Genomic DNA, 576,716 nt, shown 5'->3' with positions numbered 1-576,716 from the left:
TTTCTGTTTGGTTACCATAGCTAAAACAACGGAGTTTGGACTGCTTGAATGACATCCGTGTTAACTGTTCTGCAAAAGGGTGGGGGAAATGTGTCGATCCGATGAGAAAGGGTTAACACATTTGCAAGAGGTGTCTTCTGCTCTGCTGAGACAGTGATGATGAAAACCAAGTGGATCCCAGTTTCTTTAAGCAGGTCAAAGCACTCAAGAAAAACTGTAACACTGCATGCAGATTTCGTTCATTAGATTAAATTGTACATGGGAAGACACTTTTGGAAACATTAGCCAAACAGCACGCATGCCCAGGTGTACATAGTATGCAATGTTGGGGACAAATAGAAAAATCACATGATTTATTACTTGAGTCAGAGCCGGTCTGCGGAGAGCCTGTTAAATCCCTATTCAACCCCATTGTACCGAATTTGGTTGCAGTTCCACCAGAGTTCCACTGGGGATAATCGCAGGCAGGTGCAAAAAGCTATACGGCTAAATTTGTCTCTTTCGCCTGATTGTTGTTGAGAAATCTCAGATTTAATTGTAGTTTTTGTAAATTCAACGTGGATTATAGGTCGAAAGTTGAATGAACGAGTACTTATGTCCTTTGGATTTCTTACAGGGTGAGTTGTTGTTGCCCATAACACTTACTGGGAATTACTGGAATTGCTGGGTCTTTGTAAATTATAGAATGTGGTCTAGACCTACTCTATCTGTAAAGTGTCTTGAGATAACTCTTGTTATGATTTGATACTATAAATAAAATTGAATTGAATTGAACACTGTAGCATTCTGCTACTGAATGCTGATTGGTCAGTGAAGGACTGATTACGACCGGAGATCCCGCTTGATGGCATCCGAAGCGGAACCAGAATGTCAGAGTGAATATTTAGGCGCACGTGTATTGACAGGGAGAGCCTAACCTGTCAGCTGTGTTGTTGATGCCTCAAGAGAAAAAAGGAAGTGACTCAGAGCTAGCCGTAAAGCAGTATCTGTGGCCGTACGATGTGTATGACGTCATTGACATTTTAAAAGGCTTTTTAGAACAAAAAAGCGACTTGAAAAAAACCTTAACACCCAGCAGTGTGTATTTTCTTTGCCTCCCCTTTCGAATGCAACATTCAAATTAATAGACAAAAAATGATATCCTGAGAAAAGTGGATTTTGAGGGGCATAGCTCCATAGACCTCCATTCATTCTGCACTCGCCTGTGAGCGCCCCCTATATGGAACCAGAGTGGAACTGCAACCAGTTCAGAAGGACGAAAGTATCAAGAGAGTGGAACTTCTTCTCTTAATTTTACTGTCTATGCTTCTTCCCTTATTAGAAATTCTTTGCTTGAGTTTTTAAGTCTGTATTGACCCATTATGTCCACTAGATGGCGCTGTAGTTTCATGTACACAGAGCCAATCAGTTGAAATTCGGGATCCGTTATCAGACCTACTCTGATTTTAATTTCAGCATTGGATTGCATGCCAAGAGACAATCAGATGTCTGCATATAGTATGTATGATTTCCATCTTTTCAGTAAATTGTTATATGTTCCATTATAAGATAAGATAATTATCCAGCACCCAAACCAGGGCTTTTTAAAAACGCAATGGATTATCCGAAAATATGAGTAATGATAGTGATAAGATAACACACCTCCTACAGGGATAACACACATAGTATACAGATCAGGTAAATCCAAGAAGATCATCCCCAACCCCTTTAAGATTTATTTCCTAATCTGTAGTGGCAAAAATAATTCTCTAAAGGGCCAGAAGATGGCGGTATAGGTCCATGTTTTTCTCCAGTAGGTCAGTATGTTGGCGTTTGAGTTGAAATCACATATGCTGTCTAACACTGTCTCACAGTTCACACAGTCTTGACACTTTAATCTCGTCTCACTAAAATGACCTTCTAATGAACACAAACGTGTAAAGAGAACCAAATTTATTTTAATTCATTTGGCATGAAAGAGTTTTTTTTAACAAGTATAGTGTTTTCAATGATTTCCAATGTATTGCATGAATGTGATTTGTTTGTTTGTTGTTGTTGTCGTCATCTTGATTTTGTGATGAATTAGCATTTTCAAAAAAAAATTTTATGTGCATGTTTTCCTTTTAAAATGAATGAAAATGCACCAAACTTTGCAGAATGGTCAAGTCTCACCTGACTTTATAAAAGTTTTGTTAAAAAAAAAAGAATGGGGAAATGGTTGTCCGAATGGTTTAACTCTAATCAATTCTGAACAAATTCTAAAATCCCTTTTCCCCATCATGGCTGCTGTGTTGTGGCTATAATCCACTTATATTGCTTCTCTGGAAAGAACTCATTAAAGTCTGTGAAGATTCGGATAGATTATTTTTTTTTTTTTTAGATTATTTTTTGGGGCTTTTCCCTTTATTTTTTGAAAGTTGATAGACATGAAAGGGGGAGAGAGACGGGGATGACACGCAGCAAAGGGCAGCAGGTCGGATTCGAACCCCCGCCGCTGCAGGACTCAGCCAACAACAGCTCTTACTGGGTGAGCTAGAGGTCGCCCCTTCAGTTAGATTTAATGCCATTCTTACAACTGCAACTGTTGTTGCTACTACTACAACAACAAGAAGTTGGCTACAAGCATAAATGTTGCTGCTACAACTACTACTACAACTACTACTACTACTACTACTAGTGTATTCTACATAAATATACATTATCACGTTATTATTTGCCTGCAGCTTTGTCTGCTTTCTTACAGTAAACAAGTCTTAAGTGAAAAAGAGATTTCAAGTGTAGGCCCTATTGTAGAAAATGCATTATAGCTGAGGTAGCTGGCAGTGATTGGTTTGAAATTCAAGTCTGTTAGTCCATTAAGACTATGAGTAATGATGCCAAAAATCCAAGACCTGGTTAATGACTGATAGGGGAGTAGGGCATAGTAAGATAAGACTGTGTCCGGTGTGCGAGGAACAGATGCTACCTTGTTGAGCCAACATAGGCCTACAGCAGTAGGTTACACATTTGATTCCTCCCTGCAACACGCACACTGACACCGACACACACACACACACACACATATTTTAAAATAGGATACTCATGTAGGCTATCACAGCAGATGACCCATAAAGTTTTAACCTTTGACCCCGTGGTTTCTTCTCACCTCTACTGGCTGAGCGATGAACTTTGCCTTGCCCGTGGGTCTGTGTAAATACACCACAGGACTGCAACTGACAACAGGCACGTGTCCGCGTCCGCCTTGTTAAAAGGGCAGCAACAATTACAATTTGGGAGTTAGATAAGAAGATGAGCAGTCAATTAGCTTAGCTTAGCATAGAACTGGAAACAGTGGCAAACAGCTAGCTAGGCTCTTTCTAACAGTAGCAAACTCTGCAGACTAGCACTCTAAAACTCACAAATGAACATGGTATATGTTGTTTGTTCGGGTCCATACAAAAAAACTAAATGTAAAATCAACAATTTGCAGTTTTATGGGAGATAATGACATGTGATAGGCTACAAGCAACCTACAAGAAGAGAAGTTCCAGTCATTTCCACTCTTCATGCTAGGCTAAACTGACTGGTTACTGCCTCCATGACTGTCTGTCTAATCAGGCGTGTGGGAACCAGGGGTGCTGAATAACAAAATAATGGATGTCTGATGATTTCTTCCCCCAGGAAATGTTTTGGATTCTGACAGCTAAATACGTCATTTTAGCACAGTGTATGGTGAGAGTGATAAGAGTGAGGTATAAATGGACTTCGGCTGTGCGTCGGCTGGTTCACGCCTCACCGTCGTCCATTAATACCTGACAATGGACACCTCATCGGGCATTAACCCTTACGTAGTCTATATTCCAACCTATCCATAATCCGTTTTTGCTATTTGCCTCGTTATTTGATGTACAAAAATATAAATAATGTCAGACAGCCAATTAGTAATTATTAAAAATAAAATAATAATTAAAAACAAATTCAGCTCCTTCCAGCTCCTTCGCGCGTGCAATATTACGAATCCCACTATAGCCACGGCAAGACCCGCCCTTCAATAGCATTTATTGGCCAGGCGTCCATGCTTACGCCAGGTAACATAACCCCATTTGTACAGGTCGTATCCCCTGACCAATCGGCTATCCTAACCTCAAATGCCTAACCCCAACCTATCAAGCTGCTTCGTAGGGCGGGTCTTGGCGTGGCCATAGTGGAATTCGTAATTTTGCTTCCCGCGCCCTTGTCTGTCTTTGAATTTCTGGAGAAACCAGACCCGCGTGACATGTTCGTCCAATCAGCTGCCGGTTTTCATTTTTAGGCAACAATACAGATTCACACCGGCTGCTGCTATGGAGACCATAGGTGCCGATACCGTGGGTGCTCTGGAGCTCGAACACCCACGGAAAATACTGAGCACCCACTGAGCACCCACGTGTGCCAGACTGCCAGTAGGCTACATTCATTTAAAATTAAACATTGCAATTGGTGCTAAGTGGAGCGTCTGTCATAATGTGATTGGTTATGTCGCTGTCAGTCCCCTGCTCCATATCCTATCCACCAATCACAGCGTCTCTTGGATGAAAACGCCTCCCCCCACCCCCCCCCCCCACCCCACCCCCCCACCCCCACAGTGCGTGCGTGCGTGTGCGTTAGGTAATCGGAGTGAGAATTAAATGGACAGATTTGTTATTAAAAAAGCAAACCTAATGATGCAAGTGCATCAACGACATCCACCACCAGTGCAGAGAGTTCTAACGCTAGATACAGTGTACCGCGAGCTGCCGGTCGTGGTGCTCCGTCAGGTCAGCGGTAGTTAGTGGTCTAGTTACCCCAGAATAGGTGACTGTGTGCTGGATACAGAGCACCGCGAGTGGCCGGTCGTGGTGCTCCGTTAGGTGAGCGGTAGCCTAGTTGGTGGTCTAGTTAACCCAGAATAGGTGACTGTGTGCTGGATACAGAGCGCCGCAAGCTGCTGGTCGTGGTGCTCCGTCAGGTCAGCGGTAGTTGGTGGTCAGTAAAACTTCTCATCTCCAATCCTATCTGTATTTGTGAGAAGTGGCGCTGTCCTGAGTTGAAAGATAGCCTACTTTACAGCTTCATTATCGAGTTAATAGTGTGTTTGTATCGGCCGCTGTCCGTTTCCCAAGGTTCTGAAATGCTAAAAAATCTTTGACTACTTTTTTTTAAAGGGCATGCGCCCGTCAGCACCCACGGAGGAAAACATAAATCGGCACCTATGATGGAGACGTATTACGTCTCGTTGCTTTGGTGTGTTCCGAGGCACTTTTTTGACCAACTCAGGGAGACTGATCAGTCCAACTGGCTTTTCTGCCGAGGGTCGGCCGTCTGGTCGGTGTGTCAGCAGCTTAACACACCAAGCCGATAATCGGCCGTTGGACAGTCTGGCGAGGTCGGTGACTCGAGTCTGTTCGGTGTGTTCCATGCCGTCGTCCGTCTGAGGAGCTGTCGGCCTTCATTTTGGCCGACCTGACATGTTCAGTCGGAGACAGGGCAGTCGGGACTCACCCAGAAGTGGGGAGCGGAATGAGCGTGACTAGAGTCTTTCAAAATCTGACGAAAATCTTTCAAACTGACCTTTGTTGAGCTGAAACGAAGACAGATTCAGCAACTGCATGGTCTATTTCTCGCTTAAAATGTTTTCAGAAACGTGTTTCAGTGAACTATTTTAACACAATATGAGATCGTATTCTGAAAAAGCCGAAGAGCCGGTTATTTAACCCATACCCGACTCAAATATCCTTTCGATCCTGGTGATTATATATTTGTGAAATTATGCAAATGACAGCCTTTTCAAGGCATTTGAGAAGGAAGGAGTGGTAGCATGCAAGCTCCCAAATTGACGCTCGTCTGAGGAATGGAGTTTTGGATAATATTCGGCTTCGGCAGCTTTACCTATGCTAAAATATACAATGACTGAGGAAGCCTAGTGACGAGTCCATAGCAACCAGTGTTGAATTTCTTATTACCCAGCGTGCTTTGCTGAATGGTCTCAATGTTTTATTGTTTTATATCATGTTTACTAGAGGAGTAACTTAGCATTTGAAGTAATGCAGTAATGCAGGAAGTGTCTACTCATGTTAGGATATTTCATGGCTGTAAAAAATCAGTGGCCATCTGTACATCTTAGCCAAGAACAAACCAGTACAGAAGGCATCAATAAAATGTTGGGGAGGGTCATCCCTTCTCTCCATATTATTATGGAGGTTCATCCAATATGTAGCCTATTGCTGGTGAGGGGAGGGTCAGGTCTGTTTTGACCAAAGATCCTGAAACTCCTCCGGTGGCCCCTGATATAAATAATGAACAGACCCAAACTAGAGTAGGCTACAGTACATATATTCTCATCCTTTAGATTCACATTTTGTTAGTGTTCTTTTACTTTCTGGTGCTTATGTGTTACCAATTAATGTGTGGCTACTAATATATCATGCTATATAAAAAAAAGTATTAAAAATGATGAATGAACACTCGGAATGCCAGCATTAGCTACCTTAGCTCAGCTCGGAACGACAAAAAATAAAATAGCAAACAATCATCAAGTGTCTTACGCCTTAGGACCTTAACGAAGGTATAGTCACAAAATATGATCAAAATCATAAAAAATATCAGCTTAATAGCTGGGGAGCTTAACTAGCCTTAGTGGCATATCAACTATTGAGGGTATTCTCCTAACGTTAAAACAAATCTGAAGGTGCTTGAGTGAAATTTGCCCATTTCAGAATAAATAAGTCAGTGATTTGGCTGGTCTTAGCTTTAGGGTTATTGCCAACTAGCTAAAGAACAGAGAGCCAGCCCACTCAGTGAGACCGTGGTGCCCTTGACTCAAATCTGAATTAAATTGGGGGTATCTGCAAAGATACTTAATAAGTAAAGGACTTCTTTTTCGTATTTTTGGCCAAGCAAGTGTAAACAAGGGAATTCGAGCCTGGCTTTGTGTTGCTTTCAACACAGAAACAGACATAACCTTACGGCTAAAAACAAAGATGAACAAGGTAACGTTAAACATGAACGTTTGACTACTATGTAGGCTACAGATATAAGTGGTATATAATAAAGTGTATGCATAATGCATATACACATATACGTACATAGTTACATGTAAACAGATATGAAACTTATAAACTGTAAGGCAGTTAGTGCAAATGGTCCAGTAGATGGCGCCAATGTTCAATCGATGTTATGTTAGAGTTACAATGCATTCTTCCAACAGTGCAGGTCACATAAGCTGATGATGTAGGCTATTACAGTTTAATTTATCGTATTATTTTTATACTGTCAGTACTTTTAGAGCAACTTTTATAATGGATAAAGGGCCTAGAACATGTATATGTTGAATTATTTGAAATATATTTTAACCTATAGGCTATAACATAGGCCTACTGTATATTGATTGACTTGAATTCACTCAATACAGATTGGGGAGGGGGGGAGTGGCGGCCTACTTGAATCAACTACGATGTACAGTGGCGATGGTGTAGCCTGTCCACATGTTGTCGATGGCACTATCCACTCGCCATAGAGGAACAGAGGAATGAAAATGGATAGCTGTCTCTTCACACTCGTCTTTGGTCTTTCAATGCTCGGTAAGACACCTTTCTTCGCGTGACTGTTGATAGCTAATTAACTCCGACTACATGCCGTGTTAAAGACCAATTAAAGCATTTTCCGCATCTTTCACATCCACTAGTCAGTCCGGCATATATCCAAACCATCAAGCGGCACTTAATTGCAATTCATTTTAAACCTTTTCAACTGGTTCACACTGCAGGCTGCTGTGATCTACTCTGTGTGTTTGACAGAAGAACTTCAGCAGTCTGACATTAACGAACTTACATGGAGCAACGTCAGTAGATCCTTATGCAGTCTAGAATTGATCTATATGGCTTGTATCTCCCTCTTGTCTGCAATTTGTGTCAGAATCATCACATATGCCCCACTTTCTGATCATAAATTAATTTCAATCCATTTAGGAAAAAAACAAAAAAATGGTAGGCTATTGTACGTGGTTATTGGAAAGTAAATAATAATTTATTAAAAGGTGATGAGTTTTGTGATTTAGTCAAAAAAACAGCCAAAAGCATATTTGGTAATAACGAAGGGAATCGCATACAAAAATGGGAATATTTCAAGTTTAAAATCAGAGAAATAGCAATTTAACGAAGTAAAGTAATAATAATAATAAAAACAATAGCCAAAGAAATAAATATTATGGATAAATTAAATGTTTTAATGACTAAGGATAATCTTTCAGAGGAAGAAGAAATAACATTAAACAAATTAAAACAACAAACAAACAGACAAATTAAAAGAGGAAATAGATAATACGTATATTGAAATGGCTAAAGGGGCATTTGTAAGGTCTCGAGCAAAATGGTTGAAACAAGGGGAAACAAATTCGAGTTATTTCTTTGTTTTAGAGAAGCGAAATCGCAAATAATTTCACTACTCTTAAAATTAATGATAACATCACCTCTAATTCTTTAGATATTTCAAGATATGCTGGTATATCTTGAAATATTCAATTTGGCGATTGTGATAGATTTATCAAGTCAGTTAAAAGATTTACATCAACTATATCTGAACAATTTAAAATGGATTGCAAACGTCCCATTACTAAAGTGGAAATCTCAGAGGCTGTTAGCTCAATGAAAAAGGGGAAATCTCCAGGTAATGATGGGCTTTCAGTCGAATTTTATTAGCATTTTTGGGAAATGATTGAAAATCCTCTATTTGATCTATTCAAAGAATGCCCTTTAAAAAAGGTCCACGAGTATTAAAGTGATGGTTCGGAGTAATTCACCCTACACACAGAAAAAAAAAGGTGCTAACTGGAACCAAAAATGGTTCTTAAGAGTGATGCCATAGAAGAACCATTTTCACTTCCACAAAGAACCTTTTAACAAGAGGTTCTTCAAAGAACCATCACAAAATGGTTCTTTGATGCACTATTAATGGTTCTTCAAAGAACCATATTAAAAATTGGTTCTTTAAGGATCCATTTTCAAGAAGGTTCTTTGTGGAGCCAACTGGTTCAATAAAGAACCTCTTTCAAAAGGTTCTTTAAAGAAACTGGTTCAATAAAGAACCTCTTTCAAATGGTTCTTCAAAGAAACTGGTTCAATAAAGAACCTCTTTCAAAAGGTTCTTCAGAATAAATGGTTCTTTGTTCATTTTAAATGTTATTATGGGTATTATTATTTAAAAACAAGAACAATACATGCATATATTTGGCTATTTGACAACTTTATTGTTTATTGTTGACCATATTTAATTAAATTACATTACAAAAAAATGAGAAAAATGTAACAAATGTTACACAATGACAATACAAGTAGATCCAACCAGGCAATCTGATTGACCAAACATTCAGAACATGCTCACATCAGCAAGACAGCAACATTACAGAGTTGAATCAAAAACTTTTGAAACATTTAGTGAAAGTCACATATTTATATAGTGATTCACAACACTGAGTTCTGGATTCCCCAGTGTCCTGACTGCCGTGTCACAAAGTTCCCCGTGTGTGCCCACGCCATTTGGTAAAGTAACTGCCATGGCAGCAAGGACACTGGGGAACCCTGAGTTCCCTCTTGATATTACCAAGTCATGAGTGTGACAAATGTCAGTTTTTAAAATTAGGTTATTGACATGTAAGGAGGATTTCTGGTCACAATAAAAACACTTTTCATGAGTTATGACTATGAAATTTGGATGTGTTGTACAGTGGAGAGAGGTCTACTTAACCAAGCTTGTTTCAGATAGTAGTAGTCTGTCCCTAAAAGAAATGACAGTGAGGAAACTGGGGTTAGTTCCCATTCACTCTATGACAGTTGTTAAAGTGATGGTCCGAGTAATTCACCTAGGGTCCTTTGCACCATGACCTTGAGCCAAACACCCCCAGAAGCTTTTTCAGCTGGGTCTAGCATTGGGAGAGTTAGCGTAGAGTAGCGTAAGCCGCTGAATAGCTTAGCGCAGGGGCTAATGGACCCACGTTTGTATCTTGTAAGTTACCCCACTAATAATGCCCGAAATGATACCAAACGTCTACAAGTAGTACAAATAGGTTATGCACTCATAAAACGATGGATTGGAAAGTTTGTAAGTACACCAGAAGTTTATGAACACTCTTCAGCTCTCTGTTGCTGCTGTTGCTGTTGCTGCTGCTGCTGCTACCTGCAGTTAGACGAGTGCTTAGGGCCGTCTACAAATTACTACACCGAAAAGAGATACAACAGAAATATTTATTAATTTAATGATTAAATAAGGTAATATCTCCAAACTTACCTCAATTATTACTTGTCTCCTGCTAGTTATACTAAAGCACTTACTTTAAAAAAAAAGTTAAATTAAAAAATATTTTTGTTTCATCTCTTTTCGGTGTTGTAATTTGTAGACGGCCCTAAGCACTTGTCTTACAACAGCAGAGAGCAGAAGCCAGCAGGCAAGTGTTATTTACATAAACTTCTGGTGTACTTACAAATTTTCCAATCCATCGTTTTATGAGTGCACAACCTATTTGTACTAGTGTAGAAGTTTGGTATCATTTTGGGCATTATTAGTGGGGTCATTTACGAGATACAAACATGGATCCATTAGCGCCTGCACTAAGCTATTCAGCTGATAACGCTAACTCTCCCAATGTTCGACCCAGGTGAAAAAAGCTTCTGGGGGTTGTTTGGCTCGAGGTCATGGTGCAAAGGACCCTAGGGTGAATTACTCCGAACCATCACTTTAAGCAAGGTCTTCTCCCTAAACCTGATAAAGATCACTTATTGATAGAAAATTGGAGACCTATTATGATCTTAAATGTTGACTACAAAATTGTAGTCAATTGCTCTCTGGTTCTAAGGATGAAGGTGGATTTGAACTTCTGGACTTTTTGGACTTGAATTACACCTTTAAGATGAAATGGTTGAAGGAATGTTTGAGAGCACCAGAGTTTTTATGGTACTTTATCCCCAATAACAGTTTTAATAGTGTAGGAGGTCTTACATTTTTATTGAAATGTAACTACAATATTACAAGAAATCCATAAGCTTTGTTGTCAGAGATGTCTGCATGCGACGACAAGCAAAAATACCAAAATTACATTTAGTTAAATGGGGTTTGGCACGATAGCCTCTCCCTGTGAGTGATCTGGATATATCCCACTGTGTCACTGTGTGGAAACTGCTGTACAGTTGTGTTTAGCTAATGTAATGAATTATTTTCGATGGGTGACTAATTATTCACCAAGTTTCAGGTTAATTAAAACACCAGCACATGAGGATGACAAGACATGGGGAAAAACCTTTTCCTTTTCCCATTTAACTGCTGGAAAACAGTCGGTGTGTGACAGTTCTGTTGTGGGTAGAGAAAATATAGTGACTCATTAATACTTAAATTAAAATTAAATTAATTATTTTTTTAACGGAATGAGTCCCAATTTCTTAATCCTGTTCAGCCTCTCATTTCCCAAGAACTTCCATTATAAGACCAATTGAGGTGAGATTGAACATGAGGTGACCAGCTTTGACAATGTCAATGTTACACTGGTGTCAAACCCAGAGCAACAACTCCGTCATCTGTGGCAACTACAAGGCTAAGGTCCAACTCACTTGTGTGTGTGTGTGTGTGTGTGTGTGTGTGTGTTTTCTCATTTTGGTCAGATTTGTTGTTGAAACTTGGCCAGTGAAGCATTTAGGATACTGCTATGTTACTGCTTTAGTACAGACAGTCCTTCTAGTCTGTCTGTCTGTTATTAGTCATCAGGCTTCTATGGCTTCTAATACATAAGGTGTTTTCCTTAACAGATATATTTAAATGCAGCCAACTCATTCTATGAATTATATATATTTCTGTTAGACTGATCAGTTCCACATATGGGTGTGGATGTAATCTGTGCTGAGCATTAATTTGTCTAGAATAAAGATAAGTATGTTTGGTCTGTTAAATGACAGAAAGTTGTGAAAAATGTTGATCAGTTTTCCAAAACCCAAGATGATGTCCTCAAATGTCTCGTTTTGTCCACAACCCAAAGATATTCAGTTTACTGTCACGGAGGAGTGAAGAAACTAGAACAATATTCACATTTAAGAAGTTGGAATCGGATGATTTTTACTTTCATAAAAAATTACTCAAACCGATTAATCGATTATCAAAATAGTCGGCGATTAATTTAATATCTGGCAACTAATTGATTAATCATTGCAGCTCTACTAAACTGTTAGCTACATTTAATAGAAAGTTATTTTCTTGTATATCGTTACTAATATTCTCTCCCATCCCTGAAGGTGGGTGCTTGGCCCGGGTGGTGACGGTGTCTCCTGGTCCATTAATCCGGGTGGAGGGTCAAACGGTGTCCATCAGATGTGATGTTACCGAATATAGCGGACCTAGTGAGCAGGTGAGTGTCTTTCACACCCGGGTGCATCATGTGATCTTTCTGATAGACAGATCACAGGTTTAAAGGAAAAGGCTGGTGATTTTTCTATAGTTTATATTTTGTCCCTTGTCCAAAACTTAATTCATCCTCTGGAGAGTGTGAATGTGCTCTTGGTAAAATTAATGGCGATCTGCCCATGAAATGTTTATATTTGTTAAGAATGAATGGGAATTTTAAACCAGATGAGATCACCAAAAACATGATATCCATTTACTGAGATGAGTTACAATCCTGTTCCTCCTTTAAGGTCATAGATGACATGGCAATCATTATTACCCCGCTCTGTCTCTGCAGGATTTCGAGTGGGCGATGTCCAAGGAGGCGAACGGGAAGAAGATGAACATAATTTCCTCCTTTGATACCAGGTACTCCAACCCGTTGCTCAGAAAGCGCGTTGCGTCTGGCGACATCTCGGTGGTGCGTCTCAAGGACAACGAGGTGGAGCTGAAGATAGCCGAGGTGAAGTCAACGGACGCCGGTTTCTACTGGTGTCAAACGCCGAGCACTGACTCCGTCATCAGTGGCAACTACGAGGCTAAGGTCCAACTCACTGGTATGGGTGACATGTATAAAGTACTACAGACCCATACTTGAGTAAAAGTAGACCTACAAGTGCTCTATCAAAAAAGTGACTTGAGTAGAAGTTGAAGTGCTCTTTAAGCACCACACTTTAATAATTTAGTACTTCTACTTAACATATTTTGTACTTTAGTATTGCAAGTAGTTTATTTTAAAATGTACTACTCAAGTACTGAAAGTAAAAGTACAAGTATTGTGTTATGTAGTTATTAAAGAAAGCAGTCAAAAGTTTGAATATCATATTGTTTATATTATTTCAAATGTTTAGCCTAAAGGACACTCAGATTCCTTTAGGCTACCAAGCTCAAAAAATAACAAATATTAACAAATACTGAAATAAAATGTACAATTATCACACTGTGCAAGTAAAATGAACATCCTCTCCAGCACAGTAACGATTAAAGCCCTAAAAAACATATCACACACTAGCTAGTAACATGTGATGTACAGGAAAGTTAGCAAGCTAACAAAATACAGATAATAGCAGGTTCACATCAAAGGGTCAAACGGTTAACATTCAGTACTCACTGCAGACTCAAACAACTCAGGAATAGATTACTCTGCTATAACAATAACTAAATAGAAAGAGTACAAACTTATATCGTCTCTGACTTCTGAACGGGCGACTGTAATGAAAAGAAACACGACGCGATCTCAGGGATTTCTTACGTAACTAACGTAGCCGTAACTACACACACTGTAACCTACACAGTCTCTGGAGCGTGATGAATTCATAGTAACTATGCAGCACATAAAAAAATGGATCGGAGTAAAAGTAATAAACTCATCAAAAATATGTACTCAAGTAAAAGTGGAAGTAGGAGAAAAAAATAATACTCCAATAGAGTACAGATACAGCCTTTTAGTACTTAAGTACAGCAGTGAAGTAGTTCTACTTCGTTACTATACATCTCTGCTGGTATGGGAGAGTGTGTGTGTGTGTTTGTGTTTGTGTGTGTGTGTGTGTGTGTGTGTGTGTGTGTGTTTTCATTTTGGTCAGATTTGTTGTTGAAACTTGGCCAGTGAAGCATTTAGGATACTGCTATGTTACTGCTTTAGTACAGACAGTCCTTCTAGTCGGTCTGTCTGTTATTAGTCATCAGGCTTATGGCTTTCTTCTAATACATAAAGTGTTTGCCTTTTATTATTATTATCATTATTTTGTCTCTTTCCCCGTCAGTCATCCTCAACACCCTCAAGGTCTCCCCCCTGACCCCGCCCCCCGTCGTCCCAGAAGGAAGTGACCTCACGCTCTCCTGCAACGTCACCCGGGAGCTCAGCCACCCCACCTACCTCTCCGTCACCTGGTCGGTGAAGAGGGGAGCGACATCGGAGGAAATTTTGACATTTGGCCCTCAGGGAGACGTGGTCACAGGGGCCAAGTACACCCGGCGCTACGCCGACGGAGGCATCCGATTGGTTCCCGGGAAGAACGGATTTTTCGAACTGGTGATTTCCAAAGTGACGACGTCTGACGAAGGGACTTATGAATGCAACGGAACTGAATGGACGTATGAAAATGGAGGGAAGTGGATAAAAATCGTGGAGAGCACTAAAGAGATGGGAACTGTGTCTGTAACTCCTACAGGTAAGAACAGGAGCTACAGTACAAGTAGTATCGCAGAATCACTATCTATTAGAGTAGCTGCAGTAAATGAGGTAACATTTGCAGTACAACATGAGTTCAGTCGGTCTCTGCTCTGTGACCTTTTATGATTTTACTAAGCAGAGTTGAACTGTGGACTTGTGGTTCAATAAAGCCGATCGCTGCAGTGTTTACACTGGGGATTGAACATGGAGGACGGTGCCACAAAGTGGTGTACCTGTATTGGGTTTCTTCTCCTCATTTGGTATTCTTAAAAAGTCACTGCTGCTGTCGGCAACTAACAGTAGTCATAAGAAAACTCCTGCAGCGGATCCTCTGTGTGTTAGTTGGTGTGTGGTATGTTTGGTTGTTTACATGTTTGAAGTATGTCAGTATGTTATAGACCACTAGAGAGGGATTAAACTAATGTCAGGCTGGATTCTGTGACTTTCAGATTGGTCATTGGCATGATTAGAAAACCGCTTTGGAATTGAGGCTACATTAGCCTGATTCTTTTTGCAGTCCATCCTGAGTCCAGCCATGTCATAGGAGTGCAGCGCTAAAGCAGACGTGAAGCATGAAACATGCCCCAAATAGACTTTGTCTTTGACGGGTGTTTCTGCCAGTCTCGTTCAGCCATGTTGTTCGGTACTTTGTTGCCCAGCCTTAGCTCCGTGCGTGGGTCCTCGTACCTGTGATAAAACTTTGAATTCGGTAACTTAAAAAGAGAGCAGGTGGTAAATCCAGGCTTCAAAAGCTCCCTTTAAAACCCTAGGCCTGTCTACATCACAGGTTTTCCAATTTTGGGGGCGTGGAGGGAGAGACGTGAGGCGTAATTAGTTTAAAAACTCATTTTCGGAGTTATAACTCAGTCAAATGTGAACACACAGACATGAGCTAATTCAGCATACTTTTATTGGTGCCAATTTTCAGACCCTATGGGTCACAGACGCTATGTCTCAGTTTGATTAAATATGGTATATGCATGGACTAGTATTGATTGCCACAGAACAGCATTGATAACGATCGCTCAGTATTAAGCAGGTTGTTTATTGGAACACCTTCATCCTAAATGGAATGAATTCAAAGGAGAAATAAATAGACTTCTGGGGGAAGCACAATCATTTTATCTTTCAATAAATTCTGACATATGATTTAGCTCGTAGAGAAGTGAATTCTCTACAAGTGAATCCTCTCAGTGAACCTTCCCTTAATAAATAAATGTAAAAAAGAAAAGAAAAAGAATTGTCAGCCCACCTATTAACCAACACCGCTAAAATAGCCATTTTAAGAAATGAAAAAGAAAATACATGCAATCAATACTTATTCAATGTGTTTCTTCTCTTCCTCTTTCCTTCCATTATCCCAGAAAAACTATTAGGAAGTAATACCTGGATTTGCGTGGGCGCCAAAGGAGGTACAGTATGTTTGCTCTCCTGTGTAGCTCTGGCAGTATCTTTTATCCGATAGTGTATACTAATACATCTTTTGACTTTTTATATCTCTCCTCATGGCGTGCTGTACAGTATGTGGTGCCGCTGAAATACTATAATATAACTCACCCAAATCATTATTATTATTATCCATCCTCATCAGGTGTAGTTCTGGTGCTGATTATCGTCGTTATTGTTTGCTGCGTCCGCTCAAAACAGAAAAAACGCATGCAACTGAAGGGTAAGGGTTTCTTTTATTTAATAATAATAATGATAATAATAATAATTCATGTTCATAAATGGCCTCAACCTTTGCACTTATCATTACCTTAACCTCAGCTATTTATTAATTGATGATTAATGATAGAATGTGTATTATTTATAATATGTATACCCAGGGGGTGTCAGACTGGGGGTGAAAATGGGACCCAGGGCCAGTACCCAGGGCCAGTACCCAGGGCCCTCATGTGAGGAGGGCCCAAAAAGATGCTAGAATAAATAGCTGTGGATGTGGGGGAGGGACCCATAGAAAATGTCTTCCTACAGGGCCCAGAATTTTGTGCTACGCCCCTGTGTATATATTCAAATATGCACATACAACAAATGGCTCTTAGGTGAAGAACTTAAAGTTAAACAAGACTTTTATTTTCTTGCAAAAATAGTAAAGATACACGTTAAACATCAGGAACCGTCATCTGTGCTTATTTCCTCAATCATCAGACGAGGAGGAGCTTCGTTTGGCGTGGACCAACGACCAACAACATCATCAACATAATCATCCTTCCGATCCACGTCATCACCGTTGCCAGCAGCAGCCGGCCGGCCACACCGGTCCTCGCCAACATCGCTCCAAACAGCAGCGGGAGCAGCAGCAGCAGCATCCCCGAGCTCTGGACCCGCCCGGCGCTTACCCTGAGCCCAGCCCCCGACGACTTCCACAGGTAGGAGCTCATAGTGGATCTGAGAACTCAACACCGTATGGAAAGATCAGTGTGGCCTTTGCTACAACTATTATTTCTAGTCATATTTCCACTATCTTGATTGTTACTATAGTCCTGCTAGACTGTTAATATTATAGAGTCTATGGCTTTGATAGACCCTCCTCCACAGCACGCTGAAGGAGGGTCTGGCTAGTCCACACACAGCATTCGGGGATGTGAGGAAAACGTGCTCTGGTTTAATAGCATTTCTTTAAACCAATCAGAATCGTCATGGGCGGTGCTAAGTTCCGCACAGAGCCGCTGTAAAACAGTGGTGCGAGAGAAAACTCTGATTGGACAGATAGTCTAGCTAGCTGTCTGGATTTACCCTGCAGAGATCTGAGGAGCAGTTAACCATAGTCCTAAAAAATCCACCGGATTAAAATTCCAACACAAGCCAAAAGAAAGTGGAAGGAATTGGAAAATACATGCATCCGGTGAAATTTCCTGCAGCATCGGAGCAATCCCGGAAGTGGAGCGCGAAGGCTATAGACTATTGTTACTATAATTGCCACTGTTCATCATTCCAACTGCTATAACTATTTTGAATCCTATTTCTATTATATCTGTATATCTGTATATCAGTGTCTGTAAAGAGTCAGGGTCTGTCCGAGGTTTTTGCCTAAAAGTGTTTTCCTTGCTCGTGGGAAATTATTGGGTCTTTTGTAAATTCTAGAGTGTGGTCTAGACCTACTCTACCTGTAAAGTGTCTTGAGATAACTCTGTTATAATTAGATACTATAAATACAATTGAATTGAATTGAATTGCTCTGACTCCGATTTTTCACCTCCCCTCAGGCCCCACGACCAGTTGATAAAACTGATGACGAGCAGCCTCCTCCTCTTCCTCAGCCCAATAAGAAAGCTGTCAAAATACAAAGAGTGTGACACCATGTGAGTGTTGGAGTTTAGGAAACCTAATCACTCCCTTTTCATTTCTGGGTTCACCTTCTCTTCTTATTCTCTTCTCAGTTTCGTTCCCAGTTGGCTTACCCTCCCCCAGACTTCTCTATTGATGTTTTCAACTCAGCCAGAAAAAAAAGCAGATCAAAGACCCTTTACTCCTCCATAGATCGGCGTTAAACGAGTGATAGAATGATTATATAAGGTATTTCACACTGTTCCTTAAGGTCTCCTAATAGGATATTTATCATTGGTTGGGCTAAACATTTTTGTGAATAGGAGGGGTTTCGTTAGCGGCTAGTGTCCATTCAATCCTATGGGTAGCCAAAGATCGAGGCTAGCTAGCTAGCTACACTTTCGGTATAACTATAATATTTGCAGTTTGAATTTTGTCACGCCACTTATAGAACTAATACCCTAAGGTCTTACAAAGCTAACGCTTGTGTCCTATTTCAATTTAATGCATTTTTGTGAATAGGAAGGGTTTCCTTAGCTGCTAGTGTCCATTCAATCCTATGGGTAGCTAAAGATCGAGGCTAGCTAGCTAGCTACACTTTCAGTATAACTATAATATATTTACAGTTTGAATTTCCTCACGCCACTTATATAACAGCTACCATAAGGTCTTACAAAGCTAACGCTTGTGTCCTATTTCAATTTAATGCATTTTTGTGAATTTGAGGGGTTTTGTTAGCTGCTTGTGTCCCGAGCCGGGGTCTATGAAGGAGGACACGCCGGGTGGCGAGGCAGCACCGGCCGCTGTCACGTTAGCCTGCTGAGCTCCTGCTGAACTGCGACACACAGTCGGACAAAATTTGCAATTAGCCATCAATTTTCATAAAACAGCCCATATTTGACTTCTACATAGTTGATTTCTCGCATAAAAAAGTCTCAGAAGTGAATTTAGTAATTAAATAGCGGACCTCTGGAGATCTGCATGACCTAGCTAGATTCAGAAGATTAAGCTGACCTCAGGTCAGTGGTGTAGTCTATGCAAATGTTGGAGGCGTGACAAAGACTAGGAGTTGAGGAGTTGACGTCAACTTTTAGCTTTTTTGAGATTCGCCCGTTTTCGGCAGCAGTTTCAAATTGTGAGATTTAGATTTAGAGGTTCTATGTATGTCCTAGTTACCCTCCAAACTGTCGTTTTTTCAACTATGACAAGGTAAAATCAGTTTTGCATTCTATCACCCCTTTAAACATTATGATTTCATCAGGATGTGGTGAAAATCAATTTGATCAAATTTACAGTTTTTGTGAAGTGGTTTATTATTACTAAACCAAAGTTGTGAAAGCTGAATTAAATTACTTTATTATATGTGATACCAAATGGTAACTGTAATCTTGTTAGAGAAACTATTAGGTATAAAAGGCCATTATTGCAAAAATAATGAGACATTACGGTTATAATCTCAAAATATTATTTAGAGTCCTCTTTAAAAGGATTATTCTTGTACTTTTCTAGTTTTTTAACACATAAGTCATCTTCTTAATACTTGAGAAAATTACATGTTTATTGTTATTGTTTATTGTTACAGTTACTGTTTTATGTACATTTGTATGCAGTTCTTTGTAATTTCTGTTTTTGTATTTGTGTTGTAAACTGATGAATAAACAAAATGTTGGCTGCAATAAATCACACAAAGACAGGTCACAATGTTGGCTTTTAAAAGGACAGACAAGTTAACCGGATCTTAGTAATCGTGTGTGTGTGTGTGTGTGTGTGTGTGTGTGTGTGTGTGTGGGTGTGTGGGTGGGTGTCTGTGTGGGTGTCTGTCTGTCTCTGTGTGTGTGTATTTTAGTCACATATCCTGTGTCTTTTTGCTGAAAATGTGTTTGTGGTTTTGAGTGTGTTAACTGACTGTAAGATGATCGTGTGTGTGTGTGTGTGTGTGTGTCTGTGTGCGTCTGTGTGTCTGTGTGTTCCTGTACTTGCAGCTTTATGGCAACAGAGAAATTAACAACATTTGACATCAAAACACATGTTTGCAGCTATTTTGAATGCTCTCTTTTTATTTCATAAATGTAAATATTGAAACATTTCTACTCACAACTTTTCGGCTTTATTATGTTCTACTGCTGTTACTTTACACCCATGCTGTGCTGCTGTGTACTCATGTTGGCACCTTTCTTTCCCTCTTTATACTGAATATTGTGTTCTTCAGTCTCCAAAAAATTTATGAACATTTGTTTTAAAGCTAATAAAGCTGCCCAGCTGTTAACAAGACAGCAGAAATTATTAAAGAAAACTGAAAACAAAATGAACACAATTTTATGTTGAGAAATATTCATCATCTTGGAATTCAACACTAACACATCAGCCAAGAGAGCAAACCAGCCTGAAATGTATTCTATGTTAAAATATGCAAAGCACAATCCAGCTCCTTGTCATACAGTGCATCAGCTGATCACCTTAACTTGCTATAATACTGATGCACGATATGTTGCCGTTCCTCGGCCTATACATGTTGATTTTTTTTTTTTGGAGTAATAAATTACTTTTTAATCCAAATCCTTTATACCTTGTTTGGCAAAGTGATTTATTTGTTGCATTTAACACTGCATGCATATTTCTTTAATTCGATTAAATTATACATGGGGAGAAACTTTGGAATCATTAGCCAAACAGCACGCATGCCCAGACGCCTGTACTACGAGTCAAGCTCGACATGCCCTGGATTTCTTTCAGTTACCCGGCTTCACCTAACCCTAACAACAGCGGTCCCGCATAAACTGTGTCCTTAATATTTACAGTCAATGGCTGCGTCACGACGGTGGTTAACAACTAGTTAAATCAACCCAGGGTTTCCCAATCCAGCGACGCGGTTTTACTGGCAAAACGCAGTACAGTCGCTGCTTCCTAAAACAGGAAGGAAAGCTGGCAAAAAAAAAAAAAAACGAGCTGTAAATGCGTAAATCACAACGCTTAGCCTATCAATTTCACTTCCCCATCAGTCAGGCACAAGATCTAGATGTGCTTTCCATAAACTGTCGTTGCTTTAGCCTTTTATTTCAGGCAGTGGGAAGCGATCGTGAGAGCAAATATATAAAAAAATATAAAGAGAGAGAGAGAGAGAGAGAGAGAGAGAGAGAGAGAGAGAGAGAGAGAGAGAGAGAGAGAGAGAGAGAGAGAGAGAGAGAAAGAGATAGAGAGAGCAAAGACAGTTGGAAAACACAGGTGTAAAATGGTCAGATCTGGTTCCTGACTGATGGGGGAAGTGAAATTGATAAATCTTGTCATTTTTTTTTTTTTTTTGCCAGCTGTCCTCCTTTTTTTAGGAAGCAGCGACTGTATTGCGTGTTGTCTGTTTTTTTCTTCATATTTCTAGTTAATTCTAGTTCTTCTTATGTAAAATATGCGGCTCTGGTATAGATGATTGCAAACATCGCCTCTTTTATGTGAACGCGCGCGCCTTTGGATTGGGGAACCCTGGGTTGTCTTTCTCTGTCATTCCAGATTGAACTAGTTGATGACCACCGCCGTGACACACTAGCTGCCAGCAGCAGCAGCCATTATAAAGCTCCAAGTGATGCAGGATCATGGTGAGAGTGCATGCCACACACACACACACAAGCTTGCAGGCACTTTTTTTTTTTTTTTTATTAATAAGGGACAAAATTCCACTAATTAACCCTGACAAAGCACACCTGTGAAGTGAAAACCATTTCAGGTGACTACCTCATGAAGCTCATTGAGAGAACACCAAGGGTTTGCAGAGTTATCAAAAAAAGCAAAGGGTGGCTACTTTGAAGAATCTAAAATATAAGACATGTTTTCAGTTATTTCACACTTTTTTGTTAAGTACATAATTCCATATGTGTTCATTCATAGTTTTGATACCTTCAGTGAGAATCTACAATGTAAATAGTCATGAAAATAAAGAAACACATTGAATGAGAAGGTGTGTCCAAACTTTTGGCCTGTACTGTACTTTGATTTTGTTTTTGAATAAAATGTTATTAGCAACAAATGATCTCATTCAATTCAATTTTATTTATAGTATAAAATAACAAGAGTTATTGAGTTATTAAGAGGGATTGAAATCCTGTTATTTCCTTCCTCTTGTCACCAATATCTTCTTCTTCCTCCACTTCTGACCCCATGGCCCACATCTTTAAAACAAAGTCAAATGCATACATTTCCAAGCATCTATGCAGTGGTGAGAGGGATTGAAATTATATTATATTGATTTCTTTTAAATACGTATTTGAAGTTTTGTTGTTGTTTGCAGTTCAATGTGTTATATATTAGCAAATTAAAAAAACTGTACAATATGAACTGATTTTTATTTTTTTGAATGACATTCTATAGTTCCACCCAACTATAGAAAACGGGCTTTTATTTTGAAGGCGAAGAAAACAAGGAACGTGGCGTGCGGGGCGGGGCATGCGCGGGGGACAAATCACGAGTTTTTAAGTCTGTATTGACCCATTATGTCCACTAGATGGCGCTGTAGTTTCATGTACACAGAGCCAATCAGTTGAAATTCAGGATCCGTTATCAGACCTAGTCTGATTTTAATTTCAGCATTGGATTGTATGCCAAGAGACAATCAGATGTCTGCATATAGTATGTATGATTTCCATCTTTTCAGTAAAGTGTTATATGTTCCATTATAAGATAAGATAATTATCCAGCACCCAAACCAGGGCTTTTTAAAAATGCAATAAATTATCTGAAAATATGAGTAATGATAGTGATAACACACATCCTACAGGGATAACACACATAGTATACAGTTCAGATAAATCCAAGAAGATCATCCCCAACCCCTTTAAGATTTCAGACAGATTAATACATTAAATATATTGCACTATTTCCTAATCTGTAGTGGCAAAAATAATTCTCTAAAGGGCCAGAAGATGGCGGTATAGGTCCATGTTTTTCTCCAGTAGGTCAGTATGTTTGAGTTGAAATCACATATGCTGTCTAACACAGTCTCACAGTTCACACAGTCTTGACACTTATTACTTCATCCTTTCTCTCGTCTCACTAAAATGACCTTCTAATGAACACAAACGGGTAAAGAGAACCAAATTCATTTAAATTCAGTTAGCATGAAAGAGGTTTTTTTTAACAAGTGTAAGTGTTTTCAATGCTTTTCTGTAATGTATTGCATGAATGTGATTTGTTTCTCGTTGTTGTTGTCGTCATCTTGATTTTGTGATTAATTAGCATTTTCAAAAGAATAGTTTTTATGTGCATGTTTTCATGTTTGAATGAAAATGCACCAAACTTTGCAGAATGGTCAAGTCCCACCTGACTTTATAGAAGTTCTGTTAAAAAAAAAAGAAGGGGGAAATGGTTGTCCGAATGGTTTAACTCTAATCAATTCTGAACAAATTCTAAAATCCCTTTTCCCCATCATGGCTGCTGTGTTGTGGCTATAATCCACTTATATTGCTTCTCTGGAAAGAACTCATTAAAGTCTGTGAAGATTCAGTTAGTTTTTATTTTTTTTAAAGATTATTTTTTGGGGCTTTTCCCTTTATTTTTGAAAGTTGATAGACATGAAAGGGGGAGAGAGAGACGGGGGATGACACGCAGCAAAGGGCAGCAGGTCGGATTCGAACCCCCGCCGCTGCAGGACTCAGCCAACAACAGCTCTTACTGGGTGAGCTAGAGGTCGCCCCTTCAGTTAGATTTAATGCCATTCTTACAACTGCAACTGTTGTTGCTACTACTACAACAACAAGAAGTTGGCTACAAGCATAACTGCTGCTGCTACAACTACTACTACAACTACTACTACTACTACTACTACTACTACTAGTGTATTCTACATATATATACATTATCACGTTATTATTTGCCTGCAGCTTTGTCTGCTTTCTTACAGTAAACAAGTCTTAAGTGAAAAAGAGATTTCAAGTGTAGGCCCTATTGTAGAAAATGCATTATAGCTGAGGTAGCTGGCAGTGATTGGTTTGAAATTCAAGTCTTTTAGTCCATTAAGACTATGAGTAATGATGCCAAAAATCCAAGACCTGGTTAATGACTGATAGGGGAGTAGGGCGTAGTAAGATAAGACTGTGTCCGGTGTGCGAGGAACAGATGCTACCTTGTTGAGCCAACATAGGCCTACAGCAGTAGGTTACACATTTGATTCCCCCCTGCAACACGCACACGCACACGCACACACACACACACACACACACACACACACACCTACACCTACACCTACACACACACACACACACACACACACACACACACACACACACACACACACACACACACACATATTTTAAAATAGGATACTCATGTAGGCTATCACAGCAGATGACCCATAAAGTTTTAACCTTTGACCCCGTGGTTTCTTCTCACCTCTACTGGCTGAGCGATGAACTTTGCCTTGCCCGTGGGTCTGTGTAAATACACCACAGGACTGCAACTGACAACAGGCATGTGTCCGCGTCCGCCTTGTTAAAAGGGCAGCAACAATTACAATTTGGGAGTTAGATAAGAAGATGAGCAGTCAATTAGCTTAGCTTAGCACTGGAAACAGTGGCAAACAGCTAGCCAGGCTCTTTCTAACGTTAGCAAACTCTGCAGACTAGCACTCTAAAACTCACAAATGAACATGGTATATGTTGTTTAGGTCCATGCAAAAAAACTAAATGTAAAATCAACTATTTGCAGTTTTATGGGAGATAATGACATGTGATAGGCTACAAGCAACCTACAAGAAGAGAAGTTCCAGTCGTTTCCACTCTTCATGCTAGGCTAAACTGACTGGTTACTGCCTCCATGACTGGGTAGGCTACATATTTATTTATTTATTAAACTGGAGATGTGGAGATGGATTGAGAGGCCAAGAAAATAGTAAAAGACATTCAAATGTATTTTTGATCCTAAACCACTAGATTAACAGACAATCAGTAGCCAAGTGATTTCAACTCTATATAGGGAGGGATCCATCATATCAGATGTGGTCCACACTGACTGGACAATATCTGACATGTAACTAAGACTTAAATATCTGCACAATAACCTTGTGACATAAGACTGATATGGGACTATCTCTCTCTCTCCACCTGGGACCTCCCTGCTTCCCTCCACTCCTCCTCCAGCCCGTCACCTAACTTCCGGCCACTCTCCCCTATCAGCCTCTCTTTCCCTCTCTATCAATCTCGCCTTCATTCCCGTGCACACGTTAAACCGGTTTAGTGTCCTTGTGTGAACCATGAAAACACTCCCGTCAGGACTCCGTTTTTTACCCGACTAGGAATCAAACGTGTGCGTCCGCTTAGCTTTGCGGCTTCGCCTGGTGTGCGGTGCGCTGCGGACTGACTGCTCACATCTCAAGAGTTGGATTGGATTGACCGACAGCGGCGGGAGAGGACTGGTGTTACCCCACACACACAGGACAAAGAAGACTGGGGGGGGGGAATTAAAGGAAAAAGATAAGAGTGGAAGAACAGAGGAATGAAAATGGATAGCTGTCTCTTCACACTCGTCTTTGGTCTTTCAATGCTCGGTAAGACACCTTTCTTCGCTTGACTGTTGATAGCTAATTAACTCCGATTCGTGTCGGCGTTCTCCAGCGAGCAGAGCCCAATGTTAAACCCTGTTTAAAAATCTGTCGATTTCACGTTTACTTGCTTGTCGGCAACCGTACATGCCATGTTAAAGACCGATTAAAGCATTTTCCGCATCTTTCACATCCACTAGCCAGTCCGGAATATATTCAAATCATCAAGCGGCACTTAATTGCAATTCATTTTAAACCTTTTCAACTGGTTCACACTGCAAGCTGCTGTGATCTACTCTGTGTTTGATAGAAGAACTTCAGCAGTGCGCCAAGCAAACCGATTCAACAAAGTTGAAACTTAAGTGAAAAATAATAGTAGTTTGGTGTATTTGATCATGCCGAATGGAAGGGTGAATCTAAGACATTTACAAAAATCCATAAGCTATGTTGTCAGAGATGTCTGCATGCGACGACAAGCAAAAATACCAAAATTACATTTAGTTAAACGGGGTTTGGCACGATAGCCTCTCCCTGTGAGTGATCTGGATATATCCCACTGTCTCACTGTGTGGAAACTGCTGTACAGTTGTGTTTAGCTAATGTAATGAATTATTTTCGATGGGTGACTAATTATTAACCAAGTTTCAGGTTAATTAAAACACCAGCACATGAGGACGAAGACATGGCGAAAAACCTTTTCCTTTTCCCATTTAACTGTTGGAAAACAGTCGGTGTGTGACAGTTATGTTGTGGGTAGAGAAAATATAGTGACTAATTAATACTTACATTAAAATCAACACCTTTTTTTTTTTTAACGGAATGAGTCCCAATTTCTCAATCCTGTTCAGCCTCTAATTTCCCAAGAACTTCCATTATAAGACCAATTGAGGTGAGATTGAACATGAGGTGACCAGCTTTGACAATGTCCCATTAGCCTGCGTGGAAGTCCAACTGTGCATGCCATCATGATTAGTCTATTATTTGCCTTGTGTCCATACCAGAGTCACTCAAACCAGGCTGACTAATTATCGGACTGGGTTGAACCAAAGGGCCAGCCCAGTGCTTAGTCATTAGGCTGGTTTACACAACAGGGACAAACCAGGGCTTGTTTATTGGCCCACCTCAGGGCCAAACAAGGCTATACAGGCCTTCACCAATAATGAAGTTTCCATATGTTTGTGGGCATAATGGTCAATACCATATGCTCTCTCGTGTGTGTGTGTGTGTGTGTGTGTGTGTGTGTGTGTGTGTATGTGTATGTGTGTGTGTGTGTGTGTGTAAGGAAGGACTTGGCTTAATTTAGTACTGTAAGATGATCGTGTGTGTGTTGCAGATGGGAAAGTGAAGATGTTGCTAACCTGCTCTCTGATCGGAGTTATGTGCTGTCACCATTTTGGATTTTTCAACCATTTAAAATCCGATATTTGAGGTAGAAACAGTAATGGCCTAATAAATACGGATCATTTCGTCTGTGTAGATTATGTATATCAAGGTTAAATAATTCTTCTATTTAATCTTTTAAATGACACAAACTATATATTAGAGCTGATTATATGAGCCAGAGTCTGGAAACCATTGTTTTCACCGGCTCCAATATCTCCCTCTTTACTTATTGACATGTTTCAACACATCATAATAGATTGGGACAAGCAAGTGGTGACCAGCACGGCTGACCCATGATAGGTCAAGATATCTCAGTTGAGCAAACGCAGCCCGATCACACCTCCTTTTTAAAAGGAATAGTTTCCACTACTTGCCGGGAAGTAGGATTTTGTACAGATTAAACAAACAGCATATGACATGTTAATTAGTGAGCTTTAGAGATGCTGGTAGGCAGAATTTGTTACCATTAGACAGAGCCAGGCTAGCAGTGTCCCCTTGTTTCCAGTCTGTATGCTATGCTATGCTAAGCTAAGCTTCTTCTGGCTTTAGCTCCAGTTATCGCACAGACACGAGAGTGGTATCAATCTTCTCATCAGGAAAAAGTGTTTGCAGGAGGGAACCATGTCCTCTCTATGCCTCCAGCTGGCGCTCCACACAAGCCCACCCATGCCACAGTGACACAAACCTGTCACACTGTCCACTTCTCTCTCGCCCCTTTAGATTCTTGACTTGATTATTAAACTTTCTAGGTCTCTTCAGGCTCTACTGGCTGTGCAGTATTTCTTCCAGGAGAGACAGGCAGGCTGGAAATTGAGTTTAAAAACCATAAATTTCAGCACCTGGCCAAGACACACACACACACACACACACACACACACATACTGTGTATGATGGTCATTTTGTGATATGACACAGCAGAAATCTTATTGTACCATTGATCCACAGGAAACCACTGTGGGGTTGAATGAATGACTTATCACACATATTTGCTGGAGGTAACAACCCCTATGGTAGAGTTGGCGGTGTCATACTTGTTTAAGTTCATTTAGCTCACAAGTGTTAAAAGTACAAACAATAACGTTGTGGCTACACACCCCTCCGAGACTGGAATCCACTAGTCAGTGGTCTGTCTGATATGAAGTTAAAGACGATCTCAACCATAGACCATTCCTGACAGTAGAGATTGTAAACAGGAACTAAAATGTACAGTAGGTTTTATGTGGTCTGTATTTCATTGTGACTTGTTACTTACTAAAGCAGAAAAAGCAGCAGCAGAAGAAGAAGCAGTAAAAGCGCACGCTCAGCATGTTCACACACACACACACACACACACAACACCAGGCCAACTGCCAAAAACTCAAGTATTGATGGGCCATACAAGCACAGGGCCTGTTTTATAAAAGCACTTTCTTTTTAAACCGAAGCTGATCCTGGTACAGATTTGAGTGAAAAAGACTACGGAAGAAGACATTTGATTTTCTACAAAACCCCTTCTTTTTCTGCAGACAGTTTTTATGTAAACACTAATACAAGACCCAAATGAAATGCCGTATAACCTGACTAAACATTTGCTGCCAATTTTCAGAACTTTGTTGGCGTTTGTTGTTATGTAAATATAATAGAGGTTCATAATCGGTGTACTCTTTGAAAATATATTAATTTGTCTTACATATTCTAAAATATTTTTTAAAATCGTAATACTTTTGTGATTATGAAACCAAAATAATGCTTTCTTTGATATTTGAACAATATAATTTCTTTTTCTTTTATTAAAAGGAAAAGTACCTTTTTTTTATTTTTTATTACAACCTGTCTGATCGTCTGACTGCTCGTGTTCCTTGACTTGTTGGATCTATTTTTAGAGATGTTGCCGTGCTGCCAGTGTGCTCAGCAATTACTTTAGTACCTTATGAAGCTGACCTGGCCAAGACATGACAGAAACATGGAAGTTTCTTGGTCAATGTCTTTATTAAAAGTCAGTGTTTCCTCTATCAGTTAAATGATGCCAATTGTCCAATTGAATGGTTGATTTGTAGACTCTTGATACCCCTAATCAGGAGAGAAAAAGTTGGTGCAGCTATAGTATAGTGTTCTTTTAAAGGAATACGCCACCGTTTGTTGAAATAGGGCTCATCACGGTCTACCCTGGCTGTAGATAGGTGGGCCAACGCATTTTTTTGTCTCAGTTCAAGTAATTAGGTTGGTTTTTTTTGTCTTTTGTTGGCTCACTTTTACTCACAACATGCTAACCGGCAACATAGGATTCCATTCGCTACGCTAAGCTAACTAGCGGCGGCGCTGCCACCGGACTAAAACAATGCATGCACAAAAAATGCGTTGGCCCACCTATCTACAGCTAGGGGAGACCGTGATAAGCCCTATTTCAACAAACGGTGGCGTATCCCTTTAACCGATAGATCTGATGGCCACAGCTAGAGCCCAAAGTTTCTTTACCAAAAGAATACAGATGTTAAATACAACAACAAGCACAAGAAGTTTGCCTTAATGAAATGGTCTAATACTGGCAAAACGATTGAAATCCGAAAGAATCTGAGCAAACATTTGATGCCAGCTTTTTGTCCGGTAGTATAGAGTTTTCTATACGTACGGGGCGGTAAACATTTCTGTTCATCGTTGTCTCTACAGTGAACAGTGTGTTGGGCAACCTGCAAAGAAAACAGATGTCATGTTCAGCTGTAGTTTCTTAGCAAACCTAGCAGCATGTAGCATCTCCGCTTCACCTTTTAACTGATCTGAGTGCAGATGGCAGGGTCCGATCTGGAGTGTGGGGGCCTGCAGTCAGATTCCACCAACCAGGAAGCAAAGTGTCAGTAATTTGAGCAAGTCCACTGAGCCCAGTCAGACTCTACTGTGTTGCTACATGCTTCACTCAGCTGGAATGTCGGAGTTTTACACTCCAGTTTGACCGAGGAGGAATGTAAACCAGGTGGTTTGATCCAAGCAAACCTTGGAATGTAAATTAGCACAAAAAATATGAACAATGGAATATATATATATATATATATATATATATATATATATAATATTAAAACAAACCTCAATCATTCGCTGTTGATTTCTGCTTTTGGGAAATCTGCTGGAGTGCTGACTAAAATAACCTGTGGTTTGTGTTCTTGCCAAACACAGTGATGATGTGGGCAAGCGTGTGTTTGTTTGTGTGCAGAAATGCATGTACATGGAGAATACAATTCATGTTTTAGCATCGTCATTAATACCCATCGTCTCTAAACAAGGTGTGTGTGTGTGTGTGTGTGTGTGTGTGTGTGTGTGTGTTTGTGTGTGTGTGTGTCCTCAGCCTCCAGTATATGACACTTGGCCGGTGAAGCATGTATGTTATTGCTTTAGTACAGACAGTCCTAGTCTGTCTGCAGACAGTCTGTCTGTCTGTTATTAGTCATCAGGCTTATAGCTTGCTTCTAATACATAAAGTGTTTTCCTTAACAGATATATTTAAATGCAGCCAGCTCATTCTATGAATTATATATATTCTGTCAGACTAATCAGTTCCACATATGGGTGTAGATGTAATCACTGTGCTGAGCATTAATTTGTCTAGAATAAAGATATGTTTGTCTGTTAAATGACAGAAAGTTGTGAAAAATGTTGATTAGTTTTCCAAAGCCCAAGATGATGTCCTCAAATGTCTATTGTTGTCCCAACCCAAAGATATTCAGTTTACTGTCACAGAGGAGTGAAGAAACTAGAACAATATTCACATTTAAGAAGTTGGAATCGGATGATTTTTATTTTCATAAAAAAATGACTCAAACCGATTTATCAAAATAGTTGGCGATTAATTTAATATCTGGCAACTAATCGATTCATCGTTGCAGCTCTACTAAACTGTTAGCTACATTTAATAGAAAGTTATTTTTCTTGTATATGGTTACTAATATTCTCTCCCATCCCTGAAGGTGGGTGCTTGGCCCGGGTGGTGACGGTGTCTCCTGGTCCATTAATCCGGGTGGAGGGTCAAACGGTGTCCATCAGATGTGATGTTACCGAATATAGCGGACCTAGTGAGCAGGTGAGTGTCTTTCACACCCGGGTGCATCATGTGATCTTTCTGATAGACAGATCACAGGTTTAAAGGATAAGGCTGGTGATTTTTCTATAGTTTATATTTTTTCCTCGGAAACACCAAAAGCAACAATATCTAAGTCTGTCATGTCTGTGGTTCTTACCTCCAAAAAGATATTTATCTTATATTGTATATAAGATATATATATTGTGTGTGTGTGTGTGTGTGTGTGTGATATGTATTTGTGTATGTTGAATTCTTTTAAAAATCATTTCCTAAAACAATTAAAAACAATTAGGCTCTATAGTTTTTAGCAAACAGGATTTGATCATATTGTATGTCTAATTGTCCGTATAGTATTAAGTGTGTGTATACCTGTTATCCTGTGTTTAGGCCCCAGAATTCCCTGCAATTAAAGAGCAGTTTAATTGTCGTCTGCCCATGAGATATAGATAGATAGATAGATAGATAGATAGATAGATAGATAGATAGATAGATAGATCCATTTACCGAGATGAGTTACATGGCAATCATTATTACCCCGCTCTGTCTCTGCAGGATTTCGAGTGGATGATGTCCAAGGAGGCGAACGGGAAGAAGATGAACATAATTTCCTCCTTTGATACCAGGTACTCGGACCCGTCGCTCAGCAAGCGCGTTGCGTCTGGCGACATCTCGGTGGCGCGTCTCAAGGACAACGAGGTGGAGCTGAAGATAGCCGAGGTGAAGTCAACGGACGCCGGTTACTACTGGTGTCAAACGCCGAGCACCGACTCAGTCATCAGTGGCAACTACGAGGCTAAGGTCCAACTCACTGGTATGGGTGATGCAAAAGTGTGTGTGTGTGTGTGTGTGTGTGTGTGTGTGTGTGATTAAGATGCAACTGAGACTCTGTGTCTCATGATCTAAATTCTGTTTCAGAAGCAAACATTTGTGTGTCAGCTATCCCCATGACTTACTAATGCTCTACTGACCATGTAGATATCCTCCCTCACACACACCCTCCCACTGGTTTTAGACAATTACTGGCTTATAATTTGGCTTTCACACAGACGCCATGCACACCCAAACACACTAGTGGTGGGGAGCAGATGTCAGGTGGGAGTACTTGGCTTGTGTCAAATAAGGGCCAGGGAGAGAGAGGTGTGGACAGTGATACACAAGAGGCTGAGAGAAGAATGCAAATATCATAGGACATATAATATAAGCTCCCCACAGTGATGCATGTTAAATTATGTGGTTTCTAGTGTTAAACAGTCTGTTATGAGTGGAAACCTTATTAATAGTTGTTAATAGTTGGTGTAATTTTCCTGATGTGCGCGCCTTTTTAAGAACCTTACAAACTATGGTTATTTAACCATAGAAATTCGAGCCAAGTGCCAAACACGGAGCAAAAATCAGATACAGTAGGATGAATTGTCCACTCTTTTATTAGTTATGCGATTTGAGGAAATATTCCCATGTGAGCCAGACCTTGACATCCACCAAATGTGACATTTACATACTAGCATGTTGCCCTAAGCATACGATTTCATCACCATCCATCAAGTCAGCTGTGAAATGATAACCAAGATATTACATCTTACTGCCTCTACCTGAGTAGAAAATGCTTGCTGACATTAAATCTGATATTATAGCAGCTGCTAAAGACCAGCACAGCAGGGAGGGAGATATAACGATATCATCTGCATACAAAGCATGAATGATAATAAGATTCATCAAAAACACAACCTGTTTTACAAGAATTTAACTGTCAGGACAAGTCATCCATTTACAAGTCAAACGAGTAGGGAGATAATATAGCACCCTGCTACCCCACTACTGATCTGAGAAAAATCAGATACAGCACTTCCTCATCCAACCATGTATCATAAAATACAGGATTTCTTTAATATATACACACTTTTTTCAGGAGACAGCCTTATCTAATCTGCATGGTCTGATAAGCATACCACTACACCAGAGAGCTATCACTTTTCAACTTCCTGGTTTGCAAGTTAACCCATTAAAGTACTCTCATGTTGTATAACAAAGTGGCATAAAAATGTAAAACTAACATTGGTGCAGTTTGTAATTCAAACAACCTATACAAATTTCAATTTCAAACCACAACATATAGGCCTTTTTAGACAGGTTTATTTTACTAAGGCCAGATAATGTAAGCTACCACTGTTGTTTCAGAAGATAATGGAGGGAAAGGTATTTACATTCATACAGGTATATGGTGTATATTGGTGTGTCTGAGGCTTATATACACTTCACCAGTGGATGTAAAACTGTTAAATGGAACAACAGTCTACTGGTTAGGGTCATTGTCACTACAGAATCATTTGAAATGTCTTAAAACAAAGAATTATTACTGCTATAAAGGCCCCCTTTGTCTTATGGCGTTTTTCAATGACATGGTACCTGCTTGCCTCGCCTCGAATCTACTCACCTGTTTTGGCCTGCTACTAGCTAACAGGTACTTTTGTTTTTAGTATCTGCTCCGTCGAGGTTCCAAGTGAGCTGAGGCGATACTAAAAGGTGACCTAAAAACCTGAAGACTATCGATTGGTCTAGGGCTGCAACTAACGATTATTTTCATAGTCGGTTATTCTGTTATTCATTATTTCCTCGATTAATCGATTAGGTAAAATGAAAGAAAATTTCTTGTTGAAAGAAAATGGTGAAAAATGTGGATCCGTGTTTCCCCAAAAGCCCAAGATGACGTCCTCAAATGTCTTGTTTTGTCCACAGCTCAAAGATATTCAGTTTACTGTCCCAGAGGAGAGAAGAAAACTAGAACATATTCACATTTAAGACACTGGAATCAAAGAATTTTTTACTTTCTTCTAAAAAAATGACTCAAACCGACTAATCGATTATCAAAATAGTTGGCGATTAATTTAAAAGTTGACAACTAATCGATTAATCTTTGCAGCTTTAGATAGGTCAGAGAGAATCGTCACTAATCACTGCGTCATCATTGCTAGCGACAACAAACACGCGGAATTTTTAAATAGCTTAGCCAGCGGTGTTTTATTTTTGCTGCCTCCAGCTTCTTTTGAAACAAAATTTGTCCTCTGCACATGCTGAGAATCAAAAACCTTCGATCGTTCTGTGTGTGTGTGTCGCGTTAGGTCACGGCAGTTTCCGCGCTCGACCTCACGCATGAGGCGGTACAAAATCTGCAACAGAAAATGGAGGACGGGGCACCGCGGTTGAGCCGAGCTGGTACTAGCAGTGGGTAAGCGCCATTAGTGAATGGGGTCATAAAATCAAAAAGAGTATTTGTATTCAAATCACATAATATCAAACTCAATTTCCTATATTTCTGAGTTAATCTTAGAGCTCCACTGCAATAGTTGGATCTTGAAACTTAATATTTTAAAATGACGCTACTCCTGCAGGTATTTGACCTTTTGACTAATTATTCACTGACTGCAGACGGAAAGTCCCTCGCTCTGTTAAAGGGTCAGTTTGAAATCCATGTATGTATGTGCTACCGTCCAGAAGCAATCCTTTAGTTACTTCAGAATGGTCGACAGACCTCGCTGTGTACACTTTTGAATTTGGACTATTTTCTGACACAGAAACGGAGAGAAAGAGAAACCCGTGTTCAGCATTTTCCTTTGAATTTAATTGAGTTTTTTTGTTATCAAGTCAGTAATTACACACATATTTTGGCGACTCTATTGGTTCAAAGCCACTGTTAACCCAAATACTCTGCTTTAAAAAAAAAAAATTTTTTTAATGAATCATGAGGGGTTTAAGGATCATTTTTAAGCTGTGAATTTTGCAAATAGTGAGAGATGGAGTAACAAAGAGGGATTGTCTGACAGCAGGTTAGTTGGCTCCATAATGCACCATCATGTTCAGCTGCTCTCTGCTTCCCAGCACGGCTCCCCAGACACCTTGTTAAATTTAGACCTGAATTAACTAGGCAGCGCTGTTTATGCGCGACAGAGATCGTGTCGTGTATATGTAGAGCATATGTATTAGCGAATTAGTGTGTTTCATAGTGTGCGAAGGGGAGAGTGTTTGTGTGTGTGCGAAGGAGACAGTCGTTAACTGAGATGATGAGTTAGATTTGTTACTGGAGGGTCTGTACCAGTCGAGACTTGCGCACACACACACACACACGTTGCTTCCATTGGCCCGCTGAGGCTGTTTGGTTATGTAAGAAACGAGTGAAGTACAGGACGAAGATTTGAAAACTCTTCTCGGGCTAATTTTAATTGATAGAGCAAAACGCAGATTATTCATACTGCCTTGGTTATCTGCCATAGACGCTCGCATCACTCCAGCACAGCAGCAGTGCTGTATACTCTTTAACTTCCACTACAAGTCTTGGTGTCCAGTACTGTCCTGTTATGTCCACACTTCATTAGCTTTGTAGAAAGATGATGCCGCTGTTCTTTGAACCTGCCCGCACATCTCCGATTGGCCAACTGTTTCTGTAACTGGCAGAACCCGCAGTCAATAGAAATCCTTTACAGGGACAGTTGTGTGTCGGTGCCCAGCCCTCACAGCTGGCCCCAATGATGCTTTCGTTTGTCTTCGGAATCTGAGCCACAGTCAGAACCTTCCTTTTTTCCACCTCCTCGGTCAGATCTTTCAAGGCTTTCTTCAGCTTTGGAAGCCAAAAGTGAGGTGGAGCTGCTGTTTTAGGTCAACCCTCAGTTGATGGATAAAGGGGAGTGAAAACAGAGGGATATGGGGGTTCAAAAGGTTACATGACAAAATGCTTCGGAGCATGGATAAAGTGCTGGTCAAGGTTGATGATTTCCTGAAGAATTTCAGCTGATTTCCTGCCAAATCTGACCTGGTGGCTCACACACTCCTGTCCTGCTGTAAAACCACATCAGTCAAAGTTAATTACACAAAGCACAAGTTATCAGTGTGGCGTGGCTCTGTTTAGGAATCTCCCATCCTGTCCATGCAAACAATTAATGACAATCAAACCTGCTGCACCAGTTGCTTATTCTCTTGTTGACTTACATTAGGAGTACCAATGTCTCCAAAATCAATATGCTAATGGTTTATTCATGGGGGAATGGCATCTTCAATAAATAAAGATTATCATGCAATATGAGCATTCTAGGTAAAGGCACTGTTCGATGTATCCAGTGTAAAGTTTTATTTACCATCTAAAGTGGAGATGAACAGTTTTTTTCTTTACTTCTGTACTAAAGATTGGTCTTTCCCACAGGGCGTCAGTGTGCCATGAATGTAATTCCCATAATGCACAGCTTCGTACTCTTCATTCCCAGCCATCTGCCACTTCTTGGATTAATTTGTAACACGACTACAGTTTAGCTTCCAAAAATGATTATTCACCATTAACATCCCATAAGCGTTTTGCGATGAAACTTGAAAGAGTTTAGAGCTAAGGCTACTTTTGAAGTGTTGATTTTGTGTTTATAAGTAGATTATTAAAGTCCAGTATGTAGCATATTTGGACACAACCCTTAACCCTTGCACATAAGTTCCTTTTAATTTGGTAGCATTTTGTGTTTTCATATGCAAAAGATCAAAATAAGTCAGTGGTGATGATAAAACAGAGCCTGTAATTGTGTTAAGCAGTCATCCAGCCCCCATGTCTTCACTGCAGATATGCCATTCATTAAAGTATCTGTCTGTTCCTTCACTCTCCCTGTTGTGAAAAGCATTTGTATTGTTGTTGTTGTTAGTTAGTTAGTCATGCTCCCATCAGTATATCCAGCAGTGACAAGTTCCCCGATCTTTTTTTTTTTTAAATTTTTTTTTTTATTTCCTCTGACATAGTGACTCATCAGCCTTTATTATATGTCGTAACAAAGCAGATGGTAAAAGTCGCCTCTGTTAAAACTTGCTCAAACTCTTGAATGCCACATTTAGCAGCTGGACGTTTTCATTGTCAGAGCAAAGCAAGGCCAGACTGTGTGAGTTTACCTAGGCAGGCAAGTCACTAACCTTTATGAAAACTCCTCTGGCTGTGTTTCATATACACACAATCAGAAATTCACAGCCTTATCTACAGTTTTTTTTTTTTTTTTTTAAACTCTCCTACAGCTAGAGACCTTGTCAAGAGTCGTAGAGCGAGTCTGACTTCAACTTAAATGTGGCATAATGAGTCATCATTATTTATGATTCTGTCACACCCCCTGATAAATACCTGCATTTAATGGTTTCATATTGAATCTTTGACCTATATTTGGGGTAAAATTATGTATTTTTAATTTTTTTTTAACATTGTAACTCCCTTTTTGAAGTTATTTTAGTTTTTACATATGCACTTCCACTTTACCATGTCTGTTTTCAATCAGACATCCCTCTCAGGCTGATTTCCTACACGTAAACAAAGTTTTCCCCTGCTCGACATCACAGTGCCGGGGATGGGCTGTGAAGAAGGCAGAACAAAGCATTTGGTACCTTGATTATGTCGTCACGTCATTGCTTTTTGTTTTTCGCTGACTTTTCCCCGGAAAAAAATAAGCAGTTTTGTTGCAGTCGAAAATTGGTTTAAACATATCATTGCAGTAAACAAGAGCTTCTTACACACAGCTCAGAATATGCCTCCAGTAATAGACAATGAAGAAAAATGGGGAGGAAATGCAAATATGCTGCTAATTTTATCACCACGCTCTGTAAGAGTAAAGGCAAAGAAGAATAAAAAAGTGATAACCAAGAAAATATATAAAAAAAAAAACTATTTTTAATGGTGTGTGTGTGTGTGTGTGGTTACAGTGTTGTTATTGCATTCCTAAAAAGATCATTTTGTCTCTTTCCCCGTCAGTCATCCTCAACACCCTCAAGGTCTCCCCCCTGACCCCGCCCCCCGTCGTCCCAGAAGGAAGTGACCTCACGCTCTCCTGCAACGTCACCCGGGAGCTCAGCCACCCCACCTACCTCTCCGTCACCTGGTCGGTGAAGAGGGGAGCGACATCGGAGGAAATTTTGACATTTGGCCCTCAGGGAGACGTGGTCACAGGGGCCAAGTACACCCGGCGCTACGCCGACGGAGGCATCCGATTGGTTCCCGGGAAGAACGGATTTTTCGAACTGGTGATTTCCAAAGTGACGACGTCTGACGAAGGGACTTATGAATGCAACGGAACTGAATGGACGTATGAAAATGGAGGGAAGTGGATAAAAATCGTGGAGAGCACTAAAGAGATGGGAACTGTGTCTGTAACTCCTACAGGTAAGAACAGGAGCTACAGTACAAGTAGTATCGCAGAATCACTATCTATTAGAGTAGCTGCAGTAAATGAGGTAACATTTGCAGTACAACATGAGTTCAGTCGGTCTCTGCTCTGTGACCTTTTATGATTTTACTAAGCAGAGTTGAACTGTGGACTTGTGGTTCAATAAAGCCGATCGCTGCAGTGTTTACACTGGGGATTTAACATGGAGGACGGTGCCACAAAGTGGTGTACCTGTATTGGGTTTCTTCTCCTCATTTGGCATTCTTAAAAAGTCACTGCTGCTGTGGCCGGGTTGGTTCAGTGGGTAGAACAGGTGCACGTGTACTGAGAGGTTTATGCCTCGACGCAGAGGTCCAGGGTTTGAATCTGACCTGTGACGATTTCCTGGATGTCTTCCCCCTCTCTCCCCTGTCTCACCTAGCTGTCCTTTCAAAATTAAAGGCGGAAAAGCCCAAAAAAATGTCTTTAAAAATAAAAAGTCACTGCTGCTGTCGGCAACTAACAGTAGTTGTAAGAAAACTCCTGCAGCGGATCCTCTGTGTGTTAGTTGGTGTGTGATATGTTAGGTTGTTTACATGTTTGAAGTATGTCAGTATGTTATAGACCACTAGAGAGGGATTAAACTAATGTCAGGCTGGATTCTGTGACTTTCAGATTGGTCATTGGCATGATTAGAAAACCGCTTTGGAATTGAGGCTACATTAGCCTGATTCTTTTTGCAGTCCATCCTGAGTCCAGCCATGTCATAGGAGTGCAGCGCTAAAGCAGACGTGAAGCATGAAACATGCCCCAAATAGACTTTGTCTTTGACGGGTGTTTCTGCCAGTCTCGTTCAGCCATGTTGGTCGGTACTTTGTTGCCCAGCCTTAGCTCCGTGTGTGGGTCCTCTAGCCTCGTGAGACCGTCCTGATCTCGTGTGCTCCAGTTTTCTACTCTCAAATCAGTCCGGCATCTTGAGATGGAGAACATTTGGAGCCGTTCGCCAAACGACCGACCAATCAGCGTTTGGTTTAGGGCCAGGTTTAGGTGTGACGCAACGAGAAGCGACTGTTGAGTCTAAACAACATGGCGGCTTCCACTGATGTGATGAGCGTAGCTATCGTGCAACTTTTATCCAAATTAGAAAGTATTCCTTCATTGAAAGAAGAGCAAAAAAACGGCACTGGAGGCTTTTCTCGGAGGAAAAGATGTTTTTGCTCTTCTCCCGACTGGTTTCTGACTGGTTGAGTTGGCCCGTCTATCACCAACATAGGTGGTGATAGACAGATGGTTTATCCAATCAGCTAACCAGTATTTTCGCCCCTTACCAAAAGTTCTCTAACGGAAAGTTCCCAGATGGATATGCCGAGCAAATGCGAAGCAATCCATCTGGCGGAGCCAGGTTATGTGTCCTCATCCCTGTGACAAAACGTGGACTTTGGTAACTTAAAAAGAGAGCAGGTGGTAAATCCAGGCTTCAAAAATTACTTTTTAAAACCCTAGGCATGTCTACATCACAGGTTTTCCAATTTTTGGGGGCGTGGCGAGAAAGACGTGAGGCCTAATTAGTTTAAAACAAATTTTCGGAGTCAGAACTCAGTCAAATGTGAACACACAGACATGAGCTAATTCAGTATACTTTTATTGGTGCCAATTTTCAGACCCCATGGGTCACAGAGGCTACATCTAAGTGATCCTGTGCAACATAAACTTGGCATTAAGGGGTTCCCTTCACATCCTTAACAGTGTGCCTGAAGTAGTTGTGCTGTAGTAATAAGATGTTGTAGATAAGTACTCTAAAGGGAGCAATAGATAATCCTCAAATCTCCATCTTGGTTCTTGATTAAAAAAAAAAGGTTCCTGCACTCTGTCTTTCACAGTTTCTTGTGCTACTGTGTTGGATGTGATACTGGGAGAAAATAAAGGATGAGGAGAGAGAGGGGGAGGGAGGGACGTGGGAGAGTGTCCTCTCTCTGTTGTGTGGCTGTCTATATTTTAATGGCATCCTCTCTCTCTCTCTTCTCATCCTGTGAGACTTTTTCTTCTCTCTGCCTCGCTCTGTCCCAGGAGCCTCGTGACCCTCACGGTCTGTCTTATTCTGTACGCACAGAGAGGCCCCTACACTCACACACTCATTCATTGTGGTTACTGTGGTCACCATATCTTATATCTTTCTAGGCTACCATATCCTCTTTTATGTGCTGGAAAACACCCAGTGGTTTGTAATGAAACCAGAGATGAGCGACACACACACACACACACACACACACACACACACACACACACCCACACCCCCAGGTCTCGGTGTCAGGTCTTGGTCTTAGGTCCATTGTGTGCCAGTCAGTTCATATTGACTTACTGACTTGAGTAAAGAGGATGAGAAAAGTCAAACAGAGTGGGCTTTGTGTCTTTTGTCCTTTTCCAGACACCATACAGAGTCTCTTACCTACATACTGCTGCCTAGGTTGTTACTGGAGACCGATCCAACTGTTGAAGATGCCCCGAAAAGACAGAATTTTAATTTACTGGTCTTTTTTTAATAAAAAGTTCTTCTTCAGCGTCACTGCTGTGAAGTACACCTGTGCGTTCCTCTAAATCTCTGGCATTTATATATTACACTTTGTCTTTTTTTAAGATCCTTTCCTCTCATCTTGTCCTGTTTTGCCTCTGATATCCATCAGAATGGATGGCGTCGATGTTAAAATGTGTACCTTAGGGCTGCATTTTAGAATTATTTTCTAAATTCATTATCAGAATTTAAATAGTATTTTTGATTAACTCTTTGACCCTGATTTGATGTGCACCCTTTGACTTACAAAGTACCGCTACGTGATTGGTCTTCTGTGAAGTCCAGTGTCTGCAGAATAATTAATGAATGAATGAATAATAAGTCAGGATTATTTTAAATTGTAGGACTTATTAAAACCCAAAGCACTATTTGTTAATCCTTAATCTTGTTTGCAGTGTGTTGACATAAGGATGAAGTGCCTGATGCTGTCTCTGTCTCCGTCCTCTCAAGGCCAGTCCCTCAGTGTGAAGGCTTGGTCCTCCTCTCCCTCCTCCACGCCTCTGCTGCTCTCCCCCGGCGAGAAGCTGACCCTCGTCTGCTCCGTCTCCGCCGACAACCTGCCCGCCCTCGCCCTGGAAGTCACCTGGCTGGCCGACGGCCGCGAAATCGTCACCATGGAGCTGAGCGGGGTGGTGATCTCAAACACGTCCTCGGGCGGCGCGCAAGGAAAGCGCGGGGAGGCGACCCTGGAGCGGACGGGAGTCGGAGAATACAGGCTGGGGGTGAGGGGGGTGAGCGGGGACGACGGAGGGGTGTACACCTGCCGCATCCGAGCCTTCATCGAGAAAGGAGGGAGGAGCTCGGGAGGAGGAGGGAGGTGGCACATGGCCGCCGAGAAAACCTCCAGCCCTGTAACCGTAAAGGTGGCGCAGATCAGTGAGTGGAAAACCCTTTTTCTTGTGGTTTGTGTTTCACTTTAAAATGATAATAGAAAATGAAAACACATCATTGTGTTGTGACCTTATAATGAAATACAGTAATGTCATGAATTCTCACTTAAAATCTTGTCCCTATTAATTAAATAATGTCTTTTAATTTTGACTTTTATAATCTACCTTATTAGTATGAAGTCAAGTTATGAATGAACAGATTGAATCCGGTGTGAGTGGAGTGTTTTGGAAATGGTCTCCTTAGATTGTAATATTGTTGACATCATGTTCTTGTTACTAATAATGAAGGCCATATAAACGTTTCTTGTGTGGTCCATAATATTTAAATTTTTTTCTTCAATATGTATTTGCGCTAGTACTGGAGAGACTTGTCGTGTTCTTTAACTTTAAGTTTTGTAATTTCCTGGCATTAGAGTTGCTGTCCATTTGTTAGCAGCCTTTATCGAAAGACGTGTGTGTATGTTTGTATTCGGGGACAGCTCAGCGGAGAACTGAAAGAAAATGAGGGAAAAGTAGATGTAAAGGACCACGTGCATGTTGCTGCTGTATGATTTCATGAGTTGTGGATGTGTAAGAGTGCTGCGGTGCCACAGAGGAATCTGGAGTGTCAAGGGGAAGCTCTTTAATCCCCTAGTCAGCCTGTCGACTCCTGCTGCGAGGACGATTGATTAGTAATGCCTGTCCTACACTCTGCTGTGTGTGTGTGTGTGTGTGTGTGTGTGTGTGTGTGTGTGTGTGTGTGTGTGTGTGTGTGTGTGTGTGTGTGTGTGTGTGTGTGTGTGTGTGTGTGTGTGTGTGTGTGTGTGTGTGTGTGTGTGTGTGTGTGTGTGTGTGTGTGTCTGATCCTGCCTCTAAAGAGCAGTGGTGTCAAATGCAGTCGACACAGCAATCAATTACTGACATGGCGGGTGGTCTGTCTCCCTCTTTCACTGCGTTTTTGAATTTTACATCATGTTGGGAGATGTAGTTGGATGTGTTGGATATGCAGTTAGATATGGAATTGGTTTCTTTCTTTCCTCCTAAATAAACATAATGATAAATATTATTTTTATTGTTCATTCACACCTTTGTTTGTCTCTATGATTAAGAAGGATGTTCCAGTCAGGCCTGTAGGAACAATCCCAGTAACTGATTAAATGGGATTTTAACCGGCTGAACCGTTAACAGGGTGTAGGGTTTGGGACACAACTTTCTTCCATGCGGTACGCACTATGCACTGAATAATTCCTGTTGAATTCTAATTAAGTCTACGTCTTAGCACATAAAGGTGCGAGCGTTCCATCTAGAAAGCTATGGCAGCGGGAAAGGTTGTTGTCTGTTAGCTCGGACGTGCTAGTTGGGTTAGCCGCTGGATGTATAGATCATATGATGAATCGGCAGCTTGAGGCTACATCTCTACACTACGACGTTTTGGTTTAAAAAAAACGAATATCTTTTTGCTACATTTACGACTCGCGTCCGAACTACTCTGGCGTTTCCGAGCCCCTACAACTGAGACATCGGAAACACCGCTGCCCCCGTTTGGGTTTGAAAACTCTGGGGTTGCTTTGTAGTCTGGACGGGCACAAACGGAGACCTTTGGAAACGATGCACCTCAGTCAGTCTTACCTGTTAGCTAGGCTGCTACTACTACTATTTGTACATACCTTTTCAGTAACCGGTCAACCTTGTCGTCGGCTGAAGCAAGTAAATCCCAAAAATTACTTTTTGCCATTGTTTTTTTTTCCTCCAAAGTATTTTCTGTATTTTCAAATTATACATCCGTGATTTTCAACCGCAGAGTCAGGCAATCTGCTTCTGTTTTACACCGGCACGCGCATGCTCAGTGTATGTGAATGGTCATGTGATATGTGTTGTCAGACATGTTAATATGGACGGAGGTTAGTTCTGCTACTGGAGCTCAAACTCTTGGGTGGACTGACGACGGAGATCTTATTTTTTTTTTTTTTTTATTTATCAAAACACGCTTAAAATGAAATTGTAGCAGTGTAGATTCCGAGGTCATCAAGATCTATCGTTTGGAAGCGAGATGGTTTCTCATTAAGTTACAGTCCCAGTGGACCTTTTTAAAGAGCGGTTAAGTGGACAGAAACCGTGTCTGCGGAAACAAAGAATCGAAATAACATTTTCAAATAAAGGTTTCCATTTTTTTTTTTTTTGCCGCTGTTCACACCTCACCCATTTGAGCTTTGACAGAAAGTAGCACTGTTGTGATGTCGACGGAGAGACGGGCAGATTGAAAGGAGTGCTCTGACTGATCGGAAAGCCAAGCTGCTGTTATGTCATAGCATTTGGATTTCTGACAAATTCCCAGTGAAATAAAAATGGACTTTAATGAATAAATAAACACTTGTTACATAATCGCTCTCAGTGCAGCTACAGTACTATGTTTAATGCTTTTGGGAATTCCCAGGAAGTTTTTTTGGCATATTGACTTTCTAAAAGTTTAGCATGAGCTTATTTTAGGGAAGTGTTTTTTTGTGGTACTGTATGTAGAGAATAAAAGACTTTGTATTGACATTTATGGAGTCCAGTTTGCTTTGATACTTCTTGGCATTAATATAGTCCGTTCACTTCCAAAACACCTCATTACTTTATTCCCTCTAAAGAGTTTAGAATGGATGGGTGCCACATGATACGGACGTCAAATAGAAATTAGACAAAATATATAAAATATATAAACTTGTCACTTACCCATAAATCCCTGAACATTCTGATTTTAGATCATTCAAATCCTGCCATATTCTCCCCTCTTTCATTCAATAATTTGTGTAATAATCGTTCAGGAAATTGGATCTGAGGCAAATTAGGAAATGCTTCTTTTGATGGGGACCAATTTCATTTTCATTTCCCTCTAGACTTTTTATTTTTGTCAAGATGGAAATTCCAATAAATATTCCTTTTTTATTTAAATTTGTTTTTATTATAGATAATAAAACATGTTGCAGTGTTGAATTATTTCCATTTTTTTGGGAGGGTCAATAACAGTATTTTTGAAATAGATTTAAATGTCATTGGTCCTTTTGTCCTAGGTAATGGTGTCTTGTAAGCCCGTGCGGGCTGGGCATCTTTTATTGTATGCATGACACAATAATAAAAAAAACTAATTCATTAATTCAGAGCAGGAACACTTGACAGCTATTTGATGACTGGCAGACTGTTATCACTTCCTTATATCTCTTTACTGTGTTTTTGTGGCTTTGCTGTCACTTCCTCTCCGACCTGTTTTGTACGTTGTTTTTTTTTTAGCTGACTTCCCTACTCTGTAGTCAACAACTTCCTCAGTTTATTTAAAAGTTTTTTTTAAACACAGAAATGGCATGAATCTGACTTTAGGTTCAAGGTTACTTTTATTTGTCATTTTACAACACAGAGTTACACAATTAAATGCAAGTTGTAGCCCCTTCATGCTCCACACACACAGGACAAATACACATTAAATAAAACAACATATACATTTACTTATATAAACTGTACATATATACTTATACACAGAAAGTATGTACAGTATGTGCAATGGCATTGCAATACGAGTATTCTAAATGTAAGTGCAAGAAGGTTTATAGTGGGAATTAAGGTATTGCAAAAGGTAGTGGTATGGTAATGTGTAACAAAAAGTTAGTTAAGGTTAATCGGTGGAGTGCAGCAAGAGCATGTGCTTTTTACTTTTTTTTTTTTTTCTCAGCAATGATCGAGCTGAAGTTGTGGGCTGACTGTGTTCACCAATGTATTTTAATTTTAATAATAGAGTTCCTTGTTTTCTCAACTCTCTTAACCTAACGTGATGCTGCAACTTTAAAGTTGCCAGTAAAATTGGAAAACGTTTTCTTCTTTTATTAACATTCAGCAACTATACCATACATAGGACTCTTGGGAAGTGTAGTTCTTGTATTACACACCCACAGTAAAGATGTTCTGCAGAACTGATACCAGTTTTATTCCATTTAATTAACCAGGGTAGTTTCAGAATGACAAAACATGAGAGGCGTCCTATCGACAGGTTTTTCAATAATGGACTGTACAGGACATCTACGTTGGCAAATAATTAGCAAAACAATAACCCTAACCCATCCATTGGCTGACTTATTTTTAACCTAAATGACTAATTCTCGGTGGACAGTACAGAGTGTTTTCTGGTTGTAGTGCTGTTAAGAATCCTCCTTCCTGTACTGTATGTCAACTGGAGCCTTTAGTTAAAATAACAAACATCTTGTACCATCTTGATACAAAGACGTGTCCAAAAGCCTTAAGGATCCATGTTACATTTAGATAAATCAACTAGGCTTTATAAAGACACACACACACACACCACACACACACACACACACACACACACACAGTTAGTTAGCGTGAGGGCACAGCTGAAATATCAATGAGCTTGATCTAGAACATTTTGTCAATCTCTGCCGTGTGTGTGTGTGTGTGTGTGTGTGTGTGTGTGTGTGTGTGTGTTCATGGATGACAGTGTGCAGATGTTAACTGCTTACTTACTTATGTGTGTGTCTGGCATTTTGCAAGCGTGTGAGATTGAAACTACGTAACTAAAACTAGGCTTTCTCCAGAGACTAAATGCTTCACACACATACATGCTTCAAACACTGTCTTTGTGTGTGTGTGTGTGTGTGTGTGTGTGTGTGTGTGTGTGTGTGTGTGTGTGTGTGTGTGTGTGTGTGTGTGTGTGTGTGTGTGTGTGTGTGTGTGTGTGTGTGTGTGTGTGTGTGTGTGTGTGTGTGTGTGTGTGTGTGTGTGCGCGCGCGCTGGGGGTATGAGGCTGATCTCACTGGTGGAACTCCTACATTTTAGCCTGGGGGTTTACATTCCTTCAAACTGCGTATGCCTATACACACACACACACACACACACCATGAGAACAAAATTTCTAATTGACTACAGCTCATATATTTCATCCTCATCCCTCTTGAGTGTGAGCTTTAACTTTGCGTGTCTAAGTGTGTGTGTTGTCAACCAGTCAGTTCCTATTCTGTTGATGTGTGGCCTTGAGGTTGCCCACTCTTCCCACAATGCAAGCAAAGCCTACCAGGAAGCACAAAAACAGTTTGAGAACTTGTTTAGTAGCTCCCCACGGCAGGAAAACACACACACACACACACACACACACACACACACACACACACACACACACACACACACACACACACACACACACACACAGTTAAGGAGGGTGTACGTGCAGTTGTATCAGCTGGAACTGTTGTCAATAAAGGCACTTCACTCAAAGGCCTGCTTGTATTTCATGTCAACTCATATTTCTTATTTTTCATTGCTTATCAGAATATTTATGGAAAAAAAAAAAAAAAAAATATATATATATATATATATATATATATATATATATATATATATATATATATATATATATATATATATATATATATATATAAATATATATATATAAATAAATAAATAAATTCTGTATAGATATAGTCTGGCCAGACCTTCCTCCACAGCGCTGCGAAGGAGGGTCTGGCTAGTCTACACAGTATCGCGGGATGGGAGAAAAACGTGCTCTGGTTTATTGGTATTTCTTTAAACCAATCACAATCGTCTGCCGCTGCATAAATAGCCTCGGGAAGGAACTTGTTTTGGTGGAAGATGTGTACGTTCAAAAGTAGTTTTAGTCGTGCAACAGAAAACTCCGATTGGACAGATAGTCAGGCTAGCTGTCTGGATTTACCCTGCAGAGATCTGAGGAGCAGTTAACCATAGTCCTCAGAAATCCACTGGAGTTTAACATTACAACACAAAGAAAGCGGAAGGTAACGGACATCCGGCCGATAGGAGGAATTTCTGGCGGCACCGGAGCAATCCGGGAAGTAGAACGTTGTGATATAGACTGGTATAGATATGGCTTTTTACTCATATTTACTTGGTATCGAGGGCAGATGTTTTACTGTTCTAGTCGCTTTTTCACACCAAGCAACTATGAACGTGGGATACTTAGTGGAGATAAATGTAATTTTTGTACTCAAGCTGTTCCTTGTGAAGTTTTAACCCATAATTATTATTTTTCTTTTTTATAAACTACTAGTGTTTTCCTTACCAGTGGTGTTCACATTTAGTCAATTTAAAGTGATCTAAACTGCAACCAAATGACAAGCTGTAGAGTCTCTTTATTGTGATTCATATATCATTATTTAATACATTATATTATCTTTATATACCATGGATTGAACAAGGAAATGGGATACCAAATGTTGACTCATTAAGACACTGGCAAACGGCTATTTGTTTTTTCCCCAGCTTCCTGTGTTAGAAGAAAGGGAATGAAAGAGACAGCCTGCCTGTTTCTAGCATAGTCTTGCTTTCAATTAGCCACCAGCCATCAGCCACTAGGTATATGAGGTAAATGTGATTGATGCCAGGCCCAACTGGAGGACTGGCTCCATGTGTCCCAACACTCCCCTGAGCCGGAATTTAACTTCTGCTTCTTCTTGATCCAGATGAGGATCAGCGTTTACGTTTCTGTGGTGGGAAAAACAGAAAGCCACTTCAAGCAGTAAATCTTTTTCGCAATCACTTGCTCGGAGCAGCGCATGGGAAGATAACCGTCAAAACCAGGTTTCTCTGCAGCCTGACTGGCCTCATGTTAGGACAGGATGAGGAATTCGGCAATATTAGTGGAGCTCTGTGTTCAGCCGAGTAAGGTCACACCCCCCCCCCCCTTGTTTTGGAAGTGTTCCAGCATGGCTGATGGGACACCCCGAGACCTCGGTGCAGACACCTCGCCGGGAGCGTGTCTCCCAGCTGACCTGCGAGGGCCAGGTGGAGCACGAGGAAATGGAGCGAGGAAAGGATATGAAGGAACGCGTCTTCGTACAGCGTGGCGTATAACCAGCACTGCTTCATCTCAAAGCTGCTCTCGTTAATGTCGACTGCTGGTGTGGGCGTGTCCCTTCAAGTGAGAAAGGCAGTTCAGGAATTCCAGTTTTGAGTAATGGATCCACGAGTTACAAAGGCTCATCATGTCTAAACACTGCACAGCGGTTTAGAACCGTGGAGCGTTATCATGGCAGCGGTTCTTAAATTTTTTTACTGTCCTAGATGATTGCGAGGTGAACCGTAGAATTAGGTTACAAAGTAATCTACAAGGACCTCTGGCTTGCACATATTAGAAGTGAATGAGGGGCCTGTGTTTGTTCACACTGTGCTAATGTCAGTCAGCCTTAGCTTCTTGTAAAAATGTTTAGTCATGTTTCTCTGATCAGTTTGGGCGTTTCAGCTCGCCGTAGGCAGAACAGGTTGGCCGTTAATGTTGTCGGTTCGATTCTCACCTGCAGTCCACACTACATGTTGTAGTCCTTGAGCAAGGCACTGAATCCCAAATTGCTCCTAACGTGTGTTTTGTGTAAGTTGTTTTCGACATGGGCGTCTGTCGAATGTAATGTAAAGGTCTTCGGTCCTTCTCACTCGTATTCGTACAGGATTGACTGATGAAAAGCACTTAGCACTTTTCTTTCCTAAAGGACACAGTTTAAGATGCTTCCTGCAGCTCTCCAGCAGTTTCCTAAACTCAGTGAAAATCTACCCTTCAGTGAAATGTATAAAGCAGCTAAATTAAGGAGGCTGTGCATCGCCACAGGCTGTATGAAACTCCAGTGTGTGGTTTTATGATGTTTTAGCATCTAGGCTGTTCAGTGCTTTCCTCTTCTAACCAGTGCAGTTTGTCCGTGTGGAGCAAATGTTGGCATGCTTTTCACACTTCCTCATCTATTATTTGAGGAGTATTTTTTATTATTTAGCCTTTATACATGTATATTACATACATGACACGCTTGGCAAATGTTTTCATTTTTGCACATCTGCATACTGTAGCAGGATGATAAATGTTAGATAAAAGGTAGTGAATATTAATAGATTTCATTTAGAGATGCACCGATAGACCGGCCCGGTGACCGGAATTGGCCGGTTTTCACGTGCTCGGCCATGACCGGCGACCGGCAGGTCAGTCTGACATAATTATGACTATTTCATGCCGGTCAACGCTACAATTAACGGACAGCATAAGTTATACGAGTTACAGTTCTCAAGGACACACACACCGACGCGACAGCACAGTCTCTTTTTTCCTTTCTCGCAACTTCTCCGCTGTGTACCCGCTCGCGGTGTGAAGCCGCTATTCTCACACGTGTAGGGAACCTCGTGAATTAACCTGCAACATGTCAGCTGTTTGGAAATTCTTCAGCGTGTGTGCAGAAGATAACAAGTGTGCAATATGCAACACCTGCAAGGAAAAAGTAGGGCGTGGAGGGAGGACGCCAAAAACCACTTTTTTTTTTGTGTGTGATATTGAATGTGAAAAGAAGGAAATGGTTCTAACATTGCACTTTTAGATGTGTGTGAATTTCCCACACCAGGAGTAATTTATATAGTTCTATTTTATAGTGATCCATTATCTGTTCAAAATATGTTCTGTGCAAAATGTTCTATTAAAGAAAAGATGGAATGAAATCGGATTCGGTATCGGCTAAAATCGGTATCGGCTGGCCTAACTCAAAGAAAATCTGAATCGGCCTAGAAAGTTGTAATCGGTGCATCTCTAGTTTCATTTATCTGACATTGGATGTGTAGAAATGGCTGTCTCTTTGTAGAAATAAGTTATTTGGAAGCCTGGCACGGTTGGTAACAGATGACTGTAATCTGCATGCACACACAGTAATATGACTACATGCTTTTTTAGCTGTAATCTGTGACGTTTAAAAAAAATAAATAAATAAAAACCTACATCTGTTCAGTGTGTGTCAGCCAGTGTTCGTCCTCGGTCCTGGGAGACGCGGAGAGCGTTGACAGAAAGGTGGCGGGGGAGGGGGGGACGGCTCCAGTGGCTTGTTCGTATCTGGTTTTCCTATCGCATACTACACACAACGCCTGCACACTCCAGTCAGTCTTGCATGCCTTTGGTTGTTTTGGCAGAATACAGCATGTCTTCTGTTCCTGGAAACAGCCCAGCTCTGCCGTGGTTGGGAGTTGAACTCTCTGGCTAGTTGAGTTGCAACTGTTTCTGCCAACGTTAGCAGTTCACTTTCCTCTCCCCTGCTTGTTAGCAAACATATTGTTATGGCGTACAGCCCTCCTGTAAATGAGCTGAAGCAGAAAACGTGTGTGTGTGTGTGTGTGTGTGTGTGTGTGTGTGTGTGTGTGTGTGTTTGTGTGTCTCTATGTGTGTGTGTGTGTGTGTGTGTGTGTGTGTGTGTGTGTGTGTGTGTGTGTGTGTGTGTGTGTGTGTGTGTGTGTGTGTGTGTGCTTTGTGGCCCCTATTGTCCTTTTTTCATGATAATAAACTGAATATCTTTAGGGTTTTTGGACTATTGAGTAAACAAACTGGAAACGGCTACTTGGGCTCCGGATACCTTCTGAGGACACGTTTCTCAATTTGCTGACATTTAAATTGTTTATTAATAGATTTATAGAACATAATTGGTAGATTAATCAACGATGGGAATGAAACCGTAGTAGTTGTTTCCCCGTCTGAACTGAACAGCCAGCGTGTTTGTTAATGATTGGCTCTGTGAGCTGCAGAAAGAATAATGAATGAGATGTAACGTTTGTCACCATTACACTCACTGCAAACTAAGAGCCTCTAACCAAGTGCAGCTTCTTAAAGTGAACACATGCAGCGCGATGCAGATGAAAGCACTTTGTTGTGGTATTGACATTGACCCATTTTTCCTTCTTTTGCCTCCTCGAGCCACACACTAATAGAGCCTTTTCTTCTTTTTTAAAGCTTGTTTTTACACAATTTCTGCTCTGCTAAACAACTCGACAGAGTGCAGAATGGCCTGGGAGAGAGCGGCTGAAGCTACGAGTCCGACTCCGTTGTGGGGACGTGACATGAGGTCGGCGGCATCGCTGCCTCTTTTTAACGTGCCGTTTGGGGGAGGTTTTGTTATTTACAGAAACTGCAGGGTGTTGGATGGTTGTTTGCTTCTACAGGGCCTGTAGTGCACTTCCACATTTTCTGGATGGTTATTGTCTGTTTTGTATTGTACTGGTGGTCAGTTTATGTCATGATATGGATGTGTCTTTATCTGATTCTGCAGCGACTACAACCCAGTGGGATGTCTTGATTTTTATTTTTATTTTTTAAAACCCTAAAATAACCTGCTAGATCTTAATAAAACGCTGAATTGGATAACTTCTGGTTCACTGTAGAGTACTGTAGCGGAGTGTCAAGTATTAAATCCTGCATCATTTTTAGTGTTTATAACACCAAATAATATTCATGTTAAGGGGTTTTGCATTTGCATTGACCATGACTTATTTTAAAATGTCTGAAATTAAATTTAAAATGTTAAGCTCTTAAATTGGATTGATTACAGCAAAATTCAGTGATGATAAAAGTCTCAGATTTTATTATAGATTTTTTTTGTATTAGATATATTTGGGCACACAATATTGTTGTAAATATATATGTGTCATTAATGTGTCACATAAGATTGGCTTTATAACACAATATATCGGTCAGATCCAGTGTACTGTGCTTTACTGGTACTACTACTGAACTGGTGACGAGCTGCTCTACTAAATAAGGCAACATTTCAGCGAGAGAGGCGCGTGGCTAGTTGGCTGTGTGTGTGTGTGTGTGTGAGTGTCAGTCGCAGCAGATGGTGTCAGTGTTGTGTGTGTGTGTGTGTGTGTGTGTGTGTGTGTGTGTGTGTGTGTGTGTATGACGTCCAAATGACATCACGCAAACCCACTCCTTTGCCAAACACACACTCGGGCACACTCTTACGTGTATGCTTGTATAATAGTGTTTCGTGTGTGTGTGTGTGTGCGGTTTGTGTGTGTGTTTGTGTGCGGTTTGTGTGTGTGCGGTTTGTGTCAGTGACTACTTGTATATACAAATGCAGTAAGCCGGTGTGTGTATTTCACAGTTACGCAGGTGGAAATCTTTGTGTGTGTGTTCATTGAGGCGTGAAGGTGCAATCTGGTTGTCTTGACTGAGAGGATCTGCCTCACCACCTAAAAGTAACCGTGTTATGTCAGTTCTATATCTGTTGTCTGGCTCTTTCACTTAGCTCTATTTAAGGACCAAAACACAAAAGAAACGGGATTCACTTTGCATCTCCCTGGTGATTCTGGGCTGTTGTAAAATCACTGGCGATGACTGATGAAAGAAACGCCCCGCTGGGGTGGGAATGATTTCTCCTGAGGCAGCACAGTACTGTAACTCGATTTATGGTATTATTATTATTATTATTATTATTATTATTATTATTAGGTTTGAGTTGTTGTTCAATCACCATGGTGCTGATTCTTCCCTTGAAAGCAGTACTAATTTCAGCCCCGGTGATACGGACTATGGGATAATTTAAATATATACTATATGCATACTCCAAGGATGTGTTACAGACATGTTTGCTGTCAAAAAATTACCTTTTGGCCGCTGACCCAAACACAAGAACCACGTGTAAAATGCACATGTCTGACCGGGTCTTATTTGTAAGGGGAACCAATGATTGTGATGACTGGCCGTACCTTAAATGAAATGACTGCATGGCATTGTGGAGAAAGCTGAGCCATATACAGGTTTTACTTTGCAGGACATGAATGCCCTGTGTTTTTTTAGCAGCAGCACTTGTGTATCACAAAGGGTTTGGGTTGGGCTGTTGTTCCATTCATTAGGCCTTTTTTAGGTGTGTTTCCTATTACTGACAAGTATCTCTGGTATGGTGGTTGCAGCTGGCTTGTCCCACCTCATCTCCAACCCCTTTGTAGAAATTAGGATTGGGCTGCTTCAATAACTGAACAAGATTTGTGGCAAGTGATTAACCCCATATCAGCTTTCAAAATGCAGCTACCCCGTACCTGTAGCTGTGATTATACAGTAGTGGTCTGAAGGGATCTCGTTCCCTTAAATAGAATTACACTGTTAATGCTTATGTCATTAAAAGCGTCTAAATGTTTAATTACATTGAGTTTAATTTGATGCTTTTTCTACCCAGAACCGAGCTTCACGGTGACCCTTGAAGCCGTCCTGAACCCCAAGATGACGGCTGAACCCACAGAGCTGGCATGTCGTGTCACCAACATTACCCATTTACCCCCAGGAGGCCGACTGGGTGTCACCTGGGAGCACACCACACTTCCTGGTACTCTTACAGCAGCCTTTGTCGAAAGTCTTTCATGTGTTTTTTTTTTCCCCACAGAATTATTTAAGGAACTTAACTTAAAAAACAGGCTCGTTGTTTTCTGTCCCAATCACCTGCAGGTACAGGGGGTGGTCCTCAGACCTCACATCCCATTGGCTCCCTGGACGGCTATGGCAACCTGTTGCCGGGATCGACGTATTCTGACAGGCTGAAGAGCGGCGTGATCTCTCTGACTAGAGTCCAGCCCGACACATTTAAACTGCGATTCCTCCGCACTCAGGTGAACAACATGACTGATTATTACTGTACCTGATGACCAGATTAGAAACAAAAGAAAGGATGTCAATTTTGTCAGGCTGTTTAGAACACTGCCAATATACTGTATGTGGTATCATTTTTACCAAAACATGGGGCCAATGTTTCCTTTTATTAAAAACTGGATTTTTACTATCAATGTTACTACTTCAGTGTAAAACGGTGACTATCAGCAAGTTCCTCCATCCCGAGGTTAAAGGTCCCATGACATGGTGCTCTTTGGATGCTTTTATATAGACCTTAGTGGTCCCCTAATACTGTATCTGAAGTCTCTTTTATATAGACCTTAGTGGTCCCCTAATACTGTATCTGAAGTCTCTTTTATATAGACTTTAGTGGTCCCCTAATACTGTATCTGAAGTCTCTTTTATATAGGCCTTAGTGGTCCCCTAATACTGTATCTGAAGTCTCTTTTATATAGACCTTAGTGGTCCCCTAATACTGTATCTGAAGTCTCTTTTATATAGACCTTAGTGGTCCCCTAATACTGTATCTGAAGTCTCTTTTATATAGGCCTTAGTGGTCCCCTAATACTGTATCTGAAGTGTCTTTCCCGAAATTCAGCTTTGGTGCAGAACTACAGCCACTAGACCCAGTCCTACAATGAGCTTTCCTTAGGATGTGCCATTTCTGTGTCTGAAGCTATTGAGGAGGAGAGTGGGAGTGGCAAGGTGGAGGGTGGGGGTGTGGCCTTGACCAACTGCCACTTTTCTCGTTTGAAAGCCATGATGTCTCTCTCTCATGGGTTGGCCAAATTCTCTGGGCGGGCAAAGCAGAGAAAGGGGAGGTAACCTTGCTTGTTATGACCTCATAACAAGCAGATTCCAAAACGGCTCATCTGAGCTTTCATTTTCTCAAAGGCAGAGCAGGATACCCAGGGCTCGGTTTACACCTCTCACCATTTCTAGCCACTGGGGGACCATAGGCAGGCTGGGGGAACTCATATTAATGTTAAAAAGGAAAATTTTCATGCCATGGGACCTTTTAAGAAACATTAGTTGAGCTCTAATTCTAACTGAAAATGAACTTAATAATGTTGATCACTGACTTATTTACGTCTGTAGGAGATCGACATGGGCCAGTATGTCTGCACGGTGTCTGCTTGGAGTGTTAACAGCCAGGGTGACATCATGAATACCAGCGAGTACCAGAGCTCGCAGCTGGCTGTACGATGGGATACCAAACGTAAGGAAACTATTATTTATCTGCCCTCATCGGTTGGGGTTTCCTCTGTTTGGCGGATTACATTATTGAATGATTGAGTCATTCTTTCAACCTAAATTTTGAATCCCCTAAATGAATCTGGTCCCGGGCCTCAGGTTATGTCCAGGCCTACAAAGGATACAAATCTAGTGATATACAGCAGCAACAAAAAGTGATTTTCTTTTTTTTGGTGCTATGGGAAAATGAACATTTACTCCAGGTCGTATTTCTGTGATTTAATTAGGTACTTTTGGGAGAAATTCAAATAAACTGAACCATTAACTCACATTCATGATTAAGAAAACTCTAAAACACTGCCAGCCGGTCACAGTAACCCTGCTGTTTAGTTTTATCAATAAGCTCTAATGTCTACATATCATTTCCAGACATCAGAAAATCCTTCAACATAACAGCAGACCTCTTGTCTCAGCCTCTCTCTCTTACACACACACACACACACACACACACACACACACACACACACACACACACACACACACACACACACACACACACACACACACACACACACACACACTTCCTCTCTATTTCAGTCCCACTCGATGAGCTTGGTGCCCTCAATTGAGCTAATTGAGCCATGATGTAACTGTGTGTGTGTGTGTGTGTGTGTTTGTGTGTGTGTTGTGTGTGTGTGTGTGTGTGTGTGTGTGTGTGTGTGTGTGTGTGTGTGTGTGTGTTGTGTGTGTGTGTGTGTGTGTGGTACTGGCTTATCACATCCTGTTGCCCACTGTTGGGGACTTCCCCCTCTGGGGGGTTTGAATGGTGTCCCTCTTTTAAGTAGATTGAACGACTGATTAGGGCTGGGCAATATATGGATATTATATCAATATATGAGACTAGATGTCGTCCCAAATTTTGGATATCGTGATATGACACAAGCGTCGTCTTTTCCTGGTTTTACAGGCTGCATTACAGTAAAGTGATGTACTTTTCTGAATTCACCAGACTGTTGTAGCTGTTCTGTTATTTGCCTTTACCCACTTAGCCATGATATCCACATTATTGGTGATTATTTATCTAAAATCTCATTGTGTACATTTTTTTGTGAAAGCACCAATAGTCAACCCTACAATATCGTAGCAATATCGACACTGATGTATTTGGTCAAAAGTGTCGTGATATTTGATTTTCTCCATATCGCCCAGCTCTATGATTGATTGATTGACTTGGTATTATTTTCAGGTCCCACTCTGAACGTCGTGGCCAAACGCATCCGTGAAGCCTCAGTGGGCGGTGCTACCTTTGAGATGAGCTGCGCCGTGGCCTCTGAGAACCTCGGTGAGGCGGGTTACTCAGTGCTCATCAAATGGCAGGACAGCCTGCAGGGCACCGTGAGAACCATCATGACTCTCAGCCCTGACAACGTCCTGCAGCACGGAGAAGCCACAGACCCCAGCAGGAGGTACGTCCTGTATATGTTCATTAACACAATGGACTTTTCAGTGATGCACTGGAAACTCTGCGTTTTATTTTGAAATGTATCCATCGCTCTTTCTGTCCACTCAGAGACAGTCTGGTTCTGACAAAGTCCGGTCCGGCAGAGTTTCAGTTTCGGCTAGCGGGCGTCCAGTTGTCCGACAGAGGTTTCTACTGGTGCGACATCACCGCGTGGACCAAACAGCAGCCGGGACAGGCTTGGACAAAAGCCACCAGTGCAGAGTCTAACAAAGTCAGGATCGACTTTCAAGAAAATGGTGGGTCAATGTGTGTGTTTTGTGTTCACTTGTCCACACGACTTTCAGTGGGTTTCACAAATATTATAGCCCCTCGCCAAAGCTGAAAAGGTGCATGACTGTGTAAAAAAAAAAAAGAACCTTGTTGGAAAAAAACAACATCCAATCAGCGTGCTTCAAATAATTTTTTTGCGCTTCTAGTTAGGATTGGCGAAACAAGGACGGATTCTGAACATGCTCCAACTCTGAATGGCATGCCTCTGGCTGTTGTCTCTTGTTGTTTCTACATAACAATGGAAGAAGTGGCTCTTGGAATAATGTAATATTTAGTGGCATGCCAACTGAATGGACAAAATGTTAATTTTAGAAGAGAAGTTGAAACCTAACAGTATCATTACAATGGTCCAGGAGGCTCCAGTGTTAGTTTGAAGAGGAACACTGAGTCACCCGTAACCGTAAATTTTCACATGTGAATTTGGCGTGGAAAAAAACACCACTTTGCTTCCCTGTTGAGCACACATTGACAGGGTTATATACTTCCACTGTGCTTTTGTTGTCCTACTCCTTCATCTTCTTAATTGTGTCCCATACGTAACCTATTAGATTTCTCTTTCTTCTTCCTAAATCAGCTTTTTCTTATGACGACATTGCGCTCATTTAATGTACAAAGAGCATAATAGTAGACTAAGGGCCCTATCTCGCACCCGGCGCAGCGCAAATCCCGACCCAAGTGTCTTTGCTAGTTTAAGACCGACGCAGTTGTCAATTTCCCGCCCAGTGCCTATGTCGTTTAAATAGCAAATGCACCTGCGCCCATCTGTGCGCCCGTGGCCGTGCTGGTCTTACGGGGAGGTGTGTTCTGGTGCATTCTTGCCGTATTGCTATCTTAAGGCAGCAGAAAGTGATCGCGCCGTTGACCAACAAAAACCTGGTCTAAATAGTCGATAACGCAGCATTTCATTGTTGTTTTTACGCACTTGGTAAAATGCGCCTAGGCTCGTGCACAGCGCGCGCACACTCTGCTTGTTATATATACACACACACACACACACAGGGACGTTTCTGTTAAGCAGCACACAAACATGCAAAACCTAAAAAATCAAAATATTACAATGTTATATGATCTGCTCGCGCGCTTTTACTTCACGCACAAGCAGATCAATTTCTTCTCCTGAAAGTCTCTCCTTCCTGCTCAGCAAATCCGCCATCATAAAAGCAATGCGCCAAGGTCCAAACGCGCCTGGCTGTTAAAGGGAATGGGAGATGACCCTCAGATTGGTTTACTGCATGTTATGCCCAAAACACACCTATGATTAATGCAGACACTAACTACAACCCCTTTGAACCATGCGCCTGGCGCACGGACCCTTTTTTCCGCTGTTAAACTACCAAAACTGGATTTGGACACGCCCCTAAACGCACCTGCGCCAGGCGCTTCACGCCATGTGCTTGGATCGTTAAAATAGGGCCCTAAATGTTGGGAAATACTTTCTAACACTGTAGTAAGATTCAGTAATAATTTTAAATCCATTTCCCAGTCATTCAATCACCTATTCACTTTCATAACCATCTGATCAAATACTACAGACTAAATGTGAACTATCCAGGAAATCCTGGAGTAACTGTCTACAAATAGAGTTATGTGAGCAGCTGTGTACATTTCTAGACTACATTATACACACAGCCTCCACCCACACAGTGTTAATGATAACCAACATAAATTCTCTAATAATGTGCAAGAAACAAAGATGCACTCACACACACACACACACCTTAAGCCCTTTTGACGCCCACCACAGCCACTGGCCTACTTAACTTTCTTTGATCCGACTGCGAAGTGGGAGGCAGGAGGAGGAACAAGAGCGTCAGAAAGCATAGAAGGAAGAGGAGGGACGACAACAAAGCGAGGGAGGTGGTGAAGTAGGGTGAGGAGGGAGAAAGGAAAAGGTAAGGCAGAACGGGAGAAGTGGTAAGAATTTGGAGAGAGAGAGAGAGAGAGAGAGAAAAGGAAAGGGACAAAAGAGGAGGGAGGAGCAAAGGCAAGGAGGGATTGATGAATAGAAAAGAAAAGGTGGAAAAATATGGCAAAAGAGGAGGATAATGAGAAGAGACGATGCACAGAGGAGCGAGAGAGGGGGACCTTAGGAGAAAGGATGTGGGTGAGCGAGAGGGAATATGTGGAGGCAGAGGAGGAATGGGTGGTAGAAGGGAGGAAGGATGATGAGGCAAAAACTGTGAAAGGCGATGAATTGCACTTTTCAAAACAAAAGTTAGTGCTTCACAATAAAAGTCTTTTAAAATATGAAGCCCATATTAACACAAACAAGAACAGCAAATAATTAACAGAAAACAGAAGAACAAATAATGAGTATTGTATATAAGATTTTTAAAACTAATTGGTTGTTGATGTTATATTTAGATTGCCATAGGCCTCAAAAGTCCAGTATATATTGAGCTCTTTTCCCTGTGTAATCCCTCCTCCCTCCACATGACTATGTTGCACATGTTTGATAGAAGACCGTCTTTTTCTCTTTAACCATCTGAATGAGGTCTGTAGGAGGAAAAAAGCTTAAGACAGGGGGAGCAAAGAGATGGTGCCGAAAGAAAGAAAGATGACGGCAAAGTTGAGACAGATGGACTGAACACTATCTTCTATCTTTCTCTGGGGAGGGAAGCAGCCCTTGAGCATTACTTCCTCTTTCTCTCTTCATCACTTGCCGTTTTTCCTTCCCCCGTTCTCTCCACCATCCTTTTACTCTCTCACCCACACTGTCTTCCTCTACCTCTCTCGCCCCTCCACCCCTCTCTCTCTGGGACATCTTCAAAGTGAAGCCCTTTGGCCAACCAGCCAGCTGCAGAGATCTGCACCGCTGCTTTCCTTTTCTTTCCCTGCCTGCTTGTGTGTGTATACATGTGCATCTATATATGTGTGTGTGTGTGTGTGTGTGTGTGTGTGTGTGTGTGTGTGTGTGTGTGTGTGTGTGTGTGTGTGTGTGTGTGTGTGTGTGTGTGTGTGTGTGTGTGTGTGTGTGTGTGTGTGTGTGTGTGTGTGTGTGTGTGTGCTCTAGCTGTATCTTGAATCTTGAATGTTTGTGACATGTTGTGGTGTTTCTGCCTGTATAGGGATCTTATTACGACGCCGTTTATGGAAATCCAAAGACTCAACAGCACATTTCCTATTAAATAATTCAGTGTGATGGTCAATTTTTGTCAATGGATGGTAACATAAATATGGAGTGGCCAGAGGTCATCTTTTTGACAGTCAGATCAGTCAACTTCCTAAGTTGTATGTTGTGGCATTAAATCTGACCTTTCAAACATTTTCTATAATTCTACATTTTTGAGGGAAATTCTGTATTTGTTTTTTTCCAACCTGGATCAGATTTGTATAGTTCATTTCTGGGGGTTATTCTTTAATCTCCAACTTTACGACTGAGATTTGGAGACTCTACAAAGTTGTAAACCATATAATGATATAGATTTTGTAGAGCTGCCATCTGGTTAGACCCGCTGTTCTTACTGGGATTGTTTGGGGCATGTTGTCTTTTTGTTTTCGCTTCCAAATAAGTGGTTTACATAATTTGGTTAAACGTGTTTTTAAAAAAAACATTTTCAGATCTCAGCACTGAAATGGCTGGGTAAAATATTATAGCCAATAACCAAACATGACACCCACGTTGTACGAAGAAATTAATTTCTATATCTTCAGAGCGGAATAGCTTTTGAACCTGTGTGGTTTGGGGACACGATGCAGTTTAAATGTTTATTGTGAAAGTAATGAATTTTGCATTTCTTGTCTTGGAAGCTAACCAGACATTATTATTGTTGTTGTTGTTGTTGTTGAGTGGTTTGAAAGCCGTTTCGAAGGCTTTTGTTCCATCATGGCAACAGTGAAATTGAAGACAATACATATTTTGCAGAGAAGACGTGTAGAAAAGGAGCCGCTTGGTTTAACTGATTTTCCGTGTTCACAGCCATTTTTACAGTAAACCCAATACACTCATGGCAAGGCCAGCTCAGAAAACAGTTCGAGTAATAGACAGTGAAGATAAACATTCCAGACATAAATGATATGCTAAATATGCTGCTGATGAAAGAAGGAATAATGAATATATAGAATATCTCATCGCCATGCTTTCTAATATTCCGTTATGGACATTTTGGGACTGGGTCTTCTAGAGTGTGTCTTGAATGCTCCTGTTCGTCTTAACCAAAGACTGATTTACTCACTTACAGCTCACCAGTGCCGAGACCCAGGGAAGATGTTTAATGTCTGTCCACATTGTGTTTATGCAGCTAGAGTACATGTATTATACAGTAGATTGTTTACACATGACAGAGTAATGAAGCATTCTCGGGGAAGTCTGTCAGAACATCTTAAATGTTGTCCGAGACGACTTGAAAGTATTCACACACACTGAAAACCACAACATGGCTGTAGCTTTAGCACTTGAACGTGAATCCATTTGTACGTCAGAGCTAAGGTTTTACGGACAAGCCCCACCCCCACCCCCCTTCACCTTTTCCTCCAAAGCCACAGTTAAGTCAAAGTTTCTCCTTGTCAAAAGTTTGGCGACAATGTGTGAGTTTTTCTCTAGGGGCACCATCAAGACAAGAAATTTCCAAATGTAATGCACAGAGTAGAGTTTTTTTTTTTTTTATGAAAACATCGCCACAGCAGGAAACGCACAGGTGTAAATGGTGAAATGAATGGGTCCTGGTAGTGTGCATGCTGACTCACTGTCACACTGTCATGACTCACTGGGACTCTTTTGTTAATGTTATTAGTAAGTAACACCTGTGCTTTTGCTGCTATAACAAGCCAAAATGTCTGCTGTTAAAAAAAAAATAAAATAAAATAAAAAAAATCCTGTGTCTGCTTTGCCAGTAGATATGTCATAATCTAATTGGCAATCACCATTGAATTTGCTATTTTGTTGTTGCATTTCTGACCATTAGCTTACCAGGCTAACGCAACAGATTGGCTGCACTGCCCCTTTCACTCTTCTCACTGGGTGATCGGAGTATCCACTCGACAGGCAAAGAGAGTAATTAATGTCTTACATTTGAAAATATGAATAGAGCCACAGCCTAAAGCTTTACGCAACAAAAGCCTGAACCCAACCTGAAAACAGATACTTGTTGGGTAGCAGATCGCTAACGGACAGTCAAATCCCCTTCGGCCAGTTGGGGGTCTATACATTTTATTAAACCTCTTAATCCTGGGTATGACATCGTTAAATGGGGCGCGGTTAACTTTGCAGCAGCTAATTCCACTTTTAAACCCCAAAATTGTTTTAACCTGCATTGTTGACTGCATTTATGCTATTAATAGCATGACCCATATACAATATATTTAAATGTGCTTACAGCTCGAAAGTCATGTTTAGTAATTCTTGAATCTATTTTTATCAATCTACATTTATCTCCACTACAGCGGTTTCGTCCCTTGTTAATTTCAGCATATTAGAGAAATGGCACACTGCGACTTTAAAGCAGTGTTTACCACCTGAACACTATTTTCTCCCAGTAAGCTCACATCTTCTGCCGTTCCTCAGGGACCTGAATTTAGAATTCTAGAATAATTATATAGGTTTAAAAACCGTCTGTGTTTAAATGAATCCTTCTGATCTCCTTTGGGTTTCTCTGATGTTTGCTAGCTGTGTAAAATGTTTTATTTTTATTTTTTTTTAATAAAGCTTATTTTAGGTTGATGCGTTTGTTGTTGCAGGGCCGTCCTACTCCGTCGCCATCCATTCAGACACCAACATTGTTAATCCATGGGAAACGGCCAAGATGGAGTGTTCGCTCACAGTCCAAGGATCTTCCCCAAAGACTGGCACTCAGACAGGTAAACCACACATACTTGGTTTCTCGCATTCACTCATAAATCGCAGTCAATTACTGTTTCTGTTTCCGAGTATTTTGCTGTTTTTTTTACACACATGCATCAATACACACACACACACACACACACACACACGCTTTGTACCTCTGCTGCATTCTTCACCTGCCAACCTGTCAACAGCACCGCTAATAAGAATGATGTGACTCCTGCATTTTAAATGGTTGTATAGATGAAATAGACTCTCTGTCTCTCGCTCTTGTTAACACGCACACACACACACACACACACACAAAACGCAGCCCTCTATATTCTCTCACTTTCTTCTGTGGGTGTGTGTTTGCTGCTTGAAATACTGGTTACTTATTGTGCTGTAGGTCATAGCATTTCTATCTTAGCTATTATCTTTCACATTTAAAATTAGCGTAGGATTATGAGAACAGGAAAAAACACCATTGTGTCGTATCATATTAGAATGCAATTAAAGATTCATTAGGGATAAAAACAAACCTAAGATAGTGCAGTTGCCCAACACTGTGATCCAGAGCAACATATCTTGATTATTATTGTGCAGATTGGACATTTCAATGGGGAAATACAATTGTTTTCTGAAATGTTGTGAAGTAAAGCTATGTCCCTTTTACCACGTGCAGCGTAACCCACAACACTGGGGGGGGGGATAATTTAGCAAACACAAGCAGAGCGGAATGCCATTTCCTGTAGTGTTTGGACATAAGGGAACACATTTCTTTGCACCTGTGTCCTCACAGGAATGTATGTGTGCATGTAATGCATCGCCATACATAAACATAAATGTTTACTCGCAGCAGTGGAGCGCTGCAGGGAGCGGTGGGTTGGTGGTTGTGGAGCGTGCTCTCACAGACAGCTGCACCATGGGAAGAAACTCCCCCTCGGCATCACAGCTGATGGAAGTTACGCAGGGACGTGTTGGCTATGGGAAGGAAGGAGGAAAGGACTGATGTAGCGTGCATTCATATACTGTATTATTATTACTGGCAGTGGACACAATGTTTTTAGAAATTGTATTAGCATAGTATTTGCAATATTTTCTGTGGCAATACTCAGTGAAAAGTATCAATCTTTTATTATATATGTGTTGGTCAGTTTGTCTGCTTTACAATCCCATTTTGCAGCAAAAAAATTAAAGTGAGATGATTGGACTGAGAAATGTATCTTTTTAGATAAAACTGATAAAGTTTCCCTTTGAGGACATAGGGAAATGACATCGTGAAAGAAAAGGTAATAAATTGCAATATATCGCAGGATATCACAATATGTTTAAAATCGCAATAATATCATACTGTGACATAAGTATAGTGATAGCATCGTATTGTGGGGCCTCTGGTCATTCTTACCCCTAGCAATTTACTTAGTTCTATTCGTATTTCTTTCTGCTTTAGTGCACAGCTGTCTGGAGGCCAACGACCTCAAACTTCATGTTCATACATTAGCCATTACCTATCCTCCTAATATTAATACTGTAGTCAGTCACCAATTATTGCTACAAAATTGAGTCTCTGTCTCTCCCGGTCGAAACGAGTAAACAACTAATTTAAAAACGAACGGTGTCCTGGTTACTCTGTTTTCGTTGGGACTACTTTTGAAGAAGTCTCTGTAAAGTGTCCCCTGTGAGGCCTGTGGGTTATCCAGAGTAACAGGGACATTGTGTTCTGAAAGACATTTTTCAAATTTAACTTGTTATTGTGTGGCAACTTAGTGAGACAGATATATTAAAACCTATGCAGAATATTGACCCTAAATGCATCCTTTGACACTGCTAGAGGTGATTTTTGGGTGTTTAGGGTGAAATGACCCTTTGTATAGTGGTTCTATTATTTTAGCCTCTTCATTAGACTGTTTCCTCTGCAGTCACTGTGACTTATGATGTGTCATGGTGTGTGTGAGAGACGTGTGTGATCAGGTTTCAAGGTAAACTGAAACTAACTGACTAACTGCTGTTCAGGAACATACTGTAGCCTGACAAAGAAGTGTGTTTGTTGAGGACTTTTGTTTTCAGATGCAGATTAATAGTCATTATTTTCAATAATGGAGCTCTGTGGCACAGAGGAATGAGATATATCGAGCTTTGGCTACTTTTTAGTGGAATCAATTCATAGTTGGTTTTGATCTTTTAAAGATAACTGAGAAAGTAACCGGCAGTGTCACGAGTGTGAATGACACACAGGTAAAAGGTTAGGTAATGGACCCATTACCAAACTGGTATCGAGTGACATGTATCAACAAAGGAGTGGCGCTTACGTTGGCTCTGTTTGGACAACGGCCAAACCTCCACTACCTCAGGTGTTCTTACTCACATGTACTAAACACACACATACTTGTTGTTGCTCAACCTTTTCTAGTCATATCCTGAAGTACCCTTCTTGTCCTATTGTGTCAGAACAATGGGCTACACAGGTGAGCGGATAACTGATCAACCAATTATTTGTAAAGCAATACACACACACATATATCAATACATGTTTGAACACTGTATATGTCACAGCTAAAATTACTCAACTGGAATAACTGTATTGACCTACAATCTGAACGTCATTATGCTGTCACACCCGCGCGTGTGTGTGTGTGTGTGTGTGTGTGTGTGTGTGTGTGTGTGTGTGTGTGTGTGTGTGTGTGTGTGTGTGTGTGTTTTTTGTGTGTGTGTGTGTGTGTGTGTGTGTTTTTGTTTGTGTGTTTGTGTTGTGTGACATTCCTTAGTGATGGCTGGAAACAGCTCTCCTGTTGGAGCTTGTTATTATGATAGTCATGGTGAAACACACTCACACAAAATATTCCTCATTATTTCTTACTGCTCACTCATTTAGTGATCATATTTACTCTGCTGCCTTTTATTTTTGAAGTTGTTGACTTAGGTAAATACGTGTGTGTGTGTGTGTGTGTGTGTGTGTGTGTGTGTGTGTGTGTGTGTGTGTGTGTGTGTGTGTGTGTGTGTGTGTGTGTGTGTGTGTGTGTGTGTGTCCCAACTGTCCACATTTGCATCCATTGTGTTTTTTTTTTTTTTTACATGAACCCGTTTTGTAGAGATTACAGATTAGAGAGACTAAATGGAACCTTTGCAATGCTGCGGGGAAGTCTATAAGAATGCCTTAAATGATCATTTATCTCTTTTTAGAGCCACACTAAGTTTCTCATTGTGTTACTAAGTACAGTATTGCCAGGATTTGCCCCACTAGCAGCGAGGCCTCGGGATAGAGTGGGTTGGTCTTTCTGTCTGTCTCTGTACAACCTCACAGAGCTGCTACAACAGCATGGCCGTAGACTAAGAGCAGTTAAATCATCAGTTTATCCATCCAACACCTGCGTATTGTTGGTTATAATGGACATTCTAGCTTCTAGAGAGTTCATGTTGGGCTTTAGACTTTTAATCTAGTTTATGTTTAAGTTGCACTTAGCAGTTTCACACATTGGTACCCCCATGCAGCAGCTGGTAGGTAATCCGATGTGGGGTGTGTGCCCGAGAGAGCTTCAGACATGATCAGTGGCTTTCAATTCACTTTCAGGCTTCAATCGTAGCCTTTCATCACTTCCTGTCCTGGAGATTTCCCACCAGTGACGATATTGACATCAGAATTGAATAAAAATGAAAAATGTAATCTCATTTAGTGAGGACTGGATGTTCTTTTCTTCCCCAGTGTGTGATCACTGCGGTCTCTCTTGTTGCAGTCATCACAGTTAAAGTTTGTGTTCATTTCCTGATCCGTTTTTACCATCTTATACTGTTTCAGCTGTGCTTTCAGCGTGGTGCGTTCGAGCCGCTGTCTGTTGGACCCGGTGTTGTTTTTGCTATGATGTGTTATCTCAGCGTGCTGCTGCATGCGGACACACAGCAACCATTACCACTGGAATGACTGGCATGGTGTTGCAGTCATGGTAGTAACTTGAAATCAGTGGTAGTGAAAAGACGTCACCATCAGATCCCAGATATAGTTATATTATATAGATGTATTCCCTTCTTCTTGAAGCACTGAAACTGTGACAGTTTGGGTCTTTTTAACATATTGCCGTTTGTTTCTGCTTTGAAATTCTTTTGTTTAAATAACAGCATACCACTCCTGATCCTCCTGGGAGAAAATCAAGCTTTGTACTTCACTTGTTCGCTCACAGAGACACATTTAGCGTAGGGAGACAAGGCCTGCTTATTGTCTATCAAGATGATTTTAATTTAGATTCTGTGTTAAAAGTGGTGTTTTTAAGGAACTTATCAAATATCCATGCAAACAAAACTTTCAAGCAGAGATCACAATAATATGAAATGGAGCAAAAAGTCGCCTAGAACATGATTTATGGACACCCAGAAGACGTCCTCTGTGGAACCAGAATGAAGGTTTTCTCCGTCTTTTCTGGAATTTGTAAAGACGTCAATTAAAGATGTGTTAAAGACTTCATTGTTGGACATTTAATGACAGCCAGTATGTGTTTGTTTTTTTTCTGGACATTTTATACACGTCACCCAAAAGACTTCTTAAAGGCAGCCAGAATGAAAGTTGTTTTGAATGTCTTTTCTGGATGTAGTATAATGTCAATGCAAGATGTGTTAAAGACCCACACTGACACAGAAATCCCAGCTGTCCACATTTGCATCCATCTTTAAAAAAAAATCTTAACTTCAAAAAAAGTGGCAGTGAGTTGCTAAAAACAAAAATAACCGTCCCCATAACCGTCACTATCAGCTTTATTGAATACCATGTGTCATGATCTGGCTCAGGTGGTCCCAACGAAGAGGGAGACAAGAAACCGACTGTACGCTAGCATTAAACAGCAGATTGATAAAGTTAGTGACTAGCTGGACACATGTGGAGCATTAGGCAGTTAAAGAACCGGCTATTTTGTTTAGGAGTTTGGTGTTGACCAAAACAGAACTACAAGGAGAGTGAATATTGGACCTCATTTCATCAGGTGGACAGAAACAACTGAAACTCCCAACTGAAAAATGATGTTGCTGGGTGGGAAGCTGTTTGCAAACACATTTGCCATAGTTGCTTTAACCTTGTAAGGTATAATACAGTATTTCAATCTTGTTTACAGCTTGTTTTCGCTTCCCCCAACTAGCCTAAATATGAAAGTCTACTGTGGGCTGGCATTGTTATATGGACCTTGTTCAGTTTTTCCTGCATCCTCAGCATCCTTTTTATCAGGCAAGCATTGCCACCTCGAGTATGGCATTCACTAATGGCTGCCATGTAAATGAAGCAAACAGCATGCATTGTAATCAGGAGTATAATGCCAGTTATGTCGAAAATGCACACAGGATATTTGTAAATTTGCCAAACACCTGGCAACCTGAACCATATTTAAGAATAACTCTGTGTGGTAAGTTTAATGATACATCCTTCTCTCCTCTTGTGGCTCCTCTACTCCTCATTTCCTCCACAGTCTCTCCTTCCTCCCTTCTCTCCACTCTCCACCAAATTACCCAGCTGTCTTTGCAGGGCCGACAGGCAGCCGTTAATTAGCCAATCTCACGCTCCGTTAGCCGGCCGGGGAGACAGAACGAGGTAGAGAAAGAATAGACTGCGAGATGGAGAGAGAGGGAGAGAAGGTGGGAGTGAATGGGGGGGAAAAATAGAGAGGGAGCTAAACAGATTGTTAAAGCGAGCAAGAGTGGAAGAGTGTGAATAGAGGAGGCAGTAAGTGGATGAAGAGTGGCTCGAGAACAGCATGCAAAGTTTCCTGAAGAGAGGGACGAGGAGAAGATAGAATGGAAAGGGCTGTTGGACAGAGAGGATGGACAGTTAAGAATATAAAGTGCTGAGGGGATGGGAGAGGATGACAGAAAGACTCCATTAACTGGTTTTGGTGAACTAATAACACCTGATCATATTGATGTTCTTATTTTTAAATGGTTCCAATTGGAGCCACCGGTGTCCCCACTTTATAAAGCAGCGAAATGCAGATTTGGTCTGTTTTGTCAGAACAATTGGTACAAACTTCCCGGGTCACTGTCCAAATAGCTATTTGGACAGTGACCCATTTATGTTTGAGCAACATTCTCTCACTAACTAAGGGAAGTTATAAAAATGATCAAATCAAATTTTGTTTTTCAGTTATACAGTAGGGGGGATACATAGTTTGAAAAATACCATTTCGCAGTTCTGAAAGTACAGCGACGTGATTAAAAAAAAAAAAAAAAACTCTAGATAAAAGTTTCATGCTATTCAGAGTCATTTATTCATTTGTCAAAAAAATCCTATCTAGTATTCAGTGGCCTCTCGATGACTGCAAAAAATCAGGTGTTCAGCAGAAGTGAAAGAAGAGTCTTGACTGAAAACATCAAACACTGTCTCACTGTACTGTAGTGAAAAACGAGAGCAAACGATGGCTAACCAAACATAAAGTGGGAGATGGAAGAGGGGCATAAAAGCAGAACTGGAAGAGAGGAGAAGAAAGGACAGTAAAAGACAAATTGAAAATGTTGTAGATAGTCCTAAACAGCAGAGCAGCGCCATCATTTTCACTCCATTAGCTCTTCCAGTTAAACAGAAATGCAGCTTTAAAGGAATCCTCAGAAATGGCAGATTTCAGTGCGATCAGACTGGGAAGACTGCATATTTTTAACGGAGGTTTTTCAACAACAATAGTACTGCACTCAGGGGTTTCTTCTGTTTCGGTTTATAGTGGAAGTCAATGATATTCAACAGGAGAAACCCCAGGCTTTGATTGCTATAGGTGTGAAAATGTCAAATGTTTAAAAAAAAAATTGATATAGCAGTGTTTATTTTACTTAACCTGTCTGATACCTGATATCTTTTTTTCACTATCTACAAATTTACGATTTCAATGCCATTTTTTTTTTTCCTTCAAATATTTGTCCTCTAGTCACTATTTTATTCTGGGAATGATGACCTGTCATTGCATATGGAAATCCACAGGGCGCTCTCATTTATCTTATGCAACCAATCCTATTCTTTCAGTAGTCCAAAACAAATCTGTATTATGTTTGCTCTAAATCAGGGGTCTTCAACGTTTTTTTTAAACCAAGGACCCCTGAACTTAAAGAGAGACAGAGCAGGGACTAGTGGCCTAAAGCCTTTATACATAACTTTTTATGGTGCATACAATACGTTTTTAAAATAAAAATTGTTGGCATATTTATACATCATGTTTTAATGTGCTTAAAGCTTAACTGTATCCGTGGATGGCTATCTTATGGCTACCTTAGCTGTAGGCAAATCGTGTTTTGTGTTTTGTGCTTGTGTATTTTCGCTCAGCCAAAAAAAAAAAGAATTCGGGTTTAATCAATACGTTCAGAAGTGTCAATGAATTGCTACTGAGACTTTAAACCAAAATAGGAAAGGAAATGTTACAGTTTAAAAAATGTATTTGATTTGTAGAAACATTAATTTCATGTACAGTACAGACCAAAAGTTTGGACACACTTTCTCATTCAAATGCGTTTCCTTTTTATTTTCATGACTATTTACATTGTAGATTCTCACTGAAGGCATCAAAACTATGATTGAACACATATGGAATTATGTACTTAACAAAAAAGTGTGAAATAACTGAAAACATGTCTTATATTTTAGATTCTTCAAAGTAGCCACAATTTGCTTTTTTATTAATAAGGGACAAAATTCCACTAATTAACCCTGACAAAGCACACCTGTGAAGTGAAAACCATTTCAGGTGACTACCTCATGAAGCTCATTGAGAGAACACCAAGGGTTTGCAGAGTTATCAAAAAAAGCAAAGGGTGGCTACTTTGAAGACTCTGAAATATAAGACATGTTTTCAGTTATTTCACACTTTTTTGTTAAGTACATAATTCCATATGTGTTCATTCATAGTTGTGATGCCTTCAGTGAGAATCTACAATGTAAATAGTCATGAAAATAAAAAAACACATTGAATGAGAAGGTGTGTCCAAACTTTTGGCCTGTACTGTATGCTAAAAAAAGTCACTTCTTCATCCCCAACTTGTAATGATTCTTGGCACACTGGGAAAGACTGGAACAACATTTGAACTGTCTACTGCAATCTTTGCTACATTCTGATAATGAGAAAATTCATTTTGAAAGACATCAACTCTAGGATTCCAGCTGCTAAAATCTAGAAATATAGATGTTGGCCTAATGAGACCCGCATCAGTTTAACTCATGTATTCATGTCATATATTCAGAGGGCATCTGCAAGTTGAACATGCCAGATATCACATAAAATTTGCATTCATTTACCGGAGGTCTTATTAAGCATGCAGCGAGTATGAGGGGACTTTGCTTGCCAGTGGCTTTTTGTTTCTGTGAGGCTAAATAGTGTTTTTATAGTGTTTAGTATTCCTCTCTACCAGTGCTGTCCTGCTTTATGGAGCGGAGAACCCACAGATTGTGTGTGTGTGTGTGTGTGTGTGTGTGTGTGTGTGTGTGTGTGTGTGTGTGTGTGTGTGTGTGTGTGTGTGTGTGTGTGTGTGTGTGTGTGTGTGTGTGTGTGTGTGTGTGTGTGTGTGTGTGTGTCTCTTTGGACTATCCTCAAGGGATTAATCCAGAGAAATCCAATCAGGCTGTCTTCATTTCCACAGACAGCCATTTTAGTTTAATTAGCCCAGACAGAAGCCAGATATTCTATTAGCGCTCCACTGTAGTTCCTCCTCAGTCACCAGGATCTCCCTTCCTACTGCTTATTGAAGCTGCTTCACCGCCTAAAACGGCGCTACTAGCATTGAAGCTACCACGCTCCGCTCTATTCCTATGGGTGACGTCAAACGACTTCAACGCGCCTGCAAAGCATTCCGGGAAGGCGGCGCTGCATTGGGAAAAAAACGCTGCGCGTCCAAAAAGCTGGCCGATGCCCAGCTTTATGCAAACGGATCCGTTGAACGCGACACGACTATCCAGTAGAAGTAGACGAAAATCTTTCAAACTGACCTTTGTCGATCTGAAATGAAGATCGATTCAGCAACTGCACGGCCTATAGCTCGCTTAAAGTGTTTCCAGAAACCCGTTTCGGTGAACTATTTTTGTAAAATACGAGATTGTATTCTCAACGAGCCGCCATGACACTCTGTTGAAATTCTCGAGTAGCCAGACCCACGTCGCGCGTTCGTCCAATCGGCTGCTGGTCAGGGGCGTGGAGCATCAACCATGGCTGTATGACGTCGCGACGCGTCACCACGCTACGGTTAAATGGATCTGTACCGTAACATCGTTGTGAAGTTCTGACGGACCAACCAGTCTTATCAGCTGGCTGCTCGGCTCATTACACCTGCCAAAACTTTGATTTTTCCTGCTGTTATTGAACATGGCCATTTCAAACTTGGTCTAAGTCTCGCGATATTATTATATTTTTCCTCTTGTCAACAAATCCCACGAAAAACACCACCTGTTAGCCTGATGTAGCTTATTCCTCTGTGCCATAGATCTCCATCATGGTTTGTTAAATCCAATTTCTCACAGAATTAGATTTTTGTATAAGTGCAAAGGCCCAGACGAGATATGTTTTTGAGAATCTTTTTAGTTTTTTTTGTCTCCTGTTTTTATAGAACAACGTTCATTGATTTTTGATTGATTTGATTGAGTTTGTTCAGTGACGCACCCTTCGGTCATTAGTCAGGATTCATCACAGCAGACAACAATGTTGCTTTCAACTAATTGGCTGGTTGTGACCCCACTGCAAATACCTGGGATTTACCATGGACGGGAGAGCTTCACTGCCTGTAATGCCTATTTCCCTCACACGACTGTAGCCCCGGCAGTTTTTGGAGCTCCCCTACAAAAAAGATCAGAGGCAAATCGGCCTGCTAAGCAATCTCTCTCCAAGGTCTTTTGTGTGTCTTCGCCGTCTCAACGCAAGTAGTTTTGAAGTTTACTGAGGCCTGTTAGGTTGTGATGTCCGGTGTCATATTGTGGACCAATGATCACTTGTTATGGCCAGGTGATCCCACATTCATGCAACAAGGGCCCTTCTTGACCCCACCCTTTAGTGCATGTGCAGTATTCTGTTCACATGCAAATACATTGTGGAAATGGTTGCATCTGCTTATGTAATACACTTTTCTGTTCACTCTGTGTATACAGGGTAGCCGTGCAGTATAGCAGTGTAAACTTGAGCTTATCAAGTGACTGTTTGGATGGGAGTCAGTGAGTTCACGAGTTCATGTGGGGGGATGGAAAGGTCCAAATTGGGGGGAGGGGAGGGGGGGCAGTCAGAGTCTGCATTCAGCAGAGGAACAGCTGTGGGCAAGAGGCTGTGCGTCAGCCTGCTGGTGGGGGATCAAATACTCCTTTCGCACGTCCCATGAGGGGGCAAGGGGGTGGAGGGGTGTCTCTGGTGATACTACGTGCTCTCCAAAGCTTGAGATGTGTCCACATTGCTGAGGGCCTCTTGCTGTTGATTTATGCCTATGTGATAAACAAAATAAGCTCCTCAGTCACTAAGTATTTTCAAATCCCATTTCCCTCCCTCCCTCCCTCATTCCCTCTCCTCGTTCTCCGTCCTCTCTGCCGTCAAGAACAAAGAAAGAAAAGGATGGAGGCTAGCTGTGAGAAAGCAGAGGCTTTCTAATTATAGCTCCGTTCCTCGAAGATGGGTGTCGTCTCTGAAACAAGCAACCAAGAGTTCATGCGTCAGTCCTGCAGAATTATGCAAAATGCGTCTTTGATCATTAACGGGGCGATGTCAGACACTAACCTGGTGTTATCAGAGAAACGCACATATCTTTTGACTGTCAGCAAGGCAGTTTTTTTAAATGATGCCATTATATAAGAATATAGTCATATTCATTATATAAGGGATTAAAATAGTTTTCATACATCCTGTCAACACAAAACATCATATTCAAATGAAAATACAACTTCAACGATGCAGAAAATAAAATGAGTTGATTTTAAGTATAACTTTGGTTTATTGCAGTTATTCATTTATGTTATCAGTTATGATAATTATAATTGCTGAGATCTTGGAACATGACACTGCTAGGATGTGAACAAGTCAACAGTTGAATTAAAATAATTTGAATTGTGCTTGATAAGTCAGTCAATTGAGTTAATCGACAAGAACATTATTGGCAACTATTGTCATAAAGTTTTAATCTTAATATTGTCTCTGGGAAATTGGATGGATATTTATTTTACTTTTCTTCTTTTTTTTTTTTTACATTTCATAGATCGAAAAAATAAAAAGATTGCCGCCCTAATATTTCATGGCCTTAATGTTATCAGTGCCACATATGCACAACGTGTGATAAGCAAAACCTGTAGATTTTAGTGATTTAGCGATATGTTAACAGTATGTCTTTCCCTATGTTCCTTCCTTTGAACTTTTTCTGTCGTAATCCATCTCGTCCATCACTCACATCTGAGTTCAGGACATGATCCTCAAATCCGGTCACATTGAGTTCATCAGAGAGAGAGAGAGACAGAGAGCAAGAGAGAGAGAGATCATCAGTCTTATCATACCCATCCTTCATCTTGCACATGAACTCGGCCTGTTTTTCTTTTACTGAAGCATGTACCGATGGGAGTCCTGACTGACAGATGGGTCCGGTTTGTTGGTTGGGTCCTTACTGTCAGAAAAGCCTTCAACCCGACCAGGCAGAGGCTCTCAATGGAGTATAGGCTTACGTTGAGGCAAGCCTCATATGTGGACAATATGTCTGCCAAGAAAACAGCTTGAAATGCTTCTTTTTAACCCTAGATGATGTCAATGTTTGAAGCTAAAAAGGGTTCGTGAAAATCAAGAGTTGAAGACCTCTTTCTTCAGCAGCGAGGATGGCGCCATTATCATCATTTATCATAATCCACAATCGCCATGACCTTCAGTTTGCCATAAAGACACAATGAAATGACATCTATACTTGCTTAATATGATTTATTATTACCTAGAGAAAAAGTGTGGGACAATAATTTCCATTATCTAAGCGTCTTGTCTTTAGATTGCTTTTTTTGTTTTTGGTCCAGCCAACAGTCCAAAAGCTAATTTACTGTAATGTAAGAGAAAGGAAAAAGTAGCTGATTCTCAAAAGCTAGAACCATCAAATTTTTGGCATTTTTGCTTCAAAATTGACTTTCAGTCAGACAACTGAAGTTTGAAATGTTTATTATAACAGTAGAACATGTGTTGTTTTTGCGGCCAGACTCCAACCTCATCACTCCACGCAGATTGGGTTTACATGAGATATTGGGGAGTGATGATGAAGTAGCTCCCCCCCCCCCGGGGCCGGAGCCTGCAGGTGGATGCTGGGGTGGTGGTGGGGCTGAAAGAGCAGGCCGCGATACAGGTGCAGGGCAGCAGAAGGGTTGACGAGCAGAGATGGGGGAAATTGTGCATCTGAAATACAGTAGACCACCAAATTGATGGGGTGTGTTCGGTAAATGATACGGAGAGTGAAGAGTGTATTCGGCAGTGCAGCTCGAGTTGACTATCAAAGTAGTTTCCTATTAATTATCTGTCAGTTGATTAATCGATTGCAGTTCTAGACATTAGTACGTGACAAACTGGGTACCCTGTAGTGCTTCACAGTGTTCATGTAGCAGTGAGGGACCATGTGGGCTTTTTCCAGGATGTTAATGGACAAATTAACCCTCTCTCTGTGTCAGAACTTCACTCATCAGTTGATTGTGTGTGTGTGTGTGTGTGTGTGTGTGTGTGTGTGTGTGTGTGTGTGTGTGTGTGTGTGTGTGTGTGTGTGTGTGTGTGTGTGTGTGTGTGTGTGTGTGTGTGTGTGTGTGTGTGTGTGTAAACATTGGAGTTATTTCTGTCTACATTTTTAAGTCTGTTTTAAACACTGACACTAATGCACGATTATGTCTTAATATGCATCTACTTAAGTACAAAATAATATTCGATAATACACGGGTACAATTTAACTACAATTCTAACAATGTCGCATTTACCAGTCCTTGCAGAAAAATGCGGAGTTTTTTTGTGATTGTTGCAGGCAAACATCCTTGATTATGCGTCACGTTTTCTTTAAAAAAAATGCGATGGAATATGCGGGATATTTATTTACTTTTATGTGATGAAATTGCGGGAACTTGCAAAAACTGCGCTTTGATGAAAGAGGAAAAAAAAGACACCCGGCTTTTCGATGACGTTCACGTCGCGTAAACACTACGTCACTTCATAACGTTCCCATGGAAACAGTGGAAAATGGCTGCTCATGTGTGAAGTAAACGCAACATTTTTCAGCTTTCTGCGAAGATATATGGGACTTTTTAGCAACGAAAATGCGGGGATTATGAAATCATGCAAGCCCCGCATATTTTGCGCGGAAATCGGCCATTTATGCGGCGAAAGTGCGGCGTATTTGAAAAAATGCGATCGCATAATCACGTTTTTCTGGAGGGACTGATTTACAATAAATCACGCAGAAGTTACAATGACTTATAAATAGAAATATATTTTATTTACTAAGTGGACGTACTTATCTGTGCACTGTAGGTCTACTGATGAAATTATGCACTAGAAATAAAAAATTTCACATCAAATCTGACAAGTGCCAACTAGTCAAGGGGGGGGTTAAAACGTTAAAGCGCCCATATTATGCTCATTTTCAGGTTCATAACTGTATTTTAAGGTTTTACCAGAATAGGTTTAATTTTCAAAAAACACCATATTGTTGTACTGCACAGCTCTCTCTCTCACTGCTGCAGATCCTCTTTTCACCTGGTTTCTGTTTTAGCTACAGAGTGAGACCTCTTTTCATCTTCTTCTGTACTATCTTTGATTGCACTCGCACATGCGCAGTAGCTCAGATGTAGAGCATGTCAGCTAGCTAACTCTAGAGACAGTAAAAGAAAGCCTGTTTCTCCAACTTTGGTCAGTTACAAGGCAGGATTAGCTGGGAGACTTCTAAATGAGGGCGCACATGTAAGTAGTTCTTTTGTAGATTATGGTGAACTTGTGTGTGTTGTAGCAGTGCTTTGCTATTGAGAACGACGGAGCATGCAGCGTGCTTAGCGTCGGCTAACGCTTAGCATTAGCCGGCTAACGCTACGAAGCTAACGGTTGTGGTTAACCAGCTCATTTCGGACTGTGACGTCACAGTCCGAGGCCGATTTTGAGCAGCTCACTAGGAGACTGAAGGCAGGACACATTCAGAAACCGTATCTCACTCAAAACAGCATGGATGGATTTTTTTCAAAGTTTGTATGTGTGTGGAAGCACCAGAGACACAAAAGAACACCCCAAATCCCAGAAAAAGTGTTTTTTTCATAATATGGGCACTTTAAAAGATATGTGGGGAAGTTTTGTTCAAGGAAGAGTCTGAGGTCACCAAAGTAATCCTCTGGAGGCCGCGAATATCTACAGCAAAACCTAATGAAAACTGGGCCGATGGGCACCGAGAGAGTCTGGGCTTTAGTGACCAAGTTTTCAGATAATGATCAATATAAAGACCACCGGACACTAAACTAAAACCAAGGCTAGTGTTATTACTGCTGCTGCTGGTACTACTACTGGTTTTTAATAATGTAGCACTAGAATATTAAAACCATTAGGGGAGAGAGAGAGAGCGAGAGAGAAATCGAGATGTGATTCATTACTCTGCTGTGGGTGAGTTCACTCCTCTCCTCACTCTTTCTCTTCATTACATTCTCTTCTTTCTTCCTCCTCTTTTCTCCAGCTCTCATTCTTGACAATTTTCTTTTTTTTTTTGTCATAATTGTTTTTCATTATCATTTGTCATTTTGTTTTTCCCACGTTGTTCGCAAATGTTCTTTTTTATTTTTTCATCTGTATCCTCTATTTGTCTCCTAAACGACAGAGGATGACTCAGGCTGAATGGGGCTTTTATTGTGCGTGCGTGTCTGTGCATGTGTGTGTGGGAGGTACAGTACTGATAGTCCCTCTCTCCCTGACAGACTAATGACTAGTTTGTGCTTTTCTGTCAGTCTCTCTCTCCCCCTCCCTCTCCCTCTATCTATCTCTACGTCTTGCTCTTGGAAATAATTAGCTCGCTCACCCCCTTTCCATAGATAACATCTAGTTTCACAAATTCTCTCTTGTCTCTGTTTTCTTTCTTTTTTCATCACTGTCCTTTTTTTTGTCGCATGTCCACCGCTCTACCTTTTTTTTTTTTTATTATCTTTTTCGCACTAGAAGGAACAGCAGCCAGTGTGTGTTTTTAAATGTGGTGATAATGGAGTCGTTCTGCTGTTTTTTGGTTATCGTCTTATCCTCTGTAGTCATCATAGTAAAATTGGGGCTGCATTGTACATCTAAAAATAACACTCCCTCAATTTCCGTATTGTAATAAGTACAGTAACTCTGAAAACGTCATAATGCAACATCAATCATTCTGTGTAAGGTGGTTTAAGTCCTCTAAATGATACATTAAGTAGTTTGCCATTACCAACTGCAGGCAGGCTCTTATTAAAGTAAATGTTAGCTTAAGAAATGGGCACTTCCAGGAAAAACTGTGCCTCCTCAATGTTGACGTAATCCTGCACAAGTGGGAGAAACTGAAAAGTTCAACCGATGAAGTTATCACAGCTCTTTCAACAGTCGTGCCTTTCTACCCGTTGTGTCAGATAAAACTGCCCTGTTCTCCAGAACAAACAGCCCAGTGGTTTACACTGAAGGTTGACCCCCCTTACTGACTTGAAATATATTACATTAAGGAAATGATTATACCTTGTCATGGGACTTTAAGGGTCCCATGCCATGAAAATGTCACTTTATGAGTTTTTTTGTTAACATTAATATGCATTCCCCCAGCCTGTCTATGGTCCCCCAGTGGGTAGAAATGGTGATAGGTGTAAACCGAGCCCTGGGTATCCTGCTCTGCCTTTGAGAAAATGAAAGCTCAGATGGGCCGATCTGGAATCTTCTCCTTATGAGGTCATAAGGAGCAAGGTTACCTCCCCTTTCTCTGCTTTGCCCATGGAAAGCTTGTCAAGGCCACACCCCCACCCTCCACCTTGCCCCCCCCTCTCTCCTCCTCAATAGCTACAGACACAGAAATGGCACATCCTAAGGAAAGCTCATTGTGGGACTGGCTCTAGTGGATATAATTCTGCACCAAGGTTGAATTTCTGGAAAGAGACTTCAGATACAGTATTAGGGGACCACTAAGGCCTATATAAAAGAGACTTCAGATACAGTATTAGGGGACCACTAAGGCCTATATAAAAGAGACTTCAGATACAGTATTAGGGGACCACTAAGGTCTATATAAAAGAGACTTCAGATACAGTATTAGGGGACCACTAAGGCCTATATAAAAGAGACTTCAGATACAGTATTAGGGGACCACTAAGGTCTATATAAAAGAGACTTCAGATACAGTATTAGGGGACCACTAAGGTCTATATGAAAGAGACTTCAGATACAGTATTAGGGGACCACTAAGGTCTATATAAAAGAGACTTCAGATACAGTATTAGGGGACCACTAAGGTCTATATGAAAGAGACTTCAGATACAGTATTAGGGGACCACTAAGGTCTATATAAAAAGATCCAAAGAGCACCATGTCATGGGAGGTTTCGTTTTTTAATTGACGCAGGTGTCCTTGGTGATGATACTGATGTCGAGCTGATTGTCTTAATGCACTCCGAACTTTGAACTACATGATATACTGTATGCATAACACACATGTGCAGTTTACAGTGATAACGGTGGCAGATTTACTGCTTTAATTTTTTATATATTGCGTCCTTGATTTAACACACAGTTAGACAAAAGCTGTTTTTTCATTTCTAGCAGACTACCCAGCTGACTTGTTTTGAGCTGACTCGTTTTTTGAACATATTTGTTTGGATGGATTGAAAACAACACTGTTGCCCATTCCACGGGCACATCTTTTTGGCCATCTTTAAGCTGCCTTTTCTAGTTTGTAACCTATAATGTAACTAAAGGCACGGGGCAGCTGAAAATGTGGAAAGATGTCAAAGGCCATCCATCACCCAGCTGTGATTGGTGCATTGACGCAAAGAGGCGGGGCTTAGGATTGATTGACAACTCTGCACATCTTGAAACTGAAAGTGATCGTAACCTCTAAAGAGTCATTTATTATTTCTACATTTATAGAAATATAAAAAGACTTTTGGTTTGGAAAAGATGGCTGGAGCTTTTTATTGGCAAATAATCAGAGAGCAAAACCTCTAACAGCTTTACTTAAAGTTCTCCCTGTCTGTCTCTCTCAGATGACCTGGCGTACGAGGTGCGTTGGTTTTTCACCAGGCTGCGCGGTGGAGAGACGACGACCCTGGTGGCCAGCGTGGACCGCTTCGGCGTTGTGACGAAAGACACTCGCAACTCCTCCAGTGACATTTCAATAGAGCGCAAGGACACGCACACCTACATGTTGAACATTCATGGCACTCAGGACAGGTGAGTGGGGTTTGTGGGTCATTGGCTAACGTGCTTTGTTCTTCAGAAACCGTTTCGTATCATCATTATGACAACCTCCGCTGCAGGCTTACCGTGTGTTTGCATGTGCTCTGTGGTTCCCAGTGACAGTGGCGAGTATCACTGCGTCGCCACTCCCTGGTACCTGTCGGCCTCAACCGGAGCCTGGACTCAAGCCAAAGAGCTGCCGTCATCTCGAGTCTTCCTTACAGTCCGATTTGCTGGTGGGATAACCGCTTCATTTTACAACTAATTTCTGCTTTAATCCTCAACCAAATATGCTGTCAGTTTTGACTAGGGTGCCCACGGGGTCTTAAAAAGTCCAAAAAAAAAATCCAAATTTCCATAAATTCGCTGAAGTATTGTGTTCTAGGTCTTAAATTATTAAATAATTTGTCTTAATATTCCCACGTCCATGTAACGCTACCGCTAATGCTCACTGAAAGGGTTTTTTTTTTATTCTGTGGTGTTGTAGTTCTTCTTTCGCTCATCCAAATCTAATTTTCATGTATATTTACAGATTATTATTTCTCTGTGTGGTTTTAATTCAATTTTAATAAGTTTTTATTAACTTTGCAAGTACTTTTGTGGCTCTGCATTTCGTTGTACTTTTATGTCGTGATAAAGGTCTTAAATTTCATTCATAAATGTCTTAAAAAGGTCTTTAATTGAACTCGTTGAAACCTGCAGAACCCCTGTTTGACATTATTTGCTCCTCTTAAACACCAGCGCTCTCTTTGTCTCTCCTTCTGCAGTGTGGGACTCCCTCAAGTTACCTCTCTTATACGGAGTAGCGGCCTCGATAGGTAACGTAACCACCATGCACGTAATGTGTATGTTGTATGTTCAGGTGTTGGCTTAAGCCTCTGTTTAATTATTAATAATAATTTAGATATTGCTATTCAATATTTCTATTTCACAGAGAAAAAAAACGTAAAGGTGCTCTAAGCGATGTCACGCGTTTTTTTTTTAGGCTACAACATTTTTCGTCACATACAGCAAACATCTCCTCACTGTCGAACTGTGCCAACCTGCACCACCAAACATAACAGTGTTCCAGCCAATAACCGACAAGAAGGAGCTGGTTGAGCCATCACCGCAGCAGCGTTAGCACGTAGGCTACTTCCACAATGCGCGTCCATGACTGTTTCAGGAAGGAGGGGCGAGCTAGCCTCCGCTTTGTTTGACAATACGTCGAACGTCAACAAGAAGTAATGTCACCCAACATCGCTTAGAGCACTTTTAAATAAGGGCTGTTCAATATGCTGTTCCATGTCGAATATACTCTGATATTGTTTAGACATTTTGTAAACAATAGCACAACTGAACATTGTAAGTCCATCTCCATCAGTTTGTTGCTGATGCCGTAGACTACTGTTATGACAAACTAGTATGGCCTATTTTTGTAAGCTTGTTTAACTGAAACGTTGAGGTAGTTGTCTAGATGATCAAAATAGTGAAGTTTTAAACCAAGTTTCTAGCCAAGAGCAGCAGCAGAATTGTAAAAGTGAGCTTGACTCAGTGACGCTCGCTGTCGGCGCGGACATCTTCTCTGTGGCCGCTGGCTGACAGACAAGGGGTAACTCTTTTGGTGCTTGACTAGCTGCCAGTGCTGAGCTCATGCTTATTTTAGGACCCATATCTGATGGCTGGCATTGTCCGTGCACAGTGGATTTAAATAAGACAAGAATCTGAATTTTTTTTAGGCTTAATATAGCCAATACCAACCAATAAAATATGCTTCAATTGGCACGGATACTGATCTTGTAAAAAGGCTGGGGACATCCTTAGTTGCTAATTTAGAGGCATCTCTAGTTGATGTAGTAGCCTGTAATATTGATTCTAATGCCACTTTTATTTTAGTGAGTGAAGTTGCCCAAAGGTTTTATTTTGCTGCATTCACAAACGTTCTGCCCATGCAAACTTCACCCCAATAGTTACTGAGCCATCAGAAAGTTACTGCCCTCTGATCAGGGACTTTTTGGGGCCAGGAAAAAAAATAGGGTCCTGGCTAGGTAAGGTTCCTGAGTACCTAAAAAAAAAAAAAAAAAAATTAAAATAAATAAAAGTTCTTGGGAAAAGTTCCTGCGGTGGACAGGCTTATAGTAATACCAGTAGACATTGTAGTAGTATTGGGAGAAATGGTATGTACGAGTAAGATTAGTAGTAGGTGTAGTACTAGTGTTGGTAATATGGTGCGTCCTCCATTTTGTTTTTTAACCTTTTTCTGTGTCTCCCAGGTGTGGGCCTCTTCTCTCTGGTCCTAGGTCTGGTTTGCGCCCAGTGCTGCTGCCGCAACACCACACACACTCCGCGCTCGCGCAACAAACTCATGGACCTGGAGATGGACTGACAAACACTTTCCCCCGCACCCACACACTGCAGCGCTCACAGGAAACCCCACACACACAACAGACACACGCCCATAGACGATTTCTGGGACACCCAGTTGTTTCCATGCGAAGGACGTTGGGAGTAAAATGACACCTCGCTTTTGGAAACGCAAGCCTGACTCGTCGATCGCAATGCTTTTAGGGGAGGGGTGCTCGGGGGGTTTCTTCAGCTCTGCAGTGGAGGAGCAGGGGAAAGCGCCAATGAGACTTCATTTTCTACGGAGATCCATTAATATCTGCGGAGCTTCCAGTGATTTTTTTTTTTTTTTTTTTACACCGATATCTTCGCTCCCCGTTAAGACCATAGCACTACAAGAAACTCGAGAGTAAAATTTTTGCCGAACAGGATGCTTCTGAGACATCACTGCCACTTGGGAATAAAGGACCACTAAACAGATCTGCTGCCTCTGGAACCACTAAGGATGACAAATGAGGCTCTCCGGCTGGACTACTTTTTTATTATTTTTTTTTTTTCTTCTGATGCCAAGGCTCCCTGCAAAGGCCAACCAGTCCGTTTTCCTGATAGTAACCGAGTCTCTCAGAGCAACGGCACACCAGCGTACCCTGTTGGATTTTCCTTTTTTGAGGAAGCGCGGGAAATTCAAGGGGTGGTTGGCGCTTTGCGAGACGGAAGCAGCATTTCAGTTGCGCGTCTGCGGCCTCGACCTATCCCTGTTAAGTCCCTAAAGTTGTTTTGTATGTGCAGAGACTGTCGGTTTGGGCGGCCTGAGACAAAGTCCCGTTCATACGGGCAGCAGAGGTCCTAAAAAAACAAACAAAAAAAGTGGTGCTCCGCGTGCTTTCCACACCAGAGGTATTGCACTACAACTACCATCCCAGAGTATTCCTACCTTAACAAAAGGACTATTTACTTTTATTCTCAACTCTAGTTTTTTGAAAAATTTAAGAAATTTTAAAATGAGAGACATTTTTAAGCTTTACAATGAGATATGCAGTTAGGGTGTTTGTGTGTGAGATATACTGTACGTGGTGCCAATATGTGAACTAACAGAGGCGTGCTCGGTTCATATCGCCAGATCAACACTTGAACTGCCACTAAAAGTGGCGACAGCAAGCACTCTTTCTTTTCTAGATATTCAGAAATGTATCCTGCTGTTGTTTTGCCAGAGTCTCGTGTGTGTGTGTGTGTGTGTGTGTGTGTGTGTGTGTGTGTGTGTGTTGATGCGAGTGCTTTGCTACAGTATGTGAGACCGAGTTGCATGTGCTGTTTTCTAAGGACAGACTGGTGTCATTCAGGAGCAACACAAGCCTTTTCCTGGGTTACATTTTTCGTGACATCAGAGTCTCATACATCCAGATATTTAAACCTAGCGGTCACTAATCTAGACTCGCATGTGTTCCCACGGTGAGCAACATGACTCTGTGTGGGCTCTGGTGCGAGAAACTCTGCCACTTCCATATTTTTGAACCAATCGTGCATGATTCTCTGTTTTAGTTTTGCTTTTTAAAGGAGTAGTGCAACATTTTGGAAAATGGCGTGTATTCGCTTTCTTTCCGAGATGGAAAAGGTCTTTATCAATCTCATGTCAGTGCATTTCAGTACGGAGCTAGAGTCAGGGTGTGGTTAGCCTAGCTTAGCATAAAGACTGGAAGCAAGGGAGACCGCTAGACTGGCTCTGTCCAAAGTGAATAAAAAAAAAACACCAGCACCGCTAAAGCTCACTAATTAACACATTGTAGTTTGTTTTTTTTTTGTTTTTTTCTTCTTCATTCCATAGAATTTTGGTTTGGTGGGAGATTAAATGCTGTAACTATTTCTTGCCTGGGCAGACGGATAAACTGCTAGTTAAGAAAAAGTTCTAGCGTATACAACAACACTGCAGTTTGCATACAGATTAAACCAATAAGATAAAATGTGTTAGAGGTGCTGGTAGTCATTTTTTTATTTTTTTTATTCTGTCGGTCTGTTATGCAGTCTTTATGCTAAGCTAAGCTAACCATGTTCTAAGTCTCCTTATCTAACTATCTCTCAAAAAGGAAGCAAATAAAGCGTATTTCCTAAAATGTTGAACTATTTTAAACACCACATGATTTCAATGAGTTTAAGGGGCAGTTGACATTTTTGGTAGATCCAATTATCACTTTTGGTTTAGCCTGGTGAGCAGTTCCCCTGTTTCCCGTTTAAAGCAACAACAAAAAAAAACGCCCCAGAGCTATCGCTGGCAAACAAGCTCTACTCAAAAAGTGTCAGACTGTTCCTTAACTCTCGCTAACTAGCCAGAAAACTTTCAGTAAATTGGTTTCAGAGACGTGAACTGCAGCACTAGATATGGCCCTTTTCCAAATGAGATGTTTTCATCTCAACTCTTTCAGTGAAAAGTTTTACCATGCACTTAACAGCCAAAACTGAAAACTAAAAAAAAAAAATATATATATACACATATATCTGTAGAACAAAAGCATTACCAGCTGATTATGAAAGAAAGCTGTTCCCAACTGACATGTGTTGAGTCTCTTTGGTGTTTTTTTTTACAGCAAACCAATGAATTGTTGTATCATGTTGACTTGCTGTGTGAACGCACACTCACAGTTCCAGCAACACAAAGTGAGGATGTTTGGGTCCAAACCCAGCAGGATCCCAACAGACCGGTTAGGTTTGTAATAAAATGTGCCAGGCTGTGTTTCCTCCTCCACTGACTTGGCTTGGATAGGGCTTTGTTTGATGTTTTTAAATAGTTTTTAAAAAGGTATCAGGCTGTATTAGGGACATATTTTTCACCCTCAGAGCTAAAACGCTCAAAGTTAAGATTTAAAATAGGGGTGTTTCCTGTGGGATGTTGCATATTCACACAATGCATCGGTCGCCCACTCAGCTCTGACTTTGTGCACAAAACTGCTTCAAATTCGGCCTGGCCAGGCAGCCAGTGCAGAACTTGAACTGTTGTCCAATCAGAACACAATGCCCGAATCCATAAAGATTTCAGATTGATGATACTCAGACATACTCTGACAACAGTTTATTTCATAATTGCACAAATTCACAACACCATCAGCCACAGGAAACACCAAGATAAACCTGTACTGTACCTGTAATTAAAGCAACAGTGATATGTTCCTTCAGTTAGGGACACTAAGGGGGTTAAGCTGAAAACCCACTTTGAGAAATATTGACGAAATGTGTCTGTTTTGCCTTGATTGATGGTGACGGTTACTTCAGAAACTTCCGGTACGTCTCCATAAACCCACTCCACAGGTCTGTGTGTGTGCGCCTCTCTGTGTCAGAGCTGTTGCAGTATTCAAAATGGGTTTACCACTATCATTAACACCCATACGTTCACACAGGTGAATAATAGGGCTCCGTGCCAAATGCCACAATACACACACACACACGCACACACACAGCACGTAGCATTGATACACACCACTGATCATGTCACTGCAAGAATTCCCCAGTGTCCTTTTACTTTGTCATTTTACCGCAATGAGTATGATGAAATGTGTTGTTTTTTAAATAAATAGATTTGTAAGATGTATTCATTTTGTACGTTATTTGTGTTCTGATTTGATTGTTTTTATGGCGATGATGAATTTCTGTTTATATTATACCGAACAAGCAGAAGCCACTGATCTCAGGGTGTGCTGCTTAATCTTGAAAATGCAGCAAAGTGGCAGCAGTGATTAGAGAGTGTAGAAAAAAAACCAGTCCAGGTGCTGTCAGTCGTCACATTTTATTTGACAAAGAAACCTCAAAAACCACAACTTGTGTTCAGAAATTGTCAAAGTGAAAATGGAATTCTCTTTTTGTATGAGGAAATATAAACTATAATCATAAATAGGTCCAAAACATGGTGTTTAATGTGGACCTATCTCTGGAAGCCTCTGAGTGGGCGTTTTCCACAACAGCAGTGGGTTGACATTTGATTCCCTGCGTTGCCAGGCGACGCACCGTCACTTCCGTAGTGCACTGGAGCGCTTCGTTGTCCTGTAAATCCTACGAACTTTGACACACAACGTGCATTTTATCATTTTCACTAAACCAAGCTCAGACGTTAGCTATCAAACATGAGCTCGATGGTGTTTTAAGCCCCCGACGTCTCCTTCCAGGCAGCGCTGCGACCGATGACTTCAAGGCACCTAACCCTAACCTTAACCATTGCCTAATCCTAGTCCCTTCCAGGCACGTTAGCACAGATTTTCATTAGGTGGTACTTTTCTCCATGTTATGGAGCTCCTGTTGTGTTCATCTGCCATTTGAAAGGAGGTGAATTCTAATTTCAGTTCTACTTTAAACTATTCCTTTAACCTTGAGCTTGTATTTTGGGATTCATTAGATTTTTTTTAAAGACGTATTAAATGAAGTCCAACCCACAGAGCAGCAACAGGACCTCTGATTGGCCAGTGTACTTATATTTGTTGGTGTGTGCGTGGTCAGGTCAGAGCTCCTGCTGCTGCTCAGTGGGTTAATAATTCATCAATTAGAGAGGAAATGATTAGCCTATAGTAGGGATTCAGACTGGGGTTCCTTATGATATGTCACTGCTTTACCCAAAGCAACATTTGTGTATTTAGTTTTGCATGTTTCTGCTGCTAAAAGTAAATTTATTGTCTGAATAACGCCAATAGTTATTTAATTGTAGAGGTAGCCCTGGCTGGCCCATGTTCCCCCTCTTTCTGTTGAAATGTGGCTGCTGGATTTCTTTCCCCAGGATCTGATGTGGTCGTGATCAGAGTTCCTGCTCTGAGGCTTGTGACAAATGTGGGCCAATTTGGTTTTTCTCCGTCTCTGGGCAAGCCATCAGTCAGGTTTTTCTATGCTTGCAGTGCAAACATCTGAAAAGGAAAAAAAACAACAACTTCAAAAACTTCTAGCAGAATAAATGTTTTATAATTCAACATTGGACCGCGGCTATATCTCTTCCTCTTCTCTCATGTCTTTAATACTGTGTCACCCATCCCCTTGTTAGTCTTATGGGATTTATTTTCTGTCTGTTTATGTCTCTCTCTCTCTCTCTCTCTGTTTGTCACCAATCTCTCTTTCACTCCATCTCTCTGCTCCATATTTTCTCTATATTTCTCTTTCACTGCATCTCTCTTCACTTCCCCTCACCACACCAATCTCTCTTTCACTCTTCATTATAAATGCAGATGAGCTGAAACCTCTGTCGCTCTCCTGGGTTTGGATTTTTTTTTTTTTTTTTTTTCACCTCTTTAATAACCGTTTCTCTATCCAACTCTGGCTCTCTTTCTGCATCACCCTTTCTCTTTCTCTCATCTCCACATGAGATGGAGATGAGAGAAAAGAAAGATCCAGTGTTGATTGGCTGGGTCTGTAGCTTTTCTAACTTGCACTCGTTCTCTCTCTCAGGGTCCATTTGACCCAGTTTTCTCGTCTTCTCGGTGTGTGTGTTCATGCCTGTCATGGATCATTTGGTAATGTGGCCTTATCATACCATTGTCTTCCTTAATTGACGCAGTGGTGTGTGTGTGTATATGTGTGATTTAAAAAAAAAATATATATATATAACCACCATGATCATGGGAGCCACTCCTGCCGTTTTGGAGATGGCACATTTCGTGGTGTTACCCAGCGGCTCCGACTTGAACGTGTCACAGCTTGAGGGTTGCTCCACATAACAAAAATTTCAGAAAGAAAAATGTAGCAGCACATGGAGTGAAGTAAGCAGCCTGTTTTCCCCAGAGTCTGCCAGAGGCGACACGTTTTCTCCTATGCATTGTAATCAACGCTGATGTTTACAGCAGCTCCAAAACAGCCTCGCCTCCATCACACCAGTCTGCTGTCGGTTTCTTGCCCGTTTAAACGCAGTCGTTTGGCGTATTTTCTCTCCCACTGTTAAATAATACTAGGATTGGATTGAAGCGGAGTAGTTTATTAAACTGATTTGCCTTTGGGTTTTATACCCAAAAGTTCCTCATGTGCCAATTGTGAGAAGGTTGCCTATCTCCCTTTTCCCTAGCCTCCGTTCCCACAATCAACAATGTTTATTGTCTGCTTAATCCTTATTTTCAGTGTAATGTAGTAGTTTAATGTTTTAGTTTACTTGATACTTTATCATTTGACATAGGCCTGTTTAGTGGCTTTATGGGTTCATTGTGTTTTTGCTATATTTCTGCCTGTGATGTGGGTGGTGTATCAGCTGCTCACCCACTTAATCAAGGAGAGCCATTAAGTCCTCAGTAGGGAGGGGCTGGGCACTCCTAAGGTGTAGAACAACAGGTAAGGTCGTTCTGCAGTGAATGACATTTTTATAATATTTGGGGTGCCTATTGTTGTGAGTGCACATATATGTATAAATAGCAATGTCAGCAGTAACAGTTCTATCTAAAGCTAATGGTATTTTCTAGGGATCGACCGATATGGATTTGTTTTAGTGCCAATACCGTTTTTTTTTTGTTTTTTTTTTGTTTTTTTTTCTTTTCATCAGCCGATGACCGATATGGGCTGCCGATTTTCCTGAGCCGATATTTGGAGCCGACACTGCTTTTGCTCCCTCATAAAAATGTAAACCCTGCCACACTGGATTTGTTTTCGGAATCTGCTCTGCCATTTCTTTAAAAATAATAAACAAAAACACAGATCGGTGTCACTTCTGCAATCATCTTACATTCATATCACCCAAATGATGTGTGCAATGTGCATCATATGGATGGGTGCACTGCATATGGTTAACTGTGCAAGGGTAAAAAGGCTTTCATCAACATCTACAACACAGCATTGATGATGCATTGCTTGCTGACATATTATAAGACCGATATAATCAGATCATCACAAAATGTCCTTTGTCAACACATTTAAGTAATTTAAGAAAACAATAAACCTGAAAAGTAGCCATTGTAATAAAGTGCTTGATTTGTAATTTAAGACATTCCAGCACTCTGCTAGATATACGTAAAAACGCAAATATCGGCCCGATACATCGGCCGTCCGATAAAATCGGTTTATCACTAGTATTTTCTGATATACAGAGTGTTACGGTTGCTCTTTGAGTTTAGCTCACCGAATAATCAGCTGTACAGGTGGTAGGGTCCAATTAGGCGAGGCTGAGAGGTTAAAAGGGCCTCCAGAAGAAGGACAAAATAGAAAGGACTTGGCAGCTTGCTGTGAGGTTGCCGTTTTATCTATTTGTTATTTTGCAGTTTAATTTAGTTTATTTTTTGTATTTTCTGGGTTTCATTCTGTGCCCTTTGTCTGAGTAGGTTTGTTTTTTTTTGTTAATAAACACACCAGTTTTTGCACTTCTCAAATTTGCTCTCCAGCTTCCTCAAAAACGCCAATGCTCCAAAAAAATTCTTCTTCTCATAATAGAAATTGAAGAGGACATGCAAATGAGTAGCTACACAGATTTTCACACAAATACATTTACTAGCGATGTTTTTCATCCAATTTTCACCAATTCTTTTTATATAAATGGAACTCGAGAGATATACAGTCGTTTTTGCACTTCCATAAAGCTGGGGGACTTAGGAACAATAAGTACATGATTCCTCACTGGCTTTATGAGCATTCTGAAAAGAGTTTCGTGTGGGATTGAACACAGAAACCTTTCTTTCTTTTCTTATAAGGAATATTCTTTTAAGCTAGTTTGTATAATACATATTCATCATGGAATACAGTATTTCCTGGGATTCTCACCAAAATCTGCGTCTGTAACTAATGTTAAAGAGGATCTAAACATTCTGTATAATTTATTGTGTTTGTCAAAGATAGTAAACTTTTTAGGAGTAAAAGAAAAGTTTAAAGGTGCCCTGTATTTTTGACCTCTAGTACCACTATGGAGCAGGTCGGTTCAACACCCTGTTCCAGTTATAAATTCGCAGCGTGACCCTACTCCCCATCATTTCCCAGCAGCACACAGGTCAGCTCTGACAAGAAGCCTAACAACGGTTTTCGCTACACCTTACTCGCTTGGATGTGCGATGATGGACGTCTTCAAACCAAACCAAACCAAACGGCCCAAGCGTGTCTTTTCGACACCCTGTGACGAGGCCGTGCGAGCTGGCTGACGGAGAAGAGCGGCCCCGGGGGCCCAGGGCGAGATCTCACCCCACGTCGTCCACTTGGCTCAGTCGCTCATCGCCAGCAGCAGGAGGTTCACTTCAATTAACTTCCAACTATGCAGCGTGGAGAGGTGAAACATGCGCTGTGCTTCCTCACACCAACGCTCATTTCTTCCATCCCCCACAGGTGCTACTGCACCTTCCATTATGGCTCTGATTGGTGCCCACAGTTTACCCACAATGCTCTACAGTGGCTCCGAGCCACGTGGAGCTACTGTGAAGTGTTAGGGATGATATACTGAAGTATTTATTCAAGTTAGGTCCCCTCAGCTGTGTGTGTGTGTGTGTGTGTGTCCGTCCAGTCTGGCTTTTATCAAGCAATGTCCAGAGAAACACAAACAATGAAAGTGCAGCACAACAGACATATATCATGTTTCAGTTTTGCAGGCCTGAGTTTGTTTCATCAACACTTCATCCATTATGGCCCCAAAACGTATACAGAAATCCTATACAGGGACCGTATATCTTCAGTGCCAGGAAAGCAAATACTGCTCAGTACACTCACTTTACTCAAGTACTATATTTAAGTACAATTTTGAGGTACTTGAGCATTTCCATGTTATGCTTCTTTCTACTTCTCCACAATTCAGCATTTATTTGATAACTAGTTTGCAGGTTCAGATTAATTATACAAAATAAAATCAGCTACATTCCGCTGTATTATTATATATTATATTATATAGGTTAAGAGAAGACTCGATTCCCCTGGTGGGGAATACACGAGCTACCCAGCGGACAGCGCTACATAAAGTAATCAACTATTACCAAAATGATGCATGCATAAATACTTATAATACAATAATATACATCATTCAGATATGGGCCATTTTGCATAATTAGGGAGTATACTTTCATGCTTAAACTTTGTATTTTTACTTCACTCACTACTTTATAGTTAACTCCAGGACACTGCAAACCTCTGGGCTGGTTTTCTTTTATCGAGGCGGCAGCAGTCAAATATTGGACTGGGAGAGAGACCCCCCCCCCCCTTTAGAGTAAATGTTAATGTATGTGTGTGTGTGTGTGTGTGTGTGTGTGTGTGCTCCCAGGAATGCAGCAATGACTCTTCAACACTTCCCCTCACCATGGAAACTATGTCAACACATAAGTGGGAGATTGTGTGTGTGTGTGTGTGTGTGTGTGTGTGTGTGCCTGTGCGCGTGTGTGATTTATTATTAGGTAGAAGATATTTGACCTCACTTCTCAATAAATCTCTCTTGTGCTTTCACTCTCTCTCTCTCTCTCTCTCTCACACTCACACACACACACACACACACACACAGATATTGACTTCAGAGCAGTTAGATCATTTTCAGAGGCTCTTTCATCTTCTGTAGACTTTTGCTCAGATGATTTATAAAACATTCAAACTGACACATTAACAGAGTAACATACACTCAGTCAGATAGCGGGTGGTGTAAGACTGATCTGCAGGTCATTGTTGTCCGCCTCTGAAATGATGCATATGATGCAGCTTAATTGATTATTTACTGTGGAATAGATCACTACCACTCTGGCTGTATACAGAAAGCCCTGGACTGTATTTGCTTCTAGAGAGAAACTCTTAGATTTCACACGGGAAGAAACATTTTGTTGTCATCTGTGTTTCAGCGTCACTTCTATTCAGACTAGACTATGGTTGTATTTTGGTAAGAAATGTTCAAATCAAATAAAATCGTCAGATGTTTTCAGAAGCATCTTGTTAAGAGTCTTTTTGAAAAAGGGCAGTGTAAGTTACCATCATTGACTGCTGTCTCTGAGAAGGCAGAGGGTGCACAACCAGCGTTTAAAACGGCACGCACATTTGCAGCGGTAACCACCAGTAAACTGTCTTGACCTTCGTTGTTTCGGCCTTCTATACTCCACCTGGGCTGAACCGTCACAGAGCAGTAGTGCCACCACTGCCTGATCCTCCTGCATGACTTGTCCTTGTATGGTGTTGTGTCTTCAGCATGGCGCCGCTCCAGCTCTTCGGCAGGCACACGTCCACATAATACAAACACATCCAAGTACTGTATACACAAATAACTGGTAGGTTTGACTCCACATTGTCTCCTCCCATCTCTCTCTCTCTCTCTCTCTCTCTCTCTCTCTCTCTCTCTAGTCTCTCTGTCTCTCTGTGGCATGATGCCAGCTCATATCTCTTTGAAAGACCCGGCTGCTGCAGCAACTGCTGTTCTCCGGTGCTGTGAATTACCTCAGCTTCCAGATGGTAGGTAAAAGTCAAGTTGGAAAGGTACAAGAACAGTCTTAGGCCTCCGAGGACCACTAAAAAATGTCTTGTAACAAATATCCGTGAGATGTACTGCATTCATTTGCCCTCCAAAATTAGACCATTCGTGGAGATTTTTGGAGCGGTGTGTTGATTAAAATTACATTAGTATGATCATGGATGCAAGCATTTATCCCTGAAAAATAAGTCTCATCGGTAGACTAAACACTAATAATACAGGGCCATCACGGAGGCGAAGTAGGGCGCCATGTTTGCCTTAGGCCCCCAAAAACACCAAGTCAGCCCCTGTGGACTCAAGTGTCAAAAATTGTAATATCACAGCCCTTTAAAACATGTACACAATAGTGACGATGAGTACTCCAGACACACACGCGCACTAATCACTTACAATGTGTATTGACACCATAGCTGTAATTCCGAGGCTGCAGGGATCTGAGCTAATGCTCCACGAGGGAGCATTAAAGCAAAAAGGGATAAGGGAAGTCAGAATGGCTTTGGCATGTCGATGTTTGAAGTTGTTTGAAGCTGTGAAGACGTTGCGACTGTTGCTTGCTGCAGACTTTGGTCGCTCCTGATCAGCCTTTTCACACTTTATACACTTAGACGACACGGTTGAGTTCATGTGTCAGAGCAAACTGCAGCACTTTAATGTCCACAACAAATAAGTTAATTTACAGGAGTTTGACAGGCAAACTGCGTCCACGTCAGTTTACTGAGCTGTAAAATTCCCCCATAAAACTAGACTCGACCTTGTAATCCTAGATCACTTTAAAAGACTCACAGCTCATTGAAGAGCCGGCCTTGGCCTGGATTTACACACAGCATCAGTTTTGATTTTGATTTTAGGAAATCCTCTTTATCGCTTTATTGGATCCAAGGTTGAACTGCTGCACTCAGGTCAGCCTACAGAGGTGAACTCATCACATCCCTGCATGCTTTGTGCCTTTGTCCACTGAGCCACAGAACGGACAGTTAATGGACATTGACTGAAATATAACTATACCTTGCTGACAAGAAAAGGCAGACCATGTTGCTTTACTATACTATAAAAACTTGTGCTGGGCGCCTGGGTAGCTCACCTGGTAGAGCGTGCGCCCATATACAGAGGTTTGCTCCTCGATGCAGCGGCCGCGGGTTCGACTCCGACCTGCGGCCCTTTGCTGCATGTCATTCCCCCTCTATCTCTCCCCTTTCATATCTTCAGCTTTCCTATAAATAAAGGCCTAAAATGCCCAAAAAATTGTCTTAAAAAAAAAAAAATGGTGCTGTTTTTTACACAAATGAAATACAAGCACAACCTGCAAATGCGCCTCAAAGTGTGAGGTAAGATATTAATGCACATGTCATTCTATTATACCCACTGCTATAATTATTATGAGTCATATCTCTCTCTCTCTCTCTCTCTCTCTCTCTCTCTCTCTCTCTCTCTCCCCTCTCTCCCTTTCCCCCAACCGGTCCCGTCAAATGGCCGCCCACCAAGATCCAGGTTCTGTCCAAAGTTTCTGCCTGTTAAAAGTAAGTTTTTCTTAGCCGCACCAAATGCATGCTTTTGGGGGACTTGTTCAGTTTCTGTAAACTGTGTGGACTGGACCTACTCTATCTGTAAAGCGTACTGAGATAACTTGTGTTTTGATTTGACATTATAAATAAAAATTTTATGAATTGAATTGAGTCACACAGATGTGATAAAAGCAACATACCCTCCTGGCCTAATGGATAAGAGTGTGAGCAGAAATCTTTTGCCAATGAAGTCTGTGCAACACAGAACCAGCACATGTGTGGTTATGTGTTTGATATTGCCCTGTTACCATGGCTACAGCTGTAGTAATGTTAAGTTGAGGGTGTGGTGTCTACTATCTGTCGTATACAGTATTGTTTGCTGGCAGTCTCTTTACTGTGAATTAATGAACATGAACAACTGCTGCTTCTGCCATGTTTGGACAGCGGGGCGGAGATGTGGGTCAAGTCAAGGCATTTTCAAAGTGTGATGGGGGCGTTTGTGTGTGTAAATGTAGTCGATGTACTGTCAATCACTGCACTTCACGGTCACATAAACCCTGAGTGAGGGAGTGAGGGAGTGGGGGGGCGAGCAGAGAACATGTCACACTTCAAACCCAATCACCAGCCATTAAACCCTGCATGTCATTACACACAGTACACACACTACACACACTACACACACTACACACACTCCCTGCTCATGCACGACAGCACGGGAGAACAACTGCAGAAGTAGAAATGTAATATACATGCAAACGCATTTAGACCCAAGTATGAATAAAAAAAAAAATACAATTCAAGTTAGAGCTGGGCGATATCAACAAAATCAAATATCACGATATTTTTTTACCAAATACATCGATGGCGATATTGTAGGGTTGGCTATTGGTGCTTTCACAAAATATTCACACAATGAGAGTTTCGATAAATAATCACCAATAATGTGGATATTATGACAAGTGCAAAGGCAAATAATAGAACAGCTAGAACAGTCTGGTAAGAAAATTACCTCACTTTACTGTAATGCAGCCTTTTAAACCAGGAAAAAACCACACTTGTCTCATATGACGATATTATGATATCTAAAACGTAACTGTATTCAAGTGTAGTTTAATTGTTAAAATAACTGCTTTAGGGCGCCCGGATAGCTCAGTTGGTAGAGTGGGTGCCCATATATAGAGGTTTACTCCTCGATGTAGTGGGCCCGGGTTCTATTCTGACCTGCGGCCCTTTGCTGGATGTCATACCCCCTCTCTCTCCTTTTTCATGTCTTCAGCTGTCCTCTTAAAAATAAAGGCTATAAATGCCCCCCCCAAAAAAATCTAATAAAATAAATAAATAACTGCTTTAACTGTTTTTTTTTGAGGATTCTGGCCTTTTGATTTTGTTTCTGAGTTGTTTTTTTAAAGATCACCAGGGATGCCGGTTTTAGATTTTTAAAGTGGGCTTTTATCCACCCCCAAACATAAAAAGTAGACAAAGCAAACGTTATTTTACTTTACTATTACTAAAGAACCACGAGCACTGCTTGTTGCACCAGTCACACGTGTGGAGGACAGGACCAGCGGCACGGCAACTCAAACAGAAAATTATGTTGATGCAGCTTAGGGATGAATTTAACCGAAACTAGCGTTGAAATTACAAAATCGAGAAAAGAAAAGTGTGTCAAAAACACTAACTTCAATGTTGCTCAGCCATTCCTTCATCCGCACCAGTTTACACCTCAAAGAGCAGTGTATATGTATTATACACATAGAGTGTCAGATCCCATCCTTATCATGCTGACCCTTTATTATTCTGGCTGTTATGATGCTCTGTGGATGCTCATATCCAGCCTGAGGCCAACTTACATGAACCTCTTTTCCACGAGGGTTTGACCCAGCAGTCCTGCTTCTTTACTTTGTGGCGAGAGCAGGGTCTGGTCAGTTGTGGGAAACTCCCTCTTCAAATGGAACAAGGAAAGATGTGATTTAATATGTTTTTATGTCATTTTTTATTAAGCTTATAGAAGCTTACAGGCAGCAGGAACACCTGTTTTCAGTGTAGCCGTGTGTTTAACAAGACTTTTTCTTTTAAAAAGCTTTGATATATTTAATTTGATACGTAATAGCCTACACAGAACTGCCTGAAAAAGCAAACCCTTGTGCGATCAGTCATCTAACCGTCTTCAGTCTTCCAATGACGTGAATGTTCTCAAGCTGTTCATCTTTTCATCTCTAACATCCATCCCACATGATACGAGCATGCATCGTGCATTTTAGCCCATGTGTGGAAAAGCAGCTGAGAGCAGAAAAAGAGAGCTCTCCACCACTGAGCTATTGAGAAAAAAATCAGTGAACACATTTTGGATCTCCAGGCACACACCCTTTTCTTCCTGCTAAATTGAAGGGTATAGCAGTTCGATAATAGCTGCTCAGCAGAAAGCTCAAGGACTGAATATAACAGTTGAATGTTCGCTCCTTCTCCTCTGACAAATCAAAAAGTGGTGAGCAATTCAGAAGCATCGTCCGTGTTTTAGCTGCTTCTGTCAGACCTTCAAATACAGACCCAGTAGCCTCAGAGGCAGCGTTCAATCAGTGACGATAGACCGGTTTGTTTCTTTTGTGTTACCATTACCACACTACCTGACCCAGTTAGATGAAAGTTCAGGGGATAACACAAGTCGTATGATTAAACCCTATGTAGATCATTCAAATTTAAAGGCAAGCCATCTAATATTTGGCAAGATATTTCACTCGAAAGCAAAGTGACAAACCCACCGACGTAGGAGCCCTGCTGCTAGCCTGGCTAACAATCCACCAAATTCCATTAAATGAACTTCTGAGACACTAGATGGCGGCTCAGTGATATTACTTTTTAAAGAATAAATCAGTTTGCACTTTACAGTCTTCTTCTGCTAAACGTTCAAAACAGATGTCATGAGAAAATACATGTCACTTCAACAGAGGAACTCTCCTGTCAACAACATGTACCGAGAAGGATCCTCGATAGATAAATACACGTGGTGTGGTGATCTTATTGGCTGCGAGTGATCAAGTGCAGCACCTTGGAGAATTGCCATGAAGATATTTCTTTCTTTTGGGTCCCTCCCCTCCCCCACTTCAGAATAAAAATCAAACTGTGCCTCGGGTTTATAAGTTACGCCGACCTCCTTCTCTCACTAACACATGCTCTCTCAAGTTCTCCTGGGTCGTCTCCTCCAACTCTGCAGCAGTAATGCCTACAGCTACATTTCGAAATGAAAGAGCAGCTTCATGCATCTAAATGTTGCTCCGTTATGTTCTACACTTCAGCCACGTTTAGAGGAGTGTTTGCTGTTTTTTTATTTGGTGGGGTTTTACTCATATTTCTTTCAATCCAGGCAACCTTAACCTTAACCAAACTGAGTGTAAATCCCAAACGCAAGAAAAAGGCAAGAAAATGACTATTATTCTGGTTGTCCTGATGTGTCTGATGATGTTGCTGCCTGTTGTGAGCCGTTGCAGCATTGACACCTCATGATTACCGACGGCGCAATGTGAGACTTTCTTTTCGTGACTTGTCTTTTCAGTAAATGGAACACCGTGTTCACTCAGCTTTGAGGGCAGAGCAAGTCATGTCACGATGTCGATGGTGTTATTCACACTGTGATCACTTCCTGCAAGGTCTGTGGACGAGATGGACGGATGTGACTGGAGGCAAAGATCACAAAGGTGAGCGTGAAGGGAAAATGTCTGCTATAGAATAAGACACTGTGATAATAAATACATCCAGTGCTTTTTGTGGTTTCTAATGCTAACCGCTGTTCATTTAAAAAAAAAAAAAAAAAAAAACTTCATTCTTTCTAACTAACCAGCTGTGTATTTACAGCGAAAGCTGAGAGCAATAACTGCAGACTCAGCTGGGAGCTGCCCAGTATAACCAGTCTTAGATTGCTGGCAGATGGAGGTTTAGTGCAATTTTCCGAAATCACTAGAGGCCATGTTCTAAACATGACTGTACCCCAGTGATGCTCTGAGACCTGGACGTTTATCCTCAAATTCCCAACAACCGCAGCATTTTCCCTGGAAATGAATCATTCAGCTGCTGAATGCTAGTTTTATGTCTTTCAGTAGTGTGAATCACTAAAAGGTATTTCCCCTGGGTGGTGCACTTCAAGGTTTCTCAGGAACAAACGTCCACGTTCAAACACGTTATGATATATCTGTACCACATTATAATCTGTAGGCAGTGGTGGGAGAAGTACTCACATACTTTAAATGAGTAAAAGTAGTAAGAGATACAGCAATGTGCATTAAAGGTCCCATGGCATGAACATTTCACTTCATGAGGTTTTTTAACATTAATATGAGTTCCTCCAGCCTGCCTATGGTCCCCCAGTGACTAGAAATGGCGATAGGTGTAAACCGAGCCCTGGGTATCCTGCTCTGCCTTTGAGAAAATGAAAGCTCAGATGGTCCGATCTGGAATCTTCTCCTTATGAGGTCATAATGAAAAGGTCAATAAAAAAATGAAAGGCATTCAAAATAGAGTTGACACACAGCCTCGAGGTGCCACCTTAGGACCCTTACTATTTCAGATTATATTGTGCAATTATTTTGGGCTCCTGTGGGCAGTTGCCAGCTTTGCCTGGTTGGTAATTCAGCCTTAGTAGGCGAACTTATTTTAAGTTAGTAACACTTATTAATAATAAATATTATTCCTGACATCTGGCAGAGGTAGTCAAACTTTTCAATGATGGTTTCATTTGTTTAAAGTTGACATTGCAGTTCACAGAGTGCCTCAATCTATGTTTGCCACTAATGTCTTTCATACTGATGAATGATGCATTAACGTTAAATGTTCCACATTAGGGCCTTTCTGTTTATAGTAAAGTCAATACGTGTATTACCGAGAAGAAGCTTCGGTTGAAGATGCGGAAGAATCCATTCTGTTCATGAATAATAACTTGAGTTTGCAGCAGGAACGAGAGCTCATCATGTTTGATGTTTACATTTAACTTTGTGTTTGGTGTCAGAGACTATTAGGCTAACCCATGAATGTAACTGCTCACACCGAAGCCATGAGGTTAATAAAGTCCAAACACATGACTGAGGTTGGGCGCTCTGCATACAGCAGCTGACTGCCCTTCATCACTCAGATGGTCTAAATCAGGGGTGTCAAACTCATTTTCACTAAGGGCCACACTGGAAAAAAAAGAATTACATCAAGTGCCAGACATGTACATTTATTGACATGCTTTTATTTAATCTAACAAGATCAAACATCTGTATTATTGCATGTCTCATATAGTCTTCTCACTAACAGCTTGGTCGACATAAAGCCCCAAAAAATTTAACTTAGCCATCAAAGAAAAAAGCAACACAAAAATATCGGGAAAAAAAAACGGCAAAAAATGCAACAAAAACATCTGAAAAGTGGCAAAAATGCTGAAAAATGCTGAAAATGCTGAAAAATGCTGAAAAATGCTAAAAAAGTGTTGGCAAAAGTGACAAAAACTTCAGATAAGGCAACAAAAAAAACTAGTTGGGCCAAAATGTATTATGAAACTAAATTAATATGCGGGCCGGATCAAAATGTAAGAGGGGCTGGATTTGGCCCGCGGGCCTTGAGTTTGACACATGTGGTCTAAATGAAGCAGGACTTACTGGATTAACCCTTACACACACACACACACACACACACACACACACACACACACACACACACACACACACACACACACACACACACAGAAGGTGGGATGGGGTGGGGTGGGAGGCTGTTGCCAAACCACCATGCATGGTTCTGTGGCTTTCTGCCTTCACTGTTAGTGGACCACATAATGCACATTGATCTTTAGCAGTCTGACTCCTCCTTTACATTTAGCTCAAAAAAGCCACAGAGCAAATGCAAAAGGGAGGCGACAAGAGTAGCCTACAGCTTTATTTCGTGAGTAAGCCATTGGAGTATTTCGCAGGTCCATTTTCTTGAGGCATTTTTCATTTCCTGGCCACTTGAGGGCAGCAGAGTTAGTTAAAAAACACACACTATTATCACCGTGTTAGTAAGTTGCTATGGCTGATGTGTCTGTCTAAAACAGTTACCTGTCCTGTTTGTGTCCACGTGATTGATATTATAATACCTTCGCATTACACATTGTTGTTATTAAAGTGTTCATTTGTGCAGATTTAACCTTATTTGTTTCATTTTAATGATTTTAATTCCCCTTTCTATTTCGATTAAATTGCCATCCTATGATATAAATGTGTAACTTCAGAATCAGAATTCCTTTTCTTATTGATTTGAAACATTCAATTATGCTCATAATATCTTTGCAGAATTGAAAAATTCATTAACTATTTTATTTTAATGTTCTTCATTCTCTCTAATAATTTTCCTCCTGGGTGAAATTATCATCCGTATATTTGAGCTATTGGCCCATTAAAAAACCTCCTACTACAACAGAATTTGTTTCCCGCGGTGGCACAGGAGGATGGAGCCCTGCAGTCAAACATTTTATTAATTTTAGAATAGGAATAAGCGTTTTATTTTATTTGCTCTCTAAGGTTTTCATTTATCATTAAATTGCCACAGTGTGTGTTGAACTTCACATAAATACATAACTACCTATTTGTAGTATGAAAATATAAAAAAAATTATCATGGTCAGAGAAATCAATGTTGACTGTTGGTTAAAGACTGGATGTGAACCACAGCGCAATTGTATTTACCATAACAATAATCTTTCCCAAATAGTTTACCACTATGTGAACTATATGTAGTTGTCATGCTCAGATATTATAGAAAGTCAGGACTTAGACACCCATCGTTGGAAATCTTGCATTTGTATGATTTAATGTGTAATTTGTAGCCTATTGCATACATTTGCAGCTCGGAGAGCAAATTTGTACATCTCATCTTCAAATAGGCGTATGGCCAACATTTGAGTTTCTCATTCAAATGGTTTTATAGTAATCTGCTTTTAATGAACCACAATGCCCTTCAAGAAACAAGTTACCAAGTCAAATACAAGCAAGCACACACACACACACACACACACACACACACACACACACACACACACGAGTTACATAAGAGCTCTGAGTGCTGGTCCACTGCATCAGTTGATCCTTCAAAGAAAGAGAAAAACAAAGAAAAAGAGGACTGGGTTTATTTCTCTTCATTCATCTGTCAAGTTCTCTCTCTCTTTAAAAAAAGCTGAGCTAGCGTTTGGTGTCAGCATGTTTAGGGGTGTGGGGTGTGTGTGTGTGTGTATGTGTGTATCAGATGTACCCCAGACAATAAGACGCCCTTATTTATAACAGCTGAGAGACAGAGAGACAGAGAGAGAGAGAGGGACAGAGAAAGTGAGAGGGAGAAAGAGAGAGAGAAAGAGAGAGAGAGAGAGAGAGAGAGAGAGAGAGAGAGAGAGAGAGAGAGAGAGAGAGAGACAGAAGGGCAAGGGAAGTTGTCACAAATCCTTTTTTTTTCTCTCTGTGACTTTACATTGGACAGAATTCTGGACAAACCTAATCCTACAGAAATGATAAATAATTTCAGTTGGAGACCTTAGTTTAACATTACCAAAGTAAAAGCAATGCCAAAATACCCGCCTTCTATTTTATTTTACTCTACGTCCCATCAGTCTTGAGGCCCAGCCACATCATTTTATTCAATTGAGAGTTTAACGAAAGAGGAGAAACACCTTTCCGAGCTAACGGAAATAAAGTGCTTTAGAAAATCTCAGTAGTGTTCTGTGCTCACAGATATCTGCACAATCCTACAACTGATGCAAATAATGGGCAAAACTCCAAAAAGTAATAAACTGAAGATATCCCTGAACCTCCCTATCATCTTTATTCACAGCGCTTAGATGAGCTTCAGCTCAGCTAAATATTTATTCTGAGTCAGGGTTGCTACGACCGTAACACGTGATGACTTCTGAGTGTTTCCGTTTGAGCCCAGACAGCTGAAGATTAGCAGTTTCCTTGAACTTTGAGTTGAATACTGTTCTTTCCGCTTTGTTGTGTAGACCTAAACACTAACAGCTGGGTCCAGAGTAGTCCTTATTTGGAGCATTCCAGGTACGAAAAGGATTACCTAAAGACACTGTACATCACAACACCAACAAGAAACAGGGCGGTAGTACAGTGACAATACATTTCAAGAAATTGCTATTAATGTATTTTGTTTGTCTATTATTATTGTTTGTCTTATTTTAATTTGAGGGCTAATCATGCTCTAAGTTTTGGAGACTTTTTAAAATGTGGGGCTTTAGGCGATGTAAATGGGAAGTATAATGTTGCTATGGAGTCAGTGAGTTACCTATGGGTTACAACTTGAGCCCCATTTTTTTTTTTTTTTTTTTTTTTTTTTAAGCTTATAGGCTATTTGTTTACATTTTTACAAAATAGCACCATTAAAAGTATGCCGAATTAGCTATTAGCAGTTCCTGTTTGCAATTTGCCCATGAATGTACAGACAACTATCACTGGATTACTTTTAGACTGAAGAAAACTCTGTTCTGAACTCTGCCAAGTTCTGAAGTTACTGTATAAGGAGGGTCTTTTTTTATTATTTCTAAGCGGATTTATGGAGATTTATCCGTGACTATGATATCCTTAGGAAGTGTAAGTCACACTGGTGCTTCAATATGTGTATCATGTTTGTGGGGAAAAAAAATACTTACTGTAGCAATCGGTCTTTAATTCCCTCTGTCACTCTTGCAACACACACACACACACACACACACACAGAAGTCATCAGACTGTGCTTCTTGCAAGAAGTGTGTTTGCAGAGGTCACAAAGTCATGTGTGCTTCTCAAGTTTCTCAGCCGCCTCGCTGCTCTCCCATACATATATCACCGCTGGGGAACATGCTGCCCTGGCAACATCTGACTGTACATATGCATTCAAAATTCAGCAGTTCAGAATTCACATCTTGTGTCCTGCTTCAAGTCAGTGTTGGCCACAATTTTTCTCTTAAAGTTGCCTAAACATAACTATCCATCCTAAACAAAACATAAGTCACTTCATCGTATTTTAGTTACCATAACTTGATTTTATGGAGAAATATATTGACTTTTTTTTTTTTCCAAGATTTATTTTTGTCAAACTACTATTTCTAAGAATGAACATGTCACACTCGACATTTAATGAGCATTTTGCAGATATTGAGAATATTGTATCGTTATTTTGCAGATATGCCTAAAATGAACATTTTTGATTGAGTCAATATGTTGATAAAAAAAAAAAAATAATAATCTGGACAGCATTACATCTCCCCTAAAATGTTTATGTACAAAAAAATGCATAAAAACAAAAAAACAGGATGTGGGAAGCAGAAAACATCTCATCATATGCAGTAAAACAACTTTCCTGATCTCATAAGTTTTGCAGGTCTCTGCAAAGATCCACTTAAACTTTATTCATACAGAGACAAAAACATCCCAGCGAGAGTGCTAGTGTTTCTTAAAATTCAATCATATTTTTCATTAACCCCGGGGGAATCATCCCCCCACACACACACACACACACACACACACACACACACGCACGATACACGCTTCTTGATGATGATAAACATGTTGGAAGTGATTTTTCCATCTGCCTTTCCTTCCTTCCACCATCTGCCATCGCCAGCAACTCTGAGAGCTTCAGCTCTGCTTGTGTTCGAAGAATAGCGCCCTCCTCTTTCTCCTCTTCCTCTCTATGTTGCAGAGAAATCCCCTTTTTCCAAATCTGGCATAGTGGCACCAGGGCTTGTGATTGACCCCTTCCTATCTCTATGCATTGTACATATGCCCTTGTTGTATTAAACATACACGTGTTTAGGGAAGTTTATTATGTCGCTGTAACAACAAAGTTATTCAAACGAGAGACTGAAATATTAAAGTGGTACCTTCATCATCTGAGCATCGGATGGAACTCATTCCCAAAAAGTTATGAACGAACCTTTTTCAAACCAATTGGTGCTTTGTATTCCAGCCGTGGGTAGCAAAGAGGAATATTAGTAATCATATTTAGTGGTTTTGTTTACTATTATTTCATTACATTTCTTTGGAGTCAACATAAACTCTTCATCCTCAAAATACTGTTTTGAAGCCAAAAAGTCATGTTTAGCTGTTTGTCTCTGTCTGTCAATCAGCTGAATGCAAAGTGTTACAGACTCGGGGGTGGGGGTGGGGGTGGGGGGGTGGGGGGGGGGTGATGCTGCGGGATGAGATTAAACATAGTCTATAAAAACTGCCTTTTATCTGATGTTTTGGTTTCCCTAGGGATACCCGTTTGTGTATATTTGATTGACTTGCAATTTCAAGTCAGTATTTCACCAAAAAATGGTCTTTTAATATTTGATGCGTGAAGAAAAGCGCCCCGCTTCTCTTTCTTAGTCTTTGTGAAGAGGGATTTGAAGTTTGAAGGGAAGTGGGAGAGCAGAAAAACATTTCAGAGCTATGATGCTGGGACCAGAGAGGAAGAAGTGACATTAAATACGGTCATAGTTTTCATCCCACGTTCAAAAACCTAATAATCTATAGGACTGTTCTGTTGTAACAGTAGGTAATGTGATGCAGTCAGTTTAGTACATGGAAGTTATTTGATGGAACAGCCATTTCAGAGGGCATGGGCACTAGATGAATATAACAGGAGAATTCAGAGCAGAGAGCTGCTCTTGCTTCTGCTGTTTGTTCGGTGGAAGAGTGGCGCCATCCACAGTCTCAGACTTTGAACAGCACATTGTTCCACAGAACAATAATCGGAGTTTACTGTACGCGTACAGCTGGATGACAAGGACAGTTAGAAGCAATTTAAAGTGATCAAAACAGCTTCAACGGTTCACTGTGTGTCCATTGTTTTATGGTACAATGATTACTTGTTCAAAGTACAATATTAACTAAGATGGGGCCCTTTCCATCCATCAAACTTTATTTATACAGCATCTTTCATATGAGTTATTGCAATTCAAAGTGATTTAGGGGTGACAAGTTAAGAATATTCAAATATAAACAATTAAGCAACTGGATACTGGTGTACATGAAAAACCAGGAATGATAAAAGTGAAATAGTCAAAAAAACAAAGAAATGAAATCCAGACAAAACCAGGGAGACCACGCAGGATTTAAATAAAACAAATTGATTTAACCCATATTAAACGACATCCAAATATACCGTGTAAGCATGTAAATCAGTGGTGTGAATACATGATACATTGAATATAAAGTCAATTACTGATCATCTGATCAGAAATGCCTTTATATGAGCTTCTTCACTATCTGTTTTATGGGTATGAATGTGTGTGAATATTAGCTCCTTTTTCTTCTAACGTCAGTGAACAGTTCACCTCTGGAGTGTGTGTGTGTGTGTGTGTGTGTGTGTGTGTGTGTGTGTGTGTGTGTGTGTGTGTGTGTGTGTGTGTGTGTGTGTGTGTGTGTGTGTGTGTGTGTGTGTGTGTGTATTTTACATACTGTATGTATTTGTGGAGACCAGACGCATGTGAGTTCCAACATACTGCACAGTACGCTTGTCCTATAGTTGGGAAAATGTCAGTGATATTTGGTTTACTCAATAATTTCTGTATTCAAACTAATAGAGTGAAACACAACAAAAACGCGTTGAAGAAATAACGGAAAAGAAAACTGGTGATGGTAAATTCCTTTTAGATATCTTTGTTTAATATAGGTGTCTTGTAAGTATTGCTATTCCTGAAGTGAAAACAGTACCATGTACTTTAAAGCTCTAACATCTAACCTTTCAAAGAAGTGTTGAATCAACTTAATCGTCCATGAGGCCAATATTTTATGTTTTAGGTGTTACTGTTATTTTGTATGGGTTAAAATCCGAATAGGATACAAGGTGTCCTGCCCTTCAATGAGGAAGGACATTTTTCAATAAACAATCCGATATTTTAAGCAACTGCCCGTCAGAAATAGAGAAACCTGTTTCACGACGCAGGATTACTAAGTAATCTGGTTAACTTTACAGGAAGAATGCACAATAACACAAAAGTCCAAGTTGGGGGCACACTTAGAAAAAGCAGTCAGCTGCTCCCTGATTGGCTAACAAAGCTCCAAGCCCTGCACAAAGTTGAGCTTTTCTGCTAGAGCGGCTGGTTTAGAGGCTCCAACAGAAGCAATGCAGTTTCAATGCATGTGTAGCCTCAGGTAGCTTCTGCTGGCTTGGTGTTGGCATTGTGTCTGTGATGTCTTTATGATAACTTTATGAAGGGATGTGTTGATATGGAAGTGGGTGGAGCCAGTTTTGTTTTGACAGAGCCAGGCTAGCCGTTTCCACCTGTTGTTTCCAGACTCCATGCTAAGATAAGGTAAGAAAAGCAGCTACAGGCTGTAGCTTCATATCGTCACCTTCCTAAAATAATGGCCTAAGTCATTTTTTCAGGTTTTTCAGAAAACACAAAACTAAGTCACACGCTTGACATAGGCCATTGTACTAAAGGTGTAGAATCACATGACCTGTTCAGCTGAGGATGTAGGCGATTTTACCAGAGGTGGCCAGCACCATGAGGAGATGATTTAGGAAAAAAAAAAACATATGTGACATATGTAACACAGACATAAGAGTGGTATCAATCATCTAACTATATGCAAGAAAGTGAATATTTCCCAAAATGTCCATCTATTTTTGACATGCAATTCACCATTTGTTATGTAGGTTACGATTAGTTTAAAATAGTATAGTTTAAAAGTCACAAAATACATGATATCATATCAATTTCAGTTTCCAGTGTGATTATCTTCATTCAGCCTGCACAATATCCATAAAGTGAGATTATGCTGAAATATGTAACATGCTATTTATTGTATTTTTGGCACAAATCGATCTTAAATAGACCCAAGTAAATGAATCCAGTTTTAATTAGTTGTATCAGTGTATGAAGTGAGGTTAGATGGCTGTATATCCACGTTAACTTGCACACCATCATCATCATCATCATCACCATCACTATCACCATCATCATCATCATAATTAGTATCATCTTCATCAGAGCGCGAAGACCAGCCTGTTGTTCCCGCCTCCACACAGGTGGTGATGATGCTGCGGTGGGCGGAGGCTCGCGGTCCTGTTAACATGCCGAAGACCAGTCTGACGGGAAACTTTCCACAGCAAAGGACACGACACAGAGATAAGCTATCCACCAGGTGAGTATATGTTGTTTTTTTTTTACTGTTTGAAATGTTTAGAGCTCAAATATCGCGATAGACATTTAAACGGTCGAGTTTTGTCACGTAGGCTATTGTATTTAATTAACTGCAGTCGAGTCTCGAATTTTTGTGTAACTCTTTTCTACTGCTAATGACCACAGACACGTTTAACTTATATTTTAATATTGTTTTAGTAGGCCTACAGTAAAAAATAATAGTAATAATAATAATAATAATAATAATAATAAGGTCACTGCAAGAATTTGAAGAAAAATTCTGAGAATATCATTAGAGGTTGAAACAAAAACAATGGCAAACTCGTCACTTTAATGTGCTAGGTCTCTTAAGGGAAAATTACAGCCAGCAGCCACATACTTTAACTGTTCAATAATAGCCTATACGTTAATATTGTAGGAAACGGTTCATTATAATACTCGCAGTTCCACAGAAAGTCCCTTTGTATTACAATAATATTAGATACATCATAAAAATCAAACAGTATAAAACACAGCCATCTTTTTTGTTGTTGCATAAACCATATTTTTTTCGTAAAACTACGGGAATTTGAAATATCGAACTTATCATTTTACTTTCAGTAACAAAAAGTCCAATTGAAGTATAGGAGTACTAAATAAGTCAGAATTGATTAAAAATATTACAATTAATTAAACCAGCAACCGAACTATAATAATGTTTTAGGAATATGATGGCAAAAAGCATCCTATAAAAAGCATCCTATAAATTGCTGCTACAATCTCTCCTGCAATCTCTCCTGCAATATCATAGGAATATTGAGAATATTATTTTATAAAGTATTAAGGAAGTGAGTTCAAACACACTGCTACACACCCATAGTCCAACCACATATGCGTTCTCATTTATTTGCCTAATTAAACCTATATAACTATATTTATCCTCATCAGAAGTTAATCTTTGTCTTCTTTTTTTTTTGGTGATCTGGTGCAATTCTAACATAACCGAACTTGAACCTGAGCAGAGGTTTAATTAGCTAGAATAAGTGGAAACACCTTTCCAAACACACGCAGGACATTAAGTGCATTTTAGCTTTTAGCTGCCTCCAGAAAATGTGTACATCAATGAGGTTAAAATCAATTCAAATTTCATATTTTGAATTGAAACCATATTGTAGAGAGCATAGCAGTATGACTCCCTTCGTTCAATGACGAAGAATAAAAGACACCCCTACAACACAATTGTGAGTACCACAACTGTAGGTGCATAAAAGATATAACAAGATACACAATAAATATCTAAAAACAAGAATAATTTAAGACATAAAAAACGACTGGAATAGTCTCCTAACAAATGACTATGGATGCCTTCAAGCTGTACATGACTAAACCGGTTTACCCAAAATCCACCTCATGAAGTCGGTTATGATTTTAACTCAATATTGACTTACTGTAAATAGCATTAGGAGTACACCCTGCACGTGGAAATACAGTAAGTCCGACTCTGTTGAGGAAATGTCACTGATGCTGTTGTTTCCAGCCGTTTACACAAGTGAAATATTCTCTTGCTGCCTGAACAGAGCTAAAGTAAAGTGAATGAAGCTGTGTAAAGGGATTTTGATTTTCCAAAGACTTCCACACATTCATTCAGTCAACCCGCAGCTGTCCTCCAACGACCTGCACACTCTGCTAAGCAACAAACAACCAGCCCTGAGGCAAGCCCCTCGTACTACAGTCCTGTAACAAGGCTAGTGATAGCATTGCTTACAGAAAATACAGCTAGTTATTACTAGAGAGCAGCTGAGTTGTGACTTCCACAAAATATTAATACACCAGCTTATGTTTAGCAAATTCCCCCCAGAGCCTTGTAGCCTTTCATTTTCTCATAGTTTCCATGTTAAAAAGTATACAAAGGCATTTGGTGCCAGAAAATTAAGTAGCAACTATTGTATTGTTACTCTTCTTCAATAAGAAACAGGTATTTTTTTTGGTCAGAAAAAACACACATTTGAAGATGTTACCTTGGGTTATGAGAAACTGTGATGTTTTAGACCAAACAATTGCACCAATTGAGCTGATAACTGGCAGCATAATCGCTAAAAATACCTGCAGCCCTAACCCTCCCAACTTTCTCCTTGAAAAATGCAGCACCAACTTGCAAAGGTTCTCAGTAATAATCATGCTTTAATCATATTTTTTAAAGGAGTGAATTGAAGCAGCAGAGGTCGAGATAACCTGACTTTTAAGATCTAGTATATGCCACTTCCCTGTAATGCAACTTGATACTCTCCCTGCCTAAACGCCCACATCTTTCAAACACCCAACTATAGAAATAGAATATACCATGTTTGGCATTCAGAGACTTGAAAGATTTGCAAGACTTCCCTTGCATTTTGCTTAAGAAGACTTGTGACTTGATTCGAGACTAATCACAAGTCCAGTCTGCAAACTGGAGGAGTCAGTCTTTTGTTCTCAGCTATGGTGCTGCTATCTTATATCATTTATTTACCGGAACTGTTCATTCTGAGTCACTCTTAAATGACAGCCTGGCAGAATGGGTTAAGTGCTGACTAGTCCACTTCTGGCACAGACAGCTGTTTGTCAGTCCCAAGATCCTCCACCCTTTGGAAAAGGCCAGATGAGGAAATAGGCTTTATGAAAGGCTCTGCTGTGCAGGTGCATCGGAAAGACAGGACAGAAAAGAAAAGAAACATGTTCCGTGTTTACACAGCTTGCACTGGTATTGATATAACCAGGGGGTTGCATTAATCAAGACTTTTCCTTTATGTACCAAATTCTACAAGCCTTCTTGGATATTTGTTGACATTTGAAAAATAATAACTTATATACAAGTGACATAATAGTTCAAACAGAAAGTTAAAGAAATGAGCAGACTTAGGTCAGGTCACCCAGCTGATGATCAGTTTACTCATCCACTCATCCTGTGAAAATGGTTGTATGATGTCCTTTTTTTTGTCAGCTCCGGTGATGTCATGAGGGTTAGCTTGGTTTGTGATTGGAGGTGTAGATGTGAGCTTAACAATTCTTTCTTGATCTAGAAACAGACAAATTGACAAATCAAGGAGATGTGGAGACGTGTAATGGATAGGTGTAATGTAATGTAACGTGAAATGTATTATCCAGTGTTTTTGGCGTTTAACTCATACTGGGGATAAAAAATCAGGATATCCTGTAACGCCCTGCAGTGCCCTGCTACGCCATGAACTACTACAACTACTATTTCTAGTCACTGTTCCATTATCTTTATTATGACTATAATTGCCACTGTTCATCACACCCCCAACCGGCACCGTCAGACAGCGCCTACCAAGAGCCTGGGTCTGTCCCAGGTTTCTCCCTAAAAGGAAGTTTTCCTCGCCACTGTCGCACTGCTTGCTCTTGGGGGAATCACTGGAATTGTTGGGTCTTTGTAAATTATAGAGTGTGGTCTAGACCTACTCTATCTGTACAGTGTCTCGAGAAAACTTGTGTTATGATTTGATACTATAAATAAAATGAATGAATTGAAATCGAATTGAATGATTAGGCAGCGTATTGACTTCCTCTCATGGAAAATGCTTCAGCAGACAGCGACCGTAAAGCATTAGAGATCGTAGGTGAATGTGTCAAACTTACAGCATTGATTTGGAAATAAGAATACTTTTTTGTTTGTACATTTGTGTTTGTTGCAGGATCCAGATGACCATTTTCTTTTGAGGCTCCCTCAATCAAAACCCAGCGACAAGCCGCAACCTGCATTGATTCCTGCATTGATTCCAAAAACTGAGTTTAACTACAAAGGAACAAGGAATATTTATCTCCGACTTCTGCTTGATAACTGATTTATATTAGACAATGTGCAGATTACTGTATATAATTATTTTGTTGCCCAGCTGAATACAACATTTTGACACCCTAAAATCAGATTCAAACAGAAATCTGTGGACTTAAATTAGTGGATATTTCAGTGCACGTCAATTGTACATACAGGGTCATAACTAGACATAAAAGGCAAATATATTGCACCTGGATAAAACAGTCCTACGCAGTGCTAGCACAGCAGTTAATTTTGTCCTGTTAAAGAACTACAAAAGTGCTCAAACATGGCTGCCACCATGGCAGCGGCAGACATCATTGTTGTAGTTATCTACTTCATCCTGGTGCTAGCGATAGGTTTCTTTGCCATGTGGAAAGCCAATAAGAGCACCGTGAGTGGCTACTTCCTCGCTGGGCGCTCTATGAATTGGGCGGCTGTAGGAGCATCTCTATTCGTCAGCAACATAGGAAGCGAGCATTTCATTGGACTAGCTGGATCAGGCGCTGCTAGCGGGTTGAGCGTGGCTGCATGGGAATTAAATGCTCTATTATTGCTCCAGTTATTAGGCTGGATATTTATCCCTGTGTATATTCAGTCCGGAGTCTACACCATGCCGGAGTACCTGTCCAAACGGTTTGGCGGGAACCGACTGAAAGTGTATTTTGCAGCGTTATCTCTCATCCTCTACATCTTCACCAAATTGTCCGTGGATCTCTATGCCGGTGCCTTGTTCATTCAGGAATCCTTAGGGTGGAACCTCTATTTGTCAATCATCCTCCTCATCACCATGACAGCTTTGCTGACAGTAACTGGGGGTCTGGCTGCTGTCATCTACACTGATACGGTCCAGGCATTCCTCATGATCGCTGGAGCCCTCTGCCTCACAGGCATCAGCCTCTTCAAAGTGGGAGGACTTGAAGGTCTTTTTCGATCTCCTTTATGCATCGTTAAAACCATTAATACCATATAATCAGGTAAACTGCAATTCTATCTGCATACTATACCATATGCTAAACCATGTCCTGCCCTGTCATTTTAAGGGGTGAGGACCAAGTACATGCAGGCTGCTCCGAACATCACTGCCATCTTGCTGTCTTCATCCAACCTGACATATTCTGAATCCTGCCACCTCCGTCTAAACCCAAAGCCAGATTCTCTGAAGATACTTCGAGGCCCAAGGGATCCAGACCTGCCTTGGCCTGGTTTCTTACTGGGCCAGACTCCTGCCTCTATTTGGTACTTGTTCAACTCTTTCCACATAGACAGACTTGGACAAACTGGTTCAGTTTCATGTAGTGCTTATATGTGTGTGTACCCAGGTCTTTCCACTTGAGCCAGTGTCAAGCTTGTACAAATCAACAGTGAAAATATATTGAGCAGATTGCCATGAAATTTGCTCCCCAGAAGAGCTCCAAAAACTGAAATGATTTACATTTCAGTTTTTTTTATCCAGGCAATGTATTTTTTACTTTAGTTTTTCTTGAAGGTTTAAGTTTTTATTTAGTTTGTGTTATAAAAATATTTTTCACTGCTTATTTTTGTTTTCATTTTAGTTCACTATAATAACCCTGCTGGAGCCCTGGGTTTAAAAGTGTCCCTGGCCTAGCAATTTGCCCACAAAGTTAGCCTTTGGAGTCAGTACAAACAGCTCAGGTAATGGGGAGTGAACCAGTGTCCTTGCTATAATGCTGCTTGATTCTTTGTAGAGGACTATTTGTTAACTCTAAGCATCCTCCCTCTGTGTTCAAGGTACTGGTGTGCAGATCAAGTGATTGTACAGCGGGTTCTGGCAGCGAAGAACATTGCCCATGCCAAAGGCTCTACTATCATGGCTGGCTTTCTGAAAATCCTCCCCATGTTCATCATTGTCATCCCAGGTAGAGCCATTAATTGCTTTTTGAGTAAGGTACCCCTTAATCCTGACTGTGGGCTCACTAAATAACTGCTTTATTTATTATCACAATTCCAGGGATGATTTCCAGGATCTTTTTTGCTGATCAGTTGGCGTGTATCAGCCCAGAGCACTGCATGGAAGTGTGCGGTTCTGCGAGTGGCTGTAGCAACGTGGCTTACCCACGGCTCGTCATGCTTGTGATGCCCGTTGGTCTCCGCGGCCTTATGATGGCTGTCATGATTGCAGCTTTAATGAGTGACTTGGACTCCATCTTCAACTCCGCAAGCACCATATTCACATTGGATATTTACAAGATGCTACGAAAGCAGGTGTCATCCACGGAGCTCGTCATAGTCGGCAGGTTTTTTGTGGTTTTCATGGTGGTCATCAGCATTGCCTGGGTGCCAGTCATCATCGAGATGCAGGGAGGCCAGATGTTCTATTACATCCAAGAAGTAACTGATTACCTGACTCCACCAATAGCGGCCCTCTTCTTGCTTGCCATACTGTGGCGTCGCTGCAATGAGACAGGTGCCTTCTGGGGTGGGCTGGTAGGGTTTGCTCTTGGAGCATTGCGTCTGATTTTGGCATTGGTTTACCGCGAGCCTCACTGCGATCAGCCTGATGAGCGGCCATATTTCATCAAAGATGTTCATTTCATGTATGTGGCAGCCATCTTGTTTTGGGTGTCAGCCTCTGTGGTCGTAGTTGTGAGTCTCTGCACTCCTCCGCCCAGAAAGGAACAAATCATAACCACTACCCTGTGGGGGTTAAACAAGAGAAGGAGACTAAAACGGCAAGAAAAAGAGAAAGCTGGAGAAGACATCACTGCTTTGAAGCCTCTAAACCATACAGTCCTAAATGGAAACAGTTTGCTCAGTAAAGAAAACTGTCAAGACCAGCCAGACGAGCTCAATGGCATTGAGGCCAGTCATGAAAATGCTCAACCAGGCAATGGTCATGATTTCACAGCCAGTGAAAAAGAAACACACCTTCCAATCCAGAATGGTTGCCACTTACAGATTTCTGCCCCTAAAATGGTAGAAGAGGGAGGAGGGAGAGGAGTGAGGGTTGGAGAGGAGGAAGAGGAAGGCTGCCGAGGAGGAGGAGGAGGAGTGGTAGAGGGTGGGAAGTGTATGAAGGCTTTAGAGTGTTTGTGTGGCTTCCAGGAGAAGCCGTCCGAAGCTCCGGTCATTACAGTCCAGGAACAGGAGAAGATCGTGGATGAGCTTCTCCATGAACCTCCACTAACCAGAATCATTCTGAACACAGGACTGGTGGTGATTTGCTCTGTCGGGATCTTTCTATTTATCTATTTCTCCGTATAGGCTCATTTAATTCCATGCAGTGGGACACGTTTGTCCATAAAATACAAGCAGGAATGGTCTACAGGTAAGCTATCCTTCAGCTTTCTCTTAACATTTAATTAAAAAAGGGCATGGTAAATAGGGAAAACTGCCACCTTTTCTCATGAAAACATTTTTTTCAAATTGTGTGTGTGTGTATGTATATATATATAATTTTTTACACCTGTTATAGAACTCGGAGGGGGTCGTCCACTCAAATGGCTTAAATTTGTTATTAACGGTAATTGTGATATTATGGTGTTATTGTATTAATTTGCAAGAACTTGACGTCTGATTTCAGATGTGAAGAAGGGGGTTTGCTCTTTCCTCATCTTCTGGATTGATCCAGTGAATATAATTGTGTTAATGTAATTATTTACTTCACTGCATGAAGTTTAGAACATAATCTGCAAGATAAACTGAGTCCAAATAATATGTTGGTATTTGTCAATGTGGATATTGTGAGGATTTTCATTAAAGTTTCCTTGGCTGTAAAGGGCTTGTACAGGTGCACTGTGGGATTACTTTGCTACAATTGTTTATGAAGATGTCATGACATTAAAAAAATGCTCTTCCTAACTGATTCTTGTATGATGTAATATTTATTCCCCTAACTTCATAGCACCAAATAAATAACTGTACTCCACAACATTATTTACTCTCAGGTGATCTAACCTGTTTTAAACAGTATATGGATCTAACCCATAGATCTAACCAAACTGGTAATTCTGCTCCATTAAAAGGCCTCCACCAGAATATGTACTTGAGTGCTACTGGATGTTAACAGTGTTCAGAAACTACATGATATGCCTTATAGGCTTTCTCTGAACGGATCTGCTTGACAGAGATTTAAAAAAATAAACACTGAGTTTTTGCTCATTAGAGTTGACACTAAAAACACACCCAACACAATCTCTGTTTGGTCGATTGGTTCAGACTGAAATATCTCAACATCTACAAAATAGATTGGAACAAGTTTTGGTGCAGATATTCCATGGTTCCCAGAGATTTTAAACCGTATTGATTTTGGGGACCCTCTGACTATTTCTATAGCGCCAGCAAGAGGGTGGCATTTTTGTTTATTCAGTAAAGTGACTCAACTATTGGTTGTATTTGGTACACCCATTCATGTTCTCCACATAATACATTTTAATATCTTTAGTCATCAATTGACATTTCATATTGCCATACAACTGATAACATTCCCATCAGCCTCAGGGGTACTTTTTGTTAAGTGCTAATTAGCAAATTGTAGCATGCTAACATGCTAAACTAAGATGGGGAAAAAGATCCATTTTATTCTAAAGATCAGCATGTTAACATTAGCATTATACCCATTGATGACATCCTAACCCTATGGCATTTAGTACTTTTATCAGGTTCGGGAACTCACAACAGACAGATTTAAAAGAAAATGCAGAGGCAAAGAAAGTGGCGGGAAACTCTTTAAACACTGGAACCCACATTTCCTATAATGCAACTCAGTAACATCTTTTCATAAGTCTCTACCTGCCTCGGAAACCGTCTGTCAAACTCCATGCCCCCTGTTTGTAATGCTGGCTTTCTTTTATCAAACTTAAAAAATGCAAATGTTGGCTGCTTCCCGATGCTGCAGGGAGGAACGACTGAGCGCTGGCATTTTTCAGTTTAATAGGGCACGCATCTGAACACATAAAAAAGTCAGTCAGGTATTCTTCAGAATCAAGTATTCTTTATTACCACAGATAATGGTGTATCCCTATATACTAGTGGCCATGTTATAAACACAATCTAATCTGAGAGATTACTATAAATATGCACTCCCTCGTATGTTCAGTGCATTTTCTTGCGATTTGTAAGACACAGGCCTATTTTGGAAATTGCACTCATTACCAGCTGCAAGTACTGCAATTTAATTATTGAATGCAAATCTATATGTAAGCTATAATAAGATTTGGCACAAGAACTTTTCTAGGAAAACAACTAAATGTGAGATAAATGTCTGCCTCACAGCAGAAGAGCTAAGGACATAATGACCCAGCAGGTCATGGTATGTAAAGCAGACTTCACATCCAGCACGACAACAAGCAAACATGCCAACACTCGGTCCGTTCAGACGACATTAACAACAGCCTTATCCTGCAGTGGAAAGTTACTGACTGGAAGTGGAAAGTTACTGGGTAGACACATACCACACTGTTTTTTTCTTTCGTTCTTTGGTGTCTTCAAGTTCATAATCATACAAAACATGCTGCTGCCAAGTTGAGCCGGTTTCGGGGAAATCTTTTTCTTGATACATTTATAATTATGAAACAAGGCAGGAAACAAAAGTAAATGCAAAAGAAAGGGACAGCTTTACTTGTGCTGAAATAAGTAATGAGAAAGTAAGTTCAAATACTTGGAAAACATGACGTGCAAAAGTATGTTGCTGGAAATGTTGCAGGTATGCACAAAGTACAGACTCAAACGGTGTGCCTTTTCACACCCGGCATTTTGTTACAAATAGCATTAACGATGGCTCTGTTCTATTAAAGTTTCCCAGTAACTCATGATAGTGTGCGAGTGAGCCAGCATGCAAAATATCCCAACCCTGAAACTGACATGGTGCTTTTAGATATCAATGAAAAGACAATCCCAAGGGAGTTAATTACTCAGAGAAGTTTGAATTTTTTTTACAGAACTGTGTGAAATGATTTCCATAGACCTCCAAAACGGCACTGTATTGCTAAAGGGCACTGTATTGTGCCAAAAATATCGAACCAGCAGAGTCAGGCGAACAAAAGTGTGCCTCAGTGAGTCACATCGCTTCACAGAGCTGCATGGACATGTTTATTAAAAGTTCAACTTTGGTGATCTGACAAGCACATTTGCAATATTGATAAAACTGAGAACCAGAGAGTGCAAAATGGAGGATGCTATAGCGGTGTTGCACCATTCAATGTTTATAACCCTCCTGAATCAGAATCAATGCCTATGGAGTTCTTTTTGTATCCATTTTGTGGTGTGACCAATTTGATTATACAATAATCAATATTATGTTGGTTGTCTATGTGAAGCGCTTAACCTTTAACAGCTATTAAATAGAGACATTTTTGTCTCTCAAACTAAACATATACAGAATGTGAGCACAATGGGCACCTGGTTAGCTCACCTGGTAGAGCAGGCGCCCGTATATAGAGGTCTACTCCTCAACACAGCGGCTGTGGGTTCGACTCTGGTCTGCAACCCTTTGTTGCGTGTCATTCCCCCTCTCTCTCCCCTTTCAGGTCTAAGCTGTCCTCTACAAATAATGGCCTAAAATGCCTAAAAAAAGAATGTGGGCACAATTGGTTTATGGAAGGATTGTAACAGCTTTTCTTGTTTGGTTGGTTGTTGCAATCAGACTTCAGATGTTTCCAAAACCAGTCGATATGTTCATATCAATAGAGAACAGTAAGCAGGGTAACTGTATAAAGAGTAACCTGCTGTTGAGCTTGTGTTCAATTTGACTTACTGAATACATTTCCTGTGTGTGTGTGTGTGTGTGTGTGTGTGTGTGTGTGTGTGTGTGTGTGTGTGTGTGTGTGTGTGTGTGTGTTGTGTGGCGTATGTGTTTGTGGGTCACAGTTTAAAACCCACAACATGCTTGGAAATTCATATAGTGTTTAACTTTGGTAGCCCACCACCCCCCAACTAATATGGTAAGCCAGTTGTTGAAATCAAAAAAACATCTAGGAAAACTGTGAGTCAGAGTGTGAGTTGTAGTGTGTCAGAAAAACCACCGCATACGCACAGAATGGAAAAAAACACCAGCACAACTTCAACTTGAGTGCAGTTAACCTTCTTTAACCTAAAGAAGAATGGCCTAAATTGAAGCAGCAGAGGCTGAGATACCCAGACTTTTAGTCCCTGTATAATATGGGTAAAGCTCCAAAAATGCTTGATACTACAATTCCCATAATGCAACCAGTAGCATTATTATCACCACCTGATAAACGTCAAGGTTACTTCACACCCCGAGTTTGTAACACAGGCTTTCTAGTATAAATTTGTAGTGTCCATGCCTTAACCGAGATGACTCTGATGACGTCATTATGACATCACCAGGGTTTTCTCAGAGGACATTAAAAGTTCTCCTTCTGACAAGTAAACTGACATTTAAGAGTTCCCCTAATATGCATTTGTTATGAATTCATGAAAAATAAATGATGACATCAAGGAAATAAAAGGTTAAGAGCTGGGCGTCCTGGTGGTTAGGGGGTTAAGAAGCAGTTTGATTCCAGCTTGAAGCCTTTGTTGCATGTCATTACCCCCTCTCTGTCTATGTGTTTACAGGCGGTCTATAACTTTCTATCAAATTAAGGCAACAATGCCATAAAAATATATTTTAAAGAGCTACACCTCAGCAGTCCTCTGTCTTTTCTTACTGGTGTCACCAAGGTCATGTAGTCTACACAGAAATCATATCAGAGCCACATTTACCACTTCCAGGTGTTAACATGCAATCTGTTTTTGCATATGACAATATCTGATCACGGCTCTTTGCATTTACACCTGGTATTAAATCTTAATATAGAAATCGTAGACAGTGACCAACTCCAGATGTGGTCTCGCTGATCTGGTCGTAATCAGTTTGCAGTGTTTTTTGCATGCATATCGTGTATTGACATGCAGATTGAGGTTGCATGGTAATGCCTTCTGTATTCACCTGCAGTAATACAGAAGATGCTACGGTATTACTTGCTGTTGATTTTCTTTACACTGAGGTGTGTTTTTCTTTATTTTTCTTTTCTTCAGTGCGTGCAAAAAAGGTAATGCTTTATTTTACTGGTCCATCATATCACAGTTGCAAGCGAAGGTGCTTTAGAACTAAACTTGAACATAAGAGAGACTCATTTTATAATAAAAGATATCACTGAAAGACAATCGCAGCTTCCATCTGCTGTGCATATCCTTCATATTCTTCTGACTGTTCAGCAGTGAAGAGGTTGGAAAGCAAATAAAGAAATGGAAGAACTGTTACATAAAGCAATATCAATTTGATTCTGTGTATTATTTCCACGTGAAGACATGTACAAACAAGGCTGATTTGATTTTGAGTCTGACTTAAAGTTTGGAAGACAATTGTGGTCCAGTATGCAACTTAGAGAAGTGCCACTCTATTTGCCCATGCCCCTCAGAGGGTCTGTTCACACCACTGGCCCTTCGAGCAGTCTTTAAAAACAAGTATGATTGCAAAAACAACTTGTGACACATATTCTTAAAACTGCTTTAGAGAATTGTTTTTGTTTCGAATAAGATTGCATGCAGTTATTAGAAATGAAAGCTGCCAGCATGCCCACCAACCAAAACCACAATAGAAGAGAAGGCAACGAATAAAAGCAACTTACGGTACAAATCAAAGGCTAAGCAAACAAAACAATGATGCTGGCAAAGTCCTCAAATATTTATATTAAAACCAGTAAGGGGAAAATAGAATTAGGCTACTTGTATGCTCACAAATGTACAGTGGATGTTTTGAATGTGCATCATTGTCATATTGAAAGCTTTAACGGTTTTATAGCAGTGGCTCAAGTAGGCTACTTTCAAATTGTCTGCCCTGTCAATTTACACAAGATCTCTTATACGGCTTACTATATTTTATATAGGGTATATTTTTATAGGTTGAATATAAAGTATTTTAATGGGGGTTTGTGACGTGCAGAGTGCTGACTGATAGGCTATAGTAATTTTCATAAACAATCTTTGTATATCAGTATATAAAAAGTAGTAAAAGCTATTTAGAAAACTTTTTACAGGCAAGTAAAGAGTAAAGATTGAAAAAAGAAGACAACTGACAATCTACACTGCGCTCCACTGGGGACACATAATATTGTTTTTTTCACTGTCGTGGCAATATCGCGACAGACTATGATTAAAGTCTCGCGGTGCCTGGATTAGATGCATCGGTCAAGCTAGGGAGTGTTAGCCAGCGACGGTCCGGAAGTGAAGAAATTAAGTTGCACTCTAAATAAAATATTGAAATATTTTATCTAAAGGACCTGTTACCTGGTTATAGCTAACCATAACCCTATGTGGAATCTGCAATATGGTTAAGACTACATGCACTACTTTAGTAGTTTTCCCTTAATTTGCAGTTGACTATTTTCGACATCAACATTCTTCAAACCCAAACTTTTGTAGGCTATTTTAAACGAAATATATCTATAGATATTTTTTAATTTACCTTATAGTTTCAGATATTACTTTTGTCAATATTTCACATTTCCATAATTACCCAACTAAGAATCTTCATCTCCCTTAAAACCCGTGGTCAGTTTTCTACCACATTTCGTGGAGTTATCTTGTGAAATGGCTACATTTAATGGATTCCTCTATGTCATTGTCTATGTACAAAAATAGACTTGCCATGCTTTCAAAAACACTTGATTTGTGAAAAAAATTATCACTCTTAAAAACTGTTGTGATATTGCAATTACTTCTGTTTCGCTACATTTTTTCCTTTTTTCTTCATAACTCTAACAATACACTGATTTTTTATGAAACTTTTGAACACTAATAGCCTACTTATTATATATACGATGAACCCTGCACAAAATTGTACAGCCCTGAAAACAGTTTTATAGTAGGCTACATATTTTTTATAGTGTCTTTTCATTTGTTATTGTACTGTTGCAGTAGGTAACTTTGCTCTATTGTTTTAATCATTTTCATATATTTATGAGAATAAAATAAACGTAATTATAAACTTACCTTGGCAATACAGCTCATTCTGATTCTGATTCCTACAGTAGGCCTGTAGGCTATGTGCCAACGACAACTTGTTTGTTTCACACATAAATACAAATCACGTTGAAGAAATATAAAATACATGGAAAGGTCAAGGTGCGGTAGAAACCTGTAATGGCGTATAAATAAAACACACCCAAAGGACATACCAAAGGTAAAATGTTGCACATGTAGACATACAAAATCACAATATAGCAAAAAATGTTAGACTCGCGTGTGTTGACATTTATTTTGACACAACCGGATGTTTTTTTCTGTTTTATTCAGGCTCGCTTAACTAGTGCATGACGGCTTCATCTCAGCTTCAGCTAAAGAGCAAACCGACATCAGCTGAGTTTGCCTTGTAGCAAAGGAATTTATCATCACGTAAAATTCAAGAATAGCATTTTACAAAGTTACATATTAGCTGTTAAACTAATGAAATAGCTAGCTGCCATCTACCGTAACCACAGAAACAAGGCAGAGGCAAAGGAGAAATAACAAACCCGGCAAACAAAGAGGTCCTTTTTTCAACGACAACATTTTTCCTCCATATTCAATAGTTATGAGTCATGTGGCCGTCGAAAATGTCCACGGTCTAGAGCAGCAGGTAAGCCGTGTCAGTTAAATGTGTCTTGCAGCGTCAGTTGATGAAAAGTGTTACAACAGCAGGAATAAATGTTAGCTCACCGGCTAGCCTAAAACGCTGCTAACGAGATGCTATCGTGCTAGCTAGCGTTGGGTGCACTTCAATTCCACACTCGCATGGCCAAGAGTGGCTGCGGGGCGGGGAACGAACCATAAATTGTGGAAAATGTTATTGGTTCTTCCGCCTTTTCAACTGTTGGATTATAGCTAGCTATGTGTGCTACATCAGAGTTGTCCACAGGGATTTAAGAAGGCCGTGGTCTACTGGTAAATGCTTCAGAATGTGGACAGAGACCCAAATTACCAATTACGCCCGAGTGGTTTCGTCGGCTTCCCCGTGTGAACATATGAAACGCACTCATTAACTATTATCTTCGCTGCGTTTCTCTTGCAGCTTGATACAATAATAAAATGGAGCTATGCAGAGATGGAGCTAGCGGGTCGGACACAAACAATGCGGGGTTTGACAGTTTATACATTTATAGTTTATATTGACTGCGTCCCTCTTAAAAAAAAAAAAGTTCATTTCTTCTGCGTCACTAGCAACGTAATGTTAGTCTAGCTGTGTCTGACTGGTTAGACAGTTGGATGGCAACAGAAAAGTACTGTATGTTCTCAATTGATGTTTTGGAAAGGTCTACTTAGCAAAAATGTCTACAAGAGCACTGGATGCACAACATTATTGTATGTCATTTGTTTCCGTGATGATGCAAAAAAAAGGCTGCAGTGCACTGGAAAGGTTTTTATTTATGGATAATTCAATCCCTGTTATTAGCTAAATTAACTTAATGTTGCTGCAGTTTAGTAGAAGTAGAGCATCCCACCCCAAGACCGAAATTCAGTTTATGGAAATAAAATCCCAAAATTTCCTGAACAGCAGTTTGTTTCTCTGCTCATACAAAGCTAGAGGCACCAGCTGAAGCACGTGTGTAAGCCAAGCTTTTACATTGCTTATTCTGATGGATAAACAAAAAAAAAATACATTGTTTGCTTTAGTTTTAAAGTAGGCAGCAGGTTTTGGTGTCACCTGCTGCAAGAAGAAGCATTCTCCAAACTCAAACACTTCGAAAAAGGCATGCTAGTTTGTTCTGCTGAAAATGTGTTGTTGTTGTTGTTTTTCTGACTATATGCATCTGTTTCTTCAGCTCGCTGTCCTAGACTTAAGTGCGGCAGACGGACAAGGTGGATTACCTAACCGTAAGCAGCATTTAGAACTTCTCATCTTCTTTTGACACAATGTGCATAGACACCCACAAACCTGAACATTTTACCTCAGTCCACACGTAATAAACTATGATAATAAGGCCACTAACAAGTAAGTACTCCTAATGGAATAAATTTGGAAGGACAGGAAAGCAACCAAGGGAATATTTTCAATTTTTTCTTTATTGACAGAAGTACTACAATGGAAAAACTAATAAAACTAATATGTCCACTGTAGCAATTTAGTACAGTTTAACCCTCTAAGACCTACATAGACTCACTTTTGTCTTTGTGGGAGGGATAGGGGATCTTTAGGTGGAGATAGAGGGTCAACAGTATATGCCACATAGAAGAGGTGTACATAATCTGAAAGCTGGGAACCTGATTAATCTGTGATGTAGTTGATGTTTCTAGTAGTACATGTGTAATAAACATTGTCTTCTGGTTAGACGCCTATTAAATTTTGAAAGTTTAAAGTGTATAAGGGACTTAGAACATTATAATGGAAGTATACGATGGAATTTGAACATTGACAACTTCTCAGTCCCTCCCCCGTTTCTGCTAAAGCCCAAACGGTCTCATAAGCACACACACACACACACACACACACGGGGAGAATGAATGCGTGTGCATGAGCAGTGATTGACACGCAGTTAGACCCCCCTCCCCCCTCCCGGGCCATGATTGGTGCATCTGAACAGGGAGTGGTGGACTTTAGCAAATTGCACTACAGGCTGTAGATGGTTCCAGAGGAGCTGGATTTTCTACTACTTTCTACTCAAACATAGGGTCAGTTTCAGCAAATATGACAGAAATTTAGTTTTATAAGGCTTACCTAATGCACCTTTTAATTATGTCCAATGAACTGTTTCAGAATTTTTTTGGGTTGATACAATTTGTTAGAGATTTGGTGCAAAATATAACCATTTTGACCACTTGAGAATTAATGAAAATGGGGGGGGGAAATCCCTCTAAAATACAACATTAAGACACCAAGACCTTAAGGAAATGCCATAGAAAAATCCATGCTGTGATTTGGTATCAAAAACTTGTGACATTAGGAGATTTCTGTGAGAAGCCATAGATTTCTGAATGCTATATGTCTCTAGTTAGTGGTTGTAACGTTTCATGAGGCTGTGATTATCCTAGAGGTCACAACAGGTCATTTTATACAGTGAGGTCAAGTTTCAGAAAGTGGTCTCACTACAATGGAATGGCTACTATGGGGACTGACATCATCACACATGAATACAATTGGGCTCATTTAATCCAGAGGAGTCTCAGCTTTCCAGTCATACCCAATTTATGCAATTGCAATACTGTTTAGGGACCCCAGTGTGCAGACGTAATTAAATACACTATTTTTAGAATCTAGACGAAAATAACATTTATTCTTTATGACAAAAACTGCATGGGATTAGCATAAAGTCTGCAAAGAGGAAACTAGTGGGTCCCCACAGAACCCTTTTTTCATTCAGATATCTTGAGGTGAGAGGTCAAGGGACCCCTTTTGAAATGGTCATGGCAGTTTTCCCTTACCAAAATCTAGCCTAACTTCGGAGTAGTGGTGTAACGGGCCATATTTGATCCTTGGCCCTGAACGGATCAACACTCACGATTCGGAAAGCACGTGAAGCCCTACTTCGGAGCGTTATGGTTGGTAGCAATGGATGCCTTAGACCTTCTACTTTCATATGATACCAGTATCTCCACTCTCTAGCTGAAGAACCCAGCCTGCTGACAGTAATATGGGCCGGGTGCTTCTATGCTCCCACAGGTCTCAGAGGGTTAAATGTTTCATTGACACCAGAAAAACTAGGTGATGAGTTTGGAAATATATATTGGATTTCCATGGTTTCTAGCTTCAGATGTGCACCATAGATCAATGCATTTTGGGGGTGCTTCAAAAGATTTTAATAAGTTTAAAATCAAGTCCTTAAAGTCTAATAATACATTAAATGATGTTGGACACTGTCTCTCTCTGTCTGCAGGGCGATATATTCCTCCACATTTACGGAACGACGCTTCCAAAAATGGTGTGTAGCATCATCGAGTTAAAGCTGTCCTGTGGAGTTTTCTTGTAAACAAACAAAAACTTTTAAGTTATGTTTACATTTAATGTTACTCACCAAAATACATTGTGTGAATCCTAGAGTGTATTTCCTTCCTCATAAAACAATTGCAAAGCAGATTTATTTTCTGAATAGCATTGTTTCCGTCCATGTTAGCTAGCTAGCAGTCGCCTTCTTCCGTGCCTTTGCTGGTGCATCACTACGTTTCTTTGCACAAATACATTACTGCAGTCAGCTGTTGGTCAGTGGAATAGTGTGAAAACGGTGGCAGGATGTGAATCGCGTCACCCGCATGCTTGTGTCGAAGTATGCATGCACAATACAAACAAAATGGGGACCCGCTTGAAAAAAAAAAAAAGTCATTGCTGGATACTAGGGGTCAAAAACTCCAGAGTCCCTTTTTTATTAAGTGCATTTGTTAATGATAAAAACCACAACTCAAACACTGTCCTCCTGTCCAGCAGGAAATGCCTTTGCTGCTGGTCGACCTGGTGGCTACACCATAGCGCCCCCGGCCAACTGTAAGTTCCTCCATTTTGTTACCATGCACTAATGTTCATTTTGTTCTTACTACATATTATTCCAGAACTATCCTTAATTTAGCATCACCCATCAGTATGTTCTCTGGTTTCCTCCTCCTCAGTGAAGTGAAGAAAGGGATATTAAGTAGTCTGTGATCTTGATCACTTATGTGTTATGAATAAGAATTAAAACAATAATGTCCATATTCACAGCAGTGATGATATAAGCATATTATTGAAATGTACTATTTAAAATGTATACTAAATTGATCTCACATTGCAAACCTATTAATTAAAGTGCTCATATTGTGCTGTATTGGCTTTTTCCCTTTCCTTTATTGTGTTATGTCTTTTTGTGCACGTTATAGAACAGAAAACACTGTTCACAAACTGCTCCAAACAGCTTTGTTACTTCCGTGAAGAACGTGCGTCACTTTGTAACCTACATTATAATGCTCGCCTAGCTGCTAGCGTGGCACTCCCTCATGCTCTGCAACTGACTAGCTGTAAGTACTTACTGCGCATGTGCGACTCCCAACAAAGATGGAACAGAAGTGTGATGTCTCACTCTGTAGCTAAAACAGAGAACTCAACACACAGGGTGAAAAGAGGAGCTGCAGCAATGTGCAGTACAACAAAAATATGGTGTTTTCTGAAAATGAAACCACATAAACCTATGCTGGTACAACCTCTAAATACAATTTATGAATCTGAAAATGAGCATAATATGAGCACTTTAAAATTTGAATAAGAAAATAATTGCAGGTTTTAAATAGCTTCCATGTCATGGGACACTTACTCCAAATACCCGAATAGTAATTGTATCACTACACTACAAATGAGACAATGGGATTTTAGTGCTTCTTCTATTTTATATGAATATATATTACAATTCAGCATTTATATTTCAAATTTCTAAATAAATTTGAAAAATGTATTCTTTTTATGAAATATATATTAGGCCAAATTGACCGTTGTCTTGTGTAATTATTTTCCTTTTCTCCCTCTGCAGATGGTTGGGACGGGGGACGCAACAATTTTGTCAATGGCTACCATGACAACCGCATGGCTGGCAACACGTTTAACCGTGGCCCGCCTCGTATGGAGCGGGGCCGAGGTGGTGTCGGAGGAGGTTACCGTGGCAACCGGGGCGGAGCCTTCAACCCCATCAACCCAGCACAGCCGATGGCCTTCGGTGGCTATGAAAATAAAGGTGGGATTTTATTTTGCTAAACCAAACTAACAAAACTTTTTTCTTCCATAGTTTATGATCTGTTCTGCAGATAACATGACCTGTGTTTCCTGTGTTAACATGACTCTGATGATTGTTTTGCACCCTGTTCGTGCTTCTGTCATTCATCATGCATGCAATTTATCTATGCAGACATACTTTGCGTCTCAGTCCAAAGACTGTACTAATTAAATACATGTGTGAAGGTCTCTTCTAATAGTTTTGTGTTCATTCCCCTGTCAGACGCAGGCGGCTGGAACACTGCTAAAGACAGTTATGGCAGTTTTGGCAACAGCCGGGGAAATCTGCATTCTTCAATGACAGAGGCAATGCTAACAGAGGGAGGTAAGGAGATGAGACCCAGAGACCGACTAAATAACTGCTGTCACAGGACTTCTTTGTTTTTCTGTTTTAATTCTTTGTCACTGTACTACTGAAACAACTTCAGGTTAAGGTGCCATGTTCACTATGAAAGCAAAAACGTTGACCTCTTGTGTTGCTTTGTGTTTTACGCTGTCCTGGTAAAAATCTTTGCTGTTAGATAAAAAGAAGCGTGTGGTGTGACTTTATATCATAGTTGATCAATGGCTGTTGCCTGCCCCTGGCCTGTTGGCGAGCTAGAAGCAACAAGGACTGCAGTGTGAGGCGAAGTGGCCATTCTGCAAATGCAAAATTCATAGTATGAAACAAAAAATTGTAGTGTAATTTGGATAGTTGGGAAAACATCAAAGCAGAATCACACATCTTGTATCATTGTCTTTTTCTTTTTTTTTTTTTTTTTGTGCTCAGGTTTGACCATGGTGGATTTGGTGGTGGTGGAGGAGGAGGAGGAAACAACCGATGGGTGGAGGAGTCCAGGGAAGAGGGAGACTGGTCCAAACAAACACCACGTAACGAACGCCTTGAACAGTAAGTCTGTGCCTTTACTTTTACTGCAGGAAATATCGGGGAAACTGTTCGCGTCTGGTTTATTCTGGAAGCATGCATCGTGATTCAACGAATAGATTGTAAAATCAGCATTAGACAGTTTATGACTTATTGTTGGGGTTTCATTGGGTCTCGTGTCCTAGAATAACCCATATACATCTGCCAAATAATTAAACAGCAGTGAGTGACATTCATTTAAGATTACAGTAATTTATATCAAAGAAAGATGTATTCAATAGGGCTCCTCGGTTATGGGAAAAAAAATCTAATTACCATTATTTTGGTCAATATTGAAATCCCGATTATTTAACATTCATTGACTTTTGGAAAGATGTTGCATTTATTGAACGTAAAAAGCAGTTTCAAATCAACAAATCAACAGTAAAAACACCTTGAACTGTGAAATTTCCCTTGATACTTTTCCTTTTTGAATGCCCCTTCAGAACACAAGACAAAATAAGAGTTCCCTTGCAAAATGTTACGCGCAAAATAATAGTTTTTCTCGATTACATTGTTTTTGTGATCGTTTAGGAGCTAAAATTGAAATCCCGATCAAAATTTGATTAATTGCACAGCCCCTAGTATTCAAAGACATATATTGTTTTTTAACATAAGTGTATTTATTGTAAGTCATTGTTAAATTGCATGTCTTTTCTCCTGCTATGTAGTGAGTTGTTCGCCGCCAGTAACACCGGGATTAACTTTGAGAAATACGATGACATTCCTGTTGAGGCCACAGGACAGAACTGCCCTCACCACATCGAAAGTGTAAGTTAACTGTTAACTCGGGATCCAACAATATTACATTATATATCAACGGCATGATTACTTTTAACTGCTGTTTTTGTAAATGTTTTTTGACTGTGTGTGTGTGTACTGTGTAGTTCCAAGATGTGGACATGGGTGAGATTGTCATGGGTAACATTGGTCTGAGTCGCTACACCAGACCGACCCCTGTCCAGAAATATGCCATTCCTATTGTCAAGTCAAAGCGAGACCTCATGGCCTGCGCACAGACAGGTAGAACACAGACAGAGACATACACTTACACTACATCATATCTCTAAGAGACAAAACAAAGTGATATATTGGAGTTAGTCCTAATACTATGAAAGGATCTCTCTGTTGAATGCACATGGAGATGGATGAGTTTGGCTTTGTGTCTGTAGGTTCTGGGAAGACTGCAGCGTTCCTGCTGCCGATTCTCAGCCAGATCTACACCGATGGACCAGGAGAAGCTCTTAACGCAGCTAAAGCATCTGGACAGGCAAGAAAAAAATTAGGACACTTTATTTGCTCAAAGTTCTAAAATGGACTAAAAAGGCATGGATCAATTGCTAGGGGCATTTAAAACAAAACAAACAGTAAAGCCTTTTTTTCATTGAACTATAATGTTTTATAAAGAAAATATTTGTCTTTTAGATTAGCTAAATTGTATTTAGTGTATCCACCAGATAAACAACAAAAACACTACATTTGGTTTGGATGAACGCACTTGACAAGTAATTGGCTAATAGTAGACAAGACCACAGTTACACAAGATGGTACGTAGCTTCCCCTGTTAATGAATCAGGCAAAGACACTTTATCAGGACATCCCTATGTCTAATTAGTAATAGGCCAAAAGTATTTCACAGGAACAAACCACAATTAAAAGAAAAGTCATAAAAAGTTTGCTTTTTGATTTTATATTGTGACCTCCCCCAGGTAGGGATCCACTGGCCTAGTAAGTCCTGATAAGTGGTGACTTGTACTGTGAATGTTAGTGCTCACGTTTTAATTAAACAATGGTTCTTGTGAATCAAAAAACACATGTTTTTGAAATGTTGTGTTGTCATTGTATTACAGGAGAATGGAAAGTATGGACGTCGTAAGCACTTCCCCATCTCACTGGTATTGGCTCCAACCAGAGAACTGGCACTGCAGATATATGATGAAGCCAGGAAGGTACACACACACACACACACACACACACACACACACACGGACACGGACAAAGATTTACCCATGTATTTCTTCCACCTTTTTGTTTTTGTCTGTAGTTTTCCTACCGCTCCAGAGTGCGTCCCTGTGTTGTGTATGGAGGAGCAGACATTGGCCAGCAGATAAGAGATCTGGAAAGAGGCTGCCACCTGCTGGTGGCCACACCTGGAAGACTGGTGGACATGATGGAGAGGGGCAAGATTGGACTAGACTACTGCAAGTAAGACATGGACGGGAGGAGGGAGCGATGGATAAAATTAGGGTTTTCTTTCATGGACTGGTTCAATTTAGTGATATTACTGGTCTTTTAGAATGAGATGGGTATGATTTAATTGCATTTCACTCTACATCTTTCTTCTTCACTTCAGCTACCTGGTCCTGGATGAGGCAGATCGTATGTTGGACATGGGATTTGAACCACAGATAAGACGCATCGTAGAACAGGACACCATGCCGCACAAAGGCATCCGACAAACCATGATGTTCAGCGCAACCTTTCCTAAAGAGATCCAGGTACAATTGCAATACTCCAAAAAAAAAAGAAGGAAAAATCTGGCGTGTGCTTTCCCCTTAAATATGCTTTTGATAAGGTGTAGTATTACAAATTAAAAAAAAAAATTCTTTTGCTGTAGCCAGACTATAAGGCTCACTTACGAGAGTGAAGTCTTCGCTGCATTCACGTAGCTTCAGGTGCTCTGGCGAAAACGTCAGTCCTCTCATTTATTTGTATGGGGGTGGTGGGTTTAGGCTGCAGCAGGGGGGCCACAGGGGGGTGCCGTAAAAAAACACAACGGCAAAAAGTTGAAACCGATTTTAATTTTTGGAGTAACACAACTTGACGTCACGCTGTGGCGGCCAATCATGTAACCTCATCATAAAAACAATCTGACGGAAAACTGTTGTAATTATAAAGTCTTGTTGTGCTACATTGGGGGGGTTAAAGTGCACAACAGGACGTCAGACAAATGGGCCCTTTTAAGTACACTCCCACTTCCCTGCACAACCCTTTGCCATGTCGCCAGAGCCCTGAGGCTATGTGCCTTTACTGAAAGAAGAACAAAGCAGGGGTTATAAGCAGTAATGTCACTAAATGGCACCTGAATTTATAACCGTAAAATTACAATTTTGTTTGCCTAGCCAGTGCTAAAAATGTATTCGTACACATTTTCTGCTCCATTTCCAGATCCTGGCCAGGGATTTCCTGGAGGACTACATCTTCCTGGCAGTGGGCAGAGTGGGTTCCACCTCAGAGAACATCACTCAGAAGGTTGTGTGGGTGGAGGAGAGCGATAAGCGGTCTTTCCTGCTGGACCTGCTCAGTGCTACAGGTGAGACAGTCACATAACAATAACAGCTTTTTAAGATTACCTTCAGATGTGTCCCAACACTGCAGGCTATGAGACATTAACTTCAACCTGAATAGATTTTTCTACATCGGTTTAGAGCTACTGCGGCTAACACTTATATACACACACAATGTGGTGTTTTATTTCCCCGATCCTTTTGCCATTATCATATTTGTTGTCTTCCCATCTCAGCCAATACATTCTTGTGTCTCATGTTAAGCACAATGTTATTTCACACACCGTAAACACCCTTTGTTTAATCATGTTCAGAACTTTCACAAAATTAACTTTGGTACTTGAAAAAAAGTCTAAAATTGATATTCCAGGTGAAGGGGTTTAGAGAATCTGCTTTTTGCTTTCTGAAACATGCTCAGAACCTAGATAAAGTCTGTCTGCATGTTCTGCCTTGTCCTTGAGCAGAAAACCTCAAGCAGGTTTCATCAAACTACACATTATTTTCTCAGTAAGGCAATAGTGAGGATGTTCCATAAAAATAAATGTCATTTCCACTCCGTAACTTTCAACAAATATTTAATATTCCTTCCATTTACAGTAGAAATCCATTTAAATTGACGCTTTTGTTTTTGGGAAAATAAGCAATTTTCTGCTGTTAGTAAAACAAATTTTGTGAACTGGGGCAAACTTTGGGTACATCAGGAACACCAAGCATACATAGTTGGTTTAATACTGCTGATTGAGTGCAGTTGACATGTTGGTGGTTTGATGTGGTTTTATCCAAAGTCATCCCCAGCGAGGTACAGGACAATACTGGAGACAACATAGAGAAACCTGGTAAGATCCTCAATGGGGAAATTTGTATCTGTCATTTCATATATATTTTTAAATAATTTTGCTTGCTCTTTTGATGTTCTTCTGTGGACTGAGACTCCTTTTTGTTTATTTAGTAATTTTTGGTTCTGTGTACCATTTCATCGGTCCGGTTTGCTAAGCTTAAATCAAACATGCCTGTTGTATTTTCTTTTCTTAGTTTTTCAAAGTTTATTTGTGGCATCTTTTATGTACAGTATGTTGCTGTGGTGTCTTCATCTCACACCCAAAGCCTTGATGGAGAGAGTCTGGTTATGTTGTCGTCTCAACAGCTAACGAGTGGATACAAATGTCCTCCACTTCATAATCGGCTAGTAATGTTCATGGAGCATTGAGGAAGAACTATGACCGAACTCTTTCCATCAGTGGCTCTAGTCACAGTGCCTGCACAACAACACAGTGCTGCTGATACTGTTAGCTATTGTTTTTTTGTAATTATTATTATTATTTTCCCACACTGCACTCCTTGTTGCCTGTTGCACTATTCTGTTAATAGAAAAAATGTACTGTGATGTGAAAAATGTAAACAAATTAAGGTGAATATTATCAAGATTCATGTATCACACCAGGGACATGAACAGCTGTACCAGTAGACGTATAACCTGCCAGTAGGGCTGAAAGAGTAACTGATGATTCAATTATACACTGAAGGATTTGCATCTCCTAGATTGTCAGTGTGATGCAGTATATTTTGTATCTACAGCTCTTTTTATTTTTATCTTTTTTTTTTTGACAAATTAAGGAATAAGATAACAGGAAGATGGTGAATTTCCACTCAAGTGTTACATTTTGACTAAAATTATTTTAATTTTTAAATTTTTTTGCCAGCTGTATGAATCCAGATGTGGGTTTCCCTGACTATTACACAAGCTTAAGCTTCCTGAAAAAGATTGACTTTGACAAAAAAACGTCAGATTGTGTCACATCAAATTGTATCAAAATGTCACAAAGCTACTTGCAAGCTGACATCGATGTTTTGTTGAGTATACAATTTGATTGGTTGTTCTTTCATTAGGTGAAATAGGAAGTCTGAAACTTATTTTTTTTTGCCAAGTCATCCGCAATCCCTAAGAATTGGAAGGTCATCGGATGAGCTTATCTCTTCAGAGCAAGAAACCTCATCAACAAAAGACCAGTGAAGTTTCATACGCGTTCACTTTTGCATAGATTCTAATCTTGACTCAAAGATTATTCCTCATGATTTTTGGTGACCCCCTGACCTTTCTTCTGCAGCATTACAAATCTGAGGTTTGGATATAGAAAAACCCTGCTGCAAGTTAAAATCTGCTTTCTGATATATGACCACCCTGATTATACACTCGCCTTAATGAATAACCTCAGGTGTCTTTTCTCTCGGTTTATCAGGTAAGGACTCGTTGACTCTGGTTTTTGTGGAGACCAAGAAAGGTGCGGACGCCTTGGAGGACTTCCTGTATCGGGAGGGCTACGCCTGCACCAGTATCCATGGCGACCGCTCCCAGAGAGACCGAGAGGAAGCCCTGAGCCAGTTCAGATCAGGAAAATGCCCCATTCTGGTGGCCACAGCGGTAAGTAAAAAAAAAAAAAAAAACTTGTATCAGTTACAGTCAAAGTGAATAGTATCACTGCATGTAAACGTGTGTCACATTGTGAGTGACTTTTTTTTTTTTCTCTCTCTCTCTCTTTTGTACATACTCAGGTAGCAGCTCGGGGTCTGGACATCTCCAACGTGAAACATGTTATTAACTTTGACCTGCCCAGCGATATAGAGGAGTATGTCCACCGTATTGGACGTACAGGTCGTGTCGGAAACCTGGGTAAGACTACAACTAGCGTCAGTCAATGGTATTAAGCCATGTTGCGTCATCTAAAATGGGGATAGAGTCGAAGCTATTTTTACTTGCGATTTACTGCTAATATTAATTTCTACTTTGTTCCCTGCAGGGCTTGCCACATCATTCTTTAATGATAAAAATGGGAACATAACTAAGGACTTGCTGGACATTCTGGTAGAGGCCAAACAAGAAGTTCCCTCATGGCTTGAGAGCCTGGCCTATGAACACCAGCATAAGAGCAGCAACAGAGGACGCTCTAAGAGGTATACATACACACTATCTCCTCTTCATTGGTAAATGTGTGTGTTTTACTCTGCATGTTAATGCCATTTAAGGGTCTATGCCCATCAATGGTGTTGTCCAAATGCAGTGAAGTTCACTCTGTATTTGATTTAAACAATGGATTTGATTATGCCACCAGGTTCGCTGGTGGTTTTGGAGCGCGTGATTATCGCCAGACGGCTGCCGGAGGCACCGCTGGAGGGTTTGGAGGACGTGGAGGTCGCAACCAGGCAGGACATGGAGGAACCCGCGGGTTTGGAGGAGGTGAGGATCTTGTGGATAGAACTACTAGTGTGTTATAATGAACTGTAGTCTCGCATTGCCAGACCCTCCTCCACAGCGCCGCGGAGGAGGGTCTGGCTAGTCCACACAGCATTCCGGGATGGGAGAAAAACGTGCTCTGGTTTATTGGTATTTCTTTAAACTAGTGCTGTCAAATGATTAAAATATTTAATCGCGATTAATGTCATAGTTAACACGCAATTAATTGCATATTTTTAGCTATTTTAAATGTCCCTTGATTTATTTTTGTTTATTTATTTTTCTCATTTTAATACTCTTATCGACATGGAAAAGTGGATCGGCTTGCTTTGTGCTTTTGTCGCCTGGCTTTGACGAGGGGGCGGAGAATTCGCATCAGCTGTGTGCTTGGCCACCACCAAGTGGTATTTCAGACTGGACGTGCTGTGATGATAGCTCAGTTCACAACGACAAAACACACAGATCACTTTGGTCTTCAATGGAACCATTTGGCAACTTTTTAAAAGTAATCTTTCCATTCAGAAACTTATTGGCATCCATTTCGGCGTCTCGCGCTCACCATCCACTCAAAACGTAACGTTAGCCTACTACTCTCTGGCCGGCTCGCAAGCCCAAACAAGTGTGTGCGGCGTGCCTGTTTTGTTTCCGGTCTAGCTAGTTCTGGTGTGGTGTTGTAGTTTTTCTAACGTTACTAGTTGTTGCAACAGCAACGTTAATCTCGCGATAAAAAAATTGACACTGTTAAAATGGGTTTGCATTAATGCTGTTAATAACGCGTTTAACTGACATCACTACTTTAAACCAATCACAATCCTCTTGGGCGGTGCTAAGCGCCGGACGGAGCCACGGTGCCGCTGCAAAATAAAAGAAAATAAAAACGGCATGTTTCTGACGGTTGCGTGACCAGAGACGTAACAAACCCCGGGTAAATACTGGAGATGTATTTGAAAGATGGAGACAGCTTAGAGCCCAAAAGGACGCCGAGTTGGCTAATTTCCTCCTAAACAGGTAATCATTAGCTTCAGGCTAATTTATCACAGCCACTAGGGATGGGCATTTTATGTAATTTCAACATTTGTGTACTCTCATTGAATTATATAGCTAGAGTACCTGAGTTAGTTACTCGCAATAACAATTGAGAGACAGCCAGTAAAGTGATCCCGACTGGTCCTGGCTAACGCCGCCATGCTAACTGCTAACGTTACCAGAGGACCAGGCAAGCAGCCCATGGCTGTTTACAACGTGTAGCCTGTTCAGCGGCCGGAGCCGACAACGGTGAGTTATTTTACGCCACGAGAGAGGGGCTGTAAATCGGGAAGAGAGGACTGTGAGTTTGCAGCGTGTTCAGCGATTTTTGCCGTAATTCTAAGCCAACGGAGTGTGTTCAGTCGGGTGGAAAACGATGGCAAGGTAGTGTTATTTTTGGCGGTTCCTATTGTAGGTCTAAGCCGAGGAAGTGTGCCTGTCTGGCGTGTGGGGAGGACGGCGAGGTTGTGGGGTTTTTGGTGGTTCCTACTGTAATTCTAAGCCCAAAAAGTGTGTGTGTCAGTTGGGTACAGAGCTCCGCGTGAGCACGGGTTTTTATGACTGTCAATATAGCCAGCATCTAACGTTAGCTACTCCGCTGTGGAGTAATGTCTGGCTATGTGAGACAATCGTCTAGCAACATTGTTGTGGATGCTGCGGTCTCAGCCTGGCAGCCTCCGTGAACTTAGTCTGCGGAGGAGGGGGCAGGGGAGACGACTCTCTCTGGTATTTTGAATTTGTACTGCAGTAACTTTTTTAAACACTAGCTGTCCGTATTACATATTGCACCTTTAATCATAGTCCTCATAAATCCACCGGAGTTTAACATTACGACACAAAGAAAGCGGAAGGTAACTGACATCCGGCCGAAAAGGGGGACATCCGGTGGAATTTCCGGCGACACTGGAGCAATCCCGGAAGTGGAACGTCGTGGATATAGACTCAATGAACTGCAACCCAACTTGGAAGTTTCTTGTTACTTATGGCTCATTGGGAACACTTTTTACATTATTAACTTTGCTTTTTCTGCTTTGTTTCCTCCCTTTCAGGTGGTTTTGGTAACTTCTACACCAGCGACGGCTACGGAGGGAACTACTCACACTCTCAAGTAGACTGGTGGGGCAACTAGGTTCCTCCTTTCCCCCTTTACTCATCCCTCCTTTCTTCTTCTCACAGATTCCTCCTTCCCTTCTCCACACTTGTCTGGACCTTATCCATTTCCTCCCGTTCATTAACCCAAAGAACCCACGTGCATGTTATTAAACTATTTATACTCATTTATATAGCCCTCCTTCCATCCCTACGCACTCAGATATTTTAATTCTTTTCCTTTACCTGTCCTTTCCATCTCCACCTTCGTCTTTAATGTTCCCCATCTTTTCTTCTTTCTTCATTTTTGTTAAATCTCACCTCTTAAATAGGCCACAGTATAAAGGGATTTCTTCAATTTCAGTTGGTGTAAAATAGTAGCTTACACTAGCTAGCTACCAGCTAGCACCATCCTTGAGTTTCAGTAAGGACATTTTGAACTATTTTCCCTCTGTGGCAAGTGCTTGAAGAAAAAATAACCATTTGAATTAAAGTTCTAGGTGTTTTTTTTTTTGTTTTTTTTTAACCTCCTAAGATTAGATGGACATTTAAGATTTACAGTGAGTTAGTTCTACAAAACCTCTGTAGAAGACCTGGGGGGAAATCCAGTTTTTTTTCACTTGAGTTTTGGCTTTATTTTGTTTTTGTCTGCATTCACCCAAAGCCAGCCAGGCGTCCTGTGTACCTTCACATGTCATCTTTGTATGTAACGCATGGCCATGTTGTAAATCACCGGCCAAAACCTTTTCTAAAATATAGCGCAGAGATTGGCAAGATGTCGAATCTGAGCAAAATATGTCTGCATATAACTTCAAAAATAGGAACTGGCTGACTTCTCCTTTATTTACACGATAGATACTTAAAAGCAGCCACAGAAACAGAACATTTTAGTTTTGTTTTTCTTTTCACTTTTTTAAAACATATTGAAGTCTTGATTTAAAGAGATCTGAGAAAGATGTCTAACAGAGGCTGAAGGGACAAGGCTGGACAAACTGAAACACCCAGCCAATGGGACGCCAGCAGATGTTGTCGCCCATTAGCAATGATGCTAGCAAACAGTCTTAGGACTGCAAACAGCATTTTTCTTAGTTTGAAACAAAACATAATAGAGGATCATTTGTTTCTGTACTGTGCCTTTAAGAATTTGAACTTTGTCTCTTATTTCCGTTGTTTTAATTGCCATAATACGTACATACGTGGCTACAAGTATTGGCCAACTGTGACAAAAAGTGTATTTAATGTCATGTATGGGTTTAAACGTGTTTTTCTTTATTTATATTTGGAAGGAAACAAACTAGGCTTGAACTAAATCAAACCTTGGCAAAAAAAAAATAAAAACTAATCAAAAACTGCGATGAGAAAACTCAAAGCAAGTCCTTATCTGTTTATTGGAGTTCAAATTCGTCGGAAGGTCTCTGATGAGCTGATTCCCAAAAGCATAATACCACTGCAACCATATTTATAGATTATTTTGATATACCCTCACCCTGAATGACTTAAATAGGTTAAAAAAAAAAAAAGACATTACGTTTGTCTTATTCAAAAGAGAAGCTTTACTAGCCAGTGAGCAGAGATGACAACAGTGGTTTTATGCTTTTGGCAAACCAAGTCCTACTAATTGACCTAAATGTCACTTATATCTACAGCTCTGGTTTAAGCTTGAGTTTGAGTTTCTCAAAGGCATCTTGTCACTAATTGTTGGGTCACATTACGTCAGTTACAGAGCCACTGAGAGAGAGTTTGGCCTTGGCGGGCAGCAGCAGTCATTTTATGTTAATTCTCTTACCATTCAGACATGTAGTTTGCATGTGGCAGAAGTCTTTGGTATCTTCCAGTGAGCATCGCATAAATGTTTCCAAGCATAGCAATAATTTCAAGGTCAGTGCTCCCGGATAATATTAGCCAAAATAAGATCTTTTCACAGTACGACAATTATCTATTCTGTGAACTAGGAAAGGATATTGTGACCATATCCAGCAGTGATGTGAGCAATGCTACAACATTTTTACAGTGTAGACCTTAAAACCCCTACATGGCTGCTGCTGATAAACAACAGTTAACCAAATGTTATCGGTGGCTGTTCAGCTGACTCTTAGTGCCACCATGCTTTGGGAAACAGGCTCCGCTTCCACCACAAACATTGAAACCCTTGTTTGCCAAAAGCTTCTTTCAGGGGGATACACAACTTAAAGGCTTAAGAGTTCAAAAATTTCTCGCTCACTCTATCCTGGAGAGTTGCATGAAGAGTCTTCTCTAAAATAAATCATTCCAGTTTATTCGTTAGGTTAAGATCTGTTAGGGTCGGAGAAAAAAAAAGAAAATAAAAAAAAAAAAAAAAAAAAAAAAAAAAAAAAAAAAAAAAAAAAAAAAAAAGGGGACCAAAAAAAAAAAATTGGAAAAAATAAACCAACCCCTTTTTAGGGGGGGGAAAAACAAAAATCGGGTGTGTTTGGGGCGGGCATTGCTTACGTGGATCATGTGTTGGAGGTTTGAGATTTTCCCCAAACTGTGCCTGCACCTTGTGATTAGTTCACGTGTGACACCATCTTCTTTATTCAGATTTTAGCACTTCTCTCTTACACACCAAATATAACTATGTAGCTTGTGCTTAAGATTTGCATACACTCCCATTCTTACTATTCATTCAACACATTCAAGCCTATTATGTTCTATTCCTCTATGCTACTTCTGTATGTCAGGCTGGAGTGTGCTGCACTTTGGCTAGCACTTTAGCTCTGCTACAAATGTTAAAAAGACACCTAGCACATAGCACGGTAAGATACAGGGCTGATAAAGTGTGCTTGTGGAAAAGTGGCACAACAGAACTGAAAATATTTGGCTACAACATGTAAGAAGAACACATGATTTAAATTTTTTGGTGATGTAATCAATGCCTGATCCCTGGTTAGCCCTGCTGTGAAACCAGACATCCATGTTTCATCCCTGATTGAACTTCTAAAAGGAAGTCCACTGTACATTTGGACGGTTCAGTGGTAAAAGTCCAATCCCCCCACTGTGTTAATTAGCAGCAGAATAAGATGAAAAATCCTCTGTTGCTACCTGGTGGGAAAATTAATTTACATCAGGGTCTTAATTGTTTTTGTTTACATGAACATCTTTAGTGAAGTTAAATGTAAATAGTGCAACTCTTCTTCACACAAAAGAGAAGAATCTCCACTGAAAAAGAATGTGAATTACAAGTGAAAAACCACTTGTGTAGAAAATCACGTTTGATCACTCGACGTCGGACCAGGCAGTGTCTGGTAAGCTGAGCTTAGTGGGCAATTTGAACATGGTCGGCAGATTTATTCTTTAGAGATATCATTTACAGAAAATACGTGTTTACACATGCCAAAACCTATAACGGGAATTGATTTACAAATGAATGCTCACGAGGCAGATTCCCTCAAATTGCCCACTGGCTTTGACAAATGACAAGGCGGGACCAAGACAATAAAACATATGCAAGTGTTGTTGTTTTTTGGTCAAGGAGTTAAAAATGCCCAGCAAATAGATACAATTCTACAGCAGGCTTTAGTTATGTTAGAACTCAGATTTTTCCCGTCATCTATGATTTTTAGACCACTTTTTTTAATCGGAGGTCGTGTTTGTGTCGATCAATTTCCCTCGAGTACAGTTAGTAGGGGAGTTTCGGGAAACTAGTTGGTTTTGACATTTTTTTAAGAGTTTCAGGCTGAGTAATGCTGGAGGACTCGGGATTCAAGCAGACAGTGCTATACTATATCTCACTAAACCCGTTTCACTTTCTAGTGGTTAAAATGAGGGGCTACGTACAAGGACAGTTGATGTAGGATGCAATGTTGGAAACAAAAATGTAACTCCACCATTTCCAACTGCTCCCCATGACCACTTTTTAGTAAATAGTAAGTAAGTTGGCATTATCTTTCAGCTGTGTCAGATTAACTGTCTTTTTAGCACAGAGCATTGTCTTGTCCCCATTGTTCAACTTGCAGTCAAATTCAGGCTAAACTACTATAAACACCAGTTACAACAGCGATTTTAATTGTTGACCAGAACTGTGTTTGAGGTGTCCCAATAGATGATTTTAGCACCATTTTCTGAGGCCATGATATTAAAATGCCACATTTTTTTATTTCTCCGGCAGCAATGGTGGATAGCCTCCATCTTAGAGAGAGCTGTTGCTTCTCAGTATGAAGGAATAACCAGCAGGAACATAAAATTCAGTAACGGGACAATAAGTTAAGTTGAAGATAGCCTTGCAAATGACAATCAGTTATGAAGGATTTGCTTAGGTCAAAACACACTGTACTCAGCAACACAACTCTTGTTAATAGTCTTTGGGGACATCTTTACAGATACAAGTTTTCTAAAACTGCTGTCTTGTTGGCAGTTGTTTCATAACTGTACTATATAACTGTAATTTTAAACAATGAGGAGACAGATCTGCACAGGCAGAGGACTGAAGCTCGTTACCTTCCAGTTGAATATACACTCTCGGATTTTGTTACAGTGTACCTTTTTAAATATTGACTGAATAGCACAGTTGTAATGTCTGACTGAATTGTCAACTGACAGTCCTATTCCCTGTGTGAGAGGAGATGGCTGTTGCCAACCAGAAACTTGTGCAGTCTCTTGTGTTTTAGTAATAATGCAAAGTATGCTTAAATGCTGTTCTTGCTGCCTAAATTCAAAGGCATACCTTTTTTTTTCAGAAGGACATCCAGTGAGAGGCAAAGCCACTAGAATGAATCTGGTTCAGTGTGTAGACATTGCTGTGCCTTCTAACAGCCACTAGGGGGCAGATAGAATAACCGTGAATAGAGGAAGGAACACCTGCGCATTTCACATGCTGTGATTAAAAAATGCTTGGAATTGCTGATATAATACAAGATATGAGCTAATTGTTGACTGCTGATAGTGCAGATAGGAATGTGTGAGTTTTACAGCCGGGAGTCATGGAAGGTAAAATTTCAGACTACCTTTTCATCTTGTTTGTAGAGCAATCTTGTCTAGTAGTGTTGTTCAGAATACGCACATATATATGCAATTTACTTAGGTGTTTTTCTAGGGCAGACAGATCCTGTCAGCTGTAATTACCATTGAACTGTGTTGGAGCAACACGTTACTACCACTGTGCCCCAAACACCCCATCCCACCCTGTCAAAACGCCCCCTGGGCACTGAACTTCTGCAGTAAGTGCAATAGAGCTCAACTACTTGTGGCTTGCTTTCCCTTTTGCTGTCACTGAAATGCTCTGCATGAGTTTTTTTAGGGCCGTTTTCTGTCTGTGCACGGTTTAGGGCGAGAGCAGAAACTGGCACAAGTGAAATCAGCCCAAAGTCTGACATGTGCACGGTGCCTTGAGGTGACTGAATCACTTAAGACTGAAATGTGTTGGTTAGGGCTGGGTATTTTTTCAATACAGATGAAAAATCCAAACCTTTTCATAAACGATTCCTTTAATAGTAGATATATGTTGGCAAGTGTTGAGCGTAGCAGGGTGCGTTAAAGCATTGCTGCAAATGTGTCAACGTTTAAGAGCTGTTGTGCAATTGACGGCGTAAACAGATTCAGAAACCATTCATTCAGGAGTTAGCATGCTTTGTTAGCATTTAGCTGTGTGTGTCTCTCTTGCTGTTAGTCTTGTTCAAGTTAGTTGTTTGCCATAGCGGGTCGGTTTTCACACCTCAGTAGTGTGGGAATCATGTAAATAAATCCAAACCCTCTTTAGTAAGTGAGCTTAAATGTAACGTTTGTTTGGATCCCCAGCTTTACTAATCAAAAGTAGACTATGCTCAATTTAAATCCTCGGAAAGGAAAGTTCTCATTTGAAAAATCCAGCACTTTAGTTTTTGTTTTTTGAATATTTTAAAGACCTTTTTGATGCCTTACATTTAAGGGTGATACCCAGCCCTGATGGAGAAGATATTGAAGTTCGTTACACTGTACATAGCATTACCATGGCAACAGACGCCCTGACACTGACGGTGTCACCATGGCAAATGATGTTGCATCACTAAGGTAACTAACTTCCCAGCAGGAGTGCTTTGATTGTCCGTGAACAATTTATGGTGCTATGCTCCCATTGCTGCGGCCTGCAGGCCCCTCTGTTGTAGAAATCCCATCGAGTTTTACAGGAAATACTTCAGTTACTTAGTTTAGTGTTCAACTAAAGTCTTCTGTAGTACAAGTCCTTCAAAACCTCCGAGAGGTACGAAGGAGTGAGTGAGTGTTTAAAGTGTAGCACAGCCAGGTGTCAAAAAGAAGAGGTTTCTCCATGGTTTAGTGTGTGCGTGTACGCGTGTGTGCGTGTGTGTTGTATAGAAAGGTTCTTCCAGATATGACAGTTTTTTTTGTTTGTTTTTTTGGGACCAGGTGGAGTTGTAGTGAACAGCAACCGTAGGAATCGGCTGTTTGCACACAAGAGTTCTCGAGTCTACTTTCGCTGCTAGTTTGTGTAATTTATCAAGCATTTTTGAGAAATATTTATTTTTATAAGCCTAATACAAAAGTTGATATTTTACAAAGTGACTTGACCAAAAGACAGTAAACAAAAACACTGGCACTTGAATGTTGAATGTCATTGGTATGAGTGAAAATTTCTATTTTTCTGGGGTAGTGTGAGCTTTTTAATGTTAAGGATGCAACTGTGTAGGGATTTCTCTTTTAAATATGTCACCGTAACAACTTGTGATTATGTGCAAAATGTCACTGGTGCCAAAACTGATTCAAATCATCTCGCAAAAATCCCAATACACCAGTTCTCTGTCTAAGGCCAATACAAAGCAACCCATGCTGCTTGCACATCTTTTCGTGTTTAACCGGACTGTTTTTGCTGAACAAGTCCCCCCTCAGAACAGTGCAGTTGTGCGTCTTCACATGCACTTTACATTTTCTGGAAGTTTGAACTGGCTTTTGTCTAAGCAAAATTGGACCTTGAATATCTCTCTGAAAGACCGGAGTTATCTTACGAGGTGGCAGTCCCTTGTTCTTATTAGAAGTATTTTGTTGAAAACACTAACTTGTACTCCCCACTTGCCATAACAGGGCTCTTCCATTTTTGGTCAAATAGAATAATGCTTAAAGATGTGCACGTGGAGTCACACGAGGCCACAGGGTGACACACTGACAGTTTGATTACAGTTAATGCGACTGTGACATATTACAAGAAACAATCCTACATAAAGTCACATTGGACTCAGTATCAGATCCATAAACCCGTTTGTGCGACAGGTTCCATTGCCAATACTGATAATCAACCATAAACAGCCATTTTAATTGGCAAACAAAATTTGAGACAATACCACCATATATGCCAAGGTTTGGATTAAAAAAAAAAGTATTAACAAACGTTAACAATCAAAGACCATTTTGTAAAAAAAAAGAAAAGAAACACGCAGTACAAAAAACAAGTGTCCAGATTCTCTCCAAGTCAGATGTTGTTTTTTTTTTTTTTTTTTTTTTCATTTGAGTCTTTACACTTTTCCTTCCCGTTAATACCCTTGTTGTGAATGTCTGGCAAGTGGTGATCTTTAAAGTCTTCATAACACAGAATTAACTGTGGTTCTATTGCTATGTTGTTGTGATTTGCATCTTTGCAGGCGCCTGTGTGTTGAGTGATAATGCTCATACATATAGGGGAGCATCTGGCCAATCAGAAATGGGGGAGATGCCCTGATGACATACATCCAGGTGTCTTTTACATGACTTTTTTTTTTTTTGCTTAACTTGCAGCTGATCCATAGGAGTCTACCATCTTTTAGCTGCAGACATTCTGCAGTTATACAGAAACAAATTTGGCCATCAACAGTAGCCTTAATGGACCAGAATGCAATGCGGCCCCAGCAAAGCCACTATCAATGACATTTCAAAGATATGGTACTATTAGTACACGTAGGTGAATGATCACACTTCACTTCTTGGGTGCCATGAAGTTCATTCATGGAAACAAAATGGGGACACCAAATAAAATGCAACACCGCAGCTTTATTTTACTTTCAATTTTATAAACTTAGAGGGTTATTACAAAAAAAGTGTTGTCATATTTAGGAATGATTGCTGTTTAGTGACTGAATTGAAATATGATAAAGCCCAGTGTTGTCGCCATTGCTTACTGGCCAGACCCCTCAATGTGAACACACTGCACCTCCAGCCTGGTAGTTAGTATTTGCTTTATGTATTAGTTTAGCAGTTGTGCACGAAGAGGAGCACTGCACGAAGAAGAAAAAAAAAAAAACAGTGCATCTATTCTGATTTTACCACGAATAAAGGTTTTGATTTGCAAATGTAAAGTGTTTTGATCCATTTCTTCTTCTGTGTGTTTTAGATTTTAAATATTTGAGAAAAGCATGTCAAACACGTTGAAGTTATTAAATAATCAAGTTTATTTGCAGTTAAATACTGGACAAAGTGAAAAACAACAATGTGTATAAAACAAATGACAGATGAATTGAATTTGAGTTCCCTTCTCATCGTTTCATTATAAGGCTACTGCTATAACAAAATCAAAGTATCTTTAATTGATAAAATAATGCTTGTGCTGTAAAAGACTAAACATACATTTGGAATGTAAAGTTGCACCTACAGTTGCTAAAACTTGCTACCCAACCTTGCTGAATGTTAGCAGGAGCTGGTGTGTTTACATGCACTTCAGCAACTGATTTACAGTAACTGTTACTTGAGTGCATGTAAATGCAATACTTATAGTCTTATCTGTTCTGAGCCGATCAACACTAGAATATTTGGTCGTTGGATTTACGAGCTACCTGCTTAATTTGAATCCTACCCTGTGGATGTACATGAATGTACACAGTCATTCAAATGTCACTGAACATTCAGGATCTGTGTTATGCTTGTCATAAGCTATGCTGAATCCGTAATTAATATCAAAATAAAGTGCACTCATTTCCAGGTGTAACTTTGCTTTGGTTGAAGGGAGGCTCTGCCTTCCTATTGTCTAGCACTTCAGGTAAACTATTCTAACTATACTATAAAGCGAGACTGAGTTATATCGTCTTCAGTATTTGTACGTTTTGAGGTAAATCGGCCGTGTCTTGAAATCTTTTGTAGATAATAAGTCGCTGCTTTGTGTCTCTTTTCACTCTGCGTTTTCAAGCTGCCTTCGGATTTGTTCTTGGTCCTCGCTTGCATCGGACCAGAAGTCTGGGTGGACTTGGTACCATTTGACTACAACGCAAAACACAGGAATTAATAGCACACATTATAAAGAGGGAACCAATTTTGGCTAAAACTCGCACCTTTTGTGGATTAGGGCTTTAATGTATGGAGGGATTTAAGGGCCATAACTAAATAAATAAATGTACAATTTTATAATTAAATGTCTAAATGTGTATATATTTATACTTTCATTCATGAAGTTGACCAATATATTTTGTTCCCTGCGGTTACGCTATGGGTAAATAAAAGTATAAATAAATATATCCTCATCTAGACATTTAATTCTATAATTATACATTTATTTATTTAGATATGGCCCTTAAATCCCTCCACGTTAATGTGCTGGCCTTATCGGCTCGCTTTCTATCTCCGGAGGCGTGTTTGTGTGTTACTGTACCCGTCTGTCTGATGCCTTCAGCCCAGGACACCTCTGCTCTCCAGCCTAGCTGCTGCAGCTTCTCACATGTGATGGGGTAGCGCAGGTCGACATGCGGCCTATAGAGCAGAGGTCAAAGGTCACTTGGCTCACTGTCCTGATAGATCCATAAAAACAAACTTATGACTTGTCGAACTGGCCTAGCACAGGCGTGATATTTTAGGTGAGGACTAATGCGAAGTTGATTTTCTAAAAGATTTGATATATTTTCTTTGGAAATATTTGTTTGCTGATGTTACACTCATACAGTAGAGTTAGTATTACCAGTAATGATTCACCAAAATCAGAACCTCCTAAATACGTCATTCATTTTTGAAACTGCACTAGTTTACTCACCTGTCGGGCACAAACTCGAGCCAATCTTTTACCTCAGAGTCTGGCACTTTCTTGACCTAAAAGACACAAACACACTGAGTTTTCTGGACATCTGCTACTTCCCCCTATATGTTTAAATTGGGAGCACAGTTCCCTAAACGCACCATCTTAACAAGTTCCCTGGCCAGTTGCATGATAGGAATCTCACAGCTTGTGCCCATGTTGTAGATTTCTCCCACAATCCCTTTCTCCAGAACCAACAGAAAGGCGTTGATGGCGTCATCGACAAACAGGAAATGGCGGGATTTAGGCAGGGTTCCCTGGATGGTGCTGCGGCAGAGCGGAGAAAGAGGAACCGAAATTTGAAGCTAGATTTAGTCGGTCTTGGTTTTTCTGTTAATGTCAAACAAATACTGAAGCTGGTCTCTCAGTAAAACCTTTTCAAAGTAAAGTTCAAAGAAACCTACCATTTCTTGTTCCTCTGCAAGAGGGTGAGAAACCTCGGAATGACCTGAAAGATCAAGAAGAGAGTCGGTTTTAAAAGTCAGTTGGAAGCAGAGAATATCTTTATCGCTGTAGGAAGAGCTTAAATAGTGACGGATCACTGCGCTAGTTCTCCTGTTTAACTAGTGTGTTTAAAACCAGCAAAATCTGCATTTTCAACTAAAGATTAATTGGTTCACACTTAGTAAAAAATACCTTTTATTACACTGCAAAGATCTTGTACACGGCCAATTGTGGATCCAAAATGTTAAATTGTAAAAATGGACCAATCAGTGATCAAGATCTTAAAGGAAGTTTGGGTGCTGTACCTTCTCAGTGTACTGCCTGGGCCCGTAGATGTTGTTGCTCCTGGTAATGATGATAGGAAACTGGTAACAGATACACAGAGCACTATTTAACATACAAAGAACTGTGAGGAACAAAACCTGGATTACTGTATCTGTTTAAAGATCCAAATTAGCATAACTGGCAAACACAGTGTAGTTGTATAAAAATGCCCATCGCAATTTCCACAAGTCCAAGGTGATGTTAGGAAATTGCTTGTCTGACCAAACAGTCAAAAACCAAAAGACAATTAAATTAAAGCTTAAGTTTAACTTTTTAATATTACTGAACGTCCGTTACATTGAAGCCATTAGCAAATGAGTTTCTACAAAGCTGATTAAGACCATCAGCTCCACACAGCTCTCTCTGTATTTGCACATAGCTTTAATATCACGCAAGGCAAAGACAGGCAGCAAATTTTCACAATTTAGAAGCTAAAATTAGGAAAGTTTTGGCATTTTTTGCTTTCGATTATCATGTGGCAACATGCTATAACATAGGGGGGGGGAAATCCAGTGCTAAAACTTTACGATAAATGTCTTAAAAACCTCATGTCATTTAGAAGCTACTGCCTGTGTGTGTGTGTGTGTGTGTGTGTGTGTGTGTGTGTGTGTGTGTGTGTGTGTGTGTGTGTGTGTGTGTGTGTGTGTGTGTGTGTGTACCTTATATTTGTCCCAGTAGGATTGGACCAGGTACTCAGCAGCTGCTTTAGTGGCAGAATATGGGTTAGAGGGCCTCACTGGACTGCTCTCATCAAACACCTGCAGAAAACAAACAACCCGATATCCAAATCACTAACCATAAACTCCACATACCACCTCTCCCCCCCCAAACAATCTATCAACTAAATCACTATTCACTGACCTGGTCCAGACTGGCTCCGTACACTTCATCAGTGCTGACGTAGATAAAGCGCTGTGGCTGGTGTCGAGCCTTATGGGCGGCTCCCAGTAAAACTCTGGTCCCATCGATGTTAACACGCTGGAAACTAGACGGAGTTTCAAACGACCTCTCTGTGCGGGGGATAAAAAGGACTATGGTATCAGAGGCTGATTATTAATAGAGCCGCAGGTTACGAGTGTAACCTCAGTTTGAACGAACTGCTGCTCACCGACGTGTGTTTGGGCTGCCAGGTGAAAGATCACGTCGATGTTTTCTGTGTTGAAAATGTGATTAACCAGCCGTGAGTTACACACGTCTCCCTGTTAAAGAAAGGACAGTTACACTACTAGTTATCGTAAGAGTACAAATGTCACTGTTCCCCTTAATAGGCCTAAACTAAACCTTTTGTTACTGCCTGCAGCTCCATGTTCTTCTATAGACTGATAGATTCTCACCCTGATAAAGGTGTAGTTGGCTCTGTCTTCAACACTCTCCAGACTCCTGGGGCTGCAGCAGTAATCCAACTAGAAGAGATCAGACAATGAGAAATGCAAACAGTAGGCCTACATACAGCATACTGAGATATGTACACCGATTTATTCGTTCATCAATTTGTGGACAAGGACAGTGTCAGCGCTACCACACACCAGAGAAGACTTACATTATCGAGGTTGATAATTCTCCAGTCAGGGTGCCTGTTCACCAGCGAACATACAAGATGGGAGCCACTGGAGAGAGATTGGGAGGTGGAAATACATTTAAGACTTCCCTTGAGTAAAAGTACTAATACCGCACGGTTACAAGTAAAAGTCCTGCATTGAAAATGTTATGTAAAAGTATGTGTGTGTGCAAAAATCTCAATTTTTTTTAAGTAACTTGTAACAAAAGCGGTCAGATTAATGTAGTGGAGTAAAAAGTACAATATTTCTCTCTGAAATGTAGTGGAGTAGAAGTTAGGGTGACCAAACGTCCTCTTTTGCCCGGACATGTCCACTTTTTACGTACTGTCCGGGGGGTCCGGGCGGGTTTTATAAATTCATGAAAATGTCCGGTTTTCACTGTTTTTCATGGGTCTATTACGCGTGTACTTAAATTGAGTGGCGCTTTGCACAGTGTACTACGGTACTTTGTTGTGTGACGTAATTCCCGAGCGGCTGCTTTGTGGGCGGCTCTGCGACGCGCACATACAGGGACTAGAGCAGACAGCGGAGCAGCATTGTACACAAAATGCTGCAGCGTTTCCTGTTAAAGTTTTCCCACCGTGGTCAGAAAACACAGGGGAGACACTTTGTTTCTCTCACTATGACTCTAGAGTCGTACTCGCTCGCCGTCACTCTCCCTTAATTCTCCCTCGCTCTATCACCCACTCCCCACACACACAGACATGCCGGCTCGACACACACACCAGCGCACAAGTATTAACATCAGGCTACGGCGAAAGCTCTGCGTGGAGCCTGCGTACAACCATAAAACAAGGCAGCTTCACAGTTGAACTGCAAAAAAAAAATGTCCGTCCCGGTCGGGACCGGACTAGTGGGAGGCGGAGTGCACCGTGTGCAAAGCTGGCACATATGTTTTAGTGTCTTTATTATTTATCTTATTACATTGAAAAGGTATTAAGACATATTTTGTTGTAGCTGGATTTTCTAACACAGAAGATCGAGGTCATATTTAGAACATTATTTCATATTATTTATTTATTTTAAAAGAGATATTATATTGTTACAGGTTGTTACCGATTTTATTTTATTACAGAAGTTATTTTTGCACCATCGAGGCATAATAAAGCATGTTCATTAACCATTAATTAAGCCTGTCTGAATTTTTGTCTCGAGGCCGGGCCAAGTGTCCTCTTTTTTGTGAAATCAAAATATGGTCATCCTAGTAGAAGTAGAATGTAGCATTAAAGGAAAGGAAAGGAAAGTACAAGTACCTAAAATTTGTACTTGAGTAAATGGGCTTAGTTGCATTCCACCACTGCAAAACACTTACTCAAGTACTGTACTTAAGTTCAATTTGGAGGTACTTGAGTATTTTAATTTCCTGCTTCTGTATATTTCTACATTAGAAGGAAATGTACTATTTGACAGCTATAGAAGATAAAAAAAACATAGTTCCTACAAAGTTATTGCACACCAGAAAGCCTTACTGACACTGCTGATCACAAAAAAACAAGTATAATAAGCATATTAAATACAGTGTACAGTAAATACAATCACCCAGCAGTGTATGAAACTGGCAGAATCATGTCCAACACAGTAAACTACTGCTTATTGACCACTAATCACTAATAAATCCAATATTATAATACATGCCGTATTTAGAAACTGAACTGAACTCACTGTAATGTACTGAAATCCTCAACTAAAACAGAAATGATTGAGGAAAAAACTGGGATAGTTAGGCTTTAGGGCTCGTGGTGTAACGTTAACTAACTGAAGAGCGAGAGAGTTCCCTATAACGATTACTCGTTATGGATAACTTTAAGTCATATTATCATCATCAGTTTGAATCCATTACATGAACTCACATGAATCCAGAGCCTCCAGTCACCAGAACAGTCCTGTTGAAGTCCATCTTCTGGTCATCACAACACTGAACACCGGCAGCTTTCTATTCACCTTAAGGACTCCTTCAGATATAATAATGACATATTAATCGCTTTTATTCCATTATCGAGCCTGCTAGCTATCAGGTAGCACGTCTCTATTTGCCTAACACTTCCATGTAGATACGGTGTGTGATTTGCGACAGTCACCGGCCGTTTTACGGCAGTGTTGACACGTTGAAAAGGGGCGGGATATTTATCTATTGTAGAGTGGTCTCTGCTCTCTGATTGGTTTTGCTACATGACGAAAAGAAATACGCGCCTTTTGATTGTGTGAAACCCAAATCAATCAAACGGTCAACAGTGCCGATTTGACAAGGCAACAGTGTCAAGTGAGTTATAATGAATATGTAACGTCCGAAAAAATATTTTCAAAGTAAAAGTGTTTTGATACACATACGGTTCAAATCTTATTACCAGGCTTCCTAAAAAAAAAGCAGGTGTTCTTTGAAGGTTTATAGTTTTTATTTGGTCAAGTCGTGTATTACTGCTTAAATCATCATACTGAACCATAAAGCATAGTTTCAGAAAATACACTGATGTTATGCAAGTCGATGTACTATTACAGTCCATCATATAGTTTAATCCCAAATTGAATATAAAAGTGTGTTTCAGTCGATGTTTTACGTTACTACACCGTACATCTTGGTGATTCCCCAAAGTGAGACGAATAACGTTAGAGCTTTTATTTGAGTGCAGAAGCAGCTAACTTCCGGTCTCATCCTGGCTAACTTTGAGTAACTTGACGCAGCTAAGCCTGTTCACTTCTGGCTTCGTGGCTCATTGAATTCGTTAGCTAACGTTTATTTGTCGATAACGTTGAACTGCATAAGGGAAAATGTCGTATTTATTAGTCACGTTTGTGGCTATAGTGCTGCTAAGTTCGGAGGCCTCTGGGAAAAGCGTTACGGGACTTTTTAACAGCGAAGCAGCGAGACAGCAGAATGGCCAGTTCATCACTAAATTTATGTACCAAGGTAACGTTCACGCTACTGATGTAAAGATGCCACCGTGTCATTTCAGTTTCCGCTGTGACAGGGTTCAGTAATCATTTATAACATGGCGTGATGACGATGTGTTGATTCATATTACTTGTGTTTTTCTTTATTTGCCACTTGCTCACCGATGGGTGTACCTAGAGTGTCATCATCACTTAATAACATCAGCTGTGCCAATCCCGTTTCTTTCTTTGTGCCAGTTCATATCAGAGATCCTTTTTTTTTTGCAGTATATCAGAGTTTCTGATTCTTAAAAAAGCATTTTCTAATTTAGTGTGACTTTATTAGTGAGTGTTTTAGTAACTTGGTGCAGGACACTTTTTTGAGATTGAACCTATAGACCTACAAGCTACAAACCAGCCTTCTTACCCATTACAAAATGCTTCAAATGTTCTTTCTCCTGCCCCCTACACCCACCCACTAAGACTGAGGTCAGGGGTCAGCTACAGACCTCATTGAACTGGTCTGGCTCCCTTTCAGCAGGGCGGATACTTACTGCAGGATTGGCTGGTAAAAACTTGTGGAGCCTCTGGCTGTTTTTGAGTCTCTCGTCTCAACTTGTCCTGAACTAACTGCACTAATATGCTTGAAGCCAGACCTGTGCCATAATCCCACTAGCATCAGAAGATGATTCTGAAACACAAGTGTGGCCAGGGCCTCCTGAAAGCTACATGCTCTCCTATTCCTCTGGTTTGTGCTCATTTAATTGAAAATATGGTTGGCAATAAATAGTTTTGAATAGAAACTTGAAAAGAAAAACAAAATGAAAAAATGCATCATTTCAAGAGCCTGAGGTGACGTCTTCAAATGACTTGTTTTTCAGACTAAAACCTCAAAGTATTGTATTTCCGATGATATAAAATCTAAAACACTATGTCATGGTTTGGAAAATGGCCAGAAGAGTCAGAGTGCTGTGGTATGTCATCTGTAGTGAATAACTGCTGTAAAATGCATATGTTTTTATGAAATCTAATGAATGAATGAATACATTTTTCTGAACCTTGTCCTGTTTCTGTAGGTGATAATGGTATGTTGGTGATCAGGCTGGACAATTCTGCTCTGGCTACAGAGAAGGAGTCCAGATTGCTGCTGTATAAGGATATGGACTCAAGCCTTGACAACCTAAACTGCTCTGAGAGGCTCGCTAAAGCTCACATCCCCGGTTAGATCCAGTGTTTACTAATACAGAGAGCTGATCTCTGATCTGATGGATGTGATGCAGCTGTAGCTGTATTGTTATTCTCCTGTTTATTCTTCCACGCTGTCACTTCACCTCATTGTCTTATTTGTCCTCCTGCTTCAGTTTCTCTCAGTGACCAAGAACACAACCAGACGATCCCTCGTCAGTCCTCTCCTACAACCTGGCAGGCCCTATATGCTGACAGATACACATGTCAGGTAACATAGATTGCTATGAAACCAACCCCTCCTTAAACATACATGGACATTAAATCTGACCAATAGCAACGCTTAGTACGAAGGGAGGAGGTGTTTCAGGTTATAACGGCTGCTGTATACACACCTGTATGAATGTGAGTGGATGTTTTTAGTCAGCTGGTAGCCAAGCAGCCGATGAAAGCCCCTGATGTTGAAGCATGAATGGATATTAGCATTTAGAGCAAACAATCATTTGTATCCTATTTCAGTGGTTATATTAGTACCGAGAACAGTAATTTGTCGCTCTAAGTTTTTTCTTCCCTCCGTTTCCTGTCTCTCTTTCTCTCCAGGAAAATGCAGTGATTCCTTCCCACGCTGATCTCAGTTTTACCATCTTGTTGTTTAACGCCGACTCGGCTGGAAATCCTCTGGAGCACTTCAGCGCAGAGGAGGCAGGTCAGACATCCTGAGTGGTCCTGTTACGACCCTATAAACGGAGAGTAACCATTGACGTAAAAATAACTGAAGGAAAGATGGGAGATGCTTGTTACAAAAGTATCAGTACAATTTATTAAATAATAAACAGAAAATGTGCAGCAATGCTCTACAAGCCACTGAAAACAGAAACAAAAGCGAGCTCGTCACGGTCAGGAGTCGAACTCGGATATGGGAATATCTACAACCTCAGTTGTAGGATACACTTTTCCCCCGGCAATATCGTTACCCATTATGAAGTCCACTCCCTCCCTTGACAGGAAAACAGGACAAGACTGCTATAGAGAAGAAACCGGTCTTTAGCTTAGAGCTAACGTGCAGCTGATGGAGAGGGGCAGGCACAAGACTCATGCCAATACCCCTGACTATGGTACTGCTGTCGCAGTCAGACTTCTGAGGGAGCTGTTTTACTGATTGGCAATTAAAACCAGACACCCACACTAATATTCAGCATAGCAAATGCCTAAACAAGTGCTTGGTTTAACAAAACCACAAACAATCTAATAAACTCCAGATCCCGGACGAGCCCCCAAATATGTTAAGACCCTATAAACAGAGACCTTTTTCACAGCAGACTTTTTGACTTGTCATAGTAGGAGAAGCACAGCTGAAATCTTAACGATGGCTCAATTCCATCAAGTGTCCCAGTAAGCTATTTTAGTGAGTCAGCATGCACAATACCAGGACCTCTCCTAAGTGGAATGCAGCCATCAGTAATGGTTTTGAACACACTTGTGCTTTTCCTACTATGACATGTCAACATGTCTGCCGTGAAAAAGGTCTATTGATGTAAAAAAATAACCGAAGGAAGGATGGGGAGGTCCTTGTTACGAAATCATCAGTACAAATGTATTGTTAATACAAACAGAAAATGTGCAGCAATGCTCTACAGCCGTTGAAAACCGAAACAAAAAGCGAGCTCGTCACGGTCAGGCAGAGGCCGATCTACAATGACACAAGAACAACGGTGTTAGTTAATGACGAAGCAAAGACTAAATTACAAACCAAGCACAAGATAAACGCCCTCCTTTTTTAGGAAAAAGGATTTAAACCTACCAGCACATGTTCTGGTAAGCGCAACCTGCTGCCTGTGAACACAGGTGTGCTCACTCAGCAATCACCAGCAATCAGCCTGGAGAAGAGAGGGGAGAGACACACACACACACACACACACACAACACACACGATAAAATACTAATCCCTATGTCACAGTGCCCATCACTACAGCTGATATATACCCTGATATATACCCTGTTATTTTTGAAAAACTGAGACATTTCCCTTTGTTTGCCTCTGAAAACAATTCTTTCAAAAAAAAACTTTGGCAAGATTGGAGATTTTGGAAAACTTTGTTTGCACGTTTGCATGTAAACTGATACAAACGGAGGTTTAGGCAGCCGAGGAAGAGAAGAGAGAGGAAGTGATTTGTTGCTATTTTCGGGATTCTGATTGGCTAACGTGGGCTTGAGCTTCTTGTTACACTGCCACCTACAGGTTTGGCGTGCTCTTGATGGCACACGGGTACGTGTAAACGAACACTTTTCGGAAAAACTGACAGCTGTGCACGATGTTATTTTTGAAAACGGAGAGGTTGAAATGTCCGTTTATAAAAATAGCCGGCCACGTGTAAACCTAGCATTAGGCTGTCGGATATCAGGACATTTTGTGTTTTGTATTCAAATAATAGATCAGAGTAGGGAATCCCAGGTCCTTACCTATTCTTTCACAAATATGCTTGAATTGAGGGTTTTATCAACCTATTTTCTGTCTAAATAGTTGTATCCATATCCACTGCTTTATGCTCGAGTGGTGCTGTTAAAAGTTTGTGTTCAATATTTAAAGGGTAGAAAGTGCATAATGGTCTGCCACATGCTATGTCAAATCGCTGATACTCAAGAGTCTTTAAAAGATGTAGGAATTGGTTCTGAGAAATCTGCATAATTCATTTGGGACAACATGTTTCCTCTTGACTCGTTTTGTTCTCTCCCTCGCTCTCCCAGGTCTCCATAGTTTTTACTTCCTCCTCCTGCTGGCCTACTTCATAGCCTGCTGTATCTACATCCAGCCTCTGCACCAGGCTCTGAGGAAAGGAGGTCCCATGCACACTGTCCTCAAAGTGCTGACCACCGTGCTGGCATTACAGGGCTTCTCCGCTCTCTGCAACTACATCCACTTCGCCAGGTAGAATCTGATAACCCAGATGACCTAGCCTTTGAGCAGTTGAACCAAAGAGTAGTGTTTCCTTCTGCGATTTTTTTCCTTTTTTTCAATGTAATAGTTTTTAGTTCAAAACAGGAAAAACTATCTTGTGATTTATCCTGTAAGTTGATCTGGTGTTTCTGTTTCTGTGTTCTGAAGGTATTCCAGAGATGGTACTGGTATTCCTCTGATGGGCAACCTGGCAGAGTGTATGTTCCTTTCTTTCTTAAATATGTCCTACATTAATAAATGCTTAGGAAGCTTGATTTAGTTATACGAATAAGACTCTCTGATTATTTCAGATTCATTTGTAAACGGACAAGAAATGAATGATGTGGTTTTGCCCTCTTCTTTTCCATTTCCTGTTCCCTGTGCAGTCTGGGATATGGTGTCCCAGGTGTCCATGCTGTACATGTTACTGAGTCTGTGTGCGGGCTGGACTCTGAGCCGAGGCAGGAAGCCTCAGTCCAGACCTCTGCAGTGGGAACGGTCTCCGGCGTCCACGGCTGTTGCTGTTGGCGGAGTCGTTCTACAGGTACGCAGGGTTACACTGAAACGTTATTCTAGTAGTAGTTCAGGTAGACGGTGAGTTTTAGTTTAAAGCAGGGATGCACCGAATCCAGGATTTGGCTTCGGCCGAATATTGGACTATTTTTAGAATTATTTTCCACCGAACCGAACCCTACGCTTGCACTACGAGCACTACGCTGGTCGACGTAACGACGCCGCCGTTGATTAAGGGAAGGTGTTTACGTAGGTGGAGCGTTCAATGCAGTAGGCTGTGAGAAAGTGAAAATGGAACTCGTGAACAGAAAAAGTGTTGTTTGGCTGTACTTTCAGTCAAAAGAAGGCGATTCAAGTCGAGCTACATGTTCAGTCCGCAATGCCGATTTGTCTCGTGGTGGCGAGGACCCTAAACAATACACAACCCGCTGTTAAAACATGTGCGCATGAAACATCCAAAAGAGTACGAGTTGTGCAACGTTGTTTACTTCATTAATGTGTTAATGGACTGAGGTTGGGAGTAGAATTCGTCATTCGGTTTCGGCAGAAGCTTGAATCTGGATTCGGTGCATCCCTAGTTTAAAGTGAAATTGTGTCATTTCCAGGGGGCGTTGCTGCTGTGGGAGCAGTACTCAGAATCGGAGAGTCAACATCGCAGCTACCACACCCCGCTGAGTCTGGCAGGTCTCCTCCTCATGGCTCTGAGAGTGGGCCTGGCCCTCCTGCTGGCCTCTGTCCTCTACCAGATCATCTCCACCGAGCGGAGCACCCTGAAGAGGGACTTCTACCTCTGCTTCGCCAAGGTATATTGCACACTAATGTATCCTCCAGACACACAAATAACAGCCGACAGTCCTTCAGATGCTCTTCCTCGTGTTCTCTGCAGGGATGCTTCCTGTGGTTCCTCTGTCATCCCGTCCTCTTCGTCACGTCGGCTGTCTTCAACAAGCACCAGAGGGAGAAGGTTTGAACATGCAAACAAACCACATTTTAGCAAGGCACCACCATGAAGTGGTGTGTGAGACTGATCACTTAGCCTGAGCTGGAGTTTTCAGGTACCATATTGGAAGTCTAAATCTTTTGGTGAGGACAGTGACCTCATACCCCAAACTGAAATATGTTCCATAATCTTTTAGTGCGGGGGAAAAAAAACTGAAGTTAACATCCATCAGATTTTTCAAACAGGTTGATGCAGTATTAGCCAGTTGTTTTCTAGTTACATGGCTGCAGTTTTGGTCTTTTTCTCTGACTTTACCTAAATAATTCTTGCATTATAGCACCAGTTGGAGACATTTTAGGCTAATTTAATGTATTACTGGGGTTGTAAAATAAGTAGATTAGGATATTATATTTTAAACTTGTTTCTCTGCCCCCAATGGGCCAAAAAAATCCCCATGCTGTCGCTAACTCTCTACCTTGTCCTCCCTCTCTGTAGGTAGTGACTATCGGTGTTATCCTCTGCCAGGCCATCGCCATGGTGATCCTCTACCAGCTCTTCCTGTCTCGTTCTCTCTACTGGGAGGTCTCCTCTCTCTCCTCGGTGTCTCTGCCACTCACCATGTCCAGAACGAACCACAGGGGGCGCTACTGAGCACATCCACTCTTGCGCTTTATGAGCGAGGGGAGAAACATGCTACAACACAGAGGCGTCCCACCTCCCTTAACGTCCCAGGGTGTCAGAGGAGGGACACCTCCTGAGCATGAAGACAGAGAGCGGTGTAACACTGCAGGGACCGCTCTCCTTCACTGTTAACTGTTACCTATTGGTTACTGGTAAGCAATTTAGCAGGGAACTGTAGCACGGGGTCACAAAATGACCAGAGGAAGATATTTACAGCAACACCCTACCTCTAGTTACTGGAGCCAACATCTACATTACTGAGCAGGAGGAAAGCTGTTTAATGCAAGACGACCTAGAGAAGGGACACGAGGCTTTCCGTGACACGCTGGATGTCATAATAACTAACAGCCAAAAGTACAGCTTGAAAACCGACTCACGCGAGCATGTTAACCCTCCTGTTGTCCTCGGGTCAAATTTGACCCGTTTTCAAAGTTTCTATATATTAGAAATTGGGGTTTTTTTTCAACCTAATTTCCCAAAAATAACATGGATGGTTCCATACAATGCTCTGCTCAAGTTAAATGAAGGATCAGTTCACTACTTTCATTGAATTGTGGGTGTTTTATTCAATGTTATAGCATTTGAAAAAAACAGTTGGTTTTAAAAACAGCACCCTGACTAAACGTCTACATACCTTCCTCTGATCTTGACTATTAGTCAAAATAATTCACAATTTCAGCTTTTTAACTCAAACATTAGATATAACTTCATATAAATGACGTTTATTGACCATTAGTTCCAGAAAAAAAAAGTGTAAAAAAAAAACTAATAAATTGGTGTTAGTCGTGAAAAAAAAAAAAAAAAGCACAGAAAAAAGAGACAGAAAAGTGTCAATTTTGGACCCTGGAGGACAACAAGTCGACGGGAAGACAACACAAGGGTTAAAGATGGATCGCCAAGATTCAAGATTTTAGGATGCGTCTGCAAATGAAAAAAAAAAAAGATTGGCTCGTGATGGAACAAATACAATCTTTGTGCTCTTGGCTTTGATAATCCCACTTTTATGTCTTAAAGGATAAGGCCGGTATATTTTTCTTATTGTCAACAAATCCCATGAAAAGCCAAAATCAACAATTAGTATGTCTGTATTTTTTTTTTACTTTTCAGCCCAGTCTGTGGCCATTGGTTCCTATGAAGATGTTCATTTTTCAAAACTTGTCAAAAATATATAGTTTCATTTTCAAAAACGTCTCCGTGATTTCCTAGAACAGCTGGGCGCCGCAGTTGTGACGCAGATGCTACTCAAACAGGAGGAGATTGTGCATTTCTGGGTACTATTTTTTTCACCTGCGGATGAATCCACATTTGGTGCTCTGGTGAGTATTTCTGGCAGCAGGTCCATGAACGTTGGATTAAGTCAAAACAAACTACGGTGTGTGTGTGTTCATGGTAATGAAGGAATATGTCACCCATGCAACAGTGTGGCTAGTTAATGTGTTTTTAATAGTTGTTGGACAACAATGGAGTTCTATGGTAAAGAGAAATGCAATATATCAGGCTTTGGCTCCACAGACAATACATTGTAGGTCTTTTCATGGGTTTTATTTACAATAAGAGAATACTGTAGATTAGTATGTGTATATTAATGAATCAGTATGTGGTAAGATTGATATGTGACTCTGGTTAAACAGATTGAGGTGGAGAGACAGTTGGGCGGACTCAAAGATGGATATACTGAAGAACAGACAGGTGGAAGGATGAATCAAGTTTGGAAAGATGGTTACAGTATGTGGACTGGTAAAGAAATAGATTTTCAGTTACCTATATTAAAAGGATTAGTGAGCCAACAGGTCAGTGTGTGCTCCCTGTACATGATGGATCAAGCTGTACTTTAAGTTATTTCTTCACTCTCAACATGAATTTTTGAACTGACAGCATGTGAACCTTTGGAATTGTATAAACTGTATGTAGCTGGAGACACACTGCACGATCTTTTATTTTTCATTCACTGAACCTTGAGCTGGAGCACACTACCTGGGCCAATGATTTCCCCAATTCCAAACTAACGCTTACCTTTTCTGCCACAAATTATTAAGCCCTGGTCTAAGCCCACTATGACTCCATGTGAGTGAGGCTCATTAAAGCATTAGCGTCGCATGAAAGCCCAGTGGGAACAGGCCTGCTGTTTCATTTTGGACTTGACACATTTCGTATTGTGAAAAATGAAATTCCACTTAACGTAGTGACGGCTGACATTGAGCGTTGACATATTTATTCATTCTGTATTTATTTTTGTAAGTCAATATTTGTAACGTGAATGAAGAGAATACATCTTCTATGTATTTTATTTTGTCCCACGGGCCACAATGACAATCTTATTTTTATTAGAAAACAACAAAATATAAGGCCTCGGTTTGTAATGTGTGTACTAAACTTTTACCCCTCAAATTTTTAGATATGGTTCAAATTTAATTTAATTCTGTCATTCCCTTTTTTGCATTATGCCCTCTCCAGTTTTTATTACGTGTATTTATTTTCCGATACAACCCAAACTGTGGAAATATGGGATCTGTGGTCATTACAACTGTAATAAAGTAACTGTAATAAAATACATTTTAAGGTAACCTAGCTAATCCTAAATGCTTATGTTGTTATGACTAATGTCCTTCATGATGTTCATAATCCATAGTTATCGGTCATTTACTAAAACTGCCGTTTTCCTTTTGAGATTTGGTGGGCTCTTGATGCAAAGCAGTTCACTGTAGCCTTGGCTCTTATTAACACTGCCTGCTCAAAGTAACCCAGTTCATATTATTTGCTCACAGCTGGCACACATCAGAGTGTTATGATGGAATGTCATATGTTCAGGTCAGTTTCATTATGTGAAAAATACATATAGAGGGAATTATTTATATATCAGTTTTGGATTGGTTGCAGTATGTCCTATCTCTTTGGTTGTACATTTATTTGTCAGGCAGCTGTCAGATGAACAGTATAGCCTATCCTATCAAATGACAAATATGTTGATTGGTAACAGTAATTTATTTCACAGTTTATTTTAGTTAGAATGTGAATCCATAGGTCACGCAATGAAAAAAGGCTAGCTCTTCAACTAAGGTCACGCACCACTCAGACTACCGTGCATCGAGGCAGCAATTGTTGATTGGATGCGTCGCAACATCGTTTCTTAGGAACTGATTGGCTGTTTTACCCATAGTTTTACCCCATGTTTTAGCAATGTTCGGATCTGTATTAGGACCTCGCATAGATATATACATGTGTGTATATATATCTATGAGGACCTCGTTCGAATATGTTAGGACTTGTTAGGACTTGTTAGGAATCGTTAGGAATCGTTAGGAATCGTTAGGATGTGGTCCATTTGCTGTTCTTATAGCAATTCTAAATCCGTGTCTGTAAAACAACATTCGGGTTTTGAAACCTACATTACAAAACACATATTGTTGCTATGCTGTCAGCCAAAGCAATAGTATTTACTTTTTGTAAAATGAAAAAGAAATTACGTCACGAACAGGATTCGAACCTGTGCGGGGAAACCCCATTGGATTTCGAGTCCAACGCCTTAACCTCTCGGCCACCGTGACTACAAATGTTTATATGTGTTGAAATTAGTATATAATAATAAATATGCGGGATAGATATTTCATTGTGACTATTGTGCGTCTGATGCAGTCAAATGCCATTGTATAAAAAACAATTAAAAACAGCAAGTTGGCAACGTCAAGAGTTAGCATGTTTTGTATTGTTTTTAAAAAACGATTTAGCGAGTAACGTTAACAATGTATTTATTTATTTGATGAAAACAGCCGCACAAAACGACTTCATAATGCGGGGTGCATACATAAAACGTTGATCAAGTCTATTCGGCCATGTGTGATTTGTGATTGGTTTGTGCAGAGGTCTTGTTTCTAAGAGTTGTTATCCTTAGCTATGTATAATGAGTATAATAATAATACTTAATAACTGGATCTCAATATGCCAATACAACACATTTTGGCCAGGGACCCATGGATACAAGCTCTCAAAAAGGCCGCCTTCTTGTTTAATGATGAAAGTCTCTTTTATTAGCGTGCTAGTCTAACGGGTTAATAGGTCCCTCAATGAATGGGGACAGCGCCGACTGCTGGCGTCACTGTCACATTGCGCCGCAGCGCTAAAAGTAATAGAATTATACGTAATGGTAAATCGCTGCAGAGATATTGTTAGCCAAAATTAATTAAAGCCAACCACACAATGTTTTATTTTACCGAATTTTTGTTCTGACTTATAAAGAGCAGATATCTCTGATATTACTTTTTAACTTTTTTGTGATATGCATATCCACATACACAACGTAGTGAGACTGTCTCATAGAGGACCCTAGCTCACACTAGAACCTTCTGTCTCTAACGTAACCAGACTGTAAATATTAATATTACCAGTCTATGAACGTAACGCACGGCCTGATGCATTCAAGTTCAATGGGAATAGTCGAAAAGCATATTACAATTCATTTAAAAAAAAAAAAAAGGTTCACCTCATCATTCATATTTTTTAACTCCAAGTGCTTTTATATTAACGCCACAATTGTTGATCAACACTACAGTAAATATTTGAGTCCACGCGTTTCTCGAATGCAGCGCAGCCTACGTCTAACGTAGACTGCATTTCGATTGGCCTGTACACGTCACTCACTACAAGACCCGCCTTCTTCAGAAGAGTATACTTCTCTGTCTGTCGCAGTGAACAAGAAACTTCAACACCTCAGACACCAAAATGATCAATTGGAAGGTAAATAGACTCCAATTTATTCGTTTATATATATATCTTATCCATGTTTTGTTATTATTGTAGTAGCTGTTTCGTAGGTTATTTTATGATGGGCTAGCTAAATGTTAGGTTGTCTCTGTCACGCTAGTCCTCAGGCGGTCCGGCGAAAACGCAAGTCTTTCCATTCATTTTGAATTGGGTGCTGTACCATAGACAACAGCGGTTACTGCCCTGGAGTTTGTCTAACAGCTGACTTTTTCTGTTAACAAGCTCCAGCACATAGCAACGCCGCTCCATCGCTTTTCTGTAAAATGAAAGTGCCTTCAAATGCGGTCGGAAATGCTCGATATATTTATCGAGCTGACGGAAAACAATCATTGTGAAATATCAAGTCTAGCTACTTGTGCTACATTGAGGGTTACAGACACAAATGGGCCATTTAAGTGACACTCCCACCACCGCGCAACGCTGTGGCCAATCGCCGGACCGAGTGATCTTTAGCTAGTGCGTTTAGGCTGCGGCGGTTGGGGGCCGAGAAAAACCTCAGAGGCCTGGGCAGCGAAAAGTTGAGACATATTCAACTTTTGAAGAAGGGCAACCCCGATGTCAACCTGCGGTGGCTAATCGTGTAACTGGCGATCATGTCAGTCCGTTTTGAGGAGGTGTGAATTTCCCGTATAGTAAACAGCACTGTCTCTACCCTTTTTTTTTTACTGAAGGTATGAGGTAACGTTGCTACAGCTGAGTGACTTTACTTGTCTCGTCTTGCGTTATCTGTCACAAACTTCACATCTAGCTACATACTAAATACAAGTTGAGTCTGTTCCTACATTTGTCTCTGTGTGAGTAGCCGTTATTTTTGTGGCTAAACGCATGCGACACAACACATAGGGACCTATGAAAGTTGAGAATAACCGGTAAAGCAGTTGTAACGGTTAAAAAAATAACTGAAATAGGCCTAAATTGCCACTTGATGGACTGTAGGCTAAGTATGGTGGAGTGAGTGTTCTAGGGATTGGGGAAATGTCTTGAAACTTAGCATGCAGTGTTTTAAAAGTCTGGGCAACGAAAAGTGTGTAGGCTCCACGTCTTGTTGAAACTACAATTAAGCCCAGAATGCACATGGTTTGCAGCTGCTTCTGTTTCACACACCGCCTCCCCTCTATGTGACTAAATTTACTCCCACCTCCCACTTGAACAGCTGAGGCCTATGTTGGCTAAGAGGGGAAGGGGGTTGAAAAGAAACATCTCCAGGATCCCTGAATGTTCCAGAGCTTTTGTTTTCCCTTCTTTCATTTCCTATTGAGTAGTCACAAAAAAGTCAACTTTGTCTATTCTAGCTTGGAGAAAAGGTTGTGCCCTGTAGTCAGTGGTAACGTTATGTCTGGAAGAAAAATAATTAAAAGGAAAACTGGTTATGAAATCAGAGCAGCTGTTCAGTCTGAAGAAATTGGTCTGTAGTTGGCTGGAGGCAGAAAACATGCAAAGCCCTCTTCAAACATAAACTCTGTCTATCCTCAGGCTTTGGACAATGTCCCCATGCTTCTGTACATCCTGGCCCTGAAGACGCTGCTGCTGTGTATGGCGTTTGCCGGGGCGAAGATCTACCAGAGTAAGAAAGCAGAGCAGGCCCTGAAGAAGCAGCAGGATGAGAGGAGGAGGCTGGCCCAGCAGACGCAGGAGCTCCTAGACAACAAGAAGGAGGACTGAGCAGAGAGGAGAAGCTGCTCTACACGGGTAGGCTACTGCACTGTACCTAGCCATACGATATCTGTTAAACAGTCATGCCCACAGGGGATGCTTGCAACTGGTAATCAGCTGTTTTACAGGCAGTATTGATTAATTTAATATACTCATTTACAATCAGCTAACATGTCTTCAAATCTGTGAACAGGTCTCTGGTCACAGAGCTGCTAAAACCATCACACAGCAACTTGGTGACTGTATATCTGTCTTTTTGGTCACATACTCAGGCCCACCAGTTTTTGCATCACATCCCATCAATTGATGAAGCTAGTCGGAGTCAAAACACGTCAACAGTAACACTCCTCCAAAAATGTATCTTCTATAGAGTTATCTGAACGTGATATTTACTGTATATAGGGGTCAGTATTAACTACACCAATTAACCATTTACCACCCACCGTTGCACCCAGGGGAAACTAACACTTTGTAGAATATTCATGAACTGCACTGCTACTTGCATGGATATGAACACGTGATGTAAAGAATACTCATTTTTCGGTCATAAATCAGTCGTATTGACAGGTTATTGATTGGGATCTATCCCACTAACTTCCCTTTCCCTCCTCTCCAGGGAGACGCGTTACCGACCTGAGGAACAAGCCACCTACTCCACATAGGAGCCAGATGTCTGACTGTCAGCAGCAGGAGGACATTCCTGTGCTTTAGGAAATTGTTTGTGGTTCCAGTACCAGTTTTTTATATATATATATATCTATATATATATATATATATATATTGTGTAAATGTTTGACTGAACTTGGTTTTTATGAAATGAAGTTCTAGCAGCAACCATGTGGTCTCACTGAAGTGAGACTAAGACGAGGGACTGTTAAACAGAGATGGACTCGGTATAAGAACCACAGCAGAATCATTTACACAACACCCACTCCTTTTTGGAGCCTCATCTTTTGTCTCGTTTTATACTTGTAGATCTCAACACTACAATTATCTTCACTTTGTACACCGGGATAGTGGTAGAATCAAAGCTTGTCAAATCTACATATTTTTAAGAATACAGCATGGTATTTATTCTGTAATATTCTTTGCAATTTGTGAGCCAGCTTTGTGCCAAACTTGTGTTATTACATTAAATAGTTTGTTCCACATGGTACAATATTGTTGTGCCTCAATTTCCCAGACTTTGTAGGGGGGGGGGAAACCCCTAAGGGTACTTATCTCTCCTTAGTGGCTACATTGTTTCCACTGAAGTGCTTCTCTGTTTTTAAGCAGAATGTCACCTTGTGTCTGCTTTTATCAGTCTTAAACTCTAATAATAATGGAGTGTTCCAGCATTCTGATTACTGTCCAAATAGTTCTTACTAATTTTCCTAAGGTGTTTTTTTATTTTTTATTTTATTTTTTAACTACATGATTTATCATAGTCCCCCACACGGGTGTCGATGGCAGTTTCTATTCCTGGCAAGACAACTGGTCTATTTTATGTATTAAGTAAATTTCTGTCCTCCATACTACATTTTGACAGTTTTTGCTTTGTTTTTCAGAGCTCTGTCTCCAGTGAAGAAGCAGCAACGTCCTCTGCAGTTTGTAAAGAGAAGTGAAAAAGCTTGTAGCTTAGCCTTATAAATATTAGTAGTCTTATTATTTTACATGTAGATCGTTTTGAAACAAGACACATCATTTTACTATTTAAAAAAAAAAAAAAAAAAAAAAAATCCAAAATAACGCACAGTTCTGTCCCAGTTACAATATGCTATATTATATAACGTATTAGGCCTACTTAGTGAGCAGCATGTTCATGTGGTAGCGGAATGTTTCTATAAATGCACACAGATTAATGATCAATATCTTTAAAAATAGTATTTCTGGTTACGGCCATAACACCCTGAACACGCTCGATCTCGGACCAGGGTCCGGTCTGGTCAGCAGGTCTACTTGGATGAGAGACCGCCTGGGAATACCGGGTGCTGTAAGCTCCTTTTACTCCTGTACAAACAGCAGAGGGTGCTGCTGCTTCTTCAATGGAAAGACAATTTAATCACCAACAGACTAAATAAAGAAGAAATAAAATAATATAGTTAACAACTCGTCCATGATGTAAAATGTAAATATGCCATTAGGATTCGACACTCCTTGTTTTTACTTTTCAACAGGGTCAACATACATAGCCTAGCCTACATGTTTCAACCTTATTTTTTACACTCGACGGCCTTTTTTGTAGCTACTTTTAATTAGGCTACAGTAGGCTACTAGAGCTATGCACTTTACTTAACCCTCATGTTGTCCTCGGCTCAAATTTGACCCGTTTTCAAAGTTTCTACATCAGAAATATGGCTTTCTTTTCAACCAAATTTCCCAAAAATAACATGATTGGTTCCATCCGCTAAGTTGATTATCACTACTGTTGGTCTACCCGGGTGAAATTCTGTGATCATCCATAAACATATGTTTCTCTCACCTTAACTATTAGTCAAGATAATTCCTAATTTCTGGTAATTTTACTCAAATTACCGATAACTTCATGTAAATGTTTATTCACCATCAGTTCCATAAGGAAGTGTAAAACTAGTGGTAACAACTTGTGAAGTTTGCTAAAAAAGATAGCCTATAACATAGGCTACAATTGGATAATCATTAAGATGCTACTTTTATGCTTTATAAACAGACAAACCGAACCGGAGGACAAGTGCATGGTTGACGGGAAGACAAAACGAGGGTTAAGTATTTATGCTACTTTTTATGGATAGCCTGCTTACCCGCTATACATTTCAGAGGGACGTCATTTTGTAGGCCTACATAGTGAGTACTTTACAGATTTAGCTTTTACACACATATGATCAGTAGCCTATATAAAATATGATGCCTTGTTTAGGCTGATTACACACTAAGAAGCCCAGAGACCCCCTTCCTGTCCTGATCATCTCGAAGGCGCATCCGCCTGTCGGTCAACATCTTGATCGGATATTCTCGCTGATCGCGGCTCTTCAGGATCCTGCTCCATGAAGACGTCCGGATGGATGGATGGATGGCGTGAGGGCAAAGGAAAGAGACCGGAGGAAAACAACAGAACGAAAGTGCAGTTTCTTGTGAGTTATAAGGTCAGTCAGAGGCTGAACTGCCACACACACAAACAAACACACACGTGTCGTCGCGTCATGTTATTTTATGACGTTGTACAGCCTGCTGCTGTGGCTGTTTGGGGCTAATACACCAACAAACGACCCAGCGGTCACATGTACCCGAATGATGCGAAAATTACAGATAATTGCGAGAAGGATCATGGCGTTTTGTTTTGATTTGGTTAGACTTTTGCTACTGATTAGCCGGAGGTAATCAAAGCCACCTGTGAGATGGCCACGCCCCTTGATTTGAAGAAATAGAGAGGGGAATAGGCTAAATACATGTGACATTACGACCGTGGTAAAGTTGGTTTTATATTGGACGTTGGATATTCGACACATTCGAAAAATCTATTATGCAGCATGACCTTTTGACCTATCAATGTCAAAACATTTCTGGTGAGCTCAGCTAACTGCCCTACACATAACACAAAGCTTCTTTTCTCAAAAAAATCCAACCTTTCTCAAACAATTTCGCCGCTTTTTAAAATGTTTTTGTACACTCAAATCCACTGTCACAAAGTGCATTCACACAAAACAAAACAGCCTGTGACTGGGTAGTTGCTGTCCCCTTTACAAGTGGGTAAATTCTGAAAAACAATCACAACTAGTGTAGAGTGATGATAAAGTGAAGCAATATGCAATTACAGTAGTCGAGCTGCATGACCACTTTTGCGTCTTTCAAAAATAAAAACTGGTCTAATGCTGCACATATTGGTAGATGGTTAAAGTGGTCAACAAGAGTCAACAAACCAAGTATTACACACTGCATTTAAGTGAAGTTAATAAACATTGAGAAGCAAAAGTATTGGAAATTGAATAAAATCCTAAATTCTGTTGAGGTTGTGTTTGTGTGTCTTGACCCCATCTTAGGTGGCGGACCACGTACTGTACGGGACCAAGCAGAGTTCGATGGCACCATCGATCGCGTTCTGGAAGAATTTGGGGTGGAGGTGGTCTGTCTGGCTGGATACATGAGGGTCCTCACGCGCACATTCATCAAGAAATGGAACGTTGTGGAAAAAAATGCTGTTTGAAATAATTTTCTTGAAGGTCCCATGAAATGGTGCTCTTTGGATGCTTTTATATAGGCCTCAGTGGTCCCTTAATACTGTATCTGAAGTCTGTTTCCCAAAATTCAGCCTTGGTGCAGAATTACAGCCACTAGAGCCAGTCCCACAATGAGCTTTCCTTAGGATTTGCCATTTCTGTGTCTATTAACATGAGGAGGAGGGGGGGGGGGCAAGGTGGAGGGTGGGGGTGTGGCCTTGACGAACTGCCACTTTTCTCGTTTGAAAGCCATGATGTCTCTCTCTCATGGGTGGGCCAAATTCTCTGGGAGGGCAAAGCAGAGAAAGGGGAGGTAACCTTGCTCCTTATGACCTCATAAGGAGAAGATTCCAGATCGGCCCATCTGAGCTTTCATTTTCTCAAAGGCAGAGCAGGATACCCAGGGCTCGGTTTACACCTATCACCATTTCTAGCCACTGGGGGACCATAGACAGGCTGGGGGAACACATATTAAAGTGACATTTTCATGCCATGGGACCTTAAAGGGATACTTCACCGATTTAGCATTCAGCTTTGTATCAGTAGAAACCCGATAGTATTTCTGAATGACCGTGCCTCCCTCCCTCATGTCCCCCTGAGAAGAGAGATTTCTGCATTTGGGGCCTGGAAAAAATCATCCGATGACGTAAAATGACGATTTTTGCGTCATTGAAAGATTTTTGGGCCAGAGGCAAAGGACTACAGCCTACGGAAGTAGATCCTACTACTGTAGGATCTACTTTCGTATGTTTTCAACACGCCCACAGGGGGTTGGACTGCTGAGTCTGGCCGAGGTATTCCGAATGAAAACGACTGTCAGCCATCTTGAATCTTCGCTAAACAGGCTTTCGGTTTTTAGCAGAAAACATTTACAACAATTATATGCATTCAAACTACCGGACGTGTGTACCACCGGGATACATCGGTACAGATCGGAGAATATGGAGGAAACGTTATTACAGACGGCAATACCGGCACACACGTGACGCTCGTGCGCACGGAGACCAGCGGTGTCGCTCAATGCCGCTAGCCGGCTAGGGGACATCCTCATCGGCTAGGTGGAAAGCTAACGCTAGCTGTCCACCTGTCCCAGCCATCCTGCTTGCAAGTGTCTGCTCATTAAACAACAAGCTGGACTACATCCTCCTTCAACGAAAATCCCAACGTGAGTTCAGTGACTGCTGTGTTTTTGTTGTTGTGGAAACATGCCTGAACAACAGTGTACCGGAACCGGGACTATCCAGCTACCAGGCTGCTCGCCCGGCCGGTGGAGGTGGGCTGTGTTAAACGGACTGGTGTAGAAATAAAATCCAACTAGCTACTGCTAACTGCTGGTGGAGCTTGTGACTGTTAAATGCCGACCATTCGACATTCCACGCTAATTCACGGCTGTGTTTATACTCTGTGTTTAGCTACACCAATGCTAGTATGCGTTAGCTGAACTTTACGGATCCTGCTTGCAAGTGTCCGCTCATTTAGACCACAAACTGGACTACATCCAACTTCAACGACACTCCCAACGTGAGTTCAGAGACTGCCGTGTTTTTGTTGTTTTGGAAACATGCCTGAATAGTGTACCGGACTGTCCAGCTACCAGGCCTGCTAGCCCTCCGAGCTAGAGATGCTCTGTCGCCGGGTAAAAGAGGTGGGCTGTGTTAACACCAAGTGGCGCAGAAATGTGGTGATTTGTATCCATTTAACTGCTAACTGCTGGTGGAGTTTGTGACTGTTAAATGCCGACCATTCTACATTACACACTAATTCACGGCTGTGTTTATGCTCGGTGTTTACAGCCCACCAAGCGCTAATGCTAGTATGCGTTAGCTGAACTTTACAGAGCCTATAAAGTGTGTGTACTAAATGTAGCCCGTTTTTATATAATGTCGTTTTTATATATGTTAAATGTGTAACACCACTTGAGTCACGATGAAACATTGTTTTGTGTATATGGTTGAAATGACAATAAAACACGCTTGAGTAGAGTTGAATGCCTCTGTCGGTCTGTCAAGCGGTAGGCGTGGCTTGGGAGTGGACTCAAAGCAACGAAGCAGGTGCATTCTGGGATTTGGTGTTTTTCATCCATATAAGACCAAAACACATTTTCTGGCTTTTCTCGGCCTAGAAGGCACCAATTTCAATTTTTTTTTTCACATTTCTACTACATAAGTGACCCAATTTAAAGATATATTCAGCTTTCCAGCGGTGAAATATTCCTTTAAGTTTAACCCTTGTGTGGTCCTTCGGGTCCCAGTGACCCGAAGGACCACACAAGGATTATGTACTTCCCTTTACTTTGTTGAGAATTGCTCTCTAAACCCTGTTTCTTGTAAAGTAAGTAAGTAAAGTTTATTTCTAGAACACATTTAAACACAGTTTAAGCTGATCAAAATGCTGTACAAACAAGAACTAAGGTGCTGTATTAACCCTTGTTTAGAGAGCAATTCTCAACAAAGTAAAGGGAAGTACATAATCCTTGTGTTGTCCTTCGGGTCACTGGGACCCGAAGGACAACACAAGGGTTAAGAAGCTGATGTGGTGGGTCACAGGAAGGTGTTTGACATTGGGTGTTTGTTACTGGGACAGGTAAGCTGCTGAACATCCATCCATCCATCCCTGCTGCCCTTGTTCAAGGGGGTGAATTACTGGAATTGTTGGGAATTACTGAAATGGCATAGCAACCTGTGCTTTAAAAAGAAAAAAAGAAGTGAGAATCGAGTCGAACCGTGAAAATGTAATCGAATCGAGGATTTGGAGAATCGTGACAGCCCTAGTATGTACTTATAAAAAAGTAAGCAATAGTTGTATGTTTTATGTCCAAAAATCTATGTAAAAGTCATACAAAATGTCTAAAAGTGTTGTTACACAGTTAAACTGTATTACATAAAAGTGGATGTACATTTTTTGGGTGTAAAACCTTTAAATAAATTATCTGTCGGGATGATGACCCATGACCTGAGTTTCCTCAAACCAGAGTTCTATCACACTGAGCTCTCTCCTCCAAAACTAAAAGCCTTTTCCGTAATTTCGTGCTGGGAGGTTGGTCGGGTGGCGCGGAGAGTGTGCGATAATAGTACCCTTCCAAGCACGTTGTCAGGTTCAAGACCTGCTCGCTGCCAGTGTATGTGCAAAACTTAGATAGGACACACACAGGAATAGACAAAGACAAAGTGTGAACAACAAATAACAGTACCAACAGCTGATATGTCAGCTTCAGGAATAGCTCACTGAGATAAGCTACTAACTCAACAATCTGGGGTTGAAGGATCAAATCCCACATTTGTCTTGACAGTTTTCAACTCTGAAATATGAACGTTAAATACAATTTCCAATCAGAACAGGTAGCTCAGTGCGATAGGACGCTGGTTGAAAGAACACAGTGGTCGTGGGTTCAATACTCGTGAGGAGTGCACCTTATGATGAGGTTCATCACCCAGGAATATGAGGTCCTTCACCCAGGGTTTGTGTCCCGTGTGTCATGGAAAAGTACTTTCCAAAGCCTGTCTGAGGCTCCATAAGGATGACAAGGACAGTTGGGAAAAAGGCCGGAGATGTCCTTACGACACATAGAAAAAATTCATTGTTGCAGTCGGCAAAAGGTAGCCGACTTGGGAAACCCCCTTTGGGGAGGGCATTGTTTCAACCTTCCCCAGGGCCAGCAGTCCAGAGCAGTGACCCCTCATAGCCTACCAGCCCCCAGCCATGACCTTTACCCTCACTGTGAGTCTCCAGACTTGAGCTACTACTCAGTAACGCGTGCTTACTTTGGCCTGAGTCTCTCCTCCAGACGGAGCCCAGACTGTCGCTTCCCCAATGACACAGACATGCGGGTGGGCTCGATGGGTTCGGCCGGCTCCGAATGCGGCAGCGAAAGCAGCGTGAGTTGCGGGAGCAGCTGCGACTCGTACAGTGAGAGGCCGTGTCCCGTGTGCCCCCCAGAGACCTTACTGGAAGACAGCATCCATTTTGCTAATCCCCAAAGCCGGCTGTATCCCCACCATGCCGCATCGAACCATGAACTGTGTGGCCTTCATCCGGCCGATTACACAAATCTCCAACACAGCCACACGTCTAATACAGGAGTGCATAGCTACCACCTGAGTATGGCACGTGGGCAGAGCTGTGCTCACGATCAGCCTCCACCAGAGGCTCCCCCAAAGCGCCCTCTGTACCCCTTGCCCCCTCATCTCCAGCACCAGCCGCTGGCTGCACGCTCCAGCTGCCCAGGCGACTACCACTCACTGCCCCAGTCCAACCCTCACCCCCCTGGCTCTCCTCTCGGCCGCTGCCTGGCCCCCACGCGAGGAGAGAGCGTGTCAGACTCGCATCTGTATGAACACCTCTCTACATCGCACCATCACCACCGGACAAAAGCTTTGCCCAGCTGGGACTCGTATTACAGACAGCCTACTTTGCCGCCGTCCAGGTATGAGCCATCTGCCTATCAGAGCCTGCCAGACACCCAGCAGTCATCCTGGCACGCCCCTCCCTGGGCACAGGACGGCTACACCCAGCACCACACCTCCCACCCAGCTCTCCACCCATCCCCGACACATTACTTAAACCACCCGCCGCCTCCAGCCCACTCTCGGCACCCGCCTCACCCATCCGGCACCCTTCTCCCGCCGTACCCGCCTCAGAGCGCTCACCTGGCAGTGCCCTCCCACGCTCCTCCCTCCTACATGCCACAGCACCCAGAATCCCCCGCACACAGCCGCTACGGGGACATGAGGGAGAAAGTGTACGTTAACCTGTGCAACATCTTCCCTACATCTGCCTACTATGTTTAGGTACTTCTTTATCTGTGCTTTTGGGTTTTAAAGCTGGCTTATTTTCTAAAGGAGCTCCAATTCAATCGTGAGAAATATTGGTTTACTTGTTAAATGACCATTTGAAAACAAAAGTGTTTTATCACAGTTAGGGTTGGGGTCAGTTCATTTCAAGCTTTTTTTAGCCTCTTTATTAAGTCCTTTTAAAGTAACATTATACAACGTTATGCTTTGAATAATAGATAATTTATGTTTTATCATTAACTTCTCTATTGTTTCTATTAAATCATGAATTAAGTGAACAAACCCCAACCATGTTTAATAAATAAAGTTTTATATTTGGGCCAGTCCCATATCCCATGGTGTCCATTTTTAATGTCTGTAGCACTCTACCAAAGCTCTACCTGGACTGTTGGCAAATGTATAAGACCATGTTTGCCTTTACAAAAAGATGAGGTCTTCATAGAACCCGAAATGATCCAGTCAGTAAAGAGAATAACAACTGCTCAAATGTGGACAGACATTTAGCTAGCTAACTGGAATGGGAAGTGTTTTTGTGTATTTTTAAGGACAAAAATCTTTAAATATCTTTGTGCACAGTGCATTACAGGGCGGTAGTTTGAAGAAGGGTTTTAATTTCTCCACACACAGGAGGCTCCCTGAGCACTTACGAAGCTTATGCCAACATGTCCTTGTGTAATTGCACACCTGACCAGTTCAGATGTAACATATGCTGGGATGGCCCAAAAATTGAAATTCATGCAAACGTTGCACTTATATTAGTAGGGCGTTATATATTCTGAATGCAGCATTAGCCTATCTTTGACTAGCTTAGGTGTACTTGATCAGGTAGAGCCCAACCAGAGTGTAACGCAAGTTCAAAATGGCCACAAAGGAATTAAAGTCTACAGAGTGAGCAGTTCATTACAAGCCAGCTACATAAAGCCCACAGGTTTCTTTCCTGTCCAACGTGTCACATTGTACAAATAATGAATAATTGTACAATGACGTGCTGTTGACGAGAGAGAACCTTTGTGTGTATTGAAGAAGCGCCTTCTCTCTGGCCTCCTGGCACTGTGTGTCAGTGTGGCACCTGAGTGTGGGCCAAAAGTAATGCCTCTTCATGGCATTGTGATTATGACACATCCAATACTCTGAACTATGTTCAGCTAACTGTTATGCATTGATTTGTTTTGGTTTCTGCATGATTCCTCGTGTTTAATTAAGCTGTGTTTCTGTCCTGGAAGCGTTGTCCTGATGTTACTGTGAGATGATTGTAGCTGTTGAGATGCCTCTAGGCTTACTTCCATAGAAAACGGTCTTGTTTTTCTGTTTTGTTTTCTTTACAATATAAAGTCAAGAGGAAATGCTATTTGTTTTCTGTAAGGCTTGAAATTTCAGGATCAGGAAGAATATTTTGGAATGCATCCCAAATTTGCTTTATGACACATTTTATGACAAACATTGTTTTCTTTGGAAGTGCACTTGGCCATAGGTAGCGATAATGGAAATGATTAGGATAAGTTGACTTCTGTGCTGCAGATATTGAAATGCTATACAGGCCACAACACTGATAGAATGAAAATCCTGTTTCAAATTAGTCAGTAGTAGAATAGACCTGTAACTAATTGATTATTATAACATTCTTACTGTAACTGTGATTGTTCATTAAAGTACTGCCTTGAAATGTGTAATCCATTGGCATTGTTGTAGTTCCACCCCCACACTTATTACAATTTTAAAAGAACATTTAGAATATTTCATTTAGAAAGCCCTGTACGGTATTATCTTCCTGTAAAAGTAACATTTAGACTGGTATTATTTACGTAATAATAACAGTACGTACAGTACCCAAGTCTTGGCAATCAGGGGAAACAAAAATAAACACTGTAACTAACTAGTTAGATTGTTTCCCCATAAAGGTCTGTACACTTTTTTCCTGCAATAGTTGTCATCTCCAATGCATTTTCTATCTATTAGACATCAGTAGGCCAAATCCCACTCTATCCATCCTCTCTGTGTCTGCTTCCAACACACACACACACACACACACACACACACACACACACACACACACACACACACACACACACACACACACACACACACACACACACACAACACACACACACACACACACACACACACACACACACACACACACACACACACACACACACACACACACTTGCTTGTATCAGGTTAGGGCTATCTATTGGCTGAGCTCCCTGTCTCCTGACCTAAACTTCATGTGATTGGTCGACGAAGCCATCAGTCAAGACAGTCAGCAGCCAAGATGGCGGAGGCTACGGGTAAAAGAAAAGATAGCTTTTCATACAAAAAGATGACTCAATAACCGTTCAGTCGTGGATTTATCTTTATGAAATGATTGTGAGAAGTCACAGAAGTACCACGCCGGATTACTAAACTTCTGGAAGGGCTACGGTTGCACTGAAGTCCTCTGCCCTTTGAAACGGCCAAGCTGTTAGCTGTCAGGCTAAAAACACAGACCAAGGCTAGGTTGAGTCATAATTATTTATTTATTTTACAAAGAGAATATAATGCTATTCCATGATAGATTAAAACGCTTCTGGATGGCCTACAATGGCATTGAGGACTTCGTTGAAATAGCGCCTTCTTCCGCTTCTAAACAAAAAAGTAAGTCTCTGCACTGTATCTGGAGATAAGAAATATGGCATTCATTAATTAATGATTAAGATCGATGATGATGAGAAATGAGAGGTATCTGATGATGACCCTCATGTGGCACTGACGCTCCAGTTACTCCTGTTAGGTCAGTGGTGAAGTGTTTGCATGGGTTTAATTCCTGCTTGAGGTCTTTTCATTGGCAGAACTGTCCCCTTCTGTATGTTAGAGCCAGGTGGTGGTGTAGTGTTGTTTATAATGCTGATTCAGTATAATAAGACTATGGAGTGAATGTGATAGAGCAGAATGTAAACTGCTGTTGTTAGTTCTCATAACTCTCTGAGAACGTTTAGTTCTGGTTCCATCTTCTCCACTCAGATGGGTTTTGAATTTGACATTTTGTAGCAATGAAAAGAATGCAGCCAAGGTTGAAGGCAGATTGAAGTTCTTTCCGGTACTACTACCCTTCATCGCTTAATATTGTTCTTTTCCCGCCCTCAGCTTCATGACTTCCTGAACACACACATTGCATGTATTTAAATTGTGTAAGTGCCACAGAATCGTTTGTTAGGGCTGGAATTGACTGGTGCAGATGACATCATTTGTGTGGTTTGGTCATCAAAAAAATAAATCTGAGAAGACATGAAATCCAACGCACACTTTCAAGCACTGTGTGTGTGTTTTAGAAGTGCTGTCGCCCACCATTATTATGCCAGAGTTACAGTTAAGTTGGATAGCTTGTTTGACCTGCTGCCCGGAATAATCCAATAAACTCTCTTCCTCTTGTTTTCTCCCCAGATGAGTTTCTGGACCACAACTGAGAAGTTCCTTCACATCATTCATGTCTTCTTCATACTGTACTCACAGTATACTCATAGTATTGTATGTCATGATTTTTGTGCGTAAAAACGTAACTGTATAGTATGTCGAAAAAAAGTGATAAAAAGCCATATTATAGTACGTTGAAAATAGTGATAAAAAGCCATAGTATAGTATGTCTAAAAAAGTAATACAAAAAACATACATACATAAAAATGCAGTAATAGTAGTAGTATTATGTGTTATGTAAAAAAACAAATCAATGTAAAAGTCATACAAAATGTCTGAAAGTTAAACTGCATTCCATAAAAGTGGATGTACATTTTTTGGGTGTAAAACCTTTAAATAAATGATCTGTCAGGATGATGACCCATGACCTGCGTTTCCTCAAACCAGAGTTCTATCACACTGAGCTCTCTCCTCCAAAACTAAAAGCCTTTTCCGTATTTTCGTGCTGGGAGGTTGGTCGGGTGGCGCGGAGAGTGTGCAATACATGGAAGTACCCTTCCAAGCACGTTGTCAGGTTCAAGACCTGCTCGCTGCCAGTGTATGTGCAAACACTTAAGATAGGACACACACAGGAATAGACAAATACAAAGTGTGAACAACAAATAACAGTACCAACAGCTGATAGGTCAGCTTCAGGAATAGCTCACTGAGATAAGCTACTGACTTCAACTCTGAAATATGAACAATAAATACAACTTCCAACCAGACTGGACTATCAGATCAGATAGCTCAGTGTGATAGAACGCTGGTTGGAAGAACACAGTGGTTGTGGGTTCAAGACTCGTGAGGAGTGCACCTTATGATGAGGTTCATCACCCAGGAATAGGAGGTCCTTCACTCAGGAGACTGGGGTTTCTGTCCCATGTGTCATGGACAGTACTTTCCAAATCCCAACTGTCCTTGGCTCCATAAGGATGCCAAGGACAGTTGGGATTAGGAAAGTACTTAACCATGACACGTAGGACACGAACCCTGGTCTCCTGGGTGAAAGGCTGGAGATGTACTTATGACACTTAGAGAAAAAAAATTCATTGTTGCAGTTGGCAAAAGGTAAGGTGCGTTGCAACCCCGAAGGGGTTGCAACGCACCGTTTATGACACTTGGGAAACGCCCCTTCGGGGCGGCATGGGGGTTTCCCCCCTCTGGGGTGGCTTGGGGTTGCTGGTGGGCACTGCTCCCTTGGGCACCACACCCTTTGGTAGGCACCACCCCTTCGGGGTGGTGCCTACCTTACCTTGCGCAGATCCTACCGGGGCACACTGGATGTGAACCCGGGTCTCCTGGGTGAAGGGCTGATGCCTATTCCGCTCTGCCGCCACCTCAGCCGCCACCTCCAGCGAATACAGTACGCAGTTAAGACGAATTTTTGGGTTTAGGAAAGAAAGAAATTTTCTGTGAAATGCAGGATACAAACACCAGTCCATCAGGGTGATTGAACCCAAGACCTGCGTGTCCTCTAACCAGCGTTCTATCACACTGAGCTATCTGATCTGAGACTCTGTGCTGGTTGGAAGTTGTATTTATTGTTCACATTTCAGAGGAGAGAAGTTAAAAAACTGTTGAGACAAATGGTGTGGGATTTGATCCTTCAACCTCAGATGGTTGAGTCAGTAGCTTATCTCAGTGAGCTATTCTTGAAACTGACATTTCAAGTTTCCATTCTATTATTTGTTGTTCAAACTCTGTCCTTGTAGACTAATTGATTTCATGTGACAAATAAAATGTATTGAGTAATTGGTTGATTGATCTGCTAATTGAGCTGTTAATTGGTTGATTAATGTATTATTTGTTGATTACTTAATTGATTAATTAGGAATAGCTCACTGAGATAAGTTACTGACTCAACAATCTGAGATTGAAGGATTCAATCCCACTTTTGTCTCGACAGTTTTTAATTTCTCTCCCCTGTAGTTTGAACAATAAATACATCTTCCAACTAGAGCCTTTCCAAGCGCTGCATAGAGCTCAGCAAGCTAAGGTGAAGGTTCAACTCTCATGAAGACTGGAGGATGAGTGTTCCATCCCTCGGTGGTGCTGTCATTTTCAAAATCTAAAACTGGAAGGAGAAAAAGCTAACTTGCATTCCCTTGACCACTACAGTGAAAACTCATAGTGAATTAAACATGTGTGAGAGTTGGGTTGGGAAAATACCGCCAATCACCTTTCAGCTGCTCATACATGATCACTGCGACTAGTGAGTTACTTTATTTATCTAGGATCTAGGAATAGTAACTGTAGTTAGGGGTCCATACAAAACAAACGTTTGACACAAGTAACCAATGGACATACTATACCATGACTTTTTCATCGCTTTTTTCTACATACTATACTATGACTTTTTCATCACTTTTTTCGACATACTACACAATATCTTTGGATCGCTGTTTTCAACATACTATACTATGGCTTTTTTCACTTTTTTTCAACATACTATGGCTTTTTTCGACATACTATGCTATGACTTTTTATCACGTTTTCGACATACTATACTATGGCTTTTTTAAACTTTTTTCGACATACTAGGACTTTTTTTTCAGGTTGTAGACATACTATACTATGACTTTTCATCACTTTTACTCTGGCACTGGCACACACCCAGACCTCTCCAACATAGGGTACCTTCACTTATTATTTAGATCTACCAACATGCCATGTCCTGAATTATTCCACTAATCACAATGCCAGAACACCTAATATGTGAAATTAGTTACAGACCAAACATGGGTTAATTAACCACTGCAGAAACTATCAATATATCCACAAATCTTTAAATCACTGGGTAAATGATTTGCCATTGCTAAGATTATTAAACTGCTGCTGAACGTATTACACAGCAGAGATTAATTACTGTAACAAACCATATTGAAGGTTTTGTAAGGTTGTGTAGTCTGTACAGTAGGCCTATGTTTTCATACAGCAAGGGAAACAAGCGACAATCATTGGCAATTTAACTACAAGCTACTTTATGATATAAATATATTTATGAAACTCTACAATGTTACACTACTTATGAGTATTGTCTTTAGCTATTGTCGTAGCCTATTATGATGCCAAACTACACGTTTTATGTGATATTTCATATCTCCAGATACAGTGCAGAAACTTACTTCTTTGTTTAGAAGCGGAAGAGTGCACCGTTTTAACGAAGTCCTCAATGCCATTGTAGGCCATCCAGAAAATGTTGCAAATATCTATCATGGAATAGCATTACACTGTCTTTGTAAAATAAATAAATAATTATGAATCAACCTAGCCTTGGTCTGTGTTTTTAGCCTGACAGCTAACAGCTTGGCCGTTTCAAAGGGCAGAGGACTTCAGTGCAACCGTAGCCTTTCCAGAAGTTTAGTAATCCGGCGTGGTACTTCTGTGACTTTTCGGAGACTTTGCACAATAATTTCATAAAGATAAATCCACGACTGAACGGTTATTGAGTCACCTTTTTTATGAAAAGCTATCTTTTCTTTTACCCGTAGCCTCCGCCATCTTGGCTGCTGACTGTCTTGACTGATGGCTTCGTCGACCAATCACATGAAGTTTAGGTCAGGAGACAGGGAGCTCAGCCAATAGATAGCCCTAACCTGATACAAGCAGGACAGAAAATGCATTGGAGATGACACAACTAACTCTTTCAGGATAAAACTGTATAGACCTTTCTGGGGGAAAAAATCTAAATAGTTTTATATTTGTATTAGTAACAGTGTTTATTTTTGTTTCCTCTGATGCTAAAAGTTGTTCTCTGTGTGATTACAATACATTTTTTGTGAGATTCTATTTTTTGCTATTAGTATTTTTTTCAGTTTGTATGTAATAATCATCCCTGCGGCATACATATCCTTATAGCCTCGGTTGTCCTGGAAAAAAGTATGTCTAGAACCTAATTGTGCATAACAGGGTTGAGGTTATACAAGCATTAATAATGCAACAATAATGGCAAGTATGGTTTTGAATAGAAAACCCTTTTATTACAGATACACCATTCAAATAAAACTCTGAACAATCCATACACACACTGTCTAAAATCAGACACTCCATTTTTGATAAAACATTGATAAACAGTGGCACAAAATATAAAGACAGAAAAAGTAAGGCAAGTTCTTCACAAAAAAATAGTGTGATCCATAGATAAATATGACAGACAAATTAAAAAAGCACAAGGTATATATATATATATATATATATATATATATATATATATATATATATATATATATATATATATATATATAAAAAGACCATGCAGGCACATCAGGATGGAATGGGGTTGGTCTCAATATAATGGAGTGGTTTCCTGTTCTCCTGGACTGGCTTTGTCAGTTACTAACATCATGAGGGTCTTGTGTGGCACTCTGGCCCCCAGGAACCCCAGTGTTACAGAAGACTAAACATTGGCAAATGCTGATGTAAACCACATTTATGCTTGAGTAGACTAAAAGCAATGCTTTCTCTATGGCTTTAAGAAGAATTCCCCTCTTTTAAAGAACATTTAATTATACGGTCAGTCTTTGGTATAAAAAAAAAATAGGTAGTTAAAAACATTGGCCATTCGCTGAGGGAAGAATCAAAGTGTGTACGTAGAAAGCTCAAGTAATCCCTGGATCATTCAGAAAGGATCAATTGGAATTTCAACATATGACCACTAGGGGGGAGCAGAACGTCACACAACTGTTCCTTATCCCATAAGAGCAGAAAATGGCACTGACTGAGGCGACCCACATAGTGCAAAGCAAGAAGAAGCCTTGCCATCCAAAAGGAGCGGTACAGGAAGAAGATTGAAATTAGCATGAATTGGAAGATGGAGAGCTCATTCAGAGTCCAGAGAGAAAGTTAATCAGATAATCCAGTGTTTGGCACCTTATCGCAAGGGTGATGTGTTCTCAAAGGAAGGCAATGTTCTTAGATCATGAATGACTGAGTGTGTCTGAAATCCTGGGGCTGAGGGACAGTTTGACACAGTCCTAAAGAAGAGAAGAAACTGGAGGCAGAGAGCTGGATCCTGAGTCAGATCTTGCCCTGTAGAAATAATGCACATCATACAGTACATGGCAACCCTCCCACTGGGCAAAAAGGAAAGTCAGACTCGGAACTCTCAGCGGCTAAACGGGATTATATTAAACTGAGGTGAGGACTGTGAAAGGAAAGCGTAGTTCAGTGTTTGTGACAGGGCATTCGATTAACAGTCGACATGCACTCAGTCGCCAGTTTATTAGGTACACCTAGCAAAAACTCATGCAGTCTAAAACAACAGTCCTGTAATAAACCTGACTTTTCATGAAGGTCTAAATGTTTTACAGAGGTGTTGATTTAACTCATTTTGGAGGATGCCGTTGAAATGGTTGGCATTATACAGAGAAATCTTTCTGTTATTTAGCCTACCTTTACTGGTATAAATGGGGTGGCCAAAATAATAGAAACACCTGTCAGTATACAGTTCAACATCATCACAAACTGCAGCCTCTAAATGTCGAATCAACTACTTTCCAAAACACATTCAACAAAAACTGAACATTCTAACCTTTGTGAAGGTAGGGTTTACTGCAGGACTGTTCCAAAAGACCACATTCACGTTAACTAGATGGACCTAATAAAGTGATGCGACTGGATGTACATGCAAATGTACACAGAATGTATGTATCTACAGTCACTGGTTCTTTGCTGGTCTGTTTATGGAAGCAAGAAGCGGCCAAAATAATTTAAATCTTATGCACAATTGAAAACCTAACTGTAAAAATGTTACTACTGAATATTTAAAGAAATAGTTTGACTTTTTGATAAAACTGCTTGGGATACTGTCCTGTCAGGCAACCAGCAGAGACTCCAAGAAGTCACTGCACTTTAAATTTATATCAAGATAACTGACTGGAAAAAAATGGAACCTGATCAGACATGCTCGCTTATAATTAGTACCTTGATGTTTGATAATGATATTTGCCAATATATCAAATTATTCTTTTAAGTAGGCTATTCATTCATGGTTCAATGTCCCAATTAGTTCTTTAGTTGTGTGTAAGATTCACATTCTAATAGCTCTTCATTTCTTCCATATCTGTCTGTCGGCCTAAGAGTCACACACAACAGACTGCACCTCCATTAGAAAGACTTTAATGATGAGGTGTCCTGTGCGGTTTTGGTCAGTCCTGGTTTGAGTGCATGATGAGTAAAAAATAAATAACAACAGAGAGGGAAGGGCAGTCAGCAATTCATCATGCACATACCTGAAGAGCAGCTCCAGGGCCACAGTGTCTCCATAGTCATGGGACACCAGAGTCACTCGCTGGTTGCTCAGACCCAAGTGAGCCACCAGGGCCCCCACCACACTGGCCTGCTCGAAGATGGAGTACCTGTGGGGTCGCTGGGATGGTCAGGCACAGGAGAAAATCAGTTATGGAGAAGTGAAATAACAGAGCACCAAGCAGGAAACCTCAGAAACATTTTACTAAATGAATCTATAAAATAAAAGACACTTAAACTGACACAAGATTTTACTCACTGGCTTGTCGCTAAAGCCCAGGAAGTCCAGTGCAATGACTCGATTGAAGCGCTGAGTGAGTGGCTCCCAGATCTGTATGGAAAAATAAACACAACATTTGGTCTCTGGCTTGTTCACATAAAGGCCCTACATTTTTCCAGTGGTGTTTAGGGCTGTTGATTAGCTACTGAGTGTGTGGGTACCTTGTTCCAGTCGAAGCAGGAGGTGGGGAAGCCATGGAGCAAAATGACGACATCGGAGCTTCCCAAAGCCCCATAGGAATCTGGTTTAAGGAGAAAAGAGAAATGCATGTATGTATCTAGGCACAGCAACAAATATGTTTACAACACAAAGAAGGCACAGTGACATGTTTTGCATGTTTCATTCCAAGTATAAATGTGACTGCTGGAATTAATGATGATGTGTTACGATGTGCGGTGACAGAAAAAACAAAACAAAGATTATGTGTGATTTATGTCTCTAAAAAGTCACATTTGTAGCTAAAAGGTTACATTTGAAGCTAAGATGACTCGCCAATTAATCAACTACTCAAGTGACAATTAAGTTAAACGATTAATCATAAATTGAAAGGATAATGAAAACAATAACTATCGTCAGCCATAGTCACAGTTGGATACCATTACAACACTCTTGCCAACCCATGGGGGTATTTAACAATACTGCTGTGCATTGAGTCTCTCTCTTACCTCTGTAGAAGATCTCCCTGCCTCTGAAATGGAACACCTCCCCGGCACTATGCCACTTTTGCAGGGCAGCTAGGTGACAGCTGAGGGGGCGGGATGTGCAGGGAGACGGCCACCAGCGGGATGCAGATCAAACCCACCACTCTCTCATCTTGAGCTCAGCGGTAGGGGAGCCTCATTCCTGCCTCTAAAAAAGACAACAATGAAGTGAAAGACAGGTTTAAGTGAATGGAACTTCCTACAGGTGAGAGGCAGGATCAGCAGCTGTTAATCCTGAGAGAAAGCATGTCCCACCTCAGAGCTTCAGCTCAGAGAAGATGTCCCTTCAGCTGGTCTGTATCTAGAAGGTTCCTCCTCTTCTTCCCAGATGGCATCCACTGAGGCTGCACATCTGCAGGTATGAGACAAATCAAAGCACTGCAGTCGCGACACAGCGGACGGTCAAAGTAAAAAGCATACAACAATAATCAACTGTTATGTAATGTATGGTTACATTTAATAGTTATAGTTTGTATTAGCACTGGAATGTGGAAATGTTCATGAATACAATGGCAAAGACAAACCTGCAGACTTCCAGCTCCCACGGACCATGTAAACACCAGTCCACCTGCAAACGTCTATTTGCAGAAACACAAACAAAACCAATATAAAACGCCATATTCCTTCTCACGGCGATGCAGACTTTTCGCCTAGCGTCATTTCGGTGAATGTGACAGCTGGGGTCGTTTGTTTATTCGCCCCAAACAGCCGAAGTACCAACTGTACAGACGTTAGCATTAAGCTAGCTGCAAGTTAGCAACGGGACACATGTATCCGCTACGGCGAGTGTATAGTGCTGCGGATGATTATTGCCTAAGGACGGGGACTGCTGTGTGACATGCAGTCCAGCCACTGACTTATGGAATGCCGTTTGATTCAGAATTAAATGAATAAATACATAAATAAATGAATAAATGCATGAATAAATAAATATGCCTCTGAAATACATCATGAAATAAATAAATGAGGCAATAAATAATTAAATAAATAAAATTATTTCATAAGTCTATATTTATTTATTTCAAGAGACTTTTATTTCATAAGTCCACATTTATTTATTTCAAGAGACTTATTTCATAAGTCCCCATTTATTTATTTCAAGAGACTTTTATTTCATAAGTCCCCATTTATTCATTTCAAGAGACTTTTATTTCATAACTCCACATTTATTTATTTCAAGAAACTTTTATTTCATAAGTCCGCATTTATTAATTTCAAGAGACTTTTATTTTCCTAATGCCACATTTATTTATTTCACACACATACTTCTTATATGCTATATGTGGCTATCTCGCACATTCAGAACAGAGCCGTGGGTAAAAAAAGGCTGGTGAAGAGTGCAACACGCCCGGCAGTTCGCGGTACTCTTTACCCAGCGCACAGTCACCTATTCTGGGGTAACTAGACCACCAACTAGCGCTGACCTGACGGAGCACCACGACCGGCAGTTTGCGTTGCTGTGTGCCCAGCCCACAGTCACCTATTCTGGGGTAACTAGACGACCAACTAGCGTTGACCTGACAGAGCACCACAACAGGCAGCTCGTGGTACTCTGTCCACTGTGGGTTGACACGACAGCTGAGGCGTTGTTAAGTGAGCTAGCGGGCAAACGACTGCTCTAATTCACATTAAACTGAACATTTCCGTTGAAGGTGATGTTGTTGGTCGGCCAAAGAAGTCCCATTCACCTTGTTCTGAATGTGAGAGATAGCCACGCCCCCTGATTTGCATATAAGAACTTGAAATAGAGAGCCGAAGTCACGCCCCTTCCGGTGAACCTCATGGGACCTAAACTCGGAAAAAATATGAATGGTAGTGAACGGGGAGAGGCAAATAATTTTTTGATCCTGTTTGAATTGAGCCATGGATTACAAATATGATGTTCGTCAATTTAAAAGATAAGTTTTCAACCGAAGAAAGTCTCAGTTAGCCGTAGGTTTGTCATAGTACCACTTTGTTTTGTGTGAAACCGTTCAACTACATCTCCCGTCTCACACAATCTACCTCACCTAGCTTGATGATCGGCTTGCTCGCTAGCTAGCTAGCTTAGCTCTGTTAAACAACACATGTAGGCCTATCGTTATCGTAACTGCTAAATGGGGACTTATGAAATAAAAGTCTCTTGATATAAATGTATGTGGACTTATGAAATAAAAGTATCTTGAAATAAATAAATATGGACTTATGAAATAAAATTACCATAAAACAATTACATTTATTTAATTATTTATGTATTTATTGCCTCATTTATTTTTTTCATGATGTATTTCAAAGGCATATTTATTTATTTAATAATGTATTTATTCATTTATTTATGTATTTATTCATTTATTTAATTCTGAATAAAACGGCATTCCATAGCTTCGGGTGCTGGACCTCAAAATTCACTAACCTATGGTTCGAAGTTATATTTATCGTTCACATTTCAGAGGGGAGACGTTGAAAAACTGTGAAGACAAATGTGGTATTTGATACTTCAACCTCAAATAGACCTTCTTCATGGCAGACATGTTGACATGTCATAGTAGGAAAAGCACAGGTGTATTCAAAACCATTACTGATGGCTGCATTACACTTAGGAGAGGTCCTGGTATTGTGCATGCTGACTCACTGAAATAGCTTACTGGGACACTTGATGGAATTGAGCCATCATTAAGGTTATCAATTTCAGCTGTGCTTTTCCTACTAGGACAAGTCAAAATGTCTACTGTGAAAAAAGTCAGTAGCTTATCTCAGTCAACTATTCTTGAAGCTGATATTTCAAACTGTTGTTCTATTATTTGTTGTTCACGCTTTGTATTATAACCCTCTAAATAAAATGTCTGTCAGGATGATTGAACCCATGACCTGCATGTCCTCAAACCAGCATTCGATCACGCTGAGCTATATGATCTACTGCACTGCACTACTGTTTAGAGTATTTGACTTTTCCCTTCAAGTTTTAGACTTTGACAGAACCTCAGAGGATTTGATTCTGCAACCTCAGATTGTGGAGTCAGTAGCTTAGCTCAGTGAGCTATTCTTGAAGCTGACATTTCAAACTTTCGTTCTTTGTTGTTCACACTTTGTATTATAAACCTCTAAATAAATTGTCTGTCAAGATGATTGAACCCAAGACCTGTGTGTCGTCAAACCAGCGTTCCATCACACTGAGCTATCTGATCTACTGCACGGTGCTACTTTTTCGAGTATTTGACTTTTCCCTTCCAGTTTTAGACTTTGAAAATTGACAGCACCTCGGAGGGCTTGAACTCTCAACCTCCAATTTTCACCTTCACCTTATTTTGCTGCGCTATTTGCAAAGCTCGTAAAGGGTCTGGTTGGAAGTTGTATTTATCGTTCACATTTCAGAGTAGAGAAGTTGAAAAACTGTCAAGATAAACTCAGGATTTGATCCTACAACCTCAGATTGTGGAGTCAGCAGCTTTTCTCAGTGAGCTATTCTTGAAGCTGACATTTCAAACTTTCATTCTTTGTTGTTCACACTTTGTATTATGAACCACTAAATAAATTGTCTGTTAGGATGATTGAACCCAAGACCTGTGTGTTGTCAAACCAGCATTCCATCACGCTGAGCTAGCTGAGCTAACATACTGTTTCAAGTATTTGACTTTTCCCTTACAGATTTAGAATTTGAAAATTGACAGCACCTCGGAGAGCTTGAACGCTCAACCGCCAACTTTCTTGAGACTTTAACCTTCACCTTATTTTGCTGTGCTATCTGCAAAGCACGTAAAGGCTGTCGTTGGAAGTTGTATTTATCGTTCACATTTCAGAGTAGAGAAGTTGAAAAACTGTCAAGATAAATTCAGGATTTGATTCTGCAACCTCAGATTGTGGAGTCAGTAGCTTATTTCAGTGAGCTATTCTTGAAGATGACGTTTCAAACTTTCGCTTGTTGTTGTTCACACTTTGTATGATAAACCTCTAAATAAATTGTCTGTTATGATGATTGAACCCATGACCTGTGTGTCGTCAAACCAGCGTTCCATCACACTGAGCTATCTGATCTACTGCACTGTTCTACTGTTTAGAGTATTTGACTTTTCCCTTCCAGTTTTAGACTTTGAAAATTAACAGCACCTCGGAGGGCTTGAACTTTCAACCTCCAATTTTCTTGAGATTTTCACCTTCACCTTATTTTGCTGCCCTATTTGCAAAGTTCGTAAAGGGTCTGGTTGGAAATTGTATTTATAGTTCAAATTTCAGAGTAGAGAAGTTGAAAAACATTTAAGATAAACCCAGGATTTGATCCTGCAACCTCAGACATTGGAGTCAGTAGCTTATTTCAGTGAGCTATTCTTGAAGAGGATGTTTGAAACTTTCGTTTCTAGTTTTTCACACTTTGTATTATAAACCTCTAAATAAATTGTCTGTTAGGATGATTGAACCCATGACCTATGTATCATCAAACCAGCGTTCCATCACACTGAGCTATCTGATCTACTGCACGGTGCTACTTTTTCGAGTATTTGACTTTTCCCTTCAAGTTTTAGACTTTGAAAATTGACAGCACCTCAGAGAGCTTGAACACTCAACCGCCAACTTTCTTGAGACTTTAACCTTCACCTTATTTTGCTGCGCTATCTGCAAAGCTCGTAAAGGCTGTCGTTGGAAGTTGTATTTATCGTTCACGTTTCAGAGTAGAGAAGTTGAAAAACTGTCAAGATAAACTCAGGATTTGATCCTACAACCTCAGATTGTGGAGTCAGCAGCTTATCTCAGTGAGCTATTCTTGAAACTGACATTTCAAACTTTCATTCTTTGTTGTTCACACTTTGTATGATCAACCTCTAAATAAATTGTCTGTTATGACGATTGAACCCATGACCTGTGTGTCGTCAAACCAGCATTCCATCACACTGAGCTATCTGATCTACTGCACAGCGCTACTGTTTCGAGTGTTTGACTTTTCCCTTCCAGTTTTAGACTTTGAAAATTGACAGCACCTCAGACCTCAATTTCACACCGAGCTATCTGATCTACTGCACTGTGCTACTTTTTCGAGTATTTGACTTTTCCCTTCCAGTTTCAGACTTTGAAAATTGACAGCACCTCAGAGGGCTTGAACACTCAACCTCCAATTTTCTTGAGACTTTAACCTTAACCTTATTTTGCTGCGCTATCTGCAAAGCTCGTGAAGGCTTTGGTTGGAAGTTGTATTTATCGTTCACTTTTCAGAGTAGAGAAGTTGAAAAACAGTCAAGATAAACTCAGGATTTGATCATGCAACCTCAGACTTTGGAGTCAGCAGCTTATTTCAGTGAGCTCTTCTTGAAGCTGACATTTCAAACTTAAGTTCTATTATTTGTTGTTCACACTTTGTATTATAAACCTCTAAATAAATTGTCTGTCTGGACAATTGAACCCATGACCTGCATGTCCTCAAAATCAGCATTCCATCACACTGAGCTATCTGATCTACTGTACTGCTCTACTGTTTCGAGTATTTGACTTTTCCCTTCAAGTTTTAGACTTTGAAAATTGACAGCACCTCAGAGGGCTTGGACGCTCAACCTCCAATTTTCTTGACACTTTCACCTTCACCTTATTTTGCTGCGCTATTTGCAAAGCTCGTAAAGGGGCTGGTTGGAAATTGTATTCATTGTTCACATTTCAGAAACAAATGTGGGATTTGACCCTTCACATTTCAAGTTTCCATTCTATTATTTGTTGTTCACACTTTGTCCTTGTAGACTAATTGATTTCATGTGACAAATAAAATTGATTGATTAATTGGTTGATCAATTGATCTGCTAATTTATCTGTTAATTGGTTGATTAATGTATTACTTGATTGGTTAATTTGTTAATTACTTAATTAATTAATTAGGAATAGCTAACAGATAAATTACTGACTCAATAATCTGAGCTTGAAGGATTGAAGCAAGCTAAGGTGAAGGTTAAGCTCTCATGAAGACTGGAGGTTGAGCGTTCCATCCCTCTGTGGTGCTGCCATTTTCAAAGTCTAAAAACTGGAAGGAGAAAAAGCTAACTTGCATTAGCTTGACCACTACAGTGGAAATTCCCAATTAATTAAACGTGTGTAAAAGTTGGGTTGGGAAAATACTACCAATCACCTTTCGGCTGCAACTAGTGAGTTACTTTATTTATCTAGGATCCCCATTAGTTGTTACTGTAGTTACTATTCTTCCTGGGGTCCACACAAAACAAACAACGTTTGACACAAGTAACCAATGGACATACTATACTATGACTTTCTCATCACTTAGATAGGACACTTAGAATAGGAAAGAGGTTAGGAAAGGTAGTACAGGGTAGAAGAGATTAATAGAGTAATATGACAGATTTAAAGAGTAGAAACTAGAGTAGAGAAACTCAGAAGAGTTGAGACTAGAGTAGTGGAACTTAGAGAAAAGTAGAAACTAGACTACACGAAAAAAATGTTTTACGTCCACTTTTCTGGCATGCACGGTTTAGAGAGTACATAATACATACTACCACTATTACTTACTTTTTTGTTTAAAAAAATCACGACATACAGTACTCTGCACTCATCTGGGGAGAAAAATAGTTTATTGGATTATTCTCAGTAAATTTATTTTTCTTAAAGAGGAATAAAAGTGCACTGCAATCCAGCTGACACAAAGACAAATGACGTGTGATACATTTTAATATTAGGGTGAAAGAAGGCTGGTGTGTACTGTGGATTGGTTACTCTGCTTAGAAAAGTACTTTACACATAAAGCTCTTTTATTATTATGCATAGACTATTATAGTTACTATTAGTTATTGTAATCTAATAATATATAATAAAATAACTGATGTGGGCCATTCTTCTGCATAATCAGTACTTTTACTTTTGATACTTTAAGTACACTTTTCTGAAAATACTTGCGTTCTTTCAACTAACTAACATATTTCAATGCATGGCTCTTGTGTTTGAGTTTCTTCACACTGGGGTTTCGCTTCTTTTACTCCACAATCTGAATAATTATCCACAAGTCATCGAGTAAATCGTGTGAGTGAATCTTTTATCAGTTTGACTGATTAAATGAATTTACATTTTTCTGCATTTAGTACTTTGAATACGTCAAATACCTTTTCCTGATTGTACATACTTTTATTCAGGTAACATTTCCAATGCCGGAACTTTATCTGTACCTGAGTATTTTTACAGTATGGTATTATAGTTTTGCTAAATAAAGGATCTGAATACTTCTTCCACTGCTGGTTTTAGTCTTTATTTCACTATGTAGCCAAATATGTGTAACTTATATTAAGCCATCTATTTTTCAACATGTTTTTGATTTGTTTTACACCAACAAGGCAGGTTGAACAGTATTAAAATCCTTCTGTGTCCCATAGTTAAACATTAAATATCTCAAATGAAACGATAACAAAATTAATTGTAAATAATACAGAATAACAATATAATAAATTAATATAAATTGTCTTCAATTAAAATTAAAAGTTTGTATATTCAAACTATTACATTGTACAATCCGCCTTTATAAAAGTATTTTGTTTTGTTTGAGGAGACTGATGTGAAGGTATGTCAGCGTGACGTAGGTTGTATACAAGGAAGTGGATTGTGAGCGTGCTGGCTAACACATTCTGGCTAGCTACATAGCTTTAATCTACAGCTTTTATGCAGCATGTTAGCGGTAAATCTGACTCAAGCGTTTAAACAGCAACACCGTGTAACAGTCTACCAACAACACAGAACTCGTTACGTCACTTACTAAACGGTGAGCCAGGAGCACGTGCGGGCGGTTAGCGAGTCTGGTAACTGAAGAGAACATGTCTGCAAGTTACCCCACACTAGTTTACTGCATGGATGTATTAAGAGAACGGTTTACTGCCACCATATAGAGCTCAACAGTCCCGCCCAGAGCAGGTTCCGGAAGTAAAAATACAATGCAATTTCTCCATTGACAATTTGGAGTATAAGCCATAAAATGATAACCGTCGATGGTAGACTTAAAGCGCCCATATTATACTCGTTTTCAGGTTCATAATTGTATTTTAAGGTTGTACCAGAATAGGTTTACATGGTTTAATTTTCAAAAAACACCATATTTTTGTTGTACTGCACAGCTCTCTCTCACTGCTGTAGATCCTCTTTTCACCTGGTTTCTGTTTTAGCTACAGAGTGAGACATCTTTTCATCTTCTTCTTCTGTACTATCTTTGATTGCACTCGCACATGCTCAGTAGCTCAGATGTAGAGCATGTCAGCTAGCTAGCTCCATAGAAGTAAAAGACAGGCTGTTTCTCCAACTTCAGTCACTTACAAGTCAGGATTAGCTGGGAGACTTCTAAATGAGGGAGCACATGTAAGTAGTTCTTTTGTATATTATGGTGAACTTGTGTGTGTTGTAGCAGTGCTTTGCTATTGAGAAAGAGGTACCATGCTAGTGTTAGCATTAGCGTTAGCATGCTAACGCTAATGCTACGAGCTAACGGTTGCGGTTAGCCAGCTCGTTTCGGATTGTGACGTCACAGTCCGAGCCGATTTTGAACAGCTCACTAGGAGACTGAAGGCAGGACACATTCAGAAACCGTATCTCACTCAGAACAGCATGGATGGATTTTTTTCAAAGTTTGTATGTGTGTGGAAGCACCAGAGACACAAAAGAACACCCCAAATACCAGAAAAAGTGTTTTTTTCATAATATGGGCACTTTAAAACCAGCATGCCGACGTGACTAAGCGATTCTATATAATCATATAGACGCCAAAAATCATGGGGCACCAACCTTGTTTTGAGATAAACGTCTTTTATTCGCAATGTCTTGGATAAGTACTTCATTACCCACAATCCTGAACAATCCCACAATCCCACAGTGACACCTCTGATTGGTGGAACTCATGCTGGGGAGGAGGGGGAGCTGGGAGCTGAGCTGCCTGCACGAACCGTCACAAGGATTTACGACACTGCACGAATCACGATCTGTTCCACGCTTCTGCCGTTAGCCTCCGCCGGGAAGCTAACGTTAGTTTAGCTAACAGCTATTTCGGCTAACCGCTAGCTGACAGCTTGATTCAGTCTAAAATAACGTTAACTCAAACTAAACACTGGGGAAAGCAGGCTACAGCTGATGTAACAGCTGTTATATATTTTAACGGTTATTTTAATGTTTTATTTTGAGGGTCTGTTAAAGTTATTACATGCTGTCTCAACTAGCGGTTAGTCGAATTAGCCGTTAGCTAAACTAACGTAGCTTCCTTTATTCAGTGGTGCGTGGTGGTTTATGGGATGAGTAGTTCCTTTGCTTTGAAATGACGATATGTACACACTCTTGTACCTTTTGACTTTTTTTGTATTTTGTGTTCGTTTTTTCACTCGAAATGGTATATTGTATGCATATGAGTCACGTACCATCTGGTTAGCCTAATGCATGGTCTAAAACTCTTTATGTACGGATTTTTCCAGACATCAATGGGAGAAATGAATGGGAAATTTACTTCCGGAACCCAAGGTCTCTCAGAGGAGGGGCGTGACTGTTGAGCTCTATACTGTCTATGGCTGCCACGCTTCCACTAGTTTAGGAGTCGTTGGAGGTCTCTATGTATAAAAAAACAATACATTATCCATGTCTTTTCCCATTGTTATGCCAATATAACAGAAGAAGAAGAACACGCATCCCGACCATATGCATGTCGACCATGTGAACGCTACCAGTCGGAAAAACAACGTAACCACGGGGGCGGTCCCTGTTATTCCGAGGTGGCATGAACGCGCCATCTTTCCTAATGGTTGACGCCCTGGAGAAAGACGTCTACAGGCTGCGGCTGATGACGACAGGCACAGCTGACAGCGTCATATATTTCCGTTAGTTCACCTGAACGTGACTTCTGGATGTTTAAATGTGCTCTGCTGTTTGTAGCCCATGTGTGTGTCTGGAGAAGGCCAGTGGCTCAGGAGTGCTTTCAGCTTTTCTGGCATCAGTGGTTGGACCTTCAGCTCTATAACGGAGTTTAAAGAAAAGACTATATTCTCTCACGCCCAGCCAATACAACTTACAGCTGACTCGTTGTGAATGCATGGGTGGAAAAAAGATCTTAAATAGAAGCATTTGTTTCTCTCTCAGTTGCACTGATGTGAATCCTGCAGCAGCACAGTGCACACAGCAAAGACAGCTCCCTGTAACAATGTTTGACTGCAGCCTGTCAACACATCTCTGGGGAGACTTTTACATTCACATGTCAGGTATTCATGCATGAGTGCAGAGCCGGCCCTAGACCTTTGGGGGCCCTATGCAAAATTTGGTTGGAGGCCCCTTTTAAGTAAGGCCTAAAGAAAAGCAATGACTACCTAATAACTATACGGTACATATTATTATTATTATTATTATTATTATTATCTCTATATAATATATTCTATCTATCTATCTATCTATCTATCTATCTATCTATCTATATATATATATATATATATATATATATATATATATATATATTATAACCAGGGTTCTAAATTAGCACCGTTTACCAGCCAAATGTTGGTGAAATATGCAAGTGGCTGGTAGATTTGCTTCACTCACCAGCCAAAAAACCCAATGGTAATCTATTGAATGGCTGGTAATATTTGAACATTCATTAGCCATTTGGCTGGTAGACGAAAATGTTAATTTTGAAGCCTGATTATAACTATGTTTGATGTCTAACAGAAAAAATTATGATACCACTGAGCTGAGTGGCAGTGCAAGACTAAACACACACTGATGAACTTGCTCAATAAAAATACTGATAAAGTGATTTTCACTGACCAAATATAAATTTTTAACTGACAACAGTTTAAGAGGCACAAGCATATATATAATTTAAATTAAATAGAGCAAATAGAATAACATTTAAATAAAATATTATATAAAATAATAAATAGAACATTCAAATGTTAGAATTTTTCAAATAAACAAAACAATAACATCTAAAACATCACAAACAAGATCAATAGTAACAATAATAATATATAACTGGCAGTTGTGACAGCCTCAGCTTTCGAGATCCTGTGTATTACAGTTTCTCTCATTGAATTGACCGTCACAATTGTGCTCTGAAGCCACAACTCCATAACAGAAAGCATGGCAGAGGCACCTTCATTGAAGGTGGAGATGGCCATACTTGCTGCTGCCTCAAGCTTACTTTCCCCACAAAACAGTCCCCTCAGTCAGCCGATGGTGAAGCTAACTAACCAGGCTCCCATCAGCACCGGTTCATAACAACACAACAGAACTAAACTAATTATGAATCATTCAAAAGACCAATATTTAGAACATTGGAAAAAGCAAACAAAGTAGACTAAATTGTTATTTGACCACCAACTAGGTCAGACAGAGATGCATTTCCTCCTCCACTGGGAAAAACTTTCTTCACTAAGAGAATTACACCTTGGAAAAATAGCCAAAAAAATAAAACTTCCCAAAGTTAACACCAGAAAAGAAGCCGGAAGTTATCCCAGGAGACAGCAGCTCCACTGACAGCTAAATATGGATCTGCCTGCCACAGCCTGAGGGACTCACAACCACTTTAGGATCCCAACATTACAGATTTGTTTAGTAGCCTATTCTATAGTAATTATATTATACAACAATTTTAACTGTTGTGTAATGTAATTGTTTTGTAATATAGTGTGTTGTATCTCGTTCAGTACAGTGTAGTATATATGTGACACATATGACATGTAGGCTATATGACTTTCAGTAAACTGCTTTGAGAGAGAGAGGGTCTGATTACCTCCGCTGTCTGAAAACTCCGGTTTTCTGAACGACAGTTTAAACATCGACGTACTATGTGAAGGCATTTCATCATCTGCTGTCTTAGTGTGTAATCCCCTGTGTCTTCTTGCTGATAACAACTGTTTTCGTCTTCTCTGAGGTGATTTTCGACCGTTTTCGACGCACTTTCTTTCGACATTCTGAATCTGAACTACCGTGGAAATGTCAGAGCACGTCACGTGACGATTCTGAACGAATCACGTTGTCAGAAATTGGCATCAGCCAATGAGATTGCGCATTTTGAGTTAAATCCCCCCCTTTACTTTCACGATTGGTTGCTGATGAAAAGGAAATGACCATATTTGGATACGACAGCATTGTAGAGGAGAGACAGAGCTTCCCAACATGTCATGACAGGGTGCAGACAGCGATCGCGGAGCAGCGGGATGATTTAGAACGCCAACTAGCTAGCAGTGACTCTAGGGGGCCCTCTGCTGGCCACGAGGCCCTTTGCAATTGCAAAGGTCGCTTAGTGGCTGGGCCGGCTCTGCATGAGTGCAAATTTCTGAGTGTCTCCTGCCCCGCTTAAGTGGAAAAGTGGACGTCCTTCTCTTCAACCCTCCCTATGTGATCACACCTTCAGAAGAGGTGGTACAGGCTCACACTTTGGATTTCTCAGCCTGACACATATATCGGTCTGCCTCATTAACAGACGTCACTGCCGATAATGATTTTTCTGTGCCGAGACAACAGCCCATTTATCGGCCTGACCGATGCACCAGTCAAGCCTTTGTTTTTATAGACGGATGCAGGGCCGTCCTGGAGTCGTAGTCCCTCTGCTCCATGTCCGTGGAGGACAACGCAAACCTGGACTCCTTTCATAATGTTATACCATCAGAAAATGTGTGTGAAATGTTGTCACAATTATCATAGGATTTCTTGAGTTATGGCCAAAAATGCATTTTTGTGAGATCACAGTGATCACACCGGTGCATCCTTGAGTCCAAGTGTGTTTTCAGTTGTAGAGTTATTACGTGTTTCAGAATCTCTGAAGAAGGAGAGGCTTCGGTCCAAATGAAGATTTATTAACAAAAATGATAAGTCAAAATACAGAGAATTACGCTGCAGCGGGCCTTGAAAATAGTTGTTTAACCCTCAAGTTTCCACATCTATTTCGCCCAGAATCCCCGTTGCCCCCCTGCTTTATTCCTCCAATCCCAGGGGCGGTTACTTTTTTCTCCTTCGTGAGTAAGAGCCCTCCTCATAGGCTCTTCGTTGGCATGGTGACAGGTTGGACGCATCTCGTTGGTTTCTTCGCTGTCCAATTAGGAAGGACATGCCCTAAACTCTGCCCCCTAGGGGTCATTTTCACCCACAGACCAATAGGCTCTATCGTGCAGATGTCAAGTCTTTACAAGTTTACAGGAATTAACATATTGTCCTAACCCAGACTAAGGCACCAGGAGGAGACTGAAAGAAGGTTATTTCCTGCTGTGTAGGAGAAGGTTTCTCTTTATATGTTAATAGTTGGTTTTAACCTAATCTATCTGCAAGAGACAGGAAGAGAGGGGCAGAGAAAGGGTCTGTCGTTACCTATTCTTCACAGAGACAAAAAGAGATTATGATAACAAGATCTGTCTTGACCTTAGCAGTCATTTTAGATTCAATTCCTATTTTCATAACCTGGCTGCAGCAAAATTCACAATTACATCAACATACTTTCTCCAGATAGCATTACAAATTGGACTGCCAAGACCTTTAGTTTTATTTATTTAGACGTGCAACTCCATTTTTTAAAAGGTACAATAATACAATTGTAATGTCATTTTGTTCCAAGTATGATGCTATACACAAGAAGTCCAATTATGGACATGACAATCTGAGAAAAACAAAATGAAAGTTTGGGGTATTAGAACAGTAAACAGTTACCTTGTTAGTGTCTCTTTAGTATTATAAAACCAGTTTAAAAGTATCCTCAAGAAGCGATCCTCTTGAGGACACACCAGCTTTAGGCCTACACCAAATTCTTCCAGCATGTGAACGACGGTGGCATCCAACTCTGCTCGGCTCCTGTACCGTTTGTGGTCCACAACCTGAGTTGGGTTAGGGTCAGACACACAAACACAACGGCATCAACAGAGTGGAGGCTTCTGTTGAGTTTCAGTAAATGTATTGAAGAATTTCAATTCCTCAGCCCAATGGTTTTGGATCTTAATGTTTATTTACTTCAATGAAATGCTTGTGTTGTGTATTTTTGGTTCCATTCAAATCATATAAGCTGGCTCATCTACTCCGGTTTTACCAATCTATAATAAATATATGCAAAATTAGACTGCTTTTTAATCTTTAAAAGATGCAGAAATTGTCATGCAGCTCGACAACTGCAAGTTCTTCCAACAGGTGTAAACCAAAAAGCACTCAACTGGTTCCAACGACAACCTGTAGTTAACCAGTTGGGACTGATTTTCAGATCCGTTACAAATAAACTCATTTTTATTATTAATATTTACCAGTGTCTGGATGCCGGCGAGCGATGCTGTCTTTTGGACCTGAGCTCCAGGTCTCCAGAGCTGGACGGACCCCGGGCCTCCTCTATCAGCGCCTGCAGACAAACATACCAGAGGATTTTTAAGACAGGTCGTAAGGACAATAGTTGTAGACGCACACACAACTTGTTTCCAACTATGTTCCTGTCAGATACAGTGGTGGGATAATTCAATCAATTAGCCATTAATCTATAAATAATCACTCACGAAATATGCTGTCTCACCGGTGGTAGAATTTCTTATTGGAGAGCAGTGGATGGGACTTTGTTCCGTTTTTCACTCTTTGGCAGAATTTGCCAAAATGTAAACAAAGCAGGCTCAAATTGTAGCCCCCCTAGATAGCAACAATATACGCGTTGACGTTGAAGTTGCTTTGACTTTAAAAAAAAAAACATCAAAAAAAACCCTGTTGACCATCAGTGGAGCAGCCGACAGCAGGTAGAAGTAGGCTACCTGCTTTTCAACACTAGATGTCAGGCTTCACACAGGTCCTTTTAACTGGCTAAAAATACTCCCCAAGTCCCCAAATGGATTTATATTTCCTGGTTAATGATTAGAAACTCAAGAAAATAAAAAAGCAACAAAATACACCACACTACAACATTGATTATGGTAAATATATATATCTATATAAATATATATATAGATATATATACTGTAGACAACTTTAGAACGACTTTTATTTTGAAAAAAGAAAATGTTTTAAGTCACTTGTAGCTTTGCCTTAAACACAATCACCTCCAATTTCATGTAGTTTTCTTAAATGCCTTTTTATAAATTAGAATGGTATATTATGCATGCAATACCGCATAAGCCGCTTAAGTTTTCATCTTCCACAGAAAAAAAAAAGATAAAACACAAAAATCCATTAAAAGTCCAGATGAAGCTGCTTGGAAAAGGGTGGTTGGAGAAGCCACAGCATGAAGCGATGTACACAGTTTGCGGTTGCATAGTACAGTACATGAAGTTCCTCATTTTAAAACAGCATGCCGTTTTGTATTGCACATTACTGAAACTTTGTATACTGGACCTTGCTGTTATTAAGTGTCCCACATGGGTCGTCATCGTCTCATTTCAGCACGTTATACAGCAAATAGCATCTCTCAAAGACATTATGTACATTTGTTATAAAAATAATCGCCAGCAAATATTCATCTATTTTCTACTGGAATAAATATTTGTTCTTTTGCTTATTGTGTTTTCTTTTCCTCTTTTTTTTTTACACTTTACCAAATAAAATTATCCCTATAAGCTGTATTTTGTGGTCACCTTTAGATTTAATCTGTGAAAAATAAAATCATTAAGGAGTTTCAATTTGAGACAAAAGTTTGGCCATAGGTAAAGGTGAAACAAAAGTAAAAGAAAGACTGGACAGACAGTGTGGCATTATGTTCGTTCGGATCCAATTCCACAACTCAAAGGGGACAACATCTCTCATGATTTTCAGGCATTAACTAAGAGAGGGATGGTGGGACTCTGGTCTAGAAATCCCTTCTGATTGTCTCAAGCAGCCCAGCTCAACATTGGTTGGTTTGATTTTGAATGGAAAATGGCTCCCTGTTCAATCAACCAATGGGATTTATGCTACGGGGCAGAATGAGACAGATAAGCGTGCTTGTAAACAGTCGCATTACACACTTTAACTTTCTTTGTCATTTGCAGTCTTGGTGTTTCGGTCCATTAACAAACGAGGAGATTAACAGGGAAAGTGGGCAAAGAAATCAACGGATTCTTATGTAGGCTTATATATATATATATATATATATATATATATATATATATATATATATATATATATATATATATATATATATATATATATATATATATATATATATATAATAATCTGTGCCCAAACACTTGTTTCACATTGTGGGAACAGTTGCTCAAAAAACATCCAAGTTTTTTTGCTTATTCTTTTGTGCTATACAAGTTTTCCCCATTTCATCCAGATGTATACAAAGTGATCCATTACGAGATAAACCTTACACCTTATTTTATATTTAAATCAATAAATTAAGAGCTGCTTTGCTCCACGGGAAAACATTTGCTCTGTATTTAATCTTATGGTCGAGGTGTTCTAATTAGGCCTCGCAAATGAGGTCCCTTGAAACTGTGTCAGGCTGTAAAATGTTTGGGGACAGTCGACTATCTCTTATATATGACGGTATTTACGTCTCTTAAGATTCATACACAGAATTTGTAACACAGTAAAAGATGGTGCACTTTCAAGAAGTTCCTCCTGACCAGTTTCCTTAAAGAAGAAAATATTATTATTAAGACTAGAAGTCTAAATCTGCTACCAGTCCTAGGTATTCAAATCTTAGCCATTTAGAGTGCAAAAAGTATAGATCTCAAGACAAAAAAAAAATCATTATAGCTCATTAGATTTAGGGAAATGGATCCTCCATTGAGCCAGTATTTATTTTCTGAGTATTTTTGTTTTTCATTCACTGTTTTGCAATGCCGAGCTAACCTGGTACTGCAGCGGTCACTATACTGTACATCATGTTTGTTAGAAGGGAATGTCTAAACATGGCAAAGAATAAAACTCTTCTGACAGATATGGTCTGTTATACTGTACAATTCTGATATCAGAGAGCAAATCAGGAAATGAATCGCTTGTTTAACGGTTAGATTTTTTTTTTTCCTTTAAAAAAATATTCCCTGGCAGTGCGTTTTTTTTTGTTGTTGCGTCTTTCTTGGTTGAGGCACAATATGAAGGAAGAAACCTGGGAAAAACTTTACCATTAGAAAATACATTGATCGATTTGATCAATTGATTGATTGAAGGAAATAATAATTTGTCAAATAAATTCAAAATGCATTTGATTTGAAGTCTTCTATCATTTATTTGTCAGGTTTCGTCCTCCATATGAGTAAAGAAAATAGCAATTGGATTTTTTTGTGGCATTAGAAAAAGGATCATCTGGTGAAGGCAAACTAACACGCTGTCAGAACTGAAAATAAGCTTGGTCGTCATTATACAGTACATAAGTAAGACACACTGCCAGGACAACACTTAAAATCAGAGGACACACTTTACTTAGTTTTTCGTCTCACTTTTAAAAATCCATGGAAACCACCAGCATCCAAAAAGTCCCATTATTGTATTATCTCCACATGACAAACTGTTCAAACAACAACTTATGTTCTTGTGGCTCTCGTAATTTCTATATTCTTGTCCCGCTAAGATAACTTAACTAGCTCATTATTTCAAGATAACACATGTTGCTGACTCTCTCCTGGTGCCTCTTTCTCTCAGAAAGGTGAGGAGGAATGACTTTGTGGAAGACCTTTGCCCTGTGATAATCAGCGACAACAAACTATTTAATGTTCTATTTAGCCAAATGTATTATTCATTTAAAGCCTGTTTTCAGGCTTAAAATTGGCTATCTAGAACGGTTTGTTATCTGGAGATGAGATAATTAAGTCCTAATCACAAGATAATTTAATATCTTAAAAGGAAAAAGATATGTACAGTATATTATGATAACGATAACAAGCCTTAAAAACATTATTAGCAACCACAGCAGCTCTCTGCTTTCATACAAAGTACCACGTGGGTTCGGTAAACTCTTGTCCATTTTAGCTTTAATTAACCTTTTTGTGAGGGCTGTTAGACAGTTCACTTTCTACCTTCTAACATAATTGTGAATTAATTGAAACGGTTATCATTATGGCGACTCCACTTTTGAGTCATGCAATCCACTTTAACTATTTAATACTTTCAGAATGACATAATACTTAAAAGTTTTCTGTTTAGCCGTTTCAGTGTATTGAGTTACAAACCGCAGGGATCCAGAGATATTATTTATCTGTAATCTGGGCCATCTTTTTTGTTTTCTTTTTTTTTTGGGAGCGATGTGCCCTATACTTCTACAAACATCAACTTGATTACAGTAGGGTTCTATTTTACGTTTGGAGGGAACATGCTCTGCAGTCAGGACAACATGCCAGCTACACAGAGAATGAACATGATGCAACCGATCCTGCCATGTCACACACTGAATGCTTTAATCCCCTAAAACCACAGGAAGGAACTTCAATGGCCATGTACCAATTGCATGACTTAACCACCATCTGTACCTATGTTTTAACGCTATACGACTTTGATTTCAATGCCAATAAATGCAAAACTTGTAGTTTCAGCAGCAGATGCGCTTCAATGGTGGTCTATCAAACTAAAAAACGGTTCCCAGTCCTATTCTTCACGCTGGCAGGGCCCAAAATATCAGAGAGAACATTCCAAATGGCTCAAAAGGTTCTCACTGCATTGGTTTTTATGCTGGTCCACATCTCAACAACATCAAACGGCATCTCAAGTAATATTTTGCTATTGTATTTCACTATACTATCTGACAGACTGTCACAGCTATTGCCTGCTCTAACTCTCTAAGTGCTAGCTGTTAACAACAGAAGCAGTACTGCCTTCTCCTACAGTGTAACTGAGATCTGATCCCAGCACCATCAGAATCTGCTCCGCTTATGACGGTGAGGGTCGTCACCCAAATTAAATCCTAAATCTATGCTACAGAAAAGCTGGCCCTGCTCAAAGTGACTTTCAAATAGCAAAATAGTTTGGGAATGTGAAGCACCAGTTTTCAAAACTAGCAGCCAGATATCATCTGCATACCCCCCCACACAAACCTACCACCTTATGCCTTTCCACACAATCAGGTGATTTAGAAAATTGGACCTCCGTATCTACACCTCATTATAAGAGAATCCAGAATGCTAAGTACAAAATATCAATGAAGTGGATGCGGAGGTTGATCAGCTATCAGCATGCAATAAGCTAAATGGTGAGAGGATTTATACATGGCCCAGGGTATGGGTCAGCAGCCTTCAGCAGTCTGTGTGCAGTGGACTCCCCTCCGACCTGGTGCGATGTCCCAGGCACTTAGAAGCCTACACACCATCACCATCTGACCACTATCCATAATTAGCTTGCTGACACAGGCAACAAGCACAATCTGCGCTGCGCGTCTGCTGAGCGTTGTGTTAGTACAATCCCAAAAGGTCCCAGAAAACATAAAACGTTAAAAAGGAATTCATTTTACAGCATTAGTTAACGTTGGCATCATGAACTTCTTGACATCTCGCCCTGTTGATTAAAAACAAACACCTGAATGTGATTTTGTTGGACTTTTAAAGAGAAAAATAGCCAGGTAGACAAAATAAATTAACACAAACCAAAAAAATAAAATAAAAAAGGTACAATTTGGGACCGTCTTGGCTCTGTTGCAGCGTTTATTTTGGAATCTGGGCCATTTGGGCCCTGGTGATGATAGAAGTGGGCTCAGAGCCGGTGCCGGGAGTCATGGCTGTAGCTGCCCGGCGAACTGCGATTGCGATGTGGCTTGTATGCATCCTGATAGGGGTCCTGGTAGTCCTGGTAGGGGTCCTGCTGCTCTCGGCTATGCTGTGAGCCAGAAGACATGCGGTTTCGTCCCTTGTGCGCCCGCTCGTTGTGGTAATTTTCGTCTGATGTCATCAAGTTGCGTCGTTCGTTCGGGGTAGAGTGGTCTCCCGTGTGGTTGCTCTGTCGTATTCTTTGGGTCTGCTAATCACATGAACATACCAAGGACACAGGTGAGGCTGGAGACAAAGGACTGGACATCAATGCATTGTAATCAATGCATTTTTTTAATGCCTCCTAATATCAGGCAAAGTAAATTAATTTTATTTGCCCAGATGAAATTATATGTAATGTAGTGTTGCTCATCTTGAGGCTGACAGGCAACACAGTTACTTTTTCTATCAAGATAAAATTACAGTGGTAACCAGAGACAGAAATTATAGCAAAAGCAACGTCCTTAAAAAGTAAAAATTCCCATGAAATTGAAAATACCCAACACAGTCAATCTAACCACTGTGTTCCTTACATTTGATGACATTCCTAGAGACAAGGCAGAAGCATTTTATGGATTGCATTGGAAAATGATTCCAGTTATCCTGGGTTTCTCTCTTACCTTTATCATCTCAGACAGCGTAGACAGCGATGACAAAAAACATGACCTAAGACATTCCCATAAGGTACCCTGGGACTAGTGGATGTGTACCTGCAGTCCAGAGATGCTGGTGGGGTAGGGTGTGAGGGTGGTGGGGCCCAGGTTGCGTCCCAGCAGAGGGTTCAGAGGTGTCGCCATCGAGGTATGGGTTGCTTTCCAGTAGGCCTCGAGGTATTCAGCGAGATGCTCACAGGCGTCCTCCAGCTGGTTCTCGTCCAGGATGATGTCAAACATTTCCTGTTAGCAGCAGATGGTCAGAGGGAGGAAGGCAGGTATGAAGCTACTGATGGAAATGAAATGTAACGTCAGTGATCTCCACGCTGACATTGAATGTGAGTTCCTGTTGTGTTACTGTGTGAAGACTAGTACAATACCAGTATTGTACATGAATGAGTTCGTGTGAACATATAATGTGAATACAGAGAAAATAAAATACAACATAATATATACTGTCCTGTAAGATTAAGGATTAAGGGCTGATTGGTTGGACTGAATGACCAGACACTGCTGTGATTTTTTGAAACATTGTGAACTTAAGTCAAATGATGTTTTACAGTATGATTGGCTGGAGTAGATTTTGTGAGCGAAAAACTGTGAATTGATTCGGCTAGCTTGCTGAAAGGAACAACCATTTGTAAAATATGTCTGAATCTCATTTGAGCTCAGGAGGCCCTTGTCTATGAGAGCAGAAACTTAGTAACTTGATTTTCTTTTTTTTTCTTTTTTTTTTCCTTAAAAAAAAAACAGTAAAAGTAGGAGGTCAAAAAGCCATTACAAGCCAGTATATAAGGATGGCCACTTACTGGAGGACACTGCGCCAATTTGTCAGCTGCCACAAGCTGGACATTCAGGTGTTTGCTCTGGGACTTCCCTCTGGACTTGACCAGCCTCTGCAGAACCTGGATGACGGGGTAGGAAAGTACAAGACGCTGCAGTTACACTGAACCAAAAGCTTCGCAGCTTTGGGTCCACTTGTTTCAGGTCACCGAGTACTCTCCTCATCATTTCTAGCTCATAATGAGCAATGAGAGACATTTTTTCAAAGTGCCACATAAAACAACTGAGGATGTTATTGTGTGTGCAGAGATTTAATGGTGCTAGTCAAATGTTTGTCAGCAGAAATAAGTAACCTTTTTTTCATGTCTATTATCTTTTATCCAGTCTCTTTAATTTGTATGGGTATAGGTCCGAAATAAAGTGAACTGACGAATTATGCATTTAATCATTTACTCTCTACTATATATTTTTGTTTGAATAGGCTGACATAATTTATGCCCGTTCAGACATTATGCATGCTAATGTTTCAGCACCATTATTGGTAAATGTCCACATGGCTTTTGAGAGAAAAAAAACAAGTTTCAGTTGTATTTTTTTTTTTTTTTATAGATTTGCATATTAAAGTAAAAGAATTGTGCATGCTAGGAGAGGTGTGGTGAAACAAGTGTGTAAGTCACCTGACCAGGATGTGACTGCATTTTAACCAGTGCACCATTTCAATCCAACTTTGAAGACACATCTTTACTGATCTGTGGTACTATTTGGGAGGTTCTCTTGTGTAGTCTGGTCATTGCTGTAATCCCAGTGTAGAGGGAAGAAGTGCAGCAGACATACTCTTTCATGCAAAGGTGCAGATTACCACTGACTCCACACACTAAGTTAGAAATAGCCTTGCATCTTAGTCTGTGGCTTTAAAGGGGCACTATTCAGTTTTGGCCATTTCGCTTTTTGCTTGCAGGTTTCTCTATAGAGCTCCCTGTACAGCTTCGGAATAGATATTTGGCAGCTCCTACGTTTACTTGTGTCTGAGTCTGCCGTTTCCTCTTTCTCTGTTCCTCAGACAATGCTTTCCTAGCTTTCTGCTTCTTTTTTGCTCAGCCATGACTATAGTGTGAAAAACTCCATCGCTACCTTGTTAGCCGGTTCCTGAATGGGCGTATGTGTGCAGTGCCGTAGAACAATTTGTTACATCGCGAGACCTGATATCACGCGATACTTCCTGACGCTGAGGCCGGCGGCTCACCGGCCGAAAGTTGCAAGGGCGGTTTTTCCACTCACAGGCGCTAGGGGGATGCGAGACGACCACCATTGAACTCGAAAAAAGTCATAACCATTCCAATGACTCCGAAGCTGTTCAGTTAAGGTAAATTAAGCTAAAAAAAAAAACTACACAGTTCCCCTTTAAAGTACAGTATTTCATGCTGGTTATAAGGAACATTGTGCTTGAGCTAAGCTGCTACACCAGTGGAGGGTAATAATTAACCTAACATGAGTTACCTTTAACATGTCTAGGTGTTCTTGTTGTTTGTCTCCACCAACTGAATGACTCTGTGGGACAGTAGCTGTGGAGATTATATCACATGCTTTATTTTCTTGTGCCGAGTTTGGTTTTGTCCAGTCTTGGCATAATGATTAGGCTGGTTGGTCCATGTAACCCACTAAATAAAAAGGGTTTGTAATCAGATAAAAACTAAATAAAACCAGCTGTTCCTTCAGAATTTGCTATCAAAAATACATTTCAGGTAAACCTGCTCCTGAGTTTGTCATTGACAGTTGAACTGATCTGAGATGTGTTTTCTATGTGTTTGGCTATGTCCTCCCAACACTCAGTACCTTTGGCGAGGAGACTTTAACATGAACAATTATGGGGGCCAGGGAGGTCTTGAGGAGCTGGGCTGGGTGGTTGATGGTGTCAGCGTCCAGCACCACCAGCTGAAGGGAGCCAGGACCCAATTCTTAACGAAAGCTTTCTAAAAGTTCTTTCGACTTCACTGTTCAAGACTATACTTGACTTTTTTCTTTAGTTTCTTTGTTTCTATTATCATTGTTTTTTTAAATGAGGTAAGTTGGTTGAATTTGCTCCATTGTTAAGTCTCTACACATGTGCCATTTCTATGAAAAAGTAGTAGTTTTCCATTTAAAAACAGACTAAATTGAACGTAGAGATTTCTTACCTAAGCTGGAGCGAGTGTTGGATCTTTCAATGATGGCCCTCTTACTGGGATTGTTGAGAACAGACCTCTTGGCTAATGATATATCTGCTGTGACTCGTGTGATAGATATCCTGTAAAATGGTTAGAAAGAGTAAACACTTTTAAACCTAAAAACAGATTAGATACTAAGATGAATTAGTCGATTCTGTGTGTGCAGAGAAAATGTATTTTCTCCACGATATGAACTAAATAATTAGTGATTAATTCAGTGATGCATGCTTTCAAGTAGCCTAGCCTTAAAGAGTTCCTTGTAGTTGTCCAATATTTTGTCTAACATTTCTTGAATTATTGCCGTATAATCAAATGTTTTTTCCCCCCCATAACATTCATCTTCATGTTAAATTAATACATTATAGTCGCTTGCTCTTTTCTAAATATCTGCTATTCAACATTTGTCTGGACAATCCTCTAAGGCCGCTAGTGGTGAAATGCATCATTCTGCCAACTTTGGTGTTCAAAAATGACCAATATATTTGCCAAATTATCTCACTCACACACACACACACACACACACACACACACACACACACACACACACACACACACACACACACACACACACACACACACACACACACACACACACACACACACACACACACACACACACGCGTCTTACCTGCCATCAAATCTGTGCTTGAGGAAGTCAAACAGTGCTTTCTGCATCATGTCTGTAACCTGCATAGAAAAGAGTTTGGCAAATGACGTAAAAAAAAAAAGGCAGGTATTGGATTGGTTGATTGGTTAGAGCAGTCGCACATATACTGAGAGGCTTATGCCTCGACGCAGAGGTCCAGGGTTTGAATCCAATCAGTGATGATTTACTGCATATCTCCCCCCTTTCTCACCTAGCTGTCCTATCAAAACAAAAGGTGGAAAAGACCAAAAAATACAGCAGGTATTGTTTTAAATGTTTTTGTTTTATTTCTGGGGTTATGGGTTGTTTTAAATAAGTATTTTACATCCAGGGTGTCTGTATGGTGGAATTTTTTTTTCCTGCTGTCTCCCCGACTTGTGAAAAATGCAAATCAGCTGATGGTACTCTTGGGCATCTTTTCTGGTCCTGCTCTAAGCTCACAAGTTTCTGGGTTGACATTTTCAGTTTGTACAGTGCTGTTTATAATAGACAACTGGTTCCTGACTGTCTCTTAGTGATACTGGGCTGTTCCATTGGCTTTTTGGCTCTTCCATCCGCTTTGCAACAAGCCCTCATGTTTGGTATGACCATTGCAAAACAGGTTATCCTAAAGGAGTGGAAGTCAGCTTCCCCTCCTTGCTTCAAGAGGTGGCTAAGTGATATGGTTTCCTGTTTATACCTTGAAGAGGTTCGGTTTTCCATGTTTAACTCTCAAGATAAGTTCAAGAAGATCTGGGGCCCTTTCGTAGAATGCATCAGGAAGGATAGACCACAAACTGGGACCTAAATGCACTGCTTATTTTTTTTACTTTTGTTAGTTATCCATACCGAGACTTTGCCACTCCCCTCCTGCTCAGGCCTCCTTGACTCAATCTGTGTGAGTGGACTTTCTGGGACATCTGTTCAGTGACTTGACATGTATACTTATACTTTTTCTTTTCTATATAATGAGTAAATGCTCGCTGTTTTATTTTTTTATTATTTGTTTTGTTGTGTTTAATTGTCTGGTTTACTGTCTTGTTTGTATCATGTGTGCCTGTATATATAAAAATCTGCATAAATAAAATTTACAAAAAAAAAAGTTTGTGTCTGTATGCGGAAGTACAACCTGTAGTTCAAACAACAGGCCCTACAGCCAGCAGCAAACCACGCCTTTTTTCTGCTGGCCTGCGAGTAGGGAGATCTGGGCACTGGTAAGATGGACGAAGTTTACCATAGTTCATTTACACATACTACCAACATTATAACAATACGAAGTTGATTGAATATCGTATATCCCTTTAAGGATGAAATCTTTAACATGACTATTAGAAATGCTATTCAAGATTCTATAATGCATTTCTGTTGAATTCTGATTTTGTGGCATCTTTTATCTTGTCATTATATCATTGATATTTCTGCCTATCTCGGCAAGAAGACTATATAAAAAAGAAGAAGAGATTTTTAATCTCATGGAGGCTTTACTTGTAAAAAACTAGAATTACCGCCTGTATGCCTCCAACAGTTGCAGTTTGCATCCATGTCTGTCCAGACTCATAATATATGTAGTGAAGACTTTGAAGCAATTTAATAAAAAGGTATTAAGTGTTTTGGCAAAACGTGGATGATTCACACATCTTCAACCCAACACCACAGAAAATCTAAACTATCACCACCGTTTCAAGAGTAGGGTCACCAATTCAGTCTCCGACTAAATGTCTCCCTTTCTGTTCCTGAGTTATAGCGTTGAATAATGGGCAGAAAAGTGTTTTTGCAAAACATTATGTCACATTGAAGTTAACCTTTGGGATATAAAATCACTTCATTATTTTATCCTATTAGAAATGTGTGTGAAATGTTGTCATAATCAGTGTAGGAATTCTTGAGTTATGACCAAAAACACATGTTTTGTGAGTTCAGTTCATCCTTGAGTCCAAGGGGATGTTTTTGCCAAATTATGAGAAATTCCCTCCAGGGGCTCCTGAGATAATGCATTCATAAGAATGGGATGGACAGACAACCTGAAAACACAATGCCTCTGGCCACAGCTGTCGCCAGTGCGGAAGCATGAAAAACTGTTGCCATTTGTAGCAGCCAAATTGAATTGTTGGATTGAACACTTCTACGGTCATGCAATAGGTGGGTGTGGAAATATAAATGTGTTTGTCTACGTCAGGAACGTGATAGACTGATAATCGGTCCACAGATCCCAGTCTCCTGCCTAATGGATGCTGGGAGAAGCTCCAGCCCTAAATATAATAAGCACCCATCAATCAGGCAAATCCAGGAGAACAAGACCGATAGCATTTCTTCTGCTGCTGAAAACAACATTATGACATACAGGATGATGCCTTATGAGTAAACAGGATGGATGTGAGGTCATCAACTTAATAGTTGACAGCATGTGACCAGTAAATTTACGGTTGTATTATAAATGTACCAACTTTATTTATAGCAATATGTACAAGTAGAGGACACATTTAATTAAATAGGCACTACTACAAATGTAAAAGCTCTGCTTTGGGCATCTTTAGGCCTTTATTGACAGGACAGCTGAAGAAATGAAAGGGGAGAGAGAGGGGGGGAATGACATGCAGCAAAGGGCCGCCGGTTGGAGTCGAACCCGGGCCTGCTGCGTCAAGGAGTAAACCTCTATACACGGGCGCCCCGCTAATCATATTTTTATTTTAACAATGCATAATGTGTGTGATGGTAAAGGTGTCGCTTATAGTGACAAACCAACCGTGAATATCAATCAAATCTGCAGTTCCTTTCTAGCCTGACAAGCCAGACCCACATCAAGATGTTGGGTCTGGGAACTCAACACTGGCAGGGCTCAATCCGAGGGGTGGGATAAACAGTTGCCTTTCAAATTCCCTCTGCACGCAATAGGATAGCGCTACAACCAACCAGAGCAACACTAGTTGATAGATTAAATGTATCCGGTCGATAAACTCCGAACACATCTTTCTTTTTTTTTAAGAATGACTTCAGTGCTGTTCTTTGTTCTTGTCTCAAAGAAAAGCTTAACTCCAAGTCCCCAGAGTCGCGGCCAAAGCAGATTCAAAAGGCTGCTGTTCGCCATCAGCAGCCATCGTCTTTGTTTTCAAGTAGCAGGGAATTCACGTGGAACCATCGTAACTCTGCCGTCATTATGTTAAGTCCGCCCACCGACTCTATACACGATGTGATTGGCCCGGCTAGAGTTTGGCTTTTTCAGCTCGCAAGCCAACGGAGAGTTGCTAGACCCCCTGGCTGCAAAAAATTACATTTGCTGCAGATAGGGTGCATCTAGATTTCTAGACTAGTTCCCTTCAGCTCTCTGGATCATTGTAGCGTTAAGATCATTGTTTTGGTTTTACAGGCCACAACTTGAGTTGAAGCCCCTCTTCCACATTCCACATCTAAATGGTCTCCCAAGTTTAGAAATCCTAAATCTAACCTGTCTGCATCAGTTTTATGCCCTTATCATCTGTGTACACCATGACAATTATACTACTGGATATTGGTCCTCATACTTATGCATTCCTTGTACACAACACATATATAAACAGTAGTGGAAGCAATGAGACCAAATCTGCCAATTACACAACATATTTTCATCTGACCTCTTAGAGTCCTTGTTAGGCTGGCTGCAATCTGGATGTTACGTCGGCGCTGACACACTCACATTTAACCGCGCCAACAGCAAGCTATTTTGGGGGACTCAGGGAAAGATTCAGGACCAAGTCCAGGACTCATCTCCTTTCAGTAAGTCCTTTTTGCACTACTAAACATCATATGTAATCATCTCTGTTGGGTGTCATTCAGTGGTGCTGAATCAGTGCTATTTATAGGGCTTGAACAAAAGGCCCATAAATCAGTGACAAAAGTAAAAGGATATTTTAGATTTTCTGTCCAACCACAAGGATCGGCAGCTTACCTCATAACCCTTGAGTGAGGGTCCCACCAGCACTACAGGTCTCATGGAGGGAACCACATCATATGGGGGGATGTGTTCCGTCTATTAACACAAACATATGTTAACCAGCAGCAGTACATTCATTGCAAACAACCAAGATAAGATTAAACCAAAAATATTCAGAGCAGACCGCTGTAATGGACTGCTGAATCGGCTGACCTTGAACTACATTCAGATGGTGTATTGCCACATTAAGGCATGTAGCAAATTAAAATGTAAATTGTCAAAACGTAATAAAATGGCAAAAAATGTATATATACCGATTCATTCCTGCAAAATGTCAGACTATTTTGACTGATATTATTACGCTTTTCCTGATAATGTAGGACATCGTTATATAAGTCCATTAGAATTGACTTCATTAACATACAGTATATTGTTATATTTATGGAACATGTTATTACATTTTGACAGACAAATACATTTTTTTTTCATTTACTACATGGATGGAGGATATGATGGCTACTCTGTTGTAAAAAAGTCACAAAACTACACTCTAACCAGTTAACACAATACCAGACCAAGTATCACGATAAGAAGTAGCACAACGACACTGTACCATGCCAAAGTAGTAATAGTAGATATTACCGGTATGTAGTTACACTCTGGAGACTATGTATACTTATAAGTAACTGAATACCTAATTGTGAAATGCAATCTCTACTGGATATTTAATGTAGAAATACTGACATAATAATGTTGAATACCACTAAACAGTGGAATATTTTACTTTATCAGAATTTTCCTCTTTGAGTGGGTTAGTTATGCAATTTAAAACATTAGATTTTACGCATCTTTTCTAGCGTTCACAATATTCAGATAGAAAATATTAAAACAATTTAATTCTTGACCTTGGAATCCAACCAAAAAAAACCCCCAAACATCTTAACTCAAGGTCCACTTACTAGCTTTAGGTCAGTGCTCTGTTGTCATGGAAATAGCTCAGTGCAGTGTACAATATATACTGAGCTATCTTCATGAAAAATATAGTTTTGCCTAAGTTGCTTGATTCAAAGTAATTTTGTATCTATCAATTAAGGTATAGGGTAATAACTAATTCGGTAGAAAATGTACAGGTTTGAATTTTACCAGTTAAGTTTGTCTTGACTTAAATTTTTAGATTCAAAAAGGACAAACTGAATGAGCAATTTAAATATTTATTATTATTATTATTATTAATTTGAATTTTCAATCTGAATCTGAATTATAACCACATAAATTCAGACCGATGTTTTTCAAAGTAAAACATTTCTATGCTGTAAATTGACTGGTATTTCAAGTTCAAGTTTAAGTATTTAGTAGTGGCTGCATTTCACAATTAGCTATTAAGGAGATAATCCATTTAGATTATAATTACGCAATGGCCTTTCTTCTAGCACCATCCTCGGGACATATTTGTTTTCTCACTGCTGGCAAGGCTCAAAGAATAGCAAACATCACAGTATAGAGAGTGGTATTTATCTTTTCCTCTCACTCTTGGCAAGAAAGTGAATTTGTGAATTTTCCAAAGTGTCAAACTATTCCTTTAATATTGCATTTTAGTCTGGTATCCTCTACATTTGGGCTGAAAATCCCCCAAAACACCATTTACTATGATGAATGTGTGAAACAAATTGCAAACCATCTACTGCTTTCCCCAGAACTTGGAAAGGAAGTGGCAGTTATAACCCTTGGCACTACAGTTCTTTGGCATCAAAGGAATGGTGAGGACACTGTACACTTCAGTAGGGCTGAGGTATTATGTGTCCTCGGACGTGACATGAAGTTGTAACTTCCTGCCAGTGCTACTGGTTCCTGTCATTTTATGATGGCAGCAACAAGAGTCTAGTGGATGGTAAATGAGTGGGTTTTACCGTCACCAACTTACCACTTTCTGTTTCTGCTTTCCTGTAGGAGGGGAGAGAAGACTGTCGTCAGTAGCTGCTGCTAGAGGAGGCGTCACCATAACATCTTGTTCAAACATGCTTCACATAATTCATCATAATTCTTAGCAAATGAAACCTAACAAGGACAACCGGCATGATAAAATATAAAAAGTATTTCTATTGTCCTAAGGTCATATTCACAAAGTCACATGAGTGCAGTTCAGGGGGGGTTCATAGGCTTGTCGTTGGGTTCACACTGTGGTAAGCCCCAGTCTGAGAACGCCTGCAGTCCTCAACTGGAGGAAGAGGAGGATCATGGGAAAATGTACCAACAACTCTACGCAGTAAACTTATGCTCTATGCAGCGACATGGGAAGGGTTTAGAGTCTTATTCTCTCTATGTAGTTGCGGTTCAGGAAGCTTGGATCTAAGCTGGCAGCTGGCTATTAACAGCCCTCTCCCCCTGACCGATGTCCTCACCTGCCGAGGATATGAGAGGTCGGATAGAGGCAGAAACCTCATCCTCTACACTGGAAGAAGAGTTCCCTCCAGACTTACTGGAAAAGACAAGAGGGGATAAAGAAAGACAGAAACACACCATGGCATTAATGTAGAAAATGTAAAAATAAAAATAAATAAAAGGCTTAATCATTTACTGCAGAGGTAAGATGCAAAACATGGGGAATGTTCCCATCTAATTCATTGTAATTACTATTTTTTCGGAGTTACATCTTCCACTTGGCATCATACATTGTTAAGGTTGTCAACACAGGCAGCAAATCAACTGTCAGCTGTCCATGGCCATAAAAGTAAAGTTATATTTATAGTAATACTGACAACATATGAAGGCCTTCAGCTTGTGATTAAGGAGTACCCTGCATGGTCTATGTGTATGTATGACGGCCTGGCTTTAAACAGGATGAGAAAATGTTAGCAGCATGCAGTGAAAAGGCCAAATGTGTGTAAGGCTGTACACACAAGTAATGCATACTAATACACAACCTAAAGCATTAGTAAGCTAAAACATCAGTCTAGTAGACCAGAGGTGGGGGCTGCATCTTTGAAAACAGTTGTATTTGCAGTTCGTAACAAGTAGGTACATAAGATGGGTGAATCGGTTTAGGGCTCAACTATGAGCTGAAAATGTGGTTTCCTCAAACCTTACTGAGTCTGACTATATTTGGAGGAGTTCTTTTATGACAGGTAAAACGAAAATTTCACAAAAAGAAAACATGCATTTTCATAGTTCATTTGCCATTCACGGCAACTCCAAATTTGATCTTAAGGGGCTTTTACATTTATTGATTTTTTTTATTTCAGATTTTCCATCATCTTTGGAAGCAGCATACATCACGTAGGGCTTCGGTTTTTCAGTTAAAGCAAAAATGTTTTTTTTTGACAAAAAGTCACATAAGTCAAAGCTTAACTTAAGAGCAAACGCTAAAGATGGATCAAATAATTCATTGTTAGTCAAATCATAATTTTTGACAGACATCAACAGCCTCCATAGTGTTTGTTCTGCTTCAAAATGTCATGAATCCAAAGTCCCTTAGTACAAATCCTGTTCAAACCACAGCTTCAACACTCAATGATTTTCCTTTTCGATTATTTACTCGGTTTATCGATCAATCGTTCTAATAAATATAGTTATTTTAATTTTCTGTTGATCGACTAATTGTTTGATATCTAGTTTAAAGTTATTTTTTGTCAAATTAATCCCTCCCATAATAGTCTAAAAAAAACGTTTTCAAAATTGTCAAAGTTAGTGTGTTTTGCTTAAAATGGTCAAAATCAAAAGAAAGAAATTGAGTATGACAAATATCAGATTATCAAATAATCAGCTTTTCAGCTATTTCTGTGCAACTTTAGAAAGTAAAACCAGAAAACAATACTGGGGGCATGACTTCTGTGCACCCAGTGGTAGCTAAGGCCCTGAACAAAATCAACCAATAAGTTGCGTGTTTAACTATTTTCAACATCAGACAGTCAAAACACCTCCAACACCCATGGAGTCGTATGATGATTGAATAACAGAATCATAAATTTAGATAATGAGATCAAGTGGTGGTATTACCAATAGCTGCAGTAACGCTGCAAAGCTGGCATTCAGAAGTTGTTTGAACATACATTAAGCTTCAGCATGGAGATGAAAATATAGGCAGCGAAAGGAACGGTTGGAGGATATTTTTGACCAACTTCGGCAGGTCATAGTTCAGCCAGCAAGCTGTTATTTAAGGGCTGCTTATAAGCAAGCAAACTAAAAATGTGTCTTTTTCATAGAAAAAGTAAACAAATTTTGTTATGGTAATCTATTTCCTTCCTTTCTGCGATTTGAACTACGATTGACGTTTTTCACATATGAAATAAACTGTTAAATTCCTTTTCATGGAAAATATCAAAGTTCGTAAATAGCTTAAGTGCCTTTTATAGTTTGTTGTACAGTCGTCAGTATATCACGTCCCCAATTACTTTAAATAATAAAGTGCAGCAATTAACTCTAATATTCATATTTTTGCATCAACATTAACGGTTGTGTGACCATATGTGGGACAAACAAGGAGACGTGTTTTTCTGCTACTTACCCTTGGACTCGTCCTCTCTTTTGCTCCTGCTGGAGCCGGATATTCTCGAGCTTCAGAGGGCTGGGGATGAAGCCGATCTCACAGCCCTCTTTCACTAACCGACCGATCCACCAGTCATTGTTGAACTTCTGAACACCATCAAATAAATAAAAGGAGGAACAAACACACAAGGGAAATCCTTTAAATCCGTAAGTTCACGGTTCACAGATTTTTGCATAAAGAAACATTCACATAGTGGTACATACAGCAGGCGTCATGATTAATTAAGAAGTACACATGTACCTCTTTTATGTGGAGGAAATCCTTAGCGTCAAAGGAGATGGCTGTGGCTGGTACTGGAACATCCTCATCCAGTGCGCCACAATAACTGACGTTGGTCCTTACAGCAAAGGCCACAGGTTTAGTCTGGAGGATGGAAACACACACTCAGTGAGTGATAAAGAATACACATGCACCTACTTAGAATATCCATCAGCCAGCTCTCTTAATATTTCCAGACTTTAAGGACTGCAAAAAAACTCCAGTATGGTCAACAGAAAAACTAGTCTGTGTATGTGTATATAGAGATAGCGGCAGATTCATTTGGCTAAGTATTGTCACAGGTGGGCCACCTTGGCTCTCTCCAGTTGAGTGGTGGCCTGCTGCTCCCTCTCCTGGCGGCTCTGTCCCGGTCCTTGGCTCTGGCTTGGGCTCTGGCTCTGGACCTGGGCCTGCACCTCCCGCTCCTCCTCCAGAGAGACATCCGAGTCTGATGGTCTGCTAGTATATGAATCAGCTGAGCCCTGCAAACAAATACCACACAGTAGGTTACTGGAACTGTATACACTAACTGGGATACATGCTGCAAGCTGCTTTATCTTTGGCAACTGTTCATCCATAGACTTGATTATGTTAAGATCTTGTGGGTGGTATTCGGAGCATTTGGTCACCAACGAAGTCTGTCTCAGGATGTTTAACCATTGTTTCAGAGACCAGACTCAAGTACAACATCCCTGCTAAAGGCAGTGCTCTGCTCCTAATAGAGTCAATTCAGTGAGACACTGTTCCAATATCAAAGACTCCAAGTCAGAAAAGGTGTGGACAGGTCTGACAAAAGCGCATAAGCTCATAACATTATACTGTAGCTTCATCCCAATGACAGCTGAAGAGCCAGAGAACTGCAAAGCACAAGGAGCTTGTCTTTATGGGACCGTTGACGGTCCTATGTTTTGGGGTTCACATCAACGTGCCAAGTCCAGACTGGTGGCTTGGCTTGGCACTCCGAATGCAGAAAAGGTGAAATGGATGATGTAGAAAAGAGCTGACTGCCAGGAGCATCTCAGACAAAGTGGAATTTCTATTCCTGTGCTGTCAGCAGTTTGTATGACCAAACACAGGCAATCTCACACTTCCAGACAACTCTGGATAGTGATGACTCGGGTCACTGCTCCCAGAAAGAGCCAGACCGATTTCTGCATCTTGCGACCCAGGATATTTAATTTTGAACTTTTCATAGCAATCATTCCATATGCACATGAAACGTGACACCGACACACAGTGCACTATATTCACGCCTTGTGCATAATTTCCATACATTCCCTTGTACCTAACCACTGACACTAAAGTTTATGTCAACATCAACGTCCTGGTAAGTCCATTTATATATGGACGACCATTTCCATCAGGAAAAGGAAGAAAAAAAAAAATGGATGATAAAAAATAAAATTATGGGTGGCAAGTCAAAATTATGAGATAGTAAGTCAAAGGTATCATAAAGAACCACTTCAAAATTTAGATATACTACTTTAGTTTAAAATTGTGAAATAGTAAAGCAAAATTATGCCATAATAAGTCAAACATTTTACCCGGTATCTCACTGTCTGACCTGAGTCTACATTGAGTAATTTCTAAATTTTAAAGCATGCCTAAGCAAAAATTTGAGTTTTAGATGCCCTTTGCTAACCAAAGCAGACTGTAATTCCTGGGCTGCTGACGAGTAGGTGCAGGTGAGTAGGCAGCATGTTAAGATAGTGTTCATATCAAACATACTGTATATATGGGAGCGAGATGGTTTGCCATTTTCAGGTACACTGAGATGTAAAACCACAGAAACAGCTTCAGATGGCAGAAAGTTGGATTGTCCTCTGCCATTTGAGTTTGATGACATCAAATAACAACATGGAGACAACTGAAAATGTCCATCCTCTTTCAAGAGCATTATTATTATTTATCATTAGCAGTAAGATTCAACACCAAAAAAAGCTAATAGGCTTTATCGGCATAAGGCATAAGTTTAACTACCTTCAAGTGACTATGAAAGTGTTTTAAAACTAAATTAGTGGAAAATAATGGCAATCTGTAGTCTTACTTAAAAAAATCCATTCATATAAAAGGGCACAGAAAAGTCAATGATGTCTAGCATGAGCAACATAATAGAAGCCTTTTAGCAGTACAAAAACTAAAAATATTTGATAGTTTTATCATTCACTTACAGATCTCTGGATTAACCCTATACCCTTTTGGCCAACAATAGAGGTGAGAGCCACCTTAAAGTATGAAAAAAGGTATTTTGTGTCTGAATTTTTGTTTCGTTTCCTTGCTGTCCGTTTTCTTGCACACTTTCAGGGTTTTTTCATTATAACTTTAGTGCCTTGAGACATGCTAGACTTGCAGTAGTTCATCCTGCCACACTGAGAATTCCAGTAATGCAACTTTTTATTTTTTTTGCTGGGACATGACTGAGCAGAGTGCTTCCCTCCGCTGTGTCAGTCTAAACAATCAACCACTAATGATTCAATTAAGGAAGACCATTCGTCTCAAGAAGATCAATCAAGCTAGTCATCACAGCTAAGCACTTTTCGTTTTTTACAAGCTGGCAGCAGCAAGGTCTGACTTCAGCACACTCCTCGTCTGGATTGTACGCATCCAATCACAAAGAGGCACGTTTGGGGGAACTTAAAATGGTTTCTTAATTTTAGGAAATATTAAGCTTACTGGGTTGATTTCCAAAAATGACCAGATTACAGAGCGACATATTCATCACTCCAATAATAGGTAAACAGTCAAATGTTTCTGCTGGGGTATTTATATTTTTATTATTAAAATTAAAAAGGGGGCATTCCACCAGTTTTACACATCAAGATCAGTCATGAGAAGTACTACTAGAGGCTATGGAAACAGTTGTATTAGGTATTCTGTGGCTCTGAAGTCCAAGAACATAACCCCTGATAATGTCATAGTGATGTCATCAAGGTTATCTAAGCTTGAGATTATTTATTTTTTTAACAAAAAGCCTTCGTAACAAATTGGGGATATGGAGTTCCAAAGATGTGGGTATTTACCAGGCAGGAAGGGTATAATGTAATAGGATACTGAGTTGCATGACGTGAATTGTAGGATCCAATGTAATTGTTTTAACCCATATTAGAGACTAAAGTGAAACCTCTCTTTCAATATGCCCCGTCTTTTTTAAATCCGTCTCTCACAGGTCCATCAACTTTATAGAAATGCAACACTAAATTTCTGGATTACTACCTTTACAGTCACACATATAATACAACAGATTCCTGTTTGTGATATTATATACACACACATGCAAGTATAAAAAGTGTTGTCCTCCAATTACCCTACAATAGTTAAATGTATTCCCCAGAACATTTTGACTGAAATCTTTTAAATCCTTCAATCCAACGCTAACAAATCAGAAACATAATTTCATGCATGTGTGTGGAATCTTTTAGGTTACACTGTAGCATCTGAGCTCTTATCCAATGGAGAAGCATCAGCATGTGACTCATCAACATCAGAATCCACTTAATGACATCACGATGCATGTTTCGCCGAGCCTTGGCAGAGTCTATACATCACGCAGTTGCAGGGTCAGATAAAAAATACTCTGCTGCATTTTTTATAAGTGATAAATGCAGAAATGTGACAAGAGATTTTATCATGTAATGTGGAAATGTAATGGGCCTTAGGGGAGAAATGGGTAATTAACATCTTTCCATCTTGCTCTTTGAGTCACGGCTTGGTCCATCTCTGAGAGGTACAGAGTGTGATGAACACTAAATGGCTCCTCCTGGCTCTGGTGGTCTCCTGACGTCCATTCTTACAAGCTTATAGGCATATATCAGCCACATATACAGCACATACAGAACCACACATCACACGCACATACAGAGGCATATATACAGAATTGTGTGAATGTCACACGTCAGAAGCCATCTGCCTAATGTTCACCCCCCTTCACACACACACACACACACACACACACACACACACACACACACACACACAAACAAACACACACCCACCCAACCCCCTTCCAACCAAGCATAGCCCACAATCACGCTATGCTGTACCGTTGGCTAACCCATCAAAGGCCTCTTATACGTGTGTGTGCGCGTGTGTGTGTGTGTGTGTGTGTGTGTGTGTGTGCGCACACACAGCTGAGCTACTTTCATCAATAAACACACAGCAAGAGAGCGCAAAAGCAGATTCACACACATATCCAAACACTCACCGCCTCCGAGTCTTCAAATCCATGCAGGTACAAATTGTCATACATGGAGGTTTGATATTCCAACGAGCTCCTCTAGAAGAATGAGGGGGAAAAATGAGAGTGGAGGCGAAGGAGAAAGGAGGGGGCACCACAGAGAAAGAGGAGAAAAAAAAAAAAAAAAAAAAAAAAAAAAAAAAAAAAAAAAAAAGGATGGATGGGGGGATGACGACAATCCCTTTTCTCCACAGCAAAGAATAATAATAAATAAATAAAAAAAATCTCCCCTCCAGTTGGATCTCGCCTGGTCCTCCGGAGGCCCGTCGCTTGATGGATGCAGCTTCTCCCTGATCTTACAGTTCTGCTAGCCGGCTCACATTATAGGATGGAGAGGCTCTTCCTGAAGGTAGCCCAATCCTGGCATTTCATTTCATCAGGCTTCCACGCACACGCACACACACAGACACACACATATACATATACACAACGAGCAGCAGAGGTGGCAGCAGCAGAGCAGTGGATCCTTCCTCAATATCTAAGCCTGATGACAGAGCCAATGTGCAAGGAGCTGATTGGCTGGCTGGCTGTCCACTCAGCTTGGATGAGCGCTCTCCTTGATTTTTTTTTTCTTTTTTTTTGTGCGGGGAGGTAGCGGGGATCGGGGGAGGGGGATAGAGGAGTAAAAGAGGGGAGCAGCATCCTCCATTTCCCTGTTAAAGCTCATCTTCACCCTGCTTAATAATTCTCTAGAACAAGCACAAAAAAAAAAAAAAAAAAACATTCAATCTGGTTCTGATCATAAAAGGAGGTCTAAAGAATTGCTACACTGGATCCATATACAATTTATTTATTATTTATTTTTTTAAATTGCAGTTAATTTCCATTTGAGAATCACATCATGAGTGGCTTTCTACACTACTAAAGTACAACATTTAAAAAGAACTGGCATCACATGCTTTGGACCCAATGTATGTACACATGCATTTATGTTTTAGGGACAGTTTGTGTAAGTAAATGGGACACTTTGGTCCAGGGCCGTAGCCAGGACTTTAGAAACACTAAGACCTAATTCCCCCCAGTGCACCCCACCTAAAGGTTTCATTATTTGGATGTATCATATTTCATTTATACAGTTAACTATTCTGGTAGATAAATACTAAATCCTTTATAGTGCTGGGTATCAAACCTTGATACATTATCTGAATCACAAAACCTTTCTAATTTTAGGATAGATTTTGTTTAGGCAAACCTTTTTGCTGAAGGTTGAAGACATTTCTTTTTAACACTGCCTTTTCTTAATTCATTGCACTCCATTGTGAATTTACTTTTGTATTCAATCTACTTTTTATTTTTTTATTATTTATTTTCATATTAACTGCTTTCTATCTGTTACCAATTTGTATGAATTTTTGACTGTGTCTTTATGTAATGTGTAAAGCACTTTGAATTGCATTGCTGCTGAACTGTGCTATACAAATAAAATTGCCTTGCCTTTTAACACTGACTTTATTTTGTTTAATGAAGAAAATGTTAAAAAAAAAAGTTTAAATATAAGACATTCAATTTACAATAATAATAAATATGGAAAAGCATCAAATTCTCACATTTGAAAAGGAATCAGCGAATATTTGGTATTTTTGCTTGGTAAGGGACTTAATATTTAATCGACCCTCAAAATTGTTGATTATTTTGTGACGATTGACTAATACATTTAATCTTTACGCTTCTTATATCCAAATGAATGAGAAGTTAAATCTTATAATTTGTCACAGCATAACATCTCAAATAGCCTGTTTTTGTTGTTACATAGGATATCGGAGGACTAAAACAGAATACAGTCATTGTGGGGGGAAGATTTCTTCATTGGGGATTAATAAATCATTTGTGTCAATTTAAGGGATGATTGCTTAAATAATGGTACGACTCAAGATATTATTAGCAGCCAGGGGAAAAACACGTTTGCTTGGCCCAGCAGCACAAGCCATAATGTCACAGCAGAAAACAATACACAAGATGTCGCATAATCAACAGTGAGACCCAGTTTGGAGTCTGACTAAATGATAAACCTCTGTGCATATAACCACAATTGCAAATATCACACAAATATACAGCACTATCGAACAGGCAACCACAGCAGCAACTTAGATCTGCTCAAGACCATCTTAAAACTCACTAATGTCCATTAGTACCCAGTAGAACTTGTTAAAAGAACTAAAAACAGAATGGAACCCTCTAAAACTGCCAAGAGTATGAACATCAACACCACTAAAAAAATAAATAAATAAAAACACAGCACTCACCTTGTTAACAAATTCTTATCAAAACCGGTCAGAAATGGCCATTTAAACCTGTAAATACAGTATATATCACTTGGTAATATGAAGCACTGTACACCACATCAGTGGCCACTTGCAGAGCGAGGGGTGCAAACAGAGTCTGCATATGAGCTGGGCATTTGAAATAAAACACACTTAAAATACTAAGAAAACTGAAGATTAAAATAATACAATTTATGATATAAATAAGTTCAAAATCTTATTTATTTTTTTACTGACACCTATCTATGCTGACACTTAGGGTATCTTTCATAATTTATGATGAAAAGATATAATGTAAAGCCCTATCTGTGATGTTTCTAGTGAGACGTTGAAATTCGAACATTGTTTTAGGGGTTATCTAAATTTGTTGTGTTTTTCAAATTAAAACAGAGAAATATATCCAGGCAAAAAATGTACATATGACTTAACTCTGATCTGAACTAATTTTGTATGTTTTTGACCTGTTTCATATTAGGTTTTTTTCTCTACTGAGGCCCATTTATAGGGCTGGGTACCGAAGTCAATACTTTTTAGGCACCGACCGAATTGCCTCTAAAGTATCGAGTATCATTCAATACCCAATTTCAATACCTAAGGAGTCAATCTCATCAGTGTCAGTGAGCCAATCAAAATGCAACATGCTTCTACCAAGATCTAATAATGCTTGTGATTGGCTGTCTAACGTTACATGTCGTAGAGACAGACAGGAAAAACTGTCAAAACATTTTTAAAGATACCCAGCCCTACCTATTTATCAAGAAAAATCATGCTTAGTCTAAGCTAAATCTTTTGGCTTGCGGTCTTCTTTGTTTCCTTTTACTTGCACATTGCTACCTTCTACTGACAGCAAATTACCGCCCTCTGCAGTCGACAATGATGCACATCATGTCACCCCTGTGATCGTGTCATGCATGTGCACTCTGATGCAGGTCCTGGTGGAAAATGCATACAGCTCTGAAACATGCTGATCTAAACATGGCTGCACAGCGATACAAGTTGCCACAAATTCCGCAGACTGCCTTTTGACCATGAGGTTAACTATACTGTAAGTGACTGAGTTGATAAACTCACTATGGTAACATGGCCTTATCGTTATACTCTCATGATTATGATATGATTAAGTGTTTTTAAGCAGGTCATACACTCTCCTCAATTAAGTTACCAGCCAAACTCTAGAAACACTTTCAGGTCTCACAGCATTACTGTGCTGATCAATACAAGTCATACATTTGTTTTTACGCATTTAAAAACCTTATTACCATTTCAAGTAAAAACCATGTGATGCAATATACAATATGTATTAATTTTGAAATTGAAGCTATGAATGTATCAGAATCTGTCTTACCTTAACTGGAATATACACACCTTTCAATGAGAATTCTTAAATCAGTGAGAGTCCCTGTTTTCTATTTTACATTTTTTTTGTATATTTTTCAGTACCTGTCTGAGGATGAAACTGGTAGAGGTGGTGCTGCCATCAGACCTCTTGAGTCGGCTCCTCCTGGAATAAGTCCCTCGATTTACCTGTATGGGAAAGAAAAACAAGATCTCAACTAACCCTAACGCTTTCTTTTTTTTATATCTACATGTGTCTCTGAAGTTTTCTTCATGAGCATCTGTTACAGCTGTATGTTTGCTATTATTGTTAGTGAAACGTTTAATGAAGCCTCATCAAGCTAATACATGACGCAACGTGACATTCAGGCACATCCACTTTGGTTGATGCAGTACAATAAGGTCAACTTTACAAGAAAATATGCAAGTTTGAATGGCCCAGTAACATGACCAAATGTGGCTTTACTGGATGTTTTTGCATTATATATCTGCCTTGCCTACTTGCTTTTCTCCTTACCTCCTGGCTTCCTCTCTTTCTTTTTCACTTGCAAAAAGTCCAAATATAACCAGCAGAGTTAATCTCCAGGGAGCTAAATTAATTATCTGCCGGTGATTTGCCCCATTTCGGTTTAAATCTCCAGAGTCAATGACAATGTCACTGTTAAAAAGAAAACCTACTTCCCTGAATTTATAAAACAGGGCCATTAATCTGGGTCACCATCTCTTTTCTGTCCCTCTCAATTCAAGCCAACAACCAAATGCCAAGAAGAGAAATTAAGGATAAAGTTGGCTAGATCTATAAAATACTCTGACTGTAGCCTCCAATGATCAACTAAGCTGAAGAAAACTGAGTTATCGGTTATAAAAACGTAAAAAGACACACATTCTTACAGTTTAACACATAAAACAACATTTCAATCTTTAAAGAAAATTTTCATTTAATCTGCTATAATTGGTATGAACTGTAGTCCATCTAGCAGCATTTCATTTCAATAAAATGTAAAACTAATGGCCACTGAAGCCCACCATGGTGCTTTATCAGAGGCAGGAGACTGTGACTGTAACAGTTTATCGCCTATTAAAATAAATGCTGAATGGAAGGGGAGCCCAGGGCTGGCTACAGGGGTTGAAGAGCTTTCGTATAGACCTACACAATGAAAGTAAACATATTTCAGCTAGATCAATGTATGATTAAAGATAATGAAAACATCTTACAAGGCTAGTACAGTACAGTATGCCTTTAAAAATAAAACACCAAGTGGAATCACATGTTGTATTTCAAGAAATATTTTCTAACTGAATGACTAATGTAGACTAAAATCAAACTTCAGTGTACATTTTAGTCCTAAAGAATAAGACTGACTTTCTTCTGAGTCATTTATTCAATTAATAACATGACACCACTTGAAAGCAATCGTAATAACCTCCATCATTCAAAAATAGAAAGACAAAACAATAACAAGATGCAGAACATTTGATGCCTCCTTTTTATCATCTTGCTCCTCTAGAATACAATAAACTAGAGACAATAAAACTGTTTAGAAAGAATTTGTATCACTATCCCTGTGATATGTAATACTGTACCCTACACATATCAACATGAAAACATTAAATACATATGTATCTGTAAGGCAAAAACATGCAATTTAACAGAACTGAGGAGACTTCCTCAACCTCTCAGTTAGTTAAAGTGACTCTTTGCCTCTCTGCTCAACAATGCACGGTTTACACAAATTCAAGAACAGAAGTTATGATTTTATTTCTGTTTTTAATGTGAAAAGGTTTAGAACCAACTCCAGCCCGAGCTAACAGTCAGGAAAAGTTGTGACAGTGAGACATGGAGTCTTTTCTGGCTAGTAACTTTTTACTAAAAGGTGTTCAAAATTAAAAAGGTTCTACCCAATACTTCTCTTTGTATTAAATATGTCAAATAGTGATCATTTCGTGGGCTTTAAGTATTTTCTTGTATGTATTTCCTGCCGACAAGCAGGGAAACTGATATATTTTTGAAGTAGGCTAATTAGCCTAGAGGGTTAGGTTATGTAGCTAGAAATAACCTACCTGAAAGATGGGCGCTTGGATCCCCTCGCCAATCTTGTTCCTTATGTAAATGTGTCGGGACATTTCGGCCAGGACATCGGTCCAGAGGGCTGGCTGCTCCGGTCCGGTCCAGCGGAGGGGTGGCGGGTTCCGGGCTGCGTGCTCCAGCTTCAAGCTACACAGCAGAACATGAGCGCTCGAGAGCCGCTGTTAGCTCACCTGTCCACCTCGAGACAGGTGTAACGCTTGTTCTTGCTGGCGCGAGCTGGGAGGTTGGTCATGCACACTACTGCTACCGAACGAACCACTCAAAACCAGATGCGCCTGAGTGATGGACGGAACTATTTTAGTAAACTTGGGGGGTGGGGAGGGGGGCTCAAATTAGCCTTGGGATTGGGTTAACTGCCTTAAAGAGGTACAATGTAACCAATTTAGACACAGTGAGGGTTTTTTTTAGACTGAAACCAGCAACCTGGAGTGATTAATGATACACAATTTAGCTACAATTTAGTGTAACAATAAAAACGTTACCATTTAATGTGGTACAATGGTACAAGTCAGGCTCATGTTTTGCAGTTGGTGTGTCTTGATTCTGGTTATGACCATGACTCCTTAAAATGGAAGGGAAAAAAAAGGTTACATATTTTTGAGTAGAAGTCAACCAAAAAGTGTGGACAATGGGCTGTGCAAAACCCTCCTTTATATCTTAGAAGCACTTAAAGGTGTCTAATTTAGTAGCTAATGTTAATATTAGAGTACAGTAATACAGCATGTTTTTCCTCTCAGAAAACTCCATGTTTCTTTCCCTTTGCCCAGCAGATGGCAGCATTATCAAAATAAAAGCAACACTAAATGCAACTAAGGATGTTTTGAGAGCCTGCTGTCATGTGCATGGTGAGGTGTGTGTGTGTGTGTGTGTGTGTGTGTGTGTGTGTGTGTGTGTGTGTGTGTGTGTGTGTGTGTGTGTGTGTGTGTGTGTGTGTGTGTGTGTGTGTGTGTGTGTGTGTGTGTGTTCACTGCTGCAAGTCTAGAAGGGGATGTTGTTCCTTCATGGGCTGCATTGAAGGCCAGTCTCTGAATTGGGGGCTCACTGCTTTCAACACTTGGAAGTCCATAATCCATTGTGTGTCTGTCAGTTACTTTCAGTTGTTATATTTCAAAAGATGTTGTATACAAGTGTAAGACATCAACCTTGCTCACATTTTCAGGAAATAACACCATTATTGTTTTGTTTGTGTTACAGAACATGTCTTCCATGTCAAGAAGCTGGGTGGTGATGGCGCAGTGGATATAACACATCCCTTTGGTGTGGGAGATCTAGGTTCAATTCCCACTGTGATACATCAACCAATGTGTCCCTGAGCAAAACACTTAACCCCTAGTTGCTCCAGAGGTGTGTGACCTCTGATATATAGCAATTGTAAGTCGCTTTGGATAAAAGCGTCCGCTAAATGACATGTAATGTAATAAAAGCCCTGCATGAATTCAGCTAGACACATTTTACACCTGCCAAATGTAGCCCTGGCTTGTTCTTTTTTTTTACCTTTCCGGTGGACAAGAATAACCAAGAACACTTTACTGAGGTGAGTTCCTCCATCCATCTCCACTACTTATTCAGACATGTGGGACGTTGAGTGCTCCACATCCGCAGGTTGCTTTTTCTGCACGTTACCTGAGTGTCTCTGCACTAACCTGGCCAACAAAGCAGTTAGATGGACAGCCTCAAAATATCTTAGTCACTATGCTTTAAATAGCCATCTCCTCCTGTTGAACCTATAAACCACTTTGTTGCCTGACTGTGGATGAATCCCTTTAACCTCATGGTCCAGAGGCACAGATAACAAAAATAAGCAGAAACTTTATTTGTGGCTTGTACAAAAGGGGCATGTGATATACGGAGTCCCAGAAGCTCCAAATGGTCATGGTAACAGCTCTACATTTGCGTCTGAGCACTTTTGTATATTGTTCATCAAACAAATTAAACCACTTTGTTTCATAGACTTATGTCTTCACATATTCAGAGACGCTTTGATCAGACAAATCTTCTAAGAGTGGATGTGGTGGATTAACAAAGTTTAAAGCAGGACTGTGGAAGGATTACATCTTTTTAACTATGTATATTGGTACTGCATGGTAACCCCCCTCCCCCATAAACTCCAGAAGTCAAGTGTGAAGGGGAACACACTTTTTTGAGGGATTTTCTTGAGTGCATCTTCTATGTTATGTTTAATATTTATGGGCTTTTTCTCTTTTTTTTATAGTTGCTAAATGGGAGGGAAATAAGCCATTCAGATGAATAAATAAGTAGTGCATGAATGACCCAGTGGTTTTACCAGCAGATTAAACTCTCGGATACCAGAACAGTGCTGCTCACTGGACTATGAACAATAAACACTGGAGTGCAGTCTGTTCAGAGCAATGATGTGAGGACTAACTGGTTTGAAATATTTGGCAGTAGATAGGTAGACACTGTTTCTTTTAAATTAAAATGTGACTGTTTTTGTCGTGATTAGGCTGCACTGCTGAACCACCTGCCCAGTGTCAAACAGAAACACAAACAGGATTACAGCCTCGAGTCGACCATGGAAAGCAGGATTTCCAAGAACTGAGCCTTGCGGTGCCTTTTATCTCACAGAAGAGTTAATCTCACTGGCAGCAAAATACTGCAGTCAATTAACAGTGAACAAGCAACAATTTAAAGCTCTGAAATTCCACCTAGTTTGGGACCATTAATACAACATCTGTATCACCTCCCGCAGAAATCATCTATATGCAGACATCTATAACACATCATTTGTATGTCTATGTGGGCACCATGAGTGCCAAGGCGGGTTATAAGCCAATAAGAGCTAAGTTGAGTCCATGTGGGCACTCATCCTATGGTACCAAACGGGCCCCTTGTGTCATATCGACGTGCTGAAGGTAGGGGCCCACCGTGGGATATCTGTGTGAAATTTTAATGATAAATGAGCTTCATTGTTATTGCTTTTTACAGTATTCTCTCCAATCCCAGCCCAACAACTAAATGAATAAATAAATAACTGCACAAGTTACTTAGTTTTTCTGGTTACATTAAAGACTGTTCAAACTGCCGTTTCCTCCACCTTCTATTGCTTCTATTATTCATCAGGTAACATCTCTTGACCTGCCTACATGAAAAATAGAAACATAATCACCATGGTATAGAGGACAAAATGGTGAACCTGATGACTTACCTGCATGTGTCCTCTCAAGCAACTTCAATTATTAAAGACATGATGGAGGCGGAGCGAGTAAAGTCACTAAAAAGAGCACCTTGTAGCACTTGTCTTCCTTCTCGTGCATCAGTCAAACCACTTAAAAGACAAAAAAAAAAAAAAAGTCCACGTTAAAACGTCTGACTGGACAAAAAAAAAGAGCTATTGGTGACGTACTCTACATCTTTGTGCCCACTTTGTTGGTTCTCAATTGGGAATATTTTCAGTTTTTTCCCCACATCTTTGATAGCTGTTGGAAAGTGCTATCATATAATGCTTTTATACACTATAAGTAGTCTAGATCCAAAAATGTATTCAAAGATTATTGAGATAAAGCTACTGTGCAGCTGTTCAATAATTTTCAGAATTCCAATAGTTGTGATTAGGAATACTAAAATATAGGCTACATATATTATATTGATAAGGTAGTGACTGGTTGGGATGTAAAAAAAAAAAAGCACTCTGTAATATTTTTTAAAGATTAAGCTTTTAGCATAGATAACCACAATATTGGCACCAAAATTGATTTATTCATCTTTTTTTTCTTTGTTTTACAGTGTACATTATACAAAAATATAGAGTACCAAAAGATCACAGTGTCCAAAAGGCAGTGTTGAATCAAATACACATCAATCATATTATAACAGGAGAAGTGTATTTTGGGAGCAAGTCAAATCCATTTAGGTATCCGTTGACAATGGTTATTAAATCCAGAATCTTTTCTGTCACAGCACAGATGAGGATGCACCATTAAAAATGAATAGTTCCATTGTCTAGGCCAAATACATATATTTGTACAATTTACACAAACATGTACATTATATGTATATTCATGTAAGAGTGTCAGTGCATGCAGCCACTTGTACGCAAGCACCCAAACGTGAACACATATTATCAGGGCTGTTTCTTTCATGCTACATCACACTGCTATTGGTGAGAAACACCTGAATCCATTTCTTGGTATTTACAATTTAGAAACACAAGATATGCAATACACATTTTACAGCATGAAGTAACTTAAATATACTGTCTTGTTTTATTTAGCCTACTACTTTGGGCTATTTCAGCAGTAGAGCTTGTGTTTCATTTTACGTCAGTAATTTAAGTTTCCTGTAAAGAAGGCATCGCATGCTTTAAATGAAGATGATGTCAATCAAATACATTTCCCTATAATTTGTTCCAAATAATGTTTTTTTCCAGGATACTAATTGGAAATTCTTGTGAAATTACTGACCCCCACATCAGGGGAGCATGTAAAACACTTGCAAGCATAATGCCTTCATAATCCACAGAAATGTGAACAAAAAACATATTTATACAAGCACCAGTAATGTTACCTTATACACAACACATACATATAGACAGGCAGTCATCCACACTCCCATCTATGGGCCATTTAGAGTAACTAGTTCACCTAACCTTCATGTTTTTGGACTGTGAGAGCCAAATCATTTGCACATTATTTGTATTTAGAAATGTAAGAATACAAATAATTATAGTCCGCCATGCTTTCCTTAATTGACAAAAGTGCTTTTTTTTAAAAGAAAATCTCAAAGTTTTAACTTATTACATTGCTGCCGAACGTTTTTTTTTTTTTACATACAAAAGTCTTTTAGATGTTTTTCCTGCCTTTGAGCAGCCATTGTTTCCTATTCATTTCAGTACACTATAAAAACAAAATGTGGAGACTTGAAACCTGCTTGAGCAAGTTAATCCATCCCAGTTATACACATTGTTGAGTTACCTTTTTGTTGCATGGCACTGCAGCTGAAGTTTGTGACTGATTTATGGTGTGTTCATGCTCTGGTGAGAGGCTCTGAAAAAAACAGGTTTATATCTGGTGATTTTTGAACAATAACCTTAATGCAATAACATCCGGAAAATATGAGTGTGACTGACAAAAAAACAAAAGCCCTATGTTTACAAAATCAAATCATTTTGTTTCAGGAGATAAAAATACAAACAGTAACATCTGTGAATACACTTAAAATAATTCATACAATCTGCTGACAGAAAAGTCAACCAACAATTTTAACAATGTACAGTACATAGTGAGGTGTGTCAGAAATGTCCTCTTCAGTGTTGTTTTCAGTTGTGGATTCGGCTAAACATTAACATTAAAGCAAATAAGCTCGAAATCTTTAAGTCTCTTAATTTCTTCGCTTCATTCACACAAAGTGAAGGATGAAGTGTGGGGATGTTTCTTACAACCCATCATTTGTCTTTACTGATGGCAACCCACACTTATATGTCCAAGCAAAAATATTGTACAGTATTACTGAGTCCTTTCAACCCACCTGCTGAAAATGAGGAAAGGGAAAATCCCCCAAAATAAAAACCAGTAGATGGGTCTCTTCTCAGTCTGGTAGAAATCCAGGTACATGCATTGTCCAGGAAGTCTACCTGAATGCCTGGAGCTCTGGGTCCTACCCTGCTCTCACACTGCCCTGAGCACAAACACAGCACCTCAGGGTGGGTGAAGTAAGAGGAAGGGAGCAGCTGTACTGTAGGTGCTGGTTTCATTTAGAGAACAAAGCGTGTGCCTCTGCAGTTGTGTCATTGTGGCTTGCACACAGATGCATCCCAAAGGTGTTGGGAAAACAACAAGCCTACCAGCTGTGAAAATACAGGAAAACTAAAAAGGACACTCAAGTTGCGGCCATATCAGCACTAATGTTGAACATGCACTATGAATATTTAAGCCTGTGTAACTGATCAAATGCAATGACAAATCCTGCAAGGGCAAGAACACCGTATGATCGTTATATATGGTGCACATGGCGTCTGCTATTAACCTTAAACTTCTATGCATGCAGTAGCAACTCATACATGAAAATCTGCACATAATGTAATAACTGTGTAAAGGAAACACTATTTCTGGAAAGAGCTGCTGAACTGAAGTGTAATTTCGAGTCTCTGTTGGCACCATAAACTAAATTCAGATATCTCAACACCTGGGGCAAATAAAACCAAAACTATCTACATCTGCCAAGCTATCACAAAAGATAAGTGTAATTTGGGTGAACCGAGCCTGTAAGAGCTCATTGACAGATCTACACATTAGACTGGAACATGAGAATGTTGATCAAATCTTGGTGTATTTTTTGAACTAGGAAACACTTCATGGTGGTGTATGGGTGAGTAAAGAGGGTCGGTTTTGTTTTAAGAGCCTGGCCTCGTCTCAGCTGTGCATGTAGGTCCTGCAGGGGGAGTCCGGATGGAAGTCGTACTTGCTCAGGCTGGGAGGGTAGTAGGTGGTGGTGAACATATTGCTGGATGGCAGCGGGGAGGGGAAGTGGTTGCACGTCTCGTCGTTCACGTGGAGATTGTTCTTGTTTAGCGTCTGTAGTGTGGAGACATAAAGAAAGAGTTTGTCCTAAAGGCACAGTATTTGTAAAGGCACAAAAAACAAATCACTTTTCCAAAACGGACTCTCTGAAACTCTCTTCTTTAGCTGTCTAATAAAGGCGGCCGGACTTAGGTATAGGTATATAATGACACAAGTGAACCAGCCCACCTTAAACTCCATGGGGATGTACTTCTCATTCTTTGGCGTGGCGTTGCCCTGCTTGTTGTAGGTGAGGTGGTTGGGTGTGCTGGGGTGGATAACTGCTGACTCTGCTGATGGTCGGTTAAGTTGATGGCAGTAGGTGTAGGCCAGTGCTGACAGTAACGCTGCTGCAAAGAAACTGGCTGAGCCCACGGCTACTAACTGGAACAAAGTAAAGGCTGAGGACAGAGGGGTTGGAGGGGGAAAAGGCAAAGAGAGAGGATGAGACAAATGCTAATCCTCCCTTAAGATTTGTATACTTCTTGTGTACAGTGGAAGTGGAAGTTGTGCACCGATGGTACTTTCAGGAAGTGGGTAAACATTGCAATTCATCCTCTGGGGACCATGAATATATCCAGAGCAAATTTCTTTGTAGTCTGGCTTGTAGTTTTCAGAGGTGTCAAATCGAGGGAAAATGTTACCTGACTTTTATTAGGAACCTAGGACATTAATTGATTTCTTGATTGATGATTAAATTATTTCTTGCCTTGGACTATAGTCTATGAAGGACAGACTGTCATTGGCCCTAAATGCCAGTGGGGCAGGAACGGAGGAACATCCATCATACTGGGACTTGATGTCACTATCCGGCTTCTATCTAACTTTATTAAAAGACAAATACCAACCCCACACTTTTGCCAAATCCCATGTCACATTGGGAAAAAGCCACAAAAAGTAATTGTGTTACCAACGGTGTGATACACATCAGTAAAAGAAGAGAGCCAATAACCTTGTAACTTTGCAGCAATAACTGCTACGTTTTCAGAGACTGCAATTTAACCAAAGTGATATTGATTTACTGTGGATGCGACAGGAGAGTGAAGGCATAAAACCCGGCAGAACCTATGTGGGAAATTGAGGAGGTTTGTGTGAGCTGGGAACAAAGTATAGTCATTTTGGGAGACCGAATAGAGAGACATCTCTTGTTTCACTCACTTCCACAGCTCTGGTCCTCCTGTCCGGGTAAAATAACTGCAGGGAGTCAGACAGACAGAAATGAAAACGGAGAGACAGAAGAAGAAGAAAAAAACATCAATGTAGTGAAGTGAAATCACGAAAGCTCCAGAAGATCAAACAACAAAAATGACAAGGAGTAGTTAATTTCTCTCAAAAGGCTTCACTATTCTCGAGGTAAGCAGAATGCTGACATCTACATTAATTCATCTTTTTAATTTCTACACAGAGTGAACAAGTCAGCATTTACTGTGTCGGATTCAACTTTTGAATAACACAAACTGGACTTTTCCAGCTTATATCAGCAACAATCAACAGTAAATTTACTGTATGCATCAAATTTGTTCCAGCGATTTATTAACAAAAGCTAGTGCTTACCTGGAACCTCGTGAGGCTGGCAAGGCCTGGACTGGGTGACGTTACCCTGGCAGAGACCGGCTTCAGCCTCCTGGTCTTCAACACAGCGACGAGCGCGATGCTGCAGACCCTCGTCATCACAGTCCCCCCAATCTGTCCATTCACCCCAATCTGATGAAGAGTGGACAGAAATAATTAAAGTTTGAGATTGAAACAATACAAGGGCACAAGAACAATTAGTTTACAATTGCAAGAAAAAAACCCTATTGATTATATTGTGTTATCTGCCATTGCTTTTGGCCGAGTCAGAAAAGTTTGCATGTTGTTAAATGTAACATGCAGTAAATCCTGATTTTGGGATCTGCTTCTGCGTCCTTATGTTCTCGTTTAATTTCCTGTGATATAGATGAAGCATCAGCAAATACCAAACAATATTAAATATCTCCACAAAAAAAAAGGCATTTAACTAGAATGTAATTTTTAATGTAACCATGTCCACTGTCTATGAAAGCACTCAGGAACTGCAGTAGGTGGTTTTTCAAAGTTCCATAAAAGTGGTTCATGAAATATCTTGAAATGAACACTGAGATTTAGTCATTGTCATTGGAAGTCCATATACTATGTGGAACCGAGTGACCACAGAAACTGTGTGGAAATGCACCAAGTGTGCAGGTTGAGAAATGTTGCAGTCAATGGTTCAATGGTCATCATCATCATCAAGAGCCAGTCACAGTTCAGTGCCCGTGTGCGCCTACTGGGGTTCCTTTGTTTATTGAACAAAAGCTTAAAATAGATGAGAAGTTGATAACACCAATTTGCTTTCCATGTCTCTACTTTCTTTTTTTTTGAAAGACAAAAGGAATAAAAGGTACATGCCAATGGTAGAACTTGAGGCTATTTTATTAACAGGTTTTTTTTCCTGACTTTCATCCAATGCATGCCGGGATAGGCTCCAACAACCTCAACCCAAATATTGATTCGCCCCTTGCTGTGTGGGAGAGATTTCATATCAGCGTCCAGACAAACAGCATTATTTAATCGAGGGAGACGGGGTGAATCTAGGGAGTGTATTTACGGTGTAACAATTATGATGACAATTAACTTGCATAGCACTTTTGGAAACAAAGTACAAATCAAAAGAGCAGAAAATGAAAAAAAGAAATGGCAATTAAAATAACCAGTATACAAAATCATGATTCATGTTGTCCACATGAATAGTAATAGAAGAAGAAGAAGAAGAAGAAGAAGAAGAAGAAGAAGAAGAAGAAGAAGAAGAAGAAGCTCTATGTTAACAGCCCTTGTTTCAGACACATTTTGTGATTAGGTAGAGCCTTACATAGAAACCTTCCATAATGTGGCCATACGCAGATTTACCTTCACAGGCATGAGTATTACAGAGCACCTCTTCAGTGTGCAGGCCTATACAGATGTCTCCTCCACTGGCAGGGGGTGGGTTGCTGCACGTCCGAGTCCGCTGGTAGTGTCCTCCCCCACAGCTGGCCGAGCACTGGGACCAGGAGGACCAGCAAGACCAGGCTCCACTCACTGAAAGACGCACACGTAATAAACTTTATTTATGCAATGTATTCTGCTATTGCGACTACGCTGACAGCCAGAAGCTCCCTGTTACCTGGGCACGGTTGAGTGTTGCAATCCTGATACTCCACCGGGGATCCTACGCAGGCGTTGGGGTTCGTCCTACCCTCTGCTGTTGAGCAGCTACGTTTCCGGGTTCGGAAGCCTCTGGAACACTGCTGAGAACAGCTGGACCATGTTTCCCACGAACCCCAGTGCACACCTTGGGGCTGGGACAGAGTTCGCCCACTAGTCTTCACCAAGTCTTCAACCAGAGCTGGAAATACACAGAAAACACTTTTTTATCTATATATATATATATATATATATTAATATATAATTATTTTGGGCTTTTTATTTTGTTAGATAGTGATGACACGCAGCAAATAATAGAATAGTGATTTTTTTTTAAATCCTTTTGATGTGACTAGAGCAGTAAGAAGGAGAAGAGAAAGCCTAAAACAACATTCATTCAAAAAAAAAACTTTCACCCAAACAATTGAGTGGAAGTTGATCCCAACATCTTCTGAGCCACCCTGCTGAATGAGTGAATTGTTCAGAAAATCTAAACTTCTAAATTTTCAATGAGTTCAAACATGAACCGAAGATTGTATCTTTTTATTGCCAAACTCAGCAGACAGACAGCCTGTTATGAAACATTAATTAGTGTGGTGTAATCTGGGCCATGATGAAACGTGAACTACTTTTCTGTTACACCCGCCACACACACATAGGCATCCACAATCAGAAATGATTTACATATGAATGGGAAGTACTTCCTGAGGCTTTCAAAGGGGACAGAGATGAAACAATAAAACATTTTCACCTTGTCAGCTTTAGCTATTTTGGAGTAAATAACTAAACTGACACAATTGTATATATTTTGTAGGATTCCATGAAAGGAAAGAAAGGAAAAGCCATGGACATTGCTTCCCATGATGTTCCAGTGATGTTGTCAATCTGCTGATTGGTGTCTGCATACAGTTTGGCCACATGCTGCTTTTGAGGAGACCATCTGTGTTTATTGTGGCAAACTGGGAGCTCCGCCACCAGCAGCACTCTTTAAAGCCCAATCAGATGTAGTTCTATTCAGCAGGTTTTACAGATACAGTATACTGTTTTAGAATGATCTGTAGAGTTAGACCAGGCTTAATTTTTTTAGATTGGTATATTCCAAATATAAAGACTAATTTAAACCCCAAATTTGCCATTTTATCCCCAGGTTAAGGTGGCATCTGGCTATGCAGTCTAGCAGGTAATGACCACACCAAATGTGTTTCCATGAATGTTCCAAGAACACCTGCTGGCAACAGGGAATTTGTGATTTGTGAATAAAACTGCAGAGCAAGAAGTGAGAGGGTGAATATTGTTGAGCTGATGTTTCCATTACATGTCCCCTGTTCATTCCCAGTACTCACAGTCAGTCTGGCAGGCTCCAGACCCGTCATTGGGACAGAACCGGGTCTCCATCTTCTTCTTGCCCAGCTGGAGCTGCTGGGGGTCGGGGAGAAGCGCCCGGCAGGTGTACCTGAATCTCTGCTCTTGCCTTGACCCATCTTGACTGACGTTGACTGGCATCCAGGGGGTCCAGGGGGTGTTGCGCCGCACTTCAGGGCAGGCCTCCAGATTACAGGCCTTATACTCCTGGAAAAAAAGGATGGAGGAAGCTTATCACCATTAATGTAATAATAATATTTAATTTTATTTATATAGCGCTTTTTGCTATGTAGGGCTTTGTGAGTGAGCAGAAGGACTTTAAACTGTATCCGTTGTGGGATAGGAAGCCAGTTTAGGTTCAGGAGGAGAGGAGTGATGTTGTCACAGGAGTGTGAATGGGAGAGCAGAAGAGCAGCAGAGTTCTGGATGTATTTACCTGTATTTAAACACTGGACCAACGTTGTTATGCACTATTTAACTCTTGAACAAATTTGTTATTATTTGCAGGGTAATAATCAAAATCAGTAATATCTGGCAACCTGTTCTTACATTGGTTGAACAGATGGACTATAATGACATTGTATGATGTTTTTTTTGGTGTGCTTTTCTTTATAGCAGTGGTGCGATGTGGGTGGGTGTGATGTGGGTTGTTATATGTCTGTTGTCTGTTGTATGTGAAAATACAATAAAAAGACTTTACTTTGCAGCTAATTAATGTGTTTGATGGGACTACTTAAACTCTTCTGGTGGCTGTGAAGAGGCATGAAAGGCTTCACCTCACTGCAGACACACAATGACTTCTTCTGGATTGGGTTCCAAGAAACACATTTGGCATTGTTCATGGGCGGAAAGCCAGTGAGGCATCCTTTTCTTTTTGCAGCACTAGAAACTACTACTTGTTGATCAGACCCCCTGTGAGGAAGGCGGTGGATTATTGAAAGGGACAATGTAAACCTCTATGTGTGTTACCCCCTCTCTGTGAAGCTTCTTACCAGCAGGTAAAAACAAGCAGCTGCGCCACAGGCCAACAAATAGCACAAAAGACAAAATTAGGAAGAGAAAACAGTCAGAAAGAAGAAAAAAAACATAAGCTTCTAACATCTAGCTGGTTACAATTTCCTGAGCACAATCATGCTCTGCAGGGGATTAATCTTTGATTTTAATAACCCAATAATCCGTGCTCTACCAAGTAAAGCCTTTATTCCAAATATAACTAAAATAATTTTTTATCTGCAGAGAAACATGAATAAGAGGTGTGACTGCTCTAAATAAAAGTGACTAAACTAATTTATCCTGTTATGACTTTTTGGAGTCTGTAAGGTTTTGTGGTCAATCAGAAACAACAGGGAATATTTAACCATAATCGTTTTACAGAATATTCTGAAATATTTACTCTATATACTGTAAACCGTAAACCATATCAGTGCAGGTTTAGTAGAATGAGATTAAGCCAAAAAGAAGAGATGCATGTAGCACAGTTTGATGTTCTTGGCCAGACAAGCATATACCAAACATTTAGGGGTGAAATATTTAATTAATATAGAATCCGACAGCAGAACGTCTACTTTTATAAATTAACTTATATACTTTTTCGTCTGGTTCTAAACACCTTAACCTAATTTCTTGAATAATCAAGCACTGCATACCATGGAACATCCAGGACAGCTGTTGCCATTCTCACAGGTTCTGGTCCTGGAGTGGACCCCCCCTCCACATTCAGCACTGCAGTGTGCCCAGGGGCCCCACGCTGTCCACAACACAGGCAGGGGACAGGGCTTTTTCTCATTGCACAGCCTGGAAACACAGACACACTAAAGTCATTCCTATCCAAAGTGATAATACGTATGTTCCTATCATAGATGACAACATTTCTACCTCCTGGTGCAGAAACTGAAGCACACGTATTCTTTCTCACCTCTCCTCTCGACCCTGGCCAACACAGATTCGACCACCGTGGCGAGGCGAGGGGTTGTTGCAGGATCGCTGCCTCACTTCAAATCCAATACCACAACTGCTGCTGCACTGGCCCCATGAAGACCAGGGAGTCCAGCCGCCATTCCTGAGGAACAGAATCAGGAATTCATTTGTGTTTCATGCCACACAAAAGCTCCACTCTCATCAACCTTGTTCCCAGTTCCAACAACAGTTGTTAGCAACGATTAAGAGCCACATATTTAACAATTAACTCAACTCACATCACAGGCTACGCAACTAGCTTCACTGTCTTTCCAGCTTGTCCACTTTTAAACACTTAATAAGTCCATTATAAACTGATGAGGAGGAAGGCTGTATTGATTTAACTATAATAATATAGATGTATTAGGCTAGCTTTGCCCTGTTAAGACAGCAGTTGAGTGGAACTGATCTGTAAAGTAATGAAGATTACTCGTTGTTAGAATATCTGCATAAAGAGACTGTACCTGGAACAGTTTGCCACCTGGATAGTTGCGCCTTTACATTCAACCCCACCGCATTGGGCTAAAGGTCCGTCACAAGAGCGGGACCTACACACACAGCTGCTGATGGAGCCCTCGCCGTCATCGTGGTTACAAGGTTGCCATGGCGCCCAAGGACCAAAACCGCCATCCTGTGTCAGGTTCCTCACCTTCCGAGAGGATTTAAGGGGATTAAAGTCCACGCCATATGCACGTGAATAAGTCATATTTGCAAAATGCACCAAATTGGTCTAAACCTACAGCTTAATGTGCTGTAATTGTTAAATATTACCATAATATATTTACCTAATATACAGCTGTGTACAAATGATAATGAATTTAATGTGAAATCCATTTGGGATTCTAAGACTGCTGAAGTGTTTTACCATTGTCAATAACCTCATGGAAATCAAATGGAATGCTTTTTAGACATTTCTCATTAACTCTTAATAAAAATGCAAAGCATTTTTAAATATATAAAGTAAAGACCAATACCCCAGACGTGTGTGTGTGTGTGTGTGTGTGTGTGTGTGTGTGTGTGTGTGTGTGTGTGTGTGTGTGTGTGTGTGTGTGTGTGTGTGTGTGTGTGTGTGTGTGTGTGTGTGTGTGTGTCTCTTACTGGGCACTCAGTAATGTTTTGAGTCCACTGGTTCATGTTGGAGCTCTCCTCGATGGTGGTGCAGCGCTTCTGTTTGTGATCCCAGCCGCAGTAAGGGTCCCGAGCTTCCATGCAATGACTAATATGAGTGCAGACAACTAGTCAGTAATTGTTTCAGTTGCAGAATAATCAAGTTTCTCTGCAATACAGTCTTTGTTTGCTAAATGAAAAAAAAACTCTAGTAGTTGCAGAATTATCAAGTTTCTCTGCAATACAGTCTTTGTTTGCTAAATGAAAAAAAAACTCTAGTAGTCTGCACATTTCCAGCAGGATGTTTTAAGATAATCATTGTTTTCTCTGTACTGCTGGAGGGACTGATACTGAGACATCATACAATATTTTGTAAGGTTGTCAACATATTCTGGTTGCGTCAACAAAGTCATTAAATACTGTACCTGCTTACATAATGTCTGCTCTAAATCCTGCCAATACTTTGGACTGACAGTTCAAAAGCAGTTTTTTTTTTACAAGGAAAATAAACTGGGCTCTTAACATAATCATCTTTGTCAGCGTTTATCGCAGGCCTTTCAGACTTGGCCACCCACACGCGTTTGTCTCTTTAATGGCACGACGTTCATCAATCTTTTTAAGTATTTTCAACTTGAGTTAGTGCATTTACACACTCACCACCACCAGTAGCAGCAGCGATCCCACAAAGTGAGCCGGCAGATTTAAACAACTGCAACTTTTACTAAATGAGCCACTGCAGAAATTGGATTTGCATTTGCTTTATACTTGAAATATTTTAATTAAATCATATCTATGTTGTTATATCTGCCATTTTTATTAATCCAATGTCACTAGTTTCCTTCTATTCTGATCAATTATCAAATGAGACTAAAAGTCTATAAATCGGCTTCTCATTATCTGAAAGCAACTTACTTTTCAGAAAAACGCTCTGGAAGCTGACATCATATTTGATGCTGCAGTTTTGATGGTCTATTGGCTCATACCGTTCAGTTGGATGGCTGGAGCAGCGCTCCAGTGGGATCTTCACCAGCCTGTCATCAAGCCCAACGATCAAAGATCTGTCACTGTGGAGGATTTGGAGGCTCTTGATTGGTCCGATATGCCCTTGAGGGAGGAGCCTGAGCTCCTCCAGGTAGCAGCCTTGAAGGCTTTTATTGGTTGTGGAGAGAGCCTTTAGGATGGTGCCGTATTCTGATTGGACAAAATGAACAAGGAGAGAGGTTCTGGGATGAAAATGATCTACAGCACTACAATTTTGTTGTTGTTGCCCCAGCTCTCTGCCCTCTCGCTCACCGGTGCCGATGTACATGACATGGTAGAGGGTGTCTTGGCCCTGCACGATGTCCACCACCAGCTTGGAGAAGCGCAGGTTGTCCTGGGTGAGCAGAGGGTTGATGGTGATCGGCTGGACCACATCATTCATGAGGAAGAGTCGCTGGGCATCCTGGAGGCTGCGCTCTGTCAGGTTCCCACCGGGGCCTCCCTCCTCCAGTGTGCCACACTGAGGGATTAGTGTCACGTGTTAAGAACGTAGGTTGGTGGCTGATGTTTCTGAGTCTGCAGCAGATGTCTTTTATTATCAACAAAACACTCAGATGCTAATTTTAGTATGTCTTCAACCTGAGGACACAAGCTAGAAACAGACCTGTGTAATGGTGGTTATTTGACTTGTCAAACGCTGGTGTAACTGAGAAAATTAATGGTTACATTCGACATACATAAGGTGTGTCAGTATGAGGTCCGTGGTTTTGCAACAGAGCCTTCATGAATGTTTATAGTTTCAGGTTGTTCTCTGTTTTTTGTTGGAAGATAAAGTTTTTTTCCATGAGAAATATCAATATGAGCTGCAGAAGGCCATTACTGACAGCACAAATATATGTTAAATAAATGCAAATTTTGAAATTAAAAATAACAAAACTATTACATATGAAATGCAGAGATTACATAAACTGAAATGTCACTACAAGGTCCCTGCAGCTCGATTTGGGTTGCATTTTGTATGTGTTGGGAAACTTGCCAAGCACTTATTGTTGGAATTATATTTGAGGGAGCTGAGCAAGAATTTTCTTTGTGCTATACTGCAATAAGCTATCTTTATCCTCAGCACACCAAGATGAAATGAGTACCAGTCTTTTAAAAAATGCCTTGAAGGGAAGGCTGCAAAATTATGAAAGGACAAAACTTTCTGTTTTTCACATTTTTTAATGTTTTATGTTGTCACATAAAAAGAACATCTATGTCCATCCAGTTTGTTTAAATATGTGAATTACCTGAAAATTGGGTATGGGGTTTGGGGTGGAGAGCCAGGCAGTGCGGGGGTTCTCCTGGTAGCGAAAGGGTCCATTGAAGGCCTGGGTGATGGAGCTCAGATTGAAGGCACAGACAGCAGAAGCTGATATACTGTTCCTAAAAAAAGGGGAGGATGTGATCACTATCAGATCTCAGGAAGTCAGTGAGAAAGAAAGCAAGATTGAAAGAAAGAGAATGGCTTATAATCTCAGTTATCAATAACGTATAACAAAGATGGAGATAAAATACACGTTGACATACAAAACATAAAAAAAAACCTGAGTGTGATTTCGACTTACTTGTACTTTACTTGAGTATTTATCTTTTGCTCCATACTTCCACTCCACAACATCTCAGAGGGAAACACTGTACTAATTACTGTACTTTCTACATAAAAAACACATGATCAACTTATAAATATCTGATGATATTATTAAAGAATTAGATTAAAGAATAAACTACACAACAGTAGGCTGTATAAAGCCGTTATAATTAGCTCAATCTCAATCAGCTAAAACATTAAAATGCTGCTTACACATTAATGCATTATACATTCTAGTCCAGTTATATAACATATAATAACTAAACATTTTGAAATGGGCCACTCTGTATACAAAGTAGTTTGTTCAAATTACTACTAATTATGTTGAAGTAATATTGTGAAAGTGGGTCTTTTTCTAAGGATTTTTAAAAAGAAAAAAACAAGAACCAAGGGAAATTATGAAATGATAACAAAATTAAAGAATTCATTTACATCTAATTTACATTACATGCAGACATTCAGGAATTTCCAATAACGGTCTTTTAATTTATTGTAGCTAATGAAAATTTAGACAGACACTTTACTTAGAGTGACCAGAGGTCTTTTATGGTTTGATGTAGTTTGTAATTCTTTCCAAGTGCCTCATGTCATGACCAAATCACAGTCTTGTATGTGATTGGTACTTGGAGTCTGAACTGTTCCTAGAAGCAAGTTTTAGTACTAAAATGATCAGATATGTATGTATTAGTGTAGTATTATTACAATGGGCCTGGAGAGTTTCCATTATTTTTTGGCCATTTTGGATGCCACCCCTTGCATGAATAAAGTACTTTTTTGAAACAGTGATAAAACTGGTTGTCGGTATCTTTAGTAAAGCGTATCAGCAGCATAAGCTTTAAACACCTGTAACACCCACACAGGTGATTTCAGTTATTCTGGCTGATTACACCTCTGTTCAGGTTGAATGTGTGTCTGAATGTGGGTTGAATGAGCCAATGTGGAGCTTATGCTGCATTCCAGACACAATTTTTAGCCCGTAAGTTACGACTTCAAGTCACGACTCCCGACTTAGAGTTGTACTTAGAGGTTTATGCCTCGACGCAGAGGTCCATGGTTGGAGTCCGACCTGTGACGATTTCCTGCATGTCTTCCCCCTCTCTCTCTCTCCCCTTTCTCACCTAGCTGACCTGTCAATTAAAGGCGGAAAAGCCCCAAAAAATTATCTTAAAACAAAATTTTAAAAAATAAACATAACCTGTAGTAGTACACAATCGTATGCGTATTGTTTTGATTACAATGTGCGGAATTACTTTTCGTTGCCTATTTATGTCTATTTATTTCTATTTCTCACCGTTAATCGGCGTCTGTACAGCATCAGCAGGGGTCGCCATTGTTGTTTATGTGTGTGTGACGTCAAAAACTGGAACTGTGTCTAGACACACCCTCATAGTCCTGGGAAGAGGTCCAATCAGCCAGATTAACTGAAAACACCTGTGTGGGTGTTCAGGGCCTTTAAACGCCAGTCTACATAGAGAGTGTAATTAATGAACATTACTCACACATTAGTGGTAAAGATACCATAGATCAGGTCCTGCTCTGGTAAGTAAAAGGTGCTCTGCAGCTCGTTGTAGTAAAAGGGGATTTCTCCTGAGCGTGAGCAGTTGAGTCGGGCCTTCATGAAGGTGGTCCAGGTGTCCTCCAAAAGGAAACGTCCACCCATATCGTTCTTACAGACCCGGGCCACGCGAGAGAACACTATCTTCCCACAGTCGTTTTCAACTGCGGTTTCTCTCAGGAAGAAGTAGGCGAACCGACCAATCTCATAAACAGACACGAAATTAGGCTCTAAAAGACACATGAGGAGGAGAGAAAAGATATGGAAGTATATGAGACCCACAAACAGAGACATGGGGCAGGACAAGTCAGTGTGGTGCTTTGCTCACCGTTGAGCCATTTGGAGTTGTACTGGGCGGTGCGCAGTGGCAGCATGTTGCCCAGGCTCCTGTAGATGACGGGGTCACGTCCTGAGAAGTCAATCACCGTAGCAGCGTACAACTCGCCCCTCTCTGTTACCATGGCGGTGGAGTTATGGCGCGGGTCGTAGGGACATCTGGCAACACCGTTCACTGTGTCCAACACCTGACTGATGTTACCAATCTGGCAGGAAGTGTAAACACAAGTGAATTCACAACAAATAATGAATAGAGAATCTGCTGCTTCTGTTTAAATATTCACTTTGCACTGCGGGTTGCAACTACATTTTTAACAAATAATTACATTAATTTACTTAACTTTTGCGATGGTGAAGGGTGGATTATTTATATTACTACTTTTCGGGATCATGAAGATTATTTATGAGCATACATTGCAAAAAAAGGGCCTCCTTTCTAGGGCTGAAACGATGGGACGACTAATCGATTATTTCAGGAAGTTATTAATACATAAAGATATTTATTGAGCACAAATGCTACACAAATTAACTTGCAGAGGCTTCAAATGTTCTTGAGATTCTGTGGTGATTGGGTTATAAGTAGTAATCCTTTTGATTCATTTTGATGGTGGATAATCCCCATGGCTCAAACCTGATCTAGCTGGTAACTTGCTTCATCACATCTCATGATATACCAACCTGCCTGGTTATGCAGACTGGGGTGAAAGCATTGGTCCCACACGTGAAGAGCGTCGTCCCACTTATCAACAAAACCCGGATGTAGTTTTGACACTCCTCCTGCAGACAAACACTCCGCATCTCAGTTTGGTTGGTCGGTAATAAAACGTCATTTTAGTTGACCACATTATGAATAAAGTGAACAAAGACTTCTGTATTTATGACACGACACACTACCTCAGACTTCCCCTTGCTCTGACATGAGCGCTTTGTGTCTTCATCGGGTGCCCATTCTGTCGCCTGGGGAACACAAAAAACAATTTTTGCAATTAAATTAACTTTAAATTAACATTGACAGCATCTCAGCACCGACAGGAGTTTAGGTAGCTGCATGTCACGCAACACGTAAATCAGAAAACACACATAGCACATTTGTGCAAAATTTAAAGGAATAGTTAAACATTTTGAGAAAAACGCTTATTTGCTTTGTTGCTGAGAGTAAGATGAGAATACACTAATTAACATATAGCAATAGTGTGTTTAATCTGTAAAAACCCCAAACAAAGTGTTAACTGCATGAAGTCACTGCTTCCAGCGGAAAAAATAGTCTAGCACAAAACCCACAAACAAAACCACAGCGTGTGTTTTTTACACGTTGGATGTAGCATCTATTATGAGGCAGCTTTGGCTCCCTGCTTCCAGTCTTTATGCAAAGCTAAGCTAACCAGCTGCTGGCTCCACCTACATATTTAATGTACAGACATTGATCTTCTCATCTGACTCTCAGCAAGTCGGCAAATATGCAAACTTCCCAAAATGCCGACCTATTCCTTTAGGCAAAAAAATATGTTAATGTATTTCTATGGGAGACAAAAACAAGTAAAAGCAGATTTCTTTTCAATCGTACATTCATTTAAAAAATGGCATTACCTGTATGAGCGAGGCGTTGCTTAAATTCAGTCTGAAGAGGAAGTTTCTATAAAAGAGATTTTTCATGTTAAGAGGAAGAGTAGCAGAAGCACACACACTGCAGAGGGTTTAATACGCTAGTAATGATTTCATTCCTACAACATTGTATATTGGCAACATATATGTGGACTTGATGCTGTTTGAATGCTGTCTGCTTTGAGTGTTAGTTATTTGTCACCTTGCTCCCACAATGAGCTGGTTTCTGCTCAGGTCCAGTGCCAGCTGGGAGAAATCCTTCACTCCTGGATGAGAGAACTCTGACATCCCTGGCCTCAACGCTGGAGAGAGAAAGAACAACAGGATGAGGCGACATGTAAGAGGGGGAAAAGTAGCACAGAGCCATAATATGAAGTGCGTGGGAACCGTTCTCCACCAAATGGTACCTAGCTGCCAGCCTCAGATAAGCCCTCAGTGTTCTTACTGATGTGTCACATTTCGCTCCAGTAAATCAACTGATCCCGCGGTCTGACAGCTCCACAACCTCCCCATGAGCCTTTCAACCTGACGCCAGAACGGAGGCTCAGGCCAAGGCTTCAAAACTTTACAAACCAAGGATGCAGATTTGAATAAAAAAATTAGGGGGGGGAGAAGGGGCAGAACATAATTAAAATCAAAAACATCTGACGAGCAAACCCAATTTACAACAATTTCTGGGTAAATAGACATATTGATATTTATTCAGTCGCAGTTCCGCTTGCCTAATGAGCCCTTTGTTGATTTTTTGTATTAGATTTTAATCAAATTCAAAATTTCAATTGTAATATTAATAAAAGCAATGTCCTTAGTTTGACTCTCTTATCTTATTGTGCTACATTTTATTTGATTTCATTCTCTGTACTTTAATTTGCCTGGCTTTGTTTAATTGCACTGTTGAAATGAAATCTTTTTACCTTGTGAAGCACGTAGTGACTTCTTTTTTAATGAAAGGTGCTTAAAAAAAGTTTCTTATTATAATAGACTGAATGAAATGGGTCTTGATTTAAAACCTCTAGCCAGGCAGGATGACAGCTAACCAAACCTGAACAATAAACAAGCCACTGGCTGTTTTACAATATTTTTGGGTAGTGTGAACAAACCACATAGAGTGCAACAAATGAATCCTTCCCACAGTGTTTCAGAGCACTGGTGCTGGTGTCTAAATTAATGCTGGTTCCTTTTATTGAACGGCCCAGCTTGCGGGACAAATGTATCGAAAACAATAACATCCCGGTTTGCCAGTCGGATACTTTGAGCTGAATGGAAGCTGACATCCTGTCAAAATAATATCATCAAAGGCCCCTTCACAGTTGTTAAGACAGCTGAAGAAGAACATTTAATGAGGCCATACTGTAGACATTTGAAACACTTATTCATTTCATATAAACCTTTATGTATGTTAAAATGTCCAAGAATAGTTTCAAAACATTAACACCTATAACTTTCAATATCGAGCCTTAAAGCACAAGATAAACACAACTAACTCTGTAATGGAGATTAAAACACCACCTGAGAGCTTTTAACACTGCCACACACTTATTATATCTAAAATAAACTCAAGCCTCATGCTTTGCAATACTTCTTTATTTATTTCATGTAAAACATGAAGCAACATCTTGAAAGCACCTACTTTATCAAGATGGTTAAACAAAAGTGAACCACTTTGAACGGCGTTCAGAGAGTAACAATACAACATGAACACAAGCCATCACTTCCTTTGACATCTACCTGTAACCACATTGGTTCTGCATTTTGGCAAATATTGAACAGTTTTACAACATAACGTAGAGCATTAAAGACTGCGAGAGCTGGAAGATAATGAGAGACTTGCATCTACAGGAGTCTTCCATACATCAAACGCTATCAGCACTTGTAGCAGCGCTAATTAAATTGGTTGTTTTCCCAGTTATGCTGACTGGTGTTTTTAATGTGTATATACTAAATGTAACAATACAATATATACGAAGTTGTCATCAAGTTTTTATGATCTAATACAACCTTTTATGAGCTCATGTTGATCTTCAAATCACAAATGTCTGTATGAGGTTCAATAAATCAGATAGAAACAAGATCTCTCCTGTTTTCCATGACATTGTTTTAACGAGCTGATTATTTCAAATGATGCTGCAACTAAAATATATACGTATTGTACAGCTGGGTTAGGATAAATCAGCTTCCAGACCAACAAAGCAAGAATCAGCTAGTTTCAGCATCTGTTGCTCCAACATAAAGCTAGTTGAAGATTACGCTATAACCAAAGATTGTCTTTTAATCCGATAACTGCAGTGGATGTCAGGCCACATTACCTCCTTATGAATGTAGACATGAGTTCCCACCTTTCATGAATCCATAGTAGGCTGTGTGAACCAATCAGGAATGAGACTTTTGACCTAGCGACCAGAAGTTGAGAGACAAAACGTCTGTAATAACTGAAAGAAAAGCTTGTACTGATGCGCTCACCTTGGTAAGAGACGACAGGATGTTCCTTTCTAAGACACTCTGCTGGTTTGATGTGAGGCTGCTGGGACAGACACACAGACGAACAGATGACCAGCACGAGGCCACAGGCGGAGAGGGCCCACGCCCCCAACCCTGACGTAACCATGGTTACAACCACATCCAGTCTTCTATCAGGTCCTCAGGAAACACCTGTTGGAATGGAGGAAAATGTAAGCACATGACCTGCAAGAATCAAACACCAAGGACGAAAACAAATCTGTCTAGTGAACGATATTCACAATCTAAACATTCTCTCTGTATTAGAATTTGAAAATCCACAATCATTAAACAGTACTTGACACTTCTGCACACTCTGACTTGCTCTCTGTCCATCCATCTGAATTAGTTTTGCCAGTCTCCCCAGCCCTTCTGCTGGCTCTGGCTGTCTGCTCTGGGTGTCCAGCCCCTCAGTGTCGGCAGGACTTGGTCATGGCTAATTCATCTCAAAAGGCCAGAGCCGCCAAACTCTCTAATGCCGACTCTCAAACCAAGGGTGCCATCAACAGAGATCTTTATGGCTGAGGAGACCTTTTCAAAGACGAGCCTGGGCCCAGCCCCAAACAGGGGGTGTGAACTTTTAACTGTGAGCCACATGAAGGGTCTTTGTGTCAACATCAAAATCCATTTATGTACATCAAGTCTGCTCAAAGATGATGATCTGATAATGATGATGGCCAGATGCCCAGGGGTCATAGCAAAGGCCCTTTTACATAGAGTGTCACAAAATGGCACAAAAATGCTAAAAGAATTAGCTGATAATGCTATGTGTGCACGAATGCCAGCAACTGTGGACCTTTGTGGACTTGTGCGACTTACTTCTCAACATTTGGCCATGATGTCAAACAACCTGCAGTGAAGAAAGTAGTCTGAAAACTTCCCTTGAGGATGCCAAATAACTCCAACAATGAGGACAACAGGTAAAATACAGCAATTCTTTTTTTCTCAGCACTGTGTGAACATACGGACATCCAGGTCAAAAGGACAATGCCAACTTCACAGTTATTTTAAGTATGAGATGCACACAGCTGGATTTTCTTTTAGGTGTTGGGGAGTACTGCATATGTAAACAAATATATATAATAAAAGTTGTATAAAGCCTTGGTGGCTCAGAGGGAGCTGCGTAAGGTCTGATAAATTGCCTCAAGTGATGTCACTGAGTCAGCGTTGAAGATGAAGACTACAAGTTTGAAAATGAAAAAATTCTGAGGGTGCAGAGTTAGAAAGTGAGTTTACCAGACCTATGTAGCACTCTGTTTGAGATTAGGGGGTAGTGGCTACATTATTTGCTACTATCTTAACATACAGGGGCGTCGGACTGGGGGGGAAAGGGGACTGAGTACCCAGGGCCCTCATGTGAGCAGGACCCAAAAAGATGCTAGAATGAATAGCTGTGGATGCAGGGAGGGGCCCATAGAAAATGCCTTTCTACAGGGCCCATAATTTTGTGCTACGCCCCTGTTAACATACCTGAATCTTTTGCCGAACTGTTGGAGCTCGAGTTGCATTGTTGGTAATTTAGGCACCAGGTTTTGACAAAGAAGAAGAATACGTGGCATAAAAAAGACGATATCCCTGATTCTGCTGCATCGATATTGATCCTATTTTAAATTCTCCATGACTAAAATCCTATATGCAACCATCTGTACCATGGTAGTAACCTTGTTTTTTGTTTTTTGCATTGTCCCTGACAAATGAACTAATAAATAAAGTTGTCATATCAGTCGAAGCCATGAAAGCAATTGAACTGTCAGCTGAAGTCTGTCAAATTGAAGGATAAACTAGTTCAAAATGGCATAATCTTCCAACCATTTACTTACATTTATTGCAAAAGAAACTAAAGTTCTTCTAAGCTACAGTTCAGCAGATATGTTAAGCTTCTCCCACTCTCCTTTAACCCTTAGACCAGCTTCGTTGCAGCTGCGATGTGCTCGGGAGAATGGAGGCAGTGAATGTCTGCCTGTCTACTGCTCACCAGGGGGACTAAATGTGTGTGGAGGCAGAGGTTTTTTAACCTGCTGGGTCTGACATTGTTGCTTAATGAAGCATGTGGCCATGCTCCTCTCACCGCGCAAAGGCTGGCCAGTGAGAAGCCTAGTGTTCTGGGACTTGTCTATTCAGTGCAATGAGGGGCAGCAGCAGCAGACGTCAGTCAGATTCTTCAGGGGTTAGTAGGAAATGTTCGGATTCAGATTCTCACACTGTGACCAGCCTTAGCAAAAGACTGCATGCTTATTCATTTTTTATAAGTCCTCACACCTAAATAACCAAAAAGTTCTTTGTCAGTGCTCTCCAAACGACCCGTATCAGCAACTTCAGATCCACCACCTCTGTTAAGGTTTGCTCAATTAAAAGTACTTTGTTAAGCTTAGAGAAAGATCGTAGTCATGATTAAAAGTAGGGATGGACCGATTATCAGCCCTGGACGATTATCGGGCTGTTTTTTGGCAGTTTGGAGATTATCTGTATCAGCGTTTTATTTGCCTGAAAAAAAACCGAAAAGTGTGCTACACTACACTGGCTCCGCTACAGCTCTGTGTCCGTCCCTCTGCTTCGGTTTCACTCACCACTGAGTCCGACTTAATGTCCCGCTCACAACACTATCTGACTATCTTTTACTGTGGATTATGTTGAAAGTTTCTAATGTATTAAATAATTGCTTAAAGCATTTAAACAAGGTTTTGTGTTGGAGTTTGTAACATTCCAAAATCTTAATTTTGACTTAAAGATTTTCATTTTCACTGTAAACAGTTCCAAATATCTGTTATTGGTTTTATGAACTACTAATAATCGGTATCAGCCTTGAAAAACCAGTATCGGTCGATCCCTAGTTAAAAGAAACCAACATTGACTGTTTGGTAGGAGACAGCATGCAGACAGCGGTCTACTGTGTTAAAGTCAGACACTGAGGACACGGTGTACGCCCGACCATCCACCCCCGATCGTCTTCCTGGATGTTTTTGCTGCGCTATGGTGCTTCTGCCTTTGTTTATGACGATAGAGGACAGCCATTACTACAATGACCACAAGGGGCCGCTTGTCAGGTGAAGACAGTCTTGAATAAAAACCTCAGAAGCTTGTCTGTGTTGTCAGCGCTAGAGTACGGGTGATATAAAGTTGACGGATTGGTCATTTCATGTTTCCAAATGTGGCTTGAGTGATCACAATGCGTCCTCAGTGAGTCAAATCAGCCAGAACACAGTCAAAATATTTTAGATTTGGGAGGAAACCAGTGCTGGACAAGAAGGAAGTAAAGGCGGGCAAACATTCATGCCTGTTTTTTCTGGAGCCATGAGCGTGTCAGAGCATTGGTGTTGGAAAAACACCATAAAGCCTAACAACCTTTGAGAAGATTAGAAATACAGTCCCCGATTCATGTGACCCGTGTGTGTTTGGACTGTGGGAGGAAAACCACAGGAACACGGAGCGAACATGTGATCCACACAGAGAGGAACACTGCCAAGAATTTAACCCTCTTACAGCCACCGTGCATAAAGTCTAAGATGTGGCTGTATCAATAATGAATAAACATAAAAATATAATTAAAAAAACATATGACGTGTATGGTGTACATCTTTTAGCATCTATTGCAGCTCTGTATCTGCCTGTTATTCCTCTCTGAGAATAACATTAATTTCACAATGATCTCCAATATGGTCCTGAAATTTTTACTCTTTACTCTTTATTTTTAAGGTATATATTAATTTTTTGTTGTTATTGGTAATAAACAGTGGCCTATTTATAAGGGGATTTAAAAGAGGATGCTAACACCATGCTTCTTTGCCTTTCACAGCAGTCCCAACACTAATAGTATAATTAATTGTAAATTAAATATAAATGCCACATTGCACCACACCATACTGGAATATGCATCCGCCCCCCAGTTACAAATTGGCGAACCGACCCAACCAGAGTAATGGTTACAATCATCAGACTACAGTTCTTCTGAATGTCTTCCAGAAACTATAGAACCAACCAACTCACTCTGATACTGAACATGAGATGTGTTGACCAAAGCAATGATAAGAATTGGCCCTGTATGGTAAAAAGGTTCAACTATTTCACCTATGCATATCGATTAATCAGAATTCTCTCCGCCAATATAGGGTTTATTAAATTGTCATTTCTCACACTTCAGACTATAACCTAACTGATACTGCTCTTACAATACACATCAGGATGGCATCAGCCCTTTTAATCAGTGGTTCCCAACTTTTTGGACTTACTTAACACCTTAAAAAGAAACCATGTTTATTTGTGACCTCTTGTCACACGACGCATATATCTACAGGTGCTGGTCAGTTTAACCAAAGGGTGATTTTTCTTTCTCAGACTGATTTATTGAAGTACTTTTTCAGGGGCCTGAAGATGTGAAATTATCCAGTGATTCATGAGCAAAAAGCAAAGAATCCAAAGAACTTCAACGGTCAGTCATCTCACGACCCATACACTAATGCTACAACGGTTAGCAGAACTAGCTGCAGCCTCCAGAGTCTCCGGTGAAAATGCTGTGATACATGTGTTTGGACAGCGTAGTAGTGATCCTGTAGCGCTTCATAACAGTTGTACAACACTGCAGAGGTTTTTGGCAAACTCTCCATTTTTTGTTTTAGAACTTGATGTGTAGCAAGTTATTGGACCTTAGAGTTGGAAGAAAGATTTTTTTTTTTTTAATCTCCTCGTTGTCTGCAAGCTTGAGACTGATCTGAAGATTTTCAAGCATGCTTACAAAATTAAAGTAACATGGAACTTGAGTATTTTTTTGGGAGCCTCTCTTCTTTTTTAAAGAACTTTCTATTCAAGCACTCTTGGCTTTGTCTTCAGACAAACTGAAGCAGTAGAACATTTCAGTCTTCTTTTCAGGAGGCCCTCCCACGGTGTGTGTCACTTGGATACCTTCGACCCACTGCTTATATATGAATGAGTTGATTCGAAGGAGTGGGGAGTAAAGCATGGGTAAACCTCTTCTGTGGCAATGGGACCACTAAGCTTACTAAGTTTGAATGCGCCATACTGACACTGTGAAGGTGCTGTTTCTTATTCTGTCAGGATGAGTAAAACCTCTTCAGTCATTTCTTACAAAACAGCTATTGCTTAATAACACTTCCACCAGGATTACACAGGCTACAAAATGAGCATGCTGGGTGTACACGTTGAAGTGAGTTTCAATAAAATATTGACAAATCCTCTTTTACTGAGGTGATATATGAGAGGGAAATTAATTACAAGTAATTATTTCCTTATTCAAAACCCCCCGTCATTTGTTCCTCCATGGCATCAAAAATAAAAGGAGGGAGTCCAGCATTTGACCTTTGTATATCAGCCTCTTGTCTAAACTCTCTTGTACTTGGACTTCATCCAAATATCATCAAAAGGAACAGTGACTCGACCCACACACACACACACACACAAACCAAAGAACCTGGGATTCCAAACCCCAAATTCCTCCTTAAATAAGGAGGGCGCACAAAACAACAGCTGCTACCAAAAGCAAATCTGGAAACATCTCTCTGACTGTTACAGTAGCAGCTCCTACTCGACAGTAGGACCCACCTATAAAAGTAGTAATATTAATTATCAATGAAGTCAGTTCAGTTGGAGCAAACAGACACTGAGAGGGCATCCAAAGTCTCTCTATCAAAATATTCAGAGAGGACCATTTCCGAGGCAGTGTTCTCAGCTCCTTCCTACCGGGGTGAATGGCCTCTCTGTGCAACCTGCCAACTATCTGCCAATGGCCGCTCTCTTTTACAAGTGAATAGACTGAGTTTAGCCACAGTTAAAAGACACACTAACGTGCCATGGCTGCGCCACAATGGCTACTCGGGTAATTTGCCAAACCTAATGATGCCGGTTTGGCCCCGGCTAGAGGAGGTAGAGAGCAGGAATCCTAAAGAGGCACACAGCTGCACTGATCCCTCTCTTCCTATCTCCCCTCTCTCATCTCTGTCTCCCTCTGCGCTCTTATCATGAACTCCATTTCTTTTGATTTCTGGAAAAAGACACAACTAGCGCGTATAAATCGCATACCTTCTGCATTCTCTGGAAATGCTCCACTATCAAGACTTTTCCCACTTTGAAGAAAAGTCATCAGACTAAAAATTACAGGTATGCCCAACCATTCCTTACATCTATCTGCTCAGCACCAAACAGCAGAAAGACACAGTTGGGCACATTTGGGCTTACATGAATCAAATTGACCTGCAATTAGCTTAGCTTGTTGGGGTTAGCTTGTTTAGCTTAAGCGATGCCCCCGAGCGGTCAAAATAGATGAATGCAGTTTTAAGTATAATCACAAGACATAACGTGCAAAGAAAAATTCCGAGTGAAAGGATTTATTTGCCTAAAATGGGCAATAGTTGTAATAAATGAATAAGGCGCTATGCAGAGGCAATAAATCCTCAGGAACTACACCAAGTTTTTGCAAAAGTGCATCCACCATCTCACTATCTCCAGTGCAGGTCAACAAGATAAGTTCATGCATATGATTGGACTGAGAGGCACACAGAAAGAAACATTACTTACAGCACAATCACAGCCTCAAAAATGTATCATACAATTCAATCCACACCAACCGTTTTATTAATAGTATTATTATAGATACTCTTTGCCATCTTTTTCCAAACCATTACCAGTCCAGTACAACCATCTATCACATGACTGATGCTCCATGTTTAGGTCATGTGATGACAAGTGAGCAAACTCCATCCACTAAGGAAGACCGTGAGATGAGGTTCAAAGCTCCAGAAAAGTCAAGAAAGTGCAAGATAGTTCCCAGGGCTAATGAGTTTGACATCTGACAATCTTTAAACGATGTATCATAATAACCTTCACAAAAGGTAGTATGATGCAAAGCTATTGTTTTGGATTCAATACGATTTTAACAGTGTTTCTAAAATACTGTCCACCCCTTGAGGAGGTCTTGTAAATGGAAGTTAAATTATACATTTGGGTTTTATTATCTCAGTGATGCCATGTATTTTACAGTAACGGCTCAAACCTCACTCTCCATTAAAATACCATAAAAAGAATAGCCAATTAAATATGTGTGCCTTGATCCTATTAGTCATTTTCCATGAGGGGTCCAGTCCAGTTCCCACATTGCCATTTTTTTTATAAAAGGCCAATTGTTCATCTATTGAATGGTCACGCTCAAAAAGAAAAAAATATTACACTCATTCAGACAATATTTTTGAATCCAGACTGAGGCTATTGATCCAGGCTTTTCCTCTGTCTCCCCTCTGCCTTTCTCTCCTAAACCATCCCCATGCCAATTTCAGCACTCATGCTTTAGCCAGAACAAAGGAAATATCCACTACACATTACCTGAACCCCTCCAATGTTAACACATGCCTATCCATGCAACATGTAGTCTCCGCGGGGGGAGACTGATTGATTGATATACGCTGAGGATGAGAATGAGAAGGGGGGGAGGGAGAGGCTGTGGGTCATTTTAAAAGATCATTATAGGAGAAATTAGCCTGCAGAGAGGAAAATGACAAACTGACAGACAGGCAGAAAAAACAGCCACAAAAAGTGTGCGACTTAGACACAAAGACGGAAAGAACAACACAAAAGAATAAGTAATTGCACTGAAACAGCCAACCTCCACATGGGATATATACGTGCATGAATACACACACTGCACACAGGGATATACAGGAAAATAAACTTACTTGTTCACCATCACCAAACTGCTCTGGAGGACAAACGGGTGGCACAGCTCCTTCACATGGTGAGAGAGAAACAAGAGAGAGGAGAATTGAATCACACAAAACACACACACAGTGGCACGCGTGACGTGTGTGTGCAGGGAGTAAAGGGGTGTGGGATGGGGAGATGTGGGGGAGCAAAGCATTCCTGTTTGTGCAGAGCAAACTTAACTCTCTGAATAGAGAGGGATGTCTGCCCTGTGTGAGTGTGTGTGTCTTTATTGTTATCCTTTGATTTTTTTATTCTAAGAAATTAGATCAGATTAAGGTTGTAATCAGCCAAACTGTAAACAACTGCCAAAAACAATCCTTGTTAAATTGGATTCAGAATGACAAAAGAAAAAAGAAACATCCAAGAATAGAGTATAGAGTAAACCTCTATATATGGGTGCCCGCTCTACCAACTGAGCCATCTGGGTGCCCAACACAGTTTCTTTTAGTAAAAACAAAACCTGAAAATCTAGTTTAATTGTGTGTTCTTATAACCCTCTTATAAGTAAAATGCATTGAGTTACGTTGCTGTTGGCTTACTTCTTCCAACTATTGGCATCTAAATCAATGTACATAAAGTGATCGGATGTCAATCTTAAATGGTTTGGATACAAAATGAGTCTCGCTGTTGGTCGAGCACAGCTGCAGTATCATCAACGTGCAAATGAACGAGGAGGCAGAGTCAATAGCAAATGTCATTAGCTCAGACAAACGTTTTGTTTGCCTAAACAAAGAAACCCAGTCTGGCCTCCAGAGTCACCTGATAGCAGGCAGAAAGTCAGATTAAACAGGGTTTAATTTAATGTGAGCCATCAGTGACAGAAAGAAAGTGTCCACTCCCTGTATCTGTTGACTGAGTTTCATAATCTTAGGTCCTTGAGGTTCATTCAAATCCAACTTCACAGCATCAATTACTTTCAACTTTCTGTGGTAAAATAGCCTAAACTCAAGTAGTAAGTGAACCTTTACTTTGGACTACTTTATCATAGATTCAGTATGTGTACCCAAGGTCAAGGATGAAATGAAAATTCTGTTTTTTTTCAAAAATGGCCCCCAGAGTGGATGCATCTGATTATAAGGCCTTAGGCTTTTTAGTATGGACGGGGAAAAGAGAGCTTTTGGAAATCGATGAGGTGAGCCTGGTCGAGGACAACATAAAAAACATAATAAAAAGTCATTTTCAAAAAAAATATATTTTTTTTGTTTTAAAAAAATATTTATTAAAAAAAAAAAAAAAAAATTTTTTTTTTTTTTTTTAAACACAAAAACAATCACGCATATCTACAAAAATGCCAATCTAGTTTTAAAAAAATATTTTTTTTTTTTTTTTATTTTTTTTATTATTTAGGTATGTAGAAGCGGGAAGGGATGACCTCCCATTCAAAAATTAATGGCACCAATAAATCATATCCGCTGAAAAATGACAGGATGGTTTAGCTTCCCGCGTTCCCAGCAGAGCATATGAGACAAATAACACTTCCCGGCCTCATCCCCAACCTTTACAGAGTAGGACATTCATCTCTCTCAGCATCAGCCTCACCACAGCCGAGTACCAAACCCCCCCGAGAGGATGAATGGCTCGTTCCTGTGCAAACTTCAGGATGACCTCCTCCCGCTCTGTTTTTACAGCCCTCCCGTCACTGCTGGGGCTGAATGATTACAGGCTCAGTGAGACGCAGGGGGGTGCTGAGTAAAACCAAACCAGGATCAGTGAAAGCTGGCCGGGTTTGAACATTACAGAGAACAGCGGACTTCAGGGGAGCTGAAAGATGGCCTCCAAGCTATCAACTTGACGAGTGAACATGACTTCTATATCACCTTGTATGATTCTGAAAATGTATTAGTGCTGGCTTAGAGCACATTCAGCCACCTGTGATTGCCTCTAAGTGCCAGCGTCTTTTTAAAAGCCTAAATAATTTGTTTTGTGTCCACCTCCGAGCACATTAGGTTAAAATCAAGTAGCTGAGCACCTTGAGCACCTTTGACCATTTTAGTAGCGTCTGCATTGTACATTTTTGATTTCCTGTCAATCATAGCAATCAGTTTAGTCTCAGAACAGTATAAAAAAAAATCTACTGCAAATCTACCCTTTCACTACTTTTAATCACAGGCTTTCAAAGTTGTCTTAGCGAGATTTGCTCAATATTAATATTAATATTATGAAATATACTTTTAAATTAAGTTTTTAACTTAACTCCTAAAAATTGAAGTTTAAACCTGCAAAGATTTTTCCGCCACTTGGGGGCAGCAACAAATTTCCCATTACACCTTTGATACATAAGAAAATATTGATTTGTACAGCTTTAACTATTCCAACATTTGGGCTTAAGGCAAGATAATTCTGCTATGCACTGTTTATTCTAGGAGGCTTTTTTTCTCTGTGGGCTTTTAGAGCAAACACTGATAAGAGCAGTGAGACTGAGGCAAAAAGTTGTCGCTGAAAGCCGCTAACACCCTCCGTAGAGCTGAATTTAAAAAGCATATTAGGTAATCTCCAATGATATCCATTAATCCATCACCAGCTGCGAAGGAGGCCTACAGTGGTTAACCAACAACTCTTAACCCCCAAAACCAGCACCCGAACCCCCACCACCCCACGTCACAGCCCTCAATGGATGCCTTGTCCGGCACATAGCGCTCCACTGTGAAACAAGTCTGTGTGTCACAAAGAAATATTGACTTTTAATGCTTCAAACATTCAGCTCGCTCCGTTTTAAACAAACCTGGCTGTGTTGATTTTTTAAAACCCAGCAGTCACTGAGGTTTACCTTTCTACTGGAGCAACACACACACACACACACACAACACACACACACACACACACACAAGTAGAAGTGCAGTTTAGAGGTTAGACAAGCAGCGCAGCCAGGACACTTGATGATGATATGCATCTGGGAAATATGCTAATGTAAAAAGTCATGAGAAATGTGCTAAATATGAGATATCAAATTCACCTAGCTCAGTGTAGGTCCATGATGTGCTTAGCCTTACTTACAGTAACATAAAATAGGGGCAGGGGGAAGCTGCTAGCCTAGCGCCTTCCTATGTGAAAAAACCCGTCCAAAACTGTCTTATTTACTATTCATATCTTGTTTATTTACTTACGTAGAAATAGAAATGTAAAAATGAAAAATTGTGGTTTTAGGAGCAGTTAGCCTTTGAGCTATTTCTTGACCAAGGGTTAGGGTTAGCAGCATCTCACGGAGCATCTCAAAACTTTACCAAGATGTCACTTATGATTGAAAAGGTTGTTGGTTTAAATCCCTTAATGGGTGCTCTCCTTTCCAACCTTTCATTTCCATTGTCCAGTAAAAAAAAGGGGAAGGTTGTTTTTGGGGGTTGTTTGTTTTTTTTTTCTAAAAAAAAAAGGGGCTCCCACACCCCCCCCCCCTCTCGGGTGTTTTTTTTGTGGGGACCCACCACCCACCAGCCTGTCCATCGGCCTCTCATCACACTCTTTCTCTCCTAATCCATCTTTCTCTCCTTTTCCACTTCAACCTGACCTCATGTGAAACTGTGGAGGTCTGTGGGTAACACGCTCAGGCGTCCAGTTTAATGATTTAATGCCACTTCCATGTAGGGGGTTATATATTAGCAGCAGTAAGTCCTTGTATGTAGTGAGGGCTTAGCAGCTCTGTTTCCATTCAGGTTGTAAAGTGATGTTTAAAAAGTGGCAGAAAATAAAATAATAATATGTCCTTAACCATAAACTTTAAATAAATACATCTGATATTTCCTACATGGTTGGTCCTTGTCTTCTTAGGACTGCTTGCTAACTACTTTTCAATGGTTATCGTAGAGTTTTACATCGCTGAATGTTTTTCACCTTCAGCCTTTGACTTCCATTCTTTTATGAACAAAAGCATAGCTGACAAAAAAAGGAAACATGATGGATTAAATTTGATCAAAGCTCAGAGTAATCTGCATTTTAAGGTCAAAAGTTCTCATGACCCAAGCTATTAGAGAGTAAGTGTCATATTTGAGTATGGTATATTATGTATTTTCAAAGACACAGTATGGGTCTTTAGAATAGATGTAATAAGTTAATATGACCTAACAAAGTAAACAGTACACAAACCAAACCACTAAGTAAGTTTGTTAGTGAAACTATGTTTGTCTAAAGTAACTAAGATGGTTTAGGCTCCACTAGTTTTGTTGCTCAGGCTGTTATGCTTTTGCCTGTTTAAGCAGACAACTTAAAAGGGTCCTATCACTACACACAGCATTGACAGGGAATGAGAATGGACACATTCAGCTATTTGAAATGTGAAGGCAAAATACTGGAGCAAATATTTGTATTAGCTTTATCAGGATCAGCTCTTCTCACATTATAATACAAATGATGAATCTTGAGCATGTCATGAATAATTGACTGCAAACCGTTAATACTGCAGCTCTGCAAACCCAGACTAGAAGAGGTTTGTCAGTCTCTACTAAAATGTGGCAGTTTAATGTTTGTTTATGTTTATCAGCATAAACCATAAAAAAGTACCTGAATTATGAATAATGATAAACCATGTTCTTCATCTCAATATACAAAGCAGCAGAATCACTTTTCATGTAATTCCCACACACTTCCACACACTGTTTGGTTGATTACAACGTCTATGCCATGGCGAATTTACCAAATTTAACAACATTTTTTAATTAATATATTACTTCATTTTTAGAATGATGCATATGTTAAATGTGTTTTATTCTTTCAAACGGCTTGAAACCAAAAAAAACGATATGTGGACTATTTCCCAAAGTTTACACATGAAATAAAGTTAATGCATTTAAATGAATCGAGAGCTTACCTTTCACGATCGACTCATCATGGTATGGGATTGCTGCTGCTGGTTTAAGTTGTCAGGTTTCAGAGAGAGATGGTGCAGCCCGCTATCCAGAGGTCTAGACTCTGCTGAGGCTCTGGGAACGGTAGCAAGTCGCAGGTTTAATTCAGACCAGTAGGGGTGCTGTCAAGAGCCAGAGTGGACCAAATGTAGAATAAACTCTGCGGGAATCTCTGTTGCATATGTCTGGAGAGTAAGCAGCATGATAGCATTAACAGTCGAAGATTTCACATGTGTGTGTGTGTGTGTGTGTGTGTGTGTGTGTGTGTGTGTGTGTGTGTGTGTGTGTGTGTGTGTGTGTGTGTGTGTGTGTGTGATGTAAACCAATCAGTGTGCAAAAAAATGATTTGATAGCCTACCTCTGACACAAATCTACTTAGACAATGTTACAAAAAAAATGACCCTTTGATGCATAATAAGACATTTCCTAAACAACCTAGTTTAACTTTGTTTTTATGTTGGGTCAGAACAATGATATTAGAACAAAGAAAATAAGACAAAAACTCAACTTACTTGTTCACCATCACCAAACTGCTCTGGAGGACAAATGTCTTCTTGTCTGTTCACCAAATGTCTTCCAAATCTGTTGCAGCTTTTTAACATAGCCATCTCACCTGCAAACATACAGATTTTATTGGCAGAGGTTTGCTGGCTTCATTGGGGGAAAAATGCATTGCAAAAATCACAAAAAAATAGCTTGGCTGCCATCTACTGGGACATTACCCTGCACATTCTATTGGTATGGTTGAACTGTAAACAACTTTTTAATCATATAAATCAAGCGGGTAATATCATAATATTATATATAAATGCTCTTGTTTTGAATGCTATCCTAAAGTTTCCAATCAAATTTGTCAAGGTAAGCATGATGCAGATTCAATTAGGCCTAGGTGTTGAACAAGCAGATATAATAGGTATATAGGATTATTTCTAACAAATTTCTCCCATTTTACTTAACCTTTTATTTAAGGGATAATAACACGAAGAAACACACATTTCTCATTCAAAACTCAATCAGAAGTAAGTTCAAAATATAGGCCTAATGTAAAAAAAAAAAAACAGTCATAAGAATCTTGAGTTAAATCCAGTAGGTATGAACTACTAATTTGACATTTTCATTTTAAAGCTACCATTTTTCAAACTATAACCTATTTTTTTTTTAGAGAATAACGTTACCTATTTTATACAGTCTATGGTTAATACAGTACCCTTTTTGACACTTTATCATATCACATTTTTGTGAAGCTGCATTTTAATTCTGTATTTATCCACCCAAATGTTGTGGCAATGTTGAGAGGGTTTTAAAACAGAATGATAGTGTTTGTGGTGGGACATATGAATCATGATTTATATAAAATGTACTTTCCATCACGGCTAATATACATGTACAATAACAATGCACTGATGTACTCATTTCCCGCGCTTTAGTCATTCATTATTAGCTAACAGGAACAACGCATTCGCTTTTCTCTGTCGATTCCATCCAATAGACGCTGAGAACCCGTCTAAGCCAATGGCGTGCGTTTGATACGCGTCTTTGGTCCAATGAATGGCAAGTAGAGTTGCTAAAGCGAGCCAATGGGACGTTAGCAGCATTGTGTGACCGAAGCAGGTTCTGCCGGGCTCATTTCGCCGCTTCTCCACCCGGCTGGTCTTTTTGGATCTCACTGCAATGGCGGAACAGCAGCAGCAGTTCTACCTCTTGCTGGGCAACCTGATGAGCCCTGACAACAACGTCAGGAAGCAATCAGAGGTGAGATAACAAAACGTAGCTGATTTCACGAGTGACAAGTTCGGCGATTGTAGAAAGCAGTGCGACCACGTTAGCTTCTGCTAACCGCCTAGCTAGCTTTCACGTCAAGCTCGATAGCCCACGTGCAATGGAAAGCCGAAACTAACGCTAACTACCTCCACCATGTTGCGAAGCTATGTAGCTAGACACAATGCAGATCATACTGATACTAACCCACCCGTGACTCTGTGTGGTTGTGTGTGCGTTTGTGTCAGCCGTTTGGATTCAAAAGTGAAATGTTCCGTTTGTTGGGGACCAATCCCACATTCTCCAGCTGACAGTGAAGCTAAGTTAGTCCTCCTAGCTAGTAGAGTAACAGGAAGTAGCACGAAGCTAAGGATCTGCTACAGTGTTGCTAGTTTCATTAGCTAGCAAGCTGGCGCTAAACCGAATGAATTGCTAAAATATTAGTGAAAGGGGAATTCGGAAATTAAATACCGACACACATGTCACGTTATAGGTGCAATGATCACCATAACAACAGTGGTTGACGTTACAGATGGGAGGTAGCGTCGGGGAGCCAGTTCTTTTTAGAGGGCGAGGTAACTGTGTTAGCAGTGCTTATGCAATGGCCTTCAGTCATTTTTTTTTTTTTTTAATCCCAAAGTCAGTTTAACAACACAACTGTTTAAAAGGGGTTTTCGTCGTTTAGTTAAAATGTTACTCGTGAAGCGAATTATCTCTCGTTTCAGTCACGCCAAGGCTCGTCTCCGTTCATCCCCTCACTGGATTAGTTATCTAGAGGATTTGTTTGGGCTGAGTCTGGCTGGCCTATTCACTTTTCCCCACCACGATTAGTCGCGGCAAAGCATTGTTACCACACTTTACCTCTTCAGCATCCGACGTTTGGATGAGGTGGTTGAATCTTATCGCACTCCCCTCACTGGCCGTCAGCGTTTTTCTTTCTAAACCACTGACCGTCTGCCACGATACTAAGCTCATTGGAATTCATCCTTTTATAGAAAGTCCCTTTCTGTGTTACACACACACACAATAGAAATTGATCCGTCTGTAGAGGACTTTAAACCCATCTATTAACAGCTAAAGACTACAGCTACTAAACATTTGTAGGTGTCCACATCCCTAGTGTCCATCCCCCCATTCAATAGATGATGAGAGGGATGGTAAGTCATGAAGTATAATATTGTTGCAGTCTTAAAAGTTGTGAAGTGACCAAAGTGAAAGTGTTGCCATTGTCTTCATGTGGTGGGGGTTTTCCTCTTTAGTAGTCGGGGGTTGCTATAGCTAGTGGGCAGGTTTTACTGCTCAGCTTATTTATGGAAGATGGCACTTTGTCTACATATGATGATGATGATGGTGGTGGTGTCCTTATCCCAAGACCTGGCTGGATCCTGAAGTGCCGGGGACATTCAACTTACTTTGTGTGTGCGATCTCGCAGCCACAAACTGCTTTATGATGAATCATGCATAAGTTTAAGGAGCTGATGGATAACCTTTGACCGGAATTGTACCTTGTACGATTTTACGGGACAAATAGGAAATGATTGATCATGATATCGAGCCACTGGGAGCCAAGAGCCCAAGAAATCAGACTATTGTTAGAAATCAGGTTTCTATTTAAACGTATTTTGTTCAGTAATCCGGTTTCTCTCCCACCATACTGTTACACCACAATAATGCTCCTCCCTCTTCTGTCTTCATCATGTGAATGTGTACTCCATTTAAGGGGGTTTTATGGTCACATAATCATGTTTTTCCTGCGTAAACTGGGTTCATATTCTTTCACCTAATAAATAGAAACAAAGCTCTTTGTTTACCATTTAGCACCACTTCCACATGATCATCTGATGTTTTCCTTAGAGCACACACCCACGCTTCCACTGGATCCTCAGAGCATCCTGTATAGTAGCCTTTCTTTTGCATATTTAATTAAGCAGCTTAAGAACACTGTTGACCAAATCAATTGTGCAGCAGACATGTGCATCAGAACAACCAGCCATGTTAAATCTTGGCCTCGGTGAGATTCATATCCCATGATGTTGGAGATTTGAAGTGTCCAAACTGCAGTAGAACTTTGTGGCTACTTCTCTTCTTGTTTGCTAGATTTAAACACTGATGGAAAAGTTTTCGAGTCTAGACGCAATAAAGTTTTTATCAAATAAGGAGTTGGCAGTCAGATGCAAACTTGGATGATTAATCAACACTTGGTAGCTGGTTCCAAAAAAAATCCTTCAGTGGCTTTTGAATAGCCACACCCGTGTTATTTCATACATAGAGATTATTGCAATCATGAACCAATCTCAGCATCTGTTTCAGCGTGGAACTACAGATGTGCAAAATGCCATTTCTTTGTGACTGCAACAAGAGATATAACTCGGGCGAGTAGGGTTGGCAAAAGTTCACATTTATACTGGCACCTGAAATTCGATTCCGTTACTTTCCCTCTGCAATAACAAAAATAAATTTCAGTTGTACAACATTTTGTTATTTAGAACATTTTAACACCTCTCACAAAATCAAACCCGTCCCAACAACCTATCAAATCAGATAATTATTAATTTCTTACACTTGTATCTTATTCTGTTTTAGCCTGATTTTAGCTTTGATTTCTTTCTAGCTGCTCTTTAATGGTATGTAACCTACTTTGAATTGCATGTTGCTTAAATGTGCTATAGAAATCAAGTTGCCTTGCCCTATAACCTTCAGCCTGTCAGTCAGTCACCAGGGCGTTGCGAACCCTTTTATGCCTGCCTGTCTGTAACCGCACCACGGCCGCTTTCGGCTCGCCATCGTATTGCGGCAAACGCTGTCCGCGTGGAGTTTTGAAAAGTGTTAACCACGCTCTGTCAACGTGCAGTGAGGGACATATGCTCGCTCGTACTGCGCATGTGTGGGGACACGCGTTCCCGATTTAAAGATGGATGTCTCCCTCTAACCACTGTCCATTCATTTTCTATGCAGGAGACCTATGACACTATCGTGGGCCAGACCAAGATCACATTCTTGCTGCAGGCCATCAGAGATGCATCTGCTGCAGAAGAGGTTTGTACTCTGAAACACACACTGAACATGTTTTACGGAGCTATTTCAGCCTGATTCGGAGAAGCAGCAAAACAACATAAGGGATTTGAAATCACAGCGTGGTTGTCTTCTGTTTTACAAGTTACATAGTACTGAAAACTGACACCGGTCAGCCAATTAGAAATGCGCGTAATCACTGGCCTTTGTATAAAGCCTTGTCATACCAGGAAGGAACATTGGAGTTAGAAAGCATTTTGTACTGTCATTGTTGGAAAGTCCACAATGAGAATCCTGTCCGTGTTACAGTAATATCTCTGCTTTGAGAAGGTGCCACATTGACGGCATGTTAAGAATGTAGTCCGGCCGTCACACATGTGCCCTTACCACGGCCTGACACTAGGGCTTGCCATGAGTCACGGTTTTGGCATTTGAACAGTTATGTTTACTTCCAGTCCACCAGCTGCTTGGTCCCTCATGCTTCCTCTCCTTTTCTTTACCTCAAGGCTGGTATTTTTAGAGTCTTGAAATGGGAGCAGGCAGAGGGGTGCTTGGCCCAGGGAGAGTGACTTTGCCTTTTCTGAGATGCTGCAGGTTTTGTCAATGTGATTATGGGTTTAAAAAAAATAATACAAAATTAAGTTTAATTTTTTTTAAGAGTGACCATTGTCTCTAAAAATGTATTCCACTAAATGTTCCTGCACATGTTGGGTAGCTGTAGTCATACAGTTTTAAATCACTGTTTAGATGGTAAACTGCCTAAAAATAGATCCAAATGAAAGCTATAGTATAAACTGGTTTATAATCTTATCGGGATCAAACAAATACAAGAATAGCCGCTCTGCCGGACCAAACCAGAACTGGCTTGTTAAAAATAACGGCGTTCCATGTTGGGACCATTGCGAGACGCGTGACATAATGTTGGAACCAAATATATTTGCCCGCTCAGGTCAAACAAATGGCAGCCGTGCTGCTGCGGCGCCTGCTGTCGTCGTCCTTCGAGGAGATCTACCCGGGCCTGACCCTGGAGATGCAGACGGTCATCAAGACGGAGCTGCTCACCAGCATCCAGCACGAGACCTCGCCAAACATCCGCAAGAAGGTCTGCGACATCGCAGCCGAGCTCACCCGCAACCTCATTGGTAAAGTTAAACGTCTTAACTTTTACTGTTTTTTTTTACTACCCAATATTATTTCTCATCCTCTCACTATATGATTTTATTGTGACAAACTTGTCAAATATAGGGTATTCATTATGATACTGTTGTGATGTCTTTCATCCAGATGATGACGGGAATAACCAGTGGCCAGAGGTGCTCAAGTTCCTCTTTGACTCGGTCAACTCTGACAGTGTCAACCTTCGAGAATCTGCCCTGCACATATTCTGGTGAGACCCAGTTCGCTTCCTCCCAAATCGTTTATTTAGGCCACGGCGACGTCCTACGTCTCATATGTTGAGACCGACGTACTGGTGGCTGACAGCTTGTGTGTCTTGGCCTCCTCAGGAACTTCCCAGGAATCTTCGGCAACCAGCAGCAGCACTACATGGAGGTTATCAAGCGCATGCTCGTTCAGTGCATGCAGGACCAGGCAAACCCACAGGTAAGATATCGCAAGAGGTGATTTTTTGGGCAGTTCTCTTCCTGATTTATAGGAACTGTACATTTTATTTAATTTTTTTTTTTTTTTTTTTCCTGCAGATTCGCACCCTGGCGGCTCGGGCTGCGGCGTCCTTCGTTCTGTCAAACGAAAGCAACACTGCATTGCTGAAGCACTTCGCTGACCTGCTGCCAGGCATCCTGCAGGTAAGATCCCAGGACCCCCCCTGTTTTCGTCCGGAGTCGTCTTGAATTGCTTTAATTTGATCGTGTGACCCAGCTTTACAGTCCATCCATTCATTACGGATGCTGTCTGTTGTTTCCCACAAGGATGACAACTTGTCATCCAGAGCAGTGTTTAGTGTGATGCCTGTATGCAACCCTTGCACCAGTAATGGCTTTTAAGCCGTCAGTGAAAGTTTCTACATGAGCCTCTTGAGACCCATTAAGCTAAATTGTTACATGTCCTGTAGTCTATGTACGCATTAGCTAATGCTAGCTTGGATCATACAGGAAAAGGCGTCTTGTTACTGTAACTATGCGCACACTATTGCAGTGTTTTTGCTTTTTCTGAAAGGCGTATCAAGTCTTATTATTCCTTGTCATGCTATGTAGAGAAAGAACTTCTGTTGGCAAACGGAAGCTCCATTTCAACTGTTTAGTGAGAATTTTCACGTCGGTGACTCGTGATAGTAGGGGCAGGCTAAGGCCTTTAGATTGTGGGGACAGTGTAAATTCAGCAACAGCAGCATGCCACTGCCGAACGACTGTTAACCCAACACTAACTCCAGCTTATGATGTTTTTAATCAGGCAGTGAACGAGTCGTGCTACCAGGCAGACGACTCTGTGCTCAAGTCCTTAGTGGAAATTGCAGACACGGCACCCAAATACCTGAGACCCAACCTGGAGGCCACTCTGCAGCTCTGTCTAAAGGTGAGTCAGAGGGCACACCAATGCAAAATGTATCAGTTTAAAAAAATATGATGGTTTCTCCAAATGACTCATGCGTGCTCATTTATGCATGGAAACGTCTGAGAAATGCATCAAATTTGCATTTGACACAGAACATTTTTTTTTTTTCTTTTTTTTTTCCGTTTAATAGTTTGACTGTAAGCTCTGTGTGACCAACATGTTTCCGTGTCTCTTCAGCTGTGTGCTGACACCAACCTGACCAACATGCAAAGGCAGTTGGCGCTCGAGGTCATCGTCACCTTATCGGAGACCGCGGCCGCCATGCTGAGGAAACACACGGCCATTGTGGCTCAGAGTGGTGAGCGTGTGGTTCACCGTTGATTAACTAACACTTGAGTGTTTCCCTAATACGCTTTGGCCACCCAACGAAGTTGGGCAGAACCGTTTTTTAGACGGTTGCAATACCTGCGTGTTGTGTCTTCAGTGCCCCAGATGCTGGCGATGATGGTGGACCTGGAGGACGATGACGACTGGGCCATGGCTGACGAGCTGGAGGACGATGACTTTGACAGGTAAGGCCTGGCGCCGTCGCCATCAAGACACAAATCCACATTTTATGTATAAAGTATCTTCAAAGAGGTTTGAAAATGTCCATACACTTGTTTGTGTGTCGAGTGATTTTTGGTTCTTGTGTCCCCCCCCACCACCACCACCACCAGTAATGCTGTGGCTGGGGAGAGCGCTCTCGACCGAATCGCCTGTGGTCTGGGAGGAAAGATCATTTTGCCCATGATCAAACAGCACATCATGCAGATGCTGCAGAACCGTAAGTAAACCTGCCGATGACTCAAGAATATGAAATCGGTAAGCGTGAACGTGTATTCAACCCAGTGTGTTTGTCGCCAGCCGACTGGAAGTACCGACACGCGGGGCTGATGGCGCTGTCGGCCATCGGGGAGGGCTGCCACCAGCAGATGGAGGCCATCCTCCAAGAGATCGTCAGCTTTGTCCTCCTCTTCTGCTCCGATCCTGTAAGAAACCCAACTACAGACTTGATTGTTTAAATACGACGATACAGCACACGGTAGTTACTTCAGCTCAGGGTACTTGGCTTTTGCTTTCTGTGGTCTGGAGTGACGTTAGAGAGCACGCTGATGGATGGATGGATGGATGGATATTCACCAAAATCATTTGCTTTTTTGTGGTTACTAATGTTACAGGACTTTTAATGATCTCTGCTTGCTTTTTCAATCCTCAGCACCCAAGGGTACGCTACGCTGCCTGCAACGCTATCGGACAAATGGCCACAGACTTCGCGCCGACCTTCCAGAAGAAATTCCACGACAAGGTAACTGATCGATCTGTTCAATCTATTGCAGTAGATTTTAAAAAATTTTTTTAGGGAAAACATGATCCAGGTTCCCGTTTCACAAAGTAAAGCTTTACCCGTGTGGACTAAGAAGCCTCTGACCCCGCATCCTGCTCCCTCCCCAGGTGATCTCAGCCCTGCTTCAGACCATGGAGGATCAGAGTAACCCTCGGGTGCAGGCGCATGCCGCCGCCGCCCTCATCAACTTTACAGAGGACTGTCCTAAATCCCTGCTGATCCCGTATCTGGACAGCTTGGTGCAGCACCTTCACGTCATCATGGTAGCAAAGTTGCAAGAGGTACAAATGTACACGTTTTTGATAAACCGGTCTGGGATTGTAGCCCCTGCTAACACGCGTCACTCTGCTCCGTGTTACTTCCTGTCTATATCCAGCCAGGCTGTCAGGAGTCCTAACCGTGTCCTCTTCTCTCCCCTCCCAGCTGATCCAGAAGGGCACCAAACTGGTCCTGGAGCAAGTGGTGACGTCCATCGCCTCGGTGGCGGACACGGCCGAGGAGAAGTTTGTGCCGTACTACGACCTGTTCATGCCCTCGCTCAAACACATCGTCGAGAACGCCGTGCAGAAGGAGCTGCGGCTGCTCCGCGGCAAGACCATCGAGTGCATCAGCCTCATCGGCCTGGCCGTCGGCAAGGAGAAGGTACGTCTGCACGGGGGGGCGGGGTGTGATCAAACTAGCCAGTGCCGTCTTCGGCTGCCATCTTCACACCTGTCCTCCTCCTCCTGTTGTGTCACCAGTTCATGCCGGATGCCTCGGCCGTCATGCAGCTGCTCCTCAAAACCCAGACCGACTTCAATGACCTGGAGGACGACGATCCTCAGGTTGGTAGCCTTGGAACATTACTTTGAACCCTCGCACTTTTCTTGGTTATCACGTTGCAATATAGTCAACCGGTCATCATGCGTTTGTTGCTCTGGTTTAGATCTCGTACATGATCTCAGCCTGGGCCAGGATGTGTAAGATCCTGGGGAAGGAGTTTCAGCAGTACCTGCCCGTAGTGATGGGCCCCCTGATGAAGACGGCCTCCATCAAGCCTGAGGTGGCCCTGCTCGACAGTAAGTAACCCAACGGTGCTTTTCGACCGTATACGGACTTCCCTTCTCCAATGAAAGAGCGGTGGGCACTGCGAACAAAACCAAAGGAAAGATGCGGTCTTTGAATGTGTCCGCCTGTGTCTTGCAGCCCAGGACATGGAGAACATATCGGAGGATGACGGCTGGGAGTTTGTCAACCTGGGAGACCAGCAGAGTTTCGGCATCAAGACGGCCGGCCTGGAGGAGAAGGCCACGGCCTGCCAGATGCTTGTAAGTAGTAGGGCTGGGTATCGTTCAAAAATGTTCGGTACCAATACTGTGACTTCGATACCGCTTTCTAAACAATACTTTCTTCGATACAAATAAAAAAAATTTTCAGCTCCTGCCCTTAAGACATGTAATGTTAGACAGCCAATCCCCAGCATTATTAGATCTTGGTAGAAGGCCTGCTGCATGCTCATTGGCTCACTGATGAGATTTGCTCCATAGGTATTTAAATTGGGTATTGAATGACGAGGCATGTTTTCAATACTTAATACTTTAGAGGCATTTCGGTCAGTATCAAAAGGATTGATTTCGCTACCTGGCCCTAGTGAGTAGTCGATTTGGCTACAGCCGGAGCACCTGAGATGTCCTGCCAAACAAACCTGTCAGGATCCTGAGGGGGGAGGGGGGGGTCTGCGGCAGATTGATGTGAATTGTTGATCTCTCTGTCCGGTTAGTGAGACCCTCTGTTGTTTTTTTCCAGGTGTGTTACGCCAAAGAGCTGAAGGAGGGCTTTGTGGAGTACACGGAGCAGGTGGTGAAGCTGATGGTTCCTCTGCTCAAGTTTTACTTCCATGATGATATCCTTTTTTTATTACGGACACTGACTTCTGACCTTTTTTTTTAGTTTGAACTATAAATGGTGGCATATGTGTATATGAAAGAATAAGCGGCTTGATGATGGGCGTTTCCTTAACGGTCTCACGTGTGCGGGTGGCAGCAGCCGAGTCCATGCCCCTGCTGCTGGAGTGTGCACGGGTTCGAGGACCAGATTACCTCACCCAGATGTGGCACTTCATGTGCGACGCTCTCATCAAGGCCATCGGGACGGAGCCAGACTCTGACGTCCTGTCAGAGATAATGCACTCTTTTGCCAAGGTAACTTTGTGTTTTTTTTTTTTTACTGAAATGTCCCCTGGTACCATTTCTATTATTAGAATAGGATTTCTGACCTGACTGATTTGGAGTGGTGGTTTTCTTTCTGAAGTGCATTGAGTTAATGGGAGATGGCTGTCTGAACAACGAGCATTTTGAGGAGCTGGGCGGCATCTTGAAAGGAAAGCTGGAGGAGCATTTTAAGAACCAGGAGCTCAGACAGGGTGAGACTATTATTTATTTTTAAATTTTTCCCAAAAACTCCTTATCTCAATCAATACAAGGAACTGTGTTTTATGCATAATCCTCACAGAACATTTGTCCTTTCCAGCTAAGAGACAGGATGAAGACTATGACGAGCAGGTGGAGGAATCCTTACAAGACGAGGTAAATATTTTCACCTCCCGCAAAGCAGCGGTTACGTAAACCTTGAAACATTTTTGTCCAATAGATTGTTGTCAAACGATCTCGTGAAGAAAAAAAAAAAAAAAAAAAAATATATATATAGATATAGAAAGAGCCCCAATTTTTTTTCATCTGGGACAGGATGAGAACGACGTGTACATCCTGACCAAAGTGTCGGATATCCTGCACTCGGTGTTCAGCAGTTACAAAGAGAAGGTGCTGCCTTGGTTTGAACAGCTGCTGCAGCTCATCGTCCAGCTAATAGTAAGTACTTCCTGTTTTCAGATCCTCATGAGCACTGGCTGCAGTCCTATCATGCACATTAGTATTTGTTCTCTTATCTTAAAGTTCAATGGAGGAAAAAAAAGTGTAAACTGCCACCAGATGGTGTCAGTCTGATGGGTGGGATGGGGTGGGGCGGGGTTATCGCATACGGAGTTCAACCGTAACTAACTGGACTCGTCTTTAGTGTCCCAGCAGGCCGTGGGCGGACAGACAGTGGGGTCTGTGCATCTTTGACGACGTGGTGGAGCACTGCAGCCCTGCCTCCTTCAAATACGCCGAGTATTTCCTGCGGCCGATGTTGCAGTCTCTGTGCGACACGAGCCCCGAGGTTCGGCAGGCAGCCGCCTACGGCGTCGGCGTCATGGCTCAGTACGGCGGAGAGAACTACCGCCCTTTCTGTACAGGTGCGTCCTAGCGCTGGTCTTCGCTCGTGGTTTTGTTGGCAGCCTACAGCTTTCAGTTAACGAGATGTCTCTGTCCGTTTCCGTGATCCAGAGGCCATCCCCCTGCTGGTCCGAGTCATCCAGGCAGCCGACTCGCGCTCCAAGGAGAACGTCAACGCTACGGAGAACTGCATCTCCGCCGTAGGAAAGGTCATGAGGTTTCGGCCGGAGTGTGTAAACGTCAACGAGATCCTTCCCCATTGGCTCAGCTGGCTACCGCTCAACGAGGACAAAGAGGAGGCCGTCCACACATTTGACTTCCTGTGTGACCTCATTGAAAGGTAGGGCAGCCTCTGTGGAATTACCTTCTGAAATGATTTAGTTTTTTTTTTAAACCAGGAGATGTACAAACTCATTTTATTTTATTTTTTTTCCCCCCTCCCATCTTCTCTCCAAAGCAACAACCCCATTGTCCTCGGACCAGACAACGCCAACCTTCCTAAAATCTTCCTCATCATCGCAGACGGAGTGGCAAACGAATCGGTCAAGAGTGAAGACGCGTGCAGCAAACGACTGGCAAACGTCATCCGCCAAGTACAGGTGAGCCTTTATCGCACGCCATAAGGTCTTACTGACCGGGGCATAGGATCAAAAACTGTTGACTGCTAAGAAACCAAAGACATAAATCAATATCTTGGTGTATGAAGCTGTTTAGTGGTTGACGCTTTTTTTTAATTTTTTTTTTATGTTGTCGTCCAGGTGTCGGCAGGGTTATGGACACAGTGTGTATCGACACTGAACGAGACGCAGCAGAAAGCCATACAGGACCTACTGAATACTGCCTGAGCCCCTCCCTCACCTCCCCGCTCTTTAAAAAGCCCATGAAGAAAAGTTGAGCTCCTGGTTCTCCTCCATACAACTCCCTCTTCTTGCTCCTGCTCTGATCTGTAGTGTGTGTATGGATGCCGCCTTCACCCCCCCCGCCCACAATCACCACCCTGACCCACGCTATTCAACAACTCCGCCTACATTCAGCCGACTGGGGGAGCAGGTTGGATATTTGACAATGGAGGACATTGGCCATCCACCTCAAAGACTTTCACCCTGAATCCAAGGAAGTGGGAACCAGAGTAAAGTGTCAGTCCCCGTCTTATCAGTCTTCTGGCCGTTTTTTGTTTCCAACCCAGAGGGACTCATTCTCCAGGTCGCCCAACACATACATCATTGGACAGTTGGACTCGGAGGGGGCCGCAGTGGGGGAAATGGGGACAGGACATTCTCGTGGACTGAGCAATTGAATGAGTTGGAAACGCACACTGGGCGATCACTGCCTGTCTCCTGTGAAATTTTTTTTTTTGTATTCTTTTCTTTTTGCGTTCCCAGTGTTACCTGGGGGGAAACGGCCTCTGTCTGCCATTGCTCAGAGGGTATGTTTATAAGTAATGGCATGTTAAGTGGCTAACTTTAGAAAACCTAGTTAGGAAATTTACATCATCGTTGTCTGGGTGAGTTGATTTAAGCAGCTTTCCTCCATAGCTGTTCACAGGAAAGGAGTCTGAAGATGAAATGTTTGCTTAACGGTTCTCAGCCCTTTAGGTAGCAGTGTAAGAGTAAGGGGCTCTCAGAAAAGAAGCGCAATAATCTGTAGTTGGTCACAGCTACATGGCATGAATTGTAGAGTATCTGTTAAATGCGTGCTACCATACTCTTTATGGTTTTGCCCCTTTGCAGCCCTGCAGGTATGTGATGGAATTCCAGAAACTACCAACAATAAAATTCCATTTGAGAATTCTGAAAATTACTTTTTCTTTTGTAATTTCTGTCCCTTAAGTGTGAAGCTAGAGCCGCCAAGTGACTGTTTAGATTACTAAAAATTAGTGAGGGGTGTATAGCAAGCTCAAATGTTAATCTTGTCTGTTCAAAAACAAGAATGTAAGACCAGTGAGTCCTGGATTCTGGGCTGGTTGCCTGGTGACAACCAGACTAACTGGAAGTCACTGGAATTTTTAAGTTTCCAGTCCGTTAAGCTCAGCTAAAGGCTAACGTGTTTTTAAAAATGCTCCTTTACATTGTCCACCTATCATCATTTCACCCACAGCTATCTCTAAAAACTGAGTGAGGTGCACACTATTTTATACCTCTAGTTTGTATGCATGTTTTCTTTGTGCATACACATAACTGATGTGGACCCAGGCATTTGACAGACATCGGTTGTTTCATCAGAGCAGCCATGCTTTATTAGGACATCTAGACCAAAGAAAAGTTTAAATGAAAGCTTTCAACAAAACTCAGTCATGGATGGTGACCCCGGCCCCTTCTGTAGACCGCTGGAAATGTGTAACTCCCTTTTTTAGAAAAAAACCAAATCTACATATGCGTGTTGTACAGCCTATAGTAAATGCATTCAGTTGCCAGTCTATTAGGTAGCTAAAACTAAGGCAGTCTAATACTATAAACTGACAACAGAGGGTAGTTCTACAACAAGTTGCTTTAGCATGGTAAAATGGGTTTACCTGTAAATGTAAGGATAGCATTTAATTGACTTTTTCATTGGGGGCTTTTGTGAACACTGAAGTTGGCAGTTTAAATCCCCAGACCAGCTGGGAACACCTGGCTAGGGTAAATGACAGGCTTTTAAAGTTGCCTTTGAGCAACCCTCAATTGCTTCTGATACAAGTCAATTGTGAGAATGTAAAGCAGGACATTTCTTAATTCACCTCAAAAGACTTCCTCAACAGCCTAGTATCATCTAAATGCAATTTTACTTGAAGGAAAAAGCCTTTCACACAGCATCTGCTTTCTAGAGTCACATCGACGAGCTGGCACCATTTAGGTCAGATATGATAAAAGCCATGACGTAGTGGAAACCTTCGGAGGCTAGTGTTCAACAGGGAGGGAGGGTCGATCAACAATAGTGAGCTAGTTTTAACAAACTATCCATGCTGGTAGTCCATCCTTGAATTGCATGGCTGCCTTAAAGTGCTCATATATGCTCATTTTCAGGTTCATAATTGTATTTGAGGTTGTACCAGAACAGGTTTACATGGTTTAATTTTCAAAAAACACCGTTTTACTGCTCACTGCTGCAGCTCTTTTCACCCTGTGTGTTGAGCTCTCGGTTTTAGCTACAGAGTGAGACATCACACTTCTGTTCCATCTTTGTTGGGAGTCTCACATGTGCAGTACCTAGGTAAGGACTACTAGCCAGTCAGTTGCAGAGTGAGAGAGTGCCATGCTAGCAGCTAGGCGAGCATTATTAACGTGTTACAAAGTGACAAACGTTCGTCACCGAAGTAAAGGCCGGACTACAATAGAGCTGTTTGAACAGTGTTTTCTGTTGGAGATTCTAAGTCCCTTTGGAGTGGACTTTGGGCTTTTTCCACTTTGTAAACCTATAACGTGCACAAAAAGATAACACTAAAGGCAAAAAGCATAATATGAGCACTTTAAGTGACAATTGATTTGAATTCCTGATTAAACACGATGACTAGCAGATTTGTGCTACATAGAAAATAAAGATTTTTAGTTTAAATTAACATTATCAGAGCGGGGTGTATGTCAGTGTCAGGAGATAATACAGTATTTACAGTGATCTGTACAAGCTGGTAAGCAAGGTGAACGTGCCTGATGGGAAGGTAAGAGAAAAATCTTAGAAATGAGGAGATTCACATTAAAATATTTAGTCAGTGATTCTCACAGGACAAATGGCTACAGAGCCTCCAGTCTGCTTCTCCCTCCCTTTCATTCTTTTTTTTTCCTGTTTCATTTGCCACCACACATGTAGTCTTTTCTCACATAGTCCTCCTTTCTTCACTCTTCTATTGGAGCATGTCCACAAAAGCATCAAACTCGTCAATGTTTTTCTCATAAACGGCCAGTTTCTCTGGCAGTGAGTCCTGCAAACAAGAAAAGTACAAATCCGTTACGACTAACATACATTAAGTTTTAACAAACATTTTTTTTTATGTCTAATCAGAGTAAAAAACAAGAAGTGTGTTACCAAGTCATCGGCCATGGACTGGGAGCTGATGTGTAGTGAGAGGCTGGCTAGTTGAGGAGGGTTTTGAAACTCTCTGTAGAAAGTTCCCAGATCCATCGGCAACAAGTCGTCTTTAGAGAAGGCTGGACGCTACACACCGAGGCAGACGGGTAAACAGACACAGTCTTTATATTTCACAATCAAACATTTACAAAATGTCAGATTTATTTAAAAAAAAAACATCAAAATGAGACTGCAGCAGAAATAACGGTAAAGAAGGGGTTACTCTATATCGAGAATTGTTCAGGTGCCGCAAGAAATTTCTGCCACCAAAACAAGTTCTTCGCAGAACTTGCTCCATCCGGCGCTTAGCAACGCCCAAGGCGATTGTGAGCGGTTTAAAGAAATGCCAATAAACCAGAGCAAATTTTTCTCCGACCCCAGAATGCTGTGTGGACTCATCGTAGGAGGGTCTGGCAACGTGAGACTAAGAAGGGGTGTAACTACAGTAGGGAGCAGGCACAAGAGAATAAAGCAATATTTACATACAAAGTCAACCATGACAAAGTCATCCTGCTGCCCCGATCCCTCTGAGCCCTGAGAATGGAGGCTGGCCTGCAGGGGGGACGGGCAAGGAGGAGAGTCTGGAGGCTGCACCTGAACACAGACACACACAGACAGAGAATATCCCTACTGTTAAGGCTGCTCCCTCTTAGTCGATTAGTCGACTAATCGGTCGTTTTGGTCTTAGTCGACTAAGATTTCTTTAGTTGAAAAGTCATTTTTTATGCTTATTCATGCTTAATTACTCATTTCCAAGAAACTTATGAACACATTTATGGTAAACACAAGATTTAAAGTGGTGCTTTTGCAGGATTAATTGTGGAGAAACTCAGTTTTACAGATGGTTAATTAACTACATTTATATTGTGCTTTTCTAGTCTTAACCACCTCTCAAAGCGCACAGCTGTGTCAATTAAATCAACTAATCGATTAGTCGACAAAATTGTAGAAGTGTTAGTCGACTAAGAATTTCTTTAGTCGAGGACAGCCCTACCTACTGTCAACCTAAAAATGACATTTGAAGACAAACTAAAGTATCCTGCTGTATGAGACAAAGACATTTTTTGTGACATCATCTTTATCATAATATTTACCATGGGATCATTCTCCTCCGAGTCCAGGCCTCGAGGAGCAAATGCAGCGAATGGCAGGTCCAGACTGGCTGCTGTTATCTACACACACACGGTAAATTCAGTGTACATTTTTGTCACTACAAAACAATTGTAAGAGAGTTACTTACTTAAGTAGGGTGGACGGTGTTACAAAATGCAGGAAGGACAAAGTTCATATGTTTCAAATCATATTGGATTTACCGGTGTGTTGGATTTGTTGACAAAAGCTCCAATTTTCCGCGTGAATGCGTTGAGAGACTCCACGGGGTCAGAGGGAGAAACGCTCCTCCCTTCGTCCCTCCTCCTTTCTCCACTGTGCGTCAGGCCGTCATCGCCGCCACTGGGAAGGGAGATGATGACATGTTTATTGTTAAGATATTGATTAACCATCCAATATCTGAGAACTGTGCAGCCACATATGTATTACTACAGGATTTCCATCATGGCAGTTGAGATTTACCATGATGCAGATGCTGAGTTGAAGTGATGTCAGGAGAGCATTACCTGCTGCCAGGTGTGTTGGCGGCGTGCTCTACTGTCAGATGGGCATCCGCTCCATGAGGAGGCTGGGGAACCAACACAACCCCACCGTGCTCTTTCCCAGCATGCAAACCCTGAGGAGGAAGAACAGAGCAGAGTTATAGCAGACTGAGTAGAAAGCTGCCATTTAAAATTCCACGTATTGCCCACTCCTATGTAAAGGAAACACTAAAATTACCAAAAACACATCATTTGGAATTTCTGCTCAAGTTTCTTGTTACTTATCAGGTGACATGTCACAGATCTATCTGATGATATGATATCAGTGTATATGGATCTGAAAAGTGAATTGCTTGGTAACGGACTGGTGCATCACCTGGTTTGCAGCAGGGTGACAAAGCTCAGCAGCTCCTGCTTGAGCTGGATGATGATACGATAACCTGGAAGCATACAGCTACAGAGACAGACAGAAAGAAGAGGGAAAATTAAAATCACAAAACACGGCAGTGTAATGTTGGCGACACACACGGAGTTGTCAGAACATCGCAGTTGGGCTCTGGAGATGTGTCAAAGATAAACAGGGTTTACTACTAGGGCTGGGTTAAAATAATCAATTCACCAATTAAAATCGATCTTTGTTTGAGTGATATATTGATTAATAAAAATGAAAACGGATAACGGAAATGTAATGGAATCGGGAATGATTAGAGATACCCAGCCCTATTTACTACAGTGGTACATGTGTTGTGGAGATGATAAAGCATCATGATGAAACAGGAGCTACAGTGCTGAAGCTCTGCGCTGAAGTAAGTGACGGAACTTTTCACACAAAATGATGCAACACACACCCCAAGACAAATGAGAAATCTGAGTGATCAGCAGTGTTTCAAGGTGCATCGCACACAGTTACACTCTCATAGTGGCCAGTATAGACTCACAGTGTGAGTGACAAGTCCAGGAGCCAATGGAAGCGGCAGACTGTCCAGAGGGAGGGGCTTAGACAGTTTAGAGGGCGAAGGACTCAGTGTACACACACACTGAGATAGTGCAGGCACACGTAGATAAACATACAATAAGAAGACAACAGGAAAGGAAACAGACAAAGAGAGAAAAGAGAAAGTGAAATAAAAAAGCAGGTATGAAAATGGAGAGAAGAAGTCACAGGATAAAGAAAGACTGTAAAGAGGAGCAAGGGAGGGACCTCATACCTGTGAGGGTGGGGAGGTGGAGAAGGAGGTGGTGCAGACCTCCTGTGAATCCTGAACCCCTGCATAGCCGTCCTCCTCATCTGGAGCTCTGAAAACACACACATTATAATTTAGATGATTTTAAGTTTTTGACATCCTACTAGGTGCTGAAAACTCCAGCAACAAGGCAGCATAGTCATAAACCAATGGAGAATTTACCTTATTTTGTCATTAAAGCAAACATACACTTTCAGACTTATCAGGCAAACTAAAAGGTTATATTCTGTTGATGCAGATGACTCATAAATGAAATCAGAGTCTCGCAGACATTAGTCACCTCCAAAGGATGAATTACATCACCTAAAAGTTCTTGAGTGTTTTCCGAGACTCCACTGCAGCAGCTGCATCTACAGTATGTGTGTTTGGTGGTCATTAAACTTTGAGTGGAGTTGTGGGCAGATAGTGTCCGGATTTTCATTTTTAAATGAATGGTTGCTTTAATTTCCACAGCTTTCTGTAGCTACCTGTAGTTGCAGGGATGTCCCATGTTTGCACGCTGGCTGCTGCAGGGAGGATCCACAAAGTGATCCACGATGATCCCCATGATTGGAGCTGACCGCTCAAACTGTCTGCAGAAGATGACATTTCAACAGTTGACTAGTTATGCTCATTTTGGTCTCTGAAAAAAATGTCTTTGTAAGAAGACGGACTACGTTTACATGCACATAATTCTGGGTTTTGTCCTTATTTTCCGAAAAAAAGATGATATTTCAACTAACATGGCTGAAGTGAATGTTCCACTAACATTCCTGTTTACATGCAGTGGTGGAAAATAGGATTTTTGTCAAAGTTTTCCACCAGTGGCGGACTTGTTCGACTGTGCAAACAAATGCTCCATATCCAAGTCTTTCATAATGTTTAAAAGTAGGTGCGTTTGTCCTGCTGTTCTTTTGGTCATGCACCTTTACCGCAGCCCTGCAAACTATTGGCTAGTGTGTTCGTGTACAACAACTATAGCAACGCACAGGGCTAACCGTAAGCCATAAACAGGCAAGAGGCTGTAAACTGGCCGTAAAGACGCATATTCCGAATGCGCTGTATACTAAATGTCCAAAGAATGCCTTATGCCACATGTCTTAACCAGAAAATGCTACATTCTAAAAAAAAAAAGAAAAAAAAAAAAGGCCTTATTCGGAATATCCAAACGGAATATGCTGTTTACACGACCTGTATCAAAATCGGAATATTGTCATATTCGGAAAATAATAGTGGAATATTGGTGTGCATGTAAACATACTCACTGATGTTTCACATAGGTTACCTGTTGGACATGAATGCCAGGTTGATGCGGTAAGCACATGAAAGCGTGATTGTGCCAACAGGGGTGCCAACGACACCAACACGCACCGTCTGAAAACCTTAAAATCAAACTTCAGTGAACAAGCATATCAGCTAATGGAATGCAGTGAATTTGATTCCATATTTTAAAATAAATGTATTGCACGTTAGAGACATTTTCAGTGTAACTTCTAGTTCATTTATCCTAAATATGAAGTTGTTGGTCTCACATGTTACAATAAATTATGCCTTTAATAACACAACTACTCTAAAGGTCAGGCATGGTATTTGGCGTTTTATTCTCTGTCCTTTCATAGGACTTTCAAGACAATTAACAGTGTATCATTAATATTTCATTTGGTTCCTGGGCAGTTCAGGATTTATTTTGCACCTTAGTCTGTAAGGTTTTACACATATCTGGGGCTGTTAGTCCAGAGTCTTGTTGTCAGTGATTTACGACATGTCAGTCAAGAAGCAAAGTTTACGGTTACCTTCTCCTAATCCACTCAGTTGGACTTCCCCGAAGTAAATCCTAGACATGAGAGAGGCAGAAACATATGGTGATATATGTCATACATCAATTAAATGTAACAGGATACAGATCAAAGCTGGTGTAGCTTGGCAGTAAGCCCCTTAAACCAGCTGTTTAACAAGACAGGTACAGTCCACTCACCTGTATAATATGACATAGTCGTGTCCTTGCTTTCTAGACAGTTTATAAGCAGGTGTTACTCTGGTGATGGCCAGCAGAGACTTCAGAAGGACAGACAGACGATTGTAGACTGTGTATGAAACCTTGATGTCCTTATCACACCTACAGTAGAGACAGACAACACATTGATTTCAGCATTTTAAATAAATGTCAACCTAATAATAGGGTTGAGTCCAACATAAATATGTCTAACAGCTCAAAATAAAAGCCAGAACCGCAGCTTTCCTAAAATGGTTTGTATAATCCCATGGGTTGTTGTGTGGATCTGTTGTTGACAAGTCTAGCAGGGAGCCGTTTTCAAACAACAGCAGCACGTCAGAGATGTGATTTAACAAAAAAATTTACTGGACACAGAGACAAAGTAAGCCATTTATAACTTAAATCATCTGACACTCGCTGTCAGTTTCATTACTGAAACTGCGTTTTTATTTTTGGACTGCTCCACTGTTCTCTTGCTCACAAATCTATACTATGTCGATTACATGTGTCAGACAGCAACATTTTGGCAGAGAGAAGTCATCATGAGTGCTGCACATGATGAAGCAACCATTACATCACAGTATTGGGGTCCATTACATCAGATACAGATATGTGGTCCTCCAGGGTAATCATGTGCATACTGTACAACTCTATAGAGCCACAGAAAAGATGCCAGCACTGACAAACTTCTTACTTTTATATACACAAACATTTGGCCACTAAAAACAGGTGGGAAAATATCCACTCACTTTTCATTCATCTCCAGGCACCAGGTCTCTAACTCCATTGAGTCACCCTGAGTGAGACACCGAAAGATTAACATGGGAACATTAAAGTAGACTTAAAAATAAATAAATACATATATATTTTTTCTTTTGTTAATTGAAACAAATGTGCAGTCCGTTTACTGTTCAAAATGTATAAGACTGGAGCCCCGTTTTACCTCTGATGTCTTCAGGGAGATCTCGACACACATGGAGCGTCCGATGCCTGGAAGTTGGCCAGCCAGTGCCTTCTTGGCTTCATGAGTCACCTCTGGGATGTCTTTGATGGCCAAATTAAACTAGAAGAAAAAGTAACAACCAACATTAATTTAATTTACACTTAAACATCTTTACAGAAGAAGACCAACAGTTCAAGCCAGCTAGTTGAAGATCTACAGTGAACTGTAAATCAGATCCACAATTTCAATAGAAAAAAGGTAAAAGAATGACTAAATTATTTTTACCCAATCAGAGCCAGTAGGCGACGAGGAGGAGCGAGTGCATATCTTCTCTCCGAGACGAGCTTGGACAATCACCTGGACGGTCTACAAACAGGACATAAGAAAGCTTTACTAGTCAGCAAGGAAAGGACTATGCAGAGTAACAGCAACATTGTTTATGGAAGAATGTGTTGTTGTTGTTGTTGTTGTTGTTGAATATGTTTAAATGTTCTTTTTCAAAGCGGTGAGCACCACAAATAAAATACATGTCATTTGTTTTGGTGGGAAGGCAGAAATAAGAATATATAAGAACCAACCCTTTAAAGAAGTGTGAGAACCAAAACTACTACTCCTACACCCCAGGCCTTTAGAGACCTACAATTACAGATTCTACATGCATCCTATGTTGGAAACAAGAGCATCAAACTGGCCTCTTACCTTCAAGGCAAAGAACTTAATGAACTTGTCCAAGTCTTTTTTATCCTGGGGACTCAGGCCACTGTCCATGTTGTCACGACCCTGCAATCAAACAAGACAACCCATTAAAGATGAACACTCAACACTGTGATTGCTATCCACTTTAAGCTGTGTTAAAAAAAAAAAAAAAAGTAAGTTAAGTTAATACGGTAAATACGGTTCCTGGCCACTTCAGCAATCATCCTATTCCTGAACACTGCGAACAACTAATTGTGCCACTGCATCCAAAATGATATTTAATTATTCATTTAAATTGTAAAATACAAATAACTGCTGACAAAATGTGAATAAATGTCAAATACAATATCCACACAATACATTCCTTACGCTTCTTCAACAATAATAAAGCTCAGTTAAACCATAGACTGTATATAAAGAGGTTAAAACCAAGCCAATTTCTGACCAAAACAAGCCATTATGACCACATATACAGTGCTTTGCTAACTAGCAATTTAACGATTACTAACTGAAAGCAATGTACAATACAATGAGAATGATGCCTTCGGTATTTACAGGCAAAATAATGTATATCACAATTGTTTCTAACCCTCCCTATGGCATATGTTTATGTTTCAAGTTAGCAAGTGAGGCCTCCACGTTGACATGAAATTGCCCAAATATTTGGATGTTAAATTACAGAATACCGACAACCACCTCACACGGTTCACGACATCACCTGGAAAATTAAATAAACCGCAATACCTTAATTACATCGACAATAACATAGCTAACGTTCACAAAGAGGAGGCACAGTCGCTGGACTGGTGACTCTGACCAACTAGCTAGCGTTAGCCTGTGGCTAATGTTAGCTAACGTTAGCTGAAAACCACGCACTTTAACTTCATCACAAAACAGCAAAACTTACATTAGCTTTTCCCTTAGGAATGTAGCTTCAATAAAATACAAATTAATTTAATAAAGATATCACGCAAAGCTGTCTTCCTCAGACATTTACACGCCCAATTCAGATGTACACACGTCAACAGCGACTGTTTATCTTCTCCATGTCGACGTGTTTGGATAGCAGTACTTTCCCAACGGCACTTTCGTTTATTTTTCAAACGTCTCTAAAATTTACAATCAATAAAACACGAGACAACGCACACATACATTGTGAGGATATTAAGAAGAAAACCCAGTCTTGTTAATATTCTAGTTTTTTTTCCTACTATAAAACGATAATAAAATGCCTGTGTCGAATCTGTTAATGTGCGTCGCAAATTGGGTGTTCCTGTTCCTTGTTTTGGTTGACAAATGCTGCATGACTTCTCAAAAGGTAAGAGCTCTTTCCTTGACAATGCAAAGGAAATAATTTATGCTTTAATTTTCATTTACAGCTATTCAGCTGTGTGTGTTTGGACAGTTGTCTCCACTAGCACGTATAGCTGAAATTAGGAAAGCTCAAATGCTAGGTAGCTAGCTAGGTATGTAGCTAGTTAGCACCATATACTGTAAATATTAACAGTCTATGGTTAGCAGTTAGCACGTTGGTTTGACTTGATTCAGTATAATAACTTGCGCCAACGTTAGCTATAAAACATGATCATAGTTTTTCCATGCTGGAATGTCATAACCGTCCACAATTTTCAGCTAGCAAGGGCTATATTGATATTGGCACTGTGATTAGATGAAACAAAATAAAACTGTGATAATCTCTATATTATATTATATTATATTATATACTTTCTAAAGTAGTGTATACAAAGTGTGTGGATTCAAGCCTTAATAGAGGGGTAAAATCATACAAGCATATCTTATTGAGGCAAAGAACATAGTTTGTGGAAATTAATTATTGTTTACAGTGTGAAAGAATATACCACTATAAATGTCAAATAAGAATATAACAAAATACTTCTAATAAGTGCAAACTATTTATTGATGTAAATGTATTTTTCCCACAGCATGGCGATCCCTATAGCCATCTTGGACTGTGATCTACTCTTACACGGTCGAGGCCAAAAGACCCTGGACCGCTTTGACCTGGACTCTGTCTCAGACGATATCCTCCTCACGCAATTTGGCTTCCCCAGAGAGTTTATTCTGTATCTGGTGGAAATACTCAGAGAGGTGAGTATGTGCTGATCCTCAGTTTTGAATCATCCCATCAAATCAACTAGTCCTTTTTAAATGTGTTTATGTGGATGTATTTGTGTGTGTCAGGCTCTCTGTAGACGTACCCAGCGGTCCAGAGCCATCAGTCCTGAAGTCCAGGTGTTGGCTGCTTTGGGCTTCTACACATCTGGCTCATTCCAGACATCTATGGGAGATACCATAGGGATCAGCCAGGCGTCAATGTCAAGATGTGTGTCTAACGTGACCAGAGCCCTGGTGGAGAAAGCTCCCCAGTTCATCACGTTCAACAGGTATGATACCATGCTACTCTGCTGGATTACGTATGTGGCTTTTGTTATTATATCATGCTAATAATATCACCATGCAGCTGTACTAGCCTTTTGATAACACAAACAACATATTAACAACATTAAGAATCGGAGGGAAAATTACAATAACAGCAATATTGATGTTCCCAAACAGAGATCCCTCCTGCATAGAGCAGTCCTTCCAGGCGTTTCAGAGGGTGGCAGGATTCCCAGGAGTTCTGGGTGTGCTGGACTGTGTTCAGGTTCACTATATTATACTTTATTAACACTTTTGAACACTTTGTACGAAAGGTGACCGCCTAACTGATATTCTTTTCCCTTCATCTCCAGGTCACCATCAAAGCTCCAAACAGTGAAGACTCGTCATACGTGAACAAGAAGGGGTTTCATTCTGTGGGTTGTCAGCTGGTTTGTGATGTCAGAGGATTGTTACTCAGCGCAGAAACAAACTGGCCAGGAGGACTCCGAGACAGTGACGTTCTAGAAAGATCTGCCCTCCACAAACAGCTGCAGGGCACAGAGGAGGGCTGGCTGCTGGGTGAGACGTGGATTTTAGACTTCTTGCATCATTCCGTATAGTCTGAAAACATCCGGGATTAAAGACCTTTTCTGATTTTCTAGGTGACCGTCGTTACCCTCTCAGGAAGTGGTTGATGACCCCGGTCGAATGCCCAGAGTCCCCTGCGGAGTTTCAGTATAATCTGGCCCACACTGCCACACATGAGATAGTGGACAGAACCTTCAGAGCCATCCAGACCAGATTCAAATGTTTGGACGGCACCAAAGGATACCTGCAGGTATTCTTTTCTATGCTATGCTAACCTCTCCCTGTGAAAAAAAACAAAAAAAGTACAAAGCAGCATCGTACTGACAGACGTGTCATCCAACTCTCCTCTCCTCTCCTCTTCTCTCCTCTTCTCTCCTCTCCTCTCCTCTCCTCTCCTCTCCTCTCCTCTCCTCTCCTCTCCTCCAGTATTCTCCAGAGAGGAGTTCGTCCATCCTGCTGGCCTGCTGTGTTCTCCATAACGCCTCCCTGCAGTCTGGATTAGACGCCTGGACTCTGGAGAGAACCGACCCTCTGGAGCAGCCCGAGAGCCTCGAACAGAGACCCGAGGACCGCGACAGCCAGGCAGAGGACCTCAGAAAACAGCTCATAGTCAAACACTTCAGCTAAACTGCTGGTCGAGGTCTAAAAGAGATCAAGACTAAATTAAGACTGGGACCACAGCAAAGCTATCTTTTTTTTTTTCTTTCAACAAATTACATAAAAGTCACATTTAAAGCAAGAAAGTCCACAGACACAGTGTTGCTGATGCAGTTTTTTTATATTTTGCTGGTTTCTACTCTACTGACTACACTAAGATAATATAGTTGTATATGGAGGAACATGCAAGACGCTATACAACAAACCAAGACAACATTATACCCAAACACATTTCAAATAGCTGGAGTCTCTGAAAAGTGCTTGATTATTCTCTCTTTAACATATTCATGAAGAGGTTAGAATAATCGAGGACTCCACTGGTGTTTTACAACTATTCGGACTGTGTGCAGCTGCTGTGTTATCAAGGTTTCTTTACAAGTGGAAAAAGTCACCCTCCCTTCAGTTTTTAATCCCTCCCCACATAACATCTTCCTTCCCAAAAGAATCCAATGATTTTCTCCATTTTTTTTCCTTCTTTCCCACGTGATTCCACAGGTCAAAATCCTGGACTATGTCACAATACAAAAACAAGGCCCCTATTTACAACAACTGCACATTAGGTTGTCATTATTTATGTACACTGATGTATTAAGACTGTTATGGGTGAGAATGACAGGATGTTTGTGCAACGGGCTGCAGTCACTTGAAGTTTTTTGTGTACACACGCAGTACGAGGGACACAAAATGAAACGGATACAGAAATGAATCAGAAAAACGGTGTGAATTGTAATGTTTTGGTGAGTATTTCATAACTCTGAATTGTTTCCTCAGGGATTTGGGCTGGGAAATGTCTGTTTTCATAGCTTTTAATTTGAAGGAATACCAGTTGTTTAAAAATGTTTTCTCACATTGTCAGAATAGTGGTGAAGAAATAAAAGAGTTTTTGTACATGTTCGGATGTTCCTTCAAATTATGGAGAAAACAAAGCTAGTGGCGTTTTACTTCCTGGAATGTATTTGTCCCCTGATTGGCTTTATCAATATATACACACTTTCTACAAACAGGAATAAATACAATATACACTGCTGTCGCATGAGCACATTTTGCATCAATGTTGAGATTTTGCTTGGTTTGAGGTTATGAGAATATTTGGAGATGCATTTAGGACAGAAAAATATCAACATAAGCAGTATTGCCAATGTTTTAATTATTTAAAATTCTGTAGTTGATTTGTGATGAATTTCTTTGGCTCTTTGGTCAAGAAACTTCAGCTTGAGGGTAAAAATGAGCTTTAAAAGTTTAATTGTATGAGCTCATTTTTAAATCAGGAGGGGAACAAACGAGACCCTTGTAGGTTTTCATGCGACAGCAGTAAACATAAACACTGTATTACAGTTGAACAAACACAAACAGATCATGTCAAAGTTTGACTCTCCATGTAACGGCATGTTAACTACACACCATCAAGTAAAACGTCATCATTCTAAATGCCAAAACACAACATACAATTTCTTTTTTTTTTTCTTGCATAAAATAAATATGCTATTTTTTGATGCTCAGAATATATTATAAGTTGTATTTTGGTTGTTTTTTTTTTGGTAAACATTATTTTAAAAAAGACACACAAAAAACAAGACAATTACATAACATAAACTAACCTTAAAAACATGTTCATTATTTCTTTTTTGTTGCATAAATTAAATATGCTCTTTTTTTGATGCTGCAAATATATTACATATACAATTTTAAATTCCATAAAAATACTTTTATGTCATGTTTCCCAACCTCTGTCAGGACCCCTTTAATGGTCCGTTGGTATCAAAATATGGTTCCCCCACAAAATTATGCAGAATTTGGACATGAAAAATGGAATTTAACGGCAGTGATAGGTTTAAAAAGCGGAAAAACTAAACTTTTGTTGTAACTCTTGACTGCAAACACATCACACAACTGTTTGGTAAGTAGTTCAATCCAAGGCTGGCTGGTGGCAAAGGTGAATTTGACAAGCCTTTACACCCACAGGCATGTGAAATAAAATATTTCCCCCAGATAAATCCTGAACATTGATTAGTTTATGATTACTTAAAAGAAAAAAAGAAACAACTAGAGAGATGGCAAAATGAGCATCAAGAGGCCAGCCCTGATTGAAACTAACAGTGTGTAATCTAGTTAGATTTACGTTTCCAGGTTTATAGCTGCGTGTGTGGGCTTTAGGTGTAAGGCCAAGTTGGTCATATTTGACTAAAGTAAGTGGAAGGCACTTTTAAAATGACACAGCTTTCTTTTAAAGGTTTGTTAGTAGCAGTACATGTTGCATTCATTATGTACTGTTACTAACATAGAGCTGAAACGAGTATTCGATTAGTTGATTGACAGAAAGTTAATAAGCCACAATTTTGATAATGGATTAATGACATAAGTCAGTTAACAAAAAAAGTACTCTGGTTCCAGCTTCTCTAATGTGAGGATTAATTGTTTTATCAAAAAAATAACCAATTTAACAAATAATCAAACAAATCTTTAGTTGCAGCCCTTTATCGACATACAGTATGTGATTGGTTAAAAATGAAAGCACTGACCCGATGTAGGGCATCTAGAGTGGCGTGGAGGTAAAATACAAGCACCATGTGCTAACATAAACTCCCACAGTCGAGGTCTGGCAAGTATCCATATTATATATATATATATATTTATGAGTTCTTAAAGGTGCAAAGGTGTATCATTCTGTGTTTCCTGCAACATTTCACATGAAGCTCTTTGCTTATTCTTGCAAAAAGGAGGTTGCTTTTCCTCTAAATGCTAACGCTACACTGAATTTGTTTTGGAAAGAAAGTGAGGAAGCAAAAACTAACAACTGCTTTAGGTCTGTCATGACATGATAAGATAACACATGATCACAGCTTAAGTGGCTCATATTGTCTTGGCAATGGTCTGACTAGTTTGTAGTGATTTGTTTTGTTAAAACTATACGAATTGCATCTGTAAGTTACTGTATATTCTCTAGAGTTTTTTTTAATTAAGGCCCTATGTTTTTTTAATATCTCTATAATATTTGTCATGATTGTTTAAACTATGCATACCGGTATTAATTATTGGATTAGTTGGATTTTTAAAATTCTACTATATTTTAGTGCATAAAAGTAGAAATTTCGATTAGATGGTCCCTTTAAAATCAAGTATATTCAGGTGTAGCAGAGTCTGTTTAAGCAGAGAAGTGAAGCACCGTGTGAAGGCAGTGAACTGGCTGTGAAGGATTGGAGGAAGTCTTGTCTTGAGGTACACTAAAAGGGATGATGGTGGACTGACTGACAGTTGGATGTTGATATGAAGCCCGCTGAGTTCAGGAATCTGGAGGTTTTGGGCTTTTTAGGGGTCAGAGGTTAGAAGTCATGAGAGGAGGGGTCAGGCTGTGTCAGAAAAACTCGGAGACCCCGTCTGGTTTCATTTCTCTAAAGAGAAGAAAGGCACTTGGTTAATATTGAGAGGACATTAAAAGTTCTTTGAAATAAAAAGATCACAATATATGTTTTTTTTCCACCTCCGGTCTAACTCGGGCCCAGTTGTCTGGTTGCTGCTGTGTGCGTCAGCTGTGTATCGGCTCGTCTGGATGAGGCCGTCTGACTGTAGCCTCTCCCCTTCTGATGTCACTAAACTCTCCTCCAATGGAGCCCCTTCATTAAAGAAGAGCAGGCTGCGGGAACGGACTGCAACACACAAACACACACTGGTTTTCATTCACGTGTCAGTTATGTCATTTTCCAACAATTGTATTTTATCAGTTGTATTTTAGGTTGTAATTAACACGGTAGCCTCTAGGGGCCACCAGCAGGGCAGTGTTTCAGCCCCTGATGGGTAAAGTCTGGTTTTATTATACATCCATGGTACAGTCTAGCAGACTTTATCCCTTACCACTCAAAGGATGGTTGCTGGCAGAAAGGAATGGTACTTAACGTGATGACAGCCTAACCTCTGGTTTCAAAAGGGGTTTCCCAAGGGTAAGTGGTTAAAGGAAGTTCATTTATAGGGAAGTTGAATACAGCGAAGAGTGAAAGTTGATACTCGTGTCCTCCTTACGAGACTACACTTCTGGGATCTGTATCAATCTTCCTTCTTCATGTGCTTTTATTTTGGGATCATACTTTTTTTGAGGGGTCATTTTGCCATTCGATATTACAAATATACGCGAACACAGAGTTGTATTTTCAGTTCAAGTTTCTTTTCTACAATGTGACGTCTCTCAGTTTGTTATTGCTCCTGCTCTCTATCTACAAGCGCTAAATTCCACAAGTTCATTCTCATTCTCATTCTCATTCTCATTCTCATTCTCATTCTCATTCTCATTCTCATTCTCTCATTAGGGTTGTTGAAAGTCACTCTGGGAAATGTATTACTCTGTTAACTAAAGGAGTATATAAGAAAGGTTAATGGGTCCATTCAAAATACACTTTCTATACCAATGTTGAATAACAGGTGACATATTTTTAGACCTACCCTGACTAGTGGTGTAGAGGTCCGCTGGCGGAAGAGGAGGAGGGGAGGAGGGATTAGAGGAAGAGGAGGATGAGGACATAGAGGAAGTGTGAGTGAGGAAGGAGAGGGGAGAGAAGCAGGGAGAGAAGGAGCCCAACACCAGGACAAAACACACGGCCACCATCTGCATAGAGAGAGGAGCAAAACACTCACGTTGGTAAGGAATCATGAACAAGGGGTTAAAGTTCAAATGTATTGTTTGATTATACACTCTCCAGAAAGAAGTAAAGTCACTTAAATAACAACAATATCCAAAATGCATACGTGAAGAGCTTTAAAATAACGACACCTATATTTACCATGAGGCACGTCCCTGTTTGAGTTGAGGCCATTTTACAAGAACGGGGGACAACTTTCCCTGAAACCAACGATTGAAGCTTCTGGAGCTGCTGTAGGAGAGACCTAGGGAGAGAGAAACAGATCAAATTAAAACAAAATTAAAAATAACTTCACAGGTAGAGTAAAGATTCAAGGAAGAACCTTGTTTGGTTGAGGATTTTTCTTTCCTTGAATTAAGCCTCAGCCTCTCGCAGACTGTGCCTCACCTCAAGGACGTAACACCAGTTACATTTTCATATTTCAATATTGTCTTTATCCACCTGATTTACTGTCAATTAGCCAGAGTGAGTAAACCAGTACAGTGGAGTATCCCAGTAATACCAGGGGAATATAGTATATCGGTGTGATCTGGAGAGCAGGGTTCTGATGGTATGAGATGTAAGGACCCACTCTCACCACTAAGTGGAGACAGAGAACCAGTTACTGCTGAACACAGTGCCAAGCGGCCGTCAGCAAGTCAGTCGATCGTTTAACAAGTTAGAAACTAAACCAGACAATAAACTGGTAAATCGGATATTCTGGTGGCGAACCAAGTGAGTCAGTTGGTACATCTAATGTTTCAAATGCCCATGCTGATGTCTATCACATGCACCAGACTGTAGCATTACGCTGGGAGATGCCAGCTGTAATAAACGTATATGGGCTGATACTGAGCAGCATCACTCACACAGTACTTTGATGTAAAACCACAGTGATTTACTGTTGAAGTTATTGCTGCTTTAAATACACAATACTCCCAGATGCCATGCTGGTTGACTTGGTGAATGATTATGTGTAACTATATTCAGAACACAAATGGAAATTTATGTATGAAATTAATGGGTTTTTTTGTACTTTTACGGGAGCTAGGCTAGCAGCTTCCCCCTGCTTCCAGTGTTTGTGCTAAGCTACGCCTAAACATATATTGTGAACCTCTATCTGCATTGGACACACAGATTTAAATTATTGTCTGACTCTGGCTAAGGCAACAGAAACCATCTCTGAAAAGTCCATGTTTGAAGTCCAAGCTGAATTCAAGACTTTTTACTTCATGGAGGAGGAGTTAAGTTTATTCTTGTACAACTAATAAACCAGTAGCACCACTAACCCAGTTCTGTATGAATCAAAGTGGACATGCAGGAAAGAGAAACCATTGCATGGTGAACTAAACGACCACTAATAACTGCATTTGGGACATTTTTAGATTTTTCGGAAAAAATTGCTTAAATGTAGTTCATACGTTTAAAAACCTTTTTTTAAGACCTGCACATATTCTGGACTTTATGTGAGAGTGAGCTTGCTGACTCATGTTCCCCAGTTTGTGCCAACTCATTGTTCCTCTGTGTGGTGGTTTAACATATTCACCAGTGTGTGTGTGTGTGTGTGTGTGTGTGTGTGTGTGTGTGTGTGTGTGTGTGTGTGTGTGTGTGTGTGTGTGTGTGTGTGTGGTGGAAAGGGAGGGGGTTGCCTTCCATGATGAAAGCTACTGTTAACTTGCAGTTTTAATGACAGGCTTAGGCTGCCACAGACAGACAGAGACAGACCCCCCCTCAACCCTCTACCCGACCACACCCACCCACCCATCTACCCACCCACTCTAAGATAATAGCAGATTGGTTTCATATTGTTATAATAACAGAGGAGACAAACGGAGCTGGGTGAGTCTACACTTTGCTTATGGTGCAGACAAATTTCTATTTAGACTACTATAATTCTCTCCATGCATATAAACTGTAGAAGGTTTTTACATACAGAGCTTAAATACTTTTACTGTATGTTTAACCTACAGTAGAATGTGTCTGTCCTTTGAAGACTACATGGCTGCAGCTCAGTCAAACCTTTCCTACTTGTGGGTATAATATTCATTCTTTTTTTTCAAGAAAGATTCAAGAAAAATGAGCCCTGCTGTAGCCCAGATCATTCAACTCTCAGTTTATCAAGCTGCATTCTTTGCAAACATGTTGCTGTTTTCAGTGACGATAATCCAAACATCATTACAAATGTCAAAGAATGTCGGGTCTGGGTTACTAGTGTCGGAGCCAGCTCACATCTGGTTCAGTCTGTTCAGAGACACGACGGCAAGACAACACTAATGTCAGCTAGTGTGTGTGTGTGTGTGTGTGTGTGTGTGTGTCTTTGAGTCTCACCTGTTGGCGGTCTCCAGGTTTTCTACTTTTCTCCACAGGTCGCTGTTTTCTGACGTGTAGCTCTCCACCCTAATACAAACACAGACGGACACAGATTTCTGTCAACGTCGTACTTTGAGATCACACGCACAGCACATGACATTGATTTAATGATATTTTACTCTGATCAGGAATAAGATCACTCATCAAGGCTAAATTCACGTTTGACATTTTAATTCTCCCATATATATCTAGTGCACAAAACACACAAATGGATTTGCAGGGTAAGAGATGTTCTTTTCCTAACTGTCCCCTCATCCCTCTTCCTTTTCTCTCCCTCCGTCATCTCCTGCTAATCCTATTGATCAACTAAACATGCTGTTAATCTTGTGCTGTGTTACACATAATCCTCTCGAGCTCCTCTTATGTATGGTTGGTATAAGGCTCATTCATACACATTCCTTGCAGCGAGTCGTCCTGCTGTTCTCTTTGTGCATCGATCCTCCACTAATCCTGCCCTTATGTCCAAAACAGACACATAAACACAAAGAAAGAGAAGGATTTCAGTTTTTACACACCTCCTCTTACTTCTCTGTTGTGAAAGTCTTGATTCAGTCAAAGGAACTCTTAACTCTCTCCCTACTCTAATGGGATTACAGTAATAGGACATTTTGTCACCACCTGTATGAACTTTGGCTACTTTTTGCTATGAAAATGTCGTAAAAGCAAGCCCACATTTTCACCTCTCTTTCACTCTCCCTGTCAAGGAATCTGACCCATGTGTTCAGCAGGTTACTGGAGTCCTGACACAGCAAGAAATGGTCAGAACATCAAAGGAAAATAGAAAGGAAGATGTTTCTGTTCTCATTTGATGATGAACTACATCATGTAAGTACTATGTGTTCATCTGGACATTTTTACCTGACCCCACAAGGGGCTGTGGGTTTGCTCCAGTTTAATCCACTGCAGAGCTTGTGTGTCTGTTAGCACACTTAACTCTAAATACAAAACCTCTACATACAAAAACTGCCTCTCAAATAAATTCCAACTGCCAGGTTCACTTCAGCATTACACAAATCTATCTTTTCTCCCTTTTGTCAGTTGCATTTTTCACGTTTCTTTTTTTTCCGGTGCCAGCAATGCACATAAAAAGCACACAATTATGTATAAAAAGGCCTGCGGTAAGATTCAACTCCACTTCAACCTCACTGACCAACATGGCTGCTTCTCTGAACCAAATGCAACACTCTTAAATACATTGTTAGACAGCTCAGAGAAGTGGAAGAAAAAAGTTATTCACTCATTACACAGACATTGCTATGAAACCGTCTGTTCAAGCATTTCCAAGAGTTGGACTGGCATGGTTGAAATAACAGTAATAATTCAGCAGTACAACAGTTACTGCATGATTCATTTCTCACTCAATGAGAAATTGCATTTAAAAAAATACTGCTTCACTGAAAAATGTCAAAGGTAAATTATGAGTACATAACAGATTTTGGAGGTTGCTGAGCACGTTGATAAGAAACATCCATTTTGTCTTTTCATAGGATTAATTGACTTTAAGAAAAATGTGTAATAACACCAACTTATCCTTTAATATTTTGTCATTATGCCAATAACAGCAGGGTAAAGTCAGAGCATTGTAGAGTATTGGCTGGACTATTCTAAATAGTAATGGCTACTGATATACTGTAATATAGTTTCTTTAATACTATTTGAGGGGACGATAATGGGAAAAAAGGGTTTGGAAAGCGCAAAGACAGCCAGATACAAAGGTAAACCAAGAGAAGTGGAAAACGAATAGAAACATGGGGACAATGATTTTTTTCCAAGCCTTACTTTTTCTCCAGACATTCCACATATTCTTTCTTCTTCCTCCGACTCTCCTGAGCTGAGATCTGGGTAGGAAACAGAAAAATATCAGCTAGATGCAAATATGTTTTTCTAAGTTCCAAAGTTTGAGTAATGATTTCTACTTTACAAACCTGTGTGTAGTGTTAGGCACCTAAATAAATGTGCCCAGATGGAGCGGATTTGTAAATGTTTTGAATCCTGTTTGTCCATCAATTATACTTTTGTTTTAGCGTCATTTTGATTTCTTGTCTGAGCTTACTGATGTCAGAAAAAGCTCTGCTTAACTCTCAGAATAGAAGTCAGAGTCACTGACTCTGTAAATAACGGAGGTTTTTTTGGTAAATCAGATGTTCCGTCCAGCTGTGAGCACAAACAAAACGAAAGGTGCGGTGTTCACCTTATTTTTAATCTTCCGTCGGACCCTCTTCAGTGCCTTCTCTTCAGTCTTAGTGAGAGGAAGTTTGTTAGGTACTGGGTAACCCTCAGCAACCAGGGTCCTCTTCTCTTCTTCGGTCAGCAAGAGGGGTCCTGAACCCTGCAGCTTCTGCACAATGAAACAAAGCACTTCATCAATACATTAGCAACCATTTATGTTAAAATGAAGCCTGCAGGCAACTGACTCAGAAGCTTTTCCTTTGAACAATACTGCTACAGCACCGCAGTTCAGATGTGTCATTACCAAATCAAACATTTTTGCTGACATTGAACAAATTCTGTATAAACATTTGGTCATAAGGCATTACATTATGCCATTAGTACAAATGTGAATCATTTGTTCAGAGAAAAGATGCTGAATCAGACAAACAATGGCCACACACTGAATTGATTGAATTTCATTGAAAAGGCATTTTGTCAGCAGATTATCGGACTGATTTAACCCCATGATGACAGCTGGTTTACACGCCAAAAATACTCCACTATACATTATTTGCACTTAGTGCATTCAACTATTTGTACTGTCCAATCAGTATGGGAAAATGAGGAGAAATAGAGTTCAGACGGGCAACAGAAAGATGTGTTCTTTTACTCACATGTGGTGCAGTGAGGAGAGGTGAAGAAGAGATGGCTGAGGAAGAGGAGGAGGAAGAGGAGGAGGCCCGACCTCCTGGCCTCTGTTGTGGTTGAGGGGAAGACGGTGGCAGAGGGAGGTGCGGGGAGGAGGGAGGGAGGGAGCCGTCACTGTCGCCGTGGTTACTGCTGGGAGGGGTAGGCGGGAGCTGCAGAGCATCGTCTGGCAGGAGAGGAGGGTGTTGATTGAGTGCTACTGTTTTTTCTTTGACAACTGAAACAACTTGCTGCACTTTAGATGTCTGTTGGTGTTATTCTGTATGTGCTAAAAATAAGTTCATTAATAGGTCCAAATGTTTTAAATCATTCTAAAATCTCAAACATTGTATAGATGAAGAAATATGTTTGTGTACCGCTGGGCAGGCTGAGGTACTGTCCAATCTCTCGGGGTTCATCTTTTATGGCTACTGGCTTCCCACTGTCTTGATTGGGCTCCTACAGAAACACATAAACAACAATAATGTCAATGAACATTGCAACACCAGCAACACCAACAACAACAACATCATTTGTAGCGTCTCGTTGTCTGGTGGATGCTAACCGTGTGTTTCCATGGCGACCCTCTGTGTGGGGGGGCAGGGCTTAATATGAGAGGCGGGCCTTCCAGTGGCTGAGGATCTAACCTTTGGCCCCCATCAGGCTCCTCCTGTTTCACCAATATGGCCGAAAGGTCTTGACTGAAGCTCCATTCAAATTCTGAGAGAAAAACAAAAAAACATAAAAATCAACATCAAATCAACATTCACAAAGACATTTTTTTGTTCTACACCAAACCTAAATGCGTCTATTTGGCAGCAACTGTAGTATTTTGTAGGTCCTCGCTGAATAACTTTATTTAAAATACCTCTTAAACCTACTAGTTTGTCCACTTTTTTGTCAGTGGGCAGAAGGTTTGATGGTAGAAAGTAGGACGTGCGTGATATGGTTGAAAAGCGGACCATGTTTGTTGTTTTTTCGTCAAACTACTATTTCCATGTCAGGAATAAAATCCTGATGATATAAAATATATGAAAACATCACATGTTAATGGTAATAATCAAACACCTTAATTCCAGCCTAGAAAGCTCCCTGCCCTTTTCAAAAAGCAGAATGAACTTCAATTTTCGGAGCAACTTAAAAAAGTAAACTATATTTCTCCTCAGGGACCTTCAGGGAGGTCTTCCAATGGTAGGAAGGAATGGTGGAAGTGACTGGTAGCTTATAAATCACACTTTCAAAGAGCTTTCCCAAAACATTTGTGCACTTCCTGGTTAAACTGGTTATTACAGACTGCTGGACGACGTCGCTCTGGCGACTGTGGTGCATAATTTGTCTAGTGTGTATCTACCCTGAAATAAAAGATGGGCTGAACCAACAACTTGTCTTTAGTGTCCTTCCTGAGAACAGAAAGGGTTGCTGCCCTTAAACACTGCTGGAAATATGCATAATTAAGTGAGCCAACAATGAGGACAGAGTGCAATTTTTAAAGGAAGTTCCCCAAAACACAATGAGGATATATTTAAAAGCATCTCACAGGTACTACATTGTTTAGTCTACTGTGAGCTGCAGAAAGTATTTTAAGGGACAAAAGTGCTACTGCAGGAAAACAAGTCCCAAGCACTCCTGCTATATTTGGTGTGGTAGTGGGCAGGATGATGAAGAGTCTCCGCTCCTCCCTGCCAGCACCAGCCAAATCACCTCTGGGGCAAACATCATCACAATTCATCAGTGACAATCAACGAGAAGAGTCACTAAAAACGTAAAACTCATTAACATTTCGTACCAGCCAACCAATAGATGAACATTATCACATGAACACCATCAAATCACCACATTTTAACAGACTCTATATAATTGGCCCACCTAAACAATATATGTATACATCAATGTCCTGCCAACATTCCACCAATTTTACACATGCAGATCAGTTTATTCGTAGTGAGAAGTACAACTTCGCCTGTGAAGCCGTTGTTAAATCTGACAAAATCTCGGATTGGTTTTGAGACTTTTCTTTCATAAAATAAAGCCTGCATAAGAGTTTGAGACTCTAAGGAAAGATGCAATTGATTGGCATTATGGGAATTGTATGTATGACTCATACTTACATAAATACATAGACTCAAATATGAGATACTGTATCTCAGCCTCTACTGAATCAGTTTTAACCACTCTTTTTCTTACAGTAATCCATCTCTTGCAAAGTCCCCCAACTTTATGGAAGTGCAATACTACATCTCTTTTGTCTCAAAGATCTTTTGTTCAAAATAAAAATCTGTTTACTTTGACATTGCTTGTTCCCACAGAAAGAGTTTACTGTTAGACCGACTGGTGGGTCTACCAGAGTTGAAGGTTAACTATGTATGCTTTCAATTAAGGCTTTTTCAAAGGTGAGCTGATGAGGAACTGCTCCAAGGGAACCTCATTAGGCAAAAGTCCACCAACAGTCTATATGAAAGTTTTCAAACTTTACATCCAATTTTAAATTGAAAAGAAACCATAACTATTTAGAGGCAAATAGCAACAAAAAAGTAGCCAGAGGAGTGTTTTCAGTTTAGAATAAGACATGAGCACCAGGACAGACACTTTGATGTTTGTCACAACACACACACACAACCGAAAAGCTCCAATGGTGTATGCAACAAGAGCAGTAGCAGTGTTGCTGTGTGTGTGTGTGTGTGTGTGTGTGTGTGTGTGTGTGTGTGTGTGTGTGTGTGTGTGTGTGTGTTGGGAGTAAATGTCACTTTAATCACCTCCTGGTTTCCTAGCAACATGTCTGCTGGTAAAATGCTCTGAAGTTTACAAGCTGAGTGTGCTAGGTGGAAGCAGAGGGGGATGGAGGTGTGTGCCCGTCAGAGAGCTTTATCCTGTGTCCATCACTGGAGCAGCAAACAGCACGAGTCAGAGAGTCCATCCTAAAAAACAAACCTAAACGTGGCTTCTTTCTGCTGTCTTAGACGAACCTAATGCCAATGTTCTGTCAAGAACATACGATTTTTTGCATTAGTTTAACCCAATAGCTAGAGCACAATGTCACAGTGTCAGTAAACTTCATTGCAATCTGCCCATTAGCCCATTAGATCAGGACTTTTAGAGGTGTGGACATCATTACTAATTGTAGTGTTTGTTTCAGCTCAGTTCCTAGATCAGTAGATAGCACATGAGTGATTTGTTTGGTCTGTGAAATGTCAGAAAATAGTGGAAAATGTCAACAGTCCACAACTCAAATATATTACCTTTACAAAACAGAGAGCAGCAAACCCTCACACCCAAAAGCTGCAACTAAGGAAAGTTTAGCATTTTTGCTTGATAATTGACTTGAGCGATTAATCGATTATCATAAAAGTTGACAATTAATTTTCTGTCCATCAACTTACTGATTAGCAGGTTAACACCATGACAGGCTATACACCTTTTTAATCTAGTCTTGTTTCAAAATCAACTGACTACAAAACTAATCGTAATTAAGTCCGACCAGCTCATCAGTACCAGTTCTGTAATGGCCCAATTTTGGTGCTTCGGTGCAAATCTTCCCAAAGTTTTAGCCCTCACCGCTGAATGATTAACGCTCATTACAGACTCACACTCACTGCTACCTCCTATATGACGTTTGTCACTGGTCTGGATCGCGACTCGGAAATATTTCAGGAAAATCACTGATTACATATTAAAGGTTTTATAGTTTAGGAGTAAAAATGTGAAATCGGTTTTGGGGTGGAGCCACCATTTACCTATTGCCACATCCTCTCTGTAAGTAAGAGCCTCAGAAGCTTCTCCTAATGAGGCCGGTCCTGCTGCTAGTCGGAGCCTCGTTAAGCCTGGTGCCCTTGTTAAGCCAGGGCTTGATTGGAAGCCCTCCACCACCATTGTTTAATGAATACCAGACGATGTTAGCCAATGCATAGGAAGGCTGTCCTGTACATTTATGGCTACGCTGGTAGTATTACACTCTTTTGACAGTTTTAAGGAGAATACACGTTTGATTGTTTTCTGCATTCTTAAACAGTAGAATAAAGTACATGATTGTGGATGGTTTTCCTTCTGCTTTTCCTTCATATTACCTGAGTGGCTCTTCATAAATATAATAATATGAGGTGTATAATTTCCATGTCATTTTATGGACTGTAGCTGACAGAGTACTTTTTCATAGGCTAACATAAGTGCAACAAGAATTTTCTACTGAAAAGGAAATACATACATTTTGTTTTTTAACCTTGGCCTTGGCCAGTCAGAGGAAATTTTTTTAAATAACGTAGGGACAATGAAGTGAAGTGAGATCACATCCACATATGCCACAAGTGTATATTTGGAGCAATTTAATGATTTAATCTGTTTTAAACATGAGCTCAGCAGAAAGGCAACAACGTTTGGTTGTTTAAACGTCCTTGTATAGTGTCTCGTATTTTGTCCTGTGCTAGGTAAATGTAAAAGATGCTGTGGATGAAAGTAATAAAGTAAAACCTGACCCTCTCCCCTTACTACTTTATGGGATCTGTTTGGATGCTGTTAATAAAAGACAGTCTGCTAGTAAACCCAGGTAAGAAATCCTTTCATAGAGTAACGTCTAATGACCAAAGGCTCCTGGCAGTCGTCACAGGGGGTTAACAGGGGAGAGGTGGCGACTGTGTTTGATCTCCGTAGGACAGCAGGAGTATTAAAACCATAGATGGAGCAGCGCAGTTGGAGCTACAGTAAAACACACAGCGTCTTTTTTGACGGATGAATAAGAGCAACGAGAACTAAGACCACAGGCGGAAAAAGAGGACAGGAAAGTTCAATGTCAAGTTATTAATATAAAGGGAATCTGTAAAAACATGTAGTGACCCATCAAATCAACCAAATGTGACCTGTAATTGGCATACGATCAGACAATCCACTGCCTAACATCAACCATCATAATTCTACTTGGGGAGGACCTTTAATTGCGCTCTATTGTCCAAGTGAACAAAGCATGATCCACAAATTCCTCCATTCAGACCAAACTGGCTTTGTGAAAGGTCAAAAACCTCTGACATCCCCAGGTGGCTAATTAACCTGACTCATCAAGACAAACAAGCAGCTGCTCCTATTGTGTCACTGGATGCTTGAGAAGGTCTGTGAAAAGGGTGCTCTGCCAGGGTGTTCTCCTCAAACCTGCACGATACTACGGTTGAATACCTGGAGCTGTGATCCCAGTATTTATGAGCAATTCTTGCCAGAACCTACTGCCTTTTCCACATGTGTGCCTGGATTTTAGCATATGTTGTACGTACTGAAACAAAGTAGCCTTCTGCAACCCTCATTCACAGTGCAACAAAACTATTGTAGCTAAATACTGCCAATGCTTCAAAGTCCATCCTTGAAATGCCATTGTTACGGTAATAGGCCTACTGTGTGACTGGATCAACCTCTCAGCTGTAGCAGTCTTGTCAAAATACTTGCCAAAATGGCAGCTAACAGTCCAGCTGTTTCAGAAGAAAAGGGAATAAAGCAGAGTGCAAAATCTAAAACTTGGTGTTCAACAAGTGGAGTTCTACATCCAACAAATTAGAGAGCAGAGCAGCATTCAACAGGTGGTGCATCAAGAGCAGAAGATACCAAAAAAATATTGACACAAATCTAACAAATATGAAAGAAATAACATTGAAAACTGAGAATAAACCCAATTTTTTGATTGAATTAGAATTATCTGCTGTTCTTTGTTTAAAAGCTTAATCTAAAAAACGTTATGGCGAGAGATCTTGGGAAAATAGTGATATCTTCCCAGGAATTAATAATAATTAATTCACAGGAAAATTCAAGCCAACATGAGACCTTTAGATCAGAGGTTCCCAACCTTTTTTTCCTGGCGCCCCCCCCTACTCATGTCTGAGGTTGATGATTGAGGTAACTCTCGAGATACTTTCTTTTTTGATACAGAGCAGTTATCAGCACTTTTACGTTTCTCCGTCATGTTTCATTCATAAAATAGTGATGCCGTGGCGGCAGGAAAAACGAGGATGATAGTAGCTACCAGCTGACCTAATGACAGCAAGGGTTAAGAGGTCCCGGAGGTTTGGCCAACTAAGTAGCCTGCCTACAATTTTAAGCGAGAACAAAAATATATAGTTTTTATACAGACTTTTGTACACATTATATATTCTAGTGTATTATCATAATTTGTTTAACATTTTTTTTGTTAAACCTGATAAAACCAGATAAAGACTTGCGCACCCCCTGTGATCTTTGCCGCCCCCCTGAGGGGTCCCCGGACCCCAGGTTGGGAACCACTGCTTTAGATGTTTAAAACCTCTACATATACTCGTGAAGTAAATTAACAACTGTACACACACATACATATATATATATATGTATATATATAAATGTAATGGTCTATTTGTGTTGTGGATGCACTAAAGTAGAGATCTAACATTGGTGGAAAGTAAGTATCGTTTTTAGTCAGGCTTTATGGAGCAGATGCAGGTTGTAAAATGCATTTTGGATTAAGTTCAATATCAAATAGGCTGGAATAGATTGTGTGTGTGTGTGTGTGTGTGTGTGTGTGTGTGTGTGTGTGTGTGTGTGTGTGTGTGTGTGTGTGTGTGTGTGTGTGTGTGTGTGTGTGTGTGTGTGTGGAGGCAGCAATAAACAAGAAAAATATATAAAATACCTTGAAATCAAAGCTGTCTAAATATTGTGTTTTATGAGGTAATATATTATCTGGTTGGCTAGTTTAATGTCATTTTAGTTTTTATAACATCCTGTTTGCTTTGGCATGAGTGTAAATTTACATTCTAACTACAGCATACATAGGTTTTGATTGGCGTGATTCTAACTTTTCTAAAATGAATATTCTAGTTCACAGCATTGAATTGGAAACATAGACAGTAGTTTTTAGATGTGAGCTAGACCTTTTTTGCTGCTCAATGTGGTATTTTGGCAATGCAGGTAATCTGATATTCATACCAATAAAGCGGATTTAATTGGATTAAGGGAGAAAGAGAAGGAGAGAAAGACAGAAAACAGAAGTAAGGGAGCGAAGGGAGAGATATAGACAGGAAGAAGAGAGAGAGATAACCTGACAGAAGAGAAAAAGAGAGTTTCCGCTGGCTTCGGCAAAAGCTGCAGACTCAAAACCATATGCTTGTCATAGCGTTGTGTGAGTCCATGTGTGTGTGTGTGTGTGTGTGTGTGTGTGTGTGTGTGTGTGTGTGTGTGTGTGTGTTAGGTGGGCAGGGCTTAGCTGGAGGAGAACTGCTCAGACTGGGATCCTGCTGCTCAGACAGCAGGATCCCCGGGACAAACGGAGAACAGACAGACAGACAGACAGACAGAGTGAGAAAGACAGGTATAGACAGAGATAGAGGAACACAGGCAAAGACAGGAGGAGATAATGACGAAGATGAGTCAGAAAGAAAGACAGAAATATTTTTATATTGCGCTGCAGCAGACATTTGTTCCTACAGACACCCCTTACATAAAATATAAAAGATAACAGATTATCATGACACATATTATATGACAGACAGTGGCTTCAGCCAATCAGAGTGTATACTATTTGACAGACAGAAGACAGGGTCAAACTGCATGTTATGTATTACATCATACAGACACTAACTGGGGGCAGCCAGGATGATAAAGATCCAGACTAAACATCAGCCAGGATGATAAAGAACCAGACTAAACATCAGCAGCAGAGTTTTGGTTGGCTGTGCATGTTTCCATTCGGCACGAACTAAGATAAGATTATTTTAATGAATAGGATGACCTACCAGACTCATGGTCCATTTTGATTGACAGGGCTGGGCTCTGGGGGGCGGAGTCTTCACTTAAAGAGTAGCTGTGCTCTGCTTGAATATCTGTGAGATTCAAAAGCCCTTTTCAGACATGGAAAACGTAACATTGCTGTCTTCGTCGATGTGTTAAAGTGATGGCTGTTTGATTCAGACATAGGTGTACGTTATGTAAATGTTCCTGACGGCTGCTAGAAACGATGCTCGAAAATGACATTTCTTATCTCGGAAAACATTAAAATGACAATGTTTTTACATCCCTTTATCCAATCATTTTGTTGAAGTCTTAGTGACCATGGCAACAGAAACTGGCTCTCATATGGTGGAATTTGACGATCAGAAAGACCAAGCCATAGAATCCAACCAAATAATGGGAGCGGGGTCTTTTGTACTCAAACACTGGCTGCTGAGAGGAACAACTGGCTGCTGCACTGCTGGAGGTTATCCGGGGAAACAAGGTCATCCAAATGTGACTATTAAACTAAAAGAACTTCAAGCCAAACATCTCCAAGACAGTGGTTGGCCATTGGAAAGGGTTCCACCAACCAACATTTACCTGCTGTGAGATTTTTATCGTTCCATTGGCAATAACTAGGAACGCTGGAGAAATGTTATTGGAAGCAACGACCACCGTGATCCAAACCCTGGTACAATTCTTTCAATGTGTTCTTTTATTTTAATACTGCGAGGAGCTGTGAGAAAAGTGGCATGTGTATTCTTTAACTGATCACTTTTCAAAATAAAAGAGGAGCTGACCTGGGTTGCTGTCCTCCATGTCCATATGTAAAGGTGAAGGTCTGTCTGCCAGAAGGGGCCGCTCTAATAGATGGTCGTCAAAGAAACTGCTGAACAATTCACTGCTAAAGTCATCCATCTGGTCACCTGAGAAAGGCTGGAAAACATGGAGCGAAACATGGAGACAGACAGTATTTTATTTAGTAAAATAGTTTTCCATGGGACAGTTACCACTCCAAATAAAGTCATATACTGTGTTTTTCAAGTTTCTTCAAGTTTGGTAATTTGGACTTTTTAAAGAAAAACTGAAGGATTAATGTAAGTTTGGCCTTTTTGGGTGAGACAATTATAAATTAACCATTATTAAATAAACCATTTGATTATCTAAAATAATGCTTTTTTTTGGAGATACGTGACGCAATTAGCGTTTGTGGGTATGATAATATGTCAATGTTAGTGGAACGTTGAAGATTGATGACTGACTGTATCTCTCCTTTGCCTTTTTTGCTAAACATCACTCAAGGGATTATCAAAATAATTTTTGTTTAATTTTCTGTCGATCAATTAATCAAATAATCAACACATTCTCTCTTTCCGTTCTACAGTACTACAGTCTATCTGTCAGAGTCAGAAACCAGACACCCTGTGTGACTGTGTTGAAGAGTCAGTCAATGGGAAACAGCATTGATAGATTAATCCTCAGTCTGCATGAGATGAGTCACTGAGCTGAGAGATGATGCTCTGGAAGCCTGGGACAGCATGGTGCTCTGATTTCACTGTTTTTTTATACACACAAACACATACACACAATATGAGTCACCCTGGTCTTGAGCAAACATGCACAAAGCAGTACAAAAGCAAACACACATAAACACACACAAATAGATGGATTGGTGGGAACAATAGATTTGTATGTTTTATTCCTAGAAATTCTCCCAAAACTGCCAGAAGTGTCATGGCAGACAAAAATCAGTCCAGTAACAACAATAAAGACATGACTTTTTTTAATATCAACAATGGAGAAAGGCTTTTTGGCCTCTTTGCACACTACCTTCCCAGCAGCAGCAGCAGCACTTAAATTAAACGTAATGTTTAGTTTAGACTTTATTAGGCCAAGAGTGCAAATGGTTTTAGTGCGTGTGTGCTTAAGTCAGAAGCCAGTTGTCTGTAGATAGCTAGCCAAGAAGTTGAACATTTTTGAGAGATTTTCTTTCCCTAAATTAATGACATGCACACAACAAAGCTTCAATGCTTGTAGCATTGTCCATCACTGCAGTTGAAATGCACAGAGTAGAGAGTGAGGGTGAGAAGGAGAGGTGTAGAAAGTAAACAGGCCAAGGTTTGTGCAGGACTATACTGTAGGTATGAGTCATGGGAATCACTGTTAATGTGCAATATTCTTTAAATACTGTTCAAACAAGTCAACTTTAAGTCACACATACATCTCAGTGTGGTGTGTGTGTGTGTGTGTGTGTGTGTGTGTGTGTGTGTGTGTGTGTGTGTGTGTGTGTGTTTAGGAGGTCAAGTGTGTCTATGGTGAAACTCTGGGACACATTGCAGCTGTCTAATGAAACTATGTGGAGTAAGCACACATACACACACATAGGCTAGGGATACAGATGGTGGGTAAAATAACAGAAGCACGTGAGACATGAAAAACTGCTGATGATCAAGGTAACTCAACTGTGACCTGTGTTAAACACAGGGTGGCTTTCATTTTTAAAGCAGTCATGGGAAAGAGAAAGCATTTGTCACAGAAATTAGCACTGATGGACCATATCAATATTTATCAATATTTGTATTTGAACAACATCGTGAGGCTCAACAGAGCTCCCTGCAGGATTAAGTTAACTGACAGGCACTGCTCAACAAGGTGCGTGCATACACTCGGTAATCCTGCAGTCACTTGCTCTGTCACACACAAGTGAACACTCACTCATTCATGAACAAACACACCCACAAAAAGAAAATACTGACAGAGCACCCTTGTTCTCCTGCTGCACTAAATGCTGGAACAATATCCCTTTAAATAACCCTCACACTGCCCCTTTAAACTCTGCTCCATTAGGGAATATAGGTCACATTTAAACTGCGCCACTCAAAAATAAACAGGGACAAGTTTCCTATATGGAGAAATGTGGGTGAAACTGGCATGATGCTGGGAGAAGAAGCAGAGCAAGGTCCACAATTGAAAAAATTTAGTATGAGCTAAAATTAGCTTTAGTAGCTGCTTTAGACAAACATGTGTTAGACTTTATGTTGCCCTCTACTATCAGTGATGATATTTTACTAAATAGAATTTAACCCTTGTAGTTCCATCAGTTGCCCTTTAATTTATATTCAGCTACATTTGCAGTAATTGACTACAGTTTTGTATTTAGCTCCACATTACAGTAGTGACTCTTAGTCGGGTTATCGCGATCCACTTGCTTACTTCCAACACCCCTGGAGCCTGTGATACAGCTCTCACCTACGACTAGCACAGCCCTGTTTGAGGCTAATCTTTTCTTATCTATCACCTGGCATGGCCATGATGTACCAATTGCAGTGTAGATCTTTTTCTCACACCAGACATGTTCAACTATTCTGGCTGATAAGATCTCCTGCTCTCAGGACTGGGCATGTACAGGCTGTTTCATTGATATCTCCCTCCCTCTTCTGTTTCAGTTTAATAAGCCAAAGACAAACACGCAATTAGAAATTCTGCTAATTTTTAGACTGATCCATGTGGCTAAATCCTGAAGGCACAAAAGCTGGAGGTGGATTTCAGATAGGAGGCTCTGAATAAGCTGCAGGGAAATGGATGGTTGATGGAGTGTGTCTCCCATTCAAACACTGATACATGTTTTATTATTTTTTATTTTTTAATAATTTAATATTTTTTTTTATTTTATTTATATCTGTTATTAGCATTACAGTTTGTGTTTTGGGATTTCTCTTAACTCTGTTTTCATAACTCAAACCATGTGCTGCCATGCTGCAGCCAATATAAATCATTAAAATGATGAATGAATAAGCACTCAACATTCCTCATGACTTATAAATGAATAGAACAAGTCCTCCTCTGCAGTCATTCGTCTATGACACCACTATGGACAACCTGTGCAATAAAGTGGTCTCAAAAATAAATAAAAAACATTTATCAAGAAAAAAAATCTTAGTTAATCTTCATTCAGATTTACTGATTTACTCCACCTGGTAAATCAATGTAAGTATTTAATACACAAATGATCAAGGATTGATTTTTTTTATATATATATATATATATATATATATATATATATATATATATATATATTTTGAGGCATTTTATGCCTTTATTAGAGATTCTGACAGTAGAGAGGTGACAGGAAAACGAGGGGAGAGAGAAGGCAAATGACGTTCGGATTCTCATGGACGAGAGGCTGGTGACAGCGCAAGTTGTAAACATTAATGGCGTCCTTCTTGGCTGAACTGAAGCGTTAGCTAGCTGTATCATTAGCTACGGTTACAGCTTAGCCGAGAAGGACAAGGCTCTTGTCCATGAGTACCCTTCTGTCAGTTGGTGGGTGTATTTTGGTAGATTATCTTAAGTAACTGGGTCATGATTTCTGGAAAGAGACACTGCTGCTAAGTTTTTCAAATGTATTTTTATGGCGCTTTACACACCATAAGCTGAGCGCCATCTACAGTAGTTCCATCGTATTAAAGGGAAGGCAGACATCTCTACGGGCCGATATCTCCAACACCGGGAAACTCACTACAGGTAAGAGGAAGAATATGTATTTTTGATTTTGGGGTGAATTGTTTCTTTAAGCCACGGGGAGCCCCTCAAGGATTGATTTAGTTTACAAAAAGCTATTCAAAATAGCATAATATAATAAGAAAACTCAGGAAATGGAAAAGGACTGAAATAGAACTGCATGCATTTACAACATCAAATTGTTACTGTGGCAGCTGCTGTGTTTATCAGGGCAGTCTGAGAATTTGAGCCTACTACTAATACCGAGATAATACCATATTATTTTCTCCTTACAATGAATTAATTGATGAAAAGGTCAAAACTCAGTGGACCATTGTCCTTTGTTGAATTCAGCACTGATGCTAACCTGCATCACACCTGCACCACATTCAGCAGTGGCAAATGTGGCAGTTCATTATATTTTCTAATCAGTAGCCTATTTTACTTTTTGCTTCATTATTTGTCTTGTCACTCTAAAGCGCAGCTTCGAAACGCAGAGATAAATGACGATATATATATATATATATATATATATATATATATATATAATAATATAAAATATATATATATATATAATATAATATATATATATATATATATATATATGTAAGCTGTTATTGTTGTTATTAGGAAAGGAAGCTTAATGAGTCCAGAGTGGTTCAGTGTTAGACGGCTTGTAAAGGAACAGCTGCAGTCAGAGTGAACAGAGCAACAGAGGTCTGGACCTTTCATTACCTGAACCCTCTCTGCTGGGAAAAAAATCACAGGAAAACCGTGTTAAAAAGCAGTTGACAGTTTGTATAGCTTATGTCCGTGGTGGTGTGTCATTAGGGGGGATGGGGCTGATGTGCAAACCACACAGGGAAAGAGCTGGGAAAGACAGATGCAAGAAGTAATTATAAAAGCAGAGAGCGACTTTGTTATGCCTGTAATTAACAGTGTTGAGTCTCAACATATCTCTCTCCTTTCATCTGAATGCCTTATCGGTTCAGGTGCAGAAAAAAAGCCCAAATCACCCATGAAGAATATTTACTTTCCCTGATACAGTGATGAAGGAAAGCACGACGATAAACTGGACTGAGAGCCAGGCCAGAAACATTGTCATTATGGCATGAATCACGCAGTGGAAACCATCGTAAACTCTTCAGAACATCATGTAAAAGCCAAGGGAAATACACTGAAAAAAAAACATGTAATCTCAAATTCAGATTTCAAGAGCCAACAGTAGTCTGTTTATTCCAGTTGTTAATATATCTTGGGTTCCAATTCTTGGCATCAAGAAGCTTTTTGTTTGGCTGCTGTTTATGGGGCTCTATACATCTATCTGATCGACAGGGTCAAAGTAAGGCTTCTGCATTCATGTTAACTTGTCTTTCCTGATTGAATCATTACTCAACTAAGAAAAAGAACCCAATTAATGTTGAGAGCAAAAGCTTTTCATCAGATTTATGCTGCCATGAACAAACAGTGATTGTCATAAATGGCAGTAAGTGGAGGTACTATGACTACACCCTGAGGCATCTTACGCCAGGCTGCAGGAAACTCTCCGTCGTGTTAGACAGACTTCCTCTCTGCATGTATTTAGTTTCACACTGTGAATACATTTTGCTTTATCATCTTAGCCACAATTTTTAGCAATAGCTTTATTTTTCGCAATGTAGACTGTAGGTCCAAAGATTGCAGGGAACTAGTCTCGCTTTGCCAGACCCTCCTCCACAGCACCCTGGAGGAGGGTCTGGCTAGTCCACACAGCATTCGGGGATGGGAGGAAAACATGCTCTGGTTTAACAGCATTTCTTTAAACCAATCAGAATCGTCATGGGCGGTGTTAAACAGTGGTGCGAGAGAAAACTCAGATTGGACAGATAGTCTAGCTAGCTGTCTCAATTTACCCTGCAGAGATCTGAGGAGCAGTCAACAATAGCCCTCATAAATCCACCAAATTTAAAATTCCAACACAAAGAAAGCGGAAGGAAACGGAAAATACTGTACATGGAGGAATTTCCTGCAGCACTGGAGCAATTAGAAGTGGAACGCGAAGGATATAGACTAGCTTGGAACAGACCAAAAGGCAAACTCTTTGGAATGGGTTCTATAAATGAATATCAATATTAGTTACACTTATAAAATGTGTTTTGCAGGTCTTAGCCTATGTTTAGCTTTGCATCAATATCACACTATTGCAATCAATCAATGCAGACTTGAACTCACTCTGCTTCCTAAAAGACCACCATACATTCAATCATCAAAAATGTTACAGTATGAATTGGGAAATTATCAGAGAATGGCTGCACCGATTAGTCAGTAACCGATCGATGAAAAATGAACTGGCAAATATTTTGATTATATGTGATTTGATGCTTTCCCTGTCACACGATTGTAAACTGAATATCTTGGACTGATGGTCGGACAGTGGGAAATTATGTTTCAGATTAATTTGACATTTTATAGACAACACAGATTATTCGAAAAGAAAAGAAAGTGTTTCCTGCAGCCCTAACATTCAATCATCTGAAATGTTACAGCATAATTGGAAAGTGACCAAAGGTAATGTAAAGTATTCAGGATTTCATAGTAAAGTAGGCTAAAACATGCAAAAACACTGGTATAAACTTTTTTCTTCTGGAAAATCCATTGGCAGACATAACAGATTTTGAATAAGACACTAAAAGTCAATTGAAGACTACATGGCTGGTTGAGACAGATATTTTGCAACGTAAAAATGAAATTGTGAGAGACCTGAAAACATCATGTCATTATCCTATAACACTGGCTGCCACAGATAAGAAAATGGCAGTGTTCTCTACTGTATTTGGCTTTATGTGGTGCTGTGTGTGGCTGCAGTGGGTTGGCTAGTGTTTGGCTTCACTTTAACTGAGAGACCAAGGTTACTGTGTGTGTGTGTGTGTGTGTGTGTGTGTGTGTGTGTGTGTGTGTGTGTGTGTGTGTGTGTGTGTGTGTGTGTGTGTGTGTGTGTGTGTGTGTGTGTGTGTGTGTGTTCAGACAGTAAACTCAACTATAGTTCTCAGTAAAACAGTAGAAGAGTATTTTTCTTTCTCATTCACACACACACACACACACACACACACACACACACACACACACACACACACAGCTGCATGCCTGCTCACATTCCATCTGGCAGTTAAGCGGCCAATCGGCAACAAGCATGCAAATGAGATGGGCGTGTCTTTTTAAAGCTGGAGTACAGGGTCTGAACGGAGAGTAGAATAGAATAGAATAACAAAGTGAAAAGAGTATAAATGTAGGGAAAAAACATTAAATGGATAGAGGACAGAAAGTCCAAATATCTATTATTAGATCTAGAGATTTTATTTTTTCTCATTTAGGTTTTTCTACAACCCTAGACTAGAACAGAGTAGAAAACCATCAAATAGAATACACTGCACTGTCCTTGCTTGACCTCACTGTGCATGTGTGTGTAAAAGTATGTTTGTCCGGGCGCCTGGGTAGCTCACCTGGTAGAGCGTGCACCCATATACTGAGGCTCAGTCCTTGATGCAGTGGCCGCATGTTCGACTCCGACCTGCGGCCCTTTGCTGCATGTCATTCCCTTCTCTCTCCCCTTTCATGTCTAAGCTGTCCTGTCATAATAAAGGCCTAAAATTTCTGCTGATCATAATCTATACAAAATATAAAAGTTATTTTAGCAAAATTGCAATTTCACAGAGCCCAAATTGCATGTTTTGTCTGTCCAACTGTCCAAAACCAAAAAATATTCAAATAGCAATTTAACCCTCCCCCCGAGAAAAGCAGGAAATCATCACATTTGAGAAGCTGGAACCAGAACAGCTTCAGTACATTAGTACACCTGTTTTGTAGGCTGTATAATATGTATGATTTTTGGTCCATTCATACAGTTTTATCAACATGTTTTGAAAATGGCCTTCAGATGCAATCTAAAGACTCTGGCAGACCGTCAATGAAAAAGGTCAATGCAGTGTGTTGCGGTTACCATGGCATTCGCCCCTGCATTTGTCTGGCCTGACTTTACATTTAAAGAATCCCAGTCCAAATACATGATTAATGCATAATGAGGATAATCATTTGTTGTAGCCCTACTCATTTCTCCTCCAGGATTTAGGAGAGCTGCATGCAGAGCTGTTCTAACCAGTTCCCAGCAGGCGGTAAATGATGTTATCCATGCATGATTCTTGACGTTGTGGTAAAATGGTTCAGTGCACATGATGCACAATTCTAACTGTAGCCAAGGAATGGTCACATATAATAGGAATTGTTATGAACAAAACAATTATAATTGAATTTGTCACTCCATGTGTGTAGGAAGCTTAAGGGCATCTTGAGGTTAAAGGGTTGTTTCCCCTCTGAGCCATACAGAGATGGCATGATAAATATGGGATCCTATCCTGCCTTTCCATCAGGTGGAGAGGTAAATCAGTGCCACCATAACTTAGGGGGGCTTTCCCCCTCCTCTTTATCATTACGCAGAACTGGAAGTTACAGAAAAACGTACTTAATGCTTAGATAGGGCTTGTGTTCGGAGCTTTTGAAAGGTGAATTTCCTGGTGATAAGTGAAAAGTGATGCTTACTAGAATATCTTCACAATAAAAATAATAATTCTATGAAAATAGAGTTATGTGCAGCCACAGCCCCGCTAATAACGATTGTCAATTCACTTTATTTTTTATTTAAGTATTATTTAATCTCCATTAGCCCTGTAATGCCCACTCTTATTTCTTATCTACATTGGTCTTTCCTCCTGGTTATCAACAGGGCACACAGTGTACTGGAAGAGGTTAACAAAATACAGAGCAGGAAGTGTGTGAATCCCTGCAGTACCCTACCACGGAGCACACCTTAATAAGAACCAATGAGCTGATCTCTCTGTATCTCCATTTATGATGTCCTCCAGTTTGTTTGTTTTTGGTACAAAGACATTATAGCTAAAAAAAATCCTGCAGTTTCTCTTAGCTCTTTGGAATTGTATAGTGTCTTTCTGCTCCTTGTTTCGGTTTTATGACACAGAACTTGACTGTTTTGGGTTAGTCTTTTGCTCTCATCACCTTCACTTCTAGATGCAGTACGCAGGCATCGGCGACAGAATGAGGTCCCTGATGCTGTGATTCATCATCGGCACCTGTCCATACATGACAGCTGCAGATTATAGATTAAGGAGAGATGTATAAACATGACATCTTGCAGTACAGCTAATTAGACATCCTTTCCCATGTCCACAGTGGTACAGCCCAGCCTAGTGACTACTTTATTTAGAACAGGGACGGGGGGGGTTTAAACCACAAGCAGACTGCTCGGCTGACTCACTGACTAGAATAAAGTTCTGCTTAAAAAAAAAAAAAAACTGTGCCATTTAAAAAAAGAAAAGACGGAATGACTCAAGGGTGGAAAAAGAGACACTGGCGATAGGACAGGAATAGAGAAAGAGCACTTCCTGCTGATAGTGTGATATTTATCATTAAACTCTCAGTGTGCAGCAGTGAAACGGCTCCCAGTCTGTTTCCATGAATTAAGAGTGCAAAGCTCGGTCAAGCATGGCGTGCACAGAGGGCATGGCAGTGTACTTTTGGCATTTTGTGGCCAGAGGTGCACCGCACACATGCAGTACACTTGGAAACAGGGTGGGATAAGGAGGAATATATTGTCATACATTAGGGGCTGGTGCCAATACACTCATTACAATTTCCTTGCAACAGTACAGTCACAACTGCCAAAACTGGGCATACAATAATAGCTTAATTGCATAATTCCTGTCTCCTGTTGCGCCGCTTTTGCTACTTCAACCGACATAGTGATTATTATATTAATGAGCAATAGATGTTTTTGGATGGAGATATGGAGAGAGCATGGGTGACAACAGCTGGTTTTAAAGAGGCCTCAGTGATTTAGAGAGGGGAGAGATACTTGTCCTCTGAGTTTTATTCTGAACAAATGAGTGCATTTATTATTTTATGAATTTATAAACCTGTCTTCATTCTAATAATTAAGGTTTCTTCTGTGCACTAGTCAACGAAATGTCTCTCTCACACCACACACACACACACACACACACACACACACACACACACACACACACACACACACACACACACACACACACACACACACACACACACACACACACGAGTTAACCAGTAATTCGCCAGCCTGTGTCTGTGTTTCCAGTCTCACAGATTGGTTTGCACAATTACAGTAAACACACAGGCCTACAGCAAGGTACGAGCCCCGGATATCGGCCAGGATCTCAGTAACTACAACAACTACACCGCCCTCCTAAGGTCCGGCTCCGGGCGGAACAGGCGGCAGAGGTGCGTTTGATTTAAGAGACTTTAAATACTGACAGCTGACTTCCAGCGGAAGAAGAAATAGGACGATTGGGTAGTTTACGCTCGTGGATATATAAACTGGTCACACAAAGATGAGACGCTAAAGAAAGTCGGGCTAATGCAGAACTCACCACATTAGTGAGGAAATCTCCATCGCTGAGTTCCTCCAGGTCCAACAGGTTGGTTCCGCCGGACGGATAGAGTTTCTCTGCCGTTAAACTGTCTAAGATAGACTCCATCATGTCTGTGTGTGTTTGTGTGTCTGTCTACAGCTCACTGGACGGATGCTCAGTAGCTATCTGGACTGGTCGCAAATCTTTAAAATCAACTCATTAAAATGAAGCAGTTTGTTTGTTTTTTGTTGTCGCGTGCTGTGTTAGTAGGCTATCCAGCTGTTATTTACACCATCTGTATGTTAACCCGGTAAGTCGAGCTGAGTCCAGCTGCTGCTCTCTTTTAGTGACAAAGTTCATCTAAATATCGAAAAATCACATCCTTCTACTGCTGTGGCGGAGACGTTGCTATCCATCCAGCTGTGTGCGTGCGGCTCAGCCTCTCTCCTCGCGTGCGCTGCCTCTCCCACACGCGCCGTAGAATATTCAGTGAAGCCCCGCCCCGTGGCGTCAAATAACGAGCACGCCCCAAACACAAAAATAATAATTATATACATTTCATGCCAAATCCGATCTTTGCAACAACATCAAATGTATAATCAGTTGTGAAAAGTAGGCGATGTCACTAAGTACAATTTCGAGGTAGGCCTACTTCTGCTTGATCATTTCCATTTTATGTAGGCATAACTTTATACTTCTACTAAATACATACATACATACATACATACATACATACATACATACATACATACATACATACATACACTTCAGAGATAAATATGTACTTTATACTCCACTACATTTATTTGAAAGCTGTAGTTACTAATTAATTTACAGATTACGATTTTGATCATGATGATGACTAAAATCCAGCACCTCGACCGATCCAAATATGTAATATTAATAATAGTGTGACTTTTTTGCATACTGAGTACTTTTAGCTTTCTAAATGTCTTTATGGATAACATTTCTGTACTTTTACTGCGTAAAGGTGTGAATACAATGTAACAGAATACATTTTCATTGTTGTACTTTTACTTAAGGGATTTTAGTACTTCTTCCACCACTGTATATGATTATGCAAAAAGTATTATATATATATATAATACTGGAGATTTTACCAGAGTGCAGGGGATGTCATATTACCCCATTTAGGTCAGAGGGAGTCTTTGCGATTTAAGTTATTTTAATATATTTATAATAGTATGGCAATAAGACAATGGAAATACCACAAAAAGAGTTGAAGAATGTGTGTTTGTGTGTGAAAGAAAAGACAGGTAAAGACTGTTTTGACATGCCGAGATACTGCCTGCAGCTACAACACACACACACACACACACACACACAACACACACACACACACACACACACACACACACACACACACTCTCTCTGTAAAGTGGGTATGTATCGATTGCTCAGGCTCGCCCATCTCATTCCTCACCTCTCCTCCTACCCCAGATTGCTTCTCCTATAAGATACAGAGACAGAGAGATTGGAACCCTGTCCATTGTTGTGTAGGTATCAGGGGTGCATGTGTGTGTGTGCTGCAGTTCTGACCTGTTACATGATCTGGGTAGATTTCAGTGAAAGAGGCTTAAGAAATTGTTGTTTATTTACAGAATGAAATTGAATGAACTGTTGATTGCCACGTAATTTGGTCATTCATGGATGCCCAGAGGATGAATTCTAATGACTTTGGTGATCCCTTAACATTGCACAAGGTGTGTTAGACGTTAAGAGACAGAATCCCTTTGTCATACTGGACTACGGTGATTATAATCAGATATTTGTGTGTGTTTTATGTTCCTATTCAAACAATAATTACTACCTGTTATGTAATGATCTCCTGTTACGCTACATCCTCTTTTCACTTAGTTTTTTCTTATTCCCTTCCTGGCTTTTCCCTTTCGCTCATTCATCCTCCCAGTGCCTACACCCCTCCTCTTTTCTCTGTCTCCTTTCTTCTTCCAGATATCAGTTTACGGAGGTGTCCCACCTCAAAGGAAAGGGTGTCTCTGTTTTTCTCTCACACACATTGGTGTTGTATAACTGTGGTGACCTTCCATTGAATACAGTAAACCTAACTAATCCTAATTCGAATTTAAATGTCCCCTGTTGAGTTTTTGACCACTGTTGGCACTGTGGAGCAATGTTTTCACGAGACAGCCCCTATTTTGTATGAATAACTTGTGATGTGCAGAGGGTGGTAATGTGCCAGTTAAAGAGGACAAGAAGAAGAAGACAATAAGCCAATTTAAACAAAGCACATTTCAAAACTCTCCAAAAAGTCTTTGTAAAAGTTCAATAGAAAAAATATCTAAGCAGCAGTCAGCTTGTGTGTCCACCTCCTCCTGGACATATCCCACAGTCCAGGATGCAAAATGGACCTTTTTCGCAGCAGACATGTTGACTTGTCATAGTAGGAAAAGCACAGCTGAAATTGATAACCTTAACGATGGCTCAATTCCATCAAGTGTCCCAGTGAGCTATTTCAGGGAGTCAGCATGCACAATACCAGGACCTCTCCTAAGTGGAATGCAGCCATCATTAATGGTTTTGAATACACCTGTGTTTTTCCTACTATGACATGTCAACATGTCTGCCGTGAAAAAGGCCTTTAAGGACATTTTTACATACTTAACATTCATATATTGTTACAAGGTAAATAACTGTTCTTACTTTGTAAATAAACTACTAATTTAAGATTAGAGCAATACATTTGATTTATTTGTACATATTTAGGAATCCAAAAGCTTAATCTCTCTGATTGGTTGGTGATCTGTTGATGCAGGTTGTGGATGAGAGCTCTCTGACTGGCTCCTGGTGTGATGAAGCAGGCATGACTCATCTTCTATTCTGGGCCAGAGAGGTGACTCTGGGTTCTGACGTTCTGTCTCCTCGGTGACTGTTGTGATGTCATAAACTCTCCACAAATTCATTGTTGTCATCATCCTCTTCTGTCTGTCTGTCCGTCTGTCCGTGACAACCATCACAGCATACACACGATAGGTTCACGCTCCATCACACAATACCGAAAACGACTATTAGTCCTCACATCATCTCTCCTTCTCGCTCCCTGTGCTGACCCTGTTAACGGGCTTGAGCATATTCATTGTAGCACCCACTCATGTTGGTGAATATAAATTCAAACTTTGATATTTATGACTTCCAAGAAGTCTGTTAAAATTAAACCAGTGGTCAGGGCCAGCCCAGCACAATACTTTTTGGGGGCTGCAAGCAGAAATTAACCTAGTGAAATTAGGATTACAGAGACGTTAAATAAATCAGCATATAAACAGATACAGTTTAACAAACAGACCCTTACTCGCTTTTGCCAAAGCTTTCAACCACATCTCAATGTCTTCAAAGACCTCATGCAAAAAAAGCTAATTAAGGGGGACATTGAGTCAAGTTTATTTTGTCAAACTATTGTTTTAATTAAACTCAAAACCGATTCACCGTTTTACTGTTATATTTGTTGTGCTTATAGACCTATAAGCACAACAAGGAGGACAGTAACAAACATAGTAAAAAAAATACTTTTAAGCAATATATTTCTTCACCCCTTTTTTAAATATGTGTTGCAAATATACTATTTTACTTTATAATCTTTAAGGACTTAGTAATGATTTATTTAGCGACACCTGTGGAGACAGCCGGCATGTTTAAATAATACTCTCAGACCCCTGCCAGTAACAATAAAAACTAATATCTAACGATGCAATCACAGAATCCAAATACATAGAATGGAAAAACGCTTAACAAGTATCAAAAATGTGGTCTGATATAATGAAAATCTTGAGGGTTGTAACTTTAAATCCAAAATCTGTAACTATCTGCACATTTCTCATCTTCTGTGTTTGTACGTGGAGCCCGGTGGGGTTCTGTGGCTGGTTGGTGGTAGTTGGGTGGAGTAGTTGATATATTATAAATGGTCGTGGGGGTGGACAGAGTGGTGGGATGGAGAGTAAGCTCAGTCCATTTTCCCATAATGCCTTTACAAGCAGCAGGAGCTAGAGCAGCCAGACTGGCAGTTCTTCTTTCTTTTACATACAGAAAAATAAGATGCCAAAGATGCTCAATGTTTTTCTTCCCCTGTTATAGGATCTCTTATTTTCTGTCTCTTTTTTTAGATGTCTCTCGCTGATCGTAAAGGTTCAGAAGTTCAGAGTGAGTGATGAGGACAAAGAGAGAGAGAGAGAGAGAGATACATTGAGAGGAACACAGAGTCAAATAACGCCAAGGCTGTAATCAAAGCCAGCCTCATTCTTTACATACTGTTATGTCATCTACGCACTCCTACAACCAAGGGCAAGTTTAACCATTTTACTCACCGACTGATGAACTTCACCGACTGGTTAGATTATTGTACACATTTTTAAAAAGTGAACTGTGAAGTTGATGGCCTTGCCAAAACTATGTGGACACCCACAAATTACACCCATATGTGATTCTTAATCATCTTATTCCAAAACCATGGGCTATAATGTGCTGGTATAACAGCCTTTACTCTATTGGAAGGCTTTCCACAAGATTTTTGATCTCACTGATTTTGGTTCAGTTACTTTCATACCAAACTGTACAGGAGTATTCATATACCTTTGGCCAAATTGTGTATTTGACATATTGTTTGACTCTGGTGAGTCTGCACGAGATGAGATGACTGTACCGCCCTCTACTGGAGAATGAAACACATAACAAACTCAGGTGGATGCTTTCTGACAAAAATCTCAAGTCATTTTCTGTCATGTAAATAGCACCTAGGGGTTTCTCAGTTATATATACACACTCCTGTATATGGCTTAAAGGTCGTATGACATGCTGCTTTTTGGATGCTTTTATATAGGCCTTAGTGGTCCCCTAAGACTGTATCTGAAGTCTCTTTTATATAGACCTTAGTGGTTCCCTAATACTGTATCTGAAGTCTCTTTTATATAGACCTTAGTGGTTCCCTAATACTGTATCTGAAGTCTCTTTTATATAGACCTTAGTGGTCCCCTAATACTGTATCTGAAGTCTCTTTTATATAGGCCTTAGTGGTCCCCTAATACTGTATCTGAAGTCTCTTTCATATAGACCTTAGTGGTCCCCTAAGACTGTATCTGAAGTCTCTTTTACATAGACCTTAGTGGTCCCCTAATACTGTATCTGAAGTCTCTTTTATATAGACCTTAGTGGTCCCCTAATACTGTATCTGAAGTCTCTTTCCCGAAATTCAACCTTGGTGCAGAATTACAGCCACTAGAGCCAGTCCCACAATGAGCTTTCCTTAGTATGTGCCATTTCTGTGTCTGTAGCTTTAAATGCTATACGCACAACCGGCGCAAAGTCATAGAATGTCTCTGAACAGATTCACGCCCACTTTTAGGGGAAAACAATCCTGCGTTCCCCGTAGACGACAACAGCGTAACGACAGAGGAAATGTAAATCGCTCCAAACTTTTACTTTAAACAAACCGTTTTGAATGAATATCTATGCCGAAAGGTTGCTGAGTAGTTTGTTGCACCAACCATACATCCAAAAACCCCGGTCTTCGATTTGTCCTCTTGCCATGTCCTAAAATAGATCCTGATAGATGGGCTTTGGCTCCAGGCTATAGACCAGACCAGCGGCGATCAAACTTAGTTTATTAAGGTGTCGTGAATGCTCAGGTTCAGGCAAGCTCACAATATAAACATTAGACATGTGTATAAAACAAACCATCTGTTTAACAAGAAAAAAATCCACACACATTTGTCAAAATTATGATCCAAACACACGTCAAATTGCATTGACTTCTATGGGACCATCTGTTTTCTATCCCCCAAAAGGGGGCGCGGCCTTGAGTTTTAGCAAAGTACCTGTGTGTGCAGGTTGTGCATATTGAGGAGGAGAGAGGGGGGGCAAGGTGGAGGATGGGGGTGTGGGCTTGACCAACTGCCACTTTGCTCGTTTGAAAGCCATGATGTCTCTCTCTCATGGGTGGGCCAAATTCTCTGGGCGGGCAAAGCAGAGAAAGGGGAGGTAACCTTGCTCCTTATGACCTCATAAGGAGAAAGATTCTAGATCGGCCCATCTGAGCTTTCATTTTCTCAAAGGCAGAGCAGGATACCCAAGGCTCGGTTTACACCTCTCGCCATTTCTAGCCACTGGGGGACCATAGGCAGGCTGGGGGAACGCATATTAATGTTAAAAAACCTCATAAAGTGACATTTTCATGCCATGGGACCTTTAAACACCGAAACAGATAAATTGCTGTTAATGTTGAAATGCATGTAACTGAGTGCAGCTGTTTAATCATGTTAATAAATAAAAATATAGGCAATAGACTAATTAGAGAAACATATCTTATTTATTACTGTATTTCTGCACAGATATTATTTTCTTTTAAAATAACTTGGTGTTTATCTAAAGTCTAACTGAAAAAGGGACACCATCTGGCCTCCAATGTGTATTTTGGGCCACTTCATATTTGCTTTTCCCAGAAAAGAAGCAAGTTTTCTCCTCTATTGAAGGTCATCCAAACTCTCTCTACATGCTGACACGTATAATATTGTATTCATCCGGATCCAACGTCCTTTCCAGATGACCTCAGCCTGAGCTGGGACTGTGCAGTAACATCACCAAAAAGTTTAGCCGAAACTCTCTACAACAGGCAAACTCACACTCAATTTTTCTTTTTCTTTGGTGTGATTTGCTTTACATTTATGTTTGTGATGTTGTAGCTAGTGTTGTAGCCTACACTTTGGTAAAATCCTTTGGGAAACCATGAATCCAGACAACCTGATGCTGCAGGCTTATGCTAGAAAACAGCCAAATCATCAGTGTTGCATAAAAACTCCAAAGTAGATGCCTTTGAACGCTGTCAGACCTGAAGTTTAAAATGTTTCCTCCATACATGCTGAGTGATTCAACACATCTTTATGTTTCAAAAGCCAGGGAATACTCTTACAGTGCTGATATCATAAAACTGCAGTGTTATGAGAGCAGCAGTTTTCTTAAATGTCCCACTGGAATAAATGGAGAATTGCTTCTTTGCTGTGGTCACCACTGCATGGTCTTAGATCGGGTCAGTTTCCTGGTCAGAGCGTGGCGAACAGTCAGCATGTAGGAGCGGCGGTCAGGCAGAGGGCGCTGCTGATCCAACACCAGCCTCAACATCAGACACAAGAAACAAAACATCACCACCAACCGCCATTAAACAACACATGCAACAGCTGTACGCCTTCTCAAGACTGCAGATAACATAGCATGGTGTTCCTATATATACACTGCAAACTGTGTGAAGTAATAATACAGCTATACCAAACCTGATGAGCTGAAACACAGCTGCTTCCACACCTAAAACCGCTTCTGCCACTGACAGCTCCTTGAAACTGCACCTACAGACGCACACACACACACACACACACACGCACACACACACACTGCCATCATCAAAAATAGCAGTAACAACACACACTATTTAATTCATCTCAATATTCAAAATAAAAATTGCAACCTCAAATCCTTGGCCAGTCTCTGTCCTTCCTCTGTTGTCACCTCCCTGCCGATTTCCAAGTCGTCCTTATTGGCTACCAGCACTGTAGGAACAACTGAGACACACACACACACACACCCATGCATGCATGCACGCACACGTGCGCGCGCACACACACACACACACACACACACACACACACACACAAATAAATAAACCAGCAGGATGATGCTATCGTATAGATCACAGGATGGCCTACCAAACATGGAATACATGTCAGCTTCATCTTTGTGTGTGTGTGTGTGTGTGTGTGTGTGTGTGTGTGTGTGTGTGTGTGTGTGTGTGTGTGTGTGTGTGTGTGTGTGTGTGTGTGTGTGTGTGTGTGTGTGTGTGTGTGTAAAGGTGACAATCGACGAGCCTTACTGGACTTTTAAGAGAAAACATAGTGGACACACTGTTCCTGTGGACATCATACTACATGGTTCAGTAGTTCAACAGCTGGTGTGTTGGTTAGTTGTTCTGTTTCATATGTCTCTAAGTCATCAAATAAATGTACTGACGTCACCGCCTGTCAAAACTTTTCACACATGCAGTAGATAATGATAATGTTGGATCCCTACCTAGACTCTGTTTGGTTTGGTCGATGAGCTCCTTGAGTCGTGGGACCTCCAGGAAGCTGAGGCGCTGTGTGATGGAGTAGAGCAGCAGGAAGCCGTCGGCCCAGCGGATGGACGACTGCAGAGAAGCCCCAGAGCTCTCCTGGAGGAGATATTACAAAGCTAAACCAAGAATGTCAAACTTCATAAGGTTTAATGGTACAAACGAGGAAATAGTTTGACATTTTGGGAAACAGTCTTCTTCACTCACTTAATCACTTACACTCACTTAATAGAAGCCACAATTTACCTTATAAGCTATATCCAAAATCTCCAGGTCAACAGCTTCCTGGTCCACCACCCTACTGCATCTGTAGGTCACCTCTGTAGTAAAAGACAGACACATTTTACTTATTTTATTGTCAGTCATAAGTAATGCACGGTCCAACTATTTCTTCCATGTCAAGCATGTTTATTGTAATAAATATGTACCCTTTTTATGGTCGTATTCACCAATGAAGCGCTTGGTTATGAAACGTACACACAGTGCTGGGGACACAAAACAGACACAGAGTGAAAAGCCAGAAACACACACTAATGATTTGCTTACATACTGTGCATCCACACACATTTGCAAGTGATCTGCAGCCTACTGTATGTTCATGGGTCATGTTATGTCATCCTTGCTTTGAGAATTATCCTCTTGGTAATGTTACCTGCCTTGTTTAATGAAACGCAGAAGTGCGTTATCGGTGTTCGGGTGGAAGGAGTCTGGATGGTTTGTTTGACGTCTATGTCTGGTGTTTGAGGGCTAACTGTATTTCCCTTGGCAGGACACATTAAAAAGGGGTTTTAAGGCACGTTCAAGCTGTTATTTCAATCTTTACAGCTAAAAAAAAAAATGACGATAGGTTTTTTTGTGTATTTTCAGGAATTAAGGCTTGTTGTCCCCCTCTGTCACATCTGTGTCTCATAATGCATTTATTTTTTAAACTATGTGCTGAATTAGATTTACTTTGGGTCAATAAAATAATAATCTCCAGTATATAACTTTTGAGTCATGATGTTAGGGGTCATGTTCTTAGTTCTTCAGTTTACTCGTTCTTATGGTAGAACGTTATGGTAGAAAAACTACCAATGAAGTCAGTCTGCTCTTATTAAATTATGCAAAATGAGCACAACAGTTTGGAAAGAAAAACCCGAAACGCATGAAAACAAAGTAATTTCTCACACTGATCCTGTTTTCCTGCCATAAGGCAGTAGTTGGCTGGATACATTCACACTTCAGTGCTTGGGAAGAGGGTCAGCTTTAGACCTGTGTAGGGTTTCCATATATAGCAAAACCTCTTAAACCATGACCAAAATCCAACCCTAAACGTAACCTCTTTTATCTACTGAAACATGTGATAGTGTCTGACCTAAACTACTGTAATCCAAAACGTGCACACACAATTCCATTCTGTCTCTCCACTAGAGCTGGGCGATATGGAGGGGGGGAAAAATCAAAATAATAGAACAGCTGGAACAGGCTAGTAAGTTCAGAAAATTACACCACTTTACTGTAATGCAGCTTTTTAAACCAGGAAAAGACAGCACTTACATCACCATATAACGTTACCAAAATAATAATAACAAAATTTTTCTGTGCATTAATATTTCTGTCTTTAGTTTGTATTCTACCTGTTTTTCCAGTGTTCTGAGCTCCCAGAATGAGGAGTTTAACTGGAACCATTTTCCTGTTAGGTCCAATAGTAGCCTGCTGTCTGTCCCTGCATGAAAACCCTACAGAGAAGAAAAGAAGAGGCAGGTCAACTTTAAGTTGCAGCACAAAACTAAAAGTAGAACAACAACTACCTGCAGCCTCACAAAACAATCTTCATCTAACAATATCTACATGTAAAAACACAAATGTATAACTGAAAACACAGTAAGACCGACTACACTAGGTTGCAATAATACTGACCTTTAAGTAGGAATAAATTCCAGATATGGAGAGGAGGAAAATAATGAACTCACTGTGTTCAGTCTCAGACACTGAGCAGACAGGGAATGAAGAGATGGGACTGTCTTCTCTCTTTTTCTGTGTGTGCTTGTATGTGTGAGTGTGTCTGTGTGTGTGTGTATGTGTGCCTCTCTGCTTTGGTTTGGTTATAAGGTCTCTCTCTCTCTCTCTCTCTCTCTCTCTTAGGGAACAGTATATGACAAGAGCCATTTGTCTGGAGGAACTGTGTTCAACTCTAGACACCAGTATCCCAGTCTGGATCTATTCAATATTCACTCTTTTTAAGGGATTTTCAATGACTTACAATGATTCCTGAATGGCTTGCAGCAGATCCTGAGCTAAAGATATACTTGCTGACATTCAAACTGTTCCTACCACTTCACTCTAATGGTTTGGAGACTCTCTGAATGTTCACACAGTTCAGTTTCAAAATGTCAAGTGAGCTGTTGTTTGCCCTAACAAAGTCAGGGAGTACATTTGTGGCTCAGGTCTTTTGTTTTGAAAGTATTTTTGATGGAGTTAAAGGACACCAGAGTGCTAGTTAAAGTACTTTTAAGTTCAAAAGGAATCATTCAACACTTTGGAAAATACATCTATTCGCTCATGAGAGGTGTCAATCTTCTTTTCTAACTCTCATCAGGAAATCAAATAAGCATATTTCCCAAAATGTCTAACTATAACTTTTGTGTGAATGATGGGGATCCGTCCTGTCAGCCAACTTATTTGATGAAAGAGCTCTACAACAGACACAGTCCAAGGCAATCAGGGGTCCGTTTCAGAAAGTAGGTTTAGTGAAAACTCTGAGTTTGTTAACCCTGAGATGAGGGAAACTCTGGGTTTTCCGTTTCAGAAAGAGAGGTAACTTAACCTCAGAATCAGTTACTATGGTAACTGAGCCTGTGAACCTAACCTGGTCGGGAGCAGGTTTTCTTCAAGAAACCTCGAGTTTCTCTCAGTCTCCTCATTCCTCATTCATTCAGTCTGTATCAGGCGCATTTTAATGCAGTTTGTTAACTGCATGAATAAAAAAACTTATTGTTAGGCAGATTATAAAATGTTTGTTTCTCAAACATGTCATGTCCTTTTGTCGACGATCCCGCTGATGAAAAAGTTGTATTACTTCACAGAGAGTTTACGGAGGGAGATGATATTGAGTCCCGACTATAGATGTATTTTCATTTCCACATTTCCTCACAATCCATCAGATATGTAGATACCTTATCTGTCCTCATATCACTAACATCCACCATCGTGGACAGGCTTTAACATCCCAGCAGATTCTTTGTGTTGCATTAAGTTTTTTTGCAAACGGCAGTTTTCTTTATTGGTGTGTACACGGATCATACTGTAATAGTAAAGCCACTGTATACAGAGCAGTCAGAAAAGTGTGACTCGCTCTGAAACGTTTTTTAAACGTTTTTGTAGTGTTCCCTGGACACAAACCGTGAGAGCCATTAAAAAGAAATAAATGATTATACATTATAGTTCTGTTAATGATCATGGTGCTGCAGCCTCAGAATGGGATATAGTAGTAGCTTACTTTTTCACCTGCAGGATTGCACCTACATGAAATTATAGGTTTAATACAATTCCAGTTTTCACCAGTAATATAAGTTATCTGTGATTAAATATGAAATTAATACACTGTTAATGCTTATACGCATTGACTTGAGCAGCAATTTTCTCCCACACCAATTCTCTCTTTTGCAGCAGCAGCTGTCTTGCTTTTTTAACGAAATGCATGTTCAAACGCGCCGTTTGTGTGCATGAGTATTTCAGCCGACCCGTTTGTTTGTGGTTGTTGCCATGGTGAATAGTAGAATCACGGCTCCATTCAACCCTTCTTTCATGCCTTGTGCAAGAAGCCAGATCAACCAACAGATATCAAAAATAAGTCATACCACACTGCAAGTCTTAAAGCCCAAATACATTAGTGCAATAGGTGAAGGAATGACAAATAACATGAGTGACAAGCAGATTTTCTACCACAAATACAGGAAAACACTCAAAATGGCGTAAAGATATTTGTAAGATTTTATTCATATTTCATGTTTTTTTTTTTTTATACGCTTTATTCAACAAAGCTTGTTCACGGGAGTGAAAACGATTTAACTGTATAGTACAAGCATCAAGGACAACTTTAAATTAAGGAGCAACACTAAGTTTGTTCTGAGAAGTGTGTGTTGTTTCAGCGGAGGAGTTACTGCACGCGGGTGTTCAGCAAACTGACGGCTCGTCGACGGCGGCGGCTCCTTCGGTCACGGCTTTGACGCATTTGGCCATCGTCTGGGAAGCCCTGCTGATGGAATCTGAACACAGAAGGGGAAGGGGTAGAAGAAGTCGATTTAAAATTTCTATATTTCTATTTTTGCCTGTGTATCTGCTATTTAGAAACACACTCACCTGTCATGTAGAAGTCCTTTGCTGTTAGTTGAGGTGGCACCAGAGGAGCTGCAAGGAGGTCCTGGTTCACAGCCTGCGTAGAACAGAGCGAGGAATCAGAGATCATTTTCTTCTTCCTTTATAGGATAGTCTGTGGGACGCCACGTTCTGACTCTATGGATGTTTGTGTGTGTGTGTGTGTACCTGGGCGAGTTCATTAGCCTGTTTGAAATAGTTTGCCTCCTCTACATCGTCGTAACGGACGAGATTAGGAGAGACCTCGGCTAGTCTGCATCGGACCCCCTCCACAGAGTCGTAGGGCAGCGTCACGCCGGCCAGCTGCAAACACACAAAGACAGGAACGACTTTGTGCTTTTTGGTCAAATGAAATGTTGACAACAGTATGAACATTAGTGAAAGACTCCCTGCTTACTTCAGATACGGCCCTGATGATCTTCCAGTCCTCTCTGGCCATTCCAGGAGCGGTGACAGCCACCCGGGTTTGTTGGCTCCTTCCTTCAGTGTTGACATAGGTGGCGTTTTTCTCTGTGTATGCAGCACCGGGGAGGATGATGTCTGCCATTGGTGCTCCTACATCACCATGGTGACCTGGAGGGGTTGAAAATGATGTTCTAATATATTTGTGCTTTTTACTTTCACGGTCACGGTGACGACTGAATGGGTGTATGCTTGGTGGCATGTGTCTGTGCGTACCCTGGTAGATGATGAGGCTGTCTTCAGGCAGGTCGGCTCTGGTGATGCAGCCGGCATCAGCTCCCAGCAGGAACAGGACTTTGGGGGGAGCTGCCCTGATGGCGTCCACACCAGCCTTGTAGCCCAGGTCCAACGCAGCCACCTGACTGGCCACTCTGCACACACAGACACACAGACACACACAAAGTAAGTAGGGCTGTGCAATTAAAGAAAACTGTAATCGCATTTAGGATTTTGGCTCCTAATGATCACAAAAACAGATGAATTGGAAGAAGAAGAAAAAAAACTCTTATTTTGTCTTGTGTTCTGAATGAAAAAAAAAGTTCAAACGGCAAAAGCATTAAGGGAAATTTCACAGTGTTGATTTGTTTAACTGTTTCACTGCTGCAAAATGCAACATCTTTCCAAAAGACAATGAGTAATTGTGTTAAATAATCGTGATTATGATTTTTTCCATAACTGAGCAGCCCTCAAAAGTAAGAGCAGGAAGCATCTACTGTACCTCACTAATAGAGGCTGATTTTACCATCATTTGTTAAAAAAAAAAAAAAAGCTATTCAAATCTGCAGAAAACAATCGATTTGTCTTGAAAGCTTCAAATGAGTCCACACTTCGGAGGATCGCCAAGTTGTACCTGTGCAGGACGTTGAGGACTTTCCACCCCTCTTCCACTCCACTGCTGGTTCTGGCGTTCTGAGCGATGGTGGAGACGGCGCTCATGATGGCGGCTCCGTCTTCTCTCTGCAGAGCACTGCTTCCCACGACCACTACCGGACGCTTAGCAGCTGATAGGACCTGGAGCCAGGGGAAAGGAAAATTTCAAGTAAAAGTTGCCAGAAATTCATCTGAGAGCTGCCAACAAAGAAGAAGAAAAAAAAAAAAAAAAGTCACATCAGTTCATAAATCAGCACCAAAGCTCCCTCGATTCAGATTGCTTAAGAGTCCATTACCTGGCAGAAGGGGTGTGTGCCGTTAGCCAGTTCCTTCAATACTGAAGTCTCCTCTCCCAGATGGTCGTATGAGAAGCTCAGATCAACACTGTGACCCACCATGGCAACACGCAGCTCATTATGGAGCCAACTGACAGAGGAAGAGGGGGAAACGAGAAAGACAGAGGGAGGCAAGTGACATTGATTATATAAGTTTGATTTTATCCGGTAAGAAGCAAAGACCAACTGCAGGAGAAATAGTAGAATAAGTGCTGTGTAAAATCTATTTTTGCTGCAACAATACTGTCTCCAGGAGGAGAATCCAAACAATTAATGCAAAGAGTTATGTATGAGTTTACCTCTTGCGGATTCGGGCGTTGAACAGCGGGGCCTCGTAGCGCGGGTTAGTTCCTACGAGCAGCAGTAGGTCACAGTCCTCGATGCCGGCGATGCGAGAGTTCAACAGGTAGTTGGAGCGCAGGTCAGTGCTGCAGAGAGAGAGTGAGAGAGAGTGAGTGAGTGAGAGAGAGAGAGAAGTTGTCCGCTGCACAACTAAAAGATACTGTGGGAACCCTGTACATTATATACTTATTCTTACCCTGCCCCCGCCATAGGGAAGAGCTCCTCAGTGCAGAGGTTTTCCGAGTTGAGTCTGTTGAGGAGGTCTTTGAGGGAGACCAGAGTTTCGGCGTCAGCCATCCCCCCTGCAATGGCTGCTACCTCGCTGCCCTGCACGCTCTGCAGCTACACAGACAGACACACACACACAGATATTTATACATACAGACTAAAATATTATAATACAACCTAAAATAGGATGAATGAATATCAAGGCATAACAAATATCACCTGTCTCCTATCGGCATAGAATAACGATATATAAAAAAAAAGGAATAAACAGGCAGATCCAATACCGAAGCGAACACACACTTACTGCTCCAGCAACACGAGTGAGAGCATCCTCCCAGGTGGTCGGGGTCAGCTGACCTGAATCATCCTTCACCATTGGTTGGGCCAACCTCTGCCTCTTCAGACCATCATATGCAAACCTGAGGACACACATTTGGGGATTTTCATTCTCCTTGGTCGAACTTTATGGCAACATATCTAAACTTTTTTTATGTTTCTTTGTGACTACATCGAGCATTTATTTTACGGACTAATTATCCAGTGAGACCGATTTCACGTTTTCAACTCAGTTGGAAACATGTTAATGGGGTTCGTATTTTACCTGGTCTTGTCAGAGATCCATTCTTCGTTGATGTCTTCGTTCAGCCTGGGCATCACCCTCATCACCTCCCCTCCTCTTGTACTCACCACGATGTTACTGCCCACAGCATCCAGCACATCAATTGACTCGGTTTTCCTGCAAAGATAGCAGAAGATGAAGTTAAATAAAAAAAAAAAAAAAGACAGAATCAGACACAAACTGAACTAACCAAAATGCCTTAAACTGATGAAAAAATGTGCTTCAAAAGCTCGTAGCTTTAAATGTAAGTGACAGTAACTGTCTGCTCTGGTTTTGTAAGGTTGATGGTATCAAATTCTGTCCTACCTGGTCTCCCATGGCCGTGCGGTGAAAGCGTAGGGTTTGGAGGTGAGGGCTCCGACAGGACAGACATCGATAACGTTGCCGGACAGCTCTGACATGAACATCTTCTCCACGTACGTCCCGATCTGCAGGTTGTTTCCTCTTCCGGTTGTTCCCAGGTCTTCAACACCTGCGATCTCACTGGCAAAACTACACAGGAATGCATTAATGTGCTGTTAGAGGATCTCCTATATTTTTACCATTTGAAGTGACAATAGCGGTCAATATGATTATTACATTTTGCTGATGGATGTCAATATGATGTTTATCATGCGCTTACCGGACGCAGCGCGTGCACTGGATGCAGCGGGTCATGATGGTTTTGATGAGCGGCCCAATGTTCTTGTCCTCCACTGCTCTCTTCCCTTCTGTGAAACGACTGCGGTCTGAACCAAACTGCATGGACTGGTCCTGAGAACACAGCAGGTGGAGTGTTAACACAAGATACAATAGTGAAACTGGTTTACAAATGTAACTAACACAAACTAGCCCATTAACCTAAAGGTGATGAAGGTTAAGCTCTAAACCAAGGTGTTATATACTCGTCCACGGTTACCTGTAGGTCGCACTCTCCTCCCTGGTCACAAATGGGACAGTCCAGTGGGTGGTTGGCCAACAGGAACTCCATAACTCCCTCTCTGATCACACACACGTTCATCAAGACAGTTTCAATAGTTTATTAACTTTGATGACTTTTAAAAATGTTGCGTAAAGTTTGAATCATGTTTGAATATTTAATACCTGGCTTTGCGTGTCTTCTCTGAGTTGGTGAGGATGTTCCATCCCTTCATGACGGGCATGGCACAGGCTGCTACCGGCTGAGGAGTACACACAACACACAATTAGACCGTAGTACTGCAAGCATTTACAGCAATTTCTGTGCAAAGGCATCTCGTCCAATGTTTTTAATTGTTCAATTGAATGGACTGCTGACCAATCGGATGCACTTGGTTACCTTTGGAGCTCTCTCAATCTCCACCAAACACATACGACAGTTTCCCGCCACTGAGAGGCGCTCGTGGTAACAGAACCTGGGAATCTGGATTCCTGCCTTCTCACAGGCCTGATGGGGAAAGGAAACGGTCATGAAAAGGTGGGCAAATTCTAAAAAGATCAAATGATGTACACATGAATCCAAAATGGACTAGATTATTGTCAGGACAACACAATTACCACAAAATAGTGCCTATTGGTAACATATATACAAAAATACAGTATACAATATGAAGGGATCACATGAAACATCTTTATTGGTTTTCAGTAAAATAATCAAATTTCTTACCTGCAGCACAGTAGTTCCAGGCTCCACCTCCAGTGGTTTCCCATCTACAAACACTTCCACCATGTTGCTGGCAGCACGCACTGAAGTACGTACTGTAAGTGGATACACAAAGGTCAAATTTACTGAAATGAAATGAAACCTGTAAGTATTTTCTGTTTCTCAAAAAGTGAGACAAAAATGGACGTCTGAGGGAAATAAAGCATAGGACAGGTGGATCTTTAAATTATGTAAATGCATAAGTTTCTACCCAGAAATGAATGAAACACACTGAACAACACACTGAAATGAAAGGAACTATTATTGGGTGCCGAGATTCTGAAAATGATATAAACTAGGATAAATTGCCTGATATACTGAAACACAACCATGTTCAAAATAAGAATTAAAATACAAATGGTAATAATCAAATCATGAATTTAATTGGCTCCAAAACAGTAAACAAAGAAACACAAACACGCATTACCAGTGTTGGAGGGAGCCAGGCTGCTCTTGGCAGCCCCGGCTAGAGCCCGACCGACAGTTGGCAGTCGCAACATGACTCTGTGAGAGGAAAACAGAAAGAAAGCAGTCCACATATGAGCTAACCTTATTCTGATTTTTATTCTTGCAGGTTCATTTTTTGTTGATCAACTAAAATTGACCACTTGTTCCAGCTCAACCCACAATAAGTAAGAATGTGTTCAACATGGTGTTTGTTTGTTGATAAGTAAGATAACATAGCTGTCAGAGTCCAGCTGTACTGCAAATAATCTACAGTGCTCTGAAAAGGTTTTTACATCTCTTGAGGTCTTTGCACAATATGTTTAGCTACAACATTATTTTAATATTAAATGTCTGGGATCCATAATGTTTTCTGTTTCAACATAAACATTTTTTTAAATCAATCAGTTTTTTCCCCAAGATTATGTCAAAATATACAATCAACATTATTCTGCACTGCTCAGCTCAAAGCTTTAACATTATGTTGAAGCTATAATATTTAGCCTTTAGGTTTAACGTTAGGCCTTTAATTTCGAGACAAAATACATAATGCTGCCCTTTATCCAAAGAATTACTACAAAAACAATTAGAGCCATAATAGTGGTAGTTAGTTAACGTTAGCTAGCTTCATAGCTGCCACTGTCAACAACAAGTGATGTTGTCACTCAACCACGTAATTAACGTTTCAAGGAGATAATGCACAGAGACGAAAAGCAGAAAGTTCGAAACATAGACATAACAAAATATTGTGCACGGTTATATACAGTTTATGTACCAATGTAGACATGGGGAGGAAGCTTATAAGTAGCATGGACCTTTCAATAGGGACTGCTTGCTTGCAGGCTAATAGTGTTAGCTAAGAGTACTCAAGGACACGGGCATTGCAATGTTATAAAAGGGTTACAGCGGGTAATACGGTTAAACAAATAATTGTCTATTGGTCTTGCAATTAAATAACAAATAGATGTAAAAGTCTATACGTGCATAATATGTTTCGGATTCTTACCTTTCGCTATTTGGCCTTCTTGACCAGAACAGCGGTGATCTGAGTTGTACTACCAGTCAAATAGCTATGGGGTTAGCGGAAATAGCATGGTGTCTTACTTCCGTTTGAAATGAGGTCTCAAATTTCACAATAAAAGTAACAATCTTCAACATAACATAATGCAATTTCTTTCTTTCTTTCTTTCTTTCTTTCTTTCTTTCTTTCTTTCTTTCTTTCTTTCTTTCTTTCTTTCTTTCTTTCTTTCTTGTATGTGTTCACACAGTGGATGTATTATAAAACCACACTTAAACTGTTTATATTCTGAGATCCTGGGTTTCACCTCCTACTACATTTCCCATGATGAAACGCATGATACCGGAAGTAGCTACGTGTTCATTTTCGCGACAGTTCAGGAAGCATCTACCGAAACAGCTAGCTACAGATTCAGAAACGAGTTGGTGCTTCTCCTGCGAAGGAGTACAGCAAAAACAGGTAAATAATGTTAAAGAAGTGTAGTTGTTTAGCTAGTTAATACCAAATAGTTACCGCTGCGTTTACCTGGTATATTACAAATAACGCTGACCAGGCCTGCACTGCACTCTTTTTAAACAAATTAGCAACAAGCTAACAGGACATGCTAGCAAACAGCGTCAACTAACAAGGGAATTAAATATGTCTTGTTGGGGGTAATTTTGCTACTGCGCAGTAGCTAGGTAGATTGTGTAATTGGTTTATACAGGAATACATGTGCAGCATTTTAATTTTAAATTTTGTTTTATGTAATTTAGCTAGCCCATGTGTAGCATAGGTGTGCAATAGCATAATCTGTTTCTGTGTTGTCATTTATATATAGGCAGTTTGACACTCTTCAATGATATATAACGTATATATTTACAGGGCATTATATAGAGATTTGAAATAAAGCATTGTGTGTATTTTCTTAAAACTGTCATTAAGTTACCTAGTGTTAGGACCGTATGATATAAATGATCTAGCTAGTCAACTTGTACTTGATCCTAGAAACCCTTAATCCTAAATGTCCCAGTACATTTCTTTCTTTCTTTCTTTCTTTCTTTCTATCATTTATTTCATTCATTTTTAAAAACAAATGCAACAACAGCATTTAACATGAATGAAAAGGAGCAGAAAGAAGTAAAACTTATAATGTCTGCCCCTTATCAACACAAAATCATTTACAGTTCCAGGTCATTTGAGCTGTCTCATACAGCCGTCTCGTTTTCTATGACATCAACACAAAATACATCAATAAATTTGATCTGCTACTCCGCAGTATTATATTTCTGCAACATTGATAATTTAACACACTTCTTAAACACATCGATGGACTTTGAAGTTTTAATTCTACAATCAAGACCGTTCCACAAACTGACTCCTTTGATTGTGACACATTTTTCCTTTACAGCCGAATGGAACCTAGGTTTTGTAAAAACCTCAGTACCTTTTAGTTCTTATACACATATATGTAGTACATCGTGCGTAACATATTAGTTGCTTTAAAGTTTAAAAATAGCATGTAAGTTTTGCAAAGTAATATTGTCTTATATAAATACAGTTACTGTGGTTTTATGTTTGTCACTGTGATGATTAGATTTCTCTTTTATCTGCAGAGTACAAGATAAGTTACAGAATAAACAAAACATCAATGTTAGAGTGCTAAGCTTCCTCAGGATGTGTGCAGCAAATTCAAATGGTCCTTCTTCTCATATTCCATTCTTTCTTTGCTTGTCCTTACCTCACGTTTTTTTTTTTTAAATCTGATAACCAGCACCATGTTGCCGACCATCTTGCCGGACAGCAATGGCGCCCTCGGTGCTAGGGATGCTGCACGTCACACAGCAGGCGCCAAGCGCTACAAGTACCTGCGACGGCTGCTCCGTTTCAAACAGATGGACTTTGAATTTGCCCTGTGGCAGATGCTTTACTTGTTTACGTCACCGCAGAGAGTCTACCGCAACTTCCACTACAGGAAACAGACCAAGGACCAGTGGGCCAGGGACGACCCTGGTTTTCTTGTCCTGCTCAGCATCTGGCTGTGTGGTAAGTCTATACTCGGTCACATGTAGCCAGTGGAAACCTGATGTTGTCACTGTACTATGATGACTGAACACTCCCTCTGTTCCTCTGCAGTGTCCACAATAGGCTTTGGTCTGGTGCTGGACATGGGAGCAGTGGAGACTCTGAAGCTGCTGCTGTGGGTGGTCTTTGTTGACTGTATAGGAGTTGGCCTTCTCATATCAACCCTCATGTGGTGAGTAGTGGGTTTTGCCTTGTTTAGATGGAAGTATTGAATGGCATTTCCTCCATTTACTGTAATTGGGGCATGTTAAATAAATATTGTTGATTTTGTCTTTTCCAGGGTTATCAGCAACAAGTACCTGCTTAAACATCCCAGCAAAAATTTTGATGTGGAGTGGGGCTACGCATTTGATGTTCACCTCAATGCCTTCTACCCTCTTCTAGTCATCCTGCATTTCCTGCAGCTCTTCTTCATCAACCGTGAGTAGATGTGACTCTGTTATCTTTCAGTGTGTCTGAAATTACATCATCCAGTTTAAATGTTTTTTAGTATTAGAGCTGGGCAGTATATCGATATTATATCAATGTCGGGATATGAGACTAGATATCGTTGTAGATTTTGGATATCGTAATATGACATAAGTGTTGTCTTTTCCTGGTTTTAAATGCTGCATTACAATAAAGTTATGTCATTTTATGAACTTACCAGCCTGTTGTAACTGTTCTATTATTCGCCTTTACCCACTTAGTCATTATAGCCACATTACTGATGATTATTTATCAAAAATCTCATTGTGTAAATATTTTGTGAAAGCACCAATAGTCAACACTACAATATCGTTGCGGTATCGATATCGAGGTATTTGGTCAAAAATATTGTGATATTTGATTTTCTCTATCGCCCAGCCCTATTTAGTATGCATTTTATGTGTAGAATGCAGATCAACAAGACCCGAGGCCACTATTCTACTTTTTTGTGTATGTTTGTATTATAAAATATAATTCCAACTATCCCAATTTATAATATGTATTAAGTAGGGCTGTCAAAATTAACGCGTTAATTTTTGCGTTAATTTTTGAATATTTAACTCGTTAAAAAAAATTAACGAAATTAACGCAGCTGTGTTTGTTTACTTCATGTGGCGGCTGAGAAACGTAATACGTCTCCATAAGAGCAGGCGGCGCTACTCTGTATTTGTAGCATTCACTACGTCACGGGTGTTCAACAGCAATGTACCGCAGGTTAATAGGTGGGAGGGACTTACCTGATTGACGTACCGTCCAGTCAAAAGTTGAAACATGGACCAGTAAGATCCCAAAAGAGAAAAAAGACGATGTGTTAGAATCCAGAAATGAATGAGCACGGGCTATAAACGGGACCGAGTACTAGTTCCGACATGTTGTCTCGTCAGGAAAGATGCGCCACCGGTAAGCTGCTGTTTCGCTACATTGAGCTGCGGTTTAAGTTTGTTTGTCTGTTGTGCTACTGCTGTGCTGCCGATATGTACGTGCGCGATTTGTTTGCTTGATAACTGTTACGTTGGTCACGCTGATAAAACCTTATTTGCAGTCTGATGTTTAACGCTGTCGACTCGATAGTATCCGTGACTATATTCCAGTAAATGTTTGAAATTGGTGCGTCTCACTGTCACACAAGCTACTTCCTGGTTGCGGTGCTGGAAGGGAAATGTAGTCAATCGCTTTACATTGGTAATGGATTGCTGTGCACAGCGTCGCTATCTAAAACTACACTCACTGTTTTCACTTTAGGCCAACATGCACCTTTGTGGTTTTGGGTTACTGGTTTAATGTGTAACATTGATATTGATATTGATGTGCATTTCTGTGTTTAGATATATGTGCTTTGCTTAGTCATTCAGATTAAACACTATGTATATTATAATATTTATGATATTAAGTACTGCCTAGATTGTAATTTATATTCTATATATATATATATATATATATATATATATATATATATATATATATATATATATTTGTATATTATTCAGAATATGGTATATTAGGTATGTGGCTAATATTGGGGGTGGTGACAAAAATCTGCTCTCAAGTCGGACAGTTTCTAGCCGTTTCAGCAGCCTTCAGCAGGACTAAATAAGCCAAATTGTTGCTGCTGTTGTTCTGAAAGATATTAAACAATCTGAACTTAGCAGAACATTTCCTTGTTTGTTTTTTCTTCATATTTGCAAAGTTAAGTGATTTAGCATTTAAATATCCATTACTACAAGCTTCAGTCTCATTTTAAAAAAAGCGATTAATCGCGATTAATTACAGCAAATTGTGCGATTAATTAGTTAATTTTTTTTAATTGATTGACAGCCCTAGTATTAAGACATCATTGATAATAAAAGCAAAAGATACTAATGTACATAGAGTTTTGTTTGCATTGTAGCAACCCAGGGGACCTGAAAGCCCGATTCACAATGAAAATAGGTAACTCGGAGACGGTTGGCTTTAACATAAAGTGTTCTTTAGTAACTTGGGTCAGGAAAAGGTTAGTGGAACAAACTTTAACTTAGGATTCTTCCCATCCGGGGGTCTGTCAGCCTTAATGCGGTGTTGAAGCAGAGTGAGAGGTCAGTCCTTTTTCCAGCCAATCTTCTTACTGAACAACAACAAACTCATGCAGTGTTGCCTCTCTGGTCCTTTGTTCCTCACTCTCTCCCATGCTGCCTTGGGCTGGCTCTCTGAATACCTTCCCCTGATCCCCTGATGGGCTGCAGGTGTGACCAGTGCCAAGTGGCTGCAGCACTTGAACAGGCAGATATGGTGTGTTCTTTTTGTCCACCGAAGTCGATTTACGAGTCGTTTTCGGGAGTTACGACCCGGAAGTTGCAAAAAGAACGCTCCCGAGGTCGTATATACGACTCGTCAAGTCGTCTGAACTCAGAGGACCCCGAGTTCACTTTCAAAGATGGCTACGTTGTGCATCACACGTAGTAAACATTGTGGTTTTCTACAATTTGAAGCACTTTGGTCTTTTGTTGTAACCAAATGAAGAAGTCGTACACATAGCACTGTATACTGCTACCTATAGGCATGAAGCTAGAGTCTTATTAGGAGTTAATACCGCCTCATTAGTTATTTTGGAGCTTGTGCAGCTGAAATTGGCTAGAGACGCTCGGTTGCTATATGACAACAATGACTAAGCCGAGTCTTGAGCAGAAAGCAGAGCAGTAGCCTAACGTTAACGTTAATCAAAACGTAATTTTCATGTATCAAACTGAAATATATTTGTATAATATGTCAATAACTGGGTGAATAGAATCCTAAATGTTACTAAAAATGTTACAAAAATCATCTTTTCTCCGACTCGTAGTATTGTGTGACAAAAAGAACGCAACAACCAGCGGTTATTCGTTTTTCGACACGTGACGTCGCACTCGAGCTACTAGTCGCGATTACGAGACAAAAGGAACGCACCAATAGACTCCCTCTATCACCTCCCCCAATCTGAGCCTATGGACCCGCCCCCTGTGCCGGATTGGCTGGTCTGTTTCCTCTGGTTTGCTACAGCATGTTAATTGAAAGACATTCTTTCCATTACAAAATAGAAACATCAACTGATGTAATGAAAATGGACCATTGTAAGGAAAAGCTACGACATGACACAATGTGACCATTTTTATTTGGACAGTCAGTTGTATGCACAGGTGATTTGAGCCCGTTCCCTCTGGCGATTTAAAAAAAAAAAAAAAAAAACCTGTGACTGTACACACCAAAGACCGAGAGCCTCTTTAGTACACTTCATCAACTAAAAATGTGTGTATATATATATATATTTTCTAATAATCATATGTGAGTTCTACTAGTATTTATTTATTTATTTATTTTTTGGTCCAGAAAAACTGAACCAACATCAGGTGTTGAAATAAACCTTTACACCCGCCTCCTTTATCACCATACCTACAGTTTGTTTTGTGTGTTTCAGATATTGTGGTAATAAACTCTGACTGGTTCGTGGGATACTTTGTCGGTAACACCATGTGGCTAATAGCCATTGGTTATTATGTCTACATCACGTTTTTAGGGTACAACGGTAAGTCCTATTCACATTTAAATACACCGAGTTAGATTGTTCTCAAAATGTTCACTAAAAAGTACCAATATATCAGTAAATAGACAGTTTCTGGATTTATGTCACATTGTCAGTGTAATATGACTTCAGATCGGCTTGGATTAATAACTTGATTATATTTAGTTTTGTCCTTAATCAGAACTGATTCTGCAGAAGGAGACATTTCCATTTTCAAAATGTGTTAACAAATCTATTTAGAGCTGTAATGATTAGTTGATCAGTCAATTAGTTGATAGTTAATTGTCAATTATTTTGGTAAAACATTTGCAAGTTCCAGCTTCTCTGTCGTGAGGATTTGTTGTTTTTATATTAATTGGCAGAGGTAAGGCCGTTTTATGCTTCCTCCCGAGGAACGAACACCTGTTTTTTTTATTGGTGGTTGTATTTATTTCCATTTCGGGTTAAAGCAGTCACCATTAAGCACACCCTGTTTCCTATAAAGGAGTGGTAATGTAGTGTACATTTCAATGTGACTTTATAGATGTGCAGTGTTGGCTAAAGTATCTGCAGCCTGTCAGTGTGTTGATCGTTTGTCTTGTGTTATCCACACAGCTCTACCCTTCCTGAAGAACACCGTGGTGCTGCTCTACCCCTTCGCTCTGCTCGGCCTCATCTACGTCCTCTCCGTCTCTCTGGGCTGGAACTTCACTAAGGGTCTCTGCTGGTTTTACAAGTACCGCGTCCAGTAGGACCAGTTTCTCTCTGAAGTTGGATACTAGTTGGCTCCAGGCCATCTCACAATCTGTTTTCAACTCACATCTAGCTGACAGCAAATCCATTTCCAGCTTCTGTCAGTCAACATCTGTTTGGGAAGAACTCTGGTTGACTCTCATCAAACGGGGACGCCGTCTTTATTGGCACTGAGCCGAGTTGACTGTTGCTCGACTCTGAATTGACTCTGTTGATTTTCTGTTTGGCTCTTATGTTGAGCTGGAGCTCCAAAGTCAGTAAACTGTGATGTGTTTGGACTAGTTGCAGAAACTGGGGCAGATGTGCTACAGCTTTTATTGTGGTTCTTTTTGTATGATTTGTAAATACTCTGGCAGGTTGTAATATATATATATATATACCCAGACGGTTGTTTCTGAAGAGTAAACATTTGCTTTTTTTCTTTAAAAAAAAATAATAGACAAAAATCAAATCCTGCTTATTGAAGAGAAAAAAGGAAAGTGGAGGAACATGGAATGGACACTTTTTTTCCCCCCCTTTTCTTTTTTTTTTATCCTAAAGTGTACATTCCAAAGCACTTTCAATAAAAGGTTTTATTAACTTAGGTTGCCTCAGTTTTACTTTCTGGAGGAATAAATGCCCTGCTATAGCTAGGTCACAAACCTCTACCAGCAGGGTGTGCCCTACCTTACAAGTTTTTGATGTTCTGGGAAATATTTCCAATAGTAGGCAGTATTATGTAGTAAAAAGTCTCATAGTGGCGCTGCTGATGTTGTAATTGTTGGACATTAATCCCATTCCCTATGTTGATGCTTTTTGTTCATATTACTGTGCAGATGCTTGGGGGAAATCATATCTATAAAAAAGGCCTTTTTATAAACCATTATTATATGTAACAAAACAAATCTAATTAGTGTGATCCTTACTGTGTAACAGTCATTAGTAATTTCCTAGTTCATTTTGTGGGGAAATCGAGACAAGTACACACTGTAAGTATCAACTAATCTATTTGAACCAGTAGGTTACTGTAGTGGAAAAAATGTCAGCTGGGCCAGATAAACTCGGGTCTGCTGCTCTACTTATCAACTCAATTTTAGCATTATCTGCAATAAACCCTGGATTCGGTAGAGTTCAATGCAATAGTAAGTTTACTGTACTGTTGGCACAAATACAGCAAAAGTGAGAACTGTTTCCCCAGGGAACGGCCCACTGAATACACTCGGTTTCTGACTTCTCTTTTATGCTAGTCAAAAACGTTTTGGGGGGAGTTGACTCTGTGTCCCGCCCCATCTCCCAAAATGCTGACTATGTTCCACCAGTACATTTACTTTAAACCTACATCTATCTAACTACATCACGTAGGATCCTCCAAAAGCCTTGACTTTATAAAAAAAAAAAAAAAACTTATAAGAAAACCCCTTTGTTTGCTTTTGTTTAGTGGCTTCTACCAGAGTAGCCTCATTAGCAGATCTCACCTGGGAACCAGGCATCCGGAGCCACCTTTAGCTTTAGAATTATCTATGTGATTAGATATTAAGGCACTAGAAAGACACATTACATGGTAGTTTAATACATGCATAGCTTATAAATTGATGATTTCCAGAACAATTCCCAGTAACTCACATATGTCTTTATGCTAGACTTATAGGCTGCAACAACCAATCAAAAACACCTGAGCCAATACACCATCAATAATGGATAAACAAATAAGACAATGTATCTCAAGGTCTATAGAATAGGATACAAATCCAGAAATAGAAATGACTGAATGTGAAATGTAAAGTAAGTGAAAAAGAAAATTTGAATTATGGGATCTGGAATTAAGCTTCTTAATGTTAAAGAAAAACAAATCATAAAGAAGATTAAATTTTTCTCACGTCTACTGATGAGGACATATGCAAAAACAATGTAATGAGTGAGTAACAAGTCTAATGTAAGTGATCAGGCAGTCAGCTTCTAATGAACAATGAACCTTGTAATATCAGGTACATACAAATCAAATCCTCATCTATTTTGAATGTTTGTGTTTCATGTGGTTCGAAAAAGTAATTCTCTCAAGTCTAGTGTGGGTTTACCACCTATGTTAGGAGCCTAAGACTAAAAAAAAAAAAGTGCATCCCACTGTGTCGATCAGACAGCTCAAGATAAACACAGAAAAGCTGAATTGTTTTCTCCTCGGGCCTTCACATGGACTGATGGTTGTAACACATGCAATATTTTCCAAAACAGCTGCACACTGCCTAATACCACTATACTGTGTTTAAGACAATGGCATGGAATAATTATAATATAAGTATGTGGAATAAGTGGAATAAGTATGAACTGTATCGGCTGTAGTGCGCTTTGCAGAGATCATGCGTTTAGTGGGACTCAGACATGTCATGCTATTTCAGTGCCTTCATCATCATTTGTTTGAACTTCTCCTCGTCAATTTTCTTCATGATGAAGACCTTGTGTTTCTTCTTCAGCAGGTCCATGTAGTCTACGACCATCATGCCTCGGGTGTGGGTTCCCTCCAACTCCACCGTCACTGCAAGCTAGAAGAGAAAGGCAAGAAGTTGCATCCAATACTGAAACACATTGTCTTTGGCTTTTGTGCTTTAATCACACACTCGTACTTATTTCGTATCAGAGGCAGTGTATCCTGGCATTGGCACCTCGTTTAAAGTGCAGAAACTGACTGAACGTTAAGGTGTTAAAGGGATGGAAGCAGAATTTTAACCTCTTCACTCTCCATCACCAGCTTGTCATCGATGGCTGCAGCCAAGGCGTAGGTGTCACAGGAGTTGAACCCAGGTCCTCCTACCAGCTCCTTTTGATACCGCTCAGTCTGGACCATCTGCAGTGACAATCAGTAGAACAAGTGAAATACAAGAAGTGATATTTATTTGGAATTATTTTTCGGTGTGTTGAAACACTCAGGAGGACACCGTCGTACCTTCCTGGTGTGGAGGGAAATCTTTTCCATGAAACGAGCCTTGTCTGTGTCTTGGGCCAGCCAAGTGTCGCAGAAAGACTAAGGGAGAAACAGACAGGAAAGTAAGTCAAGTGGTGAGTCAGTTTCAAGTTACACTTAATTCTTGCAATTTAAAGTCTTATAACAAAAGAATTACTGACCCACGGCAGGCTGCTCCTGCAGCTGAACTCCCAGGTGGCGATGTGGGTGGGACAGGTGTAGCGGTCCAACACAATGTAGGCGGCTTCAGGGTCAGCCACAAAGTTAAACTCTCCACACACTGTGGTGTTACCCCTGGCTACACACACACACACACACACACACACACACACACACACCCCCAAATATATTTCCCTCTAGTTTCACGATATAACACATTGAGTTTAACACTTAGAGTTGATGTTAACACACAGATAACTTACATTCAGTGTTTCCTCCCATGATGTAGAGCGCCTTCAGCTTCTTCGGGAAGGAAGGGTTAAGTTGTACTGCAACGGCCAGGTTAGTGAGGGGCGCCGTGGCAACCAAACTCACCTGCAAGTAAGAAAAACAATAAGTAGCATACAGTACAGCTTTTTTTTTAAATATTTTTACTTATCCATCATGCACTGTCTGCTGTTGTAGGTGGTACATTATGATACATAATATATGATACTTTATTATCAGTTTACACTGAAATTCATTTTGCGTCCCTGAGCAGCTCCACTCAAAGAAAAAAACAAGTTAGACAACAATTACACATATAGTAGAAAAGATGAAAACACATCAACAGTCATGTTTCATGATATCCTCGGATCCAGATCTTAATTGGCAGCACACTGATTTGGGTTTAGCAACAGGATAGACTGATGTAGCCTATGAAAGAGTTCTTGAGCCTGTTGCGTCTAATTAGAAGGCAAAAGTTGGTATTAATAGTATTCATGATTCTAGCTTCCTAAATTTTTAATTATTGGATCTTATATGAAAAAGAACTTTTTATATTAGCCTTTACAACAAAAGCCAAACTTCCATATGGTAAAAAAGGAACAGATTGAGTAATTATTTTCAAAACAGTCCATATTTGTAGTATTAAATAGGCTAAACAAAAATCTATATATCATTAAGTATTAAGCGTCAAATAAGGGTCAGTGCATAAATGATGCAGTGAATTAGTCATTTTTTTTTAAATGTTTTTAACATGATAAACAGTTTCATCATAATGTGTTATGTGTCAGATTGTACAGTAACATTTCCCCACCATCTACCCACCTCTCCAGGGTTTTGGTTGACAATCTTGATGATGGCCTGTGCAGCTTGTTTCTTCTGCAGCAGCTCCAGGCCTGGAGCATCTGGATCTGGGACGTCGCCCAGCCCATCCTTCCCGTGGAAATCTCCAGCGTGGCGTGTTCGACCCAACAGTGGCCCTGAACATCCGCGGTACACTGGGATCTGTGGAGCATTGCAGGTGTAACATAGGCTATGCTGATATGATGCCACACACAAGAAGTCCTCATTCCATAGGCATTCGTAACAGAAACTTACAGCCAGCCTGTTATCTGTGGAGTAAGTATGTGTTGTGCTTGAAATATAGCAATCATCATATCTCCAATGCTTTTGTTAAACCAGGAAAAATAGCATACATTACCATCATATTAACCCCTTAAAACCCCCTTAATCAGTCAGAACACCAAACTTCCCTTGGCACCAATTTCTGTCGACACACCCGTGTACGAGGGCTCCATTGCTGTCTGAAGTTAGTCAGCCACAAACTTACATCCAGCCTGTTGCAGACTTTGAGGACACGCAGTGTGTTCTTGCAGGCGTTGTCCAGGGGTGTGTTGCCATGACTGCAAGTGATCGCCAGGATCTCCACGTTGGGGGCTGCGAGGGCTATCATGATGGCCTGAGCATCATCCACCCCTGTGTCCACGTCGAGGATCAACTTCTTCATCTTGTCTGGAAGAAGAAGGACGACGGTGTGTATTCAGAACATATATTTTCTTTTGTCTTCAGATGGGAACATGAATTAGTGCCCTGGTATAAAAGAAGAGATGACTTGCTGAACTGGTAGTTCCTATAACTATAACTGTAGGCTTCTCAAATGTGGGTCAAACACAATAAACAGGATAGGCAGGAAGCAATCCAAGCACTCCAATAGGAAAACGGAAAGGAAATATTTAAAAAAAAGCCTTCATTATAGTGGCCAAATAATTAATTATAGTGGCCACATCATTGAAAAGCCAACATGTGTTTTGACCAGGCTTTAAACAAATCTGTATAATAAAAACAGCCAATAGGAGGCACTCACATGACCTGGGTCATGGCATCTTAACATGTTGAATATAATGAAAAACAAAAACTGAGATTACACAGTATTTTTAGTGTCCTTGAATCTGAACCACTATGCACATGCCCCTCTCGCTGTGAGCTTGACATTTTATAAATGTTGAATCAGCCATTGTTTTTAGTGTGGGTATGTGCCACACCTATAGCCTACGGTGCGAGCAAGCGCTACTGAGAGAAAACTTCAACAATCGTTCGTATGAGTCTGAAAACACCCACAATATTCTAGGAATGTAGTAATAAAGTTACTACCATTTTGCACGTTGGTTGAAAGAATCTTGATCAAGTAAATAAACCTGAGAAGAAACCATGCAGTGCATTAGCAGTAGAGAGAAAATGACTTACCGGTCAAAAAGGTATGATCCTTTACCAAAGTGCGCATCAGCTGTGAAGGGAAACTTCTCTTTGCTGCACTCTGACTTGTATGCAGCAGGGGACGTGAGAAGGTTGTGCAACACACAAAATAACTTACATCACATGCATACTGCCTGAAGCCATGGCAGCATAGCTGAGGTTGGGCGTCGTTTAGCTCAAGTAAACAAAGACTTCTAACGGATGTCACAAAGGCTAATTAGCTGGAGTTGCCAAACAGCGATCAGTCTCCTCCTCCTACTCCTACTAGAAGTGTTTTGATTTAAGACTTTAAGATAGGCCATTATTGATGTTGCTTCCATTTTTGTGTTACATGCAGACATGTAGATAAAGTTTCTTATTCCTGCATTATGAGCTTATTGGGCATCGTTGGCACGGATCAATTACTCTTTCTACTTGAGGACAGTTGTTTCTCATATTTGAATGTGCAAAGTCTACAAAAACATGTTTTTAGTCTGGCAACTACGCAAATTTCAATGGCTGATATATCTAGGAATCTCTAATCTCGCATTGCCAGACATACCACCACAGCACTGTGAAGGAATCTCTGAATGTTTTTATTTTTTTCCTCTTATTACTGCTCCGCAAAATCGCACTTGTGTTTACCAAAAATGGGGGTTGTGACTGTGAGATAATCTTCCGCTTTTAATGTTTTGCAAGGCTATTTCAATTTTCATACCAGACAGGAATGTTATGTGTTTCTGTGAGGAATCTAAGAAACTGAAGAAAAGCCTGCGAAACATCTGGCCTACACACACAATAACAAAACCGTTACAGATGCTTGAACCATGTTTAAAAAAAGAAAAGACAAACATACTGCTTTGTTCACATTTGCTTTATTTATTATGGTGAACAGACTTAATGTTTCAGCTTGTTACAGTATCATTCTACTTCAGGGAATTCATGAACATTTGCTTGAACTTCTCCAGGTCAACTTTCTTCATGATGATAGCCTTGTGTTTCTTCTTCTGCAGCTCCATGTAGTCCAGCACCATCATGCCTCGGGTGTAGGTTCCCTCCAGCTCCACTGTCACTGCAACCTGGAGGAGGAACATGAGACACTGTTGGGTGAGGATTTGAACTGACATGTTTTGTATTTTAAAGACAAGTCTGTTAAAGACAGAGCTGCTCGCCTTTTCACTCTCTGTTATGAATGTGTCATCGATGGCGGCAGCCACGGCGTAGGTGTCACAGGAATTGAACCCTTTTCCTGCTATGATCTCCTTTTGATAATCTGCTGACTGAGCTTTCTGCAGAGACAATACACAAGGCACATTTAGACATGTGACTGAGGATCATATGGCACTGAAAGCACCAGAGGAAAAGCTGCCACTAGAGGGCCCCCAAACAACATCTACAGGATTCTCTGTTTGTTTGTCTATTTATTCTCAAAAGCATTAAAAGATACCTGCACTACATAGCACTCAGTCAGTCATATCAGGATAAAAACAAAAGGTTCTGTAAATGCAATACAAAATATTGGAATTTGGTGGCTTATGAAAAGTTTATTAGTTCAGAACATTTGGGTGGCACATTAATGGATAAGGTGCTGTAAGGTGCAGTGCATAATAACCCTTCTGAGAACATTGCATAGTTTACTTGTGTAAACATGCTCTGTTTGGCATGCTGTACTCACTGCATACCTGTACAGTTAAGTACATGGTGTTACAACCATCAATTTTCTGAACTTTACTTTCAATTTTACTAAAATATAATTACTTCCCTCCTCGTATTAACACAATCTACGCACTCTTACCTTCATTGAAAGGGATGAAATCTCTTTCATAAAGGCAGCCTTCTTAGTTTTTTGGGCCAGCCACTGGTCACAGAAAGACTGAGGAAACAGACAGTGTTTTTAACATCTCTTGTCACATGTTACTTTAAACATAATTTCTGTTTAGTTGTCAGTGATTATATCTAAAGCACTGTTGTGTGTTCAGCCTCACCCACGGCAGGCTGTTCCTGCAGCTGAACTCCCAGGTGGCAATGTAGGTGGGACAGGTGTAGCGGTCCAACACAATGTAGGCAGCTTCAGGGTCAGCTACAAAGTTAAACTCACCACACTCTGTGGTGTTACCCCTGGCTACACACACACACACACACACACACACACACACACACACACTGAGTACCATAAGTGCAGAGATGGAAATCAGTGGAGAAGAATATAAGAATCAACATATTAAATATATTTCAAAATTTATAACAGATACTCTACATTCAATGTTTCCACCCATGATGTAGAGCGCCTTCAGGTTCTTAGGGAGGGAGGGGTCCAGTTGGATTGCCACGGCCAGGTTAGTGAGGGGTGCCGTGGCCACCAGAGTCACCTGTAGACAGCAAAGCAACACACATTTAGTCTTGTGTGATCTTGAAGATGTTTGATGGAGCAGACCCATGATGGAGCTGACCCATGATGGAGCGAGGTGTTTGTCTCACCTCTCCAGGGTTCTCATTCACAATCTTGATCATTGCCTGCACGGCATGTTTCTTCTGCAGCAGCTCCAGGCCTGGAGCATCTGGATCTGGGACGTCGCCCAGCCCATCCTTCCCGTGGTAATCTCCAGCGTGGCGTTTTCGACCCAGCAGTGGCCCTGAACATCCGCGGTACACTGGGATCTGTGAAGTATGTGTTTTGATTGAAATATAGCAATCATCATATCTCCAATGCTTTTGTTAAACCAGGAAATTAGCATACTTTAACATCATATTAACCCCTTAAAACCCCCTTATCAGTCAGAACACCAAACTTCCCTGTACAAGGGCTCCCTTGCTGCCTGAAGTTAGTCAGCCACAAACTTACATCCAGCCTGTTGCAGACTTTGAGGACACGCAGTGTGTTCTTGAGGACGTTCTCCAGCGGTGTGTTGCCATGGCAGCAGGTGATCGCCAAAATCTCCACATCGGGGGCCACAAGGGCCACCATGATGCCCTGAGCATCATCGACCCCTGTGTCCACATCGAGGATCAACTTCTTCTTCATCCTACAACAAGTAAAGAGACCAGAGCAAGTGTCATGCTGAGGGATAAACACCAGCCAATGGCTTTTTTTCGCAACCTGGCAACCCCAAAGTTGTTCTTATTGGCTTATTTAGGATGGCTGAGAGAACTTAAGACACGGCAGTTGAATTAAACACATGCAGATAGACAGATGTAGACAAGTTGTGCATCATTGTTAATGCTTTTTAACAAGATAAAACACATTAATAAAGCTATTTATTGCAACTTGTTAGAAAGCGGAAGTAGAATATCTGAAGACTACAGGCAGACATACTTTGTTGTGTTGTGTATAGTGCACAGATCTCCATCTTATCTTCTGCACTGTATGATAATATCACTTTGTTGTTGAAATTCAACGTAAAAGAACTGTCTTGTTCTCTAAAGAAATCACAGAGTAGCCAGAGTAATGAATCAGATTGTTTATCATGTGTAGATTCTTCCTGAAATCACAAGTCATGTTAATGTACTTTACACATCCCTTTGTTGTGTAGGAAGCAGACGGTCTCCTGGTGCAATGTCTCCTGACCATTTGTGTGTAGAGAAAACACGGTAAGATTTCACTTTGTTCTTTATGTCTCACTAGAATCCTCAGACTAATGTAAATTACTCTTTGATCTAAAATTCATTCCTCACAACATACACACACATCCACTCTGTCTGCTTGCATCATGATCCTGATTCAGGAAGTAAAGTATTCATCTAAAGGCCTTTTTTATACCTGCAACACTACATAAGATTACTTTTAGTTATGTATCGTGCAATCTTTGGATACAAATGTTCCCCTCAGTCAACAAGACACAAATTATATATATTTAAGAAGTTTGGCATTCAAAGTGTAGAATGTGAATAAAATTACTGTAATAAGTGTTGAACAATGTTTGTCTGTGCAACATAAGTAGGCATATGTAATATGAGCAACATGTCATTAGGTGTGGCACGGTTGAGGAGTTTTAAGAAGTTACTTCACACTCGCTCAAAAGATTTCTTGCAAACCCCTTTAGGCTATTCAAAATAGTTTAAAAGGTTCCAGTTAAACATTTTATACATCTCGACATAATGCTTGAAGATGACAGAAATAGCAGGTGATTACTGTTGTTTTTATGAATGATATTTTTTAGGTAAATCTCACAGTGCTGTCTCATGCTAATCCACACACTTTTGAATGTCTGTGCTTCAAAAATGGTCTGAATGACAGTAAAATGTAAAATCCTCACCTGGTGAGCGGATCCTGATGGATGTTTGCTGATGTCTGTGTTGAAAGTGGAGAGGCGGACTGAAGTGAAGAGCCTCCTTTTAAAAACCAGAGGCACATAGAGGTGGTGCAAATTAGGCACACACCCACCTTTTAAAATGGTTACTTCTATGGTTGCTTTTTGCTTCCTTTTAAAGTGCATGAATTAACCATACATGGTGTATTTTATTTGATAAGACTCGGAAATGTACCAGCTGTGATTTCCATGTTGTTGGACATATTATTAGCATTGGCAAAACAGACAATGAAACAGAGGAAGGACCATGCAGTTATTAATTACAAAATGCTGCATCAAGACTTAACTGTAACAGGAAAGTGTTGAAAGCAAGGGATTTCATGGCTGTCCTAAAGCAACGATAACCGAGCATCCTGCATTCAGTTTGAGGGATGAAAAAGCATCTGTAAACCTGTACCTGTTTGGCCACATGCAGATGATTTAAAGATGTTAAATTAATGTGTAACATTTTGGGCGTGCTTGTCCTTAATTGCTTGTATTTAGAAAGTATGCATTGGGCTATTAATGTAAAAAATCATGTAATCATGTAACCGATTCTCTGGCATCAACAGTCCAACTTGACCCCCCCCCCCCCTCCCCTTCTCTCCTCCTCAATAACTAAAGACACATAAATGGCACATACTAAGGAAAGCTCATTGTGGGACTGGCTCTAGTGGCTGTAATTCTGCACCAAGTCTGAATTTTTGGGAAAATTTTTTTTGGGGTTATTAAAAGCTTTTTGAAGGACCTTTAAGATATTAATATGCTTTCACCAGAGGCAAGAGATAACCAGTCTTATGTCTCTAGACGGACAGATTTAACCTGATATCAACACAACCTGGCTTTGGCTCAGATTCAAGCCTATAGTAGGAGTAATGCACCCTGCAAGCACATCCTTCATGGCACTCCTAATATGTTCTTGTAGATAGTAGCAAGTATTTTATCTTATGTTCAAGCTTGTCCTTGCAAGTTCAAGAACAGAAATCTAACCTGCAATCAAACTTACCGTGGATGACCTCAAATCTTCAGGAGAGCTTGACATGACATGTCCTTCTGTAGAGCTCCATGTGTGCTTGTCAGCCAGGACACCCAATTTATACTGTGCACAGTCGTGCAGGAGAACATTTTTATCCTGTCTTTTCTGTATTCAGCTTGCACAAAAAGCTATCATAATCTGTTTAAAGCATTTTTGTCTAATGACACAGGAAAACAACAACACAGAAAGTGCAGAATGTCATTGTCTTTAATAGTAAAAACAAGGGGAAAAAACAGTTGCCTATAACATTTATTGCCTTTATACATTGTGGTTTAGTTTGATTTCTTCAGGGTCAAGAAATGCTCAGTTTAACTTCACATGCTTTTATTGTTCAAGGAGAAAATACAGATATATTATGACATGTTTTATTAGCATGTGTACAGGAACTACTCAACTCCATGTCCTTTTTTTTACACCAGAGTCTGTTAGATCAACAGGGGACTTCAGTCCCCAGAATCCTCTGCATCACATGAGGCAGGTCTGGGCTTAACCAGGTTGGCCCTGACTCGAGCCTGGTCCACAGCATCCAGCAGGTTTTTGGAGTCCATTGCCAGAGTGTGAGCAGCTGCCAACATCTGCCGCTGACATTCCTCTTTTAGCGACGTTATGGAGTTCTGCTGTGCCAGGCGCATCTTATTGATCAGCTCCCCTAAATCCTTGTTCAGCAGTTTCTTAGTGCCATCAATCTGAGACGAAGAGGAGAGAAGATGGTAAAATGTGAGTATTGACCTTTTAGCTTTTCTTTGTGTCCTGATTTAATGCACTGCATGTACCTTCGCCAATCAAATAACCAAGCTGTGTCTATTGACTACATGCATTGGTGGAAGAAATATTCAGATCCTTTACTTAAGTAAAAGTACTAATACCACACTGTAAAAATACTCTGTTACAAGTAAAAGTCCGGCATTGGCAATGTTACTCAAGTAAAAGTATTTAAGTATCATCAGCATAATGTACTTAAAAGTATTAAAAGTAAAAGTACTAAAAATTCTCCCATTTTAGAAACTGGAAATGAGTAAAATAATTCTGTCAGTGTTTAATCGGCTAATCATTTCAGCTGCACTTGTAGGCCTATATATTGTTTGGTAGTGTCATTTATTATAAAACATCATATTTTATAAACTGCATGTGTTCTGTGTGCAAAAACCTGAATTTGTAAAGTAGCAAGTAACTAAAGCTGTCAGATTAGTGTAATGTATTAATGAGTAAAAAGTACAATAGTTCCCTCTCAAATGTAGTGGAGTAGAGAAATAATAGACTCAAGTAAAGTACAAGTATCTCAAATTTGTAGGCCACTTAAGTAAAGTACTTGAGTAAATGTACTCGGTTACATTCCACCACTGACTACATGCATTGTCACACTGTCACAACAATAGGACAGACTGGTGAAGTGAGGCCTACCTCTGTTGTGATAGAGCTGTGCAGGGAGGGCAGGATCTCATCAACACTTTGGATCAGGCTACGAAGAGCGATGCCCACCACCTGAAGGTGGACGAGGGAGGGAGGCAAAGACAGGGGGATGGAAGAGGGATAGATATCTCTACATTTTTACTGTGGTATTTCTTTAAGATTTGTACAGCCCCAGAAAAAAACAAAAAACTTCCCAGCTTCTCAGAGAACAGTCTTGTTAAATGAGTTGTGAAAAGATGACCTACTCTGACAGCATTTGGATACTCGGAGGCGGGCAGCGTGTTGACATCATTCTTCAGCTGAACCACCTGTTTCACCATCGCCATGACGCAGGTGTACACCTGATCACCTGATCGGTCCATCTCAGCTGTGGGCCGAGGCTACAACAACACAATACTTACTTTTTAATGACAAAATTTAACATATAGCTCCATTTCAGTACTACAAATGTCAGCTGTGCAAACGGAAAGGAAAGTATATCTCAACCAAATTAATAATAGAGGCGTGTTTTATTTTTTTTACCTGTGAGAGTGTGGAAGGCATTGGTGGCTTGTCTGGAGGACCTGACGGAGAAAGAAAAAGCTGCTTATCGGCACATTTTCTTGACCCGCACATTTCCTGCACATACGTATGTATGAGATGCTGTGGACTTCTATTGTGAACACAATAACATTTTGCATATTCTATATAAAATAAATGGTCAAAAAAAATAATGCATTTGAATTATCTTAAATATCTAATTTACATTTGTTTTTTGTCTTGGAAGGTTTGATTGCATGCAACCTACGGTACGTGCTGTTATTAATATTTTTAAAGTGTTTATGCTGTGCATCTCTGCTTATACAATGTATTGAATTTTGGTTTATTTTCATGCATAGCCTGTGTTCTTTTCTGTATTATGCTGCTGTATTATTAACATTGTGAGGGCAAGAGGTTAGAAACCATAAAGCTAGTTTAGGAAAGCTCTTTATCTGGACTCACCATTTTCTGGCCTTTCTACAGGAGGCTGCAAGAAAAGAGGACGTGAAGTTAACATTTTAAAGGATTGGAGATTCAAACTTCAAGTCAGATCAGAGGTCAACTTATTACGGTAAATTATCTTTTTATTAATTGAAGATGCCGAAGAGGTTTAGTTATCACTGGTGCTACTGTTTGGGAAAAAATATCTGGCTCACTCTGGAGTTTTTATTCTTTACTGCAAGAATACTACAATAGTCTCAGGTAGACAGGACAACTTTTTGTAGCTAAGAAATCATGCTTTCAGTGCTTTAAATATTGACTCATACTGACAAGATTAAACTTTTAAAGTGAGTGTAAAAAAGAGCTTGTGGACCAAACTACATCTAAAAAGCTTGTGTATGACCTACAGTACATCAACAGGTGTGTCTCTACCCTCTAGTGGTCAAAATGTACTTAAAGTAATGCAAATTTGCACAAGAGTAAAAAACTAAATAATGTACCTTGGTGTGGGAGTCCACTCGCACAAAAGGATCCTACATTAAAACAGAAGCAGATATTATTGAATGCAGCAATGGCTGTAGGTGAGGTGTTCATTTCTGTGTTTCACGTGACATGTTGTTGCCAAAGATCTTCCGCTTTGAAGAAACATCACTCTGTCGCTTTCACTTTTATCGTTTCTCGGGCCACAAACTACTTCCTGTGTTTCATGACGCTCCATGCTCTGACAAGAGTGTGTGTGTGTGTGTGTGTGTGTGTGTGTGTGTGTGTGTGATCCCTCACCAGTTGTCTCTCCTCCTGCTCGAGCCATTGTTTATCCATCAGCATCTCTTTTCTTTGTCTTTGTAAAGTGTCCTCCACTTGCTCTTTCTCTTTCTCCCACACCGGCCTAGTATCCCTTTCTGTTCTCTACACACACACACACACACACACACACACACACACACACACACACACACAACACACACACACACACACACACACACACCACACACAGAACATTTGGATGCAGGTTTATTCAGCATGCTTTCTCTCTATAAAGGAACAGGAAGTCACAGCAAGAGATAAAATAGCTAATTACAGGAAACATAAATTTGGTCAGAAATGAAAAACAATGCCTCTCTCTGTAGCATGTTACTCTGTGAGTGTGTAGATGTGTGTGTGTGTGTGTGTGTGTGTGTGTGTGTGTGTGTGTGTGGACACCTGCGTGACTCGAGGAAGGGTGTTGTCTTGTATTCTGGATGGCTGGTGAGAGAGAAAGAGACGACATAAGGTTTATTAAAGATCTGTCAGGTGAAAAAAAACAGCCTATTGTGGTCATATTGGAGGTCATCAGCTCTTATCCACTTTTTCATCCTTATGCATTATTCTTTAATCTGGGTCCACATTAAAAGAATTAACAGATATTTTAAAATAGTAACGTGTAAATGAAACAAGAAAAAGGCAGCACAAACTAAACATAAACAGCAGCAAATAAGTGGACTCAAATTCAGATTTAAATGAAGAAGTGGTTAGATAGTTAGCTTGCTTGCTAAGCTAATTAGGTCGTTAAACCATCACTGTCTAGTAAATGTAAAGTGGACAGACACACAAGCTATGGTGCTGTTAGAAACGAAATTAGGTGATTGAGGGACCAAAAATATGTTGACTTTTTAGACAAAAGTAGTGGATTCTCCCGTTCACTTCAATACAGTTCCAGTGGCCATCTAGTCGTACCTTGGGTGGAGGCTCTGTGAGGTGTTTAGGGTCAAATAATGTGACGGAGCGAGTTCTGTCTCGCCTCCCCTCCTGCTCCAACTCTATCCTGTGGATGTCACTATCAAACACACAAGCACAGACAGTCTGCGAAAGGATTGCTCAGAAACTTCAACCTAGTTCAAAACATTTTCAAGACTTTCAGAGCTGGGATGTTCATCGCCTGTAAATGTCCTTGCAAGGACAGAGAGATGAGACTAAGCATCCAAAGTGAGAAAAACTGCAATTAAGTCAAGTGTTGGGTGCAGCAGTAATAGAGGAGAAGAAATACAAGAGCGTGTACCTCAGGGAGCAGACGAGCTGGCCGAAGCTGGGCCGGCCGTGCGGCTCGTAGGACCAGCAGTGTGTGAGCAGGGAGTAGACGGCGGGCGGGCATTGCTGCGGCTTGGGTAGTCGCTTTCCCAACTCCAGCTGGTTGATCACCTGCCCGTTCTCTAGCCAGAAGAACGGCTGCTGGGCCATGGAGTAGATCTCCCACATACACACCCCTGGTTAAACAAACACGATTATTATTATTAGAGACATGGAAATAAAGGAGCACCTTTGTTCTTGCATTGTATATGTTAGCCCAAACCTTATAGCAGAGTGTTATAAATAAAAATGTAATTTATTTTATATATATATATATATATATATATATATATATATATATATATATATATATATATATATATATATATATACAGTGCCTGCAGTATTCGGCCCCTTTGAACTTTTCGACATTTTGCCACATTTCAGGCCTCAAACATAAAGATATAAAACTGTAATTTTTTGTTAAGAATCAACAACAAGTGGGGGACACAATCATGAAGTGGAACAAAATTTATTGGATATTTCAAACCTTTTAAACAAATAAAAAACTGAAATATTGGGTGCAAAATTATTCAGCCCCCTTAAGTTAATAATTTGTAGCGCGACCTTTGCGCGTTACATTACAGCTGTAAGTCGCTTGGGGTATGTCTCTATCAGTTTTGCACATCGAGAGACTGACATTTTTGCCCATTCCTCCTTGCAAAACAGCTCGAAAGCTCAGTGAGGTTGGATGGAGAGCGTTTGTGAACAGCAGTTTTCAGTTCTTTCCACAGATTCTCGATTGGATTCAGGTCTGGACTTTGACTTGGCCATTCTAACACCTGGATATGTTTATTTGTGAACCATTCCATTGTAGATTTTGCTTTATGTTTTGGATCATTGTCTTGTTGGAAGACAAATCTCCGTCCCAGTCTCAGGTCTTTTGCAGACTCCATCAGGTTTTCTTCCAGAATGGTGCTGTATTTGGCTCCATCCATCTTCCCATCAATTTTAACCATCTTCCCTGTCCCTGCTGAAGAAAAGCAGGCCCAAACCATGATGCTGCCACCACCATGTTTGACAGTGGGGATGGTGTGTTCAGGGTGATGAGCTGTGTTGCTTTTACGCCAAACATAACGTTTTGCATTGTTGCCAAAAAGTTTGATTTTGGTTTCATCTGACCACAGCACCTTCTTCCACATGTTTGGTGTGTGTCCCAGGTGGCTTTTGGCAAACTTTAAACGACACTTTTTATGGATATCTTTAAGAAATGGCTTTCTTCTTGCCACTCTTCCATAAAGGCCAGATTTGTGCAGTATACGACTGATTGTTGTCCTATGGACAGAGTCTCCCACCTCAGCTGTAGATCTCTGCAGTTCATCCAGAGTGATCATGGGCTTCTTGGCTGCATCTCTGATCAGTCTTCTCATTGTATGAGCTGAAAGTTTAGAGGGCGACGGGGTCTTTAGATTTGTAGTGGTCTGATACTCCTTCCATTTCAATATTATCGCTTGCACAGTGCTCCTTGGGATGTTTAAAGCTTGGGAAATCTTTTTGTATCCAAATCCGGCTTTAAACTTCTCCACAACAGTATCTCGGACCTGCCTGGTGTGTTCCTTGTTCTTCATGATGCTCTCTGCGCTTTACACGGACCTCTGAGACTATCACAGAGCAGGTGCATTTATACGGAGACTTGATTACACACAGCTGGATTCTATTTATCATCATTAGTCATTTAGGTCAACATTGGATCATTCAGAGATCCTCACTGAACTTCTGGAGAGAGTTTGCTGCACTGAAAGTAAAGGGGCTGAATAATTTTGCATGCCCACTTTTTCAGTTTTTTATTTGTTAAAAACGTTTGAAATAGCCAATGAATTTCGTTCCACTTCATAATTGGGACCCACTTGTTGTTGATTCTTCACAAAAAATTACAGTTTTATATCTTTATGTTTGAGGCCTGAAATGTGGCAAAAGGTCGAAACGTTCAAGGGGGCCGAATACTTTCGCAAGGCACTGTATAATAAATATGTGTGTGTGTCTGCAGACAGGAGAGAGGATCTGTTGGAGGATCGTTGAGCTGAAGTAAAGGAAACGTTTCTCAGCGAAGCTGGTGAGTATGTCATTAATAACTCTAAGATTGTGCGGAGACTACTCTCAATGAAAACCAACTAAATTTAGAGCATGTCTGAGTTGTATTTCTCACCAAACATCCAGACATCACTGGCTGTGGTGAAGCGTCTGAAGTTGATGGACTCGGGCGCCATCCATTTGATCGGTAATCGACTAACTGAGGCTGCGCACAGAAGAGAAATGGACAAAAATATAGGATTGTAATGGTGTGAATGCATGCTGGAGGTAAATAATACGCCACATTAACATTAAAAAAAGAGATGAGTTTTAACACACTTGAATGAGTTTCCCCTTTACTGCAATTCTCTGAAATTTTGACCACAGACATCTGTTTGTAAGTGCACGTGTGTACCTTTATAATACTCTTGTTCGTCAACGTAGCGAGACAGGCCAAAGTCGCCGAGCTTGACGCATTCAGGAGACGCCACCAAGACATTTCTCACCGCTATATCTCTGCAGCACAAAGGCAGAACAGAAACCAAATTATTTTACTTAAAATGCACCAGTGTTAAAATCAGCAGAGTGCCTGTTTTTAGGTTTCCTCCAATGATGCATGAGCCTGTGTTACCTGTGCACCATGTTGAGTCCTTCCAGGTAAGCCAAGGCTTTGCAGATTTGTAGACAGTACAGGATTAATGTTGAAGAGTTCAGGATGTACTGCTGCTCGACGAGATAGTTCCCCAGCTGTCATGAGAAGAAAAACGCCTACTTTTTACAAGATACAGTATAGTTTGCATTCACACATTCATCTCATATTACTTATTTTTGCTTCATACAGACACATGTTCACAATTTACAAAATAAGAGTGAGCTCGAATGTGATTATTCAGATAATGAGCAGCAAATTTTGATTCAAAATTTCATTATCGATGTACGAGCTTTTCACAATCAGCCATTCAAACAGACGCATACAAACACAACAGCAACACACACCTCTCCATGTTCAAGCAGCTCCATGACGATCCAGACAGGATCGACTTCAATGACTCCGATTAGTCTCACAATGTGGGGATGGTCCAGATTTTTCATCAAGCCTTTAATGGACAGAGCAGCTGGGATCAATAACATATCACATTATAGAGAAAGAAAATTGTGTTTTAGCCTTTATTAAAAGAAGACAGAAAAGACAGGGAGGAAACATGAGTGGGGGGCAGAGAGCGGAATGAAACGCAACAAAAGTCCTTAGCCAGAGAAACCGCCATCACTGTAGATGTCTCTTAACCACTAGGACTCCAGGAAACCTCAAGCTTGACAGGAAAAGCATTACCAAAAGCAAAATCAAACCACTGTGTTTCACAATTGTCTTTACAGCTTGTTCCCCTACATGGCCAAAACATCTATTAATGCAGCTGTAAATAAGAAACAACACATTATTTGTCTGTAAACCACAACCAGGCAACAGGAAGTTGACTACAGACATTTTCTGACGATGATGAAACATGCAAAACCCTGAAATGTTCCCATATCAGATACTGCGCTCTACTGTCATTACATTTTACTCTGAAACTGCGTACTTCTATTTTACATTTACTGTGATTAAAACAATAATCAGTCATATTTTCCACTACCAAAAGGGAAAGTTTTACACTTCCCGTTTATAAACGTCTGCCAGGTGTTGAAGTTGCACCACAAATCTCCGCACAATCTTAGTTATTAATGACATACTCACCAGCTTCGCTGAGAAATTTTTCCTTTACTTCAGCTGAACGATCCTTACATGTTTTGATGGCCACACAGATCCTCTCTCCTGTCTGCAGACACACACATGCATACATTACTTTCACACTGACAGTGAATTCAGAGGTGTATTTAATTAAGTTTGCGATCCACCAGTGCAACACTCACTTTGGTGGCTTGTTTTAATCACATTACAGTTAAGGTGACCAACAGATTTGGTGGTAGATTGTAATTTGTTATGTGTAATACACTCTGCACTTTATCGATTTTATTATTTTATCTTTTCCCTTTTTATCTCCTTTATTGAGTTCTTATTTCAAATATTTTTCTTCCTGCACATTTTTGGATCTCACACTTTCCCATATGCCTTTTATTGTGCTCCCTCTGTCATTGATGACTGGAAGTATGAATGTATGTATATATGTATATGGCTCAGTGGACTTGTGATGATACTTAGACAAACTTACTGGGCTTTTATAAACGCCATCATGAACCTCTCCAAAGAATCCCTCACCCAGGATTCGACCCACAACAACGTCGTCTCTGGAGATCCTGTGCTTCTCTGAACACACAAAAATTAACAAACAGCTGGGAAATATAAGAAATCTGCTCTGTTGGAGACCTGGGGCCTGTTTCACAAAACCAAGATAAGGGATTAAGCCGGGATTTCCCAGTTATCCTGGATGAATTAAGCCTTGACTCGGTTTCACGAAAGCGGAGGCACATAAATCACCATGGAGATTTATTCTGTGCAGCTAGCCTGCTCCCGACCAGGCTAACAGCCAGGATTTATTTAATCCTGGAGCCTTTTCTGTTCACCCAGCAGAGGTTTTACCCTGTTGTTATCAGCCTGGATTAAAATACAACAGGTGCATATTGCTGTTCATTTAAGTACTGCTATTATTTAAAGTTGTGACCATTATTTTTTTTTCAATAATTAGTCATGTGACAGGCATATTGTTGTTAGAAGTTTGATGAATATATTATGGCAGTTGTTGAGACAATTAGAAAAAGGCTGATAAAATTTCAAATGTGTTTTAAATGAAGTCTGTTACTAAGGGCAATACATACAATGCTGTACATTTCTATAGTTGATCAATGCACCTTGAATTATTTTAGTTGATCATGTTTGTTCCTCTTCCATGTACATTGTATTTGGCATTCTTAGCACACAATTTGTGTTGTCCAGTAAACTGGGACTATAATTTGGGAGGATTGTACAATTTTAAGAACATATCCTAATTGTACAATCCTCCCAAATTATAGTCTTAGTTCACTGGACCAATAACTATCTAGTGATGTAGGCTACTGTACATTCATGTAACAACAGAGATAGGACACCCCAATGGTTTTTGACCTTATATTTTACTGGGGGAAAATAACTGATGAATATACTCTGTTCCATTCATGTTTACAGTGTGCATGGAATTTATCACTTAATTATCTTTATAGTTTCTAGATTTTAGAGTCCAATTTCTTCACTGTCTTTATTTTCTATGTCCACACATATGAGGGAGTAAGGCATATAATGTAGAGAAGGAAACTCGTCCTCTATAAAAAATTAAAAATAAAGAAAACGTGAAAAAAAAAGTGTGGCAGATAATAGTGACAGACTGAATGATAGTCAAAAAATATACATTTATGAACTACTGCTCTTAACTGAAACCATTCAATGAGTCACTGTCATTTGCAAAAACGAACAGTTGTACACTTTGCATTAAAAGTGAGCAGTGGAAGTTAATATAACTTAGGACATTTATATTTTAGCCCATGAGAGAGAGAGAGAGAGAGAGAGAGAGAGAGAGAGGAACAGAGTGAAAGAGATATTTAAGCATCATATTCTAGCGTTATAGAAAATTGATCTTCATGGTAAAATGAAGTGAGTATTAGGAGTATTCTCCATTTTGGCATCAGTAAATCTGTGATCGACCTCGCGGTCTTTTGAGGAAAGCCGTGGACGCGCATCTATCTAAATTACTTCAGCCTGGCTCGGCCTTCGTGAAATGCACCAAGCCAGGATGCACAGATTAGACTAGGTCAAGCCTCGCTTTATCAGTTATCCTGGATTCATATATTCTGCTTTTGTGAAACAGGCCCCTGGATACAAAAGTTTGTACAGTAAATAACATAAACAGTGACATTTCTTAGCTGATTGCCGGGTTGGATGCCCTGGTGGATATCAAGGTAAGTTTTCAGTGAAACAGGACTCACCACCGCAGGCTGCTATACCCTCTGGAATCTCAGCATAAATGTCCGAACCTGAAGCTTAAGAAACAAATTGCAGGTGTTTGTTTTGCATTTGTTCTTCTGTATACAGCCACAACCAAACAGAAGAAGCCTCCGAAAAAATCGTGAATCAGTCATAAGACTTACTCAAACTTCTAAAAGAACCACTGGAAGCACCACTGGAAGAGAGATGGAGACATTTTAGTTTTAAATGTCTTCTTTAAAGCAAGCAGTCAATAACATTTCAACTACAGCCTGTTTAAACAGCAGTGCTTAAACATATGTGACCTTTTAGTCCAGCAGACAGACAGATCACAATCTAAAGGAGGAGGAAGTTGTGAAAATGGAAACCCACCCAATGCATGCTTCCGCCACTAATAAAATATGATTCATCAGACTCACTGTTTCGGGATGTCAGGTAATTTCAGTTTTGTGTCTCTCCCTGAAAGAATCAGATATTTGGTTTAGCTGTAGTTGTGAATCCAACATGATTTATCTCAGAAGGTTTAGAAAATTAAAGGAACATTTCAGGGGTTATACCTGGTCATACTTTGGTACCTTTTGGTTATGATAACATTGATAACACACATTGTTTCATTATATTGACTAATCAAGAGGAGCATCTTTATTACAGGGTGATACATTCACATAGGGGAAGTGTACCTTTGCTGGGCCGGATAATGAGCGAGCTCTCAGAGCTGCCTTCTAGCCGGCAGTAGCCGTCAATCAGGTCGGCCATGTTTTCTGCCATAGCCAGGGAGGAGGTGTTCACTGACAGTGGCTGGAGGGTTGAAGATACAAGATATTCAGTCTCTGTTGAACTGCTTCAACTTGCTTCGCACCTTAAACTCAACTGACTCATATAAAAGTCAACTTAGAGGCCAGAAAGCTAGCTAGCCTGGCCCTGTCCAAGGGTAAGGAAAATCCCCCACAATTCTCCAGGAAGTCACTGCACCTCTCAAAGACATAGTTCCAGCTCTTACCTACCCTAAAAAAAACTCAACTTGTCATTTATGCACTTTAGTTTTTGTTTAATTTAACAAATGCTGCACTAATTGGCTGCAAATTAGCATATTTCCCAAAATGTTGAACTATTTCTTGAAGAGGTTTAGAGTTACCTGTTTGGCTCCCTCGATGTGTACAGTGAGCAGAGCCCGACTGTCACTCTCAGCAGAGCAGGAGATACTGCGCACCTGAGAGAACGTGGCCAAACAGACGGGCTGCAAAAATAAACAAAAAGTTGTTTTTTGCTACTATATATAAATGATGTCCTAAATACACATTATGATAGATCTGCTTCTGCAGATAAGGCTCCTTGTTACATCTTTGTTTTCCTAACGTTCCAAGTGTTGCATACAGTGTATTTGTGTTTGTAGAGTCTTTCAACACACAGCACATCCTTCATTATATCTTGTCATATCTTTCACGTTGTATAAATATTACAAATAGCTGATGAGTAAATAACACAACTGTATAACAAGAAGCATTTAACAAAAGCTGAGAGAGAGAAAAAGCGTGTGAGCTCACTGTGGAGTTTTCAGTTTGCTGACTGATGCCTTCAGGGCCGATGACCAGGTCTATTGTTAGATTCCAACCATGCTATATAGACAAAGGGCATATACACACACAAACATTTAAAAAAAGAATTTGGTTGAGATATGACCGGAAATAACCTTTAAACTGTCAAAAGCTCACCACTAGCTGGCAGGCGAAGCTCTCCTGTGTGTAGCTGTAGCACTGAGCCAGAGTGGTGAAGAACCTGGTCATGCACTGGTCCTGCTTCAGGGTGGAGTAGCCCTGGAACGTCTGCTGGATCAGCCGACGTAACTGCTTGGGCTGATATATAGCACACAGACAAACACTGGAAATGAAAATGTTGTAAAATCATTGCATTATGTACTATATAGTAGTTGTTTCAGCTCATTACCTTCATGCTGTTGATCAGCTCTCTGGGAAAGAACAGGTCCAGTCCCACGTCCTTCCTAAAGGAGTAAAATCAGGCCACGATCAGAAAACAAACATATTTTTTCAAAGCATGCACAGTCAGATATGCAAACTCCTCAAAGAAACAATTAAAACCAGGGACCTTCTTGCTGCCATTGCCACTAATGTATGTACCATTTAGACATAAAAGGCCTGATGTAAAATTGCCATTGCCCCAAGAGGTTGATGCACACATTCAACAATCACACGTGACTTACTCTAATAGCTCAAAGTTGGACTTTTTCTCCAGTCCGTTTGGATTCATGTCTTTGTAGAATCTCCTGCAAACACAATGAACGAACACAATAATCTTTTATTAAGATTATTAAAGGTCCCATATAGTGAAAAGTCAGATTTCCATCTCTGTTTTGATGATACAGCAGGACCTGAAAATGAGCACAATATGGAGACCTTCAAACTATTTCCACTTGTCCTATTTTGTCTTTTTTTTTTAAGAACATGCATAAGGTGGTAGCTGTACAGTACCTAATTTCCAGACAACCGAGCTGTAGAGCCATCCCATCACTGACTTTTGAGGCATACTGCTGCATGTAATCACTTCGTACCTGTGGATAAGCACACAGACACACCTTCCATTAACTAGAGCCATTATAACTGACCCTTAACTAACCTTAAACCTTATCCTGATTCTCTTCCAAACCCTGTAAAAATCCTTAGGGAAGTAAGAGACAGTAAAATGACCTCACTACCAAGAGTTAGCATCCCAAACACACATATTACTGACCTGTTGGTAAAAGTAGAGCATAGTGGTACTGTCATCTTTGAATTTCTCCATGAAGTCTGCAGGGATGTATCTGATTCTCAGGTCATATCTGTACAAACAAACGTCACCGTTAGCTTTGCTGAGTCACTTTACTATTCATATGTAAAGTTTTACTTTTCTTTCTTTAAATAAAACTGTACATTGAGACAAAGACCGAAGTACTGACCTCCACTCAGCCTCTAGGTGCTGCTGTTCGTAGCGCTGGGTGAGTTCAGACACAGCCAGGTCTGGGTGCAGCCAGTGCATCTCTGAGGACTTGAGGTGTTTGAGGAGGAGGCAATAGCACTGGCTGTATCTTATGTCTGGTCCCACACAGCCACTGGACAGTACCAGGTTAACGATAGCCTGGGATAGAAGTCATTATACAGTTATGTCTCTGGGACATTGGCTTTTCAGAATGTGAATGTGAACAAAAATCATATTAAGAGAAACAACTCACAACAAGTCTTATATACCAAATACATCATTTTCTCAACAAGGATCGTGCACGTTCTATTTTTTCCAACCTGCAGATAACATTACCTAAAATCTAAAACAGACTTCCTTGTTTTCTTGTCTTAGTGTTCAAAGGAAGTGTTCAAAGGAAGTAATAGCAGAATACAGTCCAGTAATGTAAAGTTGAGAACAGAAGAGTATGGTTGCATTGAATACAGCTGACTACAGTTTAGTACAGACAAGTAAAAGTAATTACACAAAAATGCAGTAAAGGAAAGACTTGTAGAGCACATACAAGTACAATACTATAATATAATAGTATTAAGTATAATACTAGTAATAATAATAAGTACTACATTAGAGTAAAGTAGCGAACAGTAGAGTAAAGTACATTAGAGTACAGTGTAGTAGAATAAAGTAGTTGGGTAAATAGCGAAAAGTATAGTATGTATGGTAGATGATGGTAAACTACATTAGAACTGTGATTCCCAACCAGGGTTACTTGTACTCCAGGGTGTACTTCTGCAGTTGCCAGGGGTTACGTGGAAAGATCGTAGAATAGCTCAAGTAATTTGAAAAAATTGATTAAATTATGATTCGATTAAAAAAATATTTCCACATATTAACATCAAGTTAAAAAACTAGTTAGCAAGCGTGCACCGAAGTGTAAAGAGGTACATAAAAGTAATGAATAAATGGTAGAGATAAAAAGCTAAAAGTAAGGACTAAACAATTCAGATGTTATCCATAACTAAAAGTAATGGATAAACGGTTGAAACATTGAGCTTCACTCCGAGTAGTAGTAGTAGTAGTATGATTGCTGACCAAACCAACCTTAATATTGACAGTTCAATTGTATGAATAAAATATGCATATCTTTTTGCCCCTTAGGCCTTGTTCAAATCAACAGCCTGAAATAGAGATATGCATTTGGAGTCTACCGCTAGTGATCAGCACCTCACTACAACCCTTGGTGAGCGTTACTTTTCTATATTATATAGTATTGTAGGGCAACATAAAAAGGTATGTGTATAGGCTTTAGGCCACCCTACTCGTTATTGTAGGCCCAGTTCAATATGCAACTCAATTGTATACAATATATGTAGTAGGGGGGTCTTGCTTGTCTCTCTTTCAGGTTAGGGGACCTTGGCCTAACAAAACGTTGAAGACCCCTGGAATAGTGGACAGTTCAGTAAAGAACAGCTGAGTAGAGTAGAGGACAGCAAAGGACAGTACACTAGAGTAGAAGGCAGTAGAGTACACTGGAGTAGAATAACTAGTAGAGAACAGTAGTTTATACCTTGACAGTCCATCCCTCCTCACAGCGGACCAGTTTGAAGTTCTTGCCCAGGTTGGAGCTGTTGCTAAGGAAACACACTTTGATGATTTTCACTGGGAAGATGCTGTCCCTGGCCACAGTTGCTGAGGGAGAGATATCCGAGGAATCTGACTGGCTGGTGGGAGACATGCTCCTCCAGGACAGGGTGCTGGTGTCTCCCGACATCACACACACTCACACACACACACACACACACACACACACACACACACACACACACACACACACACACACACACAGTGTATGCTACTGCATACAGACATACATTGCTGTCACGCCCACATACACCATTTCACTTTCTTCCTTCTCTAAATGAAGGGATCCATTGAAGCTGGAGAAAGACAGGAGTTGGACACAACAATAATGATATGATCATTCTGTTGGATTTGAAGAACATTTGTTTCTGAGTAAACGATTCAACTTCTGCTGCGATCTCTCTGTACTTACCAGTCCTGCATAAGCTCAACAGCCCAGCCGAAAATAGTATTGTCTCTCAAAGTGAAGACAAGTCAGTGGTATCAACAGACTGCATTCGCGTTACTGTGTAAAGTGCAGATTTGGTCTTCTTTGGCAGGTTAACAGAGCAGACTTGTAAGCTGAGCCCTGATATAGAACCGCATCAGTAACCAGAAGAGGAAACGGTACTTGCAAATAAGGAAGTTGAAGAGCAGCTAACAGAAAAACTGACAGGACTGATGAAACCGCTGTGTCACCCCCTGTCTCACATGTAATGGCACAGTCCAGCACCAAACCATAACCCACCCCCAACTGTGCAAAATGGGCATGGCCTACAGTGCGCTCACTTCCTCTTCCAAAAGTTTTGATAAGCAAAAGCACAGAACAGGTGAAAACTGGGAAATTTTGGCCTGAAGAAATGATTAATACAATTTCTTAATGAACTCCTTCAAGTACAACAAGCACAACATGAGCTGATAATTTACATGGTTTTACCCACACTATGCCTTGAAATTTGGTACACACATTCATGGTCCTCACAGGGTGAATCCCACTGACTTTGGCAATCCCCTTGCTCTTTCTCCAGTGTCACCATGAGGTTTGGTTTTGAGTAAAATGTCTCCACAATTATTGGATAGAGTGCCATGACATTTGGTACAGATATTTAAGTCCTCATCAGGATGCTTCCTCTAAGATGAAAAGTATTTATGCAAAGCTGCAGCATGACAGCAACTTAACCAGTTCATATGTTGTGGTAAAGTACACTGTGGCGAACATGAGGTTGTTGATGGAAAATTCTTTCTGTTCTTTCAGATTCAACCTCAGTGGTTTTGTTCTGCCTTTGTTGACTCTGAAGCAGAGTCAGACGACTCCCTTTGAGCGTGTGTGGGTGATTTGGGTCACGGATGTTAAAAGAACATGCACATATGTGACAACAGTAAGCACTGCCAGGAAAAGTGTGGCCTCTGTCATTTTCAGAAAACAGAGGTTTGTTACTTTTTTCCAAATTTTAATTAGTTTCATACTATTTACTGTCTAACTTGCATGGTGATACTATAATACTACTATTTGTAGAATTATGCAGACAACATAGATCGGCATTTGGAACTCACCCGTCTGCGTGTCTTATCAGTGCAAATGTGTTCTAGCTCAGGCCTGATCAAACACTTTCCTGACATGGGCAGCCATTTCTCAAACCATAACTTTCATGCACCTTATTCCTGTGTTACTGACAGTCCTCATTAAAGTGGCCCTGCTCTTCATTTGAATACTTAGTGTGACATCCTGTTATGAAGAGCCTATGCATCTTTCACACTCACAACCCAACCCAGTTTGCTTCGGAAAACAGCACAAACTTTTCTTTATGAAGTACTAATTTGACAGGTCGGGTGACTAGAAACATGGTGCAGAAAGCCCAGACACCATGGTGGGTGATGGGCATTACTGACTGATTTTGTGTGTTAGCGTGGCTTAAAACCAATAAATTAGTAGCTGCGTTAGTTACATTCACTGAAATCAATTTAAAATAGGGTTCTATTGCAGAATTGCATATTGGTTGCAGGTTGAACCCTGTTTTTAGGGTTCAATTTAAATGTATTGAGGGCAATTATTCTTCTGTTTATCTTTGTTTCTTGTCAGTGGAAATGAAGGTATACAGTATGTGTTGGAAACTACTGTATGTACACAACAGCAAACAACTCAAACATTACAAAATAAAAACCTATTACAATAGGTCACAACAATTATGAGATTGAAACAGTATTTTCAGTTTTGCATGTAGCTTATAGGCTACTTTTAAATATCACTAGATAATTCCAATAGTTTAAGGGGTTTATAGTGAGTCTTACCAAAAGTTACAATTCAATGAATTTTTCTTCTTATCTATATTTCCTTATACCTCCATATTATTCTTGCTTTGACCTATCCTTTATTACCATTCAGTGTCCCTGTAAGGCATCTAACTTGAGTAAAAGGTTGTAGTATGTTACTCGCAAAATGTTATTTGTTTAAAGTGGAATTTTTTTTTAATGATTATGTTTTTGGGGCATTTCCGCCTTTAATGGAAAGGACAGCTAGGTGAGAAAGGGGAGAGAGAGGTCGGACTCGAACACTTGACCTCTGCGTCGGAGCAAAAACCTGTATGTATATGTGCCAACCCGACCGCGAAAGTGGAATAATTGTTGTCGCAAAACCTATTCCCTAAACTGTCCATCAGGTGGCGACACAGCCCAGTTTGACACAATTGATAAAAGGCTTTCAGTCAATGAATTATTAATGTCATGGCCTATGGTCATGGCCCTGCAGTCACAGACAGAAATCGACCTAAAACCTTAACAGTCTATGCTTAAAACGCAAGTTATGCATTGGCACAATTCAGCCCCACTGCTGACTTTTTCTGAACAATAATGTGCTACTCTCGTGGCGAAACTAATATCTAAGCGACGCTTAATTAAGAATATTTGAACTGATTTGACTCTTCCTACAATAAAAAAAAAAATTTCATAAAATCGCAGCAGTTGTAAACGTTCAGACTTAATGGTAAACATCATTGAGACTAACTGTAACTAAAGCATGGGTTACATAAATTACCGTGTTGATAAATGTGCAGCTTTTTGAATAGAGTTCGGCGTGGCGCATGTAGCCTATCTGCCCAACGTATTGCTGGAAATAGACAGGCTTGCTGAATATAGAAATACATTTTTCATTTACAGGCATTTGGAAATGTTATCGTGTATTTCAAGTTCTGACTTGATCATACGAAACCCGTCGTCTATCGTCTCTGTGGTTTAATTAGCCTGTTCATCAACGGGACGGTCCTGGGATGTGTTGCGTCAAACTCATCAACCATAACATCATAAGTGTTTAAACGGAAGAAAGACGGTTTTGTCTTCAAAGTAAAAGTTTAAATTACTGATAAAAAATGTGTTAAAGTTCTGAAAAGATAAGTCATTCAATTGCATTTGCAATGAAGCAGTTGGGTTTGGATATTTCTAATATTGCAGCCCTGTGTAACAGACCATGATCTGTGATCCTTATGGATATTGAGATATGATCCACATGAAAAGGACATAGATACATTTATATTTACAGATGCCATATTGTTTTTTTTAATACATTTCTAAACAGAAAGTTGTTTTGCAAAACCCATTCTGTTGACAATTACTTTTAATACATTTGTGTAAGCGCAATTATTATTAATGACTTACTATTGTTTGATATTGAATCAGGGCCATTGAATATTTTTTTTTTAGATTTTATTTTGGATTCAGATGATCCCTTAAAACATTGATTGATTACATCCTTTATATGGCATAAAAGGCAGCCCAGGATTAATAAAAATATATTACAGAGGCCCCGCACAATGGGAGGTATGGCACTTCCAAATTTTATGTATTACTATTGGGCTGCTAATATAAGAGTACTACTGTATTGGTTGAGAAATTTTACGGATGTCAATAGTACTGATTGGATGGTGTTAGAGAGGTCATCCATTGGATCAACCTCCCCAGCAGCTTTATTATGTTCCAAATTACCTTTCAAACAGCCAATCTCAGCCTTCACCACTAATCCAGTTGTTATCCATTCAATTAAAACATGGAACCAGTTTAGAAGAACCTTTAATCTCACTGATCTTTCACTTGTTGCACCGTTGATAATGAACCATATGTTTGTCCCATCAATGATGGATGAAGCTTTTAATGTCTGGGCAAGAAATGGGATAGGTACATTATCTGACCTCTACATTGGGAATAGATTTGCCAGTTTTGTACAATTGCAACAGAAGTATGGTCTTCATAAATCGCATTTCTTCAGGTATCTGCAGCTTAGAGGTTTTGTGGCCTCTAACTCTGACTGTTTCCCACTGAGCCCTTCTGAATCTCTGCTTGAAACAATTTTAAAATGTGAAGTTAACATAAAACAAGTAATAGGCAGAATTTATACATTACTCAATATTGTATAACATGAATAGTCTTGATTGCCTTAAAATTAAATGGGAGTCAGATCTAGAAGAAGCGATTTCAGAAGAAATCTGGCACAAAATTATACACCGTATCTACTCTTCCTCTATATGCCTCAGACATGCTGTGGTTCAGTTTAAAATAGTGCACCGTCTTCATTGGACCAAGGATAGATTGTCTAAAATTAAGACGGGTATTGATCCTACGTGTGATCGGTGCAGACAGGCTCCTGCCACACTACTACACATGTTTTGGTTGTGCCCTAAGCTGCATAATTTCTGGCAGTCCATCTTTGAGGCATTCTCCGAAATATGTGGAACAACAGTACACCCATCTCCGTTGATTTCATTGTTTGGTGTGGCTCCGATAGATGCCACCCTTTCTGGGCGCCACCTAAACATGATGGCCTTCTGCTCTTTGTTGGCTAGGAGGCTTATCCTGTTTAAATGGAAAGATGTACGCCCCCCAACATATGGCCAATGGATCAGGGAGGTTATGAGTTATGTTCACTTAGAAAAAATTAGATACACTGTAAGAGGGTCCACTAGAAAATTCTATATAATTTGGCAGCCTTTTATTTCCTTTGTAGAAGGTGTGGCAGCTACTAGCATATCTATGTAACCCAATTGTGTTTGCATACTTTTTTTTTTTTTTTGTGTATGTGTATATGTGTGTGTGTATGTATGTGTGTATGTATATATGTATATATGTATGTATGTGTGTATGTGTATATATGTATATATATATATATATATATATATATATAATTTTTTATTATTATTTATTGATGTCTTTTTCTTTTATTTACTTAGATATTTGAATTATATTTGTATGAATCTGCAGACTCATATCTGAGTATGTCTGGATACATGGAAAGTTGTCGGGGTCCAGTACATGTGGGTGGGGGGCACTTGGGAACTATTTGGGTTGTTTGTATGGACAGGAACTTGATTTGACTATTTCGAGTGTGTTTGCTTGTTATTTTTGAAAATAAAAGAGACCATGTTCAAATAATATTCAAATATTAAAAAAAAAAAAAAAAAAAAAAAATTGATTGATTGACACAATACATATAAACACACACCATGGCACCATGAATGATACATGATTTATTTTACAATGATTTTGTGAATGGTATGATAATAATAGTACGCTCTCAATTTCCTTTGTCTCGCCTTCGTATGCCTTTTGTAATTAAATTATAGACCTTTATTGTAGCCTCCTGTAGGCTACATACCTACACTGCAACTAATGCTTTGGTGATATTGTATTCCAACAGTCATTCTAGTTGAGTTTATTTGAATTAGATTAGATAAATTTAAATTTCAATGCTTACAACTGTAGGCTATCATTGCATGTAAATACATTTGCGTTGCCAAAAAATATAACATAAAAATAATGGATAAATAAAAAGACAGAAACTGTAATGATACAAAAAGACTGCCAACTCCAAACAAACTTTAGTTTATGCTTTTAATTTGAAAACTGTCAAAGGAAGTCGTGTCACAGTCTTTTGACTCTGGTTCTGCTCATACAGTTGTGCACACAAGCAAAGGTGATGCCAACATCCATTGAGAGAGAGAGAGAGAGAGAGAGAGAGAGAGAGAGAGAGAGAGAGAGAGAGAGAGAGAGAGAGAGAGAGAGAGAAAACAAAGCTGTTAGAAGGTTAAAGGAAGGGACCACCTTTGTCATTATCACATTTACTGTGGAACAACAGGCTGTCTGATCCAACCAGTGCGCGTTGACTGTAATGTTCAAACAAGGCGGGGCTGACCCTCCTGTCTTATTTTGGACTGACCACAAGTAGGATAGCGCGGACGCTGCTGCTTCTGCTCTAGTTGCTGCTGCTGTTGTTTTATGACATTAAAGATCAAGTCATGAATTCGGCCGAACAGACGGTAACGTGGCTCATAACACTGGGGGTCCTAGAGTCTCCCAAGAAAAGCATCTCGGATCCAGAGGCTTTCCTCCAGGCGTCTCTGCAGGATGGAGCGGTGCTGTGCAGGCTGCTGGAGCGACTTCGACCCGGGACGGTGGACAAAGTAAGTGGATGGAGGGATAAAGGACGATGGAAGAATAAAACAACCCATTATTGAATATATATATATATATATATGGTAGGCTATATAAAAACATGAAAATCAGTATAACATAGAAACGTTAGACCCTATAGCTAGAATAAATAACCCATAATGAGGCTATTTATTCATTCATGTAGCCTATTCATTGTGTTCACAGTAAAATGTTTTAAGAGTTCTAGAGTAGCCTAGTATTTACAAATCACGGCCTTAAAGTGCTCACATTATGCTCATTTTCAGGTTCATAATTGTATTTAGAGGTTGTACGAGAATAGGTTTATGTGGTTTAATTTTCAGAAAACACCATATTTTTGTTGTCCTGCACATTGCTGCAGCTCCTCTTTTCACCCTGTGTGTTGAGCTCTCTGTTTTAGCTACAGAGTGAGACATCTCACTTCTGTACCATCTTTGTTGGGAGTCACATATGCGCAGTAAGTACTGCTAGCTTCTCAGTTGTGGATAAGGGGGTAAGCGAGCCTCTGCAAAGCGTACCTCCTATGGAGCCATTTTGTTGCTAATAAGTCATTATCTGCCGTTAGCATTCCATTGACTGCCATTCATTTTGGCATCAGCGAATAACTTTACATCTGAAGCGTTTAAAGACTCTATTTGTCCATTGTTTAAAAAAATAACAAAAACGATTGTGTCATAAACCACGCGACTTTCTGTCGCATAGTAGACAAATTACCGTATAGTCAGGAGAAGCTTGCAGGCAGTTTCGACTTACATTAACTGTTTAAGTTTAATTACTAAGTTAACTAGCATTTTAGTTAGCAATAATTAACATGTGCCCATGTTATCTCCTTACATATACCTACGCTCTCCGTCTCTGCAAGATTTGGAATGATTGAGATTGCTCTTGGCACAGCTACCAGAAGACTTTCAGACAGGTTGCTCACGTCACATCTACGTCGTCAAGCTCAGTTGGAGGCTGCGCAGTAACGCTCAGCCATCACCGGAAAAGTGCTTCTAATATCCTGCACTGGTCTCAGTGGAAATCTACGGCGTAGCTTTGTCCATTAATTTCACTGTCTGTGGTTGCAGAGCATGAGGCAGTGCCAGGCTAGCAGCTAGGCAAGCATTATAGCGTGTGTTACAAAGTGATGCCCATTCGTCACGGAAGTAAAGGCTGGACTACAATAGAGCTGTTTGGAGCAGTTTGTGAACAGTGTTTTCTCTGGAAGTTGGTAGCCTAAGTCCCTTTAGGGTGGACTTTGGGCTTTTTCACTATAACATGGACAAAAAAGATACATAACACAATAAAGGAAGGGGAAAAAGCCAACAAGCTGAATATGAGCAATAAGCAATAGCCTACAACATCCCAATTGCAATTATTCACAAGTATTTAGAGATTTGTTTGTGTTTTTTTTGTTTGTTGTCAAAAAAATGTATTTATATTTTATTTCTCTCTCTCTCTCTCTCGACCAACCTGTCAACGTCATATCCTCCTTTGACTTATCCAACTTCCCTGTGAGATTGTAGTTCTTTATCAAAGTAGCCTACCTCTGTTACAACTCAACACATAGTGAGGCACTGCTTCTTTCAAAATAAGGGCATTAAACGTGTCAGCAGCTTGCTTTGATCACCCCTTACTGTTTATTTTACCTCCTCTAGGAACAGCTTTGCCATAGCTGGTCCACTTTAGTGACGGCATCAGACTTCATTCCAAGTTATGTGATATATATTTTGTAGCTGAGTTTTTTTTTTTTTGGCCGAAATGACAAATGATGTAAATTGGAGGACAATATTAAAAACTCAATTGATCACTCAGAAGTAATTGAAAAAATAAAGATACCCAAGATCACAACATATAGGTATCTACTTACTAACTGTAATAGCATAATGGTAAATGTAACTTTTATCGAAAGTCCATTTTTAAACACAAAACGTATGATAACGTCTCTCATAATGCCTTAGTTTGAAAGTTGAAACCGGAAGTTTAGCTAATTTTTTTAGCGAGCTTGATATTGGTAAGCAGCAAGCGCACTAGCAACGCCTGAAATACGATTATTTTCATGCTAAAAAAGCATTCACATTCATTAGCAGTTTATTAATATTTCGTGTGAATATTTGAAGCTTATTTAGTCTCTTTTTGTGTGTAGTTTTTTCAGGAACCGAGGGGCGACAACGAGTGTCAGAGGAACATTACCGAGTTTATTAAAGGCTGCGGGGCTTTCGGTGTGGAGGTGAGTTAACATAATAACGTATTTATTAATGCACTTACACAGTAACGTTATGAAGTCTAGAAAACAGATGACCTCATTTAAACCTATTTATTATTTATACCATCTTTTAAAACGTATGTATCCTGCTGTTTATCAGACGTCTTTTATACTGCCCAGCCGTTACTCCTGTTTACGGCACGAGCAACAGGTGTAACGTTAGCCTCCCCACTAGCAACCTGAGCTTAATGTGGTGGGAATTTCTTTTTCTGACTTTCCATGAAAATGAGCAATACATTACAAATACATTTGATTTTTTTAAACTAATTAAATGTTTATTTCTTAGCCATTCAGACATCTAACCACTAATATAGTGGTAAATACAAAGGTGACATCCAATGAGTGCTTCATAATAGACACTAATGATTTATGTAAGCCAAAAATTGGAGTTGTTCTGGTACTACCTTCTTATAAGTCACCATTTATAAAGGGTTTATAAGTTGGAACTGATGGCTTTAATTGTTGGTAAATCACGTACCAATTCTTCATGTTAGGTTGTTGGCATGTTTATCTAAAACAATATCTGTATTGTCATCAGAGTTCAGAAACAAGTAGTATGGTGTGTACTTGTGCCTGGAAGTAGTAAGGTGTGCTTGTGTCTGGATTCCAGATTAGCACCACAGTCTAACTAGCTGAGTGAACTAGCCTGCCAACTAGCCAACATAATTAATCAGGGACAGAAAAAACAAAATTGGACCAGTTTTCGATCTTCAGTCAGGTATGACCACCTCCCATACTACAGGTTTTTTTTTGGCTAGTGAGTGAACCAAATCTAGCAGCCACTGGCATGTTTTACCAGCATTTGGCTGGTGGCTGGTGCTTATTTCCAACCCTGGCTGTTTACTTATAAACCCACCATTTACTGTAAAAATGTAAAAATAGTGATTTAAAGCTTTACAGTGTGTTTACAGGGACAGAAAAAACTAAATTGGACCAGTTTTGAATGTTTAGTCAGGCGTGACTACTTTCCAAGTTAACTTCTGTGGAGGGGAATTAGACGGCTTGGTTTACATGTGAGAGTTGAATTGATTCCCACGTTCTTATGTGTATTTCTGCAGAGCAAAATACTCTCTGTTATCTCAAACTTTGTATCAAGTTACATACAGCAGTAGGATTGCTTGCATTGTGTTTACTTGCTGGCCATCACCGTGATTCCTCAAATGATATTGGAGGTTTCAACCACAAAGGGGTGTGAACCCTCAATCTTCTGATCCGAAGTCAGACCCAACTTGTTCATTAGGCCACGTGTTCACACAAAATGTGATTTGGTTGAGCTGATGAGTAGGAGAGAGCTGGCCTTTGGTCAAAAAGGCAGACTTATTTATTTGTTGGTATACAAATTGAAATGCTCTTTGGCTGTTGGCATGTTTATTTAACATAATATCTGTATTGTTATCAGAGCTCAAAAACACGTAGTAGGGTGTGTGCATGTGTCTGTGTTTGCACAACAGTGGGTCAAGCCAGGTTATATCCTGCCCCACAGTGGGTGTGTAGAGAGGTGTGTGTGTGTGTGCGCACACACACACACACACACACACACACACACACACACACACACACACACACACACACACACACACACACACACACACACACACACACACACACACACTATTGATCTTAGCCAGGGAAAAAGCCATATAATCATAATGGAAAAGAGCAGATTATGCAACACATAAGTCCTGGGCTGTAGACCTATAACAAGGTTTTGCTCCAGACTTGAAAATGATTTTGATGTCCCTTTAAAGCCAAGTCAGTACGTAGTGAGAGGGATGGCTTTAAACAGAATCATGAATCTGTGGTAAAGGAGAAATGTAAAGAGTATGAACAGATGAAATAGAGGAGAGAAGGGTGGGCTGACGCAATGCAACACATCAGGCAGTCAGTGGATTTTCAATCACGTTGATTAGAGGCATGTGAGCCATGTTGCTGGAAGCCAAGGCCTCCATTACCAGCTGCCTGACTGACATCAGCATAGTAATTCTCCCAGACACTCTTCGGACAAGCAGAGGACGGTCGGTCCAATAGAGCAGGATTACAGAGTGGACAGCAAGTGCCAGTATGAGTGTGGTTGAGTTCTGAGCTAAACAGTTAATCAGTTCATAAATTTGGCTTTTGCTGTTGATTAAAGTTAATCGTGTGGAATATTGATTCTGTGCATTTAGAGTATGCCGCATTAAATCAAGCGCTCCCTGTTATCAGGTAAGCTGTTTGACCAATAGCAGGCGTTTGTTTTAAGCATGCTGTGATTATGTGCTTCTAACAGCTGCATGAGAGTATTTTCACTATAACCTGCAAGACGGAACTACATTTACCTTTACTGTTAATTTATGTCAAATTGTGTTTATTAACTTAAAGAAGACACTCATTTCATGAAAACAATTTTAATTTTAATTCCAAGATGTATACATTCAAAGCAGGTTTTACTTTATTAAGTACAAGGTGAAAGTAAAGACAATTTTCAAGTGCAGTAAAACTAAATTGTTCCTAAAGATGAACAAATAATCTTCATGACAAATAATGCATTATGTGGAATTAGAGGAATGTAACACTTCATAATACTGGACTCTGATTAGACATTAGTAGCAGAGATGTCCTGTGTCTTATTGAGCCAGTTGAGATCCTTGTTTACTTCATGATAATTAACAAAGACAAACATAAAATCTACCAAATTCTTTCTATAGATAGATTGGTCCCCGAAAGAATAGTTGATATTGAACTATTAGATCTAATAGTTCAATATCAACTGCATGTTTTCTCCATTAGTGAGGTATGAGATCCTTCTGCAAGTGCCTCTCTTTGTTGCTGACACTCTGCATGTGGTTCTTAGTGTCAGATTTCTGTATTGATCATTTTCATTGATACATTATTGTAGTGGAAGCGCGGCAGCTAAAGACCTAAAATGTGTACAAATGCAACCTTAGCACTGGTACATTTCTAATGCAGCAGTGCATAGAAAGCCTCATATGGTATCTTGGCCCAATGCCAGTGGGAGAGATGAAAGTGTGTGTTAACTGTTGGGCCCATACTGCCCTGAATACTAATCAGCCTGTGTATATAAATCAGGCCAAGTGCGTTCAAGGAGGAATACATTAAAGAACAGTGTAGTTTTATCATTAGATTAAAGAGACCCAATCGGTAAAGAATAGCAGATTTAGGATTTAGTATAGCAGATTTAGGATTTAGTAAATCTTATGTTCAACTATTTCTGGCTGCTCTCAGAATTTACCCATGGGCATTTTATTTAAAATACGTTTTTAAATCACAATGTTTCAGCTATGACTTTCACGCCCCACATTGCTTACCTTCATGCCTTGAAAATGTAGAAGTCAGTTAGTGTACAGTATACACAAGATTAGGGGCTTCAGAGGTACTTTGATTATGACTGTGTGTGTGTGTGTGTGTGTGATTGGGAGATTACAAGGGGAAGCTCAGACTTTGAGTAATCCTGCTCCAGACTGTAGTAGGAGCAGGGATGTAAACCCCCACTAAACTCAGAATTTCTTCATTTTTAGGCTGACATATGTTTTCATGAGAACCGATGCAAGATGTTTTTTTCTTTTCTCCTCTGTCTCAAACTCCTCATTGTTTTATTGCTGTTTTAAAAATGATTTCATATTCTTTATTTGGTTTCCTCCCCTTTAGCCTTTTGAGGTCAATGACCTCCTGCAGGGACTGAACTTCTCCAAGGTCCTAAACTCCTTGGTTGCCCTCAACAAAGCTACTGAAGGTAGGATTATTGTGTTTATGTGTTAGTAATGATTTGTTTCTTTTTTTAAGGCACACTTTTTAAGTTTGCAGTCTTTTCATTTTTCTATTATTTTACTTAGTTTGTATTGCTAGTGCTCTAATATAAACTTTTAGAGTTTAAAGTTTATATTTTTGTGCACATTATTATTAAAAGCAGTTCTAATCGTGTAAGTATTAGTATTATATGCAACTTTGTACTTTATAAAATAAAATTATTTTGATAAATGCTCTAGGTTTATTGTTAGTATTAGTATCATTATCTTACCAGGGCTTATAATGAATTTTATTAAACCACTGTGTGCAGATTTAGGTGTTTCTGAAGACAGTGAGTGTGTGCCGCTCTCCTCACACTTGAGGATCAAGTCATTTGACTCTCTGAACACTCAGAGTCGCTCCTCAAAAGTCCTGCAGCCTCAGTACCGCAGCCTGGTGAGTTACTGACAGTTGACAAACACTGACTAGGGTTAGATATACAAAACTGATATTAGTCTGTTATGAAAACTCACAGATTCAGTCAGCTCTTATTCTCCTCTTCCTCAGGACATGTCAGAGGGCAGTGGGTGTGGCCACGTGCTGTTCAAGGCCCGCTTTCCTTTCCAGCAGACCAATGAGGACGAACTCTCTTTCTCCAAGGGCGACATCATCTGTGTGAGCCGGCAGGAGGATGGGGGCTGGTGGGAAGGCTCGTTCAACGGCAATTCTGGGTGGTTCCCCAGTAACTATGTACGGGAGCTGAAAGGAAGCGGTGGGTGCACCTCTTTTTTCTTCGTAACTATAACTACAAGCGCGGTTCAATCAGTCGCGGCTCAGCTGCGGCTCATGTAGAGACCCGGCGTGTCCTCTTTTATTCTGTCTAGCCGTCACACATCCAGGTAGCGATGTGGCCTGGGCAGGGGAAGGAGGGAGCATACTCAGGCCGCTATAGCGCGTAGAGATGTGGCCCAGGCGAGAAGGGTTGGGTACCGTTCACATTTTCACTGGTAGCTTAAATCCAGTACCAACAGTACCTTTTGCGGTACTTTCCCTCTGTAATAACCAACAATAGATTGTAAAAATAATGAAGGCATTACTTTCATGGAGTTTATATCGAGAAGTGTTTGGATACCTTGAGAGAAGATGAAGGCCTTTTAAGCTCATTTAATCCACGTCCACCACCAATTTTTTTTTCACTAGGTAATGTTGCTGATAACGGTGTGTTTGTACTCGGTGTACAGACTTAAAGTAGAGCACTATCTGTAGGGTGTTTCTCTTATTTGTTACATTTTAGGATTGATGAGTTTGTCACTGTTGAGTTCATAAGGCTGTTAACGGCTGCCTCCTGTGCTTGTAAGAGCCATATCCTCGTGGTTTGATTATGTTGGCTGGTTGTGTTGCTTTCTGAAGGAGGGAAGGCAGGAACTAAGGAAGGAAGTTCCACATGCACACAAAGACAGGAAGTGCCTGAGCTGCTGTATAGAAAGGAACTTCCTAAATTAAAGCTTACAGCAGAAAACAATGACCATGATATTGGCGCACTGAGGAATGGCAGTAAATGCATATGGCCAGTGGGAGTGGGAGTATGATGTCTGAGATAGGAGGCTGAAAAGTGCATGTCATCTTGGTTTACTGACATAAATCATTGTTATTGAGACTGACACATGAAAAGCAAAGAACTATAGGTTATACAGTAGTCTTTGGACTGTCCTTTGTTTCTGCTCCAAGACCAAGATTAGTCTTATCATCAAAAGAAAAGCTAAGCAAAGAATACTTCCTTGTATCTTTCATAGCATTATGATTGTAGTTTACTTCCTCTAGTCAGTGAGATAAGTCTAAAAAGTGCATTTAGCTTCCCATTATAAAAAAAAATGCTTATTAGTCTTCTGGCTTTACATTGCAATGTTTGCAAAGGACAATAGTAAACTGCAGGATATGACAGCATGCGCTGTTATTGGCTTAACAATGTTGTAAAAAAAAATAACCAGGACAGTGAAATTACATTGTGGAGTCAGTAAAGTAAAGCATTCAATCATTGGTTGTCCTACATTTTGTAGAATCTATGTACACAACATTGCCCTGCAGTTAGAACTTCATACAGTAAAGGAGCCGTTTTTTACTGTAATTTGATGTAACTTGCTTAAACCTTGTTATAGTGTCCATCTGGTCTTTGAGTTGTTCTCTCCTTCTATCTCTTTTTAGACAAGACATCTGACAAGCCAAAGTCTGGGACACTGAAAAGCCCCCCCAAAGGTTTTGACACCACCATCATCAGTAAGACCTACTACAATGTGGTGAGCATCATACTCTTAAGAAACTCTGTGTCTGTATGCATGTGTGACTAAAAAATGTCCTGTTTTTTTTTTTTATGATGACCAAATGTTGTCACAATCGTGGAAAGAGGATGGAAATCTACCGGCTCTCACTTCTACCAGAATAGTTTAGGGTTAGGACTATGATTACGATTTTGAATTTGAATTAGGTCGTTCTAGGTTTAGTTCAGGGTACGTGTTAGACTTCTTGGTAATGAATACTGAAGATATAGACTTCTTGGTAATGAATACTGAAGATATCATTACCCAGAAATAATAATAATAAATATCTCCTTTGTGTATGCTTTCTATCTCTCCTGGTTAGACTGATGGAGTGAATTGAATTAACAGATAGTTCTCACATGTGAGCCTGCTTTTGTACAATCAATTTATTTTTCATGTGCAAATCCAATTAATGATTGTGTAGCTGTGTTTGTGCGTGTGTATTTGATCACGTGTGTGTGTGTGTGTGTGTGTGTGTGTGTGTGTGTGTGTGTGTGTGTGCGTGCGTGTGTGTCAGAGTGCAGCAGATGTAATGTAGGTTATTTCTTCCATCTCAGTGGTTTCTGGGGCAGCCTTGCCCCAGGGTTGGCTTCTGCCGGTGAGTGTGTGAGCGTGTGTCTTTTAATAATGCAGCCAGCTCTGCAGTCTCTCTAGACAGTCCATCTTCGGTTGGGGTACCTGACACACTCACTCACCGTCCCTGCCTGAAGTCTAAGCTGTTCCCAGACAGAAAGGCAAAACAAAACGATATAAATAAAAATGTTTTTGTCTTTCTTCTAATGGACGGAACAGAAGCTTGTATAAGTAGAAGATTCAGGCTTTAGGCTTTTTTCTTTGTCTGTAGTTTGTCAAAGGCCACGCTTGTATTTCATGTTTGAAAAATATCAGCATTTGCACCATATTCTTGTTGTGAATGCCTGCACTGGCATCCTCTCTGTGGCCTCTTACATATCATTCTTTGTTTAAATAAAAAATCAATACATACAAATGTATTATAGATAAATAATTGGATATGCTTCAACATTTTACTACCTCCAGACCTGAGGGGAGACACAGCAACATGTGTCTAAAATGCAACAACTCATTACCAAAATCCTCTTCCTGAGAGGGTGTGATGTTGTGGAGAGATTAACCAATTATTCTGTGGAGGTAGACCCATAATAAGCTACTCGAGCCAGTGTTACAGGTCCCGTAGGGTCTGATATCTCTCTCCATTAGCTTATTACAAAATACATCTCCTGCTAATAAGCAAACAGCTTATAGAGTCATTGTGGATGGTTCAATTTAGCACATTTTTATAGAAAGCTCCAAAAGAAGAGTCTATTTACCCATTATATTTTCCAAGTTGGACTTACTACTCCAAAATCTGAATATATTCCACTGTGATAATAATTGCAAATGATAAGTAGCTTCGAGCCTTGCATACCTGGTGCACAGAAAATATTTTCATCTATAAGATATATGTTATGGGAATTGGGATTTTTATGGGCAAATGCATCCTTTTTCATTACTTATTCTTTATATTGCTTACTGTAATTAATATGAAAGTCTCTGTGTTTTTTGGTTCATGTCTCTGTCAGGTCCTACAAAACATCCTGGAAGCAGAGAGTGAATATTCGAGGGAGCTACAGAGTCTCCTGGGCTCCTACCTGCGCTCACTTCATCCCACAGACAAGTAGAGTTATTTTTACACTTTTTATTGTTTTATTCAATAGAGACAGATTTTAGAGGTAGCGGTACACACACACACACACACACACTAGCATATCTATTGCAATACCAATATAATCCTTCACATTTTACAGAGTATAAGAACATGCATATACTGTATATTATATGCATAATGGCTGTGTCCTATGTCCTATATTGTACACATACATATATTTAAAAAGAATGCATGAATTACTATCCCTATATATTGGAGCTTGGCAAGTATAGTGATGTATTTATACCAGCCTTTTCTTCAAAATGTCAGCGATCCATTTTGATTGGATGTCATGCAAGTATGAATTAATATCCTTCTTGGATTGACTAGCCTAATTTAGCTATTTTTGATATGTTATATATTAAAATATGAATGTCTCCTCTCCTCTCCTCTCCTCTGTTTTGCAGACTCAGCAGTGTTGACATCAGTCACATTCAGGGAAATCTGGAGGAGATCTCAACCTTTCAGCAGATGTTGGTTCAGTCTTTGGAGGAGCATACAAAGTCAGTGCACTAATATAGTATTTTCACCATGATACATTAGCCGGCAAGTTTAATTGCACTATGGGGCACACCTAAATGGCTTCTGTACAGAGCATGGTTAAAAGGAGAGTTCAAATGATTAATCCATCGACAGTAATCAAAAGAAAATTACTGTAATTAACTATTTTCAATCAAATTGACCAAACATTCTGTGGTTCAATTCTTTGAAATGTGTGATTACTCCTTGGGTTTCTGTGATACTGATTTGTCATTATTTTCTGACAGGTTACAGACCAAACAATAAATCAATTAGTTGAGGAAAAAAAAACTGTATACACCCTGTTAGGTTTTCTGAACACCCAACTATCACTCATCTGTTTGACCCCTACTACAGTATAATACTTTTGTTGGTTTTTATTTCACTTTCAGGTAGGAATAAAAGCTCTTATAGAGTCTTTAACTTGGCTCTCTGAAACCTGCACAAAACCCAGATGAACTGCTCATGCTAACATCCTGTTTAACTTACAATACATCCTCGGGCTTTGCTATAAAAAGGAGGGGTGCAGTCAAACTGAAGCTCAGACCTGTTATTGGAGCTTGTAGGCAGTTATTAAAGCCACAGAGACATCTAGTGGTAGACTAAAGTAAAAGTCTGTTTCTCTGAGCCCTGTGTAGATGTAGTCCAGTGAGATACAGCAGGTGTCTTTTTAAAGTTTGTAAAATGTGTAATTGAAATCTTAAAATCTCATCAACAAACAGACAAAACTGACCAACTATTATGTATTTGGTTGGTACGGTTTGTCACCAAATTACCAATTTTGCTGAAGAGGAACCTCTATGTTCTTAAAAGCAGCCTTGATGTAAATGTAGAGATTCCAAATTTATATGATTTATTAGATTTTTCCTCTGTATTACATTCATTATACACGTTTTACATTACATTACGTGTCATTTAGCTGACGCTTTTATCCAAAGCGACCCTGAGCACTAGCTGATGCCCCATAATTATCATCTATTATCTTTATGCTTTATTACATAAATGCCAACAGTGGCACTGGCAGGTGTTATGTCTAACATGTCATTTGTGTGTGTAGACTCCCAGAGAACCAGCAGAAGATCGGGGGGTTCTTCCTGAATCTGATGCCCCAGATGAAGATCATCTATGTGGCCTACTGCTCCAACCACCCGTTTGCAGTCAATGTACTCACACAACACAGGTACAGTCTGAGATATGTTGTTTGTTTGTAGATATTGTGTTTGTAGATATGTTATGTTTGCAGGTGTGTGCATGTATTTTTCTTGTGTGTTTGTTCCAAATGTATGTTAATATATATTTTGTATATTGTGTGTGTGTGTGTGTGCGCGCATCACAGCGAGGAACTGGGGGAGTACATGGAGTCAAAAGGGGCGTCCGCTCCTGGGATCCTCAGTCTGACCACTAGTCTGAGTAAACCCTTCACCAGACTGGAGAGATACCCGACGCTGCTGAAAGAACTGGACAGACATATGGAGGTTAGCTTGAACCTACCTGTCTATCTGTGTTGTTATCCAAATAAACCCGATAAGCCAATTGACATCTGCTTTTCAAATGTACAGATAAAGATAGATATTAAATAACATAGCAATGAACTGTGTGAACATTGGTCATTTTTCTTCTAAACAAGAGCTTGCCAGGATGTTAATCTCCATGCATGATATTGGAAAGAAATCATTATTTTCACTGAGTTCACATGTTTGTTTTTTTCCTTTTTCTTTGTCTTTGTCTTAGGACCAACACCCTGACAGAGCTGATCTTATTGCTTCAATTATGGACTTTAAAAGCTTTGCAGTAAGATACAAATACACATACACATGTAAATGAGTTAGATTGATATTTATACACTTCAAGCTGTCTTAAATATGCCTTGCTTGTTTCACAGTCACTAGCACCTATCACAGCACATGTTTAACATTTATAAAACATCAGAGTGTATTCGTAAAACAGCCAAATCAAGAACCTTTGCTGGTAACTGCCAATGTAGTATAGAAATGAGGGATATGATGTGAACCTGAATAAAATCATTCTTAAACAGTTTGACAGGCATGCCTTTATTTGTTATTTTGCTGAAGGATTACTTACAGTAGTTTGTGTTTAAGTTAATCAGTGTCCTGACATTTATGTGTAATCATAACAACTAACAGGCAACAGAGAAGCTGTATTGATTAGAGTGTTTGTGCGTTTATGTGCCTTTGAATGCTTCTGTGTGTGTTCAGGCTCGGTGCCAGGAGGTGAGGAAGAAGAAGGACCTGGAGTTGCAGATTTTAACAGAGCCAATCAGAAACTGGGAGGGGGATGACATCAGAACTCTCGGCCCTGTTCTCCAAATGTCCCAGGCCACAGTCCACACGCAGAACTGTCAGGTACTCATCAGAACCTCCAAACAATTGAACTAAACAGGTGTCATGTGAACGTACACTGAGGTTGCGTTCAGACCCAAATGAAGACACAAGACTGTTCATTTAAAGCAACCACAAAAGACTACTTAAAAGGTATTTTTTGTTTGTTTTTTAGGAGTCAAATGAACGCTACCTCGTCCTCTTTCCTCACACTCTGCTCATGCTTTCTGCCAGCCTGAGAATGAGTGGATTCATCTTCCAGGTATGTCTACAGTAAATTAGATTTAACTAAAATTATGTTTAAAAGCACTCATAATATCATTCTCAGCAGCATACAAATGTGGTTTGGTCTTTTGTCCACTGATTTACACATTGTGTGATTCTGTGTGTCTCTATAGGGAAGGATGCCACTGTCAGGAATGCTCATCTCCAGAATAGAAGACGGAGACAACCTGAAGAATGCTTTTGAAATATCTGGTCAGCCCTTTCTATAATTTAGCTAGTGAACCTTTCCATTTTAATTGACAAGATCACTTCAGCCTGATTTGAGCACCTTTACACTGGATACCTGAAGGGTAAAAAGGTGGAATTTGGTTCCTATCGACTGTGCTTACATTTGCACTCCTATATAATGGAGTCTATAGCATATTTTACAAGCAACAGTATCACTCAAGCAACAAAACTCCTGAATACTGTTTAAATGTACAGATAAACAGGCAGAGGTCACAAAGACACACAGTTGTTTCATATCTATATAACGGCAAGCTTTCACACAAACCTTTTCTTCTTCTGTTAAACTTCATTATTGACTTTGGGTGAAATGTCTTGACGCAGTGTCATTTTTTTAGTGTCTTTTTAACTTTTTTGTGTGTGTGTTTTTCAGGTGGCCAGTGTGATCGGATGCAGGTGGCATGTAACAGTCAGCAAGATCTGCAGGACTGGCTGGACCTTCTCACCAAACACACACACACGTCGGCTGCGCACACACACTCGCACAAGCCTCAGTCTGTGTGTCACACAGTAAGTCACAATTAACCAGTTAGTCAGTTGATCTTCATCTACTTCACTGCCCTCATACAGTATCTTTTCTGTTATCTATAATGTCTCCTCTGCTTTCCTAGTTGCCCCCTCAACCCGCCACTCCCTCCAGACACTCAGAGTCTCGTGGAGGGAGCATTGGACACACCTACCACACCCTTCCTCATCCCTCTTCATATGGGACGGCCCTCAGCAGCAGCCCGATGTGGGGGCCCCTGGAGCCACCGAGTACCCCTAAACCCTGGAGCCTGAGCTGCCTTCGCCCTGCGCCTCCACTCCGGCCCTCGGCTGCTCTCTGCTTCAAGGAGGTGCTGCACACTGGCTTTATAAAATGTGTTGCTCAAAGTGGGATCTGGGGACCTACAGGGTCCTTACCACTAGAAAGGCCAGCATTCCATTTACTCCTAAAACTGCTGAGCGGGTAATATTTACCCGCTGCCAAAACAGCATCAGCACTCGTAAATATGGCATTTCTTGAAGCAGTTAAGTTCTTCATTTTTATAATTAAAACAAAAAATAAGTACGACTTGACAAAGTAACTATTTAAAAGTCAGTTTATGGCCTTTAGGCTCTTCATCACAGATCAAACACACACACACAGGCTGTGACTGCCCGTGCTCCCAGTTGTAGACACTTCTGTCCCGTATTGGTTGAGCCGACACTAAAGAATATGAATATTTATAATTACTTTAGCTAGTGCAGTAAGCTAACATTAGAAAATGCTACACGAGTTACATCTAACTAGGATGTGTAACGTTATTGCTTGACTGTAACTGAGGCACCTGTCCCATCAGCGTCTGAGGGCTGCTGCTGTACTGCGATGATACGGGCAAGCTGGGCGCTCCTCGTCCTCAAATGAAGATTCCTCATCTGATGAAAATGACGGGTCATTGATCTGTCCGAGCTGATTCTCCGTCACTCATGTCCAAATCTAGCTTGCTCTCGCTTATCATATGGCAGCCGCCTTGTCAAAAGACATGTAAACAATACGCGTTGCTAGGCGACCGGCCGTGTTGTGAATGCTGAGCGCAGCAATATACAGCGCGGGTAAAAATAACCCACTGGCGGTTTTAGGAATAAATGATCATATTTTCATTTTCTTTTCATACCACACCCCCCATAACTCACTAGATGATTAATAAACCCATTTCAGGAATAGGCATGGACTGAGAGATGAAGGGGTTTTATAAGTTAAATGCATTTACAAATGCCAGACAGGTACATTTTTAACCGTGGGCCTTTCTAGTGTTAAGGGTTAGATTAACAGTTAGATTTTTTTTCTCCAAATTCTTTCCCTTGACCTTATCCCAAGCATTTATAGTTTTCTTAGTCCTGGTAAATTGAAATTGGAGCTACATTCCTACTTTACATGTGTCTGTGTCTTTGTTTGTAGGATATGAGTAAGAGTCCTAAGAACATGAAGAAGCTGCTCCCTAAGAGGAAGCCAGAGAGGAAACCTTCAGAAGAGGACTTTACTGTCAGAAAAAGTAAGTATCCAACTCAGCAAACTCAGCAACTGAGTCACCCCACTTCAAAGGGAAAATGTGCCCATAAACTGTTAAAAACGCTGTTGGAGATGTTCTTTAAAGCCTTGGTGCAACATAATAAACAGGTCTCTCTATTGGCTCTACACAGGATTTCGTTACTTTAAGTTATCAAAAACATAAGGGCTCAATTTACAACATACTTAATTATGTTGGGTAATGGTAAATAATAGAAATAATATGCTGGTTAATCTGTCTGCTATCAAGAACCAAACACTGCTGAAATAACTGCAATGTTTGCTGCAATTACATTAGTTAATTAGCAAAACTAAGCCAGGCACAAATTATCTGCATTTGATTTATTCAACATTATCGGTTATAATTAGGGTTGGGTACCGAAACTCGGTGCCAATAGGGAACCGGTGCCGACGTAAACGGTAGTAACGAGACCGAATAAGAACGAAAGTTTCGGTGCCTCATTTCGGTGCTTGACTTTACACTACACCTGACAGCATGTAACGTTAGCCTACCTTTAGCTAGCAGCTGGATTAAACACCGGTAAAATGCTGACAGCTAACGTTAAACAGTGTAAAGTGTGACTGTATTTCACTGTGGAGGACTTCAACAGCGGGATGTAACAGTCTGCTCTGCAGCGCAGCAGCTGCCGTTGTCGCAATTCATAGATATACAGTAGTAGTACTAGTAGTACTATGTTTATATGGTCGGAATTAAACAACACAGACGGTGCGTTCACTTGCAGCTGCCGTTGTCGGAATTAAACAACACAGACGGTGCGTTCACTCGCAGCTGCCGTTGTCGGAATTAAACAACACAGACGGTGCGTTCACTCGCAGCTGCCGTTGTCGGAATTAAACAACACAGATGGTGCGGTGCGTTCACTCGTAGCTGCCGTTGTCGGAATTAAACAACACAGACGGTGCATTCATTTAAAACAGGTAGCCTCGTGGTGCATTCACAGTAATTGTAAAATACCCTTTTCCCATCTGGGGTTCAACAGCAATTTACTGGTGAAATAAGTTATTGTTATAGTTATTACATTATTATTAAATCTTTAATTTTGACCATGGCCTTTTTTTTCTTTTTTTTTTTTTACTTTATTGAAAAGTACCGGTTCAGGCACCGTTTAGGCACCGGCACCGTTTTAAAAGTATCGATTTAGCACCGGAATCAAAAAAAAACCAAACGATACCCAACCCTAGTTATAATAAACTTTAATTAAACTTGTAAAGTTTGCTTTAAATTTCACAGCAACTGGTCCATTCTAGGCACAGAATTAACACTTTTTTATCTCCACCATCTCACCTGTCCTTCTGCCCTGTCCTTGTGTCGCAGGTACAGCAGCTCTAGAGGAGGATGCTCAGATACTGAAAGTGATTGAGGCCTACTGTACCAGCGCCAAGACACGACAGACGCTCAACTCCAGTGAGTACACACAGAAATCGGCATACTCATTCACTGCTAGCTGTCTTACGGCTAACCACCAGTTTGTACTCTGCTATCAGATCTAACAATATTTTTCTTTCTCTTCTCTTTTTATGTCTTCCATCCACTGCTCTGCTTTCCTCATCCTCCAAACACTGTTTTTCATGAACTACTTCATTCATCTTGCTTTTATTCTTAATGGTGTCTTACCTTTGTTTCCTTAAATCTAACATTTTATTTCTGGTTGCATTTGGTTCAAATCTCATATTTGTTTTTAAAATTACTGTTTACAACTACAATATGGTTTTTCCCAAACCCTCATCCTTTATCCATTATGGTTTATATCATCCCCCCCAACATTCACTTTGGTTTGTTCAAACCCCATCTATTGCTGGTTACTTTATTGTACAGCCTGGCAAGGAACTGACCTCATGCACAACCATGTACTCGCTGACACCAGCCTCACCGTCGCTGGTTTCCCCAGCAACCTGCCTTGTTCTGACCAGTCAGAGGACTCGGATTATGACAGTCTCTGGACCGCCCATAGTTACAGGACTGCCTCATTTTCTCGTAAGATATCGGTGTTGCAAACCACTGGCATGCCAGTGAACCAGCTAGCTTTCAACTAGGGATAGACGTATATATTTATAAATCTTCCCAAACCTTTCACCTGCTGTGTGTCTTTGTGAATGAGCCTGTGGGCATCCCCATGAGTATAGCTTCAGTAATCATATACCCCATAATACAGTATATTTAATGGCTGGATGTGTGTTTGTTTTGATGTTAAAATGTATGTTTGTGCGCACATGTCATGTGTTTGTACATCACGCAGGGTTAATAACTTACACTGTTGTCACGGTTCAATCAGGCTCCAGCAGGAAGGATGTACAGATGTTGTTCCCTGAGGAGGAGAAGATTATAGTGGAGGAGACCAGGAGCAATGGACAAACAGTAGTGGAGGAGAGGTGAGAGAGGAGAGATGAAGGTGTGTCTTTATGTACAGCATACTTAATGTGAACTAAGGCAGATAAGTTAGGCTTTGATAGTGGTCCCAAATAGTGATAGTGGGGACAAAGACTCAAAAGATACAATACAAATATAGAAAATGGTGGCTTCTGAACACAATAAAACAGCACACAGTAAGTGGAAACTTACCAAATATAAAATGAAAACCTGTAGGCATTCACAGCATGTATGCAGGGGTGGCTGAGTGTCACAGTGAAATAAACATATTACATCAGTTTAACATGAGCTAAACATGATAAAAACATACTATATACGAAATTTCAAAGAAATCACAGAGACCCAAACCACGATGTGAACATGAGAAGCGAGGATGTTTCAGTCAGTGGTATATCACTCTCGGTGTGTTACAGTAGAGCTCTTTCTGTTCCTGCAGGAGTCTGGTGGATACTGTGTACAGTCTGAAAGATGAGGTCCAGGGACTCAAACAGGTGAGTCCTCAGTTTTTTAAAAATGTATGACTAACCAGGGACAGACTGGAGCTAAAAAACAGCCCTGGACTTTCTCCCAAATAGGCCCAGGGGCCCATTCGCACTAGCCAGGATGTCCTGATAGTATGCCACAATACTGTAGCCTATCAGACAAGGTATTCACAGCAAGTAACATCTCAAAACCAATGATGATAATTGGAGTTGTGTTTATTTGCCATTTGCGGTTGGTACCATCTTTACAACTAAACATTCTCTGTAGAGACAGGTGTTTAGGCTTTTGCTGAGGGTGGTAAGCAAAAAAATGGTTCCAGGCTGTGACTATCTGACTTGGGCCGTTTGAAATATTGTGATGTAGAGCATCCTGGCACTTCCCTGCACTCTCCCTGTCATCTTTTGTGCTGCAATTATCTTCAACCTGAATAAACAAATGATTTTAAAGATAGGTTATTGGCTATTATTGATATAATATGTGTTGCTTTGTGTTAAAGAATTAGCATTGAATAACCTATTTAATATTTTGTCAATGTCATATTACACTTTTGATTCATATTAAAGTGATGGTTCGGAGTAATTTCACCCTAGGGTCCTTTGCACCATGACCTCGAGCCAAACACTCCCCCAGAAGCTTTTTTCACCTGGGTCGGACATTGGGAGAGTTAGCGTAGAGTAGCGTTATCAGCTGAATAGCTTAGCGCAGAGGCTAATGGATCCGAAGTGTCTCTTAACATTACCCCACTAATAATGCCCGAAATGATACCAAACGTCTACAGTAGTACAAATAGGTTATGCACTCATAAAACGATGGATTGGAAAGTTTGTAAGTACACCAGAAGTGTACGTAAATAACACTTGCCTGTTGGCTTCTGCTCTCTGCTGCTGCTGCTGTTACTACTGGGCAGTAAGAGTGCTTAGGGCCGTCTACAAATTACAACACTGAAAAGAGATGCAACAAAAATATTTATTAATTTAATGATTAAATAAGGTAATGTCTCCAAACTTACCTCAATTATAACTTGTCTCCTGCTAGTTATTCTACAGCACTTACTTTAAAAAATAAGTTAAATTAATAAATATTTTTGTTGCATCTCTTTTCGGTGTTGTAATTTGTAGATGTCCCTAAGCACTTGTCTTACAGCAGCAACAACAACAGCAGAGAGCAGAAGCCAGCAGGCAAGTGTTATTTACATAAACTTCTGGTGTACTTACAAACTTTACAATCCATCGTTTTATGAGTGCATAAACCATTTTTATAACACTATAGACGTTTGGTATCATTTCGGGCGTTATTAGTGGGGTAATGTTAAGAGACACTTCGGATCCATTAGCCCCTGCGCTAAGCTATTCAGCTGATAACGCTACTCTACGCTAACTCTCCCAATGTTCGACCCAGGTGAAAAAAGCTTCTGGGGGGTGTTTGGCTCGAGGTCATGGTGCAAAGGACCCTAGGGTGAAATTACTCCAAACCATCACTTTAAGGCTGTGAAATGATGAAAATGACTAGGCCCTATTAATTTAATCTGTGATGCTTTCACAAACAACCACCAGGTCTTTGCCAGTTCTACAATAGTAAAAAAAAAATATGAAAGACAAGGAAAAACTGCACTCTGACAGAAGACAGACAGAAAGTGCTAGCTAGGATTTTTGGTTAAACTTTTGGTTAAATTTGGTGAATTATTTAGCCCCTTCCCTGTTTGTTAGCACGTTTAGAGTGGTACCAATGCATGCCTGATGTTTTCCTGTTTAATTCAATACCATTCATCCTAGCAGCAAAAGTGAGCTCACTACAACCTCTCATATACAACGAAGTGAAATCACGGGCAACCCGCAATTAATTTCTAACACGTTTCAAATTAACCTAACAGAAATTATTAAACACGTTAAGTTTGACAGAACTAAATGGCACGATCATTTTCATAATCATGATGCACAGCTGACTATGCAATTTGCTAAGATAGGGATAAAGGCAGCCTATTATAATGTGCCCTGCTCCTGGCACTTACCAGTACCTCTTGCTGATGTGAAATTAACTCTGCTGTCTGTCCCTCATCATGACCAGGCTGTGGGTTGGTGATAGCCAGACTAGTAGGCCTACTCTTCTTCCTCAGTTTTTTTACACATAGCATATACAGTAAGTGATCGTATTAGCGCCCCCTGGTGTTGGCTGTTATTTATCGCTTTATTAGACTTTCTTTGTGCCGTTCTGGACTTTTCCCGAACGCACAAGATTGTCAGTCCGTCCCTGTTACTAACCCAGACTTGTCATTATCATCAGTTTCCTGTTTATATGTCCCACTTTATAGAGTTAAAATGTAGGTCCAACAAACCATAGAGGTATTGAAGGGTTTTCCAGAGGGTCCCCAGGAAGTTGCTATTAATGTGATCAAATACATATCTGCATTATCAATTAGGGAGTGCAAAATATATTGGTGGCTGAGATCCTCTGATAAATAAATTTTTTTTAATTATTATTGTTGTACTAGTAATGACATTTCTGAAAATAGTCGACAATGACATTGCTCATTGCCATAAGTGCAACAAAACCCACAAGCAATTTAACAAAACGCCTGTTAAACAAATACAACGTATTATGCTAAAAACAAAAGCTAGCTGTATGTAAATGTTAATCCACATATCTCAAAATGTGTTGAATTCTTAAGGACATAAAGGCAGAAGTCAGCGTGAATCCCTTCACATTAGCAAGACTAATGGTATTGGGATTCATATTAGTTATCAGCCCTAAAATTCCATATGGTTGCATCTCTTTTATTTATTTTTCTTGTGTGTGTTTATACCTAGATTCATGTGGTTAAGTGGATAAGATAAGATCAAACTTTATTTATCCCAAGGGAAACTGTTGTGCAGCAGTTGCAGTACAAAGTGGAAAGAGTGCAAATACAAAGAGTGTAAATAAAACAAAATATAAACAATAAAAGATTATCAACAAAGGGTTAGTTCCAAACAAAACATGATCTCATATCACCCCTCCACTTTTCCACTTGTTTTTCTTCCTTCCTTACATTGTTCTCTCCTCTCTTTTCCTCCTATTTTTTTGGTTGTCCATCTCCAGGACAACAAGAGGATGAAGAGGACACTGGAGGAGGAGCAGCGGGCGAGGAAAGAGCTGGAGAGGATTGTCAGGAGAGTTCTGAAGAACATGAACGACCCAACCTGGGATGAGACTAACCTCTGAGATCAATATATATGTGATCATCATGGACGAGACCAATTTCTGACTTTAAAGTGACCAAATGAACTATGAACTGTTGTTCAACCTCTGTGTGGACAAAAGCTGCCAATACTTCGTTCAACATGTCGTCACCATTTTTACTTGCTTTGACCAGTGTACCAAACTGTGGACCAAGATAAAATGTCGGCCAGCCATCAGCAAAGCCATCCCAACTGACCGTAAAGCTGTGAAGCCACATTAGCTGGTAGGCATGATGACATCACTTCCTGTCACTCTCCTTTACTTTTTCAAACAGCCTTCTTTGAAACACTGACAAACAAATCACTTTTCTCATCTACTTTTGTAATTATCTTTCATTCCTCTTTGTGCTTTTTTTGCATCAAGTATGACATTTAAAATGTAACCATTGCCAGCACAGTATTTTATTGACTGGCCTAGTGCATGAATAAGAATGCTACGTGGGTTTATACATTTCAGATAGACTGAAACGTTTTTTTACCACACTCTTCATTTTATTGGCAGCAATTTTTAATCTATTTTATTATGTTATTTTATTGATTCTAACAAACTAAAAAATAAAGTTGGTTAATTTGTAATATAAAATGCAAAGTGTAGTAGGGCTCTCAGTCATTACATTTTAAAGTAAACCTTTTACCAGCACAGCACTGTATAAGTGACAGGATGAGATTACATTTTTGTGTGGTGTAAAGATTACTGCAGGAACTAATCTAGTTTAACATTTTGCAACATACCACTGTATTATTTTATGGATCCACTGCATTGCTTCATGGAATATGCAAATTTCTGCCAAGATTATTTTGATTAGTTTTAAGAAAATAATATTTTTTTGTTTATTTATTTGTTTTTAAACCCAGATGGATAAACTACAAGTGAGTTGTACAAGAGACATGGACAGAAACAGAGAAACTTGGTTCTGCTCTAACTGTTATTTACTTTTGTATACAAAAGATTGTTTGGAGGCTAAAGCCTGAAGATAAATTGCCTTTTGAAAATGATCTGGTTTAATTAACTGAAGGGCATATTAAAGAATGCGAGCTCATTAAATTAAAAACAACACATCTTAAAAATGTGTTGTTACTGGAAAACCATCTTGTAATTGTCAATGGGAAGCTGGAGGAAGATTTTCTCAGGAATGAACTCGTCCATCCGGGAGTATTAGCTTTCAGCTCCAGATTCACTCATATTTTTGAAATTTAATATTCTTACAGATAGACAGTTTAGGAAACTTGATTTAGAATTGTTTTTTCAAATGTTTATGTATGCAATGTACTGTGCAAAGCATTTGAAGTCCAGACACCAGGGTAGAATGAGTCTTTCTTTTACAGTAGATCCAAATTAAATAAATAAAAAAACATGGAAATAATGCAAATGACCTCAAAGCCCCAAAACCACAACAAATCCAGGCTACTATAGCTATATGCAAACATGGCACACGTAAAGGCAGCAGAGGCATAAACTTTATATTTGAAAATGCTAAATTTCACACTGCCTACAAATATCCTTTTTCTTTATCACTTGGAATGAGGTCCTTGGAGGTTTAATTATGAAAAAGCCAGCTATATGAACATGTTTCATCTGTAGTAGTCCTGGCATTGTTAAACACAGAAGTTGGGACGTTGAGTTTTATATAGTATATGTTTAACTTTTTCGAAACTTAACTATAACTATTTAATGAGATACAATCATATACTGCACTGAACTGATACTGAGGCATTGATTTGCATAGGAAAATAGTTCAGTGTAACACAGATACCATCAAAGTTAAAGAAAATATACACAGGGAGTCGGCTTGCTGCTCTTTCTGTTTCAAGACCAAAGTCCAAGCAATACAACACTGGAAAATGTTTTTTATTATGATTTTTATGATGTCAATATGCAACTTGCTGTAGAATTTCTTATTTTTATATTTGTGATTGTGTTTTTATCAACTGGTTTTGATTTGTAACACTACTTATTTTCTACTTGACCTGTTTTAATCACACTAAAGATGATTTGTGCAGAAAAGTAGCATATTTCTCATGAACGTCAGGAGACGTGCCTTGGAAAGAAGAACAATTCCTTTGCTAAACTTATTAAGCATAAAAACTTCACCTACAACTAAAATATTACTGAAATTAGAAACCACACTAATGTAACATGCCAATTATTGACTCTAACTTATGTATTTAACTGAGAGTGACTGATGTAAATGTATTGCAGATTCAAATGGTATGGTGATGACAGTAGTTAGTTTGACAACAATCACCCCCCTCTATTTATTTCACCCATTTGTCTGTGAATAAAATGTTGAATCAAACAGTTTAATCTCATGTCTCTATATCTCTGTGCAGCTAAAAAGCAATATAGTTACACTAATGTTCAGTGAAATGTATGAAAGGTGCTGAAACAGTTGAGGATTTAAGAGAATATATTGCATTATTTAAATATAGAATACAATTCAACTTTAGTGTCCCTCAATATGGAAAACTGTATTTTCTTTACTTTTCTTTGACCGTGGTAAAGTTGGTTTTATATTGGACGTTGGATATTCGACACATTACAAAAATCTATTATGCAGCTTGCCCTTTTAACCTATTCATGTCAAACCACTTTTGGTGAACTCAGCTAACTCCCCTACACATTGCACAAAGCTTATTTTCTCAAAAAACACACCCTTTGATTTTATAGAATTCTTATTAGACAAAAATTTTGCAAATTACGCACAAATTTGTGTAGGTAACTATGAACACCAACTTTGACATATCTCAACCAAAATAAATGCTACCAACACGAAACTTTAGATCCTAGTTTGATCCTAGATCCTAGAGATCTGGAACCATCTTCTGCATGAGTCACATTGGGTCTACAAAAAATAATAATAATAAAATATTTATAAAATTAAAGGATATTTTTTTTATTGAAAAAATAAGCTTTGTGCAATGTGTAGGGGAGTTAGCTGAGTTCACCAAAAGCGGTTTGACATGAATAGGTCAAAAGGGCAAGCTGCATAATAGATTTTAATAATGTGTCGAATATCCAACGTCCAATATAAAACCAACTTTACCACGGTTTTTCTTATTAACCTGTCCCCATCTTTTACAGAGTTCCCTCAAATGAGTCTTGCAAATGCAGCGCACCTGTGTTAGTAGTGGCAGGGCTCTCAAGTTTTGAAGACAGGCAAGAGTGACACCTCCCCCCCCCCAAAAAAAAGATCATAGATTGGTGGCGGGTTGGACAAGTCGCAGGAATAGGGGTGTTTCATTCATATTATTATTATTAGTGTTTTTTTTGTTATTATTAATAATTGCTCAGATTTACACAATAAAAGATTTGACACATGGCACTGACAATTAGACCAAATACAAAGTATTTATTCAATTTCTGTATGGTTACTTATGATAATGAGGGGGTCTGGGAGTCCTCCCCCAGAAAATTTTGAGCATTAAACTCTTCATTTCCTGCATTCTGGTGAATTTGTATGCACCTATTTATACCTTGTTCTGAATCAATTTATGCTGGAAATCTTTATGTAAAGGTAAACATAGATTATAATCCAAATATAAAAACATAATGGAATATATTGCAGTTAGGCTCAGGCTTTCTGTATTGCTTTCATCTATTTATTCTCCTGTAGATCGACTTTTCTAATTATATCTGAGTCAGCACACATGTAGCCTAGAGGCATCATTTACTCTTCCCTTTTGCATCTTTTGTTGAGGAAGTAACCTCCTTAAATGTGCATATGACAATTATTCACGTCAATGATACATTAATTCATTTTAATGAATTAATAAACCCCTGGACTGTAATATGATTTGTTAGAGCAAGATTTCTGCTCATGTTCAAAACTTTGTGCACATTCAAAATATCTCTTTTATCTGAGTTTTGGAGGAGTCGTGATACTTTGAGAAAAATAAAGTTATAATAGTCAATATATTTCAGAAAATAATCTACCTGCACCATAGTCTGCTGTGCATTACGTGATTGCTCTGCTGATACGGTAGATCTCAGACCTTCTGACAGACACAGAGCCACGTTTGGGTCTCTGGTCTCTGAATGAGCGAATGTTTAGGGAAGTGTCTGTATGCTTTGCTTTTTTTTCATTGGTTGTTGCATTAAATCTTACCCAGATAAAATAGTGCTATTTTCTGATTGGCTATTGTGTAGCCCCTTTCTTTTTTTTGTTTGGCTGATAAGTGGCAGGCTCGACTTAGACATTAAAAATGTAAGCTACAAGCCGTGGCTTGGTCGCGGTCTATGGGCTTGGTAGCGTTGCATTTCCCCTGACTCGTTTCCTGGTTCTATTTCTCCATAAACAACATGAAATCAATGAGAGGGTTAACTTTTCCTGCTACACATTTCCCGCCGTGGTCAGAAAGCACAAGAGGAGACTCTCTCACTAGGACTCTAGAGTCGGTACTTGCTCCATAGATAATCGCCGTCACTCTCTCACTTCTCCCTCTACCACACACTCCCCCCACACACACACATGTGGCTCGACGCACACACCAGCGCACAAGCATAAACATCAGGCCACTTATGTAGACTACTGCAAGAGCTCTGCGTGGAGCCTCCGCACAACTGTAAAACGGCCAGACGCGCTTGATTCCTGCCGGTTCCATAGTGAGAGCGGCGCAGCCAGAGAAATTTTGGGCGCTGCGGCATATTCAATTTATTATAAATAATTTTTACGCGTGAGAAATACAATGTGTGGCGGGAGTGCGTGACAAAAGACCGAAATGAGTGACTGTCACGCTCAATGCGTGACACTTGAGAGCCCTGTAGTGGTCAAAAGAGGATATTACGCTCTTGTCGAAATACCAGGTGAAAGTTTGCGTCCATTGATTGAATACGGTAGTTAGTAAGCTAAGTAGCAAACAATCAAACGCCTCTGTAAGGATTCTACGAAACTGTGAACGGAGACGTCGCTGGAAAAGAAACTTTGAAATGAATTGTAATACTACAAACAACAGAAAGTCAATGACATCATTTAAAAGACATAACCGGTAACGTTAGCTAAATTAGCTAGTTTTCCAGTGTTGCTAGCTAGCTAATGATGTAACATGATAACTGTTAGCTAGCAGTGATGGATACTGTCAACAAACAAACAAAATGATTGTCAAAGGAGAAAACGTCTGTCAACAAACAAACAAAATGACTGTCAAAGCAGCAAGTTGCAGTTGGACATCAAAGAAAGTGGACAACAACTGTAAGTCAGATACACTTTCTGTCTGTTTGTCTCTTTGCTCGCTGGTTTCTTTCCTGGTGTTTAGCTAAATGTCCCGTTGTGGCTCTTTTTGTATTTCACTCCTTGCATTGTACTTGTGCTGTGGATTTAAATAATGTGACATGTCTCCAGTTTTGCAGTAGTTTAATCGCAGTAGTCAATCACCTGTTGAACATGTGTAATTTGTGAATGTTTTTTTTTTGGTTGCGGAACGTTCTCTGAAGGTTAGTTTTTTTTTTTTTCACCTGACGTTTAGGGAACGTTAGTTTTTGGTTACATCGAACATTCTCAGAACGTTCTCCTACTGTTGTAAACTTAAGAGAACGTTCGCCTAACGTTCCCCTAACGTTATGTGTGACATTCCCCTAACCTTTAAAAAACTTCAACAACCATAGACATACTGTACAATAGAGTGGAAGAGGTGTTGTATGCTAATCACCTTCTAAATTTAACGGGTAGCAAAATTTGGCCATTCGGGGGCAGTGCAAAGTCAGGCACATTGCCAAAAGACACAATATAGAATAAATATTCGAAATAGCACAAATCCTTCATCACACAAATGTGAAAACACACTAAAGAGAATGTAATTATTACACTATAGCACTAAGAACAGAAAACCCAAACTACAACTAAAACCTGACCTTTCTGGCCTTCCTTGATGCAAAATCATCAATGATGTCATCGTATGAAATCTGCTCCCCTTTTGAGTGATTGATATTGATGACGGCCAGGCCAGTGATCCGTGATCAGGTATGACTTGATCAACTTTAGTTTGGAAAAGCTCCTCTCTGCTTGAGCCACAGGGACCAAAAATCTAGCCCTGGCATTTTGGCCCAGACTGGCCCACCATATAAGCTGACAGACAGACAGACAGATCCCCAAAAAATTGGAAATACCAGTGTTGCAGCAGCACAATATCGGACACACAGCACACACAGAATATAAATGAAATAATAGGATACAATACACATGAAATAATAATAGGATAGAATATAAGAACAAATAATTTAAAATATATACAAGTTGGGAATAAAACTGTATAACTGTTTAACTAGTGATAAAGCTGTACCCGTCCTTGTGCTCCCCTTAATATGTATAACAACTCCTACTCCTAAAACTATTAATGCCATGTAATGAGTAAGCAAGAATAAGTGAGTTGACACATTAAATACTTCAACAAAGTGCCATTTATTAATACACTAAAAGTGTATACTCCTAATGAATCATAAAACAAGCTATATATATATAGCTTGTTTTATGATTATCATTTCAAGAGGCCCTTTGCTATAATTTGAAGAGGTCTATCATGAGTTTTTGTCTGCCAATGCAGATAGAAAAGCTACAATTCTCATTAAGAAAGTCTGCATGATGTGCAACGTTTATATAGGCTACTAATGCAATCATACAGTAAAGTATGCCTACTTTTTTATTGTTGTAGTGTTATCATCAACAGTTTGTCCACCACTCAGTTTTATCAAGGGGTTAAGGGTTTTAAGGTGAGTTGTGCTCACCGCAGGTTCTACTCTCACTCCCTCTTCTCTGTCCCTCTCCTCCTGAGTCTCCTCCCCACTGTGCATATGCCACTGCTGCCGACACCACTATCCTCGGCCACGGGAGCTGATGAAGGTCTTGCTAATGCCGAAAACATGTCTTTTCGCTTTTTTCTTTTATTTGAGCCGCTTGGGTAACTTTGTTTCATTTTGGTGTTTAGACCATTGACATAAAAGAGGTTTATACTCGTCTTGGTCCGTCTGTGTACTTCCCAGTTCTCCTGTCACTTTGTGTTTATCTTTAGCGCCGCGGCGCACTGTTACGGACTAGTCCATTTCATTGTGAAAGTAGGGGGTGTTGACCTCTCTCAGCAGGCAGGGCGCCTGCAGCTGCTGGGGGCGCTGATCTGCCAATTCCCCACACAATGAAATTATAGAAAACAGAGAAACGCTTTGCGGCGCAGAGGATTTATTATCCCCAATCTGACATGAAAAAATGCCGCCCCGGGCGGCTGCCCGGTTCGCACCTGCCAAAAACCGCCACTGAATAGAATCGTCAAAATCCAAATTTCGTTGGAGCTGGGTTTTCTCCATAATTCAGGGGTAGATATGGACATGCTGGGCATCAATGGGAAGTGGAAGAGCTGAAGTATGTGAATCGCCTTATGAATTTAACGGGTGGCAATATTTGGATACAGAACATTGCAGATAGACATTAGAGACATTACATTACAGTTGGATATTACAGATAGACTTTACATTACAGATCGACATTACAGACATTACATTACACATACTATGCAGACATTACATTACAGTTGGACATTACAGACATTACAGTTGGACATTACAGACATTACAGTTGGACATTACAGACATTACATTTGGACATTACAGACATTACAGTTGGACATTACACTTGGACATTACAGACATTACAGTTGGACATTACAGACATTACAGTTGGACATTACAGTTGGACATTACAGTTGGACATTACAGACATTACATTACACATACTATGCAGACATTACATTACAGTTGGACATTACAAACATTACAGTTGGACATTACAGACATTACAGCTGTACATTACAGACATTACAGTTGGACATTACAGTTAGACATTACAGATATACAGTTGGACATTACAGACATTACAGTTGGACATTACAGTTGGACATTACAGTTGGACATTACAGACATTACAGTTGGACATTACAGACATTACAGTTGGACATTACAGTTAGACATTACAGACATTACACTTGGACATTACAGACATTACACTTGGACATTACAGTTGGACATTACAGACATTACAGTTGGACATTACAGTTGGACATTACAGACATTACAGTGAGACATTGCAGACATTACAGTTGGACATTACAGACGTTACAGTTGGACATTACAGTTGGACATTACAGACATTACAGTTGGACATTACAGTTGGATATTACAGTTAGACATTACAGACATTACAGTTAGACATTACAGACATTACACTTGGACATTACAGACATTACAGTTAGACATTTCAGAGATTACAGTTGGACATTACAGTTAGACATTACAGACATTACAGTTGGACATTACAGACATTACACTTGGACATTACAGACATTACAGTTGGACATTACAGTTGGACATTACAGACATTACAGTTGGACATTACAGACATTACAGTTGGACATTACAGTTGGACATTACAGACATTACAGTTGGACATTACAGACGTTACAGTTGGACATTACAGTTGGACACTACAGACATTACAGTTGGACATTACAGACATTACAGTTGGACATTACAGACATTACAGTTGGACATTACAGTTGGACATTACAGACATTACAGTTGGACATTACAGTTGGACATTACAGTTGGACATTACAGACATTACAGTTGGACATTACAGTTGGACATTACAGACATTACAGTTGGACATTACAGACATTACAGTTGGACATTACAGACATTACAGTTGGACATTACAGTTGGACATTACAGACATTACAGTTGGACATTACAGTTGGACATTACAGACATTACAGTTGGACATTACAGTTAGACATTACAGACATTACAGTTGGACATTACAGACATTACAGTTGGACATTACAGTTGGACATTACAGTTGGACATTACAGACATTACAGTTGGACATTACAGACATTACAGTTGGACATTACAGACATTACAGTTGGACATTACAGACATTACAGTTGGACATTACAGTTGGACATTACAGACATTACAGTTGGACATTACAGACATTACAGTTGGACATTGCAGACATTACAGTTGGACATTACAGTTAGACATTACAGATATACAGTTGGACATTACAGACATTACAGTTGGACATTACAGACGTTACAGTTGTACATTACAGTTGGACATTACAGACATTACAGTTGGACATTACAGACATTACAGTTGGACATTACAGTTGGACATTACAGTTGGACATTATAGACATTACAGTTGGACATTACAGACATTACAGTTGGACATTGCAGACATTACAGTTGGACATTACAGACATTACAGTTGGACATTGCAGACATTACAGTTGGACATTACAGACATTACAGTTGGACATTATAGACATTACAGTTGGACATTACAGACATTACAGTTGGACATTGCAGACATTACAGTTGGACATTACAGACATTACAGTTGGACATTGCAGACATTACAGTTGGACATTACAGTTAGACATTACAGATATACAGTTGGACATTACAGACATTACAGTTGGACGTTAGCGGTTACGTTGGACATTACAGTTGGACATTACAGACATTACAGTTGGACATTACAGACATTACAGTTGGACATTACAGACATTATAGTTGGACATTGCAGACATTACAGTTGGACATTACAGTTAGACATTACAGATATACAGTTGGACATTACAGACATTACAGTTGGACATTACAGACGTTACAGTTGGACATTACAGTTGGACATTACAGACATTACAGTTGGACATTACAGACATTACAGTTGGACATTACAGTTGGACATTACAGTTGGACATTACAGTTGCACGTTTAGACATTACAGTTGGACATTACAGTTGCATTACAGTTGGACATTATAGACATTACCAGTTGGACATTACAGTTAGACATTACAGATATACAGTTGGACATTACAGACATTACAGTTGGACATTACAGACATTACAGTTGGACATTACAGTTGGACATTACAGATATACAGTTGGACATTACAGACATTACAGTTGGACATTACAGACATTACAGTTGGACATTACAGTTGGACATTACAGACATTACAGTTGGACATTACAGACATTACAGTTGGACATTACAGACATTACAGTTGGACATTACAGTTGGACATTACAGACATTACAGTTGGACATTACAGACATTACAGTTGGACATTACAGTTGGACATTACAGACATTACAGTTGGACATTACAGACGTACAGTTGGACATTGTTTGGACACTACAGACATTACAGTTGGACATTACAGACATTACAGTTGGACATTACAGTTGGACATTACAGACATTACAGTTGGACATTACAGTTGGACATTACAGACATTACAGTTGGACATTACAGACATTACAGTTGGACATTACAGACATTACAGTTGGACATTACAGTTGGACATTACAGACATTACAGTTGGACATTACAGACATTACAGTTGGACATTACAGACATTACAGTTGGACATTACAGTTGGACATTACAGACATTACAGTTGGACATTACAGTTGGACATTACAGACATTACAGTTGGACATTACAGTTGGACATTACAGACATTACAGTTGGACATTACAGACATTACAGTTGGACATTACAGTTGGACATTACAGTTGGACATTACAGACATTACAGTTGGACATTACAGACATTACAGTTGGACATTACAGTTGGACATTACAGACATTACAGTTGGACATTACAGACATTACAGTTGGACATTACAGACATTACAGTTGGACATTACAGTTGGACATTACAGACATTACAGTTGGACATTACAGACATTACAGTTGGACATTACAGACATTACAGTTGGACATTACAGTTAGACATTACAGATATACAGTTGGACATTACAGACATTACAGTTGGACATTACAGACGTTACAGTTGGACATTACAGTTGGACATTACAGACATTACAGTTGGACATTACAGACATTACAGTTGGACATTACAGTTGGACATTACAGTTGGACATTACAGACATTACAGTTGGACATTACAGACATTACAGTTGGACATTGCAGACATTACAGTTGGACATTACAGACATTACAGTTGGACATTGCAGACATTACAGTTGGACATTACAGTTAGACATTACAGATATACAGTTGGACATTACAGACATTACAGTTGGACATTACAGACGTTACAGTTGGACATTACAGTTGGACATTACGGGCATAGTTGGACATTACAGACATTACAGTTGGACATTACAGACATTACAGTTGGACATTGCAGCATTACAGTTGAACAGCATTACAGTGATCAGTTACGTACAATCGGCATGCAGAATTACAGTTGGACATACAGGATACAGATATACAGTTGCATACAGCAACAGACAACAGACGTTACAGTTGGAACAGTTGCCCCCAACAACCACCCCCAGGACAACAACAGCGCGCCTTGACCAGCCGCACGGTCAGACACGTTACATCAGTTTTACAGACATACGCGAACAACAGTTCACGCAACGTTTGACTCGTTACATACCATTACGTTGGACATACAGGAATACAGACATACAGTTGCTTACAGCTACGGCTACAGCATACAGTTGACAACAGACGTCCAGACTTACAGTTGGACATTACAGTGGACATTACAGACATTACAGTTGGACATTCAGTTGGACATACAGACATTACAGTTGGACATACAGACATACAGTTGGACATTACAGTTGGACATTACAGCTTGCATTTGGACATTACGTTGGACATTACAGACATTACAGTTGGACATTACAGACATTACAGTTGGACATTACAGACATTACACTTGGACATTACAGTTAGACATTACAGACATTACACTTGGACATTACAGACATTAGAGTTGGACATTACAGACATTACAGTTAGACATTACAGACATTACAGTTAGACATTACAGACATTACAGTTGGACATTACAGTTGGACATTACAGACATTACAGTTGGACATTACAGACATTACACTTGGACATTACAGACATTACAGTTAGACATTTCAGACATTATGTTTACAGTTGGACATTACAGTTGGACATTACAGACATTACACTTGGACATTACAGTTGGACATTACAGACATTACAGTTGGACATTAAAATTAGACATTACAGACATTACAGTTGGACATTACAGTTGGACATTACAGTTGGACATTACAGACATTACAGTTGGACATTACAGACATTACAGTTGGACATTACAGTTAGACATTACAGACATTACAGTTGGACATTACAGACATTACAGTTGGACATTACAGACATTACAGTTGGACATTACAGTTGGACATTACAGACATTACAGTTGGATATTACAGTTAGACATTACAGACATTACAGTTAGACATTACAGACATTACACTTGGACATTACAGTTAGACATTTCAGAGATTACAGTTGGACATTACAGACGTTACAGTTGGACGTTACAGTTGGACATTACAGTTGGACATTACAGTTGGACATTACAGACATTACAGTTGGACATTACAGTTGGACATTACAGACGTTACAGTTGGACATTACAGTTGGACATTACAGTTGGACATTACAGTTGGACATTACAGTTGGACATTACAGTTAGACATTACAGACATTACAGTTGGACATTACCGACATTACAGTTGGACATTACAGACATTATATTTGGATATTACAGTTAGACATTACAGACATTACAGTTGGACATTACAGACATTACAGTTGGACATTACAGACATCACAGTTGGATATTACAGTTAGACATTACAGACATTACAGTTGGACATTACAGACATCACAGTTGGACATTACAGTTGGACATTACAGACATTACATTTGGACATTACAGACATTACAGTTGGACATTACAGTTAGACATTACAGACATTACAGTGAGACATTACAGACATTACAGATGGACATTACAGACGTTACAGTTGGACATTACAGTTGGACATTACAGACATTACAGTTGGACATTACAGACATTACAGTTGGACATCACAGTTGGACATTACAGACATTACAGTTGGACATTACAGTTGGACATTACAGTTGGACATTACAGTTGGACATTACAGACATTACATTACAGACATTAGATTACAGTTAGACACTACTGACATTACATTACAGATATTACATTGTAGTGGGTTAATTATCACCAGGATGCAGAGTTGGAGTTCAATAGGGTGACAGCCACAGGAAAGAAGCTTCATCTGGACCTGCTGGTACAGGTGCGGAGAGACCTGAGACGCGGGGTGTGGTGAACAGGCTGTGGTTGTGGTGAGAACTAGAGATGCACCGATTGACCGGCCAGTGACCGGAATCTGCCGATTTTCACGTGCTCGGCCATGACCGGTGACCGGCCGATCAGTCTGACTTATGCCGATTTTATGCCGGTCAAATGCACTCGGGCGCCGCATGATTAACATCGCGCAAGATCAGCGCACCGCCGCTCAATCAGCTGTTCATGAAATGTTATAAAGTCATAATTATACACTGCTCTGCAGAGCAGTCTGCTCTGATCTCAGCCGCTCTCTCTCTCTCTCTCTCTCTCTCTCTCTCTCTCTCTCTCTCTCTCCCTCTGAGGCTCAATAAGTGGAACATGAAAACCGCGGGTCCCGTGAAATATGACAGCTAGTGAAATATGACAGCTACAGTTTATTGGAAAGTAGCGTTGGGCACACTGATTTTGATGAATTTTTGCTGTTGATCAGACCCCTGATGAGACAAGAAGCTAACGTTAGCAAACGCTGCGGTGACTGTCCCTCTGCCTCTGACGCTGCAAGAGACGCTGTGTTAAAAAAAAGACTGTATTCCTCCGACCCGCTGTATTAACGTTACTGTTTAAAACGCTTTCCAGGTTAGTGGGGGTGCATATACCGCTCCACACCAACATTAAAAACGTAGTAATCTTCCCCCAGCGTTTAGTTTGTTGCTAAACTTTGGTGACGTTTATGTTTTCAGGTAACGTTACTGTTGACGTTCAAACAGGCCTGTGTGTGTGTTTTGAGAAATATCTTTATACTACAAGGCTATATTTATTATATTAAGTTGGTTATTGGATGTGAAAAGAAGGAAATGGTTCCAACATTGCTCTTTAGATGTGTGTTAATTTCCCACACCAGGAGTAATTTATATAGTTATATTTTATAGTGATCCATTATCTGTTCAAAAAATTTTCTATGTAAAATGTTCTATTTAAGAAAAGATAGAAAATAAATATTTGGGTGTGCTGTAAAGTGGTTAGAAAAAATGAAATCGGAATCGGCTAAAATCGGTATCGGCAGGTCAAACTCAAAGAAAATTGGAAATCGGAATCGGCCTAGGAAGTTCTAATCGGTGCATCTATAGTGAGAACAGTCTTTGATGATGCTTCACATCTTACGCAAGCATCACTTGCGTAAGGTGGATGGTCTCGATGGAGGGGAGTGAGGAACCGGTGATGAGTTGGGCAGTTTTCTCCACCCTCTGCGGTGCTTTCCGGTCATGGGCAGAGCAGTTGCCATACCAAACTGTGACACAGTTGGTGAGGATGCTCTCGATGGTGCAGTGGTAGAAGTTGACCAGGATCTGAGGAGACAGGTGGACCTTCTTGAGTCTCATCAGAAAGAATAGACGATGGTGAGCCTTCTTGATCAGGGTAAAGGTCGTTGTTGCTGATGAGACCAATCACCCTAATGTTGTCTGCAAACTTTACAATGGTGTTAGAGCCATGTACAGGCGTGCAGTTGTAGGTGAAAAGGGAGTAGAGGAGAGGGCTCAGCACACATCCTTGTGGTACGCTGGTGTTCAGGGTGATTGTTGAGGTGTGTCTGTTGGTTATGAAGTCCAGAATCCAGTTACAGAGGGAGGTATTGATGCCCAGTTCACTGAGTTTGATTATCAGTTTGGAGGGGATGATGGTGTTGAATGCTGAACTAAAGTCAATGAACAGCATTCTCACATAGGTGTTACTATTGTCAAGGTGGGACAGGGCAGAGTGAAGTGCCGTAGAGATGGCATCTTCTGTGCTCCTGTTCTGACAGTAGGCGAATTGGAAGGGATCCAGTGAAGGTGGTAAGCAGGTCTTGAGATGGGCCAGGACCAGCCTCTAGAAGCACTTCATTATGATGGGGGTGAGTGCAACTGGACGGAAGTCGTTAAGGCTTGTTGCAGTGGAGTGTTTTGGCATCGGCACGATGGAGGTGGTTTTAAAGCACGCGGGGACAGCTGCCTGTACTAGTGACAGATTAAATATGTCAGTCCAAACCTCAGTCAGCTGCACAGCAATTTCAATTCAATTGTATTTATAGTGTTAAGCTGAATCCCATGAATGAGCCTCAAAGAACTACACTTCCCAGAGTGCACCAGCAGCAGCAAACCTGCTGCTTGCCACCTGATCAGTCATTATCACTGATTTGGAGCACCTGTTAAAACATGGAGGTTCTCAGTCATTCAGACAAATTGACTTCAGAGAGAAGATGCTCCAAGTTCACTCGTATGTTCAGTCCAAAGACGCCAGTGGTCAGTGAAATTTTTTATTTACTTTTGCTGTGTTTAAAATGCTGCTTAATATGTTCGAGTTATGTTTAACTGCTATGTAATTTGGTAAAGTAACACATTGCAGCAATGACTTAATTGATTTTGTGGTAAATGGGTTTGTGCTAAAATAATGTTTCAGTTTGAGAAAATATTCATTTAAAGATTATTTAGAATATTTAATTAAATGTTTAGACTAATTTAAGTTCATTAAAATGTTTAGTTAAATGTTTATACTGATTTAAGTTTATTAAAAATGTTTAATTAAAATGTTTAACTAAAATGGTAACTTTTGTTCTGTCTTTAAAGGTTTACAACCTAATTCACTGAACGGACCAATCAACTGACAAAGCAAAAGCAAAATAAAAGGAATTGAGTTGGAACTCTGAGTTGTCCCTGTGTCCTTTGGATGGTGAACAAGAGTAGGACTTAACATATAGTATCAAATCATAACAAGAGTTATCTCGGGACACTTTACAGATAGAGTAGGTCCAGACCACACTCTATAATTTACAAAACCCCAACAATTCCAATAATTCCCCCAAGAGCAAGCATTAGCAGTGGCTATTGCGACAGTGGCGAGGAGAAACTCCCTTTTAGGAAGAAATCTCGGCAGACCCAGACTCTTGGTAGGCAGTGTCTGATGGTGCTGGTTGGGGTTATGATGAACAGTGGCGTAATAGTCACAATAAAGATAATGGAACAGTGACTACAATGGTAATCGTAGTAGTTCATGTCATAGCCGGGCACAGCAGGGCGTTATGGGATGTAGCGTGGTACAGCAGAGCATCAGTGGACGCGGCAGGACGCAGCCGGATATTGCAGGGAATCACAGAGCGTAGCAGGGTGTAGCCAGATCTTGGTTTCACCCTAGTCCGAGGCAATGTTCTGGGCAAAGAAGAAACATAAGGACTCCGGGTAGTAAACTCCCCAGAGCTAGGTTAGTAACAAGCATTTCTGGGACAGGATGCACATAAAAGGAAACAAAAGAAAAGAGAGAGGAGAGAGCAGTTTATTGTGTCATAAGAAAGAAGGAACTTCCCTGGCAGTCTAGAATTATAATAGCAGAGGCAGGTTAAAGAGAGGTGCCGGATCGGGCTAGAACTCTCCCCTGCCGGATCGTGCTGTACTGGCCTACCTCCCTCTACTCTCACTATATTATTGATTATATGATAGGTAAATCTGATGACTATAAAGAGAAGCAGAGAAAGGCAGGGGTGCTGTATCTGCAGCTTTACATCCTGCCCTGCCGGTCTAGGCGTACTCTGCAATGCCTCACTCCTTAACTATAAGCTTTATCAGCACAGGCCTTGAGTATGCATCCAGGGATACCATTAGGACCAGCAGCCTTGCGTGCATTAATCCTGCTCAGTGCCCCACACTTGGTGGTGGAGAGTGTGAGTGGCTGGTGATCTGCAGAGACCAGTCTTGATGGCCACCGCTTTGTTGTCCCTATAGAAGCGGCCCAAGAAGTGGTTCAGCTCATCAGGCAAGAAGGTGTCGGTGACAGGGGGGGTGGAGTTGGTAGCTTTGTAGTCTGTTTATGGCGAGTGGATTGTCATTCAAAGGATAACCAGGAGAAGGAGCAGGCTACCCTCCCCGTCATCGCCAAACCGTGTGGAATTTTGAATTGATTTAATAGGGATTGCAGACGAGAGACCAGTGGCAACTAGGCGGTGAGTGCATGTTAGAAACAATTTCCGGTGGCAACATCGTATGTTAAAATTCCCATGAAATTTACGCCTACTAACGACATCTACACTAAGTACATCGCCTTACAAATGTGTGAAACGCACGCCTTCACTATCTAAAGACATCTGAACTATGTACGTCCTCCGTGTGACTTTTCCCCCTAATAGTGATAACTAGAGTACAGTATCATTGTTTAGATTCACATTTTGTTAGTGTTCTTTCGCTTACTTTCTGGTGCTTATGTGTTACTCATAATGTGTGGCAAATAATATTATCATGCTTATAAAAAAAGTATTAAACTGCTGAATGAACACTTGGAATGTTTCTATGGCAACAAGAGACAGATGCCACCGGCATTAGCTACCTTAGCTAAGCCATCTGAACAACAATCATAAATAAAATAGCAATTTGGCATATTTAACCAAAATTAACAACAATCAACTGTCTTACACCTTAGGACCTTAACGAAGGTGTAGTCACAAGATATATGATCAAAATCATAAGAATTACAGCTTATATAGCTGGGGAGCTTGCTAGCCTTAGTGATAGTTGCGTCCATTTGTTACCCAAAATGAACGTCAATTCACTAAAAAAATACAAATGAACTATTAAGTGTATTCTCCTAACGTTAAAACAAATATGAAGGTGCTTGAGTGACATTTACCCATTACAGAATAAATAAGTCAGTGATTTGGCTGGTCTTAGCTTTGCTAGGGTTATTGCCAACCAGAGATAGAAAAAGTACTAAAATATTGTACTCAAGTAAAAGTACCAATACTTTGATTAAATATTACTCAAGTACAAGTAAAAATACCTATCTGAAAAATTACTCAAGCAAAAGTAATAAGTAGTTCATTTAAAATGTACTTTAAGTAAAAGTTACTTGGTTACATTTAAAAAAAAACTGTAAAACGGGGGGGGGATCTCTCCCATTAGTGAAAATAGTACAAGGGGTCATAAATCCAAAACTATTTTGTTTTTAATTAAAGAAAAATCTAAACAAATGTCTAAACATCTATACAAATGTATACACATGTAATAACATAACACATGTCACATGTTATTTAAGACCCTTAAAAAGGTATAATGTGCAATTTTAGTTCTGACCATCCCATAAAATGTTTTCAAACAATCAAATGAAAGTAAAAGTACCATATATTGTTAGTTCTTAGGGCCATCCTTCTTTTCTTCACAAACAGCATTATAACAACAGTTATAATGCAAACCAAGGCCAAATCACATGTTTTTTACTCCATAAATGGGTTAGACCCATAGACTGTTAATTGATTATTGATTATTAATATTAACAGTCTAAGGTTGGACCCTAATGTTCACAGCCCAGACTAGCAGCTAGCTTCTACACAGTAGCCCATATGAGCTAATTAGATGTATGTCAGGCAGGAGTGGGCTATTCATTTTCCCAAGGGGCCACATGAGAATCAGGGATTGTTGTGGAGGGCCAGACCAATAGGTTAAACTTAGTTCTGCTCAATATTAATTTTATGTCAGGCGACACATTCTCAAACGTCGCTTTTTTCCCCTCTGGACATATTAGCGCAGCAGAGTCCACCAAACACTCTTTAATAAACTCCCCTTCAGAAAATGGCTGTTTTGGCGATTTTGTAGTTTGTCACAAAGCTGATCTTGACCGCTGCATACCTGGATGCATTGTTGCTTTTGTCGGTGTGCACTCTGCATCAGTCAAGTAATTTTTGAGGGATAATAGCTCATTTACGTCCGCTAACGTCTCCCACTCAGTTCGCCGCTCGCCGACACATCCAAGTCCGACCGTTCTCTTAACAATGGGTCCGACGGTGCAACCTTCGTATATACTAGTCTATGGGTGCACCCATAGACAGTAGGGTGTAACCATAGCAACCAGGTGCAACACATTGCAGTTCTTCTACTTCTTTTTAATTGCGACTTGCAACCAGAGAAGAAGCTGCATGATACGTTCGTGCAAAATAAAGAATGCTGGTGCATTAAGGGCATTCAGGGTGCATTACAGTCTATGGTCTGGTGTAGTCATTCCGTAGTAGTCATTTTTTTTACTCCGTAACGGATGGGATGTGTAATGTAGCGAAATAAAATCCTTCACTCAAAATTTAATCAAGTACATTTTAAAATACCGATTTTAAAAACTACTTGAAAAATACACAACAAAACTACTCAATACAGTAACGCGAGTAAATGTATTTTGTTACTTTCCACCTCTGTTGCCAACTAGATAAAAAAACAGAGAGCCAGCCCACTCAATGAAACCGTGGTGCCTTTGACTCAAATCTAATTTTTTTTCTTTAATTGGAGGTATCTGCAAAGATACTTATTAAATAAAGAACTTACAGTATATTTCGGATTTTTATCAGAAACTGCTTTATTGGCCAAGTAAATGTAAACACAAGGGAATTTGAGTCTGGCTTTGTGTTGCTTTTAACACAAACAGACATAATGTAAAACAAAGATAAACAAGGTAACATTTAACATGAACGTTTGACTACTATGTACAGATATAAGTTGTATATAATAAAGTGTATACATGCATACATATACACATACGTACATAAAGTTACATGTAAACAGATCTATCAAGCTTAATAAACAGTAAGGCAATTCGTGCCAATGATCCTATAGATGGCATCAATGTTCAATCAATGTTAGTCACAATGCATTCTTTCAACAGTGCAGGTCACATAAGCTGACGAGAGATACTACAATTTCATTTATCGTATTATTTTTATACTGTTAGTACTTTTAGAGCAACTTGTATAATGGATGAATGGCCTGGAACATGTATTGAATGAATTGAAATACATATAAAACCTATAGGCTATAACATAGGCTTACTGTATATTGATTAACTTGAATTCACTCAATACATTTTTGGGGCATGTCTGGCTACGACGCTTAGGTGTGGCAACGTACTTATCAACTACGATGTACACTGGCGACGGTGTAGTCAATCCACACGACAGTCTCCTTCAGTAGGTTATCCGTGGCACTATCCACTCGCCATAGTCTGTTATGGCCTGGATGCCTTGCCACATGTGTCGGGGGTCAGAGTTGTTCTTGAAGTGATCCTCAATCTTTAGCTTGTGGTTGTGCCTGGCTTTTTTTATGCTGATTTTGAGGTTAGCCCTGGATGAGTTATAGGCTTGAGCCTCACCTGATCTTGATCTGAATGCAATGTCACATGCCTTCAGCAGGAGTCTGACCTCACTGTTCATTCATGGCTTCTGATTAGGGAAAGTGGTAATCCATTTGAGGGTGTGACATTATTGATGTGAGAGTTGATACAGTCCAGAACGGAGGAGGCATATGAGTCAATGTCTGTGTGGGAGTCCTGGGCGGCCTGAGTTGCGAACACTCTCCAGTCAGTGTTTTCAAAACGCTGCAGAAGTGCAGAGTCAGCTCCTTCAGGCCATACTTTGACCGACTTTACTGTTGGTTTCACACTTTTGAGTGCTATGTACTTTGGATTTTGAAGCAATGAGAGGTTTTCTTAGGGTCCTCGATGGGGGAGAGCTCCTCCTCTCCTCACTAATATAGTTGATGCATACAAATTTGTATGCATCAGCTATATTAGTGAAAACTTGGTCTAAAATCTTTTCTTCTCTTGTGGGGCATGATAAATTTTTATGGAATTTAGGCAGTACATTCTTCAAATTCGAGTGGTTGAAGTCACCCGCGATAATGAAGGCTGCCTTGGGGTGAATAGTTTGTTGTTTACAGCCGAATGCAGTTTTTTCACACTAATGTTAGCATCAGGAGGAATGTAAATTGCTGTTATTACAGTTGATCTAAACTCTCTGGGTAGATAGAAAGGTCTACACTTAACCAAGAGATAATCAAGGTTAGCTGAGCAGTGACTCGGTGATAGTGATGTCCATGCACCATGTTTTGTTAATGCACAAACCCCCACCTCTGGTTTTGCCGGTGTCAACAGCTGTGGTGTTTGCACAGAGGAGGCAACGTCCAGCTAGCTCGATAGCGCTAAACAAGCATATTACTACTAATTTGCAGAATCTGGAGAGACACAGGGCGTCACGAAGTTGCGTCTGCACCGCCATCTTGGTCATATTATCCTCTGATAGATACATTTTTTTTATTATTGTTGTACTAGTAATGGCATTTTTGCAAATAGTCGACAATGACATTTCTCATAAACCCACAAGTAAGAGACGCAGCCAAGCAATTTAACAAAACGCATATTAAACAAACACAATGTATTATGTTAAAAACAAAAGCTAGCTGTATGTAAATGTTAAACCTCGTATCTTAAAATGTGTTGAATTCTTAAGGACATAAAGGCAGAAGTCAGCGTGAATCCCTTCACATTAGCAAGACTAATGGTATTGTGATTCATATTAGTTATCCATCCTAAAATTCCATATGGTTGCATCTCTTTTATTTATTAATCTTGTGTGTGTGTGTTTGTACCTATATATCTAAGATTAGATATATATCTAACCTTTCTCTCCAAAATCCTTGAGAAGGTAGTCGCTAATCAATTGTGTGACGTTCTACATAGAAAGTCTATTTGAAGACTTTCAGTCAGGAGTTAGAATGCGTCATAGCACAGAGACGGCACTGGTGAAAATTACTAACGACCTTCTAACTGCTGCTGACAAAGGACTTGTCTCCATACTTGTCTTATTAGATCTTAGTGCTGCATTCAACACTATTGACCATACCATCCTGTTACAGAGACTGGAACATTTAGTTGACATTAAAGGAATCGCACTAAGCTGGTTTAAGTCCTATTTCTCTGAGCGATCCCAATTTGTTATTAAAGCTGCGAGCAGCGATGGACGGGCACTCGCGCCTCTGCGCGCGTCGGGGTTACCGGCGGACGCCGCTCCTTGCGACCGTGCATTTGCGCGGCACTCAGACACCGCAAATCGTCACCAATGAAAAGGTGCGGTTCATTAGCTGTGAAAGGGGGGCGTGGCCAAAGCATAGGGGGCGGGCCAAACCATCACCAATAAAAAAGGGAGTCTCTGCTAAGTTCATTGATACCTCACACAAGACTCTACCTTACATGGGTCAGCATTTATGAAAGGGAGCGTGGCTAAAACATAGGGGGTGGGCCAAACCATCACCAATGAAGAAGGAAGTCTCTGCTGAGTTCAATGATACCTCACACAAGGGTCTACATCAAACGGGTCATTAGTTATAAAAGGGGGAGTGTCTAAAGCTTAGGGGGCGGGTCAAACATCACCAATAAAGATTACAACTACAATGGCCGCCGGATTAAATCGGTTTTGATCGGATTAAATGTCTAGGAGGAGTTCGTTAAATTACGACATGTGGAAATGGCCAAAATTGCACTAATTTCGAACTTTGAAATCAAAATGGCGGGCTTCCTGTTGGGTTTAGGGTATGGCTCTCATGGAGTTTTTTGTACATCTTGACATGGTGCATATGTGTATCAAGTTTTGTGAGTCTACGTTAAACACACAGCAGGGGCTCAATTTTTATTTTACTTTCTAGGGGGCGCTAGTGAGCCATTTTTGTGCGCTTGTTCCCGAAACCCTTAAAATAAGTACATTTTCACCAGACTTGATGCGACTGTCAAATTTGGTGAGTTTTTGAATATGTTAAGCCCCTCAAAAAGCCAATTCATTTCCCGGGAAAAATAAATAATTCCTTCAGATTCAATAGGGCCTTCGCCGCTGTCGGGACGCTCGGGGCCTAAATATTAACGATAAACCCTCCAAGTACGCTAAAGTTAGCCATGGCTTTCCTCAAGGCTCAGTGCTTGGACCAATTCTATTCTCTTTATATATGCTTCCTCTAGGCAATATTATTAGGAAACACTCAATTAACTTTCACTGTTACGCAGACGACACCCAAGTATATCTGTCAATTAAGCCAGAGGAAAGCGGTCAGTTAGCTAAACTTCAAGCATGCATTAAAGATATAAAATCATGGATGACCTACAATTTCCTGATGTTAAACTCAAACAAAACTGAAGTTATTGTGCTGGGACCCAAGCACCTCCGAACTTCATTATCTAAAGATATAGCTAACCTAGATGGTATTGCCCTGGCCTCCACCACTGTCAAAAATCTAGGAGTTATATATATCCTTTAACGCCCACTTAAAACAAACCTCAAGAACAGCCTTTTTCCGTCTTCGTAACATTGCCTAACCTCCTATCTCAAAACGACGCTGAAAAACTAGTTCATTCATTCGTTACTTCCAGGCTTGACTACGGTAATTCCTTATTATCAGGTTGTTCAAATAAGTCCCTTAAGACTCTCCAGCTGATCCAGAATGCTGCAACACGTGTTCTGATGAGAACTAAGAAAAGAGACCATATTTCTCCTGTACTAGCTTCTCTGCATTGGCTTCCTGTAAAATCCAGGATTGAATTTAAAATCCTCCTCCTGACGTACAAAGCTCTAAATGGTCAAGCACCATCATATCTAGAAGAGCTCTTAGTACCTTACTGTCCCACTAGAGCACTGCGCTCCCGAAATTCAGAGCTACTTGTGGTTCCTAGAGTCTCTAAAAATAGAATGGGGGCCAGAGCCTTCAGCTATCAGGCTCCACTCCTATGGAACCAGCTCCCAATTTGGGTTCGAAGGGCAGACACTGTCACCACATTTAAGAATAAACTGAAAACCATCCTCTTTGATAAAGCTTATAGTTAGGGAGGAGGAGTTGCAGCGTCCGCCTAACCGGCCCACCTGCTTCTCTTCATAGTCGTCAAGTTGGGTAATGAGGAGTTGCAGCGTCCGCCTAAACCGGCCCACCTGCTTCTCTTCATAGTCATCAAATTCATTTATCATATAATCAATAATATAGTGAGAGTAGAGGGAGGCAGGCCAGTACAGCCCGATCCGGTTTGGGAGAGTTCAAGCCCGATCCAGCACCTCTCTTTAACCTGCCTCTCTTAGTTATGCTATTATAATTCTAGACTGCCGGGGAAGTTCCTTCCTTCCTATGACACACTGAGCTGCTCTCTCATCTCTGTTTTCATTTGTTTCATTTTGTGTGCATCCTTGTCCCAGAAATGCTTGTTACTAACCTAGCTCTGGGGAGTTGACTCCCCGGAGTCCTTATGTTTCTTCTTGCGATTCCCTGCAATTCCCTGCAATGTCCGGCTGCGTCCTGCTGCGTCCTGCCGCGTCCACCGCATCCACCCATGCTCTGCTGTCCCACGCTACATCCCGTAACGCCCTGCTGTGCCCGGCTATGAAATGAACTACGACTACCATTGTAGTCACTGTTCCATTATCTTTATTATGACTATTATTGCCACTGTTCATCACACCCCCAACCGGCCCCGTCAGACACCGCCTATCAAGAGTCTGGGTCTGCCGAAGTTTCTTCCTAAAAAGGAGTTTTTCCTCGCCACTGTCTCCACTGCTAATGCTTGCTCTTGAGAGAATTACTGGAATTGTTGGGGCTTTGGAAATTCTAGAGTCTGGTCTACTCTATCTGTAAAGTGTCTCGAGATAACTCTTGTTATGATTTGATACTATAAATAAAATTTAATTGAATACCTAGATTCATGTGGTTAAGTATATAAGATCAAACTTCATCCCGAGGGAAATTGTTGTGTTGCAGTACAAAGTGGAAAGAATGCAAATATAAAGAGTGCAAATAAAACCAAATATAAACAGTAAGATTATCAACAAAGTTTAGTTTTTTTGCCACAATGATTGTCACTGCACAAGCTAGATACTTGTTTAATTTAGTCCAAACAAAACATGATCTCGTATCACCCCTCCCCTTTTCCACTTTTCTTCCTTCCTTCCATTGTTCTCTCCTCTCTTTTCCTCACATCTTTTTTGTCTCACATCTCCAGGACAACAAGAGGATGAAGAGGACACTGGAGGAGGAGCAGCGGGCGAGGAAAGAGCTGGAGAGGATTGTCAGGAGAGTTCTGAAGAACATGAACGACCCAACCTGGGATGAGACTAACCTCTGAGATCAATATATATGTGATCATCATGGACGAGACCAATTTCTGACTTTAAAGTGACCAAATGAACTATGAACTGTTGTTCAACCTCTGTGTGGACAAAAGCTGCCAATACTTCGTTCAACATGTCGTCACCATTTTTACTTGCTTTGACCAGTGTACCAAACTGTGGACCAAGATAAAATGTCGGCCAGCCATCAGCAAAGCCATCCCAACTGACCGTAAAGCTGTGAAGCCACATTAGCTGGTAGGCATGATGACATCACTTCCTGTCACTCTCCTTTACTTTTTCAAACAGCCTTTTTGAAACACTGACAAACAAATCACTTTTCTCATCTACTTTTGTAATTATCTTTCATTCCTCTTTGTGCTTTTTTTGCATCAAGTATGACATTTAAAATGTAACCATTGCCAGCACAGTATTTTATTGACTGGCCTAGTGCATGAATAAGAATGCTACGTGGGTTTATACATTTCAGATAGACTGAAACGTTTTTTTACCACACTCTTCATTTTATTGGCAGCAATTTAATACAATTTTAATCTATTTTATTATGTTATTTCATTGATTCTAACAAACTAAAAAATAAAGTTGGTTAATTTGTAATATGAAATGCAAAGTGTAGTAGGGCTCTCAGTCATTACATTTTAAAGTAAACCTTTTACCAGCACAGCACTGTATAAGTGACAGGATGAGATTAAATTTTTGTGTGGTGTAAAGATTACTGCAGGAACTAATCTAGTTTAACATTTTGCAACATAACACTATTATTTTATAGATCCACTTCATTGCTTCATGGAATATGCAAATTTCTGCCAAGACTATTTTGATTTGTTTTAAGAATATAATATTTTTTTGTATTTGACTATGTTTTTAAACCCAGATGGATAAACTACAAGTGAGTTGTACAAGAGACATGGACAGAAACGGAGAAACTTGGTTCTGCTCTAACTGTTATTTACTTTTGTATACAAAAGATTGTTTGGAGGCTAAAGCCTGAAGATAAATTGCCTTTTGAAAATGATCTGCTTTAATTAACTGAAGGGCATATTAAAGAATTTGAGCTCATTAAATTAAAAACAACACATCTTAAAAATGTGTTGTTACTGGAAAACCATCTTGTAATTGTCAATGGGAAGCTGGAGGAAGATTTTCTCAGGAATGAACTCGTCCATCCGGGAGTATTGGCTTTCAGCTCCAGATTCACTCATATTTTTGAAATGTAATATTCTTACAGATAGACAGTTTAGGAAACTTGATTTAGAATTGTGTTTTCAAATGTTTATGTATGTGCTGTACTGTGCAAAGCAGTTGAAGTCCAGACACCAGGGTAGAATGGGCGTTTCTTCTTTTTTTTAAGATACATTTTTTATTATTTTTATATTTTTGAACATATAGAACAAACAAATACAATTGAACAAGAACAAAAACCCTCTCCCTCCCCCCACCCTCTGCAGTCTCGAGGAACACAAAACAAACCAATAAACAAGAAAACAAAAATCACACCTTGCCTAGTCGCGTGTTGTGGTCATTAGGACTGATACTTGTGCTGCTGCGTTTTTCCATAGGTCCATAGTCGATGACTTGGCTTTGTTAAACCTTGTTGTAGAGAGCTCATGTCTAGGAAGTACGCCAACCACTGTTTTATACAAAGCGAGTGGGGGAGCCAGTGTTGAGCTATCATTTTCTTGGTTGCGGTTGAGCTGGCTACCCGAATTTTCTTCTGTCTCCCAAGCAGGTGTAATTTAGAGTCATTAAGTAACAAAACAATCTGGTCAGTAGGAATTCATCAGATATTATTGATGTTCTTTTATTCCAAAAATCATGCACCTGTTCACACTCCCAGACCATGTGCAGGAAAGTTCCAGTTTGTTCAGGTTGACAGAACGTGCAATAGGGAGTAGGAATGACTTTAGAGACGTATCTCATCTGAGGTGTCCAATATATCCTATGGCATATGTTGAAGTGGATCTGCTGGTGATTTGGGTTCTTGGAGCAGTGGAAAATGTTGTCCAAAACTGTCTCCCAATTAATTACTTTCCCCTTAGGGCTCAGCTCTCGCTCCAATTTCTTTACTATTGGGAGTTCTCCTACGGATACTTGCATCAGTGGGCGTTTCTTTTAAAGTAGATACAAATGAAATAAATAAAAAACTTGGAAATAATGCAAATAACCTCAAAGCCCCACACCGTAACAAATCCAGACTACTATGGCTATATGCAAACATGGCACACGTAAAGGCAGCAGAGGCATGAACTTTGTTTGAAAATGCTAAATTTCACACTGCCTACAAATATCCTTTGTCTTATCACTTGGAATGAGGTCCTTGGAGGTTTAATTGTGAAAAAGCCAGCTATATGTACATGTTTCACCTGTAGTAGTCCTGGCATTGTTAAACACTTAAACACAGAAGTCGGGACATTGAGTTTTATACAGTATATGTTTAACTTTTTCGAAACTTGTTGACCAACTGTCAACTTTTTTGCTCCAGTTGTCAATAGTAAGATGGTTAGAAGGATAAACTATAACTGTTTAATGAGATACAATCATATACTGCACTGAACTGATACTGAGGCATTGATTTACATAGGAAAATAGTTTAGTGTAACACAGATACCATCAAAGTTAAAGAAAATATACACAGGGAGTCTGCTTGCTGCTCTTTCTGTTTCAAGACCAAAGTCCAAGCAATACAACACTGGAAAATGTTTTTTTATTATGATTTTTATGATGTCAATATGCAACTTGCTGTAGAATGATTTCTTATTTTTATATTTGAGTGTTTTTATCAACTGGTTTTGATTTGTAACACTACTTATTTTCTACTTGACCTGTTTTAATCACACTAAAGATGATTTGTACAGAAAAGCAGCATATTTCTCATGAACGTAAGGAGACGTGCCTTGGAAAGAAGAACATTTCCTTTGCTAAACTTATTAAGCATAAAAACTTCACCTACAACTAAAATATCACTGAAATTAGAAACCACACTAATGTAATACATGCCAATTATTGACTCTAACTTATGTATTTAACTGAGAGTGACTGATGTAAATGTATTGCAGATTCAAATGGTATGGTGATGAAGGTGATTACAGTAGTTAGTTTGACAACAATCACCCCCCTCTATTTATTTCACCCATTTGTCTGTGAATAAAATGTTGAATCGAACAGTTTAATCTCATGTCTCTATATCTCTCTGCAGCTAAAAAGCAATATAGTTACACCAATGTTCAGTGAAATGTATGAAAGGTGCTGAAACAGTTGAAGATTTAAGAGAATACATTCTTATTTAAATATAGAATACAATTCAACTTCAATATGGAGTGCGCTAAGTTATTCCGCATCCGCCGTTAAACAATCAACTGAAGAAGAACTTCAATATGGAAAACTGTATTTTCTTTACTTTTCTTTGTCTCTTATTAACCTGTCCCCATCTTTTACAGAGTTCCCTCAAAGGAGTGAAACAGCGCCCTTGTGTTAGTGGTCAAAATAGGATATTACACTCTTGCCGAAATCTACGCCAGGTGAAAGTTTGCGTCACCTGATTGAATAGTTAAGTAGCAAACAATCAAACGCCTCTGTAAGGACTCTACGAAACTGAACGGAGACGTCGCTGGAAAAGAAACTTATTTAACGTAAGCTAGCTAGCTAACGTTACTGCCAATTGAAAACTAACGTTACCGGTTACGTCTTTTTTTTTTTTTTAACACTGGAAAACTAGCTAGCAAGTTTTCCAGTGTTGCTAGCTAATGATGCTAACATGCTAACTGTTAAGCTAGCAGCGATACTGTCAACAAACAACATGTTTGTCAAAGGAGAAGACTTCTGTCAACAAACAAAATGACTGTCAAAGCAGCAAGTTGCAGTTGGACATCAATGGACATCTCCAAGAAAGAAAGTGGACAACAAATGTAAGTCAGATATGTTTTGTTTGAGTCTTAAAGATGAGACTTAGTTTTCTTAATCCACAATGAGCTTGTGCTCAAACTTTAATGTACGACCGAACATCATCACCACAACCCACAACCATAGACGTATGACCACAACGACCTAGCTTCCTTAGTCATTCTTCTTCGTCTGTCCTACCACCAACATACACCATGGTCATATAACTATTCCCTAGGTATTACAGTTGATTAATTGCATATCAACACAAGATACACTTTCTGTCTGTTTGTCTCTTTGCTCGCTGGTTTCTTTCCTGGTGTTTAAATGTCCCGCTGTGGCTGCCTTTTTGTGTTTCCCTCCTTGCATTGTACTTGCTGATGTTTTGAAGGTTATTATGCTGCTGTGGATTTGAATAATGTGACATATCTCCAGTTTTGCATTTGCAGTTGATTGAATGTGTGGAATTTGTGAATGGGCCTGTGCAGAAGGCCTGCTAGCTGCTTGTGAAGATTTCTTGGTTCTTGGTATGGTATTGAAGCTCGGCTGTATGACTATTGAGCAAAGTAATTCTAGACCTTGTAGGCGATACTGTACAATGTGTACCATGCATACAGATACCCAGATAGCAATGAGTCGGCGGACCACCGAACACCCCAATTTTTCCAGGTTTTTATTGAAATTCATGCAGTTCAATGTCTTATTGTACTCTGAAATGAAAGAATGGAACAAATGAACAATTTAAGTTAAAAAAGAAATCATGGAATCAATTTCTAAACCAAAATGTATTCTAAATTTTTGACTCATCAAAGTAGCCCCCTTTGGCAGATTTAGGCCTAACAGCTGAACACACTCGTGGCATTCTTTCTACAATGGAAATCAAATATTCTTCACAAAGTTCTTCCCAACTCTGTTGCAGAAGTTCCCATAAGTGTGGCACTTGTAGGTTGCTTTGCTTTCACTTTTCTGTCCAGTTCATCCCAAACCAGCTCAATGGGGTTTAAGTCTGGTGACTGTGCTGGCCACTCCAAGCGTGTTTTATGCTTACCATCTTGTTCTTATTTCCTAAGGTAGTTCTGGCATAGCTTGGACTTATGTTTTGGGTCATTATCTTGCTGTAGGATGAACCCCTGACCAACTAGGCGCATACCAGAGGGTACTGCATGGTGCTGCAAAAGGCTGTGGTAGCCGTTTTGGTTCAGGATGCCTTTCACTCTGTACAAATCACCGACCCTGGATCCAGCAAAACAGCCCCAGACCATCACGCTTCCTCCTCCATGTTTGACAGTTGATGTCACACACTGAGGAACCATCCTTTCGCCTACTCAACGGCGTACAAAAATCCTGCGTGATGAACCGAAGATTTCAAATTTTGATTCATCAGTCCATAACACCTTCTTCCAGTCTTCAGTAGTCGACTGGCAGTGTTTCTTGGCCCAGGCAAGCCTCTTTTTCTTATTCTGACGTCAATGGCTTTCTTGCTGCAACTCGACCTATCAAACCTGCAGCTCAAAGTCTTCTCTTTACAGTGAGACTGATCTCATGAATTGGCGTATGTATGACACGCCAATTTGTATTCCGTTTTTGCGTGTTATGAATACGCATAATCGCATTTTTGCGTGTATATCAACGCAAATTGGCCGCCATTGGCCTATATTGTGAGTCCATTTCCGCCGTAGCGAGTGGTATAAAGGAACGGGGTATTGAGTAAGGAGGTAGGTTGGTGTGGCGGATGGGTAAAACACAGGACTTTCACCTAGGAGAGCCGGGTTCGCGCCCCGCGTGAGGCGATTTTTCGGCCGTTTTTTGCCGTTTTTTTTTAAATAAGCCTTACCCAATGTTTCTTTCCTAAACCCAACCATTTGTTGTTGTCATAAGTGTGTTTTAGTCGTTATTTTCCGTGTTTTTGTCACTGTTTTGTTACTAAAGCCTTTCCCTGTGTTCTTTTCCTAAACTCAACCATTTTTTTTTTTCTTAACAGGCGTGTGACGTTGTTCTTGCGATAGTACGTCGCATTCTCGCGATAACGCGCAACGTGGCGAGGCCACGTGGTGGGTCTGTTTACATCAGCTGTATCCAGCGTGTATCATACACGTGGCTTTCTGAAAGTGGCGTATATATTTACGCAAAGTCATGATGCCATGTTGTTACAGTTAAAACGGAGACTTGCTTATTACGACCACTATTAAGCTGTGCTTGAAGCTGTTGTCCTGTGAGCCACCAATCACGCAAGCTGTTGACTCTCAAAAACTTGCTGATACATTATTCAGACTTCTTTCAGCGGATTGATTGATAGCTCCAGAGTGAACAGAACTGTATCCATGGCAACGCTCTGCTATGCATGGCAACGGTGTGTTATCTTAGCAGCGGTCGGTTATCAAGAAAATAACAGACCGCATTCTACATTAGAATTCAACCAAGCCATAAAAGAAGGCTAACACATAGCTACTAGCATTAGCTCTTGGTGGGCTGTGGTATAAACATTGAGTATAAACACAGCCGTAAATTTGCGTGGGATGTAGCTAGACTGGTCGGCATTTTACAGTCACAAACTCCACCAGCAGTTAGCAGTTAGTTGGATACAAATCACCCCATTTCTGCAACAGGCAGTCCGTGGTAGCACAGCCCACCTCCACTAGCTAGTCTTACCCGGTGACAGAGCAGCAGGCTGGATTGTCCACAGCAATATTTCCAACAACAAAAACACAGCACAGCAGTCTCTGAACTCACGTTGTGAGTTTCGTTGAAGTTGGATGTAGTCCAGTTTGTTTAATAATGAGAGGACACTTGCAAGCAGGATTGGTGGAACAGGTGGCCGGCTAGCGTTAGCTTTCCACCGGCACACTCGTTCAACGCTCCCCGCTGATGAGGTCCCTTTACTGGCCAGAGCCATCGAGCACCACCGCTGGTCTCCATGCAGGCGAAGCTCGCGTAGTGTGTGGAGTATTGCGTCTGTAATAAAGTTTCCTGCATATTCTCCGATCTGTACCAATGTATCCCGGTGGTACACGTGTGCGGTAGTTTGAATGCACATAATTGTTGTTCTAAAATTTCCTTTGGGATGAACAGTTTCTGCTCCTGCTGAGAAGCTAAGCGAGGATTCAAGATGGGCGACACTCGTTTTTTCCTCGGCAATCTCCGGAAAAAGCCGACAGTCCAACCCCCTATGGGCTATGCGGAAGGGGCTCCTAATACTGGCTGTAGTCTTTTGTGTGTGTTATGATGGTCTGTCTCTCTTCCATTGTTAATTGCCTTTTTCCCGCCATTTTTATAGCAACACACTACTTTTTGCAGTACAATACTGTTGAAATAATGCTCACGAGGGTATGGTACCACAGTGTGTTCCAACAATACTTTTATACAAACAGAGGGGGTTGTAAGTAATCCAGACAAGTTGGAACACCTGTGGGAATTGGTAGCACCAACTTTCAAAGCTTGATCAACTTCCATTGCTGCAGAACAGCTTTATGTTGTTAGCCCATTTCTTGTTCCCTGAAAAAGGCCTTTTTGTAAAATTCTGAAATGTACATTATTTTTCAGTTTTGGGTAACCTCACTTTTTTTTTAACCTCAGGCAGTTCACCACTTACCTTTGTACCATTTCAAGCTATTCATTGGACTTGAACTGCTAAAATTTCAATAAAAAACAAAAAAAATTGGGGTGTTCTAAAACTTTTGACCGGTAGTGTAACTCAACTATTGTGTTGCCTCGTGATAGCCGCGGCTACATGCCAACCACAGAATAAGGCTACCACGGCTAACGCTAGTCTCAACGTAGCAACTAGCTAAGCCATGGTAATTTTTTCAGCAAATGGTTTCAAACTAGCAACGGGGACATGGACACAGAAAAGTTTACGTTACATCAACAGTGAAAATACTCGCTTACCTTGAATTCAAGTCATAGTTGCACCGAAGAAACACAGGCCAAAACGGATTGAGCGCGAAGTGACGGTTATTTCAAACGACTGATGTGAGAAAATTCCAGAACAACTGTGGGGAGGGGGGTGTTCTTCTTCTACGGGGGTAGAGAGGGAAGGAGGTGTTTCTTCTTCCAAATTTCTGGCAGACTGATGTTAAAAGGGCAAGGATGTAATCAACATCCATGGATGTAATATATTAACTTATTTCTTCTATTTCTTAGTTAATATATCCATGTTTAGAGGGTGTGTCGCTTTATTTCTCCTACAAATGGTGATACTGTTTTATCATAATGTACACAACACACAAGTGATTGTTCATATTATAAACTATGTTGACATGATAATATAATAATGCCATAAAATACACCCCTCCAACAAAAAATACATTATAGAGAGGGAGAGAGAGACAACCATATAACCCAGAACATGGGTTACTCTTTGAAAAATAACCCAGAAACCCAAACAACCCAGGAATTGGGACAAAATAGTAGCCCTATAACCCAGAAAAGGATTACTCTCTGAAAAAATAACCCATAATTTTAACCCAACACAAATAACCCAGAAACTGTGTTGAAGAAATAACCCAGGAGTTTTTAGTGTGTGTCTCAATTGTGCATAAATCAAAGAAATGTAAACAATTTTCACCTAAGTGCATAAAATAATTGGATATATTAATGTATAATCGCTTCAGAGTTTCAAAGTAATTTAAATGTCATTTCCGAAACCTTACCTCATCATGGAATCAAGAGTCAAGAATCTGTTATAAACCCTAATGGCTTTGGAGCAAAAAAACTATTTGATATAATTCACATATAGGCTATTATGATTTTATAATCATTTCAAATGTGAAAAGTAGTTAAAATGCTGTCAGTTCCACTCTAACTCCCAACATGCCAAACCAACATGGCTGGTCGATTTTGAGAGTAGCCTTGTATTTCAAAGTGGCTTGCCGCCAGCCGGCCGCAGTCCATTAGACGTAGGGCTGTAGCGATACACTAATCTCACGATATGATACACGATATTCAGCTCACGATACATATCACGATATTCAGCCAACGATACGATTCGATATAATTCGATACACTTAAATAATTTTCTGAAAGATTTAAAGGGGACAGAGTGATTTTTGGTGACATCTTGTGAGTGTTCCATTTACTTGGATTTAATTAATTGAACTGAAAACATGAATTACACAATATATGTCTACAGCAGGGATCATCAACTACATTTTTTTCAGAATTTTTCTAAGCACTCTGGCGGCCAGACTTTCAAATAAATAAAATAAAATGAATTTATACCTAATACGCCTATTCTTGTTCGAAATGTTCACTTTCTTACTGAATTAATGCTATATATTTATTTTTTTACATGTATTAGTGTGAGCAAACTTCTAAAAAACATGGAAACTCCATAATGATAACTGGCTCTTTAACTAGAAAAAGATCTCAGACTAGGAGGCAGTTCACTGAGGAGTGATGGTTAAAGTCTGTGATTATGGAAAAATTATTGTAGTATGCAGCATCCTGATTGGTGGAAAATGCTTAAAGAAAGAGAGGCTGTTGTCAGGTAAACATGTCACTGTCAAAGAGGCTGAAGCAAGAAGTTGACGTGGAAAAGCCCAGCTTTAATGATGGATGGACTGATAAGCAGGCTATACACTCGTCATGTATGCCTCATTTGCAATGAAACGATGTTGTTGCAAAATAATACAACCAGCATCATCATCATCACTCGAACATAACGATCGCGTCATTCACGTGCATATTCAGTAGCTCCAGATTGTCCGCTCTAGCAGAGAGTTTGGTTTGTTCAGCCAACAGTGAGGTTTACAAGAATTTGTCAAAATTTCCAGATTCCCGGCAACCTAAGATAAACAGTTAGACTAAAAACCGACAGCTTTTGTTTTAGCTTGTTTGTAAAAATTTGCTATTTGCAGAGTAGAGCTGTGTTTGCGTAAAACAGCGCGGTGGACTGAGCAGATTGAAATATCGCTTTCTACATGTTTATGCTGGTCTACACAGGTGAGTGCATTGATAAGTATTGACTTTTTACTCACGAAGGTTTAATTGTAGACAATTTACAGAAAAGAGACTAGCGTGAGTTGTAAATGCTTGAAATTATAAATAACAGAACACATTTTTTTCTCTTTACATTTTGTGAATTCATGATTATTCTGCGGGCCAGACTAAAAGCTTTGGCGGGCCGCCAGTTGACGTTGGCTGCTCTACAGCGACACTAGCAGCTGGCTGACCAAATCGCTTTTCCTGCAATGCGAACGGGGGTAAACACGGGGGATTTGAATGGGACTTATGTATCGATACTCGCGGCTTAAAAATCAATACTTTCTTGGGGAAAATATTATCGATTTATATCGCAGAATCGATAAAATTGCTCAGCCTTAATTAGACGGAGGCAACCGCCAGAGAAAATGAAGCAGTCGTAAATGGGAGTGACGTATTCAGCGCCAGACGTTTCATCCCCGCCAGCGGGACGCACCTATAGCCGACAAAAATAAGCCGTGCGGATATTTTTTGCTATCTGAGAGCAAGTATGTCATATATTTGATAGGCTACATGCATTGATACTTTTTGTTGTGAACAAAAAGTTTTATTTGAATGATATTTGAATGTTTTGTCATCGTTTAGTACTGATCTGTACCTTTTATCAGGGTATATGTTTGTAGTAGGCCTACTTTATAGCCTGAATGCCAGCCGAACTTAGCCCCGCCCACAAAATTCGAGGTCACATTCTGACTAGAATCTGAGTAGGACCACGTCAGGCTACCTACTTTATATATTTGCATAAGAAACGTGTAAGACACACATCTATGATATGTGCATTATTTTTGATGGATGAACATCAACCTGTTGTTTCAAAGTTCTTCTGCTAAAATAAGCGCTTTGTGTCAGAGTTAATTTAACTGACCCCAGTCTGGCCCCTGTTGTTTAAATGGGCCAGAACCACCACTCAGTGGCAATATTCCAGGTATAATACACAATACACAAAATGTATTTGAGTGGAAACACCTAGTATTTGCCTTTTTAAACCCTGCAGAATTGTGAGGTGTATGACTTGCAGTGTTTCTGTATTTGCTTGGGTTTTATTCAGTATTTCTTTATTCTGTTTAGGTTTGTTGCAGAACTTTCTAAATGCTATGCATGTGTTTTCATATTGGTGAAGATGCTCTCTACATTTGCTTGGGTTTTTGTAGAGCTCTCTCAGTCATACTAATGAGCCGGTTGGTATTTTTCTTACTTGTGTGAAAATGATCTAGAAGTCAGGCTAAGGAGGTGATATGGAGAGTGTAGTGAGAAACAAGTAGCTGAGGAAAAGAGGGAACTCTTGGTTGCACACTTAAAATTAATTACCTGTTTTGCACGGCCAGAATAGGAAAAAACAGCAAGGTAAAAGTTGTTTACTTTGAAGTCCTCCAGTAGCCTATTGTCTGCAGCTTCTATCTTACTGGCCACTGTTGTTGAATGCAGTTCTTGTAGCTGCTTCATAGGTCCAATACGGCTGTAGGAAAGGGACCAGTGAGGCTTCTGTCTGTTTGAGAAGAAAATATAAACGGGGATGTTAAAACTCTCAATCACTGAGATTCACTTGCAAGCTTATGCTTATGCTTTATGGCTTTACAGTGACATCTAGGTACAGTATTATATACGACTTACAGTACCCTTTTATATTCACATCTGACATCATTCCAGCAAGGTACAGGAAGGCCATGATGCAGGCCATTGATGTCAATGTGTAGGACACCAAGACAGAAAGTGGTTATTTTATGACAGTGATTACCAATGTTTCAGCCAACTGCCGTATGTTGGAGATGAGACACCTATTGTACGCATGTACAGTAGTCATTGTAAAGCCTCTTTGAAGTTTTTTTTTTATTTTTTATCTGACCTCCACACATACATTTGTGATGTTTCACAATGCATGCTGACAGTTTGATGGCTTCCATGTTAGATGTCTGCTATCAATGCAATCAATATCATCACATGGCTAAATTGCCTACAGGTTTTGGCAGGACACCAGTGAAAAGCATTATTCCCATAACAACAGAGGAGAAAGGAGTCTTTGTGGAGTTGTCCTTACTAAATTGACAAGGCCTTTTACAGCCTTTGATACAGGGCTGGCTGCCTTACACAATGGAAGGCCTATAAATTTGCAGATGTCGTCTGGAAAGCTCAAATGTCAACGCTTTTCACAACAGCACCAGGGCCCTGCAAGAGGAATAATTGATTGATTCACCTTTTGTCTCGAGCCGAATACTCATCCAGGAGGACAAAAACAGGAGGCAAAGCAAAAGATGAAAGAGCATCTTCTACAGTCAACGTTTGAGGCTATTTTTCTAAGAATAATAGTTTTTTCCTCCATATTTTGGTGTGTACAGTACCTCTTGTTTTAACTTTTGTGATAAAAGATTGTACTAGTTACACAGCTATATCTGTACCACAACCATAAGCTAGCACCAAAACCGCTGAGTGTACTGTATTGAGCAAGGGTGTGTTTTATTGCTTATTCATTCAACTTTTCATTTGTAAGAGCGTATTTCTTCGTTACAAAATCTGGGATACATGTGTGCTTGGACTAAAGAGTGGGAAAGCGTTGGGGGGGGTTTAGCACCTGGCCTGCTGGATGGGAGGATATCTCTTCAACCACCAAAACTAAGTAAATCTTTGCTTAATTTATCATTTGTGATAGCTGAAAAGATAAACTTCTGTTTCTGGGAAATGCACCTGAGTAGGGTGTAACATTTTTGACCTAAAAGAAAGTACAAAGCAAAGTTTGAGTTACGTCTAGTCCGTTGACCGATGAGTAACTGGCCCCATCATCCATAGAGGAATTTCGGCGCATATTTTTAAACACAATGATTAAATGACATCTATAAAATGTAAAAGTACTTGTGTGAAGATCAGCCCCAGGATCTGAGAAGCAATCATTAATTCTGCCAGCATCTCAACACACTCCTAGAGGTCTGCAAAATTGTAATTGTGAAATGGACACACACACACAAACACACACACTATTGACAGCCCCATTGTAGATTAAATGACAGTGAGTCACTGGAGTTGTATTGTTTTTGGCAGTGAACCCAACAGGTGTCTCTGTTTTGTGAAGGGTACTCCACAGCACACATATCCAAACTCCTCTGGAGCTGTACAGTACCTTTTTTGTCTCTTCACTGAGTTCAATAGCTAGTGATCATTTAGATTTGACTTGTATTGTTGCATTGTGGCTCGCTCGTCTTCTCGCTCTCTTTCCCTTCAAAGCCTAGCCATGGATTTTCAGCCTCTGCAATTTTCCTCTCCAATAGCAGAAAAGAGCAAAAGAAAGAGATGACAAAGACAACACAGGACTCCTCTCTTCCCTGGCCCCTGTTATTGTACAAAATAGCCAAGCAATAGTTGTTTTTGTCATTGGTTTACTCCTAAAAGCCCATTTGACGTCAGCACTGAAAAGAAAGCAATAAAGAAACCTTTTCAGTGGCGTTGAATGAGCGAGAGAAGGAATGAATCCCTTTGGGATGTTGCGCCCAGAGAGGCCTTTTTTATTGTCTTTGCTCTGGTAATCAAATTGAGCTGAAATGAAAATGGAGTTTTCTATGAAAATAGGGGCCTTTGTTGGCTTTGGAAGGCTAGTAATTCATAAACAATAAGCCAGCTCCTTTTGTTTGGTTTATAATATATTCCTGCTGCTCTGAAAGAGGTCTCTCTCACACACACACACACACACACACACACACACACACACACACACACACACACACACACACACACACACACACACACACACACATTGAAGCCAGGGTAAAAGCCAAGGCGAGGCAGCAATGGAAGAGAGAATATAAAAGGAGGCAGAGAGGCAGACTTTCCATTCATCCTCCTGCCTGAGAGATGGCAGGATGCTCGACTCCTCAACTCTCCATTCTTCACCTCTCTTTTTCTGTCCTCTTCATCAACCTCTTCCTCTCTGTTATGACATCCTCTCACATCTCTTGGTCTTTTTTTCTCTGCAAAAGTCAAACTTTAATGATGTTGTCTTCGCCAGCCAACAGGTGTGTATGGATTACTTTTTTCTCATGCCATCTCTGGTTTTTGAATTTGCTACTAAATATTGGAGGATGAGAAGAAAATGAAGACACAGAGGAAGACAAGTGATGCAGGTCGTGAGAAAACTTGCAACATCAGCAGCATGATGGAATGACACCAAAGTCCCACTGAGACATAGGACATTTTACTGTTCTAACTTCAGTGCAGCAACACTTCATATGTGGAGAGTAATGTGTCTGGACAGGAGAGAGGACAACAACATGGATGTTTTGCACACAATACAATGGCCGATGATATTATTGGATTTTATGGACTTTTGTGTCATTGAATGGGACAATTTACAGTACATGCCTGTACTACATAAAAAAAGGAATAAAACTTAATATTTACACCTAAATGAGGTTGTTGTGCTAATGACAAGATCTCCAAACAACAACATCTCCTTCTGCTGTCTGGAAAACAACCTGGTGAATGTGTAGACACAACCTCCATCAGAAGACACTTAAACACTTGTACTGTCATACTTAGCATCCTCTGGAACAAATGAACTTTGCGGATTAGACGTGCACATTTACATGCAAAGATATATGGATTTTTACATAAATATGGATTTGGATTGAACCAACATGATGTAAGTGCAGCATTTTGCTTATTTCATACTGTATACTTTAAACAGGATTATATTTCGCATTTCATAATTTTACTGTCTTTTGTACCCAGAGAGTGAAAGAGAGACACTTTATTTATTTATTTTTTCTTCAGTTTTCTACTATGGAAAGTGAAACGTCTTTAAGTTGAGATGATCACAAAAATGTTTGTTGCCAAATGCAAATTCCATGCAACCACGGACATTTTTATTTTAACCATGGCAAAAAAAAATAAGCGGTATTGTTAGAGTTCATCATGGTTCATCATCTGTGTCCCATGATGAACTCTAACAATACTGCTTGTTTTGTTTTAGCAGATCTACGTGCAGCTATTTGCTTCCTCACGCAGCCACTCTTCAGGCATGTGAAATATGGTGCTATGTGGGCGTGTCTTTGAATGACTTGGCAGGGGGGGGTTAGACCCTTATTAATACAGAACTGATGGCAACTTTAGACAGTTTCTCTGCTGCTTCCACCCCTCTCATAATCTATCTTCTCACAGAAAATACAAAGCTACATATTTCTAACTTTTTAGTAGTTTGCGTTATTTATAACATAAGCTCCTGCAGCATTATAGCCAACAGAGGAAACTTTATCCACACAGACAGAAAAATAAACCAGACGGGCCTTTTCCAGGGGTTGATGAGAGACTCTTTAATTCAGTAAAATCAGTAAACCAGGAATAAAAAGCAATGGGAGGATACCTTGAACTATGCTATCTTTCAATTTTCCTGCAAGCTTACATTATTACCCACATGCCTTTCTAAGTTAAGTAAAGTCACAGCCAGGTGAATGGGAAAGATACAGAGGGAAAGACCACTGCAAAATATTTACTTAACAAAAAATTGTCAAGTTTTAAGTTAATAAATCCAAAAAATTTAAAAACTGCATGGATGAGTGAAATGGACAATTTAAATGTAAGGGTAGAAATATAAAACTAAACCAAGGGTGAAAAGTGCTCTAATAGCACTAATATTACAGCAGCATGGGCAATGATGACACAGACTTTGAACTTAATTAGAGTATTTATAATGTTCCTGGGCTGTTTTTACTGTAACTGTACTAAGATTAGACCTAACAAACTTACACTCCTTGTCCTTGTTCATTAATTAATTTGTCATTCATGGTCCGCTTTGCATGGCATTGGCACAAACAATGGGCTAGTTACTGTAACAAGTGCAGTTGTGCTCAGTTACAGTGCCTTGCGAAAGTATTCGGCCCCCTTGAACTTTTCGACCTTTTGCCACATTTCAGGCCTCAAACATAAAGATATAAAACTGTAATTTTTTGTGTACAAATAACAACAAGTGGGACACAATCATGAAGTGGAACGAAATTTATTGGATATTTCAAACCTTTTAAACAAATAAAAACTGAAATATTGGGCGTGCAAAATTATTCAGCCCCTTAAGTTAATACTTTGTAGCGCCACCTTTTGCTGCGATTACAGCTGTAAGTCGCTTGGGGTATGTCTCTATCAGTTTTGCACATCGAGAGACTGACATTTTTGCCCATTCCTCCTTGCAAAACAGCTCGAGCTCAGTGAGGTTGGATGGAGAGCGTTTGTGAACAGCAGTTTTCAGTTCTTTCCACAGATTCTGATTGGATTCAGGTCTGGACTTTGACTTGGCCATTCTAACACCTGGATATGTTTATTTGTGAACCATTCCATTGTAGATTTTGCTTTATGTTTTGGATCATTGTCTTGTTGGAAGACAAATCTCCGTCCCAGTCTCAGGTCTTTTGCAGACTCCATCAAGGTTTTCTTCCAGAATGGTCCTGTATTTGGCTCCATCCATCTTCCCATCAATTTTAACCATCTTCCCTGTCCCTGCTGAAGAAAAGCAGGCCCAAACCATGATGCTGCCACCACCATGTTTGACAGTGGGGATGGTGTGTTCAGGGGTGATGAGCTGTGTTGCTTTTACGCCAAACATAACGTTTTGCATTGTTGCCAAAAGTTCGATTTTGGTTTCATCTGACCACAGCACCTTCTTCCACATGTTTGGTGTGTCTCCCAGGTGGCTTTTGGCAAACTTTAAACGACACTTTTTTGGATATCTTTAAGAAATGGCTTTCTTCTTGCCACTCTTCCATAAAGGCCAGATTTGTGCAGTATACGACTGATTGTTGTCCTATGGACAGAGTCTCCCACCTCAGCTGTAGATCTCTGCAGTTCATCCAGAGTGATCATGGGCCTCTTGGCTGCATCTCTGATCAGTCTTCTCATTGTATGAGCTGAAAGTTTAGAGGGACGCCGGGTCGCGTTAGATTTGTAGTGGTCTGATACTCCTTCCATTTCAATATTATCGCTTGCACAGTGCTCCTTGGGATGTTTAAAGCTTGGGAAATCTTTTTGTATCCAAATCCGGCTTTAAACTTCTCCCACAACAGTATCTCGGACCTGCCTGGTGTGTTCCTTGTTCTTCATGATGCTCTCTGCGCTTTACACGGACCTCTGACACTATCACAGAGCAGGTGCATTTATACGGAGACTTGATTACACACAGCTGGATTCTATTTATCATCATTAGTCATTTAGGTCAACATTGGATCATTCAGAGATCCTCACTGAACTTGGAGAGAGTTTGCTGCACTGAAAGTAAAGGGGCTGAATAATTTTGCACGCCCCTTTTTCAGTTTTTTATTTGTTAAAAAGTTTGAAATAGCCAATGAATTTCGTTCCACTTCATAATTGGGACCCACTTGTTGTTGATTCTTCACAAAAAATTACATTTTTATATCTTTATGTTTGAGGCCTGAAATGTGGCAAAAGGTCGAAACGTTCAAAGGGGCCGAATACTTTCGCAAGGCACTGTATATCAGTTGCTCTGTCGGTCGAGCAGGTCATCTTTTTTACCTCATTCTGTGAAGACTTGACAGAATCAATGGCATTTCATAATCAAGCTGTAACTGTAGTGATAATGTATCAAAGTACTACTACTTGTAATTTATGTTAGAAAATGATTTGTTTATGTGATAGTGATGTGTTAGTATTTATGCAAAAAAAAAAAAAAATATTGTTGGGGGGTTGTTTTTTTTTTTTTTTTTTTAAAAAGAAGGGGAGGGGGGGGAGGGGGGGGGGGGGGGGGGGAAAAAATTTTTTTTTTTTGGGGTTGTGTATTTAAAAAAAAAATGTGTTTGATACCTCTGACAGTCTGGTATCCTGCGGAGCACTTGAGTTAAAGTAGCTGACTTTCTGCTTCATGATGAGAAAGTCAGCTACGGAACTGGCTCTATATTTGTATTGGTTTAGTTTTGGTGTTTGTTATAAAATTGTTATGAAACTGTTTATTAGAGCATGTTTGTTGACGTGCCCAGCTGTAGTCCCATTTAATGGCTGGTTCTGCTTGTGGTGGAAATGCTCTAGACATTATCATCTGGTTACAAAATGTATGATGTTCAACAAAGGGCCACTTACTGTAATTGCTGCATCTCTACAACCCTTTGCCATTCTTTATTCTAGCCTCATTTAAGTAGCCTACATAATAAGTTGCTTTTTCAAATGGCTAAAGAGCTGGATGTCTGTCTGACATTCGCTACTTGGAAAAACAGCAATTTACTTGAGTAAAAGAAGAGAGAGATATATCTGAAAGCTTAGATCTCCTGATGGCTTCCGCCTCATGTTTTCTTCTGCAACCATCTTTGAGGTCACTGCAGGTCATTCATTTAAAGCAGCCAGTTTGATGTTCTTCTGTGCAACATCATAATTTCATGATGAAAAACAGGCTTTCTTCATCTTTTTCTTTCTCCAATCTTCAGTCTGTTTTATGACGCTGCATTTTAGTCATTCAGTTTTTGATTTCTTTTAATAATTCAAGTATCCGAATAACAGATCTGATATGTAGTTCATCGTTTCTCCATAAGGACTGAGTTCCTGCTTATGGAGGTCTTCTCTGTTCAGCTATGTTAGCTGCCACTGCTCATGTGTTTATTTCAAATACACCTGAATCTTAAAACGCATCCTTTCCTGTGGAAGTTTTAACGACTATTGTGACAGATGGTGAGAGTCTGAAACGCTTTATTTCTCTAGGATAATACTCTCTTATGTACAATGATGCATGGTAGTTTTGCTGCAATCTTATACATCAAACAACATAACTATGGTCCTCAGTGGCACAGTTTTGAGTCTTAAATTCCTTTTGAGTGAAGAATATACATCATCTGTTGCTAAAGTGGGAGACAGAACTTGCACAACACTGTCTGGTGGAAGCTTTAGATGCAGTTTGCTGATACATATGATACTTATGAGATAATTTAATGTCATGTATTAGCCTATACATACCGTCTTCAGAGGTAATAGTAAATACAATCCTAGGTGAAAACGAATGGATACAACAAATTGATTTGACTCACATTGATGATGTGCTTGTAAAGATGAAGAGGAAATGCTGCAGTCCCGATTTAACCACTGGATGGCAGCACAGTCTAACAAACAGAAACTCAGCAATATTGGTGCCAACATGCAAGTCACAATTGACTTTCATCTTCACTTCTCTTAGTGGCTTGCAGGTTATTCCACAGATCATCTTTCTTGATTTAATCCGATGCATTTAAATTAAATTCACAAGTATGATTTAGTTATCTTGTACATGACAACATAGTTCTTTGCCTACTTCAGGAGCTCGTGCCTTTGAATGCAGTGCAAAATTAAGTCACCTTTTTGTGGCCGATGCGCTAATTTAACAAAATACTACCCATGCAAATGTCATAAACCTTAAATATATAACTACTTATTAACCATTTTCTGCAAATTGACAGTTGAGCAAAACCATCAGCAGTGCAGGCACAAATACAGTTAAATACATGACTGTTACTCATCCGTAAGGGGTCTGGCCTCCCTAGTTGATCTTACACCTTTAATTTAAAAAAACAAAAAACTTCATTATAGTACTCTACGATCCAGATAACTTGCCTTGAGAAAGTGATGGACATGTACATGAAGGGCAGGATAACTCTCTGTAGTCCTCTTTTCTCTAGTGCAGAAACTCTCCACTAGAGGGAGCTTGATATCCACCTTAAAACTGTTCATTTAAACCCCGGAGAGGCCACTGAAGCCTTGACAACTATAGTCCCCTGTGGAATTAAACTCTTGACTCCAGACACTAACTGACCTTTTCACCCCAAAAAAATCAAAGCCTACTGATTTGTCTCATGTGATTGTCTGTCCCACTTTACTGTATCAGTTGTTTGTCTAACAGGCAGTGCAATGTGGGAAACAGCTGGAGGACAAATATGACATTATTTGTCCATTAGGAGGATGTGATATATGAGACACAGCTGTACTACCAAAATACTACTTTCACTTGCTGTAGTTTAAGAATTAAATTAACCGTAGTTTGATATTTAATTTGAGAAAATAATCCCTTTTCATGTGGCTATGAAAGATCACATTTGATTGGTTTAAAAGTATGTTTTATAAAGACAATTTGCATTCAGAGAGACAATACATTTACAGCTGATTTAATTTCCTGATTAAATATGTGTAGAAAATAAAGAAGAGGATGTTTGTATTTTAAAATAACATACAGGGAATAAAACACCCAAACCAAATTCACAACGTGATCTGATTAATATTGTAATTGTGGCTCATTTTGACATGAAGATATAACCTGATATTTCATAATGTCCACAAACCTTTTTTAACCAAGTAACAAGGCCTACAAACTCCATACATCAATGCTCTTATTGCCTCAAAGTGCATCAACCTAGAGAATGATATTAATTAAGAAATGTTCACACCGTAGTGGTGGTAACTTTTTTTTTTTTATTCTACAATTTGCAGTAACTAAACTGCTGTAAGATGTGAATCGTGGTTTCTGGACGCACACTGCAAACACAGAAATATCCTGAACACTGTATGGGACTGCATGGGTGTTTTTCGAGAAGCGGAGAGAATTAAATATGAATAGGCAGATATTACTTCCTCACACTATGCAGGCATTATGCCATTTCTTCAGCTGTTATTTAGACAAACTGTACCATAATGGCCAAACAAGCTTGAGTGGAATAAAGACTGCCATTATGTGAGCTCAGAGTCTCCACCTGTTGATACGCCATAGCTTCACTTTTCAAATGTGACTAGATTGTTCCATTGTGTTTTTCACTCCTTACAGAGACTAGGGTTAACTGAGTGTAAAGACAGGAGGAGAAAAAACAAGATGCTAGATTGGGCTGTTGCCCAAGATGTTGCAGGGAAAGTCTGAGCTGTGACTCCTTTTATGAGGAGGTAAACTCAACAATACTTTTGCATTAGTAACTTTTTGCAGTTAAACTCGTTAGATTAGCTATCAAGAAAATCTCTTGACTGCAAATTGCATATCTAAAACTATAGAAATGTTTACTTGTACCATCATGTTATTAATTAATTTCATACATTTTTAATTTCTTCATTCTCCATTTTGTTATATCAGATCAGAAACAAAAAAACTCAAAACTAGAAGGTAAGTTAAAGCAAGTTTTATTCAAATGCAATTGAAAGACGAAAGTTTTGGTAGAATAAAGCTAAATGGTAAGACTTGACGACAGTTAATCCAATAAACTATTATCCCACACCTGAAGGCCTCCAATGACAAAAAATAATGAAAAAATACATAATAAAGACATATAATGTATTAAAAGCTGTTGCATCTTTCTGTCCAAATACAAGGTATGGACTGTTATTGTTGTGGTCAAGCCAGCCAACAAAAGTTTGTACTTCTGCATTCAACTGTACACCAGAATCATCAACAAGTAATAGTAAAATTGGTTGTACAGGAATAAATCACGTTATACCCTGCTTCATTATACACTGAATATAAAAAGATTCTGCACTCTTGAGTGTGTGTTCCTACAGGTGCAAGTTTATTATCGCCACTCCGCATTCCTTGCTCTGCTTCACTTGGTTTATACTTACTGCTGACTTTAAGGCTTAAAATGGCTGTGCTCCAACATATATCACTGATTTGTCGACCCTTAATGTGCCTGGTTGATGGGGCTCTGCTGGTTATTCTTAGGTCTCGGCTGGTGACTAATGGTGCGTTGGCAGTTAAAGTCCCTATACTAGCGATGTAACGATGCATCGTGAATCGGTTAACAATCAATTTAAATGTGTAAAGATTTCAACCTGTTGAGATAAAAAATGAATCGCGATGCAATTTTTAAACAGCCCAGGGCGTGACGCTAGCTAACATTACACAGCAGGTAACGTTAGCCTGCTAGTAGCTAGTAACTGGCTTAAACGCAGTAAAAATACTGACGGCTAGACGGGACGTGTGTTGCGTTTGAGTATGGCTCCGTTGCATTCAATGTTGTTGTAAAATACCATTCTGCCATCTAATGTTTCTTCTTTTTGTTGTTTAACAGCAAATGCCTGGAAATAAAAGTTGTTCTTATAAGTTATTAGGCCCGTTCGAGATGAGCCAGATCTGCGCAGAATCGATCACCGGCGATCGCCCCCAATGCATGCCGGTTAGATTTGTGTCCGACTTGATCCCGACTTGCTCTGATGTCATGCACACGTGGGCAACGATAATCTCACGAGATCAAGGCGGCCGCAGTTTTCAGAGCCAGGCGCTGCAGTTGCTCTCCACCTACTGCAAGAGCCAGGCGGACCCAGGGCATGCTGGGAAACGCCAGCCTCTCAGCTGATTTAACAGCTGATTGGTTCAGAATCGATTCAACATGATGACGTTTTATATAAACTTTTTATTGATTTTGAATCTGAGGGATTTTAACTGCGATTTGTCTGAATTCTGTATAGAACACCTGTTGTGTGGCTTATAGTGATGTTCAGAAGTCAGAGAGACCTGGATCATCTACACTGTGTTGTTAATTAAAATCAGCAACAGATCGCATGTAGAGCATTTTGACATCTACTCTATCATAATAAAAACAACTGGAGACCGTGTACAAGCTGATATATGGGTCTGATAACATTTTATTAAATTGGAATCGGACCACAGTGTTTCTATCACTTCTTGTTCAGCCTGAAGGCTGCTGGAAGCGGCTGGAAACTGTCCGACTTGACAGCGGATTTTTGTCACCGGCCCCGGCTGCTGCCGCCTGCTCTCGTCCGCTTTACAGGCGAGGCGCAATTAATCTCGAACGAGCCTACTACTACATTTTAAAGGTCCCATGACATGGTGCTCTTTGGATGCTTTTATATAGACCTTAGTGGTCCCCTAATACTATATCTGAAGTCTCTTTCCCGAAATTCTGCCTTGGTGCAGAATTACAGCCACTAGAGCCAGTCCCACAATGAGCTTTCCATAGGATGTGCCATTTTTATGTCTAGCTATTGAGGAGGAGACAGGGTGGGGCAAGGTGGAGGGTGGGGGTGTGGCCTTGACCAACTGCCACTTTTCTCATTTGAAAGCCATGATGTCTCTCTCTCATGGGTGGGCCAAATGGCCTTTGCAATAAACAAGCCTTTTCTTTAACCTTTAATTTATTTTTCATTTTTTGTCATTTAAGATAAAATACTATTTTTTGTTGCACTTTTGATAAGAGGACACATCTTCTGTTTTGCAGTTTATATAAATAAAGGAATATGTTTCAGTCATTTAATTCTGTTGAAAATAAATCGTGAGGCCAAACGTATTGTGAACTTAAAATCATGAATCGTAAAGTTTTGTTACATCCCTACCCTATTCTATAACTTCTTGGACATCTTCTCTTCTTCTCATTCTTTTATAAGAAAGTCTTGGCCATTTTATATTTTCATCAACTTTCTTAGCCTTTTGCATTTGCTTTTTCCGTTTGTTTTATTTTCTTGTAAAACATTGTTACTTAGTTGAGAAGAGTGCTATTTCTAAAGAAATAAGGTGATTCTTTTATTATAGTTGCTTCTTTATACAGAAGAAAGAAAATAGAAATCGGTTCATGATCCCAATGATGTCCCTACCTTCTTAAATTACTTTTGGGATTTGCAGAGAAAACAAAGTGAGAATATTCATTAGCCCTAACGGCGTCAAGTTTATCTTAAGATTTTTAAACAAAAGCCAACACCGCTCTCTATGTCCAAGTTGATTTTTTTACTGAATGAGGTAAGAGCAATGGTAACAAAGACAAAACAAACAGCTTTACTGTAGAATTCAATAAAGCAGTGAAATCTACCACCAGCACGACTACACTGGAATTGTTATTAAGTGCCGTGCAGCGTTCTGAACCATTTGCAGAAAATGCAGAGACCAGTGGGATACGGGAGCCTTCCTGTGAGCTGAATTGCCTCAAAGTGCCAGGCTGCTATCAAACCGCATTAATGTGATGGATATCCAGCATTCTGCATTCATTCTCCACGCAGTAAATGTGGAAGCTGACAAACAGATCCTGGTGAGAGGGCCTCCAGCACACAGCAGCCGCTCAGGCGCTCTCTGCCTCTAATGCATTGACAAATATAGCCTGGGTTCAAGTACATTTTATGTAAAACACAAATAGACACACTTTTCCTTAACCCAATTTTCATCTTTTTCTTCTCTTTCTGGTCTTCTGTGTGCGGAGGGGAGCGGGGGTGGGGGTGGGGGGGTGTTGGTGTCTAATCACAAGCCAATCTGAGGTTGTAAAGAAGGCACATGACTTACAATTAGCTAGTTTGTTGGACAAATGCAATTTTACAATTTTAAATCAGATTATTCTTTGTAGTACAGTTGTTTGTTTTAAATACAAGGCTGTGAATTAATACATTATATAACTTTAAAATTTGTTTGTGTGTATGTATATATATACATATATATGCCCTTCTTCCCAAAAATAATAATTTATATAAATTATTTTTTTTTGGGAAGAAGGGCATACAACTGTGTGCAATTGTAAAACATAAACCTCTCTTCAGATCTTTAAAGGGTATAATTCAGTGTTTAGGGATGTAATATTGCACTTCCACAAAATTGCGAGGCTTGCATGAGACATTTAAAACAACCGAGATATCCAGATTATTAGTTGGTCAAGGTCTAAAAAAGCTGGATCCGCCTTTACAAAATACAACTCAATAGCATCTTTCATTAGGCTTCCCCTGCCTAGTAAATCTTTCAAACTCTATGCCCCAGTTTATCACTTAGGCTTTCTGTAAGAAAAAAGATTACTTTGTCAGACTTAGAAAGCTCTCTCCAGATGTTTAAAGTCAGTGGAATGCCCCTTTTGAAAAGACAGGATTTCAGACAGAGTATAAGAACAGAGAATGTAAAAGCCTTTATGAACTATTGGTGAAATCAGTATTGTATGTACAGTAAACTGTGGGCAAAATGACCTTTTATTCATAAAAGTTGAATTCTTACTGTAAAACACACAACTTAGAATAAAACACAAGTGTGTGGTTCAGGGTGATCTGTTAAATGACACGTCACCTCTCAGCTGCCTGGTTGACGAGCATCACAAATGCAAATCTGTCTCTGTATATATTTAAATAGATTTCCCCACCATTCACATGTCAGTGCTCCTCCCATTACTCAGACCCCCTCACTATGAAGGAACTACGCTGCCATCATCGCACCACTACAAGCATCACACAAGATATTCAGTGAGACTAAATGGTCCAGCCAATTACATTGATTTTAGAGGAGCTATGTTGTTTGCATTAGCAGAGGAAAATTGACTGCCATTTTCCATGTTGTTGGGTGGAAATTGAGAATTGAGCTCTCTTCAGGATATATAATGGATAGGATACCAATAATTCGGATGCTGTAACTCTACACACTACACCCTTCTGACCATGTTTGACATGTATTATACTTATATACTCTTCTCGATACATTTCTAATTACATGAGCAAATACATTTTTAGTCCTGCTAGTGGGTGTACTGGGCTGTAGAGAAGGCAGTGTTGATGCTGAGTTGGATTAACCTGCTATATAACTGTATTTCAAGACAACTTAAAAATAATTCTGGTCAACAGTTTAACTGCTACGTACATTTATAATGTTAAACTCAAACATCTGTCCAAAATCTGTTCAGATTCAAATTCAAATTCAGAAAACTCTTTATCAAGACAACATTGGAGAAACTGTAAGAAGCTACGAGGAAAGATCTCGCTTTCAGCTTGGACAGACTAATTGTGCTAATTTAATTAAACATTTGTTTGGTAATATGCAGTACGAAAGCACAGTATCAACAGACACAATGAAGGGCTGCTTTATCACCTAATATTCTGTTTTCTAGTTTTGTTATATGCGGCATTCCAGCATTAAAAGCTTTTGAAATTGCGCACAGAGGGAATATTTGGGAGGGTAGAGTTAAAAAAACAAAAAAATCACAGCACCTATTTTAACAGTCCTTAGATGACAGGATGATCATGGATTTCTACAGCATTCTTAGCACCATTCATGACTATTAAACCAGCAATACGTTGCAATTTCAAGTCTGGAATTCATTGCCCACTAATTTAATGAACTGTTTCTCGAAGCAAAATTGCCAAATATTCTCTAGTACCAGTTTCTCAAATGTGAGTATTTGCATAGTTGACACCTTGGGCTCTGGGAAATTATGAGAAGCTTTACCTTATTTTCTGGCATTTCATTTCTTTTTCTTTCTTTTTTTTTTTTTTTACTGAAAATAATTTTCAGTAGCAGCCAGAGTATAAAAAAAGGCACTTCTTTTCCAGAAAAGGTTGCTCATAGGTCTGCCACTATGAACAGTTAGCATCTGATTATGTTTCCAAATGTAAAATAATAGACAACAAATGTCATTGTACAGCCAGCCACCATTTACACGGTTAGATCTCTCTCTGAGGCAACCCCCCAGCTGATTCACACATTGACAGACACACTCGCATGCACACCTAAAGCGGTGTACCACAAAGTAAGAAATCAAATGTCATTCTTGGGGCCAAGTCGATTTCAATCTCTATTTTTAGCTTTTCCAAAATCTATAAACGCAGCTCTTAACAGAGGACGGTGAGCTGAGTGAGCAGAGGGTTAAAGGGGGTCCAGGGCTCTGTAGGGCTTGGGTTAACTGCCTTGTCAAAGTGGCTTTTGTCCCCTGAACAACGCAGGGGTGATGGTGTGTGACAGACAGACGGTTGCTGGTTTGAATCTACACAGTCAATGGGACGAGTACTGCTGATCAAGAGCATCCATTTTGGCTGCCAGAGGGTGCTTTATATCAACCTTTTTAGAGGAACAAAGTTATTTTTCATTGCTTTAAAGGGAGCAGGGGGATGTTTCATAGGCCTTGTCACTCAGTAAAGACAAATATCTGGTTATATACGTTGCTGTTGTATGATCAAAATACATTTGGGCCTTATAGCTGGCAATAACCACCACAGAAATGCCTCTCCAGCCACGTATCATAGCTGTCTCACAACAAGCCTCGCCTCAAAATAATTTCTTAATCCATTAATTGGCGTGGAGCAGCATTCGGGGCAGGGCTTTTTGTTCAATATGTTTTTCAGAGATGCATACTAATCATATAAAGTGATCCTTTGTACTCAGGTTGACAGCAGCGACGAGGGCTTTTAGACACACACACACACACACACACACACACACACAAACACCGAGGCATGTGTCTGGGAGCGCCGACAGCAGAACGAGTGTATTATTTTCCCTGAAGAGTGTTATTTTCCTGTCAAGGCTTGATGGCAACGTGCCAAAAGATGTGACAGGGAGCGATCATCCCTCCTTCATACTGTACAGAGAGAGAGATAGATGAAGCGAGGAGGGATGGGTGAGGACAGAGAGTAAGACAGACACACAGACACACTAGCTGTGTTTCCATCCAGGCATTTTTATGCAAATTACGTTGAATTTGAAAAGGCATCATGATAATTTTAATAAAATCTTATCACTAAGTTTTTTGCTCGAGGCTGGAAGTTTGATTTGTGAAATTGAGAATTGAAACCATTTTGTCAAATACATGCTGAGGCTCATCTGTCCCCCCTGATCTCCCATGACTTCTGCAGTAGTTATGTGTCCATTAGTTGGCACAATAATATCCTGTTTAGAGTTTTGTTTAGGTTAAAAGTATAAAATGTGGCCAACGTTAAACATTCACTTGTATAGGTTGAGAGCCGCAGTGTGATTTGTTGTAGTTTTGGAAAAGTCTGTCTGCCATCCCTGCATAATCATTGGAGCTTGGAAGTGGCCTTTTACTTTGGGGCACCAAAGCATATCAGTTACAATTGAAGAACTCAACAACTTGTCTTTAGAAATAATGTGAGATGCTCCTCATGTCAATAATTTCCTCCAGTACTCACTCTGCAGCCAGAGGAAGGTATGAGCAGGACTCCAGGCTGGAACATTCTGTCACTAAACCTTACTTGGTTGTCGAGTTTTTCAAAGTTGACTTGTTTATTTCTGCGTCTGCCTGCACCTGGGTCTAAGGGTGTGACGAGATCTCGCGAGATCTCGCGTGACGAGATTTCTCGTCGAGGTGAAAAGAGTGAAAGAGTGACAGACAAGACGAACACAATATGTAAACATTGTAAGAAAGAAATGCCGTACTACTAACTACTGCACCCGCGACTCGCGGGTGCAGTAGTTAGTAGAGAGCTGTGGTGGTGCTGTAAGTGTTTTTGCATAGTGCTCGTGTTAGCCGCGGTATACGGCATTTCTTTCTTACAATGTTTACATATTGTGTTCGTCTTGTCTGTCACTCTTTCGCCGTTTATTATTTCCGCAGGAAAACCAAAATGTTGCCACACAAATGATTTTAAAAGTGGCAGTGGGATTTTCAATAGTAATTCCACGCTCCATCACGCTGACATCACATCGCCTCACGAGACAACTTTTCACCTCGACGAGAAATCTCGTCTCATGAACCCAATCTCGTGATGTGTTTCGTCTCGTGGAGTAAGCGTCTCGTCACACCCCTAGCTTGTAACCTTGGTTCTCTGAGTAAAGACTATTTTTCCCAGTCATATTTCTTAACTGAAGTTTTCTTTAAATTAGTGTTAAAATCGCGTCTCGCTCTCGTGACCCCAATCTCGTGTCTCGTCTTGTCTCGTGAGCGAGTGTCTCGTCACACCCCTACCTGGGTCCTATCTACCAGTCCTATCAGAGTGCAGATTATTTACTTTTTTAAACTGCAATTGTTATTGTTGGGGTGTGTGTGTGTGTGTGTGTGTGTGTGTGTGTGTGTGTGTGTGAGTTGTGTTTGTAATGGTCATATTATACTTTAAATTGACTTTCATTTTAATGTATATACTGCAAATTCCACAGCCCCACCAATACATAATTAAGCCTACTTTTAGCCCTAGCAAAAATGTTAGCACCTCCTAAATAACCTGCTGCAAACAGTTTTTGAGAGAAATGTTTTTTTGCTGGACTTTGCTCACCAACTGCAGACTGCAGAAGTCTGTGTTGTTTTTCCTGTTGGTAGGCTTGGTTTGGCCATGTATGTGTTTGAGGTGACCGACATCCCGAGACATCTGCTCTGTTAACTCCAGTTGTATTTTATGGTTCTGGCTGAAGGAGTTTCTCATGCTGGTGGCGACTTTTGATAGTGAAGAACACACAAACACACATCTAGCATCTACCATCACACAGCAGACCTTATGCTTCATGTAAACATGGAGATTGCATGGCATGTAGTCTTCTATTAAGTAATGAGATAAGGTAAAATAGAATGCATGAAATACAGTTCTATAAGTACTGTAAGTTCTATATCATAAATTAAATGCAAATACAATTACTATAGGGAATATAATTAACGTACAATGTGGCCTGATCATGTACCATACCTCCGTTTAGTGTTACTGTGGCGGTTTCTACCGTTTAAATGTTGAACTATAAATTAAAACCTTTGCCGAAGGTATCTAAGGCCTTATGTGAAGTATCTGTGTACCCATAACATAAGATCATATTCAAGGATATTGTAGTTCTAGGATGTATGGACTACCAAAGGGGGATATTATTTATGAGACAAAGAGTAAACTTTAAAAACATGTCCTTTTGCCACAAAGTTCGTCATGTTGTACGTACGTGCACATGATGCTTTTTTTTAACAGGACTGTAATCAGTTGCTACAAATCTACGGGACTTCAACAAATCGACTTGATTCACAGTTGGGTGTTACTCGTGCAGACTAAATTTGGATCTCCTGAGCAGCAAACCGTGTCTTGCAGATCAGCGCTGCTATTCAGAGCTACCTGATAAATAACAGTCGCTGCAGATCAGATTATAGTGTGTGTGTTAATGGCACTGTTCTCTTTTGTCATCTGGTAAAGTCTGTAAGTAAACTGATTCTCTCCGTTATCTCCCTCTCACTTTGTGTTCCTCAATATCTCCCTCTCTGCGCCTTTACCCTCTTCATTTACTTCTTCCGTGACTAAAAAACAAAAGAAAAAGCAAAACAAAGCAGAAGAAAACAAAAGGAAAGCAAGAAGAACATGTCATTACTGGTTTGTTTCTATAGCGGCACAATACCCTGACCACCCTCAAATGAGAGAGAGAGAGAGATTGCGTGCATGCAGGCGAGAGAGAGAGAGAGAGAGAGAGAGATAGAGCCCCCGTGTGACGAAAGGCAGTTTAATTTAGATAATTATCTCGCAAATTAACCACAAACTCCTTCCCTGTTAATTACCTGTCTTGGGAAAGCGGTGCAGGAAAACAAAAAGCAGAGCCAGGGAGGTCTTTGTTCAGATCTTCTTGGGGGGGCCATAAATTGGTTACGCCCCTGCTGAAAGGCCAGATAACCCTTTGAAGGAACAACCACTAAAGCATTTGATAGGCTAATGGGGAATACTGTTAGCATCCGCATTTGTAATTGGACGTCATAAATCTGGAACAGGTGATGGGGGAACAAAAGAGGGGTTTTGTGTGGGTGTCGAGGCCACGGCGCGACTTGTAAATCCTTCCCCCTGCTGAATGGCGCTATCTGATGGTCCACATATGGCTACAACAGGAGATGCACGGCAACTGGATCTCCCACATCGATCCTCTGTGAGTGTGTGGATTATTTATATGTGCTCAGATACACAACCGTGTGTGTGTGTGTGTGTGTGTGTGTGTGTGTGTGTGTGTGTGTGTGTGTGTGTGTGTGTGTGTGTCTCAGCAGTGCTAATAAAAAGCCCTTTTCTTATCTTGGTGTCTGCTGAAGGTGATTCTGTCAGCAGCTATTAACCTTGCCTTTATAATGACAGCTCGCCTGATTAGTTTCAATACTTAAAGCCCTGACATTTTCAATTTTACTCTGGTATTTTTCTTCTTTAGGCCTTTCACACAGTATGAAATAATTCTGAACACCTTTATCTTCTCTAATAAAGACTTATTAGTGTTGTTAGCACGCCTCATTAAAAGCCAAAATTAAAGCTTTGTTGTTTTTTGCCTTTGGTAAAGTGAGGAGTAGCAAAGTTTCCATATATAAACTTAAGTAATCCTAACTTATTTTCAATGTGCTTAGAAGAAAAAATCAAAAAAGTAAAATGTTTCATTCAATTTGAAAGTGTATATTTTTAAAGAGAAAGCACAAAGACACAGTAGGTGGTCAAAGCACTTAACAAATCTGGGAAACAGATTATATTGTATAACTTGTGTGAAGAATTTGACAAGGTTAGTGGTTTGACAAAATCTCCCCAGTTTAATGTCCCTTTATGTCTCCTCTTAAGTGATAATAGGAATAACTGTCTTTATCTTTGGTCAGTGTCAGGGAGGTATTTTGTTATCTCCTGATTTCAATGATTGGGAGACACAGTTGAATACCTTCAAGAAATGTCTTAAACCCCTCATCTCTTTTAGCTAGAAGGACACCTGTAATGTCATCCTCTTATTACACCTGCACAAGGTTATTGCCTCTGTCAGGTGAAATGTGTTCATGTTTTCATGCTGAAAGATTTGGACTCACGAAACCCTTTAAAAGCCCCCTCAAACTCTGTGTGTGTGTGTGTGTATACAAGTATTTCCTGATCTGATCGGCAGGGCATCATTTGTCAGTGCCCTCTGCACTATGGTTAAGGTGTGGTTCGTTGTCATTAGTATTATTAAAGTGATTGCAGCTTGGTTACTGTTAGGGAACAGTCATAGTCATGATTAAAAGAAACCAACATTGACTTTTGGGAGGAAACAAGACTTGATCAGCAGTCTCCCTTGTCAAAGTCTGTTTTTTTTCTTCTCTATACAAATCACTCCTCAGTCTATTTACGTTATTTACAACTAACTAACTTTTTTTCAGTAAATGGCTACCAGACAAGACAATTGGAGCAACAGAAAAGAGAAATTGTAAATGAGTAATAAAATAAATAATTTTAATATACGTACTGTATATTTCAAGAAGCAAGAACCAAACACTTTTGATTGGAATTCTCAGAATCCTATCCTTCTGGGGACAATTTAGATAGAAAATCCACACACAAACATTAACACGCATAACCCTGTAACTGTGACGACACTAGTGTTGCTAAGCTGGGGCCATATTCACCACATGAGACACACACACACACACACACACACACACAGACACTATACTTAACACGCAACCGTGAGGGGTACATCGGAGCTGCACCAATATTTGTGTTTTGCGGCTGTCACGTATTTGTCCAAGTCCTTGTCGCTGCTCTCCACATCCATCGGCAGCAGGTGTGAACAACTCTTGTGCTGAGAGGGACGCACTCTACTGCTACCCTGTCAGAGAGAGAGAGAGAGCGAGAGAGAGACATAGACACATGGCTGGGGGAGGGAGAGGGAGAGATCAATAGTAGTGAGTGTGGAGTTTGGATAATTACAGTTGTTAGCAGGGAGAAGAGAGCAGCTATAGTGGCCTCCACTCAGAGTCTCTTATCACTCTCTGGCCTGTCATTACAGCTTTAAATGCTGCTGTAGCAAAGTGGTGTGTGTGTGTGTGTTGTGTGTGTGTGTGTGTGTGTGTGTGTTTGTGTGTGTGTGTGTGTTGTGTGTGTGTGTGTGTGTGTGTGTGTGTGTGTGTGTGTGTGTGTGTGTGTGTGTGTGTGTGTGTGTGTGTGTGTCCCTCTCCTGTCCTCTTTTTACCTCCTCTCTTACACTCAGTATATCTCCTCCCTTGTTTCTCCTCTACACTATCTCCTCTCCTCTTCACTTTGTCTCTCTTCTCATTTTCTCTCCTCTTTATATAACCCTCTCCCCTTTACTCCTCTCTTTATATCTCCTTTCCTTTTCTCCTTTCTTCTTCTCTCCTCTTTATATCTCCTTATTTCTTTTCTTTCTTCTGCTTTCCTTTAAATCTCCTCCTTTCTTGTCTCATCTCCTCTTTTATTTTCCTCTCCTTACCTGTCTTCTCCTTCCTCCAAAAATCTCTCTTCATCTCTTCTTTTCCTCGACTTTATTGTCTCTCCTCTCCTGTCGTTCTTCTTCTTCTTGCCATGCACCTTTTTTTCCAATCACATCCTGTCTTCTCCTCCAATAATCTCTTTTCTGCTGTTTATTCTTGAATATTTCTCCTCTCATCTCATATTTGCTTTTGTACACCAAAACTTCCAGACTTTTAAAAAGTATCAACAAAAGCTCTGTACACTGTTAGTCTGGCCGGGTTCAAGTTGGCCAAGTGTGTTTGAACCAGGTTCATCCCTTTGAGGCAGCCGGAGGTCTCTGTTCAAGCCTCCCATAGACAAATGCAGTGCAGATGCCAGTGCATGCCATGGGGCTCCAGACGGATCACAGAGGAGGGAGTTTGCTTTCTGTCAGTCTGAGGAGACTCTTCCCTCTGTTGGAGCAGTGACTCACTTGTTTAGGTGTAGTATTAGATTACAGAGTTTTTTTTTTGGTTGAAGATATTGCACAGTGCTAGAATTCGCAGGCATGTTTGTCATTTTCTCAATGCAAAACTGAGCATCTGGTTCACTAGAAGGAACGAAGGAATGAAAGAGGCACTGCTAGATGAACTTCTATTACATTTTCTTTGTATAAAATAGTGACAACCCTGAGAATTAGTTTAGATTTGGGGACTTGAAGATGTACTGTGTAGCAGAGTTCAAGAATCACTTAAGTTTCTTGATGTCATTTTAATTAATCTCCTCTCTTCCCTTTTTCTTTGACTTTGCTCTCCCTTAACTCTTTATTTTTGTTTTTCCTCTCGTCTCCTCACCTCTTTTCTATTCACCTCCTCTCTTTCTCCTTAATTCAATCTTATTTCTTGGAAGATTTTTTTCTTTGTCTCTCCTTTCCTATTTATCTCTGCTCCTCATCTCTCCTTCCTTCTGATCCAGTCTTTCCGGCATCACCTTCTCTCTTAACATCTGCTCCTTCATCCAGTAATCTCTCCTTTTCCCAACTTGCTCTCTCCACTCTGCTGCATTCTTTGCGTCTTGTGTCCTCACATCCTCTCATACATCTCCTCTCTCATCCACTAATCTCTCTTCACCTCCCATCTCCTCGTCCTTCCCACATTCACATTCTTTGTCTCTTTCCCTTCTCCTCCTTCCTCCTTTTCTGACATCATCGCTGGTGCCAGGAAGGAGAATTTATTCTGGAGATCCATGCTCTCATTTCTCAGAAAGAGACGGAAAGAGAGGTTTTGACTGTCCAGCCAGACAGGATTTCCTTAGATGTTGAGTCTTGACACTAAAATAGGCCCAGAGAAACTGGAGTTAAATCCCCTTTGGTAGGCTTTGATTGTTTTACCATCTTGTTGTTGATCTCCGCTGATGTTGAGGAGCCTTGTCAGACATAAGAAGGAGATGAGAATGATGGAGAGAAGGATTAGATGGGCCCAAAACAACGGCGGCGTGTCCCCCCCAGGCTGTTTGCTCTGATTCAGATGGAGCAGGATTAGCTGAGGATGAGGAGATCAGAGGTGTGTGTGTGTGTGTGTGTGTGTGTGTGTGTGTGTGTGTGTGTGTGTGTGTGTGTGTGTGTGTGTGTGTGTGTGTGTGTGTGTGTGTGTGTGTGTGTGTGTGTGTGGAGAAGTGGGCTGGTGATACGCAGACGCTTGAGGCGAAGCTGTCAGATATTCGACTGATTTTCATGTGTTCCGTAGGTGGTGCATAGTACACCATGAAGTTTACACACACACACAAACAGTCAATGCACGACATCGAGCACTGCAAAGCATGGCGAAAACTAAAATAAAGTAGCAAACATCCAACTCTGCTGAAATTCTCTGGTTCAAATTCTGCCTTTTTTCTAAAAGATGGGACAAAATGTTTATAAAATCAGTTAAAGTGAGAATTTATGACTTTACCTTTCATGATATTCACATGTTGTGGTGTCAGTGCAAATGCAGATGGTCTAAAACTGTAAATGATTAAATGGTGTGTGCATGTTATTGAAGCTGATCGGGAAACGGAACTCTGTGAATGTGGTTTTGATCGTCAGGAAGCGTTAACATGGCGGCTCATGAAACTGTCAGCTGTCTCTCAAATCCTGTGTGTGTGTGTGTGTGTGTGTGTGTGTGTGTGTGTGTGTGTGTGTGTGTGTGTGTGTGTGTGTGTGTGTGTGTGTGTGTGTGTGTGTGTGTGTGTGTGTGTGTGTGTGTGTGTGTGTGTGTGTGTGAGACGAGCGTTGAGTATCACAATGAGACAGGAAATCACTGCGAGGATAAAAATTCTCTCTCCTCTTCTCATACAAAACACTCACACATAACCCGCTAATCTCTGCCTCTGCCTGTGTGCCATTCAAGGCTTCCTCCAATTAAAAAGCATCAGGGAGTTGAACCCGCCATCTTATTTATCATATTAATTAGAAACTCCCCTGACAACAAAGAGAGGCCTACAGCTGTGGAGCAGAGGAGAGGCCTGGGAAATGAAGGACGGTTTGATTTGTTGTCTTGCTAATGTGACACCTATTATACAGGTTAGGCCTCAAATACAAAGACGCCACAACAGCATATGGTAATTGTAAGTCTGTGTGTGTGTGTGTGTGTGTGTGTGTGTGTGTGTGTGTGTGTGTGTGTTAAATACTGTATGTTGGCATCAAAGGATCTGCTTTGACTAAGTAGTTTTAGTTTTTTAGTTATCTAGTTAACCACAGCTTGCTGTATTTCATATTGGTAACCCAATACTCATAGATCCTTATAGTTTATATATATTAGCATAAACCATCACACTGTACCTGAATTGCATGGAGGTTTTAAAGTATCAAACATACAACATGTGAGCTTTGTGTCAACATATTTTAACATTATGTACATGTCAAATAATACTCCTCGTGCATATAACACTTGTAATTAAGTCTTTTTCCACATTGTTGACATAAACCAACCAACTAACTAATTAACTTCAAGGGTAATATCAATATCTTTCAGTTCAAGAAAATGTATTAGACAAAAAAAATTAGACAATATGAAGTTTCCAGAACATTTAATTTCTTTAGGATGATTATTATTATTATTATTATTATTATTTTCTTTTTTGGTCTTCTCTCTTTCTCTTTTCTATGTAAAATCAACTGTTACCTGACCGTCTATCTATTTCTTTGTTGTATTATCTGATCAGATAAGGGGCTGGGAAAATAAGATTTTGTCTTCATCCAGCTCCTTTCCCATCATATTATGTAATGTTTTAACATTGTTTTAGCAAACAATTTGTGGCTCGATTATAAAATTTGTCTGTGTCCATGAGCGGAATAAAAACAATGTGAAATGAACTTACTAACTAACTGTAAGGGGTTTGAATAGAAACTATATTGTGGACTTACTGTAAAGTTTCTAACTTCCTTATAAGTGGGGTTGAGTTGTACTGTAACCAATGCTTTAGTTACAATTCATAATACGTTATTGTTTGTATCATATCACAATTTGTGTAATTTGTTAATTAGATAAACATCGATCCATCCATTTATATCCTCCTTAATGGCTTTGTTCAAATAATACCTTAATGAATCTAAAGACTTTGCTGCATCACAAAATGTTTTTACAAAGACAGACTGATCTCCACTGATTGTTGGTTAAATAATTACTGTCTAAATATAACGCTTAAACCAAGAAAGAGAAACTTTCCGTACTTTTAATTCATATTCTTGGTTAGGTGTTTGAATGTTAGGTGTAAAGTTGAATGTCTTCTGTACTGTCAGTGCATCTTATTTGCTCCTATTATTCCCTCTGGGAATCAAATGTCCCTCTGACCTAATGTAATGTAAATATTGATAAGTAATCTATTAAAAGGTCTGACCTTCTTAATTATAGTTCAGCAACATATTTTGACTCTGCGCTCATTAGCAGCCACGAGCGCCCGGCCAAATCCCTCCATACATGACTTACGATTTTAATTTTTGAAAACTGACAGACACGTCCATTTTGAAAAAGAAATAACACTAGCTAAATACATGTCAAAACAAAATGGACGAGGGCTAATCCAAAACACAAGTCCATCAAACACAAGGAAGAGTCCTCATTAGTCCAACTCTCTCACAACAAGATCATTTTTGCCAGGTTGAATCTTTGAGTGAAACAGAATGTGCTACTAAGGATAAAGGGAAACATGTATAAAAGGCATTCATGGCAAAAGGACACAACATTGAGGACTTGAAGGTTTCAACATCTGTAGCTTCAGTGACAGAGTACAGTAACCACACATCTGTCGAATCCTAATGATGTGAAGGGTGAGGGCCAAGAGGGGAGGCAAAGAGGTTTAAGACGGATAGACAGAGAGCGAGGGGGTGATGTGCTCTGTAATCATGGGTCTATTAGCCTGCTGTCTATATGGCTGTGATGGAGCTGTAGCGCTGCTCTATGGAAGATAGATACTCGACAGCTGACGTGTGTGTGTGTGTGTGTGTGTGTGTTTATTTTACTGGGGTTGTTTTATGTGTGGATTTGTCTTTGTGTGTGTGGCACATTAGCTAAAAATAATGGACAAAGCTTGCTAGTGTCTGAAAAGTGAAGCCAATGAGCAAGTGCCTTTTTCAACTGTGTTTTCACTTCATCAAAGTTAATTTTCTTCTAAAAAATGTCTTGTTTAGCATTCTGCCAAGCTAGTTAGCTATCATTAGCTGGTAACTTAAGGGAAAGTTTGCAGATTTTCTGTGTACTGCCGTACATGCAGATGAATGGCGCCAGTACCCGGAGGTCTATGTTTACCTAAATCAGTACTGGAGGACTCGCTTCAGAAGGTTTGAAAATCGGCAACTCTCCCTCTTTAGCGTTTAACTTAGCGCCATTGCAACCATAAACAACACTGGCTTGGCCGCGTAATCCTCCCCACCTCCACATCAAAAATCGTGTACGGTTTAAGAAAACCAAGATGGCGACGGCCAAACTGCCAAACGCGAGCAGGTCACAAGGAAGTGCGCCAGGCTTTGAAGCATATTTATCATAGTGGCAAAACAGTGGAATTGCAGCTCCCGGCCCGTCACATGATACTCTCTGGCCCATAAAGACTTTCCCATAGACTTACATGGCGAAAGGGATGTCTGTATACCAGTGGATACATTTTTTTTTTTAGCGTCACAACCCCTGCAAAATGACTCGTTTCACTATCAGAATTTGATTAATTCGGTCCAATAACATTTGGAAAGTCTGGAAGACCCACACGATTAAAGCATTTGATTCCCATTAAAATTAGCAGAGCGCTAAACCCAAAGTAGCCGGCTCAGCCAGCGGAGGTCTCTAGTGCGCCTGCTCTATGGGCCGCACAGTGCGGAATTCTCATTCTGGTAATTTCTGGCTCCATGATGGCTTCATGCACCACTGAGCTTCTCTCATTGGAATAAATGGGGCTCAGCCTCAAGCGCTGTATCTGGTTCCTATCATACATCCATTAACTTGAGGTTTTAAAATGGCAGTCCACAAACCAATAGGTAACGTCACTGCTGCTACGTCAACTATATTTAGGGTGTATGGTGTGGCAGAGCATTACAGGATCACTTTTTTCATGTATGTTTGCTGGTCCTAAAAGCCATATTGTTTGGAAACCTACTACTACTAAATCAGGTCTGGTTCAGTTAGTTGAATCCAGGTGTTGGATATGATTTAACTGATTAACATTTTTATTTGAATTAGATTGAGCAGTACCATTTTGTTTTTGGAAACCCATAACCTAAATAAAATATACTTGTTGAATTTGGTTCACAAGCAAGCACAAATGTGTTTTATTATCATTAGTCTGCGTTTAAATAGAAACTTCAGGGTCCAAAAAGGTTTAAATGCAGCTTTAGAGGCCTTTACACGCAGAATTTCTTCGGAAAATCCTGAATACTTGAAGCTGTTCTGGAGGTCCGTGGTGGCTTAACACCTTACTAAGACACTTTATGTTGTCTTTTTTTCTTTCATTTGTCATCCAGGCTGAGAAAAGTGCATCATGCAGAATAAAGCTAGTGTTTATCACACAAATGTTACCTAAACAGCGCCAGAGGGATTAAGATTTCTTCATGATCATACAAAGCAAAGTAAGTCTGGAGGCAATTTGGATACTTGTGTGAGTACACTTGCATTATGTGCAGTGCGTACCTTTCGACAGGGTAGTGTTATTGTAAATAACGCACAGCTGTTATGCACTGACCGGAAATTACTTTTCTTATTATTAATGGTAAACTGCAACTGAGAGGAGCATTACTGCCACCTATTGTTACCCGCCAAAATATATACCGCCTTGTTTTCTCACTATCCGACTACAGTATAGTGGTACTTATTGAAAAAAAAAATGTAGAAATTTGTATAGTTCAGTGTTCACAATTTCTATCGCAACCGCTGCAGCATCTTCACCCGCCATTTTCACAAGTTTAAAAATACGTCGGTTGTCCCGGATGTTCCGAGTCGTGTCCAGGGTTTTACAATCAACGTTTTGACTGTTTTGAGTGCGGCATCCGGGTACTTGTAGTGCACTGCATTTGGCCAAAATGCATCAGTTTGAACGCACTATGTACTCAAAATAGCAAGTATAGTACAGACATGCGCGATTTCAGACACAGCATGGGTCTTTTCTGACAAATTCATGTGCATGTCACAGTTTCAAAAGCTGTAATACTTGCGCCAGTCCAACTTCAGTGCTTGGCTCCCTAAATATGGGCAGAAAATAGGGCTGCACAATTAATCGCAATTTTATCGAAAATTGCAATATGGACTTGCGCAATATCCAAATCGCAGCAGGGCACACTATTTGTTAAAGGCAATATGTGTCAAACCTTTCTGAATTAAGTATTGTGGTGCCACAGAGAGGTCCCTGGCTACAAATCGTATCCTACAGATTAAAGAAAAAATTTAATCTTTGTTTGGTATAGATCCTCGCATAAATCACTTATATAAATCATTTATATTTTTTTATTTTAATATTTTTCAATGAAAATATCGTGAAGCATATCGCAATTGCAATATCAGTCAAAATATTCGTAATTAGATATTTATCTCATATCGTGCAGCCCTAGCAGAAAATCTTGCCTGCAGAAGGGTCGCTGACCGTGGTGCTGAAGCTGATACTGTCAGCTGTGAAGAAGCTGTCCACAGTTCTGAAACAGTGGCTTCATCTCAAGGCATGTGGGTCTGTGGCACCTCGTAGCTGTCAGGAAGAGCAGGAGGGGAAAGGAGAGATAAAGACATGGAGGGAAGCGAGAAGACAGTGTTGAAGGGCTGGAGGTAGAGACGGCTGTTCAGATCTGGAAAGAGACAATGATAAATGGGTTGACGATATCTCAGCTTTAAAACAAGCCTCTCATTCTGTCTCTCCCTACAATATTTCTCTTTTCAGCAACCAGCTATTGAGATTTGATAGACACTGTGTGTGTGTGTGTGTGTGTGTGTGTGTGTGTGTGTGTGTGTGTGTGTGTGTGTGTGTGTGTGTGTGTCAGTCTAGCCATCTGGTTACTAGGGCATTGTTTACTCTGTCACAGCTCAATATTTGCCCATCCATCTCTCCTCCCGCTGTAAACCATGAATGTGTGCTTGTAGTAAACTGTGTGTTTGTGTTGTTTTTTGTTGTGTATTAAACAAAATGTGAATAAATCTTATTTTGCCATTGTTGTACTTTTCTGGCAAATTTAACCTTTCAAATGTTTTAAATACATTTTGAATTCAGATTTGAATGCCTGGCTTAACGCAGGACTGTTATTCGGACTGAACGCACGGTAAATTTAAGAGTTGTGATCAAAAGTTGTTTTGGGGTTAGGGATTAAGGAATGAATGTATTGTGATGTATGTGTGTGTGCAGCACAGAGCCAATGCCACGGTGTAATTTTCCATTTGGCTGCTGGACAGAAAGATGCATGTTGGCTAGACAATCTACTTATTGTGGTAAACACACACACACAGCATGGAGATCCTTGCTATTGTGTAGCTTTCATGTGTTTGTATGAACATAAAACAACACCAGACTAAGTGCACTGCTTTGACATACCCCAATAGCAGTGCACTTAACACGGGAAGGGAGAGATATCTTTGACATAGATATTATTGCTGCCATGGATTTCCATGTTTGTCTTTCTACTGCTGGAATACTTTTTCTCATCCTTCCATTTAGGTTTCTTTTCTCTCCCATCTCTTTGCAATATGCCGTTGCTCATCCCTCCATTTACTTTCTCCACCTGCCTGTCTCTGATCTCCTTCTGCCATTTGAGCATCAAAGGTGTTGAAGAGGTTTGCCATCTCACCTTCCTCCCCACAGATCCCTTCATCTTCTTCAAACAGGGAAGTGCAAAGGCTAACTGTGGGTTTTAGGCATCTTGTGTTCTATCACTCTCGCTCCTCTGCCCCGGCCTTTTCTATTAGCAAAGTATCTTGACAAAAATGCTCTCTGGGTGTAGAAATTGTTGATCTACAGATTGAGACTTACACGACCTTAACCCTCAGATCTACACAGCCTCAATTTGTGTTTGCTAGTGTGAGAGGTGCTATGTTGTGAAAGTGAAATCATTTACTTGTTTTGATAAATGTAATATCAAGTTATGTCTATTACTATACTATCATCAATAGTTACTTGAAATTTTAAGTTGACTTTTTCAAGGTGAAAGTATCCTCTTCTTAAATACTATGTTTTTTCAATTAGGGAAAACTCTTGAGGAGCCTGATTTAGCACAAGCCCAGAAACATTTTTATTGGCCCAGTCCAGAAAATAACACGCATAAATATTACCCAAAGCATAAACGTATCTATATACTGTGTATAAGGATATGCAGTCAGTAGTGGGGTAAAAGCTGTCCATGATGATGATGATGATGATGATGATGATGATGATGATGATGATGATGATGATGATGGTGTGTGTGTGTGTGTGTGTGTGTGTGTGTGTGTGTGTGTGTGTGTGTGTGTGTGTGTGTGTGTGTGTGTGTGTGTGTGTGTGTGTGTGTGTGTAAGTGGGTGACCAGCCAGTGATCCGGGCAGCTGCGCTTCACTGTTTAAACACACACACGCCCGCACACACATGATGGACAAAGCAGTCCTGTGTGTTTGCTGACTGTAGAGTATGAGCACCTGTCTGCACAGCCACAAAAAACACTTTTAACAATGTGCTAAAAGTTAAAGTGGAAATCCTCAGTTTTTCTATTTAGTCTCCATCTGTGGTGCTAGACACTCATCACTGTGGTGCATCTGAACTGCCTCACCAGGAGATCGGCTGTCAATCAAACAGTGTGGATTGTACAGTCGACATTTACCTTTTGTGATTGATACCTTGTCTTTCTGTAACAGATGAGATGTGAATTACAATTGAAAGAATGAGGATTAAAAAAGAAACAGTGGGAAGTATTAGCATCATTGGAACATTTATTTATGAATGGGATTATAGGACATTTGGTCATGCTAAACCCCCTGGGTATGATGTTCCAGAGGACCCAAAGGCCTAGACCTTATATGCTAAACCTCAACAAACCCCCTTCTACTCACACTTCAACCTTTACCCTAAACCCATTCCTCATTTCAGCGAAAGCAGACTCTGAGTGAATGGCCTCGCTAAAGGCTTTTTAATAGACTGCTTTGTGTAGGTAAAACTCTGGGTGACAGGGGTAATTCCCAAGGAAGACATGGGGGAGGGGGAACAGTGATAAACTGGGAGACAGAGTGAGATGGCTCATTGAAAAACTAACTTAGCAGAGAATCAGCTGCACTACTGATCCTTAAACACATTATTTGAATACAATAAATCACAATTACATCTGTGACATTTCATTAGAATAAATATCTTGGCTTCTATAATCTGTTATGACTGGCATAGCACAAACATGTAATACCTGTGTATGAAATACCCTACGACAATGTGCATAGATAAACATTTTAAAAACCAAATAATGCCATGCAAACTTTGTCACTACAACACTCTTTAAACCTTTATTTTGTTTCAATTGTGTTTTTACTTGTCAGAGATTCTCAACATTCAGGTTTTAGTGAGATTTGAAAAATTCACCCACTCACACACTGAATGTTCTTTTTAGGCAGAGTGTGGTGAATCATGTTAAATTAAATTAAATGAGAAGGAAATCATTGCATAATGTAATGATAATATACTCTATTTATTAATTGTATCTACAGTGTTTAAGGACGTGTCGGAAGCCATTAATATATGCTTAGAAGGTATAGGACATGCATGTTGACAGGATACTTTTGAATTAGGTGTCATTATTCTCCAAATCGATGATTCGATTTGACTTTTGATTTTTTTTCAACTGGGACGGCAATGCCACAATAACAGCCACTAGATGGCAGAATGGTACTTGGGTAATTACTTACTCCGTCATCTCCGACTCTGGCAGTGGCCATATAGTCTGGAAAAGTCAAGCTGCGAGTATCGCTAAGCTAACGTTACCCTGTGTCTTTAGCTGCATGCTACCAGCCGGTAAGCTACGCTGTGTCTGTTTTGTTTTTCTTCGGATGTATGCAAGTAGGCGGGGGTGGAGAGAGAAAGAATACCGGGGGAATTGACGATCCTGCTTTTGATTTTGGTAGTCAAAATCGAAAGCTCATTTTGGTCAATTTTCGATTTAAAATTGAAATTGTGACACCCCTACTCTGAATGATCCTTCATATCCTGATTGATTGTATTCGTACTAAACATGTTTTTAAGTGTCACCAGTGGCCATTTGTGATTCGGCATCTCTGCTCAGTGTGCTAAAAATACTTTTTTTTTTTCAAATGGAAAGCATATTCACTCAACATGTTAGACTGTAATCTAGTTACACTGCTAAATTTACTTTTACTTTATTTTAAATCTAGAGGAAGGAGCAAGTTTACTCAGTTAAAAAAGCTGAAACCATGTTCAGTGTTGTTATGTTGTTTCATTTTTAATATGTTTTAATTTACTACTGACGGTTAAAATGATACATATTTACAAATGTGTCTTTGGCCTCCAGATGTGGTTTGGCTCATCAGATTAATTTTGCATTTTTGCTTGCTTTTTTTGGTCCATTGCACAAGTATGAATATAACTGATAATGAATTCAGTCTTATGTTATTACATGTGTTTGTTACAAGTAGGAGAGCAGGCTGTACATTTATCATAGGGTTAGTAGTTTGAGTGCCCTTGAGCAAGACGCTCAACCCTAAATTACTCCTGCGGAGCAAGCCACCTCCTTGCATGGAGGACATGGGCCGTCTTTGGTGTATGTTTGTGTGTCTGACTCGTATAAATGCAGTCCATGTGCATGTAACACAGCAGGGATGCAACTCATGAGTCTGATCTCAAAGAATATGTATTTATATACTGAAATAAGTGTTATCTTTCGTTACTGTATCAACGAGGGTGAGTTATCACATACAATAAGTGATATCCCGACAGATGTTAATCAATTTTTATTAAAACTTAACTAAACATACTGTATGTGACAGCAAATTTGTTTGTATTGCTAAAATAAAAAAACGTGGCATTACTTTTCAATAAATGCTTCACAAGAATGTGAATATTTCGTAGAGAAGATGTTGATTGGTCTAAGACTGATGCTCCAATTGCAGGTCAATACAAGGTGACATGTTTGACTGCATCATCCTTGGGAAGGCGATATGTTTGCCGTTACCGTGTATTCCTGTCCCCTCTCTGCTGCGGAGTGTGTGAATGAAGACATTTATTACAACAGAGACACAGAGGATTAGCAGAAGGCTTAAACCATTCAGATGGTAATGTGTGGAGCTGGGAGCGCGCAGATAAACACAAACACTCACCTTATCAAAACACCCAGACCTGAAAGACTACTCCTTAACAGCACAGACAGACCGGTTGAGAAACACTGTCAGAAAACAGGAAACAGACAGAAAGAGAGAAAGATGTCAGTTAGCTGTGGCAGATTATGGCCTCATTCAAAAATAATGTTTGGACAATAAAATCATTCAAGGGTACACCCAGCAACACTTAAATGCAAAAGGTATGACGCCATCCCAGTCCAAGTTAATACACTTTGTTTTCTCACATGGACCTCATGGAGTTGTGTGAGGCAAACCTGGACATTTAGAGTCGTGGTTGTGGTTTTTGTTATTTTATATATGTCATCCATACATACAATAAAGTAAAAAATCTTACATGTGAATGAGTATGGCCATCAGAGGGCCTGCTGTTGTTTAATGACTTTTAATAGGAAATTGATTGATTTAGTTTTTTGGCACTTTTCCTTCAGTATGTAACTTTTGCTGATGTTACATTGTTTGACAATTTGTTTCCTGTTGCCTTGACTGACTTTAATGAAGCTTTTGAGGGGAAAATCTAATATTGATACATTATTGTGTCATATACTTTCAAGTGGATACTGCATCCTGAGTTATTAAAAAGTTATTGAGAGTGAGACCACTTGCTCTTAAAATGAGTCACTAGATCATGGGTCACATAATGATTTATGTTAAGTTGTTGGACATAGTTGAGGTGAAACTTTCCATGTTTCAGCATCTCACATGTGAATATTTAAGTTTGGGACTGTTGGTCGGACTAAATAAGACATTCATTCTTTATCTATACCCGTTTATCCTGGGGTCATACATAGATACATGTAAATACAATAAACCATTCATGCATTTTCTTTGGTCAGTATATGTTTTTAGTTTAACTATATGACAAAAGCTTTTTTTATTGACTGATTGATTCTCATCTCAAGTGATAATAATTCTGCGTGTGCTCATGTGAAAGATAGAGCTGAGAGGATTGAAGCTCCCTGCCACTGTAATCCACAGTATCCTCTCTGCTCCAGGCGATCCACTGTGTTCACTTGTACCTTCTCAACATTGTAGTTGGACAACAATCTCAGTCACCAAATCCACGTCCTCCAAATCTTCTCTCTTGGCATCAGGTCTGTTTTTTGGCTCCTTCAAGAGAAGATGGGGAATAAGCTAAGCTCTGAGGATTTTTATATCCCTCTTCAATAGACTCTTCCTCTTTGAATATCGCAGTGTAAAGCATATCATAGAGAGAGCAAGACTCAAGATTCTTTCAGCCATCATATTCTGATAAAGGAGCAGTAAACCTGTACGTAGAATTGACACTGATGATTTTAGCATGCAATATTTTTAATTCTGCTGTCACAAAAATGACCTGAAAATTATATATATTTCTTATTATATAATTATAATCAGTGATTGTATTTACAACTTGAGCTGTTTTTAAAGGGGCAAGTCCAAGTCAAGTCTCAAGTCTTTCAAGTCACAAGTCTTTTAGGCAAGTCCAAGTCTAGTCTTAGTTTTTTCCTTGCAAGTCTCGAGTAAAGTCTTTTGGGTGAAGTCACGTCTTTCGGACAAGACCAAGTCCGGTCATAGGTCATCTAAAACAAGTCAAACTCAAGTCTTTCAGGGACAGTCTCAATTCCCAAGTCTATCTGGTCAAGTCGCAAGTCTTTTAGGGTAAGTCAAATCTAAAGTTATTCTCCACATGTCTCAAGTAAAGCCTCAAATTGTTCAGTGTAAGTCCTTGAGTCCAGTCTCAAGTCCATCAGTTCAAGTCCAAGTCAAGTCACCAGTTTTTTTGTGGCATGTCTGAATCAAGTCTTGAGCCATTTGAGACAAGTCCAAGTCATGCCACAAGCATTCATAAGTCCAGATTCAAGTCTTTGTGAGTCTTAAGTATCAAGTCTACAGCTCTGTTAACAACCACGACTGAATACACATGGGACACAGGAAACAAGTGACAAGTACCTAGATTCAAACATAAAATGTTTTTTCTTCAAGGCTAGGGACGGGAGGCGCTGTTAGGTGTTACAATCTTATTTACCACCTGCATTGTCATCATGTACAACAGTTTAGGAGCCCTCTGGCCTTCCCGACGCCATCAAGAGGAGTTCTCTGTAATGAAGTTTAGTCCATTCCACAGGGGACGTAAACCTGTAACCTTTGCAGTGTCCATGCCAGAACCACAGGATATACAGTACAAAGACACATGCTCCTCTTCCTCTGTCCAACTGCTAGTCCTCCCTACAGTGACAGAGATGTAGCTTTCAGATCTCTCCCCTGCCACCTCTGATTAAGGCTGCCGTGGGCAAGACACACCTGTACAGCTGATGGGAGACAATGCCGCCGCTTCCTCTCCGAGATTGATTTTCTCCATTAAAACGGGCTCTTTGTCTAAAAACCCTGCACCCCTTTTGTTATGCTAAAGAGAAGATGGAAGATTTCCAATTCAATTTGGGTTGAGCCGAGGGCCGGTCAGCTATATGGGCCTCCATTGTTCTGGCTGAGCCCGCTGGGACGACGCTAGCGTCTCCCAAACGCCAATTAAGCCGGACGGAGAGACGGACAGGGGGATAATTGACAGGCAGGAGAAAGGCAGCCTTCTTCCTCTCTGTCTCATCATTGAAAAAGAAAATCAAAGAGAGAGAGCAGCAGAGAGAAGAAGTGAGGGATGAGAGGGAGAACAAGGAGGAGAGGAGTAATGACCTGTAATATGTTGCCCAGAGCAAATTCAGATTACATGAAGTGTTTAGCTCACGTACACGACGTTGGCCCACCAGCACCAACAGGTCAAAGAAAAGACTGAGAGCCACGATTAAGAGCAGAGGGAAATGTCTGATGTCACTTAATATTGGTTGTTTTAATGTTTGTGAAAAGTAGGCCAAGTGGTCGTTTCAGTATGTTCATCCTCCATCATTAACCTGTCACAGGTCCGCTTCTTTAAGTACCTGAAATTTAGTCTAATTAAAACCAATTTAACTTAAATTGTTACATCTTACAACCTTTCTGATTTTTCAAAGAGAGGTGTACCAATAAAAATGTATCTAAATAGGATGGAAGGAACCACTTATTGTCTCACTAAACTACAGTAAAGTTAGTTTCTTTACCATACACATAAAAACATCTTTCCTAATATTAATTTGCACACTTAAACAAAACTGTGTTTTAGGGTAATTCCAGTGATTGTAAAAGTTAAGACCATTTTCACTTAAAAAAAAAGCAATACCAGTGTGATGGCAAGTTGTGACCATGCTAGAGGAATGGCTCTAGTGATTTCAGTGTTGGTCAATCCATCACTTTGGTCCAGACTGAAATATCTTAACAGCTATTGCTGTGAAATTTGGTACAGACATGCATGGTTCCCAGACGATTAATTCCTATGACTTTGGTGTTTCCCTGTCTTTTCCTCTCATGCCACCATGAGGTTAACATATTGATTTTGAGATGAGATGCTTCACTGTTGTGATTATCGGATCAGCACGGCCTTGCTCGCTAGTGGCCTCCTCCATTTTTATTTATTTGCTTAGTTTACTGATAGGTCAATATGGCAATATGAATTTTAAGAGCACCCTCTGCTGTACCACAGAGAAAACTACTTCAGTGTGTGGCGTGTATAGAAAATTTTAAATTTTGAACAGATCATCTCAGTTTGAATATTTATTTGTTCTCCACACTCAAACAAGTTTAAATTACACAACTTAATCAAGTATCAAGAGTATGTTTTTATATTGTATAACATGTATGTAAAACTAATGTAGTGACCTGGAACTAGGGATGTCGGTCATCAGTTAATGATCACTTAACAGGGTCGGCTATCCCTACCTGGAACTGTAGAGAGAATATTGTAGGAATGGGATTCATTCAAACAGTCAAGGCACAATGAGTGTATCAGAAGCACATGCTTGGTGTTTCATTACTGTCAAATCCAGTTAGCACTTCTTCCATGATATTTTATATTTAACTAAAAAGAGCATCTCTTTCACCACTTTCTTTCCTCCAAACATCCTTTTTCTCAGTTTATCTCCCTCTGTTTCTCCATTCCTCAAATCATAATGTCTCTCCCTCCCTCCCTCCCTCCCCCCTCTTCTCTCTCCCTCTCTCTGCTGGCTTGTGACAGACGGCCTAATAGGATTTAATAAGCCCCATTTGCATGTCAGCCTTTTAGATTTTCTGTAAGAAAGAAAGGCAATAGGAGGGGTGGGGGGTGGACAGGGAGAGAGAGGGAGGGAAGAAGGGATGGTGTGAAGGGATAGAAAGGAGGAGAGAAAGAAAGTAAGGAGTGAGGGAGGAATATGAGTGAATATGGCAATGGATGGATGGATTGAATTAAGGGACCATTTCTCTTTTGATTAAAGTAAAAAAGCACTGTAACAACAACTGATTTAAAAAAATACTGGAGCCAATATTGGCCTTAAAAAAAAAAGAAGAAAGATCTCATGCATTCATTCCTGTCTTAATTTGTTTCCTAAAATCGCATGTGTGAGAACTCATTCCAGTATGCATTGGGAGTGATAATTTCTCTGGTTTTCAGTATGTTTTATGGTCTAAATTTTGTTTCTGAGTAGTGTTTGCACCCCTGACAAACAAATCAGATTTTGGTGGTAAATCTAGCTGGCAGCTTTATGTCACTTACACCAAGTGGCTTTTGTGCTTTTGTTTGGATTTTGTTTGTTGTTTAGGGCAAATGTGAAGAACAGAGTGCAACAACAAGTCAAGATTCTCAAAAATTGATCACTAGACAATGGGCTATCCGGTATTACATGACAATCAAATGTCATCATGTTGGAGGAGCTTATTGTTATCATCCACACAGCAATAGCAAACGACCATTTTCAATTTCATCCACTTTATAGAGCTCTTTTCTGGTCATTTGGTGATTGAAATGGTGGACTGTCACTAGAAAAAGAACAGCAACAACTGTTTGTTTTAAATGCTTAAAACCAGCTATGTTGAAGTTGTTTTGACCCCTCAAACAAACTTTATCCATTGCAGTGGTAGATCATAAAACAGTTATATGAATCTGTTCTGCCACCAGCAGTGGTTTCAGTTGAACATTCTGTTGCTATAGCAACCCCTACTGGCACCATAGAGCTCAACAGTTTGGTTCCAGAAGTACAAATCAAATTCATTTTCTCCATAAGGATTTTAATATCAGCCATAATGTCTAAACCATCCAAGGTAGACTGACCACGAGCTACGAGGTTGTGAAACTAACGTTTCTGCTCCTGTAGAAGCTAGAAGTCGTATGAAATCAACCTTTGTTTTAGGAAAAACATGTTTTATTTGCGATCTTCTGGAGAAACACTTCACTACCCACAATCCGAAGCGCCCAGCGACGTCTCTGATTAGTGGAACTCGCTATTACCATGGAAGTGTTTACTAGATCCGCAAACAGCTAGAGCGAGCTTCTACCATTAAAGTCTGTGATAGTTTCTGTACGCAGTCTTGTACCGTTTTCAAAATGGCATTTTGTGCCAAATCAAATGTTTTATAGTCACGATTCATTTCATAGTTGTTTGGCTTGGTTCCATCCATAAAACTCTTTATATAAGCATTTAATGACGGTCTGTTATACAGATTTAACAGACTGTGGAATGCTGTGATTGACTAATCAGATTTGAGTATTCAACAAGGCTGTGTAATAATAATCTGATTGGTTCATAGCCGTGATATAATAACCACATACCACTGCTATGGTGTCTAATTCCTTTGCACAATAAGTATCACTCTGCACCTTAGAAAAAAAACGTTAGACTAACTAACTGTGCCACTGGGGAAACCGTTCATCTTCATCTGCTATATTCAGAATAGTTTCACAAACCAAAATGTGTGTGTGTGTGTGTGTGTGTGTGTGTGTGTATATATATATATATATATATATATATATATATATATATATATATATATATATATATATATATATATATATATAACGTGCGTGTGTGTGTGTGTGTGTGTGTGACAGAGGGAGACTGTCACACTGTAAAGGAGGATAAAAGGTCCAGCCAAAAACCATAAGTGTTGCACATATCTCCACACACACTCAGTAATCCCCATGTTGGTAGCTGATGTTTATTGCCATGTAATAGGATCAGGATGAGGCAGCGTCAATATCAGAGCAAACATCTCACACACACGAGCACACACAGACACACACACAATCGCTGATCAAACATAGCCCAGGAAACATTGTGATCCAGGAGAGATGAGAGGACTAATCCTTTTAGCCTTCTAAGAAGACTCTCCTCCTCCTCCTCCTCCTCCTCTTCTCTCTTTCTCTCCAATGCTCGCTTTCTCAAACATTCTTCTTCTTTGACTCTCTGCCGTTCTCGTTCTTCTTCTCCTTCGCCTGACAACATTGTTTTTGCTCTACTTTTCTGACAAGGAGAGAGAGAGAGAGAGAGAGAGAGAGAGAGAGAGAGAGAGAGAGAGAGAGAGAGAAAGAGTGAGTGTGTGTGTCACAGAGCTAAATATACCATGTGTGTGTGAATCTGTGTGTTAAGAGTAGATTGATCTGCTTGGTTTGCTGAGAGATTAGACCTGATAAATCCTCTTTTTAAACCAAACCAACCTCCTCAGCCTCTTCCCACCTACACTCTGCTTGTGTGTGTGTGTGTGTGTGTGTGTGTGTGTGTGTGTGTGTGTGTGTGTGTGTGTGTGTGTGTGTGTGTGTGTGTGTGTGTGTGTGTGTGTGTGTGTGTGTGTGTGTGTGTGTGGTGGTGTGCGCGTGCGTGCATTCCTTTTGCACGATTCCTATCACATGTTAAAATTTCAGTTCAAGCTATTCAAGTTCTGAAGGGTGAATCTCATTTTTTAAACCATAGCTGATATGAAGGGCTTGTTTCTTGACAGAGGTTAGGGATTGGTCTCTTGGTTGGTCAGTCTAACAATTTGATACAGAGTTCAGATATTTCTACAGCTTCAAAAGATGAATACTTGTGGTTCCTATTATGATTGTGGTGACCTTTTGTCTAGCACAGGCCAAAATGACCCCTTGACCAATACTTCTGTTACTTGATCAAACTGTAACGTCTTTTTTTATTTTTTTTTACATAAACCATAAATATTTTGAGTCTCTCTTCCTATTTTCATTATTAGATATAGACTGCAGCCATGCCATTGAATATATCTACAAATCTACAAATTATACACTATTTATTAGTGCATATCACATTCATAGGTTCATGTAAATGCTCACTGCTGCATACAGTACGTGTGTGTGTGTGTGTGTGTGTGTGTGTGTGTGTGTGTGTGTGTGTGTGTGTGCGCGTGCGCGCGCCTTCAAACAGAACTGAGTGCTTAATGAATTTACTTTGCTCTGATTGGAAATTAATTAAAACAACCTCAAACAGACAGCCGCCCACAGGGAGCCATTGGCAACACACTGACAGACAGATTACTGCTCCGTGGAGGGAAGGAGGAGGGAAGAGTTTACAACTATCTGATGCACGTCCTACGACCCCACGTGTCATGGATTATACCAACCTTAGCCTTGTTATTGCTCTAATTTTTGTCTTATCTACAGCATCATTAAACAGCAGCAGTCTCAATCACAGGTGAGCAACTCAGTATGACATGTTTTTAACTGAAGCCAGCAAAATATTTAGGTTTTAAGTTCACTAAATAATATAGGAAGAGGATTTGCATAAATGGAAAATTTTTATCATGAAAAAGCATTTTTAAAAGACAAAAGAAAAACATTTTTAGAATATGTTTAAGTGACATTTTAGGCAAATGTGTTGCCTGTGTCTCTATAGGCCAGACTCTGGATATATGACACTGCATATACATACCACATGTGCAAATAATGTATATATTGCTATAATATAAACTTCAAACACCCTATTCAATGAAAAACATTATGTATTGGAATATTTATTTAGATTTCCAAGTCTTTCTTGATAAAAGAACATGTGTCCCTTGTAAATAATACTTACTTGTATTATTTAAAATATCTGGGTGCAGTTGAATAAGTTGAACATATCAATACATTTGTGTAAATTGTTTGTTCGATTTCCACACTGAAATGGACCATAGTTGAAGATTAACACAAAGCACATGTTGTCACAACGTTTTCTATTGGCTTTATATTTTAATGTATTTTGAGCATCTCATCTTACTGTTGTTTTGGAAGAGTTATATATTGGGAGTTATCCTGCCCTTGATATCAATCTTTAAACATGGCTGGGTAAAACAGCAAATAAATGCATTAGGTTCAAATTTAAAATATTTGCAGGTTTCCCTCAACAAACAGAAGTAACTAAACAGTGGTGGTGATATGAATTGGTTAGTAGTTTTAGAAGTTGGTCATTTAGAAGATGGCAATATGGGAGGGTGGTAATGCAGTTTATTAATCTGTAAATGCAATTTCTTTTTAACAAAAGTATTTGATTAATCTGTGAGACAGCCTGAACGTATGTCAGTGAGCAATTTCCCACTATCAAACACAAAAGGCATAGAGAAATAACACACAATAGACAAACAAGTGACACATCAATAATGACAAGTTACGGCAGGGAAATGTTTCATCAGGAGCGACCACATGTCAGCCTCTGAGTAATTTCCTACTTCTACTCAAATCTAACAAAAATCTGGCTTTCTACTGTATATCATTGTTGTCTTGTGAAACACACAAAAGTGTTTTTCAGAAAATAAGGAGAAGAACCTTGATCTCATGTTCAACATTGTGTTTTGGAGTATATTCAACTGACTTTAAAAGGCTTTTTATGAACCAAATATTCTCAAAGTTGTCATTCAGTCTGTACTACTATTAACCGGTTCTTCTAGCTATTTAGTCTTGCACTTCCTTAAAGTTAGGGGACTTGTGGGATTGACAGATTCAAATAACGGTGTTTAAAATTGATGCAGCAGAGGTAAAAATATCCTGACTTCATTGCAGCATTCATGTCATATTGGAGTTATTCAAATTATAAGTTTCTGACTTGTTAATAGCATCCATGTCAACATCTAAGTTGTATTTACGACTGGGAAACCCTTCTTTCCTGAAAGCTTAGATATAGCAAACTTGTTGCTTAATTATACGGGAGCACCTCACGTCAGCGTCAGACTGTGTCAGTCAAACCCACATTAAATAGTGCTATATTGTCAATGCACAGTATTTTCAAACCAGCACACATCTAACTCTGTAATCCCACAACTGTCTTGAGTTTTCTGATGATGTGAAAGCTTGCATGTAAACCTGGGAATCTTTCCTCTGTCTACCCTCCATCCCAGGCGCGTAGTCAGTAATGGGCCAGGGCGGCACTGTTTTGTTAAACGTTTTGTTATGAAAAATATTCAAATGTATCTTAAAAAAAAAAAAGAAATAGTAACAGAACTAGTTGTGTGTGTTTAATGTTTCTTCTCTTCTGATTAAAAACGAATTAGGAAGCCTTCGGAACGTAGTTGGTTGCTATGGTAACAACAGGCAGACTTCAGCAGCTAACGTTAGCTAGCTGGCTTTTTGGTCAATGTACCATGGATGTTTTAAGCAATGTACTGTTAAAAGTTACCACGACAACAATGTATTCTCTTTAAAGTGGTATGGACTCATAGACAATATATAATGGACCAATAGACCCCGTTGCTTTACTGCGCAGCCTCCAACTGACAGTGACAACGTAAATGTGACGTGAGCAACGTGTCTGAAAGTTGGAAGTCTTCTGGTAGCTGTGCCAAGAGAAATCTCAATCATTCCCAATCTTACAGAGACGGAGAGTGTAGGTATATGTAAGGAGATAACATAGGCACAGGCTAATTATTGATCACTAACATGCTAGTTAACATTAGTAATTAAACCTAAACAGCTAATGGAAGTCCAAACTGCCTGCAAGCTTCTCCTGTACTATACGGTAATTCCTCTACTGTGCGACAGTAAGTCACTTGGTTATGACACAATCGTTAGCCTATTTTTACAAAAACGTCTGCTACGGAGCCATAACGTGAGGTACCTTGTACCTCACGTTATGGCTCGTGTTACTTTGGAACTAAACAACGGACAAATAGAGTCTTCAAACATTTCAGATGTAAAGTTATTCGCAGTCAAGTGACGTAAAAAAAATTGGCGGTCAGCGGAATGCTAACAGGAGGTGATGGCCAGTTAGCAACAAAATGGCGCCATATATGGCTCGAGTTCTGAAGCGAAGCTTACCCCCTTGGTGATTATGGGGCGTGTTCCAACCGAACCAGGAAAAAAAATGCCTCTGCATTCATTGGATAGACCTACAACCAATCAGAGCAACGGAACTCAACTCAACTGTCAACAGAACTCAACACTGTGTATCGTCTCCATAGCAACCACTCTTTGCACAATGCATTCGTTCTAACTTCCGACTTTTTTGAAGCTGGATATATCATTTGTTGCGTGTAAATATGAATTTGGATAACGTTAGTGATAGTGACATGCTTGCTACAGTTGCATTTCTAGAGATGAATCGGCGAAAACACGTTTTATTTCTCTTATTTCTCTTCTTTCTCCAGTCTCTCTCCACCATATAACACTACCGTGCTTTATTCTAACGCCGCTGGGCGCTCCCTCTCTTCACTCCCTCTCTATCTCGCTCCACCATATAACGCTACCGTGCTTTCGGGGAGTTGTTGAGGCTCCTCCGCTGAGGATTTTAAAATGAATGCGCTGTCTTCTGTAACAGACACGATGGTGGAATCTACACATCTCAATTCTCCAGCGGCAGCCACCTGTTGTAAACAAATTCAACCCAAGCGTTCTTTGGTGACGTAGTTGATTCTGTTACTGTTGATCATCTGTCAATCTGATTGGTCCGAACAGATCCTGTTCGGGTAATAATTGCTCCTCAACAGAGATAGTCCAGACCGAACTTCCCGACCTTCTCGACCTGACCTCGAATGTTGTGGGCCGTTTTCTTGGATGGAATACAGTAGGGATGCACCGAATATTCGGCCACCGAAAATTTTCGGCCGAAAATGGCCCAAAAGGGCATTTTCGGAAATGTTGTGATGACGCAAACAGATCTATTCGGATCCTCTGTACTTCATCGCGACTGTACTTGATCCGCGTTATAAAGACCATTACTTGGATGCGGAAATAAAGCAGGGCGCACGAGAAATGATCCAGACTGCGATGGATGCGGAGAACCCGCGTGGAGACGGAGACGGAGCGCGCACGGAGCAGCACAGGAGGAGATCAGAGCGCAGAAAAAAAGACTCGTCTCTCTGCACCAGATGAGGGGCATGCACCCTCGTTGTCTGATATGTTCAGTGAAATCCTGCAGAGTGCCTCAAATAATAATAATAATAATAATAATAATAGGTAAGCTATTCTGTTCTTAGACTACTATATACTGTATGTGACTATCAGATTGTAGCCATATTTCTGCTAGATATTATTTTATACAATTGCAATGCCTTGATTTTAGTAAAGTTAGTACTCAGTCATAGCCATAAATGCAATGGTACTAATAATTGGCATAATTTCTTTTGGTGTTTAAGTTTTCGTTCTTGGTTTCCTCTTTTTCGGTTTTCGGCCAAGAATTTTCATTTCGGTGCATCCCTAGAATACATTGTCAATAAGGATGAGTTGACCATAATCCTGAAGCAACAATGCTCTTACGACTGCACAAAGGATATGTTACATGTGCGATTAATGTCTGTAGGCTATTCTATGTCATGCAGTATGTAAACGCCTTCTCTTCTGTTTGGGTTCATGTTTAGTTGCCACTTTGTGCAATAAATTGGTTAATTTTAGAACAGTGCTGTGGCAGAGCCAATGCTGCTGGTTCTGCCATTGCAAATATATTTTAGCCTGAATAGGTTAATAATGTTGCTCCATCCCATATTAAAGTATCCCCTGTTCTAGATCAAAAGCTCCAGAACAGCTACTAAACAGACCTTGGGGTGAGACTGCTGTTTCCAAGCTCAAGAATGAAATTTAAATTTCAACTTTTTAGCCAACATGGACAATAAGTCCTTGAAGTGCTCAGAAAAAATGGAAATCTGAATGGACAAGGGGACTTGTTTTGTGAAATTCTAAATTTTGCTAAAACATGGCAGGAAATTAGGTTTAAAGTCCTCTGCAGTTGAGGTAAACTTAACGTATGTTTGCTTTTCATGATGTTCTGCAGTACATATGTTATATTCCATTAAAAGAAATTGGACCCTAACTGTTAATGCGTCTGAACCTCTCCGCTCTGCCTTTGGTTCAGGAAGTGTTAACCGGTCCAGCTCCCTCACGCAGACAATGATGTTAAAGACTAATTGACGAGCACTTTAAATAAGTCCTAATTAGAGCACGGCTGGTAATAATTGGGCAGGCGGTCTGAGCACTAATTAATGTAAAAAAAAAGGCCTACTGTGTGTGTATGTGTGTTACCGTGTGGATGAATGATCTCTTCAGGGGGGCTGATGAAGCCCATACGTTCAAGAAGCAGGCAGAGCGAGAGAGAGCGTCTGGGTGAGAGAGGGAGAGAGAAAGAGGGGAGATAAACCGCTACCCCTCCTCGCTCTTTTTCGATGGCATATGGTTTGTGGGTGGCCCTCCCTGCATGGGAGGGACATGGTGGCGTGTGTGTGTGTGTGTGTGTGTGTGTGTGTGTGTGTGTGTGTGTGTGTGTGTGCGCTGAACTTACTCCTAACAAGACTAATTGATTCTGTAGCCTTTCTTTATCCTTCCCCGACTTCCCCTCACACACTCTGTTTTTTCTTCTCCTCTCTGTCTCTTAATTGTTTGTGCTAAGAGGCATCTAGAAAACAGCAGTAATAGATTTCCCACCTGCTGCAGAGACACATTAGTAACACACTCAAATGACTTGTATGCCTTTCACTCTCTCCCTGCTGTTGTCTATTCATTGTTTACCGCTGGTCCTTTCAGCTTTCAACCTAGGTATGCCTCATTTGTGTTACATAGTTCTATAAGTAGGGTTTGAATGCAACATATCAAGGGCTGATATTGATTACGTCCTGCCATTAAAACCTAGATGTTGCCTAAAATGTGATTTAGTTTGATTGGTTCCTTGATTATTATAGAATAATTCAATAATCAACACTACAATCCAATACAACTGTTCTGCCATAAAGTTTACTTTAATTTATTTTCGATCACCGTGTGTTCTTCTTCCATACCCATCCACGCAAATCGGTCCGAAAAAGTCCCAGTTAGATAGCAAATGCCGTAAACATATTCTTTGTAAATCTTTACAATCATTCCCCGAAATAACCCAGCAGGTATGCCTTATTGCACGATCCAAATTTTCTTGAAAACTTGCCATTTTTAGCGTGTAGCTTGCTATCTCTAAGTGTTGGGAACAACACACAGAGAGCGGAAGCGGTGGGACATCGCGCCATCACGCAATATCAGGCAATTATCCTGGAAATGTTTTTCTGTTGATCCAGACTAGTACCGACGTAATTCGTGCAGTACCCAGCCCTAATCACTTGAACCTCAGAGACACTTTCATGTTAAAGCTTGTTGGTCGGCACATTGGGATATGACATGCTTAGAACAGTCAGCAGTGAACTAGGTTGAACTTCAAATATGTTTTAACTTTGATCACACTGGGTAGGTGGACACAACACCCAAGCTATCCCTCCTTTATGGTTGCTAAGTGATTCTGCTGATCTAGCCCTGGAACTTAAAGGAGTGTCCTACTGGCCACAGCAGGATTCATCACTCAGACAGATTTATAATTGGAAAATTACTTCAAATACTAATTAATGGCACAGCATCTAAAATGGCTGTCTGGTTTGAACATGCCAACTGTACAGTTGATGGTCTCTAATTCCTGGTTAATTAATTAAATATTCAGTGGATTAGAGGAATTATGGGTAATTGTTCCTTAACGACCCTTAACAAGGCCTTGATTGGTGTCTTCAGCCATATCCTGTGGCTAAAATGATCCTTCAATTAGTGATGGAAAGCTCATGAAGAGAGAGGGTTGGTGTATCAGAGGTGACATGATGGACAGCAGACAGGAAGGAGAATTTCAGTTACTTTAACGAAATGAGAGAAAAGAAAGTTCTGAGGGATATTTTAATTTAGTGAACATGGGAACAGTGGGTTGTTAAAATGTGTTTAGGCAACTCAAAGGGATTCTAGGTGGTTTCTGATGAGCCACAACAAGCCCCGGGACTTATAGAGCTTATCAAACTTTACCAGTTCAGTTGGTCTGAACAAAGAAAGAAATTGTACATATTTTTACACCTCATTATTCCAGAAACCACCAGCGACCAACCCATCTGCATTTAGGAACTTCAAATTTTATATTTGCCCTGAGCTCTGGGGTTGTTTGTGATGAAGATTTCCTTGAGCTGAACCATAATATTTTTTTTATTTGATTTTGATGTGGGCTGAAATCTTCAATGTAAAATATATATTTGCATTTTTTGTTCATGCCCCAGAAATACTGACCCATTTGGAGATCTGTTCAGGAAAATAAGTCTTATTTTTCTCTTTTTGTTCAGAATTGCAGGACTGAAGCAGTGCACCATTTTCAATTTGGCCTCTATTCAGTCTAATGGATTTTACTCCATTGGTGCAAGCCATGTTTTTGTTACTCTACATAAACCCCACATATGAATATGAAACCACTTGTTGCTGCTACCTCTTACTTGATTCTGCTAGGTGGTCTGTACTGTATTTTCCACATTTCCCTGGAATATTGGCAGAACATCTAAGTTGGTGCACTAGAGACTTAGGACCATGATATACGGCATGACAGCCCTGCATAAAGGCTGCTAATAAGTTGCTGTAGTTTAATGAATTTCTTGCCAAATTGGGAAAACTTTCTTGTTTTGTCATGAAGAAGCATTGAAGAAAACTCACAACTTCTTCTACAACTTTTTCAAACAACTTCACTACACCCACAAAGCACTCTTAGCATGTTTTACCTACAGCAGAGACCTTGTACTTGCAGCTGCATGGTGTTTGAGCGCATCCATGTATTGACGTATAAAACTGGTGTGTGCATGGGTGTGTAGGTTTCCATATTTCATGATTCTGACACAGTGACAGGAAGATTTCCCATGGCCGCCGCAGCCTTGTCAGACAGATACATGTTGTAGATCTCCCATCTCACACACACACACACACACACACACACACACACACACACACACACACACACACACACACACACACACACACACACACACTGGCTGTATGGAGATAGGAAGGTGGCTGACATTTGTGGTGCCTCGGGTGGAGGACATGGCCTTTTCTCCTCATTTCTCTTGGCCAATCACCCAGACTGAAAGGAAGATAAGGCCTTTTGTTTGGAATGACAATGTCCTACTGATACTGCCATGGTAGACCATTCAGTGTGAGAGACATTGTGTGTGTGTGTGTATGTGTGTGTGTGCGTGCGTGCGTGCGTGCGTGTGTTGACTGTTGTCCCACCCCTTTAAGACAGGGAACCCCTCAGAGAAGTCATTATTATAGAAGGACATTTACCATCATTTCAGATTCAGACATACGCATACACACTAAACTAATGCACACACAGATGATGACCGAGCCTACATAACGGTGTAGCAAGATGGTGTAGAAGATTTGTCTTGCAACAACTCGGCCCCAATGCAAATATACTAAAACCTGCATTTGTGCAAAACGTTTGTGAGAATGATACAATTTTGTAAAATCTTCACTAACCTTTTATAAACATGGTCACTTATATTCATTAATTATTTCAGAACTTCTGTTAATGCACATTCCTGGTAGATAGCACTGTGTTTTGGCATCTTTGCCAGCAAACTCATGGATATATTATTTAAACCGGCCTTCCTGTATCCTATTTTATCATCTCATCCGTATCTGAAGTAACACGCCCACACTAACGCAGACCCTTTTTTATACATTTTTTTTTAGATCTGAACACACGCAAACAGCCAACTTCCTTGCGGCAAATTACAGCAAAACATTTGTAATTTTCTCTGAAAATTGAACAACCCGAAACTAACTTTTGATTTGATCTGTTTTTCATGTTTTACTTTTAATTTGTACAATCCATTGGGTGCTGTACTCTGGTCTGGTAGCAAGCACTACTACTAATATGTCCTAAAAAATTGGAAACAGTAGTTTGGGTCCACTAACTATAGCTTTTTTATCCATCTTCCAGAGAAGACCGTAAGATATGGTTGAAATATCTGAAAAAAGCAAGTAAATGCTGTGATTTTTATTTTATTTCTCTCAAGGTGGGAGCCGGAGCATATACTATAAACTATGCTATTAACAGGAGAGTTGACAGGGTAGGCTCAATACGTACCAGACCAGCACTTCACATCCTTGGGACACCATGTTAGGCAGATGTCATACCATATCATATTAGATAGCTGGATATTATCTTGTTACCAGTAAATGGTGTTAGGCTAGTGTCAGGTGGGAAGGGGGAATGCACTCATTTAAGATGATATCGCTCCCAGAAAAAAGGGGCAGGAGCCATGTGCAGGAGGATTGATAATTTTGTCAAATTGCCTGTAGCACTTTGAGGCCTTGCCATCAGCTGCCGAACATCTTAAAGAAGATCCTGGTATAATACATGAAGCCATCTTCATAATGTATCAAAATTGAATGGCTGGAATGCCACTTAAGGTAGTGGTGGTGTAATTGGTACTCAAAAAAATCTTAATAGTATCATATATCTTGAGCTTGGATTTTAAAAGGATCTATTGTGAGATCTTGCCTTGATCTCTCTCTCTCTCTCTCTCTCTCTCTCTCACACACACACACACACACACACACACACACACACACACACACACACACACACACACACACACACACACACACACACACACACACAGGATGATGCATTCAAGTCATCACTTCATCTCAGAATTCCCAAGCGTATTGGGACACCACATGCAATAATGATCTTCTGGAAATGGCTTGGTTGGACTGCTAACTTGTGTAAATCAGGCAGAGACTAATGTACTGTCTTGTAATTGGGGGGAATTACTTGCCTATTACAGGTAGACCCTCCGAATGGGGAAGGAGGTGGAAGATGAGGAGACAGGAATGAAAAAAAAGGACGATGAGATTGATGAGGAAGATGAAAGGAAAGCTGAAAAGGAGCAGAAAATGAAGACGTTCTATTGTGTGTGAGAAAACTTTTGATGTCGATAAAATCTAATGGAAACAGTTAAATGGTCTTGAAATAATGATGAATGGAATATCCAGGCACAAAATATTGCATCATACAGGACATGTCTGTTTTCTATCATCCTGTCCTCATGTTGATTTGAAAGACTTTCTCTATCTACATTCTATATACTTGTGTTCTTCTGTAACTTCATCATGACTGCTGAAAAACTATCTAAATTCAAAGTTACATTTGGTCAATTTATCTAAATAATGCCTTCTTATCCTAGCAAGTCCTTTCTAATTTACCACTGATGTATCGTAGTGCAGTGGCTAAACATCAGAAATAATACATTTAGTTACTTAAAGTTTAAATCTGATATTTTTTGCTGGGCAAATCAATGTGGCTAAAAGTTGAGTTAAGGTTCGTGTTTTTTATTGGGCAGTTAACATTGTAGCCTATACTAATATATTATAAGATAATAGCATTTCATCTGTGTATTTGTGGCTGCCACACTTCAATAGAAATGAATGAATACATGTAAATGAAAACAAAAGGTCAGTGTAGAGTAATACAGTGCCTTGCGAAAGTATTCGGCCCCCTTGAACGTTTCGACCTTTTGCCACATTTCAGGCCTCAAACATAAAGATATAAAATTATATATTTTAATTATATATATATTATAAAATATAAAATTTGTGAAGAATCAACAACAAGTGGGACACAATCATGAAGTGGAACGAAATTTATTGGATATTTCAAACCTTTTAAACAAATAAAAAACTGAAATATTGGGCGTGCAAAATTATTCAGCCCCCTTAAGTTAATACTTTGTAGCGCCACCTTTTGCTGCGATTACAGCTGTAAGTCGCTGGGTATGTCTCTATCAGTTTTGCACATCGAGAGTGACATTTTTGCCCATTCCTCCTTGCAAAACAGCTCGAGCTCAGTGAGGTTGGATGGAGGCGTTTATGAACAGCAGTTTTCAGTTCTTTCCACAGATTCTCGATTGGATTCAGGTCTGGACTTTGACTTGCATTCTAACACCTGGATATGTTTATTTGTGAACCATTCCATTGTAGATTTTGCTTTATGTTTTGGATCATTGTCTTGTTGGAAGACAAATCTCGTCCCAGTCCAGGTCTTTTGCAGACTCCATCAGGTTTTCTTCAGAATGGTCCTGTATTTGGCTCCATCCATCTTCCCATCAATTTTAACCATCTTCCCTGTCCCTGCTGAAGAAAAGCAGGCCCAAACCATGATGCTGCCACCACCATGTTTGACAGTGGGGATGGTGTGTTCAGGGTGATGAGCGGTGTTGCTTTTACGCCAAACATAACGTTTTGCATTCTTGCCAAAAGTTCGATTTTGGTTTCATCTGACCACAGCACCTTCTTCCACATGTTTGGTGTGTCTCCCAGGTGGCTTTTGGCAAACTTTAAACGACACTTTTATGGATATCTTTAAGAAATGGCTTTCTTCTTGCCACTCTTCCATAAAGGCCAGATTTGTGCAGTATACGACTGATTGTTGTCCTATGGACAGAGTCTCCCCACCTCAGCTGTAGATCTCTGCAGTTCATCCAGAGTGATCATGGGCCTCTTGGCTGCATCTCTGATCAGTCTTCTCCTTGTATGAGCTGAAAGTTTAGAGGGACGGCGGGTCTTCGTAGATTTGTAGTGGTCTGATACTCCTTCCATTTCAATAATATAGCTTGCACAGTGCTCCTTGGGATGTTTAAAGCTTGGGAAATCTTTTGTATCCAAATCCGCTTTAAACTTCTCCACAACAGTATCTCGGACCTGCCTGGTGTGTTCCTTGTTCTTCATGATGCTCTCTGCGCTTTACGGACCTCTGAGACTATCACAGAGCAGGTGCATTTATACGGAGACTTGATTACACACAGCTGGATTCTATTTATCATCATTAGTCATTTAGGTAAACATTGGATCATTCAGAGATCTCACTGAACTTCTGGAGAGAGTTTGCTGCACTGAGTAAAAGGGCTGAATAATTTTGCACCACTTTTTTCAGTTTTTATTTGTTAAAAAAGTTTGAAATAGCCAATGAATTTCGTTCCACTTCATAATTGGGACCCACTTGTTGTTGATTCTTCACAAAAAATTACAGTTTTATATCTTTATGTTTGAGGCCTGAAATGTGGCAAAAGGTCGAAACGTTCAAGGGGGCCGAATACTTTCGCAAGGCACTGTATAATACCATTCATTCACGATCGATACCTGCCTGATACTTGCAGGGGGGCTGGAATGATAGTACCTTAAAATGCACTTTACAGTGAGGAGTGTAACTGTAATCACCTGGTAATGTCAACAATTTTGCTCTTGTTCTTGGAAATTGGTAGCCTGACAAGCCAGACCCACATCAAGATGTTGGGTCTGGGAACTCGCCATTGGCAGGGCTCAATCCGAGGGCCGGGATAAACTGTTGTCTGTCAAATTCCCTCTGCACGCAATAGGATAGCGCTACAACCAATCAGAGCAACGCTATTTGATAGATTAAACTTTTGCCGTATCCAGTCGGCAAAACTCCGAACACATCTTCCTTTTTTAAGAATGACTTCAGGCCGTTCTTTGTTCTTTTTTCAAAGAAAAGCTTAATCTAAGTCTTCCAGAGTCACGGCCAAAGCCGATTCGAAAGACCGCTGTTTGCCAGCAACAGCAGCCATTTTCTTTGTTTTCAAGTAGCAGGGAATTCACGCGGAACCGTCGCAACTCTGCCGTCATTATGCTTGCGCTTGGGGGATTTATTAGAATTGTTGGGTCCTTGTATGTTATATAGTGTGGTCTAGACCTACTCTATCTGTAAAGTATCTTGAGATAACTCTTGTTATGTTTTGATACTGTAAATAAAATTGAATTGAATTATGTTAAGCCCGCCCACTGACTCTATACACGATGTGATTGGCCTGACTAGAGTTTGGTTTTTCCAGCTCGCAAGCCAACGGAGAGTTGCTAGACGACCCTGGCTGCAAATTACATTTGCTGCCGCTAGGGTGCGTGTAGATTTCTAGGCTAGCAAATTGGGACTCCGGAGTTCAACACAGACCAGAGTTAATGTGGCTGACTTGTGCTCGACAAGGTTTATTATAATAAATTAGTTAACATTGCGAGATAGAGCATGGCCTTGGTATAGGTCTGTGCTCTCTCTGAGTGCCCTTCTAGTTTGTTGAATGTTTTGATTGATGATAATGTATGTATAAGTCTTGGACATTTTTGTAGCTGCGTGAGATTTAATGTCATCTTCCTCCTTAATGGTAAATAAACAAAACTTAAGGAGGCTTCATTGATCGAAAGTGTTCGGTGAAAAAAGGTATATGAATGTAAGTTCCCATAAAGGCCTCATAAGTTAATTAAACAGTTGCAAACGCCATTCATGATGTTTTGGTTCATTTTAATTACATTACATTCTTAACCAAATATGAAGCTTCATAAATCTCCTTTTCAGATCTGGATTTTGTTTGCTGACAAAATTCAGGCTTTATAATACCAACACGATGTTTTGTCATGCTTGTTTAAGAAAATTAATTAAAAAATCTATGCAGAGCTGGTTGTAATGCACGTTAATTTCCTTCAGCTATTGGTGAAGCGTAAATTGGCAAACATTGCATAATGTGTTCATGTGAATAGACAGTTTAGATCGCTGTTTGTTAACAATATTTGTTTGCTTAGTTATTGTATTCATGGAGACAAATATGAGGCATGTCTTTTTGCTGCTAAATTTCTTGTTAGTTGTTTGCTATTATGATAACAAGGATCCATTTGATGGCAGCAGGCCTTTTATCTTCAAATGAGCCATTTAAATGTCATTACTGTAGGGTGTGTGTGTGTGTGTGTGTGTGTGTGTGTGTGTGTGTGTGTGTGTGTGTGTGTGTGTGTGTGTGTGTGTGTGTGTGTGTGTGTGTGTGTGTGATCATTACATTTACAAGGCCCATTCATGTCTCGTCATTTTTCCTACAAGAAATTACCAGCATTCACGCTCTCTGATGCTGCAGCAACATTATTCAGTTTTTATTAGTTTTTGTTAGTTGACATAAATTCAAGCTTTTGTCCGTTTTGCTGTCCTCAGTTGTTTACTGTTTAAGCAACAGGGCATAGCATAATGACACAGGAGACTTGGTCATTATTCACTAATACTTGTAGACATTAAATGCTCTTTGGATGTTTTTATATAGACCTTAGTGGTCCCCTAATACTATATCTGAAGTCTCTTTCCCATAATTCAGCCTTGGTGCAGAATTACAGCCATTAGAGCCAGTCCCACAATGAGCTTTCCTTAGTTGTGCCATTTCTGTGTCTGTATCTATTGAGGAGGAGGGGGAGGGGGGGCAAGGTGGATGTTGGGGGTGTGGCCTTGACCAACTGCCACTTTGCGCGTTTGAAAGCCATGATGTCTCTCTTTCTAATGGGCAGGCCAAATTCTCTGGGCGGGCAAAGCAGAGAAAGGGGAGGTAACCTTGCTCCTTATGACCTCATAAGGAGCAAGATTCTCATCTGAGCTTTCATTTTCTCAAAGGCAGAGCAGGATACCCAGGGCTCGGTTTACACTTATCGCCATTTCTAGCCACTGGGGGACCATAGGCAGGCTGGGGGAACTCATTAATGTTAAAAAAACCTCATCAAGTGAAATTTTCATGCCATGGGACCTTTAATTTTGTGAAAATGATATGAGCTTTGGAAAGTCAATGCATTTACATGAAAGTAGAATTTGCATGGAGCTAATTTTGCTATATACAGTACTGGGATTAGTTTGATACATTTACGGTAAACATGCACCATAATTGAAATTCTCATTATAGATGTATATATATAGTAATCCACAAAGTTACTACTAACTATGGTTGCCAAATACCAATGCCAAAGATTACATAAAAGATCATAATATGTTTGGCTTTAGTCTTGCTCTGTAAAATGGGCAGAAATACTTACAGTAACTCAGAACTGTACTTAGTTACAGAACTTAAGTAAATGTACTCAGTTACTAATGTTCCAGATAACTTCAGGAAATAAATAAATAAACAGCAGACTGCTTGCAGATTGGATGATATCTGCTTTTTAAAGAAAAGCTGATGTTGGCTCCATGTCCTGTCTAACCTTCATGGAGAGAGTGCTGTCTCTGTCTCTTTGCTGGAGTGGCAGATAAGCTATAGGGCAGCCCTCCCAGTACACTACTGGTAATTTAGGAAATCCTTTCTGGCAGGTTGAGATGACAAGGGCACTGTGTTTGTGGCAGTGCTCTGTAATTTGCTTGTTTTCTACTCCGCCATAGAGCTGACGCACTGCAGGAGCAGGCAAGCCAAGGAGCGTTTCTGTCTCTCACTTTCTCTCTCCCTATCTCTTTCTCTTGCTCACTCGCCCATTTGCTCGGGTATGCTCTCTCCTTTTGTTTTCATTGTGTTATTCAGCTCAGCTCTGTGGCCTCCGAGTTAAAAAGAAAAACACAGGCTGCAACCACCACAGAAATCGGAGCCTAATCTCTTACGATGAAATCCACTGTCGGGAGCAAAAAAACCCACAGGGGTATTTTTAACAGGCTAAGTTTTCAGAGTGTAAATCATACTACATAAATACCTGTATAATAAAAACAGGTGTACTGAACATTTTCCAAATCCTGAAACAGCAAATAATGTCTTGTGATCGTTTGCATTAGACTTTTAATGAAATGCAATTTTACATAAATTCTAAATGTCTAAATAAATCTAAATATGATAAGCTTTCCTCTATTTCTACTAATGAATGTATTTGCCTCTCTGTTGCCCTGTGGCATTGTGGGGAATTCCTGCCAGGGACATTTTGACAGGGTTAATTTTCCTAAACTGAGTGTAAAATGTAAATGTTACTGAAACTGCCAATCAATCTCTAATTAATCAATATGTGATTTAATAAAGTGTGATCAGTGTTGCTGGTGCTACAGATAATTTGTTTGTCACTTTTTATGTTATTTTCCTAAAAACACTCCTACAACACCAAAAGGAGAGAACAAGCGTTTTATATCAAACAAAAGTTCGCAAAAATCTGAACTGAGTTTGGTAGAAGCTCATTCCTCAATTTCTTCTAATGAATCATGTGTGTGTGTGTGTGTGTGTGTGTGTGTGTGTGTGTGTGTGTGTGTGTGTGTGTGTGTGTGTGTGTGTGTGTGTGTGTGTGTGTGTGTGTGTGTGTGTGTGTGTGTGTGTGTGTGTGTGTGTGAGTGAGTGAGTGAGTGAGTGAGGTGAGAAGAGGAGGAGGGAGGAGGGTGAGTGAGGAGAGAGAGGGGTGTGGGGGTGGGGGTGGAGGAGAGGAGGAGGAGGAGAGGAGGAGGAGGGGAGTGAGTAGTGAGTGGTGAGTGAGAGAGTGAGTGAGTGTGTGTGTGTCAGTCAAAAGAACTTTGACAAACAGCTCCCCTGTTTACCATGGCGACGCTGTGGCCTGTGTTCTTTCGTCTCTACGGTAACCAAGGCCCTGAGCTCTCTTATTGGCTCAGCCATTGAACTCCCAGCTAGAGACAAAAGAGAAGGACCCGGCGCTGGTAATTTCTTATCACCAAATCCCATTAGGCTCAGGGTTTTTCACTTGTTTTTTTTCATTAACCCACACAAAAGTAAAGTGGAAATCACCATACTCAGTCAGCTCAGCCCCTACTGTGAGCCTGACTAGGCCCCCTCTCAGTTCTAACCCATGCTGGATTATTACAAGAGATAATACAAATGCAAAAAGTACATTAATGGAATCAATGCAAAAGGAAAAATGAAAAGCTTGGGTTGAATTTTAAAAGAGCAATACTTCATTATCACATCAATCCTGATACCTTTGTAAAAACACTAATTGTGACCAAATGAGACCATGGTAGAAAAAATAATAGCCTCTAGGCCTATATATTATGTCAGTGATACTTGTAATTAATTTGTTCCTATAAATAGATTATTTTATTTATCCTAAAGGGGAATTGCAGTGTTTTAGCAACCAAATCATAGAGAAGAATCAGAAGAGGAAAAAAGGATGCTTTAAAGAGGTAGAAATAATTTATAAATACATGAAATATTTGCTAAAAACTGAAATAAAACTCTAAATCTGTAAATACACAGATTAACCTGATGAGATCCGGCCCCACTGGCCTTTCACTGTGTACACCATCAGTGTCCTGGAGTTGCATACAGGTCCGCAGCAGGCTGGTGGGCTCCTGCAAACAGATAATAGGCCTAATAATTATTTAATAAAAAAATAAGTTACTATAAACCGCACGATTGGTTTATTCAATGATATGGTCCTTAGATTTAATGTCTAATAAAGGAACACTTCACCAAAGTAACTAGGTTGTGTAATTGTAAGTTGTTGTAATATACAGTAATGATATGCAGTAAATAGCTGCTAAAAAGTACAGCACTGCTAACAAATTATATTATATGTTTGGGCCTTTTAAGAGAAAACACCCAGGTGCCCAAATGAACAGTAGGGGAGAACCGGGAGGAATGAAACCGTTTTTAATTAAACGTCATTTACAAAGACATTGTAAAACACTGAAAGCTAATATTTTGTCACTAGCAACCTAAATCTGTCCTCTGTTAAATGCAGTTGCATTTTCAGCTCTGACTGAAACCGTTCGGGAGTTATTTAAGCAGTAGTCTGACATGCGTTTTGTTTCATTCGTCCCTCCTGGCCTGGACGAATGAAACAGGCGGGGGGACGAAAGAAACATCCAGTTTAAGCTATGTACACTTCCCACAACTTCAATATTTGGCAACATATCATGAATGTAACTTCAGATAGGTGTTAGTTCAGATAGATTGCTGCAGGGCTACACGTCTTGGTGAATGTCTGTTAACAACTCATCGCCGTCATCGTGAAGTGCGTATCTCGCTGTTATGGAAATACCATGCATTATGCCATTTATATAGTTAGAATAATACAGGGTTCCAATTATATAACGTTTCTATAGTACAAAATGTTATTTCACTCTGTTCTTATGTGGGTAGGCCACCGCACATCCAAATAAGTGCGCTTCATGACCCATAGGCCGTCAGTCTCAATAGGATAACATGGCAAAACTCGACCCCTACCTCGACCCCTACCTGATAGCCCCAAATATATTTACTTTCTAAAACCACTTTTCCATGTCTCACCTGTATAAAATATAGTATAAACACAGATATGTGTGCAATTACTTAGAATACATGGGGTTTACTGCCGGGTCGGGACGAATGCTGTTTCAATCGGCCCGACAGCTACAATTGACATTTAAACCCATTTTGCTCCTAAACTTAAAAACTCTGACATTCCACACTGTAGGACATTTTAAAACACTAATTCATCTGTTGTATGACCATGACAACGGTACATGAAACAATAAATACAATACAATAAAAAAAAATTACCGCATCAAACATTTTACATACCGCACTCAAATTGGGTTCGTGGGTCTAACTTTGTAGCAGCATGACGTCATGACGCCAACTTTCCTGGGTCTGGTAGATCTTGTGTGCTGTACGTGCTGACGAAATTTTACATTTGCAACGTGTATGGTTTTCGGGATAACTGCAATGTTTCATTCGTCCTCCGTTTCAATCATCCCGGTCGTACCCTATGTGGTGCCATAAAGTGGATTATACAGTCAGTTCAACCCACAGACTATACAGTAATTATACTAATATCTCAAAATGAATGATGTAATGACTTACCAGTTAATGTTTCACCTCTGAGGAGTACAGGGCCGCAAGTGCTGTTACAATATCTCAGAGGGATCCTGTAGGCATCTTGCACATTCAAAAGTGGCTAAAAGTCTTGGAAAACCTCCATTCAGCAGTATGTGTTATGAACCTTCTTTATCAGTGTACAAAAATGCATAAAACTACAACAGCAAAATCGGCCACTGATCTCTGCGGACATCTCATGAGCTCTTTCTTCCCATATTTTCTGTTGCACTGAAATTTTTGACTATGCAATAAAATAACTTAATGGTTAAAAGAAACAATGGTGTATGATGCTTATGCGCATTTTTCACTTTATCCAAAAGAAATTCCATTCGGAGAGGTCTGAAAAAAAATAAAAGCTACTGTAGTAATACCAGTAAACTTACCAATACCGAATTAATGCCTTTTGACATTTCAGCTCAGCGCATCACTAAATCTGACACCTCTCATGCTGAATGGGCCCGATATATCTACGGACATAATCACTGCTGTTTCTGCACGAGTGTGTGTGACGGTAGGTAGTGGTTAGGTGTGTGTGTGTGTGTGTGTGTGTGTGTGATAACCGCTTCTATGAAGTCGGATTGACAGACAAAAGCCTAATCGCTCCTCAGCTCCAACGGCCAAACAGCTCAGAGGAAGTATTGACCCAAAAGCACCATAATCCCCTTCACCTAACACGGGCAATTTCATGTAATACCTGTAATAACACGTATTTAGCTCAAAGTAGTCATCAAAAGAGCTCTGAGCATCTGATTTTGAGAGGTGAGCTGTTTGAAAAAAGGGACCTGAAGAGTATATCTGTAATAACAACATTGTGGCCCGGACCCGTTTTCTTTTCAACTCTCCTTATCGCCGCTCCTCTGAAATCACTTTCACTCGAGTTCTCTCATTCTCTTTGTCTCTCTCTGTCTAAATGTGTCGCTCACGTTGGTTAAAGTCTACGCTTTCAGCTTTTTGGAGTTGTTTTAAAGAAACTTATGGAGTCTTGCATGGTAAAGAAAAGCTGTGTCAAGTAGAGGTTTCATTTTCTTTTTGTGCATGTGTGAGTAAGTTTGCCGTTCCTTCCTTATATTTGAAATTTGAAATGCCTTTGTTAGATACTGTTTGCATACTTCTTGTCATTTTTATGTTCCCTGCTGTCAGGAAAGGTCTTGTACTTGCATTCAAACATTATGTTAATACTTCAACAAAGTTGAGATGACTCCAGAAGTTGTCAAGAGCTATGGATACCCAGAAGGGACAAATGTCACTAAAATGTCAGAGGTTATCTGATGAATTAAAACATCATAGGTAGGCTCAGTTTGGTGATTTTCTTTTCTCAGACTGAATTTGAACATGTGTAAAGGTTTTTGAAACCTAAGGAGGTAATTATTATTTCACAAAAAAACACGAGCACATCTATGGATAGGAGAGAAACTAATTATCTTTGCCTCTAAGCAGCTTTCAGTATGCAACATGTTTCTCTGTTGAGGTGTATAATAGATTTAGAGAATTGTTTCTGAAATATATTGACAAACATCTACAGTTATGTTTGTATTGTTTGTCTTGATCAACCACATTATGAAAAGGCATCAGGTGTAAAAACAGAAGGAAGCACAGGGGTGCAGTGACTACCCTACATTTTGGTCAAAGACTCGTTTAACTTTACTTTTCAGATAAATGGGGAACACAAAATCCAGTTATTCTGCCAGGCTGTTGGTGGCTGGCTGCCACTAAAATATTTAGCAGTGAACCTTTTTGCCAACAATTCATCAAACCTCAGGCTGAGATTCTTTCTTTTTGTCAGCACTTGTGTGTTTTGTTGCTGCACACGGAGTGTGTATAATGTGAGGCTTATAGCTAGGAGAAGTGGTGCACATGATGGAGCACATGGTATTTTCTGTTTGTGTTGGGCTACATACACACATGGCAGTAAAGATCAAGAAAAGAATCACTAGAATGTTTTTGGAAAAAAGTATCTAAAAAGTACACAGAGGCACACTCAGGGTCAGTGTTATGGAGTTTATTAGTAGGATACCTCGAATACTTTATCTCACTGACCAAATAGTCTACTAAATTGTGTTTTGTAGTAGTTAAGCTTAATATTAACACATAATGTAAATTGAACCTTAAAGTTATGTAATTGCATTCTGTAAATTGAAATCCTTAGTCTTAAAGCTGCAGGGCACGACTATTTTAGATTATTGAAACATCCTTTACATTCAAGCCATTGCAAAATGAGTTGATAGAAAGCTAATGAAGCCTATCAGCTCCACAAAACTCTCTGTGTTTCTCAGCATGGCTGTGTTTACAAAATAAAGTCATTGAGCGACATTCACGTGCGTCTATCGCCAATCTGTGTATCTGCATATTAGCGCTGGACCATCCCTTTAATTTCCTACAGCGACTGATAACCATCGCCTTCTCTCGGCCTCTTAGGGTGTACTTACCTTTGGCCCAGTTGCCTTTACAGTGTGAGTACACCCTTAGTCGCTCCCACACAGCACGCTGAGGTGTGTATGCGTGCGTGCGTGGTTTTTCACTAATACCATCAATTTCTTTCGGTTTCCAACACACACACAAGGACTGTCAGACAGGCATTGACATCCTATTGATTTACTGTTCTCTTTAATAAGTGAAATGATCTGTGAGATATTAAAAGGAATGATGTAGAGAGCAAAGAGGAGGTCAAACCAGCTGTGGGAGGCGTTCAACAACTAAACGGCTTTAAAATGACTTCTGAAATAGCGTGCAAGCCATCACAGGACACTAAAATCTCCACTGAGTCGCATGTTAATAACAGTAGTTACATTCACTTGTGTTCACGGTCTCTGCAGTTTATGGACTTTATATATCGATTAATGATGACTTTTTCAGGTGTCATGTGAATGCAAAGTGTGTGATTAGATTGATGACATTTAATACCAGGTGTAAATAAGGAATGAACTGTGAGTGCATTTATTTCAGTCAAATTTTATCAAATTAGTTCATTATTATGCTTTTCATGTAACCTATGGCTGATGGTGTGTGTGTGTGTGTGTGTGTGTGTGTGTGTGTGTGTGTGTGTGTGTGTGTGTGTGTGTTACATGCTACATATGGTCACACAAGTGTGTTTGACAGCTCCAGAGTAATAATTGCTTCACCTTAATTAACTCTGTGAGGTATAGGCAAGTGGCCTTGCAGCAGCCTGTGTGTTTGCGTGTGTGTACTGAGTCACACCACATCTGCTATTTGCTATTATTCTGCAAGACCTTGGGTGAGATGAGAGAGTGAAGGTAGAGACGGACAAGCAGCGGGGGAGAAGGAGAAGAAGCAGATAGGGAGCTTATGAATGAAGTGTGTGTGTGTGTGTGTGTGTGTGTGTGTGTGTGTGTGTGTTGGGTGGTACTAGAAAAGAGAGCGAGTGCAAATGAGAGGTATGAGAGGAGCTGGCGACTGCATGAGGCAGTGAGAGGCGTCATGTGTCTGGCTCCCATTATGTACATTTGCACCTCACCAAGGCTAGCTGAGATAGAGAGAAGAAGAAGAAATCTGCTAAACTTTCTTCAAGCAGAAATATGTTTGATCAAGTTTTTATTTATTTATATATGGATATACAGTCTGTTTGCAGGTTGTCTGCTTTTTGTCTGGTGTTTTATCTACGATCCTGTAATGACTCAGTTCAAAGCAAGTTCCCTGACCAATCAGAAAGGCACTTTACCCTGTTTAGACAGTGGTTATGGCCACTGAGGTGTCCTTGAGCAAGGTCCTGAAGAGTGGGACCAAGGCATGATATAGTTGTTTGGTTCTGTTCTTTAATTCTGTACATACAATAATCTGCATGGAGAAAGGTCTGTGAACTGCAGGTGGCAAACAACAATCTTCATTTGCCTTTATTTTCTTTGTAATGCCTGAGAAATATGTTATGTTAGTTTTTTAAATGAAACTTAATGGGAGCTTTCAGCACAGTGTGCTGATCTTTTGTTGGACTTTTGCCTTCGGTTTGTTTGTTGATTTTCCGCCTGTAACTGTTTTGGGGACTTGTGACGTGTACTGAAGGATAAAGAAGAAGAAGAAGAAGAAGAAGAAGAGGAGGGGACTGGGCAAGCTGTCTGAGACTGCTGGCATGAATACAAAGAGACCAAAACACTGATAGACTTGTTATGTCAGCGTTTAGGGCCAGAACATGTTCTGAGAGTCACAGAGGGAATCAGACAGTGCTGTATTCAAGACCAAAACTGAGTCCAAATCAAGGCCACCAAGTCACAAATACCTACAGCTACAGTACATTTAATTCAGCCTTGGAGTTGGCTAACATGAATTAAAGTGATGGTTCGGAGTAGTTTAGCCTTTGCTCCCCCATGACCTCAGCAGCCAAACCCCCCCAGAAGCTTTTTCACCTGGGTGGACATTGAGAAAGTTAGCATGAGAGGTTACCATCAGCTTAAGCGTGTAAATGGAGCTTTGTATCTACAGTTCCCACTAATAATGCCCGAAATGATACCAAACGGCTACAGTAGTACAAATAGGTTATGCACTCATAAAACAATGGATTGGAAAGTTTGTAAGTACACCAGAAGTTTATGTAAATAACACTTGCCTGCTGGCTTCTGCTCTCTGCGGTTGTTGTTGCTGCTGTAAGATGAGTGCTTAGGGCCGTCTACAAATTACAACACCGAAAAAAGATGCAACAAAAATATTTTTTAATTTAACTTTTTTTTTTTAAGTTAGTGCTGTAGTATAACTAGCAGGAGACAAGTAATAATTGAGGTAAGTTTGGAGACATTACCTTATTTAATCATTAAATTAATAAATATTTTTGTTGTATCTCTTTTCGGTGTTGTAATTTGTAGACGGCCCTAAGCACTCGTCTAACTGCAGGTAGCAGCAGCAGCAGCAGAGAGCAGAAGAGAGCAGGCAAGTGTTCATAAACTTCTGGTGTACTTACAAACTTTCCAATCCATCGTTTTATGAATGCATAACCTATTTGTACTACTGTAGACGTTTGGTATCATTTTGGGCATTATTAGTGGGGTAACTTATGAGATACAAACGTGGGTCCATTAGCCCCTGCGCTAAGCTATTCAGCTGATAACGCTACTTTACGCTAACTCTCCCAATGTTCGACCCAGGTGAAAAAAGCTTCTGGGGGGGTGTTTAACTCGAGGTCATGGTGCAAAAGACCCTAGGGTGAAATTACTCTGAACCATCACTTTAAACCTTTAATACATGAGTTAAAATTGTTTATTTCTCTGAGTCTGACTCTGAGTTATTTTATCTGTTTCAAAACATGGAGGCAGAGAAACACTGCTCATACTGACACACACACGCACACACACACACACACACACACACACACACACACACACACACATACATTAACACAAGCAACACCTCTGCAGACGTTTTAGGAAGGAAATTCTAACTTTGAGAGTTTCTTAAACTTTAGTTGTGTGTATGAAAGACAAAGGGACAGAATTAAAACCTCCAAAAACGTTTTTTTCAAATATCAATGTCTCTTTTGTAATTCTTAGATTTGATCTGACAAAGGCCAACCAAAAAAAAATAAATCTTCCTCTGTTTAAGGCTGAAAGACGGCAGCAGGTGGAAAGCAGACAATTACCATCTCTTTAACAATTTCATCTTGAACTCTGCAAACTAAATGTTAAGTCTTTTACTAAGAAGTCGTACTTAAGCCCAAAAGGTTCAGGTGTTCCTCTAAAGTGCTTTATTTATTGGAATTTACCTGTAGAAATCACTGAGTGAGTAACCATATTTGTGCTTTTATTTTTCCTGTTTTCCAGGGCAAACATCACATGGCGGCTTACACTGAAGTTGACAACAGAGACACACAACACTTGTGTAAAAGATGAGACCTGTGCGTGATGCTGACCATCCTTCCCCAAAGGTAAGAAATGCATGCTTAATCAAAGTGTGGAGGATTTCTCTGAATGTGTTTGTTGCCCCTTCTTCCTCGCTCTATTTAGTAACTTAACTGCAACTGTAGTAACCGTAACTGAACAGATTACAGTCAATATATTCAATTTCAATTCAATTTTCAATTCAATTTTATTTATAGTATCAAATCATAACAGAGTTATCTCGAGACACTTTACAGATAGAGTAGGTCTAGACCACACTCTATAAATTCCAAAACCCCAACAATTACAGTAATTCCCTCAAGAGCAAGCATTAGCAGTGGCTATTGCGACAGTGGCAAGGAAAAACTCCCTTTTAGGAAGAAACCTCGGCAGACCCATACTCTTGGTAGGCGGTGTCTGACGGGCCGGTTGGGGGTGTGATGAACAGTGGCACATAATAGTCACATTAAAGATAATGGAACAGTGACTTCGAAGATCATCGTGGAGTTCATGTCATGTCGGATGCGGCGGACGCGGCAGGACGCAGCAGGATGCAGCCGGGAATTGCAGAGAATCGCAGAGCATAGCTCTGCGAAGAAGAAACATAAGGACTCCGGGGAGTAAACTCCCCAGAGCTAGGTTAGTAACAAGCATTTCTGGGACATGATGCATACAAAAGGAAACAAGTAGAGATGAGAGAGCAGCTCAGTGTGTCACAGGAAGGAAGGAACTTCCCCGGCAGTCTAGAATTATAATAGCATAACTAAGAGAGGCAGGTTAAAGAGAGGTGCCTGGTCGGGCTGGAACTCTCCCCAACCGGATCGGGCTGTACTGGCCTGCCTCCCTCTACTCTCGCTATATTATTGATTATATAATAAATAAAACTGATGACTACGAAGAGAAGCAGGTGGGCCGGTTAGGCGGACGCTGCAACTCCTCACTCCTTAACTATAAGCTTTATCAAAGAGGAGGGTTTTCAGTTTACTCTTAAATGTGGTGACGGTGTCTGCCCCTCGAACCCAAAGTGGGAGCTGGTTCCACAGGAGCGGAGCCTGGTAACTGAGGGCTCTGGCCCCCAGTCTACTTTTAGAGACTCTAGGAACCACAAGTAGCTCTGCATTCTGGGAGCGTAGTGCTCTACTAGGACAATAAGGTACTAGGAGCTCTTCTAGGTATGATGGTGCTTGACCATTTAGAGCTTTGTAGGTCAGGAGGAGGATTTTAAATTCGATCCTAGATTTTAGAGGAAGCCAGTGCAGAGAAGCCAATACAGGAGAAATATGATCTCTTCTCTTAGTTCTCGTCAGAACACGTGCTGCAGCATTCTGGATCAGCTGGAGAGTCTTAAGGGACTTATTTGAACAACCTGATAGTAAGGAATTGCAGTAGTCTAGTCTAGAAGTAACGAATGCATGGACTAGTTTTTCAGCATTGATTTGAGACAGGATATTCCTAATTTTGGCAATGTTACGAAGATGGAAAAAGGCTGTTCTTGAGGTTTGTTTTAAGTGGGCATTGAAGGATATATCCTGATCAAAAATAACTCCTAAATTTCTGACAGTACTGCTGGAGGCCAGGGCAATTCCATCCAGAGTAGCTATATCTTTAGATAATGAAGTTCGGAGGTGCGTTGGTCCCATCACAATAACTTCAGTTTTGTTTGAGTTTAACAAAAGGAAATTGTGGGTCATCCAGGATTTTATATCTTTAATACACGCTTGAAGTTTAGCTAACTGCCCACTTTCGTCTGGCTTAATTGACAGATATAATTGGGTGTTGTCTGCGTAACAGTGAAAGTTAATTGAGTGTTTCCTAATAATATTACCAAGAGGAAGCATATATAAGGAAAATAGAATTGGTCCAAGCACTGAGCCTTGAGGAACGCCATGGCTAACTTTAGCGTGCTTGGAGGGTTTATCGTTAATGTTAACAAATTGGGATCGCTCAGAGAAATAGGACTTAAACCAGCTAAGTGCGATTCCTTTAATGCCAACGAAGTGTTCCAGTCTCTGTAACAGGATGGTATGGTCAATAGTGTCAAATGCAGCACTAAGATCTAGTAAAACAAGAATGGAGACAAGTCCTTTGTCTGCAGTAGTTAGAAGGTCGTTAGTAATTTTCACGAGTGCCATGTGCTATGATTCTTTCTAAATCCTGATTGAAAGTCATCAAATAAACTATTGCTATGTAGAAAATCACATAACTGATTAGCAACTACCTTCTCAAGGATCTTGGATAGAAAGGGAAGGTTAGATATACATCTATAGTTTGCTAAGACCTCAGGATCGAGGGTGGGTTTTTTCAGAAGAGGTTTTATCACAGCTATTTTAAATGACTGCGGTACATAACCTGTTAATAAGGACATATTGATCATATCTAGTAATGAAGTGTTAACCACGGGTAACACTTCTTTGAGTAGTCTCGTTGGGATGGGGTCTAAGAGACAGGTAGATGGCTTAGCTGAGGATATCTTTAACATTAATTGTTGAAGGTCTATAGGATAAAAGCAGTCTAAGTATATGTCAGGTCTAGTCGTTCTTTCTAGCGGTCCTGCGTTTAAAGGTGAACCGTTAGAAGTTGAGGGCAAAAGGTGATAGATTTTATCTCTAATTGTTATAATTTTATCATTAAAGAAGCTCATGAAGTCGTCACTACTCGTCACTACTCAGAGCAGTCAGCCTGGCTACAGTGCTGAAAAGAAACCTTGGGTTGTTCTTATTTTCTTCTATTAGTGATGAGTAATAGTCTGATCTGAGGGCTTTCCTATAGGTTTTGAGACTTTCTTGCCAATCCAAACGAGATTCTTCCACTTTGGTGGAACGCCATTTACTTTCGATGTTTCGCGAGATTTGTTTTAATTTGCGAGTTTTGGAGTTATACCAAGGTGCTAGTTTCCTTTGCTTAATCATCTTGTTTTTGAGGGGAGCAACGGAGTCTAAAGTCGTCCGTAGGCAGGTCGTAGCACCGTCTACAAATGTATCAATTTGAGAGGGACTGAGGTTAACATAAAGGTCATCTGTTCTGTTAAGGCATGACAAAGAGTCAAATGCTGTTGGAATATCTTCCTTAAATTTAGCTATAGCACTGTCAGATAGGCATCTAGTGTAGAAGCTTTTATCTAATTTAGTATAGTCAGGTAGTAAGAATTCGAAAGTAATTAAAGAATGATCTGATAGTACAGAATTCTGCGGAAATATTATTAAATCCTCAATTTCAATACCATATGCCAGCACAAGGTCGAGAGTGTGGTTAAAACAGTGCGTTGCCTTGTGCACACTCTGACTGAAACCGATTGAATCCAGTAATAAGTTGAAAGCAGTGGATCCACATGGATATTAAAATCACCTACAATAAGTACTTTGTCTGATTTAAGGACTAAACATGATAAAAATTCAGAATACGGACCTGGAGCCCTGTAAATAACAACGAATATAATTGGCTGTAATGTTTTCCATTTTGGATGTTGAAGATTAAGAATAAGAATCTCAAACGAGTTATAATTTAGTTTAGGTTTAGTATTAATTAACAGGCTTGAATCAAAGATTGCTGCAACTCCCCCTCCTCGGCCTGAGCCTCTAGGAATTTGAGTATTAATATGACTGGGAGGAGTGGCTTCATTTAGACTAACATATTCTTCATGGCCCAGCCAGGTTTCAGTAAGACAAAATAAATCAATTTTATTATCTGATATCAAATCGTTTACCAATACTGCTTTAGAAGACAGAGATCTAATATTTAATAGTCCACATCTAATTTTCCTATTTTGTTCTATCGTTGCAGTCGTTTTAATTCCAATTAGGTTGTTAAGTATAGCGCATCTTTTGTTTACCTTTGATTTAACCGATCTGAGCCGGGGGACAGACACCGTGCTTATTAGACTATGAGTGGGCGACTGCTCCAACGGAAGCACAGAGGGGCGCGTAGCACTGCACCTCTGATTACTAATATCAAACTTGGGTTGTCATGGTTTATGTCCGATAATAGACTCAGTCAGATTTTTTGATATGAGAGCGGCTCCGTCCCAGGTGGGATGAATGCCGTCTCTCCTAATCAGACCAGGCTTTCCCCAGAACGCCCTCCAGTTATTCACATAGCCCACATCATTAGCTGGGCACCACCCCGACAACCAGCGGTGGAAGGATGACGTACGGCTGTACATTTCATCATTGGTCAGGTTTGGCAGGGGTCCAGAGAACACTACAGAGTCCGACATTGTCTTTGCGTATGCACAAAGTGACTCAACATTAATTTTAGTGATCTCCGATTTACGACCATTACCCCCTACGTGAAGTATGATCTTACTGTATTTACGGTTCTTTTTAGCCAGCAGCTTTAGATGGGATTCTATATCGCCCGCTCTAGCCCCGGGGACACATATGACCGCAGCTGCTGGGGCCGCCGGCTTCACATGTTGCAGTATAGAGCTCCCAATAACCAGAGTTGGCTTCTCAGTGGGTGTATCACTGAGTAAGGAGAAACTGTTAGAGAGGCGAAGATGATCCGGTTTAGAGCGACCGTCATCATGTGCACTCCCTGGTTTAGATCTAACGCTACGCTTCCCTCGGATAGTCACCCACTCGCCCGGCTGCTCGGGGCCTACCGGGGGACAGTTAGCAGAAGTTACAGTATGTTGGCCTGCTTCAGCTACGTGGCGCTGGCTAGCTACGGAAGCATATGATTCTGATTCCATGATGCGTAGCCGTGCCTCAAACTCACTAAGCCTTGCCTCCAGAGCAGCGAATATACTACATTTATTACATGTATCGTTATCACTAAAGGAGGCAGAGGAATAGCTAAACATTTGACACACAGAGCAAGAGAGAGCAGGAGAGGGAGAGGAATTAGCCATTGCTAAATGGCTAAGCTAAAGTAGTTAACAGCGTTTTAACAACTGTTAGATCAGCGAGGCAGTCGCTGTAATGGAAGCGAAGTATAAGTGCTTGAGTAGTAATTGTAACTGTAATTCAAATGCAATCCAGGCAAATAGCCGCTAATTTAAACAATAAAGCAGAGTTGAGTAAGTTTTTGCAGGAGCAGCAAACTAGCTTTTGGAACCGAACACCGGAAGTGACAATACGCTCACCGTACACGTCAGCACCAAGGGGGTAAACTTCGCTTCAGAACTCGAACCTCTGATGGCGCCATTTTGTTGCTACAAGGGTATCACCTCCTGTTAGCATTCCACTGACCGCCATTTTTTTTTTACGTCACTTGACTGCGAATAACTTTACATCTGAAGCGTTTAAAGACTCTATTTGTCCATTGTTTAGTTCTAAAGAAACACGACAATGTATAAAAGGCTCCATTACCTTGTACCTCACGTTATGGCTCCGTAGCAGATGTTTTTGTAAAAATAGGCTAACGATTGTGTCATAACCAAGTGACTTACTGTCGCACAGTAGAGGAATTACCGTATAGTACAGGAGAAGCTTGCAGGCAGTTTCGACTTACATTAGCTGTTTAGGTTTAATTGCTAATGTTAACTAGCATGTTAGTTAGCAATAATTAGCCTGTGCTTATGTTATCTCCTTACATATACCTACACTCTCCGTCTCTGTAAGATTGGGAATGATTGAGATTTCTCTTGGCACAGCTACCAGAAGACTTCCAACTTTCAGACACGTTGCTCACGTCACATTTACGTTGTCTCCGTCAGTTGGAGGCTGCGCAGTAAAGCAAGAGATCACCGCAAAAGTGCTTCTAATAGCCTTCACTGGTCTCCGTCCAGAGCAACGGGATCTATTGGTCCATTATATATATGTCAATGGTCAGCACACGTCAGTCTTTAATCTAATATATTAGATCAATTGGATTGACATAAAACAGGCTGTGAAGGTTGCTGTTAATTGACGCTTTAAAATGTTCCAATTTGAAGTGATGCACTCAGAAACTCGCACACATAACTCTGTACTTTATTTACTGCAGAAAGATGAATATTAGCCTTGCATGAATTCCGCGTTGTAGTGCAGCGTTTAGTACAAATTAAAGTTCTGGTGGTAATTTTACTTTGGTCGATGTAACTGTGTATGTATTTATGAGTTTAGTCAAATCTATCTGTGGTCATTTGTTGCTTGGAACTTCCCGCTACCAAAAGTTTTTTTTTTGTCATTTCTTTCAACCTTCCCAAGGTTGTGTGTGTGTGTGTGTGTGTGTGTGTGTGTGTGTGTGTGTGTGTGTGTGTGTGTGTGTGTGTGTGTGTGTGTGTGTGTGTGAAGCTTTCAATGAGATAAACACTTGAGCTACAGATTCTGTGCAGAGGGAAATCTACAGTGTTTAATACCAAGGTCAGAGCAATTGTTTCTCTGTCTGTGCCTATACGCTCTGCCACAGTAGGTGTATTTTTCTCCCCTCAGTGAAGAAAAGTTTCCAATCAAACTCTGCAGCAGAATGTGTGCGCGCAGCATGGATGAGGTGAAGTGTCTATACCTCCATCTGCTCCTTAAATTAGCAGCGAATAGATTAGAGACCCTTTGAATAAGGGCTTTCCGTAGTTGTGTTTGGATAAGTCTGAATTTTGTTTGATGAACAATATAGGACTTATGAAGTGAGTTTTAACACAAGTACTTTGCAAACATACTCAACAGACAAGTAAGCTTTGAAGGATGGCTGGTGATATATTTTTCTTACTGTCAAAAACAGTACTTATTCCTCTGTGCCACAAGAGCTCTCTATTTATGTCCACAAACTATTACAAACATATCAGTGAGCCTCAACGTTACACTTGGTGAGATGTTCCTTCATGTCACTTTAGTTTATTATGAATCCCACATACACCGTCCTGCTGTATTAGTTTATCACTGGAGCACTAAATGTGTATTAACCCGCAGCTGAAAATAGTCCCCAACATATGCAGCATTTACACCTGCTTGAGTAATGTTTGTTTAAAACTACTTTGTCCAGCTGCTTGAAGAAATGCAGTTTGTATTACAACAAAAATGAAAGTGTACGTTTGTGACGTGTTAGTGTCACCATCTGACAGTCTTACAAAACTTTCTGACGTCCCAACACTAACGCACTGTTGGTTTTGGTCTTTTCATGGGATTTATTGCCAATAAATATTGCAGTTTGAAGCATGGAGTTCGGAGAAGTTTGAAATGTAGCTTTGTTTCCTTCCTGAACATGCTAAACTTGAAACCATCTCACTTTTAATTTATTTATTGAAATAGAAGACAACTAGTGCTGAAACAAAACAATAGTTGTAATTATCAAATCATCTGCTCTTTATTTTCTCAATCAATTAATAGTGAAAAATGGCTATGATAGTTTCCCAGAGCACAAGAAATCTTCAGGTTACTTGTTTTACCTAAACAATAGTCCAAAACCTAAAGACGTTCAATTAACCATCATATATGACATAGAACGTTATCAAATCTCTATATTCAAGAAGCAAATATTTGGCATTTTTGCTTGAATAAAGACAAAATAGTTACCAATTTTCTATCGACTAATCAGTTAAACGATTAATTGTTTCAGCTCAACAGTAACTAGTTTCTTATCTTAAAATCCATATGTGACAACTGGCAGTTTTTTGTGTTGCTTCTTCTAATGTTGCTCATTTACAGAGGTATTTCATGTTTTAATGTGTTACAGGTAGAGACCTAGAAGACCTTAATAACTCATAAGGAAAATTGTTTTTCTCATTTTTCTCGGTAAATCACTATTTAGTTATTTATAAGAATGAAAGAGGAAGATTTCATATTAAATCAGTTTGTGTGATTGTGGATCCTAAATAAATACTGACTTCACTAGATGTGAAATTAAAATACAAAATTGTAAAAATGTATGTTGTCTGTCAGACTAAAAGAAGCGTATTGGACATCTTATCAGTGCAGAGTGACAGTATGTGCTACTACATACAACGGTGTGTGTGTGGGTGGGTGTGTGTGTGGCCCAGAAGGAATAGACTGCTGACAGCACAATGATGACATGATAATGTATGTGCTTCATGCTAAAGACAGACAGAATGACGGACACGGACGTTTCTTGCTCTTATCTTGATCATCTGTCCAGTTCCACTGGCTGAGTCCACCAGTCAACCTAAATGCCTACCTGACATACACATGGATGATGTATGAAAGAGTTATCGTGGCAAGAAACTGAAAATCGCATGATGTCAGATTTAGATCTCAAAAAAAACATGACACAACAGTTGAAAACAATCAAAAGGCTCCAGGGACACCTGACTTATCTTTGTATGTATTTAATCTATTAGTAATAATGCATCAATTAGTTGATCACCCTCTGCTCCCCCGATTATGAAAATTCTCTAAACTAAATATAAATACTAAATAGCAGGAGAACAATTTTGTAAGGCAGTACCTTTAATTTCCAAACTGACTTAGTGTTTCACTTGTAACCTGGATAGAGTCAAGCCAAGCTGAGTTTTGTGCCATCACTCCCCCCACCCCCTTACTCCTCCTGTTGTCCTCCTGTCATGCTCTTGATCCCTCCATTGCTGTCATGTCACTGCTTTTATCTCATCACCCTAAGCAACCTCTCCATCTTATTGTCCTGCTGCTGCTATCTACCTCTTTGTCGCTCTGATGAGGGTCAGCAGGTCAGCTGGAGGGCTTGTCATTAGCGGGGAGTGTGCACGTACATGTGCATACATGTGAAGTGTGTACACAAGATAATAAGGCCCTTTAATGACCACTGAGACGAAATTGTAGCAGAAAAGGAAAGTAGGAGAACCAAGCATTTAAAGTACAAATATATGAATGTATACAGTATAAAGAAATGAAATCAGATATGAATGGGTGCAAAGTATAAGTAAGAGTATACTTGAGAGTATAGCAAATACATCATTTTAAATGGCAACATACGTTACACGTGTAACGAAGAACAGACGTTTTTTAGAACATGACACTGTATGTCATAATAGTTAGTTACTTTAGGCAGCTATAAACCTAAATCACTACTGAGAGATGGGTCTCTTTCTCCAAATGCGTAAGTGCAGTCAAGTCAACTTACACAAACTAAATTAATCCAATAACATGTAGAAACCTAGAGAGACAGCAGACCTTTGTTACAAAATGTGAGATTGAATCGCTGTTCTATTGGGGAAAACAGACTTAAATATTAAATAAATATTGAAGAAATTCAACATGACCCATTCAGTTTTTCAATATTTAACCAAAACTACCCTATTTACCTAACAATTAACCGTTGAGTTGTCTCAGTATAACCACAAATGTTTCAGATTACATTAAATCTACTATTAAGAAACAATTTTTTTAGGAGACGGGGTTGCAGTGTGCCCACAGGCCCAACTAATCCTGAGACACTCAAACTTCCCCCACAGACAATCAATGTGGAAGACATCATGGGAAAAAGTTATTTTGATGCTATTTTAACAGCTGATTTTCTGGAAGAGAAGCACACAACGGCACAGCAATAAGCATTTAGCAGTAAAATAAATTATTTGGATTTAAAATGCCATATAAACGAAGATATTTATAATTTGTGTTTTTTTTCCTGACACAAGGCGTAACACTGCCAGTCTTTTCCTTTCTGTTGCCTTCTATGCTGACCAGTTACTCTGTCTATCTCTGTGCTTTATCTATGTCAGCCCAACAATAGACACCAATAGAAAATTGCTGATGCTGTTCTGGTTGTAGTAAACAAACAGCATCCAGAGCTGTCCACCCGCCTCCCATTTTATCATTTACGGCTCTCCTCTCTCTTTTTCTCTGGGTAGATTTTGTACATTCCTATCTGCAGTGAGCCTGTACGATGTTCACAGATATTAATTTTAACCAAAATAATGTTAAAGTACACTCTGTGTGTGTGTGTGTGTGTGGCTCGCTGTACTGTCCCTCCAATTTATTGTGGAATGAAACACTCGCTGGGTATTGACCAAGTAGCTTGTGTGTGTGTGTCTGTTTGTGACAAGGCTGGTAATGAGATCTGCTTGGAGTGTGCTGCTACCATCGATGGGCCTGTTTGTTTAGGTGCTGATGTTCTGCGTGTGTGTATTTACATACATGTGTGTACACATTTGTTCAGCTTTGCCTGCTTTCTCAAGGTTGCCTCATCGCAGCCAGAAGACAAGAATAATAGCGGCGTTTGTGCGTGTGCGATTGCCTCGGGGAATAGAATCTAGAGTAAACACACGTGTCCATCTCTTTCCCAGGTGGAGTTGGATGGATGAACTGCTCACGTGAATGTGTGTGTGGCTCTAAAACACGGAAGCAAGGGAGAGAGGTTCGAGTAGTAGCTTGTACACACTGTTCTTTATTTCACCAGCAACATTGAGAATTTTGAAGACCATAATTGTTTTGATTTATTTTAGGTGTGATATTAAAATTTACTAGAAAGTGAGTTTTGCAACATAGAAATTTCAGTAACTGGACAAGCAGCTGTTGAATCAAATGCCAAATATTCTATACTATATCCAAGTAGTATACTGTTTAGAATATGTCTCTCTTCCTTATGCCCTACTTTTATTTTGAACCATTCTAAAACGAGACTATTAAACTAAGAACAGATAATATGTCTCTGTTAAATACAAAGTTGCAAAGTAGGCTATAAAACACACACTTGGGTCTGGTATGACCAGTAGCTTATAGCTTACTTAACTTGGTGAGTGCTATGATATTGATAGAAATGACCACCAAAACTGTAAAAATAAGACCCAAGTTGTAATAAACTCAAATTCTCCTTTTGAAATTGACATTGAAAGAGTCAAGAGTGCACCATGGGTAACGGATAGTTGTTTAATCAATTTGTGTACAGACAGAATATGTACTCACTGTTGTCAGTAGGGCTGGGTATCGTTCGGTTTTGATACCGGTTTCTGAACTATACTTTTTTCTAAACCAGTTTTATAAAATCCATTTTAACAAAAAGAAATAACATTACGGTACAGCTCCTTTACATCTGTGTGACGCACACTGTAGTCAAGCGTTTCAAAATACAACACACACATGATCCCCATCTCTGTGGTAACGTAGTGTTTTTCCTGGATGCCTCTGCGATGTGTAACATTAGACAGCCAATCACCAGCATTATTAGATCTTGGTACAAGGCACACTGCACCGACCCCGATGAGATTTACTCCTTAGGTATTGAAATTTGTTATACACGAATGACGAGGAATTTTTCGATATTCATACTATAAAAGTATCGAAGTTCGGTATCCAACCCTAGTTGTCAGTCATTATTCACAGGGTATGCTAAAGTGTTAGCATGTAGCACTGAAATCAATGATCTGTTTTTTGTACATTTTCTTCTCTTTAGACAATCTATCAGTCTAACAGGGTAACCAGGGACACGAGAGAGCAAGAGACATGATACATCGAGCTGCTGTGATAACGTCTCTCTCTCTCTCTCCCTCCCTCTGTCTCTCTCATTCTCCCTGTCTCTCTAAAAGAAAGGGATAAAGGGCCTTTTCTCCATTCCACATGCCAGGCAACTCCCAGCGGCCTCTTTGTTGACACAGCCGCCACAATGGGAACTAAAGGCCTCCCATTATGAGCCTAACCCAGGGCCCAGTCGCAGCGCTGCAGGGTTATCCAGTGCAGGCCGGCCAGCATTGGCCAAAGCCCCCTTGAATATTAGGCTGGATATATAAGACTATCCCCCCCCCCCCCGCCCTCTGCTGCATTGTTCAGCGTTATTCTGCTCCCACAATGGGATATCACACTTTGGAAGTAATTTTCAAAAAGGGGAAGCCAATCAAAAATAATGGCACTTATTGTTTCTCTTTTGACACACATTGCTGAGCGGCCTGCCCCTCCCTCGTCTGTCGCTTTCTCTGTCTGTGTAGCCCTAAACCCCAGGGTTCATTCACGTCTATTATACGGACAAATTAAATAAAACCCGAAATGGGTCGGAGGGGAGCAGAGAGCCACGCTGGCCGTCGGTGGTGGTGTTTGAAAGAGTCAGGGATGGGAGGAACGCCATGGAGGAAAGGGAAGGTGGGTAAGCCTGAGGAGTGGATACATGGGAAAACCAGAGCTTGAGGAAGGCAGGAAGGGATGCAGACAGGCCCAGGTGCAGGGAAGTTGGAAAAGACATAGCTGCTGAGGGTAGGGACAGAGTTGTTATTGCAGCAAGTCATCAGGTTGGGTTTCAGTTTCTGCTGTTGATGGACACATTGAGTTGTGCAGGAACGTAACTAAAGATGCAATGCTACGGGAACATTTCTGTCACTGCTTAGGCCGAGACGCTCAACATTCTGATGGGAAAGTAGTGGAAAATAAATGCATCTGGGAACAGTAAGAATTTATGAAGATTGGAAATTGTACACTTGGAATCCATTTCTTTCTCCTCCATGCTCTTCTACTCATACTTTGCTCCAATAACAGGAAATAGAGAAAAGCATGTAGAAATGATAGCGCTTTCCTCACCCTGGATGGACTGATTGATGGATAGATTAATATATCTACTGCTTTCTCCCATGGATGGATGGATGGATGGTTGGATGGATGGTGAAAGGAGGGAAGGTATGTTGCTACTTATCAAAGAGGGGAGGGCCCTTTGAGCCATGAAGGTGTGTGCTACATAGGTGGTTAGATGTTCATTGGCTAATGATCATCTATAGTAAATATTGCTTTTTTTCTTAAGGTCTTCATGAGAAAAACTTGTTTAACCTAAAGCTGACAAATGTAATCTCACTCACAATTGGCCTTAACCGTTAGTACTGCTGTTACCTTTTGACCGTGACGCAGAACAATGACTTTCACTACATGTGCACAGAAACTAAAAAGGCTTCCACTTCTGTTAAACTATTGTGCATCCACTTGTGGCATCAGGGCACTGCACAGAGCTACTACTACTGGAATCTACAGCACATCAAATGTTTTGGGGAGTCCCGTTGGCTTACTTTGACGGGTTTTGATCTATTAGCTAGCGGTGGAATTGGAAACCACTGGTCAGGTTTAGTTGTGACTGATCACACGTTGGCCTTAGGAAGCTCTCGACCTGATTGAATCCACATATTTTATTTTAAATAATACAATTGTTGTCTTTATTCTTGTTTCAGTGGAGATTTTAACATGATCTAAAGGTTTGCTCAGAAGCCTTTTGACCCTGACGAGACTAAAACCTTTTTACTTTTTACCAACTCGTTTTGCTTCAGACCCTTTACAGCCGAGCCACGTCTGCTTCCTCGCGACAGGTTGCGCACGTCCATTTGAACTGTCAGCAGGGTTTCCCCTAGAAAAGTTGTTTAGCTCGGCGGTAAGTGTCTTTTTTTACACGAGGGCCTGGCCGGGGCCAGTCACAGACCGACAGCAGCATTAATGCACAGCCCATTAGTTTCTGTCATAACAGAATCATGGACGGAATTGCGAAATTGAGAATTTAAAAAAAGCTTTAAGACAGATTCCATTGGGTCTTATATTAAGTCAGTGCTAAAAGCTAACTTTGGCTAATTGGCCGCCCCAATGTAACTGTAGTTTTAAAAAATTTCTTAAAATACATTTAAAAACCAATTCCAGTGGCTTAGGCCTGGTGGGGGGCCACTAGGCTTGCAGTACACTGGGGGAAATACTTCATTTTAGGAGGTAAAACTATCCCGCATTTGACCAAAGTCAGATAAAAGTAAACACAATTTTGTGTAGCAGAACTGTTTGATCCTACTAACTACTTGTTAGTCATCCTGTTTTGAGTTTTGAGACATCTAGGTTACATAACTGTTGTTTCAACTGCATTTCCTACCATGTTTTATAGTCTCTGAAATGCTGTTAGACAACAGTTTTTGGTCTGCAGATAACAAAATCAGTGCTCACTGTTTTATCTTGCTTAAGTATTAATCATGCAGTGATGAGCTGAAAAAGCCAAATATTACAGATTTAGTTAAATGAACAGAAAGATGGATACGGTAGGTAGACGAGAACAGTGCAGCTGCAGAATGGAGAGGAAGAATGGGGAGGGGACAGGAATGCAAAGAAAGGAAGAAGAAAAGGTTGTTGAGGGAGGGGAGGAAAGGGCAGGTGGAGCAGAGCTGCTCTTTGGGGTCTTTGAAAGCAGCAGGTCCCTGCTGCTAGCTGGACCCCATTTAGGATGAGCGAGAGACGTCGAGAAGAACTGGGAGAGGGGGAGAGAGAGAGGGAGAGACTCCTCAGCCCTGCACTTAAAGGCCCTCCCCAGGAAGTCCTCATTCTTCCCAGAGCTGACACCCCCCACCAACAGCAGAGAAAATCAAGGAAAAAGTCCTCATTTAAGATGAGTGGAGGAGAGTGAGAGGACCCCCATCCTCCTCTGAGGGGGGTCCTGATATCAAAACTTTCCCTCAGCGGGATGGAGAGAAATGTCAGCAAGAAAGAAAGGTTTAGTGTCTTTTATCATTGGATTTGGATATTGATTTGTGTGCGAAGTTTGTAATCAATCCGTTTGACCTTTTCTGCATTTTGCGATGTTGAATTCAAATTCGAGTGATCTATTGTTTGTCACACGATCTACATTTTAAAGACGAACTCAAGTAGGACAGGGGAAAAACAGCAGTGGTGGAATGTAAATAAGTACATTTACTCAAGTACTTGAGTATTTCCATTTTCTGCTACCTTATACCAAGAAAACTGTGTACTGTTGTACTGCTTTTTATGTCTTTATTTAAGAACTTTGGTTATTAGATTTTATATCCAAAACATATGCTCCTCTTCTCATAAAATACGATGCATTGTTAACAGATTAAAATAGCCAACTGTATAAATGCATGTTTATGCATCAGTAATAATATATAATAATATTTCTGACAGGGACCGTCTTGCTGCATAATGAGTACTGTTGCTGTTGATACTTTAAGTACTGTACATTTTTCTCATAATACGTCTACACTTTTACTTAATTTGGATATCGATTGTCTGTATTTCTCTCATTACCCGCGCGCTGCTCGTATATGCTCGTCACACAGCATTAACTTCCTATTATCCTACTTCTGGCCATCATTCCTATTAGTTACGATAACATTTTACTTGTCATCTTGATTGTAGATATGACACTAGACTAATATTTAGATTTGGGTTTAGATAACTGGTTCCATTTTAGATTTGGTTAGTAAAATAGCCGGATTCAATAATCTCTTCAACTGACTGTTTCTAGGCTCCTTGTTGTTTTTTGAATCAGCAAAGATTAATGTAGATATTATTCAGGTAATAGGCTTGTTATTATTATCTTACTATACTTTTTTTTTTTTTTTACCTGGTACTGACGCGTTATTACGTGTCACGTTCCGCTCCTGTGTCACGTTTGTGTTTTGTTTTTGATTCGTTTTTGTTTCGTGTTTGTTATTTTCACATTCCTGTTTTATTGTGAAGGTTCCCTGTTGTTTCTTGTGTTGTCTGTTTACTTCCTGTTGTTGTGATTGTTTATCCCCCGCCCTAATGTTTTGCACCTGTGTCTCATTGTCCTTTCTGTTTAGTGTATTTAAGTTCGGTCTTCCCCTTACCCCAGTGCGAGATTGTCTGCTTCCCCTGTGTACAGCCTTCGAGCGTTATTTCCTAGTGTGCTTATCTGTTTGTTTATTCCTTGGATTTCGACTTCTGCCTGTGTTTGGATTTTCCCTTTTGCCTGCCACTTTTGGATACCTTTGCCTGTGAGTTTATTCTGACTTTTTGCAATAAACACTCGGAGGGCATTGAGTTTACATCAAGAGTCATAAACAAAAAACAACAGCAATGACAAATATGAGCAAAACTAAAAACAGTTGCAATTTAAAGAGCGGAGATTAAACACCAATCGTTTCAACAGTAGCAGATGGGAGTACCTCTAACCTTAGAGTTAGTTGCAGAGCCTTCCGTGTGCTAGGGGCATTGAAGAAAAAGTTTATTTAGGATCCGAACGCACGCAAAGAACCCTAAAAGTGAGCCAATTGTTGGATCTGGTTTGATAGAAACCAAGATACCAATGTAATAGGGAGGAGATGTATATTATCTATATTTACCACTAATGGCTTTAAAAACAAACAAGTGCCTCAAGGAAAGAGAGGACCAGCCAACCTTACTATAGAGAACGCAGCGGTGTGTATTATAACTATCGCCGGTGATAAATCTAAGGGCGGAGTAATAAACAGAGTCTAGTTGTTTCAATGTAGATGTAGCTGCATGCCTATAGATTACATCACCATAGTCTAATACTGACAAAAATACTGCCTCTACAACTTTCTTCCTACTAAGCAAAGGAAAGCTAGACCGATTTCTGTATAGAAAGCCCACCTTCTGTCGGAGCTTGGAGGCGAGGCAGTCAATATGAGTCTTAAATGAGAGTTTCTCGTCAAGCCACAGTCCGAGATATTTGTAATCAGTAGGCTAACTGAAGAAATCTGAATTGCCAAGTGCTGATTTCACACATTGACGCCTGGAAGATAGGTAATTACTAAACCACGCACAAGCACCCGTATCCAAGCCAATATCAGACAACTTTTTTAAAATAAGTTTACGATCGATCGTGTCAAAAGCCTTTGAGAGGTCGACAAAAAGGGCCGCACGGCGCTTCCTCACGTCCAAGGACGAGACTATGTTATTGGTAACTAGAGCGATAGCAGTGATTAGGGTTGGGCATCGAGAACCGATTCCTACTTGGAATAGTTTCAAAAATTACAATTCCATCGGAATCGTTTCTTTATTGGAATCGTTTGGAATTGTTAATTAATTAATTGGAGGATTTGGTTTCAATTCTGATCATGCGTTCCAAATTTAACATGCACAAGTTTTGGGTTGTGTTGCAGCCATGGAGCACAGTAAGCAGCGCTCTAGTGTGCCTTTATTTTACATTGAAAAAGCCCCGTCAAACTGCAACCCAGCTTTGAATCAAAATAAAACGTTCCTCTTATTTGTGAAATAAGCATGTGACCCGTTTCAACTCCACCATTCTCGGAATCGAGAATCGATAAGAACCGGAATCGAAAGGAAGAATCGGAATTGGAATCAGAATCGTTAAAATCTAAATGATGCCCAACCCTAGCAGTGATGGTACTATGGTTGGGTCTGAAACGGGATTGGTGAGGACTAAGAATAGAGTGGCTTGACAGGAAACACTTTAATTGATAGTTGACTAAGGTCTCAAGTACTTTAGCCAGGCATGGAAGTGTAGAGATCGGACGATAGTTATCCAGACTGTCCCTGTAAAGTTGCTCGGTCTGATACCGTAACTAGGTGTTTTTAACCCGGAGCGACATGGCTGACACGCTCATGTTAACATGATGCGTAGTATTCAAGAATTGTCTGATGATGTTGCATTGCAGAATAACAATATGTTTATTTTGATTAACTGTGCAGCATGAAATGTCCATTCTTTCATGTTTTCAGCATTCAAACCATAAACAATTAGACAACTTTTGAACAAAGGGTTTGGCGCCAATGCGCTCCAGCATCACAGCGTTCGGTGTCACAGCGCTAGTGGTCAAAAACCATTTGTCAAAAAAAATGTGGAGCTTACCTTTATAACCTTGCCCCAGGTAATACCACAGAGACACCCAATGTACATACAAGAAACGACACCCAAAGTCTGAACACTCGAAACAACATATTTGGCTCCTACAGTCTAGGCCTGCACGATAAATCGTTATTAAATCGTTATTTAAACTTCTATTTTTGGTAACCTACTTGAATGGCCAGTTGAATGTTTAGTTCAATATGTTAGGTCACTATTTTGGGTAGCCTACTGTACTTAAATGGCCAGTATTTACTTTATTTTCTTTATTCATTGAAGCCTCTATGTTTACAGGCTTGTGGTGATGCGCAACGTGCTATAGGTGCTACAAATCTATGTTTGGTACTGCCAATTTGTTTTGTTTTGTCATGGTTCATGTGTGCAATAAATATTACACATCGTGAGAAAAAAATCGTGGCAGAGAATCGTGATATCAATTCGAAGCTAAAAAATCGTGATTCATATTTTTCCCTAAATTGTGCCCGTCCTACTAAGCGGTACCGTGATCACGCCTCGTGCTTACTAAAGTGTTACTACGCAGATCAGACTAGCGAAGGAAAATAAACCGTGAAAAGGGTTACTATAATTGGGCCTTTTGCAAAAAGAGTCTAAGTGATCCTCACCAGTAGATAACTTAGGGTTGGGTATCGTTTGGGTTTTTTCCGATACTGGTGCTAAAACGATACTTTTAAAACGGTGCCTGAACCAAAATATATATATTTATATGTATATAATATAAAATATTTTAAAAAAGGAGCACAAAACGACAGTTGGTGACATTAAAGAACGGCTTGTTTATTGCCATATGCGCCATATGGTCAACATTAAATGATTTATTAATAATGTAATGACAATAACTTATAACAATGACTTATTTCACCAGTAAATTGCTGGTAAATGACAAAAACAAGCACCGGATGGGAAAAGGGTATTTTACAATAACTTTGAATGCACCACAAGGCTTGCGAGTTTCAAGTAAACACACCGTCTGTTTTTCCGACAACAGCAGCTGCAGACAGACTGTTACATCCCGCTGTTGGAATCCTCTACAGGGAAATACAGTCACACTTTACACTGTTTAAAGTTAGCTGTCAGCATTTTAACCATTGTGTTTAATCCAGCTACTAGCTAACGGTAATGTAGCGTCCCGTGCAGCAATGCTTCTGAAAAAAAAAAAAAAAGTCAGGCTCTGAAGCGAGGCACCGAAATTTTCATTCTTATTCGGTCTCTTTACTACCATTTACGTCAGAACCGGTGCTCTATTGGTACCGCGTTTCAGTACCCAACTGTGAAAAGGTAGAGCCCCTCCTTTTCCCCAATTCGCCTGACATTCCCCACAACATTTAAACTGACTCCTTATCCTACACGCACAAACATGCTTACATGCACACACACACATGTAGCGTCTGTTTGTAACTACACGCGGTGCTGGCAACCGTGCCGTGATTCATTCATGGGCGATCTTTATTTACACAACTTTCAGCTACTCACCAAACTGACTCAACCAAATCTGTAAACCACATAGCGAACGACGCCGTACCCGTCGATTCTGCTCCATAACACATTCCATTCTGTTAATCCATACATTGTGCACGCAAACACCAACAATACACTGATAGCACCTACTTTCATTTCCTGGTCCCGCATCAATTTGTTTCCCCAAGGAACACGAGCCCATGACAATTGCTAGTTTTATTCCCTGTTTGGGACAGAGGAAAGTGTTTATTTGAGCGGGGGAAAGCTATTGTAGCAGTATAAAATCAGAGACTTTCGAGGGAGGGGGGCCAGGAAACTGCTTATCGAATGAATGACAAGCTTCAGAGAAGTGCTTATTAAAGGCAAGGCTAATACCATTTGGATCAGAGATCACACAGTTGTTTACTTTGACGAGGGGCAGAGCATTAGAGGGTCGACTTTTAGTCATGTTAATTGCACCCCAGAACTTGGCGGGATTAGAATAAGAGGTGGTGACTAGATTTAAAAAGTTTTCAGATTTAGCCTTTCTTACAGCTGACGTACATTTTTTGCTGAGTTGTCTAAAGGACAACCAGTGTTGGGGGTCAGCAGTGCATCTGGCACAGGTACAAGCACTATTCTTATTATTGAAGAGGGTAGATAGCTCATGAGTAACCCATGGCACTACCCTATCTTTAATCCTGGTCCTTTTTTTCTTTTTTTTTCTTTTTTACATTTATTGAGTTTTTGACAGACAAAAACAGTACAACAAGGCACATAACATAAAACAGAAAAGAGACCAAGGATCAAATGTAGTAGCTGTAGTACTCAGTCATGAATCTGTACATCCAAAGGTGTATGCTTACACGAAAAACATACCGCCATTGTTTATCTCCACACCGTATAGTACAGATGGCACACTATAGGCATTAGGAGTATGTTATCTTATTTATACAAAATAAAAACAGACCGCTTAGTCCAGCTAGTTATCACTCCAGCCATCCACATCCATATTGTTATTCTCAAGGAAATTGAAGAAACGCTCAAAACTTTCCAAAACTTTCCAAAACTTTCCAAAACTTGTGAAGCCTATTTTTTGTTGTGTAACTTATCTTTTCTAAAGCTAAGTAAAAAGGCATTCCTCTCAACCATTGCGATGTGCCACAAGGTGTGTCAGATTTCCATGAGCGAGCAATGCATCGTTTGGCTTTTAAAAAACACATATTCATTGCATTTATATTGCAATAGTATTTATGGATTGGGTTTGAGCTAGAGAACGTGCTTTTGACCATTCCTCATCCTGCAAATTTTTGTGATGACTCTTTAGACTTACTTACAAACAAGTTATGTAATGAAACCTGTCCCCTAGAATGTAAGAACTTCAATGTGTAATCTTTCAGAGTGGATCAGGGAGGAAGTTTCAAACTAGTGCTCTGTTTGGACAGGATGAAACTTCTAAGTTGCAGATATTTAAAAAATTTTTTTGAGGGAATCCCATATCTCGATTTAAGTTCATCAAATGACATAAGAGTTATGTTTTCATTATAGAGGTCAGCCCAGATTTTAAAGCCTCTACCAGGTTGGAAGTCATCATTACCAAAAATTGGGGATAATTTAGGAGTTTTTCCCAGGTGTGCCAGAGAATTATGTCAAACCATTAAAGTATTTTTTAGAGAAGGGTTTGCAGTCTTTTTAATTAGTTTCAGCTTGTTAGCAGAATATATATAAAGATTTAGAGAGAGATTTTAATTAAATGTAATTCTACTGAAATCCAGGCTGGAGGGTGGTTCCTCTCTAAATAAACCATCCCTGCTCTGATTTGAGCTGCCCAGTAGTACCACTCAAGATTTGGTAGTTGTAATCCCCCTCTATCATATTGTAGATACAACAGGGAGAGTCTGAGCCTGGGACGCTTGTTGTTCCATTTCAAATTTGAAAAAAGCTTTTTAAGTGTATGAAAGAGTGAAGGTGGGGGGCAAGTGGGACGGATATTGCTTCATTATGCATCTCAAGCAGAGGTGGTATTAACGTGTCCTGAAAAGTTTTGGAAATTTCAATGGGAATCCCATCGGGCCCAGGGGTCTTCCCCCCCCTTCATACAATCTATGGCCGCAGACAATTCCTCACTGGTAATATCAACTTCTAGGGCGGCCATGGAGTCTTCTTCAAGGGGCCTGATGTCTAATAAATCCAAAAATTACTTTTGTCTTTCTAGAGCTGAGGCTGAATAGTCTGTACTGTATAAATTTGTATAAAATCCAAAAATGCTTTATTAATTACCCTCGGGTCACTAGCTTCCAAACCATCTTCGGTCTGAATTGTGTTTATTGCTCTTTCAGTTACCAATGCCATGCTAAGAGCTTACTAGCCTTTTCCCCTTGCTCAAAATAAGACTGTTTAAGTCTCAGCAGGCTTTTACTTGCTTTATTTACAGATAAAACATTATATTTAGCTCTAAGTTCATTAAAGTGATGGTTCGGAGTAATTTCATCCTAGGGTCCTTTGCACCATGACCTCGAGCCAAACAACCCCCAGAAGCTTTTTTCACCTGGGTCGAACATTGGGAGAGTTAGCGTTATCAGCTGAATAGCTTAGTGCAGGCGCTAATGGATCCATGTTTGTATCTCGTAAATGACCCCACTAATAATGCCCAAAATGATACCAAACTTCTACACTAGTACAAATAGGTTGTGCACTCATAAAACGATGGATTGGAAAATTTGTAAGTACACCAGAAGTTTATGTAAATAACACTTGCCTGTTGGCTTCTGCTCTCTGCTGTTGTTGCTGCTGCTGCAGGCAGTAAGACGAGTGCTTAGGGACATCTACAAATTACAACACGAAAAGAGATACAACAAAAACATTTATTAATTTAACTTTTTTTTTTTAAGTAAGTGCTGTAATATAACTAGCAGGAGACAAGTTATAATTGAGGTAAGTTTGGAGACATTACCTTATTTAATCATTAAATTAATAAATATTTTTGTTGTATATCTTTTTGGTGTTGTAATTTGTAGACGTCCCTAAGCACTCTTACTGCCCGGTAGCAGTAGCAGCAGCAGCAGAGAGCAGAAGCCAACAAGCAAGTACACTTCTGGTGTACTTACAAACTTTCCAATCCATCGTTTTATGAGTGCATCATTTCGGGCATTATTAGTGGGGTCATTTACGAGATACAAACGTGGATCCATTAGCGCCTGCACTAAGCTATTACTACAGCTGATCACGCTAACTCGTCCAATGTTAGACCCAGGTAAAAAAAGGCTTCTGGGGGTTACTTTTAGCACTTGCTCTTCCATAGCCGCTTTCATGAAAGCGGTCTGTGTTTTCAGAGAGGCCATATCGTCTTTATTGGTGCTAATTCTGTCTTCTGCTTTGGTCATTCGGCCGGTCAGTGCCTTCAATTCACCCTGCACTCCCTGAAGCGCTAAAAAGCCCATCAAATCGTGACATAAATGCTGCTTGGCTCGCTAGCTCGGGCTATCTGTGGGTTTAGTAGTGGTTTTTGAGGGTTTGGCTGGCGGTCTCGTAGGCATTTTCTTTTCCTTGAGTTTAGAGACAAATAGTAACTGTTGAATAATTCCTTGAGGTTACCTGTTTGCTATTTTATGAAGTTTACGCGGGAGCTTTCTGTCACACAGACGCGCCATCAATCCTGGTCCTTTTTTTATGGGGCTTGCTTGTTTACAAAGTAATTAAACGCAGTTACAAAAGAGTCAAGAGCGACCTCAACATCATCAAACCGGCCCATATAACTCCAGTCCCAATCTGTTAAATCCCCCAAAAAGCGCTCTGCATCGAACTTTCTAAGGTTCCTCTTGGAGACCGCCTATAAGAGTTAGGTTTGTAGTTTATTAGTTGTGGTTCTTCCTGTGCTTATCGCTTCCACTTGAATGAAAGCTGCTTATGTAATGCATTCAATATTACGCGATGTGGATGAGCAACAAAAAGCCTCTCAGGAATCCTGTTTTAGAAATATCGAGGTTCTGTATGCCGAACTGTCGCGTAGTTGTGAAGTGGATAGTTCAGTAGTGTGATGAAGTTGCGTTGTATTTTTTTGTTGTGGCTGTCATTACAATTGTTTACACAGTAGCATTTTTTCTCATTTAAAAACCTTTAAAATAGGTTGACAATTTTTCAAGTCTGTCTTAAAACCATATTCCGATGCCCATACGTTTATTGTTTTGAAACAGTTTTTGCTTGCTCCCTCCTGTTCATACTGGACATTAAAAGATCCCTTCCTTTGTATTTGATGGGGGACAAAATCCACAGTCCTAATTTAGTGCAAAGATACATTCGGCAGCAGTCTACATTAGACAAATTAAGATGGTATCTTCCATGGTCTATCTAGTACAACATTTCCTCTATGTGTTGCTAAACCCTCCATTCCACCCTCCACTTGGCATAGAAATACTCTTCATATGGACACCTAGTTATTGTTTTAAGACAGACTTTTTGAGTGTGAACTTTTTTTTTTTTTAAATGTCAATACCGCTACAGGAGGAACAGGGCTGGTCAGTAACAAAGTCTTTGTGACTGCATTTTCCCGATTGGATGAATGTCTGCCTCAGCTTACAAAGCTTTCTGCCCTACAGAATCATTTTCAGACGTGTCAGTTAAAATCAGCTACGATGCTGGTGGTGGGGCTTGAGCGGGATTAGCTGTTCTTAGGCACTGACACCAAAAACACACACACACACAGAGGTGTTAGCCCAGCATGTTGAACCTTTCTAGTTGACAGTCAGCTGTTTTCTCTGCTGTTGTGCAAAATTGGCAGAATTGCAGGTGAGCGTGTGTGTTTGAGAGACATGAAAAAGCTCGCAGCCAACTAAATGAAAAACTAAAATTTTCCCATCTGGCTTGCTTATTTTAATTTCTTAGAGTAAGAATAAAAACTCAAAATGTATAAAGAAACACTTCTGACATTTCAAGAAATATTCAGTGACCAATATAGCCACCCTTCTTTTCGATAACTGCCACGAGCCTTCCATCCGTGGAATCTGTTAGTTTCTTGATCTGTTGACGATCAACTTTTTGTGCAGCAGCAATCACCGCCTCCCAAATGCTGTTCAAAGAGGTGTATTGTCTTCCCTCACTGTAAATCTCATGTTTAAGAAGGGCCCACAAATTGTCAATGGGGTTTAGGTCAGGTGAGGAAGGGGGCCATGTCATTATTCTGTCATCTTTAAGGCCTTTGCTGGCTAACCACGCAGTGGAGTACTTGGATGCATGCGATGGAGCATTGTCCTACATAAAAATCACGGCCTGCTTGAAGGATATAGACTTTTTCCCGTACCACTGCTTGAGGAAAGTATCTTGTAAAAACTGGCAGTCGTTTTGGGAGTTGATTTTAAGTCCCTCTTCAACCCGAAAATGTCCAATTAGCTCGTCCTTAATAATAGCAGCCCATACCAGTACCCCACCTTGCTGGCGTCCGACTCGAAGTGAAGCTCTGTGGCCATTAGCGATCCGGTCCCGGGCCCATCCATCTGGTCCGTCAAAAGTCACAAAAATCTGTTTTCGGATATTTCTCGGCCCAGTCTTGACATTTCAACTTACGAGTCTTGTTAAGCGGCGGTCATGTTTCAGCCTTTCTTACCCGGGCCGCGTCTCTGAGCACTGAACACCTCGTACTTCTGGACACTCCGGGTAGGTTGCATTTCTGGAATACGGCGGCACCGGAGGTTAATGGGTTCCTGGTAACTTCAACTAATTAACTAGTAACTTATTCTTCTCAATTCTCTAGCAGATAATCTGCGTCTTTTTTTCTCCACAAGTTTCTTGCGACCTCGTTGACTATTTGCAACAAAACGTTTGATTGTTGGATGATCACGCCTCAATATCTTTGCTACTTCAAGAGTGCCGCATCCGATTTCCGGTATAACGCAACGGAGTGAGGTCACGTCTCTCAAGCTCCGCCATATAATTGCACTTTTTGTCTTATTTGAAGCACATTTTTTCCTCCATTTATGTAAATGTTAACTCGGAATATACTACCGGCACCTTCCAATTCCCTTAGTCCCCTGAAAAGACCGGTACGGGCTTAGGGCCATCGAGTATAGCAATCGAGTATTTTACCGATTATTCCATCGATTAATCGGATAAGAAATACTTTTGTTTTATTGAAGAGCAATAATATACAATAGTTTGGTTTAATTTTCGGAAAAAGCTACATTTTTATTGCCTACGTTGCTCACAATATCATCTCTCAAAAAACTAAACGTATTACGTGTATTTAAGTGCCATATTACATTGTTTTTAAAGAAAACATTTTCCGAAATGCAACCTCAAACTAAGGCATACATTAAACATACATAAACATGACCTTAAGTTGTGCAACTTAACTTTCAGAACTACAATTTTCAATCTGAGACTGATCTGTATATAGGCCTATATGTAAATATTAGTTACCTATTTTCATTTATATATTTTATTACAATGTCACACGGCTCTGTTACACTTCTGCTAGTAGATTGTTTCTCCGTGAAGAGAGAGAGTGAGAGAAAATGGTGCGCAACAATCAGCTGTTTTTCCGAAGGGATAGTCAACAAGTCGGCTCTTTAGCTCAAATTGTGGTCACCACTGCGTATTTTCTCGTTTTTGTTAGTTGTTGTGTTTGGTGTAGTTTTGTCCATACTCCACTTCGTGGAACGGATGATTAAGTTAGATTTGTCGATGTTTTCTGTCGAGATGCTGAAGCAATGATGTCGTGCTATTATTGCGGTAAGCTAGTTTCCACTTCACGTTCCACTTAACCTGGGGATGTTTAGCCTACCGAAGCACTTGAGGGTCTGAAGCAGGATGTATACGATAGACCGGATGCAAAACTCTACAGACAACAGTGAGTTCACACGACTCCACAATAAAGGACCTTGAGCTCTCAGCTACCACCCGCATTGATGATCTAAGCAACACATTGAATATCCTTAAAGCTGATGTTAAAGTGCTTCAAGCTAAATGTGAAGATTTAGAGGGAAGATCAAGACGCAAAAACATTCGCCTGGTGGGTGTTCCAGAGGGTCCTCGCCTGAGAGATTTTATCGCTCATCTCATACAGGACCCGTTAGGCCTGGATGAAAAACCCCTCTTGGAAACCCAAGTAGGGGGACCCATTCAGGCCTTTTGTCATCAGAGTTCACTATTTTCCTATCAAGGAACAGATCCTATGCAAGGCGGGAAAAGATGCCCCTCTACTACACCAAGGAAAGAGACTGTCCATCTTCCCTGATTATTCTGTGGCCAAAAAACAAGTTTGGGAATGCTAAGCGCCTTATACACACCTGCCCGGGGGTCAAGTTTGGCCTTTACTACCCAGCCGAACTGAGGATCACTTTGCCGGGCGGCACTCTCCGCAGGTTCACCGACCACGCTGCCGCTGCTGATTTTATTAACAAAAACTTAAGAAGGGCTGACGGGAACGATGGTGCTGAGACTCAACCTGTAACCGATATAGGTATCCTTAGCCACTAAACATTGATGATCCTGCATTTAGTGAGTAGGTGTGCTGGAAAATCAGCCTCCACAATATAACTTCCTGAGAGGATGTTGGCTAATTCTTTTTTTTGGTCCTTTTTACCGCTCTCACTTCATTTGTTGATGGTTAATTACATGAGACATCCTGTTTTTTTCTCTTTTCTTAAGAAGCTACTCATTTGGAGCTATATATGAATCTGTAGATCATATGCTATCATGCGACTGGTTATGGGTTTATCACACCTCATTTGCTTTATCTAATGTCTGCTATGGTAAAATGTGCTTCTTTTATTCATCTGTTTACTTATTTCTGCTTTTCTGCAATATTTTCATATAATTTGCATTACCTCGATCCAATAGGAGCCTGAATAGGTTGCTTCTGTGTTTCTCGAGAAGCGTTTTGGAGTTTGTATGGGGGAGGGCCCACGTGTCGGTTTTGGGATGACGCTTCAGTGGGAGGATGACAGTTCGTTTGTTTATTTGGTCTTGTTCTCTATGTGTGTTACTTCTCGTCTTCTAATGCTATTTAAAGGGCTACGGTCACTTTTTCTTTTTTTTTCTGAAGGTTGACTTCACGGGATAACTTAAAGGGACAGTCAGCTGAGAACACACCTAGGCTGTGTAGTTGGAACTGCAAAGGTTTAAACCACCCAATAAAGCGCAGTAAAGTGCTCAACCATATCAAAAATTTGCAGGAGACGCACCTGAAGATTTCAGACCAATTTAGACTACGAAGGGGATGGGTCGGCCAATGTTATCATTCTAACTTCCAGAGCGAGGCCAAGTGTACTGCTATTTTAATACACAAGTCTGTACAGTTTGTAGATTTATTGCGGTCACTGGGAGCATTTATGATACTAAGTTGATACTCGCTAACGTATACGCACCAAATTGGGACGACGATAACTTTTTTCGCATATTTTTCTCTAAACTTCCAGACATGTCATCGCACCTTCTTGTCCTCGGGGGGGATTTGAACTGCTGGCTGGGCCTCTAGTAAACCTATTAACCCATCCAAATCCTCTAAGGCTATCAAAACTTTTCTTTAGGAATTCTCGGTTTCAGACTCATGGCGTTTTTTCAATCCCACGGGCAGGGAGTATACATTCTTCTTCCCTGTCCGCTGCACCTACACGCGCATCGATTACCTCTTTCTTGACAACAGACTTATACCCTCTGTCCGCTCATGCTCTCGTAATCCTATTGTTATATCAGATCACGCCCCGCTGACTTTAGACTTGTACCAGTGGGTACAAGGTGTACCAGGTGGGGGACCGGTGTCGCTTGCACCACGGCATTTCGATTCACGTTTGTTATCTGACAACAAGTTTGTCCACTTTCTGAATGGTCAGATTGACTTTTTTAGAGCCACTAACGAAACGCCTGGTGTCTCACCATCCCTGCTGTGGGAGACGTTTAAGGCCTTCATTAGGGGGCAAATCATGTCATACACCTGTTTTGCGAGAAAACTGAGGAAAAAGATGTCTGAGCTGATGACCTGTATACTACAGCAGGATAACATTTATGCAACTTCCCCCTTACCATCGGTATACAAGGAACGCTTCTCCCTACAGACAAAATTTGATAACCTTTCTACTATTGAAGTTGAAGGAATGCTGCTCAAATTACACCATAATCACTATGAACATGGTGATAAGGCCAGTAAATTATTCATTCATCCTCAGCACATCAAATCCCCCAAATTCTAACTCCAACTGGTGTAACGACCAACCCTCAGCTGATAAACGATGAGTTTAGGGACTTTCCTGCCACTCTTTATACTTCCGAACAGTCGGCGGACCCCTCGCTCTTTCACTTTTTTTTTTTTTTTATTATTTTGCTGTCCCCTCTGTTGCTACAACTTCCAAACTACAACCGGAGGAACCCATTACAGTGGCGGAAGTTTCACGAGCGGCAGGTTCTTTACAGTGTTCTAAGCACCCGGGACCGGATGGTTTCCCTGTCGAGTTTTACAGGAAATTTTTTACAGGCCCCCCTCCTAACCAACACGTTCGCCTATTCATTCGACTCCGCCTCTCTCCCCGAGTCCTTATCTCAGGCCTCCATTTCATTGATATTGAAAAAGAAACAAAGACCCTCTTTCCGGCGGATCTTACCGCCCCATTTCGTCAGTCAATGTTGATTATAAAATCTTAGCTAAGCTACTGGCTATGCGTTTGGAAACGATCCTGCCTTCTGTAATCTCCCCCGACCAGACAGGCTTTATTAAAAATAGTTATGCTTTTTCCAACGTTACATGTTTATTTAACGTTCTGTACAACCCCTCCAGCTCGAAAAACTCAAAAATCGTAATTTCCTCAGATGCCGAGAAGGCTTTCGATAGAGCAGAGCGGGGCTATCTTTTCCGTACGTTGGAAAGTTTCGGCTTTGGTGAGAAGTTCACAGCCTGGGTGAAATTATCGTACACCCACCCACTCGCCTCTGTACGAGACGGGGATGCCAGTTATCCCCCACCCCCCGCTCTTCGCAGTCACCGTTGCACTCTGATCTCATCCTAGTATCACTGGCGTGAAGCGGGATGGCATCGAGCAGAGGGTTCTGCTCTATGCGGATGATTTGCTCCTCAACGTCTCTAGTCTAGATACATCCACACGCACCATGCTTTCTGTTCTTGATTAATTTGGTCTCATCTCTGGCTATAAACTGAATTTCGATAAGAGCGAATTATTCCCCGTAAACGCTGCGGCCCGCCAATACCCAATACCTTTTAGAACTGTTCTTGACAAGTTTACATATCTGGGGGTTCAAGTTACAGACCAATTTAAGAATCTCTTCAAATGTAAATGTAAATGTCACCCAAATACAGCAGGACTTTGAGAGACGGTCACTACTCCCTCTGTCTTTAGCTGGTCTTATCAATTTGGTTAAAATGAATATCCCTATAATTTTCCTTCCTTTTTCAATGTGTTCCTGTCTTTATCCCTAAATCCTTTTTTAAAAAACTTGACGGGATTATTTTTCAGTTCATCTGGGGGAACAAAAGAGTCCAAGAATTCGTAAAATATATCTACAGAGACCAAAAAAGGTGGGGGGCATGGGCCTCCCTAACTTTGTCTTCTACTATCGGGCGGCCAATTTCTGCACACTTTAGTTTTGGCTGCGTGCAGACGCTTTGCAGTGTGCCCCAGCTTGGTTAAGATTAGAGGCGTATTCTTGCGGTCTCCCCTGATCTCTCAACTTGTTCAGCATACTGCAAAAACACTCTGGTTAAGTCGACTCTAAAAATGTGGAATCAACTCAGACGCCATTTTGGATGGCAGACGTTTTCGCTGCATGGCCCAATAGCAATGAACTATGCTTTCGTACCCTCTCTGGCAGATGCAGCATTCTCCACGTGGTCCAGTTTTGGCGTTAAATCATTCAACGATTTCTACATCGATGGCGTTTTTGCCTCCTTTCAGCAGTTATCGGCTAAATGCGGCATCCCAAAAAGAAGTTATTTTCGATATTTTCAGGCTCGTACCTTTGTACGTAGCGCAAGCTCTAATTCCCCTCTCGGCCTGTAGACCTCCTCGTGGACACTTTTATACTTGCGCTCCCGTCGCCTTTTTTTCGCTCCGGTGTTCCTCGTCGTCGGCTGTCAAGGCAGCGTGGGAACAGAACTTGGGGGAAGAAATCTCTGATGACTTATGGGGGGGGAGGGGGGGGGTACATTCTTTCCCGAGTTCACTCTTCTTCTATGTGCGCCAAACGTGGTCTAATTCATTGTAAAATTCTCCACCGCATTCACTGGACCAAACTCAGATTCTCTCAGATTTACCCGGCTGTTAATCCCATCTGTGACAGGTGTAGAACAGCTCCCGCTTGGTTTATTCATATGTTTTGGTCCTGCCCGTCTATACACAACTATTGGTCCAATATCTAACATTATCTGTTGCTCTTCAGGTGCCATTTGCTGCAGCAATATTAACAGCTCTCTTTGGGACTCTGCCACCCACGGTGGCTGTGCCTAAAAAAAAGCAGACCTTGTGGCTTTCTTTTTTTTTATTGGTTTTTCCTTTGGTGCATGACAGTTCAGCGTATCACATATGGAGACATTTCTTGTTACAATACAAACCGAGTCTTAACCGTAGACGGAACAAACAAACACAATAATAATATACACTCCCATAAAGGATTATTAGGAACACCTGTTAAATTTCACATTAATGTATTTATCTAATCAACCAATCACAGGGCAGCTGCTTCAATGCATTTAGGGGGGTGGTCCAGGTCTAGAAAGAGTATTACACAATCTGCTCAGTTACTGGGATTTTCACGCACAACCATTTCTAGGGTTTACAAAGAATGGTCTGAAAAAGGAAAAATATCCAGTATGCGGCAGTCCTGGGGGGCGAAAACGCCTTGTTGACACTAGAGGTCAGAGGAGAATGGGCCGAGTGATTCAAGCTGATAGAAGATCAACTTTTTTTTATAATTCAAATATTTGAGTTTTTTATTTTATAACAAAGAAACAACAACAAAAAACAAACAAACACAACAACAATGTAAATCTCTGTAAACAGCTGATGTTCAAATTACATTGTAGACATGTAGGTGCAGAAATTGTCCCATTGTTCCTTCATGGTTTCATTCGTACAATGTAGTCTTCCCAGCATCTTTTTGCACGCAGCATTCTCAGTCATTCTTTCTTTCCACATTCTAAGTGTTGGGGCATGAGAGTCCTTCCAAAATTTCAACATGAGTCGGGAACATGTTACCAAAGCAGTATTTAACACTCTAAAAGTATGTTTATTTAACATTGGCACTTCTCTTTTGTCTCCAAGTAAACACAGTCTAGGTGATTTGGGCAGAATACAGGATAACCAACCCTGCATGTAACTTAAAACACTGCTCCAAAAAACAGAGATCACCGGACATTCCCAAAGGGCATGCATCAAAGTAACTTTAGCTATTTGACATTTCCAACAAAGATCGTTTCTGCCAATACCCATTTTATAAAGCCTGGAAGGGGTGTAATAATATCTATTAAGAATTTTGTATTGAATAAACTTACCCCTAGCTTCTCTAATGTGCAACCCACTGTTTGACAGAATTGAATCCCATGTATCATCATCCATTGTACATCCTAAATCTCTTTCCCATATTACTTTCAGACTTTTACTTGTATTGTTTTTAACCCAAGGGCAAATATTATACCATTTAGAGGCTTTGCATAGTAGTGGAGGTAGTAGCAGAAAGGTCTCTATAGGATTTTTCCTTTTTAACAGCTTAACACTTCCTTTCAAACAATCTCTGATTTGTAAGTACTTCCAAAAGTAGTCACGACCCTCCAAGTTAAATTTCCTTTTGATATCATCATATGACATAAATATGTCTCCCTCCAATAGATCACCTATAGTTCTAATACCTTTCCTTAGCAATTGTGCCCAGTAAATAGTCTGTTTATTAATTTTCATAAAATTTAGATTTTTGGGTTATGCCACATATGTAACAATTTTTATGTACCTCCAACCATACCATTTTAGAAAATTTCAAGATAGGGTTTTGCATTTTATTCCCTTTATTTGACTTTTGTGATAAAATATCTACTGGTGTAAACGGAGAGGCAAGCTCTCGTTCTATTAAAATCCAGTCCAGGTTGATTTCCCCCGCCCAATGGTTGACCAGACTAGACATTTCAAAAGAAATACTGTAATGTTCTACATTGGGCAGGGCCAACCCCCCTTCTTTTCTTGGCTGGCAGAGCCGATTAATGTTAATACGAGGTTTGCCACCATTCCATAGAAAGTGTTTTATCATGTTATTGTAACTTATTAGTATTGGCCGTGGTATGCACATAGGTAACATTCTAGTATAATAATTGATAAGAGGGGCTATGACCATTTTCACTGTTTACTTTCCCCCATAATGTTAAATTACTCAATTTTTCCAAGTTAGTCTTAATTTTGTTGAGCATTTTCCCCATATTGTCAGCCATAATATCATCAATATTTGGATTCAATTCTAAGATATTTCATTCCTTTATCCAACCACCTAAAATTGAAACCAGTTAATAAACTATGAGTGCAAGCTTGTGAGACTCCACTCTACCCTGTCGAAAGCTTTATGGGCATCCAGAGATATAGCTAACACAGGATTTACATTGTTTCTATTCATCCATAAGAGATGCAATAATTTTTTTTGGGAAATTTTTTTGATAAAACCTATCCTGATCTTTGTTATTAACTAATCTCTAACCTTGTTGCTAACACTTTGGATAATATTTTACAATCGACATTTATTAAACTTATTGGTCTATAATTGGCTGGATCAGTTAAATCTTTGTCGCCTTTTGGAATTAGAGATATTACTGCCTGATTAAAACTTTCAGGAAGTGATCCATATTCAAACGCTTCATGAAATACTTCAGTCAAAAATGGGCAGAGTATGTCTATAAATTTTTGGTAGAATTCGGCTGGAAAGCCATCAATCCCAGGTGACTTTCCAGATTTCATTGCACCAATGGCCTTATTTACTTCAACCTCTGTTAAAGGAGTTTCCAATTTGTCCTTATCGTTTTGTGAGATCTTTGGTATTGTCATTCTTTAAAAAAATGCATCCATCTGATCCTTACTAACCATGTTCTCAGATGTATACAAGTCCTGATAAAACATTTTGAAAGCCATGTTAATATCTGAGGAAGATGTAACCAATGTATCATCCTTTTGGATTGCAGTAATTACATTCTGATTATCTATTTTTTTAAGTTGTCTTGCCAATAACCTTCCCGTTTTTTTCCCATTCTCATAGAAATTCGTTTTAAGCCGGAAAAGAGCATACTCTGCCTTATTCTTGTTATAGATTTCATGGAGACTAAACTTAAGCTGACAAATCTCTTTAAATTTGTTTTTCCAAAGTACCTATACATTCCTCCAAATTTTGGATCCTTGCCTTATTTTCTTTAACTTTTTTAGAGCTAAAAGCTAAGCATTTACCTCGAACAAACGCTTTCAGAGCATCCCACACTGTAGCCAACCTGTTAGTAGGCCTAACATTTATCTCTATAAAATATTTGATGTCCTCCTTCAATATTGACACAAATTGTTCATCCTGCAGTATGCTTGAATTCAGTCTCCATCTTCCTTTACATTTATATGTAGTTCCACAGGTGCATCGTCCGTTAAAGCAATAACACCTATTTTACAGTTCGGTATTAAGTCAACACATGAATTAGAGATCAAAAAGTAGTCTATTCGGAAATAGGTTTTGTGGCAGTGAGAATAAAAGGTGTACTCCCTTTCCAGAGGATGTACAAGTCTCCAAATGTCCACTAAGCCAACATCTTCATAGAAGATCAACTTTGACTCAAATAACCACTCGTTACAACCGAGGTATGCAGCAAAGCATTTGTGAAGCCACAACCAGCAGAAGACCCCACCGGTTACCACTCATCTCCACTAAAAATAGGAAACTGAGGCTACAATTTGCACAAGCGCACCAAAATTAGACAGTTGAAGACTGGAAAAATGTTGCCTGGTCTGATGAGTCTCGATTCCTGTTGAGACATTCAGATGGTAGAGTCAGAATTTGGCGTAAACAGAATGAGAACATGGATCCGCCGTGCCTTGTTACCACTGGGCAGGTTGGTGGTGGTGTAATGGTGCGGGGGATCCCTTTCGCCTTCAGAACTGCCTTAATTCTTTGTGTCATTGATTCAACAAGGTGCTGGGAGCATTCTTTAGAAATGTTGGCCCATATTGATAGGATAGGGTCAAACACGGTATTAGTATGGTGTTCCTAATAATCCTTTAGGTGAGTGAGTGTATGTGTATGTATATCATAATACAGGTTTATCAGTCAGTGCGATGTATGTCCAGAAACTATCCCGTGCTGGTGCTTTATCTTTTTTTTACAGTGTTTATCCTGTTTAGCATATGCTCACATGAAGCGGTGTTAGCCCATTCTTTTAATGCCGGGGTTTTAGGTGTTTTCCAGTGTTTAAGTATCGTCCTGACAGCCACCGTAATGCCAACCACGATTACAGAAAACTCTTTACTCGATATGTCACGTAATTGACTTCTGTCACCAAACAGACAGAGTCTCTGAGACATTGGTAGGTTTCTTCCGGCCCAGTTACCTAAATATTCCAAAATGATTCTCCAGAAGGGCTGGATAGTTGGGCATTCCCAAATACAGTGTAATAGAGTGCCTGCGTCTTTCTGACATTTCCAACACAAATTGTTATTCATTACTCCCATTCTATATAATCTTAAAGGTGTCCAATAATATGTGTATTATTTTATATTGGGTTACAATTTCCAACCATTCCCTGTCCTCCATTATACATCCTAGGTCTTTCTCCCACGTTACTTTTAGTTTATTCCAGTCGTTGCAGAGCAGTCGGGTAGCGTGAAGCAGTCCGCGATGTGGTTTCCAACTGTGAACCGAATCTCGGTGGTAATACAGCTCCTGATTTGTAGGTACTTAGAAAAATGTCCTTCTTCTTGAGATTGTATTTTCTAGATAAGTCAGAGTACGACACAAACAAGTCTTCTTCGAAAAGATCAGCAATGTTGCCATTTCTTCCAAAATACTGATGTCTTCCCAGTTTTAATTATAGAGTTATGCCATAGAGAGGAATAGGATTGCTTATGGTGTGACAGTTTAAACATCTGATGTATTTTAGTCTAAATTTATTTGGAGTGCGACACGATAGGATTGGATAAGTCAGGTGAAGACTGGGAGAGTCTATCTATAGGCGATAATGGAAATGCCAATTTATTTTCAATAGCAACCCAAACTTAATTTATTATCTTTAGTCCAGTGCTTGGCTATTTTGGCCATTTCGAAGGAAATGCAATACAATCTTGGGTCCGTCAGTCCCAGTCCTCTTTTATCTCTAGGTGAACGCATTTTGCTAAGCTTAATTCTGGGTCTTTTCCCCTCCCACAAGAAGCCTTTAATTATTGAGTCGTATCATTTAAAAATCTTAAGAGAAGTAGTAATTGGTACCATCGTATGTATGTAATTGAATTGTGGTGATATCACCATTTTTATAACGTTAACCTTTCCCCATTTATCCAAATTTGTTTACATTTTTTGCAGTACTGGTTAAAAGTTTAATGCCGGCATTTCCTCCGCATCCTGACTTAGTTTTATTCCCAGTTATTTCATCCATTTTGGAACCCATTCATACCCAAACTGTGTTGCTAAAGTCGAATTACATAATCCCAAAACAGGCACACCCTCTGACTTTGTCCAATTAATCTCGTATCCTGATAATTTGGAATACGATTTTATCGCGTCCGTTAAGCGGGGTATCGAATTCAGTGGGTCTTTTACCACCCCCTTAATATTTCCATTCCTTCTCATAGCAATAGCCAGAGGTTCCAATACGATATTGAACAACAATGGGGATGTAGGGCAGCCCCGGCGGGTTCCTCTGGTGAGGTTGAATAGGGGTGATATTAAGCCGTTTGTTATCACCGCTGCCTTTGGGCTTTTATATAATGTTTTGATCCAGCTAATAAATGTTTGTCCAAATCCAAAATGCGATAAGGCCGAAAACAAAAATTCCCACCGAACCCGGTCGAAATGCCTTCTCAGCAATCGAGCGAGAGGGCAACGACCGGATCCGTTCCTGTCCTACTGGACCACATCAAGTGTAAAAGTCTTCTCGTATTGTCTGCGGATGACCCGTTTTTCATATATCCCACTCGGTCAGGGTGTGCGATGCTCGGTAACGCACTTTGCAGATGTAAGGCCAAAGTCTTTGTTAAAATTTTGCAATCCAGGTTAATTAAACTCAGATGTCTATAATTCTTAGGGTCTGCCGTATCCCTGTCTTTTTTTTAGGTATTACAGATATAGAGGCCTCGTAGAATGTTAGAGGGAGAGATCCCAATGTCAATGCCTCATTATATACGCCTTTTAATATTGGTGCCAGGATGTCTATATATTGCTTGTAATATTCCACCGGGAATCAATCCATGCCAGGTGCCTTCCTGATATCAGTCTCTGTTATCGGGCTGTCCGGCCACTCAATCTGTTCGGTTGACAGTTTAGGCATATTAACGTTAGTAAAGGAGTCCGTCAATTCGTCCCGCTGGGGATTAACGTCCGATGTGTATAATTCTTTATATAACTGTTGTAGAACCCCATTTGTATTGTACTTTTTAATTATAGATTTCCTGCAGCTGGAACTTAAGCTTACATAGATGATGTAGGTTGATGTAGGAAATTTTTTTTGATAGTTCCACTTCCTGATTTTTGCTTCCAATTCCATTAACTTTTTTGTGTACTTTTCTTTTTTTTGTTTTAGATGATTGTGCTATAATTTTCCCTCTAATATAAGCCTTAGATGCCTTCCATTCCATTGCTCTGGTATCAGTGGTGCCAGCATTGATTTCAAAGAAAGATTTAATATCCTCCTTCAACAGGAGTGTAAAGTTCTCATCTACCTTTATTCTCCACGTCAATGCCGAGCTGCACCGGAGCACGGTCCTAGAGGGTGATTGCATTTATTTTACACTAAGCAATTTGTCTCACAACGGTATTTGAAATCAAAAACGTGTCGATCCTAGAGTCCGAGGATCCTATATTTTGGCAACGCGAGAAGAAAGCGCATTCCCTTCCTGTAGGATTTTGCACAGTGCTTCTCTCTAGACAGGAATCTAAGACTAGATTAAAGTCTCCTGCCAAAATTATTTGACCTTCCATTTCTCCCAACGTTGTATTCACATCATGAAAAAAGTGTGAATCACCTTTATTCGGTGCATAGATATTGCACGGTATCGTCTTGGACCTGTTAATCGACAGCTTGTATACACACCATTCTACCTTCTTTATCCTTGACTTCTTTCAGTAAAGTAAAAGTTACATTTTTGTTTATTAATATTATTACTCCATTCTGCTTACTGGAGAACGAGCTACGGAAAATATGTCCAACCCAGCTCCGTTTCAATTTCAGCGCTTGTCCTTCTTTAAATTGCGTTTCCTGTAGAAAAGCTTTGTCCGTCTTATTGTGCTTCACATCCATTGTTACTCCAGCTTATGCATTGAGCTTGGTACCTAGACATATTTTACATGTGAATAGTAGTCTATGCCTATTCGTTATGTCCCCCCATAAGCGCTTCTTGTAATTGCCATGTCTCGTTTGCGTCATTTATCCGTCATCACCAAACGCAGCTTAACACACATCTTAACAGTGCAAACCATTTCCAGAAAAGGAAACGGATAGGAAAAAAACCTAACTCAAAAGAAGCCCACAAAACACGTGGGGCCTCTGGCTTTCCACCAGCCATCTAAAACGAACAGAAAAAAAAGACAGAAAATCCTAGTTTCACACAAAAAGCGTTTGGTCAAGCAAATATCAGACTATGAGTTGAACAGACCGTATCCCTCATGTTCTTTCAGTCTATCTTAACTGTTAAACTGTAAACTGACCAGCCGGCATTTATCATGTATTTTCAGTCCGGTTAAGTGTCCTTTTAAAGCTTAGTTACGAAACTTACATAGCGCATCCTCGGGATTCATCATGTTCCCTTTTTCTTCAATATAGAATGTAGACTGAGTAGCCAGCATTTGTCATTCCTTACAGTCCGGTTAGTTGGTTTCAAAACTTACACACTGCGTCCTCCAGTCAAACTCGGTACAGTGGCCAGACATGAAAATCACTCACCTTTTGGCGAAATTCACCATTTTGAAACCAAAATAGGTGACCTACGTGAATCGTGTAGATTCGATGAGAAAATGTTTAAGGGGGGAGAGGGAGGTGTAAGTACTCGGGCGTATGACTATTTTAGAAAAATAAATAAATTAAAAAGTCCACATGGGATTTGTTTTGATGCGCTGGATTTAGGATTTAACCATACTGTCTATGGATTTAACCAATCATCGAACTTGCCACCAACCAATGAAACGAGTTCTAGCCAATCAGATGCAAAGTAGGGCGGGTCTTTGCCGAAATGTCAGAGTGCGGTGCTTGTTCTATACGGTTTATCTATGGCGGTGCCGGTGTGGTCTCCGTGGTAAGGAGGCAAAGTTTATCAAACTTGGAGCATGTAGATAAAGGCAGCTTTAGTTGTGAAAGTAGTTAAAGGAATATTTCACCGTTGGAAAGATGAATATATATTTAAATTGGGTCACTTATGTAGTAGAAATGTGAATTTATTTTAGAAATTGGTGGCTTCTAGGCCGAGAAAAGCCAGAAAATGTGTTTTTGGCTCATGTGGATGAAAGACACCAAATCCCAGAATGCACTTGCTTCGCTGCTTTAGCGTTTACTCCCAAGCCACGCCTACCCTTTACAGACAGACAGTGATGCGATCAACTCAACAAGTGTGTTTTATTGTCATTTCAACCATGTACACGAAATAAACGTTTCACCGTGGCTCAAGTGGTGTTACACATTTAAAACATATACTTTTTTGCCACAGCTGATACATTATCTGGACTTCTTTCAGCGAATTGATTGATAGCTCCAGAGTGAGCAGAACTGTGTCCATGGCAACGCTCTGCTATGCATGGTAACGGTGTGTTATCCTTAGCAGCGGTCTGTTATCAAGAAAATAACAGACCGCATTCTACATTAGAATTCAACCAAGCCATAAAAGAAGGCTAACACATAGCTACTAGCATTAGCTCTTGGTGGGCTGTGGTATAAACGTTGAGTATAAACACAGCTGTACATTTGCGTGGGATGTAGCTAGAATGGTCCACCAGCAGTTGGCAGTTAGTTGGATACAAATCACCCCATTTCTGCAACAGGCAGTCCGTGGTAACACAGCCCACCTCCACTAGCTAGTCTTACCCGGTGACAGAGCAGCAGGCTGGATTGTCCACAGCAATATTTCCACAACAACAAAAACACAGCACAGCAGTCTCTGAACTCACGTTGGGAGTTTCGTTGAAGTTGGATGTAGTCCAGTTTGTTTAATAATGAGAGGACACTTGCAATCAGGATTGGTGGAACAGGTGGCCGGCTAGCGTCAGCTTTCCACCGGCACACTCGTTCAACGCTCCCCGCTGATGAGGTCCCTTTACTGGCCAGAGCCATCGAGCACCACCGCTGGTCTCCATGCAGGCGAAGCTCGCGTAGTGTGTGGAGTATTGCGTCTGTAATAAAGTTTCCTGCATATTCTCCGATCTGTACCAATGTATCCCGGTGGTACACGTGTGCGGTAGTTTGAATGCATATAATTGTTGTTCTAAAATTTCCTTTGGGATGAACAGTTTCTGCTCCTGCTGAGAAGCTAAGCGAGGATTCAAGATGGGCGACGCTCGTTTTTTCCTCGGCAATCTCCAGAAAAAGCCGACAGTCCAACCCCCTATGGGCTATGCGGAATGGGCTCCTAATACTGGCTGTAGTCTTTTGCCTCTGGGCAAAAAAGCCTCAGATGACGCAAAAATCATCATTTTGCGTCATCTGAGGCTTTTTTCCAGACCCACAATACAGAGATCTCCCCTCTCAGGGGGACATGAGGGAGGGAAGCATGGTCATTCAAAAATACTACCGGGTTTCTACTGATACAAAGCTTAATGCTAAATCGGTGAAGTGTCCCTTTAAGTGTTATGATGGTCTGTCTCTCTTCCATTGTTAATTGCCTTTTTCCCACCATTTTTATAGCAACACAATACTTTCTGCAGTACAATACTGTATTTGATCCTTGGTTAATGCATCTCTCAGCTCGGGGTGTGTTCCAGCTGCTTTTAAACACAATCTGGATCCTTCACGTTTTGTCTAATTTTAGACCTATTTCTAAACTTTCCTTTTTATCTAAAGTCTCGGAGAAGGTAGTTTTTAAATCAACTTCAATCATTTCTAGATGATTTTAGTATTTATGAAAAGTTCCAGTCTGGTTTTAAGCCCCGCCACAGTACCGAAACTGCCCTTCTATGACGACCTTAATTTAGCGGTCAACTCGGGAAACTCTGCCGTTTTAGTGCTTTTTAGATTTGACTGCTGCCTTTGACACCGTCAACCACTCTATCCTCTTATCCCGACTCAAGCAAAGTGCTGGCATTACGGGGCGTAACCCTAAAATGGTTTGAATCTTACTTGACAGATAAGAGTTTTGCTGTCCACCTTGGGAATTGCTTTTCATCTGCTGCCCCTCTTTCTTGTAGGGTTCCCCAAGGTTCCATTTTGGGACCCATGCTCTTTTCTCTGTACATGCTGCCCTTTTACAAAAACCATAACATTTCTTTCCATTGTTTTGCAAATCTATATGCCTGTAAAAAACAATGACGAGGACGCTATCCAGCCTTTGTTGAACTGCTTGAGTGATCTCAAAATATGATTGGATCAGAATTGTCTCTGTCTCAATAACAATAAGACTGACATTGTTGTGTTTGGTCGTGCTGTGGTGACCCACAAGGAAGACTGAAAGAGACATTCACCAAGGGACTGTACCTTTAAGGGAGAGGTGTTATGATACACGAGTTCCGGGTTAACGTTGTGTGGCCGCTTTTGTTCTCACTCGCTGTACAGTGTGATATACTTATCGAAGCGGAGAGTAAAGCTGACTCGACGAATCTCCGTCTCTTGTCTCTTCACTTATACCACTCCACGTTGGTGACCCCGATGCGAGTTGGAAACGGCTGAATTATGTCCCACGACGACGGTGGTGAAAATGCTGCTGCTGCGGCACCGGCCTAATGTCGGTGCTATCTACCTTGCCACCATCGAGTTACCGGACTTTTGGCAGCACAACCCACGGCCGTGGTTTCAACACATCGAGGCCCAGTTCCAGCTGAGAGGAATAACGCAGGACGGTACTAAGTATTTCCACGTGGTATCGGCCTTAGATGCCTCGACGACAGCCAGGGCTATGCGTTAAGAGGCTCCTCCGGCTAACGGCAAGTACGACGCACTCAAAACATTCCCGTTGGAACTCTTTGAACTGTCGGCGCTGGAGGAAGCAGACCGCCTGCTGTCCCGGAACGGCCTTGGCGACAGTTAATGGAGAGGATGCTGGCTGTGCTGGGCGCGGCGGATCCCTCATTCCTTTTCGCCCACATTTTCCTGCGGCAGCTTCCGGCACCCTTGCGCACCGCACTGGCCTGCTCCCCCCTCCCGAAACTATCGGGTGCTGGCTGTGGAGGCAGACAGGATTTTCCTCGGCAGCGGTTTGTCCATGCGCTGCTGCCCCCCCCCAGCACACGTCTGCCCCGCTTCCACCCCCGGAGGATGACCCGGAAACCGCAGCTGCTGTGACGGCCTGCCGACAGCGTGGTGTTATTACCATTCCAGGTTTGGGGCCAAGGCCAAGCAGTGTCGCCAGCCTTGCAGTTTTGGAGCCCAGGGAAAAGCCAGGGCCGGCGCTCATTAGCAGCTACGGGCGCCGGCCGTGACTGCAAGCTGTTGGTCGGCCGCTGGTTGATTCTGGGGCTCGGCGCAGCATCCTGCCGGCGAAGCCTGTGGACGCCATGGCCGACGGGCATGGCACCCCGATGGACGCCGCCAACGCCACACCCATTCGTACCTATGAAACGAGGTATGTGGAAGCGTGTTTCGGCTGGTGGCGTTTCGGCTGGTACTTCGTCATGGCCGCCGTGTCTACGTCGCTCCTGGGGGCGGATTTCCTCTGCACTTACAGACTGTTGGTGGATGTTACAAACTGCCGCCTGATAGATGCCCTTTCTTCTACGCTGGGAGTTGTGGGGGGAGCTTTGTCTTGCCACTGGGGACCCGTATTAACGCCTGCTTGCTGAGTTCCCTGACATCACCACGCCCACGTTTTCATCGGCGGTGGCTAAGCATGGCGTGGAGCACTACATAAGTCTATGCACGAGCCTCAAGGGTGCAGCACAGACGTTTCAGCGCCTCGTGGACTCTGTGCTGCGGGACATGCCGTTGCCGTTTGTTTACTCGGACGACATTCTCGTGGCCAGCGCGTCCGCAGACGACCACCTGACGCATCTACAGCAGCTGTTCGGCCGGCTCAGTGAGCACGGTCTGGCTCATCATCAACCCGGCCAAGTGCGGCCACCACGTCACCCCGCAGGGAGCCGCCCCCTTCCCTGCCAAGGTGGACGCCGTCGCCAGTTTCCCACGCCCACGCACTGTGAAGTCCCTGCACGAGTTCCTGGGCATGGTGAACTTCTACAAGCGTTTCCTTCCCCATGCGGCCCAACTCACGCGACCCTTGTACGACGCCTTGTGGGGTGGGAGGCCGGCGGACGTGTTGGATTGGTCCCCAGAGATGACTGATGCTTTTGATGCTGCCAAAACCGCTCCAGCCAACGCTGCTCTGCTGGCGCACCCGTCTCCGACCGCCCCAGTTGCGCTTACTACAGATGCCTCCGATTACGCCGTGGGGGCTGTGTGTGAACAGTTGGGGGGCGGAGCCCGGCAGCCGCTGGCCTTTTTCAGCAGGAAGCTCCGTGACAACGAGAGGAGATGCAGCTCCTGGGTCTTTTCCTCGCCACCTGTCGGAGGGCCGGCGGTTCACGGCTTTGGTTGACCACAAGCCGCTGACGTTCACAGTGGTCTGGTCGACAGCAGCGTCAGCATCTCCGTCTCTTGTCTCCTCACTTATTGCGCTCCACAGTGCTGTACATTTTAGTGCCTGCGTAGATGCTCTCGGTGCGTTAGGTTCCCATGTTCGTCCTTTTACCAAGAATATGGGTGTGATTTTTGACAGTGCTTTTAAATTTGACAAACACATTAGTTTTGTTGTTAAAACCAGCTTCTTCCAGCTGAGACTTTTGGCTAAGGTCAAGCCCTATCTGCTACGCAAAGACTTGGAAAGAGTCATACATTACATTACATGTCATTTAGCTGATGCTTTTATCCAAAGCGACTTAAAATACAAGCTAAAGTACATTAGCTTTAAATATGCAAAGCTACAAAGAGCCATATGAAAGTGCAGGTTTAAGATCTTATTATTATTATTATTTTTTTTTTATGTTTATCCGAGGTGTAGTCGGAAGAGATGTGTTTTTAGCTTTCGGCCATCCTGATCAATAGGGAGCTCAATCCACCGTTAAGGAGCCAGGACAGCAAACAGTCGGGATTTCATTGAGTGATTAGGTCTCCCTCGCTGTGAGGGGGGCAGCAAGCAGGTTGGCTGATGCAGAGTGGAGCGGGTGGTTTGGGGTATAGAGTTTGACCATCTCCTGGACGTATGCTGGGGCTGATCCGTTCGCGGCCCTGTATGCAAGTACTAGCGTCTTGAAACGCATGCGGGCAGCGTCTAACGTCATAGAATGTCTCTGAACAGATTCACGCCCACTTTTAGGGGAAAACAATCCTGCGTTCCCCATAGACGACAACAGCGTAACGACATACGAAATGTAAATCTCTCCAAACTTTTACTTTAAACTATCAATTTGAGAGGGACTGAGGTTAACATAAAGGTCATCTGTTCTGTTAAGGCATGACAAAGAGTCAAATGCTGTTGGAATATCTTCCTTAAATTTAGCTATAGCACTGTCAGATAGGCATCTAGTGTAGAAGCTTTTATCTAATTTAGTATAGTCAGGTAGTAAGAATTCGAAAGTAATTAAAGAATGATCTGATAATACAGAATTCTGCGGAAATATTATTAAATCCTCAATTTCAATACCATATGCCAGCACAAGGTCGAGGGTGTGGTTAAAACAATGCGTCGCCTTGTGCACACTCTGACTGAAACCGATTGAATCTAATAATGAGTTGAAAGCAGTGGATCCACATGGAACTCTGAGAATTCAGATAAAAATTCAGAATACGGACCTGGAGCCCTGTAAATAACAACGAATATAATTGGCTGTAATGTTTTCCATTTTGGATGTTGAAGATTAAGAACAAGACTCTCAAACAAGTTATAATTTAGTTTAGGCTTAATTAACAGGCTTGAATCAAAGATGGCTGCAACTCCCCCTCCTCGGCCTGAGCCTCTAGGAATTTGAGTATTAATATGACTGGGAGGAGTGGCTTCATTTAGACTGACATATTCTTCATGGCCCAGACAGGTTTCTGTAAGACAAAATAAATCAATTTTATTATCTGATATCAAATCGTTTACCAATACTGCTTTAGAAGACAGAGATCTAATATTTAATAGTCCACATCTAATTTTCCTATTTTGTTCTATCGTTGCAGTCGTTTTAATTCCAATTAGGTTGTTAAGTATAGCGCATCTTTTGTTTACCTTTGATTTAACCGATCTGAACCAGGGAAAAGACACCGTGCTTATTAGACTATGTGAAATCACCAATGAAGAAGGAAGTATCTGCCGAGTTCAATGATACCTCACACAAGACTCTACCTTAGATGGGTCAGCATTTATGAAAGGGGGCGTGGCTTAAACATAGGGGGCGGGCCAAACATCACCAATGAAGAAGGAAGTCTCTGCTGAGTTCAACGATACCTAACACAAGACTCTACCTTAAACGGGTCATTAGTTATAAAAGGGGGCGTGGCTAAAGATTAGGGGGCGGGTCAAACCATCACCAATTAAAAAGGAACTCTGTGCTGAGTTCAATGACACCTCACACAAGACTCTACCTTAAACGGTTCAAATGTTATGAAAGGGGGCGTGGCCTGAGTAAGTGGGCGTGGTTAAATTATAGGGTGCGGCTCAGTATCACATGTAGACCACACATTTTAAGTTTCATGTAAGTGTTTGTCATATAATGCAGGTTTCCTGTTGCCAGCGGGGGGCGCTATAACCAAAAGTCAATTTTGGCCTGTAGGTGTCCTCAGGCCTGGACCCTTGTCAATCGTGAGAAATTTTGGGCAGATTCGACAACGTACACTCAAGTTACAATAACTTATTTTTTCATCGCTAAACACTAAAAATGGCCGTCACGCCACCGTCTGACGAAAAGTTTTTCTTTTAATAACTTTTCATTGTTAAGGTGTTGGGATGGTACAGACCAAGTTTGAAGTCCATCGGATGAAATCTCTAGGAGGAGTTCGTTAAAGTATAGCACCTTGACTTTTAGGCCTACTTCCTGTTGCCACTAGGGGGCGCTATGACTTTAAGTAAATATCGGCCTTTATTTATCCTCAGGGTTGGACTCTTATGAATCCTGAAAAGTTTCGAGCCAGTTGGACAATGTACACTCAAGTTACACCCACTTCCTGTTTTGGCGGCGAAACGCACAAAATGGCCGCCCCGCCACGGCCACGCCCTATGACGAAAAGTTTTTCTTTTAACAACTTTTCATCTTTAAGATCTTAAGATGGCACAGACTGAAGTTGAAGTTGATCAGATGAAATCTCTAGGAGGAGTTCGTTAAATAATTTCGAACTTTGAAATCAAAATGGCGGACTTCCTGTTGGGTTTAGGGTATGGCTCTAATGAAGTTTTTTGTACGTCTTGACATGTTAGGGCCTTCGCCGCTTTCGGCGCTCGGGCCCTAATTAACACAAATTATCAGTTTACATCAAGCCTAGTTTACTGCGATTGTCACTGCATTTATGCACAATTTATCAAAAAGTCAATATGGAAATCATACTTTTGGCTCCCTAACAGTTTAGCAGCATCAGACTCGTCGTCTCCAACTAAATCTCCGCTCATAGATCGAACGGGTTGATTAATTACAGACGACGCTCTCTCCTAACAATAGCGATTTCATCAGATGTGTATTTCTACATTTAGCAGTACGCGGCCACCGTGATCTTCAGATACAGGGAAAGACGGGGGACACGACGGCAATCGACCCTAGTTTATTAAGGTATCGTGAACGCTGAGGTTCAGAATCAGAAAGGGTTTTATTGCCAAGTACGTTTTTTAACACATACAAGGAATTTGTTTTGGTGTTGTTGGTGCACATCACACATTCTCTAAATGGAATATTAAACAATATAAGTATAGGTATAAACAATATAAGTATATGTACACGGTATGTATTCAATTAAATTAAAAATAAAGATAGAAATAAAAAAATAAAGAGCATTACAGCAGAGAGAGAACAGCGGCATGAAGAGCCAGGTGGAGAGTCAGGGTGGTTTCCGGGCCTTGTTAATAAGGCTAGCGGCGGAGGGGAAAAAGCTGTTCATGTGACGTGAGGTTTTGGTCATGATGGACCTCAGCCTCCTGCCAGAGGGGAGCGGCTCAAAGAGTTTGTGTCCGGGGTGGGAGGGGTCGGCCACAATCTTTCCAGCACGCTTCAGAGTCCTGGTGGCGTATAGGTCCTGGAGCGGCGGGAGATTGCAGCCACTCGCCTTCTCTGCAGACCGAACGACACGCTGCAGTCTGCCCTTGTCCTTGGCAGTGCCAGCAGCGTACCGGATGGTGACGGAGGATGTGAGGATGGACTCAATGATGGCTGTGTAGAAGTGCACCATCATTGTCTTTGGCAGGTTGAATTTCTTCAGCTGCCGCAGGAAGTACATCCTCGGTTGTGCTTTCTTGACGAGGGAGCTGATGTTCAGCTCCCACTTGAGGTCTTGGGTGATGGCAGTTCCCAGGAAGCGGAAAGACGCCACAGAGGGTGATGGGGGTAGGTGGGGCTGGGTTCTTCCTAAAGTCCACAACCACCTCCACTGTCTTTAGAGCGTTGAGATCTAGATTGTTTTGGTTGCACCACTTCACCAGGTGGTCAGCCTCCGACCCGTAAGCGGACTCGTCTCCATCAGATGAGGGAGGTGTCGTCCGCGAACTTCAGAAGCTTGACGGACTTGTGACTGGAGGTGCAGCTCAGGCGAGGTTATACAATAAACATTAGACAAGCGTATAAAACAAACCATCTGTTTTAACAAGAAAAAAAAAAGTCGCGGGGGGGCGCGGCCTTGAGTTTTAGCGAAGTACCCGTATGTGTTGGTTGTGCGTATTGGTAACCGGCGAAGAGAGCGGAGAAGCGGCGTAGCGTGCGAGAACTTGGGGAGGTTGAAGACAAGTCGAGATGGACGGCACGTGAAGGCGGGCCAATCGGGAGGGAGTTGAACCAGAACCCGAGCTGCCTTCTGCGTTAGAAGGGGACGTATCCTTCCGATGTTACGCAGCGTGTATCTACACGATCGGGTAGTTGCAGCAATGTTGGCAGCAGAGCTGTATGGTAACCAAGTACAACTACTTCACTACTCTACTGGAGTATTATTTTTTTCTCCTACTTCCACTTTTACTTGAGTACAAATTTTCGATGAATGAAATACTTTTACTCCGATAGATTTTTTTTATGTGCTGCATCGTTACTGTTACGTAATTTACGTAAGAAATCCCCGAGATTGCGTCGTGTTTCTTTTCATTACGGTTGCCCGTTCAGAAGTCAAAGACGATGTAAGTTTGTACTCTATTTAGTTATTGTTGCAGCAGAGTCATTTATTCCTGAGTTGTTCCAGTCTGCAGTGAGTACTGCATGTTAACCGTTTGACCCTGTGATAGTTTATCTGTATGTTGCTAACTTTCCCGTAGGTACATGTGCGATACCTTTTTTGGGGCTTTAATCGTTACTTACTGTGCTGGAGAGGATGTTCATTTGACTTGCACGGTGTGACAATTGTGCATTTTATTTCAGTATTTGTTACAGCCTTGGCTAAACATTTGACATAATATAAACAATATGATTGAATATGAACTTTTGACTGCTTTCTCAAATAACTAAATAACACAATACTTGTACTTTTACATTTTAAAATAAACTACTTGCAATACTTAAGTACAAAAAATGTTGAATACTTGTTGTGCTTACAGAGCACTTTTACTTCTCTAAGTCACCTTTTTTGATAGAGCACTTAGAGTACGGTTCTCTAGTACTTTATACACCTCTGGTTGGCAGCGAAGGAGAGTTGGTCGTTAAGCGTCGCACCCAGGTTTCGAGCAGTCTGTGTGGGGGCTACCACAGAGTTGTCAATTGTTACAGTCGGGTCTCGGGTAGGAGAGCCCTTCCCCGGAAGGAAAAGGAGCTCGGTCTTGTCGAGGTTGAGTTTCGGACGGCGCGTGGACATCCGAGAAGAAACGTCAGTCATACGTGCCACTAAACGCATTTATTACGTCTCGTTTGGACTAGCGTACCTCTTTGTACGTCGGATCGGATCGCTCGTCCCTTCGTCGGTTACGGTCAGTCCAGAACGCAGCGGCGCGACCCCATTCCGCCGGTTTTGGCCACGCTCCGCTGGCTTCCTGTCCGTTTCGGGATTGAATTTCAAATTGCGTTAATTGTTTTCGAGATCTCAAACGGGTCGTCGCCTTCTTATTTATCGGAGCTTTTACGTGTCCCCGTGCCTGTCAAAGCGCCGAGGTCTTCCAATCGGATGCTCCTCGACGTGCCCGGATCCAGCGGCTGCTCCAAACCTCTGGAATAGTCTACCTTTGATACCTTGACCTTTTTTCTACCGTTGGTTATTCGGTATTGTATATTGTGTATCGTTTGTGTATATTATCTCTTTGATTTTTCTGTGGTTGTTTTTAAACGTGCTATAGAAATACAATTGAACTGAACTGCATACGGTTCCACGTAGCATCCATCCTTTTTTCATCGCTGGTGCGCGTTACTGATTTTGGCGATTTCAGCAAAAAGACGATCCACGTTTTCGAGGCTTTTCGGGCGCTCTCTCGTCGCGAGTTTTCGCCTTTCGTTCCGAGGTGGGCTTTTTTACCGGTCGACGTGCGGCTCGTCGTCGTCTCGTCTTTAAAGCGCTTCCAAGTTGCCACTGCGGTTCAAATAACCTCTCTCGGCGATTCAGAAGTTGTCTGACGTTACCAAAAAAGCGTGGAGTATCGTGAGAAAAATGAAGTAAATATCGGTGGGCGAGCAGAGCTCTCTTTGCTCGACGTACCCAGGCGACTTACCCTCGTGGCTTTCTTAACTCTATTAGACGTCGGAAGTCAGCTTATTTCCTCCATTTTTCAAAGTACGGCAATCCGTGTCGGATCACGTAGAGAAGCTGCCGTTTCGTAGCGTGCCTCGGGTAATCTGACCGTCACCCTTTGTCTCTCTCTTTTTCCTTGTGTGTATTTATGTAAACAACTCAACTTTCATCCTCGTTTTTAGAGATGGTCCGATACCATTTTTTGCTTCCCGATTCCGATGGCCGATATATTTTATTTGGTTTTAACAACCGTACGCTACTGTCCCCGTACGGATGCGATACGATTTTATCTGGAGGGTAAATAGGATGTACACAGAACCTCAAAATCCCACTGACGCCTCTTTCCTCTGCAAATCTCACAATTTGAAACCGATGCTGAAAACGGGCGAATCTGAACAAAGCTAAAAGTTCTCCTGTTTTGGCTCTACCTTCTATCTTTCTAACGCCCCAAAATTTACATAGGCCGCTAACTGATCTGAGGTCGGTTAGTCTTCTAAATCTAGGTCGTGCAGATCTCTGCTATTCCATTACAAAATTCACTTCTGAGACTTTTTTTACGCGAGAAATCAACTACGTTTTGTTTACTCAAATACAATTGACGGTCAATTGCAAATTTGGCAAGACGGCGTCGGACTTTACGAGATCCACAATCTGCCGTACAAGTATGTCGGACGACGGAGAGCGAGTTGTCGATCTAACGCGGCGTCGCAGAGGACAGGCTTGCAGGGGTTCGCTCTCCTCTCCCCGCGCTTACTAGCTACTGTTGGGTTTTCTGATAAAAATCTACTTTTAGTTAAATGAACACTGTAGCCAGAAAAAAACAACAACACTGAATCAATACCGATTGCATCACACCACACTTAATTAGCGTGTGTCTGGTTCACGCCTTCTCAAGCTTCTAAAGAATCATCAGCTCATATCTGTCATTTATAGGGGTGTAACGATACACTCAGCTCACGATTCGATATGTATCACGATATTTAGAAAAAAATGCAAAAATTCAACTGAAAAGCAAATAACCGATTTAACATTAACAGTGTTCAATAACTGTCTTGTTATACATACAACTTAAAGAATGTACAATACTTCAATATAAATCAAGATTTAGTTTAACCTTCTGTATGTAAAATCAACAATTGACTAGGTGTCACTGACCAATAAAACTGAATTGTATCATGAAATTAGAATTAGGATAGCCCAAGAGATAACTTCTTTAAGCAGTAAAAGTGCAACAAAAAAAACACCACACAAGTAGTGTCCTGTTATTTAATAATTTCAACACAAAGAGCTTTTTTTTTTTGATTACTTACAGGTTTTTTTTGCAAGAAAACCAGCATATCTACATTTTCTGGCAGTAGCTGGGATCTTTGTGCATTTACAATATCCCCTGTTGTAGAAAAAACACGTTTGCTAGGAACGGAAGTTGCTGGAACTGTGAGGTAAGCCTTTGCAAGAGGTGAAAGAAGTGGGCACATTTTCTTTCCACCATTTCAGTGGACAGCTAGTGAGGGGAATAGAAGTGTCCTTTTTGTACATTTCAATCTCTACTTCTATCCTACTTTTGGACTGGGTGACTGGTGGTTCAGAAAAAGTTGCACCAAAGAGCTCTTCAAGTGCTGTCTTTTTTATAGGTGGCTGTTCTGGCTCAACTCTGTGCTGTATCTCTCTGATCTGCTGCATCAGTGGGATCTCCAGCACTGGCACCTCCCTCCTTCGTTTGCTTCACAGTGACAGCCTTAAAATATAATTAAAAAAAAATTAATTATGGTATACTTGTAAGTACAGTTTCAGTTACATACACATAAAAGTAGGTTACACAAACATGCAAATACACAGATTCTCAGACAATTTGTAACGCAGACATACCTGCTGTAACTGGTTTGATTTGTTCTTCAATCGGTGGAAAACCTCTTCACGTTGTTCAGGGAGTAAGTGGGGCATTGACCGAAATCTGGGGTCCAAGGCAGTACCTTTAGCAGATTATCCTGTTCCTCTGTGAATCTGCTTGAGAGGTTTTGCAGGATGGCCGTCTTCATGTTAGCAATAGTTGCGGAGTCTTTCTCGTCCAGCGTCATGCTCCGTTCGATCATGGCTTTCAAGGGCACAATGAGTGACAGCGTGGGGCTCTTTTCATCAGACAGGACAGCGGTGGCTTTTTTTAGCGGTTTAAGAAGGTTTACGATTTCCTCGGCGTCACTGATGTCAGCGCTATCCATAGTATCGAGTCGACGTGGATTTTTGCGCACCTCTGTGCTCAAGAGGGCTGCCGTTGCTCAAGATAGCGTTCCAGCATATCCATTGAGCTGTTCCATCTTGTTACAACATCCATGATCAGCTTGTCTGATAAGATCTCAAGCATATTTTGCTTTGCCGCGAGCACAGCTGTTGCTGTGGTACTGCGGTGAAAGAAAGCCACGACTTTCCTCACACAGCCAAGCAAGCGACTGACGCGGGGAACATGCAATCCTGCTTGCGAAGCAAGATTCAAAGTGTGTGCAAAACACTTAATGTGAGGCGACATCCCTGCTTCCCTCACTGCCACAATCATGTTGCGTGCGTCGTCTGTAACGACAGCAATGCTATGAGCAGATCTTTCAAGCTCCCACTCTTGTACGGTCGCTTTTAAAACATCAGCTAAGTTTGTACCAGTGTGCGACTCGAAAAGCGGGCGAGTCTGAAGCACAAAACTTTTCATTTCCCACTGTGACGTAACTCTGAACAGCCCTCGAAGTCCACCCGTCAGTTGTAATCGCCACACTCTCAGCCTTTTTCAAAACATCTGTCACATTTGCTTTAACTTCGTTGTACAGGGCTGGAATTACGGCGTGACGGAATATGGTACCTGGGCTCCAGTTCGCAAAATCCAACATTGTCGACGACCGAGAACGGCCTAATGTCTTTTGCGATAAAAACTCCGATGCACCTGGTTATTTCTTGAGCTTTTGCACTTGACAGAGACCACGTTGAAGCAAAACTACATTCTATAGATATTTGGCCTTCTTTCACTCTCTTTTTCGCACCCGGTTGCAGGAGTTTGTCTTTGTGGTACCGTTTCAAATGACACATCATATTTGTTGTGTTCGGCGTCGTGTATAACAGTGTTTGCTTACAGTATTTACACACAGTTTGTGTTTTGTCTGTTTTTTTACCATCCTCCTGTCGAGTAACTGGAAAACCAAAATGCTGCCAGACGTCGGACTTGTAAGTGGACGGGGCATCCTCTATTTGAATTTCGGTCGAAGTCGAACTCATTTTGCCCCGCTACTGCTCAGTTCAAGCGATTCATTTGAGCGTTGATGCAGTGAATGCAAGCGTTACGCGGGTGCGGTAGCTCAACCAATAGGGCTAAACAGACGTCACAGGCCGGGACGCACGGGGCCGATTTTCGGCCGTTGGACAGTCTGGCGAGGTCAGCGACACGAATCTGTTCGGTGTGTCCCGTGCCATCGTCAGTCTGGGGGGGCTGTCGGCAGAATGAGGTGACTAGAGTCTCTCAAAATCTGATGAAAATCTTTTAAACTGACCTTTGTTGATCTGAAATGAAGACAGATTCAGCAACTGCACGGCCTATTTCTCGCTTAAAATGTTTTCAGAAACACGTTTAAGTGAACTATTTTAGTACAATATGAGATCGTATTCTGAACAAGCCGCCATGACAGTCTAGCTCTGAATTTCCGGAGAAAACATTTTTCGTCCAATCAGCTGCCGGTTGTCATTTCTTGGGCAACAATACAGATTAGCGCCGTCTGCAGGCATTTTTTTGGACCTCGGGGACGCGACTGATCATCTCGACTGGCTTTTCTGCTGATGGTCGGCCGTCTGGTAGGTGTGTCAGCACCACGGTGGTAGAAAAAAAATAAAAATAAAATTATAATATCGCCATACCTCTACGATACATATCGTAAAATTTTTGCGTCGCGATAAATTGTACCACGATATATCGTTACACCCCTAGTCGTTTAGCATACGGGAGAAGACTCACTGTCCCCACAGGAAAAGTAATAGTTGTTTTTGCTTTTTGGGGAGCTACTCCCTGCTGGGGGGGCCAGACTTGATGTAAAAACTTGAATAGAATCGGAACTGCCGTGATAAACGACCTTTGTCTGTGACCTGGAGTAAATCTGAAATCAGGGGCATGCGTCCTTAACCTGGGACAGTTTCCATTCAAGGAAACGCCCACAATTCCAAAGGAATATAATTCTGAAACTGCAAACTGTGACCCTCAAAGGTCTCCACCTCCACCCCCCTACCCACCTCAGTGACGACTCTCTCCATCCACGAGAGGGATGTCAACAGACTCTTTAGGAGACAAAATCCTCCAGTGTCTCCAGTGTTCACAGACATTTTTAACACCTCACTGGAGACATGTCACGTGCCAGCCTGCTTCAAGACCTCAACCATCATCCCTGTCCCCAAGAAACCAAGGACCACAGGACTTAATGATTTCAGACCCGTCGCCCTGACCTCTGTGGTTATGAAGTCCTTTGAGCGCCTTGTGCTTTCACACCTCAAAGCCATCACCGACCCCCTCCTGGACCCCCTGCAGTTTGCCTACAGAGCCAACAGGTCTGTAGACGATGCAGTAAACCTGGCCCTACACTACATCCTCCGGCGCCTGGACTCTGCAGGAACCTACGCCAGGATCCTGTTTTTGGACTTCAGCTCTGCCTTCAACACCGTCATCCCGGCTCTGCTCCAGGAGAAGCTCTCCCAGCTTGGCGTGCCTGACTCCACCTGCAGGTGGATCACTGACTTCCTGTCTGACAGGAAGCAGCACATCAAGCTGGGGAAACACGTCTCCAACTCACAGACCATCAGCACCGGATCCCCTCAGGGCTGTGTTCTTTCGCCTCTGCTCTTCTCCCTGTACCTCCAGTCACAAGTCCGTCAAGCTTCTGAAGTTCGCGGACGACACCTCCCTCATCGGACTCGTCTCGGAGGCTGACCACCTGGTGAAGTGGTGCAACCAAAACAATCTAGATCTCAACGCTCTAAAGACAGTGGAGATGGTTGTGGACTTCAGGAAGAACCCAGCCCCACCTGACCCCATCACCCTCTGTGGCGTCTTTTCGCTTCCTGGGAACTGCCATCTCCCAAGAGCTCAAGTGGGAGCTGAACATCAGCTCCCTCTTAAAGAAAGCACAACCGAGGATGTACTTCCTGCGGCAGCTGAAGAAATTCAACCTGCCAAAGACAATGATGGTGCACTTCTACACAGCCATCATCGAGTCCATCCTCACATCCTCCGTCACCATCCGGTACGCTGCTGCCACTGCCAAGGACAAGGGCAGACTGCAGCGTGTCATTTGGTCTGCAGAGAAGGCGATTGGCTGCAATCTGCCGCCGCTCCAGGACCTTTACGCCACCAGGACTCTGAAGCGTGCTGGAAAGATTGTGGCCGACCCCTCCCACCCCGGACACAAACTCTTTGAGCCGCTCCCCTCTGGCAGGAGGCTGAGGTCCATTAGGACCAAAACCTCACGTCACATGAACAGCTTTTTCCCCTCCACCGCTAGCCTTATTAACAAGGCCCGGAAACCACCCTGGCTCTTCATGCCACTGTTCTCTCACTGCTGTAATGCTCTTTGCTCTTAATTTTTTTATTTTATTTCTATCTTTATTTTTAATTTAATACATACTGTGTACATATACTTATATTGTTTAATATTCCATTTAGATAATGTGTGATGTGCACCAACAACACCAAAACAAATTCCTTGTATGTGGCAATAAAAACCCATTCTGATTCTCACAAGGGGCAGTGTTTTATGTTTGATTGTTTTTGCCTCGTCATTTTCATTGTGTTGTTTATTAAACCTTTTGTTTAACTTTTAATCCAAGCCTTTCTTCTTCTTCTTCTTTTTGTTCCTCCTCAGAAATCAAACGATTACATCTTCTTAACACTACAAGGTGAGTTGGGATTCTTTGGTGGAGGTTTTTATTGTAATGTTAAAACAACATTAGTTGTAATGAAAGTGTCTTTTTTTATTTTGTCTTGGCTAGCTGCTGTGGCTTGTAACAGACAGTGTGTGTGTGTGTGTGTGTCATATGAGACATGCTGTATCGTCTCCAATGTATTGTGGTTCCTCGACCAGTCAGCGCGCAGCTCATCTGAATATTCATGAGCATACCATATTTGGAAGAAAAGCTGTCGTTCCAAACGGAGCCATTACACAGGGATGCATAAGTGCAACAAAAAATAGCACCTGGGCCATTTTCAGCCCAACTCATGTTACATACCCTTTATAATCATTCTATCGCCCCTTTAAACTCTTTGCGAAACATGAAGAAACAAACAATGAATGCCACAGAACTTTCTTTTATTATCCGGTTTGACAGTCTGTTATAACGGAAAACCAAAAAGAAATAAAGCCCTAGTACTTTATTACGTGGTATCGGATTGGAACGTCTATACTTGCTTTGAAGCCCTCGAAAGCAATTTTACCAGGAAGATGATGTTTGTTTTATTTGAGCATTTCTTATGTAAAATGTCCAAAGTTAATGCTTAAGTGTCTCGTGTGCAACCACTGTCCTGCTGTTTACCCAAAGCTTTAGGTCAAGGTGCTGGTATACACATACCATTTGTCTTCTGTAAGGAAATGCTGAACATACTTGTACAATCACAATCTTGAAGTCTGTGCAATTTTCCAAAATCACCAATAAAAAAAGAGTTAGCAAAAAACAGAGTGCCGTATTCATGTGAAAGGCATCTTACAAGTTTGGACTTTTTCGAGTCCGTTGCTTGTCTTTTTTTTTGCCCATTTTGTCAGAGGTAAAGAAGACGCCAAGTAATTGCGCACACCTTCCCTCGTTACACAAATACACATCACCTGACGGTGCTTAAGTCGAATTAGCTTTCAGGTTTATGTAGTTTTGAATAGGACAATTTGTACAAAAGTGACGACGAGGTCAAAATGCTCACTTGCCCGATAGATGAAACGGTCAGGCATTTGGTTGGATTTCTGACACGTGACAGCCACGCGTTTGCAGATAATGGGACGGGCAAAGCAGTTTCAAAGAAGTTACTGAAACAGGGAAAACACAAACGTTCGTTTAACGATTGCAGCCTGTTATTTCCGTGGCGGTGCGCTCCGTCAACCTTGTATTTTAGTGCTGTGACAGTGTCTGACGTTTACCAAGCGACTGGTTACTTACTGTCTGGGTGTGGATGTTGGAGCGGGCCATTGTCAGGGATGTTTGCAGGAGGCTCCTCCAGCTGAGGACCTGGTGGGCATGAGATGGCAAGGGCGATTGTCTGTCTGTTTGTCCGTCCGATGTAGGGTGCCCGCTCCCGCGTCGCGGCCTCCCGCGCAGACTCCTGCGACGACTCCTCCGTCTTTGGCCCCCGCAGTCTTCGGACGCCGAGAGGCTTCGGACGCCTCTCGCGCACGCTCACTCAAATAGCAGCCGGCAGCGGGGAGGGCCACGCCCCCCCAAGCACTCAACGAGCGTCAGGTGTGGCGGGACCGGCACAGCAACGGCTCAGCAACAGACGGTCGTTAACCGCATCACACCAACCACTCGCACCTGCAACCCCATTGAAACCACACAATGATGGCACAAAACACACAGACACAGTACATGTACCAGGAGCACAGAAGCCCAAAATAGTAAGTGCTTCTCGTACTTCATAGCTGTCTACCAGTAAGTCTGAGGTCTGATTGGAGCCGGCCCACGTAACCGGCTACAGGTGAGGAGGCCCCACCCTAGCCAATCGCTTCACAAAGCACCTGAACAATCTTCAGGACAACATGCAGCCCTATCGACCTTAAATAAATGTTAAGAGTACAACCGACAGACCCCCACAACCCAACACCAACGTACACTCCACAGTTGTCCACCCACCTGTGAGAAACCTATGACGTACCTAACACCGTCATACATAATATACACGTACGGTGGGGACGACGAATATTTGATACGTTGCCGATTTTGCAGGTTTTCCTACGTACAGGTCTGTCAGTTTTATCGTAGGTACGCTTCAACTGTGAGAGACGGAATCTAAAAGGAAAATCCCAAACATCACATTGTATGATTATAAAGTCATTACGTTGCATGACATCGGTATTTCATCACCTACCAAGCGGTAAAGATTCCAGCTCTCACGGACCTGTTAGTTTTTCCTTAACAAACCCTCCCGTTCTCCGCTCGTTACCTGTATAAAAGACGCCCGTCCGCACGCTCGAGTCAAACGGGCTCCGGCCGAGACCTGCGCGAGGCCGGGATGGGCTACGGGACGATAGGCGAGCAGCTTGGTGAGAAAGCAACAACTGTTGGCGCGGTTATTACAAAATGGAAAAAGTTCAAGGTGACGGTCCATCTCCCTCGGCCTGGGGCGTCGAGGCAGGTGAGGGATCTGCCCAGAACTACAGGGCGAGAGCCGGGACCGCAGCCTCAAAGAAAAACGTTAGTGACGCGCTACGCCGCCGTGGATTAAAATCTCGCTGCGCGCGTCCAGACCCGTCCCAAGCTTGCCGATGACCGTCCGGATGATCCGACGAAAATAGAGTTTTTTGGTCTAAACTCCACTCGCCGCGTTTGCGGGGAGAAGAAGAATGACGAGTACAACCCCGACAACGCCATCCAGACCGTGAAGCGTGGCGGTGGAAACGTCATTCTTTGGGGATGCTTTTCTGCAAAAGAGACAAGACGACTGCGCCGCGTATCGCGAGATCTTGGCCGAGGACCTCCTTCCCTCGGCGAGAGCGTCGGAGACGGGTCGCGGCCGGGACGATCTTCGGAGGGAGCCGAAAGTCCGTATTGCCCGGCGAAAAACCCCTAAACCCCGAGGACCTGGAGAAGGTCTGTGTGGAGGAGTGGACCGATCCCTGCTGCGGTGTGTGCAAACCTGGTCGAGAACTACAGGAAACGTATCATCTCTGTAATTGCAAACAAAGGTTTCTGTACCAAATATAAAGTACATTAAACATTAATAAACTTGTGTCATGCAATAAAATGCCAATTGATCACTTAAAAATCATACAATGTCATTTTCTGGATTTTTGTTTTACATTCCGTCACTCGCAGTTGAAGAGTACCTGTGATAAAAATGACAGACCTCTACGCGCTGTAAGTGGGAAAACCTGCAAAATCTGCATTGGATCAAATACTTGTTCTCCCCGCCGTGATGTACTTTCACCGATCGATATCTATCAGTTACGCGATCGCTCCCGACATTGAATTGAAAACAAACTATTGTACGTGACGGAAAATACATGGTTTGACCCGTCGCTACCTTCTACGTTACAATAAATTCTTGTTACCGCGTAGAGGAATGGAGTGGATGAATGGCCGTACAAATGTTTTCTTATTCCCCGCCCGTATATTTTGTGCCCGTATTTTTTGTTAGTCTGACCGATAGCAGGCGGAGTTAGCTGAGAAACGGGCCCGAGTATTTCTGTGTTAAAGATGAGAGTCGGACCAGCTCGACGGGTAGACTGCTTAATTTCCCTTCGGTAATCGGAAGAAGGCCGAGTAACGATTTGCTCGTAAACGACTTTAAATGAAAAATGGCAAAGACTGCCGGAGACGCAATGAGTCGGATATTTTCAGATAGGCTTTTAAAAGGTTGACATCGTGGGCGTAAATCTGATCTAACAGCGGGGGGACACAAATAATACAGCCACAATTATGCTCGTAGAGGACATGTGTACACAGAGGAAAGCCTTAATAGTATCATTAGTGTAGCGTGGAGACCGTACCCTATCCTTCTTTTCAGCGTTTCTCTTGATTCAACGAAAATATTCTTCTTTAAAACCACGGATTTAAGGTGTTTACGATCAAGCCGCAAAAATACCTTGAAACGTAATGACTCATTTTGAAAAAGCGTCCCCGTATAAAAGAAATACTTTTGTACGCTTGTTAAATTAGCTGATCGTAATGTAAATTAATGAGCCGCTAGTAAAGCTCATCTGCTAACCCTGACAGCCACGCGCCTCCAACAATATTAACTAGCTCGACACCCTTACCTGAGACTCTCCGCCCGACTGTCCCCGGTCTCCCCGTTCCGCAGTTCTTTCCGTCTCCTTTGCCCGTGACGTTAGTATTTCCGTAAGCACCCATTCTTATAAAGATGTTACCAAATTGTCTTGATATGAGGACTTATTGTACTTCCTTGGCGTTTTGGTGTAGGCTTACTGAAAAAGGATCTTATGTCTGTTTTTCTTTCCTCTGTCATTTTATCTGGGCAACAACAACAACAACACAAATCATTAAAGTCAGATGTCTAAATACGAGTTATAGTTTCAAAGGTTCACCGCGCGGTCGTATTATAATTAGAAAATGATCTTGTGTCCTCCGCGTGAATATTAGGTTTCGTCTGGGACAGAGGATATATATTTAACTGATCGGCCGCTTATCTTCACATTGAGCAAAACGCAACTGTAGAGCTTCAATATTAACCCTAATATCAGTTCGCACACGTAACGTTAGGCTTATCGCCGTGGTAACGTTAGTTGTAGTGGGGTGCATTTCTTTTTTTTTTATTTAACTTTTTAGAACGTGAACAGACAGAAAATGAGTGTTAATAGTGACGTGCTTGCTTTTTTTTTTTTTTTTAAAACCCCATAACCCAGCATAATGCCCCCCCCCATACAAAAAAAAAAGAAGAAGATAAGATAGGCAAGATATATATTTGGAAGACTTTTTTTTCCTTTTATACCGGTGATACATTCTCAGTTAATGAGAGAAAAGGACCCCACATTTTCATAAACGCATCAAAGCGTCCCGAGGTTCTAAATATCACACGTTTGTAGCAGGCGATGCCTGACGTAAGGTCCAACCGTTCATCGTATGAGGAAGGTGTGTCTAAGAATGACTCTGCAACCGGAAAACGTAGCTTAACGGCACCGTAGCGTCTGTTGTCGAGATATATGCGTATCCTCCGGTAAGGCAAAAGATATTATTAACCAATTGTACGATTTTCTCCCACATTTCCTCCACCATATGAGCCATAGTTCCTATATCTTTGTTACTTCGCCAGCATAGTGCAGTATCCCTTACTTGGAGTCCAGTAGCATCTATTAAGAATTTTATAATTTATCAGCTGGGATTGAGTTTCATCAACGTTAGCGTGCCATTTTGATACAACCTGTTTCCAAGCTTCATCCTTGATCGCACACCCTAAATCTCTTTCCCGTGCCACTTTAAGACTATTTAAGTTAGGCGCATTAGCACCTCTAATATAGGCATAAAAAACTGAGCCCCTGCTCACAATAAAAAACGTCGTTTAAGTATGCTATCTGACCTATCGGACAAAATCGAGCATCTAGACATCCAACATGCCACATCTCCTTCTCCGGACTTATATCAGAGAAGGCTAAAATTGCAAAGCATGTTTGACCTGGCATCTACTGTAGAGGCAGAACAACAGCTACAACAAGGTCTGAAAATTACTTATTTTCTTATGCTTCGCGACGTATATCAAAAATTAAAGACCTGTCTGGGAACTTTACCACCGAACAAAAGAAGATTAATGCCACATTTGTTCATTATTACAGTAACCTCTACACTTCCGAATGCAACCCAAATCTCGAGAGTATAGCGGCGTTTTTTTCCAAAACCTAGACTTTCCGGTACTTAATGAGCATGATAGGGTGGATTTAGAACGCCCTCTGACGCAAGAGGAAATTCAGGCCGCTATTTCTAGCTTGCAATCGGGAAAATCCCCAGGCCCCGATGGGCTACCTGCGGAATTCTATAAAAAGTTTTCCCGGGAACTTACACCTCTACTGCAAAACGTGTTTAGAATCCCTAGAAAACGGCCATCTGCCTTATACCCAAAAAAGAAAAAGGACCCCACGCTGTGTGGATCTTATAGACCAGTTTCCCTCCTTAACGTAGATTATAAAATTATCGCCAAAGGTCTTGCTAGGCGTCTTGAGAGGATCCTCCCCTCTCTCGTATCACCGGATCAAACTGGATTCATTCGGGGTAGACACTCCTCCTCTCACACCCGCAGGCTCTTTGACATCATTTTTACTAGGGAAACTGTGGAGGCACCTGAACTGGTCTTGTTACTAGACGCAGAGAAGGCATTCGATAGGGTGGAGTGGGTTTTTCTCTTTGAAACATTAAAAAAAATTCGGATTCGGCTCAAATTTTATATCCTGGGTAAAATTATTATACTCTAACCCTCTTGCCTCCGTACGCACCGACGATGTAACGTCTGAATATTTCCCTCTTCAAAGAGGAACCAGACAAGGATGCCCTCTCTCACCCCTGTTTTTTGATATTTTCCTTGAACCTTTGTCCATGGCATTTCGGAGCTGTATGACTTTTAAGGGTATTATTAGAGAGGGGCTATCTCACAAAATTTCAGCCTATGCTGATGATATTCTGCTTTTCATAACAGACCCAGACGTATCTATACCAGCCATTCTCGACACACTGTTCCCTGTCAACAATGCAGCTCTTAAAAAGCAGACATCAAATTTACCATTCAAGACTGTGTCCTCACAATTTAAATACCTGGGTATTACAGTCACTCGCTCATATAACCAATTATTTAAAAGCAACTTCTGCCCCTTGATTGAGAAATGCAAGCAAGACATGGAGAGGTGGAGGATTACCCCTATGTCTATGGTGGGGCGTATTAAACTAGTCAAAATGAACATTGTTCCCCGCTTTCTCTATCTATTCCAAAATATTCAAATTTTTATTCCCTTGAACAAATTCAAAGGGCTGGACAAGGCCATATCTAAATTCATTTGGGCTGGTAAACATCCCAGGATCAAGAAGCCTTTTCTACAAAGAACAAAAAAGGAGGGGGGGGATGGCCTTACCGAACCTTCTACATTACTATTGGGCATGCAATATTCAGAAAATCCTAGGATGGAGGGCACACAGTCAGGGAGATAGGGCACCAAGCTGGGTTAGGATGGAAAACAATTTCACTCCAGCCTACTCCCTTGCCACTGCACACCCGAACTCTGCTAAAAAGATGAAGATTAACAATCCAGTTGTAATTCATTCTCTCAAGATTTGGGCTCAATTCAGGAAACATTTTAACTTACACGGCATCTCCTTCAGGGCACCGCTACTGCATAATCACTTGTTTACACCCTCAAAGCTCGACCTAGCTTTCAGAGCTTGGCATTCTAATGGCATCTGCTACATACAAGACCTTTACATAGATGGGGTATTTGCATCTTTCAATCAGCTCTTAGAAAGATTTAACCTTAAGGCCTCTGACCATTTCCGCTATCTTCAATTAAGACATTTTGTTCAGCATAATTATCAAGCTTTTCCCCATTTGGCAACACCACTGGATGAATTACTGGCCCTAGCAATGCCACATAGAGGCGCTATCTCCCTCATTTACACCTTCATAAGCGGCATAAACCCACAGACAGTAGCTAACATAAGAGCATTGTGGGAGGAGGACCTGGGCTCCAACTTCTCAGATGATGAATGGAGCAAAATTTTAAGACTGGTGCATGTTTCTTCACCATGCTCCAGACATGGCTTGCTACAATTTAAAATTGTTCACAGGTTGCATTTCTCCAGGGTGAAACTGGCAAAACTGTTCCCCTCTCTAGATCCGTTATGCGAAAAATGTCACAGTGCTCCAGCTAGCTTAATACATATGTACTGGGCCTGCCCTCGCTTACAAACATTCTGGGAGGCGGTATTTACATCACTTAGGGATGCCTTAGGCATTGCTATTGAAATCCATCCAGTCACGGCCCTATTTGGGACCAAGCCGGTTGACTCCCATTCCCGGTGGTCAGGAAATTCTCACACAGTGGTGACATTTACAACTTTACTAGCCCGACGTCTTATCTTGCTGAATTGGAAAGGCCCAAAATCTCCATCCCACACCAGGTGGCTTAAAGATGTCATGTATCATTTAAAGTTAGAAAAGATTAAATACTCACTCAGAGGGAACGTGAGAGAATTCTATTCTACCTGGGGATCTTTCATGGACTATTTTGATGAGGTTTCTGCAGTGGACTGGGAAGAGGTGTAGTGCTACCTTGAGGTTAACTAAATGACTTGCCTGTACTTAATTATCTATGTTTTTTTGTTTTTTTTTCTCTTTTGTTTGTAACATTTTCATTTTGCATGTTTATTTTTCTCTTCTTATGCTTCTTTATGTAGGATATACCCCTACCTTGTCTTTTTGTTTGTGGACGGCAAAATGTAGGCTCACTTTACTCCAAATGTATACTTGTACGGATAGGTGATGAGGATGCATGGGGACTGGGGAGGGTGGGGAGTGGTAGAAGACATTTGTGTAGGTAATGTATATTGGGCTGCATATTTGTGTATTCATGTACATGGCAGCACTGTTGCGCTATGTACAATTGTATAGAAAAAGTGAAAATAAAATTTACAAAAAAAAAATAAAAACTGAGCCCAACCCCTTTTTGTGACCATTAGCAGCAGACATAAGCTCTACATCCGTTGGTGGGTCAGGACCATTTTTTAGAGTTGCATGGAGACAATGTCTTATTTGGAGGTATTTCCAAAAATCAATGTTCGATAACCTGTAGGTTTGCTTTAAGTGATTAAATGAGACCACGTGTTCACCCTCATATAGGTTGTCTAAATACCATATTCCCTTAGTAGCCCATTGTATCCAGTAGAAAGCCTTTTTATCTATTCGTAGCTTGGTGTTGTGCCATACCGAGGCTCTAGTTGTTAGCCGTGGGGTTTGTTTTGAATGTTGGTGATACAATTTCCAACTTTCCCTAGTAAATTTTGGTCTGGTATTGGTCGGGCAAACTGTGTCAAGAAGGCCTCCGATGGAAAGGGGGCAATTAGTTCTTTTTCAATATGCACCCAAGCAGGGGCTTCATTGTATGTCGTATTATTTTGAGCCAACTGCGAGAGCGAGAATGACCAATTATTAAAGTACGATTAAAGAGGGGTCTCTTCCCTTGCCAGATGAAGGATTCAACATATTTATTGTATTCTTTCAGATGGGATGGTGGCAGCACAAGTGGAAGCATGTATGATAGATAATTAATTTTAGGTGCAATTATCATTTTAACTAAATTAATTCGAGTTCTGTAACAAATTTCGGATATCCTGAATAATTGGTTGAACGTTAATCTGCATCATTTTATCCAATCCCGGTATGAGTTTAATTCCCAGATAAACCACGCCCGATGAGACCCATCTAAATGGCCACTGGTCCCTCGTTATCCCGTGGCAATTTTTAGACAAGGGCGTTACTTCCGACTTAGTCCAATTGATTATATAGCCTGAGATCTGGGAAAAATCGTCAATTAAAGAACACGTTGTAGGTACTGTCATTTGTGGATTACTGGAGACGAGTAATATATCAACAGCATATAGAAGTATCTTATGCTCCTGCTGGCCCGCTGTAACACCTTTAATATTTGGATTATTACGTATTGCAATAGCTAATGGCTCTAAGACCAGTGCAAAAATAAGAGGGGGACACCCTTGTTTAGTGCCCCTATGTAGCTCAAACCGCGACAACTGTTACATAGTACTGATGCCAACAGTTCAGTGTAAAGTAAATTTACCCATTCAGTAAATAAAGGTCCAAAACCAAATCTTTTCAATGTTTGAAATAAGAACCCCCATTCAACTCTGTCAAAGGCCTTCTCTGCATCTAGAGAGAAGGCCGTGACAGGGACAGTGTTATTTCTAGAGTTCAGTGGGGTGCATTTCTATCCAACAAGCTATTAAACAAGCTAGGTAACGTTACATTGTATTACACTAACATAGAGAGCTTTTTTGTCGTGACTAATTCGTTAAATTACTCGGCATCATATGCATGAATATTTTTATTTGGGAAAAAATAATGTGAATAGAATAGCCTTTAACCACCTACTTACTACATTCCTGTCACTACCCGATGTGACCGAGTCGAGTGCAGATTAGGGCTGGGCGTATCGATCTAGATATTTCGATACCAAGATGATTGTATTGGTATGGGATCGATACTGTCGTGATGAGATCGATACTTTTGTTGCAGTTTCTCTCCGAGTTCATGAGAGCGCAGCGTCTCTCCAAGTCTGTGCGCAGTGTGCAAACAGCGCATCTCTCTCTCTGCCCCCCCTCCCCGCTCTTCGACTAACAACAGTGAGAGAAGCCCGCGATGATGGCGGAAAGAAAGAGAAGAGCTGTGTGGAGTTTATTCACTCCAGCTGATACGGACACTGCCGCACGTTATGTTTGCAAAAAAGTCATTCGCCAATTTGCATAAACACGTTAAAAAGCGGTTCGCTCGAGAGAGAACTCCGAGCTGCAAAAAAAGTTGAGGGGGGGAGAACCCCAAACCAGACTACTAACACAGAGACAGAGGTCTCTGGCAGAGGCTTTTCAGCCAAGAAATCAGGAGTATCCAGGTAATCTCCAACATTAAGCAATGTTGTTCACAGTGATCAGAGAGGCAATTTTAGCAGACTGATAGAGCTACTGTCGTAAATTCAGCCAGTTGAAAAATAGCTGAAATATGAATATGGCTGAATATAATAACCCTTTGTGTTTGTGTTTTTATTGTTCTAGTTAGTAAATAAAAACATTTAGATTTGCCTAAAATCTTTGTACTGTGTTTTATCGTAATCGTAATCAACCAACTAAAGGCAAAATCACAAAATGATTCAATGATCGTGACGTTACAAGTAAAAAGTATCGGCGATACTAGCCCTGTGTTTACTTGGTATCGGATCGATACCAAAATTCCCAGTATCGCCCACCCCTAGTGCAGATCCTCCCAACGTACAGCAGGCAGTGGACCAAACCACTGTGAGGCAAGGGAGGGGGCTCAAAATGTTTCTAAACTTTGTATGGGTTTGTATTGTTTTACTACTTACACAGATATTTTACGTATACGTCGTTATGTTATTTACAATACACGGCATTGTTTTAATGATATTTCTAGGGGATACTTTCGCCAAAATAAAAGCATAAGTATTCTTGGCAGGTAGCTCATCTTTATCCACTTAAATCACGTGTCAAACTCGAGGCCCCTCGCAGATGGTGATCCGGCCCGTTAGTGTTAATTTTGTCACGTATTTTTCATTTACTGTTAGTTGTAGTCATATTTAGTCATTCGCGTATCTTTTTTTGGTAGTCGAGTTTTAGTCAAAACATTTTAGTCTTTTTTTTAAATAATTTATTTCTTTTAACCGTTTCGGTCAAATAGTTAAATAAAAATAAATTATATGATGTTACGTAAATATCGAGCCTCTTCCTTATTTCGCCAGTAAATTCCTGTTAAACGACAAAAACGGCCACCGCGTGGGAAAAGGATATTTTACAATAACTTTGAATGCGGCGCGAAGCTGGCGAGGCGTATTTCAAGCGAACGCGGCTGCGGACCGTCGTACGTCTCGGTGTCGGAATCCTCTAAGGTGAAATACAGACATCCTTCGATGAATGGGACCGAAATCGGCGTCGCTGTTCGGTCCGGTCGTTAAGGCGCGAGTTTTTATTTTATGCAAAACATTTTAGTCTCGTCTGTTCTCGTCAACGATAATGCGTGTCGATATAGTCTTAGTCGCCGTTTTTGGACATTTTTCTGACGTCGTCCTTTTTTTGACGATTTGTAACTTTTGCCGACGTTTTCGGGTGCTTTTTTACTACGATGGCTGAGGAACTGTTTCCCGAGTTCTTAAGGAATTTATGTCGACCATGCGTGCAATAATGCGGTCAAAGTTGTACATCGATTGAGTAAACGTGTCTGGCCCTTGACGGGATTCTTATTTTCCAGCCTGGCCCTTAATGAAGTTGAGTTTGACACCCCTGACTTAAATAGATCATCGTTTATTCGTATTATTTTGTATTATTAATCTGACGCTGCAAAGTAACTAAAGCTATCAAATAAATAGTTAAGTAAAACGTACAATGGCCTACTTGACTCTGAATTGCGGTGGACTACGAGTAGCCCAATAAGTAGGATTATGTGAAAAATAACCAATTAAAAGCACGTTGCAGAGGCCGGATGATAGGTTTCACGAGCTCTAAATACAAATGTTGGAGGGTGGAGACAAACCCTTCTCAAAGGTCATTTAAAGAACTTAATGGACTTAGAGCTAAATATAATGTTTTATCTGTAAATAAAGCGACTAAAAGCCTGATGAGACCAAAACGGTCTTATTGTGAGCGAGGGGAAAAGGCTAGTGAGCTTTTAGCGTGGCGTATTAAGCGGTCGGTAACCGAAAGAGCGACAAACGCAGTTCAGACGGAAGATGGTTTGGAAACTAGTGACCCAAGGGTAATTAATAAAGCCTTTTTGGAGTTCTATACAAATTTATACAGTACAGACTATTCAGCCACAGCTCTAGAACGACAAAAAGAATTTTTGGATCTATTAGACATCGGGCCCCTTGAAGAAAATTCCACGGCCGCCCTAGAAGTTGATATTAGCAGTGAGGAATTGTCTGCGGCCGTAGGTTGTACGAGGGGGGGGGGAGAGGGGAAGACCCCTGGGCCCGATGGGATTCCCGCTGAAATTTTCAAGACTTTTCAGGACACGTTAATACAACCTCTGCTTGAGATGTATAATGAAGCACTGGACACTGGGTCCCTTCCGCCCTCTCTAAGTATGGCTGTGATCGCACTGTTGTTAAAACCTGGGAAAATGTCCACCGTGTGTGGAACCTACAGACCGATCTCACTTTTCAATCATGATCTCAAAATTCTTTGTGAGGTATTAGCCAGACGGCTAGAAACGCTTTTACCGCAAATGGTTCGCTCCGACCAAAACGGTTTTGTTCGGGGACGAAGAGTGCTTAACGTCGTCTTTGAAAAATCTGGATGTACGGATTCTGCCATCTTGTCGTTGGATGCCGAAAAAGCCTGTGACGAGGTGGAGTTGCGCTAAGGGAAAATTTCTCTCTGCCGATCCCCAAGCTATGGTCTTAACGAATGTCGAACTGTCCTCGGCACCCTTTAAATTGCACAGGGGTTGCACACACACTGCTGTTTAGACTGGCAACTGAGCCGCTTGCCGTGGCAGTTCGTAATAATACCAACTTTAAAGGCATAAGGAAAGGAGATAGGGAACACCGTATAGCCCTGTATGCTGTCATTTTGTTCTGCTCGAATTTACAACAGACTTTACCTACCCTACTTGACCTAACGCACTACTTTGGCACCTTTGCGGGATACAAAATAAACTACTCCAAATCTGAAATATTATTTATGGATGAAAAGGAGAAACTAAATCCTCCAATTCATACTCCTTTTATGGTCTCCCTTAAGGGTTTCACCTACTTCGGGGTTAACAAAGTAATGACAAATAACTTTGATACATTGTTAGATAAGGCTACGCAATTAGAAATAGGCGGACAAATTTACCAATTACTATGATTGGGCGAAGAAATATCTTAAAATGTCAATTTTACCTACATTTACCCCCCCACCTTCACTCTTTCATACACTTAAAAAGCTTTTTTCAATTTTTTTATGGAACAACAAGCGTCCCAGGCTCAGACTCTCCCTGTTGTATCAGAGCAGGGATGTTTTATTTTGAGAGGAACCACCCTCCAGCCTGGGTTTCAGTAAAATCACATTTAATTAACATCCCTCTAAATCTTTATATATACTCTGCTAACAAGCTGAAACTAAACCCTTTTCTCAAAAATACTTTAATGGTTTGGCATAATTGTCTGGCACACCTGGGAGAAACTCCTCAATTCTCCCCGATTTTTGGTAATGATGACTTCCGACCTGGCAGGGCAGACGCAGGCTTTAAAATCTGGGCGTCTCGAGGTGTGGCTAAGGTAGCCGACATCTATAATGGAAATGTAACCCTCGTGTCATTTGAAGAACTTAAATTGAGATATGGGATTCACTCCAAACATTTTTTTTAATATCTGCAACTTAGAGGTTTCATCCCGTCCTCCCCGATCCACTCTGGAAGATTACACTCTAAAGGGGGACAGGTTTCATTACTGTACAATTTGTTTGTAAGTAAGTCTAAAGAGTCATCACAAAACTTACTACAGGCGTGGAGAACGGACTTGCAGGACAATATTACGGATGAGGAATGGTCAAAAGCATGTTCTCTAGCTCAAACCCAATCCATAAATACTAACTCCAAACTATTGCAATATAAGTGGATAAGTAGACTATACGTAACCCCAGCTAAGTTGCATCGCTTTAATTCTAACATGCCAGATACCTTCGTCAAATGTAATGACCAAAAAGGAACTTTATTTCATTATATGTGGGAGTGTCCACGGATACTCTCATTCTGGTGAAAGGTGTTGGACCTGGCAAGCCAGATCGCTGGCGAGGAGGTGCCCCTTAGCCCTAAATTATGCGTACTAAATCTCTACCCAGACAGCTTTATAACTTCTAACAAAGTTACGTCTCTACTGAATATTTGTTTTTTAGAAGCCAAACGATGCATTGCATGCTCTTGGAAATCGGACACGCCTTGTCGCATGTGGCCTTGTGCTATTTTTTTTATAAATAATATAACATTCTCTTAATGCCTGTAGCGTGCCATCTGTACTGTACGGTGTTGAGATAAACAACGGCGGTATGTTTTTCACGTAAGCATACGAGACTTATGACTGTGGATACTACATTTGATCCTTGTTTTTTTTTCTGTTTTATGTTATGCGCCTTGTACTGTTTTTGTCTGTAAAATGTACAAAAATGTCAAATACATGGTTTAAAAAAGCACCTTGCGATTGAAACGAAGTAGCCGACGGCAGGCTAAAGTTACTTTCCGCCGCTGATCGAATGTAACGACGTTACGTTTAGCGAGACTAAACGTTAATTCCCGACGCGTCGTCTGCGAGTTGCTCGGTCGCGTTGCCGTCGACGCTGACGGGACGCGGATTTGTCGGTTACCGTCTCCGGTTTCCGGCTCTGACCGCGGGGAACGGTGAGGGGACAGCTCGCTTCAACGCGGCGTAAAAAACTCTGGCAAATTATGTCCGTGTCGCATATGTATCCGTCTCCGCGGTCGTTTCAACCACCGACTTGTAACGCGTTACTCCCGTCGCCGATGGACGTTTTTTCTCATTGTCCGTTTATGCTTAATATCGTTATGTTTCGGGGCGTGGGGAGTATTTGTGTACGCGACCGTGTTCGTTACCCGTTGCCCCTCGGTGACTGACGCACCTGTGGAGGCGAGGCCTTCTCTCCCGATAAGAAATCGTTCCGAAACTTTTTTTGAGGCGGTTCGGCCACGGCACGCGAGCCTACGGTTATTATCCGGCCAGACCGGCTCGCTCGAGGCGCTGAATCGAATTGAACGCGCAAAGCATTTGGCTAGGAGGGTTAAAATGCATCGCTCCGATTGGCCGAAACCTTTCGCTCCACTTACACGCTGTGGCTCAGCGGTGGAATCTGTGCCGTAGATGTAGATTGCATAGAAACTGAAACGGGCGAGATGCAACAAAATGCGTACTTAAGGGTCAAAATGAAAATGTTTCCTCTGGACAGCCGGCACTGGTTGCTTTTACCGCCCGCCGCGTCGCCGTTCTCTGGCGTATGTACCCGAACCTTGAGCGTAGCGGTGTAGGATCGCGAACCTGGGCGATTACGAATAAGTTGTTTGATTCAGAGGTCTTGTTCTAAAAGACGACTCTGCGTCCCGTTTCTCCGCAAGTCGCCAATCCTCGGGAATACGATCGCAAACTAAACGGGCAAAGTGCTTTTGCTGCTTTGTCGACTTTACTGACTCCGTACCGTTTAAAAATATAAACGCGCCCGTTAATGTACGCGACGTATCCCGTTTGTCTAGCCCGTCAAGTATTTTCTTCATGGGCGTCAGTTTGGTTTGAAATGTGCTGGGGACAGAGACGCATTTGGAAGTGCATTTCCAGAAGTGCTGGGTACAATGATATTAATTTTTTTTTTTGTCTTTTGCGCAGGTCATGTTTTGAAAGACGCTGTCTAATGTATCAGATAACTTGTAAATTAATAAAAATGTATTAAAAAATGGGATGACGTCCGACACGTTTTAAGAAGAAGAAGCCTTAAGTTTTCAAAAACCATTAGACAGGCATTCTAAAATGCTTAACGTGGTTTAATGCAGGGTGCGAACTACGCAGGCATGGCGGTGCTGCGGTGCAAATTCAACTCATGTTTAGGACATGTTAATTTAAAGATTCACAGAAAAAATATAAATATTGGAGGCCATTAATCGGCGCGCAAAGTCCTTGAAATCCATTCTGCAGTAAGCAGAAGCATTTTGGTTTTACTAAGAAATTAACTAAGCACGACCGATTCACCTGCTGCGAGCCCCACCTCCAACCGGGGTGACAACGCAAGAAGAAGCTGAAGAAATAATGTCCTCTCTGGCTGAAGATGCTCCTAATCACTTTTGTTCCTCTCTCTCCCGTTAAATTGGAAAAGTCCTATTATTATGGACGTTATCTGATAAGCGTTTATGCTTCATTAGAGCCTATAAGGAAAAAGCTTAACGTGGTAGAATGTAGGACTACCTCAACAACAATCAATGATCACCAAATTTCTCTCTCATATTGCTCATTATAACCACTGAAAACTGTCAAAAAATCTAACCGAAAGTCCTATTATTATGGACGTTATCTGACATTAAGTGTTTCTGCTTCACATTTTCAGCAGGGCAGCGGAGCGGCTGTGGGTTGACTCCCCACGGTTCTCATATGTCCTATAAGGTCCGCAGCAGATCGGCTGTGTCTGTGCCTGTCCTGTGGGGATAGAGCTTTTTGTGGATTTGTTGGTATCTGTCGCTCACGAATTATAGGCCTATGTGTTATGAACTTTATTTCTTTAACTAAATTGAGTTCGAGGTTTAAAAAAAAAGTGGTGGGTACAAAATGACTCATGACGAAATGGGGTGGGGACGCGTCCCCACCGAAATCGACGCCTATGATTTTCTTGTAGCGTCTACTGCGCTCTGAAATCAATTTCTGGTAACAATCCCACAATGCAATTTTACAGACGCCAAAGGTACAGTAGTCAAATGATGGTTCAAAAGTCTCTAAAAACGTTGAAAGTTTTGGACAGAGCTAGCCAGGCTAACGCTTTCCTCCATATTTTCCTCTCCGCTTGTATCCTTATATCCAATCGTCTCCTTCTCCTTTTCGACCCTTCAGCTTACCTCTGCTCTCGCCGCTAACAAAAACCACAATCCCATTTCCACACACACACACACACACACATACACGTGGTCTAATCATATTTCTTCCTATCTAGAAGCAATCAATGACAGTGTTGGCTGCTCCAGAGCGTCTTGACAATACTGGAAGAGTGGGAGGCTGCACATGCTCTAATTAAATTAAGTAAGAGTGTGTGTGTGTGTGTGTGTGTGTGCGCACACACACTACTTGGCTACTGGGTCAAATAATTTCCAAATGGCAACTAGTGGCACCAGAATTTATTCTGTTAATGCCAGTGCTGTTAGCAATTTCAATGTACAACTCTGCAGTTTAATGTGAGTGAGAGAGAAAACATTTTAACTTTGAAATACTATACCGTGACTTGTATGGCACACTGTACTATGACATTTTTAAATCGCATGCTATACTAATTTTATGACATACTATGACCTTTATTAAGACGTTTGTATTGAATTTTTTATGGCGTGACCTGTGTCATCCTCAATCGAACGCTGGCTGGATACCTAAATTGGCACTCGGTCATCCAAACTTTGAGAACCTCTGGTATAGTAGAGTCAAAAACATGTCGTAAGAAATTTAATTATTTAGTATGCCATTGATTCTCTTCTTCTCTCAGTCTAAACCAGGGTCTGTTATTGGAGCCGGAGAGACTTATATATGTTTTGTTAATGTCTTTATTTTCTGTCCAGACTGCTGATTGAACAAAGGCACTTGAAGGGCCCGGAGGAGACGACAACTGGAGCGCGTGGAACAAACAAACCTATTTGTATATACATTTCTCATTAGACTTTTCAACGGCGTGGCATGCTTAACTTTTTTTCTTTTTACGGCATACTGTGCTATGACTTTTTTTAATTAAACCTCTTGATAACATGCTATTTTTTTAGGACGTACTTTACAATGACTTTTCATGGCACGCTGTACCATACTAATTTTATGACATTTTATTAAACTTTTTAATGACATAATATGACATTTCTTGTACTATATCATGATTTTTTTATTGGCATAAAAAATGTATGACATTATTATTATTTGAAATGGCACACTATGCTATTTTTTAATTAAACTTTTCAATTACATAGTATGAGCTTTTTATGGCTTCATATTTTTTACAGCATTAAACTTTTTAATATACTATTTTTTAGGATGGACTTTACAGTGACGTTTTGGCACGCTATACTCATTTTATGATTTACTATGACTTTTTTATTGTGTATAAACATTTTTATGGCATACTGTACTATGATTTTTTTAAGCACCTTTCATACACAGAATGCAGCTCAAAGTGCTTTACATTTGGAACATTTAACACAATAATAGAGAAGAAAATAATAATAATAATAATACATGTATTATTATTATTATTTTATGAATTTAGCTACGGACGTTTAATGAGCACGACGACCGGAAAATTGGCAGCCTTAACCCTTGACCGAGGGAGTAGCGGAACCAGACTTAGTAGCAGGGCTCCAGACTAACTTTTTTCACTAGAAGCACAGTGGCCCCCAACTGAAACTTTTAGGGGCGCAACCAGAAAATTTAGGGGCACACACCATAAATCAACATGCTAACCAAATATTCACATTTCTACAAATTTCCACTGTATTACTAATGCTTTGATAATAAATGCAGAAATTACAATGTGCTGTTTCAAATTCAGTGTCACTTTTGAAGATGCAACATATAAGGTAAACTTGCTGTCATGACAGTAAAAAATATTTTTTTGTATTTGTATATTATTTTTTAGCCCGTTTTATTTTCATCATGACCGTTTTTAATTGCTCTTTAATGATTCATGTAAAGCACTTTGAATTGCCTTGTTGCTGAAAGGTGTTGTAGAAATAAAGTTGCCTTGCTTTACAACCTCAGCCTGTCAGTCAGTCACCAGGGCACAGAAACCACTGTTGTGCCTGGCTGCTCGTCTCCGAGGAAGTGTAACGTCAACAGCATTGCGACCGCTTTCGGCTCGCCATTAATATCACATCGCAGCAAACACTGTCTGCGTGAAGTTATGAGAAACTGTAACCACACATGAAACCACTTTATCGGCATTTCCGCGACTCACTGTGACAAGCCGACGTAGTTTGCATCGTCTGCAGCTCTGCGTGTGTGCGAGTGTTTGTGTCAGAGCTCTGCTCTCTGTCAGTTTTCAGAGAGGACAGATAAACTTGTGCTTACGTGCTCTCAGGTACCTAAATTTCAACGTTTAACATGTAAAAAAAACAAAGGGGGCAAATTTACTGGTCGCACATGTGCGACTGGATGTAAAATTCAGTCGCACATGTGCGACTGGATGTAAAATTCAGTCGCACACTCAAATTTTGGTCGCAGTCTGGAGCCCTGAGTAGGGGCAGCCCATCTGCTTCTGGTTGGCTGCAGCTCTACTAGCAGCAGTCCGATGTAGAAGAGTAGTCTTACGAGATAAAACAAGTTCAAATGAGTTAACTAAAAGCTCTCCTGTACAGGTATGTTTTCAGGTCTTTTTTTTAAAGACGTTCGCCGAACTCGCCTGTCTGACGTACAGAGGCAGGGTGTTCCGTAGCTTTGGCGCAAAGTGGATAAAAGAATCAATTCTATGGGAAACGGGGAGCCTGTGTAGTTCAGCTAACGCAGGGCTGATGTGCTCTCTCTTCTTGGTCTTAGTTAAAAGTCTAGCAGCAGAGTTGTGTATGCGTTCCAATTTCTTTACGTGTTTTTTTTTGGAAGACCGGTAAAAAGTGCATTGCAGTAGCCTGACCTACTAGCGATAGAGGCGCGGATTCGTTTTTCTGCATCTCGTTGAGTTGCGTTTTTTTCGATTGCTTAACGACAGCGGGCGCAACTGAAGCCGCGTGTGCAAAACTCAAACTACCAACAGTCACCTGAGCTAAACAGTTCACATCTCCTGCAAAACTCATTCCAAGCAACACAACTCTCAACGCGCATCTCAAAACAGGCTCAGTGCAGCAGTGCTGTTACTTGTTTCATTCTTATTTGGTGTTTGTATACAAAAAAAGGTTTTCTGAGCTTTCTCTATATAAATACCGTATATGTTCACTAACTAGTCTAAAACAAGACACCTGCTTAGGCTTTCAGCTAAAATTGCATTCAGCAGTGTTTGATAGGCACCGGACTGAAATCTATTCTGTTTTTGTGTGGTTAACAGTTTTGACGGCAGTGTGCTAGCATTTGAACAAAGTGCTGTAAATCCACAGTGTTGTGCACGTTGTGGTTAAAGTCATGGGATAAGTGTGTAGAGTTTTGAAAACTGTGTTCGAGCAATGAGTTTGGTCCACATGAACTGATGCTGTGCGGACTGTAGTTAGAGTTTTGTACGTTACTCCAGTTGTGCCCGCTGACGTTTAGCAATCGAAATTTTTTTTTAAAAAGGGCCGTACTTTGGCAATGTTTCTCAAGTGAAAATAAGCTGTCTTGGTAACTGTACTGATATGCGGCTTGAAGCTTAACTCTGTATCTAAGATGACACCTAGGCTTGTTACTTTTGCTTTGACCTGGTGTGCCAGGTTCCCAAGTTTACTAAGAACGGTGTCTCGCTTTGATTACGGTCCAACCAAAAGTAGCTCTATTTTGTCATTGTTTAGCTTTAAAAAAATTGTTGCTGGGACATCACGTGACAGACGATCGTACTGGTTGCTCAGAACCGAGGCTCCGCACCCACCTCCGCATTTCATTAAAGCCCCAGTGTGTAACGTTTGTAGTTGTTCATTATCAAAATCTGTATTGCCCTTCACAAACGTGTCCTTTTTCATTAATATTTACCACCACCATCAATTTCACATTTGAGCTTGCATGAACTGGGGTAGACGCGCCATCTTGAAATACGTTAGCCGGTAAGGGACGTACAGGCTATGCTGCTCCGCCTTTCGCGTTTTCGACTCACAACTGCCACTGATGGGTATTGTCGCTTCCTGGCCCCGGCAAGTTTGAAGAAGGAAACGTGGAGGACCGCACGTATTCAAAATCAAAATTTCAGAAACGGGGGTCTTCTTCTTCGCCCAGAAAAAGAATACCGATATTGAAAAGAGCAAGAGACCGGAAAAAGAGTGAACATTGGAGCTGCTTTGGAAGGACACACCAAATCCCAACTAGTTAATTATCCTCTGGACCGCCGCCGCAGTCTCCTTTTCTTTCTCTCTACTTTCCGTCGGGTGGCGCGCGGATGTATTAAGAGAACGTGTGAACTCCAACGACAACAGCTGATAGACGGCCTTTTGTACACTTTCGCTTTTTGAAGCCTGAAGGCTACCGTAGCTGCAATACTGCGTGGCGAGAGAGAGTTGATTGCGATATATGATCTCAACGCTAGATGGGAGTATTTCTTACACAGTGTAGCTTTAAAAACCAGGTCCGTTCTTTCTTATTCAACGTCAATCGTTTTATCCGTTAACACGGTGACTTGGCGAAATGCCTTCGGGAGCAAAAAAGCAGGTTTCGTTACCGTTTACCCGAGCGCAGAGGTCTATCAACATGGCGATGGCTAGCGTGGCTACCGATGCTAACGCGGACTTACATTTGGAGAAAGTTATAGCCGAGGTCCTGGAAAAGCAACAAAATGCTCTTCAATCAGCGGTTGAAAATTGCAGAAACTGACACATCGGAACAGAGCTTGAGAGGCAGGGAGCTACGGTACGGGCGCAGAGAGAGTACAGCGAAAGTTGCGTGCTAAAAATCCGGCCACCCTGAGAGTAACCCACGGAGGGAGAATGCTCGCATTCGCTACGGCCGAGGACGCAGACACGTTCTGTCGAGATCAGGATATGGATGACGAAGACGTGACTTCCATGCGAGCCGCTTCGGCGTCTGTGGATTAGCGGTGCCTGGAATATTGTGCAAGTTTTACTCACTTTGTCTAAGTCTGGGAGCCTAGCTTTAAAAGGGACATTTGATTAGGCTGAAAACATGATGACCGTGAATTTTGCAATTTATAACCTATGTTTAATGCTCTTAAGCCTGGTACAGACGACAGGATAATTAGGCTGATTTTAGCCCCGATTCACCCCTTCCGACAATCTTAAGGATGCTCCGATTATCGTAAAATAATCTGATCAGATATTCCTGCCGTGTGTGGTGTGTTAAGACTGCTCTCGTCTGCTCGGAAGGACGTCGGGACCGATCTGATCTCGAATCGGGGATATCCAACATGTTGGATTTATTTGGCCCGATTTCTCCTCGTGTGTGGTGTCCCCCGGGAACAAACGAGCACGCAGCCTGTGTAAAATAAATAAAGTCGATGGGCATAACTACATCAACAACTGCAGTCCACCAGAGTACATGGAAACGAATATATTAACGTTTATTAATCTGTGTAATACCTAACGACATTTCTATGAGAAAAAAACAAATCACCTCCATATCATGATGTAGCAAGTATAGTCCATGCTCGCGTTGTCTTCTTTGACCATCGCCTTTTCTTTTGATAACGTTTCTTTTCGGTTAAAAACACACTACAAACTATCGCCACGGCATCCTCTTCCATTCATCTTATAATCTATGTCTACTACTCTTACATGGCTAGTTTTTTTTATTTATTTTTATATACAGCTTATTTCAGAACTTTATATATGGTTGAGACCTAGTTCTAAGGTTTTTGTAACATTGTTCATGTTTAACATAAGAATGCACTAGACCTGTGTAAGTTAACCTGTGACTTTAGAGGGGGGGGTCTGCGGTCTCAGTGGGTTAGGGGATTTATTTTATTTCTTTTTGACGTTTCTACCACACTTTTGCTTAGCTCTAACAATTCACCCTTTACTACAAATGTTGAAGGAAATTCCGGTAGGGTACTCGAGACATGTAATTTTTTTATTTATTTTTTATATTTTTAAACATACAGAACATACTGTACAAACACAATTGAACAAGAATAACAACCCCCTCCCAGGAAAGAACACAAACAAAAACAGGAATCCGAAATCACACCTTGCCTAGTCGCCCTCCTCTACTTCTTGTGATGCTGAGGTCATTAGGACTGATACTTGTGCTGCTGCCTTTTTTCCACAGGTCTATAGTCGGGTCTATAGTCGATGACTTGGCTTTGTTAATCCTTGCTGTAGAGAGCTCAAGCATAACTATGTCCAGAAAATACGCCAACCACTGTTTTACACAAAGCGAGTGGGGGGGGGGAGCCAGCGCTGAACTATAATTTTCTTGGCCGTGGTTGAGCCAGCTAGCCAAATTTTCTTCTGTCTCCCAAGCAGATGTAATTTAGTCGTCATTACGTAATAAAACAATCGGGTCAGTAGGAATTCGACATCTTATCACATCAGATATTATTGATGTTGTTTTATTCCAGAACTCATGCACCTGTTCACACTCCCAGACCATGTGCAGGAAAGTTCCAGTTTGTTCAGGTTGACAGAACGTGCAATAGGGAGTAGGAATGCCTTTGGGGACATATCTCTTCTGAGGTGTCCAATATGTCCTATGACATATGTTGAAATGGATCTGCTGGTGATTTGGGTTCTTGGAACAGTGGGAAATGTTGTCCCAAACTGTCTCCCAATTAATTACTTTCCCCTTAGGGCTCAGCTCTCACTCCCATTTCTTTGAGACGTGTACATTTTGAGGATGGCTGAGCTTTCAATCCTCTCAGTTAACATCAGGGGGCTGAATGGGCCGATTAAACGAACTAAATTCCTGGACTATTTACTATTGTTTTCCTCGAGACCGCAGAGGGTGGGAGAGGGTTTTGTTTTTGTTCTGTACGTTTAAAAAATAAATAAATAAAAGATTGATCATAAAAAAAACAATATACCTGTTTCTAATGAGGTATTTATTATCTTAAGAATAAAGGGAGCCAAGCTGTCGTAATACGTTTTTGAGAAATCTAGTAGGGATCGGATCCAAAGCACGCGTTGAAGAGCCGGTCGAGTTATAATTTGGGGTGAGGGGGGGGATGTTTTTGGCTGTACTATCAAACTTATAGAAATGACTGTTTTTTAACAAGTCTGCAAATTCTTCGCATCTTAAAGAAGATGCCTGACTGAGTGTGTCAAATGGTGTTTGATGTAGTAGCTAGTAGATGTAGTCAGTGGTGGAGAACAACATCCTGGAGTTTCCACTATTTTCAGCAATTACCTTAGAGAAGCTTCTCTCGCTCCGAACAGCTCTACGGGGTTTAAAGTATTAAGTCGCCGTGCCGGATCGCTGGCGTGCGGCCGTGATGAAAAAAATTGAATAAAATTGGGAACTTGCATGCGGTTTCTTATTTTCGAGTCAGTTGATTTCACCTACCGATCGTATGAGAGGAACGCAGCTCTAACTGACGCGGGGCTTAAAGTACTCGGGCCTGGTGCCCGATTTCTGGCGTATGATTATTTTAGAAAAAGTAAATTAAAAAGTGGGAGGCAAAGTTTATCAAACTTGGAGCATGTAGATACAGCTTTAGTTGAGAAAGGAGTTAAAAACAAATGGTGCTGGGCACGAATAGAGGACAAGAGGAAAAGGGTGGAGACGGGAAGCCGTTTAGCACTTGGTGCCTCAAATTGAGGGAGACGGGTGCTTGCTTCTGCAGCGCGTGTTCAAGGAAGACGCTTGACGGCAGCAGCGGTAAGAAAGTACTTGCTAGTCACAAAGCTTCGGTCCGAGCACTCTGTCATACGAGTACGTTACCGGCGACAACGGCTACCGTTGCGATTGCGCCTTCGCTGACCGACCGCGTTTGTGATACAAACAATACGTGTGTGCACGTTTTTATCACATACTATGACATTTTTTAGAACGTACTATACCGCGACTGTTAAATTGGATGTACGGGACGCGGGAGTTTGCGATTGAATCTATGCAGTGCTTTTATGACTTCTACAGTACAACTACTACAAGTTGATTAAGTTAATGTCTCCTGCAAGCCCTTCGAGTCCCTGTGTTCATTCAGCAGTCTGGACAGAAAACATTTACAAAATGTAAATAAAGTCTCTCCTGCTCCAATACCAGACCCCGGTTCACCATTTTAAAAACAGACTTTATGCTTCAGTTTTTCATGCGTGTTATGTAAAGTGCTTTGAATTGCCTTGTTGTGGTATATAAATGAAGCTGCCTCGCCTATGACTGTCTGGACAGAAAACATATATAAAGTCTCTGCAGACGTTATGCATCGGTTTTTCATGCGAGAGAAACCTCGTACGACCACAGACTATATGAAAGAAGTGGACGTAGCCAATGTGACATTGTTTTTGATTTGTGGAGCTGACTGAGAACCCGAGGGCACGGGCGTGGTAGCGACTAGTCAATCGCGAGTTAGCCCTAAAGCGTACCCTGCTGCATTGTCTATTTTACTCTGAATGAACATCACGCTATATTGAACGAGACTTAAAACTAGCAGTTGAGAGGTCATTTTCTCATTAGTCTCGACCGTCCGCACAGCGTTCCGGAACGGGAGAAAAACGTGCTCTGGTTTATTGGCATTTCTTTAAACCAATCGCCGGTCGGAGCCGCTGCGAAGTAGTCGTGCGAGAGAAAACTCAGATTGGACGGATAGTCTAGCAAGCCGTCACAATTTACCGCGCAGAGATCTGACGAGCAGTTAAACGTAGTCCTCGTGGAGCCACCAGAATTTAAAATTCCAACACAAAGAAAGCGGAAGGAAACGACACGCATCCGGCACAATCCCGGAAGTGGAACGTCAAGGATACAGACTATTTTCTCGTAGACTCTATACAATCGGGTCGCCCCCTGCAGGCCATTAGAAAGAAAGCAAGTTTAAGGCACTACCGCATTGGC

General features: G+C 40.5%; 19 protein-coding genes, 5 long non-coding RNA genes, 1 other non-coding gene and 1 pseudogene across 37 annotated transcripts; 13 read left to right on the top strand and 13 right to left on the bottom strand.

Moving 5' to 3' along the window:
* The first annotated feature begins 7,451 nt into the window (after window positions 1-7,451).
* LOC120554088 (immunoglobulin superfamily member 8-like) lies at window positions 7,452-18,260 on the top strand. 2 transcript variants are annotated; one of them, XM_039792689.1, is made up of 8 exons: window positions 7,452-7,556; window positions 12,246-12,358; window positions 12,692-12,950; window positions 14,157-14,564; window positions 15,931-15,978; window positions 16,158-16,235; window positions 16,715-16,935; window positions 17,773-18,260. In XM_039792689.1, the coding sequence occupies exons 1-8, from the start codon at window positions 7,505-7,507 to the stop codon at window positions 17,860-17,862; spliced, it is 1,269 nt and encodes a 422-aa protein (XP_039648623.1). In that variant the 5' UTR covers window positions 7,452-7,504; the 3' UTR covers window positions 17,863-18,260. The 2 variants fall into 2 exon arrangements, with proteins under 2 accessions (XP_039648623.1, XP_039648624.1); XM_039792690.1 differs by lacking the exons at window positions 15,931-15,978; window positions 16,158-16,235.
* A 6,741-nt stretch (window positions 18,261-25,001) lies between these two features.
* On the top strand, window positions 25,002-85,765 carry si:ch211-132g1.7 (prostaglandin F2 receptor negative regulator). The gene is made up of 15 exons (XM_039792688.1): window positions 25,002-25,358; window positions 30,671-30,783; window positions 31,336-31,594; window positions 37,538-37,945; window positions 40,948-41,373; window positions 53,351-53,497; window positions 53,617-53,777; window positions 54,877-54,997; window positions 56,219-56,438; window positions 56,543-56,730; window positions 62,441-62,560; window positions 79,674-79,860; window positions 79,984-80,102; window positions 80,634-80,684; window positions 82,119-85,765. The coding sequence occupies exons 1-15, from the start codon at window positions 25,307-25,309 to the stop codon at window positions 82,229-82,231; spliced, it is 2,685 nt and encodes an 894-aa protein (XP_039648622.1). The 5' UTR covers window positions 25,002-25,306; the 3' UTR covers window positions 82,232-85,765.
* A 21,271-nt stretch (window positions 85,766-107,036) lies between these two features.
* Window positions 107,037-114,773, top strand: slc5a3a (solute carrier family 5 member 3a). The gene is made up of 5 exons (XM_039792687.1): window positions 107,037-107,158; window positions 110,826-111,870; window positions 111,991-112,186; window positions 112,700-112,827; window positions 112,920-114,773. Exons 2-5 carry the CDS (start codon window positions 111,237-111,239, stop codon window positions 114,170-114,172), a joined length of 2,211 nt encoding a protein of 736 aa, XP_039648621.1. The 5' UTR covers window positions 107,037-107,158; window positions 110,826-111,236; the 3' UTR covers window positions 114,173-114,773.
* Window positions 114,774-121,481: 6,708 nt separating this feature from the next.
* ddx3xb (DEAD-box helicase 3 X-linked b) lies at window positions 121,482-137,652 on the top strand. The gene is given in 20 exon segments (XM_039792686.1): window positions 121,482-121,526; window positions 122,710-122,761; window positions 124,759-124,803; window positions 125,301-125,360; window positions 126,373-126,573; window positions 126,835-126,885; window positions 126,888-126,936; window positions 127,381-127,500; window positions 128,187-128,286; window positions 128,403-128,538; window positions 128,688-128,785; window positions 129,366-129,464; window positions 129,560-129,720; window positions 129,869-130,013; window positions 130,684-130,828; window positions 133,040-133,221; window positions 133,353-133,470; window positions 133,598-133,751; window positions 133,910-134,034; window positions 136,107-137,652. Coding segments are annotated over 20 exon segments (2,166 nt in total). The 3' UTR covers window positions 136,187-137,652.
* Window positions 137,653-144,488: 6,836 nt separating this feature from the next.
* LOC120554084 (dTDP-D-glucose 4,6-dehydratase-like) lies at window positions 144,489-150,522 on the bottom strand. 3 transcript variants are annotated; one of them, XM_039792685.1, is made up of 12 exons: window positions 150,297-150,522; window positions 148,428-148,494; window positions 148,222-148,290; window positions 147,996-148,086; window positions 147,749-147,897; window positions 147,547-147,645; window positions 146,869-146,928; window positions 146,524-146,567; window positions 146,221-146,386; window positions 146,078-146,133; window positions 145,703-145,838; window positions 144,489-145,314 (listed from the first exon to the last, which is right to left on the bottom strand). In XM_039792685.1, the coding sequence occupies exons 1-11, from the start codon at window positions 150,341-150,343 to the stop codon at window positions 145,748-145,750; spliced, it is 939 nt and encodes a 312-aa protein (XP_039648619.1). In that variant the 5' UTR covers window positions 150,344-150,522; the 3' UTR covers window positions 144,489-145,314; window positions 145,703-145,747. The 3 variants fall into 3 exon arrangements, with proteins under 3 accessions (XP_039648619.1, XP_039648618.1, XP_039648616.1); XM_039792684.1 differs by having other exon boundaries at window positions 145,703-145,800; XM_039792682.1 differs by lacking the exon at window positions 144,489-145,314 and having other exon boundaries at window positions 145,323-145,800.
* Window positions 150,523-151,111: 589 nt separating this feature from the next.
* gpr180 (G protein-coupled receptor 180) lies at window positions 151,112-160,136 on the top strand. Its single transcript, XM_039792681.1, has 10 exons — window positions 151,112-151,351; window positions 152,391-152,534; window positions 152,676-152,770; window positions 153,100-153,205; window positions 155,245-155,425; window positions 155,603-155,652; window positions 155,821-155,978; window positions 156,553-156,750; window positions 156,834-156,911; window positions 157,383-160,136. The coding sequence occupies exons 1-10, from the start codon at window positions 151,213-151,215 to the stop codon at window positions 157,536-157,538; spliced, it is 1,305 nt and encodes a 434-aa protein (XP_039648615.1). The 5' UTR covers window positions 151,112-151,212; the 3' UTR covers window positions 157,539-160,136.
* An 895-nt stretch (window positions 160,137-161,031) lies between these two features.
* trnas-cga lies at window positions 161,032-161,113 on the bottom strand. Its single transcript has one exon. It is a non-coding gene; the product is annotated as a tRNA-Ser (tRNA).
* Window positions 161,114-162,165: 1,052 nt separating this feature from the next.
* LOC120554082 (small integral membrane protein 11A-like) lies at window positions 162,166-165,138 on the top strand. 2 transcript variants are annotated; one of them, XM_039792680.1, is made up of 3 exons: window positions 162,166-162,299; window positions 163,800-164,015; window positions 164,596-165,138. In XM_039792680.1, the coding sequence occupies exons 1-2, from the start codon at window positions 162,285-162,287 to the stop codon at window positions 163,986-163,988; spliced, it is 204 nt and encodes a 67-aa protein (XP_039648614.1). In that variant the 5' UTR covers window positions 162,166-162,284; the 3' UTR covers window positions 163,989-164,015; window positions 164,596-165,138. The 2 variants fall into 2 exon arrangements, with proteins under 2 accessions (XP_039648614.1, XP_039648613.1); XM_039792679.1 differs by lacking the exon at window positions 162,166-162,299 and adding an exon at window positions 162,514-162,940.
* Window positions 165,139-175,155: 10,017 nt separating this feature from the next.
* LOC120554081 lies at window positions 175,156-176,748 on the top strand. Its single transcript, XR_005638314.1, has 2 exons — window positions 175,156-175,575; window positions 176,362-176,748. It is a non-coding gene; the product is annotated as an uncharacterized LOC120554081 (long non-coding RNA).
* A 3,864-nt stretch (window positions 176,749-180,612) lies between these two features.
* LOC120554080 lies at window positions 180,613-195,565 on the bottom strand. 3 transcript variants are annotated; one of them, XR_005638312.1, is made up of 8 exons: window positions 195,302-195,565; window positions 184,125-184,178; window positions 183,856-183,952; window positions 183,565-183,748; window positions 183,061-183,140; window positions 182,879-182,950; window positions 182,604-182,740; window positions 180,613-182,525 (listed from the first exon to the last, which is right to left on the bottom strand). It is a non-coding gene; the product is annotated as an uncharacterized LOC120554080 (long non-coding RNA). The 3 variants fall into 3 exon arrangements; XR_005638311.1 differs by lacking the exon at window positions 195,302-195,565 and having other exon boundaries at window positions 184,125-184,256; XR_005638313.1 differs by lacking the exon at window positions 195,302-195,565 and having other exon boundaries at window positions 180,613-181,401; window positions 184,125-184,256.
* Window positions 195,566-196,351: 786 nt separating this feature from the next.
* On the bottom strand, window positions 196,352-199,586 carry LOC120554023. Its single transcript, XR_005638276.1, has 2 exons — window positions 197,793-199,586; window positions 196,352-197,375 (listed from the first exon to the last, which is right to left on the bottom strand). It is a non-coding gene; the product is annotated as an uncharacterized LOC120554023 (long non-coding RNA).
* A 1,264-nt stretch (window positions 199,587-200,850) lies between these two features.
* Window positions 200,851-226,337, bottom strand: LOC120554603 (annotated as a pseudogene).
* A 3,435-nt stretch (window positions 226,338-229,772) lies between these two features.
* LOC120554679 (semaphorin-5B-like) lies at window positions 229,773-261,497 on the bottom strand. The gene is made up of 23 exons (XM_039793691.1): window positions 261,301-261,497; window positions 256,475-256,524; window positions 248,763-248,951; window positions 246,505-246,604; window positions 246,288-246,333; window positions 245,595-245,657; window positions 245,379-245,477; window positions 244,693-244,906; window positions 244,309-244,594; window positions 242,469-242,604; window positions 241,492-241,699; window positions 241,182-241,389; window positions 240,190-240,307; window positions 239,556-239,740; window positions 239,051-239,194; window positions 238,782-238,929; window positions 237,117-237,342; window positions 235,754-235,975; window positions 235,498-235,668; window positions 234,145-234,294; window positions 233,749-233,784; window positions 232,780-232,991; window positions 229,773-232,605 (listed from the first exon to the last, which is right to left on the bottom strand). Exons 3-23 carry the CDS (start codon window positions 248,905-248,907, stop codon window positions 232,444-232,446), a joined length of 3,279 nt encoding a protein of 1,092 aa, XP_039649625.1. The 5' UTR covers window positions 248,908-248,951; window positions 256,475-256,524; window positions 261,301-261,497; the 3' UTR covers window positions 229,773-232,443.
* Window positions 261,498-262,925: 1,428 nt separating this feature from the next.
* Window positions 262,926-275,056, top strand: kpnb3 (karyopherin (importin) beta 3). The gene is made up of 26 exons (XM_039793200.1): window positions 262,926-263,089; window positions 266,051-266,131; window positions 267,057-267,249; window positions 267,392-267,494; window positions 267,613-267,709; window positions 267,808-267,912; window positions 268,517-268,639; window positions 268,856-268,976; window positions 269,103-269,190; window positions 269,338-269,444; window positions 269,525-269,649; window positions 269,877-269,966; window positions 270,113-270,286; window positions 270,429-270,647; window positions 270,746-270,829; window positions 270,931-271,063; window positions 271,191-271,312; window positions 271,791-271,887; window positions 272,013-272,185; window positions 272,295-272,406; window positions 272,514-272,569; window positions 272,729-272,851; window positions 273,057-273,276; window positions 273,368-273,596; window positions 273,714-273,855; window positions 274,015-275,056. Exons 1-26 carry the CDS (start codon window positions 263,009-263,011, stop codon window positions 274,099-274,101), a joined length of 3,285 nt encoding a protein of 1,094 aa, XP_039649134.1. The 5' UTR covers window positions 262,926-263,008; the 3' UTR covers window positions 274,102-275,056.
* A 1,694-nt stretch (window positions 275,057-276,750) lies between these two features.
* Window positions 276,751-284,821, bottom strand: atg13 (ATG13 autophagy related 13 homolog (S. cerevisiae)). Of its 2 annotated transcripts, XM_039793193.1 has the most exons (18): window positions 284,652-284,821; window positions 283,748-283,828; window positions 283,334-283,414; window positions 283,049-283,168; window positions 282,855-282,901; window positions 282,088-282,228; window positions 281,906-281,946; window positions 281,398-281,494; window positions 280,601-280,705; window positions 280,098-280,185; window positions 279,828-279,926; window positions 279,266-279,343; window positions 278,914-279,023; window positions 278,611-278,749; window positions 278,392-278,469; window positions 277,784-277,891; window positions 277,256-277,384; window positions 276,751-277,151 (listed from the first exon to the last, which is right to left on the bottom strand). In XM_039793193.1, exons 2-18 carry the CDS (start codon window positions 283,814-283,816, stop codon window positions 277,074-277,076), a joined length of 1,608 nt encoding a protein of 535 aa, XP_039649127.1. In that variant the 5' UTR covers window positions 283,817-283,828; window positions 284,652-284,821; the 3' UTR covers window positions 276,751-277,073. The 2 variants fall into 2 exon arrangements, with proteins under 2 accessions (XP_039649127.1, XP_039649128.1); XM_039793194.1 differs by lacking the exon at window positions 279,828-279,926.
* Window positions 284,822-284,964: 143 nt separating this feature from the next.
* On the top strand, window positions 284,965-288,264 carry harbi1 (harbinger transposase derived 1). The gene is made up of 7 exons (XM_039793196.1): window positions 284,965-285,062; window positions 285,688-285,853; window positions 285,947-286,149; window positions 286,322-286,409; window positions 286,498-286,705; window positions 286,789-286,964; window positions 287,141-288,264. The coding sequence occupies exons 2-7, from the start codon at window positions 285,689-285,691 to the stop codon at window positions 287,339-287,341; spliced, it is 1,041 nt and encodes a 346-aa protein (XP_039649130.1). The 5' UTR covers window positions 284,965-285,062; window position 285,688; the 3' UTR covers window positions 287,342-288,264.
* An 884-nt stretch (window positions 288,265-289,148) lies between these two features.
* Window positions 289,149-316,287, bottom strand: creb3l1 (cAMP responsive element binding protein 3-like 1). The gene is made up of 13 exons (XM_039793195.1): window positions 315,849-316,287; window positions 305,694-305,829; window positions 304,917-305,003; window positions 297,752-297,906; window positions 297,564-297,645; window positions 297,174-297,373; window positions 296,540-296,686; window positions 296,128-296,186; window positions 294,307-294,375; window positions 292,141-292,243; window positions 291,803-291,965; window positions 290,850-291,015; window positions 289,149-290,760 (listed from the first exon to the last, which is right to left on the bottom strand). The coding sequence occupies exons 1-13, from the start codon at window positions 315,957-315,959 to the stop codon at window positions 290,724-290,726; spliced, it is 1,515 nt and encodes a 504-aa protein (XP_039649129.1). The 5' UTR covers window positions 315,960-316,287; the 3' UTR covers window positions 289,149-290,723.
* A 5,693-nt stretch (window positions 316,288-321,980) lies between these two features.
* On the bottom strand, window positions 321,981-325,985 carry zgc:110699 (uncharacterized protein LOC325371 homolog). 3 transcript variants are annotated; one of them, XM_039793197.1, is made up of 8 exons: window positions 325,852-325,985; window positions 325,569-325,670; window positions 324,381-324,437; window positions 324,199-324,272; window positions 323,913-324,051; window positions 323,314-323,407; window positions 323,123-323,194; window positions 321,981-322,965 (listed from the first exon to the last, which is right to left on the bottom strand). In XM_039793197.1, exons 2-8 carry the CDS (start codon window positions 325,618-325,620, stop codon window positions 322,857-322,859), a joined length of 597 nt encoding a protein of 198 aa, XP_039649131.1. In that variant the 5' UTR covers window positions 325,621-325,670; window positions 325,852-325,985; the 3' UTR covers window positions 321,981-322,856. The 3 variants fall into 3 exon arrangements, with proteins under 3 accessions (XP_039649131.1, XP_039649132.1, XP_039649133.1); XM_039793198.1 differs by having other exon boundaries at window positions 321,981-322,946; XM_039793199.1 differs by having other exon boundaries at window positions 325,905-325,985.
* A 1,969-nt stretch (window positions 325,986-327,954) lies between these two features.
* LOC120554348 (NADH-ubiquinone oxidoreductase 75 kDa subunit, mitochondrial-like) lies at window positions 327,955-334,407 on the bottom strand. The gene is made up of 19 exons (XM_039793192.1): window positions 334,275-334,407; window positions 333,252-333,328; window positions 332,789-332,880; window positions 332,462-332,569; window positions 332,248-332,324; window positions 332,063-332,144; window positions 331,787-331,917; window positions 331,471-331,656; window positions 331,147-331,281; window positions 330,850-330,964; window positions 330,514-330,659; window positions 330,275-330,403; window positions 329,937-330,066; window positions 329,621-329,781; window positions 328,987-329,141; window positions 328,706-328,881; window positions 328,477-328,611; window positions 328,294-328,366; window positions 327,955-328,199 (listed from the first exon to the last, which is right to left on the bottom strand). Exons 2-19 carry the CDS (start codon window positions 333,322-333,324, stop codon window positions 328,108-328,110), a joined length of 2,196 nt encoding a protein of 731 aa, XP_039649126.1. The 5' UTR covers window positions 333,325-333,328; window positions 334,275-334,407; the 3' UTR covers window positions 327,955-328,107.
* Window positions 334,408-334,614: 207 nt separating this feature from the next.
* Window positions 334,615-341,665, top strand: unc50 (unc-50 homolog (C. elegans)). Its single transcript, XM_039793191.1, has 6 exons — window positions 334,615-334,745; window positions 336,040-336,311; window positions 336,402-336,522; window positions 336,631-336,770; window positions 340,246-340,353; window positions 340,945-341,665. The coding sequence occupies exons 2-6, from the start codon at window positions 336,044-336,046 to the stop codon at window positions 341,079-341,081; spliced, it is 774 nt and encodes a 257-aa protein (XP_039649125.1). The 5' UTR covers window positions 334,615-334,745; window positions 336,040-336,043; the 3' UTR covers window positions 341,082-341,665.
* Window positions 341,666-342,609: 944 nt separating this feature from the next.
* On the bottom strand, window positions 342,610-346,840 carry LOC120554345 (inosine-uridine preferring nucleoside hydrolase-like). Its single transcript, XM_039793190.1, has 8 exons — window positions 346,685-346,840; window positions 345,771-345,952; window positions 345,266-345,445; window positions 344,440-344,551; window positions 344,179-344,315; window positions 344,000-344,077; window positions 343,784-343,900; window positions 342,610-343,598 (listed from the first exon to the last, which is right to left on the bottom strand). Exons 1-8 carry the CDS (start codon window positions 346,719-346,721, stop codon window positions 343,446-343,448), a joined length of 996 nt encoding a protein of 331 aa, XP_039649124.1. The 5' UTR covers window positions 346,722-346,840; the 3' UTR covers window positions 342,610-343,445.
* A 688-nt stretch (window positions 346,841-347,528) lies between these two features.
* On the bottom strand, window positions 347,529-351,058 carry LOC120554343 (inosine-uridine preferring nucleoside hydrolase-like). Its single transcript, XM_039793189.1, has 8 exons — window positions 350,926-351,058; window positions 349,515-349,695; window positions 349,151-349,330; window positions 348,930-349,041; window positions 348,658-348,794; window positions 348,468-348,545; window positions 347,845-347,961; window positions 347,529-347,751 (listed from the first exon to the last, which is right to left on the bottom strand). Exons 1-8 carry the CDS (start codon window positions 351,021-351,023, stop codon window positions 347,599-347,601), a joined length of 1,056 nt encoding a protein of 351 aa, XP_039649123.1. The 5' UTR covers window positions 351,024-351,058; the 3' UTR covers window positions 347,529-347,598.
* A 1,125-nt stretch (window positions 351,059-352,183) lies between these two features.
* On the bottom strand, window positions 352,184-369,148 carry LOC120554342 (protein-tyrosine kinase 2-beta-like). 2 transcript variants are annotated; one of them, XM_039793187.1, is made up of 31 exons: window positions 367,432-369,148; window positions 367,198-367,315; window positions 366,946-367,159; window positions 365,377-365,555; window positions 365,172-365,259; window positions 364,913-364,992; window positions 364,645-364,707; window positions 364,371-364,425; window positions 364,139-364,279; window positions 363,971-364,042; window positions 363,562-363,663; window positions 363,107-363,224; window positions 362,846-362,885; window positions 362,591-362,622; window positions 362,429-362,482; window positions 360,685-360,779; window positions 360,210-360,291; window positions 359,474-359,574; window positions 359,109-359,224; window positions 358,893-358,993; window positions 358,614-358,703; window positions 356,400-356,604; window positions 356,078-356,177; window positions 355,565-355,606; window positions 355,145-355,270; window positions 354,865-354,897; window positions 354,386-354,410; window positions 353,927-353,967; window positions 353,650-353,784; window positions 353,396-353,476; window positions 352,184-352,680 (listed from the first exon to the last, which is right to left on the bottom strand). In XM_039793187.1, the coding sequence occupies exons 3-31, from the start codon at window positions 367,147-367,149 to the stop codon at window positions 352,438-352,440; spliced, it is 2,844 nt and encodes a 947-aa protein (XP_039649121.1). In that variant the 5' UTR covers window positions 367,150-367,159; window positions 367,198-367,315; window positions 367,432-369,148; the 3' UTR covers window positions 352,184-352,437. The 2 variants fall into 2 exon arrangements, with proteins under 2 accessions (XP_039649121.1, XP_039649122.1); XM_039793188.1 differs by having other exon boundaries at window positions 366,946-367,185; window positions 367,224-367,315.
* LOC120554344 lies at window positions 353,711-358,864 on the top strand. Its single transcript, XR_005638375.1, has 5 exons — window positions 353,711-354,032; window positions 354,171-354,192; window positions 354,407-354,494; window positions 358,455-358,520; window positions 358,625-358,864. It is a non-coding gene; the product is annotated as an uncharacterized LOC120554344 (long non-coding RNA).
* A 4,128-nt stretch (window positions 369,149-373,276) lies between the features above and the next one.
* arhgef7b (Rho guanine nucleotide exchange factor (GEF) 7b) lies at window positions 373,277-397,226 on the top strand. Of its 3 annotated transcripts, none has more exons than XR_005638527.1 (22): window positions 373,277-373,441; window positions 375,580-375,663; window positions 379,345-379,429; window positions 379,754-379,878; window positions 379,990-380,194; window positions 381,625-381,716; window positions 383,318-383,412; window positions 383,850-383,945; window positions 385,019-385,141; window positions 385,298-385,436; window positions 385,693-385,752; window positions 386,178-386,324; window positions 386,476-386,562; window positions 386,699-386,777; window positions 387,184-387,320; window positions 387,422-387,646; window positions 388,732-388,825; window positions 390,176-390,265; window positions 390,677-390,835; window positions 391,134-391,250; window positions 391,665-391,719; window positions 394,787-394,819. XR_005638527.1 is itself a non-coding variant. In XM_039793574.1 (22 exons), the coding sequence occupies exons 1-22, from the start codon at window positions 373,277-373,279 to the stop codon at window positions 394,907-394,909; spliced, it is 2,562 nt and encodes an 853-aa protein (XP_039649508.1). In that variant the 3' UTR covers window positions 394,910-397,226. The 3 variants fall into 3 exon arrangements, 2 of the variants coding, with proteins under 2 accessions (XP_039649508.1, XP_039649509.1); XM_039793574.1 differs by having other exon boundaries at window positions 391,134-391,230; window positions 394,787-397,226; XM_039793575.1 differs by lacking the exon at window positions 390,677-390,835 and having other exon boundaries at window positions 391,134-391,230; window positions 394,787-394,909.
* A 2,521-nt stretch (window positions 397,227-399,747) lies between these two features.
* Window positions 399,748-420,438, top strand: LOC120554591. The gene is made up of 2 exons (XR_005638525.1): window positions 399,748-400,115; window positions 419,911-420,438. It is a non-coding gene; the product is annotated as an uncharacterized LOC120554591 (long non-coding RNA).
* The last annotated feature ends 156,278 nt before the right edge of the window (window positions 420,439-576,716 follow it).

The sequence above is a fragment of the Perca fluviatilis genome, chromosome 24 (genome assembly GCF_010015445.1).
Source record: "Perca fluviatilis chromosome 24, GENO_Pfluv_1.0, whole genome shotgun sequence".
NCBI classification, from domain to species: Eukaryota; Metazoa; Chordata; class Actinopteri; order Perciformes; family Percidae; genus Perca; species Perca fluviatilis.
This window is presented reverse-complemented; position numbering and strand designations above follow the sequence as displayed.

Coding starts and splice junctions, on each gene's coding strand:
- LOC120554088 (XM_039792689.1), top strand. CDS start 7,505: ATGAAAATGGATAGCTGTCTCTTCACACTCGTCTTTGGTCTTTCAATG. Junction 7,557..12,245: donor CTTTGGTCTTTCAATGCTCG/GTAAGACACCTT, acceptor CCATCCCTGAAG/GTGGGTGCTTGGCCCGGGTG. Junction 16,936..17,772: donor GCCCCCGACGACTTCCACAG/GTAGGAGCTCAT, acceptor ACCTCCCCTCAG/GCCCCACGACCAGTTGATAA.
- si:ch211-132g1.7 (XM_039792688.1), top strand. CDS start 25,307: ATGAAAATGGATAGCTGTCTCTTCACACTCGTCTTTGGTCTTTCAATG. Junction 25,359..30,670: donor CTTTGGTCTTTCAATGCTCG/GTAAGACACCTT, acceptor CCATCCCTGAAG/GTGGGTGCTTGGCCCGGGTG. Junction 41,374..53,350: donor CGTAAAGGTGGCGCAGATCA/GTGAGTGGAAAA, acceptor TTTTCTACCCAG/AACCGAGCTTCACGGTGACC.
- slc5a3a (XM_039792687.1), top strand. CDS start 111,237: ATGGCTGCCACCATGGCAGCGGCAGACATCATTGTTGTAGTTATCTAC. Junction 111,871..111,990: donor CAAAGTGGGAGGACTTGAAG/GTCTTTTTCGAT, acceptor TGTCATTTTAAG/GGGTGAGGACCAAGTACATG. Junction 112,187..112,699: donor CAGACTCCTGCCTCTATTTG/GTACTTGTTCAA, acceptor TCTGTGTTCAAG/GTACTGGTGTGCAGATCAAG.
- LOC120554084 (XM_039792682.1), bottom strand. CDS start 150,343: ATGGACTTCAACAGGACTGTTCTGGTGACTGGAGGCTCTGGATTCAT. Junction 146,387..146,523: donor TTGCAGAGGAACAAGAAATG/GTAGGTTTCTTT, acceptor GCTCTGCCGCAG/CACCATCCAGGGAACCCTGC. Junction 145,801..146,077: donor CTCGAGTTTGTGCCCGACAG/GTGAGTAAACTA, acceptor TCTGCTCTATAG/GCCGCATGTCGACCTGCGCT.
- gpr180 (XM_039792681.1), top strand. CDS start 151,213: ATGTCGTATTTATTAGTCACGTTTGTGGCTATAGTGCTGCTAAGTTCG. Junction 151,352..152,390: donor CACTAAATTTATGTACCAAG/GTAACGTTCACG, acceptor CTGTTTCTGTAG/GTGATAATGGTATGTTGGTG. Junction 156,751..156,833: donor TCTACCTCTGCTTCGCCAAG/GTATATTGCACA, acceptor TGTTCTCTGCAG/GGATGCTTCCTGTGGTTCCT.
- LOC120554082 (XM_039792679.1), top strand. CDS start 162,920: ATGTCAGTCCGTTTTGAGGAG. Junction 162,941..163,799: donor TGTCAGTCCGTTTTGAGGAG/GTGTGAATTTCC, acceptor GTCTATCCTCAG/GCTTTGGACAATGTCCCCAT.
- LOC120554679 (XM_039793691.1), bottom strand. CDS start 248,907: ATGGTTACGTCAGGGTTGGGGGCGTGGGCCCTCTCCGCCTGTGGCCTC. Junction 239,195..239,555: donor CAGGTGGCAAACTGTTCCAG/GTACAGTCTCTT, acceptor TCTGTTCCTCAG/GAATGGCGGCTGGACTCCCT. Junction 235,976..237,116: donor TGGAGCCTGCCAGACTGACT/GTGAGTACTGGG, acceptor GTGTATTTCCAG/CTCTGGTTGAAGACTTGGTG.
- kpnb3 (XM_039793200.1), top strand. CDS start 263,009: ATGGCGGAACAGCAGCAGCAGTTCTACCTCTTGCTGGGCAACCTGATG. Junction 267,250..267,391: donor GCTCACCCGCAACCTCATTG/GTAAAGTTAAAC, acceptor TCTTTCATCCAG/ATGATGACGGGAATAACCAG. Junction 269,650..269,876: donor TCCTCTTCTGCTCCGATCCT/GTAAGAAACCCA, acceptor TTCAATCCTCAG/CACCCAAGGGTACGCTACGC.
- atg13 (XM_039793193.1), bottom strand. CDS start 283,816: ATGGACAGTGGCCTGAGTCCCCAGGATAAAAAAGACTTGGACAAGTTC. Junction 278,750..278,913: donor GCCAACACACCTGGCAGCAG/GTAATGCTCTCC, acceptor CTCCCTTCCCAG/TGGCGGCGATGACGGCCTGA. Junction 277,892..278,391: donor CGGAGGAGAATGATCCCATG/GTAAATATTATG, acceptor GTCTGTGTTCAG/GTGCAGCCTCCAGACTCTCC.
- harbi1 (XM_039793196.1), top strand. CDS start 285,689: ATGGCGATCCCTATAGCCATCTTGGACTGTGATCTACTCTTACACGGT. Junction 285,854..285,946: donor TGGTGGAAATACTCAGAGAG/GTGAGTATGTGC, acceptor TGTGTGTGTCAG/GCTCTCTGTAGACGTACCCA. Junction 286,706..286,788: donor AGAGGAGGGCTGGCTGCTGG/GTGAGACGTGGA, acceptor CTGATTTTCTAG/GTGACCGTCGTTACCCTCTC.
- creb3l1 (XM_039793195.1), bottom strand. CDS start 315,959: ATGATGGAGTCTATCTTAGACAGTTTAACGGCAGAGAAACTCTATCCG. Junction 296,687..297,173: donor CTCTCCTCACTGCACCACAT/GTGAGTAAAAGA, acceptor TTCATTGTGCAG/AAGCTGCAGGGTTCAGGACC. Junction 291,966..292,140: donor AAACAGGGACGTGCCTCATG/GTAAATATAGGT, acceptor CTCTCTATGCAG/ATGGTGGCCGTGTGTTTTGT.
- zgc:110699 (XM_039793197.1), bottom strand. CDS start 325,620: ATGGTTCCAGTTAAACTCCTCATTCTGGGAGCTCAGAACACTGGAAAA. Junction 323,408..323,912: donor CCAAACCAAACAGAGTCTAG/GTAGGGATCCAA, acceptor TGTGTGTCTCAG/TTGTTCCTACAGTGCTGGTA. Junction 322,966..323,122: donor GCTGTGTTTCAGCTCATCAG/GTTTGGTATAGC, acceptor TCTGATGTTGAG/GCTGGTGTTGGATCAGCAGC.
- LOC120554348 (XM_039793192.1), bottom strand. CDS start 333,324: ATGTTGCGACTGCCAACTGTCGGTCGGGCTCTAGCCGGGGCTGCCAAG. Junction 328,882..328,986: donor CAGCCTCATCATCTACCAGG/GTACGCACAGAC, acceptor CAACCCCTCCAG/GTCACCATGGTGATGTAGGA. Junction 328,612..328,705: donor TCATCAGGGCCGTATCTGAA/GTAAGCAGGGAG, acceptor GTGTGTTTGCAG/CTGGCCGGCGTGACGCTGCC.
- unc50 (XM_039793191.1), top strand. CDS start 336,044: ATGTTGCCGACCATCTTGCCGGACAGCAATGGCGCCCTCGGTGCTAGG. Junction 336,312..336,401: donor GCTCAGCATCTGGCTGTGTG/GTAAGTCTATAC, acceptor GTTCCTCTGCAG/TGTCCACAATAGGCTTTGGT. Junction 336,771..340,245: donor GCAGCTCTTCTTCATCAACC/GTGAGTAGATGT, acceptor TGTGTGTTTCAG/ATATTGTGGTAATAAACTCT.
- LOC120554345 (XM_039793190.1), bottom strand. CDS start 346,721: ATGCGCACTTTGGTAAAGGATCATACCTTTTTGACCG. Junction 345,953..346,684: donor GGATCATACCTTTTTGACCG/GTAAGTCATTTT, acceptor TTCTTCTTCCAG/ACAAGATGAAGAAGTTGATC. Junction 343,599..343,783: donor TGGTGATGGAGAGTGAAGAG/GTTAAAATTCTG, acceptor TTTCTCTTCTAG/CTTGCAGTGACGGTGGAGTT.
- LOC120554343 (XM_039793189.1), bottom strand. CDS start 351,023: ATGTGCCTCTGGTTTTTAAAAGGAGGCTCTTCACTTCAGTCCGCCTCT. Junction 349,331..349,514: donor AAGTCTGCAACAGGCTGGAT/GTAAGTTTGTGG, acceptor CATACTTCACAG/ATCCCAGTGTACCGCGGATG. Junction 348,546..348,657: donor GCAGGAACAGCCTGCCGTGG/GTGAGGCTGAAC, acceptor CTGTTTCCTCAG/TCTTTCTGTGACCAGTGGCT.
- LOC120554342 (XM_039793187.1), bottom strand. CDS start 367,149: ATGTCGGGAGACACCAGCACCCTGTCCTGGAGGAGCATGTCTCCCACC. Junction 359,575..360,209: donor AAAATTTCTCAGCGAAGCTG/GTGAGTATGTCA, acceptor TGTCCATTAAAG/GCTTGATGAAAAATCTGGAC. Junction 352,681..353,395: donor ACAGCTCTATCACAACAGAG/GTAGGCCTCACT, acceptor TCTTCGTCTCAG/ATTGATGGCACTAAGAAACT.
- arhgef7b (XM_039793574.1), top strand. CDS start 373,277: ATGAATTCGGCCGAACAGACGGTAACGTGGCTCATAACACTGGGGGTC. Junction 383,946..385,018: donor TCTTTGGAGGAGCATACAAA/GTCAGTGCACTA, acceptor TTGTGTGTGTAG/ACTCCCAGAGAACCAGCAGA. Junction 391,720..394,786: donor AGGTCCAGGGACTCAAACAG/GTGAGTCCTCAG, acceptor GTCCATCTCCAG/GACAACAAGAGGATGAAGAG.